The following is a 498,850-nucleotide window of genomic DNA, read 5'->3' as shown; positions in this document are numbered from 1 at the left end:
AAACTTATGAATGAAACTTTAAACTTTGGGTCAGAGGCAGAATGACAAAAAGCCACAAGCTGGGACAAACTGTCCTCTGGGCGCAGAAGAAGAGACTGCCTCTGGTCACTTGGTCATTGACGTCACTCTCACATTGGGCTCCCACTGTGAGCACATAAAGACAACTCCTGCTAGGGGCACTTTCTAGATCCACCGCCGTAAATCCCTTGGGAAATGCCCTCTTAGAGGTCTATGGACTTTGGAACCCTTCTTGTCTTTGAACACTGGCTCTACTACTGTCTTACTGGGTGACCTTAGGGAAGTTACTTTATCTGAGTCTCAGTTTCCTCCTCTATGAAATGGGGGTCAGAATATTACCCATGTCCGGGGCTTTCCTGAGAATCAAATGTGTGTCGAGCATTGTCTCACTGCCAGATATGTGGTCAGCATTATGTAAACATTAGCAAATTAATTACTGTTATTACTTCTTCCCTTGGAATGTGGGAGTGGTAATAGCTGTTCTCTCAGATTTATGGCAAGGATCTAAGTAGATAACAGACAGAGTGAGCTCCTATTACCTGGCACATAATAGGAGCTCAGTAAATGTGGTACCTTCTCTTCCTAATCCCATCCCACCCCTGAGTTCTCCAACCCCCACCCCCCCACTTCTCCCTTCTTCCCTCCCAAGGCTGCCCTACAGCCTCCGCTCCGTGATCTTTTTCAGGGAAGGTTTGCAGGAAAACACTTAAGGGAGACACATGTCTCAGGTTATGCAACTCTGTGCTTACATTTTTTGGAAACTCCACGTGGGAGGCTAGCGTTTGGCTGCCTGTCCTCTGCATTGGTGACCATCCTGGGCTCTGGCCAGTGAGTCACTCTCTTAGAAGGAAAACCAGAGAGAGTTCATTCATTGCCTGCTTGTTTTTTCCTCTGGACTGAGAACCCTTTGTTACCTCCACTGTTTTAAGGGCTGCGTGTGCCTCTGTTTCTGGGGAAGGATATTTGCTGAGCACCTACTGTGTGCCAGACACATATTATCACATTGAATCTTTTCTTTTTTTTTTTTTGGCCACGCTGCGCAGCCCGACCAGGGGTGGAACCCACGCCCCCTGCATTGGGAGCCCGCGTCTTAAACACTGGACCGCCAGGGAAGTCCCCATTTAATCTTTATTTAATTTCCAAAACGAGCCTGTGAATTGTAGGTACAACGAATGGTGCTACTTAACAGATGAAGAACCTCGGCTGAGGAAAAGGACAGTTTACCCAAGACCACACTGGTAGAGCTTGAACTCCAACCCAGGTCAGCCTGACTCCACACATACCTCTTCCCAGCGCACAATAGAAAGTGCACTGGACTTTACAGTTTACATAGAGCTTTCAACTACATGATCTTATCATCCCAACAGCTCTGGGGAGGTGGGTATATACATTTTCCCCATTTTACAGATGAAGAAACTGAGGCTCAGAGAAAGAAGTGACTCAGCTCAGTATACAGCTGAGGTGTGGTTGGTCTTGTCGGTTGGAATGATCAGGGTTAAGAAGCCTCTGGAGCTTTAATCTTTCCACTCCAGCCTCCCACTTCCTTACACCAGAGGGGGTCGAGGAACTGGTTTTCTGTGTTCTGTGCTCAGTGGTCAGTGGTTTCTACAAATCACCTCTCTGTGGAGGATGGACGATGCCAAGCATTCCAGTGGGTGGCTGGGCCTCCGAGCAGAGGGTGTTTCTCTTGAATCAAGAACTCTTTTCCAGGGATTGGTTACCCAGGCCAAAGACACCCTGGAGATAAGTGAGATTTTCTGAAACAGTTACCCCAGCCCCTCAGGTTTTCTGACCCCACCGTGTACTGTACTCTGCCCCTCCCTAGAAATTACTCCTTACTCTGACGTTGAAGGATTCAGGGCTTTATTTTAAGAAGAAAAGATGTTTTCTTCACTTTCCTTTTCGTCTTCATTCACTCAGTCAGTCATTCAATCATTCATTTGATAAGTATTCATTCAGCATTTACTATGTGCCAAGAACCGGTCTGAGTATACAGATAGAGATGAATAAAATGGGGACCTCCCTGGCGGTCCAGCAGTTAGGACTCTGCCATTTCACTGCTGAGGGCGTGTGTTCAATCCCTGGTTGGGGAACTAAGATCTCGCAAGCCGTGCGGCGCAGCCAAAAAAGAATAAAGAGAAAAATCTCTGCCCTCGTAGAATTTATTTTCTCATGGAGGAGAGAGACAATAAACAAGTCAACCAACAATGTAAAATTGAACATCAAGCAGAGAGAAGCACTATGAGTAAAAATGAGGGTCAGGGGACAGAGGCAGTAGAGGATGGAGGGTGAGAGCTGTCACTTCAGAAATGGCAGTCAGCAAAGCCTTCCCGGAAGAGGTGGCATTGAAGCAGAGATCTGACTGAAGCAAAGGATGAAGCCAACTGGATATCTGGGGAGAATATTCCAGATAGAGGGAACTCAAGGGCAAAGCCCTCAGGCAGGAATGAGATTGGCATATTCACGGGAGAGCAAGGAGGCCAGTGTGGCAGGATCTGAGTGAACAGAGGGAGGAACGGAGGTTACCCCATCACCCTTGACCAAGAATGGACAGCTTACAGTTTATTTTCAACTTACAACACCCCTGGGAGGTGAGTGGGGTAGCTGGGTGGGCGTAGGTGGGAGGGATGGGAAGAGGGGGCAGATTCACTCGTTCACAAATATTTATTTATTTATTATTTTTTTAATAACAAAAAAATTGGGGGGTGGGCTGTGCCACACAGCTTGCGGGAACTTAGTTTGCTGACCGGGGATCAAACCCAGGCCCCCTGCAGTAGAAGCGTGGAGTCCTAACCACTGGACTGCCAGGGAAGTCCCCGCAAATATTTATTGAGTGCTTACTAGGTAGCAAGCGCTGTGTTAGCCTATAGGTATCCAAAACAGACATAGCTCCTCCCTTCAGGGATCTTCTGATCTAGCGGGGGAGATACACAATAAAGCAGGAAAATCAAGAAATAATTGAATAAAGATAAATCGCAGTAGATGTGATAAAAGAAGCCATGTAAAAGAATTTGGGCAGGAACATAATTTGGCCTCAGGGGTAGGTCTGTTTGAGGAAGTAGTATGAAAGGAGTAGCCCTGAAAGATGAGTGGAGTTAGCCAGGACAAGGATGTGTCAGCGCATTTATACTAGTCCCTATGTCATCACACAATGATTCTCGTTTATTAAAGGAGAAAACAGACTTGAGACATGGGATGTCAGTCGCCCATGTGATAAATCAAATGGCCAAGCCAGGCTTCCACCGAGGTTCTTTACCTCCCTGCCCTGTTACCTTCTGTTGCACCAATAGCTTTTGCTGTTTGCGAAGAGCAGATTCTGATGGCTGTGGCATCTAGAAAATAATTGTGCTATCTCTTCCTTGACTAGATGTGGCTAGAGGCAGGGGAAAAAGACCTCATGGAAACAAGGAAGATGGGAGAAAATTGTACGTTGAGCTGAATGATTGGTGAAGGGAGGTGATGGGCTGAGGATGGAAGTGCCCTGCTCTGTGCGCTGCACTCCAGCCCTTGGTGCTGCCGGGTGTGAATCACATGGCACTAAGCCAACCACATCTAAGTGCTCAGAGGATGCTCTCTATCAGGGACTCAGAAGCAATAGGGTGTTGTGGAAAGAGCCCAGGGCTAGAAACCAAGGGATCTGGGTTTAGATGAAAGCTTCGTAACCTGGGAAACTCACTTCATCTCTCCGAGCTTTCGTTTTTAAATGGTTATAGTAACACCAGCCCTGGCTACCCTCTAGGACTGTTTGGGGTGTATAGATGCAATAACCTAGATGAAATCTCTTTGTAGAACTACATAGTACTCTGTGAATGGTTGGAATTACTAATATCTATGCCTTTCTCTAACTGTCAGAGTAGGGGACTGCAGGGGAAGCAGTATGCAGGAGGTTCTCAGGGACCAATCTCTCAACCTCTTTTCTAGCATCTTCCTCTCTGCTCCCTTGGGGACAGTATACTTCAAAGATGGTTTTGAGGGGAGAACAGGAATGAGAGCTGTGAACTCAGTGGGACAACACAGTGAGACAGAATCAATGAAACCTGATTTCAGTGCTGTATTAGTCAGCTGTTGCTGCATAACAAACAACCCCCAAATCTCAGGGGCAATCAGCATGTATTTCTCAATGGTGGGTTTCTAGGTCAGCCAGAGCAGCTTTGTTACAGCTTTGCTGTCATTTCTCCTCTCTGAGCCTGTTTTCTCATCTGTAAAATAGAAGTAATACTACTTTACAGGGTCAGAATGAGGATGATGTTCAACCTTCCCTTTTAACTAAACAAACCCTCTGTTCAGGATATGTTAGAAGCTAGATGACGTTCACCCTCTAGACCCACTAGTAATCCAAGAAGTGGTCTGACCTGAAAGCTCTCACTCTAGGAGACAATGAAGGCTACTGGCCAAGCCAATCAGACTGGCTGTCCCCCAAATTCAGACTAGAATAGAGAGCCAGTAAGTCAGTAAAAGAGACAGAGGCACACATCCAGGAAGAGGAGATACCCTCAAATAAAGATCAGGCAGGCTTCAAGAGCTGAAGATAAGTCTGCCAGCCCCTGGAATCACCTCAGCTATTGATATCTTCCTTTCAGTTTCAGTCTTTGGCCCCCCTATATTCCTCTAATAACCCCCAAGCCCTTTTTTCTTAAAGAGTCCTGAGTGAGACATTGCTCCCTGCACTTGGAAGCATTGCACTAACACGGAGAAGATGCATATAAAGTTGCCAGCCCTGAGCTTGGCATATAGTATGTTCTTGGCCCCTGGTAGCTACTGTTCACTAATCAAGGAGCTGCTTAAGAGCAGGGATGGGGTCTCATCCACCATGGTTTTTCAAAAGGCCTCTCACATAGAAGATGTTCATCAAATGTTTATTACAGGACTTCTCTGGTGGCGCAGTGGTTAAGAATCTGCCTGCCAATGCAGGGGACAGGGGTTCGAGCTCTGGTCCGGGAAGATCCCACACGCCACGGAGCAGCTAAGCCTGCGTGCCACAACTACTGAAGCCCATGCCCCTAGAGCCTGTGCTCCACAACAAGAGAAGCCACCTCAATGAGAAGGCCACGCACCACAGCGAAGAATAGCCCCCGCTCGCCACAACTAGAGAACGCCTGCGCGCAGCAATGAAGACCCAACGCAGCCAAAAAAAGAAAAGAAAAGAAAAAAAAGTTTATTACATAAATGACCAAATGAGTGAATTTCTATGTCTGAGCCCCTATGGAAAAACATTCAAATGGCATTTATCCATTTATCCACAGAGCAAAGAGCAAAGAGTCACCGAATATCCACTTGTGTCAGATCTTGGACAAGGTGCCAGGAATCTCTCCGTGGACAAGACAATACCCCTGCTCTCGTGAAGCTTATGTCTGAAGTTGAAGTGGATGATAAACAAGAAAAAGGATCAATATATGATGTCAGGTAAGAGAAGTGTTATGACAAAAAAAGTAAAGCAAAGCAAGGAAAAAGAGTGACTGAAAGAGGGGAGGGCTGTTTGGAGAATTCTTTAACATACCTTGTGGGTGCTGACTCACTGTGTGGGCCTTGGTTTGCCTGTCTCAATGGGAGTGCTGTTGGATTGAATGGGCTGGGAGAATCCTTCTGAGCCCAGTGTTCCCAGTTTCTGTGGCTATGCAAGGCAGCGGCTGGACATTCCACAGCCTCTGGAAACCCCAGGTTGTCATTATCTGGAGCTGAAGAGAGATTTGCATGGAGCAAAGAAGACCAGAGAGGGCTGGTGCCATTCTGGGAGAGAGAAGGCCCCAGGACTCACTCTCTCAGATGTTCTGAAAATAGTGACATGATTCCCTGTTTTTTACTGTGTATGGAGACCTGTTGCGGAGGGAGCTTCCCAACTCGAGACTGTCACAGGTAGACCTCTGTTATCATAACAACGGGTAACATCTATGTGCAAGGTATGTGCTAAGAACCATACTCTCAACACTCATGATATGGGAACTATGACAACTCCCAAGTTACAAATGAGGAAACTGTGACACAGAGAGGTAAAGTATCCTGCCCCAGGTCACACAGCCATGATTACAGCCCAGATCTTTCTGACCCTGAAGACTGGCATCTTAATTTCTAACTCTAACACGAGTGAGAAAGGGATGTATGCCAAAGGAGAGGGACAAATGAAATACAAGTTATCTCAGGGGAAGGAGAGATGAGAGGTAGAAGGAAAGAATGAGGGATTTTCAAAGGCTTCCTGGAGGAGGAGGCCTTGGAGGTGGGTCATTAAGCACAGGATTGGTTGTAGCTTCTTGAGCTTGGTGTCTCAGTCTGGTGCAGGGAATTGAGGACTTCAGTTCAGTTCTACAAACCTTGGACTACTGCATTTTGTTTTGTGAGAGCCAAGAAAAAACCGATTAGAACTTTTTAAAGGGGCCCAGGGTCCGGTCAAATTGTTTTTAACTCTTCCGGGGTCAGGACTTTGTGGCTCTGAAGAGAGACTCAAATTTTATGCCCCAGAAAACTTTACATAGAGACACATACCCAACAGAAGTAGGGACCATCCACATACTTTTATCCCCAATCCAAGGAGCACAGTTTAAAATCCCACAAATTCACAAATGACTACGTTCAAACATGTTGGATGCCTTCAGAGAGATTCTCAGAACTTGGACAAGCAGAGATTAATTTCTTTCTTTCGTTTTTTTTTTTTTTTTGATGGTTAGCTGAGATTAATTTCTTAATTTCAGGTTAGGATAGATTTATAGAAGAGCTTTCACTAACTGTCTCAACTTTTCTGCTAGTTACTCGCTAATGATTATTGAAAAACTATGTAGAATGGGCATCATCAGAAAATCTACAAACAACAAATGCTGGAAAGGATGTGGAGAAAAGGGAACCCTCTTGCACTGTTGGTGGGAATGTAAATTGATACAGCCACTATGGAGAATAATATGGAGGTTCCTTAAAAAACTAAAAACAGAATTACCATATGACCCAGCAATCCCACTACTGGGCATACTACCCTGAGAAAACCATAATTCAAAAAGACACAGGCACCACAATGTTCATTGCAGCACTATTTACAATAGCCAGGTCATGGAAGCAACCTAAATGCCCATTGACAGACGAATGGATAAAGAAGATGTGGTACATATATACAATGGAATATTACTCAGCCATAAAAAGGAACGAAATTGGGTCATTTGTAGAGACATGGATGGATCTAGAGACTGTCATACAGAGTGAAGTAAGTCAGAAAGAGAAAAACAAATATTGTATATTAATGCATATATGTGGAACCTAGAAAAATGGTACAGATGAACCAGTGTGCAGGGCAGAAATTGAGACACAGATGTAGGGAACAAACGTATGGACACCAAGGGGGAAAAGTGGCGGGGGAGGGGGGTGGTGGTGGTGGTGTGATGAATTGGGAGATTGGGATTGACATGTATACACTAATATGTATAAAATGGATAACTAATAAGAACCTGCTGTATAAAAAATAAAATACAATTCAAAAAAAGGTTTTACAAAAATTTTAACTGTTTATAGAGATATAATTGACATAAAATAAATGACATGTATTTAAAGCATACCGTTTGACATCTGTATACACTTGGGAAACCTGTTTTACAAACTTAGATAATTATTAAGCAGAAAAAGTGAGGTTCCCCGCTCCATGAGTCACATATCCCTGAATGAATATTGCTTGTGCTAGAATGAGATAGGTTTTTAGCAATAATTTTATGCCCATTTTTCTTTTTTTCTTGCGGTCAAACAGTGGTGTGCCAAAGCCAGCTTGTACTGGTTCAATTTGGGGAAATTTTGTGGGTAGTTGTAACACATGATGATTACAAAAAATTAAATTATATAAACTTACAGTTAAATGAACTGTATTTAAAACAAAGGAAATAAGTACTCAAAACTCATCACTTACTAATTATTTCCCTACATTTTACTGTTATCTATGCTCTTGATATTATCTGCAACTATTGTGTCTGTGCGTGCGGTAGAAATACTGCTCATCTCTAACCAACTCTGTGTTCAGTGACATCACATTGGTAGCTTGAAATCAGCCCTGGGGGAGTATTTACACCACAGAAATTGGCCAATGGTACAAATTAGCACTACCCGCCTCTCCCAACCTTTTGTTACACATTTACCAGCACAGGGCTGGTAAGTGCTGAGAAACCTTCTTCAGTTAATGAAGTTGATGGGAACAAAAGGAGTGTTGTTACAGTGATGTGATGACAGATAACTGAAATTGCACAGTGACCTATCATCAAAAATTATTTTTAATGATCTATCTACTGACAACTGGATTAGACCTTACTTCCATTCTGTGGAAATCAAGGATTGCAAAAACCATCTGACTTGCAAAAGGATTTCTTATTCTGACCTGAAATTCATTTATTTTCTCAGTTTATTTCCAAATCCTAAGGAAGAGTATTGAGAAGAGCTGAAATTGATTGCTCACCTTTAAACCTGTAGGGAAAAACATGATCAGGGTTGGAAGCTTGCTTTACTGTCAAGGCTCTCTGCCTCAAAAGAGTTTCATCCTTTGGGGCTTCCCTGGTGGCGCAGTGGTTGAGAGTCTGCCTGCCGATGCAGGGAACACGGGTTCATGACCCGGTCCAGGAAGATCCCACATGCCGCGGAGCGGCTGGGCCTGCGCGTCCGGAGCCTGTGCTCCGCAACGGGAGAGGCCACAGCAGTGAGAGCCCCGCGTACTGCAAAAAAAAAAAAAAGATTTTCATCCTTTGATAATAATTAAGGTATGGAAGAGGGAAAGTTACTCCCAAGTCTCCACTTCGTGTATGAATTCATAATGTGCCAACAGAGGCCAAATACCCCAGTTCTGAAGCCATGCTTCAGCCTTAGAAAGATATATATATGTATTATACGTACACATATCTTTATGGTATATATACAGGTGTGTGTGTGTATATATATACATATACATATATATATACAATCAATCAGTGCCCAAGTCTAGGCACTTCGGGCACTGATTGATTGTCATAGAATACTACCCCCCCCAATCATTCCAACAGTACTTGTACTTGGGGCCTCAGAGAACTTTACCAAACCCCTTCCCCCCCCACACACACCCACACACACAAATACACACTGTAAGGAGGATATTCAGGGGATAAGGAGAACATGAAACTATCTTTTACAAAGGGTGGGAGCAGATCTCAGAATTAAGATAAACTTGTCCACCGGTTCTCAAAGAGATCAAACTTTTTTTTTTGCGGTACGCGGGCCTCTCACTGTTGTGGCTTCTCCCGTTGCGGAGCACAGGCTCCGGACACGCAGGCTCAGCGGCCATGGCTCACGGGCCCAGCCGCTCCGCGGCATGTGGGATCTTCCCGGACCGGGGCATGAACCCGTGTCCCCTGCATCGGTAGGCGGACTCTCAACCACTGCGCCACCAGGGAAGCCCGAGATCAAACTTTTTAAGAAGTTCAAAATCTGGAAAACAAATCCCTTAAAACAGAGGTCAGCCACCCTAAGACTAAAAAGTCTGCCCTGCGGCTTGTTTGTGTTCAGCCCACTAAGAATAGTTTTACATCTTTAAATGGTTGGGGGAAAAAAAAATCAAAAGAAGTATGCTATCTCGTGACACGTGAAAATTATATGAAATTCAAATTTCAGAGTCCATAATAGTGTTTTATCAGGACACAGCCACTGTCCTTCTTTTAAGTATTAACATTTAAGGCTGCCTTTGAGCTGCTGTGCTAGAGTTTGAGTAATTGTGACAGAGACCATCTGGCTCGCAAAGCCTAAAATATTTAGCTCTTTACAGAAAATGATGGCTGACCCCTGCCTTAAAACAACCCGCATTCACTGCCCATTTGGAAAGTCTTCTGTCCCTCAGAGGGCAGCGTACCCGGTTGGAAGGGCTAATCTAAATTCACGACCCTGGACAAGTCCTTCCTTTCCGTGGGCCTCAGTTTCCCCAGTTGCCCATCTGTAAAAGGGGGTTAGGCACAGTGATCTCCCGTCACCTGCCTAGCAGGGAATCGGGGATCCGGGTTGCTGGAGGTCAGGGATTCGGGTGGACTGAGCGGCCCGGTCCACGGGGCGGGTCCCTCGGGTTTCCAGCTGGGCGGGCAGGCATAGCGCCCCGGAGGCCCAGCTTTCGCTGGGGAATTCCTGGCGGGTGCGGGCGACGGGGGCGGGCCGGGGCGGGGCCGGGGCGGACCGATCACCGCCTATAAGAGGGCACGCGCGCCAGCCCTGGCCACCAGCCTTCGCGCTCTCTCCGGACAGTGGTACGATGGCCCCCGCCCGCCTGCTCGCGCTGCTGTGGCTCCTCGTGGGCGCCCTTGCCGTCGCCGCCGAGTCGGTGGGTACTGGGAGATCCCCGGGGGGGCGGACTGGTGCCTCCTTTGTTCCTGGGATCCTGCGATGCGGGGGCAATGGGGAGGGGGATGCGCCGCCCCCAGTTAGACGCAGAGGCCAGAGACACTTTGTTGGAAACTTGGCTCCAGGGTCCCAGGGAGGCTCCGGGGAGAGGGGGGGTGGGGGGCTCCCTCGCGCGCCGTGCGCCCCCAGCCTGTTGCGCTTCCCGTCTCCCTCTGGCCTCAGACCCGCCGCGGGCTCAAGGCTCGGACGTGACTAAGCTGGTGTCACCTCGTTTCCCCTCACCCTCTCGCCCCTTCCCTGGTGATCCTGGGGCAGGCTCGGAACCCTGACGCCCCTTCTCGCCCTCTAGAATCCGAGATGGCCTGGGAGTGAAGAGGGCTGCCTGTACTAGGAATGGGGAGGGGTTTAGGGTTCTGCAGGGCCTTGTTTCACACACCGGGGCAAGGAGTGAGCCCTGACCTCCGTTCTGGCCGCAGCCCTGCCACTGGCCTGTGGCTCCGGGCAAAGCCCTGCCCCTTCTGAGTCTCGATTTTCCCATCGGCCCAAAGCGTATGGGGGACTGGGACAGGAGGTGACCAGTGCTTCTTTAGGGTCCCTACAAAGTTGGGACGCTGATTTTTCAAGGGCGGACTGGAGGGGACGGTTTAGGCTCACCACTTGGCCAGGAGTCAAGTCTCTGCTCTCCGCCAGAAGAGCGTTTAGCGCTGGGGAAACCTAAAGTTCCCACTTTGGGGTGGGGTGAAGGGGGGCTGGGGGAAGAGAAGGTCTCAGTGAGCGCCGAGGAGCGTCCTTCTCAGCGCTTACTGGTCCCTGCTGTAGTTTACAAAGCCTGGGGCCCACCAGAAGCTCCGTTCGTCCCAGCAGCCAGCTGGGAAGGAGTGAGCCAATCACATCTGGGAAGTTGGGGTGCAGGAATTGCTGAGAGGCAATCTGACCCCCGCCCCCCAAAAAAGCCTGGGCTTTGTGCTTCCTTGGTGCCCTTAAACCTCGGTTTTGGGGAGAGCAAGTCCAGTGGCGTTTAATCATTAATGTTAATTCTTTATGGGCTCCTATTCCTCTGGGATTACTTAGGGGTGCTCGTTTCTGCCTGGCAGGCTTCATCTGAGGTATGGGTGAGACCCTGAGCTATACCCACCCCTGACCCCAGCCCCCCTTCCACCCCGTCCCCACGTACAACTGCAGCCCTGAGTGATGACAGCAAACATTTAGTGCTTATGGTACTGTCCTAATAGCTTTCTAATGGCTGTTGTAGTGGCTCTATCAGCTAGTTTAACTCAGCCCTTCTGTTTACTGTTTTAAACTGGTCCTGAGGCTACACAGGTCAACTAACCTGCCCAAGGTCACACAGCTGATAAGAGGCTGAGTCAGATGCAAATGAAGCAGACAGGCTTCCAGGTCCCTTTTTTTCTCTTTTGCACGTATCTTGACGTGTAGTCTGATGCTACTCTGAGTGGCTGCTGTTATGTCTCATCCCTGGGTCACTCTTTAGAATCCATAAAAGATTTGGGGTGGGCCGGCCACAAGGAATTCTGGGGTAGAAGGAAACCGAGGGCCAGAGTGAGGTGATGACTTCCCCAAACTAAGAAGGGCAACCTCGCCAAAAGGTGAGTGGCTGAGTTAGGACTCGAACCCAAGCCTGCTGCTCCCCGTGCAGTGCTCTAAACTAGGCCGCTGAAGGATGTGTTGGCGTCACAGCTGTGGAGGCATCCGAAGGAATGGCATGGCATGTCGCATCGGCCTGGGTGGTGTGGGGAAAAGGGGAAAGACCCTGGTGGTTGAGAGGTAACATGCCGGTCTCGGTTCAGGGGCTGCCAAGCCTGCAGGTGCTTGGGGGGTCGGGGGAGGAGCAGGCAGCTGTGCCTGGGGGCAGTCAGGAGGATGTGGTTTGGGGGAGGGTATGTGGTGACCCATCAGCTGGAGAAGTGAGCCCTAGACAGCTGCTTCCTGAGAGAGATGTCCGTCTCTCTCATCCTGACCTCAGCGCTCCCTTCCTGGCTAATGTTACGAGATCTTCCACCTTGAACTGGGTCCCAGGGCTTCCCCCCTTTCCCCCGCACCCTGCTCCCAGCACTTTTCTTCCTCCCAAGGTTGTGGCTGGAAAAATCAGACCTAGTCACAGTTGGATTAGACCACAGAGATGATCCGGTCGACACTCTTCTTTTTGCAGGCGGAGAAAATTGAGGCCCAGAGAGAACGGTTTTGGTAATAACAGTTGTTGTTTATGGAGTGCTTTCCATATACCAGGTCTGGTGTATTTTATTCTCATAAAAACCCTAGCATGTGGGGATTATATTATGCCCATTTTACAGGTGAGGTGAAATGGTACCATCTTGGGGTAGCAGAGAGCTCACAGGCCATCAGAATCTCTTGTCCTGTAGTCCCCCTCCAATAATGCTATTGGGGCCACTGCCCAAAGTTTAGGTTTAAGCCAAAGGCCTGTCCTCCCCATGGGTAGTGCCCTCCTTTCCGCCCCCTCAGTGCCACAGGTTTTGGGAAGGGAACACAGGCTGAGCCAGACCCTTCTCTGTTAGGTGGGGCTTGCCGTCCTAAACCAGTTCTTCCTGTCCAGCTGGAAGCATTCCCCTGATCTGCCTTCCTGCCACTCCCTCCCTGGCCAATTAAAGGCAGGCTTGTTTTGGGAGCTGGACCCCCGCCCTGTGGTGTTGCTGCCCAGGGGCACAGACGTGGCACCAGGCCCAGTCAGTCCTGGGGAAGTGTCCCCCACGCACCCCGTGTACTTTAGCTGAGAGATGTTTCTGGTCTTCCTGAGAATTCTCTCCTTGGAAGTAGCGGTGGGGACGGAAGCCCAGGGGATCTAGGACCCTTGAGTGGCCAGAGAGAGTTCTTTGGAATTCTTAGAAGCCCAGAGAGCTACCAAAGGAAAATATTTGGGCCATGCTTTGGAGGGCTGTGTGAGATTGGGTCCCTTTCTCTCTCTGGGTTGACATCCCCCATCTGTAAAATGGAGTTTGAACTGAATAGAGAGCCCCTTCCAGCTCGGGTATTCTATTAATAATTAAGTAGCTACTCTTTGAAAGGGTTGTGGAAACCATAAAGACATCTAAGGCATTCCCTCCCTTGAAGAAACTTATGGCTCATGAGGGTATTAACATACCCCATCAAATTCTGAGCCCTTCCTCCTCCTCCCCTCTTCCAGCCCCCGACACACCCAGGCCAGGAACTCTGCTCTATTCACTTTCAGTGAAATACCTGGCCCATAGTTAGTACTCAGGAAATGTGTGTATGAATGAACAAATAAATGTATGCATGTAACTTCATTCTAAAAGGTGCACTGAGGTTATTTCTTACTGACATGATTGCCTCCCAGTGATACTGTGAGGTGGGTATTATTATCTCCATTTTTACAGGAAAGTGATGCTCAGAGGAACGTAGGGGCTTGCCAAGGTCAGGACCAGGTCTGTCAGGTAACACAAGGTGTCTGATTTGCAGGTCCTCGGAGAACATTCCAGATGAGGAAATTGGCTGGGTTTGATAGTAGATGCCTTGGGTCCTCCTTCTGAATCGCTGGGTGACCTTGAGCAAACATGCCCTCTCGGTCTCAGTGTCCCCCACTCTGGAATGAGGTTGTTGGACCAAAGCCCTCTAAAGGGTCCTTTCTGGCGGGGGGAGAGGAGCTTTCTTGGCATCCTTGGTTAAGAGTCTACGCAAGAAGCAATGGTGGGGAGGCGGGTGGTGGAGACATTCAGCTCCTTCCATCCCCAGCTCCTGGAAACAGGGCTTTTCCAAGTACTTGGAGCGCTGAGCTGGCCTGAATGAGGGGGTGGGAAGCCTGGCCTGGCTCCCCCGCCCCAGGTCCCTCTTGGGAGGAATTGGCTCCTAGCTGTCCTCGGCCTCCTGGACTGGTGGGTGTGATTTCCAAGTGACGACTTAAAATTGGGGGAAGGGGCTGGACAGGGCTCTGTGAGTCACTGGAGGAGAGTGGTAGCTGGCCTGCCTGAGTCACCCATTTCCTTTCAGCCTCTTCGCTAATAGGATGGCCCTGCAGTGGGCATGTTGGCATGAGCTCCAGAGTTTCACCTTGTCCTTTGGGGGCCTATTAGGGATAGTCAACTAGTGTCCAGGGCCTTGAAGGGACATACAGGAAATACTAGTACTAGGCCCCAGACCTTCACAGCGCCTTGCCTGTGTGTGGCCTCTGACGGAATAGAGTTGACCTCTGCAACTGAATTGTGGTTGCCAAGGGGGAAAGGGGGTGGGGAAGGGATGGAGCGGGAGTTTGGGGTTAGCAGATGCAAACTATTACACATAGAATGGATAAACAACAAGGTCCAACTCTATAGCACAGGGAACTATAGTCAATATGCTCTGATAAACCATAATGGAAAAGAGTATAAAAAAGATTGTATATATACGTATAACTGAATCACTTTGCTGTACAGCAGAAATTAACACAACATTGTAAATCAACTGTACTTCAATTAAAAACAAAAAAAGATTACGTAGAGCAAAAGAGAAGAAAATAAGTGACCCCTGGCAGGTAGTGCTCCCCGCCCCCCCCCCCCCCCACCGCCTCCCTTAAAGCAAAACTGAAGCTACCATTGGTCTGAGTTTACAGAGCAAAGCTGGTACAGTCCAGATTGATCCCAGGATTCTGATTTTTCTGACGCTCTCTCTTGCTTCTTGGGATTGGAACATTGATTTGGATTTAGGCAGACCTGACTCCAGAGATGTGAAACCCCCCCTCTTACCAGCCCCATGGCTTGGGACAGGCCACTGGGCCGCTCCAAGCCTCTGCTTTCTGGTCTATAAGAAGATGGGGTTTGTGGGGAGGCTTGTAGGAGATGACAAGGCCGCAAGTGGAGCTCTTAGGAGCCCGCCTGGTAGGCAGGAGGCCTCAGTGAAAGTTCCCAGCTTTGCCCAGGCTGCCTTGTTGCCAGATGGTCCTTTCCTTTAGAGGATCCCACCCTCAGGGGCCCCAGGAGAGCTCTCTCCCCTCCCCCCAACAGCTGCAAGGTGGGAAGGGAGGAGTCTAGGGTGGGGCTGACAGAGCCCAAATCTCCTATTTGTTTGTCTTAGAAGTTTGTTAATTATCGGATGGGTTGATATTTAAACAAGAACCAGTTCCCGGCAGCCCTACCCCTCCTGCGGGGATCGGTAGGAATCCCCCCGCTGAGCAATTTTTCAGCCTGGAGAGAGACGGGGCAGGGGGACCGGACAGCCAGGACACTGCCCGGGCCGCAGGGGTTGGCCTCCCATGCTGGAGGAGCCTTGTGCAGTAGGGGGAGGGCCGGTGTTTCCAGTCCAGAGGCCGAGGGAATTGCAAAAAAAAAAAAACGCCCTGGGCTCTGGGGGAGGGAGTGTGATGGTGGACAGAAAAGGTGCAGTGTTCTGGAATGCCAGTTTTCAGATGTTTTCATCGTGTGATGCCTAGGGAGAGAGAAGGCTTGTGTCAACAGCTGGGGCCTGATTTAACCCTAAGAGTTCAAGCAACCTGACTTGGGCGGGTTTGTTATTAACTCACTGGTGATCTTTGGGCGTGGTCCCCTCTGGCCCTGTCCCCGGGAGGCTGGGAGACTGGAAAATGGGTACGTTTCACGTCAGAAAAACCTGAGTTCCCGTCTCAGCCCTACTGCTCAGCCAGGGACACGCAGTTAGTTAATAAGTCATTTGGCTGGTGTGAGCCCCAGCGTCCTCTATAAAACACCTGTGTCACTCCGGGTCGTCATCAGTGTTTGGCAAACTTGTGAAGCTCTGGTTTAAGTTTAGTTTATTATTAGTGGCTAGACAAGGGTTCTTGACCTGGCCAGAGGTTGGCGTGGGGAGGCAGTTGTCTGTGTGCGCGCTGAGAAATGTAAACCAGTAGTTATGGTTCTTGGGGTTCAGAACTTTTTATCCCTCTCACAGGGCTCCAGGAGTCCCCAAAAAGATCACTCTGTGATCCTAACAGTTCTTAACAGCTTCAGCCTTCTGTGGTCCCCCCTACCCACCCCTGTGACTCCCTACCTCCCACCCCAGCCCCAGGCCCTCCTACTCAGCCCCCTCCCTCCTGCTTTACTCTGCATCCCCCCTCCCCCTCCTTCAGGCTTGGAGCTCGGCTGCCCCAGTTTTCTCTGGCACAGTAGCAGAGGCTGCTAGTCAGGTGACACCTGGGGTAATGGAAAGGGGAGGCAGGGAGAGGCTGGTATGTGTGGAAACAGTGACTTGGTGGGGCCCGCCGGTCGTGGCCAGGCCTGCGGGGGACTGGCTGTACTGTTCAACCTCGGGGCATGGGGGCAGTGGTGACCAACGGCTGGGACACTCCTTGCCCTGGGGAAGCCCAGCCAAAAGACGTCTGCGGGACAGACTGACCCGATCTGGAGCTGTGGCTTCCCCGGGCGGCGGGGGAGGCTGGGAAGGGGCAGGAAGCCAGCACCCAGGGCTGATCTAATCGGCCGAGACAAGGCTATATCGACTCTGCCCTAGAGAACACGGGAGGCTTGTTTATACCCTGCCCTCGGATCCAGCAGGGACCTCGGATCCGCTGCCTAGATTACCAGCCCAGCTTCAATGCACCTCTGTCTCTGCGGCCCTGAGGGAACCAGCCCCCTCCCGGCTGTCTCCACCGGTAATCGGTAATCGGAGCAGTCCCCAGCTTGGTTACCAGGCCTCCAGACAGAGGAAGGCTTGTCTCTTTGAGAATCGCCTTTCATAGGTGGGGAAACCGAGGCCCAGAGAGAGAATCTCCCACGATTATCCGGGGTGTTAGTGACAAGGATGCCGCATCAGCTTCGGCCAGGGGGATGTCCAGAAGCTCCCCCCACCCTTCCCCTTCCAGTCTCTATTACTAGCTGGCACCCCTGGGTCCTGGAGCTGCCCTGGATGGGCAGGGGGGATTGGTGAAAAGCTGCTGGCAATGCCAGGCCTGGCTTCTCTCCTGAGCGATTGTGTTCCTAGTAACCCGACCTTGGAGTGGGCAGGGCCGACATTCGAACCCCCATCCCCAGACCTGGCTTAACCCTTCCCATACCAGCACACCAGGTCCTGGATTTGTGTGTGGTTTCTTCTGGCCTTCTAGATATTTTTTTCATCCTCAAGGCAGGTCAGGAAATACTCTGGGGATACAGGTCCCCAAGTAGAGTTTCAAGTGTCTCTCTGGTCACTGCCGTTTGCTCTTTTTGGAAAAACGCAGTTGGTCTCTCCTCTGCCTCTATCTGCTTAGGACAGGTGCTCCAAGCTGTGTGACCTTGCGCAGATCTCTGCCCATCTCTGGGCCTTTCTCTCTTCTATCAGGGGGCCTGACTGGTTGTTAAAGAGTCTCTGGTCTCGGAAGCAAAATAAATAACAAGCTATAGGGTATGTCCCTGCGCAGTTTGCAAAGCACATCCCCACCCACCAACCACTTTTCTAGCAATGCAACTGCTTCTACAACTTTTCCCAGGTCTCTCTGACCCTTTGAGCACTAATCCCCTTAGCCAGAAGGAAGGCAGATGGGGATTAATAATAGCTGCTACTCACTGAGCACCTGCTGTGTACCAGGCCACGTGCTGGGTCCCTTGCACACCCCAATGCGTTTCACTTAATCCTCATCCTTCAGCAAGGTGCTACTAGCCCTGGTTACAAAAAGAGGAAACTGAGGCTTTAAGATGTGAAATAAATGCCCAGGCTTGTATAGTTAGGGAGTGATAGGACTGTGGTTTGCTGGTGGAACTGCCTTCACAGGTCACCACTCTGGTGGTGGATCCTTCCATTTCTGCCAACATGTAGAGTCCTGATTGTGGCACCCAGCTTTTGCTCATTCTAGGGGATATCTGACCCTTCAGAAGGAGGATGGGGGAGGACCATGCCTGGATCAGTGGCCCCTTCTGGGGATCTCCTGCCAGGACCACCGTGCTGGGCTCAGCAGTTAGGGCCCAGGGTACTCGGCATCCCAGCTTCCCCCCAAATTTGGCTTGCCCAATTGACCTTCTGGTCTCACCCCCGAAAGAAGGGTCGAGTGTGTCCCTGACCCCTGGGGGTGGCTTCCTCCCCTGGGGAAGGGCCAGGTGGGGGAAGGCTCGCCTCTCTTTTCCTCCCACCCGTTCTCTGACCCTGAACTTCTCCCCGGTGTCCCAGCCAAGTTTCTGTTCTTTTGTTTAAGCAATATCACTTTTACCTTTGTTTACTCCCTGACCAGGGGAAGGGGTGCCCTGGAGCCCTGGCCTGGAATTTGTACGCTCTGGGCTGTGGCACTGGGGTGGAGAGGTAAATTGTGGGTGGCAGTGAGAAGTCTGGCTGTGGCTAAGACATGGTCTTGAGAAAGATCTAGGTTTGAATCCCACCTCTGTCGCTTTCTAGCTCTGTGACTTTACATGAATGACTCAACTGAAGCTCTCTTTCCGGCAACATGGGTAGAGCACCTTACAAGGCTGTTGTGTCAATAAAAACAGCTCATACGGAGAAAATACGCTCATACGTGGGTACTGGCCCCATGATTTTCCTGGGTGACTGAAGCTGTAGGACTTTGCAGTAGGGTTGCTGACGTTTCCTAGCTTCATGCCAATCGCCTAAGGATTGGATGTGGGTTATATCTGGAGTGACAGCTGCTGCCCGTGGATTTGCTGAGCCCTTTAGGGGCAGCCCAGACCCTAGAAGTGGGAAAGGAAGACAAGTCCAACCCAGGAGCCCAGAGACCTAGGTTCTTTTCTTTTTTTTAATTTTTAAATTTTTATTTATTTTTTTATACAGCAGGTTCTTATTAGTTATCCATTTTATACATATTAGTGTATACATGTCAATCCCAATCTCCCAATTCATCCCAACACCACCACCCCCCGCCACTTTCCCCCCTTGGTGTCCATACGTTTGTTCTCTCCATCTGTGTCTCTATTTCTGTCCTAGGTTCTTTTTTTTTTTTTTTTTTTTTAGGGACCTAAGTTCTAAGTCCAGTTCTGCTTGGGTGACCTTGGCAAAGGCCCTTATCTTTTAATCTGGGTAATAAAGTGAGATGGTTGGGCCTCAGACACCTTCTGTAGGTAGGCATTAGTCTTCACAGCACAAAATAGCGCCTACCCCTCTTCTTTGCTATGGAGGCTCTGGGGAAGCATCCAGCATCTCTAAACCTCCAGGCAGCAGCCCCAGGTGCCCACCAGGGTCTGCTGATTCTGCTGCTGATTTCTGTTGTGTGTCTATGAGTAGGACAAAGATACAGAGAGACCTGAGGGCCCAGACCTGCGTGCACACACGTGTGACCACACGCTCCCCGGGCAGGGATGGGGTGAGCCAGGTGCAGGGTGGAGTCCCTCTCTGGTCAGGGCTCGGCCTGGCTGCTGGGGGGCCTGGTTCTTCAAAGCCACCTCAGACTGAATGGGCCTTGTCTGAAAAGAGGGTGGGGGAAGGGAGGGCTCTTGGCATCCCCCCATCCACACACAGACACAAAAGGGATACTTGCCCACAATCCCAGGGAGCCTGGTTGCGTCTTACTGGTCTAGTCTTAGGGATTCTGCCCACTTGGGAATTTCCCTCTTGTTAGGGGTCTTGGGCAGAGAAGGGGCCACTTCTGTAGTTGGAGAGGATTTAATTTCCTGTGTCCTCCATCAGTACACCTCACAGAGCTCCTCCTAAGCCCTTTGACTTGCTGGAAGAGGCACCTGGGCTCATCTAAGGCAGCCTTCAGGGATCCCTGCCCATTTATTTATCTGTTTGTTTGTTTGTTTGTGGCGCACCACACGCCATGCAGGTTCCTTTAGGGATCCCTGTCCGCTTGCTTATTTATTTATTTATTTGTGGCACACCACATGGCATGCAGGTTCTTACTTCCCCAACCAGGGATCGAACCCGTACCCCCTACAGTGGAAGCTCAGAGTCCTAACCACTGGACTGCCAGGGAATTCCCAATCCCTGTCCTTTTAGAGCTGAGATAGGTGTCTGATGGGATCTAATCCTGGCTAATTCTGGCCATTCCTGACCTTAAGAAAAGTCATTTATGCTCTCAAGGAACCTGGTATAAAAATGAAGGGTTAGGGACTTCCCTGGTGGCGCAGTGGTTGAGAGTCCACCTGCCGATGCAGGGGACGCGGGTTCGTGCCCCGGTCCGGGAAGATCCCACATGCCGCAGAGCGGCTGGGCCTGTGAGCCATGGCCGCTGAGCCTGCGCATCCGGAGCCTGTGCTCCGCAACAGGAGAGGCCGCAACAGTGAGAGGCCCGCGTACCGCAGCAAAAAAAACCCCAAAAAAACCCAACAACAACAAAAAATGAAGGGTTAGGGATGACCCGGTGACCCCCAAGATGGCTGAACTAGGAATCAATCTAGTTTTCAGCCTGGGTTTTGCTGCAGACTTGGTCTTCATTTCCTGACGTAAAACAGAGCTGTTACCAACCAGTCAGTGTGCTGATCCCGTGGGTTGTTTTGAAACACTCCTCAGCACTTTCACCCACTAAAAGAAAGGCAGGATTCATAAATAACCAGTTGTGGCTCCTGGGAATGAGAAGGTAGGGGAACGTCTCAGCCTGAAACAACACAGTGTTGGGACCCTAGCCCCCATCTTGAGGACTTTGAGCTCTGACTTGTCTCCAGGCCAGATAAGCAAGTGGCCAAAGTACCTTCTTTCCCTCCTGGGCTGGGTTTGACCTCCGCTTGACAGGACTCCCTCCTAACCGAGGTAGGTGGGCACTCTGTGTACACGTGTGTTCATGCATGTGTTTATCCGTATGTGGCTAAAGGCTCAGGTGACCCATGCCTGGGTTCCGGTCCAGTGTGGGGACTTTCTTGCCTGGGTGATCTTGGGGAAGTGACTTATTTTCTGAGCATCCACCCCCGCCCCCCGCCTCCCCCCCTCCCCCGCCTCTTAATACTTCTGCAAATAAGGGCTATGAGGTGGAGCTCATTCACGCTGCTAAGTGCTTAGTGTAGTAAGCCGCTGGGGTCCTGCTGTTTCTGATTCTGGGCCCCAGGGGAATTTGCAGCAGGAGATGGGGGTAGAGCACAGGGACCCCACCCTAGGTACAGGCAGCTTGCGCAACCACGGAGGAGCCTTCCTCCAGTGCTGCCAAACTGAAGCCACAGGCATGGGGCTGTGCGGGGGCTGGAATTCCAGCGCCGGCAACCCCACAGCTCCTGATTCCCGAGTCATGAAGTCATCCCCCACCAGGGCTTAACCCCTTCTGGCTCCCCACCCCCACGTGTATCAAGCGTTCAGCAGAGATTCTCGCCTTGGCGGTGGGGGGGGGTTGCCTGCCCACTGCCTTCCTCCCGGCCTGACCCTGCTCCCTTCCGGGAATCCAGCTGCCCTTGACAGGGTGGAAGGGGACCTGATATGATAGTCCGGTTCCGCCCACCTCTCCCCGGAAGCCTGGGCCTCTCCCACAGATGGTAACCTTGTCTTAGGAACGGATGTTCCTTCTCAGGCTCTCCCCTGTGTTACTGGCAAGTCTCTGCTGGGTGAAGGACAGCTTGGGCAGTCAGAAGCACGCCCTGGCCTCTTTCCTGAGCTATGTAGCTAACTCACTGTGTGACCTTGGGCAAGTCACTGCTGTGTCCGGGACTCATCTTGCAAATAATTCTGTGAAATGGGAGGACAGGGGCCTCCCTGGGCTCCAGCTGGTGTTCCTGGTTCTGAGGAGACCTTCCACCCCCTGCAGTTAGGGGGTTGGGGAAAAGAGAATGTCTTGGGCAGGGGTGTGTATTGAATGTATTCGAAACCCTGACGCTTCTGGGAAATAATAGGCATTTTAATATTTGAGTTCATTAGTGAAAGAATGAACTTTGCCCAGGGCTGCTGTTCTGTGGGCAGAGGAAGGCTTAACCCAGAAGCTAGGGGGAAGGGTGGTGCGCATCCCATATATTTCCCGACTCTCTTGAAGGAGCTTTGTTTTACACTCAGCTGAACTTGAGGGGATGGGAGCAGGGCAGCTGATGTTCTGTAGGACTTGGGGAAAGTTCTTCGCCTTCCTGGATCTTTCATACTTTCTTTTTGAAAGCTTCTCAGTGGGGATGGACCTAAGGTTCTGCTGGGAACAGCTAGCCCCAATAGGTGGCAGCTGAGTGACACACACGGGTCCTGGAGTGGGTGGTCCGTGAGGGCAGAGGCAGGGCTCACTTAGCACACCGCAGAATGACTGTGGGAGATGTTTGGAAGGCTGAACACACGAGTGTGCTCATGTACTCTTGAGTCCCTAGCTCCAGGCAGAGCCCTGACCCGAAGCTGTCCTGGGGTGTGGGTGGGCCAGCCCTGCCTGTCCCAGCCCCGTCCGACTCAGCTGGGAAAGTTGTCCTAGACAGGGCGTGACCAGCACCAGTGGCCCTCTCCCTGCCGTGGGTGAATCAGCTGTGATAGCATCATAGCGCCCTGGAGTGTGGATGGGGAACAGTGGCTCTGAAGGCGGGCAGCCCTATGTGGAGTCCTCACTTCTCCATCTGCTACTCCTGTCACCAAGAGAAAATGATTTAATATCTTTGATACCCAGCTTCCTCAGTTATAAAATGGAATTAAAGACTGGCCTTTAGAGTTATTAAGAACAGAGCCTGGCATATAGCAAGTGCCTCAGTACAGGGCACCTAAGGTATTTATATTCGGTTCATGACCACCTTTATATTTTTATTAGCTCAGAATGGGAACGGGATTTGTCTAAGGTCACACAGCAAGTTAGGGGCCAGGAGGGGGCCAGGACCCAGGTCTCCAGGCTCTGGCCTGATCCTCCTCCAGCACCCCAGCTCACCTTCCTGAACGCCCACTTCACTGCCTCTCCAGGGTTCAGGGGCTGCTACAGAGCACTGGGAGGCGACTGACTGATGTGTCTCCTGTTTTTACCCTAGATCCGAGAAACTGAGGTCATCGACCCCCGAGACCTCCTAGAAGGCCGACACTTTTCCGGAGACTTACCGGACGACGAGGATGTTGGGGTACCTGGGCAGGAGCCCCATGACTTTGAGCTGTCTGGCTCTGGAGATCTGGGTACGGAGGGTGTGGTGGGCAGGCCAGGGCCCAGGGCTGGAGGGAACCCATCCTCTTCCTCCTACAAGGGTGACCCCGCCTTGAAGTTGGATTTTCCTATCGTGCCCCTCCCCCTAAAAAGGGGGGAAACCAAAGTTGCCGGATCAACCCATCCCTGAAACCCTCTCTGGGCAAATGGTTTGTTGCTTTGAGTTCAATTTTAGTTCTATCTTTGCGCCAGCCCGAACCTGTCCACCTTCGGACAGGGTTGGGTGGGGTGGGCGTGGGGAGGAGGACTGTTGAGTGTTTTTCTTCCTTTGAAAAGGAAAGGGAGCAGCTCAGAAGCCTGGGGACAAGGTGACGAGAGCGGTGTGGGTGGGAACAGAGAGCAAACCCCCTGCTTCGGAGGGCGTGGGAGTAGTGAAGGGGCCCAGACCAGGGGCCGGTAACTCTCCTGGTCTGTGACTTCCTGGCTCCGGCTGCCGGGCTAGACAGAACTGCAAGAAGCATCCCTCCTATGTGTGAGGTGGTGTAATAATTTGAAGTTTGAGCTTTGGAGACATGTAGTCCCGAGTTCCAACTGCCACTCGGTGACCTCTAAGCCTTTGTTTCCTCATCTGTGAGATGGGAATAGAAATGACAGTGCATCGGTGTCTGTGTTGTGGAGTTGGGACTGAGTGAAAGCCCTTGGCATTTACCACACCCTCGGGAAATACACGAATATTGCAATTTCTAATATCTACTGTTGCAATCTAGCTTCTTCTCAAATGAATCCCCTGGAGATCTTGTTAAAATACAGATTTCGATTTAGTGGACCCTGAGATTCTGCATTTCTAACCAGCTACCGGGTGATGCTGTTGGTCCTGGGATCTATATGGAGCAAGAGTTTGGAGCTGACAAAAAAATCTGCCCAGTTACCAGCTCAACATTCCTGTGAAAGAGCCAGGGAGGCAGGTCTCAGGAGCCCCATTTTACAGATGAGATGACTGCGGCTGGGGTGGGAATGATCACCTGCTGGACACTGAACATTTGGGGGCCGATTGTGAATTCGAACTCCCACCAGCCGTGGGTCATTGACCTGGGGGTAACCGACCTCACATTCACACGGCCTTTCTGTCCTTACAGATGACTCAGAGGACAGCCCTATCTTCCCGGAAGTGATCCATCCCTTGGTAAGCAGCTACACGCTTTTGCCTCTCCTGTTCTTAGTACCTCTTGAGGGGAGCAGAATAAGTGGGAGTCTGACCTCACTCTGCAAGAAGGCTTCTATTTGTGGCCCTGGACTCTTGGGACAGGCACAACTGTGGGTCATGGGCAAGCCATCCTCTCTGCAGGGGTAATCAGTAAGTGATAAACACTTAGATGTGTTTCCAGCCTCCTTTTTAGTGTGCGTTTCTAGGTATTTCCCAACATTAATATCGAATTATACATACAGTTCTATGTACTTCGTTTTTCACTTAAAGTGATCATGAGTATTTCCACACGTAATTAAATGTTTTTCCTATTCATTTTTATGGCCTGCGTAATCAGAGTTCACCCAGTTTCCCTTATTGATGGAAAAGAGGTTTATGATTTTTTGATCCTTCAATGACAACACTGCAGCAAGCATCTTTTACACAAATCTCTGATTAGCCCCTTAGGACAGAGTCCCAGAGATAAAATTGCTGCCTTAATGGAGAAGCTATTTCTGCAGTTTTGCCAAACCACCCTCCAGAATAGAATAGTAATATTCTATTACTCTAGAATATTCTAGAACACCTGCTTCCCTGTGCCCTTGGTCACATTATTCATTCCCCTTTTGGGACAGATTTACTAGAAAAGTTGACAGCATAATTGTTGAGAGGTTGTTGCTGATTTCTGCTCTAGGACCACGTGGTTTGGCCAGCGAGATGCAGAACCAGATTCCTCACCTGGCTGAATGTCCCTGTCCCCTGCCCTGGGTCCCTCCCCCAACCATGCTGAGTGTTGGTCTCTTTTCCTTCCCTCTATCCAGGTGCCTCTAGATAACCACATACCTGAGAAGACAGGGCTTGGGAGCCGGGTCCCCACCGAACCCAAGGAACTGGAGGAGAATGAGGTCATCCCCAAGAGGATGTCACCCTTTGGTGGGGACGAGGATGTGTCCAGCAAGGTGTCCATGTCCAGCACAGCCCAGGGCAGCAACATCTTTGAGAGGACAGAGGTTCTGGCAGGTAAGGTCCCACGCTTCCCACAAGATACCCCGAAGGGGGAGAGGGCTTCAGGTGGGGGCAGAATAGAGCTGCAGGCAAGGATGCCTCTAGCCCGTTAGGCAACTTGGTACCCCTTCCTTACAACCCCTGGGTGCCCTGGGGCCTTGAAGGATGACACTTCCCCAAAGACTCTGTGCTCAGCCTGTTGCACAGAGAGGAAGAATTACATACCAAGGGCTAAAATAATAAATGTTGAGTCATTCACTTGCCATAAGTCCTTCTCTTATTTACAAAGCACTTTCCCAGCCTGAGTTTAGCACCTGGGGAGTCAATTATTAAAAGTTTAACCTACCTTGAAAACGTCCGCTGAAAGCCCAGAGGCTCCTTTGGGTTGGGCTGTCTTCCCCTCCCCCTCCTGTCACTTGGCAGCCTTGTGACCTAGGCTGAGAAGCTTTCCAGCCTCAGTGGATGAAATGACCCTCAGTTTCCGTGTCTGCAAATGGGTACAGTGCTATCCCCTTGGGTTTCATGACTTCATGAAAAGTAGAATCTAAAATAACTTGGCAAACTGTAAAGGGCCGTTCTGGTTTGTCAGTATAGTTCACAATAGTAGACGGTACAGTACAGTACACTAGTAGTAGGTGGCACCCAGGGAGACTTCATGGGCCAGGTTAAGAAACAGAGGCCTAGAGAGAGTACGTGTTTGGCAAGAGCTGTAGCACTCTTGACTGTAATGTGCTGTGTGGCGAAAGCTCTGTCCCGGGGAGAGGCTGCAGGAGTGGCTCTGTGTAGCCTGGCTGTGGGATCTTCAGCTGGGGTGGTATTTGGCTTCTTCTCTTCTTCTCTGGCAGCTGTGGGGGTCCCCAAAGCTGGGTGGGGGGCTTTGTCAGAGGGAACTCCCTTTCTGGCCAGATTCTGCAGGCCGAGGGCCAGCCTGGATGAACCAGCCTGGTGAAGGGGCACCCTGGGCCCGGGCTGAGTTTTTCCTGTCTTCTGGCAAGCAGCTGGGCCGGCAGCTCCGAGTAGGCTGGAGGTACAGGGAAAGAGCCCTGTACGCTGCCTGCAACCAGGACAGATGAAGGATCTTGCCTGCATCTTGCCAGGGTATAACCCCTGGGGACATTGGGCCCAGCTCAGCGCTGACCCTGGCCCATGGGTCCCAGAGTCAATGTTCTTTGAACTTTATGTGTGATGTGGGTGGGGTGAGGGATGCTGTCGAAACTAGAGGGGCCCTTAGAGACCTTTTAATCTTTGTAAGTTTCAAACTACTTGGTGGAAGTTCAGAGGTAAAGCCTGCCCCGTCTTTCTTCACCCACAGAGTTTCACTTTTATCTGGTGGATGTGGGATAAGGTTTTGGCTTTTACCAACTAAGCGTTCTACTGCTTTTAAAGAAAAACGTAAAAACCACTGATCTAGTCCAAACAACTGTTTCTTATACATAGAGAGACTCAGACCCAGAGAAAGCAAACCGCTTACTTTGGGTCATTTAGCAAGAGAGAACCGGGTCATCTCAATACTTCCAATGGAGAATTACACAAGTGTGAGATCTTCAGTTGAAAAGTTATATTGTTGAGCTAGCTGAGGCGGGACCCTCCATTCCAGTAGTTTTTAAAAAGCACCTGGGACTTTATCCAGTGCTTGTCATGTGCCATGTGATTAATGCACCTGCCTCATTGAGTCCCCATAACAACCACATCCGCCGGGTATGGTTATCTATACTCTCACAGATAAGGAAACTGAAGCTCGGAGAAGCCTAGTCACTTGTCCAAAGGCACAAGACCAGACAGTGGTAGACCTGGCATTGGAACCTAGGACCACAGGCACTTCTGAGACTGTCCTTGACCTTGTGGGGAATCCCAGCACAGACCAAGGGTCTAACAGGAGTCATCAGAGGGAAAGGCGATAGAAACGGGAAGGGGGTTGATACCTGATAGTCCACGTCCTTTTTCTGGTATTTCCTGGGGGTACTTTATTGCTGCTTTTTCGTCATTTTAGTCAAGAAAGAGCCTGATTTGATTCTCTGCCACTCTGTCCCCATTCTGTGCATGGATTTGGAGTGTGTGCAGGGGCAGAAAATTAATCTTCTTAGGTTAAGACTGAATTAGGGGACTCAATCTGCTACAGAAAGGATTCTGGGAGATATCCCTGCCCGCTCAACAAACAGGAGTGAGCCCTCCGGGCAGCCTGGTGTCATACAGAAAACATAACGTTCACCTGAAAAGCCCACACCTGCCTGACACTAACCAGGTGCCCTCGGCCAGTGCTCCTCTCTGAGCCAAACTGTGTCATATATTAAGCACCTACTGTTGTGCCAGAATGATTCAGGGTGCTAGGGACACAGATATAAACCACGAAGGTTCATCATTAATGAGTACTGAGCATATGCTATGTTGTTCTGAGCTCTCTAAGTGGATTAATTTATTTCATCCTGGGGACAAACCTATGAGAAAGGCACTATTGTGTCCATTTTGCAATGAGAGAGATGAAGGAATTTTATTATTTAGATCCCGCAGCCAGTTAAGTGGCAGAGATAGGAATGGAACGTAGGCCTTAAGCACTGAGTTCGTATGTAGGGACATAAACCACATGTACAATTTTTTTTTTGGCCACACCGTGCGGCATGTGGGATCTTAGTTCCCCGACCAGGGATCAAACCCATGCCCCCTGCAGTGGAAGCATGGAGTCTTAACCCCTGGACCACCAGGGAAGTCCCAAACCACATATATAGTTATCTATAACGTAGGAGTGTGGACACATTTGCATGTGGTAACTGTGTTTGGTAGCATATACCTGCGTGTGTATAGAAGGTATATACCAGTCTATAGACATGTAGGTCTGCACAGGGATGCATGCACACGGGGTCAGCTAGAGAGCTCGCTGTGCTAAGGACCATGGGGTAAGTAGGTTTAAGGGGGATTTCCACAGCCTGCAGTTTCTCTTCTTCCTGGCTCAGGGCTGAGCTGGGAGTTGGCCTGGTGTTGAGAAAGAGCCTGGCTTTGGACTCAAGCAGATGTGGGTTGGAATGGTGCCTTTGTCACTCTGGTTCTATGGTTTTTTTCGGTGACTTACAGTGACCCCCTTCTCATTAATGAGGTTGTGAGAATCAAATTCAGTAAGGCATCAGCAGAGCACACCCAGGGGAGTGATGGCGAGGACGTCTAGTGGTAGGAGAACCGACCAGGCGGAAGTGGCCAGTGTACCCCGAGGTCGCGACGGGCAGCCAGCTCTCACCTCACCGCTCCCCTCTCTCCTCTCCAGCTCTGATTGTGGGCGGTGGCGTGGGCATCCTCTTTGCCATTTTCCTGGTCCTGCTGCTGGTGTACCGCATGAAGAAGAAGGACGAGGGCAGCTACGACCTGGGCAAGAAACCTATCTACAAAAAAGCCCCCACCAACGAGTTCTATGCCTGAAGCTTCCTCCTGAGCACCTGCTTGGACTTCACGGGGAAGGGCCGCTGAAGGATTTTGAAGGATGGACATTAGGGGAGGGGGAGGGCAACCCAGTCCTGATCTATCAGCATCTCCAGCTCCGATTAGGGTTTCAGTGTCAGAAGAGACATCATCTTCTACTGTTCCTGCCTGCCTCTTCTTGATTCTCTGGGCCTCCATTGTCCCAGCAGAAAAACAGGGTTAAACTTGGCCTTTCTCAAGTCCAAGTCTGGGATTGGATCGTTTCTTCATCTTCCGGTTTAGAATCGAGGCCCAGCTGAGAGCCTGTACTGAACAGGCCTCATCCAGAGCCTTTCTAAGCTATTGCGTGAATCCTGCTGGAGGGGGGCCCCCACCCCCGGCCTTCTTCCCTCCCTCCCTTCCTTCCACAGCCTGGCCCCTCTGCCAGGAGCTGGGAGAAGGAACCAGAACCATCTATCTGCACCTGGAGATGTGTCCCTCAAAGGGCACCTGCAACCACACTATGAGAGTCTGTGGTACACCTTGGGCCATTCTAGCCTCTTCCAAGTGACTTTTGGAAATCAACATTTTTTATTTGGGGAGGGTGGGGAGAAGAGCTGAAAGTTCATTGTGAAATGGACTTGTAGAATATTCATAAATCTATTTTTAGTGGGATTTTTTTTTAATGGTTCATTCCTTTGTACAGAGCGTCTCTACCTGGGCAAGAATACACAGAAGCCGAGGCATTCTCCTCCCTCTTGCACCTTTCCACAGTACTTGCTAAGTTTGTATTTAATGTTTTTTGTTTTTGTTACTCGAAAGAGAGAGCAGAGTTGGAGATATAATTTTTATTAATTTTTTTTTACTATTTATAGCTTCAGACAGGGCCTCTCCTTCCCTCTTGCCTCTTTTTCTTTAAATCCCCTCCCCGTGTTTTTTTGTCTTTTTAATTCTTCATACTTCCCTGCTTATGACCTTGGCCCTTTCTAAAGCTGCTTCCTCTAAGAAGCTTTTGCTGAAATATAGTTTTCTAGCAGATCCCAAAACATAACCTAGGGGATGGGATATTTGTGTCTCTTTTTCATGTAATATATTATTATTCTTCCTTGGTTCTAGCAAAATAGATAAATATATTTTTTCAGGAAATAGTGTGCTATGATATTCCCACGTAAAGCTGGGTGGTTGAGCGAGTGAGTTTTCGTGTGGCTGAGTGGATTTTTGCCTTTTTCTCTGGTCCTGTTCTTTGGTGCCTCCTCCTGATTGGGCTGGAAACCTTCTCTCCAGCTTTTGCTTTGAGCCTAGCTGGGGTTCCTTCATTTGCTGTCTCCTGATTTAAGAGAAAATTGGAGAGCAGTGCTATCCAATATGGCAGCCACTAGCCACATTGAGATCAATTAAAACTACACGAAGTCAAACGTTCGTTCCTCAGTCATAGTAACCACATTTCAAGCGCTCAGCAGCCACACGTGGCTGGTGGCTGGTGTACCAAACATGTAGGCAGAGCCCACTGGCGACTTTGGACAGCACAGCTCGAGAACTAAGCTGGTTTAACAAGTCACAGCCCCAGTTTTGCTGAGATGACCTTTGTCTCCCTAGACAAAGGGGGATGGGGGAGGGCTGATCAGGCCCTGGCCCTGTTATCTGTGACCCTTCCTCTCCAGAGAGGAGAGGCCTGGAGAGGCCTAGTGGCTTAGCCAGGGCAGGCGACACCTCCTGACCCCATTGGCTGGGGTTGGGGGGGGAATTACCCTTGCTTCCCTCACCTTTCATCACCATAACCCCAGGGTCCCAGCTGGCTGGGTCCTCTTCCTCCCCTGGTGTCCTTTTCCTCTGGCCATGTTGGGAGTGAGCACCTCACACTGTCGTCTGTTACTGATTTTTTGATAAAAAGATAATAAAACCTGGTACTTTCTAGATCGCCTGCCTCTATCATTTTTTTTTTTTTTTTTTTTTTTTTTGCGGTATGCGGGCCTCTCACTGCTGTGGCCTCTCCCACTGCAGAGCACAGGCTCCAGACGCGCAGGCTCAGCAGCTATGGCTCACAGGCCCAGCCGCTCCGCGGCATGTGGGATCTTCCCGGACCGGGGCACGAACCCGTGTCCCCTGCATCAGCAGGCGGATTCCCAACCACTGCGCCACCAGGGAAGCCCTGCCTCTATCATTTTTAAGTTCATCAGACGTCATCCTTTCCCTTGATCTCAGTGGAGCCTGAGGTAATTGCCACCAGACACCAGAGGCAGAGATGTAAGACGCCAGGAAAGAGCCCGGACAGGAGGGAGGAAAGTCAGAACATGCACACTGGCCGGTGGGCCATGTCTTGCCTACCTCGGACTTTTGTTTAAGCGGCACCGTGTTTCAAAAACAAACGCAGAAATCCTTGAATTAGTTGCCGACTATGAAAGTGAGGATGTTTCCCATAAAAATCCAGACTGATTCCCTACTTCTCCCTGGGGGAAAAAAATCAAGATTTGGCAACTCTCAGGCTGCATGGCAACCGCTGGGAGTTGCTGATGGGCGGGTACCTGTTTTAGATGCAGGCTCTCTGCTTTGCCACAGTCTGTCCACCTGCTTGGCCTCTGGGCATCGAAGCTGGTAGGCTCTGGTCAGATACCATTGATGCCTCTCGATCCTCATAACAACCTTCTGAGGTGGGTAAGATCCTTTTTTTTATTTTTAAATTTAATTTAATTTATCTATTTATTTATTTTGGCTGTGCTGGGTCTTCGTTGTGGCATGTGAGATCTTCGCTGCGGCATGCAGACTTCTTAGCTGTGGCATGCAGACTCTTAGTTGCGGCATACGTGCAGGATCCCCGACCAGGGATGGAACCCGGGCCCCCTGCATTGAGAGTGCAGAGTCTTACCCACTGGACCACCAGGGAAGTCCCAGTTCCTCCCATCTGTTCGATCTGCATTATCCAATCCAGTGGCCACTAGTTACATGTGAGTGTTTAAATTAAAATTAATTAAAATTCAAAAAATTAAAATTCAGTTCCTTAGTGGCACTAGTCACATTTCAAGTACTCAATAGTCACACGTGGCTGGTGCCCACTCTGTTGGATAGAGCAGATATAGAACATTATCGACTGCGGTAGGGCTAGGTTGGATGGTGTGAGATTAGCTCAGGATCCCGGGATTTGGATTTCACCTTCATTAGCTGTTACTTTGGGCTCCAATGGGCTCCAGGGAGGTGGGTCAGAACTTGGTCCATAGGAAGTGTTCCCTAAGTGGCACCTTATCCTCATCATAAACACATCTTTTGGGTGAGGTATTAGTTCCAGAAAGCCCTGTATCTTCTATTGCCGTGTAAAATTACCCCCAAACTTAGGGATTTATCACAATGTAAATATCTCACATAGTTTCCACGGGTCAGGAGTTAGCTAGGTGGTTCTGGAGTCTCATGGGATTGTAGTGAAAATGTTGGCCAGAGCTGCAGTCATCTGAAAGCTTGACTGGGCTGGAGGATCCACTCCCAAGATGGTGCACGTACATGGCAAGCGGTGCTGGCTGTCGGCAGGAGTCCTCAGTTCCTTGCCATGTGGACCCCCATAGGGCTGATTTGAGTGTCCTCATGACACAGCAGCTGGCTCTTCCCAAAGAGTGATCTAAGAGAGACAGGTGGAAGCTATAACACCTTTTATGGCCGAACCTCAGAAGTCGCACACTGTCGTTTCTACTAAATCCCATTGATCAAAGGGGTCAACCCTATTCATTGTGAGAGGGGACTACAGAAGGCAGGAGGCAGGACTCGTCAGAAGCCATCTTAAAGGCTGGTTCTTACAGCACCCCAGCTGGTCAACTCTGGACAGGGGTTAATTTATGTGGAATGCTAACTCTGAGTGGAGCTTGGTATCATATTATTTCTGAGAATTGGGTAGGGGATGCAGAGTGGTTTTGGAAAATACTGGGCCAGTTTTGTTCATGATCCTGCCAATCTTCTGAAGCACCAGAAGCACTGACCCCTGTATGGGGCAGTTCCTTCCTGGGGCAGAGAGAGGCCTATAGGCCAAATGGATTCCCCCTTGCCAATAATTTGCTATGTGGTTTTGGGGAATGGGATGGTCAGAGTTCCAAGGTGACCCCCAAGATTTCTGCCCCCTGGAGTACATAACCTGTCTATTCCCTCCCCTTGAGTACGGGCAAGACCTCTAAATATGATGGATGTCACCCCCATGGTAAGGGCACATTGGGTAGCACCCGTGAAAGGATTTTGCAGATGTCATTAGGGTCCTGAATTAGTTGGTTTTTGAGTTAGTAAAAAGGGAGATTATCCTGGGTGGGCCAGGCTTAATCAGTTGAAAATATGGATAAGAGGGTCTGGGACCTTCCTGATGAGAGTGAGGCTCTCCTGTTGGCCCTGAAGAAGCAAGCTGCCATTGAGTTCTGCAGCTACAAGGACATGGACTTTGCCAACAACCATGTGAGCTTGGAAGGGGGCCCTGTGCCTCAGAGAGACGGCAGCCCTGGCTGACACCTTGATGACAGCCTTGGGAGCCCCTCATCAGAAGACCCAGCCAAGCTGTGTGTGGACTCCTGACCCATGGAAACTGTGGGACAGTAAGCCATGTTGTTTCAACCTGCTATGTTTGTGCTAATTAGTTATGTAACATGGAACACGAATACAGGAAGGTCACTTGCCTCCTCTGGACCATCAGATTCCTCATCTGTCGGAGGAAAATTGCAGTGTTTGGATCGTCTCTAAAAGGGCCTCTGGAGTAACAATGGCAGCAACTGGCGCATATAAAGTGGTTAACTCTGGGCCACTGTTGACCGTACTTTCCATGTATTATCTTATTCTTCATGACATCTTATGAAACCAATCCTATTTTCCCCATTTACAGAAGAGGAAGCTGAGGCACAGAGAGGTTAAGTGCCTTGAACTAGACAAACTCACCCATCTAGTACATACAGCTTGGCTGTCGTCTGAAATGTCACTGTTAGCTCTGCATTCCTTCATTTTAAGGTGACTTCTCTGAAAATACATATGAGTCATTAGTGTGAGAAGGGAATGTATATATGTACATATAGTGTACATATATACTTTCTCGACTTACAATGGGGCTATGTCCCGATAAACCCATCGTAAATTGAAAATATTTTAAGTTGAAAATATCATAAGTTGAAAATGCATTTAATCCACCTAACCTACCAAACATCCTAGCTTAGCTTAGCCCAACTTAAATGTACTCAGAACACTTCTATTAGCCTACAGTTGGGTAAAATCATCTAACACAAAGTTTATTTTATAATAAAGTGTTGAATCTCTCATGTAATTTATTGATACTGTACTGAAAGTGAGAAACAGAATGGTTGTCAGTGTATCAGCCGTTCACCCTCACGAACACGTGGCTGACTGGGAACTGAGGTTCATTGCCGCTGCCCAGCATCAGGAGAGAAAACCTGACTGCATCTCGCCAGCCTGGAAAAAGATCCAAATTCAAAGTACAGTTTCTACTGAACACGTATTGCTTTTGCACCATCGCAGAGTGAAAAGATCGTAACTTGAACCATGGTAAGTTGGGGACCATCTGTATATGTATATACCAGGACACAACCAGCCAAGCCCAGGATACTCCCACGCTGGATGAGGGGCTCTTGGTGTACTTCCGGACCCCAGCCAGGGTCGGGAGGAGGATACTTAGAACCAGATGGCGGCTTGGGGATGAGCTTGGCAGAGTGAGGCCCACTTCAATGCCCTATAACCAGAGTGAGTCCATAGAGAACTTGGTCACGAGGATCTGCCTTACCCCCTGCCCCCATCCCTGAACTTTACCTGCCCCTCCCCGTCCCCCCAGGAGGCGAACAGCCAGCCGTAACAGGTGTTTACCACTTAACCACAGAAATCATTATCGTAGCACCGCTGCCCGGCCTGCCTTTTGTCCCTTGGAGTCTGGAACAGAGCCAGGTCTGCCTGGGGGGGCCTTTTTGGGTGAATATGGTCAGGGCTGACGTTGCAAAACTTAGTATATATCATCTTACTGGTTTCGTTCCCCTTAAAGCTAATTCCTCTCTCCCTTGCCATCTTCACGGTCTGTGCCCACAGCTGTCAGCATCCTCAGGGAGGAGGGGTATGAGAATTTTACCCACACTGGTTATATAATGACTTTCTACTTGAGGAAACAACTGAAAAGAAACGGAACAGAGAGAGAAACCCAAAGGTCAATGCTTAAACCGGAAGATTAGCTTATTCCCAGTGGGGTCTCAGGCAGCATGAGAGCTGGTAAATTGGGAGATTTTGGAACGGAGATTTTGACCTTATTCGTAGTGAGAGTACACTATGTGCCCTACCTCATCCCCCCACCCCCCGCCCCTTGTAAAACACACATTCTACCTACACGTAGCAGGGAATTAAGAGTATTAAGTAGAAAACGAAAAGAATCTCAAGAGCCCCAGACTTAGCATTAAAAATATAGGATTCAAATCAGGTGCTGCCATCAACCTGCTCTCAGGTTCATGGACTTTCTCTCTCAGAGCCTCAGTTTCCCCATGTGTAAAATGAGGAGGAAATATGGACCACAGTAATGACTCTCAACCCTGTGGAGTTCTAATCCTGAGAGCATGGAAGAGTTAAGATTATCTTTAAGGACCCCAACAGTTCTTCCAGCTATAAATGAAAACTCAATTCTTGGGCTTCCCTGGTGGCGCAGTGGTTGAGAGTCTGCCTGCCGATGCAGAGGATGCCGGTTCGTGCCCCGGTCTGGGAAGATCCCACATGCCGCGGACAGGCTGGTCCTGTGAGCCATGGCCGCTGAGCCTGCGCTCCGCAACGGGAGAGGCCACAACAGTGAGAGGCCCGCGTACCGCAAAAAAACAAAACAAAACAAAACAAACTCAATTCTTGAGAGGAGAACAGTGCCATCTGCTGGTTTCACTTTGCACTTGGAAAATCCAAATACCTGCCAATGCAATGCCATGCAATTTGGTATTTATTAAGCGCCGACTCTGTTCAAGGCGTTGTAATGCACCTCTTAGACACACCTGAATGAGCTCCTTTCTATATGAAGGTCACAGTCTAGAGGGGACAATTGACGCATATATAAAGCTCTTTGATCCAAGGTGGGCAGTACATGGTCCCAGTGGGATTCTATGGGAAAAAGAGTGGAAAGCCTGGGGCTAGGGCCAGCTTCGTGGGCTTGTGACCTTGAAAGTCACACAAGGCTCCGTGCTTAGCAGGGCCCTGCCTTGATTTCAGGCTCTGCTATCGCTGTCTTGAAATTCTTAATAAGTTTTGAACAAGGGGCCATATATTTTCATTTTGCCCTGGGTCCTACAAGTTATGTAGCCAGTCTTGCCTTGTGGAAATCTTGAAGAAGTTACTCTGTGAGCTGAGTTTGGAGAACAGGGCAGCAGTGGAGTAGAGGAAGAAACCTATTCTACCAAAGGGAAGGAGAGAGAGAGGGGCGTTTGATGTTAGATGGATTCAGGCTCGCAGCAGGGAAGACGTCCAAGGACAGTCCAGCAGCTGGAACTCAGAAGACGGGCCAGGGTTGGAGCTCTGAGGCCACAGACTTTCAGGTGGGTGCGTAGGTGGAACCAAGGGTCCTGGGGTGCCCTGAGGGGAGTGCAAAAAAAGACAGAGCTGCATGGCTGGGCCTGGCCTTTCAGGTCAACCTAGGTCCTTGGCTTCTAGGACTCCTGCCTTGTGGAGTGGTAGAGGAAGTTCTTGAGGGCAGGGCTGGAAAGGCCCTTGAGCCCTAACTCCCCATGTGATGTGCTACGAAACTCCTCTTAGCCTCTTTACAAGTGGCTTCCTGCTTCAACATCTTCCCGGAGCAGTGAGCTCAGACTCTCCTCGGGCAGGCACTCATGTCGAGGACATTTCCTATCAATTTGCTCTCTGCGTTCCTCAGCCAGGATCCACTCTCGGGGCCATGCCAGGCTTTGAACAAGCTTCTCTTTTCCCATCATTATGGGTTTCAGCTTGCTGATGGCAGAGGACAGAACTTAGCCAAGACTTTGGGGAGCCTAAGAGCAAAGCCCATTTCGCCCCCTTGGGAAATGTCAGCTGCTTCTTTTTCACGGGGGTTTCCATGTTCTAGGGGAAGAGTGTCACAGGAAATGAACTTAGAGTTCAAAGGAAGACCCAGAGGGGTGAGAGCTCTCAACCCACATTTCAGACCAGTTCTCCCCATTCGGCACCCCCAGGGGCTGGTACAAGTAGCTAGCACCTCTGAGATCTGCCTCATTGTTCCAAAAGCCCGACCCAGGACCCTCCCTGTAGAGCGTGGACTTGGCAGAGGGTGGGAAGGCTGGGCAGGGATGAATTTTGATTTGGTCCCTGGGCTCCAAGCAAAGAAGCTACTTTCTTGGCTGGCTTATCGCCCAGTTGATCCCAGGAGTTCTGCCTGGAGTTGTCTTCGGAAAGTTTTGTTTTGTGTCCTGTGGTTGCCCCTGGGCCTGGGGTGCCACTCTGCTTGAGGTGGAGGGATAGTTAGTAGGGTAACTTATCCCCAGAGGCAACAGGTGGTCCCCAGGGCAGGGACAGGGACTCAGGGATGCTGGCTGCTTCTGAACCCCCATTCCTCCTCCAGAAAGGGTCACAAATGTAAGCTATCTTCTCCATCTCACGTGTGGTCCTTTCCTCGGTGTGTACGGGGGGCGAAGTACACTGAGGCACCTCCCTCTGTGTGGAGGTGGGTCATACAGATCAGACTCTGCCTTGGATAGGACAGCAGAGCAATCTCTGACCCTCAGGACTGCATTTTACTGGGCCTGTGAGAGAAATGCCTGGGTAGACAGTTTAGATGGCAAGACCTGACCACCACACCAGGGACCTAACCAGCCACCAAAGTTGTGGACCAGAGACCAAACAGCCCGCATGGGTACTGTGCCTGGCTCCAGCCATAGGAAGAATAAGGAGGGTTAGGGCTTTGTATTGCAGGCTGAAACCCAGTACTCCAGGGCGGGGGCCCCATGCTCCAGAAGGGACTCAGTGCTCTGAGTGGGATCCAGTGTTCCACGTAAGACCTGGTACATCAGGGCAAGCAGGCCACGCCTCAGGAGTCCATTGCCCCTTGCCCGGATGTGTGAAACTATGGATTTCCTCTTCTAGGGGAAACACAGCTACCGGGAGGGGAAATGCTCTAGGCTTGGAATTTCACGCACTTTTCAGAGTGTGTGGAACTGTATGCAAGACACATAGAGAGATGGAGAAAGACAAAGATGGAGGGATAGGGATGCACAAATAAGAGAGATTTACAAAGTTACTGAGGGACGGAGAGTGTGTGATTGATTTAGAGAGTGAACCAGAAACAAAGACAGGGAAAGCCACACTCCTGACTGGACACAAAGGGAGCGTCACTCAGGTCGTGTCTTCCTAGCTGGAAAAGGATGAGTGAGTGACCCGTGTTAGACCCACAGGGACGGGTTTCTAGGGCGAGAGGCTTCTGCTGCTCGGGCTGCAGCCTTCAATTCCGCAGCACAGGGGCAGAGGGCAGGGCCCAGGACCCAGGAAACCGGCCGGGGATCAGGCCCCGCGTCCAGCCCGCGCCTGCTACGTCTGGATGAAGAGGTGGAAGTTGGTGCGTGTAAACTCGTGGTGGATGCTCTCCAGGAGCGCATCGGCGTCGGCGGCGGGCGCAGAGGCACCCGGAGGCCCGGACCGCACGCTGTACTCCGGGGTGTAGGTGAAGGAGAAGGCGCTGGGGTAGAAGAGGCCGTCGGCACGCACGAGGCTCACGGGCACTGTGATGGGTGTGCGCAGCCAGCGCCAGTCGCTGCCGAAGGCGGCTATGTCTGGTACCACGCACACGAGGGACCGCGGGCTCCTGGGGGCGGGGCATCGAGGTCAGGGCTGCAGTGAGAGTGATGACATGCATCCCCCCACCCCTAACCTGCTTCGTTCCCTGGGACCCATGGGAGTCCCCCCTCCTCATACCTGTACATGGTTTCGGCCTCCACTTCCCCGAACCAAACCTTGAGCCCCGCGTGGAGGTTTTCACCGTGGAGCTCCAGTGTTGCCACATCGCCCCCGCCACTCAGCTGGGGGAGGGTGAGACCAGGGGGTGTGGGAGAAGCGGTGGCCGAGAGCCCGCAGCCCTCCCTCACCTGCACTCCCACCCTCCAGCGCGGTCGGTATCCACGCCCGCCAGCGTCCCCCAGCGCGCGATTCACCTCCAGGGTGCTGATGAGGGGCACCGGAGTGACAGGCTCCCGGGTACACGCCAGGCTGGTGCTGAAGGAGAATTCCACTGACTCGGTGCCGATGATGGTCCAGCAAGAGCTGTCATTGAGCACCGCCTTGTTCGCCTCCTTGGGGCAGGGGGAGGCCTGGGGGGAGATCCGAGGGGATGGGGCAGAAGCCGCGGATGGTGGCTGTCAGCGCGTCCATCCAGCGCAGTGCAGAGGCTTCCGCGTTCCTAGCGTTCTGGTCCTCGGCTCTGCGGTTTACCTGCCCTGTGAGCTTGGACAAAACCCTTAAGTTCTCTCTTTAGAGTTAAATCAGCTCGCTGGACTAGCTGGTTTCTAAAGGTGTATTTTCTTAGAATTCTAGAATTCCATGTTTTTAAACATTGTGCAATTCTGTGCCCTAACATTCCAAAATTTAAAAATTCTTTGGGAGGGATTATTGCTGAATAATAATGTTATTTTCTACATGTTATGGTTTTCTCTCTTATGATAATATAATAGTTTATTTATATTTATAGTAATATATTATTACTATGATAATAATAGTAATTTTCCACAATTCTGTCTTAACATTCTACGATTCTAATCGTCTTTGCTCAATAATACTCAATACTATTACTTATTATTATTTTAATTTACATTCTACAATTTTATATCACAACATTCTATGACTTTAATATCCTTTGGGAAGGAGTATTGCTCAACACCATTATCACTATTTTGTCTACATTCTCTGATTCTGTCCCGATAGTCTACGATTCTAACGTTCCACGGGAGGCAGTATTGCTCAGTAAGTAGCAGCCATGATGCTGATGGTGACCTTACGTTCTACGTTCTCAGCATCCTGACTTTCTGGGACGCCTTGGTGCTGATATTCTCTGCTTCTCACCTGAAACTGCACCACCTTCTCTGTGGCGAGACATAAGTAGGTGCCACCTCCTCCTGGAGGACCACCTGGGAACTGGAATGCACACTTGTGCAGCTGGGAGATGGGCTCATCCACGTCGAGGAGTGCACACTGTTTAGCTACTTTGCGGATGATCTACAGCAAAAGGGTGGGAGGAAGCGTGGCAGCAAGTTGCCTGGGTGCCCACAGGCTTCCCTTCTCTCTTTCTTCGGTAGCCAGGCAGGACACTGGCATATTCCCCCCCACGCCAGCGCTCGACCTCCACCCAGCCCCACAAAGCACTGAGTATCCCAAGTGAGGATAGGTGTCATCATGCTTTGGGCTCTCACTCTCCAGCGCTGCACTTGTGGGTCACACCCTCTGTGTGGATCTGGGGGGACCCCTCCAGCTGTGCCCTTCCTTCCCATACCATTGGAGGTAGTGTGATGCCCGTGACCGTGCAGATCAGCTGCACCAGGGAGCCGTAGTGGACATAGCCCTCTCGAGGCGGGAAGTCTCCCTGGGAACAGTGTTCATCAGCTGGGAGTAAAAAGAAGGAGGGAAGGAAGGAGGGTTTCAGGGGTTCCAAGCTTCTGCCCCAAATCCCACCCTTCTTGCCTCTAGCTCCACCTCACATTGCACATGGGTCTTATGGGCAAGGTTGGCACACAGGAAGGCAGCTAAGGCTGAAGATTCTCAGCCTGGAGATGTCATTTGTGGCCATCCTTGCGAATGTCTGCCCCCTGGGGTGGGGGCTGAGTTGAGGGAAGGGGCTGGACACTGGAGTCTGAATAGCTTGGATCAGTCACCAACTCATTGGGACCTTTGGCAAGTCTTTTTGTGTTTCTGAGCCTCTGTTCCATGGGGCAAATTTTACTTTCCTTGAGGAGTTGTGAAGATTTAAAAAGGGAATGCATGTGAAGTGCCCAGCCCCAGGCCTGCTGGTGGGATTACCCAGGTGGAGAGTGAAGGCAGCCCACTGGCGCGCACTGGCCACGAAGTCCCCATTCTCCACAGAGAGGTAGCGCGTGGAGACCGTCTGGGAGCGCAGGCGGTTGAAGAGGGAGACCTTTGAGCCCGAGGATATGCACACTGTGAGGGGAGGTGGAATCAGTGCCCCTGCCTGGCTTGGTCCCTTGGACTTGCCAGGTAAGTTCCCATCCTCTGTCCCCTGAGCCAGTCTGGCTCAAATTCCCAGACACACTGGGCATTCATATGTCACCGCTATTTATCTAGCACCTGCTGTAGTCCTGCTTCTGTACCTTTGTCTGGTTCTTTTTGCTGCCTGGGCATCCTTCAGTTCAATAAACAGAATTTTATCAAGTAGTTACTAAGTGCCTACTTGGTGGCTGGCACTGTGCTGGGTACTGGGTGCCAAAGGGTGAATTAGACCCAGTTTTGCTCTAGAGGAGTTCACAGTCTCAGAGGGGAGACAGGGAATAAATATAAAATTTCCATATGATATAGTGAGGGCTGGCTGGGTTAAGGAGGGCTACCTGGAGGAGGTTATACTCTCAGCTGGGAAGCATGAAGTAGGTAGGAGTTGCTCAGGGGGCTGCGTAAGCAAAGGCTGCGTGGTGTGAAACAGCAGTACATTTCTAGGGCTTGACATTGATCTCTTCCAGCCTTTTAACACGGGCTCAGAGCAGCCACTTTGTTTTCTAATTGGATTTTGACCACCTGGGGAGAAAGCACTGGGTCATCGCCCTCTCTCCCCTCACAGCGCTAGGCATACTGTTGGTGCGCAATGTATACTTAACCCAAGTTCCTATCCATTGCATAATGATGATAGCTGATGCTTATTTTGTTTCAGGTACTGTTTTAAATGCTTAAAATGTGTTAGCTCTTTTGCTTCTCTTAACAACCCTCGGAGGTAGATAATATTATCTCTACTCAAGAGAACAACTCCCTCTAGATCACACAGCTAGCCAGTGGCAGAGCCAGGATCGAAACCCAGGCCGCCTGGCCCCAGAATCTGCACTCGAAACCATCACACTACACCACTTTACCCCTGCCTGGCCCTTTCCTGACACCAAGGGCCAGCCAGAGCACTGCCTGGATCTGAGACATTCTTCAAGGTTTTTAACAGACAGTAAGGTGTAGGGGTGGGAGCTGGGCTTCACAGTCACATTGACTCAAGTTCAAACCCTGGGTGGGCCATTTTCTAGCTGGGAAAACTTAGGCAAGTCACCTGAAGGTGACAGGCCCAAATATTTCTTTTCCTCCTTCCTTCCTTCCTCCCTCCCTCCCTCTCTCTCTCTCTCTTTCTTTCTTTCTTCCTTTCTTTTCTGGCCACGCTGCATGGCATGTGGGATCTTAGTTCCCTGACCAGGGATTGTACCCGCGTGCCCTGCAGTGGAAGCGCTGAGTTTTAACCACTGGACCGTCAGGGAAGTCCTAGGCCCAGATATTTCTTAAATGAATGCATGAACGTTCCAAACCTCATTTTCCTCATCGATGACTCACCTTACAAGGATGAGCATCAAACAGGGTGATGTATGTATATACCTGCCAAGAAAGTCCCCCGTCCCCTACTTCTCCCTTCCATCTTCCAGCGAGGGTAGCAGTGATGTTGTCATTGTCATTCAGGCTTTGTTTCCTCGTATTTTCAAAGCCATCATCCCTGGGATTTGTCACTTGGCATCCAGGGCAGTACTTATCTCAAACTCTCTCTTTGATCAGCTGTGTGTGTCTCTCTCCTCTGCTAGGCTGTCCGTTCCTCCAGAACAGATACTTGCATATACATCAGGCACTGGATAAATATTTTTAACTGAATTTCCCCTGCCCTTTCATCATCACTTTTTTTTTTTTTTTTTTTTTTTTGCAGTACGCGGGCCTCTCACTGTTGCGGCCTCTCCCCTTGCGGAGCACAGCGGCCATGGCTCACGGGCCCAGCCGCTCCGCGGCATGTGGGATCTTCCCGGACCGGGGCACGAACCCGCGTCCCCTGCATCGGCAGGCGGACTCTCAACCACTGCGCCACCAGGGAAGCCCTCATTATCACTTTTAATCTGTCTTTGGCTCAGCACCTGCCGACCATTTTGGGGACCCCCCAACCTCAAGTCGGCCTCTGTCCCCTTCCCTCTGCTCTTGCCTCTCCAACTTTTCCCATTCCCCGACCTAAGCCACACACCTACTTACCCAGACCCCGCCCCCTTCCGACTCAAACTCCACCTCTCCCACTCTGACCCCAACCCTACAATCCAGGCATCTCCCCCTCCCCCCTCCCAAACCTAGCAGCTTCCAGACCAGGGGCACCTCCCCGCCCCGCCCAGCGGCCAGGCTCCACCCCGCTCACGATCGGTGTTTTTCAGCGACTGCTTCTTCTGCGAGGGCTTGGAGATGACCTTGATGAGGCGGCTGTGGAAAGTGCCCAGCTCCCTCCCCCCTCGGAGCACTAGCCGCAGCACCAGCCGGAAGTGCTTCCTCTTGTCTGCGTCCGAGATATACAGGGTCTTGGCGCAACCGAATTCCTACAGGGTTGGCGGAGATGGGTCGTCTCACCCCAGCCCTCAGTCCCTGGATGAACTGACTTTCCCCAGTTATCTGACGTCCGCCCCGTCGGACGTGACATGAAGCTGCACGTCCAAGCTCTTGGGCGCACCCTCAAGGCAGAACCCCGGTCTCTCGGCATCCTCACCTATCTTTTGGCTTCTGCAGGGGAGTAAAGGAGCCCCCCTGCACCAAAGAGAGAGGCAAGGATGGGAGCAAGAATCGAACCCCCTTCCCATGCGCTCTCACCCTGGAGTCCGGCTGCTCTTCGAAATTCAACTTCTGCGTCTCGGCAGCGCTGCCGGACGCGCCGTCCAGTCCCATGTAACCGCAGACGATGGGCCCGGTCTCCCCTGCCTGGTGGGCTGGAAAGGGACGCGAGCGGGCTCTGGAGGGACTCAAGTGTCAGGCAAGCTTAGTTCTCGCCGCCAGAGGGCGCGTTGAGACTGCGACTGAGAACCGCCCCGCTCCCGAGCCCTACTGAGGGTCCCCTTACAGAGGGTGGCGCCCGGCATCCCTGGAGTCCGCCCTCACCTTGGCCCTGCACTGGCTTCACCCTCCATCCGGGACCTGCGAGGTAGACACAGGGCGGGGGGCAGAAGAACCTGCGGAGACATGTAAGCGCTGGACTCGTGTATCCATCTCCCCTTGACTGTCCTGTAGGCGTCTCAAAGGTAGCAAAGACCAGACAGAATCCTTGATTCCCCCCACACACACATCTTTCTCACCGCTCTCCCCAGGCTTCTCCATGACTGTGAACCCCATGAACACCCGAATCTTTCTTTCTTTCACATTCCTCATTCAATCCATCCGTAAGTCCTATCCACTCCCTTTAAAACATATCCAGAATCCACTGACTTCTCACCACCTCCACCTTAGTCCCTACTGCCATAGCTTTTTGCCTGGACCTCTGCATCAGCCTTCCAACTGGCCTCTCTGCTTCCACTCCTACCCGCTTCAACCTGTTTTTCACACAGCAGCCAGAATGTGTTTTTAAAAAAATTTTTTTAGACTATGTTACTCATCTTCTTAAAATCCTCCAGCCGTTTAAATTCAAAGTCCTCACATGATTTGGCCGCTGCTTGCCTCTCCAACTTTACTTCCTGCAATGCCCACCTCTTTCTCTAATCCCAGCCACTCTGACTTCTTTTGTCCTGGAACAGGCCAAGCTAGTACTGTGTCAAGGTCTTTGTGTTTTCTGTTCCTTCTAATTGGAACACGCTTCCCTGTGATCTTCTCATGTCTGGCTCCATTTTCACATTCAAGTCTTAGTTCAGATGTCACCTCCTTAAAGGGTCTTTCTACCACCTTGACCTTGCTAGCTAAAGTACATCCCCGCTCCTCAGTTTCTATCACCTTTCCTGGTTCTATTTCCCTTCTAGCTCTCACCACAATCTGGAAGCCTCTTGTTTACTGATTTGTGAGGAGTTTATTGTCTGTCTCTCCCACACGACAGTGAAGATGCCAGGAGTGCAGGGACCATAGCTGTCTTGTTCAACTGTATGCCTGGTGCCCAGCAGTGCCAGAGAGCCTGACACATGATAAGCACTCAGTAGGTAGTTGTGGAATGAAAGAATGAATGAATGGGTGAATGAGGGAGTGAATGGGGACTAGAGATTCACAGGGAGGTTCTGCTATAAACCGAAGTCAGGGCTGATGGTGGCTGAAGGAAAAGGCCCCTGATTGGCCAATAGCTGAGCCCTGAGTCCTCTCCAGGTTCTAAAAGACACTAAAAAGGGAGGGGCACACAGGGCAGAAGGTCGGGTCGCAGGGACCTTGGAGGGCCACTGAGGGACCTACCGCTTCTCATTTCCATATGATTTCTGGGCCACCTTGGCGTGCAGGATCCGCACCGTCTGCTCGCACTGTTGCTGTAGGCACTGGCGCACACCTTCCCTCAGGACCGCGGCGGGCTCTGGGGATGACCTGGGAGTGGGGACAGACCGGCCGCCCACAGCAGGGAGCGTCAAGGGGCGAGGTGGCATAGCGCGCCGAAGGGGGCAGGTGGAATGCAATGAATGGGAGGAAGGGACTGTTCTAGGTCTGCCCCCTCGGGGTCAAAGAGAAGAAGCCTTAGGCAAGGGAGGGGACTTGGGTGCAAGCTGTGGGCTAAATATTTGGGTTGCGTGGTGCTCACTGAGGTCTGCCTGGAGCCCACCCGGGACCACCCAGGCGCCATTCTGCAAGTCTGGCTCCACTCCCATTGCAGCCTGGAGCACTGGGGAGAGGCCCCAGAGCCACAGAGGCCCCGCTTGTGCCGGTCTTGTGATGGAGGCAGAGTTTGTGAGGGCGCCTGGCTTCCCTGCACCCTGGGGGGACCCACCCTGGTGCAGTCTTGATGGGGGGGGGAGCTTTTGCTGGACCCCTGGACCAGAGTGCTCTCTCGCGTACCTGCAGATGCCTGGGAAAATGGATGGGCCCCCAAACTCTGTGCCCAGGATCCTGGGGGAATATTTTCGTCTTTTCCAGGTTAAAGCAACACTCTCAGCCCCCTTTCTCCCAAGAGAAGGTGCGTGTTGCTGTCTTAGCTTTCCTTCTCCTGATTACAGGGCCTCCATCGGCCCTGTGGAGTGGGCCAGTTAGAGCCTAGGGGCCTGGTGGCGTCTTCGCCTGGGAGTTTTGATGGGTGAGGGTGATGGGCCCAAGACCTAAGTAATTGCAGAGACCGTGGAAAGGCGTCGGTGATGGCGGAATTTGAGGGACTACCAGGTGGGGCCTGGGAAGAGCAATGAACCCTGAGGCTACCCTCTTCGCAGGATCAGAGTGCGGGACCTCTCCCCACCCCTGGAGGGGACGGCGGGGGATAAGAGCCGGGCCGCGCCCTCGGAAGCGGAGCCAAGCAGCCGGCGGCCGAGCCAGGCCCCGCTCCGCCCCTTGGGGCTCTCCCCGGGGAAGGGCCTCGGAGGCTTCCAACGCATTCCAGCTGCGGAGAGCGTAGCCGCCCAGCCTCCAACCGTAGCCCGATTCCGGCCCCGCAGCTGGCGTCTGCGGCTCCAGGGGTGGCGGGAGCAGGGGGCGCCGCGCTGGCCCCGCCCCAGCCCTTGGAGGAAGGGGAGTCGCTCCCTACCAGTGGGAGGGGTCGCGGCCCGCGTTCCCCCTCCCCACCCGCCAGCCCCCGGGTTAAATGCGGCCGCCGCCTCCGCTCGCTCCAGCTGCCTGGCCGTCCGCACCTCGGGCACGCTTCCTGCGCCGTTACCTGGTCCAACTGTCCGGGAGGCTCCGCCCGTCGGCTCCGCTCTGCGGCCGCGCCTCCGAGCTGTCCGGCAGGCTTAGGTGAGTCAGAGGGCCTGGGTGCGCTGAGGGGTCTGCGGGGAGCAGGCATCCAGCCAGACCAGGCGACCATATTTAAGCGCGGCTGCACCGCCTACGATGCCCCCGTCCGACCTGCTGTGCCCTTCCCCACCTATGTAGGGTCCTTTCCAAATTGAGGCCCCACCAGCACGGCCGCCAAAATGGAGAGGGGGGGACTTTTTCCCTGACCTCCTCCCTCCAGGAACCTCCCCCCCCGGCTCCCCCCCCCCCCCCCCGCCGCTCCCCGGAACGTCCTCAAAGTGTTTATTCTTCAGCCAACCCTTGAGGAATTATTCGCAGACCTCTCCTCCCTCAAGAGTCCACTTTCCCCACCCTAAGGGCATTTCTTCTTAAAGCTATGATTAACCGCCTCAGAGGCGCTCTGGGTTCTAGTGTCAGCTTTGTCACCTTGCCACGTTGCTGTGTGACCCGGGCAAGACATTACCCTCTCTGGTCCTGCTTTCTTCCTCTGTAGAATGAGGGGTTGGAAAGGTGATGAACTTTGAGGCAAGGACTATTTCGACTTTCTAGGATTGGGTGGAGGTGGGGCGCCAGGCGAGATGTTGGCTCAGGCCAAGAGCAAGATAAGGGGAAACTTAATCAAGGTTTGGGGGCTCAGAGGCTTCTGCAGGTAGGAACGGATGGGAGGCAGCGAAGGCCCCTGTGCCTTTACCCTCATACTCCGCAAGGGTGCTCGCCTGCCTTGACTGTGGCCCAAGCTGGAGAAGGCATTCCACACCCTCCCACCTCCAGCTGGCACATCTGGCTTAGTCACCCTCCCACGATGGGTCCTGCCAGAGGGATTTTTGTTCCTCTACCAGGCCTGAAAGGCGAAGACGGTGAGGATCCAGGACGGGAAGGGCGCCTGTCGCTCCCTCCAGGCACCCGACCTTGCTCAGAATAGGACCATTCACGGAATTGGGGAGGGGGCGGGGCTGCGGTTGGATTAGGGTCAGCTGGCCCCCTCTGCCAAGAAACAGAAACAGAAAAATGGCTAACACAGCTTCAGCAGGGGGTGCGGGGGTGGGGGTGGGGTAGGGACCCAGGGAGCGAATGGAAGGAAAAGAGGTGACGCCTAGGGGCCAGGTTGCCAGACAGCTCAGAAGGGAGAAGGGAAGCCAGGAGTCCTAGGTTCCTTTGCAGCTCGGCGGGCCACCTTCTTGGGCCTCACTTTTCCCATCTGTATAATGGGAGTCCTTCATGACTCTCAAGGGGCGTCGCCAAGGGCCGCGGGAGAGTGAGCGCTCACCTGCCCCCACAGGGTCCATGGCTGCGCTCCGAGGCCCGGGCCGGCTCGCGTCCGGGGCGCGTCCAATGCCACTGTCCCCGGAACCCTGCGCACTTCTGCTCTTTGGCCCTAACGCCGGCTATATTCTGCCCGGGCCTTATCTCCAAGGCCCTGGGGCTCCCAGCCCCCTATTTGCTTTGGGCAGGGGCACCTGCTGGGCAGATGTGGGCTTCCCACGGCCACCTAGCCAACACAGCCAGACGCGCGAAGGCGCCCCCTGGCGGCCTCTCCTGAGAGCTGGCGGGAAGGGGCGGCGCCAAGTCGCGACTTCATCTGCGTGGAGGGTTTAGACCAACGCGATGCAGGCCTGCAATGGGGCGGTGCCTGTTTGGCTGTGGGGTGGGTTGGGGGGGGTGGGCGGGAGGACAGTCACACAGAGGCGCCTTGTATGCAGAGAGGAGGGGGTGCGGTGGGGAATCGTTTCCCTCTGCAAAGGTTCACGCGGGCTGGTTCTCGGAACCCCGCAGGCGTAGGATTGTATCCTGGTGCAGCCACTTTCTTGCCGCGCGACTTCGGGTACTAGCGCTGAAGTTTTCTGAGCCTGTTTCCTCATCTGTGCGATGGGAACAACAACAGCCTTAGACCCATAGAATTGTCGAGAGGGCTCAATGAATGCCACGATGCATGAAAAACGTTTAACATCGTGGCTGGCATTAAGGAAAGGCTTTTCCTTTTTATTTTATTTTATTTTTAATATTTATATATTTAGCTGTACCGGGTCTTAGTTGTGGCATTCAGGATCTAGTTCCCTGACAAGGGATCAGACCCAGGCCCCCTGAATTGGGAGCGCGGAGTCTTACCCACTGGACCACCAGGGAAGTCCAAGGCTTTTCCTTTTTAAATTCTGTATCTTTTTTTTTTTTTTTTTTTTTTTGTATGTGTTGGGTCTTCATTTCTGCGCGAGGGCTTTCTCCAGTTGTGGCGAGCGGGGGCCACTCTTCATTTCTATGTATTTACTATTCTGCAGTTCTGCAAAGCAGAATTCCTTGTGTTTCCAGCAATCTCACCGTGATGAAATTTTTTTATTACGAAAAATTTCAACATACACAAAACTAGAGAGATTAGTAAAATAAACCCATGACCCTCCTCCCCCTCAAAATGCCCATCACCTAGAATAAGAACTCTGCAAATTCTACTGCTTTGCTATTTTCCTTCCTCCCTTCAGGCTCTGATACCCCTGTTCTCTGTTCCCCGAGGGCGATGAGGGGGCGTCTATGCTCGCAGCTGCCCATGTTCCTGCTCCTTCTCCAGCCCTGGGAAACCCAGCTCCAGTTCGCAGGTGAGCCAGAACCCAGCCCTCAGAAGCAGGGGGAGGGGAGCAAAAGCAGGTTCTCCATCTGCAGCCAACTGCCTGCTGGGGAGAGCAAAACAAGAGCTTTGGAACCATAGCGCTTGGGTTCGAGTTCACAGCTTCAACTCTCTGGGCCTCAGCTTTCCCATCTGCAGGATGTGGCTTGGAGGTACCCAAGGTGGGCTCATGCAGAACTGTCCAGTTGGTGTTTAATTTTTTTAAGTTAATTGGAAAAAATCAGGAGATTTCACATAAAAACCCTAATTTTGGGCTTCTCTTGAAAAGACCCAAGATCTGCCAACATGGGGTTGGCAGATCTCACGGCTGCAAGGCAACATTTGTCTGGAGCTGCCCACTTTATGAGCTATAGAGGCTCTCTGGGTCCTCCGTCCTAACCCATCACATTCACTCATTTATTTATATTTATTTATATTGCCTGCCTAACTCCTGTAGGCATTTGAGTTTGCGACGTCCCCCGCCCTCCTTGCAAGTGGATAACACCTCCTCAGTATAGCCCTCAGAGCTGTAGGATAGAGATTTGGTGCAGTCTCCCAGTCCAGGCCCTCCTCAAATGCTGCGTGAGTGGATGGAGCTAACCTGCATTTGCTAGGTTAAGACTGTGCTGGGCGCTGTTACACCGTGAGAGCACCATTCCGCCCTGGGTTTCTGTGGGGTTCTCCCGGGACGTGAGGCTTGGCTAACCTAGGAAAGTCCTCCCCGATCTCCTCGCAGGTCCCAGGTGCCGTACTGGGCCCCTGGATTTGGTGTTCGTGATTGACAGCTCGCGCAGTGTGCGCCCCTTCGAGTTCCAGACGATGCGGCAGTTCCTGGTGAGCCTCCTCCGCAGCTTGGACGTGGGGCCCAACGCCACGCGCGTCGGCGTGATCCAGTATTCGAGTCAAGTGCAGAGCGTCTTCCCGCTCGGAACCTTCTCACGCCGCGAGGATATGGAGCGCGCCATCCGCACTCTAGTGCCACTGGCGCAGGGCACCATGACCGGGCTGGCAATCCAGTACGCCATGAACGTGGCCTTCAGTGTGGCCGAGGGCGCGCGCCCGCCGGAGGCGCGCGTGCCGCGCGTCGCTGTAATCGTGACCGACGGGCGGCCCCAGGATCGTGTGGCCGAAGTGGCGGCGCAGGCGCGCGCCCGCGGCATCGAGATCTACGCCGTGGGGGTTCAGCGCGCTGACGTGGCCTCCCTGCGCGCCATGGCGTCCCCCCCGCTGGACGAGCACGTCTTCCTCGTCGAGTCCTTCGACCGTATCCAGGAATTTGGCCTTCAGTTCCAGCGCCGGCTGTGTCGTGAGTGAGGGGAGCGCTGGAGCGAGACTCGAACTCTCCAACCGCTCGGATTCTCATTCCCACCACAGTGAATCCTATCCCCCTCCCGGCTGGCCCCGCCCACGCCATCTTTAGCCCCTCCCAACAGGCCGTGGAGTTGCCCTGGCTTACCGCGGGTTGTGTGGAATTCCAGCTCTGCCCATTTTTGCTCAAGGCTTCGCCCACAAGGAGCAACGTTTAGCGTGCCCGCGTACCTTGATGAGCTGTTGTGGTTTACCACAGGCTTAATGTCTAACTCCAAAACCGCCTCTCTACACAAGAAGCACCACCCCTCAAGGCTGAGAGCCATCGCCCACTCCGGGCGTCAAGCCCCGCCCACTTGGGGATGACCCCTCCCCCTCTCGTTTTAGCCCCTCCCACAATGCTGCAAGATCTGTTCTCGTCACACCTTGAGTTATGCCGCTTACCTTGATTTAGCATCTCTCTTCTTCCTCTACTTTACACCGTATAGTCTTCCCTTATCCCACTGACAGCTCTGGCCCCGTGCTCCTGTCTTCCGAGCCTATTCACAGGGGCCACTGAGGACCTATACTTTCCCTAAGACCTCCCACCTGTATTGGCCCCTCTCAACCAAGTCATATTCCATCTAAAGACATCCTTGAGCATGGGGTCTGCTCTGACCTCATTCAGCTCTCTCTTGTTGGAGGGTTCTCCCCATCTGTCCCCTGCTGATTCTACTCTTGTATGTCCTCAGGAAAGGACCTGTGTGCTGAGGGGGGACACGGCTGCCAGCACCAATGTGTCAGCTCCCCCGGCACGTTCCACTGTGCCTGCAACCCCGGCTACCGGCTAGCAGCAGATGACAAGAGCTGTTTGGGTGAGAGCTACCCCCACCCTCCAGTCTCACTGCTCCTGAGCCTTCTGTGGCTCCCCATTGGCCTAGCATCAGTACAATGAGTCTGGAAGGGCCTTTGGAGGTCAAAGTCCAGCTCCCTCACTTTACAAGTCTAGGAAAGGGAAGGTGTCGCTTGGGGTCATGTAAATCCTTGGTGGGACCAGGGCTAGAAATCTTGACCTCACAGAGGTCATACAGTTAATACAGTTAAGTGTATTTTCTATAGCCTTGTCTCCCCCCTCTTTCAGGCTCATCTCCTACCTGGCTTCAAAACAGCTCCCAAACTTGTGTAATTTCACAGGCATATCCTTACTGTTTCTGTTACTTGACAGAATTGGGGTCTCCATACATCTCCTACATTCCCCACCCCCATATACGCTGCTCATTCCTGCTTCTGCATCTCAGTTCTTTCCGGGCTGCTCACCTGGGCTGCTCTTGCCACTCCTCTTTGCAGCTGCAGATCTCTCAAGGCCTGGTTCTTCATGTTTGCTTTCTGAAAAGCTATGACACACAATGCCTTGCTTATACAGTTAGGATTTTTCCCCCTGTGTATGTATGTCCAATCCTTTGATCATAACGGCAGCTGTCATTTACTGTATGCCAGGTTAGCATCAGACATTAAGCTAGGAGTGTTAGTTACATGCATCATCTCTCAAGCTCACCACATTCTGGAAAAAGAGGTCCTGTGTTTCCAATAACCCAGATGTCAGCTGGGGTCTTCTTGTTTCTGGGGCTTAGAAAAGGCTGGCGTGAAGCCCCATTTGATGACCTGTGAACATTCAAAACCCTTCCCAAGATCTCCGGGAATTCCCCAAGTGCTTACATTCTGTGGTCACCTCCAGCTCTGAGCTTCTGCTGAATTCAATTTATGGGTCCTCGCGCAGTTTCTCAGTCCACACATGCTGTTCTCGTCCTGTGGATGTAACTCAGCCTCTTCCTTGGTTGACACACTTGTGCACACAAGGGCGTGTATATGTTAAGTCGCGCATACGTCTATTTTACTAAAGATGGGGAGTGGACAGAGGTGTGACTTACATCTAAGTGAAGTCAAACATACACACAGAAAAAGAAACACCCATTATTTATAATTGAATATTAGGCACCCTTGATCCCGAAAGTCCTCAGTCACCCCTCTATAGGGGATTTTCCATTGGCAAACTCAACCCACAGTAAATCATCTCCACACCATCTCTCTTGTCCTTTTTTTCCTCTCTCCACTCCCCATCTCTTTTCTAGGAACCCCACATTCTCACACTTTTATGCAGGGCATCTCATCTCTCTCCAGCCCCTATTCCCCAGCTCAGCTCTAGGCCATATTTGCACATCGAAACCATGAAGATACTCAGCGCGGCAATAGTTCACCCTCCTCAGAAGGCAGTTGTAAATAACAACTGTTCTCTTCCATTATATCCCCATTTTGCAGATGGGGAAATAGAGGCTCAGACGGGTAAAGTGGCAGAGCCTCACTAACTCTGGTCCTCCTCTGTGAGTTAGTGAACATTTTGAGGGCAGGGGTCCTGTCTTCTACAACTGTGGATTCCCATTCTTATGCCTGGCTCAGTCATGGGCCCACTGGGATACATCTGGAGCTTGAATTGGGAGGGCCGCTTGGCTCAGTAGGAAGGGGGCCTTTGCTTGGAGGAATTACAGAAGCCTGGGTACCACGCCAGACTTATTAAGTCAGGATTTTGGGTGGTTGGGGTCCAGGCATAGGTATTTTTAAAAAGCTCCCCAGGTGGTTGTGCTGTAAGGGCTGACAAGGGCAGCCCCAGGGCATAGCCTGACCTCACCTCTTCCTCAGCCCTCGACCTGTGCACTGAAGGGACCCATGGCTGTGAGCATCACTGCGTCAGCTCCCCGGGCTTCTATTTCTGTCGCTGCCGAGCTGGCTTTGTACTCCAGCAGGACCAGAGGAGCTGCAGGGGTGAGCGAACCCCCCCGATTAGCACCTGGACCAAGGTCTCTGATGGCTCCAGGCAGAAGTGACATCTTGCTGTCTCTTCCTTCCCACCAGCCATTGACCACTGCAGCTTTGGGAACCACAGCTGCCAGCATGAGTGTGTTAGCACCTTTGGTGGGCCACGGTGCCGCTGCAGAGGGGGCTACAACTTGCTGCCCGACGGCAGGAGCTGTCAGGGTGAGGAGGGGTCTCCTGCATTTGTGCAGAGCGACGAGGGATCTTAGCTGGTGGAGTCCACCCTGACTCGTTCTGTCTTGTCTCTCCTTTAAGCCCAGGACCTTTGCAACGGCGTAGACCATGGATGCGAGTTCCAGTGCGTGAGTGAGGGCTTCTCCTACCGCTGCCTGTGCCCTGAGCGGTGGCAGCTCCAGGCAGATGGCAAGAGCTGCAGCCGTGAGTTATGGGTGGGAAGGGGTTCTGTCTGCCTCTGACCCACTGCCCACGTTCTGATTATCCTTGACTCTGTCCTGTCCTTGCTGTGGCCCAAGAATGTGGTATGAGTGTGTGTGTGTGTGTGCGCTGGTGGTGGTGGAGTTGGAGGGTGTGCCATGCCCTGCCTCCATGTCTTTCCCCTCAATCTTCTACCCTGCTGCCAAGGTTAACTTCAAAAATACATATTTGATCACATTTCTCACCTGCTCGAAAGCCTTCTGTGGCTCACCAGTGCTTACAAAATAAAGATCAAATGCCTTACCCCTGAGTTTTTCAAATGGCGGGTGTAACCACAGTGGATACACAAATGCTGGGTGTAACCACAGTGGATAACAAAATCAAATTAGTGGGTTAAAAACTAGAAATTTTTTTAAAAAGAGAGAGAGAAAATAGAGTTTACTGCATGGATGTAGAAAGAGTAAGTATTGTTTCACGAAACTTAGTTTTAATTATATGTGAGTATAAGTGCATCATGATGTATTGTTACATTATTATTATTAATTATTATTTTTTTTTACTGTGGGTTGTGGTCAAATTTTTGAAACCACCGCCTTAGGTCATTATAATCTAGCTTGAGCCAACCCCATCAGCCTGTCTCCTGACAAACTTGAACATTTGAGCCATACTGGCCTGCCCATTCCCAAACGTGTCCAGGGCTCCCAGCTTCCATGCCTCCACACACATTGCCCCCAACATCTAGAATGTCCCTTCATGCCTTGGAGAACTCCTACTCATCCCTGAAGATCAAATCACATGTCACCACCTCCATGCAGCCTTCCTCACTAGCTCCAGGAAGAATGAATTACCCCTACCTTGCTCCCTGCAAGCCCCTCTATTCAAGCACTTTCCTTGATGGTAGCAAATGGCATGCCTCACTGCTCTGCTCTATCCTGATATCCTATGGGTCAGGATTATGTTTCATTTATTGGCGAACCTCCTTCAGGGCCTAGCAAGGTCCCTGTCTCAGAACAGGGGAGGCAATCTTGTAGAGTGATTAAGAGCTTGGGTTTTGGGGTCAGACAGACCTGGCTTCAAATCCTGGCTCAGCCACTACTAGTGGTGGAATCCAGAGCAAATAAATGACTTTATCCTTCAGAATCTCAGATTCTTAGAAAATGGGGATAATACCCAAGGTTATTGGGAGAATTGAGAAAAAATATATAAAGCACCTAGCCCAGTGCCTGGTACATGGTAAGCTGTCAAATAGTAATGTTTTTGTTTTTATTTATTATTGTTAGTAGTGGTAAAGTTTAGAATTCTGTCTGATACATAGTAGATGATCAATAAATGGTAGCTATTGTGATGATGATGATTAAAAAGATGCTTTTAGCAGGCTTGTGGTAAGCGCTTAATAAATGGCAAAGATTATAATGATGCCACCGATGATAATAATAATTATTATTAGTTAGCACAGTGCCTGGCATAGGAAGGACTTCACACATAGTATCTGTTATATAATAAATGTTTGCGAGTGAATGAATGAGCAGGTGGCTGCTGCCAGCCAAGGATCTGATCCCTTAATCCCAGCTCTTCTGCTCGGGTGGGCGTAGGGTGCCAGGAAGGCCACGTGGACCTGGTTCTGCTCGTCGATGGCTCCAAGAGCGTGCGTCCGCAGAACTTCGAGCTGGTGAAGCGCTTCGTGAACCAGATCGTGGACTTCCTGGACGTGTCCCCGGAAGGCACGCGCGTGGGGCTGGTGCAGTTCTCCAGCCGCGTGCGCACCGAGTTCCCACTGGGCCGCTACGGCACGGCGGCCGAGGTGAAGCAGGCGGTCCTGGCTGTGGAGTATATGGAGCGCGGCACCATGACCGGGCTTGCGCTGCGCCACATGGTGGAGCACAGCTTTTCAGAGGCGCAGGGCGCGCGGCCCCGGGCGCTCAACGTGCCCCGCGTGGGCCTGGTCTTCACCGACGGCCGCTCCCAGGATGACGTCTCAGTGTGGGCGGCGCGCGCCAAGGAGGAAGGTGGGCTTGGCGCGGGCCGCGCTGGCCTGAGGTTGGGTTGGATGCGGGGAGGCGGCTTTCCCGAGACCTAGGGTGCCCCCTTGAGTCCCTCGACGCTGCAGGCATCGTCATGTACGCCGTGGGCGTAGGCAAGGCGGTGGAGGAGGAGCTGCGAGAGATCGCCTCGGAGCCAGCGGAGCTGCACGTGTCCTACTCCCCCGACTTCAGCACCATGACGCACCTGCTGGAGAACCTCAAAGGCAGCATCTGCCCGGGTGAGCACATCGGTCTCGGGACCCCTCCCCTTCTCTCACTGCCTACCCTCCGAGATCTCCCGGTCCTATTCGTTCCCGCCCCCTTCGTTGAGTGACAGACAGGGGATGGGCTCGCTGGACAGAGCCTCTTTACTCAAAGTGTAGTCCGTGGACCGGCAGCAGGGCTGTCACCTAGTGGTTTGTTAAAACTACAGCATTTCCAGCGCTCTCTAGACCTACCGAATACAGTTTTGCACTTTGACGAGACCCTCAGGGGATTAGCATTACGTTAAAGTGTAAGAAGCACTGGACTAAACTACCTGTTCCCCAAATTAGTGGGCGTTCAGAATAATTTGGGGGGAATTTTTTCAAAGGCACGTCCAACTCAGCATTGGTGAGGGGAGCCACATCATAAGCCCTTTACCTTGTTGGGATTCAACTTTACAGACCTGGCAAAGCGGCAGGACTGGGTGTGTTTCAGGTACACAAAGATGTGTATTAAGTATATATATTTAATATATATTTATTTCCTTGATTTCCCCATCTGCAAAGTTAGGAGCCTTTCTGGACCTGTTATCAATACCATTGATAAACATGACTTACAGACTAAGATATAACTTTTAAATCATAACAGCAACTCTGTATTGAAGGCCAAGTGCCAGGCATTGTACTGTAATATTAAAAATGGCACACGTTTACAGAATTCAGTGAATCTAAGATACCATCCCTTGTAAGATTCATTATTTTCTATACTGCTAAGAAAAAAAGGATGCCAAATTTAATTGTAAGGCAACCAATTGGATTTCAGAGATGTTGAAATGTATGAGGAAATAGACTTGGATCAGTGGGTCTTTTAAAAAAATATTTATTTATTTTATTTTTTATTTTTGGCTGCGTGGGGCTCATGGGATCTTATGTTGCAGCGCACAGGCTCTGTAGTTGTGGCACACGGGCTTATTCCCCCCCTGCCCTGCGACATGTGGGATCTTAGTTCCCCCACCAGGGATCTAACCCCATGTCCCCTGCATTGGAAGGGGGATTCTTAACCACTGGACCACCAGGGAAGTCCCCTGGATCAGTGGTTCTTAAACATTAGTGTGCCTCAGACTCACCTGGAAGGTTTGTTAAAACACAGATTGTTGGCTCCAACCCCAGAGTTTCTGACTCAGTAGGTCTGGGGTGGAATCTGATCATTTGCATTGCTAATAACTTCCTAGGCGTTGCTGATGCTGCCGGTTCAGGGACCACACTTGGAGAACCATTGGCCTAGTTGAAATACCCTATAAAGTGTTTCCTTGCATCAGGAAATGCTCTAGATCTGCACGCTCCAATAAGGTAGCCACTAGCTACATACACCCATTTAAATTAAATTACATTAAATTAAATAATTTAGTTCCTCAGGTGCACTAGCCACATTTCAAGTTGAATAACCACCTGTGTCTTGTGGCTACCGCACTGGACAAGGCAGATACAGACCATTTCCTTCACTACATAAAGTTTCATTTGGACAGTGCTGCTGTGGACTCTTGCTACTCAAAGTGTGGTCCACAGACCAGCAGCAGCATCACTTGGGAGTTTATTAGAAATGCAGTGTCTCAGCCCCTTCCCTGTTAAGAACAAGAATCTATATTTTAACAAGATCTGGTGATTCCAATGAGCATCAAGGTTTGAGAAACCTTCTAAGATGTGTACACACACGAAAATCACTGAATCCTGAGCACCGCCGGACGAAAAGGTGTTCTCATTGTATCCATTTTTACAGGTAAGGAAACTAAGGCTTAGAAAGGTTGAGGGGGTTTTCCAATATCTCACAGCTACCTAGCTGGTACTCATCCCAGGTCTGTCCAAATCCCAAACCCGAACACTCAGCCGTAGGCCGGGTGGAGGGATATCGGAGAGCCTCAGCCAGGGCTGGTTGGTCCTCCTCCAGCTTCTCACTCCCCCACTCTCTGTGCCCGGCTGCCAGAGGAGGGCATCAGCGCGGGGACAGAGCTTCGGAGCCCCTGCGAGTGCGAAAGTCTTGTGGAGTTCCAGGGCCGCACGCTGGGGGCGCTCGAGAGTCTGTCGCAGAATCATATCCTTTGGGTCCAGGGGCGCGGACTGGAGGGGAGAAGGGACCCCCGCGAGCCCCGGTGGCTTCCTTAACCGCTCACTGGCCCAGCTGACGGCGCGCCTGGAGGATGTGGAGAACCAACTGGCCACCCAGAAGTGAGGGCCGCGGGTGGCCCGGACCCGGGCAAGGGGGGCGGCCCCGCGGACTGGGCCCCCTCGTGCGCCTTCCGGGCGCTGGGGCCGGGCAGAAGCTGGGTCCCCCAGGCTTGGGCTGTCGGGGGGGAGGCGCTGGCGGGCTTCCAGCGCTGCGCTCGAGCTGGCCTCGCCTGGACCAGAAGCCGGACTGCGGGGGATCGTGGGAGGGGATGTGGGGGACGCGTGCTGCGCTCAGTTCTTTGTAGGATTTCTTTTTTTGTTTTCTTTTTCTTACCAAAAAAAAAAAAAAGAAGAACAAAAAAATCTGGTTTCCACGGGGTCGGTGTGCGTGTCTTGCTGTGCCGCCAGGCGGAGGGGAGGCCAGACGGAGCGCGCTCCGGCGGCGCCCGGGCGGCGTCTCCTCGGAGAAAGGCGCATTGTGCGGGGGTCGGGCCGGGGGGCAGGGGACCGGGAGCTGCTTCCCCCCGCTTGTTTATTCAGCTGAGAACAGATGGCTCCTTATGCAGGCTGCAGGAAGGGAGGGGGCTCCACGGGTACCCTGGGGGTCTGGGCAAGTCTGCGCCCCTCCATCCCCCAGCGGATCGGACACCTCGCTCTCTGGCCGTGCCTATCTCCTGGTGTCCCCGAGTCTGGCTCAAAAACTGTTCGAACTGGGCGGGGCGGGGGCGGGGGTGTTGGCGCGAAGCGGGAGGCGGTAATCGAATCCCCTAAAGGGACGGGAGCGGGGGAGGATAGGTGAGTTTCGCCTGGATTTTATCTCCCTGCACTAGATAGGAAAAGGAGGGGGTGTCAGCCAGGACCTCTGGCCCAGAGTAGCCTTCCCAGCCTGTGTTTTACCTCCAAAAAAACAAAATAAAAACGAATCCTCTTTAGGTAAAGAGCACAAACTGGTACAATTTCCCAAGTGCAAAGATGAAAATACTTCCAGTCCTAGAGTGATTATGGGCAAATTACTCTGGGTTTGTTTCCTTATGTGTAAAATGGGGATTGAAATCGTTATGCCCAAGGGTGATGGTGAGAATGGAGGAAATTATTCTAAGGCATCTGACCTTGTGCCTGGTACTACGTATTAGGCTCTCAGATGGCAGCTTTTAATTTTTAATAGCTAACATGTTTAGTCTTGGGCATTATTCAAAGTGATTTGCAGGTATTTTCATTTTATCCTCACAGCCTTGTGAGGTAGGAATTATTGCCTTTATCATTCCCTTTTACAGACAAGGAAACTGAGTCAAAGAGAGGTTAAGTTTCCCAGAGTCACATGACAAGTAAGAAGATGAACCAGGGCTTCCCTGGTAGCGCAATGGTTAGGAATCCGCCTGCCAATGCAGGGGACACGGGTTCGAGCCCTGATCTGGGAAAATCCCACGTGCCACGGAGCAACTAAGCCCGTGCGCCACAACTAGTGAGCCTGTGCTCTAGAGCCATGAGCCACAACTGATGAGCCCGTGTGCCACAACTACTGAAGCCCGTGCACCTAGAGCCTGTGCTCCGCAACAAGACAAGCCGCTGCAACGAGAAGCCCGTGCACCACAATGAAGAGTAGCCCCCGCTCGCCGCTCGCGCAGCAACAAAGACCCAACGCAGCCATAAATAAACAAATAAATAAAACAAATAAAAATGATTTAAAAAAAAGAAGCTGAACCCGTGTGTTTTCATTTCCTGTGGCTGCTGTAACATCACCACAAATTTAGTGGCTTAAAAAACACACAAATAGTTTTTGAGGTTAGCAGTCTAAAAGGGGCTGGCAAGGCTGCATTCCTTCTGGAAACAATTGTTTCCTTGCCCTTTCCAGCTTCTAGAGACTACCAAATTCCTCTCATCACCTCAACCTCTGCTTTGGGCATCATACCGCCTTCTCTGACTCTGACCTTCCTATCTCTGTTGCATAAGAACCCTTGTGATTATACTGGGCTGACCCAGATAGTCCATGATAATCTCTCCATCTCAAGCTCTTCATCACGTCTGCAAACGCTCTTTGCCATGTAAGGTAACATATTCACAGATTCCAGAGATTAAGTTGTGGACATCTTTGGGTGTGTGCGTGCGTGTGCATTATTCTGTCTACCACACAGGGCTTGAAGCCAGGAGGACAGAGCTCAGAGCAGGCACTTCCAAGCACGCACATGCCTGGCCCCTCACTGGCCATGGCGAGGAGGGAGAAAGATGATTGAGAAAAGCCCCCGAGTTGGGGGAGCCCAGGGCTGGAGGGGGTAAAGTCCACCTGACTATAACAGAAAGAGGACCCTTCAGGTGAAGGGATGGAGCAAAGGGCGGGTAAGGAGGGAGAAATCACAGAGGAGGGGACTTCCAGCCAAACCTTAACCTACAGGATGACAGGATGATTGAGGTCTCACCTGGACCTGAGGGTCAGATGAGCAAAAGTGCCCGTCCAACCCCTTTGTTTTGCGGCCGGGAAACCAGGCCTAGAGGGCAGAGTTGTCTGCCCAAGATCACAGTGAGAGAACCGGGGGTCTGACTGTAACAGGGACTTCAGCGATGGGGTGGCACTGAGGCAACGGTGAGGCCTCCTCCCTGGAGCTGGCCAGGACTGTCTTCCGTGGGGTTTCTTTTCTCACCTGCTCTTCTCCTGTAATCTCTACAGTAGCCACTGGATGGCGCTTGGAGCTCTGATTTGGAGTTGGGTCCCAGAGCCCTTACAGGCCTTGGGGGCTGGCACTTGTGCTGAGCCAGGCCTGCCCTTCTCCGAAAGACCCTCCTCCCCCTTCACACCCCTCCCCCGACTCTGGCGGACCCTACCACCCCAGCCTAGAAGCTGCTTCATTTCCTAGGCAGTGACCACACACTCCTGGATTGGAAGACCAGCCCTGCTATTTACTAACTGTGTGTAGGTATTGACAAGGGCTGGTTCCCTTGTCCATTTCCTGATTCTCTTTTGGGGAGGCTGCAGGAGGCAGAACTCCTTTATCCACTCTTTGGAAGCTAGAATGTGGGCATGAGGGCACAGCGCAGCTGTTAAGGGCACAGACATGGGAGCCAGACTGCCTATCCGAATCCCAGCTCTGCCATGAGCTGTGTGACCTTAGGCAAGTTTCTGAATTTCTCTGTGCTTCTGTCAAAGGAGACCCAGTTTTCTCATCTGTATAATGGAGAGGATAGTATTCCCTATGCCACTGGGTTTTTGTGAGGATTGAATGAGATAATCCATTTTATATTCTTAGAACTCCGCTTGGTACATCGTATGTACAAAATGCACCGCTGGGGTTTAATAAACTCTATGCTTTCTCCTTGGACTATGAGTCTTGAGGGAACAAGGCCAAGGTTCAGGGACAGTTGGGAAGTCATTCAAGGCAGTGCAGTGATAGTACAGTAAGTCCCCTACGTATAAACCTTCAAGTTGTGAACTTTCAAAGATGCAAACGTGTGTTCGCATGTCCAATCACGTAAGTTAGTTCATGTGTCTGGCGTACATTGTCCATGCATGCATCCCGTACAAGTGGTTGTGCTTTTGTGAACTTTATTGTACAGTACTGTGCAGTAGCCCAGGATGTCTGGAAGCAAGCGTAAAGGCAGCAGTGTTGTAGCTGGTACTGCTAAGGAGTGCCAAGTGATAATGATGGAAACAAAAGTGAAAATAATTGAGAGAGTGGAGCCACAAGAGGAAGAAGAAGTAACTGAAGAACCCCAGAGGTTCACAACACAGGAAGCGGCAAGGGAATTTTCTTTATTTGAGGAGGCACTGTTAGTTTTTTGTTGGTTTTTTTGTTTGTTTGTTTGTTTTATAAATTTACTTGTTTATTTTTGGCTGCGTTGGGTCTTTGTTGCTGTGCACGGGCTTTCTCCAGTTGTGGCGAGCAAGGGCTACTCTTCACGGTGGTACGCGGGCTTCTCATTGTGGTGGCTTCTCTTGTTGCAGAGCACGGGCTGTAGACACACGGGCTTCAGTAGTTGTGGCACATGGGCTCAGTAGCTGTGGCTTGTGGGCTCTACAGCACAGGCTCAGCAGTTGTGGCGCACGGGCTTAGTTGCTCTGCGGCATGTGGGGTCTTCCTGGACCAGGGCTTGAACCCCTGCCCCTGCATTGGGGACAGGCGGATTCTTAACCACTGAGCCACCAGGGAAGCCCGGCACTGTTAGTTTTTGAGTCACAGGACCCGAACGTAGAATGGTACACGAAGGTTACAGCAGCCATTCAGAATGCGATCCAGTGCTACCGTGTCATCTATGAAGAGAAAAAACGAGCTACCACCCAGACATCACTGGATCACTTTTTCAAGGGGGGAGATAGAATTGAATCCAGCAAGGAAGCAGAACCTAAGCCATCAACGTCAGGCGTGAGTGAAATGGCAGCTTGCCCTCCGTCTCCTGTTGCTGACGATCCTTCGGCTCTACCATCTCCCACCTCCTCTCCCTCCTCCAGTCAGTAACTTTTCTTGCCTGTTCACCCGATGCCAGCCCCTGTATGCCAGCTGTTGTACTGTACTACTGTACTTTTCAAGGTACTGTACTGTAAGGTTAAAAATGTTTTCTTTATTTCTGTGTTTGTTTTTTATGTATTATTTGTGTGAAAAGTATTATAAACCTATTACAGTACAGTACTATACAACCGATCATGTTAATTGGGTACCTAGGCTAACTTTGTTGGACTTATGAAAAAATTGGACTTAGGAACGCACTCTCAGAATGGAACTTGTTCGTATGTATGGACTTACTGTATTGAGAGTCCGTTGATGGAGCCCTAACCAGATGATTCTTGCTGGTGACCTTGGCCGATTTTCTTGGTTTCTTTTATTTCCACAAACTACCTGATATCCTGGCAAGGCTTCCAAGTTGCACAGTTTCGAAAGTCTTGGTGGGAGAGAGGCACATACTCAGAACACAGTGTGAATGGTGCCCCCTAGCGTTGTGAAATGGTCCTCTCGTTAGCCTTCCAATAGAGCCCTTTCTGCTTAGCGAGCCAGGCTTGGTGTGTCTGTTGCTTGCACCCAAGACCTCTGGCCATGCCCTGCTGCATTCTTTGTAAGGGCTGCATAGTATTCCATTCTATGTAGGTGTCATATTTCATTTCAGCACCCCTTATTGGAGAATTCTGAGTAATTTACAGCTCTTTGACATTCCACAGACAGACACAGTGACATGCTTCTTAGAATCTATTTTCCAGCCCTTGTAACCTCATCTCTGACTCTTCCTACCCCCACAGGCTCACAGTTGGGTGGGAAGTGACCTCATCCACAGGCTCACATGGTGGCTGTGATCCTCTGCCTGTTTGATCAAGGCAGGATTGGCCAAACGTTTAGAATAGCAGGGAGCTCAGTGGGCCAGGAAGGGAGTGACAGATGATTCTGGGAAGGCAGGTGTGTTTGGGCAGCCAGCCTGGGCCCCTCATGCCCAGACCCCTCCCCTCCCCCTGTTGGGCTTCATCATCTCAGTTCAGCATGGGAGGAAACATCTGCACAGCCTCTGATGCCTTGAGGGACCAGTGACTTCTGTGTCCCCCTCCCAGGGGCATCTGCACTTTAAAAGAAGCCTGGAAGGAAGGGAGTAAGGCTCACCCACAGGGCACACTCTTCACGGTGGGATTTCAGGCAGTCAGGGTCACATACCTGAACAGAGACCATCCTATGTTCCAGGGATGGTGATGGGCTCTTTATCCTATACGATCCCATGTCATTCTTATGGCAACATTGTGAGGCTGGTATCACCAGTTCCATTTCACTGAAAAGGCAACTGAGGCCAGAGAGGGGAAGAGATGTTCCCAAAGCCATTCTGGGAGCACATCTATGTCCAGGGCTCTTTCCACTTTATCAGTAATGGGGAGAATGTTTGGAGTGAAATTGGGAGGCTTTCCCCTGACTTAGTACCAGCAGCCGAAAGGCAGAGGTCTGGGAGAAGAGAGGAGACTGGGGGAAAGGGCTGGGGTGAGTGCTCTCAATTCAGCTGCTTTCCAGAAGCTTGCGAGTCCATGGCATCGATTGGAAGCCAACAGGCCAGAAGCTGACTAAGTTACAGGTTGTACTGGCAGGGCAAGTCCGACGTTGGCCAACAGTTGGGTTTCCCATGCCTTGAAAGTATTCCTCAGGCTCTACTGCACCTATGGGAGTAGCTGGGTAGAAGCATAGTGATGGAGATAACCTGTGGCTTTGTGCTCCCCTGTTGTGATGCAAGCCTAGATGTATCCAGAGTCCAGTATGTGATCCTCAAACCCCCACACAATTGCAAGAGTGTATTTCCCGTGTATCCCCATCGTGAAAGATCAAAGGAGGCTGACCTCACACAAAACCCATTTGTGAGCACAAGCCTCTGTTGCCCTGGACCATGGATAAGAGATCACCTGCCCGTTCCCCCTTAGGGAGAGCATCTACCTGACATTTCTAACTTCAACACCTTCTTCCATCACTTTAACAATTTTGTACGAGGGAGCTGTGATGCAAGACTTCAAATTAGGATTCAATATGACGCGTTGCCTTGACATATGGTAAGATAGGAGGAGACCTGGAATGTCCTAACCTCAGGGTCCCCTATCCACTCTGCTCCCACTGATAAGATCATCTAGCTAAACAACCCCCTTATCAAGGACCAGGCGCGGTTCCTGCTTACCTCTGAGTAACGCCTTTCAGTTCCCTGCTAGCTCGTGGAATTATTTCAACAAGCCAATCACATCCTCATATGGGAACCAGGGAACATCCTGCCCTCTTGACACTACTAACCCTGCCTCCCACGACCCTTGGTTGCTCACTCTGTCCCCAAGTGCAACCTCACGTGGTCCTGTGTGGTGTGTGGTGTTCTCCCTCGAGCTGAGAACCGATAAACTGCTGTTGATCTCATCCAGTCAGTGCTGGGGATCATGTGTTTGGCTGTCCTCATACCCTAGGGTAGGAGTCACTCCCTCACCAATGGGGTCTCCCTGAGAAGTGCTTTTACCCCGGTTACTTTTGATCAGGGTCCTGGAAGTGAGGGTTGCTTGAGAATGGAGAGCAGGAGGCCACATCCTAAAGAGACTTGGGTTTGAACTTCAGCTCTGCCATCGACTGGCTGATTGACTACAGGCAAGCCCTGTATCTCTCTCATCCTTGATATTGGTTAAGCGTCAGTTGCAAAACCAGGAGTGACTCTAGCTAGCGTAAGCAGAAAGCTATTTATTATCATGAGTTTGTATCCTATAAAATCGCTTGAAGGGCTGGAGGAGGAGGCTGTAAATTGAGGTTCTGGGATAAACTCCCCCCCACCCCCCAACACATCCCGAGTCATGTTGCCTTGGCCACAGTTCAGGAATGCTGCTCTGCCACGGTCTGTGCCCTGCGTTTGGCTTCCTTCCAGACTAAGTTCTGGTTGGACACTTTAGAGAATGAACCTGATTGGTGAAACTCAAATCACATCCAGAACCACAGCTCTGGGAGTGGGGCGGAGTGTTGGTCTCAGAATTGTAGCTTTTAATTTTCCAGCCTCTGGTCTATATAGAGATACAGCAAAAAGGTTGAAACGGATGTTAGTAAGTCAATCCATAGATTCTGCTACAGCCTCTGCTCTCCATCTCTGAAATGGTTTGCTGGGATCCTCCCTGTTTGCTGGGATCTCTGGGTGGGTTGGAAATGGATGAGGGGTTGCTGCCTAGAGTCAAGCCCAAACTTGTACCATAGTCAGAGGCTCTCTGGAGATTATCTATATAAGTGATTTTCAACCCTATAGACCCTGATGCCTTTTTTATTTTAGTCATATCCCCTTTACTAATCTGAAATGAAATTAATATCTAATATAACTTTGCTATACATGCAATATCAAAAACAGGTTAATATGGTGTCCTAACTGTAATTATAGGAATGAAATAAAAGCAAAGGAAAAGTTGTAGTAAAGTGATATGTACCCCAATATTTAAACGTTCCATCAGGGCTACTGTAATGATGTAATCAAGCTATTCATAGGGAATATACACTGAAGTCCTCATGTATAAATGAGTGTGATGTACACAACTTGCTCTCAATGGTCAGAATAAACCATTATCTTTCACACACACGTGGAAGAAAGAGAATGATAAACATGGCAAGATATTAACATTTAGTGTATCTGGGTGAAAGGAATATGATGATAATTCTTTGTACTATTCTTCCAATTTTTTCTATACGCTTGACATTATTTCAAAGTGACAAGTATAATAACATGTTAGGATGTTGAATTTCTCAGTGTGCTAAAAAACCTTGTAAATAGATAGGGTACATCCCAGGAGTTTAAGGGTAGTTCAAGAACCAGAAATTATCAATGTGATTAAGTAAATTAAAAGTTTAAAGAAAAGAATTCAAATGAATCTTTAAATTGATTCATAAAAGCCATTCCATATTGTTCTATGTTCATTCATGATAAAAATACACACTATACTAGGAACAAAAGAGAATATTCTTCACCTGATGAAGGGTATTTACAAATACCTACAGCAAGTTTTTTTTTATTTTATTTATTTATGGCTGTGTTGGGTCTTCGTTTCTGTGCGAGGGCTTTCTCTAGTTGTGGCAAGTGGGGACCACTCTTCATCGCGGTGCGTGGGCCTCTCACTATCGCGGCCTTTCTTGTTGCGGAGCACAGGCTCCAGACGCGCAGGCTCAGTAGTTGTGGCTCACGGGCCTAGTTGCTCCGCAGCATGTGGGATCTTCCCAGACCAGGGCTCGAACCCGTGTCCCCTGCATTGGCAGGCAGATTCTCAACCACTGCGCCACCAGGGAAGCCCCTACAGCAAGTATTATACTCAGTGGTGAAACTCTAGAAGCAGCATCCTTAAAGTCAGTACAAGGCCAGACTGCCCTCTATCACCACTCTGATTCAATATCAAATTAGTGATCGTAGGCCAGTGCAATAAAACTGGACATAAAAATAAAGAGGAATAGGGGTGGGAAAAGAAGAGATAGAATGGTTAATGCGTACAGATAATATGAATGTCTTCAGATGAAATTCAAGAGAGTCATGGGTAAACTATTAAAATTCATGAGAAAATATATTGAGTTTGCAATTACAAAAGTCAGTATACAGGGCTTTCCTGGTGGTGCAGTGGTTAAGAATTCACCTGCCAATGCAGGGGACACAGCTACAATCCCTGGTCCGGGAAGATCCCACATCCCATGGAGCAACTAAGCCCATGCACCACAACTACTGTGCCTGCGCTCTAGAGTCGGGAGCCACACTACTGAGCCCATGTGCCACAACTACTGAAGCCCATGTGCCACAACTACTGAAGCCCATGCACCTAGAGCCCGTGCTCTGCAACAAGAGAGGCCACCGCAATGAGAAGCCCGCTCACCACAACGAAGAGAAGCCCCTTCTCGCCGCAGCTAGAGAAAGCCCGCGCCCAGCAACAAAGATTCAAAGCAGGCAAATATAAAATAAATAAATTTATTTTAAAAAGTCAATATACAAAAAACCAGTTGCATGCTTACACACCAAAAACTATCAAATAAATTAAAGAGAGAAAAAGCTCCTATTCACAATAGTCATGAATTTTATTACTACCTAAAAATAAACCAAGAAAACGTTTGCAAGAATTACACGAAAAAATTAAAATTTATTATATGACTTGAAGAGGACTTGAATAGAGTAATGCTTATTTTTTTATTTGTGAAGACTTAATATGGTAAATATTTTGGTTCCACTCAGTAATTTATAGCTTTGATGTAATTGTAATAAAAATCTCAACAGATTTTTTTGAGGACCTTGAGAAATTTATCCTAAAATTTATGTAGTAGAGGAAAAGTGCAAGAATAGACAAAACAATTCTGAATAAGTAAAACAGAAAAGACTTGTGCTGCAAAGCAACAAGGTATGTAAAACGGAGATGTTAATGAAAAGAGTACCAAGGAAGACTGGTTTGAGAATAAATAAATTGAGTAATAATCGAACACAGAAACACATCCATCTATATACAAAAACTTGGTACAAAATAGATGTGGTTTTATAAATTAATAAGGGATCATGATACGGGGGAACAACTGGCATTCCATAATAGGAAAAAATGGAAACAAGATCCCTAATTCAAACCATTCACAATAAATAAATTCCAGATGGATTCATGACTTGAATGTGGAAGACAAAACTTGTGAAAATATTTAAACAAAATGGAAAGGATTGTGTAAGGATGGTTTGACGTAAAAAGTACAATCCAGGGCTTCCCTGGTGGCGCAGTGGTTGAGAGTCCGCCTGCCGATGCAGGGGACACGGGTTCGTGCCCCGGTCCGGGAAGATCCTACATGCCGCGGAGCGGCTGGGCCCGTGAGCCGTGGCCGGTGAGCCTGCGCGTCCGGAGCCTGGGCTCCGCAACGAGAGGCCCCAACAGTGAGAGGCCCGCATACCACAAAAAAAAAAAGTACAACCCATAGAGGGACAGATGGGTAAAACTGACTCCATCAAAATAAAAATACATATCCTTTTTTTTTTTTTTTTTGGCCATGCCACACAGCTTTCGGGATCTCAGTTCCCCCATCAAGGATTGAACCTAGGCCACGGCAGTGAATGTGTCGAGTCCTAACCACTGGACCACCAGAGATTTCCCTATCCTTTTTAAAAGATGACACCAAACACAAAGTTTATGCTAACTGATGTTTCTCTCTGGAGCTCATTTATCATCTGCACATCTGGCACATGAATTGCACAAACTATAGATGTGAACCTCACAGGGGTTCTCTCCTCTGACCCCAGCTTTGGACTCACGGTACCTCTTGGCTGCTTTCCATGTCTAGGCAAGAAGCATCAGTTCTTAGACCGTCCCTGACCAACCTCACCCAAAGTATTTCCTCTTCCTCTCACCTTGTATGGCAGACCAAACTGGATGACTCATATTACCTACTTAATATATTGTCATGAGGTTTAAGGGTGCTAAATCACGCAAAGTATTCAGCACTGTGCCTGAAACGCGACAACTTCTCAGTAATTATTAGCTATAATTATGTAAAGGAACATTCATTAAGTGGGAGAGTCAGGATTTGAAACCTGGTCAGTGTAATTCCAAAGTCTGTGATCTTTTAATGACATGTTTTCTCCCTCAAAGAAATCATAGTCTTGTGTGGAAACAAATCAACAGGCAAAGAAGTAGGTAAGGCGAGGCCCAGAGAAGAGCATCTGACATAAAGGATGTCGGAGACCCCCTCCTCTCCCTTCCCCCAACACCAGTGGATGGCAAGGCAGATGGTATTTGTGAGTGAAAGAGAGAGAGCCAACCAGAGGCATGACTGAGTCTTACAGCCAAGAACCAGAGATGAGGTATGGTAGCCTTCCTTACGAAGGAACAGCCGCCAGTCTTTCTCCTGGTCTCTCTTCCTACCCTCGATCCTAAGAGGCCATCTTGTGAGCACAGCCCAGACGGGCCTTGAGAATAGGAGAGCCTCTACCAGCAGTGCCCTCAGTCAGCAGTGTGGGGCTGTTGAGTCATGGCAATACCGGTTCTAGACAAGAACTTCACCTCGTAGTTTAACCCTCGCATTGTACAGATGGGGAGATGGAGGTTCAGAGAGCTGCAGTGTTCTGACCAAGGTCACACAGCGAGTCAGTGACAGAGGCTCTAGAGTACAGAAGTAGATTCCACAGACAGTCAGTTGGACTAAGGATCTTTTGAGATATAATAAATAATCCGAGTTAGCAGAAGACTTGATAACTTTCTGTGAGCTCCGAGGTACGTGTGTGTGCGTACGTGCGTGCGCACATGCATGTGTGTGTATCAGAGAGAGACTATTTTGTAATAATAGTAATAATTATAATGGCTACCATTTTTAAGTGTCTACTATATCCCAGGCCTTGGGCCAGAGGCGCATTTACTCCCCATGACAATTATAAGAAGAAAAAGTATAATGGTGCTACTTTACAGAAACTGACACTAGAAGGTCTTCTGACTTGTCCAAGGCAACGGATAGTAAGTTGTGGTACCAAGGTTTGAATCCAGATTAGGTTAACACTAACATTCATACATTTGCCTACTACACTGTGTCGTATCTATGTGTCCCATTAACTTTTGTATCCCCAGGGCCTGGCATAGTGCCCCCAGGAGTGGGAGAACTAGGGGTGCATTGCCCAACGTCTCAGCTCAGAATCCAGGTCTAAATAGCATTTTTGCATTTGACCTTTTACCCTCCATCTCCACTAACAAGGCTAAGGAGCCTGGGGCCCCTACAATGCTCAGGGCTCAGATGGACACCTGAAATGGTTTCCTTATCAGCCTGGCGACATCTCCCAGGCCAGCCTCTCCTATTTCTTCTCTGGCCTTTACTCTGTTGGCCTAGCAGTCTTGCTCGGGACAGGAATGACCGGTATCAAGCTTCCCGGTCTCTGGCCAAACTTCCTGCTTATGCCATTGAAGCTGGGAGGGGCCGAGGAAATGCTCGTGAGGCCACGCCCACTAGGGAAGGTATAAATGGGGGCGGCTGGGCCAGCAGAGCCACCCCTGCTCTCACCATGACGTTCAGTGGTCTCTTCCCCTTCGTGCTTCTTGCCCTGGGAACCCTGGCACCTTGGGCTGTGGAAGGTGCTGGAAATGGTGAGTTGGAGTCACCCTGGTATGATCCTGGCTGCAGGGTCAGAGACGGGGGCTCGTAGTGGTGTGGGGATGGCCCCTTCTCTAGACTGTAATCTCTCAGCTTAGTTTCAGGAGACGTCCCTGGGGGTGTGTTCATGTCCATCTGGGCTCCAAGGTCTCTGTGCAAGCTTCTGAGCATCTGGAAATTCTTCTTTTCCTCAGCTATCTGTCAGCCCAGGTCTCACTGCCTTTCTATTCTTATTCCTCTCTCTCTCTTTCTCTCTGCCTCATTTCCCGGTCAGTGGCTCTCCAATCATCAGTCTGACTCTTGCTCGTTCTTCCCGTTAATCTCTGTTTTCCTGTCTTTGGCTCTAGCTCTTCACCTGCTCTGTCGGTTCTATTTATCTCTGTTTATTTCCCTCCATCTCCGTCATGCTCAGCCTGCCTCTCTGCCTGTGTGGAGCCTTGCTTCTCCCTGGGGAAAGAAACCTTGGCTGGGAAGCCTATGCCTTCCTCCTGACCACGTGTGTGATTTCATCAAGCCTGTCACTCTTCATGGAGATCAGACAGGGACTTCACTTTGGACTTTGTGGATGGTCCCCTGAGTGAAGGTCACTCCTGGAAAGCGGTGCTTTGTCCAGGAGCCGTGATGGTTACTCAACACCCAGCCTCCTCCAAAACTCTTGAACTTCTCTTCCAAAGCTTTGAAAGCTGGAGACTGCCCTCCTAGAAAACCTGCCCAGTGCCTTAAATATGAGAAACCCAAGTGCAGCATTGACCGTCCGTGTCCAGAGAAGAAGAAATGTTGCCCTGATGCTTGCGGAATGACATGCCTGGATCCTGTCAACATCTTGAACCCAGGTGAGGAGGTGAGAGAGCCACCAGCCATGCAGCACTGGACAACTGGCCGCCTGCATTGACTGGGGGCCCAATGTCAGAAGAGAGCCAGAGCCTACCTTGAGGGGGTATCCCGGCCTCAGGAGGGATGTTGTGGTCATGGGGATGGGAGGCTCAGGCTGGGGCAGGGCCTGGGGCAGGGGCTGGGGTCCAGAAGCAGGGGGCTAGTATGGAAGGTACAAGGTTTCTAACCCATGTCTCTACTCTCATCAGTTGAGGAGAAGCCTGGGAAGTGTCCAGTGTTCCCCTACCAATGTGCGATGGTTAACCCCCCCAATCGATGTGAGACAGACAGCCAGTGCGTGGGTGAATTAAAGTGCTGCGAGGGCCCTTGTGGGAAAGAGTGCCTGCTCCCTGTGAAAGGTAAGGAGGGGCTGGGGCAGGGGCTGGGGTCCAGAAGCAGGGGGCTAGTATGGAAGGTACAAGGTTTCTAACCCATGTCTCTACTCTCATCAGTTGAGGAGAAGCCTGGGATGTGTCCAGTGTCCCTCACCCGATGTATGATGCTTAACCCCCCCAATCGATGTGAGACAGACAGCCAGTGCAGGGGTGAATTAAAGTGCTGCGAGAGCTTTTGTGGGAAAGAGTGCCTGCTCCCTGTGAAAGGTAAGGAGGGGCTGGGGCAGGCTGACCTCCTTCCCTCCAGCTCTCTCAGTCTCAACCCTCTGGAGTTCCAGGCATATAAACAGGGGGACTCCTGATCTGGACCCCAAGGAAAGCCTCTGCCTGACTCCCTTGTCTTCCGAGAGCCCTGTTCCCCAGGCCTCAGGGCAAGGATTTCCATAGGATGACTCATGGCTCTGATTATATCCCAGCCCTTCTGAATAAGGGCCCCAGGGCAAGTGACTCTGAGTCTCAGTTTCCTTATCTGTAAAATGGACATAATGAACTTGAAAGTGCATTGTCAAAAGCACTGTGCACTAAGTATGTATTATTAAGGTTATTTCCAAGATGTTGTCTAGGGTCAAAGGCCAAAAGATCAGTGGATTTTGAGGATAATCTTGCTCAATGCTCCAACCTTAGAGTTTTCTAGTAAAATAGAGACTTGAAATCAGCCTCCCGATACCAAGACTCACACAACTATATCAGCACCTTGCTATTTTCTCTATCTCAAGGGAATTCTTGGGGAGAGAATGTGGAGATGACTTGGCTGGTTCCTGTATTGAAGTCCTGATCTCATTTTCTCTCACAGCCTGATTCCTGCCACTTGGAAGTGGCTCTGGATTCCTACTCTGCGTGGTCTGGGAATTCCCTTCTACTCCCACGCTTGGATCACTGGGGCACTCCGTGGTGAAGCCTTGGTCTTATCACCAATATCTTCTTTGCAGAAAGACTTGGCACCCAGTAGGCTGCCAGCAAATGCCTGTTGATTGGTCAATATATAAATGAGCATATTTCTCTCTGTACATCCTGCTTCTGTGGTTCATTGGGGAATACCAGTTTGGTGGGAGATGATGAGGGAATGTCTGAATAAGAGGCCTCCCTCTTACAGATATGGAGTGGAAGGAAGAGGCTTAGGGGCTGGACAGACCAGAATTTACATCATGAGTCTGAAAAGCCTTGGCTCTGTGGTTTGGGACAAATGACTTTATCTCCTACATCTTAATCTCTTGCCCTGCAAAGTGATGATAAAAATCAACTTGTCACAGTGTTTGGTGTTTGGAGCATTGGGGTATCCAATGCAAAATGAAGAGCAATGTTACAGGGCCATAGCAGGTTCTCAGAAAATGGTGGATACTTTCCTTCTGTGGTGATCATGAGCCTCTTTCATTTCTCTTCTCTCCCAAGACACTATTGCTTCTATCTTAAAATAAGTGTTGAGCAGAACAACGTGTACCCGATTACCAGTCCCAAGGGAGGACTCCAAACACATATGTCTGTCCATTGTATGCTGGTATCAGAGTCTCCAAGGAAAGCACAGCATGGATGAAACAATGCTTCACTTACACAAGATGCTTCTATAGCGGGCTTCGATTTCCCATGGCTAGGGAGTCTCTCCTGGCACCTGATACCGGGCAATTTACATGTAGGCACTCCTCTCATGACATGGTAGAAGGACCCCATCCCTTCCCCACTGAGGGCAGATACAGCAGTGGGGTTAACCAGATGCCAGAGGGCACACACACAAAACAAAGGAGCATGCGTTGAGCTTAAAACAGGGAAAGATATTTCCACTCATGACAATAAGCCTGGCACAGGTTGTATGGGCTCCTTATGTCTTGGTAAGTAAGTATTCCAGGTCCAAGGCCCATTCTTTTGTAGTGGGGGATGCATGCATGAGACTGCCTTTGCCAACACTAGGAGTATTGTCATGGTAGGTCATTTTGATGACATGTTCTTGGCCAGAACCACAGGACAGTGATATGGTTCTTGACTCAGTGGCGTGGAAAGAGTAAAAAGAACCGGAATTCCGAGAGCTAGAGCCAAGTGGGGAACTTTGCTCTATGGATTCTAAAGGAAACAGAGAACTTAATTAGGTTAACGATTAAAAAAAAGACAAAATAGGGCTTCCCTGGTGGCGCAGTGGTTGAGGGTCCGCCTACCGATGCAGGGGACGCGGGTTCGTGTCCCGGTCCGGGAGGATCCCACACGCCACGGAGCGGCTGGGCCCGTGAGCCATGGCCGCTGAGCCTGCGCGTCCAGAGCCTGTGTTCCGCAACGGGAGAGGCCACAACAGTGAGAGGCCAGAGTACCGCAAAAAAATAAATAAATAAAAAATAAAAAGGAGTATTTGCAATTTAAAAAAAAAAAAAGTACAGGAATGGAGGCTAGCCAGACCACATATCAAAATATTATTAATTATATTATTTTTACATTATAATAATAAATGTAGTATGATGTTGGTATAGGAATAAACAAATAGTCTAATGGAATAGAATAGAACATCTAAAAGGAAATCTGTGTATTTGTGGAAATTTGTTATATAAAAAGGAGGAATTTTTACAACTGGGTAGGGCAAAGCTCAAACTAGTAATGAAAACAATTGTTTTATTTTTTAAAGTTCACACTGACAACTTTTATTGAGGTTAATTTTTAACATAGAGTATTAGGGTTCTACCCTAAGAGAAACAGAACTGGTAGGACCAGTAAGATATATATATATATATATCACAAATGTATTCATAGCAATGTATATATGTGTGTATTTACTTATTTATGTTTATCATGAGGAATTAGCTCACACAGTTATGGAGGCTGAGAAATCCCATAATCTGCCGTATGTAAACTGAAGACCCAAGAAAGTCAGTGGTATAATGTAGTTCAAGTCCGAAGACCTAAGAACCTAAGAGCTGGGACTTCCCTGGTGGTCCAGTGGTACAGACTCCGCACTTCCACTGCAGGGGGCACGGGTTTGATCCCTGGTTGGGGAACTAAGATCCTACATGCCTCATGGCACAGCCAGTTTAAAAAAACCCGTTAGAGCTGATGGTGTGAATTTTAGTCCAAGGGCAGGAGATAATGAGGTGAGATGTCCCAGCTCATGCAGAGAGGCAGGAGAAGAGGTGCAAATTCCTCCTCCCTTCACCTTTTGTTCTACTGGGCCCTCAACAGATTGGATGAGCCCACCACACTGGGGAGAGAAATTCACTTTACTGAGTCCACAGATTCAAATGCTAATCTCATCTGGACACATCCTCACAGGCAACCTAGAAATAATGTTTAACTCGAGCATTTCATGGCCAGTCAAGTTGACACATAAAATAAATGATTACAAGTCAACTCGGCACCTATATGAATCTTTTTAAACCATACTTAATCTTCAAGTAAAGACAATGACAGGGTCATAATTCTGCCAGACAGCGTACAATTATCCTGTATACAAACCAAAACACATTCATTCCTTCCCCAGAAGAGGAAGTAAAGCTCTAGAGTGATGTTTACTCTCCTCCTTCATATCCAGTAACAAATTCTATGACATAAAATTAACGATACATAAATACTATGATATAAGGTCAATACATCTTATGTTACATGATAAGGTAATAAGAGAGGAAAGAAAATAAACACGCATACACATGTATTTATAGCAAAATAAGGAGGAAATGTCATGACTATTACAGTCCTCATTTCTGTAACTGGTCACATGGCTGTAGTTGGTATTTATAACTACCTTTTTCCACTGCCCATTCTATATTCCTTTGTCTTCAGCAAGCACTTCAGCTGGTCATCGTTCTTTACCTGATGGGGTGACCCAAACTTTCATTCCTGAAGGGTCTGGGCCATTAGTGGCCTTGCCTGGATTGGGTCATTGTTTTCTGATGACTTAATTGCAGAGTATGATAATATTACCAGGTCCCTAAGGGATCTCCTGTATTCCAGACATACTCTTCCTTACCTCCAGTGTGGAGTAGGAGTCCAATTTCCCCTTGGTAGTCATGATCAATCATCCCAGCCAACACTGTAACTCTCTTCTTTGACTGTTGATTCAGAGGCATGAGGTACCCAAAGTGGTAGGATGGTAGTTTAACTTCCAGTTCAATGGAATCATCGTTGTGTCTCCTGGTGGAAACATTTCTCCCTCCAGAACTAACCCCTCTAGGCCAACAGTGCACAAAGTCAAGGGGACAAGTAGGCAAAAATTTGCTCATGGCTCCCTGGGGATAATAGTGGGTAGTACCCCTCCTGTCTCTACCTCTTGATTTCGGAACCCGTGAATCCTGGTTATGGGAGAAACAGCATCATATATTGGACACTGACTGAAAGCATAGACGGCCTTCTGAAAAACCTTGTCCCAGCCCTGCAAAGTATTGTCAAACAGCTGGCACTCTACCTGAGTCTTCGAAAGGCCATTCCACTGTTCTATAAAGCCAGCTGCTTCAGGATGGTGAGGAACCGGGTAAGACCAGTGAATTCCATGAGCATGGGCCCATTGCCACACTTCTTTTGCTGCGAAGTGAGTTCCTTGATCAGAGCAGTGTTGTAAGGAATACCATGACAGGTGGATAAGGTATCCTATAAGTACATGTTCGGTAGTTTTGGCAGAAACATTGTATACAGGGAAGGCAAATTCATATCCAGAGTGTCTATTCCCCTTCCATGATGGAAGTGGTCCAATGTAATCAACCTGCCACCAGGTAGCTGGCTGATCACCCCAGGGAACGGCTCTATATTGAGCATGAATGTTGGTCTCTGATGCTGATAGATCAGGCACTCAGCAGTAAACAGTGAATTATACTTCTACATCCCAGAAAGAAACAATTAAAGATGAAATTTTTATAGTAGTATAAAAAAATCAAATAGCTATAAATAAAATTAAGAAAAGATGCGCAGAATCTTTATGTAGTAAATGGTAAAACTTTTTGAGAGAAATTAAAGAATATCTAAATAGAAAGAGATATAGCATATTCATAGATTGCAAACCCTAATATTGTAAAGATGTATTTTCTCCCTAGATTTATTTATAGATTCATTGCCACCCTGGATGAAAATCCCAATAGGTTGTTGTTGCTTTGTTTATTTGCATGTGTATGTATCTTGCAGAAGCTATTTAAAAATTTATTTGGAAAAAAAATTTATTTGGAAAAGCAAAGGGACAAGAATAGCAAGGACATAAATGAAGAAGAATATAAGAATAAGACAGAAAGGGGCTTCCCTGGTGGTGCAGTGGTTAAGAATATGCTGCCAATGTAGGGGACACGGGTTCGAGCCCTGGTCTGGGAAGATCCCACATGCCGCGGAGCAACTAAGCCCGTGCACCACAACTACTGAGCCTGCGCACCACAACTACTGAAGCCCGTGCGCTTAGAGCCCGTGCTCCGCAACAAGAGAAGCCACCGCAATGAGAAGCCCGCGCACCGCAAGGAAGAGCAGCCCCCGCTCGCCGCAACTAGAGAAAGCCCGCGTGCAGCAACGAAGACCCAAAGCAGCCAAAAATAAATAAATTTTGAAAAAACATCAAAAAAATGATAAGGCAGAAAAACTTATGCTACAAATTATTAAGATTTATTATAAAGTTAGAGTAAATAAAATATTGCGATATTGGCCAAGGATAGATTCATAGACCTTTAGTGTATAAGCATTGAATGAGAAGACAGAAAGAACTCAGTAATGTGAACAGGGCAGGTTTAATATGAAAATGATTAGTGGTTACAAGGGATTAACTAAAAAGGAAAGAAAGAAAACCCTAGGGCTGAGGGAGAGTAGTCGGGGAAAGAACAAAATGCAGGAGAGTGAATCCTCTCCAAGGTTAGGATTTAGACTCATTGGAGAGGATGTGGTGGCAGCCCACTGGTTGGCAGAGAAGTTGGCTGGGTCGTCCCAAGCCAGAGCTGGTCCACAGTCCGAGGGGTGCTGGAGGAAAGCTCTGGGAAGCTGCCTGCTATCATCATCTCACACTGGTCAGAATGACCATCATCAAAAAATCTACAAACAATAAATGCCAGAGAGGGTGTGGAGAAAAGGGAACCGTCTTGAACTGTTGGTGGGAATGTAAATTGGTACAGCCACTGTGGAGAACAGTACGGAAGTTCCTTAAAACTAAAAATAGAACTACCATACGACCCAGCAATCCCACTACTGGGCATATACCCTGAGAAAACCATAATTCAAAAAGAGTCATGTACCAAAATGTCCATTGCAGCTCTATTTACAATAGCCAGGACATGGAAGCCATCTAAGTGTCCATCGACAGATGAATGGATAAAGAAGATGTGGCACATATATACAATGGAATATTACTCAGCCATAAAAAGGAACGAAACTGAGTTATTTGTAGTGAGGTGGATGGACCTAGAGACTGTCATACAGAGTGAAGTAAGTCAGAAAGAGAAAAACAAATACCGTATGCTAACACATATATATGGAATCTTAAAAAAAAATGAAAAGAAATGGTCAGAAGAACCTAGGGGCAAGACAGGAATAAAGATGCAGACCTACTAGAGAATGGACTTGAGGACACAGGGAGGGGGAAGGGTAAGCTGGGACAAAGCGAGAGAGAGGCATGGACATATATACACTACCAAACGTAGAACAGATAGCTAGTGGGAAGCAGTCGCATAGCACAGGGAGATCAGCTCGGTGCTTTGTGACCACCTAGAGGGGTGGGATAGGGAGGGAGACGCAAGAGGGAAGAGATGTGGGGATATATGTATATGTATAACTGATTCAGTTTGTTATAAAGCAGAAACTAACACACCATTGTAAAGCGATTATACTCCAATACAGTTGTTAAAAAAAAAACCCCGATGCAGCCAAAATAAATTAAATAAATAAATGAATTTATTTTTTAAAAAAGTACATGCACATACGTGTTCTTGTCGGCACTATTTCTAGTAGCCAGCGCAAATGGCCATTGGTGGGTGAATAGACAAAATGTTGTGTATCCCTATGACGGAAGTTCAGCCATAAAAAGGACTAAAATACTGATACATGCTCTGACATGGATAAAGAAGCCGGACACAAAAGGTCATGTATGGTATGTCTGCATTTATATGAAAAATCCAGAGATGGAACACAGACTGGAGGTAGCCAGGGGCTGGGGGCGGGGGAATTACTGCTTAATGGTAAGGGGGTTTCCTTTGGGGTGATGGAAATGTTTGCGAACTAGATAGAGGCGGCAGTTACATAGCACTGTGAATGTAGTAAATGATACTGAATTGTTCACTTTAAATGATTGGCTGAAAAAAATAAACAAATAAGGCTCTTTCTTGTCACTACCCCCCCCCCCCCCAAATTAAAATTCTGTTTAACAAAAGATACTGTTAGGAAAAGGAAAAGGAAAAGGTGAACCACAAGTTCACCGGATACTCCCTGCTTTTCTGACCCTGGGGAAGCTGGGGCAGAGGAAGGAGATTGCTGCTACCAAAGGGGAAGTGAAGGCTTCCAGGTACCAGAGAGGTCTAGATCGGACAGTTTAGGAGGACTCCAAGCCCCCATTTCATGGGAGCAGCACTTACTTCAGGGACAGAATGTCCAGACTGTCCTGTCCTGTCCTTTTCTGTCCCACCCCACTCTAGCACTGCCCTAGCACTCCCAGAGCCTAACTTTTCTTAGGTTCTGGACAGATGCCAACAGATCAAATTTTTCCCATGAAATGTGGGTCCATGCCCTTGGAGATCTGACTCCTATTACCTAGAGTATTTCTGAGAAATTGCAAAGTCATGTGCATATGTGGGTTTTCACTTATGCCTGCATATGTGTTTCTATGTGCCTGTTGTGTCTTTGTGGCACACCTGCTTGCTACTCAAGGCGTGGTCCACAGACCAGCAGCGTTGGCGTACCAGAGAGCTGGAGAAGTACAGCATCTCTGGCCCATCTAAGACGTTCTGAATCAGAATATGCATTTTATGATTCTCATTCACAGTCAAGTTTGACAGATCTGGCATACCTGTTTGTAGCTGCCCAGGAGAGCTTATACTTTATTTAGGAGAGAGCGTCAGTACTCATAGGCTGGGTGCATTGGATTGCAGATCTGTATGTTTACAAGCACACCTATGCGTGTCTTTACATGTGGGATGAGGGGAGTATTTCCTGAGGGCTGACTATATTCCAGGCACCCTGTAAATTCTTAACACAATCATTTGTGTCCTCTGTCTCATTTGATTTTGTTGAAGGCCTTGGGAGAAGCAGAGAGTAGGGATGATTTGTGTTGAAAGCCTTAAAAATATCCAAATGCTTTGATTATACATTCCACCTCTAGGCATCTGATCCAACAGAGAAATCTGAATTAAAGAAAAAATGATTCATGCACAAGGATTTACATATCCACATAATCTATAAAAGAAATCAAGAACTGGAAATGACTGGTTTGTCCAGTGGAGTTACAGAAATGATGACAAAGCCTTGAAGTGGATAACAATGTAGTCATTAGCTGAGTTCAGCTAAACAATTGTTTCCTGAGTGGCCTTTCCCAGGCAAGCGCATGGTGTACCTGAGGTTGCTAGAGCTGACGCCCCTGCTCTCATGAAGGTCAAGATGTTGATGCAGTTTGTACGACATCGGGAAATTGTGTTATAACATAAACCAGAGAAGAGGATATGAAATTACATATACAGTGTAATCACAGTCAAGGAAAAAACGCACTTGAATCAGAAAGAACAAGCCATACCTTCCCTCTAGACAAAGCGTGGGGAGGAGGCAAGAGGCCCGCCTGAGACCTCGGGCGAGCCTGGACACGTGGTCCTGTGAAAGCCTTGGTTTGTCTTCTGTATAAAGTGCTTCTTATTCCCCATCGATTGCAAGAGCCACAGTTCAAAAGGAGCAAAAGGGCTGCTTCGTGAAATAACGCCAATACTTGGCTGGGAGGATGGCTTTGCAAATTACGGGCAGTTTCGGAAAATGTTTCTCTTTGTGTAGATTTAGACTGTACGCGATCTGAGAATTGTTTATCCTTCAGTCTGTCTCTCATCTCATCCACCCAATATTCACCTGACCTGCGGACAAATAAAGAAAATTATCTGCAGTTCACAGCAGGTGCACTAACCATGTTGTGTCAATGCCCACTCTGGATTACTTTGGGAAACATGGAATGCCAAAGACCTCACCAGATCATCTTGCTGTATTCTTCCCTTACCTCCAGCAAGGGTTATTCTAGACTAAGGACCCCAGGCTCAGGAAAATACAGTCCAGCCCATGTATCACCTTGCAGCAGGGGGAGGAGGCCAAGCCCTGAGAGGAGATAAACTCGTAGGTTACACACATGCTGAAGAAGCGGTGATAGGGTTCTTTTTTTCTACTTCTCCAATTTTTTGACAATGATCGCTTTTTAAAAATGAAACTCTTATCAATGAGTTTAATAATATTTAAGGAGTCCAGAAATTCCTTGTTTCTCCAATTCTTTTTTTAAGGACTTAACGTTTTTAGACCAGTTTCAGGTTCACAGCAAAATTAACAAGGTAGAGAGATTTCCCATACACCCCCTGCCACCACACATGCATAGTCTCCCCTATTACCAACATCCCTCGCCAGAGTGGTGCACCTGTTACAGTCAATGAACCTACACTGACACATCATAATCACCCAAAGTCCATCATTTACAGTAGGGTTCCCTCCTGGTGTTGTACATTCTATGGGTTTGCACAAATGTATAATGACATATAGCCATCATTATAATATCATACAGAGTATTCACTGCCCTAAAAATCCTCTGTGCTCTGCCCATTCATCTCCCCCTTCCCAATCTCTGGCAACCACTGATCTTTTTACTGTCTCCATAGTTTTGCCTTTTCCAGAATGTCGTACAGCTGGAATCACACAGCATTTAGCCTTTTCAGATTGGCTTCTTTCACTTAGTAATTCATAGGTGTTTAAGTCCTCCATGTCTTTCCATGGCTTGATAGCTGATTTCTTTTTAGAGCCAAATAATACTCCATTGTCTGGATGCACCACAATTTATTTATCCATTCGCCAACTAAAGAACATTTTGGTTGCGTGCAAGTTTTGGCAATTATGAATAAAGCTGTTATACACATCTGTGTGCAGTTTTTTGTGTAGACATATGTTTCCTACTCCTTTGGGTAAATGCCAAGGAGCATGATTGCTGGATTGTGTGGTAAGTGTAAGTTTAGTTTTGTAAGAAACTACCAAATTGGCTTCCAAAGTGGCTGTACCATTTTGCATTCCCACCAGTGATGTATGGGAGTTCCTGTTGCTCCACAACCTCGTCAGCATTTGCTGTTGTCAGTGTTCCAGATTTTGGTCATTCTAATAGGTGTGTAGTGGTATCTCACTGTTTTTCCTGTTTGCATTTCCCTGATGACGTGCGAGGTGGAGCATCTTTTTATATGCTTATTTGCCATCTGTCTTCTTTGGTGAGATGTCTATTAAGGTCTTTGGCACATTTTTATTTTTTAATTTTATTTTTTTTAAATTTAAATTTATGTATTTATTTTTGGCTGCTTTGGGTCTTTGTTGCTGCGTGCGGGCTTTCTCTAGTTACGGCGAGCAGGGGCTACTCTTCCTTGAGGTACACAGGCTTCTCATTGTGGTGGCTTCTCTTGTTGTGGAGCACAGGCTCTAGGCGTGCGGGCTTCAGTAGTTGTGGTGCATGGGCTCAGTAGTCGTGGCTCACAGGCTCTAGAGCACAAGCTCAGTAGTTGTGGTGCGAGGGCTTAGTTGCCCTGAGGCATGTGAGATCGTCCCAGACCAGGGCTCGAACCCATGTCCCCTGCGCTGGCAGGCGAATTCTTAACCACTGCGCCACCAGGGAAGTCCGGCACATTTTTAAAGTGAGTTGCTTGTTTATTTTCTTATTGTTGAGTTTTAAGAGTCCTTTGTTTATTTTGGATAACAGTCCTTTATCATGTGTGTTTTTTTGCAAACATTTGTCCCCAGTCTGTGGCTTGTCTTCTCATTCTCTTAACATTGTCTTTAGCAGAGCAGTTTTTCATATTAATATTGTTTTTTGGCAATGATTACCTTGTATAATCTTCCTTAGGTCACATTTCCTGGGAAACGGTCTTAGGGGCAGATGTTTATGTGTAGGAGGTTTTCTGGGGAGTATTCTGAGAAGCAACACCTGTGAGAAGTAAGAGAAACACAGCTGGGGAGAAAAAGAAGTGGACTTGTGATTCATTGCAACAAAGGCTCAGCCAATCCCCTGGGGAGCTCTGGAGCTGGGAGGGTCCTTCAGAGGTGCCCCTAATCAAACTATGGAGCTGAGCCTTTGTACCCCAACATCAGCCAGTCTGTGGATACAGGTTGCCCCTGGGAATGGGTGTAACCTTGGTTGAAACAGCTCACTATGGCCCAGGGAAATTCCCAGGGAGGGACTCAGCTCTCAGCGTCAGCAGCCAGCAACACCCCAGCACCTAATGGCTCGGCGGCCTTCATCCTAAAGGGATCTGACGGCCGACGACAGTATCCACTACGTAATCTGAAAACAATTAACTCGAAATAAAGAAAAAGAATATGGGGCTTGGAGATAAAGATATTGAGATCTACCAGCGACTTACTCTATGATCTTGGGCACATCTTCTCTTTGGGCCTAAGTTTTCCCATCTGTACACTGAGATGGTGTTATTAGACTCATTGGGACCCTCATAAGTCACAATCACCAGGTAAGGAGGTGCCCTGGAAGCTGACCACAACAGCTGGAGAAGATGAGGCTGAAAGATAAAGAGGGGAACCTGTAGACACAGGGAGTTCATCCAACTCAAGAACGTGGCCCATACCACTGGGGCTTTCCCTCAAAGGTGCTTCTATGAATCATTAATTCGTAAAACAGCAGAGCAAAGTGGAATCTTACAGTTCAACTGGATCATCCCTTTATTATACAAAGGAGTCAAGGAACATGGCCAATGTCACAGAATGAGTCAGCAGCAAAATTGGGAATCAACCTCTGTTCCTGAAACCTGATCAAGTGGTTTCTCAACACCCACGTTGCCTGTTCTTTGAGAGACTGAGTCAAGGCTTGTTTTGGTTGGAAGTAAGAGATACCCCCTCAAGCTAACTTCCCTAAAAGAAGAGCTATTTGAAGAGTCAGGATGAAAGAAAATCCCCCCATCCCCCAATCTTCTTAAAAAGGGAGAAATCAAGTGACTAGGAAGAAGTGATTTGAGCACAGAACCCCGTCAGTCAGTGAAGGATGGGTTCAAAACTTACCAAGAGGATTGGAAGGGCAGAGGCTCTTTTTTTTTTTTTTTTTTTTTTGCGGTACGCGGGCCTCTCACTGTTGTGGCTTCTCCCGTTGCGGAGCACAGGCTCCGGCCGCTCTGCGGCATGTGGGATCTTCCCGGAGCGCGGCACGAACCCGTGTCCCCTGCATCGGCAGGCGGACTCTCAACCACTGCGCCACCAGGGAAGCCCGGGCAAATGCTCTTTTAAAACAGTAAGGCAGAATTAATGGGCCACATGCAATAAGATGGGACTCCTCCATATAGACCTTGGGAGGGTCTCAGAGCAAAATTAACTTTGTCGTCCAAATATTTGATTTTAGATAAGCTAGTTGACAGTAGGTTCTAGCCGGAGTGGAAGACTGCTGGGAGACCTTACTATTCACAAGAGCTTTTCGATCCTTCTCATTCTCTGCACCATGTCTCAGTTCCTTCCCCGTGCCAGGGATGGCTGAACCCAGGGTTCCTCCCTTTCAATTTCTACAGAGACCAAAGCCTCTAACTTCTTTAGGAGTTGCCCAAGGTATGGGCATAGACCTGGGAGTCTAATTGTTCTTTGTACAGATATTAAAACAGCACACCTCCCTTGAAACAATCTCCCTCTCTTTCCCACTCTTAATTTCAGAGCCTTTTAAACATTCTGCAGGGCTTCCCATAAATATCTCCTGCTGCAAACCATTAGCTTTCACCTTTCTGCAATTTAAGAATTTGATTTCCAGTTCTATATTGTAGCCAGTGGGTACAAATGATTTCTAGTTTCACCCAAGATGGTTTTTGAGTTTTTGTTTTTTGCTCTCCACGTTGTTGGGTGTGGCTTTTGGAAGAAAAAGAAAGAGAGAAAGTTTTTTTTTGTTTGTTTGTTTTGGGTTTTTTGAGAAAGACATGTTTTATCCTAGAAGTACCTAGAGTGGGGACATTATATATTCATTTTGTTTTCAAGTATTAAATCCTTTTTTTATGAATTAATTTTTTATTAGAGAATTGTTGATTTACAATGTTGTGTTAGTTTCTGCTGTACAGCAAAGTCAGTTATATCAATACATACACATATATCCACTCTTTATTTTAGATTCTATTCCCATATAGGTCTTTACAGAGTATTGAATAGAGTTCCCTGTGCTATACAGTAGGTTCTTATTAGTTATCTATTTTATATACAGTAGTGTGTATATGTCAGTCCCAACCTCCCAACTTATCCCTCCCCCGCCCTTTCCCCCTTGGTAACCGTAAGTTGTTTCCTACATCTGTGACTCAATTTCTGTTTTGTAAATAAGTTTGTTTGTACCCTTTTCTTAGATTCCACATATAAGCGATATCATATGATATTTGTCTTTGTCTGACTTACTTCACTCAGTATGACAATCTCCAGGTCCATCCATGTTGCTGCAAATGGCATTATTTTGTTCAAGTATTAAATCTTGAAGATAAATCATCACTTTCCATATTCAGCACTACCAGTCCCATTTTTACTTCCTCTTCTAGGTAGGAGGGCATCGTCCTGCATTTGGTGTGTATTCTTTGGTATATACCCATAACCAGCTTGGTATTTTATGTGTAATTTTAAAACATATATGAATACTTCATACGACACATTTATATCACCAGTCTGATTTTCCCAATAAGTTTTCTGTGATATTTCTCCATGTTGATTCATATAAATTTATTTTTATTTTTCTATAGCATAGCAAGCGTATCGAAGTATGAAAATTTAACCATTTCACAAATGAGAGCCATCTTGACTGGTCTCGATCTCTGACTCTTTGGAACAATCTTATACTAAACATCCTAATACATGTGTTAGGTTCCCATTGGCAGGTATTTTGTCTCTCCTATGTCTCTGGAAAGATAATTGCTAAATGATATCTTATGTGAATTTTCAGTTTTATTAGGCATAACCAAATCACTCTTCTAAGTGGTTGTACCCATTTACACTTCCATCAGCAAACTATTAAGAGCCTCTGAGTGTTTATATTGTAGACTTTTAATTCTTGCCATTCTGACCGATGAAAAATGGTGTTCGGTTGTTTTAACTGGCTTTTTCCTTGTAACTAGTGAGGATGAAGCTCTTTATATGTCTATATACCATCTGTTACAATAATAGTCTCTTATTTGATCGTCCATTCTATTCATAGTTCATTTATCCTAAGAGGTAGGTTGTTTTCTTACTTATTTGCAAAAATTCTTCACATAGTTTTCATTCTGTTTATTTGTCTGTGATAATCATTCCAAATATTTACCTCTAAGCTATCATTTATCTTTCAACTCTTGTGTTTGTCAGTTTTGATACTGATGTCATCAAATTCAACCATTTTCTTAACTCCTTGTGCCTTGCTTACCCTGAGGTAAGTCTAGCATTTATTGAACCCCTAGTATGTGACAATCACTGAGCTATTCCTTTCACATGTTATCACCTCTAATCCTCATAACTTTATGAAATTGGCATTGTTGTTACCGTTTCCATGTTATAGATGACAAAACTAAGGCTCAGTGGAACAAAGTCATTGCCCAAAATTACATAGCCAGTAATCTATGGATGCAGGATTTAAACCCATATCTGCTTAGATCCAAAACACTTTCTTTTTTCTACTTTATAGGTTTTGGGAGAAATCCCACACATGCAGATATTTTATTCTTCATCTCACACCTCATATCCTAGACCAGACACAATGAGTCAAGGAAGACAGAAACGCAGAGAAAACCTGGTACATTTATTTATTTACTAATCAGCAGACATCTCCTGTCGCGTGCCAAGCTTCACGTTGGATGCTGGGGATACATAGATAAAACAGGCCAAATCTTGGCCCCCAAGGAGGTATTGGTCACAGAACCACATCTTCACCAAGGTGCTCTCATTTTTTCCAAGCTTGGCGGAAAAAGGTAATCCCCAAATCACACAGACCAGGAAGTGCTAATTGTATGCAAATGGCGCTGGCACATTTAACTCTGTGGAAAGAAAATAAAGCGGATCCTCAGCACAGGAACAATTTAAGCGACCCTTATATCCTTCCTACCAAGAGGGTCCTTCTGCCACCAGGCCCTAAGTCCTTTGGGATACGTAAAGAGAGAGAATGGTGCTGGAATTGTCGAAACAGTGCCAGTCTTTGATCTAGGAATCAAGAAAAGAATCCAGGCTTTTCACTGGCTCTCTGCTGCAGTCTCCCCTCTGGTAAAATCAGGGCATTGGGCCAGATCTACATCTATGCATCTTATTAGACTTCCCTTTGGTTCCAGATAACCCAGCCAATCGAAGCCATAACCATAGCAACACTCTCTCAATGCACACAGCACTTTAAGTCTTAAAAAGCACTTTTACATTTAGTATCTCAGTAGATATAATTGTGTCCATTTTACAGATGGGGAAACTGAGGCTAAGAAAGATACAGTCAGTTGCTCATAGGCACACAGTCAGTCAGAGGCAGAGATGATATTAAAAGATAGAACCTTTGCCCCTTGTAACATGCTCCTTCCTCCTGGCTTATTCCAAGAAGCCTTCCTTCCCAAGACCCAGCATTACCTGTCACAGGTGCCCCCTGGCACTTCTTGTCTAAGGAACTCTAAGGGGTGAAGGGTGTTGAAGGGCAGAGGATCTGCTTGGGGGAGGGGGCAGTATTGGGAGACCTCAAACATCCTCCTTCACATGCAAGGGCACCAGGAGGTTGAGACCATATTAGGATACAGGGGGGTGTGGCTCTTGCCAGTCTTCTCCTTATCTTTAACCGGCTGTACACATGAATTCCCACACACCCCCCTGCAACACTGGAGACCCTTCGGGCAGTGGCTGTCATTCAGGCAGTTGTTTATGAGGGTTGGGTCTCTTACACTGGCCAGTAACCACTGGACACTTCCCAGGAGTGAACTTAACTGGTAAAAACAAAGTCACAACTCAGAGGCTTCACCCCTTAGCACATCACCCAAACTCCCAACCCCATCTCCACCCTGTGCATGGAAATCAGTTCTTCCCCAACCTCAGGACCAAAACTGAGGCCGGTGTATGTCCTAAAGGAGACTCCTTCCCACCAAGGGGACCCTAACCAGTGTTGTATGTGTCTGACAGACAGACTGATTCATTAACTGATTGGCCAGCTGGCTGACTGGCTCACGAATTGACCCACTGCCTACCTGAGCATACAGAGCTGGGGGTGGAGGATCCCTGGCTCTATCCCAGCCTCCATCCCAGTTCAGAGGAGCACTCTCTACTTCCTCAGGATGCGTGTCCTCAAGCTCAAATCTCCGTGGTCCCCATTTCCAAGACTCTACTTTCTCACCTGAGTCTTCCGCGAATACAGGATCCATGCATTCGCGGCCACAACCGTTGGAGCAGCATTTTTGCCTTCGTGGACACTGCCAGTCATTCCAGCATTCAGAGGGTTCATGGCCAATGCACTTCCTAGGGCGTAGGAAGGGGCAGGCTCCAGGTTTACATCTTTCTGAAAGGTAAGAACAAAGGAGGAAGAAGAAGCTGATGCTGGGTCATGACCACAATCCTGGAGAAGGAATCAGCTTCCCAGGAGAGGAGAGAAAACCTAACCCAGGTGGCTGACCCCAAAGGAATAAAGGGAACTGTTAGGATTCTAGTTTCAAGGCAGGTGTGGGGCAGTGCCTAGCTCAGCCAACCACTCAGCCAGGAGGGAGTCAATGGCACAAGAAAGAAGGTATAGATGGTGGTGTGTTACTAGATGTTTTAAGAGGGAGACTTTGTAGAGTTTGCCAATTTGCGTGGTGTAAATATTCCCATCATGGCTAATTTCAAGCTACCAATGTGACATCAACTAGCTCGCAAAAGTCTTGAAGATTTTACAATCAGCCATTGCAAGTCAGTATAGGCCAGGTCCAGTAAGTGCTAACTAGAGCTCATGGTCAGGTATCCCTTGCCCGGGTTTGCCTGGGAGGAAGGCAGCACAGGACAGTGATTCCAGGAGAGGCCACTCATCAGAGATTAAATAAAAGAGAACAGATCTACTGGCAAGGAGATAGAGAAAGAGAGAATGACTGTTAAAATAAGAAACATTAAGAGAAAAAGAGACCAATTTGGAAAATTAAAAAAGATAGTGACCAAAATCATGTGACAGAGAAAAAGAGAGATAAAAAAAAACAAACAAAACAGTAAAGAAGGAGCTATAGAGAAAGAAAAATAAGAAATACAGGGGCTGGGGTAAACAGGTCCATCTGGTGAAAGGTAAATTTCTGGATGTGCAGGAACTCCCTAAGTTGAAGTCCTCAGAGAGATGCTTGAAATTAGGGGCCATAGGCCCGACCATTGGAATGGTGACTTCAAGGTCAGCCCCCAGGCTACAAGGAAGAGGCTATTCCCACTCTGAGCTATCACTGACTCAGGCACCTGCGTATGGCCTGAGAGAGTCCAACTCACCTTGGAAACCACCTTCCACAACCCAGGGCGTCAGGAATCCAAAGGCAAATATCACCAGGAAGACGGTAAGGCTGCTAGGCTTCATCCTGAGGGCAGGTGGAGCTGTGGTAGCCAGTGCTGGCTTCACCCTTTATACCCGCTCCTACGAGTGTGGTCCTGCCAGAACTGCCCTGAGCCCTCCCAGCTGCTATTTCATAAGCCCAACATTCAGGTGAGGACAGGGACCACGTCATCCCGAGTGTTGCTGGCTGTTTCTGCCCTTAGGCAAGAGTGTGAGGCCTAGGAAGGGAAATGTAGGACTTGGAGGGGGAGGTGTCACCAGGCTGGTCAGGAAGCCATTCAGGAACAAGCTAGAGGACCACCCACCTTTAGGGTGGAATAGGGGAGGGGACAAAGAGGGCAGAACAGGGCATTACAAAGGAGCTTCTTAGGGGCTTCCCTGGTGGCACAGTGGTTAAGAATCTGCCTGCCAATGCAGGGAACATGGGTTCGAGCCCTGGGCTGGGAAGATCCCACATGCTGCGGAGCAACTAAGCCCTTGCACCACACGCCTAGAGCCCATGCTCTGCAACAAGAGAAGCCACCACAATGAGAAGCCCAAGCACTGCAATGAAGAGTAGCCCCCCACAACTAGAGAAAGCCCACGCAGCAACGAAGACCCAACGCAGCCAAAAATAAGGTAAATAAATAAAAAAAAAAAAAAAAAGGAGCTTCTTAGAAACCTGAAGCAATCAGCTAGCTGGGATGTCTCTAAGTGCCCTGACTTTCCCACACTCTGGGACTCTTGGGCGTTGCCACATTTGTTGCAATGAAGACCTAACGCAGCCAAAAATTAATAAATTAATTTAAAAAAAAAAAAGGAGCTTCTTAGAAGCCTGAAGCAATCGGCTAGCTGGGACGTCTCTAAGTGCCCTGACTTTCCCACACTCTGGGACTCTTGGGCGTTGCCACATTTGTTGCCAGATTACCCAGCGTCACTCTCTTCCCTGAATGGCAGGTGACATTTTCTCTTGCTTTCTCCTGACTTGTTTCGATGTAATACCTGCAGTGCCAGCCACACAGAGAGTCCTTGCTGAATGACAGGTGAAGAGGAGACAGCAAGCAAAAACTCTTTGGACCTCAGCCTTCCCAGCTGTGAAGTAGGAATAATAGTAACTGACTAGATCACAGAGGGGGACTTGAGTTGAAAAGGGTGGAAGGACATTGAAGGGTGAACACACTACCCCTTAGCACTGTGGTTGGAAGTGAAATTAATGTGAAGCCAATCACATTTAAGCCACATTTCCTGAGATAAACCAACAGGGCTCTTCTCAGCAGTCAGCTGAATAGCAAGTTAAAAAAGGAGTGTTAGGGCTTCATTGGTGGTGCAGTGGTTGAGAGTTCGCCTGCCGATGCAGGGGACGAGGGTTCGTGCCCCTGTCCAGAAGATCCCACGTGCCGCGGAGCGGCTGGGTCCATGAGCCATGGCCGCTGAGCCTGCGCGTCCGGAGCCTGTGCTCCGCAACGGGAGAGGCCGCAGCAGTGAGAGGCCCGCGTACCGCAAAAAAAAAAAAGGAGTTTAGTTAACATGCTCAAAAAATTCTCCCACACCCTAGAATTACCCCCACTGCTTTTTCATGATTATAGTGGACATTTATTGGACATTGGCTACATGGCGAGAAATTCATATGGGACAATTCTGAACAGCAAAAGAAAGCCTATTAAGATGAAACCAAGGAAAAAATGCATGAAATACAGAAAATAGAACGTAGGAGCAGAAAAGAAGAGCGCCCCCATGATGATGGTGACAGAAAATAACAGCATGACAGTTGAGTGCCAGAAATACAGACAGAACAAACTAGAGGTTACCAGTGGACAGAAGGGAGGGGGGAGGGGCAATATAGGGGGAGGGGACTAAGAGGTACAAACTATTATGCATAAAATAAGCTACAAGGATATACTGTACAACCTGGGGAATAGAGCCAATATTTTACAATAACTGTAAATGAAGTATAAACCTTAAAAATTGTGAACCACTATATTATACACCTGTAAATTATATAATATTGTACATCAACGCTACTTCAACAACAAAAAATTTTTTTAAAGAAATTTAAGGAGAAAAAATAAAAGCATTACAAATTTGCTATTTAAAAAAGGAAAAAAAGGGACTTTCCTGGTGGTGCAGTTGTTGAGAGTCCGCCTGCCAATGCAGGGGACACGGGTTCGAGCCCTGGTCCGGGAGGATCCCACATGCTGTGGAGTGGCTGGGCCCGTGTGCCACAATTGCTGAAGCCCGTGTGCCATAGCTACTGGGGCCTGCGAGCCTGGAGCCCATGCTCCGCAGCGGGAGGGGCCCGCGTGCTGCGGTGAGGGTTGGCCCCTGCTTGCTGCAACTGGAGGGGGCCCGCGCACAGCAACGAAGACCCAGTGCAGCCAAAAATAAATAAATAAATAAGAAAAACAATACAGAGCTACCAGCCCAGATTGGAGGGAGTCAGAGGGCTCCAGGAAATTCATCTTCTGGAAGGTGAAATTAATAGAACATCTATGAGTATGATATAAATACACACACATATGAATACATGGAGAGGCGATTTGGGGGATTTGTGGTTGAATAGGCAATACATATATAGAAAACCAAGCAAACGCAAAACCAGACAATTTTTTCACATCAGAGAAAATTAAAAAGCTGTGCCAGAAGGGAAAAGTGGTTTGGTTTACTACATAGTTCAACTGTAACAAGTGTTTACATAGTCATAATACTGTAAACAGTAGTGCTGATGAAATCACAATTATCATATAACATTGATGGGAGGGAGGGGAGTGGAAGTGCTGGAGGTGTAGGGAGCAAAGAGGTGGACAAAAATCTCGTTTTCAGTCCTGGGAAGTCAATGGATTATATCTAAAACTGAAAAGTCGAGATGTAACATTATTATTACAATAATGAATGTTACTTAGAGACAGGGATACAAGTGTCAAGATGATAAACTAAAAGCGGTCCCCTCTAGGGGGAGGGTGGTGGTAAGCGACCTCTATGCTTCACAACATGCTTTGTAAACTATGTGGCTCTTTAGTCTATTTGCACGTATAACTTTGACAAAAGTGAAAAGTATTTAAAAAGAGAGCCTGTTATCTCACATAGCTCCCCATGAAGATGTTCAATCACCCAGGCAAAGCACTAAGCATTATTCTGCTCACAATAGGGTTCTTTTATATGAAAGACTCTGAATTGGGAGCCCTTGGTGGCCTGTCTTTTCATTTACTTAACAGTGTTTTCTCAAAGAGCAGAAGTTTTTAATTTTGATGACAGCCCACTCAATATTTTCTTCATCATGCTTTTGGTGTTATATCTGAGAAATTATTGCATAATCCAAGGTCGCAAAGATTTTCTCCTTATGTTTTCTTCTGCAGGTTTTTGGACTTCCCAGGCTCCAGAACAGTGAGAGATAAGTTTCTGTTGTTAAATCAAGCCAGTTTATGTTATTTTTTTTTATAGCAGTCTGAGTGGATTAAGACATGTAGCTTTACAGTAAGTCTCTTTTGTTTTTTTTCTAAGCATTTTTTAGCAATAAAGTATTTTTTAATTAAGGTCTTGATTTCAGCCAAAATTTTTGGCTATTTTTGATGATTAGATCTTATAGCTATTAACCCTTCTGTGCCCTGTCCATAGTCCCAGGGCACTCTCCACTCCAGTACATGCCAGTGGCATCTGCTATAATCCTGCGATACTCTGTCTGAGGGGTTTCAGGGAGCAGCCATCAGCAAATGACAGATTGGAGTTGGAGGATAAATACCTCCTCTTTCTCATCCAGGGTGGGAAATTCTAAGGCAAGTTCTATAAAATCTTCCAGAGTTTTCCAACAGGATGAGCCCCAGTTGCCCACAGCAGTAAACTTCTCAGCACTGCACACTTTTTGGCTTCCGTCCATTCCCCATCTCACAAACCCATTCTCTGAAAAATGCTTCTGGATCACTTCCCAAGTAAATTATTTGTCCTCAAATTATTGCCTCAGGGTCTGCTTCCAGGAGAACTCAACCAAAGATAAATCCCAGCATCTAGCTCAGTAACAGGCCTGTGTAGACTGCAATTGTCGTCAGAAGGATGACGATTGCTATACAGTTTGGGAACCTGACATATGATATGTGTGTTGAATGAATGAAACAATAAATGATTCATTGAGTGAACCCATGAAGGAAGCGCTATTAGCCACGCTCCAATCCCTCCCTCCCAGTTCATGCTAGTCCTTGGGGACAGTCATCTGTGTCCAAATTTTTACAGTGTTCCTTTCACACATTTGGAAAAGGTTCTCTGAAATATTCCAACAATCTCTAAGGGGAATGGAGGACCACTTCGCCATGAGGCTGGCTACTTGAGATAGTGGTCTCACGCCAACAAGTTGGTGGTGGGCAGCAGGGCTGAAACCTGCCAAATTGGGCCAAAAGATAGAGACTGGGAAACATGGTGAAAACAAGGGAGGATAACATCAACCACACCCTTTCTCTACCCGTCATCTACTGGATGACAACTGTGGCCGTCAGATCTCCTCCCATCAGAAATGAGCTTCACAGGTGAATTTCTTCCTGCAGGGTTTTCTTCCTCTCCAGCTCTTCCCAGATGGATCTTTTGAAATTTACGTAAGGTTGAAATGTCCTCGCAAACATCCCCATAATTCTGTTGAGTCTGTGGATATAAACTTGTACAATGTTATGCCATTGAGACTTCACAATTGTTTGTTAATGCAGCACGAAGTACATGATTATGTGTGCGCTTGGATATGTATTTGGTCTCATATAATCATGTATGCAAACTGAAATAAGATATCCATTTTCAGATATCAGATTGGCCAGAGTTTTACAGTCTGACAATGTATTATTAAGCTGTGGGGAAACAGAGACATATATTGCTGGCAGAAGGGAAAATCGGTTCATCCACTTGGCAGAATTGCTTGTTTTTTTCTACAAGAACAACCTAGCCTTGCCAAAAGGAAAAACCTAAAAGCAATTTGAATTTTAAGTATTGTCAGGGAGGAAGAAAGTTTTCTCCACCCTTTCTAGGTTTTTCCGGCTAGTCTATGAATTAAATTGACATGAGGCAGATTAACAGGTGAAAATCAAACAAAAGCTTAATAACACGTACACATGGGAGAGACCCAGGAAAACTGAGTAACTCGCCAGAATGACTGAAGCCCTCACCTTAAATACCATGGTCAGCTAAAGACAAAGGAGGAAGGATGTTGGGGACAGCAGTTTGGAATTTCAAAGAGGAGGAAAGCAATTCATATGGAGATGGAGAAGCAAATGTTTGGTAAACAAATGTTTGCTGGGCCGTACAGAAATAATGGACACATAGAGGAATTTAAAAAAATACAAACAGACCTTGCTAGGTTCCTTCCTGTCTACACACTTAGTTCATACTACAGTTTTCTCCAGTGATATCTCCCTTCCTGGAACAGGTCCTCTATCTACATTTCTTTTATTTATTTTTAAAATTTTATTTATTTACTTATTTAAGTATAGTTGATTTACAATGTTGTGTCAGTTTTGAGTGTGCATCAAAGTAATGATTTAGTTATGCATGTATCTATGTCTACTCTTTTTCAGATTCTTTTCCCTTATAGGCTATTACAAAATATTGAGTATAGTTCCCTGTGCTATACAGTAGGTCCTTGTTGGTTACCTATTTTATATATAGTAGTGTGCAATTGTTAATTCCAAACTCCTAATTTATCCCTCCCCCTCTTTTCCCTTTGGTAACCGTAAGTGTTTTCTATGTCTGTGGATCTATTTCTGTTTTGTATATATGTTCATTTGTATCATTTTTTTTAAAGATATGGTGTATATATATATATATATATATATATATATATATATATATAAAATGGAATACTACTCAGCTATAAAAAAGAATGAAATAACGCCATTTGCAGCAACATGGATGGACCTAGAGATTATCATACTAAGTGAAGTAAGTCAGACAAAGACAAATATGATATGATATTGCTTATATGTGAAATCTAAAAAAAAATGTTATCTACATGTCTTTTAGGCAATTAGAGGGAAGGTCAAAGGTTCTTCCTGAGTCTTTTGGGCCTTAAAAATAATCAGCCTAAATTAATCTTCATGCCAAAGAGGCACGATTTGGGGTGGCAAATTTTGCTTGCCGACAGTATGCATAGCTTAGGGGAAGAGCATGCCCACTGGTACTAGGATTCACGCTATAGGAGAGAGGCTCTATGTTAACACCCACTCCCAGCTACCAGGGCAGACTCTATGAATCACAGATGCTGGGTATGTAGAGAGAACCATGTGCTTTTTATTCATTCTCTGATCAAAACACATTTTCTGTGCTCAGCTCTTTTTTGGGTGTCAGGGCTACACAAAAGACCAGACACAGAGGAAGTATTCATGGTAGAACCGAGGCTTCAGTTTGGAATGCCCGGTATTACACGTTTCGTAGGAACGGACTCCCTGGATCACTCATACCAGGAATCCTCAGCTTCACCACATGGGCAATAATCCGTCTGCAGAAAGAACATTCGATGACAGCTTCCACTGTGGGACAGCCACCTTACCTCCAGATCCTCCACCTTAAGGGGGACCTCTGGCCGTCAAGTTCCAAGACCACTTGGGGCAGGAAAGAAGAGGCACAAGGTGGCAAAATGAAAGGATCCCTGGTCTTGGGGTCAATCCTAGCTATTCACTGACTCAGGATTCTCATCAGGAAAGTCAGGACACTGGCTGGAGGAGTCTTGAGGGGCCCCCAACTCTGGTGGTGCTGCTGGGCTTTAATCACCCAGAACCCAGAGGAGGAAATCAGTGCCCACAGCGCTTTATGGATGACAAAGCCCTGGGTAGGACGTCATACGGATGAATGTGGTCATGTCCATTTTGCAGAGGGAAAAACTGAGGTTCAAAGAGATACAGTCATCCTCCATAATCATACTGTAAACAAGAAGCAGTTTTTATTCCACTTCAAGGTTCCTGTGCCCTGGACCACAGCTGCCTGCTTCTTTTCCAGTCTAAGATGACCTTCCTTCCAGGGCCTTCAGAGGGGAGAAAGCACCGTGCCAGGTAACCCTGTGGGAAACCTTGCCTGGGGCAACGGTGGTGTTAATTGCAGGTAGGCCTTGCAAAGGCTCTGCCAGAAATAACTAGGCAGGCGCCCACTCGCCATAGGTCTGGGGTACCGGGATACTGAGGCCAACTGGATCGAAGGACTTTGATCTGAGCTTGGACTTCCTCCTTGCCCTCTATGGGGTAAATACATTGCTTGCCTACACAGGACGTTGCAACATTTAGAAACACTTCTGCACTGGCTGTTGTTGACATTCATCTCGGCAGGAGGACCTTCTGCAGTTGCTTGGCTCCACAAGACACCTTCCAACCTTCTCCTTAACTGATAGAGCAGGGCTGCAGGTTGTAGTCTGAAAGCTACCTCCTGACCCATCAAAGCTGCTCTCTCTTCCAGGGCTCATGCCAAAAATGTCTGAGATGGGAGCACTGCCCCAGGTGACTGGCTGCGTTGAACACTGTTGCTGCCATGCCCAGGTTCCTTCAATACCTTTGATTGTCTCCATATGGCTATGACCCAGATTAGTGTTTTGCTGCTAAGGACTCACTCTGAGACTTTGCCCAGAGGAAGAACCAAAAATGCCTGGGACTTTATGTGATCTCGCCTCAGCTCCTAGGCAATGTCTGACCAGTATGGGAGTTTGTAAAAAATGTAAAAAATCCCTGTTTTTAATGCTTCAAAGATCCCTGTGGGATCAGGCTGAGGCTGGGACTTCCTCTGAAATCATGCCATTGCTTTGCTTCTTCCCCTCAACCCCTTACGAGTTTCTCCTGGGTGCTCTCGAGCCCTTGGCTTAAGTTTGCTCCTAAGAGAACACAGCTGAGATGTTGACTCTGGGGGGGCTCTTGCTGAAGGACTGGGAGTGGGGATGATACTGAAGGACAGGGAAGCCTAGCAGAGGGAAAAGGGCAGAGAGCCCCTTCCTGTGGGTCTGGACCAAGTGGAAGATGGATTGGGGACGTTGAAATAAGCCTGGATCTCCTCTTTAGCTTTCACGAGGGAACACACATGTGCCCACACCTGCCCTTGTGGCCCTCGAGGTTATTACCCCGGCACTAACTGTCCTTCTTACATTGGTGAAGCGGATAGAGTCTCCTGCCCTTGCCAGACACTCCTGGGCATTTCCCAGGCTCCGCCTCAACTGGACAAGGCAGAGGTGCAGGTTACAGGAGGTCCTGATCTCCTCATGCTGCAAAACCCCAGCCCTGGGTCTGTGCTTTAGCAAAGAATTCAACCCTTTCCACATCTCAGACCACAAACGGAGGTCCACACACCTCCTGGAAGAGCAACCGATTCCTTTAGGGTCCCCGCAAGCAGTGCTGGTGGCTGGTGGCATGTGGCACTGACGGACAGATTGTCTAAATGACTGACTGGGTCACCAACTGACTAACTCCCAACTGAAGTGGACACCTAGATCCAGCGGGAACTACTTTTTCTGGGCAGGACCTTCTCTTTGGAATATGAGATGTCTATAGAATTCCCAAGTGATGCAACAGAGGCCAGGGCGGTGTCTCTTCTCCCTGGGCACTGCCTGGTGAAGCTGAGGATTACTGGTATGAGTGATCCAGGGAGTCCATTGTCACATCTCCTAATTTTTCTTCAGTTGTCAAATCTCTCTCTGCCCCCCTTTTACAAGGATACTTGTGATGACGTTTAGGTTCATTCAGATTATACAGGATAATCTTCCCATATCAATAATCAATACCCTTAATTTGACCACATCTGCAAAGCTCCTTTTGCCGTATAAGGGAGCATTCACAGCTTCCATGGATTAGGATGTGAGCCTCTGTGGGAGCCATTATTCGGCCCATTAGTCATTTCCATTTTGTTTTCTATGAGATGCCTCTCCAGGAGTGTTCCATTGTTTTGCTCCAGTTTTGGGCTTTTCTTTGCCATGATCTTGGCAATTATCATCTTGGCTCCTTTCCTATATTATTCCTGGATTTCATCTCTCTCTCTCTCTCTCTCTCTCTCTCTCTCTCTTTGTTGTTACATCCTGCATTTTATTGGAGCACATTCTCCAGTAGATTCCTGAGGAATGGTACCTAGGAAGAAAATATTTTGAGACATTGCACTTTGGGAAACATCTGTATTTTACCTTCACACTTGGTTGATATTTTGGCTTAGAATAAGATTATAAATAATTTCACTCAAAAATTTGAGAATATTGCTTTTGTTCTGACTTCTGGAGTGTTCCTACTGAGAAGTCAAATGCCATCCTGATTCCCCATCCTTTGAATGCGATGTGACTCTCTTTCTCACCCATCTCATAGCTTATAGAATCTTCTCTTTATCCTTGATGTACTGTTTCACAATGATTAGCCTTAATGTAGGTGGTTTTTGTTTTGTTTTGTTTTGTTTTATGTTTGTGAACTGGGTACTCACTAAGCATTTCAATTCTGGGATGTTTTATAATTTCTTTTTTTTAAAAATAATTTCTTTAATAATTTTACCACCACCATTTTTGTGATTCCTTTTCAGAAAGTTTCATTAGCCAGATTTGATCTTAGTGATTGATTCTCTAAATTTCTTATTTTTCCATCTTACTTCCATCTCTCTAACTTGTAATTCTAGTCTCTGAATGGTTTCCTCATATTTATTTTCCCCCACTCTTTTTAGAATTTTTAACCTCATCTGTCATTATTCTCATTCTTTGATTGTCCTTTTAAAAACTATCATTCATGTTGCAGCAGTATCTCTTCTCCTCTGTTCCTTGCACAACCTCTGGTTCCTCTGGTCCTTTTTTTTTGCGGTACGCGGGCCTCTCACTGTTGTGGCCTCTCTCGTTGCAGAGCACAGGCTCCGGATGTGCAGGATCAGTGGCCATGGCTCACGGGCCCAGCCACTCCGTGGCATGTGGGATCTTCCCGGACCGGGGCACGAACCCGTGTCCCCTGCATCGGCAGGTGGACTCTCAACCACTGCGCCAACAGGGAAGCCCCATTTATTATTTTTAAAAACCATATGTGCATTTGATAAACTAAAAAATGCGCTAACACCTTCTCAATAGAGAATCTCAAAGGCTTTTCCATTAAGATTAAGGAGAAGGTGAGGATGTCCACTAACTTCACTACTATTTCATATTGTATTGGAAGAAATAGCCAATGTATTGCACAGGATTTTAAAAATTAGAAATAAAATTATCATTGTAGATAACATGATCGTGTATCTATAAAAGCCAAGAGATTCCATGTTAAGTCTAATGTGTATAAATGATAAAATCATTTAATAATATTTTATATTAACATCAAAAATCACTGATGTTCTTACACATAAACAAGAAGTTAGAAGATTTAATGTAAGAGAACGTCCCATTTACAATACAACAAAACACTTAAACACTAGAAATAAATGCCATGGGAAAATATCAAAATTTTAAAATATTTCTCAAAGACTCAAAAGTATACTTAAATGGGAAGACATCCCTTGTTGTTGGATGGAGTGATTACAGCATAATAAAAATGTCAAATTTCTTCGTTAATATAATGTCAATAAAGTACCAATAATTTTTGAGGAGTTGATTCTAAACTTCATATAAAAGTAGGAAACCCCTAAAAAAGAAAATCATCAAAAAGACTAGCCGTACCATATGTTAGAAGACACTATAATGCCCCTATAGTTAAAGCACTGTGGTATTGGTATATGAACAGAAAATTACACATTGAAACTATCCTGTTTCCTGCCTGCCAGACTAGCAAAAATTCAAGAGCTTGACAACAAACTCCATCAACAAGGCTATGAAGAAATAATCTTTCTCAGACATAGCTGGTAGGAATCCAAAATACTGCAGTTCCTGGGGATGGGAACTGAGCAAATGTTTAACAAAACTACATGTTTTTATCCTTTCAACAGTCTAACTTCTAGGAATTTACCCTGAAGACATATGTCAACCATCACGCTAACATAATTTGTAACGTCATTCATAATGGCAAAGGATTGCTTATCTGTGCAGGACAAGGAAATGGGATGAGTAAACTGTGATATAACCACACAATAGAATATTGGGGCACTATAGAATAGGAAGTTCTCTAAGAGCTGAGATGGAGTAATTGTCAGTTATATTGTTTAGTGACAGCGATGTATAAAGTAAGATATCCTTCATGTAAGAAACAAATCCAAATAAGAATATATATATATATATATATATATATATATATAATGAAAATATAAGAAAGATAAACCAGAAAGGAATAAAATTGTTATCTACAAGGGTTGGGTGGAAGTGGAGTGAAGGATAGGGATGGGAAAAGACTTCTATGACTGTATCTTCTTATGTAATTTTGATTTTCCCTCCAGCTTTATTGAGGTATAATTGACATAAAACATTGTGTAAGTTTAAGGTGTACAATGGGATAATTTGATACCCTTATATACTGTAAAATGCTTGCCACAATAAGGTTAGTTAGCACGTTCTTTATCTCACATAATTACCATTTTATTGTAATTTTACCATTTTATTACAGTGAGAACGTTAAAGCTCTACTTTCATAGCAACTTTCAAGTGTACAATAGTTTTGTTAACTGTAATCACCATGCTGTACATCGATCCCTGAAAATTACTCATCTTTTGGGGGTAACTTATTCATCTTTTGACGGGAAGTTTGTACTCTTTGACCATCGCCCACTTCCCCTACCACTCAGCCTCTGGCACCCACCATTCTAAGCTCTGTTTCTGTGAGTTCGATGTTTTTAGATCCCACGTTTAAGTGAGATATTTGTCTTTCTTTGTCTGACTTATTTTACTTAGCATAACGCCCTCTAGGTCCATCCATGTTGTTACACATGGCAAAATTTCCTTCTTTCTTTTTTTTGGCTGGACAATATTCCATCATGTATGTGTACCACTTCTTCATCCATTCATCTGTCAGTGAATATTTAGGTTGTTTTCGTGTCTTGGCTACTGTGAATGTTGCTGCAATGAGCATGGGAGTACAGATATGTTTTCTAGATAGTGATTTTATCTCCTTTGGATATATACCCAGAAGTGAGATTGCTGGATCATATGGTAGTTCTGTTTTTAATTTTTTGAAGAACCTCCGTATTGTTTTTCATAGTGACTGCACCAATTTACATTGCTGCCAACAGTGCATGAGGGTTCCCTTTTCTCAACAATACTTGTTATTTCTTGTCTTTTTATGGTGGCCATTGTAACAGATGTGAGGCAATATCTCATTGTGGCTTTGGTTTGCATTTCCATGATGATTAGTGATGTTGGGTTCCTTTCCATGTACTTGCCATTTGTATATCTTCTTTGGAAAAAAGACTATTCAAGTCTTCTGTCCATTTTTTAATTGGATGGTTTGGTTTTATTTTTGCTATTGATTATATGAATTCTTTATAGATTTTGGATATTAGCTCCCGTATCAGATATACGATGTGAAAATATTTTCTTTCATCCCGTAAGTTACCTTTTCATTTTGTCGATTGTCGATTTTGCTGTGCAGCTTTTTAGTTTGATGTAGTCCCACTTATTGATTTTTGCTTTGGTTGCTCTGATTTCGGTGTTGTATCCAAAAAATCATTGCCAAGACTGATGTCAAGGAGCGTTTTCTCTATGTTTTTTCCGAGTAGCTTAATGATTTCAGGTCTTAAGTGTAAGCCCTAACTCCATTTCAAACTAATTTCTGTGAGTGGTGTAGATAGCGGTTCAATTTCTTTCTTTTGCGTGTGGATATCCAGTTTTCCCAGCGCCATTTATTGAAAAGACCATCCTCTCCCCACTGAGCATTCTTGGCTCCCCTATCAAACATTAATGGATCATATATGTGAGGGTCCATTTCTCGGCTTTCATCCAACTGTGTCAGAGAGGTACGGTCACCCTCCCGAGGCAATATGTCAGTCAGAGGCAAAGCTGACATTCAGACCGAGGTCTCATGAGCCCTGAGCCAGGGCTGCTTCTCTAAGCTTCTCCAGGCCCTCTCCCTCCTGGAGCCTAGGTGAGAGGTCAGGCATAGAAGCACTGGCAGTGTGGTCCTCTGAGGTTTTGTACCCAGAAGACAGCGGGAGATGGTGTTGAAGGGCAGAGGTTCTGCTGAGGCAGCCCCCCTGCCACAGAGGGCAGAGCTCCAGGGAACTTAGGCCACATTGAGGGAGAGTGATGGCAGGTGGGTCTGAGATCTGAGCCTGGCCGTCTTCTTACTTCCTTAGGGACAATACACCACTTCCTATACTTGCCCTTGTAGCACTGCGGGCTGTGGCAACGCCGAGCATCATTTTTGCGAGTTTGGAGGGTTGGGCATCTTCCAAGTGCCTTTCACCACTGAACACTTCCCAGGCTTCACCTCACCTTCAGAGAGCAGGTCCAGAGCTTGAGACCCTCCTGCTGTCCAGAACCAGAGCCTGCACAGCCTTACCCTGCTCCACGGAAGCCAGCCGCCCCCAGCCCCCAAACTGAGGCCTAAGCATCTCATGAAGGCAGGCCCCATTCCTTTAATCCAGTGCGCCCCCTGCTGGACTGACTGGTGGCTCATCTCCAGTCTGGCTGACGGTTGGTTCCACTATCTGATCAAGCGACCAATAAGATTTACAAAGTTGGCAGTGGCAAAGACCCGGCTAGCCCTTGTCCCCAGCCAGACCGAGAGGGAGTCCCCAGCAGCATCCCAAGACCCTCTAGAGGCCCTGCATCTCAGTCTCTGCGCCTTCCTTGCAGATAAAACCCTCTCACAGGTTTAGAACATCTGTAGGATTCCTGCCCTTCATGCAGCCTGCGAGGGCGGCATTTCTTCTCCGAACACTGCGGGTCCTCCTGGCACAGCGGGGGCTGACAGACTTTGGCCCCAGTAGGGTGTTATGGTGGGTGCAGGGCAGGTTTCAGCTTTCTCTTCCTCAAGAGAAACAACACAGACAAGGAAGGAGGTGGATTTGACAAGGGCCCAAGACACCATCTTCCCAGGAGGATGAAAGGAGTCCCCAGAAACCAAAGGAAGGCTGTAGGGGAGCAGTCATGACCATGAGGTGGGCAAGGGGTGGGTGCTAAGGACAGCCTGACAAGGGGCCATGAGACATCACTGGCTCATGAGGGGATGTGCGGCGTCCCCATTCAGGTGTTCCTGGCCCAGAGAAAGATACAGACACACGGAACAAAGTATGACAGAAAGAGGAGAAAATAAAACATACACATAACAACATTTGACAAACATCGAGAGAGAGAGAAGGACAGGCAGACAGAGAAAGAGAGAGAGACAGCAAGATAGTAATGAACCAGAAATGAAAAGAAAGGCAGACTGGGCTTCCCTGGTGGCGCAGTGGTTGAGAGTCCTCCTGCGGACGCAGGGGACACGGGTTCGTTCCGCGGTCTGGGAAGATCCCTCATGCCGTGGAGCAGCTGAGCCCGTGAGCCATGGCCGCTGAGCCTGCGCGTCCGGAGCCTGTGCTCCGCAACGGGAGAGGCCACAACAGTGAGAGGCCCGTGTAACGCAAAAAAAAAAAAAAAAAAAAAAAAAAAGAAAGGCAGACAGATACAGAGGGTAAATGAGATGAAGAGCAAGAGAACAAAGGAGATGTGGAGAATGAGAGGGAGACGAAGTATAAGAGAGAGACAAGGAGGTGGAGAGACACACACACACAAAGAATGTCGCAGACAGAGCTGTGTAGCCAAAGGGTCATTTCAGGTGGTCCAGACACACTCCCAGATGAAGTCCTCACAGAGAACTTGGTCCCTATTTGTCAGGGTCTTCTCTCCTGGGATGCCCAATGGAAGGACTGGATTGAGCCCCACCCGTGGAAAGAAAGAGGAGCTCACCCCCAAGCTAGCCAGACGCCCCTCCTTCTCTGCCCTTTCCGAGATACATGGGACTCCTGGTAGGTGACTTCAGTTCCAGCACTCTCTTTCAGCCAGGCCAACACTTTCTTAATATTGCACTATATTCTGAGACTCTCCCTCCTAAACCCTCCGTCCTTCCCTCCTCCGTCACTAGGAGTCAGCCCTGCATCTGGTCTGATGGCCATCCTCATCTCCTTGTCACCCATTTACCTCTCACAGGCCTTTTCCCCATACACTCTTGGTGATCTAATCATATTCTGACATCTGCCTTCCAGAGGACCCAAGCTCACCCACTCACCTATTTGTTTTGGTTTGAATTGTTCAGGCAATGAAGGGAAAGGAAGCAGAGAGGCAGAAGAAGATTAGGAAAAGAAAGAACATGTTTTTGTTTTTGTTTTTACAGATATTACTATCAAATGAAGAGGGTAATTGGAGTCCATTAGAAACCATTAAAAAGAGTGAGGTCCCCATTTAATTAATTTATTTATCTTTCCCATTCTATTTAAATGACAATATTCATCATACACCAAAAATTTTATCACTTGCCTGATGAAAAATATATGTCAACTTAAAACATTCTAGGAAATCAGCAGTTCTTCAAAAATGTAAGATGCACGTGTCGAAGAAAAATACATTTTTTTGAACACCACTCTCCAAGACCTGAAATTCCTGTGTGATTCCGAATCAAGACGGAATCACATAGCAGAAAGTGAGGAAATGCATGACTAGATAACACTTCATTATTAGGTAAAGGATCTTAAGCCCCAAACTAAGTTCAAGGTTGCTAAGCAGGGCCTCAGACAGGACTTCCTTTTCCTTATTTATAATGGCCTAAATTTTAGACCCTAAAGTAGCCTAGAACTAAGGCCATATCCTGCTCCATTTCCAACCCCAAAGTCCCAAACCTAGTCCTCGATCATATACTCCCACAAGTGGAAAGGCCAACAGCAGCTGAACCAGAGACAATGGAGCAAAGAGACTTGCCCTTCAGCCTCAGGATAAGACTGTACGTCTTTCATAGCATCCAAACACAGAAACCATGACTCAAAAATGCCCTTGGAATTTAATGAACAGAGAATCTGAGGGTCAGGAGACATTAAAAACCTATCAGAGGGCTTCCCTAGTGGCGCAGTGGTTGAGAATCTGCTTGCTAATGCAGGGGACACGGGTTCGAGCCCTGGTCTGGGAAGATCCCACATGCCGCGGAGCAACTGGGCCCGTGAGCCACAACTACTGAGCCTGCGCGTCTGGAGCCTGTGCTCCACAACAGGAGAGGCCGCGATAGTGAGAGGCCCCCGCACCGCAATGAAGAGTGGCCCCCGCTTGCCACAACTAGAGAAAGCCCTCGCACAGAAACGAAGACCCAACACAGCAAAAATAAATTAATTAATTAATAAACTCCTACCCCCAACATCTTAAAAAAAAAAAAAACCTATCAGAAAAACAGAAGCGCAGGAACTGGTCAAGACTAAATGTGAAACAGTAGCCCCCCATTCTTTTTTACAAACCCTAAAGTGTCCCCCACCAAAGGCTGAAGACAGAGAAAGGGGGCGGGGGAGAGGAGACAGACTCAGGAGTCATAGATTTTCACGTAGTTTTAAATACATAACACTTTATTTCTTTGTGTCATTTTCATATGAAGAAGCATTTAACTCTTGATAAAAGGAAGTCTTGGGAATGAGGTAAGCAGGGAAGCACTGGAGCTCAGTTATCCACGTCTGAGACTGGGCTCCCCAGCACTTTCTCAAGCCTGGTGAAGGAGGGGTTTCTACCTGAGGAGAGGAGAGAGAAGCAGATACAGAAAGATGCAAACCGTGGGGGGAACACGGATTGAGTCCCAAGACCACTGTGGTCTGAATCTTGCTAGGTACTCTCCTCCCAAGGGTGCTAAGATGTGCTTCCGAGGAATCAGGGTTCAGGAATTCTAGGTGAGCCATGCTAAAGAATTATAATCTCAGAATCCCTTACCTGACCGTTTAAATGTGAAGAGGAAAGTGCTTCCTTATTACGAGCCGTTAGAAAAAACAACGGCCATGGAAAACAGTCATGATAAAAATTCACTAAAGGTTGAGCCGCTTATCTTATCCAAACTTCCTCATCAATTCACTGAATGAGGCCCATATCACGAAAAAAATTGTATTTTCTGAGGAAGGAGGTCTGCTGGGCCTCTTTCTTTACTGTCCTTGAGGCGAGGTTCAGGGCCATCTCAATTTAAAAGCTCTTATCTCAATGATTTCTAAGGGCACCGAGAGTCCTCCACTCCCTCTGGGACACCTGGTTCTTCTGGAACGTTTCAGGGGCAAAGTGAAGCGGGGTAGATGGGGCTTCTCACCTCAGTCCAAAGTCGGCCGTGGCTCCGTACACTGACGACTGCCGTTGTACGCACACCTCTTGGACCCACTGCAACCTCTATCCCGCCGGCACAGAGGTAAGAAGACGAAAGGGCAGGAAAGAAAAAAATCTGGGCAATAGCCAGGTTTCCTGATAGCTGGGGGAAAAACGCCACGGGGTGAGGTGGGAATACCAGGGCATCAGCGCCAGCTTGTCTCATGGATTCCTCCGAGGAGGAAGCGTCCCCCCTCCCCCCGCCCAACCACACCTAGGACCTCCACGCCCACCACGCACCCTTGCGGAATCCAGGCTGTGCCATGTGGAGAAAGAGCAAGAGGAAGACCACAGTGGGCGCCGGGAGGCCGCTCAGCTTCATGATGCGAGAAAAGCGTGTGGGTGAACGTGGAGGCTACTAGATCTCGGTTGATATCGACGCTGGCAGGCAACCGCCAGCAGGGGGAGCTGTAGTTCCTAGGGCCCAGGGTCAAAAGCGCCTGAATTTGACCAGGAGATATCAGCTCTCTCACCCCTGAAAAAGGCACTGTAATAACTTCTGGGGTGTAACTTCTGAAAGCCCACAAGTCCTCACTCTTCTTCAGGGAGTGGCAGGGCTGGCCTGGCCCTTACTAATTCTTGCTTTATGCAGTGGATTCGGAAGCAATGGGAGGGAATTGTCTTTGCCAGAGTATTTATCAGGTCTGACAAACTCCCCCCTTCTCACTTTGTATCGAGGACAATTTAACCCCAACCCTCCCAACAGATTTCAGAAATGCGTACATTTGAAGAGTTTACTTTGAACAAATTAACTTTTGGAGCCCACCCAGGTACAAAGACAAGGCCAGATAGTAAGCTATTAGCAAAATAATATGGAGAATATCGTGCATTGGGCACTGCGTAAGTTTAAGTGGTCTAATGAATGTTTTCTACTTTAATGCCTGCCTTTATGTCTCCATTACTTTGTATAAACTTTGTTTGTTACTAAGGTCAAAAGTCTAACTGGAGGTCATTTCGGAATGTGAACCCCAAGCCAAATAACCCTTCTAACTCTTTCTGCACTCCTGTAAAAGTGTGTGTTGTTCCCACTTGCTTGGTGGCAAAGAGAGTATCTATCTTAAGCAACGGTGAGAAACAGATCTATGGCTGCACATAGGGGAGCTGGTACCCGGGGGGAGGCAGAGAGATGCTGAGGAAAAAGATGACTCCCTAGCATAGCAACTCTGTCCGCCAACTTCTCACCTGCCTTTCTCTCTCTTTCTCGCTCTCTCTTTCTTTCCTTTTTTAAAGAAGATTTTATTAGAGATATTTGCTGCAATTTTAGGCATTTTACAATAAGAACAACAGATCTCATTCAATTGGTTTTCCACAGCACTGCACATGCCCTTTTAAAAAATTTAGAGTTGAGCTCCAAATGAAAGTTCTTTTTTTACTGAGGTAAATTGGTTATATAGCAAACTTTTGGGCATTATATAAATTATAATTTGATATTTGTATACACCACAAAGGGATCGCCAGCATAAGTCTAGTTACCATTCATCACTATACAATTGATCCCCTTCACCCATTTCACCCTCCCCGCAACCAGCTTCCCCTCTGGTAACCACTGATCTGTTCTCTCCATCTATGTGTTTGTTCTTGTTTTGTTTTTTGTTCATTTGTTTTATTATTTAGAGTGCACATATTAGTGAAATCATATGGTATTTGTCATTCTCCGTCTGATTTATTTCACTTAGCGTAATACACTCTAGTTCCATCCATGTTGTCACAAATGCAAGATTTCATTCTCCCACGTCCTTATCAAGGATTATGTCTCCCCAGGAGATATAAGCTGCCAATATATCTCAAACTCCCCCGGCCCCCAGCTCTACGTTTCAGGACCTAAATTCCAGCTGAGTGTGGCCAAGAGATAGGGGGCTCCATTCTTCCACCCCAACCCCACTTGTAGGGTTGAGGCTCTACCCCACAGACTGAAGGTCAAGAATGCTGAGGCCACAGCAGCCCTTGGAATGGCTCATTCGTCGGGTGGAGTTTTCATGCCAGGAAATGAATGTCTGTAAGACCAGAGGCTACCACCCATGCACAGAACCCTGTCTGTAAAACAGGGGTGTCACCTCCAGAGAAGTGAACCACTATCTCTATCACAGCTCCATAGACATAGCTCAGAGATTTTGCCCAGGTTAAGAGGCAGTCTTCAACAACAGAAAGCTCTAAAGCTCTCCCCAAAGGAATCCACTTTTTGGGGAACAGAGTGTGGGAAAGTTCAAGCTGGAAGGTACTCTTAAAAACAATGGAGAGGGGCTTCCCTGGTGGCGCAGTGGTTAAGAGTCCGCCTGCCAATGCAGGGAACATGGGTTTGAGCCCTGGTCCAGGAAGATCAACATGCCATGGAGCAACTAAGCCAGTGGCCACAACTACTGAGCCTGTGCTCTAGAGCCCGCGAGCCACAACTACTGAGCCCATGCGCCACAACTATTGAAGCCCACGGGCCTAGAGCCCGTGCTCCGCAACAAGAGAAGCCACCGCAATTCGAAGTTCACACACCGCAACGAAATGTAGCCCCCGCCCGTAACTAGAGAAAGCCCGCATGCAGCAACGAAGACCCAACACAGCCAAAAATAAACAAATAAAATAAATAAATTTATTAAAAAAATTTAAAAAACAGTGGAGATTTTGGTGGTAAGCAATTAGGAGGAAGCTGCCGCTCCATGAGAGCAAAAAACTCAACTACAGGCTAACTAGTTTACCTTTAAGTCAGATTTGAAGCAGTTGAGCTGTTCCCAATTAACCACGAGTTTTCTGGCTGCACTGCCCGTTCTGGGAACTTCAGCAAGCATTTCTTGATGATTTCACTAATATCATGCAGCCCCAGAAGTTCTCACCTTTCCCGTGATCCCTGTTCTTTCCTCACCATGACGTGCAGAGTGTGATGAGGCAGTAGGTGGTTTAGAGAATGTTGGAGACCTCCTGTTCCATCCAATCCCCTTTCCTTTTAACAGCTGGTTAAACTACAGGCCAGAAGCTGGGACCAGAGCACAGAACGAAGAGGAGGCTGCAGAGCAGCGGCTCCCATGCTCACAGTGGGAATGAGAATGCTTTAGACAACTTTCATGTCTTGACTTCTAAGCATACACACACCCTTCCTATAATGAGGGAGTATCGGACCAGGTCAGTCTTGGGAGTGGGGGGCTGAGGCCACATTCCCCGTGGAAGCTGGAAAGTCCAGATGCCTGTTCCCTCTTCCTTCTTTTCAGCCACCACATATGCAGGAGTGCTTGTTTTAAGAACCCAAGCACAAACGCCATCATGGATGTGAGGACTAGTGATTGTTAGAAGCAGACACAGAGAAAGGAAGAAGCGAGGATTTCTCCTGGCAGCCAATGGCTGCAGCATCTTACTTCCAGGGAGAGAAGCGCCAAGGATGTCCAAGGCTTTGGCAATGTTGACTGGACAAGATGTGACATCATTCTGACCGGAGGCAGCGGTGGGGTGCTCTAGCGTGATTCAGGAGGAAACAACTCTGGGACAAGTATTATTGAAGAATTAGTGCCTTAGTATCTGAAAACACTCAGCTGCAGACTAGGGAAGACCAAGTACCATCTAGTGTGGAAAAGCTGGGAAGATAACCTGGGATTAAAATAGGGGCAGAAAAATGATTCAGGTCCATTAAAAGTGACCTTGTGAAAGAAATTACTGCTCATAGAGAAACTGATAGAAGAGGTGTCTTGCTGTCTGGTCCGATAAGAGAAGGCACTTTCCCAGGGACATTTCCATGGTGACTAGGGAGTGTGGCCTTCTGTTTCAGAGGTGGCAACATTTGTGCTGTTCTCCTTGTAGCTGCCAATGTGAAAAGCCTCTGGAGTTTCATGGAGGGTATTTGACGTTTGTTGACTGCCCACTACATTTTGGTACCTCCCTTTTGAGTTCATATTTGACTCTTGATGGACATCCTGGCTTCCCATTGCAAAGGGTCACTTTCCTTCACTCTGATACCTCGGGCTGCGCTAAGATGCTTGGCAAATGTGATGCTCCCACCTGACACTTAGATCTCCACTGAGTGACCCAAAGCAGCGAGGACCGAGGGGCAGCCTTTCCCAGGGCAATGCAGTATTGTCATCCACAGCAGCACCCAACCAGGGGCATTGGTGGCTGCGGTGAGTGTCCAGGACCACAGCAGAGGTGTCCACATCACACAGTTGTTGAGCTGTTGTTGGCTGTGATCACGCTGCCTCGACACTCATTCTCACAATGCCCTGAGCCTGAATCCTGATAATTCCATGAGCCACGTTTTGCAGATTGCATTCTCAGGGGAGCAGGAGCTGAGACAGAGCTAGGAGCACAAGTGTCATGGCAAAGTAACACCTGTGAAAGGGAAGGAGTGGAAGCAGGACTAGGTACCAGGAACATCACTGTGCTGACCTGACCTCATCCCTGCCAGCCCATTGGGGAAGCTTTGGAGCAAGGATTTTCCATTAGAAAGGTCCTCCCTTAGGCAGAAAAGAGAGACCCTTGAACCACAGCCTTACTCTGTCCCTGGCCAGGGGTCCCCTGGGTATCGTGTGACCTCAGCCCAATTACCAGGTTGTGGCTGAGAAGCACTTGCTGTCCGTGATCAGCTAACACGCTCCTCGAAGCTGGGTGGCGAGGTGCTTCCTGAAGGGGGTCTGAGCTGCACATCTCCTTCTGCTGCAGGGATTCACATCTTCGTACGCGTTTGGGAACAGCTCTGGTGGGCTTTCTTCCTGCAGGAAACCATAGAGGATGAAGATCAATGGGGCAAACTACAGCCCCAGCCCCTGCGATTGGTGTCAGGGCTGCAACTGCTCGTCATCATCACCCCTCTTCTCGTCACCCCATTCTAGTCTCCTTGACCTCAGCTACCATCAACGCGACTCTCCGTGGCTTACCTGGTGGTGTGACCCAAACCCTCTTTCCTGAGCATCACCACACCCTTCTCAGGCCACAGTGGTGGCACTTGTCCATTCACGGTCACACAGGGAAGGTATTACCAAGATACTGTGCTTTTCCTCTGTGCCTCTTCACTGCTGTCTTCCAGTTCTGCCTGGCCTATCCTCTCTGAGATGTAGTTCAAGTTTAGAAAAATTCTGTCTGATTGGTTTGGCAGAGCAGCTACTGAAAGGGTCTGTATTCTAAATATCATGAACTTTGTTTGCAGCCCCAATTAGTAAAACTGAAACATTGTTCACCATGAGCCGTGAAAATAACAGCTCAAATTTATTTCAGGAAAGATAGAAACTCACCCAAACAGCAAGCACGTGGGTGTCGCCCAGCTGCCTCATCCCTCTCGCAGACTCCTCGTCCTCAGGACCATGGGACCAGGAGAGCAGCCAAAAGGGTGAGAAAAGAAGCCAGTCTGCAAAGTAGTCTCAGGATCATTTTTTTTCTCATACCGTGGTGCTTTCCACCATTATACTTAATTATATTTATTTCTGCTTCCTTTCATTTTATATTTTCTTCCTTTTTAAATCTAGGTTAAGTAGCTCATGGTTTCACTATTTTGTAATTTTTTTAAATAGGATTTTGATTTATTAATTAGATTTACTGTTTTCCTATTCTTGACTTTAGAAATTTTATGATTTTATCTTTATCATTATTTTTCTTTAGTTGTCCTTTGTTTTACTCTGTCCTTTTTTAGTTCTTTACATTAAATTCCAGATTTTTCAATAGTTCATTTTTATTATTCATATATATAAATGTTATATATATGAAGTCTTGCCATTTGTGACAACATGGATGAATCTTGAGGACACCATGCTAGGTGAAATAAGTCAGAGAAAGACAAATACTATATAAACTCCCACTTTTATAGCAGCATTTGTCACAATAGCCAAGGAATGGAAACAACCTGAGTGCCCATAACAGATGAATGGATAAAGAAGGTGTGGTATATGTAAATACAGGTATACAATGGCATATTATTCAGCCATGAAAAAGAAGGAAAACCTGCCATTTACAACAACATGGATAGACCCTGAACACATTATGCTAAGTGAGAAAAGTCAGACAGGGAAAGATGAGTATTGTATGATATCACTTATATATGGAATCTAAAAAAGCCAAACTCATATAAACAGAGCAAATTGGTGGTTACTAAGGTACAGGGGGGATAAGAGAGATGTTATTTAAGGGTAAAAACTTGTAAAGAGTAGTAAATAAGTCCTAAAGATCTAATGCACAGTAGAGTGAATATATACAAAAATATTGTATTATAATCATCAAACTTGCTAAGAGACTAGAACGTAATTATTCCATCCACTAAAAAAATAATTATGTAATATGATGGAGGTGCTAATTTTCACTACAATGGCAATCATATTTCAATATATGCGTAACAAATTAACATGTGGCACACCTTAAATTTACACAGTGTTATATGTCAAATATATTTCAATTTTGCTAATCAAAACTACAGTGAAGTACCACCTCACACCAGTCAGAATGGCCAAGATTAAAAATTCTACAAATAATAAATGTTGGAGAGGGTGTGGAGAAGAGGGAACCCTCTTACACTGTTGGTGGGAATGTAAATTGGTGCAGCCACCATGGAAAACAGTATGGAAGTTCCTCAAAAAACCATAAATGGAGTTGCCATATGACCCAGCAATCCCACTCCTGGCAGGTACCCAGACGAAACGATAATTCAAAGATACGTGAACCCCTATGTTCATAGCAGCACTATTTACAATAGCCAAGGCAATAGAAACAACCTAAATGTCCATTGACAGGTGAATGGATAAAAGAAGATGTGGTATATATGTGTACAATGGAATATTACTCAGCCATAAAAAAGAATGAAATTTGCAGCAACATGGATGGAGATTATCATACTAAGTGAGCTAAGTCAGAAAGAGAAAGACAAATACCATATGCTATCACTTGTATGTGGAATCTAAAATATGACACTAATTAACATATCTGTGAAACAGAAACAGACTCACAGACATAGAGAACAGACTTGTGGTTGCCAAGGGGGAGGGCAGTGGGTGTGGAATGAATTGGGAGTTTGGGATTAGCAGATGCAAACTATTATATATAGGATGGATAAACAACAAGGTCTTATTGTATAGCACAGGGAACTATATTCAATATCCTGTGATAAACCATAATGGAAAAGAATATGAAAAAGAATATATATAGCTGAGTATAACTGAGTCACTTTGTTGTATAGCAGAAATTAACACAACATTGTAAATCATCTATACTTCAATAAGTTTTATTTTTATTTATTTTATTTTTATTTTTTTGTGGTACGGGGGCCTTTCACTGTTGTGGCCCCTCCTGTTGCAGAGCACAGGCTCTAGACGCGCAGGCCCAGTGGCCATGGCTCACGGGCCCAGCTGCTCCGCGGCATGTGGAATCCTCCTGGACCAGGGCACGAACCCGTGTCCCCTGCATCGGCAGGCAGACTCTCAACCACTGCGCCACCAGGGAAGCCCTAAGTTTTTAAATAAATTAAATAAATTTAAAAGGAAGAGCTGTGACAAAGCAATTAAACTTATCAAAACAGCTAAATAAAAAAGGCAACAAGTGCATGAAAAGGCAGTTCACAGAGGGAAAAAAATAAGTGTTAACACCTGAATCAATATGAAAGATGTACCATCTCATTGATCATAAAACACCAGTTCAAAAAGCATTTTGTTTCCACTGCATTTTACTGAAACATATTTAGTTCGCTAAAAACTTTGGATAATTCTTTCCCTTCTCTGGGCTTCAGTTCTATCAACTGTAAAATGAGGGAGCTGGAGAGATTGTTGCCAAGGGCTCCATCAGTCCCTTCCACAATGAAAGAGGCTGAAAGATTCTATCAGAGCCATTTTTCTGAATATTGTGAGATAAAAGTAGAAAACACAGGGAGTTGAGACCATGGAAAAGGAAGAATAAGTGGGTGAAGACCCCATTGAGAATAACTGCCTTGACATTGAGAAGAGCTGACTTGACAGATTTGTAGAGGATCATCTTGGCCAAATTGCTTCCATATGAACCAACTTCCCCATTAACTGTACTTTTCCATCGACGTATTTCCTTGTACTGTTCCATCACTCAAGAATATCGATCTCATCTTAGGGACCACCCTTCAAGATCCAAATCGTGTGAAACCATCAACGTGACCTTATTAAGAAGTTAGCTCTGCATTTTGATTTTGGACCCGGCATGGCCGGGGGAGCACTCTGTGGGAAGCCATTCATCATCCTCTCTGGGCCTCAGGTTTTTCATGTTCAATGTAAAGAAGCGGTTCATGATAATCTCAGAGCGTACTGTCTGTTCTAACTAGATGGAAGGCTGTGTGATCAAGGAATTGCCAAGAGCTGATAACCAGTGGGTGCATGTTTTTGCCTCCGAGGACTGGCACCCCTGAGAAGGATGACACATATGTCCAGTGGGAAGAGAGTGTCGTGTCCTTGCTCCTGTTCTAGATAGGGCATAAGAAGTACTTAGAGTTCTCTGTAAACTTTGCAGTGACTGCTCAGTTGTTCTGCCCCCGGGACTGAGCATGAAACCTCAGAGATGGGCAGAGGGCTCCCAGCCTCAGGGGGGCGCTCAAGTTTGGCGGATACTGGATCCAGTGGGTGGAAGTAGGGAGCAGGAATATGAATCCTTCCACTGGCACTGAACGTTTGATGTCTGTTCTTCTCACCAAGCCACTGTGAGTAGCTCAAATGGCTTTTTGTGTGTGTGTGACCTTAATAGTGCCTGGAAGTAACAAATCAACTTTCTTACCCTCCCCCTGACTTCCTCCCCAGAGTTACTCACATGGTCAGATATGCCTGTATTAGGTTCTAGGTCGTTTGTGGAGTTTTAGTGCAAAGAGTTCGAAAACCTCCATGTGCTCTGGCCTTCTCTTTTACAGATGGTGTCAGTGAGGTTCAGAGAGTGTGTGGAACTTTTCTGAGTCTAAGTGGATCAGAACAGAGGTCTGGGTGACAACACAGTATTGCCTGCTTCTGAAATCCGGAAGGGAATCAGAGAACAGGGGGTACCTGGACAGAATGTGAGGCTGGATGTCTGAATGGGGATGAAAAGACTCTCTTCCTTGCCCAGGTACAGATTCCCAGATGAGCAGAACCTGGCCCAAATGAGGACATGGGACCAATGGATACCTGGTCCAAAGTCATGTCTCCCAAAATGGGCCCCTTATCATGCCATGAACCCCTTATTTCTTTGAATTAATAACTCCCCTTGACACTATAAATGATTAAAAATACTAGTGGGCTCCAGCTGCCAGGAGACAGCTGTTTAGGCATCAGCTGGAATCAGAGAAATTTACATTTGTAACAATTTAATCAAAATAGCCAGTTCCATGGGAAGGTAGAATGAACACTGGTCTAGGAAACAGGGAACCAGATCTTGGTGGCCCTGATTTGCTGAGTGAAATTATGAAAGGCATTTCTTCCTAAATTTCTCTCCATAAAATTGATATAAAACAATGATGAAAAATCTGAAAGTGAAATTAAGAAAACACTCCCATTTACCACTGCAACAAAAAGAGTAAAATATCTAGGAATAAACCTACCTAAGCAGACAAAAGACCTGCATGCAGAAAATTATAAGACACTGATGAAAGAAATTAAAGATGATACAAATAGATGGAGAGATATATCATGTTCTTGGATTGGAAGAATCAACATTGTGAAAATGACTCTACTACCCAGACACCTTCAAACTCTTAGAGGAAAACATAGGCATAACACTCCATGACATAAATCACAGCAAGATCCTTTTGACCCACCTCCTAGAGTAATGGAAATAAAAACAAAAATAAACAAATGGGACCTTATGAAACTTAAAAGCTTTTGCACAACAAAGGAAACCATAAACAAGACCAAAAGACATCCCTTAGAATGGGAGAAAACATTTGCAAATGAAGCAACTGACAAAGGATTAATCTCCAAAACATACAAGCAACTCATGCAGCTCAATATCAAAAAAACAAACAACCCAATCCAAAAATGGGCAGAAGACCTAAATAGACATTTCTCCAAAGAAGATATGCAGATTGTCAACAAACACATGAAAGAATGTTCAACATCATTAATCATTAGAGAAATGCAAATCAAAACTACAATGATATGTCATCTCACACCGGTCAGAATGACCATCATCAAAAAATCTACAAACAATAAATGCCGGAGAGGGTGTGGAGAAAAGGGAACCGTCTTGAACTGTTGGTGGGAATGTAAATTGATACAGCCACTATGGAGAACAGTATGGAGGTTCCTTAAAAAACTAAAAATAGAACTACCATATGACCCAGCAATCCCACTACTCGGCATATACCCTGAGAAAACCATAATTCAAAAAGAGTCATGTACCAAAATGTCCATTGCAGCTCTATTTACAATAGCCAGGACATGGAAGCCACCTAAGTGTCCATCGACAGATGAACGGATAAAAAAGATGTGGCACGTATATACAATGGAATATTACTCAGCCATAAAAAGGAACGAAACTGAGTTATTTGTAGTGAGGTGGATGGACCTAGAGACTGTCATACAGAGTGAAGTAAGTCAGAAAGAGAAAAACAAATACCATATGCTAACACATATATATGGAATCTAAAAAAAAAAAAAAAAAGAAAAATAATGGTCAGAAGAACCTAGGGGCAAGACAGGAATAAAGATGCAGACCTGCTAGAGAATGGACTTGAGGATACGGGGAGGGGGAAGGGACAAAGTGAGAGAATGGCATGGACATATATACACTACCAAACGTAAAATAGATAGCTAGTGGGAAGCAGCCGCATAGCACAGGGAGATCAGCTTGGTGCTTTGTGACCACCTAGAGGAGTGGGATAGGGAGGGTGGGAGGGAGGGAGTTGCAAGAGGGAAGAGATATGGGGACATATGTATATGTATAACTGATTCACCTTGTTATAAAGCAGAAACTAACACACCATTGTAAAGCAATTATACCCCAATAAAGATGTTAAAAAAAAGGGTTGGGGGGGGGAAAGTACATCTACCCACAGACTTTTCTTTGTCCCTAACCCCTTGCTTGGATTGTTTTGTAAATCCGGTGCCAAAATCACCAAGGGAGGGTGTGCAGGGACAAAAGTATTTTATCCTTGAAAGTTGCTATGAAAGTAGCGCTTTAATATTTTCATGATAACAACAGCAAAAACAAAATGGTAATTACATGACGTGAAGGATTTAACTATTCTTACTGTGGTAAACATTTTGCAGGGTATACATGTATCAAATCACCACATTGTACACCTCAAACATTCATGTTATATGTCAATTTTTATCTCATTAAAGGTGGGGGGAGGGGGGCTTCCCTGGTGGCGCAGTGGTTAAGAATCCGGCTGCCAATGCAGGGGACACGCGTTCAAGCCCTGGTCTAGGAAGATCCCACATGCCACGGAGCAACTAAGCCCGTGCGCCACAACTACTGAGCCTGTGCTCTAGACCCTGCGAGCCACAACTACTGAAGTCTGCACGCCACCACTACTGAGCCCACGCACAGCAACTACTGAAGCCCACACGCCTAGAGCCCATGCTCTGTAACAAGAGAAGCCACCACAATGAGAAGCCCACGCACCGCAACGAAGAGTAGCCCCCGTTCGCCACAACTACAGGAAGGCTGTGCACAGCAAGGAAGATCCAACGCAGCCCAAAATAAATAAATTTATTTTAAAATAATAATAAATAAATAAAGCTGGGGCAAAAGAGACAAAATCGAAGGGGTAAATACTGCTATCTTCACCATACAGAATCTTCACATTCGGGAGCATGTTAATTATTTATTCAAGACTTTTTTATGTGCTACATGAACACTTGTTTACATTTCTTTTTTAAAGTTCTGCCTGTCTCTCATTAAGTTTATTTGTTGAGCGGTTTAATTGTGTTGATATTATAAGTGGGAATTTTCTTCCATTCCATTTTCTGGTTATTGCTAGTTTATAATAAAAATAGGATTTATGGGAATTCCCTGGCAGTCCAGTGGTTAGGACTCAGCGCTTTCACTGCCGTGGGCTGGGGTTCAATCCCTGGTTGGGGAACTACGATCTTATAAACCACATGGTGCAGCCAAAAAAATTAAAAATAAAAATAGGATTTAGCTTAATTTTTAAATAGGATTTATCATCACATACTCACTGTGTGTCTTTGGGTGATTAAGTGAAGCTTTCATGGGCTTCAAACTCTTAACAAAATTAAAGATGTGTATACTACCCATCTGAGAGAGTTCTAATGAAAAATAAATAAGACAATACAGATAACATATTTAGTACAGGATCTGGAACAGAGAAAACACTAAAACACAGAAACTGTTCTTACCACCAATGGTGTATTACGTGTTTGTCAGGCCAGAAGTTTAGCCACTGCTCTCACCTGTGCTCCAAGATGTGCAGTCCAGTCCATCCCCTGGAGAATGAGAGGAAAACCCTGGCTTGTAGGCCCCTGGGAGGGACCAAGGGGCAGCGGGCTCTCTGTTCTCTCACCCTCAACAAAGCCTCTGCTCCCCACCTCCCCTCTAGCAGGAACCCAACACACACACAGAAAGAAGAGGTGTTTCAGGGGCCATAATGTCAGGGCTGAACTGACATTCATTATTATATTTCCAGAATGATTTCATTCAACCCCCCTCAGAATGAGTAGACAACTGAGGCTCAGAGATTTGTCTGAGGTCATCCAACAACTGGGGAGGAGGCTGGGGCTAGAACTCGGGTCTCCTGACGCCCAAGCCTGTGCTCTGCCCACTTCACCCCAAATGCTCCTCCCCCTGTGGCTTTGACCTTCCCTGAGAACTTCATTGTCCAAGGACAGTGGGGCAGGTGAGCCAACAGCAGAGCCACGAGGTCATCCAAGTTTGCCCAACATACACCCTTCTGCTGTCTTCACTCCTCGAGTCTGCTCTACCCCAACTTGTACATCTCCAGAGAACATTATTCAGCGATCACAAGAAAGGATCAGGGACTCAGTGTGTCTTGCGTCCTCGTTCACATCTTCAAATAGAAAGCTGGGAGAGGATGTCGCTTAACCCAAAGGAATTATGTGTTATTGGAGGCCCCTCAGGCATGAATAGGAGAAATGCTTCATGAGCAGGGATTTCCCAGCATGTGTTTCTATGTCTTCTTGGGAGGACATAGATCCCTGGGAAACATGAAAGGAAAAGAAGGAGGGAGCTATAGATTTAGCCACAAGGGTTGGCTAGTCACACTGACAGGGTTGATCATAGCCAGGTCAGAAGTAGGGGTCAATTGGGAAGGTTTTAGGTTTTATTTCCCCGGTCCAAGGCCAAAGGCAAAATGTCTAGGTTTCCATTTCCTGGTGAAATAGAGGCTGCAGTTCTTGGGTTGATTATTGGATTTCTACAGTGAACCCTAGGAATGGGCCTTTCGTTCCTGCCCCCGCTCTCCTTCACACAACAGTAACATCTGCCGTGGGTCCCTCTCCACTCGCCACTGGGGACTGGAAGTCCCAACTCCACACCCATCCCCCCAGAGCTTCCAGGGGCCCAGAAGTCATAGGAGCCAGAAACAAATGGAGTAGAAAGTGGTCTTTTATTGGAGAGTCCATGAGAGAGGCATCCCAGGTTTGGGCACCCGGATGAAAGGAAGAATGGGCAGTGCGGGAGAGGGTAGTGCTACAGGCACCAGGATCTGCATCCCTGGGGACTTCACCGGTGCAGCAAGAACAGACTCCACCTGGTAGGAGAAAAGAGAATCAGAGATGTGATTCAGCAGGTCAAAGACTCAGAGGCAGTGGGAGGCAGGACCAAGTCCACTTGTCATCCCTCTCAGGACGAGACCCCTCGGTCTCTCCATCACCTCCCCATGTCCTCTCCCCCACCAACCTAGGATCACTCTCCACCTCTCAGCCTTTCTGTGCCTTCACAGGTCACCTCTTCCTCCACCCAGTTCTCACCTCACCGGGGATTCTTACAGACATTCCCGCAATAGCCCACACAGCACTTCTTGAGCCCCCAGCATTGATCATCTGTCACACATTTGTGAGTGGGATGTTTGAAGGGGCACTGGAACAGAACGCTGGGGCAGGAGCCAGTCTTAGTGGACTGTCGGAATCCGACTGGATCTTCTTGACCTTCGACTGGATCTTGACCTTCGACTAGATCTTGACCTTCGACTGGATCTTCTTGACCTTCGATTGGATCTTGACTTTCGACTGGATCTTGACCTTCGACTGGATCTTGTCCTTTGATCAGAACATTGCCTTTCGTAGTGCCTTGACCTTTAGGACAACAAAGAAATATCCCCACATTTAGAACAGTGTACCTGCTTTAACTAACTTTAACTAGTCTTTCCTCCAGGTCCAGCCACTGTTCACTGCAGTGTCCCTCAAAATGTGACTTGAGATAGGGGAGCTATCTCAAGGGCTAGCTGGGGTCTGTGCTCTTGGAAGGCTGGGACCGGGGTTCCTCGGGTGTCCATTTCTTCCCCTCACCCTCCATTCTGGGTCTTAGGGTCCTCACGAGGATATGCCAGACTGAAGTGTCTTTCAGAGGTGTCACTTTGGCATCTCTGAGGAAACTTAATGGAAAGGAAAGGAGCCGTGAGACACTTACCAGGAGACCTGAGCTCCATCCTGGCTCTGGAGACTGTCTTGACAAATCCTCACCCCTCCCTAGGTCTCAATGTCCTCCTTTGGAAAATAGGGGTCTTCAAACTACATGATTTTTGAGGCCCTGTTGGTTCTTAACCTTCTCTTAGAGGACTGATGACAGGTGATTTTACGGGGCAGATAGGCAGGGGACAGACCCCACACCCAGCGACCAGATTCCTGGGACCCCTCACTTCATTGAACGTTCTGTCCAAGTATCAACACTTGAGGCCAAGGTCATGTAACAACACTCCTTCCACAAACAGCCCTGATATCTCAGTCCTGGGGTGGAAAGCATGTAGAGTCTAGTAGGCAACTTCCTACTTCTCTGGATACGCTGGAAACCTACTGTCCAGGCTGAAGAGTGGGCTCTAGCCCTGCCTGCTGCTCTGGAAGTACCCCCTGTCAGTACCCAGGCTGCCCCCAACATCCTCTCCTCAACCCAACCCAGCCCCACCCAGGCCACTTCCCTATTCACCTCTTACGACAGCTGCCTTTGCCACCAGCGTCCCAAGGACAAGAAGCACTACCACCAGGATCAAGAAGTTTCTGGACTTCATGTTGTCAGGAAGGTGAATGGCTAAGAGCTGAGGCCAAACCTAGTTTTATGCAGCTCCAGCTTGGCCGGGTGCCAAGGGTGGGTCTGTGGTTTCACAAGGGACAAGGGGTGCATTTTCTTAGTTCTACCAGGAAATATCCACTTCCATCCTGGAAAGCACCTTGGGCCCTTCCCCAAGGATTATTTACAGGGAGAAATGGCAGTTACTGTTGCATCATCTCTCATAGCCCCAATAGCTACCTCACTTTCTCACAAAGAAGCAGGGCTGGCTCCCCTTGGGCACCATTACAGCCAAATTCTTCATACTTAGAATAGAAAGAATATGGAGCCCCAAGAAGAGAAAGGAATCACCCATGGTCATTTAACAAGTCAGTGGTAGGTCTGATGTTCAGTTTTCATAGGCAAGGTGTTCCCCAGTTACTCCCTGTTCCTGCAAGACCCACCCAGACCTACCCTAACAGTTTACCCCTCCCAGCATCAAGCTGGGCTTTTCTTTCATTCTCCCCTAACCCCAAGAAAAACTCTCAAAGGCATGTTTGCCTTGGACGTCTAATGACTAATCAGTGTACTTTTCCATTTCACAGGTAGTCTCTGAAATGCCCCAAGAAAGTAACAGGGAAGGTGGAATTTGACATCTGGAATGGCATGATGCCCTTGAAATCACAGTCAGAAGAGAGAAAACACCCATAAAATAAAAGGAAGAAAATATAAATCATCTATAAGGTGGACATCTACAGTGCATACATCCAACATGGCTTCCTCCTTCTTAGAACAGCATGCTGTTTCTTCTGAAGAACTCTTGTTTCTTTGTACCATCAACTTAGGAATCTAATGGGGACTGCTGATCATGAAAGCCTGACCCCCAGTCACAGCAGGGTGCGTGTGTGTGTGTGTGTGTGTGTGTGTGTGTCTCAGGTCTACTGATGTCCTTTATTTGAATAGACACTAAGGGGAAGGGGGAAGTCCCTCCTTTTGGTAAAGGTGGTAGAGATGAGCCTGGGAACTCCAGAAGCTATGGTTCCAGTCTGGGAGTAGGTTAACTGTGCAAGAAAAAGGAAACTAATTCACTTAGAAAATCAGAGAAATGATGGTGAGAGAGGAATCGGAAGGCACAAACCAGCCCTTCATTCCCCTTTATCTTGAGAGCAGCTCTTCCCACACCCTTCCCCTAGTTCAGTTATGACCCAATAAATTGGCTTTCTGCCTAAGCTAGTCTGAGAAGGTATTTTGTCATTGCTACCATAGTTCAGAGTAATAAAAATGAATTGGGTGTTGTTGGGTGAGTTGGGTGTTGTCAGGGACAGAACCTGAATTGTGGAAATGACAGTTGAGCTCTGGGTGAGACAGCGATTGAAGCAAACTAATTATTTTATAGTAAGCCAGTTGTTTAAATCTTCACCTTTGTCTCTTTGGACTCGGACCACATGCCTACCAATGCTGAAACACTAAGGAGATATAAACAAATGTCAGAACATTAGAGTCTGCAGGCTACTTTAAAAAAAAATTTTAAAAAGCTCACTGCAAAGTAAGCTATACAAACAAAAGAATTGTGTAGAACATACCTATATTCTTTAAAGAATTAAAGCATTACAATGGAAGCCTGTACTCACGTGCCAGGTGAAAAAGGAGACTATTTACTCTACAGCCTATTACCCTATTAGCCTTTACTCCTATCCAATTTCTTCCCTCTCCATCCTCCACAGAGGCAACACTTTCTTGGATTTTCTAATTTTCTGTTAATTCAAGCATCTTGCTCATTTCTAATTGGGTGGTCTATCTTTTTCTTGTTGACCTGTAGAGAAAAGAAACCCTCACACATTACTAGTGAGAGTATATATTCATGCAACCGATTTGAAAGTAAATTTGGATCAGCTAGTAAAATTGAACATGAGCAAAATCTTTGAGATTTTTATCAATCTGATGGGTGAGAAGTGATACATTGCTGAAGTGTTTAGTTAGCATTTCTCTATCATGAATTATTTCAAGCATTTCTTCGTATTTTAAAAGCCACTTATATTTCTTTACCTGAAAACTTCATTTCTTTTGCTCATTTTCCTATATAGTCATTAACCTTTTTCTTCTTAATTTCTAAGCACTCTTTATCTATTATAGAGAAAGGTCGTTTGTCTGTGATACGGTTTATAAATAATTTTTTTTTTTTGCGATACGCGGGCCCCTCACTGTTGTGTCCTCTCCCGTTGCAGAGCACAGGCTCCGGACGCGCAGGCTCAGCGGCCATGGCTCACGGGCCCAGCAGCTCCGCGGCATGTGGCATCTTCCCAGACCGGGTCACGAACCCGTGTCTCCTGCATCGGCAGGCGAACTCTCAACCACTGCGCCACCAAGGAAGCCCTAAAAAATTTTTTTTAAACACTGAAGTCTTTTATTCTGTTTCCCTCAGATCCTAAGAGTTTCCATTTCATTTGTTACCCCATAGATGAAATCTATTAGCAAACTGCATGCATATTTACATCAGTCAAGAAGTTTGAGCAGATACTTCCAACAAAGCATGTAATATGTGAATTAGATATTTTGAATGTTGAAGGAATTAAAGAATCAGTCAGCTACTGGAGGTAATTTGTGCGGATTCTGAAGTATTTCTATACAACGTTGCTTCTAACAGAAAAGGGAAAACCCTGACTCAGGGTTTGGCTTCTTATTGTGCAGAAAGATTTGAGGACCAAGTTTCAGATATGGTGGGGTCACTCACCCTCATATCTAGTGAGTTCCATATATGAAAAGGCTTTCCTTTTGTTTTACAAGTAACTCCTTATTGTAGGCTAGCCTTTCACCATTGAGAAATTAGGGTTTCGGTCTTAATCTAAGCAACACTGAGGTTAATTGCATCACCTCCATCCACAGGGGTCTGGCACCCAGGGAAGCCAAGGGTGAGAACAGGGTGAGCCCAGGACACACATGTTAGCAGAGACAGTGCAGCATGATGAGGTGTGCCTCCAACACCCTAAGTGTGCTTTAGTTACCAGAATATTTGGCACACCCACAAATTAAGTAGCAAAACATTTTAATCCATTAATTCTAAAACTAACAGAGACATTTTATATCCGGTGCCACCTCCTCAAAAGTCTACTGCAGATTAGACAGCCAGACTGCAGGTTACAAAGCCAGACATTACAGTTGAAGATGCAGTTTGGGACAAGACCATCATGGGGAGATTTTCCTCCTCTTTGCTCATAAACATAAGCTGTCAGCTTAAAAAAAATCCTCAGACATAAGAAGAAAGCTTTCTCTCTCTGTAACCTCTTTATTTTAAACCTGTCTGTAATGTTTGAAGGCAAAACAGATAATCAGCGAACCAACCTCCCAAGCAAGTACAAGGATCTGAGCTGGACTCCTGGGACTAAAGACTGGTTTAGTTCTATTTCTACCAACACTGTGATGTGAGGTACCATGGTTCTTGTTTTCGTTACAAGAGGTGTTAGGAAAGAATGCCCGCACACAATTAATAATAGCTTATCTAGCACGTAACTCTGCAGCACAGGACCAACAACAGGAGTATTTTAAAGCAGGGTGGAGAAGAACGTAGACATTCATACAAGTTAAGGTTTCCTTTGTTTCTTCCCCTCTTTTTACAAGGAGAATTCAGCTCAGAGACAAACTCCAGAATGCCCGTACTGTCCTTTGGCCCACTAGGCCCAGAGAGCCTCAGGCTTCAGTGATGTGTCCTTCTCAGATGAGGAAATCATAGATTTCCCATGTTTTGTTCACGTCTGTCTTGATGAGTGTTCTTGCCTGTGCCAGTCTCAAGCCTCCTTGCTTGTTACATTCGTTCAGTAGAGCAGATTTGTATTCCAAATAGGCTCCTGGGAACAACCTCACCATCTGACAGAGCTCCTTTTCTTTTTCATTCAACTTCTCTGTGCCAGGGAGGCCAGTGAGGTTCAAGCGTGGTGAACTTCGTCTACCTGAATTCGAAGCCATTGGTACGGAAGGACTCAGGCCAGAATCAACGTCAGCCTGCCGGCGGAGCCACTACTGGCAGGCGCTACGGTCCTGGATGTACTGGAGAACCTCTGGGAGCATAGGGCGTTTGAGACGTTCCTCTTCTGGAGTCTTTCTGAGGTGATCCTAGGTTCTGGCACTACAAAAATTGGTAATGCCTGCTGTCCTGTATTTCTGGAGCCTCTTGATTTCCCTTCGGAGTTCGAATTCCAATGCATGGCTTTCAATGAACTTGTCATGCTCCACCGGCGCCACTATCCTTGCAAATCGCCTCATTGTTTCTGAAGGCTCTTGGACTAGCTTGGGATACCGCCGTTCCATTAACTGAAATTTTCTAAGGTTGATTGATCCATGGTCTCTTATAATTTTTTTTCTCCTTTGTCTCTCCTTTAACCTAGAATGATAGATATCTACAACAGCCATCTTCAGAGTGTGTAAAATGTCCGAGTCATCTTCAACAAAATCAATGTCTCTCAAGTCCTCTTCTGAATAATTGTCAAATCCTCATTGAAATCTGCCATGTGCCGAGAAAGCAAGGAGTCAAAGGTAGGTCGGGGAGGGTCATCTGTAGAGTGAAATGGAATGGCTGTGTCAGCAGTTTTTGCCTCCTCTGCTTGCTTCAGGTTCAGCAGGGTAGATGCAAACAGATGGTTACTGATGAAATGCTTCACTCCTCCTTGGTCTTGGTGCACATTTGATTGGCTACATCCTGTCAATTTCCAAAGCCGCAGTCCATCACAGCTTCTAAAAGGGCCATTTCTTCTTGAGCAGTCCAGCTGGGGTCAAGAACAGGAAAATCTGAGGTCATTATTTCGTAAGTGTGAATACTTTGATGTTTCTTGTACTCAAATCCTCGAGTGAAACATGCTAAAGGAACTCAAACGGTCCATTTCCCAGTTGGCAAAGACTGTTGCTTTGATCTTCCTCAATGTAGGAATCTTTCAAGGAGATTTCAGAACTGGCCAACACATACACCAAAGCTGGCCACCACCCCCCTCACCGCGTCCCCCTCCTCCACCTAAATAAAAATTTTAACTCATTCTTAGACCTGCACAAAACAGCTCAGGGTGGCACCCTTTCCTCCTCTTATCTAGATATTGCCTCCTGTTGTTTGGTTACTTCTGCTCTGGACTTCTGCATTTCTGCTTCATGATATCCTTAAACTGGTGAAATTGGTTCATTATTTTCTTTCAATTCATGTGCCAAAAAAAAAAATCTAAATGATACAAAAGGGATCATAGAAAAAAAAACTTTCTAAATTGAAACAGACACCAGAAAAAGTAGAAAATCTGAATAATATTGTAACTATCCGAGAGATGGAATCAACAGTCAACAATTATTTGACCAAAAAGAAGCATTAGGATCAGATTTCTTCATAAGAAAAGGCAATCAAGGAACAACTAATTCTAATATGATATAAATAGAAAATAAGACACAATTTCCAGCACGTTTTATGAAGTAAACATAATCTTGATACCAGAACTTAATAAGAATTTGTGTCAATTATAGCTCAATAAAGCTGTTAAAAAATAAAATTCTTGGGGCTTCCCTGGTGGCGCAGTGGTTGGGAGTCCACCTGCCGATGCAGGGGGCACGGGTTCGTGCCCTGGTCCGGGAGGATCCCGCATGCCACGGGGCGGCTGGGCCCGTGGGCCATGGCCACTGGGCCTGCGCGTCCGGAGCTTGTGCTCTGCAGCAGGGGAGGCCACAACAGTGAGAGGCCCGCATACCACAAAAAATAATAATAAAAATAAACAAATAAATAAATAAATAAAATTCTCAACAAGGATACTATGAAAAAGGAAGATTCTAAGCCAGTCTCACTCATAGAACATAGATTCATGAACACAAAAATCCTAAATAAGTCACTTACCACCTGAATGCAGTCATATGCAAAAAGGACAATTTTTTGTGACTAATTTTAATTTATCTTAGCTATCAAAGGTAGTTTAATGCTAGAAACTCAATTAATGTAATTCACCACACTAACAGATTAAAGAAAAAATATAAGCTTAGATATAGAGCAGCATGCAATAAAATTCAAGATGCAGTTGCAATATAAAAATAGCAAATTAGGAATGAAGAATAATTCTTTTAAAGTGATAAAAACTACCCCATAGCAAACATCATACACAAATGTGAAAGGTTTTAACCTCTCCTTACAAAATCAGGAACTATTCCCAATTCTGTTCAATATTATACGGGATAACCTATTCTATAGCATCAGACAAGTAGAAGAAATAAAAGGTGCAAGTAAGTATTGGAAAGAAAAAACAAAACTGTCATTATTCAAAGATGATGCAACTGTGTTCAAAAAATTCCAGACAAATCTACAGATAAATTGTCAGAATCCATGAGAGTTTATTATGACAGACACATACAAAGGAACTATACAAAAATCAATGGTACTCTATACATCAACAATACAAATCAGTAAATGAAATTTTATTGATATATATAATTATATAAAATATGAAGAGCTTATGAATAAATGTAATAAATTTTGTGCAGAACCACTACAGAGGAAATTAGAAAACTTTAGTGAGAGACATTTTTTAACATCCTCAAATCAGAAAGGTATACCATGTTCATGGATTGGAAGACTGAATATGATAAGGATGCCAATTCTCTTCAAACTGATTTTTAGTCTCAATGCTATCAAACCCCCAGAAAGGTTTTTGTAAAAGTAAACCAAAAAAAAAAAAAAAAGGCAATATAATTCTAAAATGCATACAAAAAGTGCAAAAGACAAGATAGCCAAGATACTCTTGAAGAATAATTTAATAAGACTTGATATAGGAAATATCAAGGTTTATTTTAAAGCTGTAATAATTATGATAAAGTGGTATTACAACAATGATAGATATGTAAATGAAACAGAATAGAGAGTCCAAAAACAGATGATTGCACATAATGAGAGTATGTTTTCAACTTGGCTGTAGTAAACAAATATCACTTTGGTTATATTAAGAAGGCCGCACATCATAATATTAATATACATTCCCTGAATGGTTGATAGGAGGATACAGGTTAAAAAGGTAGGATAGAAGGAAGGAGGAGGCAAATAAAAACAAACAAATAAATAAATATTGCTTTACCAAAGAACTCATCAAGTCTGATGTGATCCTATTACATTTATAAATATAAATGTCCATGAAATCTTACCAACAGAAAAAAAAAGAAGAGTAATATATGTGTTTTGATAATATTTCAGTCGAATATAGAACTCCTGACAATATTTATGTATGAAAAAGGAAAAGAGTTTGAAGGAATACACACTGCTGTGAACATTGGTTACATGATGATGACGGGAGGGGACAAGTATGAGTAGTTTTTCCTTTATATGTATTAGTTTCTAATTTTTTTGCTTGTCACAACTGTCGACGAAACTTCAGTTAACAGTCAAGTTAAGAAGAAAAGAGGGGGGCTTCCCTGGTGGCGCCGTGGTTGAGAGTCCGCTTGCCAATGCGAGGGGACACTGGTTCGTGCCCCGGTCTGGGAGGATCCCACATGCCTCGGAGCGGCTGGGCCCGTGAGCCATGGCCGCTGAGCCTGCGTGTCCGGAGCCTGTGCTCCGCAATGGAAGAGGCCACAACAGTGAGAGGCCCAAGTACTGGAAAAAAAAAAAAAAAAAAAAAAGAAGAAAAGAGGGAATTTTATTTGAGCCAAACTGAGAATTATAATCCGGAATACAGACTCTCAGGAAGCTCTGAGAAACTGTTCCACCAGGTGGAAGTTGAAGGCACAGTCATATACATTTTCGAGACAAAGAATCATACATCAAAATGACATATTGATACTTTACACAAAGTTCACCAAGGATACATATTCCGGGTAAGCACATACAAAGAGAGCAGCAAGTCCATGACCACTACAGAGTTGGGAAAGAATGCTATTCTTTTAAGAAGTTGCACTGCTAGTGTCAAAAGAAAGGGGAAAAAATTATCTTTATGGTCAAACAGACACTCTTATCTTTGAGGAGGTTTGGTTAATGTGTAATGCAGATGCACACTGCTTATCAGGGAGGGAGGGAAGAGACCCAAACGAATGCAGAGAGAGAATTTTATGTTTAATTTTTTTTTGTCCTGCCTGAAAATATGAATTTTATTTCATCACAGCAAAAGTGATCTGAACATATCAAATAAAGAAAATTAAAATTCATAAAGAATAAAGAACTTAAGCAACCATGTGAGTGGAGAAAGGCTAATTGAGAGTTGTATCTAAAGAAGTGATTATATACATGTAATCACTTTTAAAAAATATTTATTTAATTTATTTATGCATTTTGGCTGCACGGGGTCTTTGTTGCGACATGTGGGGTCTTATAGCTGCGGCTTGTGAGCTTCTTAGTTGCGGCATGTAGATTCTTAGTTGTGGCACGCATGTGGGACCTATTTCCCAGACCAGGGATCGAACCCAGGTCCCTTGCATTGGGAGCACCGAGTCTTACCCACTGGACCACCAGGGAAGTCCCTATATACATGTAATCATTAATGCAAGTGTTAAGAAGAGATGCTTAAATTATGTGTCATAATGTAAAAATATAATAATGCGTTATTCTGATGCAGTCAAAAGAAATCACTCTAGGTAGTTCAAGCAGAAAAAGAACTTCAGCTATTGTACGAGCACATTTCACTGTAAGAATCCAAATCACACGTGAAATCCTGGATGTGAAAGAGTCTGGGAAAAAATAGGCATTTGCTTTACAACCCCTGCAGGAAGGCATTCTGGGATCAGTTGAAATGCTTGTTGATGAAGACACTGCAGGTACCTGCCATACCCCTGCACCCTCCCACACTTACACTTCCAAACATCAGTAAATATTCACCTCTCAGAAGGCAAAGCACCCACCTTGCGTGGGAGTTGAAGTGAACGGGTCTGAGAACAAGAAAGGTCGGACACAAGTGCTGGGAGATAAAAAAAAAAAAAAAAAAAAAAGAAAGATAAAAAAAAATGCATCGGGGAAAAAGAATATGGAGTACTGAGAGAGGTTATTACCTTGAAATGTTGGAGTAATATCTCTTAGTGGCCATGGCTGATGGCGGAAGCCCTCCTATTTCAGATGAGTACTTAACAATCAAAGAAGTCCACACGTGTATTAAGAAAACTGTCCGTTATTGTAGCAACAGAGGAGGGAGCCCTTGAGCTAAGAAACTAAGGAAACTATTCTAACCTCCAACCCATCCCACTCCAGTAAGATATTCCTTTCAATAACTGGTCCATGAAAATCTACTGATTTTAAAATAAGAAAGAAATTTAGAAATCATAGACCATACAAAAATACTCCTTTTTAAAAAACAGAAATGAGTAGCAAAGCTTAAAAGCATTTAAAACAGGATTTTTAAAATCCCCAGTACAATGTCACCACAAAGCTGAGAAAAACTGATATTCTAAAATAAATGTTTAAAATTAGTAAAGCAAATTAAAGGTATGAGGAACCATCATAAAGCAGAAATACAGAAACTCAAAGAAGAGATAGCAAAATAGCAGGGAGATGTGAAATGGAATCTGAAAGACAGTAGAGAAATTGAAGAAAAGGACAAAAACATTTCATAAATAAGGACTAAGTAAAGTAAGGAAGAAAATGGAAAACATAAGAAAAGCAAAGAACATGAAATAAAAATGAAGAAGTAGCTTAAAAATACAGAGAGAGTCTTAAATATTAAAAAGTCAATGGCGATTCACCAGACACATAAATCAAGTCCCACAAAGAAGAAAATCAAAACAACAAAATAGAAGAATTATTTAAAACTATAATTGAGGAAAATATCTCTGAAATAATAGATTTGAGTCTACATATTAAAAGCTCACATTGTGAATGCAAGTAAAATTTGCAAATTTAGAGAAGAGCTAACACCCATCCTTCTCAAACTCTTCCAAAAAATTGCAGAGGAAGGAACATTCCCAAACTCATTCTATGAGGCCACCATCACCCTGATACCAAAACCAGACAAAGTTACTACAAAAAAAGAAAATTACAGATCAATATCACTGATGAATATAGATGCAAAAATCCTCAACAAAATACTAGCAAACAGAATCCAGCAGCACATTAAAAGGATCATACACCATGATCAAGGGGTATTTATCCCAGGGATGCAAGCATACTTCAATATATGCAAATCAATCAATGTGATACACCATATTAACAAATTGAAGAAGAAAAACCATATGATCATTTCAATAGATGCAGAAAAAGCTTTTGACAAAATTCAACACCCATTTATGATAAAAACTCTCCAGAAAGTGGGCATAGAGGGAACCTACCTCAAAATAATAAAGGCCATATATTACAAACCCACAGCAAACATCATTCTCAGTGGTGAAAAACTGAAAGCATTTCCTCTAAGATCAGGAACAAGACAAGGATGTCCACTCTTACCACTATTACTCAACATAATTTTGGAAGTCCTAGCCACAGCAATCAGAGAAGAAAAAGAAATAGAAGGAATACAAATTGAAAAAGAAGGAGTAAAACTGTCACTGTTTGTAGATGACATGATACTATACATAGAGAATCCTAAAAATGCCACCAGAAAACTACTAGAGCTAATCAATGAATTTGGTGAAGTAGCAGGATACAAAATTAATGCACAGAAATCTCTTGCATTCCTATACACTAATGATGAAAAGTCTGAAAGAGAAATTAAGGAATCACTCCCATTTACCATTGCAACAAAAAGAATGAAATACCTAGGAATAAACCTACCTAGGGAGACCAAAGACCTGTATGCAGAAAACTATAAGACACTGATGAAAGAAATTAAGATGATCCAAACAGATGGAGAGATATACCATGTTCTTGGATTGGAAGAATCAATATTGTGAAAATGACTATACTACCAAAGGCAATCTACAGATTCAATGCAATCCCTATCAAATTACCAATGGCATTTTTTATAGAACTAGAACAAAAAAATCTTAAAATTTGTATGGAGACACAAAAGACCCCGAACAGCCAAATTGTCTTGAGGGAAAAACATGGATCTGGAGGAATCAGACTCCCTGACTTCAGACTACACTACAAAGCTACAGTAATCAAGACAATATGGAACTGGCACAAAAACAGAAATATAGATCAATGGAACAGGATAGAAAGCCCAGAGATAAACCCATGCACATATGGTCACTTTATCTTTGATAAAGGAGGCAAGAATATACAGTGGAGAAAAGACAGTCTCTTCAATAAGTGGTGCTGGGAAAACTGGACAGCTACATGTAAAAGAATGAAATTAGAATACTCCCTAACACCATACACAAAAATAAACTCAAAATGGACTGAAGACCTAAATGTAACGCCAGACACCATCAAACTCTTAGAGGAAAACATAGGCAGAACACTCCATGACATAAATCACAGCAAGATCCTTTTTGACCCACCTCCTAGAGAAATGGAGATAAAAACAAAAATAAACAAATGGGACCTTATGAAACTTAAAAGCTTTTGCACAGCAAAGGAAACCATAAACAAGACCAAAAGACATCCCTCAGAATGGGAGAAAACATTTGCAAATGAAACAACTGACAAAGGATTAATCTCCAAAATATACAAGCAACTCATGCAGCTCAATATCAAAAAAACAAACAACCCAATCCAAAAATGGGCAGAAGAACTAAATAGACATTTCTCCAAAGAAGATATACAGATTGCCAACAAACACATGAAAGAATGTTTAACATCATTAATCATTAGATAAATGCAAATCAAAACTACAATGATATGTCATCTCACACCGGTCAGAATGACCATCATCAAAAAATCTACAAACAATAACTGCTGGACAGGGTGTGGAGAAAAGGGAACCATCTTGAACTGTTGGTGGGAATGTAAATTGATACAGCCACTATGGAGAATAGTATGGAGGTTCCTTAAAAAACTACAAATAGAACTACCATAAGACCCAGCAATCCCACTACTGGGCATATACCCTGAGAAAACCATAATTCAAAAAGAGTCATGTACCAAAATGTCCATTGCAGCTCTGTTTACAATAGCCAGGACATGGAAGCCACCTAAGTGTCCATCGACAGATGAATGGATAAACAAGATGTGGCACATATATACAATGGAATATTACTCAGCCATAAAAAGGAACGAAACTGAGTTATTTGTAGTGAGGTGGATGGACCTAGAGACTGTCATACAGAGTGAAGTAAGTCAGAAAGAGAAAAACAAATACCATATGCTAACACATATATATGGAATCTAAAAAAAAAAGAAAGAAAAATAATGGTCAGAAGAACCTAGGGGCAAGACAGGAATAAAGATGCAGACCTGCTAGAGAATGGACTTGAGGATACGGGGAGGGGGAAGGGTAAGCTGTGACAAAGTGAGAGAATGGCATGGACATATATACACTACCAAACGTAAAATAGATAGCTAGTGGGAAGCAGCCGCATAGCACAGGGAGATCAGCTTGGTGCTTTGTGACCACCTAGAGGAGTGGGATAGGGAGGGTGGGAGGGAGGGAGTTGCAAGAGGGAAGAGATATGGGGACATATGTGTATGTATAACTGATTCACCTTGTTATAAAGCAGAAACTAACACACCATTGTAAAGCAATTATACCCCAATAAAGATGTTAAAAAAAAGCGTGGGGGGGAAAGTACATCTACCCACAGACTTTTCTTTGTCTCTAACCCCTTGCTTGGATTGTTTTGTAAATCCGGTGCCAAAATCACCAAGGGAGGGTGTGCAGGGACAAAAGTATTTTATCCTTGAAAGTTGCTATGAAAGTAGCGCTTTAATATTTTCATGATAACAACAGCAAAAACAAAATGGTAATTACATGACGTGAAGGATTTAACTATTCTTACTGTGGTAAACATTTTGCAGGGTATACATGTATCAAATCACCACATTGTACACCTCAAACATTCATGTTATATGTCAATTTTTATCTCATTAAAGGTGGGGGGAGGGGGGCTTCCCTGGTGGCGCAGTGGTTAAGAATCCGGCTGCCAATGCAGGGGACACGCGTTCAAGCCCTGGTCTAGGAAGATCCCACATGCCACGGAGCAACTAAGCCCGTGCGCCACAACTACTGAGCCTGTGCTCTAGACCCTGCGAGCCACAACTACTGAAGTCCGCACGCCACCACTACTGAGCCCACGCACAGCAACTACTGAAGCCCACACGCCTAGAGCCCATGCTCTGTAACAAGAGAAGCCACCACAATGAGAAGCCCACGCACCGCAACGAAGAGTAGCCCCCGTTCGCCACAACTACAGGAAGGCTGTGCACAGCAAGGAAGATCCAACGCAGCCCAAAATAAATAAATTTATTTTAAAATAATAATAAATAAATAAAGCTGGGGCAAAAGAGACAAAATCGAAGGGGTAAATACTGCTATCTTCACCATACAGAATCTTCACATTCGGGAGCATGTTAATTATTTATTCAAGACTTTTTTATGTGCTACATGAACACTTGTTTACATTTCTTTTTTAAAGTTCTGCCTGTCTCTCATTAAGTTTATTTGTTGAGCGGTTTAATTGTGTTGATATTATAAGTGGGAATTTTTTTCCATTCCATTTTCTGGTTATTGCTAGTTTATAATAAAAATAGGATTTATGGGAATTCCCTGGCAGTCCAGTGGTTAGGACTCAGCGCTTTCACTGCCGTGGGCTGGGGTTCAATCCCTGGTTGGGGAACTACGATCTTATAAACCACATGGTGCAGCCAAAAAAATTAAAAATAAAAATAGGATTTAGCTTAATTTTTAAATAGGATTTATCATCACATACTCACTGTGTGTCTTTGGGTGATTAAGTGAAGCTTTCATGGGCTTCAAACTCTTAACAAAATTAAAGATGTGTATACTACCCATCTGAGAGAGTTCTAATGAAAAATAAATAAGACAATACAGATAACATATTTAGTACAGGATCTGGAACAGAGAAAACACTAAAACACAGAAACTGTTCTTACCACCAATGGTGTATTACGTGTTTGTCAGGCCAGAAGTTTAGCCACTGCTCTCACCTGTGCTCCAAGATGTGCAGTCCAGTCCATCCCCTGGAGAATGAGAGGAAAACCCTGGCTTGTAGGCCCCTGGGAGGGACCAAGGGGCAGCGGGCTCTCTGTTCTCTCACCCTCAACAAAGCCTCTGCTCCCCACCTCCCCTCTAGCAGGAACCCAACACACACACAGAAAGAAGAGGTGTTTCAGGGCCATAATGTCAGGGCTGAACTGACATTCATTATTATATTTCCAGAATGATTTCATTCAACCCCCCTCAGAATGAGTAGACAACTGAGGCTCAGAGATTTGTCTGAGGTCATCCAACAACTGGGGAGGAGGCTGGGGCTAGAACTCGGGTCTCCTGACGCCCAAGCCTGTGCTCTGCCCACTTCACCCCAAATGCTCCTCCCCCTGTGGCTTTGACCTTCCCTGAGAACTTCATTGTCCAAGGACAGTGGGGCAGGTGAGCCAACAGCAGAGCCACGAGGTCATCCAAGTTTGCCCAACATACACCCTTCTGCTGTCTTCACTCCTCGAGTCTGCTCTACCCCAACTTGTACATCTCCAGAGAACATTATTCAGCGATCACAAGAAAGGATCAGGGACTCAGTGTGTCTTGCGTCCTCGTTCACATCTTCAAATAGAAAGCTGGGAGAGGATGTCGCTTAACCCAAAGGAATTATGTGTTATTGGAGGCCCCTCAGGCATGAATAGGAGAAATGCTTCATGAGCAGGGATTTCCCAGCATGTGTTTCTATGTCTTCTTGGGAGGACATAGATCCCTGGGAAACATGAAAGGAAAAGAAGGAGGGAGCTATAGATTTAGCCACAAGGGTTGGCTAGTCACACTGACAGGGTTGATCATAGCCAGGTCAGAAGTAGGGGTCAATTGGGAAGGTTTTAGGTTTTATTTCCCCGGTCCAAGGCCAAAGGCAAAATGTCTAGGTTTCCATTTCCTGGTGAAATAGAGGCTGCAGTTCTTGGGTTGATTATTGGATTTCTACAGTGAACCCTGGGAATGGGCCTTTCGTTCCTGCCCCCGCTCTCCTTCACACAACAGTAACATCTGCCGTGGGTCCCTCTCCACTCGCCACTGGGGACTGGAAGTCCCAACTCCACACCCATCTCCCCAGAGCTTCCAGGGGCCCAGAAGTCATAGGAGCCAGAAACAAATGGAGTAGAAAGTGGTCTTTTATTGGAGAGTCCATGAGAGAGGCATCCCAGGTTTGGGCACCCGGATGAAAGGAAGAATGGGCAGTGCGGGAGAGGGTAGTGCTACAGGCACCAGGATCTGCATCCCTGGGGACTTCACCGGTGCAGCAAGAACAGACTCCACCTGGTAGGAGAAAAGAGAATCAGAGATGTGATTCAGCAGGTCAAAGACTCAGAGGCAGTGGGAGGCAGGACCAAGTCCACTTGTCATCCCTCTCAGGACGAGACCCCTCGGTCTCTCCATCACCTCCCCATGTCCTCTCCCCCACCAACCTAGGATCACTCTCCACCTCTCAGCCTTTCTGTGCCTTCACAGGCCACCTCTTCCTCCACCCAGTTCTCACCTCACTGGGGATACACACAGACATTCCCGCATTCGCCCACACAGCACTTCTTGTCCGCCGCGCAATGAGCATCTTTCATACATTCGTGAGTGGGATTGCGTATGGTGCACTGGCGAGGAACACTGGGGCAGGAGCCACGCCTAGTGAACCCTGGAAACATGGCTGGAACTGCTTGACCTTTGACTGGATCTTGACCTTTGACTAGATCTTGACCTTCGACTGGATCTTGACCTTCGACTGGATCTTGACCTTCGACTGGATCTTGTCCTTTGATCAGAACATTGCCTTTCGTAGTGCCTTGACCTTTAGGACAACAAAGAAATATCCCCACATTTAGAACAGTGTACCTGCTTTAACTATCTAGTCTTTCCTCCAGGTCCAGCCACTGTTCACTGCAGTGTCCCTCAAAATGTGACTTGAGATAGGGGAGCTATCTCAAGGGCTAGCTGGGGTCTGTGCTCTTGGAAGGCTGGGACCGGGGTTCCTCGGGTGTCCATTTCTTCCCCTCACCCTCCATTCTGGGTCTTAGGGTCCTCACGAGGATATGCCAGACTGAAGTGTCTTTCAGAGGTGTCACTTTGGCATCTCTGAGGAAACTTAATGGAAAGGAAAGGAGCCGTGAGACACTTACCAGGAGACCTGAGCTCCATCCTGGCTCTGGAGACTGTCTTGACAAATCCTCACCCCTCCCTAGGTCTCAATGTCCTCCTTTGGAAAATAGGGGTCTTCAAACTACATGATTTTTGAGGCCCTGTTGGTTCTTAACCTTCTCTTAGAGGACTGATGACAGGTGATTTTACGGGGCAGATAGGCAGGGGACAGACCCCACACCCAGCGACCAGATTCCTGGGACCCCTCACTTCATTGAACGTTCTGTCCAAGTATCAACACTTGAGGCCAAGGTCATGTAACAACACTCCTTCCACAAACAGCCCTGATATCTCAGTCCTGGGGTGGAAAGCATGTAGAGTCTAGTAGGCAACTTCCTACTTCTCTGGATACGCTGGAAACCTACTGTCCAGGCTGAAGAGTGGGCTCTAGCCCTGCCTGCTGCTCTGGAAGTACCCCCTGTCAGTACCCAGGCTGCCCCCAACATCCTCTCCTCAACCCAACCCAGCCCCACCCAGGCCACTTCCCTATTCACCTCTTACGACAGCTGCCTTTGCCACCAGCGTCCCAAGGACAAGAAGCACTACCACCAGGATCAAGAAGTTTCTGGACTTCATGTTGTCAGGAAGGTGAATGGCTAAGAGCTGAGGCCAAACCTAGTTTTATGCAGCTCCAGCTTGGCCGGGTGCCAAGGGTGGGTCTGTGGTTTCACAAGGGACAAGGGGTGCATTTTCTTAGTTCTACCAGGAAATATCCACTTCCATCCTGGAAAGCACCTTGGGCCCTTCCCCAAGGATTATTTACAGGGAGAAATGGCAGTTACTGTTGCATCATCTCTCATAGCCCCAATAGCTACCTCACTTTCTCACAAAGAAGCAGGGCTGGCTCCCCTTGGGCACCATTACAGCCAAATTCTTCATACTTAGAATAGAAAGAATATGGAGCCCCAAGAAGAGAAAGGAATCACCCATGGTCATTTAACAAGTCAGTGGTAGGTCTGATGTTCAGTTTTCATAGGCAAGGTGTTCCCCAGTTACTCCCTGTTCCTGCAAGACCCACCCAGACCTACCCTAACAGTTTACCCCTCCCAGCATCAAGCTGGGCTTTTCTTTCATTCTCCCCTAACCCCAAGAAAAACTCTCAAAGGCATGTTTGCCTTGGACGTCTAATGACTAATCAGTGTACTTTTCCATTTCACAGGTAGTCTCTGAAATGCCCCAAGAAAGTAACAGGGAAGGTGGAATTTGACATCTGGAATGGCATGATGCCCTTGAAATCACAGTCAGAAGAGAGAAAACACCCATAAAATAAAAGGAAGAAAATATAAATCATCTATAAGGTGGACATCTACAGTGCATACATCCAACATGGCTTCCTCCTTCTTAGAACAGCATGCTGTTTCTTCTGAAGAACTCTTGTTTCTTTGTACCATCAACTTAGGAATCTAATGGGGACTGCTGATCATGAAAGCCTGACCCCCAGTCACAGCAGGGTGCGTGTGTGTGTGTGTGTGTGTGTGTGTGTGTCTCAGGTCTACTGATGTCCTTTATTTGAATAGACACTAAGGGGAAGGGGGAAGTCCCTCCTTTTGGTAAAGGTGGTAGAGATGAGCCTGGGAACTCCAGAAGCTATGGTTCCAGTCTGGGAGTAGGTTAACTGTGCAAGAAAAAGGAAACTAATTCACTTAGAAAATCAGAGAAATGATGGTGAGAGAGGAATCGGAAGGCACAAACCAGCCCTTCATTCCCCTTTATCTTGAGAGCAGCTCTTCCCACACCCTTCCCCTAGTTCAGTTATGACCCAATAAATTGGCTTTCTGCCTAAGCTAGTCTGAGAAGGTATTTTGTCATTGCTACCATAGTTCAGAGTAATAAAAATGAATTGGGTGTTGTTGGGTGAGTTGGGTGTTGTCAGGGACAGAACCTGAATTGTGGAAATGACAGTTGAGCTCTGGGTGAGACAGCGATTGAAGCAAACTAATTATTTTATAGTAAGCCAGTTGTTTAAATCTTCACCTTTGTCTCTTTGGACTCGGACCACATGCCTACCAATGCTGAAACACTAAGGAGATATAAACAAATGTCAGAACATTAGAGTCTGCAGGCTACTTTAAAAAAAAATTTTAAAAAGCTCACTGCAAAGTAAGCTATACAAACAAAAGAATTGTGTAGAACATACCTATATTCTTTAAAGAATTAAAGCATTACAATGGAAGCCTGTACTCACGTGCCAGGTGAAAAAGGAGACTATTTACTCTACAGCCTATTACCCTATTAGCCTTTACTCCTATCCAATTTCTTCCCTCTCCATCCTCCACAGAGGCAACACTTTCTTGGATTTTCTAATTTTCTGTTAATTCAAGCATCTTGCTCATTTCTAATTGGGTGGTCTATCTTTTTCTTGTTGACCTGTAGAGAAAAGAAACCCTCACACATTACTAGTGAGAGTATATATTCATGCAACCGATTTGAAAGTAAATTTGGATCAGCTAGTAAAATTGAACATGAGCAAAATCTTTGAGATTTTTATCAATCTGATGGGTGAGAAGTGATACATTGCTGAAGTGTTTAGTTAGCATTTCTCTATCATGAATTATTTCAAGCATTTCTTCGTATTTTAAAAGCCACTTATATTTCTTTACCTGAAAACTTCATTTCTTTTGCTCATTTTCCTATATAGTCATTAACCTTTTTCTTCTTAATTTCTAAGCACTCTTTATCTATTATAGAGAAAGGTCGTTTGTCTGTGATACGGTTTATAAATAATTTTTTTTTTTTGCGATACGCGGGCCCCTCACTGTTGTGTCCTCTCCCGTTGCAGAGCACAGGCTCCGGACGCGCAGGCTCAGCGGCCATGGCTCACGGGCCCAGCAGCTCCGCGGCATGTGGCATCTTCCCAGACCGGGTCACGAACCCGTGTCTCCTGCATCGGCAGGCGAACTCTCAACCACTGCGCCACCAAGGAAGCCCTAAAAAATTTTTTTAAACACTGAAGTCTTTTATTCTGTTTCCCTCAGATCCTAAGAGTTTCCATTTCATTTGTTACCCCATAGATGAAATCTATTAGCAAACTGCATGCATATTTACATCAGTCAAGAAGTTTGAGCAGATACTTCCAACAAAGCATGTAATATGTGAATTAGATATTTTGAATGTTGAAGGAATTAAAGAATCAGTCAGCTACTGGAGGTAATTTGTGCGGATTCTGAAGTATTTCTATACAACGTTGCTTCTAACAGAAAAGGGAAAACCCTGACTCAGGGTTTGGCTTCTTATTGTGCAGAAAGATTTGAGGACCAAGTTTCAGATATGGTGGGGTCACTCACCCTCATATCTAGTGAGTTCCATATATGAAAAGGCTTTCCTTTTGTTTTACAAGTAACTCCTTATTGTAGGCTAGCCTTTCACCATTGAGAAATTAGGGTTTCGGTCTTAATCTAAGCAACACTGAGGTTAATTGCATCACCTCCATCCACAGGGGTCTGGCACCCAGGGAAGCCAAGGGTGAGAACAGGGTGAGCCCAGGACACACATGTTAGCAGAGACAGTGCAGCATGATGAGGTGTGCCTCCAACACCCTAAGTGTGCTTTAGTTACCAGAATATTTGGCACACCCACAAATTAAGTAGCAAAACATTTTAATCCATTAATTCTAAAACTAACAGAGACATTTTATATCCGGTGCCACCTCCTCAAAAGTCTACTGCAGATTAGACAGCCAGACTGCAGGTTACAAAGCCAGACATTACAGTTGAAGATGCAGTTTGGGACAAGACCATCATGGGGAGATTTTCCTCCTCTTTGCTCATAAACATAAGCTGTCAGCTTAAAAAAAATCCTCAGACATAAGAAGAAAGCTTTCTCTCTCTGTAACCTCTTTATTTTAAACCTGTCTGTAATGTTTGAAGGCAAAACAGATAATCAGCGAACCAACCTCCCAAGCAAGTACAAGGATCTGAGCTGGACTCCTGGGACTAAAGACTGGTTTAGTTCTATTTCTACCAACACTGTGATGTGAGGTACCATGGTTCTTGTTTTCGTTACAAGAGGTGTTAGGAAAGAATGCCCGCACACAATTAATAATAGCTTATCTAGCACGTAACTCTGCAGCACAGGACCAACAACAGGAGTATTTTAAAGCAGGGTGGAGAAGAACGTAGACATTCATACAAGTTAAGGTTTCCTTTGTTTCTTCCCCTCTTTTTACAAGGAGAATTCAGCTCAGAGACAAACTCCAGAATGCCCGTACTGTCCTTTGGCCCACTAGGCCCAGAGAGCCTCAGGCTTCAGTGATGTGTCCTTCTCAGATGAGGAAATCATAGATTTCCCATGTTTTGTTCACGTCTGTCTTGATGAGTGTTCTTGCCTGTGCCAGTCTCAAGCCTCCTTGCTTGTTACATTCGTTCAGTAGAGCAGATTTGTATTCCAAATAGGCTCCTGGGAACAACCTCACCATCTGACAGAGCTCCTTTTCTTTTTCATTCAACTTCTCTGTGCCAGGGAGGCCAGTGAGGTTCAAGCGTGGTGAACTTCGTCTACCTGAATTCGAAGCCATTGGTACGGAAGGACTCAGGCCAGAATCAACGTCAGCCTGCCGGCGGAGCCACTACTGGCAGGCGCTACGGTCCTGGATGTACTGGAGAACCTCTGGGAGCATAGGGCGTTTGAGACGTTCCTCTTCTGGAGTCTTTCTGAGGTGATCCTAGGTTCTGGCACTACAAAAATTGGTAATGCCTGCTGTCCTGTATTTCTGGAGCCTCTTGATTTCCCTTCGGAGTTCGAATTCCAATGCATGGCTTTCAATGAACTTGTCATGCTCCACCGGCGCCACTATCCTTGCAAATCGCCTCATTGTTTCTGAAGGCTCTTGGACTAGCTTGGGATACCGCCGTTCCATTAACTGAAATTTTCTAAGGTTGATTGATCCATGGTCTCTTATAATTTTTTTTCTCCTTTGTCTCTCCTTTAACCTAGAATGATAGATATCTACAACAGCCATCTTCAGAGTGTGTAAAATGTCCGAGTCATCTTCAACAAAATCAATGTCTCTCAAGTCCTCTTCTGAATAATTGTCAAATCCTCATTGAAATCTGCCATGTGCCGAGAAAGCAAGGAGTCAAAGGTAGGTCGGGGAGGGTCATCTGTAGAGTGAAATGGAATGGCTGTGTCAGCAGTTTTTGCCTCCTCTGCTTGCTTCAGGTTCAGCAGGGTAGATGCAAACAGATGGTTACTGATGAAATGCTTCACTCCTCCTTGGTCTTGGTGCACATTTGATTGGCTACATCCTGTCAATTTCCAAAGCCGCAGTCCATCACAGCTTCTAAAAGGGCCATTTCTTCTTGAGCAGTCCAGCTGGGGTCAAGAACAGGAAAATCTGAGGTCATTATTTCGTAAGTGTGAATACTTTGATGTTTCTTGTACTCAAATCCTCGAGTGAAACATGCTAAAGGAACTCAAACGGTCCATTTCCCAGTTGGCAAAGACTGTTGCTTTGATCTTCCTCAATGTAGGAATCTTTCAAGGAGATTTCAGAACTGGCCAACACATACACCAAAGCTGGCCACCACCCCCCTCACCGCGTCCCCCTCCTCCACCTAAATAAAAATTTTAACTCATTCTTAGACCTGCACAAAACAGCTCAGGGTGGCACCCTTTCCTCCTCTTATCTAGATATTGCCTCCTGTTGTTTGGTTACTTCTGCTCTGGACTTCTGCATTTCTGCTTCATGATATCCTTAAACTGGTGAAATTGGTTCATTATTTTCTTTCAATTCATGTGCCAAAAAAAAAAATCTAAATGATACAAAAGGGATCATAGAAAAAAAAACTTTCTAAATTGAAACAGACACCAGAAAAAGTAGAAAATCTGAATAATATTGTAACTATCCGAGAGATGGAATCAACAGTCAACAATTATTTGACCAAAAAGAAGCATTAGGATCAGATTTCTTCATAAGAAAAGGCAATCAAGGAACAACTAATTCTAATATGATATAAATAGAAAATAAGACACAATTTCCAGCACGTTTTATGAAGTAAACATAATCTTGATACCAGAACTTAATAAGAATTTGTGTCAATTATAGCTCAATAAAGCTGTTAAAAAATAAAATTCTTGGGGCTTCCCTGGTGGCGCAGTGGTTGGGAGTCCACCTGCCGATGCAGGGGGCACGGGTTCGTGCCCTGGTCCGGGAGGATCCCGCATGCCACGGGGCGGCTGGGCCCGTGGGCCATGGCCACTGGGCCTGCGCGTCCGGAGCTTGTGCTCTGCAGCAGGGGAGGCCACAACAGTGAGAGGCCCGCATACCACAAAAAATAATAATAAAAATAAACAAATAAATAAATAAATAAAATTCTCAACAAGGATACTATGAAAAAGGAAGATTCTAAGCCAGTCTCACTCATAGAACATAGATTCATGAACACAAAAATCCTAAATAAGTCACTTACCACCTGAATGCAGTCATATGCAAAAAGGACAATTTTTTGTGACTAATTTTAATTTATCTTAGCTATCAAAGGTAGTTTAATGCTAGAAACTCAATTAATGTAATTCACCACACTAACAGATTAAAGAAAAAATATAAGCTTAGATATAGAGCAGCATGCAATAAAATTCAAGATGCAGTTGCAATATAAAAATAGCAAATTAGGAATGAAGAATAATTCTTTTAAAGTGATAAAAACTACCCCATAGCAAACATCATACACAAATGTGAAAGGTTTTAACCTCTCCTTACAAAATCAGGAACTATTCCCAATTCTGTTCAATATTATACGGGATAACCTATTCTATAGCATCAGACAAGTAGAAGAAATAAAAGGTGCAAGTAAGTATTGGAAAGAAAAAACAAAACTGTCATTATTCAAAGATGATGCAACTGTGTTCAAAAAATTCCAGACAAATCTACAGATAAATTGTCAGAATCCATGAGAGTTTATTATGACAGACACATACAAAGGAACTATACAAAAATCAATGGTACTCTATACATCAACAATACAAATCAGTAAATGAAATTTTATTGATATATATAATTATATAAAATATGAAGAGCTTATGAATAAATGTAATAAATTTTGTGCAGAACCACTACAGAGGAAATTAGAAAACTTTAGTGAGAGACATTTTTTAACATCCTCAAATCAGAAAGGTATACCATGTTCATGGATTGGAAGACTGAATATGATAAAGATGCCAATTCTCTTCAAACTGATTTTTAGTCTCAATGCTATCAAACCCCCAGAAAGGTTTTTGTAAAAGTAAACCAAAAAAAAAAAAAAAGGCAATATAATTCTAAAATGCATACAAAAAGTGCAAAAGACAAGATAGCCAAGATACTCTTGAAGAAGAATAATTTAATAAGACTTGATATAGGAAATATCAAGGTTTATTTTAAAGCTGTAATAATTATGATAAAGTGGTATTACAACAATGATAGATATGTAAATGAAACAGAATAGAGAGTCCAAAAACAGATGATTGCACATAATGAGAGTATGTTTTCAACTTGGCTGTAGTAAACAAATATCACTTTGGTTATATTAAGAAGGCTGCACATCATAATATTAATATACATTCCCTGAATGGTTGATAGGAGGATACAGGTTAAAAAGGTAGGATAGAAGGAAGGAGGAGGCAAATAAAAACAAACAAATAAATAAATATTGCTTTACCAAAGAACTCATCAAGTCTGATGTGATCCTATTACATTTATAAATATAAATGTCCATGAAATCTTACCAACAGAAAAAAAAAGAAGAGTAATATATGTGTTTTGATAATATTTCAGTCGAATATAGAACTCCTGACAATATTTATGTATGAAAAAGGAAAAGAGTTTGAAGGAATACACACTGCTGTGAACATTGGTTACATGATGATGACGGGAGGGGACAAGTATGAGTAGTTTTTCCTTTATATGTATTAGTTTCTAATTTTTTTGCTTGTCACAACTGTCGACGAAACTTCAGTTAACAGTCAAGTTAAGAAGAAAAGAGGGGGGCTTCCCTGGTGGCGCCGTGGTTGAGAGTCCGCTTGCCAGTGCGAGGGGACACTGGTTCGTGCCCCGGTCTGGGAGGATCCCACATGCCTCGGAGCGACTGGGCCCGTGAGCCATGGCCGCTGAGCCTGCGTGTCCGGAGCCTGTGCTCCGCAATGGAAGAGGCCACAACAGTGAGAGGCCCAAGTACTGAAAAAAAAAAAAAAAGAAGAAGAAAAGAGGGAATTTTATTTGAGCCAAACTGAGAATTATAATCCGGAATACAGACTCTCAGGAAGCTCTGAGAAACTGTTCTACCAGGTGGAAGTTGAAGGCACAGTCATATACATTTTCGAGACAAAGAATCATACATCAAAATGACATACTGATACTTTACACAAAGTTCACCAACGATACATAGTCCGGGTAAGCACATACAAAGAGAGCAGCAAGTCCATGACCACTACAGAGTTGGGAAAGAATGCTATTCTTTTAAGAAGTTGCACTGCTAGTGTCAAAAGAAAGGGGAAAAATTATCTTTATGGTCAAACAGACACTCTTATCTTTGAGGAGGTTTGGTTAATGTGTAATGCAGATGCACACTGCTTATCAGGGAGGGAGGGAAGAGACCCAAACGAATGCAGAGAGAGAATTTTATGTTTAATTTTTTCTTGTCCTGCCTGAAAATATGAATTTTATTTCATCACAGCAAAAGTGATCTGAACATATCAAATAAAGAAAATTAAAATTCATAAAGAATAAAGAACTTAAGCAACCATGTGAGTGGAGAAAGGCTAATTGAGAGTTGTATCTAGAGAAGTGATTATATACATGTAATCACTTTTTAAAAATATTTATTTAATTTATTTATGTATTTTGGCTGCACGGGGTCTTTGTTGCGACATGTGGGGTCTTATAGCTGCGGGTTGTGAGCTTCTTAGTTGAGGCATGTAGATTCTTAGTTGTGGCACGCATGTGGGACCTATTTCCCAGACCAGGGATCGAACCCAGGTCCCTTGCATTGGGAGCACCGAGTCTTACCCACTGGACCACCAGGGAAGTCCCTATATACATGTAATCATTAATGCAAGTGTTAAGAAGAGATGCTTAAATTATGTGTCATAATGTAAAAATATAATAATGCGTTATTCTGATGCAGTCAAAAGAAATCACTCTAGGTAGTTCAAGCAGAAAAAGAACTTCAGCTATTGTACGAGCACATTTCACTGTAAGAATCCAAATCACACGTGAAATCCTGGATGTGAAAGAGTCTGGGAAAAGATAGGCATTTGCTTTACAACCCCTGCAGGAAGGCATTCTGGGATCAGTTGAAATGCTTGTTGATGAAGACACTGCAGGTACCTGCCATACCCCTGCACCGTCCCACACTTACACTTCCAAACATCAGCAAATATTCACCTCTCAGAAGGCAAAGCACCCACCTTGCGTGGGAGTTGAAGTGAACGGGTCTGAGAACAAGAAAGGTCGGACACAAGTGCTGGGAGATAAAAAAAAAAAAAAAAAAAAAAGAAAGATAAAAAAAATGCATCGGGGAAAAAGAATATGGAGTATTGAGAGAGGTTATTACCTTGAAATGTTGGAGTAATATCTCTTAGTGGCCATGGCTGATGGCGGAAGCCCTCCTATTTCAGATGAGTACTTAACAATCAAAGAAGTCCACACGTGTATTAAGAAAACTGTCCGTTATTGTAGCAACAGAGGAGGGAGCCCTTGAGCTAAGAAACTAAGGAAACTATTCTAACCTCCAACCCATCCCACTCCAGTAAGATATTCCCTTCAATAACTGGTCCATGAAAATCTACTGATTTTAAAATAAGAAAGAAATTTAGAAATCATAGACCATACAAAAATACTCCTTTTTAAAAAACAGAAATGAGTAGCAAAGCTTAAAAGCATTTAAAACAGGATTTTTAAAATCCCCAGTAAAATGTCACCACAAAGCTGAGAAAAACTGATATTCTAAAATAAATGTTTAAAACTAGTAAAGCAAATTAAAGGTATGAGGAACCATCATAAAGCAGAAATACAGAAACTCAAAGAAGAGATAGCAAAATAGCAGGGAGATGTGAAATGGAATCTGAAAGACAGTAGAGAAATTGAAGAAAAGGACAAAAACATTTCATAAATAAGGACTAAGTAAAGTAAGGAAGAAAATGGAAAACATAAGAAAAGCAAAGAACATGAAATAAAAATAAAGAAGTAGCTTAAAAATACAGAGAGAGTCTTAAATATTCAAAAGTCAATGGCGATTCACCAGACACATAAATCAAGTCCCACAAAGAAGAAACTCAAAACAACAAAATAGAAGAATTATTTAAAACTATAATTGAGGAAAATATCTCTGAAATAATAGATTTGAGTCTACATATTAAAAGCTCACATTGTAAATGCAAGTAAAATTTGCAAATTTAGAGAAGAGCTAACACCCATCCTTCTCAAACTCTTCCAAAAAATTGCAGAGGAAGGAACATTCCCAAACTCATTCTATGAGGCCACCATCACCCTGATACCAAAACCAGACAAAGTTACTACAAAAAAAGAAAATTACAGATCAATAGCACTGATGAATATAGATGCAAAAATCCTCAACAAAATACTAGCAAACAGAATCCAGCAGCACATTAAAAGGATCATACATCATGATCAAGGGGTATTTATCCCAGGGATGCAAGCATACTTCAATATATGCAAATCAATCAATGTGATACACCATATTAACAAATTGAAGAAGAAAAACCATATGATCATTTCAATAGATGCAGAAAAAGCTTTTGACAAAATTCAACACCCATTTATGATAAAAACTCTCCAGAAAGTGGACATAGAGGGAACCTACCTCAAAATAATAAAGGCCATATATTACAAACCCACAGCAAACATCATTCTCAGTGGTGAAAAACTGAAAGCATTTCCTCTAAGATCAGGAACAAGACAAGGATGTCCACTCTTACCACCATTACTCAACATAATTTTGGAAGTCCTAGCCACAGCAATCAGAGAAGAAAAAGAAATAAAAGGAATACAAATTGAAAAAGAAGGAGTAAAACTGTCACTGTTTGTAGATGACATGATACTATACATAGAGAATCCTAAAAATGCCACCAGAAAACTACTAGAGCTAATCAATGAATTTGGTAAAGTAGCAGGATACAAAATTAATGCACAGAAATCTCTTGCATTCCTATACACTAATGATGAAAAGTCTGAAAGAGAAATTAAGGAATCACTCCCATTTACCATTGCAACAAAAAGAATGAAATACCTAGGAATAAACCTACCTAGGGAGACAAAAGACCTGTATGCAGAAAACTATAAGACACTGATGAAAGAAATTAAAGATGATCCAAACAGATGGAGAGATATACCATGTTCTTGGATTGGAAGAATCAATATTGTGAAAATGACTATACTACCAAAAGCAATCTACAGATTCAATGCAATCCCTATCAAATTACCAATGGCATTTTTTATAGAACTAGAACAAAAAAATCTTAAAATTTGTATGGAGACACAAAAGACCCCGAACAGCCAAATCAGTCTTGAGGGAAAAACATGGATCTGGAGGAATCAGACTCCCTGACTTCAGACTACACTACAAAGCTACAGTAATCAAGACAATATGGTGCTGGCACAAAAACAGAAATATAGATCAATGGAACAGGATAGAAAGCCCAGAGATAAACCCACACACCTATGGTCAACTAATCTATGACAAAGGAGGCAAGGATATACAATGGAGAAAAGAGAGTCTCTTCAATAAGTGGTGCTGGGACAACTGGACAGCTACATGTAAAAGAATGAAATTAGAACACTCCTTAATACCATACAGAAAAATAAACTCAAATTGGATTAGAGACCTACATGTAAGACTGGACACTATAAAACTCTTAGAGGAAAACACAGGAAGAACACTCTCCGACATAAATCACAGCAAGATCTTTTTTGCTCCACCTCCTAGAGTAATGGAAATAAAAACAAAAATAAACAAATGGGGCCTAATAAAACTTAAAAGCTTTTGCAAAGCAATGGAAACTACAAACAAGACGAAAAGGGAACCCTCAGAATGGGAGAAAATATTTGCAAATGAATCAATGGACAAAGGATTAATCTCCAAAATATATAAATAGTTCATGCAGTTCAATATTAAAAAAAAAACCAACCCAATCCAAAAATGGGCAGAAGACCTAAATAGACATTTCTCCAAAGAAGACATACAGATGGCCAAGAAGCACATGAAAAGCTGCTCAACATCACTAATTATTAGAGAAAGGCAAGTCAAAACTACAGTGAGGTATCACCTCACACCAGTTAGAATGGGCATCATCAGAAAATCTACAAACAGGAAATGCTGGAGAGGGTGTGGAGAAAAGGGAACCCTCTTGCAGTGTTGGTGGGAATGTAAATTGATACAGCCACTATGGAGAACAGTATGGAGGTTCCTTAAAAAACTAAAAGTAGAATTACCATATGACCCAGCAATCCCACTACTGGGCATATACCCAGAGAAAACCATAATTCAAAAAGACACATGAAAAAAAAAAAACAAAAACAAAAACAAAAACAAACAAACAAACAAAAAAAAGACACATGCACCCCAATGTTCACTGCAGCACTATTTACAATAGCAAGGTCATGGAAGCCCATTAACAGACGAATGGATAAAGAAGATGTGGCACATATACACAATCGAATATTACTCAGCCATAAAAAGGAACAAAACTGAGTCATTTGTAGAGACGTGGATGAATCTAAAGACTGTCATACAGAGTGAAGTAAGTCAGAAAGTGAAAAACAAATATTGTATATTAATGCATATATGTGGAACCTAGAAAAATGTTACAGCTGAACCAGTGTGCAGGGCAGAAACTGAGACACAGATGTAGAGAACAAACGTATGGACACCAAGGGGGGAAAGCGACGGGGTGGGTGGTGGTGGTGGTGCTCATGGTGGGATGAATTGGGAGATTGGGATTGACATATATACACTAATATGTATAAAATGGATAACTAATAAGAACCTGCTCTAAAAAAAAATAGAATAAAATTCAAAAATTCAAAAAAAAACCTCTCAAATTTCTCTTGGTAATTAAGTAGGGATAATTCATATTATTAAATACTAGCAAAAACTAGATAAAAAATATGAGTAAAAAAAGTTACTATTGAGCATTATCAAAATACATAAAATACCTACGAATAAATGCATCTAGAAATGTACAGAAATTTTCTGAAAAAAACCTACAAAATTTTACTAAATGACATTTAAAAAGATATGAATACATTGATTTTGAAATTTTCCATAAAAAGATTCTAAAAAGATATGCTCTTCCCCAAACAGGAAGCCTCTACAAGGTCAAGATGTCCTTCTTGGCCAACATCATTTATACCTTAAATATAATCAAAATCAAAACCCAGTGGGTTTTCCAACCTCTAATAAAGTAATTGATTCAGGTGATGATTATCCATGGCTTCTAAAATCATTTGGTAAAAGCTTGACTGGGACTGGATATTTACAGGGGGGCCAAGTCTTCACCTCACAGTTTATCTTCAGTTTGTAAGTAGGAAAGCACCACTTTACAAAGAGAGTATGAGGGGATTTCACCTAAAAAGCATTCATCTATCTTCACTGCACTAACAGTCTTCCTCCTGAGATGTTGCAATACAAACACACGGCATGGCTGTGATGTGTTCTTGTCAAAATACCGAACTTGAACCTCAACAAAACTCATCTACAGGAAATACGAAGGATAGAGGAGTAAGTTGAAAGATATCACAGGGAAGTAACATGGGATACTCTAAAGAAAAATTCCTCTGTTTCGTTCAACAAATAAATAACATGAAGCAGGAAGAGGAGGATGGGAAGGAAGAGAAGTACGAGTTGAAGAAATGTTTGAGATTAAAAGAAAAGAGACATACAACCAACTCGATGTGTGTGACTTGTTTGGATTCCATTCAAACAAACAAAGTGTACCAAGTCCTTTCTGAGATGGTGAGAAAAATAGACTATTAGATGATGTTAAGGAAATACTGTTAATTGTGTTAGGTATGACAACGGTATTGTGATTACATGAGAACATGTCCTTATTTCTTTGAGATGCAAACTGAAGTATTGAAGGATAAAAATGAGAGATGCAGTGAATTTACTTTAAAATACTTCAGCCAGAAAAGGGGTGGGCTATACGAGAAGGAAGTGTTGTCAAATGTTAATTGCTGAGACTTATAAGTTCCAGAGGTGTAATGTACAGCATGATGACTTTAGCTGTCAATACTGTATTGTCCACTTGACGGTTGCTAAGACTAGAGCTTTTTTTGTTGTTCTTGCTGGAGTTTGCTCACTCTTTTCCCTCTCAGTTCTACTGAGATCACTGACACACAGCACTCTCTGTAAGTTTAAGGTGTACAGTGTAATGATTTGACTTACATATATCATGAAATGATTGCCACAATAAGTTTAGTTAACATTCATCACCCCAGATACAAAAGAAAAAAACAATGTTCTCGCCATAACAACTACCACAGAATGGTAATTGTGTGAGTTAAAGAATGTGTTCACTGTTGGTGGGAATGTAAATTGGTGCAGCCACTATGGAAAGCAGTAAGGAGGGTCCTTAAAAAACTGAAACAAGAGTTACCATATGATCCAGCAATCCCAGTCCTGGGCATATATCTGGACAAAATTCTAATTCAAAAAGATACATGCACCTCTATGTTCACAGCAGCACTATTCACAATAGCCAAGATATGGAAACAACCTAAATGTCTATTGACAGAAGAATGGATAAAGAAGATGTGAGATATATATATATATAATGGAATATTACTCAGCCATAAGAAAGAGTGAAATAATGCCGTTTGCAGCAACATAGATGGGCCTAGAGATTGTCATACTAAGTGAAGTAAGTCAGAAAGAGAAAGACAATACCATAAGCTATCACTTCTATGTGGAATATAAAATGACCCAAATGAACCTATCTACAAAACAGAAACAGACTCACAGACATAGAGAACAGACTTGTGGTTGCTGGGGGGAAAGCAGTGGAGGGATGGACTGGGAGTTTGGGATTAGCAGATGCAAAATATTATATATAGAATGGATAAACAACAAGGTCCTACTATATAGCACAGGAAACTATATTCAATATCCTGTGATAAACCATAATGGAAAAGAATATGAAAAAGAATGTAGATATATGTATAACTGAATCACTTTTCTGTACAGCAGAAACTAACACAACATTGTAAATCAACTGTTAAATCAATAAAACAAATTTTTTAAAAAAGAATGTGTTAACTAACCTTATTATGGTGATATGTAATATATATGTGTACCAAATCATCACATTGTGCACCTTAAACTTACACAATGTTATATGTCAATTAATATATCAACAAAGCTGGGAGAAATGTTGATTATTGAATCTGGCTGATACGTATACACGGCCTCAGAAAAGTATTTGCTGTTTTTTTTGTGCGTGTGTGAAAATTTTCATGATAAAATGTTTAACAAAAAACAATGAATTTAGTTTTGAAATTTAAAAAAATGATTGTTAGGTCCACATGAAAGAATGAAACACTTGTGACATAGACAATTAGATTAATGAAGATTAATGAAGGGTAATGGGCACCACCAGTCACTAAAATGTATTGTGAAGCTACAATTACCAAAGCAATGATGGCACAAGAATAAACAGTCAATGAAGAAGAACAGAAACCCCAAACACAGACCCTGTTACATATAAAACTTGAGTTTTTATAAAGTTCTGATTTCCAATCAATGACAAAAGTATGAATCATTCACTAAATGATACTAGGACAATCTACAGGTATACCTTTCTTACAGCAATCCTACATCCACATAAAAACTGCATTTTTGATGAAAGATTAAAAGGTATTTTGCAAAATGTGCAAGGTATTCATGCCTGATAGAGTAGCTGTAGTGACAGATTTACAAATTTCCTTTGCTTTTTTTTTTAACATCTTTATTAGAGTATAATTGCTTTACAATGGTGTGTTAGTTTCTGCTTTATAACAAAGTGAATCAGTTATACATATGTTCCCATATCTCTTCCTTCTTGCGTCTCCCTCCCTCCCACCCTCCCTATCCCACCCTCTCCAGGCAGTCACAAACCACCTAGCTCATCTCCCTGTGCTATGTGGCTGCTTCCCACTAGCTATCTATTTTACATTTGGTAGTGTATATATGTCCATGCCACTCTCTCACTTTGTCACAGTTCACCCTTCCCCCTCCCCATATCCTCAAGTCCATGCTTTAGTAGGTCTTTGTCTTTATTTCCGTCTTACCCCTAGGTACTTCATGACCTTTTTTTTCTTCTTCTTCTTAGATTCCATATATATGTGTTAGCATACAGTATTTGTTTTTCTCTTTCTGACTTACTTCACTCTATATGACAGACTCTAGGTCTATCCACCTCATTACAAATAGCTCAATTTCGTTTCTTTTTATGGCTGAGTAATATTCCATTGTATATATGTACCACATCTTCTTTATCCATTCATCTGTTGATGGACACTTAGGTTAGTTCCATGTCCTGGCTATTGTAAATAGAGCTGCAATGAACATTTTGGTACATGACTCTTTTTGAATTATGGTTTTCTCAGGGTATATGCCCAGTAGTGGGATTGCTGGGTCGTACGGTATTTCTATTTGTAGTTTTTTAAGGAACCTCCATACTGTTCTCCATAGTGGCTGTATCAATTTACATTTCTACCGGTTGTTTTATATTGAGGTATAATTGACATATAACATTATATTACTTTTAGGTGTACCACATAATGATTTGCTATTTGTATAGATTGTGAAATTGACCACCACGATAAAACTTAACATCTGTTGCCATACATAGTTACAAAATTTTTTCTTGTGATGAGAACTTTCAAAATCTACTGTCTTAGCAACTTTCAAATATCTAATACGGTATTATTAACTATAGTCACCATGCTGTACATTACATCCCCAGGACTTACATATTTTATAACTGGAAGTTTGTACTTGTACATTTCCACTTTGACAAATTTACCCTAAGAAAATAGAGATGCGACTCAAAATGTATGTATAGAGATTGTTTCACAGCTTTATGTATGAAAGCTAAAAAATGGAAACTTACGTGTTTCACAATAAGGAACTAATTATATATGTTTTGGCATATCAGTCTTACAAAATACCATATAACCATTAGAAATGATGATATTGGAGGACACTTCATGACACCGGAAAATGTCTACAAAATCATCTTAATCGGAAAAGCATTTCTTCAATGTACATGTAGTTTGTAATCAGGAAGAAAAATTAGCCTCATAAAATTCTCCTTCTAAATAAAGTTGCCAAGGGGATGCTAGAATTCCAAAAGTCACATCAGATCGTAGACGACAGGGCTCCTCTTTTCCTGAGAGCTTAGAAGATAGCATGAGGGATTCAAGTTAAACCCAAGAAAGAACTTCCTGAATGTGGGAGCTGTCCTGGACTGGAACATGCTCTTCCTTTCTCAGGGTCACATGAGGTACTGCCTCACTTCCAAGAACCTGGATGGGGTTCATGGAGAGGTGATGACAGATGTCCCAGCCTAGTTAGAAATTAACTTTGTGTCCTTGAGCCAGTCCCCTCCCATTGACAGCCTACAGTTTCCTTATCTTTCCAATGGGAGGGTGGGGAAGATGGTCTTGATCTCATCCGGTCCTGGTAAGTTACTAAGGTTCAGTGGGGTTTCTACTTGGGGCCCCTTAGGACCCTGAGCCCTAGTTGTCTCTCTTCCACCAAACGCAGGAACGAGATGATGCGAAATGTACGGTGGGGGCCTTGGCTGAGACGATTTTTTGCTCAGGATCCCTTAGGGCCAGAGAAGGGGTCCCAGAGGCCACCTCCAACTGCTGTGACCAGCGACCGCAGCCAAACCTAGACCCTTGCTCCATCCAGCCCCGACAGCTCCGTCAGCCCCAGGCGGAGGGCAGTTCTACCAGATGCCACTGAAGGTGACCTTACCGAAGGTGGGGAGGTCTCACTCTCCCATCCACGGGAGCCCAAGAGGGGAGGCCAGGGCTGACCTCAGTCACCGTGCCAGCCTGGGCCAGCCTTCTCCAGCAGAGAGCTCTAACCCTAACTCGAATGCTTGCTAAGCACCCAGAACTCTGCAAACCCCTCCTGGCCATTCAGAGCTGACTTTTATCCTCTGCCTAGGCCATTGCTGGGGCTTCAAAGTCTTAGAGAACCAGGAAAGGGAGCATCTGACTCAACAATCCTCGCTCTTTATATAGATGAGAAAAACTGAGGTCCGAAGAGGAACAAGGCTTCTCCAAATCACAGCCCAAGTCGGTGATACAGGCAGGACTGGATCCTAGCCCCAGGCGCCCAGGGCCTGTCCCACCCACCATCAGTTCTTGCACAAGCACCCTTGCACAGAGGCTCTTGAGCAGGGGGTGAGGCCAGGATGAGGCAGACACATGCCGCTCCATCCAGCCCCTCTCCTTCCTCCCCTGACTCAGTTGCTCTAGCCTCCCTGAGGCTGCAGATGTTAATTTAGGGGCCTCTGGGTTCCACCTCATTAGGTGTTGGCAACAGAAACATGAGGGCCCACAGCCTCCTTCTCCTGGTGGCCCTCCTGGCTTTGGAGAGCCAGGTGCCTGCTACCTTGGGCAGGAGGAAGGGAGGTGAGTATGGGTAGGCATAGAGGTGGTTTCTACCTCGTAGGGGAGAATAAGGGTTTGGGGGAAAGCAAGCAGTGCAGTGTGTGTGTGTGTGTGTGTGTGTGTGTGTGTGTGTGGAGTGTGCCTGTTTCTTAGTGCTTCCAGCAGCTTGCCTTTTGTCTGTTTAGCTTTGTGCCTGTAAGCCTGCCTGCATGGGTGGCTGTAAATGTCCTCCTGCCAGTTTCCTTGTGCTTGTCTGTGCCTGTCTACACATTTGAGTGTCAGATGGTGTTTACACACCTGTGTCTGTCTCTATGTACACGTGTATCTTTGTGCCTGCTTGTCTGCGTGGTTTGCATCTGCACATGTATCCTTAGGAACGACCGCATACATGTGTGCCTGAGCCTGTGTGCCTGTCCATGTGAGAACACGCGTCTCCCTGTGCCTCTGGGGAGGGGAGGAGATGGACCGGAGGTCCCCGCTCTCTGGTTGTCTCCATGGAGGTGTCTGGATCTGTGGGTTCGCATGGCAGGGAGACGACTCTTTCTGTCACCTTCTGTGGCCAGCTAGGCCTGGTCTGGCCCCCTGTCCATCTCGTTTCTGTCATTCTCCAGCCTTCTCTGTCCCCCAGCCCAATCTGTGTAAGGGCCTCCAGAGTTGACTAGGGGGTGTGGTTTCTGGGATCTGGGATCTGTCTGGAGGAAGCTTTACCCCTACCTGTCTTCTCCTCCGCCTCCTCCAAAAGGCTGGGTCTGACCTGTCAACAGGCGCGGGAGGCTGGGGCTGCTGGGGTAGCTACACAGGTGCCTCCCAGCTCGGGCGATGCCTCCACCTCCATCCCTTCTGGGGCTGTAACACTCTGACCTACATACAACCGGGCAGCCCTGGCCCTGCTTTGGGGGAAAGAGACAGTCGTGGGGGCAGGTTCCCTCCTCCACAGGGCCCTGGGGAGCAGTTCTCTGCATCCTCTCTGCCCCTCGAGCCTTCCTCAGAGCTGTGAGCGGCTTTGGGAAGGAGAGTGCCCAGAGGCCCCCAGGCTGACGAGGGAAGGATGCTGGCGAGTTCCAAGGCCAGGGCCGTGCTCCTGTGATTCAGGCACCATCACCACGTTCCTCTCATGGCCATGTTGTGAGGTCAGGACTATCTTTAGCCCCATTTTAGAGATAAGGAAACTGAGGCTCACCGGGAAACCACTTGCGCAAGGCCAAGGACAGGACTCTGAGTTAGTGTCACAGGTGGCATTTGGATGCAGGTCTTTGGAATCAGGCAAACTCACCCTCCCAGCTTACTCCTTGGAAAATGAGGTCGCATGACTCTCCTAAGAGTAAACAAAGTCTTGAGGAATAAGGTGCTGGCATCCAGTAAGTGCCGCCTAAGTGGGCACTTCAGGAGAGCTTCTGGGGGCACTGGGAGAGGACACCCCAAAACCCAGCCCAGCTGCACAGAGATGAGGGCTGTCGCCCACAGAACCTGAGCCCACGTCGGACCTGTGTCACGGCTCAATGGGACACGCTGGTTTCCCCCTAATTCACACGTCCCTTTCTCCCCTGATTCTCTCCCATGAGACATCGGCCCGGGACTCAGTAGGATTTCAGACAGTGGAGACAGACACAGTGTTGTCTGTGAAAGCCCAAACACCTCTGTTTAAAAGACACCTCCCCCCGCCCCCCTTACTCCCACCCCTCAAACATCTGGGCATCTCGGATGTAAAAAGCCTGCACAGTCCCTGGTAAACAGTAAGTGACTGACCAATGTTTTCAGTGGTTATGTGAATAGATCTGTGTCTGTGTTGCTCTGGGTGTGTGGTTGTGTGTAAATGACATACACATACATGTATAATGAACTGGGATGTATGACCTGGGACATATACACATAGTCAAATAAGTTATAAACACATGCCTACACACATAAGTATAAACACACATAATTATACATACACAGTCATATATGCCTAAGTGTATAGCATACGTGTTGTGAACAGAGAGACATATAAGTGTATACACATTATTTATGGGTGGGTCAGTCTCCATCACTGGACGATACATCATTGGCCTCTATTTCTTGGGGGCCTGGTCATAGTCAGGACTTAATGAGTGGGGGTGTCCATGAGGGAATGAGAGCCACCCCAAGGGACATTCCTGGACCCAGAGAGCTGGATTTCTGACTCTCCCTCTTCCCCAGGACTCACTTTGGGGTGGGAAAGGAGGCGAGCAGATTCCTCCCTGCTTTATCTGCTGGGTCTCCATTTGTGTCCTGATAGAATCTGGGGATGAAGTGGGGGATCCTGGGTCTTCTCCCCTTGTTCCTTTGACCTTGCGGTGTCATCACAGGTGAGTCACTGCTCTGGGCTTCTGTTGGCCCTGTTGGAAGATGCAAGGATTCTACTTCCTCACTGCCACATCCTTCTCACGGGATTCAAATGGCTGAACCGTTGACTCAAAAGTAGCAAATGCTAATTATATGGATACAAGGTGAGACCTGGGAGGGGAGAAGATGGAGAACAATCAGGGAGTCACTGACTGCCAAGAGCTTGGGTATTTCCCTTCCTCTTTCTGGGCCTCAGTTTGCCCATCTATAAACTCACGTGGTTAACACAGAGAATACGGTACATTGTATTCTTTGCCCATAGTCTCCCCTTCCCTCCCCAACCTGACCCTGGCTTTTGTGGAGGAAAGTACACATCCCCTGCCTAGTGATCGGGGGCTTGGCCCTGGAACTTGCTTTGGCTAATGGGACAGGGGTGCAGGTGACAGTGTGCCAGTTTCGAGGCAAGGCACCAGGCTTCTTGGGGCTTCCACCCTCTGCCATGAGAAGAACTTGCCTAGAAGCCACTGGTCTCAGATGAAAGATACCTGGTGGGGAGGGGCAGGCCTGAACTTGAGGTGTTCCAGCCAATCTTCAAACTTGCGAGAGGGAAATAAATGTTTGTGATAGGAAGTCAGTGAGATTTGGGCGTTGTTCCTTACAGATTTATCACACTAAGAGCTTGTCTAATTCAGATAATGATTATTATCCTTTAGTGAACGCCCACTGTATGCTTCACACTTTAAAAGATCATTTCATCCACCCGATAAGCCCAAGAAAGGTGGGTATCGTTATTCCCATTTGACAATGAAGGGGCGGAGCTTTGAGCTAAGACATGAAACAGCCAGAACTGAACCGTATCATGTTCCTCCTCAGATACTGATAAAATCAGCCACAGTTAAAATCACGGTGCACTTACCCTGGACCAGGTGGCATTTTCATTACTTTACCTGTATAATCTCATTAAGTCCTCACAGCTTTACTATGTAGGCTTTATCATTTTTGCCCATGCCATGTACGAGGAAACTGAGGCACAAAGAGGTTAATCTGGCCAAGGTTGTACAGCTTATAACTAGTAGAGCCGGGATTCAACCCCGAGGAGTCTGACACCAAAGCTTACAACCTTATTGACCACAATAATTACATTCTGTAATTATTGAAAAGAAGGAATTTGAAAATTCCTTCTGGCGCTAAAGACTCAGTTTCCACATCTGAAAAATGGGGATTACAAGACCCAAGACCCAAGAAGCACGAGTGACCAGCTTTAATTCTAGGTGCTCAGAGCCTGAGTCTGATGGTGTGCCACTCATTGCCCTGGGTTCCTTTCCTGAAAGGCATCAGGAGGAAGAGACTCCCACACGAGCCAGTTAGGATTTGGCTGCCAAGGGCCCCATGTCCTGAGGCTTTGAGTTCTGAGCTAGTTGCCTGGAACAGCTGCAGGCAGCAGATCACAGGTCACGGCTTCTCTGGCTACAGGTGGCAGCAACTATACAGACCGTTCTAGAGTCACCTGCTTAGCTTCCTGCCTAACTTACTACTGTTCCATAAGGTCTGTGCTTTGGTCTCTGCAGTGTCAGTTCTGTCCTCAGCTACCAAATTCCAGCCCATCCAGCTGCATCTCCACTGCTTGTCTCCACCGCCCTTCTGGAAAATCCGGTGGGAGGCTGGACACCTGTGTCCAGGAGCCTGGGCCTTCAAATTCCAATCTCGCTTTCTTCCCTCCCTCATCCGCGAAATATTTGCTGAGCACTTAGTACAGGCTCTAGGCTGTGCCTTCACAGAGCTCCCGCACTGGAGGCTGAGACAGAGCCCTAGCTACAGAGTTTATGTTATGCATCAGACTGGAGGAATCCAGGGGACCACGGGAGGCCAGGAGGGACCTAACTCAGCCTGGAGACCAGCGAAGACTTCCTGAAGGAGGGGGAGTCAAGCCAAGACATTGAGTTTTAGTAAGAATTCACCAAGTATGACACCAACAGTAATGTCCCCAGTTAGATATATTTGCCCACCCCCAGGTTACTGGGGTGCTGGTGGCATTCTATATTTGACCTGGGTGACTGCCACACAGATGCATAGATATGTAAAAAAGAATCATTCAGCTGTAACTTAAGATTTACGCACTTCACTATAAGAACATTATACTTCAATTTATTAAAGTAAATTAAAATTTTAAAAATTTGTTTCCTCCCTAGGAGGCCTCTGTTTATTCATTGGTAAAATGAGGGAATCAGACAAGAGCATCTTCCTGCTCTAACCTCTTTTATTTTAAATTTTTATTTATTTTTGGCTGTGTTGGATCTTTGTTGCTACACACGGGCTTTCTCTAGTTGCGGAGAGCAGGGGCTACTCTTCGTTGCGGTGCATGGGCTTCTCATTGCGGTGGTTTCTCTTGTTGCAGAGCACGGGCTGTAGGCATAATCTCTTATTTTCAGGGAAGAACTGAAGTGGCACAGCCCAGAGATGCACTGTCCAATATGGTAGTCACTAGCCACAAGTGGCTACTGTGCCCGTGAAATGTGATTAACCCAAACTGGGATTTACTGTAGGTGAATGTAGTAGGCAGAATTCTAAGATGATTCCCAGTGACCCTTACCCCTGTATACTCTCCTCCTCTTTGAGAGTAGGTAAAAGGGAGACTGTCCTGGATGGGCCTGGCCTAAGCAGTGGAGTCCTTTAAAAGCAGAACATCTTCTCTGGCTGCTCACACAGCACTCCGGTTTGCCTGGGAGGATTTAAACATCCATGTTGCAACTGCCTGTGGGCCCACGTGGCCAGGAACCGCAGGCAGCCTTTAGGAGCTGAGAGTATCCCCAGCAGACAGCAAGCAGGGAAAGAGGGAGGTCAGTTCTACAACCACAGGGAAACAAATTCCGCCAACAATCTGTGAGCTGGAAGAGAAGCCCAAACCCAGATGAGAACCACCACCCTGGCTGACACCTTAACTGCAACCTAGTAAGACCCTGAGTAGAGAATCTAGCCATGCCACACCCAGACTTTTGACCCCCAGAAACTATGAGATGATAAATTTTGTATTGCCTTAAGTTGCTAAGTTGGTGGTAATTTGTTACACAGCAATAAAAAACTAATACCCTGGGGCTTCCCTGGCGGCGCAGTGGTTGAGGGTCCACCTGTCAATGCAGGGGACACGGGTTCAAGCTCTGGTCCGGGAGGGTCCCACATGCCGTGGAGCGGCTGGGCCCGTGCACCGCGGCTACTGAGCCTGCGTTCTAGAGCCCATGAGCCACAACTACTGAGCCCATGTGCTGCAACTACTGAACCCTGTGCGCCTAGGGCCCGTGCTCCGCAACTGGGGGGTGCACCACAGTGAGAGGCTTGTGTACCTTAACAGAGAGTGGATCCCGCTTGCCGCAGATGGAGGGGGGCCCACGCGCGGTGGCGAGGACCCAATGCAGCCAAAAATAAATAAATAAGTAAAATAAATTTATTTAAAAAGCAAACAAACAAACGAATACCCTGGGTTTTGAAGACTTAGCACAAAAATGAAAATGTAAAATATCTCGTTAATAATTGCTTTATTGATTCCATGTTGAAATTATAATATTTTGGTTAAATAAAATACATTATTAAGACTAACTTCACCCATTTCTTTTTACTGCTTTTAAATGTTGCTATAAGAAAATTTTAAATTCTATATGTGGCTTACATTACATCTATTGGACAGTGATGGCCTAGAGGACTCAGAAGTCAACCGTATGACCTTGAGCAAGTCACCTCACCTCTCAAAGCCTTACATTTCTTATCTGTGAGATTGGAATAATATCAATAATAGCACCTACACCACAGATATATTTGCAGTTTAAGAGATGAGGTTTGTAGAATACTGGGCCCAAGGTAAGAGCTCAATAGATAAATCATTATTATTAACCATATTTGTAAAGTAGGGATCCTTTCCTGTACCCAGGTCCTAATCTTCAGGACCCTCTCCCCAACCAGGCACACAGTAGGTGCTTAATAAATGCTTGTGGTTTACACAACCTTGACAAAACTCTTTGGCACAGTTCTCTCTTACCCTCGGCACCACGAATCAGGAATCTATGGGCAGGTGATGACACTGAACTTCAGGGGCAAAATGATCTGTTTCAGGCTTGATCTGTTTCAAGATTTCCCTGCGGAAATCTTGGAAGATGTGAGTTCCAATCCCAGGTCCACAACTCCTAGCTAAGTACCCTGAGCAAATGACTGGGGCTTGTCTCTGAAATGGGTAACAGAAGACGCTGTGCATGTCGTTTGTGTCAGGAATAACTTAGATAAGTCACCTGAAGCCTGGTGCCTGGCCCATACTAAGGACTCAGTTAAGGAAGCTATTATTACTGCTGCTGCCGTTGTTGTTGTTCCTTTGTCACAGAAGCTCCGGCCAAAATCCCTCTCTAGAGGGACCCCCGCCCCTTAAATTACCCCTCATCCCCTGGCCCCTGACTTGTGGGGGGATGCCCTGGCTGGGTCCCGTCTCCAGACATCCCCCCTCTCCCCAACTGAGTCAGGAATAGAAACCCCCGCCTCCGACAGCCCGCGGCCTCCCTCCTTCCCCGGGCAGCGATCGATGCGGCCTCAGCCACCGGGACAGACGGAGGAAAACGGGGAAGGAGGAGTCAGCGGGGCCTCCGGGCAGAGACATCGGGCGCGGCCAGCAGCTCCCCAGCCTCGGCACCTTCCGGGACCACGCGGCCGGCGGACCCCCTACAGGGGCCGCGACAGGTAAGGGACCTCCCTGGGGGTGGGGGGGAGGCAAGGTACGGGGAAGGGGCGGGGGCTGCGAGAATGGGAGGCCAGGTTGCCCTGGGTCCCGGTGCCCGTGTCCCCGCTATGAGACACCCCCCCACCAACCCCGACCCAGGAGGGAGCAACGTGGGGCTGGCCGGGCTTGGGCTGTCCTGTCTGCTCATCATCACAATGGGATTCGAAAACCTCCCTGGCAGGGTTGGTGGAGGGATTAACCCCGCGAAGTGTATCTGGAGCCCAGCGAAATCACCAGCACATAGTAGGTGCTCAAAATAAATGTGTGGAGGGAGTCTTGACTCCAAAAGCCTAGTTTCCAACCTCAGCTGTGCCATGGGCTAGCGGGGTAATTTGAGCAAATCACTTAATCTTTCTTACTGATCCTCAGCTTCTAGGCAGGGAAGGTTTGTTAAGTTAATCATCCCATTTCATAGAGCAGGGAGGTGAGTTCCAGAAAAAAAGAGAAAGCGATTTGCCCACAGTCCTGCACCTAATGGTTGATGGAACGAGATTAGAAACTCCATCTTTTGACACCAAGTCCAAGCAGGAGGGGAAGGCGTGGAGCTGCCTCACGTATGTATTTATTGTGCACAAATTATGTGCCAGGGACTGTGCTGCCGATAAACAGTCTACCTCATTTAATCCTCAAAACTTCTTATGGGAAGTATGATGTTCCCCAGTTTACAGATGAGGAAACCGAAGTTCAGAGAGGGGCATGATTCTGCTCAAGGTCAACAGTTAGTAAGTGGCAGACTCAGAATCTGAGCCTACGTCTGATGAGGGAAGTGCAAGGGGTTGACATTTATTGAGCACCCATTGTGTTCCGGGGGCTTTGCACACACACTCACAATAACCCTTCACCAGAAGTGCTGCTATCCCCATTCTGGAGATAAGGGAGCTAAAACCGAGAGCTGGAGGAGACTGGCCAGAGGTCACACAGGTGACAGAGCTAAGGACGAAACCCTGACCGCCTTAAACACCAAGCCCAGGGTAAGTGAAGGGCACCCTGCCCGCTCCCTGCCAGGCACTGGGCCAGCTGCTTGATACACACTCAGTCCCCCGTCCGCCCAAGGGAAGCAGGCATTACCGAACCCACAGCACAGATGAGATTTCTGAGGCACAGGAGGTGAGTCACTAGCCCTCAATTCCAGCAGAAATTGGAGACAGTAAGCAGCGGAAGGATCTGACATTTCCTGAGCATCCACTAAGGCCGAGCACTTCCATAGCCTACCTTAATCCTCCCGCCTTCCTCGGGAGCAGGTGCTACTGTCCGCATTGTGAACTGTGCATCGTGCCAGAAATTGAGACCTAGAGAAAAGCATCTTCCTCAAGGCTCCAGGTGCATCAAGGATGGCTCTAAACCCGGGTTTGCCTGACGCCAGGAGACAAACAGCTGCATGACTTACGACACCCCTTCTGGGAGCCAGGCATTCAAGGTCATTTCATCTTTCTAACCACACTTGGAGGGGGATATGTTTAGCTCCACTTGACAGAAGCTCAGAGAGGTGACATGACTTGCTTATGGTCACACAAGAGTGCCAAACTTCAATCAGGCTGACGCTACAGATGCTTTAAATAGGCTAAGCGAATGGCTCTCAACCTTGACCAGGCATCAGAATCACCCTCCAAGCTCGTTGGAACACAGACTGCTGGACCGCATCCCCTGAGTTTCTGATTCAGCAAGTCCAGAGCAGGCTGAGAGTACGCTGCATCTGTGACAAACTCCCAGGTGACGGTGAAGCTGCTCGTCCAGGGAACACACCTTAAGAACTTCTGGTCTAGACGGATTCTCTCAACGACCCTAGATAGTAATGCTCACTATCCCGCTGTGTAGAGGAGGAAACCCAGCTTCAGAGTGCCAGCTTGCGCACGGTCCCATAGGAAGCCTCTGGAATGCGAAAATCCCAGTCTGGGCAAGGAGACGTCCTGAATGAGCGGCCAGCGGGGGTCAGGACATCCTGCCGTCCTACAGCTTTCATAGTCCTCCAAGGGACATCTCAGCATCCACTTTATGAAAATGAAGGGGTGGGGGGAGTTCTCAGTGATTTGGCCAAGGACCCCAGTGGGGGAGTGGGGAGTGAGGGATATTCAAACCCAAGCTTGACTCTTGAGTCCGGAGGGCACTTGACACTGTGTGCCTATGGCGTACCAGACGCTTCACATAGCGCCTCCAACGCCCCTGGCTGGGGATGGAGCAGGGAGGGGATTTAGACCTGGTCTTCGTGGAAGGGAGGCCGTCCGGGAACGCCCCCTTCAGCGTGCCCATCCCCTGTCCGCAGGCCAGCGCGCGGCAGCCATGGTGAGCGAGTGCCCGGGGCCCGGAGCCCGGGTGCCCTGGCGGCGAAGCGACGAGGCGCTGCGCGTGAACGTGGGCGGCGTGCGGCGGCGGCTGAGCGCCCGCGCCCTGGCGCGGTTCCCGGGCACGCGGCTGGGCCGCCTGCAGGCCGCGGCGTCGGAGGAGCAGGCGCGACGCCTGTGCGACGACTACGATGCGGCGGCGCGCGAGTTCTACTTCGATCGGCACCCGGGCTTCTTCCTGAGCCTGCTGCACTTCTACCGCACCGGCCGCCTGCACGTGCTCGACGAGCAGTGCGTCTTCGCCTTCGGCCAGGAGGCCGACTACTGGGGCCTGGGCGAGAGCGCGCTGGCCACGTGCTGCCGTGCGCGCTACCTGGAGCGGCGCGTGGCACGACCGCGCGTCTGGGACGAGGACAGCGACACGCTGAGCAGCGTGGGCCCGTGCCCCGAAGAGATCTCTGACGTGCAGCGAGAGCTAGCGCACTACCGGGCGGTGCGCTGCGGCCGCCTGCGCCGCCGCCTCTGGCTCACCATGGAGAACCCGGGCTACTCGCTGCCCAGCAAGCTCTTCAGCTGCGTCTCCATCGGCGTGGTGCTCGCCTCCATCGCCGCCATGTGCATTCACAGCCTGCCCGAGTACCAGGCCCGCGAGGCAGCGGCCGCCGTGGCCGCGGTGGCCGCGGGCCGCAGGGCGGAAGGCTTGCGCGACGACCCGGTGCTGCGGCACCTCGAGTACTTCTGCATCGCCTGGTTCAGCTTCGAGGTGTCGTCGCGCCTCCTGCTAGCGCCCAGCACGCGCAACTTCTTCTGCCACCCGCTCAACCTCATCGATATCGTGTCCGTGCTGCCCTTCTATCTCACGCTGCTGGCTGGCGTGGCACTCCAAGACCGGGGCGGAGCGGGTGGCGAGGAGCTGGGCGACCTGGGCAAGGTGGTGCAGGTGTTCCGTCTCATGCGCATCTTCCGCGTGCTCAAGTTGGCGCGCCACTCCACTGGGCTGCGCTCGCTGGGTGCAACGCTCAAGGTAGGGTTAGGGGTTTCGGGGAGGCGGGTGTAACCATGGGGCAGGTTAGCAGGGGAACTTCCAAGCCTGTGGTGTCCAGACACACGGGGCTAGGCACCGGGTGTGCATTTCACATCCAGTCCTACCTTCCCAATAGCCCTGTAAGAAGGGTCTTTCTGTTAACCTGTTTCCCAGGAGAGAAACGGAAAACCGAGGCAGAGCTTTGCTTGTCTTTCTTTCCAAAACCAAACCAAAAGACAAAAACAAACAACAATAACAAAAACAAGACAAAGGTTACTTTGGATCTATCTGTCAGACATCACAAAAATACGCCAAGCAGGATGCTCACTGGCTTCTCTGCTGAGCCTTCGTGCTGGCGTTATCAGGGAGCACAGGTACCCATAGGTCACCCTTCATAGGCTAAGTCTAGCAACAGCCCCAGAGCTAACACTTACTGACTGCTAACTCTATGCCAATTTCACATCCGTCATCGATTTCATCCTCAGGACAGCTTCCTCAGGAACATGCTATTATTTATTCCCTTCCCGTAGATGAAGAAGCTGAGGTTGGAGGGTTGCCTTTTTAAAGCCTGGTTGCAATTTGTGGAGCACCCGCCCCGTGTCAGGACCTGCACTGGGGGTGAATCACTGCCCTGGCAAGCTTACCCTCAAGGGGGTGAAATTAGCCTGGTTTTGGGAGGGAGGCAACGTGAACAGCTTGGAAGAAGGCCTGGAGAGGGAAAAGGATGATGCTGGGAGGGGGACATGGAGGGAAGGGTGTGCCCACTGAGGAGGTTGGAGAGGTGAGTGGGGCACAGGGCACTGAAGGGTCGTCAACTCTTGGCCCGCAATTTTGGTCTTTTTCCTGTGGGAATAGGGGATCCTGTGAGAGGTTTAAACAGGGTCAAGTATTTTTGTGACTCCTTTGCAGATGTGGAAACTGAGGCTCCAAGAGGTGCAGGACTTGTCAGAGGTTCCTCAGCAAATAAGTGGTGCAGCCCAGAGAAGCATCCACCTGGTCCTGACCCTAGCACCGCTTTCTCCCAAAGCTCCATGCAACCCTGTTAAGAATCCCTAAAATGTGCTGGAGGACCCCTTCCACCCGTGGCTTAGGAAAGCCGTTTGCATGCTCTCACGGCAGGACAGCCGGGATGCTGGGTGCAGGCAGGGCGACCTGGGCAGACTGCTAGGGCAGGTAGAGGGAATTCCATTAGCCAGACCCCTGAACTGAGCATTTCTCCAGGGACAGTCCACCCCAGAACTCTGCCTTGCCTCCACCATGCAGGAAGCCAGGGCCTGATGCTGCTAGCTTTTTCTGCAGGGAAGGAGAAGAGTGCTGATCAAAGCTGCAGCGTCCAGGGCACGGGTGTAAGACTTTGGATGAGAGCCTTGCTACTCAAAGCCAGGCCCCTGGCCAGCAGCAGCTTCCTAATTACCTGGGAGTTTGCAAAACCTGTGGCCCTACCCCAGACCTACTCAGTTAGTTCCCCCTACATGATTTCTCTGCACCTTATAGTTTGGGAGGCCCTGTTCCAGACTAGGGGTTCTCAGCCTCAGCACTGACATTTGGGGCCAGATAATTCTTTGTTGGGTTGCGGGTGCTGTCCTGTGCATTGTAGGGTGATTAGCTGCGTCTCTGGCCTCTACCCACTAGATGCCAGTAGCACACCTCTCCCAGCTGTGACGACCAAGAATGTCTCTAGACGTTGCCACGTGTCCCTTGGGGGACAGAACTGCCCTATTCGAGCATCAGTGCCGTAAGGCGTTGGGGGCAGAACAAGTATACACACCCACAGGCTAGTGCATCCAGTGGGTGGTCCAGGGAACTCATATATCCTCTTAGCTTCCTCGAGAGGCAGAAAATACTTTTGTACTTAACAGAAATGGGAGAGACCAGTCAAAAGGACATGAAACCAGCTCTTTACACTGTGGCATAGAAACTGCGGTTCTCTCTTGGTTCTGCAACAGTGTAAAAATCACCAGCTTTCCATCAACTGGCTGGCCCCACCAGTGGCCCCTGCATTAGAAGAAACAGCCATGGTTTAGCAGGCAGGCACTTTGGACAACAGAAATCAGGCCTGTGTTCAGTCTCAGGGCGATTTGCTGGCTACTGTAGTTGAACGACCTTAGTGTGCAGGCAGGGCACCTGGGTGTTGGCACCAGCTCCACTTTGCTCTGTGACTTTGGACCTGCCCCTTCTACTCTCTGGGTCTCAGTTTCCCCATGTGCCCAATACCGGGTCTGTAATTTCACCAACTCTGACTTCCCGCATTCTCTTCCAGCACAGCTACCGTGAGGTGGGCATCTTGCTGCTGTACCTGGCCGTGGGTGTGTCTGTGTTCTCCTGCGTGGCCTACACAGCCGAGAAGGAGGAGGATGTGGGCTTTGACACCATCCCGGCCTGCTGGTGGTGGGGCACGGTGAGCATGACCACCGTGGGCTATGGGGATGTGGTGCCGGTGACAGTGGCCGGCAAGCTGGCAGCGTCGGGCTGCATCCTCGGGGGCATCCTGGTGGTGGCGCTCCCCATCACCATCATCTTCAACAAGTTCTCCCACTTCTACCGACGCCAGAAGGCCCTGGAGGCTGCCGTGCGCAACAGTGACCACTGGGAGTTTGAGGACTTGCTGAGCAGCGTTGACGGAGTGTCGGAGGCGTCTCTGGAGACCTCCCGAGAGACCTCCCAGGAGGGAAGATCTGAAGACCTGGAGGCTCAGGCCACTAGTGGGCCTCCAAACTCTCAGGTTTATTAAAACCAGGGCTCCGCGCCCCCCTTCCCACACCCCTGCAGTGAGCTGAAACAGAGCAGAGATCCCTCCCCTGCTTAAGTTCTTCCTGGTGGCATGGCCTCTCAGTATCACTCACTCTGGCTTCAGAAATGACACCTGGAGGCCGGGTCCTTTCCTCCAAAGGCGCAGGGCAGCACAGTGTTACCCTAGATTCTGTGAGCCTGGGGAGCACCCCAGAGACCTTTCTAGACGAACCTCCAAGCCACCTACAGTGCAGGCATGAGCCAAAGAGGGAAAGTCAAAAGGACGCTAACAATTCCTGAGCGCCTTCTGTCTGTTAGCCATGTCACATTGGCCCTCTGTTGGAGGATGGGAATCGTCCCCATTTCACAGATGAGGAAACAGGCTCAGAGACGCACAATGACTTGCCCAGATGCCGCACCACTAGAAGTGGTGGAGCCAGGGTTGGAATCCCAGCTCGTGGGTCTCTGCCAAGGCAATGTTCCTTCCACTGGTCTTTCTTCTGCCCTCACAAAATTTGCATGTGGTTGTAGGGGGTTCATGGAACCCCCAGAGTTGGTTCATAGAGTTATAACCTTCTTTTAGAGCTAGGGAAAGGACCAGGCAGGGGATTCAGATGTAGGCTCCTGGACCTCAGCTGTGGTTCTTTTCCAGGAGCTTCCAACAGGAGTCAGCTTTCAAAGATGAGGTCTTAAAGGAAGGACTAGGTAGGAGGCTGCCCCCTTAGTGGATGGGCAAGACTTGTTAAACAATAGTCCTGAAGCTTCCTCCAAGGGCTGGCTTAAGATACAGAAAATCTGAAGGGGCCCTGGCCTGAGGCCTGAGGTCTAGACCAGCTATGCTAGGACCTACTCCATTTCCACAGTTCAGCCCATCTATTAGATGGTCACAATCTGTGCCCCAGAGGGAGATGAAAGCCAAATGGAGCACTGATTTAAAGCCAGCTCAGCTCTGAAGTGTTGGTGGCAAGCAGCTGCCATGCATCGACACCTGTCGCCCCTTCCCTAGATCCCCCCAGGCTGATCTTGGCAGTTCCCTTCTGCCCATGACGCAGACTTCCAGCCCTCCCTTGGGTCACCATCCGGGCAAACGCTTGAGCCTCCTGTCCCTTGTGGCCAGGTCCAGCCCTCTCATCCTTGCTGGGGCCACATGTTTTATACTCGCCTGCTGAATCCTCTCTCTATTTGCTGAGAAAGTCCTGCAGCCCTTTCCACATACTGTGGCTGGGAAAGCCATCGCTATCGTGTCATTGCCGGACTGTAGCTCTGTCCCACCACACTGAGCTCCAAGATGGAAGACACTGTCTGGTTGAACCTGGCTTTGCGTGGAGCAGGTATTTAGTAAACGTTGAATAGATCAACCAATTTGTACAGCCTACTACATGTGGAGCACTGAGGAGAAAGAGGAAATAGAGAGACCTTGTCCTTAAGAGGACAGAGACAAGACCGCAAAGGAGATCCTTTCAGTTTGCCTCTCTCCTCCTCCTTGCTCTTTGAGGATTTAAAAATGACTTCCTGGGACTTCCCTGGCAGTCCAGTAGTTAAGACTTTGCCTTGCAATGCAGGGGGTGCGGGTTTGATCGGGGAGCTAGGATCCCACATGCCTCGTGGCCAAAAAACCAAAACAGAAAACAGAAGCAACATTGTAACAAATTCAATAAAGAGTTTAAAAATGGTCCCCATCAAAAAAATCTTTAAAAAAATAAAATAAAAAAATAAAAATGACTTCCTTGTAAATTCTTTACTCAATCATTCAACAAATATCTTTGAGAAGAGGCATAAGCTGGGGCTTCACGTGTGGCCTGCAGACGTGTTTTGTTTGGCTGAACGGTATTTTTAGTGTATTTTTTAAAATTCAAATGCCTTTGGGCGAAGCGCAGGCTCTCCAGTTCCCCACAGCGTCCCCCTCCCACCCACCTCCTCATACACACAGACCCCACGGTGTGAGCCCCGCCACTTCTCAGGTTTACTTTACCCACCTGGCCTCCTATTTATCAGCTGCTTACTAGGTTTCAGAGATACAGTGGGGAACAAAATATATATTCCTATACTCATGAAGCGTCAGACTAGTGGGGGAGATGGATTTTAATTCAATAACCCCATAAGTATGTAATAGCTTTATGAAGTAAAGGGAACTATAAGCGCGTAATGGAGCAGGGACCGTTAACCGAGGTCAGAGAAGACTTTCCTGAGCGAGTGACTATCTCATCCTAGGGATAAATACCTAATTAGGCAATGAGGGTGCCTGGAAGCGTGTCAAGCAGAGGGAACAGCATGTGCAGAGGCCCTGTGGCATACACAGGGCCTGGTACATAGGAGGCCCCTACATGTGGGTGGATTCTGAGTCTCCAGATTGGAGCAGAGACTGGAGCTAAGCCAAAGGGTCGCCTATGAGTTCACCACACACACACACACCAGCCCTCCTGCACACTCACCTCCTAACTTCTAGGCCCAGCTCTGCTCGGGTCGGAGCACAGAGACCAGAAGGGCTGCATGCACCACCCTTGTGGTCTTGCTGGACATACACCAAGGAGCCAGATAGCTTCCAGACTTTGAGTCCCTAGAGCTGGTGTGAGGAAAGCTCAGGGAAAAATCATCTGACCTGCATCCATCATGAGGCTGTGTGTGGCCCTGGTAGAAAGGCAACGACGCACTCCCACTCCCGTGTATCAGTGAAAACCATTCTGCAAATAGAGAGACTGGGCCCAGGGGCCTGTTTCTGCCTGTGTGAAGCTGGCTGCCTGGCATGCTTTCTGGGTGACTGGGGATGGTGGGTGATACGTGGAGTGACTCAGAATCCACATTCTCGGGTTCCAGTCTTGGATTAGGCACGGGTTGTAAGTGATAGGAATCCAGCAGGTCACTAAGTTAATCAAAAAGGGTAATTCATTAGAATAAATAAGTGAAATGATGAACAACGGTTACAGTTAGAGTTCTTTGTTTGCAAGCAACAGAAACTGACTTCCTTAAGAAAAAAAATTAATTCATTGGAAGGTGTATCGTTTCCTGTGGCTGCTGTAACCGATTGCCACAAACGATGAAACAAACTTGAAACAAGAGAAATTTATTTCTCTCACAGTTCTGGGGGCCAGATTCCAAAATCAAAGTGTGAGCAGGGCCACATTCCCTCCAGAAGCTCCAGGGTAGAGTCCTCTCCTTGCCTCTTCTAGCTTCTGTCAGCTGCTAGCATTTCCTGGCACGTGGCTTCCTCCCTCCAGTCTCTGCCTCTGTCATCACGTTGCCTTCTCCTCTGTGTGTGTCACATCTCCCAGGGCCTCTTTCTTTCTTTCTTTTTTTTTTTGCGGTACGCGGGCCTCTCACTGTCGTGGCCTCTCCTGTTGCGGAGCACAGGCTCCGGACGCGCAGGCTCAGCGGCCATGGCTCACGGGCCCAGCCGCTCCACGGCATGTGGATCTTCCCAGACCGGGGCACGAACCTGTGTCCCCTGCATCGGCAGGCGGACTCTCAACCACTGCGCCACCAGGGAAGCCCTGGAGTAAATTTTTAAGACTAAGAGAACCCAGGCTCAGGCTAGGGAATTGTTTCTGGATAAGGATGGGCAGGACCCAGCCGATCCCCTCTGAATGCTGGGCAGTGCATGGCCTGGCTTCATCAATGACAGACAGAGATGAAGGATGCCAAGGTGATCCTATGTCCAGACTCTCACACCAGACCCTTTGTATAGGCTGGTCCCTCTGCCCAGGATGCCTCATCTCCCTCACTTCTCACTCCTTCTCCACCTGGCCGTCTCTTCCTCACTTTTAAAGTTCAGGATGTATTACCTCCTCCAGAAAAGCTTCCTTGGACATCCTAGCAGAACCGATTGTTGCTCCCTCCTGTGTCCACAGGTTGTGTACTTTCTTCTACCATAGTGTTTCCAATGTTATATGCTTGTGGGCTGAACCGACTCCCCAGGTGGCCTGCAAGAGCTGTGCCTGGTTCATCTTTAACTCCCTGACAACCAGCTCAGTGCCTGGCACACAGTAGGTGTCCAACAAAAGTTTACTTCCTACGCCACCTACCTCTACCCTGGCTTTGGATTCCAGAATAAACACACCACAGAGTCGATGTCACAAAGTTTCACAATACCACCATCCAGGCTATAGATGGAGGCTCTCATTTCTAAAAAGAGGATAGACTCTGGTCCAAATGACAGTTTATTTAAAACAAAGGTGACAAGGTGGAGGAAGGAGGAAGGAGGGAGAACAACAATTCTAACATAAAAGCACATAGGAAGCATCTCAATTTTTTTAAAAAAAGGCAGTGGAGGAAGCTATGTCTCATACATATACAAACTGCTGACCTCGATTGGTTATTTACATCCAAACTTTATAAAATAGCATTTCAAGTCGGCTCTTAAGCCAGTGTTATTAGTTTTTGTTACAAAAAGTTAAAGCTACAAACTTCACATTTTTAAGTTGTACTCTGCAACAGCATTTAAGCTTTTTTTTTTTTCCAAGTTGGTCTGAGTGCAAGCTGGTAGAAGAGATTTTCTTTTTCCAAACACAAAAAAGAACATGGATTCCAAATACAATGACTGTAATCCTGGTGAAAATACAGACATAGTGCTTAAGAAAGGATGGGGTGAGAGGATGTGGACTGGGCAGGAACAATTTTCCGGTAAAAAAGGAGCTGCAATCTTTAGAGGCAACGTGGTATGCTAGAAAGGGCACTGGAATGAGGATCAGAAGACCTGGATTTGAATTCTGGCTCTGCCGTATTCTAGCTACCTGACCTTGAGCAACAGACTCTACCTCTCTTAAGCCTCGGTTTCCTTATCTGTCAAACGAGGACAGTAATACGTGTATCACCCAGAGCCATTAAGTTTTCATAGATAAAGGGTTATTCAGATCATCTTCTTCTTCTTGAGTGAGGTATGGTACGTACTTTGTATCTTTCAAGGAATTTGTCCATTTTATTTAAGTTGTTGAATTTATTAGCATAAAGTTATTCATAAAGTTGTTATTAGCCTTTTAATATCTGTAGGATCTGTAATGATGTCACCTCTCTCATTCCTGATATTGGTAAGCACAACTGAATTTTAAATGGTATAAATAATACATCTCTGGCAGCAGGTGCTAAATAAATGTTTCCTGGATCAGAACCTACAGTCTGGAGGAGTCAAGGCTATAGTTCTTAAGTTGCTTTGGAGTATTGGGTCTGTCTGTGTGTCCGTCTATCTATTTAACCATGTATCCGTCAAGCCAAACATTCGTCCACCAATCCATCCGTCCATCCAATTGGTGGTTGGGAGAAGGGACAAGGAAAAAGAAAAATGGAAATTTGCTTCAAAATTACTGGTGAGGAAGCAATAAAGATATTCCTGGAGAATCTGAGATTTTTAAAAGACACAGTTCGGTCTGGGTCATTGTTTCCTAGGAGAGAACAAGTGAGAGGCCCAGAGTCCCCTGGAAGCTTGAGTCGCAAATGCTCAAGCAATGACTGACACTCAGGGCTCAATGGAAGCCAGCTGACCTATCCTGAATTTAGTATTCAAGGAAAAAAATGACTAGGATTTGCTTCTCTGCCTTCCTGTCACAAGAAAACAAACACACCTTGTCAGGAAATCCATCTCATCCAAACTAAACTGACTTTTGGCCAAAGGGCTCTGCCTAGCTAGACTGGAAAGCAATGTACTTTGTTGGACCAGCATTCTGGATGCACACATGCTTGAAACAAAATAAACCTCAGATAGAGATTCATCTCCCAAGAATATTTATGGGGGAAAACTGAACCTTCTTTTACTTGGCTCTAGCTTAGGAAGGGAGAATAATGGGCATTCCCCTCTTGTCTGGCCAAGTGCAAAATCCTTTAAAAAAAAGAGAGAGAAAGAGAGAGAGACTGAGGCAGGAGTGTTAATTAGCGCAGCAGATGGTGTAGGAAAATTCATGCTCCATACTTTGGGTTTTAAAACTCACTTGGCTGTCAGACTTGACTACTAATTCAGTGGTTTCCCAACCTGAGAATGCCAGCTAGAGTTTTTTAGTCTGTGCAAGAAAAGTGGTCATTTCATTTTTGCAAAGACTTGTTGGATAAACAGGGAACTATATTCAATATCCTGTGATAAACCATAATGGAAGAGAATGTGAAAAAAAATGTATATATATGTATAACTGAATCACTTTGCTGTACAGCAGAAATTAACACATCGTAAATCAACTATACTTGAATAAAATTAAAAAAAAAAAAAAAGACGACTTGTGACTTTCCTTTTCCCTGTAAATACTGGTCCCACATGGTGATGCTATGAACCCTGATTCTACCACTTACCACCTGTACCACTTTGGGAAAGAACTTTTTTCTCTCTGAACCTGCTTCTTCATCTATGAAATGGAGATAAAGCACTTAATTCACAGAGTTATTGGGAAGTTTGGAGCTGCCACAAAGAGCCTACCTACCTAGCGCAGTGCCTGGCGTATAATAAGTGGTCATGGTCGCTAGCTGCCGTTTATTATTGTAGCGGGATCCTCGAATTGTCCTCTGTTGTCTGTACCTGCCACAAGGCTGCTTAGCTGGCCAAGCCCTGCAGACCGACAACAACCTCTTGCATTTTAAAAAAATGTAATTTTTGCTGTAATTGTAAAGAACAGAATCCAGCCACAGGAGAGGAACATTCCCTGACTCTCCACTGATCCCCAGGTTTGGGTAGCAAAAGCAATAATGGAATCAAATTACAGTATCCTTAGGTGCGACCTAGTCACAGCTCCCCTATCTGAGGGGAAGAGGTACTAGAAAACAAAAAGACAGTTGTCTTTCCCAACTGTCTGCTCTTGGCTGTGTGACTAAGTGACATGTGGCCTTGAACCAAGGCTCCAGACGGATGGCTCAGTGCTGTCTGTTGCAAAGCCCTCTGATCTGCCTTAGGCCCTACATCTGCCCGCGTGATGCCTGTCTGCTGTCCGGCAGATGCTGTGGAGCTCATGGAATGGCTGAAACTGAACGATCTGGCTCCCCTTGGGAATCTCTTCACAGCTAGTCCCCTACTGAAGAGACAAAGCAAGAGCAAGTTTCCATTAGCAGGATTCCCTGAAACAATTTCACCAAAACTGACACAAGTGTCTTCCCTCCAAGAAGGGGCTGCTTGGTTCAGTGAAGCAGGAGTGAGGAGCCCCAAAGTCCAATTCCAGCTCTTACTTTAATTTGCTTTGTGATTTGGGCCATGTCACTTCTCCTCTCTAAGCCTCTGTTAGACCAGATGATGTCTATGGTCCCTTCCAGCTCTGGCATTTTACGGGTCTGGGTTGAGTCTCCTGGAGAACAAATCTTAGTCTGATATTCATTTACCCTTTCCAGACCCCGTAGCAGTAAAATGGAAAAGAAAACAGTCACATGTTGGAATGTGGGTCTCAAAAGCAATGCCCTCTACCCCTGTCTGTAAGGAACGTGGAGCAAAATGCCACGTGTGTCATCTCCACATGGATGATGAGAACTTCAAAAACCTTTTCCCTTTTGCAGACTGAACACAGCTCCACTTTGCTAGGAGTTCCTGGCAGGCCTGTCCCCTTGCTGGATCACGTCTCCTCTTAAGGCACTGGGCAGTGTCTTTGCTGTGACTCTAGGCAGTTGGGAGAGTGGAGATGGATGAAAGGCGTTGAAACTGCAAAGGCCAGTCTTGCAAGGAGCGTGCCAGGCTTCTCCCGGGACTCAGAAAGTAAACACCGGTGCTCAAGGCTTTCCCTTGGGCATCACTGATAGCTCCAGAAGCAGGATGGCCTGCACAAGGCTGAAAGCGTGGTAAAGGAACAGGCCCTAACCTAATCTGTCAGTGCAGCCCTGCAAAAGGGTGGGGTTGGCTCCAGGGGGTGGAGTGCCCCCAGCAGTCTCCTGGTGTCCTCTGCCCTCATGTCCCATAGTACCATAATCTTACAGAAAAGAGGCAACTGTTTAAAACTGTACCTATACAGAGATGCCACCACGCCATGTGGGGAATCTAGTTATAATTTATATATATATGCATATTTATATATATTTTTTAAAGTCTTCCAGAAAGAACCACTGAAAGCTACTGGGAGAAGAAAAACAAAAGACAATGGGACACTTTCCCAGCTCTCACTCAACTAGGAGTCTCTGTTTCTGGGGTTGAAAACTCTGAGTTTCAAAGCGCCCACATGAATCCTCTGAAATGATATAACTGCCCAGTTTAAATGCACACATCAGGGCGGCGCGCTGACCGGCACGGCAGCCCTGGCCACTGGCGCACGTTCCTGAGTTCACAGAGGGGCTGGAGAGATGATGGAGGCAGCTGGAGGGGCGAGCGAGCCAGAGCTCGCCGTCGGCCTGGGGCCCTGCCGGCCTGGCCTCCCTCAGAAGTTTTGCTGCCGCCGCTTCTTGGCCTCAATGGCATCCAGGATGGGCTGCCGCTTCGACTGGTACTTCTGCCGGATCTCTTCAATCTCCTGCTCCATCATGGGGTCCAGGGCCAAGAGCCTCTTCTGAAGGTCCTCTACTGTCCAACTCTTCAGCTACAAGGGAGGTAGAAAGTATAGTCATGACAAGATCCAGGTCAGTGGCTTTTTGAGACAACTTATCCCAGGAAGAGTTCTTTTTTTTTGGCCGTGCCATGCGGCTTGTGGGATCTTACTTCCCTGATCAGGGATTGAACTCGCGCCCTCAACGGTGAAAGTGCAGAGTCCTGACCGTTAGACCGCCGAGGAATTCCCCTGGGAAGAGCTCTAAGTGTTAATCTCTTTGATTTACTGTTCCTTGACCAGGAACTTAATGAATGAGACTTTCATCTCCCCTCTCTTGTAAATTAATTACATTGGATTCATTGTTAGGGCACTAAAGTAAGAGTAACTTGGTATATGCAGCATAACGATTGCCTCCTGGCTCTCGTCCTACCCGTGACGTGGGCATCTGCACGGTGGCCATGTCTCCTTCGGGACCCTACACCAGGGAGGACAGATGCTCGCGGAGCAGCAGATGCTCTCCTCCGGCCCCCGTCTCCCCACACCCCCGAGTCTCGGCACTGTCATCCTTGTCACCGCTAGCATTTACTGGGAGCACCACTCTAAGTGAGCACTTTACACGGATGATCTACCTAAGTGTCTTGGGAATACAGACACAAGCCCTCTGTGGGGGTGGTGGGACGGGGGGCGAGCTGGAGAAGCCCTGAAACTTCTGAGATGAAGTTTCCGTCCTGCAGAAAGGAAAAAGAGGCCCTGATATCTAAGTTAATACTAAAGGCAAGCACCTACACAACGCTCTCCATGCGCCAGACACCAAGTGCTTGACATACATTACACGTCAATTAATTTAATCCTCATGACAATCCTGTGATTTCAGTATATTATTATCCCTATGTCACAGAAGAACAAGCCAAGGAAGAGGGTGGCTCAGTGATTTGCCCAGTGTCTCACGGCCGAGACGTGGCAGAGTCAAGATTCAAACCCAGAGGCCCTGCTCTTAACCAGCGTTGGGGGCAGGCAGACTCACAAAAGCACGGGTTTGAGAACCAACTCAGCCTGTGTTGAAAACGTGGCTCTGCCTCTGCAGATGCTGTGAGACTCACGCCAGGGACCGACTGTTCCAGGGCTTCCTCCTCTACAGAAGTAGGGCCACAGGGCCTCATCGTGTTTATTATAAGAATCAAATAAGACCGTGGCTGTCGGGTGGTCGGCACAGTGCCTGGTGCCCTGTGTGCTTAAAGATGGCAATGAGTGTGACAACACACAATCTTGGCTACAGCCCAGGGGGGCCCATCTTCCACCTGTGTCTGCAGCTGTCGGGCAAGTGGCCTTGTGGCCATTGCCGTATGTGTGGAGTGTTCACTGCATCCGAGCGAGGCCAGGCCAGGCTGGCAGGGGCGGGAATGAATGCCGACATTCTCCACAGCAGGTGGTGAGAAATTCTGTGAGCTCACAGCCAGTGTAACAGGCACAGTGTTTCAGGAGCTCAGAAGGCTCACTCAAGTATCACAGGAGATTTATAGAATCACTGGCTCCCTCAGCCCCTTCCTGAAGCCTCACCAGGGAAAGGGTATCGAAAGGTGGGTGAAGGAGCCTCTTTCTGTCCCCCTCTTCCCTTTAGAGGGAAGCACTGCAGTGGCCTCCCTAGAAATGGCTTAGTGACCTGTCACCACAGGAATGTCCCTTGGTCCGCTTCAGGGAGGTGGTCTCAGAAGTGAGAAAAGCCTCACAGTTCAAGACGGAAGGTTCTTTGTAATGTGAGAATGGAAAGACTTGAGAGGGTGTGGAAGTGCTGGAAAGTCGGGCTGAAAATATCCATCTTGCCTTCCAGCCTGTGTGGTTTGACACCATCCTGGAGGCTGGTGTCCTTGGTGCAGGGACACCCCGGAGGGTGATGCCTGCCTCGTCTTTAGCTTTTTCGATTCCTTCTCCAAATAGAGGACACCCTAAACCTAATACTGAATGCAACTGGTGGTTAAGGACGGATCCTAACTGCACTGGCTGTGTAACCTTGGACAAATAACTTGCCCTTTTTGAGCCTCACTTTTCTCCTCTGGAAAACAGACAATCTCAGTTCCTCCACCCTTGGGGTGAAAAGAGAATTGGACGAGTTCATAATAGGTGTGGCGCTCTTAGTGTAGGACTTCATGTCGTATGTATTTGGTGGACAGTAAACATGCCATAAATGATAGCTATCCCTGTTGTTATTAATAACCGTTATTGTAGGGTTTCCCTGGTGGCGCAGTGGTTGAGAGTCCGCCTGCCGATGCAGGGGATGCGGGTTCGTGCCCCGGTCCAGGAGGATCCCACATGCCGCGGAGCGGCTGGGCCCGTGAGCCATGGCCGCTGAGCCTGCACGTCCGGAGCCTGTGCTCCGAAACGGGAGAGGCCACAACAGTGAGAGGCCCGCGTACCACAAAAAAAAAAAAAGGAGTGGAAAAGAGAACATTCTACTCTATTTTGGGTTAACAATGCCTAAGGGCTGGCACTTTCCCACAATGCCCGTTAACGTCTGTATAGTTTAACAAAATAGTTTTCATCCAACCATTCATCAAATATTCACTGAATACCTACTCTAGGCCAGGCACTATGTACTGAAGGCACATAGGATCCTTCAGTGGGAAGAGAAACGAAAAGCTCCCCAAATCGTTGCCCTTACGAAGCTTACATCTTAGTGAGGTGAGACAGACATATGACAATTAACACGGTAAATTAGTAAATGACTCTTAGATTAGAAGGTGTTACAGAAAAGAAAAGAAAGAAAATACAGTGAAGGAAGGCGAGCTGGGAGTTGGGACGGGAGGCTCGCTTCTGACCCGTCCATTTGGATAAAGACTTAACTGCAAGATGAAGAAACGGAAGTCGGTGGAACTGCACTAGCTTGCCAACTTGTCCTGCCACTTCAGGCAAGCACCACCTCCTCCCTAGGCCTCAGTTTCCCCACTTGTAAGAGAGGGCTGCCTAGATGATCTCAAAGGTCTCCTGAAACTCAGTGGTTCTCAAAGTACGATCCGTGGATCACCTGCATCAGAACCACTTGTTGAAAATACCGACTCCTGAGCCCCCAGCCAGAGCTACTGGATCAGGCCCCCTGGGAGGGGAGGCGCAGGACTTCAGGTGCTAAAGAAGCTATTCAGGCATTTCTTATAAGCCCTCAATTGGATAAGCGTGATCCTACACCTTCCTTCTCCTTTTCCTGGCAGTGAAATTCTCACAAAGTAATCGCTGCCTGTCTCTGGTCAAGGCTTCTTCTAGGTTTCCAATTTCTCTGCAGCTCTTTTGCCCTTGATTCTAATCTGGGGGCAACAACAAGCACCCTGGCTTTATCTCAGCTACCTTCAGGCTAATTTACTTGCCCTAAGGCCCTTGGGGCTTAAGTTACAACTGACCTATTAGAACACAGCCAGCCAGTCACACCATCCAGATATGGATTTTTCTGAAAACAAGCTCAGAGAATGGTTTTCTGGCGCCAAGTGTAGCGTTTCACCTTCCTGGTCCTTGGTGGCATAAATAAATTTCAAATGTATATCCTGCAGTAGAACAGCTGTGGTTCCACAGTTCGCTGCAGCCAGCATCCTGATGGAGTAAATGCTCATACCAGCCACACAGGTAGTTTGAGCGGCTTTCACTAGCTAAAGGGAATATCACCATTTGGTGTCTCATCTAAACCCTAGGACGGAAACTTCCTCTCTACACTGTGATTCCCACAATTCCATCTCTAGACCAGAGTTCTCCTCTGAACTCCAGACTCACACACCCTGATCAGATCCTACTGGCTACCTCCGTCCCTTAACACATCCAAACTAAAACTCTTGAGTCTCATCCTCCTTCATCCCCAAACCTCTTCTCCTTACCCCCTGGTCTTCCCCATCTCAGGAATGGTACCCCCATCCTCCCAGGTGCTCAAAATCATCCCCGATTTTCCCCTTTCTGTCACCACCCCGTTGACCACATACAGTCCTTCGATCTAGTCTCTGAAATACTGGTATAACTCAAATCCAACCACTTTTCTCATCTCTGCCTCCGAGCCCTCAATTCAGGCCACCATCATCTCCCAGCAACAAACAATTAAAAATACAGAAATGAGCCGCCCGTATGTTGCCTACTGCATTTAGAATAAAATCCAACAACTCACCAGGGGCTACAATGGCCCTACGTCTCCGGCCTGTCATCCCCTCCAACTTCATGACTGCTGCTGCTCAGGACCCTCTAGCTATGCTTTATTTCAGATCGTCAGACAGGCCACACTTTTCTGGCCTCAACAGCTATGCAGTTAATGATCCTCCTGCCTGGATGGCTTGTCGCCAGTTCTTCCTTATCCTTTTGGCCTTAGCTCAGATGTGAACTCCTCAGAGAACTCAAGCAAGCCCTCTCCCGCAAGCAAGCAAGCCCGTCTTATCTAGAAAGGCTGCTGGAGGAGCAGCTGGGTTTGGGGGAGAGCAGTGGCTTTGAGTCAGATGGCCCTGGTTCCACGGGTGCCCTGCCTTTGGGAGCTGGATGGCCCTGGGCAAGTCTTTAATGTGTGCCACACCTGCCTGCTTCTTCAATGGAGGACAAAAGTATTTCACCTACAAGGGAAGTTGTGAGGCTTAGAGGTGTTGGTAAAGTATAAAACAGAGCGCCTGGTGCGCAGAAAGAAAGTAGATAAATGGAAGCTGTCACCTTAAGTCCTTTCTTGGCAAATGGAGGAACTAGGTGAGTAATATAGCAGCTGCTGCTGCTGTAAGAGCTGAATGTGACGAGCTCACAGTGTGGTGCAGGACACACGCCCACTCACAGAGGCGTCTCTAGCGAACTCTGTGTGAGAAACCCCGAATCAGATGGACCTGGCTTGTTTCTTCTGGGCCAGACGACAGCAAGGTCCTCAGATTGCCGGCATTAGGACCGAGCCAGAAGGCTGATGGGAAGTGATTTCTTCTCAAATGGCCTTAGCAACCCTGAGATTCTGAATGATGGCGTGTCCATGTCAGTTGCACAAGTGGCCTAGAGAACAACTGAGAAGATCTGGCTGGTGTTTCATCACAAGCAACAAGTCACAGGAATTACACTGACAGTGAGCCCATCTTGAATCAGCAGGGTCAAGCTAAACTGAACACATCAGAACATACAGGAGAGTTTCATCCTGCCTTGGCAACGAGGCCCATGGTGGACAAACAATCCAAGGTATAGGATTTAGACCTATTTCAAAGTCCTGCTCCGCTGATGCCAGAAACTCTTACCTCAGAAGTCTACCATGAGAATGGTGTCATGATACGTACCTAAAAAAAAATTCAGGGCTTCCCTGGTGGTGCAGTGGTTGAGAGTCTGCCTGCCGGTGCAGGGGACGCGGGTTCGTGCCCCGGTCCGGGAAGATCCCACATGCCGCGGAGCGGTTGGGCCCGTGAGCCATGGCCGCTGAGCCTGCGCGTCCGGAGCCTGTGCTCCGCAACGGGAGAGGCCACAACAGTGAGAGGCCCACGTACCGCAAATAAATAAATAAATAAATAAATAAATAAAATTCAAACACGTCATCCCTTCGGGACAGGTAAGTCAGGCTGATACCCTGTCACAGGTGATGTTTTATTGCAGCCAAGAACGAACACACCTTTGGAATTTAGCAAGATGACAAGGAAGCTTGATAGAGGCGAAACTACCAGCAGGCCACCCCATTCCTTTACCACCCGCCACTAGAAGGTTAGCAAAAGCGCAACAGAGAAAACATATAAAGGTCAGGCAAAAGGCATCTAAGACATGGATTTAGTTCCACCAAAGAAACGTTCCTGGGCTTCCCTGGTGGCGCAGTGGTTGAGAGTCCGCCTGCCGATGCAGGGTACATGGGTTCGTGCCCCGGTCCGGGAAGATCCCACATGCCGCAGAGTGGCTGGGCCCGTGAGCCATGGCCGCTGAGCCTGCGCGTCCAGAGCCTGTGCTCCGCAACGGAAGAGGCCACAACAGTGAGAGGCCCGCGTACCCGCAAAAAAAAAAAAAAAAAAAAAATACGTTCCCTTTCTTGATGTGACCTTATCTTTATCTAGGGGTGGATTCAAGACTGGGGAGAGGTGACTCCAGTAAGATAAGACTCTCCAGTGATGCAGTCACCTCTTAGCAGATGAGTGAGAGGATAGCCAAGCAGAAAAGCAAGGACGCTGCACCCAAATCACAGCTGGTGTGGATTAAGTAAGCACTAGATTACTCGATTTCAAAAGATCTTGCTCCTTAAATAAGCCTTGTGAGAATTTTAATGAGAGATTTCCTCTGATTCAAATTGTGGTCATGCCAAATCATGTTTCCATCAGTCCCTTATAAACTCTTCCTCATGCTTCTCCAATAAGGAAGAAAAGTGGCAAAACTGTTATCAGTGAATTATTACTTCAATCCTATTCTGAGCTTATGATAACTTCAAATCAATACATGGAACGGTTACCAGAATTCCAGTCAAAGCAAACATGACTGCACGTGTATAAAATATTTATCAAGATGACTGGAATGAAATGTAGACTTTAAGCATAGGTAAAACAAAGACATCTGGCTTCAAGCAGGCACAGTGATATAATGACAAGAGCTCCAACAGGGGTCAGAAGATTGGCCTCAGACAACCTGAAGACTGCATCCAGAGAGCCCCCTACCCAGAGGGTTCAGTATGAATCGTGTGTGTATGTGTGTGTGTGTCTGTGTGCGTATGAAAGATGTAATTTGATAAATGGTATAAACAAAAAGACAAAAAGCAAAAGGGTTTTTTTCTTTAAATAATGGGGTTTTACTATAATATGAAGAATAGGGAATTCCTTGGCGGTCCAATGGTTAGGACTCTGAGCTTTCACTACCGAGGGTGTGGATTCAATCCCTGGTTGGGGAGCTAAGATCCCACAAGTGGTGCAGCAAAAGAGAGCGAGAGGGAAAGAGAGAGAGAAGGAGAGAGATAGAGAAAGAGAGAGAGAGAAAGAGAGAAGGAGGGAAGGAGAGAAAAGAAAGAAAGAAAGGAAGGATGGGAGGGAGGGAGGGAGGGAGAACGGAAGGAAGGAAGGGAGGGAGGGAGGAAGGGAGGAAGGAAGGAAGGAAGGGAGGAAGAAGGAAAGGAAGGGGACTCCCCTGGTGGCGCAGTGGTTAAGAATCCGCCTGCCAATGCAGGGGACACGGGTTCGAACCCTGATCTGGGAAGATCCCACATGCCTCGGAGCAACTAGGTCCATGCGCCACAGCTACTGAGCCTGTGCTCTAGAGCCCGTGAGCCACAACTACTGAGCTCACGCGCCACAACTGCTGAAGCCCACGTACCTACAGTCCATGCTCTGCAACAAGAGAAGCCACCGCCATGAGAAGCCCGTGCACCACAACGAAGAGTAGACCCCGCTCACTGCAACTAGAGAAAGCCCGCGCGCAGCAACGAAGACCCAACGCAGCCATAAATAAATAAATAAATAAATAAATAAAACAAAGCAAACTCTATGGAGATAAAACATAATAAAAAAAAGAAGGGAAGGAAGGAAGGGGGAAAGAAAGAATAGTACTTGCATTCTCTTGGTTATTTGTGATTTACTGAAAGTCATCCTTGAACTTCTGTGACAAAATGAATTTTTGAAGAAGTACTTTCACATGCTTAGAATTTACTCCAACTCTGTTCTGGCGTGAACTTTTACAACTTACTCTGAAAATCACAAGGCACCTGCTTTTTGTTGTTGTTTCAGTTTGGTTTTGTCTGTGAGTTTTATAATAGCCGTTGGCCAAAGATAGTCAAGTTTTGACGAAACCCAGATTTTTCACTGCAATCATGATTCTGGCTTTCCACAGCAAGAACCCAAAAAGAAATTTCATACCCCAAATATAAAAGAATAATGGACCTCAAGAGGCATTGCACTGCTAATATTTAACATTACATCTTTAGCGAGTACTGGCTCTGTCAGACACCTGTGCTTGGCCTGAACTGGGCAGGAGTAGGGATGATTGAGGCGTGTGGGCCAAGTAAGGGTGTGTATGGGACAGAAAGGGTATGGCAGGGTCCTTTCACACTAGAGGTAGATAAGTCATGAAACCAAGCTACAGTATGAGGCATTACTAAGTGCCCAATGACTGCTAATTAGAGCTACTCTGAACTGAGTGCTATGTGCGAGATAGGCATTGTGCTCAGCACTTTACATGCATCATCTCATGTAATCCTCAGAAGAGTCCACGAAATAAGTAGTGGTACCCATTTTACAGAGATGGAAACTGAGACTTAGAGAGATACAGGAATTGTTCCCCTGACCCCAGAGCCAGCAAATGTAAGTGGCTGGGTTAGGATATGAGCTCTTGCATGTCTGAGTGCAAAGCCAAGCCAACTCTGTGTCAAGGCAACATGTACTACAGTTGAGAGAAGGAAGTATCTCTGTGGTCAGAGTCTCTGAGAGAAAGAGCTTGCCTTTTTATATATTTATAGTGCAAAGAAGGGGTACTCACTCTAATTCAGGGAAAGTCTGAATTGTAGAATTTTCAAAAATGAAATGCAAATCTTGTTATTTTAAGTAACTATCACATATGAGGTACAGGGAGCTAATAAAATTAGGTTAAGTAAATGAAAGGATTTACAAGTTCACTTATCAATATCACTAATAGCTACTCAAAATTCCTTTGGGTTTTTTCCATGGTTTTCCAATGTCATTTTTCCATTGGGTTTCCAATTCCATGGTTTTTCATGCCTCCATGCTTCTGCAGAACAGAATCCTCCCTGTCTTCGGATTAGGAGATGCCCATTCGACCCTGCAGCCCCGCTCAAGCTCCCACTCCTCTCTCTCCCCAGCTCCCTTTTCCTTTTACTAAAGTGGGAGCTATTTAAGAGTAGGAACTACCTTTAATATATTTTCAGAGAGTCAGGACAGCAGAAAACAGTTCTCAATGAATATTTAATAAAGAAATAGATCCTTCAATCTTGAAGCCTTTGCTTGAAAATGATACTGACTTTTTATTGGCTTCCCTCAATGACTAGTAAGACACCGGGCTTTTCGGAAGCTTTGAAAATATGTAATCAATAAATAAGCATAATATAAGTGTGTTAAATAAGGTTATGTCAGTTATTCCAAACTGACTCATGCGTGCCAAAGTCAAATGAACGGCTCGACCAGTGTAATGACTGCAATAAAGTTACAAGGGAGAAGGGACAGGAAAATCCACGCTGGTCTTGACTGCTGCTGATTGCTCTGTAAGAAAAATTCTATTTTAAGAGTAGCTCTAAATTGGTTTATAGATCTCACACTTAAGGAAGCCAAACTATGAGAGGAAAATTTTCAGGAAGTTAGCAAACACATAGCCTCCTAGAATAATTAAACGTCCTAAAAGAACTGTCAATGTCTAAAGGAGGCAAAGTAGAGGAATAGAGCTGAATATGATGCTCCCGATATGTGAAAGCACTAAAGGGAGACATCAACAGTATCATCGTTCTTGCGGGATATTAATCTTTCAGAGGATATGAAAACCTAAAACACCAACTGCACCAAGCTGCAGTTTTAATGTAGTTGAATAATTCGGGAAAAGGGCTAGCTAATCACACAAGAATCCCTATAAGTTGTGCCTTTGCACACTTTCTTGGGCTGGAAATTTCCAAGGTAACAAAAAGTCCAGGCTATTTTCTCCCTTATCTTACCAAATAAGAAGAAGCCCAAAGAATCCCAAGCAAAATCGGAAGGCTGAAATACAAATTAATCTCACTTTATTTAATAAAGGTAGTATTAAAAGGTATCTTCAAACATAAATAGGATCCAGTCTAAATACACTAAAAGAACAAAACGTTTACAGAAAACTAGTCAAGAAGGAAAGTACAAACTCTCTGAGTAATGAACAGCACTCGATTTCTGGAAAGCATATAAAACCTCTATAAGCCTTACTGCTGGGCACTCCCATGTAATGAAGGCTCAGAGATTTACAACCTAAGTACCCCAAGAGAAGTATTCTCACAATAGCCTTTGAGAAAAAAAAAAAAATCTGCAGCAAAAGCAGGTAAGTTCTATCTGCAAGGCATGTCAGCATCTTTCTGCAATGGCCATCAAGTTTTGGGACCTAAATTCCTTACAGTGTCAAAAAGAAAAAATTAGGTCTAGATAGAGGGGTGTGTCAGACTTACTCTGCCCAAACCACAAAACTGCTAAATATGGATTTTTACCATTTTCCTTTTCTTTTTCTGATTTAAGACTTCTGTATAAAGTCATCTTTTTTAAAGAAACTTAGAAAAATAAAAGCATTAATATGTATGTGTCCTAGATACTTTGAGATAGTTCTTTATTCTTTTCAACCAATGTTTAATCAGTATGAATAATCAAATGTGATTTAATTTATGCCATGGTAATACTTTTCAAATGTGTATCAATTCACAAACCAGAAAACATTCTTTGTAAAGACCATGTGTCCTAGTTTTTTGGCTCAGGAACAATGATCACCACATTCCTAGCAGTAGTAAGCTCATCCGAGCTCAGAGTTAAAAACACTGAGCTTCTCTGGTATGAAACTGTTCTTTACAATTTGTATCCTATATGTTTTCTATAGTGAGCAAGCATCATGAAGAAAGAAACTGTCTTCGACCTGGGGTCTGGCATAAAATTTGGAAACTATAATGACAGGGAGAGGGGAGAATGGTGATAATAAGACGATGTATACGGTAATATACCATGGGAAGGTATATTTCATGATTAAGATGATGTTTATATCTGTCTATAAACATAGTCTTTATAAGTTCTAATTTTCTTAAAACCTTTCCCCTTGTGAAATGTCTGACTGTTCATAGCACAAGTATATCTGACTCTTAATAGCACAAGTATATAGTTAGTACTGCTTTTGACTTGATAGTATTTCTTTTAAAAAGAACAGGGAGAGTGTATCAGTTACCAATTTATTACCTCTCAGCTCTGAGTGCACCCTTCTCTGTGTAATGCTCTGTGATAAACATGCATGTTGAGTGCTTCTCCTTTGAAGTGTACGTGATGTTTTTCTCAGGACAGGCTGGGGGGACAGTGCAGGGAGGAGGCAGCTCCCCTGAGCGTCCAGCACTGGGGCCAGCAGTGTGGATGTGAGGACAGTTGGTGGCGTGTGGCCCAGCCACGGCCCAGAACCTGGTTCCTGTGTGACTTTGCAGCCTCAGCCTGGTAATAACGTTTCAGCAGTCCTGTCGACGTGGACACCAGAGCTCCCACGAGGTTTGCAGGCTCTGAAGGTCTCCTGGCCCCACCGGTACCCAGACCCTCCATGCACGTCCATGGAACTGGCCCCTCCTTGCCTGCTCCTTGCCTGCACTCCAGAGGGCCATGGATGCCCATGGTCTGCCCAGAGCCTTTGGGCCAGCTCAGGTCTGGCCAAACCAGCAAACTCCTCTGCTAGGCCACGGGCTGAACCCCACCTCCTCTATTGAAGTCTGAACCCCTGGTAGTTTATCCTTCCTTGGGGACACTCCGTCAGCCCTAGGGAACCATAGAGAGTTTCCCTATACCTTACAGCTCCTCTTGTATCATAGGTAATAACTCCTTGTATTTTTTTTTTAATTTTTATTGGAGGATAGTTGATTTACAATGTTGTGTTAGTTTCAGGTGTACAGCCAAGTGACTCAGTTATATGTATACATATATCCACTCTTTTTTAGGCCATTATAGAGTACTGAGTAGAGTTCCTTGTGCTATACAGTAGGTCCTTATTAGTTATCTGTTTTACATATAGTAGTGTGTATGTGTCAATCCCAATCTCCCAGTTTATCCCTCCCCCCCACTTTCCCCCGGTAACCATGTGTGTTTTCTGTATCTGTGACTCTGTTCTATTTCTGTCTTTTTTTAGATTAATAACTCCTTGTAGTAAACCTCCCCCGTTTAACCTACATTGTGGTTTGTATCTCCTGACTGGACCCAGACTGCTACAGGGAGACAGGGTGCCGGTGAGGACACACACGAGCACGTGCTTGCCCACTAATGGAAAAACGTCCAAAATGCCAAACCCCGAAGAAAAATTTCAATTTGAAAAATGCCCAGGCAATTTCAAATGCAGAATAGTCGAGAATGTTTATTTACAGCCCAAGTGTAGGATTAAAATACTCTTATTTCCTCCCACTGAAACCTGTACTAATGGTGACTAGATAAACAAATTGTGGTTTAGCCAAACAATCGAAACTACTCAGCAGTCAAAGGAACAACTCCAGGTACATGCGACAACACCGATGAACCGCAAGACAGCACACTAACTGAAAGAACCCTCCACAGAAGAGTATGCCCTGAACGACTGACTCCATGCACAGACATCGTAGAAAAGAAAAAACTAGCAGAACAAAAAACAGCATGAGGGAACTCTTGGGGGTGATGGAAATGTTCTATATCCTCATTATGGTTGTGTTTACACAACTGTACACATCCGTCACAACTCAGCAAACTGTACACTAATTTAATAAGCCAATTTTACGGTATATAAATTTAACCTCAATAAACTTGACTTTATAAAGCAAAAACTACATATAAAAAATTGTGGAAGGTAGTTCAAGTAATACTTAAAGGGAATTTTAGAGCCTTACATGCATAGATTAGAAAAGAGAGACGATTTAAAATTATTAAGCTTAATTATCCAATTAGAGAAGGAAAAAACCCAGAATAAACCCAAAGAAAGTAGATAAAGGTAATATACATTTATGAATTCAAAAGCTAATGCTCAAGGGCAAGGATCAATAAAACCAAAAGCTGAATCTTTCAAATGACTAAACAAAACAAAACAAAAAAGCCCAGAAAACTTCTGATAAATTTGATAAAGAAAAAAAAAACAAGAAACAAACACTAGGAATGAAACCAAGCTGGAACTACATATTCTACAAATTTTAAAATCCAAAACTTGATGCCAAAAAATTTAAAAACTTATATGCAATCAAGATTTCTAGGGGGGGAAAAGCCCTAGATTTACGTGGAAGAAAACCAAAAAGACGATGGACTAAGAAATCTGGACCACAAGGATAAAGGAAAAAATGTATACTTAACTAATAGAGACACAGAGGATGAAGCAATCTTTGAACACAGAGATAACCATGATATTCCTGAGCAAAGTTGCTTCCCCATAAGCAGGAAAAAGAAAAGTTAACTCAATTTCCAGTTCTCCCAACAAGGCAGACTACTGATACAACTCCTGAAGCTTCCTCCTGTAGAAGAAGGGAAATCTCTGGGGGCCAGAACCATTGTTATAATACTAATCCCACCTTCTTATAATACTAACAATGCTATTCCTGGTAAATCAAGAAAGCATACAGAAAGGTAGGACAGAAGGATAAGCAGAAGCCCCCCCTGGGGTTGCCTTGGTGAGAGGGTAGGATTTAAGGAACTTGTTGTATAATGATTATAGTTACAATTACGATAATATAAGCCAGCATTTTAAAAACATGTATTGGGCTTCCTTGGTGGCTCAGTGGTTGAGAGTCCGCCTGCTGATGCAGGGGACACAGGTTTGTGCCCCGGTCCAGGAAGATCCCACATGCCGCGGAGCAGCTGGGCCCGTGAGCCATGGCCACTGAGCCTGCGCGTCCGGAGCCTGTGCTCCACAACGGGAGAGGCCACAGCAGTGAGAGGCCCGCGAACCGCAAAAAAAACCAACCCAACATTTATTACTCACTATTAGCAGGTCACTACATCGAGTACTTTTTGTGTATTATCTCATTTGCTCTTCATTAACTCTTACAGCTCTAATTGTTAACCTGATTCTTTAGATGGAGAATTTGAGGTCTGCAGGATAATGTACTCTGTCTCCGTCTGTGAAATGGAAAAGCTAGATAATCCCAACTAACCTTCTGGAAAGTTTCTGTGAGGAATAATCAAAATAAACATGAGGGTAGAAGATCCCTAAGGACAAATTTTGGCTGAAATCAGAAAACAAAGTATCTTCAGGCAGACCTTTGAAAGCAGCGGTATGTACTATTTCCCAGCTGTGGAATCCCCCCTTCTCAGAGATGACCAGAAGTGGTCAAGAAAACGCTGGACGATGTCTCTTGTTGGAGACGCAGCAGGACTAGAACACACACCCTTTAAGGCCCCTGTCCATTCTGAAAGCCCAGCACTCTGACTGACACAATGCCACGAGAGCTTATTGAGAGAGGCGATGGCTTCTAGGAATTCAAGACATAGGCCATTTGTTACCTGTGCTTTCAGTGAAGCCAGGTGGAAGTGACCTCGGGACAGCCCTTCCTAGGACCTGAGCTGTCAAGATACTGCTTGCAGGTCTTAGGATCCGTTTCTGCTCATCTGTTCTTTTTTTTTTTAATGTTTATTTATTTATTTGGCTGCACCGGGTCTTAGTTGTGGCACACGGGCTCTCTAGTCGCGGCATGTGGGATCTAGTTCCCTGACCAGGGATCAAACCCAGGCCCCCTGCATTGGGAGTGTGGAGTCTTAACCACTGGACCACCAAGGAAGTCCCTCTGCTCTTCTGTTCTAAGCCATCCAGATCTAAATTATTTCTTACTCCTATTCACACTGCTGCTACCCAAATTCACAAAACCCATGGTATGGACTCTGTTCTCTGGCTCACCATGTGGTTGAGCTAAAAACCATCCTACACTGTAAAAACAGAGAGTAACCGGCCATGAAGAATGTACTTGAAAGAAGGAGCCAAGCAGCCACAGATCAGGTTGCCTCAGAACCAAACAAAGGCAATGAAAACCAGTGTCAAGCTCACACAGGCTGATATCGCTCTAAACAACCCTCTGGGGTCACGCGCTGCGGCACTAAAGCCTTGTTCTTGGTGTCATTTCAATAACTGAGTTAAAATCCAAGCCTCCCTTGGCTGCTCGATTCCCCAGCAGAACAAGGCTGCTGTGGCTCGGGACAAAGACGACATTCATCTGCCATGTGGTTTCTCAGAAAGCATATCTAAACAGCAGGTTGCCCTGGCAATTCTGGATACATATTTCTTTTTCTGACTGATATTCTTGGCTGGTTTTCTGACAGTAAAAGTACAAGATCTCATTATATTCCCAAGTACAAATTAATTCAGCCTCAAAGCCCGGCTTTACAGGAAAAATAAGAAATCTGAAACAAAAACAGTATACCTTGTCAGGAACAATTTAGGACAGTCTTCTCACCAGGAACCACTCGGCGTGGTTACCCTAGTAAAGACCATTAATGTGCAACTGGTGTTTATCCTGGCTGGCTCCTGGGTACTCACAAGGCACTGCAGCATCGGAGACCAGAGTACTAATCATGGTCTCCATTCACCTTTCTTCCAGCACAGGATTATGAAAAGAAACTCATCAAAGAAAGGTTAACAAGTAAACAAGCATGGAGTTAGTCCAGGATGGAAAGATGGTGGCCAGAGACAGAGAGAGTAGCATCTGAGGTTTAAAATCCTGGCTTCATTCACACACTCCACAGATGAAATACCAACAACAAAGCAAACACATTTGGTACTGTATATATGTCCCAGCTAGCTAGTGGGAAGCAGCCACATAGCACATAGGAGATCAGCTTGGTGCTTTGTGTCCACCTAGAGGGGTGGGATAGCGGGTGTGGGAGGGAGACGCAAGAGGCAGGAGATATGGGGATATATGTATAGCTGATTCAATTTGTTATAAAGCAGAAACTAACACACCATTGTAAAGCAATTATACTCCAATAAGGATGTTAAAAAAATTTTAAAATTAAAAATAAATAAAATTATACATAAAAAGAGTAAAAAAAAATAAAGTTAATGAAAAAACAAAACAAAAAAAGCAAACACAAAGCCTCAACTCCTAAACCTCTCACTGACAAGAAGAGAAAGCCTGGCTTAGTAAGTGTGAATGATCTCAGAGCAACCTCGCTCCAACCAAAAAAGCTCCCAATACCAAACACCAAATAAAAGGAGAATGAGGAAGTCAATCAAAATAACATGATGTGGGGCTTCCCTGGTGGCACAGTGGTTAAGAATCTGCCTGCCAATGCAGGGGACACAGGTTCCAGCCCTGGTCCAGGAAGATCCCACATGCTGCAGAGCAACTAAGCCCACGCGCCACAACTACTGAGCCTGTGCTCTAGAGCCTGCGAGCCACAACTACTGAGCCCACATGCCACAACTACTGAAGCCCATGTGCCTAGAGCCCTTGCTCCGCAACAAGAGAAGCCACAGCAGTTGAGAAGCCCGCGCACCGCAACGAAGAGTAGCCCCTGCTCACCACAACTAGAGAAAGCCCGCACGCAGCAACAAAAACCCAATGCAGCAAAAAAAATAATAATAACATGATGTGATGGACTATTACGTAACCATCAGAATGATAATTTTATAGGTGTTTCTAATGATATGAGAAAATGTCTGATATGTTAAGTGAAAAAAAAAATCAAGATGCCATATTATATATACAGAATGATCTCAGCTGTGTACAATTTAAGTATGAGAAATATGGAAACAAATACTTTAAAATGTGAACTGTGATTATTGCTGGGGGTGGAGGAACAGTAGAAGAAATTTTCTTCTCTAAGACTGGTGGTTTTAACCCAGACCTACACTGTCTTTCGACCACAGCAGCAGAATCTGCCTTTTTGCCTGCAAGGTGAACCTAAAAACAAGCATCGATGATAAAATCTTTAAAAGACACTATCATAATTTAGGAGACTATGACTACAAAGGAGGAACCTGCCAAGACACTAAGATACTCAAGTAAGTTTCAAACTACAAGAACTAAAAGCATTTCTAATTAAAGCTATAAAGAGAACCGATGTGAAAGAGTGAATCATCATTGCAGGTGAAAATATACCATCACAACAAATTCAACCCACAGCTAAATTCTACAATACAAGAGAAAGCTGGGAATCACTGTCAAAGAAAGACCTCAGATACCTATTCATCAAACTTCCAAGAAAAAAATAAAAGCATTTTAAAGTTATAATTACTAGGACTTAGAGAGGGTCTGAATTTGCCCCCCAGATATAAAGTCCCCGGCAACAAGGATCACTGACCATTGGAGGCTATCGAAAGAAACTTAGGAGAAAAAGAAAAAGCACTGTACTTGATGCCAAATTATATAACCTGCAACCAGCCTAAGAGGACCCCTGACTCCTTTTTCAGTCCAGCACTGAAGGCCTTTTGGTCAGAAATAATCATTTTTGCTTGGCAAAAAAAGCATCAAGGCATAGAAAAGCTTTGGATCAAATTCTGTAGAATCAGCCTATTTGAGATGCTTTAAAGTTAATGCCAAAACCAATCTGGTGTTCTGTTCACAGCTCCTTTCCAGAGGTTGTAAAAGCAGAAAAATATTTAAACTCAAAGTTTGAAGTGGAAACTTGCTACCTGTAAAAACAAGCCACTTTTAAATATTAGAAGCCTTCGAGATTTGGTGATTCCAAATTCACCAGGTATATTAAAAATCATTGGTTGGAGGTAAAATTGGCTAACTGTTTAGAAAAAGATGAAGCTGGATTGCAACCTTACTCTTTACACCAAGACACATTCCAGAGAGGATAAATAATGAAAATGAAAAAAAAAGAAACATTCTAAAAGAAAGTAAGGGTTAATATTTTTATAATGTTGGGATCTGAAAAACTTCTAAACATGGCATTAAGTTCCAGAAACCATAGAGGAAAAGCTGCTAAATCAAAACACATAAAACTAAAACTACCTGGACAGTTAGACACGTTATATAAAGTTTTTAAAAACTGGGAAAATATCTTTAAAGGTTCATAATCTCACTTGATATATGAAGAACTCTTTGAAATCAATAGGAAAATAAGAATTCCAAGGATAATTAGATAAATAACACAAACTGACAATTCAGACACCAAAACGACAGGGGGATTTGACCATCGGTATCACAGTCTTAAATTTGACCCAAAGTTTGACCCAAGTGTTCTTGCAGGGATTAACTCTAAGGACATATGTATTGTGCAAAGGTGGTTCATTAAAACAATGTTTAATATTTTTTTTTTTGTTTTTTTTTTTTGTGGGTTTTTTTTTTTTGCGGTATGCGGGCCTCTCACTGTTGTGGCCTCTCCCGTTGAGGAGCACAGGCTCTGGACGCGCAGGCTCAGTGGCCATGACTCACGGGCCCAGCCGTTCTGCGGCATGTGGGATCTTCCCGGATCGGGGCACGAACCCGCGTCCCCTGCATCGGCAGGCGGACTCTCAACCACTGCGCCACCAGGGAAGCCCAACAATGTTTAATATTAAAAAGCCGGAAGCCACCTAAAGGTCCACGATTTGGGGATTGCTTAAATCAGAGGTCATAAACGCAGCTGTTTTTAGGGGCCGGCACAGGCAAGGTAAATGAGCTCAATGGGCCAGTTTTGATACAGGGAAACAGGAAGTGGTGCAGTCCGTGGTGAACTGGAGAGCTCAGACCCTTTTCGGTAATTCAAATTGTAAAAATTATGTGTGCCACAGCCAAACTGGCTCTCCTTTCCCCAGTCCCCATGGCCCCTCAGGGTTAGATGTGTAATCCACGGCCACGGGGTACATCCTACAGCCTGGTCTCTCCCCTCACTGTGAATGTGGGATGCTCACCTACCCGTCACACTGGAGGAGCTACAGAAGAGTTCATTGATGCAGCATCACTGGCTCCCAGGATAAGACAGAACCTTAAAGGTCATCTAGTCTACACGTTTCCTTGAGGCTACGGTCATTCTGCCTCGTTGAACAGGCCCAGGAACAGAAGGTAGCCAGGAGAAGGGGAAGGCACGGATGGGTGGAAGGCCAGTAGTCAGGGAATAAGGCTTATCCCGTGGGATTTTCATTTTCCACAAGAAAAAAACTGAGATGGGAGGAGAGGTCGTGCGAATGAAAGAAGGCAAACTCCTCCAAATCACATACCTTCTATATAACTGTACGTAAAACTGATCAAATTCCGGGAACTCAAGCGCGATTTCTGAAAATTCTCGCATAAAGTGCTGAGCTCACAGTACCACTGTTAAGCATTCCTTCAGCAATAAACTTCTGGGCAGCTGTTGCCCTCATTAACCAATCTGGCCAGAGAAGGGTTGCCACAGATAATGTGACAGATGATATATGGTATTTTATCACAAGGTCTTAATTCATCCCAGGAACTGGTTTAAATCCATCCTAGAATGGTTGTAGTTTATAATTACAGTCTCAGCAGCATGTCAAAAGTAGAAAATGTCCATCTGAATCTGGAATGGAACATTTCTTCCCAGTGAAAACAACTTTATGCTTGGTCCTGCCATATCTGGGAATATTAACACTTGGGAGAAGACAACCAATTCCTCGATTTACTTCATTTTAGACACTGCTCCCCCAAGATTTTTTAAACTCTCAGATACACCAAATGGAGAACAGATTTGTCGTTGCCACGTGTTAGGAAATGGGGTGGGAGGGTGTACCTATAAAAGCCAACAGGAGGAATCCTTGTGGTGATGGAACTGTTCTTTCACTCTTGACGGATGAATGTCAATATCCTGGTTGTGAAACTATGCTATGATTTTGCAAGATGTTACCAATGGGGCAACTGGGTATAGAGTACACAGGATCTCTCTGTATTATTTCTTACAACTACATGTGAATCTATAGTTATCTCAAAATAAAAAGTCTAGTTTTAAAAAAAGGAATATAGATAAGATTTTTAAAAGGGATACATCCATATTTGCCTGCTGATGCAGGGGACACGGGTTCGTGCCCCGGTCTGGGAGGATCCCACATGCCGCAGAGCGGCTGGGCCCATGAGCCATGGCCACTGAGCCTGCGCGTCCGGAGCCTGTGCTCCGCAACGGGAGAGGCCACAATGGTGAGAGGCCCGCGTACCGCAAAAAAAAAAAAAAAAGTAGATACGAGTTTGCTCTTCTTCCAGCAGCTGGCCACCCTTTAATCCGATGTGTGCAATGCAAATTCAGCTATACAGGCAGGAGCACTCGACAGGTGATGGCTCCCAGATAATGGCTCTCTATTGGTCTGTCTTGCGTCTTTCTCATCTCATTTTCTCTTTCTCTCTCTCTCTTTCACACACACACACACACACACACACACACACACACACACACACACACACACACACGAGCTATTTTATACCAACAAGCACACCCATCCGGATCAAAACTGTTTTGAAAAAGAACGCCGATGTGAGGACTTTCCAGGTCCTACAGCTCCCAGGTAGGCACAGAAGGGGAGAAATCTCACCAGAGAAAACACACAACGTCTGTAGGAATCAGTAAGTTTGATATTTAAACCCCATGAACAAGAAAGCCTCAACAGAATTAAGCTCATTTCAGGTGTTAAATAAATACTTTGAAGCAAACACCACTTAACTAGGAGGGGGGAGCCACAGCAGCAGGGCCCTCGACAGAGCTGTGAAATGAGCTTTGGGCTTGCTTCCTGCCTCTCTTGTCTGGGGCGACCTACCTCGTCATTTTTAACTCTTTTGCCCTGGTAGTTCATCTCTCCCACCTGTCTTACACACGAATACAAAATTTACCAAATGCCTACTATGGGTCAGGCACTCTGTTAAACACTTTAAAAGCCTTTTCTAATTTAATCTTCTCAATAAGTCCGAGGTAAGTATGATTAGTATCTTCATTCTAGGTTAAGGGACTGGCCTAGAGTTAAAGATCCCCTCAACAGTGAAGCCAGGACTGAATCCAGGTGTGTCTGGCTCTCGGTCAGCATGTTATCCTGCCTCCTGTGCTCATTTTGGTCTCCAGGGTGTCCAGAGCACCTCCCCACATTGTAAAAGGACAGAGGAAAAAAAAAAATTCCATATACTGAGCATCTTTTATGTGCTTTACACAGGCTATCTCTTTCCAGCTCAAATAAACCCTCTGACAGGTATGCATTGTTTCCATTTTAAAGATTAGTGAACAAAGGCTGAGAGAACTTGAGGGCTCTTGAAGACTTTTTCATCTCACTTTTACTTAGTAGATGAAAAAACGAGAGCCCCAGAAAGATTAGGTGGCTTGCGTAAGGACACAAAGCTAGTTACTATCAGAACCGAGATCTGATTACCAGCCCACTGCTCTCTTTAATGATATCCAAGCTCTCGCTCTGAAAGGAACCAACATATTAATTGTAGAGCAGGAATGCCAGGCACTTTGCTAGATGCTTTGCATTCTTCATCCAACGCTGATCTAGGGGATTCCCCACACTGCTGTTCCAATCAATGTTTTCTACTAACACGTACTACAGAAGGGGAACAAAACTTAAATTTCACATCTAACAATTTTGCAAGGTGATTAACATGCTCCTATACACACGGATGAATGGATATCACAGGAAGAAAATGTGAAGAGATTTGGAAAGGTTGTCAGAGAAGGCACAACGGGTTCGAACAACGTAATCAGATGACACATTCTGAGTACCTGTGTACCACGGCGATTTGCCAAGTGCTGGGCCCCTCAGGGAAAGACAATTCAGCCCCTGAATCAGATGATCACTCACCATCAGCACGTGTGTGACACTTCTCACCACAGAAGCATGTTATTCTGAGAAAAACTATGGTCTTGACCATCAGAAAACTTAAATCGAAAGCCTAGCTTCGTCACCCATGAATCACGTGCCGTGGGGGGATGGGCGGGCGGGTACCCGTAAGTCAGAGTCTCTGAGCCTCTCTGTCAACGAGTGGGAGCTTCTGCGCCAGGATGCTGTGAGAAGCAAACGGGACAAGACTTCTGCAGGAACCCAACACACGGTTAGCACCCAGTAACTGCTATTTTCATCAGTTCTTCTCAAATTCTACAACTTGAAAAGAGCAAGTGTCCCTGCCAGTAAAATTTAAAATAAGACAAATGGTGAAATGGGGAGGTATTAGTCAGAGGGTACCAAGTTCAGGGATACAAGATGAATAAGTCTTAGAGATCTACCATGCTGCACGGTGCTTACAGCAAACAATCGTGTATTGTATATACGTAAAAATTTGCCAGTAGGGTCGCTCTTATGTTAATAAAGAGTTCTTATCACACACACACAAATAATAATAATAAAATAAATACAGAAGGTGGGAGGGAAAAGAAGACAAGATAACGAGCAAGCAATATGAAGATTACTGGAGTGGGAGGTACAAACTATCTGGGTGTAAGACAGGCTACAAGGATGTATTGTAAAACACAGGGAATACAGCCAATATTTTAATAACTGTAAATGAAGTAGAACCTTTAAAAATTGTATAAATTTTTAAAAAAAAATTAATAAAAAAGATTACTAAAAATATTCAATGTCTACCACTAAGGTAAGAAGAGTAAATTTACAGAAAAACTAATATTGAATAGATAACAGGGTATGAGGGGGGAAAATTTCGGGAATAAGTGCCTGAAAGAGACCGATAGGCACTTTGTGACAGAGATATCACCAGAGGGCATATCAAGTGTTTGCTGTAGCCATTAAGACTCCTCTACAATTGATACCTTTGTTTTCACAGAGGTTATAGTTGGTCAAAACTCAAAGTGTTCTTAAAATAATAATGCCTTTTTATAGTGAGCATGACTTTTCCTGAACAACATCACAACTACTGTAAAACCCACGGTTACAAAGTAAATAATAAAGAACATCAAAAGAAGGTAAAAATTACATTGTTCCGACAAGGGGAATTACTTATGTAAATAATTGATGAAATGCAAAGCCTGTCAATCTACATTGTGTTCTGAATAAGCATGAAAAAATCATTCCGGTCAATAATAAGTACTCTCTTACTATTACAAAATTCCCACTGAGACTCGATAAACCTGAAACCATTCTTCCTGGTCACTAGAACCCCCATCACGTATTTTCTGAAAGAAGATTCTTTCACCTGCTTTGTAAAGTTAAATAAGTATCTAGTATGTCACTGGAGCGCACAGTTTGTTTTGTTTTTCCTGTGAGAAAATACCCAAGAGTTAACAGAGACAGGAAGCAACCTGGGGATTTGGGTTCTAGACTTGATTCTGGCATTAAAGTAGGAAAGTTGCCTTTTTATGTCTGGATTTCAGATCCTCAAACTATAAATGGGATAAGACCCTCCTCTTGCCCCTCTCACAGGTACACTGTACGAATCACCAAGTTAAAGAGGAAAATACGAATGCACCTTTAACTCTATTAAATGCTGTATTAACCTAATATGATGGCATTACTGTCATCAGCAAACAGACGCATTCCAGGAGTCTGGGCTTAACGGGCTTAACGGCTCCTTTGGCTTTGTCTCTGGATTATCGGTTCTTGTTCAAAGATCTAATTCTTTTTTTCACAAAGGTAAAATAAAAAGTAAAATAATAATAAAATAAGCAACAATACTAATACACAATGAACCAAAAGCAAACATAAACAGCTTTACAATCCTCAGCTAATAGAATTCTATCATCGTTCTAAAAATAAACTTGGTTCAAATAACCCCAACTGACGTTTCATTTGATCCTTCCTCTAACCATGGAGGAAAAGCAGGACAGTCGGAATTATGCTTGATTTTTACATACCGCAAACCTGAAACACAAACCTGAAAGAGAAAAGTCACTCATCCCAGCTCCCAGCTAAAGCCAGGGCCGTTCAACCCTCTTCTGACATAATCTGATGTTCATTCTACTAGTCTAAGTTACAAGGTACACCTATTTTCAAGCAACGTCCAACTCTCAGGTTGATGAAGGAATGTTATCATTAATTTTACACAGCTGGCAACCTCTCTGTATCACAAGGAAATCATTCTACCCAGGAAGCTGGGCACACAAGAAGTGAGAGGGTGGCATCTATTGGTGAAAAGTGTGTGCTGCAGTGGAAGTAGTCAGTGTGATTTGAAAAATATCAGTAATGTTAATAGTTTATGAAATGGGGGGTGGGTACAAAGGAAAGCCATATGGAACAGAGAAGTAAGGGAAAGCAAGAAAGCACTGAGATCAGCCCGGTGCTGTGTGACCACCTAGAGGGGTGGGATAGGGAGGGTAGGAGGGAGATGCAAGAGGGAGGGGATATGGGGATATATGTATACGTATAGCTGATTCACTTTGTTATACAGCAGAAACTAACACAACACTGTAAAGCAATTATATTCCAACAAAGATGTAAAATAAATAAATAAATAAAATAATAAAAAAAAGAAAGCATTGAGAAGTTCTAAAAATGATACCCATGACCACTTTGGGTAATCAATTTCCAGCTGTAATAGTTCTGATTCCTCTCTTTTAGAGCAGTTTTAAATCAGCCTCTTTGGGAGCAAGTTTTCTTTGGGAATGTACCTCTGGTTTTATAATGAAAGTCAACGGCAAATCAGTGGGGAAAGGGGTTTAGGTTACTGAAATTTACTTCATCGACGGTGCTTCAGGAAAGGAAGGGAGAAGGGAGGGGAAGTTAACGTTTATGAAATGCCTATTATGTTGAAGGCACTTTATAGGCATTACCACACTTAATTCTCACTCACACACAAAATCTATCCTATAGGTAGCAGTATTTTCTCCATTTTACAGTGAGGAAACTGAGGCACAGGGAGAAGAAACTGGCCCTAAAGTACTCAATAAATGGTAAAGTCAGGATGAGAAACCTAACAGTCTGACTGTAGTGATCTAAACTACCCAGGCATACACACCACCTCAACCAAAACAGTAGTCACTTAGTACACACAGGCATAATATATTTCCTTAGAAATAGACCCGACTACAACCTTATAAGACCCTCTAAATAAATGTGAAATCTCATATTTTCCTTTACAAAAACTAGGACGTAGAGAACAATCAATACACCCAATGAGTTATGCCTTTACAATACAGTAAATTACCATCAATCAGCCTTCTCCTCACTGAATCATCTTCTCAATACCTCTTCTTCCTTACACTGGCAGCTCAAAATCTCAGTAACATCAGCATCGAACTCCAATAGTGAGATGAAGAAAGAAAAAGAGACACGCGTTCCATTCAGAATTATTGGTGCTTGGAGTGAACATGGCATCAAAGACAAAAGATGCTCAATTCTGCTGTATTTCGCTTGAGTGATGAAGCATCGGGATTTTTAAGTAAATATGGTGACATTTGGGGAGGGAAATGATGTAAGTACTATATCTCGAGGAATGAAAAGAGTCCTACATCATCATTTTTCTTTCAGAGGTACTAGGCTACAAAAGCAAATACTACTTTCAAAACTCTAATAGAGATCCTGCCTTTGGATGGGGGTGAGAAAACTGGCATAAACCTTTTCCCTATCTTCTCAACATTTCATGTCCCAGGAATATAGATTACTGACCTGCCGAGAGTCCGTGTGAGAAAAAAAAAGGGAGGGGAAGCGAAGAAGAAAGACTGAAGAAAGAATCTGACAGCTCAAAGGAAGAAGAGTGAAAAAAGATAGGTCTAGGTAAATGAGACCACAATTCAATGTCATGGCTGTGGATTCGGCAGTAAGAAAAATAATTTACACTCACCTCAACTGAAAATGGAAAGCTCTGCTTTCTAGATTAATAACTAATTTACATTTCAAAATGTTTGGAAGCTTCTGATTGATGATGAGTAAATAATACTAAACGTAGAGTTGTTTTTCTTTTTCTTTTCTGACTTCAAATTTAGCAAAATTAAAGTAACTGACCCAAATCTGGCTTCAGTTGTAATGAGATTCAAACTTAAGAAATTTCAGGTTCTGATTACAGCAATTAGGAATCCCAGGCCTCCAGGGATTCTTTTGGTTCTTAATACCAACCTGGCAACATTTGGATACCTGGAGCATCTAACAATGTTTGCGGGGATATGATTACGCACACTCCTGTGACACAGGGTTTATGACTCAAGCAGAGCCTAGTTAGTTTATATAACCAGCACCAGATTGTAGCAGAGGGATACCACTGAATCAATCTACTCATTGCTAGTGAAACAAAAGACAACATAACTACAAAAAAGAAAAAAAAAAAGCTACAGAGACTTAAAGTATGTAACTCGCTTCTCAAAACTGAAAGGCTACAGCTACGTTAAAAAACAAAGGTAGCAATTATAAAAAGTTTCAATCTCTGTTTATGAATAGGTTTATGAAGTGATCAACCTGAAAACCACTACAAACAACCCGCTTGTCTATCAACAGAGGACTGGCTGAATAAACTACTGTACATCTTCACAACAGAATACTAAGCATCAGGGAAAAAAGTAATGAATATCCCTATATACTTCTGTGGAGTGATTCCTAGGACATACAGTTAAGTGAAAACAGAAAGGCAGATTAAAGTGTGTACAGCACACTTCTTACCTATGAATGGGAGTACAAACATACATGTATTTGTATACAGTTGGCCCTCCACGGATCATCCACAGTTGGCTGAATCCACAGATGCAGAACTCACAGGCATAGAGGGCCAACTATGGGACTTCAGCATCCTCCGATTTTGCCATGTGTTGCAGCTCCTGGAACCAATGCCCCACGGATGCTGAGGGATGACTGTATACATATAACCAAAATGAAACAACAAAAAAGGAGGAAACAAAGTAGAGGGAATAGGGACAGAAGCCAAATCTGAATAACTTTGTTTTGTAGTTTGCCTTTGGAACGAATTAGTTTGTATAATTATAAAGAGAAACAATAAAAAGCAATATCTAAAATCAGAAAGCAAATGAGAAAATAGCATGAGATGACTGGGGAAAACTGAACATCGACAAGGTATTTTATGGGATTAAAGAATTATTATTCTTAATTTTTAAAGGTATGATGATGGTATTGTGGTTATGTTTTTGTAAAGGGATCTTTACTCTTTTATAGGTATGTATGGAAATATTTAAAATGAAATATGCCTGGGATTTGCTTCAGAATAACCATGTGGTAGGAGTGGTGAACAGCGGCAGAGGAGGATTAGATAAAATAAAAATAGCCACGAGTTGATGATTGTTATAGCCGAGTGATGGGAATTCATTACATTCTATCTTACTAATGGAGGCTGGGATATTTAAGGATGTGCGTTTTTAAAACTCATCTTGAAATAAATGGACAATAAAAGACAGACGTTTGGGGAGTGTTTCTTTTGTTTCTACAAAACGGCAGATAAAGTTTCAAGTTGTAGATACCTGGGTTCCCTGAAAGCATAAGATGCACCCTTAAGAGTAGTAATGTAAACATGAGTAAATAAAACGTTTCTGCCACCATATCAATCGTGAGTTTAAATTATAAATAAGGTAGCAATAATTCTCATCTCCCACCAAATGTCTACTTTCTAAAGTGTACAGCCAAAAGTAAAAAGTGTCATCTAATAAGAAATGAGTACTTGATTATGCCCTGACAATTCAGTAAAGCTTCATAATAAAAACCCAAATAAATCCTTTTTTTTTTTTGCGGTACGCGGGCCTCTCACTGCTGTGGCCTCTCCCGTTGCGGAGCACAGGCTCCGGACGCGCAGGCTCAGCGGCCATGGCTCACGGGCCCAGACGCTCCGCTGCATGTGGGATCTTCCTGGACGGGGGCACGAACCCATGTCCCATGCAACGGCAGGCGGACTCTCAACCACCGCGCCACCAGGGAAGCCCCCAAATAAATCTTGTTTGGAGCCCTGATCTAGGAAAGAATGGTTACGATAAAGTCTCATAAAATCATAGGCTTTTTCCCTCCAGGGAAAAACTCAGTGCTAAAGTTTATCCTTCCCTACCACAAAAAGCCATCTGAATGGCTTGTAACTATCCACGCAACCCAAACAATCAATCTTGTTCAGGTTCTGTTACTTTTATCAAATTAATTTTGAGTTAACAGTTTGGTGGTTTTATATCCTGATGGACCCATTATCACACAACTTCAGGGGGATGTTAGCTTAGCTCTTTGTGCTGCATTAGGATTCTATTTTTAATTTCTCTGATACATCAAGGAAAAATCTAAAAGTGTACTAAATATTTCCCCCCCCAAAATAAGGGCGCTAATTTACTTCACCTGAAGGGCTCACCATCGCCCCCTCCCCCCTTCCTTGCACACCCACACCCCTAGATTCCAAACACCATTGCTTAGGACTTCCTGGCCATTCCACACCCCTTAATGCCTCCACACACACACTTCCCTCTCTCTGTCTCTGTGCTTACAATGTCCTTTCCCGCCTTCTCTAGCTCGAGAATTCCTATTCATCTTTCAAAACACACTTCAAGGGCTTCCCTGGTGGTGCAGTGGTTGAGAACACGGGTTTGAGCCCTGGTCCAGGAAGATCCCACATGCTGCGGAGCAACTAAGCCCATGCGCCACAACTACTGAACCTGCGCTCTAGAGCCCGTGAGCCACAACTACTGTAGCCTGCACGCCTAAAGCCCATGCTCCACGACAAAAGAAGCCACCGCAACGAGAAGCCCCTGCACTTTAACCAAGAGTAGCCCCCACGCAGCAACGAAGACCCAACGCAGCCAAAAATTAATTAATTAAATTTTAAAAAACAAAAAACGAACAAAAAAACCCAAAATACACTTCAAATGAGACTTCTTGATGCCTCCCCTGGGGTTCTTTGTACTGAAGTTCTTGCTCTCTCTTCTGGGCTCCTACTACACGTTTTTATATGTACTTTATGGACAGAATTTACCAGAATATCTAGAGAGAGGCCATAAAGTATAGGTGGTTAAGAGTCTAGGCTCTAGAGCCAAATCCCTGCTGTGCCATTTGCTATCTGTATAACTTTATTCAAGTACTTACTCCCTTTAAGACTCAGTGTTCTCATCCATAAAATGGCAATAATAGTGCCTACCTCCTGGGATGGTTATAAGGACTGAGCTAATATACTTAAAGAATCTTACACCAATGCCTGGCACAAAGTAAGTTCTCAATAAATGTAAGCTATTATTAGCACAAGGTATCAAAATTATTTGATTGTCTTTTCTGCTACGCTATGTACTTTCTCAGGGTAGTGACTAAATATGTTGAATTAATCCAGAGACTGCCTCTGAGTTTAACTGAAAAGTATGTACTAACAATAAGCTAGGCAATTGCAAGGTGTTAGGAATACAGAGATGAGTAAAAATCCCAGCCGTCAAGGATCTTACAGTCTTGGCTGTTCACACAAAGAGGACTTCAGTGTCCAGAGGTTGAATTAGTAAGTGGGGGCCAGCTATTACCAACTCTTTTTAAAGAATAAGTCATAAGAAATCTGGAGACAACTTTATTTGAATAAATAGGGAACTTGCTCCAAAACCTAATATACCAAGAGCTGATAATCAGCAATCCTTGCAAAGTTAGTAAGATTGAAAAGTACTGTCGTTCATCTAGGTCTGCAGAAGCTCTGGCTAATTCCATTTAGACTAAAACCAGGGAAATCTAAGCATTGATAGAATTAAAAAAAACATATCTCACTCTATTTTTTTTTAATTTAAGCGAGTAATATGTTAATATTGTAATATATTCCCACTTTAAAAAGTTAAAACTGAAGTTCTTCTCCTCAAAGGCAGTGACTCTTATCAAGTAGTTTTATATCCTATCTTTTTTATCTATACAGTTGCATATGTACGTAACAGAAATATGTAGCATGGTTTGCAGTTTTTTAAAAATTTACACAAATGGTATCACACAGCTTGCATTATTCTGCATTTTATCATTATTATATAATAAATTCCTATAATATACACAGGTATATTTCTCAGCTCTATCCTCTTACCATTGATCTGTGTTTTCTTCTGGCAATATCGCAATGCTTTTGTTATTGTGGTGTTGTACACATAAATCCAACCTCATTGTCTTCTTTTTCAAAAGTATCTTGGATATTTTTATGCAATTACACTTCCATATAGGAACTAACTATGGTATAATGTTTAAACATCTGGTTATCTAGGTTCTCAAATATAATGATATAAAATTTTAAACAATAATATTCTCTTCCCATTCTTACATTGTTCTATCTCTAGTAACATTCTCTCCCCTTTCCTCTACTATAGTTTAGGGTATCTTCTTCCTTTTTAATTTGATCAATTCTGCCAAATGTCGGTTCCTTTCAAAGAAGCAACTTTTGGTTTTACTGACCCAAATTTTGTTTGTTTTCTATTTCATTAAATTCTGCTTTTACCTTTATTTTTCTCTTATTTACAATCTTTCTTGTATTCTAAAAAGAAAATACAATTAAGGCTATGAATCTTCCTATGAATACCGTTTTTGCTTCATCCCACAGGTTTAAATGACAGTGATCTGGATTTTGTGCGGTTCTTATAATTCATTTCTCAACATTTTATAATTTCTGTTTTGATTTTATCTTTAAAACAAGAATTATTCAGAAATATACTTTTACATTTCCAAGTGTAATAAAGTGGCTTTGGCTACTTTATTCTTGTTAATTTCCAATTTTATTTATTATAGTTGGTGAATGTGGCCTGGATGACTTCTGTACTGAGATTTTTTTCAAGCACTTTAAAACGTAGTCAAATTTTGTGACTATTCCATATATGTTTTAAAATTTTCACGAATATTTGAAAAGTGTTCCTATTTTCTGTTTTATCAACCGTGTTCATTGTGTTAGTTTTGGTTTTTTATCTAACAGAAGTATCAAATTTTGAGAGAAGAATATGTAAGCCATCAACTATGACTGCAGTTTTCTCGTTGCTCCTTGTATTTCTATTGGTTTGGGATAAATATATATGCTTTGGGATAAATATATATAGGTTCATGACTTTTGTCCTCTGGATCAAGCACACCTTTTAGCAACTTAAAATATGCCCCTTTCCCAGGTAATGTTCCTTTGTCTTGGATTCTATCTTATCTGATATTAATATTGTTTCACCGACTTTCTTTTAGGAATATTTGCCTACCGTATCTTTTTCCATTCCTCTGTTTTAAACTTTTTGGTGATATTTTCTTTTAGCTATATCTCTTATAAACAGTATTTTGCTGAATTTTGACTGTTATTTTTATCCAGAGTTATTTTATCCAGACTATTATTTTATCCAGAGTCTCCACATTCACGAGTGCAGTGATTTTAATGCACTCGTGTGTATTGGGATTACTGATGTGCTTATGATGGACTGCTACCCTGTGTGTCATTCTGCTCCTTACATACACTCACCGTGTCCTGCTTCAGACTTTGTACTTCTTCCCTCCCCCTTCCCATGCCTGGCTTCCCCTCTTTATTCAGGTCTTGCTGAATATCATTGTTCATCACTCTCTTACTGTGCTTTTTTTTTTTAAATAGCCACTATTACCTGAACTGGTATATTACCTGACTTAAGGTCTGTTTCCCTCACCACAGTCAACTCCAGGAGAGCCTGGGTCTTGTCTGTCTTGTTCACCCTCTTGGTACTAAGCCTTCTTAGACGAAAATATTACAGTGTGTTTTTGGAAGATCTATGAGCCAAAGTGGGTTTAAGCTGACAGCTTTTCGTGGCTTTACGATGGCAAAATGGGAGGGTTTGAATTCTCATAAAAGCAACATTCATTTCCAAAAATGCATCTGTTTATAGACTATGAAATACTAATTGGAGAGAATATTGCATTTGCAAGCACTTTTTATTTACACTTTAATATGCCTCAAAAATTAAAGGAAATCTTTGTTGCTTTTTCAATTTGGCAAATAAGGCAATTCAATTTTAGAAATGCAACAAGAATTCAGTTTCAGATGAAAATATGAAGTTTTTTGTCAGTATCAAGTTCTGCCACTGTTGATGATTTAGTTACTTCCCATTTGCCATTTTGGGCAAAAAGTTTCATTTCAAAATAGCAATTGCCTTCACAGGAAGAAAGAGAATATCTTCTTTATAACTAAATACTGCCCGCTGGGAAATCAGAAAGTCTGTAAGAGATGGCTGGGGGAACAGGACGGCTAGTCTGACACACATCCTTCTTCAAGCTTAGTGAGGTTACTCAGAACACTTTGTTCACTCAACAAACTGGTTCCTTCTATGCCAGATGTCACTTTCAAATGTACATTTTCCTGATTTTCGGTACTGCTTTGGTACCTCCAATAAGAGTACAGGAGACTCAAAAGGGGAGTAAAAAGGAAATTTTAAAGTCATGCAATGTTAATAAAATACGAATACATGTGATTTTAGAATTTCTATAGTACCTAACAGGAAAGAAAGAAGAAATTTATGTGAATTTAGCAGGTTAGGATCATGCATAAGGTAGGTTAAAACACAGATTACTGGGCACTGTCTCCAGAGATTCTGATTTAGTGTGTCTCGGGTGTGGCCTGAGAAACCATTTCCAACAGGTTTCCAGGTGATGCTGACACTGCTGGCCTGGGAATCACACTTTGGGAAACACTCTTTGAGACTATTATTTTAAATGCTTGATTTGGGATGAAGGTGATACAGCAAGAATATCAAGGCATTAAAAATAGTTTTCATCTGCTCTTTGGAACTTTTTGGTGTAGTAGCTCATATATACTCCACCTCAACTGTCTTTCATTGTTTATCTTGAAATTCTCTTAAAAGAGAATTTTAAAATAAATTCTCCTGAAATTTTCAAGGTAAAATTAGAATAAAATTTTATATGTCAGGATGGGTTGGCTCAGACACACTGTGGACATATACAAATCCAAATGATTTAGAGCACAAGTCCCCAGATCAAATGTCCTAAAAATGCCAGACAGGTTAGATACTTAATACAAGTGAGTGAAGTCGATCAGATCTTGAGGAGAACTAGAGAGGTCAGACCCGAAGAGGCAGCTGCTACTCAGCTCCGGACAGCCATCAACCAAAAATGCAGGTCTTTTACGGTCAGCTCTTCCAAGCTTTCAAAAGAAGCTGGAGTTCCGACATTTCATGTAGAAGCTCTCAATTTTTAAACATAGGCAACTAATTTAAAACTTTTAAATACTGTGGAGGACACACAAAAACGGTGTGTGGGCTGGATGATGCCAGTTTATAACCTCTGATAAGTCTCAGGACCTTTCTCCTGCACCAGCCAGGAATAATACAGGTTGGGCAATGTGCTAACCTAGTCACTGTGCTCATGGGCCCACTCCCTCCAACAGTTATCTCCTTCCCAGATAAAAAGCTCTCTCTCTAAAGACCTACTAAAGCCCCTTTGCATAAGTAGCCTGCCTATCAAAATAAGTTCTCTGGCAATGATCTTAGTATGGGAAGGCTGTGGCAGAGAGAAGTGAATTCTTCAAACACTGGAACTGCTGATCCCAAATTAATGATTAGCTTAAAGTGACTGGAATCTCAGGATCATTAACTAGACCTGGGAATACAGATTTGAGGATTCTTAAGCATTCTGTCACAATGGTGATGTGATTTGGTACCCAGAAGTTGTTTCATCTTTACCTAAAGACTCACTAAACTGAGAAAATCAGTCCTTACAAAGATGTCCACGACAACTCCAGAGGCAACATGGAATCGCAAACATGAAGATTCAAATCTCTGAGTCTACTCTGATTAACAGTGTCGGCCTGGAACACTGTGTTAAGAAGGATTCTGAAGGTGGATCCTGACTCAGTGGAAAATATGAATGCCAAAGACCTAGAAGAGAGGAATGGCAGCAGACGTGCCCCATATTTGGCCTCTTCTATATAGTAGGTAACAACACTACACCTGTGTTCACAAAATCTAGTCTTCCTGTAGTACATTAATATAGCAACCAATACAATGTTTTCAAAACATAAGTAGGATCAAGTCACATCTTGCCAGTAGCTTTCCATTTCACTCAGACTAAAAGCTAAAGTCCTTATTATTACACAAAAGCCCTAACGTTGTCTGACTCCCCATTACATCTCTGATCTCATTTCCTGCTACAACACATCCCCTTGATGCCATTCCAAACATACTATTCACTTCACTGTTCTGCAAACACACTAAGCAAGTTCCTGCCTCAGGACCTTTACATTTGCTACTCCAGCTGCCTGGAAAGCTCTTTCTCTGGGTAGTCACGAAGTTCACTCTCTCATCTTCTTACCAATGAGAACTTCCTTAACTCATTATTTTAAATTGCTACAAATTTACACACACACACACACTCCCTCCCTCTCCCTCTCCTTCCCTTCCCCACCAATCTCCTTTTCCTGCTTCAAACTTGCTACAACACTTACCACTATCTGACACGCTAAACATTTTACTTCCTTATTTTCCTTCTTCTAAAATGAAACCTCCAAGAGGGATAAGTTTTTGACTGTTCTGTTCACCACTATATCCCTAGAAGAGTGTCAAGCACATACTGCACTCAAAGAGCTAATAAATAAATGAGTGAACAAACAGATGATAAAACGAATGAACCTGGGTCCTAACATGGGTTCAGGGACCAATCGGTTAAATAACCTCAGGTGAATTATTCTGGTCCTCAAAAGGACCAGTTTAGTTGTATAAACTATGACATTCCTGTTACTCAACAAAAGCAGAAACTATGTTATGGAAGAATGACATCATTTCCTCTAGACCGGTCAGTAGGATAGGAGAAAGCCAGGACTAGAGAGCCTCCCCAAATCCAAATCTATGTGCAAACTAAGTTCTTATAAACAACAGAATTATGACAGAATTTAAGAGTGTAAAAATTAAATACTCCTAAAGAGAAAATCCTTTTCTAGAAAAGGAATGCAGACTCCTTAGCTTTTTTTTTTTGCACATTTTTTTTTTTTACTGCCTCTACACATTAAATCTCTGTGAACATTAACAAGTGTCCGTGGTTGAGGGAGAAATGTTCCACAGCAGAAAGAGGAAATACACACCCTGTTTTTCCTATGAAACTTTGGAATTATGTAATATCCAGCCTCGGACAAAATCCAGAATAATCCTCTCAGAGAGACTGAAATTAGGATAATGGTTAGCCAAACAACAAAGACACTACAAAATAGCGCTAACTGCCCTCCAGTCTAATTCTTAAATATAAGATCACAATCCCAGATAAACTAGTAAAGACAGTGCATCTTCACTGGATGACTAAATATTTCTTTTACCATTAACAAATTCAAACTCAATAAAAGGAAAAATGGCAAGTGAATAAGTAATTACTAAACCAAAAAAGATGCCACTAATTAATTGGGGGCCCTCGGAACAGCTCAAATGTCAGTCAAAATGTTGTCTCAGACTCCTGAGGCTCTTAGCCCAGGAGCTGCCGCCAGGCGCGTTTAGAGGAGCTGTGAGCTGCACAATAAAATGCTCAAGCACTTTGCACTTTCAGTGAAATGACAGAATTGGATGTGTGATATTTCAAACAACTTTCCCCCGCAGACATGACCATCTGCTTCCAAGTCTACTTACGAACTCATAGTCTCCATCCTGTGGAACTTTCCAATCTGAAGAGTTCTTCAGTGGGCCAGGGACACTCTTGCCAAAGCTGTTGATTTGATTTTCCTTTTCTTTTTGTTCAAAGTATTCAAGGAAAGATGGTCTTGCAGGCTGCATGGTCTCATCCCTTCCTGAAAACCAAGAAAAACAAAAGATGAAATACAGTATCTCAGATTTCAGATAAGTTTAGTAAATGGATCTGTCTCCAGATGGGCTAAGGTCATGGAATCAGTGGCTTTTTGTTAGATAAAGAGTCCTTCAAGATTCTAGTGAAAACTATAGGAAAAAGCACAAATGCTCACTCAAAATACTTTTCATAGAATTTCAGAGGATTATAGCCCCCCCCAGGGTCCCTTTTTCTAAATGGGAAGACTTAGTGATGCAATAACTCTACATCAGCTACAAGTAATACTTTTTGGATCCCCTATAGCAAAGAGTTCCTATAACATTTAGACCGAAAACTGAGAAGCAAGCCAAAATATTTATTAATCATTTACATATATAATATGCTCTACAGGAATTAGAGTCAGGAAGGGGGGATGATATCATAGTGATTGATTTCCCTTGGCAAAATCATAATCTAATTTGAATAATGAGAAAAATAGGCATGAAAAAGAAAATCTAAGTAAATCACAACCCACTCCATGAAATATTATATAACTTTTTTTTTTTTTTTTTTTTTGGCGGTGTGCGGGCCTTTCACTGTTGTGGCCTCTCCCGTTGCGGAGCACAGGCTCCAGAGGCGCAGGCTCAGCGGCCATGGCTCACGGGCCCAGACGCTCTGCGGCATGTGGGATCTTCCCGGACCGGGGCACGAACCTGCATCCCCTGCATCGGCAGGCGGACTCTCAACCACTGCGCCACCAGGGAAGCCCTATATAACTTTTAAATATGATAAAGGAGAAAAAAATAAGATATTATATATACAGTACAATCTCAACTCTGTAAAACCATACACATAAGAGAAAAAAAAAAGACTAGAAAAAAATATACCAAAATGTTAACAGGATTTGTCTCTGATAGTAGGATTATAGGTGATTTTATTTAATTCTTTTAAATATTTTTTAAAAGAAGACAGTATAGGATAAATATTAAATAGATAGAACTGATTGTAAGAGTTACATGTGCCCAGGAGATGAAGAAATCTTGCAAGATGGGTGGTCAGGGAAGACTGGTAGAAGGGCTTAGGTTAGCAGTCACATAGCAGGGTAGCTATATAGCAGAGCAGAATCAGTAGTTATGTAACAGCAGTTACCATATGAGAGCAGAATACAGCAGTTACTAGTTAGAACTAGTAACAATCACCGAAAGAATAACTTTACCTGGCATGACTTAAAAACCTAGTTAGCTGAATGCACCTACTTCACGGCAGTCTTATACTGGGAAGTACAGAAGTTTTTTTTTCAGTACTTTGCATGAACATGTGGATTTATACTGCCTTTTCCCCCAGGAACCAGAAAAAAGGACCAAAAGGTTCAGAGCCTTAAGAAGTGAATGGGTAATAGTCCAGGAGATAAAGAACAGCAAGTATTTCCTCTCCAAGAACCCTTGTTCCAGGCAGTCTTATCTCTTGACATCTGCCTAGTCCCAGTTTCGAGCCAGCGCCCTGACTGCCTCTCAGATATTTGTCATCTTACTCACCATCACCACTGCCAAGTTCAACAGCAGCCAATCTCAGATTTGCCCACTTCCAGATGCTGCCAATAGCTTACTTCACTGTTGCCCCCTCATTTATTAGGGATCAAACACAATATGTGCTAGGACCAGTCAACAATTATGTGCTGAATGTCTGTTTTGTTTTGTCTGTTCTAGGTACGATGTTAAGTGCTTTTCACGCTTATTTTGTTTACTTTTTAAATTAAATTTAAGGTATTATTTCATAATACAGTTCTGAAGGAAATGCAACAAAACTTGTAAAAATGGGGGTGTTTTGAATTTCCTGACAAGTTCGGATGGAAAGTCCTTTTGATGAGTGCCTTCCTCTGGGACCACCAGAGGAGAAGGCTGGCTTGGAGACAACTCTGTAGCAAACCTACCCATAATCCTACACATCAGAAGGGGCGTTTAGAGGGCCTCCTGAGCCGAGCAGCTGTGACAGTGCTATAGATGGCTGAAATACGCAGTATGCAGTGTACTTTTATACAAAATATTCTGCGACTTCCCTGGCAGTCCAGTGGTTAAGACTTCACGCTCCCAATGCAGGGGGTGTGGATTCGATCCCTGGTTGGGGAACTAAGATGCCACACGGTGCAGCCATAAAACAAATCCGGACCAGATACTAGGTTCAGACCAGCTGAAGAGAATAGAAAGTCTAGAAACAAAGCAGAAAGCCCAAATGGATATCCAAACAACTGGATAGCTGTTTGAAAAAAGATTAAATTGTATCCACACCTCATACCTTCAACCAGGAAAACTCCAAATGGATAAGAGCTCTAACTGTAAAAATGGAAACCATAAGTACTAGAAGAAAACATGTGTGAATGCAATGTGTTTAAAACCTGAATGAGGAAAAAGGCTTTTTAACATACCATGACAAAAACCCAGATGCAATTAAAAAAACAAAAAGGATGTTTTCTTTGTGTGAAGGAAATATCACAGATTTTTAAAAATTAATAAGCACAAATAGGGACTTCCCTGGTGGTCCAGTGGTTAAGAATCCACCTTCCAATGCAGGGGACATGGGTTCGAACCGTGGTCGGGGAACTAAGATCCCACATGCCGCAGGGCAACTAAGCCTGTGTGCCACAATTAGAGAGAAGCCCACGCACCACAAGGAAGAGCCCGCACCCCGCAACGGAAGATCATGCATGCCTCAGCGAAGATCCCATCTGCTGCAACTAAGATCTGACGCATGGCCAAAAATAAAATAAATTAAAAAATAAAAATTAAGCACACATTCACTATAAGCCAAGATGAAAGACAAATGACGAACTCGAATATTGGCAACAAGTAACCATAAAGGTTTTAAAAAAATTTTCTTTAAAAAATAAATTTTAGAGTTCTTTATATCTTAGGAAGATAAGCTCCCAAATATATAAAGAATTCCAAAAATTAAGGAAAAGAAGACCCAAAAAAAGGTAGAAACATGGGCTAAAGATAGTATACACACAAAGATACCCAATTAGTCCTTAAACATGAAAAAAACGTGTAGGTTCACTCATGAGAGAAATTCAAATCAAAATTACTTGGAGATGCGATTTCTTACATTTCAATTTGGCAAAAGTCAAAAGCTTGATAACACCCCATCTGCTGGTAAGGACGTGGCAACACAGGCACTCTCATACGTTGCTGAATTTGGATGCAAAGTAGTACAAGCCCTATGAAGGGGATCTGGCAATATTTAATTATCAAAATATGAAACTGAAGAAGGTACAAAAAATGCTGGTGTGTTGAATTTAAACCGAGGTATCAACATGAACTCATGATTTATTAAAAAAATTTTTGCTGAGCTTTTTTTATTAAAAGGTCTTGAAGCGATGGCTACCCCATTAGCAATGAGCACTCAGATTTTGGTTTCCAAATACCATTCCCCACCACAAGGAGCTAAGCCTTCTTAAGAGAAATAGCTGATTCCAGGTCTAGGGCAGGAAAAGTACAAAGCGAGCCTGGAATATCTTTTTGTGCCAAAAAAAACAAGTACTCACAAACTGACACGGACATATCAATAGGACACAGAAGCCACCTTGAGAGGCTCCCACCGGTAAATTCTGGGACACTGAGCATCAAAAACAAAACAAAACAAAACAAAACAAAAAACACTGAATAAAAAGAGTCCATGAGCTCAGAGTAATAATCTAAAAGTGAAGGGGGTTAGGAGAGAAGGGAAAAGCTCTTCTTTAGAAAAATCACCACCTGACAACTGTATTGTGGTAATAAAAGAGGGTACAGTTGACTCTGTATCTGCAGGTTCCGCATCTGTGGATTCAACCAACCAGGACTCGAAAATATTAAAAGAAAAAAAAAAATCCAGAAAGTTCCAAAAAGCAAAACTAGAATTTGCTCCAAGCCAGCAACTATTTACATGTCAGTTATATTATATTTACAACTATTTACATAACGTTTACATTGTATTAGGTATTATAAGTAATCTAGAGATGATTTAAAGTATACAGGAAGATATGGGAAGGTTATATGCAAATACTATGCTGCTTCATATAAGGGACTTGAGCATCTGCAAGCATCTGTGGATTCTGGTACCCGTGGTGGGTCCTGGAAACAATCCCCCACCTATACCAAGGAAGCACTTTATCCTCTTTCTTAGGAAATACACACAAAACAGAATATCTCCTTTTTTTGAAGATACACACAATATTTGAGGGTAAGTTGTATATATCATGCATCAATCTCTCCTCATTACTTCTGCCATTTCATGTCTGTTTACACAGCCTTCTCTATAAATGCACAAAGAAATGACTGAAATGTGTTCATCAATAAAAATGGTAACTTCTGGAGAGAAATAACAGATAATTTAAAATAGGTTCTTTTGTGGAACTGTTACAAAAACCATAAAGACATAATTTAAAAAAAAACATCATATCCAACAATAAAAATTGTATAATTGGTACAATATACTTCTATGATGCCTCAGTAATTCCCTTCAGTTGCAATACAGGTGGATTTTAGAAATTCAAGTCTTTAAACTGGAGATGAAACACTAACAATAACATCTCTATGGTCTAAATCTAAACTATGTCATAAAGATCAAAGAAACATCTCTTAAGCTAGAGTAGAATTGTTTGTCTAATTTCTATCACTGTTTAGATGAGAAAATGAGAACATTTGCTTTCTACATATTTGAATTCCTCTATATTTGATAACAATAGCCCTTTGCAACTCACTTAAAGATCTCTAATATTTTTGGAGTTAAAATACCTAATATTCTTTGTCCCTCTCAACAACTAAGGGTCACAAATAAGAAACTCTATCTAAAATGCCTTTCGTTTCACCTTTTGATATCAGTATCAGGGACCTGATTATATCTAATATTTATTAGAAATCAATGTTGCAAAACTATGGTGAATTTTGTAATAAGAGAAGTTTTTAATCTAATCACACATTCAGGTATAACCCAGGAGTAAAATGGACACGCATATAAGAAACTTAATTATAGTGAAATGATTAGTTAAACGGTTGCGTGCACAGGATTTCAGAACAGCTAAAACTGATTTTGGAGGCAGCACAATACACTACAAAAATCCCTAACCTGGGGTTCAACGATCTAGATTCTGGTCCTGACTATATGATCTTGATTAAACCATAGGTTCCAATCTACAAAAGAAGCCATGAACCATATTATTTCTAGTGTCCCACTGCAGCTGTGAAAGTTCCATGATACTATCACTTGACAGTGGCTTATGACAACATATTTCTGCCTAGGTACTGATAAACATTCAAAAGGAATTCTTACTCCGGAGGGATGATGACACTTGATCGTCTCTAATCTAAAATATGCCACAAATTAGATGTGCGTGGACATAAACCAAAGACCAGACCTACTCAACAAATATTTGTGACAAGACTGTCTCTGATTCTTTGAGTTTCTTTTTGTTGTTGTTAGTGGTGTTTGGGGGGCTTTTTAAAAATAGATGGAAGAGGTGACTAAATTCTCCTTGGCCCAAAACTGTAATAAAAATATCATCAATAGATATAGGTTATTAAAATGTTTTATATAACTAAAGCTGAAGAAATGAATGAATCAACTGAGAGGGGAAGACACCTCAACTGGCAAGAAACAACATGCATTCAAAAACAGGTGTATTTTTGATCCCTGTATTTAGTGATTCCAGAAGTTAACTGTTTACACCACAATGATTCCTTATATGGGAGGGCGCTTCACCACTGTACTTAGTTTATTGGAGGAAATAGCACTTCTATTGTGACCTACATTTTCTTAATAACACTGTAATTAATTAGAGCACCTGTTCACAGTTTGACTTTATAGACTGATAATAATTTTCAGTAAACAGATCTGCATTACTATCACAATTAGTATCTACAATAGCATATTTGCAAAAACGGCCTCTATAATTCCAAGTAGCCTTGGTATCCTTGCCCTTTACTAGTGCCCTCCCACAGTGACTCTAGGCCTGGCCGTGTGACTTGCTATGGCCACTGCAATAGCAAATTTATTGCAAGCAGGGACTTGAAAAGTGCTTGCACATCCTATTACCATGTAAATAAACCTAGTGGGCATGCTAGATGGCAGAATACTATGTGGAGAGAGACTTTGACCAGGTGGTCTTAGCTGAAGCCTTCAGGAGTCAGCCAGCTCCAGCTGACCACTAGTTTTTTTTTTTTTTAATTTACTTATTTATTTTTGGCTGTTTTGGGTCTTCGTTGCTGTGCATAGGCTTCTCATTGCAGTGGCTTCTCTTGTTGCAGAGCATGGGCTCTAGGCACGCAGGCTTCAGCAGTTGTGGCATGCAGGCTCAGTAGCTGTGGCTCACGGGCTCTAGAGCGCAGGCTCAGCAGCTGTGGCGCACAGGTTTAGTTGCTCCACTTCCTGGAGCAGGGCTCGAACCCGTGTCCCCTGCATTGGCAGGCGGATTCCTAACCACTGCACCACCAAGGAAGTCCCTGACCACTAGGTTTTGAGGTGGTTTGCTACACAGAAAAAACTAACTGATACAGTATCTGAGATCTGTCTCAATCTCTCTCCATCACACCCACACACACCAACCTATATCTACAAAAAGAGTTCCAGTCTTTAGGAACTCAGGTTTCAAATTCAACTAACATTGATTGAATACTTTCTAAGTTTCAGGTTTTCCACCAGATGCTTCCACAGGATGTTGCCATCCACACTTCATGAACACCATGTAAATAAAGTAGGAGGGAGGAGGATCTGTGCTTGTTGGCACCTACCAAGTGCTACAACAATGTTTCATTTCATTTCATCCTCCCATCTTTTGAGGTATGTACTATTATTTCCACTTTCTAGATGAGAAATTTGCTTACGGTTATACAAGGATAGGATCTGAACCCTGATCATCAGGCTTTAAGGCTGGTGAGCTGCCTTTCATACTGCAAATTGTCTAAAATCAAAATGAGAATTCTTGACATATCCAAACTGCCGTTAGGTTGAGCATAGAAAGACTAGGGGAATGAAATTTTCCCAGTAACCTTATCCCTGGACTCTTCTTTCGGCACTCCTGAGCGAGACCATCAAGCGGTGCTGAAAAGTGTGAGAGAATCATTCCCAGCTGACTAAAGGCAATGCTGTCCCCAGGGCTTCTGCTGGCTGGTGGGCTTTCTGTTTCAATGTGAGCCAGGGTATTTTTTTTCAGACATATCCCAGGAAATGAAGACGTTCCACTGAATGATAATACCAGAAACCTGAAGCCGTTGGGAGAATGAACTCAGCAGAAAAGTCGAACTTTGAAAACACCATGTCTTGCTCTGATTCTTTTATCTGATGCAGGGAATGCATGAATTCCTGTACTATGACTGGCCCGTTCTTCTTTGTAAGCAGCACTGGCAAGCTAAATGGACAATCTGTCAAAGTCCACAAAGGGGCAAATTCATAAGCAACTGTATCTTATATTTATTTTTCTTTGAAGAATGCTATGTGGGACTTCCCTGGTGGTCCAGTGGTTAAGAATCCGGCTCCCAATGCAGGGGACATGGGTTCAATCCCTGGTCGGGGAACTAAGATCCCACATGCCGTGGGGCAACTAAGCCCACACGCAACAATTGCTGAGCCCGTGCACTCTAGAGCCCGTATGCCACAACTAGAGAGCCCGCATGCCACAACTACTGAGCCCACATGCCACAACTAGAGAGAAGCCCATGCACCGCAAACGAAGATCCCGTGTGCCGCGACTAAGACCTGGCGCAGCCAAATAAATAATTGTTTTTAAAGTTCTAAAACTAGATTGTAAACAAATCGGGTATATCCTTACAATGGAATATTATTCAGCCATAAAAAGAAATGAAGTACTGATATATGCTGTAACACTGATAAACCTTGAAAACATTAAACTAAGTGAAAGAAGCCAAATACAAAGACCACATTTTATATGATTCCATTTATATAAAATATTCAGAATAGGCAAATCCTTAGAGACAGAAAGCATGTTAATGGCTGCCTGGGGATGGAGGAAAGGGTAATGAGAAGTGACTGCTAACAGGATTGTGGTTTATTTGGGGGATGATGAAAATGTCTGGAATTTGACAGTGGTTATGATTGCACAACCCTGCTAATGTATTTTTAAAAACCACAGAACTGTACCTTAGAATGGTGAATTTTATATGTGAATTATATCTCAATTAAAAATAATAAATTAAAAAAATTAGACTGTGGTGATGGTTGCATAACTCTATAAATATACTAAAAAACACTGAATTGTATGCTTTAAACGAGTGAATTATATTTCAATAATTCTTTTTTAAAAAACAGAAAGATCCCTTTTCTCTACTGTTTACTTTTATTTCTGGATTCACATGAACTATAACACAATGCCAAGGTAGTCATAATTGGCCAGGAGCTTGACCAAAGACTGAGGTCCATCTTTTCCTTTGGAATGACCAACCACTAGACATTAAACTTTATGCCCTTCCATTTTAAATGTTCATTTTCAAGACTGTCACCAAGTAAACCACAATGGTCAACCTACTCTTTCCTTAATTTCTACAATAACTCTTTTCTACCTGTTCAAAGTAGAGAACTCGGAAAAGCCTACATTTTCTTCTCTGTTTCAAGCATGAATACTTGCAAGAAAACAACTCAAATAATCCCTCACATGTTTTCTTCTGGCTTGGAATAATATGCCTTATCATAAGGTTGTTTGTTTTGTTTTTTAATCTAACATTTATTATGTGTGTGGTTTTTGGTTTTGGTTTTGTGACTGGGCATCTAAGTGCTTTACATGTATTAATTCATTTAATTACACAAGTTACTATCCAAGTTTCTGTATGTGGCCATAAATATTCCTTTGAATGTTCTTTGAAACCACTAAGAATTGCCAGAACCATGAGTTATAAGGTTCCCCAGAGTCTAACTTTTGAATAACTCTTCCAGGAACCAGTTTTGGTAACTCTGCCTCTGTGTAAACTGACTTGACTTCTGGGCAATGAAGCTCTGGATCTTTAAGTCTAGTGTGCTACCATATGTCTATTCGAAGGGATCTAAATCCAGATTTCAAGGGGTTACTAACTAGAGCCATAGAGGCAGCACACCTAAAAAGATACATACAAAAGGTTTACCGGTGAGAACGATCCATACCTTGGTCATTGCAACGATTTCCTAATTGGCCTCACCGTTTCCAGTCTTTTCAAACTCCATATCATCCAACTGACTGTCCTAAAAAACCACTTTGTTACATCACTTTTCTGATCAAAATGTCTTTCTATTACCCTATTACCAACAAAGTCAAGTTCAAACTTCTTACTTTGGCATTCAAGGTCCTCCAGTATCTGGTCAACACCCACTTCAGCCAAACTGAATGTTCAACATATATCCCCTCCTTTCTGACTCTGTACCTGCCTGGAATATCGTCCCCAGCTTTTCTGTATATCTAAGTTCTCACAAATCCTTCACCATTTTTCTGAACCACTTACCCAGCATTTGTCTTATTATTATATTACCACCTTTATATGTAGAGGTCCTAGCTCCTCAACTAAGTTATGTCAACATCAAATACCACTATCTGAGGCACCCGGAGTAATGTTCCAGGCACGTAAGGAATTAGAAAGAACGGTAATAGTACAGTAGGCACTCCATACATATTAGATAATGACAAATGTCATCTTCCCCTTTTAATCTACAAATCCCTGGTCAGCAGTAAACATGTCATTTGGTTTTTGTACACTACACAGTAACGACACATAGTGACTACCTAATAAATACTTTTTGGTGGGTATTAAATATTTATTTTTAACAAATACTCGTTCCAAGCTGATATTTTTTTTTAGAGCATAAACACTTAAGAGAATCATCTACTTTTTCTTTGGGACTCATTTAAATTCATCAAAATGTATCTCCATTTTCTTGCTGAGCAAGAGTAAGCAGGTCAGAACAGCTGAGAGCACCAGAAAAATATATTCCCCTAACTGATCAAAACCGATTTATCTGCTTCTTAGGTATAAGAGCCAAAGTATATCTTTTGGACTTTTTCCTTTATTCTTCATCACTACCACGCTACTGCTCTCTTTTGGAAAATAGATTTCCCCCATGGCTATTCTTGGCTCTCCTTTTACCAATTTAACTCTAATGGAGCAGCACCTTATCTTCCTCAAAAGACAGGCCTTGAGCCTTTCAGCCATGTCACACTGAGATCTGGTACTTTCATATCCTAACATGTGGTCTGGCAGGTGGTTTGAATGAATTTTCAGGCACCACATGTCTGTGCTTTTTGGCTTATCCCAAAAGAATCAAGAATGTTAACGGTTTCCAAAGATAAAAGTGAGCCCAGCATCTGGACATAATTAGAAAAACTGCACAAACAATTAGGATTTAGCCTCCACTCTGGCAGGATGACCTTGAATTATCTGTGTAACTGTGAGAAAAGTCTGAGGACCAAGATCTCTGCTCTTCTGCTGTAAATCCCACCCTAGAGGGAGATTCTGATAAATGCACAGTGAACCCCACTGATTATCTTTCAGGGATGGAAAAAAAAATCCAGTCAGTAATAAATTTCACAGTTTTAAGATAATAGTTTGAAACTTCACAAAGGAAGGCTCACATAGATTCAAAGTCTAGCCTTCTTTATAATCTACCATCTTACATTCTGAGCTACTGCTTAACAGATTCTCAAAACGTGTTATCCTGTTACCAAGGAATGTGAATCAATCTCTCTCTCTCTCCTCAGCACATTTTAAAAATATTACTGAAACTGACAAGTGACCTTCCTTTAGATCAACCATCTTCACGCCAGTGCTTAGACACAGAAGTGGAACTTACAAAACACCAGTTAATACCAAGGGTACAAACTAAAAAAAAGTAAAAAACATGACCAGCAAGAGAAAAGGAGTTAGGATGTAGAAATGTAGCTCAGGTTGAAGGAATTTTTAGGTCCAATGAAAAAAAACCACTGTCATACACTAAAAGACCCATTATTTACTATATACTTACTATACTACTTACCATTTTTAAGCATTTCTATGCTAAGCGTTTTCCATGTCTATCTCCTATCATCTTAACAACCTGACAAAATAGGAACTTTTATGCTTCACTTTTTCAGGGTAGGAAACTGAGGCTCAAAAAAGGAAATAGCTGGGGTTTCCCTGGTGGCGCAGTGGTTGAGAGTCCGCCTGCCGATGCGGGGGACACGGGTTCGTGCCCCGGTCCGGGAGGATCCCACATGCCGCGGAGCGGCTGGGCCCGTGAGCCATGGCCGCTGAGCCTGCGCGTCTGGAGCCTGTGCTCCGCAACGGGAGAGGCCACAACAGTGAGAGGCCCGCGTACCGCAAAAAAAGGAAATAGCTTGTCAAAGCTGACAAAGTTTATAAAATTCTGAGCCAAGTTTCAAATCAAAGACTCTGATTCCAAAAATTAATGTTCTTTCCATTACTCCTTTTTCTTTCTCCTACCCTTATTGAGAGATATGTTTCTAACCAAACTACGTTTTAAGTTTTAGCTTTGGTACGTATAAGCACACTAATGCTATCTGAAATTCTCGTATGATGCTGACGGTGAGTGGCAAAGATACATGGACACTTAATATTCTCTGATGATAGTTTTAAACATCCTGAGGGGATCTGAAATCAGACAGTAAGGTTATTATAGTAAAAGAAGCATTAAAATACCTGTAGTACTTTATGTCCTAGTAACTGTCCTTGCAAATGTTATAATCTGAGTTAGAGAGAATGAGATAGAGAACACACAAGGGAGTCACTGTTATAACAATCCCCTTCAAAAAACTGCAGGTGGAAAGAAGATAGGCTGTGAGTCAAGAATTTCCATCTTACACAGCTCTGAAATTAGCATCTGACCGATGGTGTTGAAATAAAATCATTTTAACAAGATCCTGGACTTTGGTTTTAACATGAGGAAACTCACATGAGGTTTGGTTTTAACATGAGGAACAATAGGTGCCTTCGTGAGACCTAGGACTTTCTGGGAAACTATAAATACATAACGTTTTTAACACATAATACTATCACAGCAGTTTACCCAAAACATGGTTCTGAGTTGCTCTAACTTAATTATGCCACGATGCTTTAAGATTCTATTTCAAAGAGATTCATTAGAATACAATTAGAAATTTAAGTTTGAAATAGAAATCATCCACTCACTCCCTTTAGTTCACTGAATCTAATTTAAAAGGCTTGAGTCAGTGGAAACAATCTTTCAATTCAGTGGTCCAAGTTCTGCATCCCCGGTGGCCTAATAAGCCATGAGATAAGGAGGGGGAACCGGCTGCCATGTATCTCTTGGGAAGGCAGTGAGGACAAGAAAACCATATCATAGCCAATGAGTCTTGGAAGGGAGACCTGTTGCCTGTCAAATCTTTAGTAGATGAGGTACATATTTTAAGTGGCCATCCTTTGACTTGTCATTTCCTCATTTGGGGCAAAAGCATTTAACTGCTAAACTACAAACTTATGCAATTCGGGATCAGTTGCTCCAGGATTTTTTTGTTATCTCTGCCTCTGAAAAAAGAAGTTTTTTTGTTGTTTTCAAAGACACTTGATATTTAAAGTATTATTAAAGTATAATAATGTAGTTTATTTGACAACCTATTTTTAATATGTTTTGAAGGCTTGGATTCTTTCTCTACTTATAGAAGTTCTCACTTTTGCTGCTAAATATCTTATTTGATAATGATCAACTAAAACAGGAGAAATTCTCTTCCTTTCAAAAAAAAATGTTCGCTTGATAATGAAATGGTGAAGTAATTTTTCTGCATATTAAGACACACCAACAAAAACCCCACATATAATTTAATATAAAATACACAGATGGCAATATGAACAAAATTTCATTCTTTTCATAGCACTACTAATGATATTCAGTGTCCGACATACTACTTTGAATGACATTATTAATAATTAATATCACTGAATCACTTTGCTGTATACTTGAAACACATTATAAAATACCTATACCTCAATTTTAAAAATGGACACAATATAATTTTTTCAATAAAAGGATTACTAATTAAAAAAATTAACATTTTCCTAAACCTGTGTGATATGCTTGGTTTTCTAAAGCACAAATTTCTGTCAATATTAATGACATGTAATAGCTGAATCAGTAAAAACGAACAACCTCAAGATACTCTTTTATTAGGCAACTCTTAAGTAAAACTCTTTCAAATTTATGAACTATCCCAAGTTAGCCTCTTGAGGTTTATTTCTAAAAACTGAAAATCATGAATTAAAAATCATGTAATGTTTTATGCTGACATATCAGATATACAAAACCTTCCAATGTTACAAAGACTATCCAGATAACCTTCACCCAGATTCCTCAAATGTTAACATTTTATCACATTTGCATTATCACACTTCAGTCCATCTACCTAGCTATAAAACCTTGTCTATTATCACAGCTATGAGTCTTGATAATCCAAACACCAACATCACAAAAGCCTTAGGTTTGAAGATCCTAGAAACAGGTGTCAAAAGACAAGAAAGGCAGGCTTTTCACAATATTTAACAAGAAGCCCTCCACCACAGTAGCAATGAGGACTAGAAGTCAAAGGTTTGTCATCTAGGGTGACTTTAGACAAGACGCTGAACTTTTAACTTGAACTTCCTCATTCTGTATGGCAGGAAGCTCATAACTAGTGGACCCATATCTCAGGGAAGGTGTGAAAGTCAAATATAAAAGGAACAATTCCCAGGAAGAGTTAACAATTCTAAATCTATATGCATCAGACAATGCAACCTCAAAATACAAAAGTCCTCCCCCCAAATATGTCTCAGAATTAACAAAAATTGACAAATCACAACCACAGAGTAACAATTTTAACATATCTCCCTCAGAAACCAAAAGATCAAGTATCAAAAATTAGTGGGGAATAGCTATATTTGAAGACAATTAACAAGCTAAATCTACTGTATATATATAGATTCCTACAAACAATTAGAAAACACACATTCTAAGGCACACAAACAACACTTAAAAATTACTGACATATTAGGCCACAAATGTCGCAAGAAAATATCAAAAAACTGGTATCGGGGACTTCCCTGGAGGCCCAGTGGTTAAGACTTCACCTTCCAATGCAGGGGGTGTGGGTTTGATCCCTGGTTGGGGAGCTAAGATCCCACATGTCTAGCAGCCAAAAAACCAAAACATAAAACAGAAGCAATATTGTAACAAATTCAATAAAGACTTTTAAAATGGTCCACATCAAAAAATCTTAAAAAAAAAAAACTGGTATCACACAGACTGTGTTCTTTAGCCACAATTCTCTGAAATTGAAAATTAAAAATAAGCAGTTAAAAAAATTCATACAATTTGGTTTTTAAAAAGCACTTCTGAATAATTCATGGGTTAAAAAAGAAATATGTAATAAGCACAAAGCATCACAAGCTGGGAAAAAGTATTTACAACGTGCCACATATGAAACTTATGGGATGCAGTGAAAACTGAACTTAGAGAAAAAATTACGTTACCTGAATACATTAGTAAGCAAGAAAATTAAACAGCTAAGTGTTCAACTCAAAAATCAAAGAGTAAAATTTAACAACAATTTTGATTAGAAAAGACATCTCTTAAACTAGAAATAGACCTGATAATGGGTACCTACACCAAACCTACTACAAAATCAAACTTGATGGTAAATTATTAGAAGAATTTTCTTTAAGATAAGGAATAAGACAAGAATGCCCATTACCACCTCTATTATTGCAGGTCTTAGTAAGATAGAAAAATATATAAGTATAAAGATCAAAAGGAAAAACTAATTCACAGACTGTCTTCATAAAAAAAAAAAAACTCCAGAAAACCTATTAGAACAAAAAAAATCCATAAAAATTAATTTAACAAAAGGTCTAAAACATCTTTATAGATATAATTATAAAGTTATCTACGAAAAGAAGATATAAGCCAAACAGATGGAAAGATAAACCATGTTCATGAACAGAAAGAATTAACATCATAAAGATGGCAATTCTGCCTAATTAATCTGTGTATTCAGTCAAAATCCCAGTGGTATTTTACAAAATTTGATACACCGATGCTAAGATTTATAAATTTATTTATTTTATTTATTTTTGGCTGCGTTGGGTCTTCATTGCTGCACGCAGGCTTTCCCTAGTTTCAGCGAGTGGGGGTTACTCTTGGTTGTGGTGAGCTGGCTTCTCATTGCAGTGGCTTCTCTTGTTGTGGAGCATGGGCTCTAGGCATGCGGGCTTCAGTGTTGTGTTGTGGCACACGGGCTCAGTAGTTGTGGCTCGCGGGCTTAGTTGCTCCGCGGCATGTGGGACCTTCCCAGACCAGGGCTCGAACCCGTGTCCCCTGCATTGGCAGGCAGATTCTTAACCACTGAGCCACCAGGGAAGCCCCCAATGCTAAAATTTACATGGAAGAATAATGATATAAATTTCAAGAGTAATCTGTATTGAAAGAAAAATAAAAAGGGGAAGGGGAATTTATTTTGATAGATGGTCAAGGAAGGCCTGAGAAGGTAACAGGACCAAAGATCTGAATGGAGGGAGAAAGTGAGTCTTTCAGATGGAAGAAATAAAATAAGATGACTACAGTTCATACTGTAAACTAAAAAACAAATCCTGATATATTAAATAAAGTCCTAAATGTGAACAGTAAAACTTTATAACCTTTAGAAAAAAAAATTGGAGACTGTTTCTAAGACATTTGGGTAGGAAAGAATTTCTTTTTTTAATTGAAATATTGTCAACATACAATATTATGTTAGCTTCAGGTGTATTACATAATGATTTGACATTTGCATACATTATGAAATGATCACCACAATAAGTCTAGTAAACATCTATCACCATATAAAGTTATTACGATATTATTAAGAATTTTTTGGTTACCAAAGGGAAAAGGTAGGGAGCAGGGATAAATTAGGAGTTTGGGATTAACATATACACACTACTATATATAAAATAATCAACAAGGACCTACTGTATAGCACAGGGAACTCTACTCAATATTCTGTAATAATCTATATGGGAAAAGAATCTGAAAAAGAAGAGATATATTTATATGTATAACTGAATCACTTTGCTGTACACCTGAAACTAACACAACATTGTAAGTCAACTATACTCCAATATAAAACAAAAATTTTTTAAATATATTATTAAGAATTCTTAAAGAAGGCACAAAAAAAATACAGTATAAGAAAATTCAGACCAATGTGATTTCATGAAAACAAAAGTTGCTTTCTAAGAAAATATCCTGAAAAATTAAAAGCACAAGTCACAAGCTGGGAGAAAATATTTACAATGCACATAACTAATAAAAAAATTAGTATCCAACATATAAAGAACCACTGCAAACCAATAACAAAAAAAGAAAGAAAAAGAAAAGAAAAAGGGCAAAGGCTACTCGCAAAGTAAGCATCAGACTTGTATAGTCAACATGGAAATAAATTAAACGAAAACTAAAGAGGCTACACAAGAAAAGCTATAAACTGTCATCGTTAATGTTTATTTTGATACATAAAATAACTTTTCCCAGGCTTCCCTGGTGGCGCAGTGGTTGAGAGTCCACCTGCCGATGCAGGGGACACGGGTTCGTGCCCCGGTCCGGGAAGATCCCACATGCCGCAGAGCGGCTGGGCCCGTGAGCCATGGCTGCTGAGCCTGCGCGACCAGAGCCTGTGCTCCGCAACGGGAGAGGCCGCAACAGTGAGAGGCCTGCGTACCGCAAAAAAACAAAAACAACAACAACAAAATAATAACTTTTCCCAAGTCAGTTCTGCACAAGAATTTTAAGTTTTATTTTTTTTAATGTATTCAATTACTTTGTTACGGCCATTTTAGCTGATGACAGGTTCGAAACTATATGCGTGGTACCACGCTGCAGAAAGAAAACATCAGTTCTGGTTAAGGTCTACTGAGAAATGTGGGAAGAGAAAGGAAAAGTTTAAACTATTTTGATACGTTCTAACTGACTTCAGTCTTATCTGAACTTTGCCAAGTATGAGGTATCCAATCTCCTACCTAAAATAAAGACATTGCTCTAGTGCTGCTGTGGTTACTTAAAATAGATGTTAAAATATAAATAAATAACAGTCTTGATCTAGAATGAAGCCTTCCATAGAAAGGGGATTTGTGGACACAAGTGGGAACACCATTTAAACTCATAACCTATGACAGAGCTCCCTCTGCCGGCCCAGAGAAAGTACAAGGACCCTGACACTGACACAGAACCTCTCAAGTCACCTCAGGAATGTGCCCTTCAAATAGTGAGGGCAAAGTTCTTCTATGGTCCTAATGCAAAAAAACCCAGTGACACAGACAAACAGGAGAAGCCTTCCAAAATCCCCAAACTGATAGCTTATCCAGGCACGGGTTTTCAAAGTAGTGTGGACAATGGTTTACCTCTATGGTTCTGACAGGTATTCTTGGGGTCTCTCATAAAGCAATCAAATCACACCCCACTCTAACCCTCCCTCCAACCGCAATCTGATTCTTTATGGTAGATTCAGATACACACAACCAAAACATACTCCCTCAGATGTAACAAAATCATCAGAAGCAGGTTCCCTTTGAAAACCTTGTGCCCTTTGTGTCTGGAAATCCTGGGCAGACACAGAGCGAGGCTAGCTACTCAAACAACCAGCAAGGGACACTGCAAGCTGAGACTTGCCATCAGATGCCCTTGTAACATGAGCCTTGGTCCTGTCCCTTAACAACTTAATAAAGGGGCTCTGCTGAGGAGCAGGATAATATAATGGTTAAGAGCATGAGCTTTGAAATCAAACGTATTTGGCTTCAGGTCTTGGCTCTTCTGTTACTCACTATGTAATCATGAGCAAGTTACTTAGTCTCTTTGCAATTCAGTTTCTGCTTCTGTAAAAGGCCAGGGGCGGGCTATGAAAACACCACACATCACGGTTGTAATGATTAAAATATATGAAATGCTTATAAAGGATTAAGCACTGTACCTGGTAGATATTAAGTGCCTAATCATTAATGATTATTATTAACAGTTATAATGTCTATCTTCTTGGGTATAATAAATAATTTATATATAAAAAACAATTGTTTGACATGTACACACTGCTATATTTAAAATGGATAACCAACAAGGACCTACTGTATAGCACAGGGAACTCCACTCAATATTATGTAACAACCTAAATGGGAAGAGAATTCGAAAAAGAATAGATATATATATACGTTAAAAAAAAAGAAAAAAAAACAACTGTTTCTTAAAAAGAAAAAAAAGGTATCTTTAGAATCCCCTCAAAAGCCAGCACCAGTCTTACCATGAATTTTCATGGGTTTTATATTATGGATCTAATGCCCATTAACATAAGGGTAGGCTTCCAGAACAAATCAGAAGTTCAGTAGAATGAAAAGACCATAGACTTCGGAGTTCTTCGAATTCCCAGCTCCCGCGTTTACTAGCCATGTGACCATAGCAAATGTTAGCCACCGGAAAAATCGCAATGTCTGGGTCAAACAGCTGATTAGACATGGCTCAAAAAGGAATTATAGAATTAGAAGATGAATCCAGGGCTAACACCCAGAAAATGGCACAGAGAGATTTTAAAAAATGGAAAATATAATGGAGAAATGGCTGTAAAGGGAAGAAACTAAGGATACTGATAGCTGCTACTAATCCTTGTGGAAGGTAAACTGGTACAAACCTTCTGGAGGACAATATAGCAATACCTGCACGTTAAATTGTTCAAACACTTCTGGAAATTTTTCCTAGGAAACATTAAAAGGAAGGCAAAATTTGTATGTAGGATGTTCCCTGCAGAGTTATTTGTACTAGTGAAAAACTGGAAACAACCAAAATGCCCAGCAATGGGTAAATGATCAAAAAACACTGTTAAGTGTGATAAATATAAAAAGGACTATGCAACAACATGAAAAATGTATATGCTTATTCAGGAGAAATTAATCAGAAATGAGAATATCTAAGCAAATTATTACCATATAGGAACTATACAGGCATATGGTCAAGAAAAGGAGTTCTTTGCTGGAGTGAGAGGACTTAGGGGTGAACTACTTTCTTTTGTAACAGTGCATTAATACTGTTGTAATACTGTTGGTATAAATAATTTTTAATACAGTAAATGAGAACAGAGGCATTTGAAATATCTAACTTTTCTAAGGTACTAGGTGAAACTCTATTCATTTTCACAAATTTTAACCTGTAGAAACTTCAGTTCTATATTAGTCATGAGTTATATCATTTTTATAAACAATTAGAGCTACAAGGGACAAGGAAAATAGAGAAGATTAATAACTCTTTATTTTTATTGATTAAGGCACTGAGGCCCATATAAGGAAAGAGAATTGTCCAATGTAACACAGATAGTTATTATCTAAGCCAAGCTTGGTCAGATAGTCTCCTTTAAATGTTTAGAAATCGATATGAAGAAGTGGTCTAATGTCTGAGATCTGCTTTAAATTAATTCAGTTTGTTATTCTCTTTGGTGGAGAGCTGAAATATGATGGGCAGTGAGTTATTTTTGAAACTGGTTACATGTCAATAGGGGTCATGATATTATTCTGTGTAACTGTATATATTTTCATTTTCCATAATGAAAAGCTTCAATAGCTCCTAAAATAATGAGTAAAGATCTCAGAATTAAGTGGCGAATCTATCTAACTTGTGACTCAAAACTGAATTACAAGACCTGAAACAGATTGTGAACTAAGTTTACTTAACGTCACTTAGCTGTGACTGTTGAGGTTTTTAAATGGGTTTTTCCCTCATGACTATAATAAAAGATTCATGTTTCTCATTAGACATGCTAAAACTATCCAAGCTCAGAAACTGAACAAACAACCCACTGAATTAATGAGCACTTAAAATACGAAAATTACATTTGGAACAAAATTAATTCTTTAAATTTAAAAAGGTGGATTTCCCATAACACGTACATGCACAACACATGTTAATGGGTCAGTCTAGTTATGTTACACAGGGATTATAATCATCTGCATAATTAAAGCCCTTAAAATAAGCAGAAGATACAGCATTCCGAGTCAACAAAAAGAAGTCAGCAGCTCACTGCTGCAAAACAAACCTTCCTAACAAATCACACGGGCTAGCTACTTAAAAGAGCAAAAGAAAAAATAAATTTAGTACGTATCATTCACTCGATAATTTACGTAACACCAAATCTTGAGTCCAGGGACTGAAACATACTGTAAGAACACATTTTCGATAAGGATTTAAAGAGACACTAACAGGCAGTGACAATGTTTTAATAAACTCTTTGTAAATATCCATTTTTAAGGCCATAAAAAACAGTGCAAGGAGGAAGAAGGGAGAAAAAAAGGATTCTTAAGGCAATGCAGAATTCAAAGTCCTAATTTACAGAATACACTATGATATCGGCAGTATTTCTGGTGGGATTTTTTTCTCTGATAATAACTCTAGAAAATAATTTGGAAAATAAATAAAATTTAAAATACCTATAATCCCATTATCTACTTTTAATATTTGGTTTATTTTCCTCTGGCCTTTTGATTGGTTTTTTCAGTCTTTTTTCTATGTACATATTAACATGTTAATGTATCTTTTTACTTTTGTAAAGCTAGAATATAATTTCTCTGTATCTTCAATTATTTTCTTGGGCCAAATTCCTAGAAGTGGAATTTACTGAGTGAAAGGCTTGAATTTTTTAAACTCTTGATATGCACTACCTTCTGGAAAAGTTAGATCTATTTACACATCCATCAGCAGTATTACTACTCTTTCACCATTTGTATAATTCTGACCTGAAGCCAAACACAGATGATGAGCCTTGGCCCCAAAATAGAAAAAAGAAAACAAGAAAACCTTTTCCCTTCAAAAACAAAGGGTTGGTTATAAATACACAGACCTGGAAGGTGAAAATTCAAGAGGGCTGCCTGAGATCTAAAGCCCTGGAACCGTGTGTTCTAGCCGCAATAAACCAGCTGCAGTTGCCCTGAACTCATTGCCACTTGGACTTTGTGGACACGGCTCCCTCTGCTGGAACATCTCCACCCACCCTACTCACTGCCAACCTTCCTGCCTTTTTCCTCCAGAAATTTGTCAGTAATCCCCAGCCTAAATTAAATACTCTTCCACTCTGCTTCGCCAACACCCTCAGATTACCTCTGTTTTAAAGCCCATTTCATATGCTGAAGTGTAATTAAATGGTCTGTCCCACAGACTAGACAGTGACTTCCTTCAGGGCAAGGACTGTTTCTTCATTCCCTGCTGTATCCTCAGCCTCTAGCAAAGTACCTGGGATACTGAAGAGAAATTTATTGACTGAATTAATCAGTCACAAAGCAGTTGGTCTAAGGCAGTGGTTAGAGAACTTTTTCTGTCTGTAAAGGATCAGACAGTAAACTTTTCAGGCTTTGGGGGCCACATGGTCTCAGTCACGACTGCTCAGCTCTGCCTTTGTAGTGCAAAAGCAGTCACAGACAATAGCAAATGAATGGACATGGCTGTGTTCCAATAAAACTTTATTGCTAAAACCAGGTGTCAGGCCAGATTTGGCCTGTGGACCATAGTTTGCCAATCAGTCCCTGGTTTCGAGGAAGAAACTCTAAATTTTAAAAAAAAGGAAGGAAAATGTTACTTATATGTGGAATCTAAAAAAGTGGTACAAATGAACTTATTTACCAAACAGAAATAGTCACAGATATAGAAAACAAACTTTTGGTTACCAAGGGGGAAAGGAGAGGGGAGGGATAAATTGGGAGATTGGGATTGACATATACATACTACAATATGTAAAATAGATAACTAATAAGGATCTACTGTATAGCCCAGGGAACTCTTCTCAATACTCTGTAATGACCTATACAGGAAAAGAATCTAAAAAAGCGTGGTTATAAGTATATGTATAACTGATTCACAGCAGAAATTAACACAACATTGTAAATCAACTATATGCCAATAAAAATTAATTTAAAATAAAGTAAAAGAAAAAAGGAAAGAAAAAAAAAGATGATGAGAAGATCATAGAGACTTAATGCTTTAAACCTACGCAAAGCTCAGGCTAAATTGTACGTTTAGAACTCAATTATTATTACCACTTTGTACTCCCAAATTCCTTTTCTCCATGGCTTGGTCTGTAATGCACAGAGTAAAGGGAAAGGAAGCAACTGAAGGGAGAGGAAAGGATGGCCCTCTTCAACGGGAACTGAGCACAGGTGTTAGGCCTCAGTCATAGGCCAAGTAAAAATGATCAGCAGCATAAGAAAAGCAGCAGAGATGGGCTTACACTAGAAGGGACTGGATAGGACTCTTCAATTTGTACATTCATCCTTAACAGACTAACTGAGAATTGGTAAGCCTGGTTTAGACACACAGAGTACCGTGAAAACAGACTGAAGATAATATGTATGATAAATAGCTCAGAATTTCACTACACTTTGAATTATGCATTAAAACAACGTATGTGCTACGTAGAAGTAAAATGTATAATAATGAAAGCACAAAGGAGAGGAGGGAGAAGCAAAAGAAGATATGCAAATGACCAAGAAATACATGAAAATATGCTCAAAAGCATTAGTCATTAGGAAAATGTAAGTTAAAACCACTATGAAATACCACTACACACCTACTAGGTCGTCCACATTTACAAAGCCTGCCCGTACCAAGTGCTGGCCCAGATGTAGAACCATTGGAACCATCATACATTGATCTGGGCAATATAAATTAAACAGTCATGTAATCACCTAAATCAGTAACAATCAGTATAAATTAAACAAAAATAAAATAAACAATCACTTTGGAAAAAAGAAACAAAAAACAAATGTATGTGCTCACCTCCACAGATCAAGGAAAAGAAGGAAAAAGTGACAACATTCAACGAGAGAATGGCCGTTCAGGTTTGAAAGTCAATCCCTTCTTGTTGTTTATGCTTTCCTGCCTCTGATTCCACATGCCAGCTTCCTCCCTCCCCGAACCCTCCACTGCTGCCCCAACCCTCCAACACTCTTACTCCTTTGACTGTGACAACAGACGGGAGCTTCAAGACTGAGTCCATATGGACCATGAGAATCTGCTCTCTCTGGAAATGTGTGTGGTCTGCCTGCGAAGTTAGTCTGTTTAATCAGAGCCTTACTTTTCATAGTGCCTTCCTCTTCCTCCTCCTCTGAGTTGATCACCATGGTGCCCAGCTGAGATGGCAACGTGTCATCATGTTCGATCATAGTATTGGCCCCGTCACTCATGGTGCTGGCTACTCGGACGGTGCCCATCTCGTCCCCCGCTGCTCGGACCATCGTGCCAGAATCCATTTCATCCTCCTCCTGGAAAAGGACGAAATCTCAAATGAGGGCGAATTTGATCAAAAGATTGAGTTTTCTATATGCATAGCTGATTCACTTTGTTGTGGAGTGGAAGCTGACACACCGTTTGAAGCAATCATACTCCAATAAAAAAAAAAAAAGATTGAGTTTTCTGAATTACTCTTACTATCTTGGTGCAAATATTTCTGGATTTGATGCTTACCTGGGTTCTAAACCCAACTCTCTAGAACCGAGAGCACTCTTTTTTAATTGAACTATAATTGATGTACAATATTATATATGTTACAGGTGTAAAAGACATTGGGTCACGATTTTTAAAGGTTATACCCCATTGACAGTGCTCTTATTCAACCAAAGAAGATCACACATATGTAAAGTCTACATATTTAGTATGGATCCTAGACTCCCCAAAAGGGCCTGGGAAAATCCAGTCTCAGACCTGAGCATTCTCTTTCCCGAATAAAAAGTTAAACTGAAGAAAAGATAAGGAGGCAAGAGAATAAAATGTGGAAGTGTCTGAGGAAGCACTGGGAGACGAACAGACACAGACCCAGCAAGCCTCTAGCAAGCCCTGGTCCCAGGCAGGACACGGTCAGCAAGAAGAGCCTCCAGTTCCAGGTGGAACCCACATCTCCAACTCATCTTACCTGGCTGGCAATCATGAAATAACAAGCACTGACACCCGAGGCCCACCACAACGCCTGCCACTGCCACTCACTGAGTTTTCTTCATCGTCCTGGTCCACCTCCCGCTGCTGGGCTTCCTGGCGTTTCAGCTTCACGTCCATGGCTTCGTTAATTAAATCCCGCAGTATGGACACTCCTTTGGCACTCTTGACAAATGGGTGCTTAGCAAGAAAGTTGAAGACGGTTTATATGGTACCAGTGCCAAAACACTGCCTGGCACACAGTAGGCACTTGACAATCTTTGTTGAATCAATCAGTGAATCTAATCTTTCTCTTTATGCTTTGGACTACAGCTAACTCACACTTCCTTTATAACGGTGAGCAGGTGCATGCAGGCTTGGCCCACCTTTTCTGGCTTGGCTGGAATGTTTCCTCCATTTCTCTCTACCAACTCTGGAGATTCTCAACAGGCTGGCATTGCCCCCTAGAGGAAGTTCTGTAAACGTCTTGGGAGCTTGTTGCTACAATGTTTGGAGAACACAAACTACGTGGGACATAGGAAAGGGGGCAGAGACACAAGTAATCCCGTAACATGTGGAACAGTCTTATACAACAACGAACCACAGCAAATTCTCCATATCTTTAAAATGTCTCAGAGTACATATACACTTTGATAAATAATGCCTACGAACTTCTTTAAGAGAGAAGCGAAAAGTCTAGTAATTTGGGAGGTGATTCTGGAGAGGGGGCTTAAGCGGAATAAAGACATTGTTCAGAAATCACTGAATAGTTTACTCCTCCTGCTTGTTCTTTCTATTCAATGTCCTATAGCATTTCCAACTAGTGCCGAAGTGTAGTTACTACAGAAATACTAAAACTGGTCACTAATATGTAACAGATGTAGGCCCCAATATTATTCAATCTGCAAAGATACTTGAAACACAGGGATATTGCTGACTTTCCTTCATAGAAATAGTTTAAAGTTTTTAATGTTAATACCATCTTATATTTTTGTTGTCTGCCTTTGTAACACAGTAAGAAATCTATACTGTGAAAGTTACATGTGGAAATTCTTTCTTTTTGCGGGGGGGAGCATTGCCTATTGTTTTCCAAACTTATTCTGACATTGCCCTCAGTGTTTATCTGTAATCCATTCTCTGTTCCCCAGCACCCACCAGAGGATATGGGCTCCAAGGTCTTTGCAAGGACCCTAGAAGCAGACAGTATACCTCAACGTGTGGTACGATCGAAATACAGAAGATATCTTGTCCATAAAACTGCATCAGTACCCCATCCAGGCAGGAAAAGAATTTGCCACTGCTCTTGGAAATAAGACCCAGCTTATTTGCAAGAATATCGTATTTCCTTGTTCTCTCCACTGGGCAAGTCTATAAGATCATTTCCCTCCTCTTATATATAAATGAGTCTGCCCTGTTATTACTTAACATTAGATTTCTGTTAGTGTCCATACACTCATTTTCCTGTGTTTCTTGAATGGAATGGTTTCTGTTCTTCTTACTGCTCTTAAATCTAAACTCATTCATGATGCTAGATACAGTTGTCTCATTACTTCATTATGTCTATAACTTGAAAAGCTGGAGCATTTCTATATTGACATTTGTATTATTATAAATTATTATTCTCATATTTCTCCATCATAGCACCAACATTACCCTGATTCTTTTTAAACTTTGGGCATAAACAGACTTTAGCATCCATCAGTTTCATTCCAAAAGGATTATAAATGTTATATAAATGTTAAAAAAAATATGCATTGGTTATAAAAAGGGGGCATTGGATCTGACATGACTGAAAACCATTGGCCTAGCTCAGTAATAATAGCAGGTATTTGTCAAATCCATTATATACTATCTTTAATATGTGTAAAGCATTGTTCAAAGTCATACACATTATATCACTTAATCCTCAGAACCAACTATGGGGCAGGTACTTGATCTCCACTGTATAGATAAGAAAACTAAAGTAACAGAGAGGTTATGTTGCTTGCCCAAGGTCATAGAGCTGGCAAACAGGGAGCTATGATTCAAACCCCAGGACAGGCTCCAGAATCCAAGCTCCTAACTATTAAGCACACTGCCTGCCAAACCCCACCCATCCTTCAAGGCCCAAGCACACAGGTTACCTCCTCCAGGAAAGCCGTCCTTGTATCTTTAGTCCAAAGTGGCCTCTTTCTACCCTGAGCTACAACAGCACCTACCATTGATCCCAGTTCTCTGTCAGAACTGGGTATCTTTAATGGAACTCCTGCTTTGGGATCAAAAAGACTTAGGTTCTAATCCTGGCTTCGCTGTTTACCAGCTAAGTGGCTCTAAATGAGTTAACTCTCTAAATCTTCATTTTCTCACCTATAAAAGTAAATTAATACCCCTCTCTCACAGGGTGTATGTGATGATTAAATGGCACAACATGCAAAGTATCTAGCACACAGTAGGTGCTCAATAAATGTCAGTTCCTGTTCTCTAATCCCATAGAGCCCTGTATTTTCTTATTATCTTGTTCAATGATTTAACTTTATCCTCTATGTCTTTTCTAAGCAGTTACATTCAAAGGGAATATTTTATACCTCTTTACCATCTCCATGTAGGTGGGTTAACAGCATCTTTTGGTCAGCCTGTGAATGAAACAGGAAGAGGCAGCACCCCAGGGTGATTCATACCTGTAGGAGTTGAGTGGCCGTGGCTCTCTGCTCAGGGCTCTTTATGAGACACTGCTTCACAAAATCCATGAAGCTATCTGACCACAATTCTGGCTTTCGGAATGTGGGAGGTGGGTTGGTAGGAATCATGAAGATTGCCTAGTTTAAAAAAAAAAAAAATTGGCAAAATAAAAGTGATGCTCCAATAAAAATATGACTGGAAATACATTTGGAGTTTGATAAAATATTTTTCTCTTCTCCACTAAAGCACATCCAAATTACAACAAAAATCCAGGTATCTCAAAGTAGATCACTATAACAAATATAATAATAGTGAAAATGTTTGAAATATTGTGAGAATTACCAAAATGTGACACAGAGACACAAAGTGAGCAAATGCTGTTGGAAAAATGGCGCTGATAGGGACTTCCCTGGTGGTCCGGTGGTTAAGGATCCGCCTTCCAATGCAGGGGACGTGGATTCGGTCCCTCGTCAGGGAATTAAGATCCCACATGCTGTGGGGCAACTAAGCCCACACGCCGCAACTACTGAGCCCGCATGCTCTAGGGCTGCGTGTCACAACTAGAGAGAAGCCCGCACGCTGCAACAAAGGGCTCACATGCCGCAACTAAGACCCAACTCAGCCAAACAAATTAATTAATTTTTAAAAACAGTCTTTAAAAAAAAAGAAAAAGAAAAATGGCACTGATAGACTTTCTTAAAACAGGGTTGCCACAAACCTTCAATTTGTCAAAAACTCAATACAGTGAAGCACAATTAAATGAGGTATGTCTGTATTATTTATTGAGTTTCCAATAAAAGAGGTACAGTTTTTTAAAAACATAAAACTCTTGGGGCTTCCCTGGCGGCGCAGTGGTTGAGAGTTTGCCTGCCAATGCAGGGGACACGGGTTCGAGCCCTGGTCTGGGAGGATCCCACATACCACAGAGCAACTAAGCCCATGCGCCACAACTACTGAGCCTGCGCTCTAGGGGCCTGTGCTCCGCAACAAGAGAGGCCACGATAGTGAGAGGCCCGCACACCGCGATGAAGAGTGGCTCCCGCTCGCCGCAATTAGAGAAAGCCCTCGCACAGAAACGAAGACCCAACACAGCCAAAAATAAATAAATTAATTAATTAAAAACAAACAAAAACCCATAAAACTCTTTGCAATAATCAGCTTAAATTATATTCTTTAAATCTAAAAATATAACGAGTAAATCTTCCCACCCTTCTCCACTTCTGCCCCCCCAAAAAGACAGGAGCTTATCTTTGGGCACATGAATACTTTTTTAAAAACTGGGGGCTTCCCTGGTAGCGCCGTGGTTAAGAATCCACCTGCCAATGCAGGGGACACGGGTTCGAGCCCTGGTCCAGGAAGAGCCCACATGCCATGGAGCAACTAAGCCCACGTGCCACAACTACTGAGCCTGTGCTCTACAGCCCGCGAGCCACAACTAATGAGCACACGTGCCACAACTACTGAAGCCCACGTGCCTAGAGCCTGTGCTCCACAACAAGAGAAGCCACTGCAATGAGAAGCCCGCGCACCGCAACAAAGAGTAGCCCCCACTCGCTGCAACTAGAGAAAGCCCGTGCGCAGCAACAAAGACCCAACGCAGCCAAAAATAAATAAATAAATAAAATAAATTTTAATAAATAAATAACTGTTAAGTCTATTAATAGAAGGACTATTTAATCAGAAGAGAGGAGGGGCTGAGTTGGACGGTATGGAGAAAACTACGGAGCCGCTGAAGAAGGTAGGGTCAAAGTATTGTAACAGTGCTATCATGAGGGGTTCTAGGGGTGGGGAAAGCCTGGAAACTGCTTAGCGTAGTTACACTGAAGGAGTTTCAGTGGAGACTGAACCTACGGGCCCTTCATACTCTACAAGTGGATGGAAGTTGGAGAGTACAGAGCCTCCAGAACTTACACATGTAAATACCTATAAGGGCCAGGCAGGAAAAAGACAACAAATGAATCAGACTGGGTGTCAGGGACATAAGTTTAAAAAAATAGTCCACTTTCCTCTTAATACTACTATAAAAAACATTAGAGAAAACACTGCAGTAAGTGATACTTGGCGAATAGGGAATCGTGGAGACTGATAAAGTGGAAAGACCATGCCCCGTATAAAGGAGAGGACTGCTGCTCAGCTCCAGTTAGTGTTGTTATGTTAAACTGTGAGCACCTGAACTATTAAAAACATATACACTGCACAAGTCAACCACGCATTTCCTGGCCCACGTCCTACCAGAGGGCTACTAATACACAACCTCTAGAATGGAGAGGGGTGGATTACACTTGACTTCATTAGTGACTACAACTAGTGGAATTGTATCATCACCTGGAGTCTAGACTGACACTTATCAATTATTTACAATTAATTCATTTATTGTTTGGTACCCAACCAAGTAAGTCATTTAACTAAGTTTCTAATGATCACCGGTAACTAACCACCCCACTGGTTTTCTGTCCATTTCCTTACCCTCATAGGATGGATATCGGCATATGGGGGCTTTCCTTCAGCCATTTCTATGGCTGTTATTCCCAACGACCAGATGTCTGCCACACAGTTGTACCCAATTTCCTGAATCACTTCTGGAGCCATCCAAAATGGTGTTCCTATCACTGTATTTCGCTTGGCCATGGTATCCTAAAATAGAAAGGAGAGAGATCAACACTAAGCAATAAAACTGTTGAGAAAAAGAGTCCCTTCCAGCAATAAGAAATGTCTTAGACTTGAAATACATACACAAACCATACTCAAGCATGACTGATCAAGTCACAAAAGAAATTCGAATGACATAAAAACATAAAAGATTCTCAATCAATTATTAAAACACAAAAAATAATCAATCGAGCTTCCCTGGTGGTGCAGTGGTTGAGAATCTGCCTGCTAATGCAGGGGACACGGGTTTGAGCCCTGGTCTGGGAAGATCCCACATACCGTGGAGCAACTAGGCCCGTGAGCCACAACTACTGAGCCTGTGCTCCGCAGCAAGAGAGGTCGCGATAGTGAGAGGCCCGCACACCGTGATGAAGAGTGGCCCCCACTTGCCACAACTAGAGAAAGCCCTTGCACAGAAACGAAGACCCAACACAGCCAAAGATAAATTAATTAATTAATTAATTTAAAAAATAATAATCAATTAATGAAACACTAAAATGAGATTGATTACTATTAACTATTGCTGATAATAGCATAGATTAAAATACAGGCACTAAAATACAATGTTATAGGAGCATAAACTGATACAATGTTTTAGTATGCAACTTGGCAATATTTATTAACTTTATATGTCCATATCCTTTGATTCAAATCTATTTCTAGAAATGTATCCTATATGTAAGTACCCCAAGATATATGCACAAGTACTGTAGAAATATTTGTAATAGAAGGGGGAGAAAAAAGAAAAGGAAACAACACAACTTACTTCCAACTAAAGGAAGTAAGTTAAATATAATACATAACCATACAATGGAAAAAAAGGACCTAGATACACTTTTCTGACATGGAAAAAATGTACAAGACACATTGTGAAGCAAAAAACTTATGTTCAAAATTATATATAATACAGCCTTGTCTTTGTAAAAGAAAAACAATGATCAAAACAACAATAAAACAACAACCAATAATAATAAACATTGCTGTTATATGGATAGAAAAAAAAATCTCCAAGTAATATACACCAAACTATTAACAAGAGTCATATCTAGGAGACAGAATTACAAAAGACTTTTACTTTCCATCCCGTATACTTTTGTAACACTCAGCTGGATTATGTGAGTGTATATTACATGTGCAATCAGGAAATTTTAAAAAGAGAAAATTTAAAAAAGAGAAAATATGTGTGTACATATAGTACAAATATGATTTTCTTTTTTATAATATATATATATTTTATATAATATTATACTGTATATATATATAGTCTTACTTTGGGGCTTAAATAATATATGAATATAGTACACATGGGCAAATAACTACTTGAATACTTTCCCAGAATAGCATGGCCCTAATGAAAGAGAACCTTTCTAGAATTCCTGTGTTTTAGGAAGAGAAGGATTTTAAACAGAACTAAATAGACAACAGGACTTCCCATCATCATCACCCATGTTCCTTCTAAAATGTCTATCACTTAAGTTAGGTCATGCCAGTCAGGAGCAAACAACAGGTAATATTTTTAAATTGATCTCACTTTGTCAGTCCTATGTAAAAATTTAACAGAGGAACTAACTTACTGCTTAAGTCATTTCCTTTGCTCTGAAACTTCAAATTTGCACCATTCAAGTGGTGACAGTCAATGTTGTTGTCAAGGTTTATTTCCAGTTAGAAATGGATATCTGGATAACTAAACGTTTTTTGAACATTAAGAGTAATAAGTAGACACTAACCTAACTAGATCTGTATTACAAAGTTATATTAGTATAGCAGCATAGCAATGGAAAATATTAAGTCCAGAAACAGATTATGGTATAGAAACACACACACACCCCTATATGTATATAAATGTATAATTTGAAGATATGATTAAAACGTCATTTTTAAATCAGCAAGCAAAGGATAGATTATGGGGGGAAAAAAGCACTGGGCAACTGTCTATTCATTTGTAAGATTCTACACTTAAATTCCTACCTTATGCTTTCACCAAAGTAAGTTCAAATAGGATGAAAATTTAAATACAAAGAACAAAATCCAAAAAGTACTAAAGGAAAGTATAGATGAATAGCTATACAATGTTGAAGCAGAAAAGGACTTTTAAAGCATAACATCATGAAGATGGCAATATTTTCCAAATTGATTTACGATTCAACACAACCTCAACACAATTCAATTCAATCCCAACCAAAATCTCAATGACGTCCCACTGTTTGTGCTTTTACTCTCATATCCAAAAAATCACTGCCAAGACCAATGCCGAGGAGCATTTTCCCTATGCTTTCTTCTAGGAGTTTTTGGGTTTCAGGCCTCATATTTAGGGTTTTTAATCCATTCTGAGTTAATTTTTGTGAGTGGTGTAAGAAAGGGGTCCAGTTTCATTCTTTTGCATATGAATATCTAGTTTTCCCAAGATCATTTATTGGAGAGACCGTCTTTTCCCACTGAGCATTCTTGGCTCCGTTGTCAAATATTAGTTGACCGTATAAACATGAGTTTATTTCTGGGCTCTCGATTCTCTTTCATTGGTCTATGTGTCTATTTTTATTCCAATACCATACTGTTTTGATTACTTTAGCTTTGTAATAGAATTTGCAATCAAAAAGTGTGAAACCTCCAGCTTTGTTCTCCTTTCTCAGGACTGCTTTGGCTATTTGGGGCCTTTTGTGGTTCCATATGAATTTTAAATTGTTATTTTCTATTTCTGTGGAAAAAGTCTCAGTTACTAAATGCAATTGATATTTTAAATTGTAGTATCTTTTACACAGCACCAGGAGATTTTTTTTTCAATTTGGTTTCCTTATTAAGATTGTAATTTAGATAATACTGTTTAGTACTGTTTACTTATGTACTAACAACAAAATCTTTGGAAGGGCCCACAAATCACAGTATAGAATAAGTTCCTGAGTTTTTTTTAAATATCAAAGCAATTTTTGTGCTGTTGCAATACCTATGAAAGTCCCTAACATGTTCCAGGCAGATTTAAAATTTTTAAATATAAAACCTGTATATAGTACCAGCTATAAACAAATAAACTATATATGTATATATTTTTCTACTACCCAAGAAAAATGACAGATAACATTGTTGCAAATTTTAGTATATATCTGTCCAGAACTCCTTCTATTTTTCTACACATATTTTACATATATTATCTGATTTTACAAAATCAGATAATTTTAGACTTCCTGTTTTAAAGCAAGGTTTATCTCATTGCCATGCACTACTGAGGTAGGAGGAAAATCAAGAGTCTGTATTTTGGAAGCAAATGAGGAGAGTGTTTTCAGTAAAGCCAACTGCTACCTGGAGGCTGAATGAGATGACATTCTGTCTTATTCAAGGAAAGCCATTTAGATTTAATTCTTCTTCCTTTTATAAATATGATGATGTAGCCCAGTAGAATTTAAACTTCTACTCCATTATTTCCTGTTTTTGTTTTTATCTTTATCAAAGCTAAACAAAGTTAAACTACGGACCTGAATCCAGGAAAGGATCTAAAATAACCTACCAGCTCTTTTGTAACCTATTGGTACATTTTAAAATTTTTTACAATTCAATTACATCAAATATTATATTTTTAAATAAATAAATAAAAGGAACTGCTTCTCAAGAAAAACCTGGAAGTTACCTACACAAGTAACATTTTTACTTACTGTAAGCTGACCTGCTACCCCAAAATCTGCAAGTTTGGCATGACCTTCTGTATTTAGCAAAATATTTCCTGCCTTGATATCTCGGTGTATTTTTCTCATAAAATGAAGGTATTCCAGTCCCTTAAGTGTTGACTGTAATATTGTAGCTATTTCATCTTCTGTTAACTGAAAAAAGAATGAGAAGTTAAAATGCTATTAGTTTACATCAGCACATTTGAAAAAGGAAAAAAATAAATAAGACCCAAACTCCTTTCCTAGAATATACAATCTTATTCAACGTGTGAACAGCATTTGATAGCTTATAATACCATCGCTATGCTGAATATACAATCTTATTCAACGTGTGAACAGCATTTGACAGCTTATAATACCATCGCTATGCTGACCACTCCCAAAGTTTTATTTCCAGCCCAGATCTCTCCCCAAATATCAGATTCATATATTTGCCCACACTACACCTCCAAATGAATACCTAACAAGCATCATAAGCATAACATGTCAAAATCAAATTCTTTATTTTTACCACCACCCTATCCCTTTCTTTACCACCCACTCACCTACTCTACTCTTCCCATGGTCATCTCTCTCTCAGTAAAAGGCAATTTCATTCTTCCAGTTGCTCTGGCCAAAAACCTTGAGGTCATCCTTGGCTCTTCTCTGTCTTCAAAATATATGCAACTATATCCTCTGTAATCACCCAGATCCAAGCCACCATAATGCCCTGCCAGAACTATTCTAATAATCTCCTAACTGGTCTCGTTGCTTCTGCCCTTGACCCTTTACATTGTATTTTCCACACAGCAGCCATGATGAACCGTTTAAAATATAAGCCATATCTGCTCAAAATCGTCCAGTGCCTTTCTAAGTCACTCAGAATTCAAGCCAGTCCTCACCAAGGTCTTACCTTATCTGGCTCCCAGCTACCTTCATCTTCTATCACCTTCTACCTTGCTCATCCTGTTTCAGCCACATAGGCTACCCTGCTATTCCTTGAACACTCTAAACACACTACCACTTCTGGGCCTTTTTATCTGTTCTCTCTGCCTGCAGTGCCCTTCAACTAGATTTCTGGGTGAGTTGGTCCCTTACTTCACTGTCTCTGCCCAAATGTCACCTCATCAGAAAATCAGAGAGGCCTTTGCTAGCTCCGTCCATTCCTAGACCGTTCTCTATCCCCTTATCCTACTTATTGGTCATTGCAGCATTATCACCACCTGACATACTATACATTATCTGTATACCTATTTATGTGACATCTTCCCCATTAGAAACATAGGCTCCATTTTAAAATGTCTTTGATTTGCTTACTATTGAATCCCTAGCACCAAGAAAGCCACCTAGCACACCGTAGGTCCTGAAAAAATATTTGCTGAATGATGATGAGTAAACGTAAGCAAGAATGCGGGAGACTAACAGAATATCTGATCGGTGCAGTGCTGACTTTGTGCTGATCCAACCCCAGTCCTAAACAAACTCAATCAACTGACTCTCAATCAGTCCCCTTCTGACGAACAACTCATATTTAGAAGGGAATATGCTGTGGTGCAAAAAGTATGCAATTTGGGATTAGAAAGACCTAGTTTTTACTCTTGGCTCTACTTTCTAGTTGTGTGATTTCAGCAAGTTATCTAATGTCTCTTAGTCTCAGTTGCTCCACCTATAAAATAGGCGAATCACCTTTCTTCAAGATCGCCATGAAAATCAAATGATATAGTAAGGCATGTAAGAAACCATGTTGTTTAATAACTATTACAGAATCAATCAGACAATCACCAAATATTTAATAAGCATCTATTATGAGCCAGGCATTATGCTAATAATATTAAAAATAACTAAAAAATATTAAGCATTTCATCTATGCTACGCACTACTTTTATAATCTCACTTAATCCTTATAAAAATCGAATGAGGGGCTTCCCCAGTGGTGCAGTGGTTGAGAATCCGCCTGCCAATGCAGGGGACACGGGTTCGATCCCTGGTCCGGGAAGATCCCACATGCCGCGGAGCAACTAAGCTCATGTGCCACAACTACTGAGCCTGTGCTCTACAGCCCATGAGCCACAACTACTGAGCCCGTGGGCCGCAACTACTGAATCCCGTGCGCCTAGAGTCCATGCTCCACAATGAGAGAAGCCACTGCAATGAGAAGCCTGTGCACCGCAACGAAGAGTAGCCCCCGCTCGCCGCAACTAGAGAAAGCCCACGTGCAGCAACAAAGACCCAACACAGCCAAAAATAAATAAATAAATACAAATTTAAAAAAAAAAATCGAATGAGGTAGGTACTATTATTATCATCACCGTTTCACAGATAAGGAGGGTGAAGCACAGACAAGTAATTTGTGCCAAAGGTCACAGAGCTAATAAATGACAGAGGTTTCATTAAAATCCAAGCAAACACTATTGGCACAGTGGCAAGCAAGAGTTTGGGGTACCTTCTGTGGCCAAAGAACAAAGTTCATGACTTACTAACTCTTTATTCTAACCAACTGAGTTAATCAGTTAAGGTAGCACTGCCCAACAGAAATATAACGTGAGTCGTATACTAAGGCATATATGTGGAACCTAGAAAAATGGTACAGATAAACCAGTCTGCAGGGCAGAAATAGATACTCAGATGTAGAGAACAAACGTATGGACACCAAGGGGGGAAAGTGGTGGTGGTGTGATGAATGGGGAGATTGGGATTGACATGTACACACTAATATGTATAAAATAGATAACTAATAAGAACCTGCTATATAAAAAATAAATTAAATTAAATTAAAAAAACAAAAACACCCAACCTAACTTTTTGGCCAACCCAGTAGGACCTTGTTGTTTATAGAAGTTATCTTTTATATCAGATGGCTCACTCACTTGCTTAGAACCCAGCAACTGTTTCCTATTGTACATGGAAAAAAAATCAAACTCATTATCACCGCCAATAATACCCAACATAATCTAGCCCTGCCCCCCTGCCTCACCTCACCTCCCACAGCTTCCCGCTTACCTATTCCTCTCTAGTCATGTAGTGGCCTTCTCTCCAGCACTCAAACGTGCCAAATTCATTCTACCTAGAATGTTCTTTTAGAATTCATGGCTGCTTCTTGTCATTCACGTTTTACTTCAAATGTCGCCTCCCCGAGTGACAATTAAACGTTTCTCAACCATCTCCTCGCAAGTAGCCCACCAAGCACCCACTATCACTTTATTGTCACTCCCTGTCTTCACAGCAGTTCTCTCTATCTGGTATTTATTCTCTGGTTACCACTAATTTGCTTTTTGTTGCCTTACTAGAAAATGCACTACCACGAGAGCACGGTCCTTGTCTTATTTACTACTGGATCCCGAAGGCCTAGACCAGTGTTCTAGAAATACTTACTGAACGAATAAACAAAGAGTTTAAGCAACTGAACCCAAACTAGAACCCATGGCTCCTAGCTTTTCTCTCAGCAATCACAGTAACAGCAAATCATCTTTCACAGAGAGTTTTCTCTGATTAGGAAGCTAATCTGTGAACACGCTGGGTAGAAGGAGAAAACCCAACCAAATTTAAACACTCAGAACTCATTGCTTAACCAAGATTTGATTGTCATTTTTGTCCCCAGTTAGAAATAAGCAAAGCACTTCACTGGACTGGGTTGGTTGGTATCAAAATTGCCACATTTAAGCGACATCAAAAAGCAGAGGCGGGGGCTTCCCTGGTGGCGCAGTGGTTGAGTCCGCCTGCCGATGTAGGGGACACGGGTTTGTGCCCCGGTCCGGGAAGATCCCACATGCCGCGGAGCGGCTGGGCCCGTGAGCCATGGCCGCTGAGCCTGCGCTCCGCAACGGGAGAGGCCACAACAGTGAGAGGCCCGCGTACCGCAAAAAAAAAACAAAAACAAAAACAAACAAAAAAAAAAGCAGAGGGGGAAAGAACCATGGAAAGGGGGAAATACCTACTATTCCAGAAGGTGAACTTACCGTTTTATTTCGTAATCGAATGATATCAGACACAGAACCAGCCCCACAGTACTCCATCACAATCCACAAGTCTGTGTTCTTAAAGTAACTGCCATAGTATTTGACTACGTGAGGGCTAGAGAGAGACAATGAGTTAGTGGAGCAGCCTTCAAACATCACTATGAATTCATGATGTTAAATACATGAAAATTAATTTCTCAGCTCAAGAGGTCAATTATTCATATTTAAGGTTAAAACACGCACCCTCTTGATGAGAATGTAAAACAGTACAGATTTCTGGAGGGCAATAATAGTGCAAAAATTGTGTGGGTCTCAACCCAGCAGTTGTAAGTCTGCAATTCATCCTAAGAAAATTACAGATGTTCAAAAAGAAATAGGTAACATCACAGTACTGTCTATAAAAGTGAAAATTCAGATACCATCTAAATGTCTGACATTAGGGAGTTTCTCCAAGAAATAATGATATATCCGTTTAATGCAACAACCATGAATCCATGGAAAACGTTATAGAAGAATACTTGATAATACGAGACGACACTCTGTTTACCAAAAAACAAACAAACAAAAACGCAGGTTACATAATAGCAAGCACGGTGAAACTCCAAAAAGAGATATGGAAGGATATGTATACCAAGTAGTATTTAACAACAATTCTCTCTCCAAAGAGAAAAGCGGTTTCCTTTCTTTTTTTATTTGCATTTTTCCAAGAAGTCACATATACTTTGTAACAAGGAAAAAAATAAAATCATACTACAATCTATTGTAAAGGAAAAATATTCAGAATCAGACTTGAAAGTTTGGGTCTTGAAGACAGATTTCAGAAAAATGTCAAAATCCCTTTAAAATGAAATAATCTGTCCTCTGAAGCTACCAGCTTTAGCTAGATCATTATCAGGGCTAAATAATATTGCATAACATAGTAACGGAAGATGCTAAAACCAACTCAGCTGCATTAACTCTCAAAATTTCAAACGCCCCTTCATCCTTGGGAAACATGCCAATGACAAGGACAGCAGGGAAAAAAATATACACATACACAAAATGAATATTAATGAAGAAATGGATGAATAAACCTCTTAAGATACAGATCACTACACCTGCTCTCCCTTCCCTGAATTTCTATAGTAGTTAATGCCTCTACAAGGCAATTACTGTCAGGTACACTGCTGGAGTATGTCCTATACAATCTTGTATTGTCGACTAGATTCTCCTGTTCATCTATAAGCCTGTCCTGTCCAATTAAAGTCTATAAACTCTAAGAGGGTCAGCACTCTGCCCTGTATCTCTTTGTATTTCTTAGCACAGAGTAGGCTCTTTGAAATCCCTCATCTTTAATTAGACACATTTGCACACCCTGTTTGGAACACAGCTCTTACACAATCTATCAAAAGTGGCAAAGTTCCAATTTGCCCACTGGAAAGAGCTCCTGTAATATATCTTATGCAAGAGGCAAAGAAAAACTGCTACCTTACTCTGGTCCCTCCAATCAAGAAATAGGAGGGTTTTAGCCAGTACAAAGTAACCACAAAAGTATAAAGAAAAAAAGAAAGGGAGGGAGGGAGAAGAGAAGTGATTGCATTCACAAGTCTACAAGACTTAAGGGCTCCTGGGCAAAATGCCTAGCAGGTAGCCCCACCTGCCTTAAGGTACAAGCTTTACAAACAGGAGGTACTGAGTTGATCTGCGGACCAAAAGAGCTTCAGAAAGATGAAGGCAGCCTCGAGCTGCAAGACTTTCTCATTCTCCTTTCAACTCCCTAGAGCTGCCACTGCCCTTCAGTTTGTGTTTCTCGCCAATCGAAACTGAGGAAGCCTGCTCCACCACAGTGACCTCCCATGTTGTCATGGAGCTTCAGGGCAAACCACGTGCTTTTCTGCGGTCACCTGCTGGCCCAACTTCCTGCTTGCAGCATTTGACAAATCTTAGTTCCTCAAAAATAAAATACTTAACTACTCTCAGCTGGAACCATTTCTTAAAATTGTGAAGGAAGGAACAGAACAGTAATACATAAATAAGTATTCTCTTTTTATAGGTCCATTTGCTATTCTAAGGTTTCTGGAGCGAAAACCATTTGAATTCTCTCTTCTTAGCTGTCTCTGTAGAAATGTTTTCTCAATAGGAAGTAAGAGAGATCATTATCAAAAAAAAAAAAGGCTAGCCACCACCACCTTCTGCCTCTTTGCCTCTTCTTCCTAGTTTTGAAAAGGGCTAAACTGAAACAAAACAAAACAATGCAAAAACAGAAACTCTGAAAGTTTAGCTGCTGAAACACAGAAACTTTTTCATCATTTTTTTTTCTGAAAAGAACATTCGTAGTGATTCCACTAAACTCTTCCGTTTGCAAAATATCTAAGTAAATGCAATTCTAGGCGTCAAACTCTAAATATAATCACAGTATATTCGAAACCATGTTATCTCCAAAATAACACCAGATGCCTTTACCTGTCACATTGCTGCATTATAGAGATTTCTTTGATTATCTCCTGCAGGTCTGACTCCACAGGAACTTGCTTAATAGCAACAATCTGACCTGTCTCTTTATGAATAGCTTTGTACACGCTGCCATAGGACCTATAATTGGGGGAAGGAGAACATTTACAAAGTCAAAGCAAGCCAAGAGATAAAAAGTGGTAAAACACAAGCAACTCCCCATTCTGATTTATATCCCTACATGCCCAAGACATATATACTTAGCTACACCTGCAAAATTGAGACAGCTAAAGTACTTCAGGGAAAAACTGTCCTTAAGAGAACTTACCACAAAATGGCATCTTAGAAACTTCACATTTAAATTTTACTGAATGTATTAGTAGGAAATAACAGTGATAGAGTAGCTACCATGTCTGATGTCTGCTAGAAATTGCATCATCTGAGGTTCATCCTTACAAAAAACGGGGTCATGAAGGGGTCATCATCCCTATTTTACAGGCAAATGTGAAAAGGCTCAGAGAGGTTACGTGACTTGCCCAAGGTCACATAAGTGATAAATAGGTGGTCATTCCAGGATATGAATCCAGGTCTGTCAGAATACAAAGCCTAGATTCTTTCCACATCTGTACTGGGGTACAAAAATGGGGGTCTTGGTTTTCTTGCGCTCATTCTAGTACCATGAGGTCTTTTAGTCCTTTCTCCTCCTATTTGCAATAATACTTAAAACATTAAGGAAACTAAAAATGTAAGCCTCTTAAATGCTAGTATCAGGTGAACAGAGCACATACAAATTCTTTTTGCCTTTTGCTCTATCTTCCCTTACGAGTTTATTATCAAGATAAATAAAAGGTTATGTAGCTATTCAATTTGGGGGCTAAAAGAACAGTAGATTTAGAATCTAAAGACCCAGGATTGGAGTCCTACCGCCACTAGATATCAGCTCTCATTTACAGACATATTATTAACCTTGTGCCTCAATTTTCTCATCTATAAAATGACAATACTACTACGAGACAATTGTGATGGTTAAATGAGATATCATCTTGCATAGATTACATTTTCACTGCAATTCTGGATGGCTGTCAGGGAAATAATGAGTAAATTGTCTTTCATATTTCCCAAACACACCTGTTTCTTCATACTGTCTTCGTGAAAAAAAAGATCATAACAGTGCCACCTAATACATCAAAGTAGCTGAGTGCTCTAGCTAACAAAATGACGTTCAAGGATTGTTTCAATGTGAAAGTCACAGAAAACTTTTTTAAAAAATCTATGTAGAGCACACACAAAAAATTTCCATTCCATCAGAATCCCTTATATTGGCAAAGCTAGTATAATGATACTTAAGTGTTACCTAAAACATTTTTTTTTGCCAGGGAAAGGCAACTGCTGACCATGTGTGGAAGATCCAACCACTGACCCTTCTTCCTTGATACGATAACGCCCTGACTTGTGAGGGTGGCAAATGCTTGGTCCCTGGGGCTAAAGCATGGTGGTACAAGCCAGTTGCAGGATTTCTATCCCCTTTGGCCAGTGACTGAACTAGTAGTAAGCATATGACCTAGTTCCAGCCAATGAAATTTAAGGGGAATTCTTCTGAAGGGTCTCTAGGAAAAACTTTCCTCCCTGGTAAGAGAGAAGCAAACAAGGTGGCCCATTTTCACCTGCCACTTCCTTTCCTGCTTTGGTTACTGTCATGTGAGGCATGATGCTTGAAACTAACATGGCCATCTTGAGACTATGAGAATTACACAAATGCTAAACCATTATCAAGCCAGTTAGCCATTCTGGAATCTTTCACCCCGATTTTTTGCTACTTAGTTATTAAATGCTCTTATTGGTTAGCCACTGTTAGTTGGGTATTCTGTAACTTCATCCAAAGTTATTCTTGATACCCTAGGTCCCATACATGTGAAAAGGTCTTTATTTCACCCTCATTCTGGAACGAGTTTTTCTGGATATAGAATTCTTTGACAATAGCTTTCCCTCAGCTCGTTTACTGTAGTTTTTCATCTTCTATTGCTGTAAAGAAGTCAGTTGTCATCAGGTTATCATTTTTCATGGGTAATCTCTCTTTCTGTAGCTTTTCAGATTTCTCTTTATCCTTAACATTCTGTAATTTTACTATAACTAGAAGTTGATTTATTTGGCACTCCATAAGCTTCTTCAATCTGAAGGCTTTATTCAAGTCTGGAAAATTCTTAGTATTATCTCTTTATTTCCTCTCTATTACTTCTAATCTCCTTCTAGAGCTCCTATTGGACCTATATTGGACCTCCTCAATCCATGCTGTCTTCCTAGTTTCCAACACTATATTTTTGTCCTGCATTTGGTGATCAGTCTCACTTCTAGCTTTCAATTCACAAATTCTCTCTTCAGCTTGTCTAGTTGACTGTTTATCCAATTTATTGGGCTCTAGAACTTCAATTATTGTAGTTTTCATTGTCAAGATTCCCAACTTTTTCTTTTTCATGGGGTTGTTCATGTTAATAATTTCGTGTTCTCCTTTTAAGGATGTTATTCCCTCCTTTTACCTTTTTGAAAATCGTAAACAAACGTTAAATCCTGTTTCAGATGGCTCCATTATTTCTATTTCCTCGGGTGGGAGTTCTCCCACTTGTTAGGTCTGTTGATTATCTCACGGCACTGGATTTCCTTGTATGGGTTTCCTTTTATTTTGAATGATTCTTCTCTACACAGTGCTCACTGTCATGAGTGTTTCATGATGTCAGGATGGTTTCATGGTTCCCCTAGCTCAGTCATCTAGGCTGTACAATTTAAACCAGGTCTTGCACTAGGATTTAGGGGTTTTGCCCCTCAAGACACCATACCTGAATACAGTCCAGGCCCAGTTCCTATAGTCAGGCCAGTCCCTCTGCTTTTCCCCCAGGCCACAGGCAAATGATACCACAACTCCATACAGGAAGCCCATCCACAATCTCCCGACAAGGACAAGGCATGCTTTACTCTCCTCTTACGATGACAGCTATCTTTTCTACCCCTGGTCTATAGCTGGCTATGTATCCTTATATTAAAAAAATTTTTTTCATTTATTATTCTTATATATTTGAAATGGAGAGGTTCCTACGTGCACTTACTCAGCAGTCTTGACCAGAACACCCTCCACGCCTCACTATGCTATCTGGACAGCCAAGAAAACTCCAAGAGCTCATAGGTACGATTAAGAGTCATGATTCCACAGATCACACTTACAGTACAGAGGATTTAGAAGGCTTTAGCAGTCATGCTTCCTTATAGGCAAGTCCCTTAAGACCTAATTCCCTACAACAAAAACTACAGTGATTCAATGAATTTTAACTGGCAGAGAACAAAGATGGTGGGGATGGAAGTGCTTCCCACAAGTTATGCAAGGCAAAGGTCAATGCAGAAACATAGAAATTATACAGTATTTGAGGCCAAATTAACCAGGCATAAGTCTTAATACCACTCACTAGCTATGAAACCATGGGCAAGATGTTTTTGTTATTATCCTAGGATTAAAAACTTAAATGAGTCAATGTGTAAAACTTTAAGTATAAGAGGAAAAAAAAAGGCACTAGGCTCTAATTCAAAACACTTTCCAAGTGCTGTCCATCCATCCTGGTCTGGAGCTTTGGCTCTGCTCTGCCACAGATCCACATGATTTCCTCAAAATGCAGAATAGCTGCAGCCTTGGGAATCCGATACAATCTTTTAGCCAGAGCTCATTTCACAAGGCCCATGTCAGTGAGAGTTCACAATCCATTCACTTTCCAGAACTACTTAGGGATGGCATGGCCATTTGTGTTTAGGAAGGAAGCACAGTTTGGGTTTTCCTTTGGGATTTTGCTCACTAAATGAAGCTGGTTCAGGCTCATTCAGTCGGGATGACAGAAATCCAAGCACTTGTGGTATCATTTAAAAAGACAATATGAGGATAACATGGGAAGATCTGAAGTTTTAATTGTTTTCTCTCTGGTGATGTCTTTACAGGGAAATTTCCAAGGTCCTTAATGAAGACATCCATAGATCTAAAACATAATTTAAAATAATCATAATTAGCTTAGTTTCTCCTTATTTTACATTCCTGATCACTCTCTGTCTACAGTATTCTTTTGACATTCCTCAAAACCAAACAACCCAAACAGAGCTCCCTTCAAAAACACCTAAACATACTTTAAGACTTAACTTTGATTTGTCATGATAAGGTCTGAAAAAATGCTTCAATTGATATATTTAAAAATAAAATAATAATAGTTGCCATTTAACGAGGTCTTATTAGGTGACAAGCACTGTACTAAGTACTTTAGTCCCATCTCATGAAACACTCAACATAACCCTATGAGGGAGATGCAAATATCCCCACTTTATAGTTGAGGTTTGCAAAGCTTCAAAATATTCAGCAATTTGCTCGAGCTCACTTGTTTATTATGACTAATAAACAGTAGAGCAAGTTTTAACCCAGATATGTCTGACTTCAGAGTCTATGTTCTTACAACTGTAATATACCTTCATTAAAAATGAAAGAAACAAGTTAGTTACATACATAGTCAACTATGCCTACCACTCTTGATCTTATTCTAAGTATAACCTGTGAGCATGGTTAGATTAAGGGCCTTTGACTCACTGCCTTGAGGAAATACCAAGGATATCAAGTTAGAGCTGAAAATGGCAAGCAAGAGACATAGAAGGACTGGGTTTTTTCCCCCCCGCATACCTTTAACAATGCCAAGTCAACTTGTGGTTTCAGATTCATCGTGTACTTGTCTTTTAGCAGCTCAGGTGGTGTCATCTTTTACTTCCCTTCTCTGCTTGACTTCTTGCTTGATTCCAAAGAGTATTTTTCCAACTTACAAAAAGATGATGACTAATGTTTTTCACAAGGAGGTAATCCATGGAAACCTTTTCCATGTAATCCAGGATTGGGTTTAACATTGCATATCTATATTAGGCATAAATAACACTAAACTCCAAAATAATCTAATGACGTAAAAAAGCTGATTTTAAAGAACAGACATTAATTTGACATTTTTATAAGTTAACATTTCAGGTCTTCTCTTGAACCAGAAGTACTCCCAAGAGATTTTACAAAATTACACAAACACACACCCACATGTTTATTTGCTTATATATGCATAAACTACCTCTGAAGAACACACAAAAAACTGCTATACTGGTTGCTTCTGGGTGGCTGAGAGAGAGAGACAGGAGGCAAATTTTTTTCATTTTAACACTTTTACACTTTTAAAATTCTGGATCATGTGACTTGATTACCTATTCAAAAATGAACAACAAAAACTTAAGAAAGGGTGTCTCTAATATTTTAATGTCTTGGTCCTTAAGATAAAGAAATAAACATATGAAGATTAAAAGTATCAATATATGTAAAAGTATAAAAACTTATGATATAACGTTTATTGTATCAGGAAAGCCAATGATGGCCACTATCTACTACCAAATATCATTTCACCAGTATTTTATAAACTCATTCACAATCTGTGTTTCAAGAAGTCCTCTGGTTCCCAATCTGTAATTCTGGATCTCTTAGGAAAGATGTAAAGGTAGTGACAGTCCTTGACTTATTTACTGTATTTCCCAACGCTACATTAACTATTGATAAAATGCTGAATTCCTTTTTTTTTTCGCTGCTCTGTGTGGCATGCAGGATCTTAGTTCCCTGACCAGGGGTGGAACTCGTGCCCCCTTCAGTGGAAGTGTGGAGCCTTAACCACTGGACCGCCAGGGAAGTCCCTCCAGTGTTTTTTTCATGAAACAAGTTATTGCATATCTCTCAGAAGCTATGAACAGAAAATTAAAATATGTCTGATTAATAAAAAAAATTTAAATGAAGTAAAAACTAATTAGTGTTATCTGTTAAACAGATAAAATCATGCAAACCACAGATTTTACAAGAGAGAAAACAATAGATGTCCATGGTGTTGAAAAGATCAGGAATCACTAAATCTGTCTATAGAACTAATTGGGGGAAGAGGGAAAGGGCATTTCAAGTATTAAATTTACCTCCTACACTACCCAGAGCAGTGGTGATATGCAACATTCCCCTTTCTTTTCCTTAGTTTTCCAAATTATTGCCACGAGAAAGGTTCACATCCTTCTGGTGTTGGGGCAGGAAAAAGACTGGGACCTACTTAGTCCACCTACATTTTCTGTGTACTCACCCTTCTCCAAGTTTCTCTAAGACATCAAACACTTCTTCTGGTTGTTTAGTTAAACTATCTTCATCTAACTTTTTCAGCTGCCTGTGGACGAAGAATTTAAACATAAAATACATTTTACTTGCTAGCAACTAGAATACAAAATGCATTATTTATTTTACAATTAGCATCTTAGGGATTTCTTTACACAGTCTTCACTGGTAAATGACCATAAAGGCAAGCTAAGAGAACTTTAAGGGAAGCTGAAGGGCTGGTCTATGGACATGTTACACATGTCCTTGGTCACCCTGATCAGCAGAATCAGGACCAGAGGGTGAAGAGCTACCAAGAGGCTGACTTCAGTTCCACAGGAGCAAGAATTTTCTAACAATAAAAGTTGTTACGAAATGGTTTAGACTGCCTTAAGAAGTCCCTAGATTCCCATCACTGGAGCATCTAAACAGAAAATGAGTCCTCGTGTGGCTGAAATGTTATAGAGTGGATTTAAGCATTAGCTATAACCTTCAGAATCCATTTAAATCTTGAGATTCCATGAATTAAGATGGCATAACTCTCTGTTCAGAAAAGATGTTTAATGCAAGCTTAGCTATGAACTGAAACATGGTCTTAGACTAGAGGCCAAGGAAGACATAGAAGAGTCTTGCCCTCCATTAGCAAGACTTTGGTACTTCTGTCGAAATATGTGGATTCTGTAGGTATCACAGAAACAGAAAGTGGAGAGTATACACTCAGACGTGACCAAAAGTAAAAACTAACCAGGCAGCTGGGAGTTTCAAATAGTCTCACCAAGACTCTCTGATGGGCAGTTGTATACCTGACTATTTCCCGAAATCAGATAGGTGCTGCTCACAACTTCCAGATAATTGGGATTTTTCTGACTATGACAAACATGGGAGGTTATAAATTAAGAGTAGGGTTTTTTAAAAAAAAACTCTGAGACCTCTGAAAATTATTAACAGGCTTAAAGGAGGAGTTTGCTAATGACTATTTGCGTGTGTGGGTTCTACACAATGGTTTCCTGAAACTACAAAGGACAACAAAGAAAGGAGAGCTCAGGAAATGGTGAAATATGGAAGTAGTCCACTGAAAATTTCTTTGAAAAGAAAAATGTTTAAACTAGCTGGACAATACCAATTTTTACAAGAAAAGACTTGAACAAAAAAAAATACACATACACATAAATGTGTACCTTCCTAGATAAAGTGGCAAAACCACGAAAGAAGCCAAAAAAGAGACAAAAGAAAAAAAAAAACCCACACACCTCAACACATCAAGTGTATCCACCAATAAACGCTGATCTCAAAAAGACAATCTTAACAGGATTTTATAAATGTCAAAGACTAGAGAAATGGAGAACTGCTCCAAGTCAGTAACTTCCATAACTTGAAAATTAACAAACACGACCACACCGACCTTTGAAAATCAAAAGGTTCTAAGAATTAAATTCCAATGACATCACAAAAACTCCCAGTTTCAAAACAAGAAGGACTGAAGCGAAATTCCTCTTCAATGTCAGAAGTGAAATTTCTATGAACTCAGAAATTAGAATGAACATCCCATAACCCGGGGGAGGGGGGGTGAAGCATTGAATTTATAACTGTTTAAACAATGGACAATACCTCATTTCTCAAGTATAATTACAGTTTTATAAACAGTTCATATAAAGGAAGATCAAATGTGTTCCTCTGAAGTGGTGACTTCGTGGTTTACAAAAAGCAAAACTCACTATTTCAACTATTACAGAGAACACAGCATAACAAAGGAAACGGCCACTGCCATGAGAGACAGCTGCAGGCCTCTGATAATACTGTGACAGACAAACTTTATATGAGTGCTAGATACTTCTTTAAAACAATCTAAGTGGGGTTTTTGTTTGGTTTTGGTCTGGTCTTAAGGGATCTTTTTATCTCTGGTGCCTGAATCCAGAGGTGGTCAATAAGAACATTTGTTAAATGGATTAATGAATGCAATGATGAGAATCATAAACCTTTCTCAGCAATCCTTGTGAGGTTTCAAAACTAAAAGAATATCACCCTGAAAAAGTATTACTGTGTTATCGACAAATAAGATCTCTATGGAAAATCTTTTGATAAGGGACTCAATGCTATTTTTTACATGAGTCTTCATGGAAGAAGCACTATAACCAAACAGCCCAACTCTGATGATTCAGCCCTCTCAGCTGTACTTCCCCAGGTCCTAGGTAGTTTCACTGCTTGCTCATAACTTAACAGGCCTGGCCAACACAGCCTCCATGGATCCAACACAGGGGGATGCTCCGCTCCTAAGTCAGGTGGCCACGTGGACGGCCAGCATCCCAGAAATGTACTTACACATTCCACCACACTATTTGTATCTAATGGCAACTCACTTCTTAAAATCATAAACTCCTACATAAACCGTCAACTTTAATCTATCATCATTCACTTAGTCACACACAAATGTCAAACTCAAGGACACAAAGAACACTTCCTGCATTGGGATTGCTTTCCCTTGTTGGAAACACATGCCATCTGAATCTCTGAAAAGACACCTGTATCTTCCAAACACAATAAGGGTGTTTATGAAGTAGTTACTCACCGGTTTGGCTAATTCCCAAATTTCTTTCTCCCACCTTAGAACTCTTGTCAGGTCCATTTTGTTTATATATACCTATTCCTCTTTCCACACAGAAGTTGTTGTGGGTTACAACTCATATATAAGATAAATGGATGAAATTTTTTAATGAAAATAAAATTGATGTGTTTCCCTCTCCCAACCCCCTCAAATTCATGTTAAAGTCCTAACCCCCAGTACCTCAGAATGTGACTGTATTTAGAGACAGGGCCTTTAAAGAGGTAATTAAGGTAAAAATGAGGTCAATGGGTGGGCCCTAATCCAACATGACTGGTGTCCTCATAAGATAAGGACACAGACAGTCACAGAGGGAAGACCATGTGAAGAGAGGCCTCAACAGAAAACAACCCTGCTGATGGCTTGATCTCAGACTTCTAGCCTCCAGAACTGTGAGGAAATAAATTTCTGTTAAGTTGCCCAGTCTGTGAAACTGACACAGCAGGCCTAACAAACTGATACAAATGATAATAAAGTTAACTGGCTGCAAGTCTCGGCAGTTCACCAGCTATGGTGAGCAGGAAAGCACCAGTCATTTAAGTATTCAGCCCTCCTGGACAATTTTTTTTGAAATACTGACCAGCAAGAGTTTACTAATACTCCACTTATTTAATCTCAGTGATCTCGAAGATGGTTGAGAATCACACTGTAAGGTTAGAAAAGCTTGGAGCAACCTTATAGGTGTTACAGAGTACCTGCCCTCTTCATGAGAGGAGTTGTACTCCTGTACGTTGATCAAAAATTATACATAATTTGAAAACAAAACAAAAAAAAGAATTCAGCCCTGCAATGCTTTTCTCTTGCACATTCAATAAAATTTTTAAAATCCAAAAGGCCCAGGAAATGAGTGTGTCAAAACCAAAAAGGTTTACTCTTTTGCCCAAGATTATACAGCACAAGGCAAAAGCAGAAACAAAACGCAGGTTCCTAATTCTCTTTTCAATTAAACCAGGGCCTCAGGGAGAGAACGAACACGTTTCAGAAGGATTTATAACCAGTGTCCATTTATAATTGGATCTATGGTGCTATAGCATATATCTGCTAACATACACAAGGTCCTGTGAAACAGGGATACTTCCAGAAAGGCATCAGACTGAGGCAGCCAAGAGCATGGACTCTGGACCAGACTGCTTGGATTAAAATCCCAGCTCTGGGGCTTCCCTGGTGGCGCAGTGGTTGAGACTCCGCCTGCCGGTGCAGGGGACACGGGTTCGTGCCCCTGTCCGGGAAGATCCCACATGCCACAGAGCGGCTGGGCCTGTGAGCCATGGCCGCTGAGCCTGCGTGTCCGGAGCCTGTGCTCTGCAATGGGAGAGGCCACAACAGTGAGAGGCCCGCATACCACAAAAAAAAAAAAAAAAAAAAAAAAAAAAAAAAAAACCCAGCTCTGGGGCTTCCCTGGTGGTGCAGTGGTTAAGACTCAACCTGCCAATGCAGGGGACACGGGTTCGAGCCCTGGTCCAGGAAGATCCCACATGCCGCGGAGCAACTAAGCCCGTGCGCCACAACTACTGAGCCTGCGCTCTAGAGCCTGCGTGCCACAACTACTGAAGCCCGCGTGCCACAACTACTGAAGCCCGCGCGCCTAGAGCCCATGCTCCACAACAAGAGAAGCTACCGCAACGAGAAGCCCACGCACCGCAACAAAGAGTAGCCCCCGCTCGCCGCAACTAGAGAAAGCCAGTGCGCAGCAACAAAGACCCAACTCAGCCAAAAATTAATTAATTAATTAATTTTAAAAGAAATCTCAGCTCTGTCACTTAGTAACTGTGGGACTTTTGGCTGATCACTAACCTCTCTGGGCCTCAGTTTCCTCACCTGTAAAATAGAGATACAGGTGATGGGATTGATGTGAGGGTCAAATGAGTCAACGATAAGTTGAACCATATGAAACTTCTATTTTTATAGATCAAAAATGGTCAAATATCAGCAAATTCATATGGTTCAACAAGAGACATGGAAAGCACTGAGAATAGTGTCTGGCGCCCAGTAAGTGCTAGATGAGTGCAATGATGATTTTATTTCAGACTCAGCGCACTACAGTAGGGTGAGCTGAGTCCATCCCAACCAGCTATTTGCCTTCTGCAAGTGTTTGTGCCCTTCAAACAAAGCCAAGGGCGCAGCCCAGGCTGTCGATCCCTTCCCTTCACCTCTCCACTGCCCCGAATTCCCACACACTGAACACTTCCTACTTTAGAGTTCATTCTGCTGCAGGAAGTCAGGGGTCTCTGTGAAACTGAAGCGAACTGCACTGGCACCTCAGTCTCTACTCTCGATTTTTCTCCAGATGTGGCAGAGTGAGAGAAGACCCTGGTGTCCACAGAGCAAATCACTGATACAACTGCAACCAACTCAGGGGATTAGACTTTTCAGGATCAGCCACCCCCCAGATCTTGACTTAAAACAATTTCCAGGGAGCAAGAGGATTTGGAGCTGATATAAAACAATACAGACCTGAAAAGGGCACAGTCTGGCCACGTCCAGTGACCCAGACCTAGAGCAAAGAAGTCAACATACAGGACTGTGTCTCAACTCTTCTGGGCCTCAATTTGCCCGTCCAGAAAATGGTCTCTTATTTCCCTCTCTACCTCCCAGTGCTGGATATGAGGAAAATTTGGAGGACCCTGCATATCAGGGATGAAAGGCGCCATCATCTAGAGTGGGGACCAAAACCATCTTCTTACATGCTCTCCTCCACGAAGCCTCCCTTGCCAGACCGTCCACCTGCCTTGGCACATCTTCAGCCTCAGGCGCAAAGCTTTTCCCCTCAGCAGATCCTCTCCACTGCACCCCTCGGGTGGGACTCCCTCCCTTAGAAAGTCTGCCCAGCTCTCCTCTCTGCTAGTTCCCGACCCATCCCTTAGCCAGACCCCTCGTAGGTTCTCATCTGGCTTCAGCATGCTCCCTACCTCAGTGAGTCCCTTCTAGGACAGTACTCACCCAGTGGCCCCCGCCCTCAGCAGGTGCTCTCCTTAACTTGTCCCCACGTTCCTCAGCAGCTGCTCCCCCCACCTGTCCCCCACTTCCGCCAGTATGTTACCCCAGCAAGCGATCTCTCTAACCAGCCCCACATTTATCCCCCTCGGCCGGACCCCCACCAGCCAGAGGTCCCTGATTCAGCAGGTGCCCCATCAGCCGGATCACCCCGCAGGTCCGTCCCCTCCGGGGTCTCGCACGCCAGTGTCTCCCCTCTGCCAGTTCCCGCCTTTCCCTCTCCCCCCACCCCCTTCCTCTTGGCCAGCAGCCCCTCACCGGCGCGGCGGGTTCCTGAGCTGCACCGTCTCCATGGCGCTGCCGGCAGCCGCCCAGACCCGCTCACAGATCCATCCTCCCCCGGGACCTCCTGGATCCCGCCCCGCAGACCCTCCCACACTTCCGCTTTCCGCCCCTACCGGAAGCGGCGCGCGGGGCGGGAGCGGGGCGGGGCCACGAGGTCCGGGCCTGGACCACGTGGTGTGGACCCGAGTCACGTGGAGCGCCGAGGCGCGGACCCGGAACTGCGGAGCACTGGAGCCTCCTCCCGGGGGAGGCCTCCTCAATCAAGCTCGGGACGGCGTCCTTGTCTCTTGCGACATTGTTCGCCCAAGACACTCGGTCTCGAAACCAAGAACCCATCTGTGCCTCGGGCCCGGCCGCTCATTTCTCAGACGGAGATACTGAGGCTTCTTGCGAAGCACCGCCTTGATAAGAACTGTGGATTCTCCCAAATTCTACGCGGGAGGTATTTGTGGTTTCCTACCGTTCCTTTCTGGTTGAATTCTTGTTCCAGGTGGAGGCTGGAACGTGCATGACCTCTCATTGGATGTCACATAGCATCAGCTTGCAAATTGCCGCATCCTTTTAAGAGCCTTACCTTTCAGTCAGTTTGAGGACATAAAAATAGCTAATGTTTATTAAGCTCTTACCATGTACTTGCTTTCATATATTATCTCATTTAATCCTTATATCAAGCCTGTAACGTTATCTCCAATCTTATCTATTAATTATTTGACACTGCTTATCACGTTTGCGGTACTCCACTACTATTAACTCATTTAATATTCTTAAACACTGTAAGTTAGGTAATATTATTCTCGTAAGGCCAGAGAGGTGAAGCTCCCATAGCTAAAAGTATAGGTTTGGGGATTTAAATCCAGATGGATCTGATTCCAGAGCCTGCACCACCAAACTGGACAACCACTTGGACCCTCTGGTTGGGCATGAGAGACAGAGCTTCCTCTCCACTCAGAGATCCAGTTACAGCTGTGGAAGTTCATAAATCCTCAGTTGCCACCACCATCAGCAAGTGTTTAAGAAAGTGGAAGATTCCACCTAATTTACTCACAGAGAAAGTTACCCAGAGCAGCCTCTCACTGGTTTTAATTGTCCTACTTTTCTCAAAGATATGCCATCTACAAAACCTAACACCTGATCAACCACCTTTCAGGGTCACCCAGGTATGGGACCCCATATGTTAAAAGCGGAGTAATGGAGCCTTTCTCCTGACAGGAGGAAAACATTTACTGAGAATCTACTATGTGCCAGGCACAATTCTAAGCTACCACTTAAGCCTCAAAAAACCCTATGAAGTAAGAATTATACCCATAATTCCTCTGCTCCATTGTGTCAGTCAGCGGCAGTCAGAATTTGGATGAATCCCTGCCCAAAATGGCTCACTCACATGGCTGACAAATTGGTGTTAGTGTTGGCTGGAAGCCCACTTGGTGATCAGGGATGGGGGGTCCAACTCCATTTTTCTTGAGCCTCCTCACAGAATAAAGGCTGGCTTCTAAAGTATATTTCTGGAAAGAGCCAGGAGGAAGCTGTAATGCCTTTCAATGGCATAGCTTTGGAAGGTACATAATGTCATTTCCCCTGTTGAAGGGGCCCCCAAAGACCCACCCAGTTTCAAGGAGAGTGGACATATGATTCCATCTCTTGATAGGGGAGTGGCAAGGTTTTGGAGGAGCATGGAGAACTGGAAATACTGTTTCAGCCATTTAGGGAAAATACAACTTGCCTCAGGTGTACTTGTCTGGTATACCACTTAGAATATATTCAGCCTCAAGCAACTGAAAAAGAACAATCTAAATGGTGGTTTAAGGCACAGTGGCATTTGTTGGGCTGCACCCCACAGGCCTACAAGGCCTGTGCTTGCCCAGCTTCAAGACCGAAGAAAGAACCTGGAATCAGCAACAGAGACATCAATAGTTTGATGGATGGGGGAGCTTACATGCCTGAAGCAAGGTCCTGGAGTGACACCCCACCCGTGTGCAGTTCACGGCAGGCAGGACATAGTGGCAGTCTTTGCTGGGGGGGGGGGGGGAATTACCAGTTATAGGGGAATTGATGTCAGGTGGGCTCATTAGTTACTGGGGAAACCAGCAGAGGGGCATGCCCCTCACCACCCCTTTGATAAGCCATGATTAGCTGGGGCCTAGGACAAGTACGGAGGAAGGTCAGTCATGTGAGTAGGGTATAGGTGCAGCAGGCCCTGGTCCGCCAGGGGATGTACAGAGAGCAAGAGAACAGCCATCTTGAGTGGCCTGACGTTACAGCATATCTTGTTTATAACTAAGAAGTCCAGAAGTCAGCAGTTGTAGGGTTGATTCAGGGGCACAAGCACATCGATTTCATCTTTCCTCTCTGGCCTGATTCAGCATGTTGGCTTTTCATACTTGGGCTTATTGACTCACAATTGCAAAATGGCTGCCACACCTCCAGGTACCATGTCCTTAACCCAACAGAAAAAGAGCAAAAAAGGCTGTTTTGACGTCCTGTGTCTCTATATTATCAGGGAAGGAAAAATTTCCCATAAGCACCCAGCACACATCCTCCTATCTCCTCGGCTAGATCAGGGTCACATGCTCACCCCTTGCCCAATCACTGGCAAAAGAATGAGATTATTGTGATTGGTTTACAGAAACCTTGATCCATTTTCTGGGCCAGGAGAATCTCAGGCAAAATTCAGACTGCAAGGGGATTTGGATGCAACAGCCACCCTACCCTCAGAATGTTTAAGGTCTGGTTGGGTTATGAGTTTACACAAATGATTACAGTTGACCCTTGAATAACATGGGTTTGAGCTGCATGGGTCCATGCGGATTTTTTAAAAATATATATGTACCACAGGGCTTCCCTGGTGGCGCAGTGGTTAAGAATCCACCTCCCAAAGCAGGGGACATGGGTTCGAGCCCTGGTCTGGGAAGATCCCAAATGCCACAGAGCAACTAAGCCCATACACCACAACTACTGAGCCTGTGCTCTAGAGCCCGCGAGCCACAACTACTGAAGCCTGTGAGCCACGACTACTGAAGCCCACACGCCTAGAGCCCATGCTCCACAACAGGAGAAGCCACCACAATGAGAAGCCCACGCACCACAACGAAGAGTAGCCCCCACTCGCCACAACTAGAGAAAGCCTGCGTGCAGCAATGGAGACCCAATGCAGCCAAATATTATATATATATATATATATATATATACATACTCCAGTATTACACAACACAAGGTTGGTTGAATCCAAGGCTGCAGAACCTTGGACAAGGAGGGCCAAGTGAAGTTACACACGGATTTTCAATTGTGCAGGAGTTGGTTGTCCCTAACTCCTTCCTTGTTCAAGGGTCAATTGTATAACTAAATACCTGATGGCAGAGACCAGGTTTTTGTCAACAAACCTTTATAAGCGCATGTTGGGTGCCAGATCCTATTAGGTCTGGGGAGAGAAAAATAAAGAAGACCTACTTCCTGCCTTTAAAGACCTCACAGTCTGAGAAAAACTGTAAACTGATGTGAAATAAAATTCATATTTTATGGCAAGACAAAAATTTGAACATAAAAATTCTTCTCTGCCCTTTGGCCTCCTCTCTCCCCCCTACTGAGCATTGTGTATCTGCATTATGCATCAACCAAACCTCCCCATCAGCAGAAATACCTGCTCAACCATAAACAGCAACATTCTCCTAGCATAAAGACAACTTCTTAAAAGATAACATTCCTTCTTGATCTTGTAGGGGGTCACAATGACACTTGCCCTCTGTCTCAAAAAACTTATATAACTGTGCCTTGACTTCTAATGGGGGGACAGTTCTCAGAGCTGAGGTGCTGTTCCCAGGTTACAATGCTCAAACTTGGCTCAAATAAAATTTTCCACTTCTTTCACAGATTGACTATTCATTAATTTTCATCGACACTGACAATTCCAGAATCAGAGCTGAATTAGGAATAAAATCCGGGAGCAATACGAGCAGAGGAGGGAGATTATGGAGGAGACGATGTCTGAGTTAATTAGTGGTTGAGTCAGGATTACGGAAGAGAAAAAAGTGTTTGGAAAAGAATTCCAGGAAGAGGAGAGCATAAGCAAAGGTTAAGAAGCAAAAGAAACAGCTTAATATGCACAGGTAGCAACAAGCAGCTTAAAAAAAATTGGAGCTGTAAGTAGGGCATAGAGTGAAGTCAAATGAGTCTGAAGATAAGCTAGTTTCCCTCAGCGAAAGATTTACATCAATCTATCATTGCATTCATTTATAAAATCAGTATCTATAGATAACTAGGTGCCAGTTTCCAGCCTAAGTGCCTTTGCACTTGCTAACCCTTTGTCTGAAACAGCATTTCCTAAATAGTCTCAGGTCTCGGCTCAATTATTAGTCTCTCGGAGACGCCTTCCCCACCCCTCTTACTTAAAAAGTCTCCACGTGGTCACCTTCTATGGTATTACTGTTTTGCTTTCCTTATAGCACTAAACACATTATGAGATTATCGCCTTCATTTGCTCATGAGGTAACTACAAGTCAGGCCCCCCTAGAATGTAAACACCAGGCAAGTAGGGACCTGTTCACGGTTTCATCCTTAGGGTTCTAGCAAGCCAAAACGTCCAGCGCATCTCCGGGTACCCCAATGCAGCTCCGCGCTAGGTCAGAACTGAGCATGCGCAGAGGGAGGGGCACTAGGAGCCTCGGGTTCGCGCAGGCCCCGCCCGTGCCCCGCTCCGTCCCGCCCTCTCCCCGCCAGGGTAGCCGTTGCACCCAAATAGTCGCAGCCGGTGCTTCCGCCCAGACGCGGTTGGGCGCGCCTCGGCGCCGGGAACCGGGGGCACCCCCCAGTTTACCGGTCCGGCGCCAGGATGGCCCCCAAACTTCCAGACTCTGTGGAGGAGCTCCGCGCCGCCGGCAACCTGAGCTTCCGCAATGGCCAGTTCGCCGAGGCCGCCACACTCTACAGCCGCGCGCTACGGATGCTGCAGGCGCAAGGTGCGACCCCGGACCCCCATTTCGCCGCCAGGCTTCCTTCTCCCTCTTGTCTCCCCCGGCCCCAGCTACCCAGACGTCGCTCTGGCCCTGTCGGCCTAGGGCTTCCTTACCCCGAGGCCGACTGGCCAACCAGGCCCTCCCACCACCCGCCCATTCCTCCCCCTTCCCCCAGCTTGGGCATCCTACGAGAAACTTCCTTAGCCTTTCTTTCCACTTTTATTATTATTATTATTGTAACATGGTTTTATTACTGGTTCTTTGTGTCTGTGTGTGTGTGGATTTTTTTAAAATTTATTTATTTAGTTTTGGCTGTGTTGCCGCGTGCCGGCTTTTCTCTAGTTGCAGCGAGAGGGGGCTACTCTTGGTTGTGGTGCCCGGGCTTCTCATTGCGGTGGCTTCTGTTGTCGCGGAGCGCGGGCTTCAATAGTTGTGGCTTGCAGGCTCAGTAGTTGTGGCACACAAGCTTAGTAGCTCTGCGGCATGTGGGATCTTCCCGGCCCAGGACTCGAACCCGTGTTCCCTGCATTGGCAGGCGGATTCTTAACCACTGCCCCACCAGGGAAGACCTCCTGGTTCTTTTTTACTTAATGACATAACAGGAACATATTTCCATATTAATAGATGTTTTAACATTTTTTACAGTGGTTAAAAAAACATTAAATTTACTATCTTAACCATTTGTAAGTGTAGAGTTCAGTAGAGTTAAGTATATTCACGTCGTTGTGCAACAAATCTCTGGAACTTTTTCCTCTTGCAACACTGAAACTCTGTACCCACTAAACACTAATTCCCCCTCTCCCCCCAGCCCTTGGTATCCACCTTTCTGCTTTCCATGTCAATGATTTTGACTACTTTAGGTACTTCAAACGAGTGGAATAATACAGTATTTGTCTTTTGTGACTGAATAATCTCTATGACATTATAATCTATGTTGTAGCATGTGACAGGCTTTCGTTCTTTTTTAAGGCTGCATAATATTCCATTGTGCGGATATACCACATTGTCTTTATCCATTCATCTGTTAATGGACGTTTGAATTGCTTCCACCTCTTGGCTATGATGAACATGAATGGGCAGATATCTCCGAGGCCCTGCTTTGAATTCTTTTGCATACATACCCAGAAGTGGGATTGCTGGATCAGATAGTAATTGTATTTTTAATCTGAGGGGGCAGGGAACCTCCATACTGTTTTCCATAATAGCTGTACCATTTTACATTCCCACCAGCAGGGCACAATGATTCCAAGTTCTCAGCATCCTTACCAACACATTTTACTTTCTGTTCTTTCGATAGTGGCCATCCTGGTAGGTGTGTGAGCTGCCTGCTTTTTAATTGTCCTATTGGACCCCATTCTGATATTTAGGCCTCATTCTGATCCCTGAGGCAACTCTCATTCTCCTCAACGGGTCAGTCTTTACTTAAATTAACATTTGTTCAGCACCTGCATGTAATGAGTGTATAATAAGATGGAGAAGGTCCTTCCTCTCAAGGGTCATACATCCTTGTTGGTGAGGGAGCCACAGGTGTGATCTTAAGCTAGTAAATAGCAAACAACAACTGTGCAATAATGATCAGGGCTATTGAAGAAGACAGATGTGATGCTGTGATAGGTTTGACTGGGGAGCTCCTTTATGAAGAATGGGAGGTCAAAGACAACTTCTTTGCAGAAGTGACATTTGGGGTGATATCTGAATGGTGAGAAGAAGCCAACTGCACAAAGTCTTGGGTGCCGAGCATTCCAGGTTGAAGGAACCGTAATTTCAAAGGCCCCAGACAGAATCAGCGGGTGTGTTCCAGGAGCCAAAGCACAGGGAGCCAGTGGGGGAAGTAGTAAGACTTGGTCAGTTACAGAGAAAGAACCTTATTATGTAGGCATTTTACATAGCAGTTCATGGTAAGGAGTTTGGGTTTTATTCTCTGATGGGAAGCTACTGGAGAATTTTCAACAGAGGAGTAACCTTTTGTTACCAGTTCTCCCAGCCTCCGGCTCATTTCAGCCAACAACAGCCTTTTGCCCAAAGCCTCTCCAGAATGTCTTATCCCAGAGCCTCATTGGAACCCCTTTCAGCCCCTCGTTGGTACCTCTTTCCCTTTGCCTTCCTCCTCTTTCTCATTTCCTTGGCTAGCATTTGTTGAGTACCTGCTAGACATTATAGACAATACCCCCTTTTTTTTTTTTTTTTTTTTTGCGGTACGCGGGCCTCTCACCGTTGTGGCCTCTCCCGTTGCGGACCACAGGCTCCGGACGCGCAGGCTCAGCGGCCATGGCTCATGGGCCCAGGCGCTCCGCAGCACGTGGGATCCTCCCGGACCGGGGCACGAACCCACATCCCCTGCATCGGCAGGCGGACTCTCAACCACTGCGCCACCAGGGAAGCCCGACATTACCCCTTTTTATCTTCATACTAAGTTATGGGTAAGACGCTTTATAGATGAGGGATCCAGAAGAGTTAAATTGCCTCTTCTGTGCTGACACAGTGAAGACATGTCAGAGGCAGAATTTGAATGTGGGTCTCTCCGATTCCCAAGTCCAAGTTTTTAATCATTTTGCTAGACTTTTTTCCAAATCCTCTCTAAGTTTCAGTCTTTTTTGTTTGAATTTTTGCAGTTTCAAGCCACTCTTTTGCTCCACTGCCCTGTCTTTTTTTCTAGAACACTTCTCTGTAGGCCCAGCTCTTCATCTCAACTTAATAAAGTTGTTGAGGAATGTGAGGTATTGATATTTCTGCCTTCTTCTTTCATCCTACCCCAGCTGGCCTGGAAAAACTTGTCTTTTTGTATGGATTTATTCTGGGCCCCAAGAAGAGGTGGCCTGATGTCTGGATTCAGCAGGGGACCAGAATTTGGTTCTGATCCTGCTACTGATTTTCTAGGTAATTTATGGGCAAGTCCCTTGATTTCTCTGATCAGTTTCCCTGATCTTGAAAGGAGAGCAGGGAGCAACCTAATACAACAAACCCTTCCAGCAAGTCTGTGAAATGATACCTTCATCCGATAGGTGAGCACATGTGATCAGGGGGATTGAATGACTTGTGCAGGATCGCAGGCTGGATTGTAGGTTCTGATGCCCTTTCCACCACACCACTGCTGTTTTCTGAGCAACCGTGCTCTGGTAACTTGAGATGGATTGCAAGTTTTGAATACTTGTGCTTGCTTCTTAAGGGCAAGGATGTATTTTACTTATCTCTGTACTTTGCTATCTCACTCGGGGCCTGGCAAAAATAAGAGAAAAAAGAAGATAATTTTATTATATTTGGTATTGAATGAAAGAGATCATGCATCAGTATGGTAACATGATACTTAGTGAAAAAGGCAAGCTGCAGGAGAGGCAATATGATGCCACTTAGGAAGAGCTTTAAAAGGACAGGGACTTCCCTGGTGGTCCAGTGGTTATGCCACTTAGGGAAAGCTTTAAAAGGAAGTGGACTTCGCTGGCGGTCCAGTGGTTAAGACTCTGTGCTTCCACTGCACTGGGTGAGGGTTTGAGCCCTGGTCGGGGAACTAAGATCCCATATGCCGTGCGGCATGGCCAAAAAAAAAAAAAAGAAAGAAAGTGATATTGTGTCTTGCCTGTGAATACCTATGTAATAAAGATAGACATACATGAGAATGTGACATACCAAGTTCAGGATTATGCCAACCTCTGGGGGACTGGGAAGCGGGCAAAGGGAAAAGGGTGGGGATGAGCGGAGCTTTAGTCATATCAAAAACAAAAAGGTGGAAACAAATAGATTGTATGCTGAGTTTAGTGATGAATATCAACTATCTTTTATACTGGTTTCCATATGTTTCACAATTTTCAAAGGAGAGCTTGTTTTCTGTTGTTCTGGGTATATGCCTGGGATCGGAATCACTGGGTCAACACTTGACAGTTTCCACTTTTTGTTTTCATTATGGCTCATGCTAGTGGGTATGAAGTGGTTGAAAAATTATTTTTAGAAATGAAAATCCTTGTGGCCACAGTAAAGGACTTGAGCTTTCTGAGATTCCTAAGGATAAGGACTGCCTTTAGGGAAAGGCAGTAATGATTTCTTCCCCACGGCATAGCTTGAGCCCTTCTGCTGATTAAGTTCTCTGTAGTCCTGCCAGACCCAGAGGACTTCGCAAAGTCCTCTCTGAGAAGGTAGAATTAGTTTTTTGTGTCCCCATAACACTTGTTCGATCCATTTATCATAGCATTTATGACATTTTCGTCTCTTTCTTCTTTATTGGATTTACACGCTTCTTGTACTAAAATTAACACACACACACACACGCCAGGTAGTTACAACGTGGGTTTACACACACACACACACACACCAGGTAGTTACAACGTGGGTTTACACACACACACACCCCCCAGGTAGTTACAACATGGATTCACACACACACACACACACACACACACACACACACACACACACACACACACACACACACACACACACACACACACACACCCAGGTAGTTACAGCATGGATTTCTTTGAGCTATTTCATTTTGATCTTTGGCCTGGTACCGCGTTCAGTGCTGAGCTGAGTGAATGAGCAGATGCTTGATGCCCTTTGAATGGCAGGAAGCTGGGTGTTCTCACTCCCTTGCCAGACTTGCCAGCCCATCAGACCACCAAGCCTGATGGGGTTACAGTCATCTCTGCTGCCCTTTACTAAACCCCAGAGAGCTCAGGGTGTGGATGCACTCCGGATATCCTGAGGCATCCATTTCCCAGCCTGTTAATAGTGCACTTTCTGCTTCCACTTGGGCAGGTTCTTCAGACCCAGAAAAAGAAAGTGTTCTCTACTCCAACCGAGCAGCATGCCACTTGAAGGACGGGAACTGCATAGACTGCATCAAGGACTGCACTTCGTGAGCGGGCAGGGCTGACTTTGGGGTGCTGGGGGCTCGGGAGGAGAGGCTGGGCTTCTCTGGTCCCACCAAGTTACCTCTGCGACAGATATTAGGAACTGTCACTAAGTGTCAGCAGGTCACTGAGAATAGGAAGCTGTCTTTGGTCCTTGTGGCCCCTGACTTGTGTCTTTGGAGCCTCAGCTCTGCTGCTGAAAGGAGTAGGGTGGGCAGTTAGAGGTAGGCCTTTAAGGCTTTGTGAGATCTGGGACCTGGGAATGAGGTGGAGTTGCAGACTAGTGACTGGCTTGCTCAGGTTTTTTTCTGGGGTGGATGTGGGTGAGAGAGGGAGGGAGGGAGAGAAAGAAAGAGGGATGGAGCTTAATAGATAGCCTCGAAAGAAGTAAGCAATGACCAGGTGTAGAGGACGTTAAACAGTTTTTCATACTTTCTTCTTCAAGCCAATCTGAGATTGCCTTCATGGTCATCGCTAAACTAGCACACGTACCTTAATGTGTTCTCAGATCTGACGTCCTGTGACATTGCCTTAGATTCATGCCCTGGTGATGGGTGGGAGAGGAGGAGAAGGGTGAGCATGCTCGTGGAGCCTGTGCTCAGTTGGTTTTACCAGGCCCTGTGCTAGGTTTCCTTCGTGGAGCGCTCATAAGCACTCTGTGGGGTAAGTCAGCCATCCTTCCCAGGCTAGAACTGGGTTGTGGAGGATTGAGGCTGTAGAGTGATTTGCCTGGGGCCACGTGGTTAGTGGCAGAGGTGGAATTCAGACACTGCTCCATCTGACTCCAAAGCCTGTTTGTTATTCCCACTTGGCCACGCTCTACAGAAACATAGAAGCATGAAAGCTACAAGACACTTATTCTTGATTTCGGGGGATCGCAGCTATGAAAATCGATGCACACGCGCACACGTTTCACAACAGTAGTGGTTCTCTGCCCTCTTTCCCTACTCCACTTCAGTCTAAGTTGAAAAGTCCCTCTTCTAAGACTTCACCGTCTAGCATTGTCTTGTCAGAAATGACCTCCCGTGTACTGAGTGCTGCAGATGCCCTATCTGGCAGGAACTGCGGCGGGGAGCCCTGGTGACTCAGCAGCCCGATGACATTTCTGCCTCCTGTCCCAGAGCGCTGGCCCTGGTTCCCTTTGGCATGAAGCCCCTGCTGCGGCGAGCGTCAGCCTACGAGGCCCTGGAGAAGTACACCCTGGCCTACATGGACTACCTGACCGTGCTGCAGATTGATGACCGTGTGACGTCAGCCTTGGAAGGCAGCAGCAGGTGAGCCTGGGCCACTGTGGTCAGTCTCTCTGAGATGTCCTGTCCTCCCTGATTAGCTTGGAACCATTGCTTTGGTCGTCTTCTGGGAGGATCCCTTTGGGCTAGCCTTAGAAACTCCTAATGAGCATGTGCAGAAAGTGTGGAAGGACAGTCTGCTGTTGTATTTTAGCAGGTTTTTAAGGGGTCAGAATTACTGAGTTGTGGGGGTCTTGGGGTTTTTTGTGTGTTTTTTTTTGCCTAGATGCTCAAATGCGTTCACACAGTCGTACTTAATTGAGCTCTGTTTCAGCCGGGTTCAGTGGGGAATACCAATATAAAAAAGAGGTAGACCCCACTTGCTCCAAAGAGCTAACTAGAGTGGGGAAAGTAAGACACAGAACAAGCAGCTGTCACCCCAGGCTGTAGGGCTGTTGTTTGTGGATATGGTTCAGTATATTGTACTGTGACCCCTTCACAAGGCCCGTCAGGTGAAATGTCTTTCTGGTTTTCTGAGCAGATGCCCTCATTTGGGTAACTGGTCATGTTTCCCCTCTTTGCATGGTCTGTTAGAAAGCCAGACACCACACTAACAGAAACCCTGAACAGGACTCCATGGTATCTGTTTAGTGCGTCCTTTCTGGCTTGACTTGTTTTCTCTCTGCTTCCTTTTAGTCTCTGTCATTCAACAAAATCTGCCACTTATGTACCAGACTTTGCGCTAGGGCCTGGGCCGATGACTGAGACATACCTCTTCCTGCCCTAGTAGAGCTCCTGGTCTCCAGGAGGACGGCAGTCAGTCATAGGCAAACCTGCAGTGTGATAAGTGCTGTGGTAGAAGGCACCTAACAGCCAGGGGGAGTCCAGAGAGGGCTTTCCAGAGAAGGTGAGCTGAGACAGAGAGATGAGTAGTGCTCTGGGCCAGGGGCCAGCAAGGAGCACGGGCCGCGTGTGCGAGGTGGGTGAGTAGGAGGCCTTAGAGGGATTGCGAGAAGTCCACTGCTCATGGTGCTGCACGCGAGCGGCTCGGTTCAGGAAGGATGGTGAGGCCAGATCACACAGGGCCTTGTGTCCAGGGGCTTGGATTTAACCCAGACAGTGAGGCATCGTGAAAGGGTCTTTAGCAGGGGGGCAGCATGAGCAGATTTGAGAGAAAAGCTGAGTGGCTGCCCGCTGTGTCGACCATGAAGGAGAACAGAATAGGAATGGGGCGGGCAGTAATCCAGGAGAGATGGTGGATAGAGAACAGTGGGATCAATTCAGGGGACACTCAGGTGGTATTTCAACAAGTGTTGGCGGTTGGAGGGTGGGGGGAAGGGAAGAAGAGAGGAGGCGTCCAGGTGGTTGACACCCTGAGTTGGAGGTGACGGTGGGGCGGAGACCAGAGAAGCAAGAAGCCGGCTGGGCATTTACATGCATTCAGAGCAAAGGGGGAAAACTACGGGCCGAACATAGAGATCTGAAGGTCATCAGCATAGGGGCGGCTTGAGGTTGTGGGGAAAAAACAGAGCACCACAGCAAGTGTGTGGGGGGAAGAGGATGGAGTTTGAGGAATCCAGCATTTGAGGGACGTACAGAGGAACAGCAGCGGAAGCGGGAGGAGGACACTGGAGCATTTAGCATCACGGAGGCAGGAGCGTTTCAGGGGGATGAAGACGTCATTCAGATCAGGCGTTTCGATGAGCTTACGTAGACTCGGGGTTTAGGAATGAAGTCACTGGTGATTCTGATGGAAGCAGTTCAATGGGATCCGAAGCCAAATGGCAGTGGGCCTAAGGAGCCTGGCTGGGAAGGGGCAGAGCAGTGTAGCTGCCGTGTCAGGGGTCCGTCCAGGAGGAGGGAGCTAGCTGCTGAGCGTTGGGGTCGGTAGAGAGAAAGAATGCAGGTGTGGGAGAGGGCGGTGCCGGCCGAGTGCGGCCCAAGAGAGGCAGGGAAAGATGGCTCCCGAGCCGAGGTGGAGGGATTGGCCCTGTCGGCTCTTCTGTTTTGATGGGAGAGAAATAGGAATTGTTGTGTGGCCGTGCAGGTAGGTTTGTGTTTAGGGTGTGAGGAAGTCCAAGGTGGAGGGTTAGGGAGAACGGTGGAGGAGGGTAGAGTTTTGAAGCAGCTGGGCCGATCAGAACAACAGCTTTGGGGGCTTAGAGCCCCTGAGTATTTAGTGATACCAGTCTGTGAGCTCTTCATTCTAGTAACACAGGAACACTGTTGTAGGAGCAGAAGTTACAGTCAGCTTCATGTACTCACTCAGCACCTACTTAATGGACCCTCGTGGGTGCCAGGTAATGTGCCAGGTGCTGGACTTCAGTTAACAAAACCAGCATGGCCCCTGAGCCTAGAAGGTGGGGGTGGGGAATGGGAAGTGGAGGAGATTCTTCTGGGGGGAGGGGAGAGCACATGCAAAGGCTTGAGCGTGAGGATCGAGAGGCAGTGTGGCACACGATAAAAACGGAGGGGTGGGAGGGCACCAGGCCTCAGGCCCTGCCAGCCTAGTGAAATGGGAACCACTGAAAGATTTTAAAATTTGAATGACGTAAGATTTGCATTTTTAAAAAAATCTCTGAGCGTTAATCAAATGTCAGGTTTTTGCATGGCCTTGTAATAGATTCATTAAGAAAATATAAAACATGTGGTTCTTGGGGCATGCATGGTCCCTTGGGGGTCAGGTTTAATTACCTTAGCAAGCACCAGATCATCCCTTTGAAGTTAACATAGTGTGACAAGCGAGGGCCAGGCAGGGAGGGGGTGTCGGGGTGGCAGACCTGAGAAGACGTATATGGTGGCAGGCTCCTGTTCCTTTCCTGCTGCGAGTCAGAAGGGTACAAAGACATGGTTCAAACCAGGGGCAGATGATAACTGGCTCTCGTATACCTCCTTTGGGCTTACGAGAGGAGGAATATCTTCCTGACCCAGCTGGAAACCTCTCTGTGATCCTGCCTGCCTTTCCAGAATGACCAGAGCTCTTATGGACTCCTTTGGGCCCGAGTGGCGCCAGAAGCTGCCCTCTATCCCCTTGGTGCCTGTTTCCGCTCAGAAGAGGTGGGAGTGTTTGCCTTCGGGAGACTGCAAAGAGACAGCTAAAAGCAAATCCAAAGAAACCACAGCTACGAAGAGCAGAGGTAAGCTGTGACTTCCTGCCCGGAGAGAGTCCAGTCTCCCCAGAGCCACTTGCTTTAGAGTAATCCTGTAAAAATTGGCCTCGTGTAAGATGAGTTCTTTTAAAAATCCTATAAACAAAGTAAAAAACAAAACAAAAAGGCCTTAACCTCCTAGAGATTGTCTCCTCAGCTCTACGGTGGGCGATGAGAAAGCCTACCCCACAGGTGTAGGGATTAGGTGATGTGAGGCTCGTTGAGCTCCCAGCCTGGCGCACAGGTATCCGGTGTTCGTTCCCTTCTCATTCCTCCGGCAGCATTTGGATGTATCATGTAGGATGTTTTTGGTTGAAAGAACAGAAAAACTTCATGTGGTAAAAAGAATAAAGAGAATTTATTGGCCCATATAACTGAAAGGCCTGGAGTTCAGGTTCAGGCATGGCTTGCTCCAGCAGCTCACTACATCATCAGACTCTGGCTCCATTTCTCTGCACTTCTGTCTGCGCTCTTCTCTAATGTGTATCGTCTTTGTCTGCAGGCAGTTTTCCCTCCAAAGTAGTACAACAGCTGTAGCAGTTCACTGACTCGCATCCATGTGCCATGCCTCATGACCCAGAGGGAGAGAAAGAGTTCTTTTTCTGATAGCTACCTAAGAGAGGGTTTCTTTCCCCCAAATCCCTAGCTCCTCTTTTCTTAATTCATTTTGGCCTTATGTGGTCACAGGCCATTCCCTACACTAGTCACTGTGACCAGGGCTTGAGATTTTGTGATGAGCTCAGCTCTATGCCATCTGCTCCACCTCCATAGCTAGAGGAACACACACACTGTATGAGTCCCTGGAGGAGGATGAGTAAGAGACGGGAGATCAAAGCCAGGTAGCCCCAAACAGGAGACTGTCCACCTCAGCTCTATAAAAACAAGAGGCCCTTCTTCAGGCAGGGGCAACTGGAAACTCTTTAAATGCTCCAGGGGAGTCCTCCCAGCCCAGCAAGTGAGGTACTGAGGATGGGAGGTGAGGTATTGAGGAGGCGGGGCTGGAGCCTTGCATCGGGTGTACAGGAGGGCAGGAGTCGTTCCCCTTCCCAGGAGGAAACCTATCTGGCCGTGGGGAGAATTCCCTCCCTAGAACGAGAACGTGGGGCGCTAATGAACTCGACGCCTTCAGTGCACCTACCATTTACTTCATTCTTTTGTTGGAGTCACGGCCAGGTGTGTCCCAGGCCCTGTGCTGAGCAGTGTGGCCCAGAGAGGCCCTCGGGAAGCTCTCGGCCCAGTGAGAGACTGAGACGCATAAACAGAGCAATTTAAAATACAGGAGGAAGGCCAAAACATTAATGCGTCGAAAGAGTCCCGAGAAGGAGACCACTGTAAAGACCCAGGTTTCAGGAAGGTGTGAGTATTGGGCAGGGAGTAGGAGGCATGAGTACTAGGAGGGAAGCCTAAGGAGCTTCTTCTGAGGTTAGAGTGACTTAGATAAACAAAGCGTACAGTAGGTAATAAAAATGTAGTGGTAGTTACTTTAAGAGGTAGTTGAGGTTGAACTCTAACCAGGTGCTTATTAATATCTGTGGCATGAATAGACCAATGAGCTTAAATGAATCCAGGCCCATGATACGTCATCACCCACGTGTCCGTCATTTTAAAGAATGCTCACCTCCCTATTAACTCATTTCGTTTGGTCCTGATAATGACAGAGTGACTCAGGCAGGGAAGGGATCACTCTCCTGACTGCACAGATCGGGAAACCAAGGCCCAGGGAGGTGAAGTAATACGTGGCATTATGGAAGGAACAGGGTTGGGCTTGGAGTCCAGAGTTCTCTGGGCTCTGCCCCTTGGAGCTCCTCAGCCTTTCCTGTGACACCATGGTATGGAGAATTAAGGAACAGATCCCTATTGCTTAGTGTCTGATGTAGCACAGAGTAAACTTTCTCTCCACGGGCTGCCCCCGGAGGCCACATCAGAGATGCTCAGTAGAGGGACCACCGCCCAGCCTTGCCTGCTGCTTCTGTGTCTACACCCCTTCTCTCTGCAGCCTCAGCAGTACGGGTTGGCCTGCACTGTTGTCTAAGCTGTGGAGCCATCCCTCCTTTTCCTCCTCTATAAAAATGCTGGGTTGGCCTCTGGGGGTAACCTTTAAATGTAAGACTAATCTCCCCAAGTCTAAAAATGCAATAATCCCTCTCCCCTCCCCCAAACAAGTTAACTTTTTAAAATCAGGAGGTATCTTACAATCAGTGTCAAAAGAAACTTTCCTGCCACCACTTCCCCTACCCCAGCCCTCTGAATTGTTATCAAATACACAGCATCTTGAATTGAAGGAGCCATCGAGCCTCTCAGGGCACGGGAGAGAGGAAAGAGAATTGCCAGTGGGACTCTGGCTGGGCTTTCCAGCTGACTTGGACCCCACCACGTGTTGTTGGTGAGATAGGTTCCTATCTGCTCACTCAAGTCCCAAGCCGGGGCTGAAAGCTTTATGTGTGTAAAGGGCTTCACACGAGATGCATTAAAACGAACATACACTTAAGAGCTACGCGACGGCAGTCCCACTCCTAGAGAATCGAACACACGTTCACGTAAAAGCTTGTTCACAAATGTTCACAGCATCATTATTCATAGCAGCCCAAAAGTGGAAACAACCCAAATGTCCCTCAGATGATGAATGGGTAAACAGAATGTGGTATATCCATACAGTGCAACATCACTTGGCCATAAAAAGGAAGGAAATTCTGATACATGGTGCAACACAGATGAACCTTGAACACACTATGCGAAGTGAAGGAAGTCACAGAAGAGCACATATCGTATGATTCCGTTTAGATGAAATGTCCACAGTAGCAAATCCTAAAAGACGGAAAGTAGATTGGTGGTTACCGAGGACGGGGGCAGGGGAATGGGAGGGGCTGCTAATGGGTATGGGGTTTCTTTTGGAGGTGATGAAAACGTTCTGGAATTAGGTAGTGGTCATGGTTGCATAACTTTGGGAATACACTAAAATCAGTGATTTGTACACTTTAAATGGTGAATTTTATGGTAGATAAATTGTATCTCAATAAATTTTAAAAAATAATAAAATACAGGAGGAAGAACAGGTGCTTTAGAGTCTCTAATGTTTGAGGAATTCAAATTGGGAACTGCCATCAGTGTGCTTGGGAGAGCTGGGGAAAGGCTCCTGGTGGTGACAGGTTGAGCTGGGCCTGAAAGGGTGAGCTCTTCAGGCACGAAGGGAAGGGGGTTTTTGGCAGAGGCAGTGGAAGGAGTGAGAGAATGAAGTGGTGGGGCATCGCTGGTGGCTAGCGGGGACAAGCGTGGGGCAGCGTGGGGTGCGTTGCAGAGCCGAGGTGAAGCTGAGGGTGTGTGCGCATTGCAACCCACTGGCTCTGCTTCTAGAGAAACTCCTGCACGTGTGCACAAGGAGACATGTACAAGGACGTTCAGAGCAGAAATTCGGTAAGAGGGACTTCCCTGGTGGCGCAGTGGTTAAGGATCCTCCTGCCAATGCAGGGGAAACGGGTTCGAGCCCTGGTCCGGGAAGATCCCACATGCCGCGGAGCAACTAAGCCCGTGCCTCACAACTACTGAGCTCGCGTTCCACAGCTACTGAAGCCTGCGTGCCTGGAGCCTGTGCTCCGCAACAAGAGAAGCCACCGCAACGAGAAGCCCGCGCACTGCAACGAAGAGTAGCCCCCGCTCGCCGCAACTAGAGAAAGCCCACGCAGCAACGAAGACCCAACACAGCCAAAAATAAATAAATATATTTTTTTTAATTAAAAAAATTTGGTAAGAGCGAAAAGCAAAATAACCCAAGTCTCCATAAACAGTAGAACGGATAAATCAGTTGCATTGCAGCAGTGGGAATGAATGAAGGAGTTACAGGTGTGTGCATCCACACAGATGCATCTCAGGAATATAATTTTGAGGGGAAAAAGAATACATAGAATTAGGTATTCCTTTATGTGAAGTTCTAAAACAACGTAAACAATAAACAATTTATAGATACGATTGTATATATAGTTAAACTAACCAAGAAAACGGGGGGGGGGGGTTGGTGTGCACAGAATTGGGGACGATGGTTTCCTCCTGGGGTGGATTGATTGTGGGAGAGGCTCACAGGATTTCAAAGGTCTTAGTAAATGTTCTGTTTCTTAAGATGAGGGATGAGTTCAAGGGTATTAGTTTTATTCCTAAAACCTTACCCTTGTCATAAGTATTGAGTATTTTATAAAGATAGTTTTTAAAAATTGAAAAAGCAGGTTATATGGGAGCTGGGGCTGGAATAATTAACTGGGGCGGTGCAGTGGGGGGCCCCAAGGCCAGGTGGAGCAGCTGGCATTTCATCTTGTTCTCTCTTTTTCTCCCTTTCTCCCTCTCCCCACCCCGCCACCCCGAAGGCTGGGGCACAGCTGCAGGTGTCGAGTTGGGGAGAACACAGGCTCAGACCAAAACAACTGAGGAGTAGCAGATAACCTCTGCCCTTTTCTGGAAGCGCAGGATCTTCACCCGTTTTTACCAGATGCTTGTTTATTTAAATACTTTCTCACTTATTCTCCTACTTTAAGTTTATAGGGTGCTCTGCACTTTCTCCTGTTTTCTCACATTTCATCCTAACAGTAGCCCTGTGTGGAGTAGATATTGCCCCCAACGTATTGGCGAGCAAATTGAGGTCCAGAAGCATTAGGTAGGTCACACAGGACTTCCAGCTACTGAGTGGCAGTGCTGAGGCCAGAACCTGGGTTACTTTTTATTGTGTATTTATCATTGTGTGTGTAAAAGTATGTTTATATCAGGAATCCCAATCTCTTCCAAAGGAAAAACTGTTTAATATCCCAGAAGCCATTGATCGGGGGTCTCATTACTCAGGCAGGATGCTTTACACAGTGCAGGAACGCTCTGGGGAGAGAGCGTTGTAGGCGGCTTAGAAGAGACGCTGCCCAAGAGATCTCCTGGAGCTCAGCTGGGCACCTGCTCCATGGTTTTTTCCTCTTCTGAATTTGTATCTAGTGCCTTCTGCTGGGGATGTGGAGAGAGCCAGAGTTCTGAAGGAGGAAGGCAATGAGCTTGTAAAGAAGGGGAACCATAAGCAAGCGATTGAGAAGTACAATGAGAGCCTCTGGTTTAGTAACTTGGAATCCGCCACGTACAGCAACAGGTACCTTCCACACGGCTGGCCTGGGAAGATTTCAGGACACTGAACATTCTCCCGTAGTCTTCTCTTAGACTGTGATGGGCTCTGCATCCCAGCATTTAGTCAGTACAGGCATACCTCGGAGATATCGCAGGGTCAGTTCCAGACCACCACAGTAAAGCAAATATCGCAATAACTCGAGTCACACGAGTTTTGGGGTTTGCCTGTGCATCTAAAAGTTACGTTTACATTATACTGTAGTCCGTTAAATGTGCAACAGCATTATGTCTAAAAAACAACGTACGTACCTTAATTTAACAATACTTTATTGCTAAAAATTGCCAGTCATCATGCGAGCAAGTCGTAGTAGTAACATCAAAGATCACTGATCACAGATCACTGTAACGAGTATAATCATAATGAAAAAGTTTGAAATATTGTGAGAATTATCAACATGAGTGAACAAATGCTGCTGGAAAAATGGTGCCAGTAGACTTGCTCGATGCAGGGTTGCCACAAATCTTCAGTTTTGATATCTGCAAAATATCTGTGAAGCACAGTAAAACGAGGTATGCCTGTGTGTTACAGCTCAAAACGTGCATTCACACTCTGGTCACGGTGGGATAGGCATTGCCAGTGGCACTCACTCTCTTAAAGGGCAGAAACTGAGGGGTGCCCATGGGGAGCCTGGGCTTTGTTCACCCCCCCACCCCCCAAATTTTCATTAACCAGAAAAACATAGGATGTGAGTAAAAGCTATGGGCTTGCTATGCAAACACACCCCCAACACAAGTATCAAAGCCTCTGCACCTTCCCCGACTCTCACCCCGTGGGCTTCTCCAAGACCCTCTGGTTAGAAGTTTCGGCACTGTCTGTCTGCGAGGACCAGGGCAGAACCCAGGGTATGGATTAACTGTTGCCTGGCCTGAGCAAGAGAGAAGGGTCCAGTCTAGCCTGAGGGGTTGGACTTGCGGCGCTATAGAAGGGCCTGCGCCCTGAGCTGCTGCCAGTGGTCGGTGATTCTTTCCACCAACAGTGAGAGCCTGGGAGCCAGGGTACTGTCTCTTTATTGTGTAGGAGTCCCTGCTCAGCAGTAGCCCTCAAAGGTATTGGTAGTAGATGCTCATCTTGTTTTAATGTTGAGAAAACCAAGGCTCAGAGCAGGAAGGGCTTTTCCTCAGCTCACCCAGCCGGTAAATGGCGGAGACAGAATTGGAACCTGGCTCCAGTGAGATCTGTTAGTTTTACTGTCAGAAGCTTGAAACATTCAGCAAGGGACCAGATCTGATCCAAACATTTGTTATAAGTCGTTAATAAATCTTGTGAGTCTGTTTCTCCTTCCCATCATTACTCTTTATTTCAGAAATCTTGGGTCTCCTATAGGCTCACCGTTCCTTACCCAAAACTCTTGGGATAAAATGTGTTTCCGATTTTAGGAAGGTATCATAGTGCATATGCTGAGTCCCATAACACTCCAGCAGGGTCTGGGCGTCTCGCGGAAGTTCATCGTTAAGTGTTTCTGCAGTGAAACATACGGAAATTCCAGGATCACATGGAATGGTGTAAAGAAAGCCTAAGCAGCCTCATGTAAGTTCAGGTCAGGTTTTGCTGCCAAATGAGTTGAAAAGGGAACTTTTAGTTTTAAAGCATGGATTTTGGCATTTTGGATCTGTGGTTTTACTGGCCAATTGGACCCAGGTGCCTCAGTCAGCCAGGCTAACTCGGGAAAAAGGGCTGCAGCCCCTTTGTTCATGTTTGTGCGGCAGCATCTTTTTTTTTTTTTTTTAATTTATTTATTTTTGGCTGTGTTGGGTCTTTGTTGCTGCGCGCGGGCTTTCTCTAGTTTCGGCGAGCGGGAGCTACTCTTCGTTGCGGTGCGCAGGCTTCTCATTGCGGTGGCTTCTCTTGTTGCAGAGCATGGGCTCTAGGCACACGGGCTTCAGTAGTTGTGGCACGTGGGCTCAGTAGTTGTGGCGCGCGGGCTTAGTTGCTCCGCGGCATGTGGGATCTTCCTGAACCAGGGCTCGAACCTGTGTCCCCTGCATTGACAGGCAGATTCTTAACCACTGCACCACCAGGGAAGTCCAGCATCATCTTCTAACTCCTCTTTCTGTGGGCTCTCTGGCCTTGCTTATTACCTCATGTTGCTGGAGACCTCTATTAACCCATTTTCCTGGATTTTTACCACATTCAGGACAGTGTTTTATTTAAATACTGATTTTATTTAAATACTGATTTTCATGCAAATATGTCTGTGCCACACTGTTAATTACTATTGCTTTGCAATATATCTTGTAGGGCTGGTCTTTTCCTTAATCTTCTTAATCAGAGTATCCCTGGCTATTTTCCCAGCTTTGATCTTCTAGCTAAACCTTAGGTTCACTGTGATAAATTCCAAACCGTATCTTGTTGGGCTTTTGGTTGTAATTACATTGTAATTACATTGATTGTGTAAATTTAATTTAGAAGACTGAATGTAATTACATTGATGGTATAAATTTAATTTAGAAGACTGAAAACTTTATACAGATCAATTTCCTATCCATTGTGGCGGAATATACCACATCCTGGATGCCATTTTAATGCCTCACTTCGTACATATGCATCTGTATGGATCAGTGCATCATCTTAGGCTCCGGTTCTATCTGTACAGTTGATACCTGAGTGGACATCACTGTCAGGTACTTGGCACCTACAATTTGCCAGGCCCTGAATGGACCTCCGAAGAGTCTCATTTAGTACTCACAGCGGTCCTTCAGGTTAGTCCTTCAGGTTAGGTCATGGTCCCAGATCATTTAATTTTAGAATTAAATGATCATAAAGTTAAACAACTAATACATGGTGGAGCTGCGATTTAAGTCAGGTGTTTATACTCCAAAGCCTGAGTTCCTTTTCACTCACTTGTCTTGTCTCCTTCATAATGAAAACCCTTCTGATTGGATACAAAATCATTCTGTTTACCAAAAGCCAAGGGTGTTTATTTTATAGGCCAAAGTTATGCGTTTTTCACATCTTGAATATAATCTTTGGAGTGCATATGTAATCATTTTCATTGCAACATTTGTATTAGGAAGTCACCAAATAGTACCTAATGCTTATACTGTGGTTCCTCTGCTTCCCAGAAATTTGGCTAATTCTTTAAATTACCAGAGTCCATTGAGAGAACACTTTAGTTTCCTTAGAATTCTTCTGTGTTCAAATTTAGATCAGGGACTACTATTCTAAAACTTAGTGGCTGACAACAGCTGTTTTATTTTGCTCATGATTCGTGAGCCAGGAATTCGGAAAGGGCAGTTCTTACTCCGGGTCTGTCATTCAGGGTCAACAAGATGGTAGCTGGGACTGGAGTCATCTAAACACTTCTCCTGCATATCTGGCACCAGGGCTGGGATGACTGAAATGGCTGGGGAATGGAACTGATAGAGCAAGCTGGAGCCTTTTTTCTCCTCTCCTGGCAGCCTTGTCGCATATGCTGGCTTGAGTGTCCTCACAGCATGGTGGCCTCAGGGTAGTTGGCTTCTCGCAGAGCAGCTAAAGGCTCCAAGAGCAGGTGTTCCCAGAGAACAGGCTGACGCTACAGACCTCTGTAGCCGGCCACGGGGACTCACACGTTCCTCTGTACTCTGTTGGTCAGAACCGTCACAGAACCTGCCTACATTCAAGAGGAAAGAACATAGGACCTCTTCAATGGGAAGAATGCCACAGAATTTGTGCCTGCTTTTAAATTGTTACAAGGAGAAGCTTTTTCTAAGTTGATTTATAAGTTCCATGCAATCTCAGTGAAAATATTAGAATTTTTTTACATTCTTGGTAATAATTCCATAATTTGTCAGGAAAAGAATAACAGCATAAGAGAATTTAGATATGATAAAGTGTGGGAAAAAAAGAGGAATTATCCAATAAATCGTGTTGGGTTGGCTGGAGAGAGTTCAAAAGGAACCCGAATCCCTACCCTCACTCCTTATTTTAAAATAAATTCTAAGTGGATCACAGTTTCAAATGTAAAAAGTAAAACCATTAAGTTCTAGAACAGTGTGTGGGTTAACTGTCTTGCAGTGGGGAAGGTATTTGGTGGTGGTGGAGGGGGACCCACAGAAGTCATTAAAGAAGTTGGATAAATTTTATTTCATAAGATTTAAAAATCTTATATAAAGACACTCAGCTTTACCTATATTTAAAGCAACTACATTAAAACAGATGCTATTTTCTTTCATATTGGCAGAAGTTAAAGGTTGAGACCCAGGGTTGGTACAGTTGCAGGAAAATAGTCTCTGTTAGTAACTGTTCTTAAGTACACTTGACCCTTGAACAAGGCGGCTGTTGGGGGCACTGACCCTCCTTGCAGTCAAAAAATCTCAGCATACTTCACAGTCGTCCTCTCGTATCTGCGGTTCTGCTGCATCCATGGAGTCCACCAAATGCAGATGGTGTAATACTGTAGAATTTGTTACTGAAAAAAATCTGCATATAAGTGGACCTGCGCGGTTCAAACCCGTGTTCCTCAAGGGTCAGCTGGTTTTTGGAGAGCATTTTGGTAATAATCAAAAATGTAAATGTATGTACCTTTTGATGCAGCAGTCCCTCCTCATAGGCGTCTAAGATTTATGCGCAAGGATGTTTATGGTAGCATCGTTTATTTATAAACTGGAAACAGTGAAAAATGTCTACTGATAAGGAATTAATAAAATAAATTATGGTACATACAAGTGAATACTACGTATCCATTAAAAAGTGAGGTGGAATGGATATCTGTTTTGTTTTTAGTGATTATCTTTGGGGGAAAGGACTAAAATTGAATGAGAGAGATACAAATATATACTTTCCCCCTGCCCAGTTGATGCAGAATGTGAAAATTTTCAAAATGTAAGTTGAATGAATTATGTATTGAACACCCATATACTTCCCAATTAAATTCATAAACATTGTTATAAAATCAAGTACGCTTCAGTTAAAAAGAATATTGTTATATTTGCTTTGTCACTATAGCCATCTATTGATCCACTTTATCATCTTTGATGCGTAAGTTGTAGACATCTTTACATTTCGCCCCTAACATGTCAGCATGCCTGCTATTTACTTAGAGCCTGTGTATTTGTTTTTTTTCTTGACGTAGATAATTTTTTATCAAGGGGAGCGTTTCGGGAAGCCTTTTATAGCTTGAAAGAGTACAGTGTGGGAGTGTAAGGCGGAGAGAACAATAGCACCGAACAGGGTCAGGATCTCGGGTCATTCGAGCCCGGGTTGAGTCCCAGGTCTGCCCCTCTGTAGTGGTGGAAGCTTGGCGCGTCCCTTCAACCCTCTGAGCCGCGTCACCTCTGCAGAAGGGGGCTGGGTGGCTGTGAGGACTGAGGGAGGTAGGAAGCACCCAGCACGGTGCGTTCGGGGAGCCGCAGGGCGCTCCTCAGACCGCTGCGTGGCCCGCTCTTTCCCCTCAGGGCGCTCTGCCATCTGGTGCTGAAGCAGTACAAGGAGGCCGTGAAGGACTGCACGGAAGCCCTCAGGCTGGACGGAAAGAACGTGAAGGCGTTTTACAGACGGGCTCAAGCCTACAAGGCACTCAAGGTAAAGAGGTTCTGGCCGGAGGCACCAACAGGGCTCCAGCCAGTTGTGCCTGTGCTGGCACCTCCAGAGCACGGCTAAGGTGAGGCGTACCTGCCACGTGCCTTCTGGTCCAGGGGCCCGGGTGCTCCAGGCAGGCCTCCAGCCTGGGGTGCAGAAACCCTCTGCGGGCTCAGCAGCGGTCCCCACCCCCGCCTGGTCTCCCTGGGCCAGGGCTCCATCCCCACACCCTCTCTCTCCTCTCAGGACTATAAAGCCAGCTTTGCGGACATCAACAACCTCCTGCAGATTGAGCCCAGGAACGGTCCCGCACAGAAGCTGCGGCAGGAGGTTAACCGGAGCTTAAACTGAAAACCCAGAGGGGCAGCAGGACACCTCTGCCTGACCACCTTCCTCCGTGCCTGCTCCCGGGACCCGGCATGCCCCAGAGCAAGCTCCGAAGCGCCCTCCTCTGCCCCTTGGAGATGTGATGGCCTCCCACCCCTCCAGAGGACTTGCCTGTTCACATTAAGCTCAGTGTAGTCAAAAACAAGACGTTTTGTTGGAAAGGTCTCTCCCTGTTCCGAACTCCCTGTGCTGCAGACAGCGAGCGGGTCACACAGACAGGTCCTCATAGGCAAAGCCCTCGGCTCTGTCTCTGCCCAGCACGCTCCAGAGCGAGTTGCCCTTCCAGCGTCACCAGGCACCCTCGCCGTGGTCCACCTGAGCAACCTGGGCTGGGGCGTGGGGGGCACCGGGAAGCCCTGACCCGCCTACACCCAAAGCAGCCTGTTGAGCTGGTCTCCAGCGCTGCTGTCCCTGCCCGGTCCTTGGCACAGCGCTCTGTGTTCTAAGCCCCAGTGCCTTTTGGCCGAGCCCTCCTTTGGTGGGGATGCAGGACCTGGCCCTTGGCCGGCTTTGTCTGTGGCTCTGTGCTGCCGTCCCCTGCGTGGAGGCGCCTGAGCTGTTTCAAGAGCCAGAAGGTGTGGCTGCCACTTCGGAAGGCGAGACAGGGAGAAAGGCCTCCTGGAAGTCAGTGTCCTTCCGTCCCGGGCAGGGACCCCTCGAGGCTTCTTAGTTCCTTGTAATATGCTGACGTTAATCTGAACTGAACTGACTGATTCTGTTGAACCCTGTGTTGAAGCTACTGCATTAATGTTTTCTACATAAACGTCTGTTGTACTTTCATTTATGCTTTTTCAGTTTCGGTTCATTTTGGAACTTTGCAATAATTTTAAAAAAAGACTGCTTATGGAGCACTCATCCATTCTTTGATCAGATTTACTGGAATGTCTGCATGGGCCAGGCCCTACGTATAGTGCTGGGGAGACAGCGGTGAGTAAATAGACACGGTCCCTGCTCTCGGAGGGCTGACTGTCCCATGGGACGCAGTAAGTTACTCACACAAGAGTGAAACCGCGGCAACACCTTCCTCAACTAGGGAGGTTTGACCCCGTGGAGGAAAAGGGGTCCCTGAGGAAGTCAAGTTTGAATTAAGTTCTAATGTGGGGATCACAGCAGGTGAAGAGGGGAGGGAAGACCAATCCAAGCACACGGAACAGCACTGGGGAAGGCCTCTGCTGGGAGGACCGGGCCAGGGAGCGCCCTTCAGCCTCACAAGTGTGGTATGGGTGAGGCTGGGCCGCCTCCCCTGCCTGCCCGGACTGCGTCTTAGCTTAAATTGTTTTCATCTTAACGGAGAAGTTTGACTCCAGAAAGCCAGGCAGACAGGGTTCGTATTGTCCCTTTGCTCCCCCATCCCATTCGGCTCTGGGCAACATTCAGCTGTTAGCACGCTGCTTCCGCCCCCTCCAAGGGCCGAGTCTCTGAGCAACCAGACCTCCAGGCTGAAGCAGATTTTAGAGTCACGGAAACTCCAGGGGCCCGGCCTGAGGACCATTTCAAAGCGAGCAGCTGCACCCCCTTTTCTTGCTGCCTCGCAAGCAGGCATGACGCTCACCCGATTTTAGGCAGGTTTAGAGATGCCATCTAGTCACAACAGACTGACTTTCTCTTCTTGAGGCCCGCAAGGCAAGCAGCTTGATTTCCTCATGAAAACACAGGAGGCAGGTAGGCCAGCATAACCTGGAAATCACAACCTGGGAAGGTAACCGAAAGCCTTTCTACAAGAGTGGAGTTGTGACACAACGCCTTAGTCAGCCGGCCCAGAGCGAAGAAGCGGTCACTGCTTCCAGAGGACCCTGCCCTGCAGGCTGCTCGGGCCAGGCACCCAGAACCCCCGTGCACACGTGGGCACCAGCAGCTTCAGTGCTGTGTGACGACCGCTTAGCCCCCCGCCGCACGGTTGGTGGGTGGCGGCTGCTCCTCTGGGGCCCTTACAGGTCGTCCTGCTCAGCTCCTGGCAGCTCTGCTCTGTCTGGTGCACGGTTTACACGCCCTCTGTGTGCATTAGCGCAGCGCGCCTTTGGGTTTCTGTTCCTGTTTCTTACAGCCAAAGCCCAAGCCCAGTCAAGGCTACCCTTTGCTCTGCCCACCGCCCTCTGACACAAGAAGGCCTCCTGGGAGACAAGACGGAGTTTGCAGCACTTTTAATGCACAAAGCAACAGGTAAGAGGCTGGCTGGGTGACCAGCCTTCATTCCACAAAAAGCTCAAGTGCAGATACAGCCCAGTTGGGAAGTTACGGTTCACAGGGCCTTAGAGCCAAGAGCAGGAAACGCGGTTCTCTTGTCAGCCAAGGGAGTAAGGAGTCCATTTTCTGGGGATGAAAAAAATAAATGTTTCTAAAGCATGGCAGATACCCAGTCTTCAAGCAAGGACACAGACGAGCCCAAGCCAGGCGTTCCGGCAGGTTGCGTGGGGCCAGGCGGTGCCCGGGGGAAGGCCAGCCTATTCTGAGCGAGGCCGCCGGGGCGGGCGGCCGGCCGGCCCACTCGGCACTGGAGTCCACGCCAATTCCCATCACGCAGTCTGTCCTCCTTGCCTTTGATCGTCACAGCTTCCCCTGAACCCCTTGGTGCCTCCGAGATAAGCCAGCGACACCACAGCGTTCTCTGGGAGTCTGTGACTGTCCCTTCCCAGCTCTGTACAGCTTCTGGGCTCAGCTGCTTCGGCACCCTTCCCCTGACCACCACCCACCTGGTCCCGGCGCACGTGCACTCAGGTCTGCTCCGTGGCCTGGTGGTCCTGCAACACCGCCAGAGCCTCTTCGACCTGTGGGACACACGGGGGAGGGGTTGGTGCAGCTGCCCCAGCAGGGTCCTGGGAGAGCCCTGCCTCCCCGCCTTGGCCCACCGGACGCGAGAAGGCCCGCGCCCAGCCCCGCCGCCCCCTCTGACTGTGCTCGCTGGCTCCCATGGCAGAAACCCACGGCCACCTTCTACACTGCCAGACGGCTGGGGGAACCCTAACCCTTGGGCTGGGTCAGAACACAGCGCCCTGTCGCACAGTCTTGCCTGGGGAGCTGCAGGGAGGCCGCAGGGGCTGAAGTAGCCGGCCCTTCACTAAGGCCCTCTGCCACCTCCACATTCTGCAGGTGTTAGCTGATTTCAGCAAGAAGATACACTTCACCTGTCTAAGCAGCAGCCTACCAGCTCGCCTAGGAGAGGCCTTGATCCATAACCCTCCTCTGCCCCCAGGCCTCCCCGCTCCTCGCAGGCTCCAGCCCACCTTGGCGCTGAGGGACTCTGGGGACTCCAGCAGGAGCAGCAGCTCCGAGTTGTCGATCTCCAGCAGCATGCCCGTGATCTTGCCAGCCAGCTGGGTGTGGACATTGTAGATGAGGGGGTAGAGACGCTCACCTGTACGGAAGAGCCTCTGAGGCTTATGCACACACCTGGCGGACGGCCCGGGCATCCCAGGGAGGGGGTCGTATTGTGGAACGCAGCAGAGGGAGCATCCGGGTTTTTGTCCCAGAACTGCTCCCTCCAGGTGTGTCACTGAACACTCTCGGGGGCCTCTTCCCCAAGTGAGCATAGCCAACCCCGCCTTGGAGGCTAGTGTGAAGAATCAAATTTGACGGTACATGTAAAGTACACTGCATAGGCTCTGACACAAGGTTGGTTGCTGTTTTAAAGACTACTCTTGGGGCTTCCCTGGTGGCGCAGTGGTTGAGAGTCCGCCTGCCGATGCAGGGGACGTGGGTTCGTGCCCCGGTCCGGGAAGATCCCACATGGCGTGGAGCGGCTGGGCCCGTGAGCCATGGCCCCTGGGCCTGCACTTTCGGAGCCTGTGCTCCACAATGGGAGAGGCCACAACAGTGAGAGGCCCAAGTACCGCAAAAAAAAAAAAAAAAAAAAAAAGACTACTCTTGTTCATTTGGCAAGAAATCACTTGAAGGATCACATTGAAATTCTAGACGGGATGCGATAATGCTGAACTTGACTTCTTGGAGGGACGGGAGCCAAGCACACAAGATAAACTTACCTTCCACCACTGGGCACTTCGAGTGACGGGGCCTAGTGTTGGTGGTCAGCCCATCTGGGCAACGTGTGGAGGGTGCAGCCGGGGCTGGAGGTGCTGGGTGCCTCCAGTGGTGGGGGAGGGCTTCTCCCACAAGGGGAGTGAAGATGTTTCCAGGGCACTGCTTACAGAGCCTTCTACCGCCATGAAGCCCATTTAGAATTTTTCTCTGGGGGTGGGTAGTAAAGTGGCAAAACCCCAAGCGAGCCGAGCAAACAATGGCGTGGTGGCATTGGGGGCCTTCCGAGAAGAGTCTGGAGGTCTAGGTGAAGGAAAGAGCCTGGGACCCACAGCAAGCTCGCTCACTCATTCAGCAGGTAGCGGCCTCCTTAAGCAGGGCCCGCCACAGAGGCCGGGGTGGAGATGGACTGCACGGGAGATCAGGGGCCAGGGGGAACAATGTCTGTTTCCCAGGACACGTTTATGTTCTCCCTCCCTGCCGTGGGCACTGGGAGACCGGTGAAACTCGGTGACAGCCTCTTCCCATCACGAGACGTGTGAGGTACCACAGCACCCACCTTAGAGGCCATTTCCTGGCAGAAACCCAAGACCCTACCCTTCTGCTCCCCCTCCTGGCCCCTCATCTCCCCACGTCTGGGGTCTCTCCCAGCCTGAGTCGAAGCCACACAACAGCAGAGCTGGAAGAGATCTCGGGACCATCTGGTCTGACCAGGGTCTTAAGACAAGATGAACAGGGTCCTGGGAAGTAAAGGCCCTTTGGGCAAGTCCCCCCGGCAGGTGGGTCAGCATGAGGCTGGGGACCTCGTCCCCACGTCTGACCTCCACTCAAGGCACTTCCCACCAGGTAAGCCGGCTGGTGGCGCCCCCTTCCTGCTCCAGGGTCGAGGAACCAGCCACTCACCGATCATCTGCTTCTGCTCATGCAGCGGCGCTGCGGCCAGCATGGACGCAGTCAGGGGCTCCTGTCCGGGGACACGCACAGCAGGCTCCTGGACCTGCACATGGTGCCGGGGACACATCCCTTAACCACATGGATGGGCAAGGCCTCAAAACACTTACCCTTGTTGGGTGAGCACAGGCCTCCAGGAAGGCTCTAGAAGAGGGGGAGCAGGGGGCAAGCTATGGACAATCGGGCGGGACAGAATCCCTAACAAGGGCACGGTGGACTAGACGACAAAGTGACGTCCTAGTGCAGACGTGTTCCGTGGTGCTAGGAACCCTATGCGTGTTGTCAAGTGAAAGCCACACGTTACTGGCCACCTGGTGCTAAAGAAAGCACTTTCTACTCAGGTAGCTTTATGGCCGCATCCCCAGCGTGATTTCTGACCCTTTCGCATCTTGGTAACTTTAAAACCATTTTGCTCTCTAAAGCCTCCTCTTGTTCATTTTGCAAGAAATAGTTTGAAGTATACCCACAGAAATTCTAGACAGGATCTGAAAATGCTGACTCGGAGAGTTTTTTAGGGGGCAGGGAGATAAATACACAGCTCTTAATTACAGAAGATATTTTCAGTTCTATTCTGCAGAGTGATCACATCCTCGCTGCTTACTAAGTAAATACTAAGGAAACCCAAGTTAATTTTGGTAATAACCCAGGCGAAGCAAATTGTGATGAACAAACAAAATGTGATCCTGATCTTTTTTCCCCTCTGTTAGTGGGTGGTGGGTGGGGATATCTCTTCTGATGGTACATGTTCATAAAGGAAACTTTACAAGCCAAGGATAGAAAGAAAACCAAGGCCCAGACAGGGCCAGCACCTTAGACAGGGTTCTGAGCCAAGCACCCCCAGAGCCCAAACTCAGTGGGCAGCTGGGCCAGCCTTACCCGGTGGGTGTTGTGTGTTGCCAAGGAACACCTGTGTGTCAGGAGAGGCCCCCTTGGTGAAGAGCATCCTGCCATGCCGGGTCCTGTGGTCTGGGTACCGATGTTGGCTGTAAGCGATAAGCAGGGATGGTAAGGCCGACAGCAACCCAAAGGCATGACACCTCAAAAGCAGCACTCACGTAGAATCCCCAGCACCGAGTAAAGGGTCAGCACACAGGCGTGCAAACACCTGCCAAATGAAGGAACGGATGCTTGCCTTAGAGCCCAAACCTGCTCCCCTGTTCACAGCTGCCGCAGTACTTAGGTTCAGATCTGGTGCTGCGCCCCTGCACGTACGATCACTTTCACCCACATAACACGACTGGAATACTGCTTTCACCTGGATTTATTTTTTGGCCATGCTGCGCGGCATGTGGGATCTTAGTTCCTCGACCAGGGATCGAACTCACGCCCCTTGCAGTGGAAGCTCAGAGTCTTAACCACTGGACCGCCAGGGAAGTCCCTCACCCAGATTTTAGACAAGAGGATACCAGGTACAGTAGGTAGCATGACCACAGAGTGAGTCAGCCCCGGAACTGGGTCGGTAGGACCCTGACCCTGGAGCCCACTGCACGGCCTCAGATGCCGGCACTGCCCTCCAAGGGGGCCAGCGGCAGGGTCACCGTGGAAGCCGGTTCTGACTCCCTGCCAGCAGCAGGCCCCTACCCACCACCGCACCCGCCCTCTGTTCCATTCCTCCCAGCCCTGCCCACACTCACCCACTCCCTGGGCGTGGGGCACCAGGCGTGGCACGTGGGTGGAGATCTGCCTGGCACTGCCGATGGGGAACGAGGGGCGCCGAGACACGGCTGCTGGCTGGACAACCGAGGCCGCAGGCGGGTAGGCGGCTTGCGGCATAGAGAATATGGAGAAAGTTTAGGTGGAGGGGGACAATCAGGCGGGCACGCTGCACCCTGACAGTTCTGGGGTGAGGAAGGGGATGGGAAGGGGAACCAGAACATTCTGCAGCAGATAAGAGGAGTGAATTCACTGGCAGACCCAGAACTCCAGGGGAGGGCGTTGGAAATCTGCAATTACAAAGCCAACTTCTGTCTACCCAGGACCCCAAGAAGCACAGGTACCAGGACCACACAGCTTGGTCCCCCAGGGCAGCTTCAGGTCAGGGTGAACGTCACTCTTAGAGGAGGACCATTCATCAACAGTAGTGCCAAAGGAGTATTAGTTTCTCAGCTTTGCAGGAATTTTCACCGTCACACATCAGGAGAGCCTTTGGAGCTCACTGAAGGTACACAGCTGCGTGTGTGTCTTACGGGCTCGGCCCTGTCCTTGGTGATTTACACACATCTCACTCAGGCCCACGTTCACAAAAGGAAACCGAGGCTCAGAGAGGTGATGTGACCCACCCAAATTAACACCCTGGGAAGTGGCAGAGCCAGGCTTGACCCCCAAGCTCGTGTCCTTAACCCACCGTGTTACGCGCTGCCCCACGGGACCCATGTGGAGGGCAGGGGCTGGGTCACTCACACGAGGGTCTGGGTAGCTGGGCCGTCCACCTGGAGGCAGGCTGGACAGGTGGGCCAGAGCCATAGTATGGGGCCTGGGCTGGAGGCTGTGTGGGACAGAAAGACCTAGAGTGAGGGGGGCTGGCAGCAGGGGAGGTGAGAAACTGCATTCCCTCAGGGACACCACTATGGGAATTCCACTGTCCCCTACAGGGGACTGGTCGTTATAGACCCACAAAGCTGGGGTTAAGTCTCCTGCTTCCCACGTCAGGAGGTCCATTAGCCCTGACCCCTTCAGGGCAAGATCGCAGGCTCAATCCTTGCCCCTGATGATCAGTACTGCTAGCCCAGTGACCTGGATAAAAGGGCGACAATCCCACTGTTACTTGTGCCAGCCTGAGGAACTGCTAAGGGGGAGGAATGTTCCCATCTTCGGAGCCATTCATCTTTCTACAGACATCTTTCTACTCCCTCCAGGTCACACAAGCTCCTTCCCCAAAGCAGGCCCCTTAGAACATTAGCATACAGGAGAGATGTTAGCAGGCGTCCCACAAAAATGATCATCTAAGCTGGGGGAATGCTACGTACTCTGCCAGTTTGGGAAAGTCATGGTGCCTACTGGCATATCAGGATAGAAGAAGGTACATAGTAAAGAAATCCAGGCTTCTTTGGCTTAATGCAATATTTCCCCAATGTATTTGACTGCAGAGAATCTTTCAGCATAACATTCACGATTCTCTCCCGGATCGGGAAGCACTGCTTGACAGGGACAAAATTACCCCTGTTAGAGATGGGGTGACAACGGCCGCCTGCCGAGTGAGTTTCCAGCTGAAGCATGTTGGGAATCTCTGTCTGCCTGTGAAGCTCTGATCTTCCTGCCCCACCTGGCTGTCAGGGAAGGGATGCGGACAAGAGGTCACCTGGGGCGTAGCGGGCAGGAAGTAGCTGGCAGGCTGCTGGAAGGAGCCCAGGAGGGGGCTGCCCAGGGCCCGCATGGTGGAGAGGCGCTGCATGTACTGGTTGGTCAGGATGGCCTTCCGCTCCTCCTTGCGCTGGGCCAGTGCCACGTACAGTGGCTTGGTCCCCACGATGCGCCCGTTCATCTCTGTCACGGCCTTCGTCGCCTCTTCTGGAGAGGAAAAACACACAAAGCCAAACCCTTTGCTGTGGCCACCCTCTGTCATCACCTAAAAGCAAGACAAGACAAGGGCTGCTGGGGGTGGAGAAGGAAGACTCCGGGGGCCACGCTCCCCACCCCCTGGGGGGCCCAGCCCAGTACTGAGGGTACCCAGGAGAAACTGCGATTAAGGGGGGGTCCTCTCTCACCCACACATTTACTGAGGCCCACAGTATGCCAGATGCCATCATCGGATGAATGGATAAAGAAGATGTGACACGCCTTCTTACTCGACAGGTGCAGCCACCTGAGCACGGAGGCATGGCCACTCCCACTTTACAGGTGATGGAAGTGAGGCTCAGAGTGACTTGTCCAAGACCGGTCCACTTGCTAATGAGGGCTGCTCATCGTTTACTAGACCATTCCCCAGAATTAGGGAGAACAGCTGCATTTCAGAGTTAATTTTGATCTCTAAATTTTCCTTCTGAAAAGATTTTCCTAAGCGGTGATGGAAAGCCGGCTTAAATCGTTACTGTATCTGCCTTCGCCTGTGCGGCTAAAAGGAAGTGGGATGGTAGTTTGGGACAGGTTAATATCTAGGGGCAGGGTTCTTCGGCCAGGCTACAATCTTAAACCTTTCTGTAGGGGTCACTATAATGAAAAATCTGCATTTCAACTACTCCTCGGGTTTTATTAAACCATCCATACAGTTCTTTAGTTCATTTGTGAATTATGGACAAAGTAAGAAGCTCTTAAGAGTTATATTTCCTAGAGACTCCATGAAAGAGATTTGTATGGAATAGGAAAATAATTTGAATTTGTATTTTTGGTGCTTTATTGTGTTAATTTTCTTTGCGATAGAAACAAAATTCCTTACTATTATGGAGAAGAAAAAAAAAAGTGACTCACCTAGGCAGTGGGTCATACATTAGCCACAACTCAAACCTAATGTATGGTGCTGGTAGACCTCCACTGCCTCGGCAAGGCACAGAGCCACGTTCTTTAGGAGTCTGGGGAAGAGGTTCTTAGCCTTTTTTAAAAAAAATTTTTTATTAAAATAACCTTTCTATTGTGGAATGACTTTAGAGTTATAGAAAAGTTGCAAAAATAATACAGAGTTGCTGTATATCTTTCACCTAGCTTGACAAATGTACCATGTTAACAGTGGGACAGAACTACAATATCGACTGATTGGTACAATACTATTATTATTATCTACAATGCTATTAACTGAACTGCAGATTTCATTTGGATTTCACTGGACTTTCTAACATTTTTCTCTTCAAGGATCCCATCCATATCGCATATACGATTCTTGATCTTTTTTTAGGGTTGAGACACTGGCCTGACTCCATGAGGACTTGAGCTGAGAACATTTTAAACCTGCTCTATTAGAGCCCATGCTCTAACATCAATGATTTTCAGCTGCACTTTGCTACTCATACAGGGGCCTCGACCTGAGCGTTCACAGATCCCCTCAGGGAGGTCAATGGATAGAATTCTGGGGGTCTGTGAACTCAGATGGGGGGAAAATGGCATCTTTATTTTTACATTAGCATTTCCTTCTATTTTGAATATAGGCAAAGAAAAAATACAGTAGCATTAGCTGTGCTTGTGACTTTGTCAAGAAGAATATTTTCATATCACATTAATTATTGCTGATCTCAAAATCTTTTAGGCTCATTACTACTTCACTAGATCTTATAGTTTTTTTTTTTTTTTTTACCTTTTTCAGCCATACCACGTGGCTTGTGGGATCCTACTTCCCTGACCAGTAATTGAACCCAGGCCCTCGGCAGTGAGAGCACGGAGTCCTAACCACTGGACTGCCAGGGAATTCCCCTAGATCTTATAGTTTGCTGCCTTAATAAAGCAGAACATATTTTAACAAATATATTTCAATCCAATTGTTTTTTGTAATCTTATGAGTTTTCTTTTATGCATTTAAACATATCCTCCATAGGATAAGGGGTCCATAGGCTTTATGAGACAGCCAAATTTTCTTGGCACAAAAATACTGTCTTAGCAAATTAATAACAACTTCTGTTAGGTAGTTTTAAAGAAGATAAAATTAGTACAACTAATACTTATGCAAGGACTTCCCTGGTGGTCCAGTGGTAAAGAATCCACCTTACAATGCAGGGGACACAGGTTCAAGCCCTATCAGGGAACTAAGATGCCACATGCCTCAGAGCAACTAAGCCCACATGCCACAACTACTGAGCCCACGCACCTCAACTAGAGAGCCCGCGCCTCAACAAGAGAGCCCGTGTGCCACAACCTACAGAGTCCACGCACCCTGGAGCCCACACACCACAACTAGAGAGAGAAAAGGCCGCATGCCGCAACTAGAAAGAAGCCTGCATGCCTCAGTGAAGATCTCCCGTGCCGCAACTAAGACCCAATGCAGCCTAAATAAATAGAAAATAAATAAAATAATAAAAAATACTCATGCAGAGCTTACTATGAACTTAATCTCTACAAAGTGCTTATAACACTATGATCTCATTTTCAATCACTATTTTATAAAATAGAAAATATATTAAATTTTATAAGTACATATAAACTTATGTAAAATTCCCATTTTATAACAAGATGGTCCACCCCACTGCACGTCAACTCTTAAGCAATCCAGATTTTGTACAATTCCCTTCATTCAAGGGGTCCTCAAGGAGGTCAGTGAATCTCCTGAAATTATATGCAAGGTATGTGAACAACTAGATCATTATTTCACTACTTATCGTGGGCAGGTGCTCCACTTGCAGGCCTTTTAGTTCTCAGGACACCTCTAGAAGTAGATCATGTTGCTCCCATTTTACAGATGGGTAAAAAGGGTCCAAATGGCAATGTCACTTCCTTCAGGCTCTACAGGTAGTTAATGGTAGGACTGGGATTTAGACCTACTCCTGATTAACTTTAAAATCCCAGCTTCCAACCATAATACTACACCAAGTATGCATTTGCCAGGAAAGAGGGCCCAGAGCTTTTTATAAATCAGATTTATCAATTTACTGATTGATAAATTTAATCAGATCTCCTGATGCTTAATTCACATGTCCCACAGCTCTCTGTCACTTTTTTGGGGAAAACGTCCTTAACTCAAAAATTATTAGAACCTCCTCCCCAAATACCAGGCTCCCTGAAGGACATTTTAAATTGAATTCAACAGGCAAAAGAACTTCTAGACCACATCCTAAGAGCCCAACCATCACACCACACGTGCAGGTCCTCAGCCCCGTCACCCACACTGACCTCTTTGGAAAGTCCTTCATTCCCACCCGCAGCTCCCTACCTCCTCACAGTCAAGTCAAACGCTGCTGCCACTGCCACTTCTTATAGGAAGCCCTCCTTCCTGTTCTGCTGAGCTCCCGCAGCTCTGCCTCCTCCACTTACCCCAACCCCACCCCACCCTACAGTAGATTTGAGTTAGTGATGCATCCGACTTCCCCACTAGACTATAAGTTACTCAAGGGCAAGGACTACGTCTGACTTATTCCTGTGTGCTTCCCACAGGGCCTGGCAAAACAGCAGGTGCTCAAGTATGGAACGAACGAACACTAGGTCTTCTTAAAATTACGTGGGGAGCTTTTAAAATTAAGATGCCCAGAGCTCTACATTCAGTTTCTCTGACTCGGGTGTCTATTTAAGAGCTCTCCACGGTATTTTAATGAGAAGCCAGGGTTCAGAACCATCCGGGGAGCCCACCGCCCACCCTCATCTTATAGGTGAGGCTCGGAAGACATCTGCTCAAGGTCACAGAGCCAACACCACATCTCTGGTGCTAGGAGGGCACACGGTAGCTGTTCAATACGTGGGGAAGAATGAGTGAAGAATGATGCAGCCCAAGCCTCTCATTTTCCAAATGGGGAAACTGAGGCCCGGAAAGGGGTTATGTCGCCAGCCAAGGCCAGACAACAGAAGTCAATGGAAATTCTGAGACACAAATTTCTGTACTCTGGCATACAGTAGGCACTCAATAAATGCTTGTTGAATGAACCTCGGTTACAGCGAGCCCCAGCAAGTCCAGCTGTGTGACTGGGACTGTATTTCTACCCTCTTCCCCTCCAGCCCAGACAAGGCTGCAGATGGACGACAAACTCCAGTGGGGTCAGACCCAGCTCCCAAACTCCAGAAGGAGCAGCGCAGCACCAAATCCCTGGAAGTCCCGGGGCGGGGATGGGGGTGTGCGTGGGCAGTGAGGATGGGAGGGGAAGGCTACCGATCCCCTGTGGGTGCCCCCGGCCCTCACCTTGGCACTGGTGATCACTCCATAGGGAGAGAACTCTTTCCTCAGTTTCTCATCATCGATGGAGTCATCCAAGTTCTTCACATACAGGTTCACGCCCTAGAAGGAAAGGATACCTGCTAGATGTGCCCCTTCCCCTCCAAGCCCCAGAATGACTTGGGGTGGGGGGGAGGGGCTTACATGGGCCAAGGGGGCACTGGAAGCCCCGCCCACCAAGCCTCCAGTTCTCAGTCTCATGCAGCACCCCTGCACCTCACCCATCACTCAGCGAGTCCATCACCTGGAAGGTGCAGCCCCTCGCCACTCCCCGCATCTCTAAAGCCAAGTTCCCAGAAGCGGGATTGCTGGAGGAGGGAGTCGCGTTCAGGGTTGCCCACACACAGACACTTTCACATCGAAGCAGCTGCCCCACAGGAAGCCTGTCCCTCACCTGGTAACGGGTCAGCCGGTCCTGCTTCATCTGCTCGAACCTGCGTTTCAGCTCATTCTGCCGCTCCACCCGCTTCTGGGCCCGGCCTACGTAGAGCAGCCGTCCACTCACCTCCCTCCCGTTCATGTCCGTCACAGCCTGTGCAGAGAAGAGGCAGCCAGAGGGCTTGGTAACCACCCCCATGAGGCCTTGGCCTTAGCCCTGTCCTCCAGTCCCATCTTCTGGGCCCAGACAGGGCCACCTGCAAGCCAGGCTGGCCTTGTTAGCTGAGAATAATTAGTACCAGAATCCAGGCCATTTAAAGTGAATCCATTTTTTAAAAACATGGGACAGAATTTCAGAGTAAACTATAGAATTTTTAAAAATTGATTTGGGCTCTACTTGAAAAAGTGAAATTGAAATTTGCAAAGTTTCCCATGATTTAACATTTAGGTTCTAACTGTAACTACACACTGACGATGAGAACAAAGCAACAAGCATAATTCTTTCCAAAGGGCGTGATGGCGTAATCAAGATCCTTCATGTTGGGTTTCACAGCACAGAGAACCGTTTTTTGCTATGAGGACTTTAGAAACATTTGCTTCTTAACCCTTGATTTTTCTTTTCTTCAGTTAACTGGCCTAAGCCTGCCACACCCCAAACCGTCAGTGGCTTTGATTGCATGAATTCCTACATCTTCTGCAAGACATGCAATGTCTTAATCCATAAGGACCTACTGTATAGCACATAGAACTTGACTCAACACACTGTAATCACCGGAAAAGAATGTATAAGACTGGTAAGAATCAAAAAGAATATGTAGATATAGATGTCTCTGTGTAAGTGAATCAAGTTGCTATACACCAGCAAGAAACATAACACTGTAAATCAGCTATACTCCACTATAAAAATAAAGATAAATTATAAAAGAAAAAAGGGAGGGAGAGAGAAATTTTTACTAAATTTGTTCAGGGGTGGTGACCCAACCTGGTGTCACATAAAAAAAAAAAAAAACAGACATGCAATGTCTCTCTGCAATCCACTAATAATGAACTGAATCGGCATTGACTTATCTGCAAAAATGAGACCCACGTGAGTACTGACTCAAAGGTTTGGATTAGACATTGGTGTTAGGGAGGAGAAATATTTGAAAGGGAACTGACTTTTTAAGTGGTCAGTTCATGAGTAAATATTTTCACATAATGACTTGCTTCCCTACCTAGACATGCAAACATATGTAAATATATGTAAAAACACTCTGGGGGCCCAAGAACTGCCTGATCCGTAGCAGTCTTAAAGGTCATTGGCAGGGAACTTCCCTGGTGGTCCAGTGGTAAAGAATCCCCCCTACAATGCAGGGAACGTGGGCTAGATCCCTGGTCAGGGAATTAAGACACCACATGCCCGTGGGGCAACTAAGCCCGTGCGCCACAACTACTGAGCCTGCACGCCTCAACTAGAGCCCGCGTGCCACAAACTACAGAGCCCACACACTCTAGACCCCGTGCACCACAACAAAGGGCCTACGTGCTGCAACGAAAGATCCCGCATGCCTCAACGAAGATCCTGTGTGCCACAACTAAGACCCGACACAGCATAAAATAAATAAATAAATAAAAAATAAATCGTAAAAAAAAATGCAAAAAACAGGTCATTACCAAAGTCTCCAAGACCTTGGAGTCTACGGTTTCCCCTGCCAGCTTCACTGCTCTACTCCAACTTGTCATTTTATAGTTGGGGCAACCAAAGTCTACAGAGAGGGTGGGACATGTCCAAGGAGACACAAGAAGTTACCTTTCAAAGGTGTCCTTTACTTAAGAACAAAACTTCAGGGCCAGAAAGAGTTGGTTCTAATCCCAGTGCTCTCTCCTCCTAGCTACAACTTGGCGGAACCTGATAACCACAGTAGAGCCCACACTGGTGGGAGGAGACAGGACAGTGTCTGCAAAATCAGGTAGCACCTTGCCTGTGGTAAGTGCTCAGTGAGAAGTGGCTGCTATCGAGGTGGCCCCAGGATCCAGGTCTCCATCCAGAATCCACTATGAGCTGAGCTCTCCCATGACCAGTGATCTTAATGGGGCAGGAGCTACGGAAAGAGCTTCATGGTGGGAGGCAAGATCGGACATTATCCCTGCTTTGTTACTCACGCGGTGACCTTGTACCATTCCCTTGCTCAGTAGATATGTATCTGGTACCTACCAGCAGTGAAATGCTAGAGATTTAATGGTGACATGAGACCCAGCCCCTGCCCTCAGTTCTATCCGTGGAGATCTGAGCTAATGATGGAGACAGACAGGAGGGGCACCTTGTCAGAAGCACTGAGGACAGGAAGAGGTGGCTTCCTGAAGGAGGGAAAAGTATAAGCTGAGACCCATCAATTATCTACAGCTACGCTGTCCAACATGGCAACCACTTGTTGCACGCAGCTACTGCTGAATACTTGAAAAATGGCTAGTCTGAACTGACATGGACTAGAGTTACCAGATTTCAAAGACGTAGTACAAAAAAGGGACTGTAAAAATCTCAATTTTTATCAATGTAAATATTACATCACAATCAATTATATCAACATTATATCACATTGAAGTGATGATTTGAATAAGTTAAATAAAATATATTATTAAAGTTGCAGAGTTTTTTTAACCCTTTTTAATGTGGCTACTGCACAATTTTGAACGGCACATGTGGCTCATGTTACATTTCTATTGGACAGCATTGGTCTAAAGAGTAGCGGAGGGGAAGTGTTTTGAGAAAACAATATGTTCAAAGTCTTGGAAGCAAGAAATAACACGGCACTTCCCCTCCCTGGCCTCAATCCCACGATCAATTCAACAAGAGGGTAATGGCTGTCTCAAAGGCCCCTAGTAGCTCCCAGGCTGCAAGATTCTATGAAAAGCCAGCCAGCCTCAGGCTATGGAAGCAACCGGAGGAGGCTGAAGGCCTCTGCCTTCACCCCAGGCAGGAAGGGCCCTGGCTTGTGTGGACCCATGCTGGGGAGGGACTATTTCCTCCACAGGCAGCTGGAGCCCTCTGCTCCTGATCTCCCTTCTTCCTAGTCCTGGCTCCGCACCTCCTCCAAGAAACAGGGCCATAGGGAGGTTCCTACCTTCTGGGCTTCCTCATGCGTCTCAAAGTTGACAAAGCCAAAGCCGCGGGAGTGGCCGCCGTCATCCCTCATCACCTTGACACTCAGTATCTTCCCTAGGAAGGGCAACCTGTCTCAAAGGGGAGTCGGGCAAGCCCTGAGATGTCCCCTCCCTTCTCCCAAGTCTTCAGGAAGCCCCAGGGGGCACCCAAGCTGGGAGTAGAAGAGAAGTGATCCCCAACTCCCTTGGGGAACACGCCCACCAAACTGGGAGAAGAGGTCCTGCAGGCACTGCTCATCCACGTCCACGTGGAGGTTCTTCACGTAGATATTGGTGAACTCCATGGCCCGAGCTCCCAGCTCTGCATCCCGCTCCCGTCGGGGCTTGAAGTGGCCAACGAAGCTGTGGACACGCCAACAGGGTAGGCAGCTGCCTATGGCTGCCGTCAGCCACCCCCACCCCTGCCCCGGCCCACCCAGTAAGCCTGGGTCACTTGAGTCAATTGCCACTGGCCTCCAGGATCTCTGTACCCCTCATCAAGGGACTGGGCAGGGCAATGCTCCTTAGATGGCATACATCCAAGGACTGACCACTTCCAACATCCAAGCTTCTATGTTCCAGTGTAAGGTTAAGATGACTTCATTCTTGGGGCAAATGCACAGGATCTCCTACTGCAGATGAGGCAGCTGAGTGCTCAGGAGATAAGAGCACAAATCTGGGAGTCACACAGACAAGGGCTTGAATCCTCGCTCTGCAGTTACCAAGCTGTGTGACCCTGGGCAAGTTACTTAACCTCTCTGAGCCTCAGTGTTCATTCCTGTAAAACTGGGGATCAAACTCACATCACAGGGATTTGCTTATTCATTTAACATATACTGGGTGCAGTGGCTGTGAGAGAACCAGATGTGGTTTATGCCAGTATTGCTGGGGTGGGGGAGGGGGGCACTGAAATCATTTAAATACATTATGAATTTTAAAAATTGTAATTTCCAAGTCCACATAAACACATCTAGGAAATCATCCTAGATTAAGAAAAACAAAGCAAGCATAAGAAAATTTGATGGTACCTATAAAACAGCGGTCCCCAACTTTTTTGGCACCAGGGACCGGTTTTGTGGAAGACAATTTTTCCACGGACAGGGGTGGGGATGATTTGGGCGGTAATGCGAGCAATGGGGGGATGGTTCAGGCGGTAATGCTATCGATGGGGAGCGGCAGATGAAGCTTCCCTCACTCACCCACCACTCACCTCCTGCTGTGCAGCCTGGTTCCTAACAGGCCGCAGACCACTACCGGTCTGCGGCCCGGGGGTTGGGGACCCCTGATATAAGACATTTAGCACAAACGAGTGATAGCTGACACCAAAAATTGAAGGAAACTGAGTGACAAAGGAAAACAGGCAAACTGAAAGCTGACAAAGATAGAAACACACTTCTAGAGAACTGGGAAAAGCCCGTCAAAGTTCTGGTTCACTGACAGGAGGCTACCCTGAGAAACTCTGGACAAAATGACTCTGGGTGCATCTCCCACCCCAAAGCTTCCTCCACTACTCAGTCTCGGGCATGGGGCTGGGCCATCTGACGGGCAGAACCAGAACTGGGGGAGGCAACAGCCAGAGCAGATTCTCTCCAGCATCTGCACCTCAACTTTCCCATCTGTGAAGTGGGGATGATGCCAAACTTAAAGGCATGAAAATGGCAGGCTAAGCATATGCCAACCTTCCTTCCTGTCCCCAGATCTCAGGAAACAAAAGGTTTAATAAAATTCACAGCCATGCTGAGAAGGTTGGAAAACAGACAAAAATCACTCTGTCCACTGATGATGTGGCCATTAGCTGTTCCTGCTAGAATTTCTAAAGCATCGCCCCACTTGCTACTCAGAGCTCCTCTAACGCATACCAGCAGCCCCATGTTGTACTTGAGGAAAGGGAGTCCCTGGGAGATGGAGCAACACGTCCGAGGCCATACTGCCAGGAAGAATACCAGCAGCTGCTCAGTGCCAGGCGCCCATTAGACGGTGGCAGTCCTATGGGTCCTAAGTTGGTGGTACCATGATTCTGCTCCTTTAGCCCTGGTGCCACCCATATCCCACCACTCACACTTTGCGGTCATTCAGCAGCATCCCGTTCATGGTGCTGATGGCGTTCTGTGCAGCCTCGTGGGTCTCAAAATGCACAAAGCCAAAGCCTCGGGAGCCATGATCATCACACACCACCTGGGCCACAGGGAAACAGGACATGAAGAGCATCCAACAGAGAACAAGAATGGCAACGGCAATAACGACTAATATCTGAGTGCTTGCTCTGTGCCTGCGAAGACAATCCTATCTCGCACAACAGCCCTATTTTAGAGATGGGAAACGAAAGCTCAAAGGGGTCAATCTACTTGCTTAAGATCACACAGTAAGGAGGGATAGAGTCCTCAGACTGAACGCAGATCTCATCTATACCACAGACCAGCTTTTAACGATCTTCCTAAAGCAATGGATAAAAGGATTAGATTCCAGCCACCTTCCCCCCTTTCTGCATCTTTGTTTCTAACTGCAAGTTAGAAACAACCCGAGATCCATCCAGAGGAGACTGGTTCAGTAAATTACAGTATATTCATCTTGGTCTGCTGTATGTGCATAGCTGAAGAGAATGTGGTAGATTTCACGGCTGGCAGGGTTACCTGTGAGGTATACTGTTAAGTGGGGGGAAAAAATCAAGCCCATTTGGGTTAAAGTGGGCATCTATGCTTTTGAGAAACCGTTTGGCATTTTTTGGTAACATTCAATTGTGTTTCCGCTAACACAAGAAATACATATTTAGGGGAAACTTTTGGAAAGTGAGAGCGAGAGAGACAAAGAAATAGAGAGAGATTGAGAAAGTGAGGAAGAGGGGAAAGAAAGAAGGAAGGAAAGCAGGAAGAGAGAAAGTGTGGGATGGTTATTATTATTTTTCATTTATATACCATTTTTAAAAGGTTACTTTCCATTTACAGTGATTACAAAATATTGGCTCGATTCCCTGTGTTGTACAATACATCCTGGAGCCTATCTTTTTTTTTTTTTTTTTTTGCGGTACGCAGGTTTCTCACTGTTGTGGCCTCTCCCGCTGCAGAGCACAGGCTCCAGACGCACAGGCTCAGCGGCCACGGCTCCCGGGCCTAGCCACTCCATGGCATGTGGGATCTTCCCGGACCGGGGCACGAACCCGTGTCCCCTGCATCGGCAGGCGGACTCTCAACCACTGCGCCACCAGAGAAGCCCTGGAGCCTATCTTAAACCCAATAGTTTGTACCTCCCACTCCCCGTCCCCTATATTGCCCCTCGTCCCCCTCCCCACTGGTAACCACTAGTTTGTTCTCTGTATCTGTCCTCTGTATTCGTGAGTCTGCTTCTTTTTTTATTATATTCACTCGTCTGCTGTAATTTTTAGATTCCACATGTAAGTGATATCATATAGTGTTTGTCTTTCTCTGTCTGACTTATTTCACTTAGCATAATGCCCTCCAAGTCCATCCACATTGCTGCAAATGGCAAAATTTCATTCTTTTTATGGCTGAGTAGTATTCCACTGTATATATAAACCACATTGTCTTCATCTATTCACCCATTGATGGACACTTAGGTTGCTTCCATATCTTGGCAGGGAAATTTTTAAAACAGACACACACAAAACGGTTAATAATTATTTCCGGGAACTAGAGTTGAAAGCGACGAAAGCTTTTTTACTTTATTCCTTTCCAGGTTGTTTAAACTTTACCAATTAATCTATTATTTCAACAGCAAACTTGTTTCGAATTTTGAAAAGACCCACAAACATACTACCCCCATTCTGTAGGGCTCCCGACTCAAGTTAGGACAGACCTCGCGAATGGGAAAGATCTTCAGTTCACAGAGTTCCTGTCCCTCTGGCTGAACTTGCACTAAGACCCCTAATGACCATCTCATGGGGTCCACGGCTCCACTCATCCCTGCAGCCACCGCCCCGGCTCAACTAAGTGACATTTTCTGCCTCGACCACCACCCCAGCCTCCCAACCCAGCTTCTGGGCCGACCGCTGGGACGCTTTTTCCCAAATGTAACTGTGATCATGTGCCTCTGGGAAATAATCTCCAGTAGCTCCTACAATCCACAGAACTATACCAACGTGGCATTTGAGGCTCTCCAGTTGGCCCTTCACGAGTCCTGCTTCCAAGTCCACACCCAACACGCACCCCTCCAGCCCCAAGCAGGGTCCCTCAGCTTTCAACTCAAGCCCAGGCCTGTCATTCAGATTTAATCACATTGACTGGGTTCCACTCTGTGCCAAGCACCTGCTAAGGGCATCACATACTGTTATATTTGTCATCAGAACCCTTCCAGGCAGTTCTTAACCTCTGAGCCCCAGCTGCCCGACTGGGGAAAATGGGAATAAATGACTTGTCCGAGGTCGGCCAGCCAGCAGAAGTAACTATTTGATTCCTGTAGATGACTAATGAGATGCTCGCTACTCTTTCGAGGGCTATCTATATTGTGAAGATTATGTGAGTTAACATACATTCACAGCCACCCTAAGAGGAAGGTTCTACCACTGCCCCCTTATAGAGAGGAAGCTGAGGCATGGAGAGGTTAAACAACCAGCCCAAGGCCACACTGCCAGGAAGTGGAAGAGGCAGGATTTGAACCCAGGACACTTGGCCCCAAAGTCCAAGGTCTGGCTGACTATGTCATGCTGACTCTCTGCTCGGTAGGCTGGGCTGACCTCTGAACTTGAGTGGCGTGACCCCAAGCCTAGTGGAGTTCCACAGTGCCTCAGAAACCTTTCCTCAGCCCCAGGGCACTCTCCTTTCTGGGTCTTTGACTCCCCGGATCCCCATGCATTCCCCTCAGAGCCCAATGTCCAGCTGTTCCTAAAAGTCTCACCATCTCCAACCAGCCTGAGAGCACTTGGTAGCATGCAAGGAATAGTTCCAACACAGAGGGAGGCATCACTCCCAACCTCTCCCCCTACCCCTGCCATCTCCCCAGAAGGGTGGACACGCCAGAGGCTATAGGGTAACCGACCAGCCATCCTCATAAAACCTAAAAGCAAACACCAGGGGAACGGACCACACTGAACGCCTTGTACCTAACCAGGCCCATAACAGGGCTTCATTAGGCCTGCAAAGACTTGCCCGAGTCTCACAGAACTTTCTGTCCAATCCTCAGTGGCCCAGAGGAAGCCTCAAGGCCTGGATAATGGGAACAGACATACTCTTCCCTGTTAAGTTAGCTTCAGCTAAGCCAGCAAACCCATCGGTTCAGATCCTGCCTTGGCCACTGACCTCCCACCCCTATAATATATAACTGTGAACAAGTAACCCCAACTCTGAGCCTCTCCGCCCTCCAGGGTGACTCCGGGATCCTCCTGTTTGCATCTTAAGAGGCCATTTTGGGAAATTCTGTGAGGTTGTGTATGCAGAAAATCTAGCACCTAGAAAGTTCTGGATAAATCTGCTGTTATCACTGTAAGAACCTAGCACACAGTTAAGACTCTCTCTCTTTTCCATTGATCCTCAGAGACAGGAAACAGCCCTTTCTGTCTATCATGGCATGCCCTTCGCAGCTGCTGCACCTCCTCCAGTCTGTTTGCCCCTCTGAGTCACAGGGATATCCCCTCACTCACAGGGAGGTGGTGAGGCCTCACTTGAGAACTGCAGGACTGTGCCTGGCACATAGTAGGAGTCAAGGAAGAGTTCTAACACAGAGGATGCCATCACTCCCCATGCCCCCTGCTGCCTCCCCAGAAGGCTGGACATGCCAAAGGCTGCAGGGTAACTGACCAGCCACCCTTATAAAATCTAGCGGGCAAAACACCCAGGGTTAAGCCCTGTCAGGACAGACGGATCTGCTGCATGGCCCCTGACCCTCAACTACAAAGTCAGAGAAATGATCACAGCCCTTCCCAAATGATGATACAGCCATTAGCTCAACAAATATTTATTGAGCACCTACTATGTTTTCACATCTCAGGTACTTGGATACAGTGGTGAATAAGAACAAGATCCCTACTCCTAGGAAACTTCCATTCTATTATAAGAGAAATGTTACAGACAAGGTCTGGTCCATTGCCATCATGGCCTTCCTGTATCTACTTGCTTTGTCCTATAATTTCTACTGCCCTCTCATTCTGAATTCGGGCTGTTCTCATGACTTACTTTGGTCAGTAGAACGCAACAAAATGACAGTGCGCTAGTTCTGAACCTAGGTCTCAAGAGGCCAGGCAAGCTTCCACTCTGTCTCCTGGGACCCTGCTACTGCCATGAGAACAGCCTGGGCTAGCCTGCTGGAGGATGAAAGCCCACAGGGAGGAAAGCCGAGACGGTCCAGCTGACAACCACCCACTCCCTAGAAGCAGAGCCATCCAGCTGTCAGTGGGCAAACAAAGGAACCCAGCCAAGAGCAGAAGAACTGCTCGGCTGAACTCAGCCCCAACCGCCAATGGCTGAATTACGCGCGGAATAAATCACAGTTGTTGACAGCCACGAAGTTAGGAGGTGGTTACACAGCAAGAGCCAGCTGATACGTAGGTGACCGCTACAGCTGAGAACAACTACCATTCAGGTGCTTGCTGAACCTGGCTCTTCACCGATGAGGTGCTGCTTGGTATCCCTCTACCACCACACAGGTGTCTAACACAGACCCCCCCCAAGAGGCACACCCACCTTGCAAGAGAGGATGTTCCCAAAGGTGGAGAAGGTGTCGTACAAGGCCTTGTTGTCAATGGAGTCTTCCAGGTTCTTGATGAAGATGTTGCCGACACCCGACTTGCGAAGTCCTGGGTCTCGTTGGGACCACATGATGCGGATGGGCTGGCCTTTGATCACCTCAAAGTTCATTGTGTCCAGTGCCCGCTCCGCTGGACAAGAGGAGAGAAAGGAGCTAGTGAAGGGGATTTTCTTTCCCTGAGCCCCAAGGAGCGTAGTTGGGAACTGAGCCAAAAAAGAAAAAAGAAAAGAGCCACTGTCTGGGTCTCACTTGGGATAAGAGCTTGAAGCCTCAGGAGGGATAAACAGAAAGAATTCATGTGTGTGGTGCTCCTCCCACCTTCCAGGTAGGATCTCCTTCAACTCTTCACCATAATGACGTGAGCAGGAATTCCTATCCCCATTTTACAGAAGGGCAAACTGAGGCTCAGAAAGGGGAAAGATCAGGAGGGTCCCTATGACAAGGGTGGCAGCAGTTTGAGGAAACTGAAGCTCAGAGGTGCTGAGCAGCAGAGTTGAGATTTGATCCCAAGGAAGTATGGCTTTCGGGGCAGTGAACATCACCTCTCTGAGCCCACTTCTACACCTGTAAAGAGGGGATGATGACAATATTACCCACCTTTCTACATCTAACGAAGGGAGAGAATACCACCTGCCTCCAGGTTGTCAGACAGACTGAAAATTAAATAAGGTGTGCAAGGCGCCTTGTACTTTGTGCCTGGCACAAAATAGGTGTCTGGTAAACAGTAGTATGTCTAAAAACAACAGCCTATGCCCAGCCTTCTGTCAGGTGGTATGCTGTCCCCTGCTTCAGGGACACCTCTGGTTTCAGAGGGTTTGGAGGGGAACTGTGGAATACTCAGTGGGCAAGTTTCAAGAAGTCTGGGTTTTCCACCTAGTCCTGCCATAAACATCCAGGAGTAAAATCCTTCTGCTGTCTGGAGCTCAGTTTCTCCATCTATGAAGTCTGGCAAAAAGGTCAGGTTGCACAGGGCTTGGAGGAAGATGGCAAGAGGCAGTGGGTGGGTAAAGCAGAGCTGAGGGGAATCCAGCTCTACCACCTGCTGGGAAACCAGCAGAACCATCACAGCAAACTCCCAGATCAGGGAACCTCCCCATCCTCCCAGGAGACTCAGAGTAAAGGCACCCGCTTTTGGACTTGGCTGGGGCAGGTTTTTTTGGTTATACTTCTGGAGTCTTACACCTGAACGCTATAGTTATTATGATTTTTCTTGGGTTAGCACTTACCGAGGGCTTACAATGTACCACGTGATACAGGTGCTACTTCATAGAAAAAGCCCTCCATTCCTTCCATGCTACTGGGTAATAAGGCTTAGCCCCACTTTACAGATGAAGAGATGCCAAGCCTGAAATCTTGCTCAAGCTCGCACCCTAGTGGCAGAGCTCCAACAAAACCCTGCGCTCTAATCTCTCTCCTCTCCACTCAACACCTAGCTGACAAGCTCTGATCTAAACCTATCAGCTCCGAGAAACGGGTCGTGGAGCCTGGAGCGCAGGCAGCTTTTCTCGGTTCCCGAAGGTGGAGGCGCCTGGTGCAGACCTCGGGTCCGGCTGCCGGGAAAGGCCACAGCCCGAGGCTGAGCTCTCCCGGCTGCCCCGCTCATCACCCGTGTCTTCTCGGGCATCTTCCTCACCGGGTGCTTTCAATTGCTCATCCTCCCAATCACTCTACAAAGCAGGTACCTCCCCCCTTTTGCAGACAGGCAACTGAAGCTCAGAATGATTCATTTGCTCAAAACCGCACAGCTGCCGGCTTTCTAATCCCAGGTCTGGCTGACCCCAAAGCCCTTGGCTGTTTTCACTGTCTTAACAGCTCTTCCGGAAAACGGAGCACCAGTAAAACACAGTAGGAGCACACTAACTGCTAGTTCCTGTCCCCGGGGCCTTTCGGAGCCCCTTCCAAGGCCTTGTATCTCTGGACCTCAGTTTCCCTGGCTGCAAAATGGAAGATTTTGCAGGATTAGCCAGAGATGAAAGCGCGCGCGGGTGGCTGGGATGCTGTCTGCCTGTCTGCCTGTCTGTAGGTGGGTCGGTCCGCCCCCCTCCCCCAGGGGCTCACCGTCGGCCGGCTGCTGGAAGTTGATGTAGGCGTAGCCCAGCGAGCGGCGGGTGGCCACGTCGCGGCACACACGGATGGACAGGATGGGGCCAGCGGGCGAGAACTTCTCGTAGAGCATGGCCTCAGTCACGTCGGGGTGCAGGTCGCCCGCGTAGAGCGAGGCGAGCGGGTAACCCGGGCCGCTGGAGTTCATGGTGGGCGCGCGGCCCCGCGCTCGGCGCCCACGTGCGCTCACCCCGGCAGCGGGGGCGCGCGGGGCGGCCGGGTTCTTCCCACCCCCTTCTGCCTCTGGCCTTTACCTCCCCCGCCGCCCCGCGCGCCAATCGCGGGCGCGCTCGGACCCCGCCCCGCACCTGGGACCCCTCAGCCTTCTGGAAGCCCCAGGTGGGGGGCATCTCTGCCCCCGCGATGGGAGGCGGGGAGAGCCCTCACCTGGCCCAGGGTAGGGCTGCGGGTACGTGGGGGGAGCTCCGAGCCGGCGCCAGCGGCGCAGAGAGGGCGGGGATACCACGGTAGGAGACCTGGGTTCTAATCCCCATTAGTCATTGTTCTCCTGCGCCCGTTTCCCTTCTCCGTGGAGTTAGGATTCCCTTTACACAAGGATTAAAGGCGAGCGTGGGCTCTCTGCACGTTTCACACGCAAACGGGAAAATTGCGAGCAGGATGCCGTTTCAAAACTTGCGTACCTACCCCCCTGAGAGGAGGCTTTCTCTCAAGACAGTCCGGATCTAGTCCCAGCCTTCTCGAACCGGCTTGGTGGTTTGGGGCCGAAGGCTCCGTGTGAGAATTGTAGACCACAAAGGCCTTTCTTGACCCTGGTTCTTCTACTGCCAAGACCTTTTCGTGGAACGTATCCTGAGCACCTTTCTCAACGAATCCACTCCACCTGCGCTCCACCACGAAGGCTCACCGAGTTCTTTGGGGCCCAGCCTCTATGGAAACAGTAGGGGCCTAACAGAACAAGGTCACGGCAGTGGCCCCAAACCAAGCACCAACACCCCTCCCTCAATCTTAGTTTGCAGCCCCAATCTGTGGTATAGGGTCATTTTTGAAAGAAGCTGGTCCAGTCCACTGTGGACGGATACTTCACTGGGCCCCTCCTAGTTCCTGCTTCAATAGAACAGGTGGTAGCTTCCCACTGACCGCTGGTTGGGCACGACAGGTGGAACAGCCTGGGAGCCAGGAGCAGAAGTGGGTCTGGCTGCCCCACCTATACTAGCAAGAAAGTTAACAACCAATTCTAATCTGGGGCTTAAATACATCCCTGTCATGACCCCCTCCCCGATCCTTGTGGGAATGTGGACATTTTTATTTGTTTTTTTTTTTGTTTTTTTTCTTTGGCTGCACCCTGTGGCTTGCAGGATCTTAGTTCCCTGACCAGGGATCGAACCTGGGCCCTGTGAGTGAAAGCGCCAAGTCCTAACCACTGGAGCACCAGGGAATTCCCAATGTGGATGTTTTTAGATGGGGGCAAATCCCATGAGGAATCTCGGTGCCACGGGCTATCTTAGACAGTGTTAGGACAGGTGAGAGACTCGTATAACCTTGGAGATGACCAGGACTTACGCTACCATCTCTCACTGGCTTGGGCACATCTCAGAGTTTTTTAAAAAAGAGGAAGTGGTGGTGGTGCTGTGTGAGTGGGATGCTAAGTTAACAGTCCATATCAAGTCTTAGAAGCCACAGAGAGGACCTAACACCTGGATGGTTTGTGGTGGAAGGTGGACAGGCTCTGTGTTAATTCATGGCAATTTCTTCCCAGGCCCTCGACTTCTGGTTCTAAAGGATGAAATGAAGCTGCTCCCTCCTTTTAAGGAGCAGAGCCCTAAGTAAGTGTGATCCGAACAGTTAGCTAGTTCTGGTGGTGATACAGGCGGCGCCACACATCAATGCACAGGCCAACTAACTGATAAAATTTTTTATTTCACTTTTGAGTTTTTACACTTTTCCTGATTATTCCGTGTAAGGTGGAAACTAGAACTGTTTAAAAGACATACACAAATCGAGTACATCAATAACCGGGGTTTTTTCTTTTTTGCTATACTATTTTCACAACCACAGGTGTGCTTGCTAGGCAATATAACCATCACAGAAGCAAACGTGAGGCAGAATACTGGTGAGGAAAAACAAAGCAAGAGAGAGCTACCAGATATACAGACAGGCTCGTTCCACATTCACTACTGCGTTTTCAAGCGCCAAGTATTAACTGCACATTTTTGTTCAGCTAGAAAGGAGAGGGATTTTTTTTTCTTTTTTTTCCTTTTGGTTTGTTTGAAATCAGTGCATGAATGTTTCTCATTTCAGCAGATGGACAAACAGATGGACACTACGGCTATGGGGAATGTTCAGGGGAGGGGGGGGATACTGTGAGACTGGTAGGCCTGGCTATTCCCAACTCTCCCCATCGCAATGTTCATGCAACTTCCCTGCATTACAGGGTCTTGTTGAAACGTGTCTGTGAACTTGACAGGATGGGTACACTTGGGAGAGCTGGTGACAGGTGCTAACAAGCATCATCAGGGCTGGCTGCAATGTAAGGAGAAACCATGGATAGTTAAAAATACTTTTTTGAGTCAGATCTTGGTGTGACTGAAGAGCAACCACCGTTCTGAGAACTGGAAGAAGACAGAGCTGAGATGCGGGAAGCTCTTTTCAACTCTCTGAAGCAAGGCTGGCTCACCGAAGTGCTCATCAACATCCCTCACCCCCTCCAGGTCCCCTGTCCCTGCTCATCTAGTACTAAACAGTGAGCAAAAGGCAAAGAGAAAGAGAATGCACAAAGAAAACAATGTAAGGAAGCTGAAGGACAGAAATTGAGAGAGAGAAGAGAAAACCAAAGTCAATAGTCAAAAAGGACAGTGGGAAAGAATGTTTAGATTTCAAAATTTTAAAGCCCCGAGCCAGGAAGAACCTAAAGACTGACTACTACTCCTCAAGTGAAAGGCAATCTCTGCAGAACATTATTCTTAAAGATGTTACCCAGGAAACAGATAAGGCCATTCATAAGATACACGGCTTTTTTTTTTTCCTTCTTGAGCTCGTGGTTACAGGGAAAACAGATTCCACTATGGAAGCACAAGTTGCCAATCAGTAACATGCTGCTGTAGGAAAGGGGCTGGAATCACGTGTGGCCTGTGAGCACTGGACCTCTGCATGGTGTCCTAAGCCAGGTATCTGCCACCAAGAATGTTAATTTCTGGCTTCGACTGTCCTCAGAGGAAGACACTGTGGCCATCCGCAGTCATGAACCTTTGAGTGGCAACAGCCCCAACGGGTCAAGTGTCTACAAGCCCTGAACAGAACAGGCAGAATCACTGTGAATTACCATGAAACTCGAATGCCAAACTAGAGGTGTCTCACTCCAAGTCCCAGTGTCACAATATAATCTCTATAACTTTCTGTACAACTTTACAATGGAACTGTGTTTCACTGACTGTTTTGAATTGAATTAAACTTTCCAAAAAGTTACACATAATTCAGGTCTATTTTGTTTTCTACCAGTAAGAGTTCTGCTAAATTACAAAACCCCATAATCACAGTGTTCAGTTTTTTTAAAAATTAAACACACAGTAATCCTGTCAATGTTCATCAAAATCAAAACTTCAGAATGCCGTGGCATTTATGTGACCAATCTGAGTTTTAGATACAAATACCAGCTGCTTATCCCATGGACCATTTTTGCTAGGCTGAGGCTGTGAAAAACTGAAAGTCGACGTACGATTCTTTTTTTTTTTTTTTATCGCACAAAGGGATATACGTGGAGGGTACAGAGTGACACTGAAGAGATCACAAAGCACAACAGACATTAGTTCTCTCCCTCCCCAGCATCTCCTTCATCTCCCTGGTTTTCCGACGTCCACAGCTGCAAAAGAAAAACAGAGCTATAAACAAAGTAGGGCTACTAAAAGCTTCCTCAGGGAGGTGGCCCAGTGTGTATCATCTCATCTCATTCAACTGTTTAAAATTCTTCCTATATTACTGCAGACAGTGATGGCAAAGGTCAAAACTTCAGTAGGCACTTATAACCAATTAAAAAACTTAACTACACTTACAGGGTACAAATCCCCTCTTGAGTCTTAGGCAAGAGTGAATTACGAGGTAGAGGAATGGGAATAAGCTATAAGCCCTCCAGAAGCACTCATGGAATCAGCAGTACTTACAGTGAGATTGTCCCTAAGCAACTGCATGATCAGGGTGCTGTCTTTGTAAGACTCTTCATTCAGTGTGTCCAATTCAGCAATCGCTTCATCAAATGCCTAAAACAAAGAGCCTTCAGCAAAGAAGTCACAGGTTCCTTGGAACTAGTTTAGCCCAATGTTTTTCTGCTAACAAGTGACTATCATTTCTCTTTCTGTACAGTACTTTGGGGGAACCTAGGTCATTGTTACCTTGTTTGCTAGTTATGTCAGCAAACACATGATGCTGGTTTACCAAGCGTCCACCAAAAATGACAAAAATTCCTAGATATGACCTTTACCTATTAAGTCAACAGGTATTACTGTTAACCCAGCACACTCATTCTAAGCAAACTCACATGATTTTGCAATTACCAAAGACGTTTCTAGTAATCCGCCCTTTTTCTTTAAGCTGAAACTCAATAGGTCTGGATACAAGGGATAAATGGAGAACAGAAGTTCACACCACTAAATCTGATTCAATTAAGCAATGGAACTTTGAGCATTCATTTCACACATTTTTACCAACTAAAAAATTTTAAAAGAGTGTGCATATTGAAAGACTACAAAAATATGTAGAAAAGGCAGCTGGGTTACCAAAAGAAGACAGGAGGTAATTCAGTTAACAAAGAAAACAAGATATGATTTCCTTCCTTTACAAGCCATAACCTCCAATCTTGGTACAAGGATGACAATGTACAATGCAGTGGAGGCCTACAGTCCAAAGCGTGACAAAAACAACAAATTACCTTCTCCCTGGATTGTCCACAACCACCCCCAGCCCCAAAAGAGTAATCAAACAACACAAACAAAAATCAGCAGAAGGCACTGAAAAGTCAAGCAGCAATAGGTGTGTATTTATTCCATAAAAGATATATACTCCACCCCCAGAAAAATCTTCACAAAAGTCCAAGAAAATGAGTTATGTTCAGGTAATTAAAAAAAGGTACCAAAAAGCACAAGCAGTTTTACTATGATCAGAAACCACAGAGGGCACAACAATGTAAAACAACTATACCCCAATAAAAAATAAATAAATTTAAATTAAAAAAAAAATTCTGCCAAAAAAAAAAAAAGAGAAACCACAGAGGGTCTTTCTCACCGTTTTTGCCAGGCTGCAAGCCTTTTCAGGAGAGTTTAGAATCTCATAGTAAAAGACGGAGAAGTTAAGCGCCAGGCCCAGTCGAATTGGGTGTGTAGGCTGCATTTCTTTCTTACTAATTTCAAATGCTTCCTGGTAAGCCTGCTGGGAGTTTGACACAGTGGCTATAAGAAAGATAAAAAATATGAAATGTTGGGTCTTTCACAGATTGCATCATATGCTGGATCCACTATGAAATTATTTTACCAAACTGGGCTGGAGCACATGCGCTATCAAACGAGGGTCAGTGTCTCTACCATTCGATTAACAATCCTTTGTTAAATGTGTACTCTAATCCAAGTACCATATTAAATGCTTTGAGGAAAAACAAAGACCATGATGACAAAGTCTACAAAAGCAGTTAGGAAATACAGAAATAACCCTGAACAAGATAGAACATGGAAAACAATGAGCTCTGATGGAAAAATCATGGACTTCAGAGTCAGACTCAAAGCTGGAATCCCCAACTCTTATTCATTAAGTGTGTGGTCTGGACTAAGTGAAAACCTCTGTGAGCCTTGGTTTCCTTATCAGAAAAAAAGGACAGACTCCCACCTACACTCCTAGCGTTGTGTGAGGGATAAATGAGACACACAGGAGGCACTTAATAAGGCATAGTTATAATTGTCACCATTACACTAATGCATGTATATGACAAGAGAAATGCATCTCTATTTACTATGATGGTTTCGTTCTACCAAACATTTTGAAGTTTCATCTCTAAAAGAGAGCTACCAAATAATCCTTAAAATAAAGACCTCTTTAAATGCACTACTGCACCACACTTTTAATGCCCCCCATACGTGCCCCTTAGATACATTTGTCAACTCCCATGACCCTGTTTAACACTGGTCAGCACAATGCTGTGGTCCTTTAAATTCTGACTACAAACAAAGCAAAAACTTCAAATTATTATGAAGACTGGCTCCATTATTGGTCAAATTTCTTAAAAAAAAAAAAAAGTTACTTACTTTGTTTATTGTCTCCAGATGCCACCTCAGAAAGATATCTAAAATAATCGCCTTTCATTTTCAAGTAGAACACCTTACTTTCTGGTTGTGTAGCATTGGGAATAAGGTATTTGTCCAACAGCTCCTAAAAAGTGATTCACATTCTGTTAAGAATCTGGAAATATTACTTACAAGATGTTAAAACTATGTTTGAGATTCAAGATACACACTACCACTTCTAAATAAATTTTTTGGAAGATTGAAAAAAATCATAATTTTCATCCAAAGGGTTTAAATAGTTTTTAGCCCAGGTCATAACAGATGCCAGTATTTGTCTATTAAAAATCACTTTGACCGTCCATAAGGGGTTGATTAAAGTATAGCCACACAATGGAATGCTACACAGGCATTTGGAAAGGTTCTCCAAAAGAAGTCGGGGGTGGGGGGTCGGGGAGGAAGCAGATAATAAAAACCATGTGACTCCTATTTTAATATTAAAATAGGTATGTGTACATGCACGGAAATACCTAAGGGAAAAGTCTGGAAGAATATTTATCAAGATGTTAATAATGGTTCTCTAGGTGGTAGAATTAGAAGTGATTTTTTATTTTCTTATTTATACTCTTCTGCCCTGTGCTTTTTTTTAAAAAAACATGAACTTGTATTAATTCTGTAATTAGAGAAATAAAAAAACTTTCCATTTTGGGAGAAAAAAACGTGATAATAGGGCAAACCTGCCAAGAACTAAGTTTCGAATTGATCGGACCTGGGTAGAAATCCCTCCTCTGCTGCTTACTATCTGTATGACCCTGGACAAATGACCTAATCGCCCTGAGCCTCAGTTTCTTCAGCTACACACAGGGAAGCATTAGCCACCTCCCAGCGTACTTATGAGGATAAATGAGCCAGTGTTCACAAAGTGCTTAACACGCTGCCTGGCACGCAGTAAGCACTCCAAAAGTAGCTAATACTATTATTAATAATAAATTCCTTTAAACATTTATGCTTACAACAAAAGCAGTTCTGAAGGAGTCCAAGCTTCGTATACAGAGCAATATTTTCGAAGAGTTGTTTTAGAATGTGGCATCCTGAAAAACTGGTTAAGAGGCAGTAAGTACCATGCTTTTCTTCACATTCTTTCAGATGCTCATAAAAGCTGGTCTACAGTTCAGGAATTAGGGAACTTTCTTGCCTTTGGAATGCATGCCATACTTCATCTGAATACCAGATGTACCTAACATTCAGGAATTAGTGCACCGTTAACAAACCCCCAAATTACCAACAGGCAACAAATTTAGCCATGACACTCTTACACCACGACTCTAACAAAAAGAGCAGCTCAATGCAAAAGCTTAGTTGTAAGGGGATTTAATCAATCAAAGTGAGAAGATGCAGGGGGCAGTAGTCGTTTTAATATTCCTTGCAGACAGACAGGGTGTAACTCCTTATGGGTTAGGGATGAGTACTGCCTGGAGGCTGACAAGCTTTGTACTGGTTTTCAAAAGAAAGGTGTCAAGGGCAGTAACTCGGAGAGGCAGCCAGCAGGGGAGGAGGTAGATCCACAAGTGTGAATTCCTTTTCCCTTCAAAGCAGCCCTCACTGTTCATTTTTACCTGATTTCACCTGGAAGAAAAAGAAAGTTCCCAGTGGGCTCAGGATGTGAGGGAAAGACAATATGATCATGATTTGCTCTAGGATATGCACCCCTCCCATCCAACCCCAGATTGTGGCTCAAGGGAAAGCAGTTAGGAATCAGTCGTCTGACTAAGGCTTATATAAAACACCAGAGAGGAGAAACCCCAAACCACTTCTGATCTGCCTTCGGAATGCAGGCCCGAACTGATGGACACGGCTACCTTTCAGACAAAAACTGGACTCCACGCTGTGCAGGGACTGGGGAGGGGCTAAAAGGCAGGTCGGCTTTCTGCTCCTCTCTCCCCTACTGGAGATGGCACTGCCATCAGACTAATACAGAGAATGGCCTCTCTGTGGCTGCATCTATCAAAAATCCTGCCTCTCTGGCCTCAACTTCTAAAGAAAAGATGGAGGGATGCTGACCAAATGTACCTGTTTTTCAGAGGTCTTTGGAAGGGAGAGGAAAATACTCCATAAGAGACGAGCAACCTCTGATCAGGTAAGAGGTAAGAAAAAAATCACATCGTATGCTTAAAACTTAGCTGCAAATGGTTTGCAGCTTCCCAGTGTATTCAGACACCTTTCTCTCATGAGCTGTTTGAGAGTTCGCATTCGTACATGAAATGAATACTATTAGAAATCGTTGTTTAGAACAGGAACACCGGCCTCTTACCAGAACATCGTTGCAGATGTCCTGCAGCTCTGCCTCGATCTTCTCACGATACTCTTTGCCCATCTGCTGCTTCTTCTCATTCCTCTCTGTTTTCTGTTCGATGCTGGAGATGACACGCCAGGAAGAACGACGGGCACCGACCACATTCTTGTAGGCAACAGACAGCAGGTTTCTCTCCTCGTTGGAGAGCTCGTGCCCCTGCTCTGTGACTGCCTTCATGGCCGCAGCCATGTCATCGTAGCGCTCCGCCTGCTCGGCGAGTTTGGCTTTCTGTACCAGCTCACTTTTATCCATGGTCATTCCCTAGAACAAGAGCAAGAGAAAGAGAGAGAAAACGAATGTCAGGCTTCGGGGTCCAGGAAATGCACGCATGAATCTTCTTCCAACCCATCTGGAAGGAAACATACCTAAATGGGAAGCATCTACTTCCAAATGCCCTCAGTAATATCGAGCATGAACGCCTGCAGGGTTAGGTACTTTGCTATCGTCTTTTTTACTATTTTGATCAATTTTCCCAACAGTCCTACAGGGCAGATATGTTCACAACAATCCTGCCCCCTCCTATGAGGTGAAGACATGGAGGTTCAGAGGAGGCAAGTGGTGTGCCCAGGGCTAGGAGGTGGTAGAGAGCCAGAACTCAAACTCAAGTCTGTCTCTCGAGTTGTTTTCTTCCACTTTCCTAATCTGCCTCCTCAAAGCACAGAGACAGCTTAATTCTTTAGAATCTTATGTTGAATATATGTCCTTTTCTTCTTTCAAGAATTATCTGGTTTTGCTGTTTTTCCCCATAGTATGTGGAAAAACACCTGAAGTGGGACGACTGTTTCAATCAATGTTAAAGCAAAAGGTATGACTTTCAGTGTTATATTTGGCAGTGCCCATGAAGCAGCAGGTACCTAAAAAACAGGAGCCATTTTTATCACATCTTCTGCAGCGCACTAAATTTGTTACAAGGACACACTGTCCACGAGAGCATAGACTTGAGGCAGGCAGATTTGGCTCTACCCAGCACCAGCTCTGCTACTTACAAGTGGCATGACCTTGGTCAAATCACTCTGCCTCCGAGAGCTTCCGTTTCCTAACTGGAGAATAAGAATATTCCCAACTCTCCAAGGGCCACTGTGAGGCGCAAATGACCTCATCTATGTGAAGGCACTGTGAAAAGTCTAGACGTTATATACAAATATCAAGCACTAACTCTGTACGTGGTACAGGTTGCAGAAGATATGGGTGTATTCACCAAGATGCACAGCAACAGAAATGCAAACCATAATTGAGTTTGCACAAGTTTTCCTGAAATAGACAAAAGTCTTAGTGATTGCACTTTATCATTTTATCAAACCCTCTATACACCAATCAGTGAATACCTCTTAAATAACTCACCTCATCTTAGTCAATTCCCCACTATAATAATCACCATAATAGAGTGCAATAATTTTTGGATAACACGTAGCTAAAAAATTATTTATTAACCAATAAGAGTTAGTTTTATGTACTGTTGGTTTGAATTTCAATTGTACATCCACCTGTGCCACAGTGTAAAAGTACACTAATATCTTAAGGTGTAAAAAGATAAAATACTACTTTAAAGAGTGGTAAGAATATCAATATTTTTAAAACAAATTCTCTTATCACTTTATACATTGTATCACAATTTAAGACTGTGGGGAAAAAAAAAAAAAGACTGTGGCTTTGCCTCAAGTCATTTCTGTATTTTCAAGGGAGAAATTCTACAGACAGGACCCTACCACAAAAAAAAGTTTAAAAAAAAGAAAAGTTTTATTAGATGGAGGACGATTTTAAGATACACCCTAAATCTAGACAATTCAGAAAGAGTTGGTTCTCTAGTTCAGAACTGCGAGTTTTCTTCCCACAACTTATTATCTAAATCATATTCAGAGCTGTGTCCTATGTAAGGCTCGCTGATTCTAACCTTACACTCTGAAGCAGATCTCACCTTGATCCGTCTGACTTCACCCACATCACCAGAAGGAGACTACAACAGAGATAATAATCCATCCACTCTCCTACATTTCCCAGCAACCCTTCTGCACTTCGGAGGGGTCATACAGCTAGTTCTGTCCAATGAAACATAAGCATAAATGACGCTACTTCCAGGTGTTGAAACTGCAAAAAACCACGTGAGGCCCTCTTCTCTCACAGCAGCCATGCGATCTAGATGGTGCTGTCACAAAACAGCAGTTTCTGTAGCCTGAGTCCGTGAGTGACCATGCAGTACAGAGACCCCTGCAGGCCCGCACTGGACGTGCAACGTGAAGCCACTGAGATGTGGGGGCTGCTAGTTACCACACACAACACAACCTGGTCCTACTCTAATACAAAGTCCATCGCAAATACACTATTCATCCTCTTAAAATTATATACTTCCTCCATTCGTCTAACTTTCTCAATCGTAACATCTTTCTGATCAGGATACTATCTCCATCTTTAAACAACCCTACTTTATGATCCCTAAAAGTGAGAGGCAGAGGGAAGCCAACTTTCAACGAACTTCAGAAGTTTTCCAGTTTGCAGACTAATTCAGAGTTAGAAGTCACCTAGTGGCCCACTCCAAAGTACAGAAACAGCACCTGTGCAACTCTACCCAGGAAAGATTCCAATTAATAAAAGTCCTGGTCAAAGCCAATTCAACGCTAAGCTATCCCTGCAGTATTACAAAAGAGTAATAGAGAAATGCAATTAGCACTGCCTAAGGGATGCCATGAAACTCTTTGGCTCTACCAGGCCCCTCAACTAAGGTCCCCTCAACCCCTCGACTTCTCTTCCCAAACATTAAAAGTTAAATCATCTCTCTCCCAAGAATCCTGACGACTCCTTGGGAACTCCCAAATGTACACGCCCTATTTCTCAAAATAAAATGTGGCCTTTCTCGTTTGGGGCCAACTATTTCGGGCTTCTTTGGGATCACTGCAAAAGCTCTTGGAGACTGAGAACCGTGATGATATGGTAAAACTGAACGCATGCCTTAAAGAATGCAGTCATCTATTTAGAAAACTTTACACACACACACACCCCCAACGACTCCCAACAAACAGAATCCATAGCTAAATGTCCTGATGCCTACTGCTTACATAACTTTTGACTTATATAACATGGATTTTGAAGCAGCTAGACCAATTTCAACAGGAAATGGGTTACACAACACGCAGCGTTTGGAGGAAGGCAGCAGACAAGGGAGAAATGAAATTGTTCCTATTTCTACATCCCTAATAAACCTCCCATCCATCATCTTTCCCTAGTCCCACTGCTTTCAGCCTCTCGTTACCTTTAACCTTCACATCTGCTCTCAGACCCATTTTAAAGTTCTGATCAAGTCACGTCCTGCTCAAAATCCTTTACAGTCCCTACTACTGACAGGAGAGTCAGATTTCCTCCCCCGTCAGTGAAGGTTTTCCAAGCTATCTCCCCAGGCTTCTCTCAAAATGGTTTTCTTACACGTGCTTCTCCGTCTCTGTGTCTGTGCTCACCAAGCCATCCCTCTGCCTGGAATGTCCTTTCCCGTTTATTCTGCATATAAAATTCTTCAGAGCACGGCTCAGATAGCATCCCCTCTATGAAACCTTTCTTAGGCCGCTTAACCTAAGCTGTCTAATCAGACAGCCACCGGCCACATGTTAAAACAGAAACGTCTCGGATATACGGAGTTAATTTTTTTGTCGGGGGGGGGGCCCACACTGCGCAGCTTGCGGGATTCTAGCTCTCCAACCAGGGATCAAACCTGGGCCATGCGGTGAAAGCGCCGCATCCCAACGACTGGACCGCCAGGAAAATCCCTGGAGTTAAATTTTTTTAATTACGAAAATTGATTTCATCCTTTCCCCCCATTTTTAAAATGCAGTTACCAGATAATTTTAAATTACGTGGGACTCACATCCTGTGTCTATTGGACAGCACTGCTCTGAGCTGAAAATATTCTCACAGAGCACTGCATCTATACTTCTCTTAATGTCTCAGCACTTTTCTTCAGCACTACAATTATCTGTCTGTATCGCATACGCCCCTTCCCACACCATCAACTCCTTTAGGGCACACCCTCCGCAGCACCTCGCACAGAACTGGCATGAACAAATTCTCGCTGAATGAGCGAGCAGATCCTAAAGCTACAAATTTGGTAGAGTTCTGTCTCTTCTCAAATAATTCAAAGCACCTATTCTTCACAAGCACATTACGTCCTTATTACATCCGTACCTCACTCCATGTATCTCTGCATCTGATTTCAAAATTACCCTTAGTCATACCCAGACTCTTACTCAGCAACTTCGGATGACTCTCTTTTGGCTACTCCACCCAATCTAAACTCTTACCTGGCTTGCCAAGTCCTTCATAATTCGGCTCCTCTGTATGTATTAGGCTTTCGCATCCACTGTTCTCCAACATGTACCTTTCTTGCAGGCTGGACATCACTGAATACCCTTAATCATCATGCTTAAACCTGTCTGAAATTACTTCAGTAGTTCCCTTCATCTAGAAAGCCCCCCGTTTACTCCCTGCCTATGTAAACTCTATCCATCCGTCTAGGGCTAGAAAGCCTTCCTTGAATATCCCAGCCCCCACTGATCTACCCTGCCCACGAATCCAAACACACTCGTAGCCTCTTACACAGTCCAGGCTTCTCTAGGCCTCTGTTCTATATGTTCTATGGTCCAAGTAATGAGTGGTATACCACTTACAAACAGTGTTACATGTTATGTCCCCAAAGGAAAGCTTCACATTCATTTCTCATCTAATGCCTAAAACTTTGCCAAGTATAAAACTAATACTCAAGTAAGTATCTGTGAATTTTTTCAGCAGGTCATTACTGGGAGGCTACCTGTATGTGGTGTGGCAAGAGGCCTGTGTGTAAGCGCAGAGGCTGCCACTACACAGCCGTGTGAGCTCGGTCGATCTCAGTCTTCCAACCTCTGAAGTGGAGGCAACAGCAGCTACCTCAGGAGAGGTGCTCTGAAGATGAGGTGCAGGGAATCAAAGGATGATAAATGTGGAAATCTTTTTTAAAAAGTGCATAGTGCACAACAAATTGGAAGTACTGTTATTCCTCTCATAGTACCTACACATCACTGTTTTAGCCCATAAATGTGAGCTTGGAATTAAGAAAAAAAGAAGACAACCCATGAGAAGGAAAAACAAGTCTAATCTTGTACAGGAAGCGAATATGTTACGATGTAATATTCCTGATAAGACTCCACCCCTCAACGTCCTAAAGAATGGACACACTTGTTAACTGTAACACTTTCTTTTATAAATTTATTTATTTATTTTTGGCTGCACTGGGTCTTCCTTGCTGCGCGGGCTTTCTCTAGTTGCAGCGAGCGGGGGCTACTCTTCATTGCGGTGCGCGGGCTTCTCATTGCAGTGGCTTCTCGTTACGGAGCACGGGCTCTAGGCGCGCGGGCTTCAGCAGTTGTGGCTCGCAGGCTCTAGGCACGCAGGCTCAGAAGTTGTGTCGCACAGGCTTAGCTGCTCCGCGGCATGTGGGATCTTCTCGGACCAGGGCTCGAACCTGTGTCCCCTACATTGGCAGGCTGATTCTTAACCATGGCGCCACCAGGGAAGTCCCAACTGTAACACTTTCATTCATTAGTTCCTGATTTCATTAAGAGGTGCCAAGTAGTGATGGTTTATAATCAGGGCCTACTTTTCTCCTGAGACTTTTGAACTGAGGACCCACCAAGAAAAACACTGGCAAGAGGGCCTTCATTTGCTCCTAAAAAGCCTTAAAAGGCTACAGTCTCCTCATCAGGCTTGGCACTAACGGTACAGAGTCAAAATACCAGAGGGGACAAATGTATGAGAGGCCACAAGAGGTCTAACCCTGCGGTAGACCAAGAGATTTCCCAGATCAGGAAGATGCTGACATGCTCTCAAGCACGGGCGTCTATCTCTCAGTCACTGCAGGCAGCACTTCAGAGGACTGGGGAGCATTTGCTGATTAAACCGGCAACTGCTTAGTGGAGAATGGGAAACCGTCTAAATATCCAACAGCGGAGTGGCTGAAAAGACACAGCTGGCACAAGATTACATGGCCGTCAAAAGAAGGGATTTAATGTCTTAGAAAGATCTGTTACAGAGGTATGGAGTGGCGGGAGCTGCACAACAGCCTTCCATTTTTGTAAAATATCCCCTAAAGAATGTTATGAGGAATAATTCTAAAGCTGCCCATGAAATAACAGGATTTACCTCAAGTAAATGAAACCCTAAGTCAGACAGTGAATGCTGAAACAAAAGTATATATGAACCAACCTAGCCCCTCTATCTCAACCCTTTGCTTGAGGGATATTTTTCTAGCCCAGGACAGAATCCTGAGAGGTCATTTCCCAGTGGCCAGAAGGAGATATCCAAGGATAAGAAGGGACAAAAATTAAAATAAAAATGACTATCCACTGCTAATCCATATTTAAAAAAGCACTGCAAAGGACCTTAGGAAATGTGGCCTTGAGAAGTATTAACTTTCTGCTATGTTTTGTTTTCAAGGAAAAGAACATGCTCAATTCTAAAATACTGAGCTTTAATTGAGTTTAATAATTTGCTAGAAATTTAAAACGAGGATTCCATTATCAGGTGTCAGGATTACTGAAGCTCCGACATGAAACCCATATGACTGGGACCTGTTTTTAGGAAAGCCCTACATACAACAAATCTGGGCTTCTAAAGAGAAATTAGGTAATTTTTAAAATAATGTCTCCAAATCTCAGTTTCCTCAAATGTTAAAAGGAAACATTAATAGCTATCAAATAAGATGATATACATAAAATGCCTAGACAGTACTGGTCAAAGTAAAGGCTTAATAAATAGGCATATATTCTCACTCTTAAGCTACATCACAAAAATACAATGTATATAATTTAATGTGTGTTGAAATAACTGCAAATGAAAAAACTACCAGTATTTCCAAGAACTCTCGTTTGGAGTTCAGAATAGCACGGTCCTCCCCTCAGAGAGCTGAAACTCTCAGGGTAGGAACATGAGAAGGGAGGGCAGACATACTTAAAGATTATAAAGCTTCCCCTTGAAGAAGCAACCAGGTAGAATTCAAAGGAGGAGGTTTAGTTTCAAAGGGGCTAGGTCCTGACTGGTTTTATGGGTTGGAGGGGTTCTGTGTAGGACAGAAAATGGGGGCTCCAGGAAGGGACAGGAAATACAGATGTATGAATAAAGTGCATGTATTTTTTTTAGATGAAAAAGAAATCACAGGCCAAAGTAGATGAGGAACTGAGAAGAGTTAAGAATCTGGAGAGAGGAAACTGACAGGAGCACCTTAAAAATCTAGGCTAAGGGTGGGAGGGAGGGAGACACAAGAGGGAAGAGATATGGGAACATATGTATATGTATAACTGATTCACTGTGTTATAAAGCAGGAACTAACACACCATTGTAAAGCAATTGTACTCCAATAAAGATATTAAAAATAGAAAAATCTAGGCTAAAAAGTTCCACGGGGTAAGGAACTGACAGTAAATCCTGAAGAGCATTCACGGACAGACCGCCCCAGACACAGCACCGTCAAGTCAAAGTTACAGTCCTGGAGTTACTCTGCTGAAGGAAAAGCAGATGCCAAACTACTGTGGGAGGGACTGAGAGAGTCAGTGGGGCCAGGTGTCTAGTGGGTGTTACCACGAAAAAATGAAGTACTCCTGGCTCTCAAAGAATTTTAATACTCAGTGAAAAACACCGCTCTAAAAACGGGTCTGTGTGCCATTCTACACACAAAATTCAGAGTCCTTTAATAAATTTAATTCTATTCACATGCTTGCAGGCTCTTTGTTAGAAAATGAAACACAGCATGTCTAAAATACAAAGGCAATAGCTCTGATATCCTGCCAACACTGAATTGTGGAGGGAAACATCACTTCTGCTTCAAAATCCCTTCCTTCTTTCATATCAATTGTTGAATATCATTGTTAATTATGTCCAATTAGCCAGAATTAAACCTGAAACAATGGAGGTGTGAAGTGATATGCCCAAGCTCATACAATGTGAATCAATAGCAGACATGACAATAAATTGACCTCTTGGCTTGAAGTGATCAATGGAACAGAATAAAAAATTAAAATATGCTAATTCTGATTCATAAGGATAATCCAATTGGTCAACCTTGTGAATAAGTTCAAAGGCTTTGGGCCCACCAACATAATGGAACCCAGTCCAATTTACCAGTACTACACACCAACTCCATAGATTACCTGATCTCTTGCGCATCTCAGTTTTCTCATGCATTAAAATAGGCAAATCTACCTAAGAGGGTTCTTGTAAGGAGTAAAATAGATCACGATGCAAAACATTTAGCACAGTCTCTGCACACTTTAAGCACTAAAATGGCAGCTACAGTACATTCCACACAGAAGTCTGCAAACGGTCAGCAAGTGAAGGGACACTTACTACACACCTCATTTCTTTTCAATCCAGATGGCTTTCCCTGAGACTTTTAAAAGGAAGGCACATGTTAACTTACATATGCCTATTTCTAAAGTAGCACTGATAAGAATTTAGTGTAAATGTCTTTGTTGGCTCCCACATTGGATTGTGAGCTTAAGGTAGGAACCCAAACTTCTATCTTTGGGCACCCAACATGTAGCACAATGCCTGCCACACTGAATGTGAAACTACCTGATCAACTGATGCAGTTTTTTAAAGTGAACAAGGCTGCTATTTCCTATGTGGACAGAGGTAAGCAGACCACTTCTGACCTATAAAATACAGACTATATTTAAACTGTCTTAGACTACTCTTTGAAAAAAGCCATCTCAGCTCCAGTCAGGAGACAACACTATGCTCTCTGACCAATCGTTTCTCAGGTACCCATTGTTATATCTCTAGGTTCAAACTGAGTTTCAAAAAGCCCTTGAACTCCTCTATTTAAAAGTCCAACCAATTAGTTATACGAAAAGCCACACCAGCTTATTGGTTTAGTAAATAACAACAAAATACCCATCATTTACGGTCTGCCTAAATGTGCAAAAAGTTAGGGGTTTATATCAACTCCTTTAATCATAAGTATCCTAAGGGGCAGGTGTCATTGTCCCAATAACCTGTTACACATGTATATTTGGTACACGCTCTTTCCTCTGTGCAGCACCGCCTCCTAAAGATCAATATGATTCTTAATGATTACTTAAGGAAAAGAGAGAATGAACACTTTTTTGAAGACCCATACAAAGTTATTACAGTCAGGTTTGAGAATTAGACTTAATCTATCTAGCTTTAAAAATCAAAATAAAATTAGTTTATAACAGCATATGTCAAAAACTCATCAGACTGTCAAACAAGCTTTAAGGTGAGCTTTGTGGGCAAACAATAACAATGGCCGGGGCTCATATCAACTTTATTGTCTCCTCCAATCTCTGCTCTGGTCAAGGCCATTCAGAAATAACTTTTATTGTTGGGTCTCTTAGGGAAAACAATGAAATAAACTAACCAGTACAGGAAAAAACTTACACAATAGAGGGCTGGCCAGATTATTTTAAAGTCACCTTACTAACCTACAGTCTGCTGGAAATGCCTTGATCTGAAGGCCATCAATCAATTTCATCTCATTGTAAGTATCAGAAACATATAATTATGCTTATGTTAGAAGATCTTTTAGCAGAGAAAGCGGAAAGATGATTGGCTTTTAGCATACACATGACAAAACAGAAAGTACTTTCATCCATTTTTCCTCCCTAAATTAAGTAGTCCCTTTAGAAAAATCCCCTCAGAATCCAGCTCTGTTAGTTTCTCCATAATGACACAGAGAAGACTAGGATCTATTCATGTAGAGACCAAGATGGTTTTAAAGCTTAAAAATTGCTATTATACAACTAATTTCTTGCCTCCTAGCTAGTGTGAATTGCGGTCACCTGTCCTTAGAAAAATGTAGGAACCTAGGAACTTAAATTCCCTTTACAAGTAAATTTTAGTTCATTCTCTATGGTACCCTCATTTAAGGAAAACTGCTTAGTTTAATGCCACTGAAATAGTGGATAGCATAATAGGACATTTTAATTTAGAATTCTTTCTCTACTTACGTAGATATAGATACTTGGTCCTGACCAAATTCTACTAGAACCTAGGATTGGATAAATCAGTGTGCCACAAAGTAGCTGATGAATCTTCTCCCTAGTATGAAGCAAATACTAGAAAAACTGGGTTTTTCACAAGCTTGCTTCCTAATGCACACCAGCAGTATCCTCCCTGTATGCCAGAATAAATATACTACCGCCCCCCCAGAAACTACACTATATCTATTTCCAAAAATAGCTAAAATTCCTGTCCAAACACATTTACTTGAATAAGATACAGGTAAAGAAAAATTAACTACTAGATGGTATTCACATGAAGAATATACATGTGTTGTTCTACCACAAGTAGAAATCTATCATTAGAGCCAGACTGCCTGGGTTTGATTCCTGGCTCCAGCACTTACCCAGTGCTGGGTGTGTGTATGCCCCCAGGAAAATTATTTAACTTCTCTGTGCCTCAGTTTCCTCAACTGTAAAATGGGGCTAGCAGTACTTACCTATCATTGGCTGTTATGAAGGCTCAGTTAATATGTGTAAAGTGCTTAGAACAAAGCTTGGCACATACAAATGGTAGCTGTTATTATTACAGCTTGATGCTACCTCATCAGTTGATGAATAAATCATATGGAAGGACTTTGTATGTGCCTATGCTCTATAGCATATATGCATATGTCTTATGTATATATATATGTATATTCAGGAACGTAGTCAAGCAACATTTATTAAACATCTGGTATATCTCACACCCTTATTTTAATTATTGAGTTTGTCACAATAATACATCAAAGACTATTACCATTTGCACTGATCAGATGAGAAAATGGGCTCAGAAAGACTGAAGATGCTCTACACAAAACTGTTCCAGAAAAATGTATCATTTTTTGAAAGCAACATGTATACAAAGTAGAATGCAACCAAGGGGGAAAAAAGCCCTTAACAGTGAACTCTGTGATGAAAACACAAAACCGAAAGCTTATATTTAACAATTTAGTCTGTAAAAAGGTCTCTTGACAACTCTGGAGACAGAGAAACCAGGAACCAGAGATTAAGCAGCACACTGAAGACCACATTACTATAAAATGCTGCAGGCAAGAGCGGAATCAAACTTATCTGACTCCAAGTCCAGTGCACTTTCTGCTTCTATATCCATAGCCAAATGGGTAAAATGCACTTTTTGCAGTGGCCCAAACCTCTGGAGACTCTGCCTCCAGAACTAGCATTAGGGGAATGTGCTCAGCCTGGTTTTGTGGAGGCTGCTTCCCTGATCCACAGAGCTCCGGTTCTAAAATGGCTCCAACGTAACACAAGCACGGCATGATGGGAAATGTACAGAAGATTATAGGGTAGGAGCTGTACTCCAGGGGCTGATAGGCCGTAAATATTTGCTACTGATGAAAGAGGAGATTCAACCTGGAAACCAGGTGTGTGGTCTAGGTCAGATCATCTCATTTCTCATAAGAACTTCATCTGTAACATGGGTGAATGGTTTCTCATCTCATTGAAAGGAGAGGCTTGGGAAATAATTCAGCAGTTGCTACTGGTTTATAAGCATTCCACTGTGAAGATCACCTGTAAAATTCTAACTTGAGTCCAATAAAAGTGACAGGTTTTACCCTCACCATGTGTGCTAAGGACACAGATCCTAGAAAAACGAGGGTTCCGGCAACTGATATATTCCTAAATAAGAAATGGGGTGCCCTAGAAGCAGTCAAGAAGGAAATGACTGAGCATCATTAACACATAAATTTCTAACATGAAAAGGCAAAGAGCTGAGTACCCATGTGTCTAGTTCTATAAACTGCGTATGTGTGTGGTTTCATACGAACAATTGAGACAGAGTGAGAAATGCAGAAAATTTTTCATATTCTCCCAAGTGCTTCATCTTTCTGTTTTGGCTCCTGTGGCCGCCAGATTTTATATGTTCATAACAACATCTTGCCAGATTCTGTCTCTCACACAGGGCAAGCAAAATCAGAACCTGATGCTGTGTAGCCTTACCAAAGGGAAAAGCAGTGACGACAAGGACAAGAGACAGGAATTTTTACAGAAAGGCTGGTGAACTGTCTTACCAATACTGCCACCTTTGAAAACCCCATTACACGTGAGTTCTCCATTTGCAGTAGACAAAGATGTACTCATCTTGTGCAGAAAAGGGACCTAATCACTCCCACCCCTTCACCACCACCAGGGAGGCCACCAGGAAAATTTCAGTCCTAAAAACGTGCTAACACACAGTATGGGGGAATTTGCGGCGAGGACACAAAAGACTCTGGCATTAAATGACGGTAAATACCGTGGGAAAATATTCCGATTCTCAGCTTCCGACATTTTTTTTCCTGGGGATCGCGCCTGACTCAATAATCAGTTCCAACAAATGCATTTTCTTGATTCAAACCTCAACCCTGTGCCTCCCAGGGAATCTCGGGTCCTGCCAGGCTCCCAAACCAGCGAACGATGATGAAATGGCTTTACTGCAAAGTGGGAGGGGGTTTTCCCTCTGCTCTCTCCCAAGGTTAAACCCCTTACCCATCCAGAGGGAGTCCAGCAGGGGCACTGGGGATCGAGAGCTCGCCCGCATTTGGTTACATTTTCATTTGTGGAAACCGGAAAGCGAGGAGCAGGGGTGACAGGGCTGAAAGGGTCGGTTCTGGCCGCTCAAGGCGCAGGGAGGGGTCGCGCGGGGATCGAAGCTGGGTAGTGAGGGAGGGTCGGCTCGATGTCCCTTCCAGCCCGGTACGGTGCCGCACCCCGCCCGCCGGGCGGGGACGCAGGCGGCGAGGGCGGCCCGGGCCTCTCCCAGAACGAAGGGCCCGGCCCCGGAAACAGGGAGGGGCCGCGGCGAGGCCGATCCCGCGTCGCAAGCGGCCGCACGGGGCCGAGGAGGCCGCGCGCCGCCGCCCCGAGGGCCCACCCGCGGGGTCAACCTCGTCGCCACCGCCGCCGGTGGTGGGGGAGCTTTGGGCTCGGGCCCCCGGGGGCCCCAGGCGGACACCGCGCCGCACTCACCGTGGGAGGACTGCAGGGGAGCAAAGACGCTTGCGAGCGGAGCGAAGGAGCGGTGACCGCTTCCTTCCCAAGCCCACTCCTCCGGCGGCGGCTGCAGTGGCGGCGGCGGCAGCAGCTACCCCGGCTCCGGAATCGGCGGCGGCGGCGGTGGTGGCGGCGGCGGCTCCACTTCCGCTCCGGTCACCACTTCCGCTCTGGCCCGAGCCCCGCCCCTGCACCGCCTCCTCATTGGGCCAGCGGCGCACGGGGTTGCCCCGGCCGCCCTAGAGGGGCGCCGACCGAGGGAGGAGGAAGGAGAGCTGAGAGCTGGGATGCTGCGGCCGGGGGAGGGCGGGGGTCAGGGCCGGGAGCAAGGAGGAGGCGGGCGTAGGGGGACGGAAATGGGGGCGGGGAGCGGAAAGAGAAGGTGGAAGGAGTGGAGGCGGAGCTGAGGGGGAATCTAGAAAGGGGACGTGTGGGAACGAGGGAGACTGGGCGAGGTTTGGGGTTCGGCGGGCCTGAGCCTTAGGCTTGGAACTCGCCTGGGTCATGCTCAGAGTCTCCGAGGTCATCGGTTCCCACCCCACCCAAAAAGTAATCTTCACGAGGTCGGAGGTTGAAGTCAGTCCCCTTTTGCTGTGTACTTGGGGAATACTGGATTTAGGGAAGGACAGACCTTGCTCATCCCTAAATTTAAGCTTAGCCCTCCCTTCAGTCCTTCAAGGTACTGATCATTTCCTCCTTTTGTGGACTGAGGAGGCCAGGAATCGGACCGGCGAAGGCCTTTTCTTGGAAGCCTGTGTGTGTGATCTCTTAATTGAATACCCCTCCCCAGGATCTTAGAGGAAAGCTTAAGGAAAGGAACCAGGTCTCCACGGGCCCCCCCCACTCCTGTGACTGCTCTTCCCAAGGCAGTTTTTCAAAATGCCTCACCTCTACTCCTTCCCTTTCATTCATTCTTTTCAGCAGATATTTATTAAGCAGGCTTTATGTTTTTTTTTGTTTTTTTTTTTGGCGGTACGCGGGCCTCTCACTGTTGCGGCCTCTCCCGTTGCGGAGCACAGGATCCAGACGCGCAGGCTCAGCGGCCATGGCTCACTGGCCCAGCCGCTCCGCGGCATGTGGGATCTTCCCAGACTGGGGCACGAACCCGTGTCCCCCACATCAGCAGGTGGACTCTCAACCACTGCGCCACCAGGGAAGCCCAAGCTTTATGTTTAGTCCTGGAGACACGAGACAGACAGGGCCCTGCTGTCTTGGAGTTTACAGCCTGGTAGGAGATAAAACAAAGTAAATGGCCTTTGTCAATTCTCCTTTACCTTTACTTAGCTTATTGATGACTTCTAACATATCACCCCAGCCTCAGTCCTGCTCCCATCAACTGCCAAAGTGATCTTTGAAAAACCCCATTCTGATTGTGTCCTTTTGCTTAAATCCTTTGGTGATTACTCAGACCTAGAAGACAATTGATAAGCTCCTTGAGTGCGACAATCAAGGTTCTCCAGAAGCTGCCCTTATCCTTCAACTTCTCCCTGCTAGTTATTCCCCAACACAAACCCCCAGTTCAACTGGATGATTCCTTATCCTCCCAGTATGCCAGCTTTCAGTCTTTCTAAATCTTTTGTGTTAGTTGCCAACATTTTTTAAAGACTCAGAGATTTCTTTGTGAACAGAAATTTGCGGTCTGTGCCTTGTCTGGCAACACTGTGTCCACATTTCTGTGTGGCAATTGGTTGAAACCAAGGAACGGCTGCCCACTCTAGATCAGGTCTGGACTTGTCAAAGTGCCAGGGTCCCCTCCCCACGCCCCCCCCAGGCTGCTTTCTTCATTTACATTGTCTATCATATAGGCATCTGTGCCAGTGACCCCTTATTACACCACCTTTTTTTTTTTTAACATCTTTATTTGGGTATAATTGCTTTACAATGGTGTGTTAGTTTCTGCTTTATAACAAAGTGAATCAGTTATACATATGTTCCCATATCTCTTCCCTCCTTCCCACCCTCCCTATACACCACCTTTTAACCTGAGCAAAATTGAAACAGGATGTTGGGTAATGTAAACAGCATGGATTTGACATCAAAACCATAGGATTTGGACCCAAGTGCAAAAACTTCCCCGTGGGAATCCATCTTTGGCAAACCAAAGATCCATAATCCAGAGACTGCTCAGGTCGAAGTAAACCTTAATGTAACATGACCTTAGGCCCCCATCTAATAAATACCCTAGGGGGTCGGAGAGCTCATGGTAATTACACCACAAATGACAACAGTGCATGGAGGGAACAGAATTGCTCTTTGCCAGGCATCCCTGGGTGCCTGCTAACGTTGCACGGATTAGCTGCTTTCGCCACCTCGGCATTCTAGGCCAGGAGTCGGCAAACCACAGCTATTAAGTAACAGAGACACAAAGAGATGTTAAAATACAATGTGGCCTATGCAGCCATAGGAATATATATGGCCAGGGTATTATGGGAGTCGGAGGCAAGGGCACCTAACCCATCTTGAGAGTATGGTGGGAGAGCAGGAAAGACTCCCTTGAAGAGGTGATACTGGAGCCTTAGATTCCATAATGAATTTTTTTTAATTAATAGGCTTTATTTTTTTTAGAGCGGTTTTAGGTTTACAGAAAAATCAACCAGATAGTACAGAGAGTTCCCATATACCCAATTTCTCCCCACCCACAATGTCCCCTATTATTAACATCTTACATCAGTTTGGTACATTAGTTACAATTGATGAACCAATATTGATACATTTTAAACTAAAGTCCACAGTTTACATTAGGATTCATTATTATTGTACAGGTCTAAGGATTTCAACAAATGGATATTAGGTACCTACCATGACAGTATCATACAGAACAGTTTCACTGTCCTAAAAATCCCCTGTGCTTCATCTATTCAACTCTCACCCTCTCCTCTCACCTCAACCCTTGGCAATCACTTCTTTAGTTTTGCTTTTTCCAGATGTCATACAGTTGGAATCATACAGTATGTAGCCTCCACCGACTGGATTCTTTCACTAAATACTATGATATAAGTTTCCTCTATGTCTTTTTATGGCTTGATAGCTCATTTCTCTTTATCACTGAATAATATTCCATGGTATGAATGTACCACCATTTGCCCATTCACCTACTGTTATGGATTGGCTCAAGTCCTCCAAAAAGATATGCTGAAGTCCTAATCTCTGGTACCTGTGAATGTAACCTTATTTGGGAAAAAAGTCTTTGCAGATGTAATCCGGTTATGATGAGGTCGTTAGGGTGGGCCCTAATCCAATATAATTGATGTCCTTATAAATAGAGGAAGTGGCCATATGAACACACACAGCGGGGAATACCATTTGATGACAGAGGCAGGGTTTGGAGTGATGTAGCTATAAGCCAAGGAATGTTAAGGATCCGTAACCACCACCAGAAACTAGCAATAAGCAAGAAAGGATTCTACCCGAAATCTCAGAGGCAGCATGGCCCTGCTGATACCTTGATTTCGGACTTGTAGCCTCCAGAACTGTGAGAGAATAAATTTGGTCGTTTAAGCCCTCAGTTTGTAGTACTTTGCTACAGCAGCCCGTGAAACTGATACACTTCCTGAGAGACATCTCGACTCAGCTTTTGACAGTTATGAATAAGGCTGCTGTCCACATCTGTGTGCAGGTTTTTGTGTGGACACAAGTTGTCAACTCATTTGGATAAACACCTGGGAGCATGACTTCTAGATCATGTGTTAAGATTATGTTTAGCTTTGTGAGAAATTGCCAAGCTGTTTTCCAAAGTGGCTGCACCATTTTGCATTTCCACCAGCAGTGAAAGAGTTCCTGCTGCTGCATACTCATGCCAGCATCGGGTGTTGTCAAGTTTGGATTTTATTTTGTTTGTTTTTGATTTCATCGGTTCTTACATAAATGTGTAACGTAAGATCCTGGTTTGTCTCCCCCAATGTTTCTTTTTGTTCCTAATATTCTGAAATTTTTGTTCCTAATATTCTGATTAATGGCCTTGAGTCACCCAGTGGGTTTCCTTCCTTCCTTTCTTCCTTTTTGCCTCCTTACCTCCATCCCTCCCTTCCTTTCCCTTTCCTTCTTTTTCTTCCTCCCTCCCTCTTTTTTTTTTTTTTTTTTTTTTGCGGTATGCGGACCTTTCACTCTTGTGGCCTCTCCCGTTGCGGAGCATAGGCTCCGGACGTGCAGGCTCAGTGGCCATGGCTCAGGGGCCCAGCCGCTCCGCCGCATGTGGGATCTTCCCGGACCGGGGCACGAACCCTTGTCCCCTGCATTGGCAGGCGGACTCTCAACCACTGCGCCACCAGGGAAGCCCTGAAATATTTTTGTGAATTATTTCTTCAAGGATTTCCTTCCTTCATCTCCCTGTTTTCTATGTTTTCACTTTCTGGAACTCCAATTATTTGGATATCTGAGCTCCTGGAATGATTTTCTAATTTTATTTTTTTTCTCCCTCTCTCTTACTTTTTTACCTTTTTGTGTTTGGGTCTACTTTCTGAATAGTATCCTTCAACCTGTATTTGGTTAGAGTTCTGTGCAGGAGACAGGATCAGAAACCACTCTAGGTATTTTAAGCAGAAAAGGATTTATTATAGGGAATTAGGTGCCTGCAGACTCGTTGGAAGAGCTGGGGTTGCTGAAATCAGGGGGACTTTTGTTTCAAAGTCACCATAGCTGTGGTTGAGAGGTCACATTTGCTACTCTTGCTGCTGCCACCGTAACTTCCTGACCGCATGAAGCTGGGGACTGGGCACTGGATCAGGGAGTCTGGCCACTGACATTTGGCTCAAAGGTAGAGTTTAAAGACAGCAAGGTTGTTGTGTGGCTTGAATAAGAAGTTCAAATTATGGGGTAGTCTATGACATGTCAACTTACATGAGGACTTTGATATTCATCCAACTGATATTCATCCAACCAATTTTGGCCTTTCATTTTAATGAAACAGAAGCTGAACTCCCGACGGAGTGAGTTCTATAGGTGTAATCAGAAACACAGCTCCAATAGCTTCACTAACTTTGCCAGACAAGAGTAGGCTGTGTCAAGGAGGCCAGAGTTCTCCAAACTCACTGGGTTGAATTTTGGTCACATAATCACCTTGGCTCTCACATAAATGAAGCCACTGGAAAGGTAGGCATCATTAATGAAAACAAATATAAATCTGTCTTTCAGTTTCATGGTAGCTGGATCAGAAATAAGTTTCACAGTGGTCTAGGTTTTGCAAGTTTCTACCTGTTGAGGAAGTGGCAAGGTATCGTCACACTCCAGTATTTCCTCTAGCCTTGGAAGGTTCACAGAACTATCCTCCTCCAGTCTCTTTCTTCAGAGTTCCAGCTGGGCAAAAAGAACCATTAATTTTTTGGGTGTTTGTATTTTAAGAATGATATTTTGTAGCATTTAATTTTAAGTAAGCAAACACCTGCTGTATTCATTTTAAATAATATATTTTTATTACCTGGTGATGCATGAATATATTTCACTGTAAGACAACTAAAATATTAAAGATAAAAACTAAAGTCTCCTGTGATCGCCACCCTCAATACCAGTTCTCCTCCCCAGAAAGTAACCAAGCATCAATTATATAGCAGCATGCATTAGTCAAGGGAGGTTAGGTTTTGCTGCAATAACAAACATCTTCAAAATCTCAGTGCCTTACAACAACAAAGGTTTATTTATTGATCCTTACATGTTTGTCATGGGTTGGCTTCAGCTGTATCTCTGGACACAGGTTGAAAAAGCAGGTAGGTTATGCTAATCTTAAGGCAGAGAGAAAAGAAACAACGGTGGAACCTCTTAAATCTTCCACTTGGAAGTCTCATGTCTCTTTCACCCACATTTCCTTGGTCAAAGCAAATTATATAGCCAAACCTACTTCAGTGAGGGTGTATAATCCTTCCATAGAGAGGGACAGTGAAAAATTTCCTGTAGTTTTATAGAGTACATAAAACTATAGAAATAGGTATCATTTTAATATAAGTCATTGCAATACTGAACTTTACTTTCTTCATGAAAAATATGTCTTAGAAGTCTTTCCATGTTATACAGATAGACCCATCTCCTTTTTATTTATTTGTTTGTTTATTTTTGACTGCGTTGGGTCTTTGTTGCTATGCGCGGGCTTTCTCTAGTTGCAGCAAGCAGGGGCTACTCTTCGTTGTGGTGCGCAGGCTTCTCACTGTGGTGGCTTCTCTTGTTGCAGAGCACGGGTTCTAGGCGCGCGGGCTTCAGTAGTTGTGGCACATGGGTTCAGTAGTCGTGGCACATGGGCTCAGTAGTTGTGGCTGGCGGGCTCTAGAGTGCAAGCTCAGTAGTTGTGGCACACGGGCTTAGCTGCTCTGCGGCATGTAGGATCTTCCCGGACCAGGGCTCGTACCCGTGTCCCCTGCTTTGGCAGGTGGATTCTTAACCACTGGGCCACCAGGGAAGTCCCTCCATCTCCTTTTTAAACAGCTGCATTCATATGCCGTAATATGGATATACTATGGTTTATTTAGCTATTTCCCTATTTGAAAACATTTAAGTTGTTTCTAATTTGTTATTACTGCAGACAAAATTGTAGCAATATCCCAGTACTTGCCCCTTGTACATATGTGCAAGCGTTTCTCTGGGGTGGGTACAGAGAAGTGGAATTGCTCATGAATAGCTCATGAATAGTTCCAAAGGAACTGCCGGTTTTCTCTCTGTATCCTAATACGGCATACTCATTAGGAGAATTTCAAAGGTTTAATAAAAGGACTACTGACAAAGAATAGAGTAGTATCCCAAGACTGATAGCAGTGAGGCTAGGCCTGAACGAGCAAGAGGAGGGAGCAGTTAGCAGAGACATGTGGAAAGAGATGGGTGAAGCCAGCAATATGGCCCTATAGTGAAGGAGTCAAGGGAATAAATGCCTCAAATCAGTTTTCCCTCTGGTCTCCTACTGGGCTGACCTCAAGCAGGTGACAGACAGCCAAGGAGTCTATTTATCTAGCCCGTCCTGGCCTGCCTCCTGGAACACAGAGGAGGTGGAAGGAATAGAAAGCCAACCTGGAGGAGCAAATAGAAGATATCTATCCCGTTCTCTTACCCACAGAACAGGAAATGACTTAATTGTTTGCCGATATGATAAGCAAACAAAAAAAATGCTACTTAAAAGTGCACTTTTAATTTGCGTTGCCCTAATTGTTAGTGAGGACTTTTGCTGATAATGCAGGAACCCAGACTGTCTTTCCCAGCACAGCTTAGGTTTAAATAACCTAACCCTAACTGATACAGCATCCTACTATTGACAGTTCATAGTCCTTACATTTAATTAGAAGGAAAGAGATCTTATTGTTACTGTTTGTAGAAACAATGGGGTTGATTTGGTGGTTTGTGCCATTAAGTCTTCTGGAACTTAGGCTCCTTTAGTCTTGTTGCTTCATCCTACATTAATTGCTCATTTGGACCAAGCTCACCTCATGGGTCCAAAATGTCTGCTCCAACTCCTGCCATTATATCTGCATCCAAACCAGAAGGAAAAAAGAAGAGACCAGGAGGGAAAAGGTGGAGGTGTGGGGTGCAACCCAGTGGTCTCTTAATGAAGGTTCTAGAATCTGCTATGTGATTACCTGATTTACACCTTGTTGGACAGAACTCAGTTACATAGCCATACTTGGCTATAAGGAAGGTTGGGAAGATTTTAATTTTATTTGGGGAGCTAAGTGCCTAGGCACAAGGGAGAAGATCTATAAATACTATTTTTAAAAGTCCAGGAATTGGACAGACACCCTTCTCTGGCAGGTGAGTTGGTCCTGTTTTCTAGGAGGAGTGTACCTGTACTTTGACCTCCATGACCCCTGGCTCTTCCCTTGGGGACACTCTTCCTTGTCCAGTATCCTCATGGCCAAATTTAATAGATACTAGTGTCACCTTTTTGGGGACTCCACAAATATTATATCCCTGTTTCCTGATAGTTTGGGGTCCCTGGAGTTTCTCATTTCTTTGTAGAAGAAATAAATGTGAAGATGTTTATTAGGGGACATTTAGTGGTCTCTGCCACAGGTGCTCAGAATAATGTCTGGCCCATTTTTTCCATGTTTAAGCTCAGGAGTCATATCCTATATGACTATATCCTATATCCTATATGGAGACTAAGGTCAGTTTTTAAAGAAAAATCATACACAGTCAAAATTATCATTGATACATCCATCTGTGTTATCCTCCACAACTTTGTAAATGTGTATCAGTTAGCTAAGGCTGCCTAACAAGCCACCTCAAAACTCGGTGATATACCCATTCATCTGTCGATGGACATTCAGGTTTCTTCCATGTCCTGCCCATTGTAAATAGTGCTGCAAGAAGATGTGGTGTATATATATATAATGGAATATTACTCAGCCATAAAAAAGAATGAAATTGGGTCATTTGTAGAGATGTTGATGGACCTAGAGTCTGCCGTACAGAGTGAAGTAAGTCAGAAAGAGAAAAACAAATATCGTATGTTAACGCATATATGTGGAATCTAGAAAAATAGTACTGATGAACCTATTTGCAGGGCAGGAATAGAGACACAGACGTAGAGAATGGACGTGTGGATACAGTGGGGGAAGGGGAGGGTGGGATGAAAGGGGAGACTAGGTTTGACATAAATACACTACCGTGTGTAAAATAGGTAGCTAGTGGGAACCTGCTGTAGAGCACAGGGAGCTCAGCTCGGTGCTCTGTGATGACCTAGATGGGTGGGATGGGCTCAGGGAGCGGGGAGGGAGGTCCAAGAGGGAGAGGATATATGTATACATATAACTGATTCACTTCATCGTACAGCAGAAACTAACACAACATTGTAAAGCAATTATACTCCAGTAAAAAAATACACAGTGATATAAAACAACAGTCATTTACTTTCATGTAAAGTAAGTCTGCAGTCTGGCTGATCTAGCAGCCAGGGCATGTTCTCCTACATAACAGAAGCACTAGAGGGCAAGGCCAACCACGCAAGCACATTTCAAGCCTCTGCTTGTGTCAATGACTGCTGACATCCCATTGGGAAAAGGAAGTCACATGGCCAAGCCTAAGGTCAGTGGGTGGGGAAGTATATACGTACACAACCAAGGCCAGCATCCCCCAACATCAAATTCCACTCCTCCTATGGAGGTGGTGTGGGAGAGGGAGCGGAATGTTTTTAAATAATTTAATTTGCCATAAAATGATTTTTAAATCAATTGCTCTAACGTATTTGTCAACTTGTGGCCCTCGATTCTTCCATTTCTTATTTGAGGAGGTCAAGGAAGCCATCACCAACCACTTGCCCAGTTAGTTGAACATTGCATTTTACTTCTTTGTTAACAGCTTGACACCCATAAAATAATCTATATATTATTTCTGTATGAATTGGTCAAATTACATCCATTATTGCAATTGGATGGCAGATATGGCCTGGGTCACAGGTTCACTGAGTGGATGGTGGGCAGAACCATTTTCACTCTTTAAATCCCCCCTCCCACTACCCATGACATTGACCTTGGCTACCTGTCAGCTGTTCCCCCTATTTGAGCAGCAGTGCAGATGGGACAAGTACATGGGCTCTGTAGTGGATACTGTGGCATGCTGCCCAGACCCCCCCACTCCAGGACTGAGGCACTTATATTCCCCCAGCTGCTGCTAGCATAGACTGCTGACAGCTCTCAATCAAGTCCCTCTTGAGGATTTGCCCTTGGTTGAAGAAAGCAACCTAGTCCAAGTTCTACATCCAATGACTGGATGAAGTGGGAGTCCCAAAGTCCTGCCTCCATGCCATCCTAGCTCCATCCTTATCCCTTGGCATCAGCTAAGGCCTCTGCTGAGGCAACAGGCTCTGAATATGATCCTGAAAGCACTCTGTAATAATCTTCCTGCATGCATACCTCCACGGAGTTTTATTCCTGGGGAACCTAACCCACAACAGGCTCTGAAGTCAGACGGAACTGGGTTTTGAGTTTTATCCCAAATACCCACGAGCTATGTGGCCTTAGACATTGTACGTTCACTATAAGCCTCAATAAGCCTCAGATTTTTAATCTCTAAAGATGAAATAATGATAGTATATGCCTCTTATGGTTACAATGAGGATGAAGAGAAATAATGCTGTAAATCATACGATATCTGGCACGTGTTAGATTTTGCTGAAATGTGTTCCATTTTTGCTCAGCCCCGTTGCCTGCATTTCCAGAAGCCAGTGTCTTCATGCCTCACTGAAAGAGAAATGGTCCTGTTGTGCTAACTTCTTTCCAGCAGGTGGCGCCAGTGGATAAATCCTATCCAGCTCAGTTAACAACTCTCACTATTCAGATTACATACCAGTTTCACATGCATCATCTCATTTGATTCTCCTTCAACAATCATTTACCAAGTGATGATTATTCCATCATTTATTCTTTCATCCCTTCCTCAACGCATGCTTGCTGAGACCTTACTCCAGCCAAAGTGCAGCTTTAAATCCCTTCTAAAACATCATGGTGACTAAGACACAAACAAAAAAGGAAAGTAAAAGAAAAGAAGAAAAGAAAATTCCAAGCCCCAGCTAGAAAGCTGGATTTTGAGAGATAAAAAGACAAGTTTTAGCCACTGATTTCGTTCTGGTCCTGACTTGGTGCCAACGTGCCTGATGGAGGCTGCTTTAATAAAACAATAAAGCGGAAGAAGCTTGATTTGAGTGAAACTGAGTCAGGAAGGAAATGATTCTTCTGCAGGAGCTGCTGAGGTGCCTCCCCAGAGACCATCCGCAGTCCTTCCCAAGGGCTATTGATCTGAAGGCACAGCAGTTGGTTCTTGGACTGGTTAAAATTGCCGAGTAGGAGAAAAAAAGAAAAAAAATCCATAAAGGAGGTGTTGAGGGCTTGCGGGGAGGAGGAGTTAGCTGGCCTGGATTCAGGAGCTCCCGATAGAAACGACTTTGTAGTTCTTTCTGCTTTGCAGCCGGCCAGCGAGCATTCCTGGAAGCCATGAGACCAGGTCGGCTGAGATCCTGGTGGGACAAAGTGTGCCCACCCTCAGCCTACTCTCACTCACTCCAGAGCCGTGGGGGAATAAACTCACCTGAAGATCACCCCAGCAGTGCAATTCAGGGGTGCCAAGAAGGGCTCCCTCCATGGGTGAAATCCCTCTGTCTCTCAACAACCAGTCTCTGGACCCCAGATGCCACCATTAGTGATTCATTGTCCCTTAAAATGAAAACTGCAGGAATTAAGAGCTGAACTTCTATATAGGTAGGGGTGTGTGTGTGTGTGTGTGTGTGTGTGTGTGTGTGTGTGTGTATGTGTGTGAGAGAGAGAGAGAGAGAGAGACAGAGACAGAGACAGAGACAGAGACAGAGACAGAGAGAGAGATTATACTGACTTGGAGAAAAGTCTGTAAATGTTCACATCAGTTGTTGACATGGGTTACCTTGAGCCAGAAGGTGTGGAGTAAGTTAGAAAGATTAATGGAGGATGGGAAAAGAGAAGGAGAATAGGTAAGAAAAAAAATCACATTAAAAAAGGATGTCGGAAATTCCCTGGCGGTCCACTGGTTAGACTCAGCACTTTCACTGCTGAGGGCACAGGTTCGATCCCTGGTCAGGGAACTAAGATCCTGCAAGCTGTGGGGCATGGCCAAAACTAAATTTAAAAATAAATTAATTTTAAAAAAAGGATATCCATGATTTAAAGTATTATTATTTTACATCACAATCAATATGACTTTACTCCAGGAATATAAAATGGGTTTAACATTACAAAATGAACTCATACAATTTACCACTTTAACAGAACAAGGAGAACAACCATCTCAGTAGATGCAAAGAAAGCATTTGATAATATTCAACATAAGTTTATGATTTAAAAAAAAACTTAAGAAATTAGGAGTAGAAGGAAACTTCCTTCATATGGTAAAGATTTTCTACAAATAACATATACCATATTTAATGGGAAAATACTGAAAGCATTTCCATTGAGATCAAGAAAGAAACAGATTCCCAGTATGTCTATTTCTGTTTATTATTGTGTTTGAGATCCTAGCCAGTGCAAAAATAAAAGATTTGAAAGGAAGAAATTACACACATGAGGAAAAAAAAAAACCCCAAATCTACCAATAAGCTATTAGAATTAAAAGTAAATTTAGCAGGGCTTGCCTGGTGGCACAGTGGTTAAGAATCCACTTGCCAGTGCAGGGGACATGGGTTTGATCCCTGGTCCAGGGAGATCCCACATGCTGCAGAGCAACTAAGCCCGTGCACCACAACTACTGAAGCCCGTGCACCACAACTACTGAGCCTACACTCTAGAGCCCACGAGCCACAACTACTGAGCCTGCCCGTGCCACAACTACTGAAGCCTGAGCCCTTAAAGCCCATGCTCCACAACAAGAGAAGCCACTGCAGTGAGAAGCCCCTGCACCGCGATGAAGAGTAACCCCCACTCACTGCAACTAGAGAAAACCGGCGCACAGCAACGAAGATCCAATGCAGCCAAAAATAAATAAATTTATATAAAAAAGAAAGATCCATGGACTAAATACTCAGCCATTAAGAAGTATGAAATTTTAAAAAAGGTAAATTTAGCAATCACCATATACAAAGTCAGTATACAAAAGTCAATTGAATTTTTATTTACCATAAAAATTTAACACAAAACTTTGTTTAATAACATCAAAAAGAAAAAAGTACCATTTACTTGTATCACAAAACCCAAATAGCTAGGAATAAATTTAAAGAAATATGTGCAAGACCTGTAAATTGAAAAACTTAAAACATCACTGGGAGAAATGAAAGTTCTAAATAAATAGATATTTCTTGTTCATGGGTCAGAAAACTCAATATTGTAAAGATGTCAATTCCCTCCAAATGGGTCTATAGATTCAGTGCAATTTTTTTCTTTGAAAAAGTAAGGAATATTTATTATTTGATTTCTGTAAAAGATTTCTTCTGTTGCCTGTGAGTGTAAAGACATGCCTGAAAGATGCCCACTAAAATATTAACAGTAGCTATATAGCGTGATAAGATTTCAGGGGATTTTACTTTCTTCCTTATAATTTTATATATTTAAAAATTTTATAGAGTGTGTTTAAATTTAAAAAACAAAACAAAACAAACTATTGCAAGCCAAACGGGAAAAGCAATGACAAAAACTGAGACTTAGTATCAGACAGGATTCAAATTCCAACTCCTCCATTCCCTAGCTGTGTGACTCAGAGAAAATTGCTTAACTTCTCTGTGCCTCAGTTTCCTCCTCTTTAAAAGCAGGGGCTGAGTGGACAGCTCTTGTTTTTGCCTGCCCAGCACCTTTCCCCTTGATCTCCCTTTGGGAATCATCCCACCTAATTCCTACCACAATCCATTCGATTTGTGCAAGAGTGGCGAGCTCAGGTACCCACGGGATTTGGTTTGGTGATGTAAATGAGGGAAGTGGGCCAGGTGTGAGGAAGGAACATGGGTAAAAGAAATATTTTACTTTCTTCTTTAATCCACTGTAAAAAACAAACAAACAAACAAACAAAACCAGTATTGCAAGATTTATGACAAACGGCTCTGATATGAGGCTTCAATGCTGAGACAACAGGACATGGTGGGGACTGTGGAGAAATGGAGAAACCATGCTCTATCCAAAGGGGACCCCCATCACAACGGTGAAGAAGTGCACCCATGTTGCTGGATTTCCAATTTGTCAAGAGAAGCCAGAAATCTGGATTTTAATGTGAAATCTCTCAATGTTTAATTTTTGGCAATGAATGCAAAAAAATTAAAAAATGTGATGTTGGCCCAAACGGTGCAGGCCATGATTCTGTCTGAGTGCCAGATCTGAGCCTGAGGGTCCATTGTATGATCTCCGGCCCAGTGGGAGAGACAGATGGGTGGATAGGTAGTTTTGACACAGCTTGATAAGTGTAATGATGGAAACACATGCTGTAATGGGGCAGAGAAGAGGAGTGGGGGTGGGGAGGCGGTCTTTGAGGAGGAGCTGGCACCCCATCTGAGTCCTACATGAAGGCTCAGCAGGCCAAGAGACTGGGGTTGGGCAGTCCAGGCAGAGGTAACAGTCCAGGGGAGTTCCATGCTAGAGAACCTAGCAGACTGGCAAAGCTCAGGTGTCAGATGGGGGTGGGGAGCAGGGGGAGAGAAGGCTGGGGAGGTGGGCGGGGCCCAATGGAGAGTGACCTTGACCATATCATGTGTCTGTTCAACCATTTCTTAATTTTCCCACGTTGTAATTTCTGCTGTTCTTGATGGAAAACCAGAGGTTGTTTCCATGCCCCCAAACCAACCATTTCCTCTGATAAAAAGAAGCCCTTTCAGCTGTCAAAGTTGGCAAAACTCCTCTTTCTTCCCCCCCAACCCTCCCCAACCCCCCCACCCCGCTCTGGCTCACCCTCACGTGCGTTTCACTCTCATCCCTGGAGTATCCAAGAAAATAAATACTTTTGACCTTTATCAGAACACCTTGGACTGGCCAGTATAAAAAGAAACAACTTGTACAGGAGGAAATGTTTCAATTCCTCCCAAATGGCTCTCTTTTCTCTAATGTCCACAGCCAAATGCAGTTATGATTCTGAGGCCACAGGGGTGGTGTGCAGGGCCCTGGGCTGCAGGTCATGAGTCCATTCTCATCCTGGTCCCACAGCCTGACTCCTCCAATAAGACCAGGCCACACATGCCCAACTGGAGCATAAGCAGGTATGTATTCGTTCTATGTGTCAACTTGACTAGGCTAAGGGATGCCCAGATAGCTGGCAAAACATGATTTCTGGGTGTGTCTGTGAGGGTGTCTCTGGAAAAGATTAGCATTCGAATCCATGGACTGAGTAAAGATGGTCGTCCCCTGCGTGGATGAGCATCCTCCAATCCATTGAGAGCTCAGTTAGAATAAAAAGGGGGAGGAAGAGTGAATCTGCTCTCTCTCCGGAGCTGGGACCTCCATCTTCTTCTGCCCTTGGACATTGGAACTCCGGGTTCTCAGATCTCTAGACTCAGACCAGATCTTAGATGTATACACATCTGTATCTATATCCCTATCTATCAATACACATGTATCTCCTGCTGGTTCTCTTTCTCTGCACAGCCTGAATACATTCATATACATGATAACATATTAAACAGCACGGGAAAGTTTACCATGAAAAGCAAACTCTCACCCCCAACTCCCTTGAGGCGACCTCTTTTAATCATTTTAATTTTCTGGTGATTACCTCCCTAATTATAAACAATAGCTAGATAATATTTACTGTCTGTAAAGTGTGCTTATAATCCCTGCTTTCTCCACCTGCTTGATATTTATATACTTATTTTTCGTTCTCATTTCTCTTCATAAATTCAATAAGCATAACCTCTATCTTATTTTATCCCATAGACCATATCTTTTGACACTACACTTTCTAAGATGAAGGTATGAGCAGCGTTTCTTTTCTCTCGCTGTTTCTATTTTCCACTTTTGTTTTTAAAGCGTCATTTTATTTACTGTGGTAGACACTTCCAGAGTTCCCCTCTACTGGGGTCTCTCCTTCCAGACACATGGAGGATTATGTTTCCCCACCCCTTTGAGTTGGTGTTACCATGTGACTAATTCTGGCCAATGGGTTGGGGGAGGAAGTGACCTTTGCTACTTCTAGGCTTGGAGCATTTAATGGCTGGTGTGAGCTCCTTCCTCCCCCAACCCCCAGATGCAGATACCATGTTCTCCCACCTGCTGCCACACCTGGCAACATTCCATATGGAAGACCCTCTGTCAGCAACCCCGAACCCCGGCAATGTATAATCAACATGTAATATGAGGGAGACATAAATCTTTGTTGTTCTAAGCCTCTGAGTGTTTGGGGGTTATTTGTCACTGCAGCTTAAACATGCACTTCCTAACTGATGTAGTTAACATATTCTGTCCTGCAACTATTACAATCAAGAACTTTAATGTTTTGTCCATCCTTTAAATGAACAGATTACAAAAAAGATAAACTATTTCTGTCCTGGCAAGTCTGAAAATGTCCTTATTTGCTCTCACACTTGATTATGTTTGCCTGGGAATAGAATTCTAGGTGAAAAATCTCTTTTAGAATTTTCAAGATACTGCACTATTGGCATCTGGCTTTTGAATTCTGGTGAGAAATCTGATACTGGTCTGAGTCTTTTTCCTTCTCAGATGATTTTTTTTTTTTTTTTTTTTTTTTTTTTTTTGGCTGTGCTGCGTAGCTTGCAGGATCTCAGTTCCCCTACCAGGAATTGAAACCGGGCCATGACAGTGAAAGCACTGAATCCTAACCACTAGACCACCAGGGAACTCCCTAGATGAATATTTTTTTAATCCAGGGAAAACTTAGAATGTTTAAACTGTATTGCATCTGACACAGTTTAGTTTTTTTCTCTCTCTTGGTCTTTTCCATCTCTGTCTTTTTGTTCTATGTTGGGAGAACTTTCTTCAACTTTAAATTTCAGCCATCTATTAGAGTTTACATTTTAGCAATAGTGTATGTTTGAGAAATTTTAACAATATTCATATCAGTATAACAAACAGAAAAAAATCATGAATCGTAAGTGTACAAATGGATGAATTATCACAAAGTGAACACTCGCAGATAAGGACACCCTAGTCAAGAAGTCGATTATTACCAACAAGTCGTTGTCCCCTTGTGCTCCTTCCCAATCACTACCCACCCCTTCTCTCCAAAGGCTACCCATTCTACTGTTCTAACCCTGTCGATTAGTTCCTCCTGTTTTTTGAAACAAATAAGTGGAATCATACAAGTCACTTATGATCTTGAAGCTCCAGCTTCCTCAGCTGTAAATTGGGAGTAAAAATATAACTAAAAGAACATGGCAGATTATAGGTGCTTAGGACATGTTTGTTTGTTTAATCTGTGTAGCTCATTGTACCTTAAATCACTTGCACAAGTGGTGGATTTCCAGCATAAAAAGAGGTTATATCACCAATGAACCAGAAAACCTATAGTCCTAGGATCTGATATGGGCAGAGTAGGAGGTGAAAAGCCACTAAGTAGGAAAGGAACATTTTCTTTTGACATGAATGAGAATTCCTCTTGATCCACATCCTTACCTGCATTTGGTATTGTCTGTGTTTTGGAGTTTGGCTGTTCTAAGAGGTGTGTAGTTTTAATTTGCATTTCCCTGATGACATGTGATGTGGAACGTATTTTCCTATGCATGTTTGCCATCGATTTGTCTTCTTTGGTGAGGTGTCTGTTAAGATCTTTGACTCACTTTTTTTAAAGGCTTTAAAAAAATTATTTATTTAATTTATTTTTGGCTGCGTTGGGTCTTTGTTGCTGCGTGCGGGCTTTCTCTAGTTGCGTTGAGCGGGGGCTACTCTTCGTTGCGGTGTGCGAGCTTCTCATTGCGGTGGCTTCTCTTGGTGCGGAGCACAGGCTCTAGGCGCGCGGGTTTCAGTAGTTGTGGCGCACGGGCTCAGTAGTTGTGGCACACGGGCTTAGTTGCTCCGCGGCATGTGGCATCTTCCCAGACCCGTGCTCGAACCTATGTCCCCTGCATTGGCAGGTGGATTCTTAACCACTGTGCTACCAGGGAAGCCCATTGACTCACTTTTTAATTGGATTGTTTGTGTTCTTATTGATGAGTTTTTGTATAGTTTGGATAACAGTCCTTTATCAGATGTGTCGTTTGCCAATATTTTCTCCCAGTCTGTAACTTTTCTTCTCATTATCCTCACATTGTCTTTTGCAGAGTAGAAGTTTTTAATTTTAATGAAGTCCAGTTTATTGATTATTTCTTTGAGGATCGTGACTTTGGTGTTGTATCTAAAAGTTATTAGCACACCCAAGGTTTGCTCCTATTATCTTGTAAGACAGTGGTCCCCAACCTTTTTGGCACCAGGGACCGGTTTTGTGGAAGACAATTTTTCCACAGATGGTGGAGGGGAGGATGGTTCAGGCGGTAATGAGAGCCAGCGATGGGGAGCGGCAGATGAAGCTTTGCTCCTTCGCAGCCACTCACCTCCTGCTCTGCTACCCGGTTCCTAACAGGCCGTGGACCGGTTGGGGATCTCTGTTGTAGGAGTTTGGTGCATGTGTGGTTTTAATCTAACCTGTGGCTTTTGCCCCCATCCAGCTGGTTTCCAATAATGCCCTTGGCTAACTGTCTTTTTATTTTTTTCATATTTATTTATCTGGCTGCACTGGGTCTTGGTTGCAGCATGAGGAATCTTTTAGTTGCAGCATGAGGAATCTTTTAGTTGCAGCATGTGGGATCTAGTTCCCTGAGCAGGGACCGAACCCGGGCCCCCTGCATCGGGAGCTTGGAGTCCTAGCCACTGGACCACCAGGGAAGTCTCTCATTGTCTTCTTACAGTCACGGCAATGTTAACATTCTATAACCTTCTCTTCTTTATCTTGCTAAGGAGGCAGTTTCAGCCCAGCTTTTAAAATCTCCAGGTACTTGTGCTCTCCAGATTACTTCCCTTTGCTTTACAAGTCTTCTTATCAGATTCAATTGAGACTTACACTTCCATAACCAAGATTTGTTTGATTCTGCACAGGCTTAGGAGCTGATGTCTTCTCTCAGAGGTGGAATTACATTTACCAAGCTCATGGGACTGATGTGGAAAATGGGAATGTCAATGTATTCGCTGATAACAAGAAATAGGATTAAGCATACTGCAATTTTCTCATCAGCCTAACCAGCACATTCTTTCCTGAAGGCAGATCTAGGTGAAAAGTAAAATTACATAAAATAAAGGAAAAGAAGATGGCTTGGTGAGCATTTGACAGTTCAGCCCTATTGACTGAGAGCCTGTTACATGTCAAGCATCGTGCTGGACACAAGGCTGGACCCCAGGCGGAGAACAGCCAATAAGAGAGATGGGGCTCTGTGTTCACAGATCCTAGGCTACACAAAGAAGTTAATGAAACGTCTAGGTTAAAAAAAAAAAAGGAAAAAAAAAAACCCCCAAACTGTGCAACGTAGCCTCTGCTTCCTCTCTGAAACTACTTAAATAACAGTACAGGGATTTTTCTTTATAAAATACAATGCCCTGGGTGGCGAGGGGTGGGGAGGGATGAATTGGGAGCTTGGGATTGACGTATACACACTACTATATATAAAATAGATAACTAATAAGAACCTACTGTATAGCACAGGAAACTCTACTCAATACTCTGTAATGACTTATATGGGAAAAGAATCTAAAAAAGAGTGGATATATGTACATGTATAACTGATTCATTATGCCGTAGACCAGAAACAAACACAATGTTGTAAATCAACTACACTCCAATAAAAACTAATTAAAATTTTAAAAAATACAGCGCCCTAAGACAAAGGTCAGCAAGCTATGGTCCATGAACCAAATCTAGCCTGTTCCCTGTTTATGTACAGCCTATAAGGGAAGAATAGTTTTGCATTCTCGAATGGTTGGGAAAAAATAAAAAGCAGAATAATATTTTACGACACATGAAAACATTAGGAAATTCAGATTCCAGTGTTCATAAATAAAGTTTTGTTGGAACTTAACCATGTGTTCCAATGCATGTTCCACGTATTGTTAATGGCTTCTTTCATGCTACATTGACATAGTTGAGTAGTTGCAATGGAGACCATATGGTGTGCAAAGCCAAAAACACTTACTATCCGACCCTTTACAGAAAAGATTTGCCATCCCTTGCTCTAGAGCAGCTCTATTCCACAGAACTTTCTGCAGTGACAAGGAATGTCATGTACTGTCCAATATAGTTGCCAGCCACTAGCTCCATGTGGCTATTGAGTTCTTGAAATGTGGTTAGTGCGATTAAGGAATTGAAAGTTTGTTTTATTTTATTTTAATTAATTTAGATTTAAATAGCTGCAGGAGACCAGAGTCTGCTGTGTTGTATAGTGCAGCTGTAGAGAGTAACAGAAGCAGATCTGGATTAGGAAACACCAGGCAAAGTGGATGATGGGGCATCATCCTGAAAGCGGAGGGATGAAGTGAAAGTTTGCATATGGAAGACTGAGATGCTCTGCCCAACCTCCTTCCCTCAGGCTTCTTTCACAACCTAGATTCCACATTGCTGGCATGGAGGAATGTACTCTCCTAAAGAGATGCTATAAGAGTCTTCTCTGGAGAATTTGACCAGCTCAGGAGGAAAACCCTAAGGATGCTGACAATGGGAGCTCCCTAATGGACAGTCACACCATAGTTAATAATTAGTCCTCCTCACGTGCATCCCGTGCCCAATCAGTTTCAGTCTAGGTCCCACCCTTCAATGTGAGCAGACAGCCAAGGATCATCACACGTTGGAGGAAAGATGCAATGAACAAAGAGATCAAATGGACAGACTTAAGCAAAGACCTATGGGAGAACATAATTTGTTAAATTTGGAGATCCATGAAGTTGGACGAGAAAAATGGTCTTTATCTTTAAGTTCAACTTAAATTCAGCATTTCCTTCACTTACGAACATAAGCAACAAACCAGAGTAGCATTAGCAGTTCCCGTGGCTTCACCAATAGAAAATATGTATTTTCCTATCACAATGGTCTTACCGAAGGCAACTCAAAATATCATTTCTGCTTATCATGACTTTGAAATTATGCTAGTTATTAGACATACCACTAAATCTTCTAATATAGAAGCACATATGTTACTATATGACAGATTTGTTTTTAAAATATTTTGATAACTGCATTTTGATATAAATGATTCCCTCTGTAATCTTCTGTATGGAAGTTTATTCATTGAAAAATATTAGGCTGAGAAGAGGTCCATGGGCCTCACCAGGCTGCAAAGGGGTCTGTGGCACAAGAAGGGTTAAGAATCCCTCTGTTGGGCTTCCCTGGTGGCGCAGTGGTTGAGAATCTGCCTGCCGATGCAGGGGACACGGGTTCGAGCCCTGGTCTGGGAAGATACCACATGCCGCGGAGCAACTAAGCCCGTGAGCCACAGCTACTGAGCCTGCGCGTCTGGAGCCTGTGATCCGCAACGGGAGAGGCCACAGCGGTGAGAGGCCCGCGTACCACAAAAAAAAAAAAAACTGGGAGACATCGATAAGGGGGCAGTACAAGAAAAAATTTGGTCCATGAAGAAAACATAATAATTCAGTTAATAAAAAAGTTATGTTCAGGGACACTGTGTAGGAGTGCTGAGTCCCCTTCTCATGGTTCCAGCCCCAGGGACAGAGGTTGTCCAGTGTCACTGTGGGGAGAACCTTTCAAGGGAGGAGTGGGATAAGGACATAAGGGGAAGACGGGGAGAAAGTTCTGCTGTCCCCAGTGTGGAACAGGCAGGGATACGGGGCTGGAGGATGTGCTCACAGAAGCCTGAGGAGGGGGTCGGGAGGCAGGGGCTTTGTCAGTTCTGTGGGTTTAGAGCCCATGCTGAACGGGATTCCCGCTGTGCCCAGCTGTCTCCCACTCTGCTGTGTTGAGTCTGCGAGCCTGGGCTATGCTAACTCAGGGGTGATACAACCTGGAAGAAGAATTTGAGGCTGTCTTGGAAAGATGCAAAACCATGTCAGTTGCAAGGGGCCCAGATCACAAGGTCCTGCTGCTACCTGAGGGGTCTGAAGCTTTGAGGGCAGGGGCTGGGGAGTCACAGTCCTGTGAGGCAGGGAGAGAGAAGAGTCACAAACCCAACTCAGAGCTGTTCTCCAGCCCTATAGGTGCTTTCACTCCTCAGTGCCCTGGAAGTCACCAGCGGGTGTCAACTGGGAAGACAGGGACAGGAAGACAGGGATGGCCCCGGGGCTCTTACCTGTTTGATTTTAGGCCTGTTTCTCCGTGAAAGGATGGGGGCGGCAGGGCGGAATGAATGGATGAGTCACACCTCCAAGCAACAGCAGGAAGGAACAGCCTCTGCCGGCAATGACAGTGCCCTAGGTGAGGGCCCTTGGGGCTCTGACAGGGAAAGGCAAGATTCCCCCACTCAAATACCCTGGGTTAGGACAGGTAGGAGGGAATCCTAAAATGCAGCTACAGGGAGTGTGGTGAGAGGGAGCAATACTAAAAGAACAAACTCCAATACTGATGCGGACCCCCTACGAGGGAGTAAGAGAAGCACTGAGACAGCAGCCCAGTCCAGAGGGCTGCGGACTGACCTGGGGCTCAGTGGAGCCCCAGAACCAGGATTCCTTTGGTGCTAGAGGGCAGCAAGTGAAGGGCGAGTATGCTCCAAACCTGTGGAGGGAAGGAAGGAAACTGGATTCTGTTATCAGGAAAGCTGAGATCAACTAGCTTATAGAGGGCCCCCAGGCTTAAGTCTTGGAGAAGGGGCTAAAACTCCCAACTCCTGGGTCTCTGAAGGGCAGGATCAGTGTAGCTGATCCCTTGAAGACCACTTGGCCTTAGGCCCAATCCATTCAATGCACTGATTACCACTACGGGTTCTCGCTCTAATCCTATCTAGAGGTCCTCTGCAGACCAGGGGAGGGTACAGGCACATGGGAACTTTGTGGGGCAAAGGGAAGCTGCGGGTAGGAAGGGATGGAGTGGGAGAGAGGGTAACAGGTATCACGTGAGACCCTCTTCATTCTGGTGTTGTCCTAGAGCCAACAGCACCCCCTGGAAGGCCCCAAGCAAGACCAGGGAAGGTGCCATGAGGCAGGCAGCACAGGGCCCCAATAAAGAAATCGGTGCAGCTAAATCAGGGCTGGGGGAGAAGCCCTATGTATTTCGGATTCTCAGGGCTTGCTCTAATTCTTGTCATCTCTGCTGCACCTTGGAGTAGAAGTATTGGCACATGGCCTCCTGTGCCCAAGGCTGGAAGTAGAGCTCAGCTCAGCGCTCTTCCTCTGGGTTACCCACCACATCAGTCATGGTCTTGAGGTCCCAGCACTGGGACTGAGGCCAGTCATTGATGAAACCCTGAGGGTCTCTGGCAAAGCTCAGCATGAACTCTCGCTGGGTCTTCAGCTGATTGATAGTTTCTATTGTCTCATGGATCTTGCTGTCTAGAGTAGCAATCTCCTGCTGGCTGGCAGTAGACAACAGAAAAGAATTCATCTGGGTCTTCAAGGTATCATCTGCTTCCACATCAATGTCATAACAAGCTGTCTTTTCCTGATCATTCGGGTCAACACTAATGATATGATTAACGATGATGGGCTCTGGTGGCATAAGCAAGGCATGGAGCCGTTGCGGGATCTCTGAAAAACTTCATACGTTGAGACTCAAAGATCTGCTGGAGGTACTTGTCACAGATGACAAACTCCCGCTCAGGTGGGTCCTGGAGCTTACACGTCTTAATATATCGCCACAGTGCTTAAATGGTCACTGGACGGGTCTGGGTGTGGGTGCCCAGCGGCCGAGCCAGAGGAGGGTCCAATTTAAACTGAGGAGGCTGGTAACCCAGCATCAGCAGGACAGTACACCGTACATTCACATCTTCTGGCCTCTTCACTTCAAAGCCATCTGTCTCCTGGGTAGTGGCGGTCCTGTACCATTCTACCAGATGGTTGTCTGGCCCGTACAGGTCCTTGTCCAGTTCGAGCACCAAGGACTTAAAAAAAGAAGAGAACTTCCTCTTTTGTTTGGTGACATCATATTTGGACAAGGCTGACTTGATGGGATGTTTCAAGGCCTCCTGGATATCTAGCCATTTCCTCATGATAGTCTGGTCCAGTTTCCTTTCAAAAGCCAAGACACCCGTATAGGCCTGGGATTCTGGTACCAGTTCACGAATACTTTGAGGTAGAATTTTGTCAGCCATCTTCTTTTTCTTTGCACTGTGGTTCCGATTCTGGACCGCCTTCTGTTGGACCTGCTGGATCTGCTGAGGAACAGGTCTCCTGCGGGACTGGTCCATCCCTGACTGGGCCAGGCCAGGTCGGACTGAAAGGCTCCCCTCAGAGCCAGGGGGTCCCATGGAAGGTCCCTGAGGTGTCGTTCGCCTGCCTGGTAGCATACCTGGTCTCGGATAGGCCGCTCCGGGCATCGGGGAGCGGTACAGCCCTTGACCCGGTGCCGGGCCCATTCGTACCGGTGGCCCCGGAGTCCCACCTGGGCCCAGGGCAGCCTCCGCGCCCACCCCTCCTGAGTCCTGAGGCTCCAGCGCTGCCGCTCGGAGCCACAGGCTGGAAACCTGCCCCGGCCTCCATCTTTCCCGGAGCCAGAACCCAAAAGTTCAGTTTTCTATTGTACAAATTGTACGAGCAGGGGGACTTCCCTGGCGGTCCAGTGGTTAAGACTCTGCGCTTCCAATGTAGGGGGTGTGGGATTGATCCCTGGTCGGGGAACTAAGATCCCACATGCTGAGTGGTGAGGCCAAAAAAACCCATAGTACATGCACATCATAAACAAGTTAGAGAAGTACAAAGAGGACAGCAAAAATCACCTCCAACCTCACTACCTGTTCGGTGAACATTGTTTTAGACAGCACTTCATGCAGATATACATAAATATACATACACACCCATACAAACTTACATAAAGATAAATATATGTATTGGTATAAAGATATATACATAGTTTTAAACAAAAACAGGATCAAACTACACACTTACTATTTTATTTTTATTCTTTTACTAAGTAATACATTGCATTTATCTTCCATAGCAATAAGAATTGAGGCAGGTAATTGTCTTCACCATACCAGGAAGCTGAGACTTGTCCATGATCACACCTGTTGAGAGAGGAAGAAATCTCTTGGTCATCCCAGAACTACTTATTCTTCAAGGACCTCATGTCTGTGAGGGGGTAAACCCTGGAGTTCAGCTGAACTGGGAAGCTTTCACCCTCTCAGCTGCATTTACTTAAAAGCTTGTAACTTATGTAACTGGAAATCTTAGAGATTTCAGGGGATGCTAGCTCCGGTGCAGGTCCCATATGCTGAGTCCCAACAGAGATCTATTGCTGAAAAACTTCAACTCAACTGTCACACTTTGGAGGCAGGAATCTGGCGCATCCTGGGCCCCTTTCTTTATCTTGGTTCTGATTCTTCTGTGAAACAAACGGGAGCAAGGAGCCAGTTGTCTCCGTAACCCTCAGTGCAGCAACTCACCACTAGGTGTCTCCATGGCACCATGTGCTGTAGTCCGTGGATAGAGAGCCACGCCCACAAAGGTTGATCTCTTCATCCTGTCTGGCTTCCAGGAACGGGAGGAAAATGAGAGAGGGTAGACTTCCTGAGCTTGGTCCCAGGGTTTATTTAATCTTAGGTTTATTTAATCTTCAGGATCCCAAAGCTCAGAATGGCTGCATCAGAGTCACCTAAGGAGCTGGCTGAAAGCAGGGATGCCAAGGTTTTGCTCCCGGAGTAGTGGATATCAACCTTGCCTACCCATTAGAATCACCAGGGAAGCTTTTTTTTTTTTAACATCTTTATTGGAGTATAATTGCTTTACAAAGGTGACCAGGGAAGCTTTTAAAAAACAAAATGTTGGAGCGTGTTAGGGACTGAATGTTTATGTCCTCCCCAAATTCATATGTTGAAACCTTACTCCTCTCTCCCAACATGTGATGGTATTAAGAAGTGAGATTTGGGGAGGTAATTAGGATTAGATGCAATCATGAGGGTGGAGCTCTCATCAGTGGGATTAGTGCCCTTATGAGCCATGAGAGAGCTTGCTTCCTCTTTCTGCTTTCTGCCATGTGAGGATACAACTGAGAAGCCGAGAAGTCGGCAGTCTGCAACCCAGAAGAGGACTCTCACCAGAACCCGACCACACTGGCACCCTGATCTTGGACTTCCAAGAACTGTGAGCAATAAATTTCTGTTGTTTATAAGCCGCCTAGTGTATAGTATTTCTGTTATTAGCGCCCCAAACTGCTGCTGAGACAAGGGGCTCCAAGCTCCCCCATAGAAACACTGAGAAAACAAGCAGATACTGTCAGAATCAACTTTGTAAGAACTTTGGAAAACCATCAAGGTTTACAGCAACCAACTGAACGCTGAATAAAAAAAAAAAAAGGCAACTTAAGAATGGCTCAGGGGACTTCTCTGGTGGTTCAGTGGTTAAGAACCCGCCTACCAATGCAGGGAACATGGGTTTGAGCCCTGGTCCAGGAAGATCCCACATGCCGCAGAGCAACTAAGCCCGTGCGCCACAACTGCTGAGCCCACGTGCCACAACTGTTGAGCCTGCGTGCCTAGAGCCCGTGCACCGCAGAAAGAGAAGCCACCGCAATGAGAAGCCCACGCACCACTACGAAGAGTAGCTCCGATGCAGCAATGAAAACCCAACACAGCCAAAAATAAATAAATTAATTAATTAAAAACAAAACAAAACAAAAAAAGATGGCTCAGTGCAAGCAGGGAGTATGGGCTAAAGCAGACCTGCAAACAGCCTCCACAACACAGAGCCCATCTGCAAAGCCTGAGAGGTATGTTTTGTTTTAAGTTCCAGGTGTGCCAAGAAATCTCTGTCAAGGTACTAGTTGAACATGAGCTGAAGGAACAGATTTCAGCGACTATATACGACGTGAGATACAGCCTATGTAAAATAGTTTGGGAAAAATCACTAAGCAAATGGATGACTGCAGCCTTCATCAATCTAGATCAGCAACCCCTGGGGAAGGGGGAGAATCTGATTTTCAGTTACCATATTACAATATTCAAATGCCCAATCTCAGAAAAAAACAATCACAAAGCATCCAAAGAAACAGGAAAGTATGGTCCAGTCAAAGAAACAAAATTAATTGACAGAAACTATCCCTGAGAATGCCCTGACGTTGAACAGATGAGTCAAAGACTTGAAACCAACTGCCTTAAAAATGCTCAAAGGACTGAAGGAAACCATGGACAAAGAACTAACAGAACTCAGAAAAACAATGTATGAACAAAATGTGAATATCAATATTCTATCAAAAGAGACATGGAGAATTCCCTTGCCGTCCAGCTGTTAAGACTCCATGCTTTCACTGCTGTGGGCTGGGGTTCGATCCCTGGCTGGGGAACTAAGATCCCACAAGCTGCGTGGTGTGGCCAAAAAAGAGAGAGAGAGAGATGTGATAAAAAAGGAACTAAATAACTGTGCTCCGCAACGGGAGAGGCCACAGCAGTGAGAGGCCCGCGTACCGCAAAAAAAAAAAAAAAAAAAAAAGTTATATGTGTGTCAAGCAATAAGAGGATTAAAGTGAGACAAGAGGATAGCGGGGGATGAGAGCAGCTATTTTGGATGGAGTGGTCATAGTGACATTTGAGAAGTGGCCTGGAAGAAATGAGGGAGTGAGCTTGGTGCTAGAGAATGTCTGGAGAAGTGCTGTCAGTTGAACAGAAATCTATGAAATCTTGGTTTAAGGATAATAGTCACAGCCTCCCATCAGCCAGTTTCTTTCTTTTGTTTTGGGTGCGTCTCTTAGCTGAGTCTTACTTACCTCTGCTTTCCACCAGCCATGTGGATTTCAGGCAAGCCACATCATCCCTAAGAGTCATAGTGTCTTCATCTGTAAAATACACATCATAACCATAATCATACCCACCTCACTGTAGGGTTGCCGAGATAGGGAAGCACAGTGCAGTGCTTAACAGCATGGCCACTGCAGCCAAACAACCTGCGTTTGGAGTCTGCCTATATAACCAGACTATGTATAGCTATATAACCATGGGCAAATTACTTAGCCTCTCTGGGCTTTTGGTTTGTGTGGTGGGCACATTGACTCCCCCCAACATATCCACATCCTAATCCCAAATGTGTGAATATGCCAAGTTATATGGCAAAAGGGAATTAGGTTGAAGATGGAATTCAGGTTGCTAATCAGCTGGCTTTCAGATAGTGAGAATAATCTGTGTTTTCCAGGTGAGCCCAGTTTAATCACAAGGGCCCTTAAAATTGGAAGAAGGAGGCAGAAGAGAAGGTGCAGAGGGATGTGACCACAGAAGAACTGTCAGAATGATGTGATGTGAGAAGGACTTGGCTCATCGATGCTGGCTTTGTAGCTGAAGGAGGCCACAAGCCAAGGAATGCGGGGGGTCCCTAAAACCTGGAAAAATCAAGGAAATGGGTTTCCCCCTGGACTGAGAGAGAGGAATGCAGCCCTGCTGATACCTTGATTTTTAGTAAGGTCTGTGTAGGACTTCTAACCTTCAGAACTGTAAGATAATACATTTGTATTGCTTAAGCCCCTAAGTTTGTGGTAATTTGATATAGCAGCAATAGGAAACTAATACACCTTGTCATCTGGAAATCAACAAAATAATAGTATCTGCCTCATAGGTTTGTTGGGAGAGTTACGTGAATTCACAGCAGTGCCAGGAATATCACAAATTCTTGTGGTAGGTGGAATAATGAATGGCCCACTGAGGATGTCTGCATTCTAATCCCCAGAACCTGTGAATGTTACCTTCCCCCCGACCCTGCACGGAAAGCGGGATCTTAGTTCTCCGACCAGGCATTAAACCAGTTCCCCTGCAGGAGAAGCACCGAGCCCTAGCCACTGGACCTCCAGGGAAGTCCCTGTGAATGTTACCTTACGTGGCAAAAGGGACTTTGCACATGTGAGTAAATTAAGGATCTTGAGATGGGGAGATTAGTCTGGATTTTCCAGGTGGGCTCAATGTAAGCACAAGGGGCTTGCAAGTGAAAGAGGGAGGGAAGAGGCTTAGAGTCTGAAAAGGAGATGTGACAATGAAAGCAGAGGGCAGAGAGACAGAGAGATTTGAAGATGCTGTGCTGCTGGGTTTGAAGATGGAGGAAGGGGCTCGGATCCCAGGAATGTGGGCAGCCTTTAGAAGTTGGGAAAGGTAAGGAAAGGGATTCTCCCCTGAATTCTCCAAAATGAGCATATTTTAGGACTTCTAACCTCCAGGACACTAAGAGAATACCTTTGTGTTTCAAGTGTTAAGTTTGTGTTAATTTGTTACAACAGTGATAGGAAACTGACACAGTTCTCAATAAATGTTAGCTCTTTCCATGAGGTATGGCCTTTGGTATTCTGTCAGACATGTGGTTAGTGTGCTCAACAAATCCCAACCACCTCCTTGCTTTTGCTTTCATTTCTGCCAGGAATGTAGGTGAGATTTCTGGAAGGAAAGCAGCCATCTTGTGACTATGAGGGTGAGAGCCACCTGCTAAGGATAACAGAGCAGGAAGATAGAAGAAACTTCAGTCCTTAATGGTTTCTTTGAGCCTCTGTACCAGCCTGGACTGCCTACCTCTAGCCTTCTTGTTACATGAGAAAAAGAAAGCTTTATGTGGGCAGATTCCTGTTACATGCAAATCCATGCAATCCTAACTGACAAGTTCTCCAAGAAAAGTGTCTCCTCTGCCTTGCAATCCTTACATGTGGCCTTAATAAGCATCTGTGGTGGCCCAAAAATAAACCTGGGTGGGGAGGAGGGATTGGCCATGGGTGTGATTCTGAACTTGCTGAGTCATCACCTGTTCCAGCCATGCTCTGGAGGAGAGTGCTATTAATTATACTCTCCCCGGCCAGCCGGGCACAGGAGGCTGCGTCTGTGTGTTCTCAGGGAAGCTCAAATATAGCTCAGGCTCCTCCACTGCTTTTGCTGAGTGTGCAGCATCTTCACGTCTAGCAGCCCCAGTGAAGAATGGGGAAGCTTCTCCTGGGAGGTTAGGGTCTGAAAAGGCACTAAAACCAGGGATGTCGGCAAGGCCTGGCTCAAGGAAACAAGATCTCTATTCCTACTGCCTCCTGCAAGGTGGGTACCATACTGCCACCTGCTAACTTCCTAGTTAGCAGGTGACAAAACTCGCTTGAGGTCCAGAGGGTGGAGTGACCATATGTTACATTATTTGGTTGCATGCAACCAACTGGACTCTATAACTGGGGAAAAAAATAATTTGGGGCCTTCCCTGGTGGCACAGTGGTTAAGAATCCGCCTGCCAATGCAGGGGACACGGGTTCGAGCCCTGGTCCGGGAAGATCCCACATGCTGCGGAGCAACTAAGCCCGTGTGCCACAACTACTGTGCCTGCACTCTAGAGCCCATGAGCCACAACTACTGAAGCCCACGCGCCTAGAGCCCGTGCTCCACAACAAGAAAAACCACCGCAATGAGAAGCCCGTGCACCGCAACGAAGAGTAGCCCCCGCTCGCTGCAACTAGAGAAAGCCCGCGTGCAGCAACAAAGACCCAATGCAGCCAAAAATAAATAAATAATTTAAAATAATAATAGTAATTTGGGGGACGAATATAATATGGCTCACAGAATTGCATAAGAGGATAAAAAACCAACTTGGACACAAAGGCAGACAGAATTCCAGGGGGTCTGGGTGGCAGAAGCAAGCACTGGGTGACAGCTTGGGTCATGAGTCTATTCCACGGTTAAAGGAGGGCTGGACACCTTGGCTGACAGTCTTTCTAAATGGTATTGGGAAGAGTGATTTTTTAAAAGATTTGTTGAAGTACAGTTGATTTACAATGCTGTGTTAATTTCTGCTGTACAGCAAAGTGATTCAGTTATACATATATCTACATTCTTTTTCATATTCTTTTCCATTATGGTTTATCACAGGATATTGAATATAGTTTCCTGTGCTCTACAGTAGGACCTTGTTGTTTACCCATTCTATATATAATAGTTTGCATCCGCTAATCCAAAACTCCCAATCCATCCCTCTCCCCTTCCCCGCCCCCTTGGCAACCACAAGTCTGTTCTCTATGTCTGTGAGTCTGTTTCTGTTTCATAGATAAGTTCATTTGTGTCATATTTTAGATTCCACATATAAGTGATATCATATGGTATTTGTCTTTCTTTGACTTGCTTCACTTAGTATGATAATCTCTAGGTCCACCTATGTTGCTGCAAGTGGCATTATCTCATTCTTTTTTATGGCTGAGTAATATTCCATTGTATATATGTAGGGAAGAGTGGTTTTCCTGAAGCATCCTGAGGGTTCAAGTACCAGAAGATTGGCAAGAGGAAGTTGGGTGGTACAAACAAACAAACAAACAAAAATGTCCCCTGCAAGTAGTATAGAATCGGTCAAGGGCATGGGTTTGGGGAGCTAGCTGACCTTAGTTAAAATCTTAGCTCTGCCCTTTACTATCTGCCTTTGGTCAAGTCAATTAACCTCTTTAAGCATCAATTTCCTCACCTGTGCGTGATGGGAGTGAGACATGTTTAAACCCAATAGGATATAAGCTCTTGAGGGTAGAGATTTTTGTCTTTTGCCCCCGCTCTTATATCCCCAGCGCCCAGACTAGAGCGTGGCTTGTAGTTGATGTTCAATGCATGTTTGTTGAATGAGTGAATGAAATTTACATTTGTCCCAGAATACCTCTTAGGTAGTGAACTATTTTGTTGGAAATCTAATTTGATAGAGGGACTCGGAGTGGAAAGTGAGCAGCCCCTGCTGCCTCATTGCCTCACTCCGGGGAGGGAGAAAGAGAGGGAGGGAGGAGATCGAGGCAGACACTGATGGAGTAAGGAGACGTCCACTCTGTAGACTCTTCCTGACAGGCTCCCCACCAGCCTGGTGACCTGTGTGCTCCCATCAGTCACCTGCCCTCATCCTCACAAGCAAGGCTCTTCAGCTGAAAACAACAACCCCATGTTGAGGGTAGGAGGGATCCGGTCCAGCTATCTCCAGGGCTCCAGCACAATGTTGGCATATTCAACTCGGCTCACAGGTCTGACAGGTTAAGACGTCTGAAAGTCACCACCCGCTACATTTCACAGTGAACTGTGGCAAACAGAATAAATAACAGCCCTGTGGAATGTGTGGCTTATTTCAAAAAGCACACACTGCAGGACTTCCCTGGTGACCTGACGTCGACTCTCAGTCATGTTTTTCATCCATAGCTTGACAAGGTGAAATTCTAAGCTGTTTGGTTCCCCAGGGCCATGGCAGAAATACAAAGCATAAACAAAAGAGGCAAACCTTGAAGAAATCAAGATTTGGGTCTCTTTGATCCCTCTAATAACCAGGACCTTTGCCATATTGTTCACCACCCTCAGAAGCATCACCATCGCCAAGCCCCCAATTACCACCACCACTACCCTTTTCCACCACTGTTACTCCACCGTTATTACCACCACCATTTACCATTTAGCCTAGCCCACCTTCAACGTGTTCAGAACACTTACATTAACCTACAGCTGGGTAAAATTATCTAACACAAAAACTATTTTATAGGAAAGTGTTGAATATCTCATGTGATTTATTGAACACTGAACTGAAAGAGAACAGAATGGTTGTCTGGGTACAAAATGGTTGTAAGTGTATTGTTTTTTTACCCCCACGATCTCATGGCTGACTGGAGCTGAGGCTCACTGCCACTGCCCAACATATCACTAGCCTGGGAAAAGATCAAAATTCAAAGTACAGTTTCTACCGAATGAATGTCACTTTCACACCACCATCAAGTTGAAAAATCGTAAGTCCAACCATTGTAAGTCAGAACTGACAATATTCGTGCTCCAAAGCTCTCTGTGGGATCAGGCTGAGGCTAGACTTCAAATGAGTCCACATTTTTGGCCTAGCTTGGCCCTGTCCTATTCTGCTTCCTTCATTTACTAACAGGGTTCACCTGAGAAGTCCCTTGATCAATCACTTGTACAAGAATCCCATTTCAGACTTTGATAAACCCCACGTAATATACACTACTACCACTTTGGTGACTGTTCTAGTGGACACATTTTGGATTGCTTTCCCTGCCCATACCCCTCCTGGAGGGAAATCCACCTGCACGGACAGGGCTGTGCTGGAGCTGGCCAGCTCTAGCTCATGAGGGCCAATCGCCCACATTCTTCCCAACTCTGTGTTCAGGGAAATCACACTGGTAGCTTGAAATCAGCCATGGTGGCAGTACTTACACCATGGAAATTGGCAGAAACATTTTGCTGTTATTGTTTGTTTGCTTTGGAGTGCTGGTTGTTAAATATTTACCAGCATACCACTCGGCACAGGTTGGCCATACAATTGCAAACCCTGGTTGGAATTCCAACCCTAAGTTGTAACTTAAGGGGCTGAGATAGACTCCTACCCCTGGGGAGACTTACCCATAAGCTGCCAGTGACGTACGAATTACGTGGCCTGGTGAGAAAAAATGGCTTAGGCCAGCAGATGTCTAATGGAATTGGGAAATCAATAAACTGTGGCAATTAGAGTTGAATAAAGATAATCATCATAGCTACTATTTATTGCAGGCTAAGCTAAAGTTGTGATGCACTAAGCACATTGCCTGTGTTATTCTTTTTTTTTTTTTTTTTTAGCTATGCCACGCGGGATCTTTGTTCCCCAACTAGGGGTTGAACCTGGGTCCTCGGCAGTGAAAGCGCAGAGTCCTAACCACTGGTCCGCCAGGGAATTCCCTGTAATTCTTATAACACCCCTTACAGGAATATTATCATCCCCTTTTATCAGATTGCACAAGTTCAAGGAGGTAAAGTCCTTGCCCAATACCCCATAGCTTGGTGGAGGAACTGGAATTCAATCCCCTGTCTTTCTGCCTTCAGAGCCTGTATTCATAACCACTCATGAAGCAGAGCTGGGGTCTCAGACAGGCAAAAAGCACAGACACGGTGATGTTATGAGGGAGTAGAAACTAGAGGAAGTAGAATGTACTCATCAGGATACTTGGCTTCAAGTTGCAGGAACCAATCTTGAACTAGATTCAGTGAAAGAGTTCTTCATTGGTTCAAATCGGAGGCCGAGGTACAGCTGAGGCTGGTCTTAGCACTGACTCAGAGAAGAGTCTGGAATCCAAAATCAACCATTTTCCTTTCCCCACCTCTCTCTTTTTCTCTTGCGGTACGCTGGCCTCTCACTGTTGTGGCCTCTCCCGTCGCGGAGCACAGGCTCCGGACGCGCAGGCTCAGTGGCCATGGCTCACGGGCCCAGCCACTCCGCGGCATGTGGGATCTTCCTGGACCGGGGCACGAACCCATGTCCCCTGCATCGGCAGGCGGACTCTCAACCACTGCGCCACCAGGGAAGCCCCCCACCCCACCTCTCTTTTTCCCTCTCCCTTTTCTCCATCTCTTTGTTTCTCTCTGCCCCTAGGAGGGGCTGAGAGAAGGCTATCCCAGCCACCCCGGGCCCTCAGCCCCATCTGATTGCAGACAAGAGTTGTTCAAGGCACCCAGAGGGTAGTGGGATCCTGATCCCAGGGATTCACGCCCAGGCGATTCTCTGATCAATGAAGAGACAGAGAGACCCTGAAGAGTCTGAACAATCTTATGGATTGGGAACGGTTGCCAAAGTTCATCGTCTTTCCCACGATTGAAACTCTTTCACCCACAGTTCTTCCTGGGCAGCAGGTGCTGTGGGGTGGAAGGGACATAGCGTAGGTTTGATGTCACAGAGTCCTAGATTCAGACAGTGGCTTTCCCATGCACACCCAGGGCACTGCCTGAGCGATATGTGATGGTTAACTGGCTTTGGGCAAGTCACTTCCCTTCTCTGAGTCTCAATTTCCCCATCCATAAAATGGAGAGGACCGTGGTACTTAACTAGAAGACTTGTGAAGATTCAGCGAATGAGGTGAAGCACCAGGAACACAGATGGTGCTCAGTCAACGTTCATTTCCATACCCACTGTCTTTTCCAGTGGAATCAGCTCTCCTCTGTTCTGCCACTTCCAACTGGGCTAGTGGGGTGGCCTCCATCCTTACCCAGGGCTGTAGGGTAAAGGGAAATATATTATATTAAAAATATCTGGATGAGGCCCTAATTCTTTGCTAGCAGTTACATAAATCCCAAAGTCATCTCCATCTTTCTCTGCCCTGGCTAGCCTCCAGAGCAATTAAACATTGATGCTGTAGCTATACTTGTCTCCTCTTCCCTCTTCCAGCCTTGGACATCAATTCTCTTGATCAAATAAAAAATATAACCCTCACATTTGTGGAGGTCTTCGGTTTATGAGCACTTGCAGATTCACTGTTTTCACATACTTATTATAGGAACTAAAGCAATATGGAAAAGTACAAATAAGAAAGTTTAAAGAAGTAAGGTGATCAATTTCAACATTGCCAATGGTGAGTCATGTCGCAGTCGTGTGCCACTGATAAGATGTAATGAGAAGGACATGTCACTTCTGTGGTCTTCTTCCCCAAAACCTATAACCCCAGTCGAATCATGAGAAAACATCAGACAAGCTAAAATTGAGGGATAGTCTACCAAGTATCTGACCACTACTCTCTAAAAGTGTCAAGGCTGTGAAAGACAAGGAAAGATGGAGAAACTGTCATAGGCCAGTGGAGACAAGGAGACATGACATCTAAATGCAAAATGGTATCCTGGTTTGGAAACTGGGACAGAAAAAGGACATCAGTGGAAAAATCTGAATGAAGTCTTTAGTGTAGCTAATAGTGTCATACCAATTACCAAGTTAACTTCTTAATTTTGATAAATGTACCATGCTTATGTAAGATGTTAACATTAAAGGAAGCTGGGTGAAGAGCAAATGGGAAAATACTTTCTGTACTATCTTTGCAACTCTGCCATAAATCTACAATCATTTCAAAACTAAAAGTTAAAAAAAAACCCAAACAAGCCTGAAATTTGCATAATTCAAATGAGATGAATATCATGCCAAACATTTTTCAATGCATGTATACAGACAGATCATCAGAAATAATTGTATAAAAATTGTTTCACATTATAATACTCTTCTTAAATTTTGAAATATATTTTATTTATTTTACTTGGGTTTAACAGTATTTTAAAGATGAAAGAATTTCTGAACTTTAGATAGCTGTTTTTCTACACCAAAAGAGATATTAGCTCCCCAAATGACCCTCTGGAAAACATCAAGAGGTTGCAGCCATCATCATTTTTAACCATATATTTCAATTATAGATGGTGACTACCTGCAGTGAAACATTGGCACTGTTACACTTTTCCCCAAACGTCCTGTTTTGTATTAGTTATGTTATTATTTTTACATTGTTGGGTGAATCAGTTAAAGATTGCTTTTAGTAATGAAACCTGAGCAGAAAACCTGCTGAGCAGACAGCAGCTTAAATAAACAAATAGTGAAGAGCTAGGCAGTTGCTGTTACTGATTCAGTGCCTCAGGGATGTCAGGACTGGGTTCTCTGCAATTCTCCAAGGATTTTCCTCACGATTGCAAAACAGCTGCTGCAGCTCCAGCCATCATGTTTTTGTTCCACTAAGGAAGGAGAAAAGACTCTATCAAGAAAGGAAGGCTTTCTACAATTTCCCAGTCTATACCTCATTGGACATCACTGTGTTAAATGCCACCTCTAGCTTCAACAGAGGCTAGGAAATGTTGGATTTGTTTTTGTTTTTTTTTTTTTTTGGATTTGTTTTACTAGGAACATTTGATGGCCCTAATAAAATCGATGTTTCTTAGGAAGGAAGAAAGGAAGAACTGCTATTTCTCAGTTATTTTTTCTTATTTTATATTTAAGCATATTTAATATTTATAATATTAAATATTATAATATGATATACCAAAGCTTCTTTATACTTAAATTCATTATTTTGATTCACCTCTTGGTTGGCAGGATTTCATTGTCAGTGGTGATCTCAGGAAGTGCCCACCCTAATTTCTCTACGGCCCTGGAATCAAGACGCTAAATGGAAAGAAAGAGTTAAATGGCCCAAACCTGGCTCCCTTATTCAGGCAGAAGCTGTCCCTTTAAAACAGGCAGCAGAGGTGTCTCACTGATGCCAGAAAGACTTGACTGACAGCCAGTGTGCTCCCTGGAGGCCTGATGTCATCGCCAGTGAGCAGCAAGGCACCCAACTGGCAGCGGAATGAGGAGCTATTGCTGTGACTGGAATGGGAGTGAGAGTGCAGTACCCACCTAGCAAGATTTTAAAGTTGGAGGGATTTGTCTCAAGGGCATTGCTTTTAGTCCATCCCAGCTCTTCAGGGCCTGTCGCTCAGCTTCACTTTTCAAATAGGGCTGGGCACTGGGCTTCTCTCCTCCCTTCTCTCTGTCCTTGGAACCATGGCATCCTGCCTGCAAGACCAGACTTTAGGAGGGTGCCCAGGACTGGAGACCCTTGAGAAGCTCTGTCCACCCCCAGAGTCCCAGGTCTGGACCACAGATGGTTCTCATGTGCATGTCCGTCTCCCCTACTCCCCTCCAATAATAAACTGGGCATTTTTTTTTCTGATTGTAAACGTAATACAGTCTTATTATTAAAAAAAAGAAAGGAAAGAATAATATAAAGAATAAAATGAGGGAATACCCTGGTGGTCCAGTGGGTAGGACTCCGTGCTTTCACTGCTGGGGCCTGGGTTCAATCTCTGGTCGGGGAACTAAGATCCTGCGAGCCGAGCGGCATGGCCAAGAAAAAAAAAAAGAATAAAATGAAAATTATACTTAGCAACAATCACTGCTAACATTTTTCTGTTCTTTTCCTCCAGGATTTTTTCTATGCATTTATGAGTTTTTTTTTCTTTTTTAGTGAGATATAAAGTTTAGTGACATGTAAACTTTCATAAAGCACACATTTTAACTATACAACTGGGTACACCAAGTTGACCACAACCCAGATCAAGATCTAGAATATTTCCAGAGCCCCAGCATGCTTCCCAACCAATGACCACCCCCACCCCAAATCTTGATCACCATAGGCTTGTCTTTCCTATTTTTGAATTTCATAAAAATGGCATATATGCATCTTAAAAATGAAAATGTGACATCCTTTTTTTTTCATTTAGTATATACTATGACTCTTTCCCCATATCCTTATTTTTTCACAACTTATTTTTAATGGCTATGTATTTTATCATATGAGTCTACATGATTTATTTAAGTATCCTTCAATTCTTACACAATGAAATGATTTCTGAATTTTTGCTATTTTAAGGAGTACCATGCAGAGCATCATTTTTTTTTTTTTTTTTTTGTGGTACGCGGGCCTCTCACTGCTGTGGCCTCTCCCGTTGCGGAGCACAGGCTCTGGACGCGCAGGCTCAGAGGCCATGGCCCACGGGCCCAGCCGCTCCGCAGCATGTGGGATCTTCCCGGACCAGAGCACAAACCCGTGTCCCCTGCATCGGCAGGCGGACTCTCTACCACTGCGCCACCAGGGAAGCCTGCAGAGCATCATTTTTATACACGCTTTTCCAGAGGGTGGTATAGAGAGGTGGCTCAGTGCATGGCTTTTGGAGTTAGAAATCAGGGTTCGAGCCCCCAGCCTGTCACTTACCAGTTGCTTGAACTTGTGCAACTTACTACAGCTCTTTGAGCCTCAGTTTCCCCACCTGAAAATGGACACAATAGTACTCATCGTATGTTGCTGCAAAGACTAAATGAGTAAAGTGTCAAGTTCTTAGCATATTGTTTGGCACAGAGTGAACAACCAGTAAATGCTAAGCTGCTATTATTCATCTTTGTGTTCATTTCTAATTACTTCCGTAGGAAAACTTCCTAGAAATAGAAGTGATGGATCAAAAAGAGTGCTGTCTGTAGGGTTTTTAATACAGTCTGCCAAATTGCCCTCCAGATAAGCTGGGCCAATTCACAGAGCTACCAGCTGTGTGTGAGAGTGCCCTTTCCCTACTCTCTCAACAGTGAGTATCATCATTAAAAAAAAAAAGAGAGTAAGAAAGAACAAAAAGCAAGAAGAAGGAAAAAGAAAACAGAAACCTTGCCAATCAGATGGGGGGGAAATCCCTTATTGTTTTGCTTTCTAGTGAAGTTGAACATTTTCTTTTTTTATATTAGCCATTTGTTTTTCTTCATTTGGAAATCTGCCTGGTCGGGTGTTTTGCCATTTTTTTCTCTCTGGGAATATGCTGGTGTTTCAACAGCAGGGCCACTATTCAATTCAAGAGGTCTCTGTTCCATCCTGCACGGGCTGCAGTCCCTGTAAGAGGGCTTTGGCCTTGGTCCCTGTTCCTAAGTTTCCATCTGGGTGGTCTACCTAATCTCCTGGTTCTTCTCTGCTTAGGCTTCTGTTTCGTGCTTGCTAGGATCCCAGGATATCTGACTATTCTTTTTCCCCACCCCTTGCCAGCCTGCAATGTGTAGGTGCCCAGAGCAACTAATAATTCAGTGTCTGTTTTTTCCTTTAAAATGTTTGCTCAATGTTTGTTTAGAAGAGAGGCTGGGTGATGCATGAAGGAAGAGCTGAGAAGGAAGACTCCTTGTGGCAACAAGCAAGTCCGCTCTGTCCCGGAACTTGCACATCTGCTTAATGAAACTGGCTCCCTGCAGTTAAGCAGACCCATCTTCCTTAGAAGGCAGTTTAATAGTCCAAAGCATCTCCTCTCTCTCCCAACACCCAAGTCGTTTTTGCAAGTATCACCTTCAAATAGGTATAGTGATACCCCCGAGAGGAATTCAGGTCATTATCATTCTCTCTGTCTCATTTCACATCTAGAGTTGTTTTAGAGCCCCAAGGATGCTCGGCACCTTCTGTAGATTGATACTCTTGGCAACTTCCCATTTCACTAGTGCGTTACTGGTTTTGCTTGGTTCTCGCAGGGCCCTGGGTTTCTGAGATCTTTCACCTTGCCAATGAGGTGATCCAGGAAACACAGTCATAAGGGGAAGTATATAGAAAAACTTGGCTGTCCTGAAAGAAGATACCATTCCCATCTATTAAACTGGAGACATTTTTTTAGAAAAAGAAAAAAGAGAAAAAAAGAAAATGAATTATCTAGAAATTAACTGGGCCAAGCATGCCAGAGAGAATGTACTAAAGGAGATTTTTACCTCCTGGATAAATGGAGAAATATACTATGTTCGTGGAAGGAAAGGCATAGCATTGTAATGGTGTCAATTTATGTAATTCTCACTAATATTTGGGGGAGAGGAATTGGATAAGCCAATTCGAAAATTTGCGTGGAAGAATAAGTTTCCACAAGTAGCTAAGACAAGTCATCTCAAAAATAAAAGCAAAGGTGGGAAACTTACTCTACCAGACATTAAAACATAAAGTTTAATTTTTCAAAGTGTGCTATTAATGCTAGACCGATGGAACAGAAGAAAAGAATCCAGAAACAGACTCATGTATATGGATATTTGGTATGTGATAGAGGTGCAGGGGACATGGGTTCAATCCCTGGTCTGGGAAGATCCCACATGCTCCAGGGCAACTAAGCCTGTGTGCCACAACTACTGAGCCCACATGCTGCAACTACTGAAGCCTGTGCACCTAGAGCCCGTGCTCTGCAACAAGAGTAGCCCCCGCTCGCCCCAACTAGAGAAAGCCTGCTCACAGCAACGAAGACCCAACGCAGCCAAAAAAAAAAAAAAAATCTAGCAACCCAAGAAAAAAATAGGCAAACTCACTTTCTGAGGAAGTTACGTAGTAAATAAACATATGAAGAGAAACTCAATTTATTAGTAACCAGAGGAAGAAAAATTAAAACAACAATGACACACTGCTTTACATTCATCAGACTGGCCCCTCCCGCCCCCAAAATAGATAATTTCAAGTGTTGAGTAGGATGTAGAGAATAAAGAACCTAATGCCTTGTAAGTTAGCACAGCCATTCTGAAGAGTAATTTCAAAGTATGTAGTGGAACCAAATCCATTTTAATCTATTATTTTTCAAATTGTGAGTCATGGCCCATTAATATGTTAAATAATCTGTTTAGTAGGTTGTGATCAACATTAAAAAAGGAAAGTTGACTTAAATAGAATAAAACACATCAGAATGCTTTTGTCATGATATGGATAAGTATTATTTCATGAAATTTTTGTTTTACTTGTATGTGTGTGTGGGGAACCTTACCAGATTATGATATAAAATGTATTTCTTATCATGGCTCACAGTCAAGTAAATTTGAAAGACACTGCCAGCCCTACCATCCAGCAATCCCTCCTCTGCTTAGGCACTCTAGCAAAAACAAAGAGATAGCATAAAGATATCCACCACAGCATTGCTTATAATAGCAAAGTGAAGGCAGCCACATCAGTCTGAAAATGTATTTATAAAAAATGAAGACAGGGGCTTCCCTGGTGGCGTAGTGGTTGAGAGTCCGCCTGCCAATGCAGGGGACACGGGTTCGTGCCCCGGTCCGGGAAGATCCCACATGCCGCGGAGCGGCTGGGCCCGTGAGCCATGGCCGCTGAGCCTGCGCGTCCGGAGCCTGTGCTCCGCAACGGGAGAGGCCACAGCGGGGAGAGACCCACGTACCGCAAAAAGAAAAAAAAAAAAAAAAGAAGAAGACAAAAATTAAACAGTAGTTACATAACATAGAGTTAACAGTAATCTCAAAACCAGTATTGGTTGAACAAAAAGGGACAATAGAATAAAATACATAACACAATAGAATTTACATGAGGTTTTAAAAATGCCCTCCCAAAGCAATATCATATATTGTTTGTGGATACACATACATGTAAATAAATGTTTTGAGGATGGATTGTCTAAGTTTATACATGTGACACATCCGAGTGAGTGGGTGTCTGGTGGGAGCTGTGAGATCATGGCATTGTGATGGCAAACAACAAAAAAAATCACATGAGCTAGTTTTAGAGAATGGGGAATAGTGTATCGGCTCCTGGAGAGAGTAAAGAGTGTTCCAAAATTGTTAGGGGAGATTTGTCAATAGTTATTAAAGGCCTTGGAAACATGCATCCTTTTGACCCAGTGGTTTCACTTCTAGTGAACCCATTACGGGTGTGTCAGCAATTTAACTGGGAGAGTATTTCTTTCTTTCTTTCTTTCTTTCTTTGGCCACACTGCGCAGCTTGTGGGATCGAACCCAAACCCGGGTCCCTGGCAGTGAGGGCATAGAATCCTAACTACTGGACCATCAGGGAACTCCTGGGAGAGTATTTCTTTAAATATTAACATGAGCGTAAAAAACAGTAAGGATGAGTTAAATAATATGGAATGTTATTCAATAATTTAAAATAGTGACATAGAGGTATTTATTGCTGTGGGAAAATGTTTATGATAGAAAGCTAAGTGGGAAAAAAACAAAACACAGGCCATGAAACTACTTAGGGTGTGAGAACTTTGAAATGCACTTACATGGAAAAAAAAAAAACGCAAGAAAACAGGTCAGGTTTAAAAATGGCAATCTCTGGGTGGTTTGATTAAGAGGATTTTCCATTTTTCCTTTGTGCTTAGTTTTTCCCTAAATTTCCTAAAATGTGCAAAAATTATTTCATAAGAAAATTTACTTATGTTGATTTGAAAAGTGAGCAGGCTATCCAGATGATTTGTTAAATGGAAGGAACTAGTCCGAGAAGAGAACCAGGCACAAAACTCTCAGGATGGGACACCCGGAGATGGGCAAGAAGGTCAGAAGCAGGGAGGGTGAGAAGAAAGGCCTAGAGACCAGAGGGCCTTGCGGTGGTGACTTATCCAGACTCTGCAGTTTGGGGGTTTGGCTGGAAGGGAGGTGTTCAAGATGCAGGGTCTTGTCCCCAACTCGAGCCCAGCAGCTGGAACACTACCTCCTGCAGGCTCCAGACTCCCAGTGGCTGGACCCCAACAACTCCAGGCCTTGATTTCTCATCACTCTCCTGTTTGCCAGGCTGGAAGCAATGATCCCCCAAGTGTGGATAATGAACTCTGTCCACCAAGTGGACCCTGAGCCACTGTCAGCCTCAGCTGGGTGAAGACAGAGGGAAGTAGGGCAGGGTTCCTTGAGGGTCAGATGCCATAGCCTCAGGTCTACAGGGTGCATACGTGAGCCAAGAAAATGGTCAGCACTGGGATGGAAAGAATGTCTTAGTATGTACAGTAGTTCCCCCTTATCCGTGGGGAATACATTCCAAGACCCCCAATGGATGCCTAAAATTGCTCAAGTACCAAACCCTGTATATAATTTTTCCTATACGACATACATATGATAAAGTTTCATTTATAAATTAGGCACAGTAAGAGATTAACAACAATAACTAATCATAAAGTCGAACAGTTAAAACAGTAATAAAAGTTATGTGAATGTGGTCTCTCTCTCTCTCAAAATATTGTACAAATTTCACGTCTTTTCCATCATCATGAAGCACTTATCATGCACTGTGGCCACAAACTGCAGTTTGCAATGTGACAGCAAAACTAGCACACATGTCTTCCCTGTGGCATGTGGGATCTTAGTTCCCCGACCAGGGATCGAACCTGTTCCCCCGGCAGTGGAAGTATGGAGTCTTAGCCACTGGACCGCCAGGGAAGTCCCTAGCATACATTTCTTTTTCCTTCTTCACAATTTCATGGATAGAAGATTCATTCTTACTGTAGATCTTAGCAACTTCAGTATGTTTTTTTCCTTTCCTTATAAAGTCAAGACCTTCACCTTTCCATTAAAGGAAGCACCTATGGCATCTCTTTGGTATATCTGAATTGCCAGCATCACTACTCTTGTGCTTTGGGGCCATTATTAAGTAAAATAAGGGTCGCTTGCACACAAGTACTACAACACTGTGACAGTCAATCTGATAACCAGGACAGGTGGCATAAACTGGACAAAGGGATGATTCATGTCCAGAGTGGGACAGCGTGAGATTTCATCACACTGCTCAGAATGGCATGCAATTAAAAACGTATGAATAGTTTATTTCTGGAATTTTCCTTTTAATATTGTTGGAGCTACAGTTGACTACAGGTAACTGAAGTTGCAGATAAGGGAGGAACTTCTGTATTGTTAAGTATCAAATTACCACAAACAGTCTTGAAAATGTGCATGCATACATTTCTTGTCTCACAGTTTCTGTGGGTCAGGAGTCAGGACAGGGCTCACTGCATCCTCTGCTTCATTACGAGGCTGCAATCAAGGTGTCAGCCAGGGCCGGGGTCTCATCTGAAGGCTCGAAAGGGGAAGAATCTGCCTGGTTAGAAGCAAGTCACAGGTTGCACCCTCTCTCAAGGGTATTCGTGGGTGCCCTGTGTCTGGGTACGAATCCAGGAGGCAATGGTCATCTTAGAGTCAGCCCACTACAAAGGACAACCTAGAGAAACCAAGCCTAAGCAAGATGGTCTGAGGCTAAAGAGTGGGATGGGGACCCCCAGTGGTAGGATGACCAGTCATCCTGGTTTATCCAGAACTGTCCCAATTATGAAAGTACATCCTGGGAAACCCCTTAGTCCTAGGGAAACCAGAAGTGTTGGTCACCCTACCTAGAGGAACAGATGATTTTCGATCATCTCCATTTCACTGAGAAAGTCTTCATTCAGTGCTACTGTGTCTTATCACTTCTCTAGAGTGTCAGTCAGTCTTTTATCAGAGAGACTGCTGACTTCAGATCAAGCCTTCTGCAAGCCGCAGTATCTCCCTATAATTTAATATTGTTTCAGTTTTGTCCTATTTATTTACTCGGTCACCTTCTATTTATGGTAAGTGATACTGGTTCTTCATCTATAGTAGTAGCATAAAATTTTCATCTCAGATAAATGTATCTAAACAAGAAGTCAATTTAAGGAATAGTAACAAAATAGTAATATTTGTGGCTTATGACTACTGCACAACTCAAGAAGGCCTATACCATCTTCCCACTCCTCTCCATTATTGCCTTTCTGATTGCATGTTGTACCACCTTCCCCCTTCATTCATCTACACCAGCCACACTGGCCTCCTTTCCTTTTTCCCAACACACCAGGCATACTCCCACCTCAGGGCCTTTGCACTTGCTGTTTCCTCTGCCTCTAACACTCTCTGGTTATCTGCATGAGTTACCCCTTCAGATCTTTGCTCAAATGTCACCTTCTCCTGAAGCTTCCCTGGCCATCCTGCATAACGTTATAAATCCTTCTCCAGACACTCTCAATTCTCCTTCTCTACTTTATATACATTTTTTTTCAACATCACTTCCGACCATCTAAACACTATACACAGTTTTTTACTTATTGCTCTTCTTCATTTTCTGTTTCTCTCCACCAGAATATCATCTTCATGAGGACAGAAATTTTTTGTCTGTTTGGGCATTATTTTCTGCTCTTCCTGGGACCTAGAGCAGTGCCTGACTGAAAGGAAGTGTGCAGTAAATATTTACTATCCAAGGGCTCTGTGATGTGTGAGTGAGTCATCCCCGTTCAGAGGTACAGGGCTGGGGATATGGCTACCATTACCTTCCTCGTCCCCCACATGTTTCTCCCATGGTCCAGGAGAAACCTGCATCCACTTTCCTCCGTCCTTCCTGCACCTTTCTTCCCTGAATCAGAAACAAAGACACCTGCCATTAAAATCCACATTTAGAGGTGTCCTGGAGAAGCTCTGGCTGAGTCTGGGGTTACTTGGTTTCAAGAAATAAGACAAGGAGTGGGTTTTATTGAAGGGATGCCGGGCAATGTCAAAGACTCATTGGCACGAGATATAGTCAGGTGAGTGCATCCGCTGGGATGCTTTTTGGTGACTGGAAACAAAATCAGAAAGCTCAAAGCAGTATGTATTAAACAGTAATGAAATGTACATGCTAACAATTACACTAAGCCACCTAAGTAGGGCAGCTCCAAGGTTGGTTAATTCAGTGGCTCAATGACATCATTAAGGATCTGGGTTCTTTCTTTTACCTGCTCTGCCATCCAATTTTTCAGGTTTGTCCTAATTTAGCTTCCCTCCTGGTTGCAATAACTATATGCCCAGCAATGGAAAAGGCAGTGTTTCTCTCTAATGTGTTTATTTTTTAACTGTGAGGGAAGCTTTCCAAGGAGCTGCTTGTCCCCAAAGTTTCACTCACATCACGCTGGTCGGAATCGAGTCATATGCATAAACTAAACACTGGCAGGAGGAATGGCTGTGTAGTGGAGGGTGAATTACCCAGATAAAAACAGAGGAAGGGGCAGGAAGATGGACTTGGGTAGGCAACCCAACATGTATGTTTCAGACAATCTCATGAAGAAATGAAATTGAGAACTGAAAAAATCAAGGCACCAAGTTTGTCCTTTCCCTATTTCCACAGCTTGATTTTTTCTGTTCATCTCTACAGAGCTTTTTTTCACCCTCTTGCTTCTCTGGGAAATCTGGCTTTCCTCGCCCCACATGGCCCATGGCCCCGACAAGGCTCCTTTGGCCCCAACTTAATTTCTCCTCGCAACTCAAGTACAAGACTCAGTAGTGAATATATTAGGCAGGATAGACTAATGGCTGCAACAAAGAAGTCTAAAATCTCAGTGACTTCAGACAATAAAGTTTTATTTCTTGCTGATCTTGCAGTCTAATTTGCATGTGGTGTGTGCGGGCTCTGCTCTCTGTAGTCATTTAGTCACCCAGTTAACTTCTGTTGGCTCTGCTGTCCTCTAAGTTTTGGAGCACTCTCCATTCAGCTGGGAGATGGGGAAAGCTCCAGGGTTTTATGGGACAGGCTTGTAAGTGACATCTATCACTTCTATATTCCATTATTCAGATCTGTCACGTGGGCTCCTTCTAATTACAAAGGAGGCTGGGAAGCACAGTCTAGCAGTGCCTATAAGAAAAAGTTACAGAAATCGTATGGACTCTATGAACTCTGAGAAGACTTTGCCTCAGTTAGTTACTCTGTTTTATCAAGATGGTAACCTGAGCTAACAGGCGGGAAAACGTAGTCTTGGGAAGGTCAGCGTCTGGGGGATGAGATACTTTTTAATTCTGCCGTGAAATCTTTTTTTTTTTAATTGAAGTATAGTTGATTTACAGCGTTGTTTCTCATGTACAGCAAAGTGATTCAGATAGGTAAATAGATAGATTCTTTTTCATATTCTTTTCCATCATGGTTTATTACAGGATATCGAATATAGTTCCCTGTGCTATACAGTAGGACCTTGTAGTTTATCTATTTTATATATAGTAATTTATACCTGCTAATTCCAAACTCCTAATTTATCCCTCCCCCACCCCTTCCCCTTTGGTAACCATAAATTTGTTTTCTATGTCTATGAGTCTGGTTCTACTTTGTAAATAAGTTCATTTGTATCATATTTTAGATTCCACGTATAAGTGATATCATATGATAGTTGTCTTTCTATTTCTGATTTACTTCACTTATTATGATAGTCTTTAGGTCCATCCATGTTACTGCAACTTCTACCATTAAATCTTTTTTAAAAAAATATTTATTTATTTGGCTGTGCAGGGTCTTAGTTGCGGCACACAGGATCTTCATTGTGGCGTGTGGGATCTTTTAGTTGCAGCATGAGAAGAGTTAGTTGCAGCATGTGGGATCTAGTTTCCTGACCAGGGATTGAATCCAGACCCCCTGCACTGGGGGAGAGTCTTAGCCACTGGACCACCGGGGAAGTCCCTGTCATGATATCTTACACACTAGTGGAGGATACAACATTTCAGATGGGCAGTTTTAGTTAGTGTCAATATGTAACACGCACATACTCCTTGAATTTACTTTGCCACTTCTAGAAATAGATTCTAAGGAATTAATAGGCCAACAGCGCAATGAGATATATGTGGGGATGCACTTCACAGAATTGTTTATAATATTCTAAGTTAGATACAGCCTAATTGTCAATAACAAAGGAATGATTAAATTATAGGGACATAGAGACATCCCCATGATGGAACACTATACATATTTGTTGATACTAAAATATATCCATGTAATAATGAATAATTTATAAGAGGTGACAAAACCTGATCTTGTTTATGTAAAAGCGAATGAAATTTTCTGCATGATGAGAGGTCTGGGAAGAAGTTCATCAAAATGTTTGTCATTTATATCCAAAACACGCACCCATATAATCCGTGATTGATGACAAAGGGGCCACAGTGGGGAAAGATGGTATTTTCAATAAATGGTATTAGATCAGTTGGATCTTCATGTGGAAAAAAAAATAAACCTTGACTCTTTACCTTGCATTATACATTAAAACAATTTAAAATGCATCATAGATGTAAATATTAAAACTCACTACAAAGCCACAAGAATAAGTAAAATTTAAAAAGATGAATAATACAAAGTGTTGGTAAGGATATAGAGCAACTGGAACTCATCTATTGCTGATAAGAGTGTAAATTGGTATAACTACTTTGGAAACGGTTTAGAAGTACCCATTAAAAATAAACACATGAGGGCTTCCCTGGGCGCAGTGGTTGAGAGTCCGCCTGCCGATGCAGGGGACACGGGTTCGTGGCCTGGTCCGGGAAGACCCCACATGCCGCAGAGCGGCTGGGCCCGTGAGCCATGGCCGCTGAGCCTGCGCGTCCGGAGCCTGTGCTCCGCAATGGGAGAGGCCACAACAGTGAGAGGCCCGCGTACTGCAAAATAAATAAATAAAATAAACACATGACCACACTATATCTCAGTAATTTGACTTGTAGGTATATATCCAAGAGAGATGAGTGCATATATTATTCATCAAAAAATGTTCATCATAGTAGTTCATATATTTGTTCATTTATAATACAGTCATTTCTTGGTATTCAAGGGGGATTGGTTCCTGGACCCCTGTGGATACCAAAATCCATGGATGCTCAAGTCTCTTATTTGAACGATGTAGTACAGTCATTCCTCCATATCCGCGGGTTCCACACAATGTAGAAATCTGCTGTATCTAACTGAGAATATTATAAACAACTCCGTGAAGAACAGCCACAAACGATGCAGAAACTGTGGAAACAGAGGGCCGCCTGTAGTCATAAACTGGAATCAACCCAAATATCCATCAATTAGTAGAGTAAACAAATAAATTGTGGTGTAGTCATATAATGGAGTACTATATAGCAATAAAAGAGAAGGAATTAGAATTATGTGCAACAATATGGATGAATCTCACATCCACGATGATGAGAAAAATGAATTAGAAAGAAAATTAAATAATGTATGATTCCATTAACACGAATGTCCAAGAACATGGAAAATGTTGCAAACAGAGGAGGAGAGAACACTTTCCAACTCATGCTATGGAGCCCATGTTACTCTGATCCCAAGTGAATGGACTCTCACTCCTGCTATGACTCATGTACTTTTTTTTTTTTTTAATAAAGTGTTTTTTTAATTTATTTTTTGACTGTGTTGGGTCTTCTTTGCTGTGCATGGGCTTTCTCTAGTTGCCGCGAGCAGGGCTACTCTTTGTTGTAGTGCGCGGGCTTCTCATTGCGGTGGCTTCTCTTGCTGCAGAGCACGGGCTCTAGGCGCACAGGCTTCAGTAGTTGTGGCGCGTGAGCTCAGTAGTTGTGGTACACGGGCTTAGTTGCTCTGTGGCATGTGGGATCTTCCCGGACCAGGGATCGAACCTGTGTCCCCTGCACTGGCAGGCAGATTCTTAACCACTGTGCCACCAGAGAATTCCCCCTTATGTACTTATTTATTCAGTAATAACTGCTACAAGGATGAAGTAACATCATGGATGGGAAAGCAGTTTGGAAACTGCCCCTTTTTTGAAGATGGGGAAGTAGAGGACCAAGAGGACATGAATGCCATGGTTAAGGAAGGACACATGGCACAACAGTGGGAGAGAGGCCACTCTCCTGGTATCAGGATAGGATGGGTATGGGACGATGGAGGAATATCCAGCTACTTCTCAGTAGGGACCATTGGACATGGAGGTGAAATCAGAGCTGACCCACGTAGCATAATTTGTTTGGCACCAAAAGTTTTCTTTATGCCCACTTTCCCTTAATCTTAAGAGCTTGTTATAGCATCTTGAGGGAAGAGATCACTCTTGGAAAATATATTGCAAATGAAGCTCAGATGAATTCCAAGAGGCCCCATCCCCAAATCTTTTCTGTCCACCTGCTTTTGCTGACCATCTTGGATGCTCAGCCTTTGTTAGTTAATAATAATACTCATGGGCGATTTGGACAGGGGCCACGCATTAACCCGTGATATCACATGAATTCAGCAGCAAGTGCTAGGTTTTATGCTGACTGAGTCCTTTCTGGCTCAGGAGAGCTTTTGGGTGCAGAGTGGGAGGCAAGGTGGGAAAGGCCCTCAACTGGGGCTACTTCTGAGAGGGACAGGTCTAAGTGAGACTGGTGAAGAAGAAGGAGAAGAAGGGGAAGAAGGAGAAGAAAATGGATGGTGGCTAATATTTTTTTATTAAAGTGAAGTGGATTTACAATGTTGGGTTAATTTCTGCTGTACAGCAAAGTGATTCAGTTATACATATACATACATTCTTTTTCATATTCTTTTCCATTATGGTTTATCACAGGATATTGAATATAGTTCCCTGTGCTATACAGTAGGACTTTGTTGTTTAACCATTCTATATATAATAGTTTGCATCTGCTAATCCCAAACTCCCAGTCCATCCCTCCTGCATCCCTCCTCCCCCTTGGCAACCACAAGTCTGTTCTTCATGTCTCTGTGTGAGTCTGTTTCTGTTTCGTAGATAAGTTCATTTGTCTCATATTTTAGATTCCACATATAAGTGATATCATATGGTATTTGTCTTTCTTCTTCTGACTTACTTCACTTAGTATGATAATCTCTAGGTCCATCCATGTTGCTGCAAATGTCATTATCTCATTCTTTTTTATGGCTGAGTAATATTCCATCATATATATGTACCACTACCACATCTTTTTTAGATGATGGCTAATATTTATTGAGCTACTACTATTTGCCAACTATCCTATGAGGTATATTATTAGTTTTCCTGATTTACAAATGAGCAAACTAAAGCTCATAGAGGTGAAACAACTTGCTCAATATTACACAGCTAGTGACTTTCAGAGGCTAGTTACTTCCAGAGCTCATTTTCGAACTCCTGACTATCCAACCCGAGGGAGTTACTCACAGAAGTGGAAAGAACATCCAAACCAGCTTGGACTCAAAAAGATGTCAGAGCAGGGAGGGCATTTAGTGGTCATCCTGTGCCACTCCCCTTTTGACACTTGAGGCCCAGAGAGAGAGACTGGCTTCCCCAGGGTCACACCAGGAACTTTTGAAAGAGCAAATCTTAACCTTGCTCTAGGCTGCTAGATCCCAGCTGTTTCCTCCTTTTGATCTGGGTGCTATCAAAGGAGAGCTTCAGATGTCAAGGTTGCCTGGTGGGAGAAGGGGTACAGTAGGAAAAGGTTCTGGGTCCTGGAAAGAAGAGTCCACTGTTTACACCCAGACAGGGCCTCCCTTGGCTTGGGAGAGCAGATGATGGCTTGTGAAATGGCAGGTGGTTGTTCTGGGAAGCTTAGGCTACTTCCTCACTCCCAGGAGACTGGATATTGACACATGCTCCCACTTAATCCCTGTTGCTGGACTCAGAGTTAACAGGGAGTTAGCGTGTAGCCCTGGCCCAAGTAACACACTGACAATTCAACTATTTACGAATTGTTGATACTTACACCTTATTAGGTGAAAAATGTATTAAAATTTTTTTGTTCAGAAAAATACATGCTCATGGTAAAAGAAAACCTACACCATAGAGAAGGGCGTAAAGCAAAATATACTGACTCCCACCTGAAAGTTTTCTTATTTCCCAGAGGAAACCATAGTTAATAGCTTCTTGTATATTGCTCCTGAACTTTGCATGTCTATTCAAAGATATTTAAATATGAATATATATGTATATGCATATATACACATATGTATATAAACACATACACACAGATGGGATCATATTATATATACTATTCAGATTTTGCTTTTTTATTTAATTGTATATCTAGGGTATCAGTGCATATGGAGACCTACATTGTTCTTTAAAATGACTGTAGAATTCCCTGTATGGATGTACCATAATTTATTTAATGGGCCTATAGCTTGTTTCCAGTCTCTTGCTGTTATAACAATGCTGCAACAAACATTCTTGTACATATTATACATGTGCATATATGCAGGTAAATCTGTAGAATAAATTCATAGAAGTGGAATTGCTGCGTAAAATGGTGAATTTCTAAATTAAATGATTTGTAGATGTGAATATTTGATAGATACCAACAAATTAATCTCCAAAGAGTTTCCATCAATTAATATATACTCCCACTGACAGTGTGTGTCTGTGTCTACTTCCCTGCTCCCACTTCCATACAGTTTATTATCAAGCAATTTCTTCTTTGTTAGACTGATAGGTCAAAAATGATGGTTCACTTTTATTTTAATCGACATTCCCTTAATTGTGAGAGATACTGAATAACATTTTGCTATTTATGTCATTTACAGATTATATTTATATGTCTGTGAACAGTCTGTTCAAGTCCTTTCTCCACTTCCTATTGGAGCAATGGCCTTTCCATATTGTTTTGTAAGAGCTCTTTATATATTGAAGAAATTCATCTTTTTTTTTTAGCCTTTAAAAAACTTACTGTAGTTTTATAATGTTTTATTATCTGATAGAGCTTATTGTCTCTCATTATTCTTCCCTACTCTCCCCAACTCCACATTTCCTGACAATTTTTACATGTTTGTTTTTCCTTACGAACTGTAAAAATCAGCTTGTCTAGTTCCAAAAGTTCTTTTCCATTTTTTTCTCCATTATTTCTAAAACTCTTTTACAGGATTATCTCATTTAGCCTTGAAGCCACTGAATGAGGTTTGTGGGCTCATTTTCCAAATGAGAAAACTGAGACCAAAATTGTGTCTTAGCCTTGCCTAAGGTCACACAGGAGGTTTCTTATGGCAAGAATCTGCCCCTACCTCAAGAACCCTGCCTCCTCCTCCACTCCCACCCCCCACCCCCACCCCCACCCCCCGCTTTGTGTGTGTGTGTGTGTGTGTGTGTGTGTGTGTGTGTGTGTGTTGGTTGGTTGAGGATGACTCAGGAAGTATAGCAGCCCTTGAAACAGAGGCGGCCCAAACCAGGTGTGCAATAAAGCCTAACTTAATTCCTTCTGTCTTCCTATCTCTAACGATCTCTCTCCCTCTCTTTTGTTCTCTGCCTCTTGTGTCTCTCTGTTATTTTGTCCCTCTTTTCTAGTCTCTGACTCTTTCTACCCTTTGTTTCCTTCTTTCTCTGTCTCTTGTCCAAAGGGGTGGTTTATTGGGGCAGAAATCACCTCCCTTAACCAGTTCCTTTATTGCTTTTTCTTTTTCTTTTAAGCATAAGTTCCCTCACCGAATAGTAAGTGAAGATGCTCTTGGTGGACAAGAGGAAGGTATGTTCCTGCCCCACTTCGCTCCCTGTTCCCTCACATGCTTGTTTCCTGCCGTGAGAGCACATCAGGTTCTTCCCCAGAGGGAAAACAGAGGCTGGTAGTGATAGGAACGAAGTGACAGGAAGCAGTGGATTGAGCCCTGCAGTGACAGTGGGTCCTGGCTTTGTGTCAGCTCTGCCTGACCCTCGAGATGACCCAGGACTGGGCCCTGCCATTCTGAGGCTTTAGGGGATCCCCTGGCATGCTCCATAACTGTGCATAGCTCTTTGCAGTTTTTAAAGGGCAGGTACACTCAGAATCTCCATAAGGGAGGTGGGGCAAGGGTGCTCTATCCATTCTATGGGTCCAGAGCAGGCATAGGCTATATCCAAGTTACACAAGAAAGTGGTGGCAGAGGCACTTAATGGCCTCTGCTGTACTAGGACCCTCCCACCCAGCTTCTAGCTGAGCCCTGACCCTTAGTAAAGTGCTGATGAGAATTTGCTGAAATATACTGTCTGCCACAATGATGATGATAATAGTTAATATAGAAAGCACTTACTATGCACTATGCAATGTGCTAAGTGTTTTATATGCAGTATCTCACTTAACTCCCCCACTTCCCCACTCCCAGCCCCATCAGGTATCATCCACATTTTATAGATGAGAGAACAGAGACACAGAGAAATTAAGTAATTTGTCTAAGAGAGATAACTATATAGCTAGTAATGGTTAGTACAATTGAGATGAATGGGTGGGTGGGTGGATAGTTGGATGGATGGATGGATGAATGGTTGAATGGATGGATGGATGGTTGAATGGATGGATGGAAGCATAAAGTAATGGTTAGGATGGTTAGGTAGTAGGCTAGGGGACTTGGAGTTACTAAAAGATCTTTATATGTCTATCCCCATCAGCTCAGTCATGTATTAGCTACTTAAAGGCAAAGATTAACCCAAGAAAATATGAGTCCCCTCTCAAGCTGTCAGTCTACATAGAGAAGTCCACACACAGCAGCTTTCACACACAGTCATGGATAAATTCACACTGACCAGGATGTAGGGAGCCAGATACACACACACGTGGACAAGAACAGAAATCTGACATTGATACCTAAATATAACCAACACAGCCCAGTTACATACACACACATGTAGACACTGATACACTAAGAGGTAAGGCAGACACTGAGAAGGACACACTTTTAATAGGAGACACCAGCACATACCCACTCAAGCAGATACAGACCCACACAAAGATTGGGACACATGGCTCATGCACACAGAGGATGGATAAGTGCTCTCTTGTGTCTCTGTCTCCGTCTTTCTCTGTCTCTCTGTCTCTGTCTCTGTCTCTCTCTCTCTCACACACACGCACACACACACCAGTGCATACAAAGACCAGGAGGCATGTTGTATTTAAAGCCAGTCTGGATTCACTTAACACAAGGATATGCATCTTGCAAGGACATGTTTAGAGAAAAGGTCATTCACAGACAAGGACACAGATATGCAGAAGTGCCCATCTATTCAGAGACATACACACAGAGATGTTTTACACACACACACACACACACACACACACACCCCTACCCCAACAGGCAGAACACGAACAGGATCAGTCTTTTTCTCGCTGACAAAGCAGCAACCAGGGCCCTCTTGGGTTTAGCTACATTCCAGCACCTTTTACTTCTAGAAAGGTACTCACCCGGGTCTTGCTACGCATGCAAAGTTTTGGGGCCACTTCCCTCCGTGCTTCATCTTAGAGGAGAGATGCTGGAGAGGAGGAGTTCCATCCATATGTGCTGTTTTCTCTTGATGCGGCAAACCTTGGCAGTGCCTCTGTTCCCCTTTCCTTCCCCATCCCCACCCATCCAGCCTGTCTCTTAATCCTGCCTAAGTTATCTTAGGAACTTTCTCAGGCTCAGCCCTTCCTGCCCTCTCCTCAGCCTTGGCCCTTGTTGCCTTCCCCTCAAGGCCCACAGCCTTCCATCTGGCCTTGCTTCCCCTCCTCCTCCACTTCACCTTCCCACGGGACATTCTTTCTCAGCCTCCCCTGCCATTCACATTTTAAAAACAATCAGTGTCTTTTTGGTTCAGATCCGGATTTATCTGAAGAGAAGGAGGGAAGCAACCCTCTAAATCACTCCAATCCATTCCTCGCAGAGCAGCGCCAGAGATGATTTAAAAATGCAAATGTGAGGGCAGTGACTTTATTTCATTTGCTGGTATATGTATATCCCCAGGGCCAAGAACAGTGCCAGGCACACAGCAGGTGCCATTTTCAGCTAAAATGTCACCTCTCCAAAGAAGTCTTCCTAGATTCCCTCGGTTTGGGTAAGATACACACACACACACACACACACACACACACACACACACACACACACACTTGTAGGTGCACACACATGAACACACATGCATTATAAAGTATGTATACATATATATCTTGCAAATGATATATATATGATATATACATAATATGTCATATAGGTATCATATATATCTCTTATAAGTGTCAAGCTATATATATATATATATATGTATGTATGCATATTTTCATGTAGACTTAATCTAATCACATGAGCACTTGAAAAGCAGAGAGTTTTCTCAGTCCAGTAAGCAGAAGGGAAGTTAGAGGGATTCTAAGGATGAGAAGTGTCTGACATCCTAATATATGACCTCGAAGATGGAGGAGGCCATGTGCAAGGACCAGAGAGCCGCTTCTAGGAACTGAGAGTGACTTCCGGCCAATGGCCAGAAAGGAAATAGAGGCCTCCATCCTACAGCCACAAGGAACTGAATACTGCCAACAACCTGAGTGAGCTTGGAATCTGGCCGATATCTCTTGAGGCCCCAAGCAAAGAACCCAGTTGAGCCTGTTCAGACTTCTGACCTAGAGAATGGTAAACTAATAATTTTTTTTTAAGCCTCTTTGTTACACGACAACTGAAAGCTAACACACGTGTTATCTTAATCCTCACAACCACCCAAAAGGGAGGGTTTGCATCCCCCTTGTACAGATGAGGAAACTGGCAGGTGAGGCAAAGGACTTTGCCTTAGACCACATGCAAGGATAGCGCCACAGTCTGGATCAAAACTCTGTGCTCTTGCCATCTCAGCAGGCTGCTTCAGGAAGCAGATGTGGAAGCAGCTGGGAGAAATTAGACATCTGGGCCTGACTAGGTGGGGACTGAGGTCTTGGGTCAAGGCCAGGGAATGGAGTGCAGGTTTCCGATTGTGATTGTGTTCACCTACAGGGCTCTGCATGTCTGAGCCTGTGTGTGTGTGTGTGTGTGTGTGTGTGTGTGTGTGTGTGTGTCCCTGGGGGTTTATATGTGGGAGTGTCTGGGTGAATGTGTGAGTCTGGTGGAGTGTATCTGCGTCCATGTATGAGTCTGAGGGTGTCTGTGCATCAGAATGTATCCATCACCAGGAATGACTAAGCTGTGGGGCTGTGTCTGAGTGTGAACCTGTGTGTGCCCACTGAGGTGTGTCTGAGTGTCTCTCTTTGAGGGTCTGGGTCTGAGGGTGGCTGTGTGTGAGTCTGACAGGATTTGTCACGGTATTTCTGGGTGTATGTGAATGGGTGCTGAGGGGGTGGTCAACGTTAGGAGGGCCACTGGTGTCTCTGTGTGCAGGTCTGAGAGTGTATCACTGAGTATGAGTGTCTGTGTGTGAATTCTGTGAGGAGTGTGGGTTCATGGGGGTGTGTGTGCCCACCTGAACTTCTCTGTGGGTTCGTGTGGGATCAGAGGGTCTCCCTGTGTGGTTAAGGGTGTCCCTGTTTGTCGCTCTGAGTGTGTCTGCAGGTCTCTGGTTGTGAGTCTGTGTGTGTCCGTGGATGTACCTACCTGTGTGGGTCTCGGAGGTCTGGAGTCTAAGGGGGTCTGTGGATTGGTTACCCCAAGGGTCTCTATGAGTGAGTGAGTCTGGGTGAATCTCTCTGGGTGTGTAAGAGTCTGAGGGTGTCCGTGGTGTACATTGCAGAGTGAATGCACTCTTGTGGGTGCCTGTTTGTGCTCCTCTGCGGGTTCATGTGTGAATCTGAGGATCTCCAGTGCCGGTCACTGTACCTGTGTCGCTTTCCAGCGCGTCTGCGTCCCGGGGGGAGGCCGCTCTCAGTCGGGGACTGGTCGCCTGGATTCGGGGCGAGTATGAGGGCTGAGTGTGGGGGACGGGAAAACTTGGGGGGCGCGGCCCCTGGACTGGGAGCGCAGCAGCCCTGCGCGCTCCTCCCTTGGGGCGCGCACACCTGGCGGCCTGGGCGGCGAGCAGGGGCCCCGCCCGCGCCCTCCGACTCCCACGCCCCGCGCGCGGCGCCCCCTCCCTCGGGCGGTGCCGATTGGCTGCGGCGGCGGCAAGAGCCCGCCCCTCGCGTCCGGCGATGGGCGCCGCGGGCCAGAGCGAGCTGCGCCGCCACAGCTGCCGCTGCCGCCGCCGCCGCAGCCGCCGCCGCCGCCGCCGCCGCTACCGCCACAGCCACCGCCACCGCCACCACCGTTACCGCCGCCGCCGGGAGCACAGCGCGCCTCGGGTCCGCGGGCCTCCAGCTCCCGGCCCGCTCTCCGGCCCAGCCGCGCCCGCCAGCCCCGCCGCGGAGCCCCGGCCCGGCCTCGGGCCGCCGCCACCACGCCGCGCGCCGTACTCCGCGTCAAGAATGGGGCGGCCAAGCTGCCCAAGCCGGCCGCCGCCGCCGCCGCGGCCGAGGCGCCCGGCGCCGGTGCGGGCATGGAGCGCTCGCAGAGCCGCCTCAGCCTGTCCGCTTCCTTCGAGGCGCTCGCCATCTACTTCCCGTGCATGAACTCCTTCGACGACGAGGACGCGGGTAAGCGCGTGGCCCGCCCCCGATCCCCGGCGGGCGTCCCGGGAGCCAGATCCCGAGGCCCCCTCCCCGACCCAGTGCTCCCTAAGAGGTGGCCACTCTTTCCTCCCCACCCCCAATCCCAAGCACGCTCGGAGATGCGCCCCCAGGGTCTTCTTTCCCACCCACAGGACCTCAGATCTCTAGGATGTGGGGTCTCCTCGCCTCCCGCCGCCCCCCAGGGACCCCTAGATCATCTGCATTCACCCCTTTTCCGCAAGTGGGCCCTTTGGGTCGCCTGGACTTAGCTCTCCCTACTCACCTGCGCCTACTGAATGCTCCCGGTCTTGTCCCTGGATCCGACCCGCCACCCTCCCCGGGCCTCTTGTATGTGCCCACTCCTCAAACCCCGGGGCTTTGGCCGCCTCACCCCCGGGGCTCCGACGCGCCCCCCGCCATTGGAGGTGGCGCGCAACCTTACCGCTCCATCTTTGTCTTGGCTGCATTCATTGACTCCCTGCACAAGACCCCCGCCCTGCGCCCAAGGCCTTGAGCGCCCCTGTTTGTCTCTCCTCCTCTTCCCCCAGTCCTTTAAGGACTGGGGCGGACCGCGAGGGGACCGGTCGGGTGACGGCCTTTCCTCTCGGTTCTTCCCGGCGGTTCCCCGAGGGAGGCGTAGGGCGGCACCGACTCTACACCTGCGCGCCCTCCGGAGTGTGCCCCTGACCCCGGGTGCTCTTGTGCCTGGAGTAGCCCTTCTAGGTGGGCTGAACCGGGCCACCATACAGCGGCTCGAACCTCAGGATCCCAGGCCTGCGCGCAACCCCAGCCAGAGCCCAAGGGGCGGGGAAATGTAGGGAAAACAGCTCTTGGGGGCCCTGGGACCAGGCAGAGGAAACAGAAGGGCTTCAGATCTGGTTCTGCGGTGAGGAAGCGAAGCCACCAACAGGTGGGGTACCTAGAGGGCTTGGGTGAGAGTTCCCCAAAGAGTGCCAGATTGGGAGTTGGAATGAGGTTCCAGTCTTGCTTCTCTCCGTATTAGCCATGACCTTGAGCAAGTCATGCCACCCCTAGCCTCCACATCCCGATCTGTAAAATGGGATGACAGTACCTCAGACATAAAGGTAAAGTTAAAAGTGTTTTGTAAGGTGAAAATCTGAGAGTATTTTAATTCGATGAGGGTATGAAAGGGAGAGGGGTGTGTGTGGTGGGGAGTAGTAAAATGGTTTCATGGACGCTTTTGAGAACTTGATGAAAATATGGACAAGTTCTCCAAAAAATACACATAGGCACCATCCAAAAATTTTTGTCCACAGTTTTAGGGAGTTCATGGGCCCTGCTTAAGGCTCTCTGCCTGCAGGGACCCTTATCTGGTCATCCCGTTATCTGATAAGCCTTGGATGGAACGGTGGGTGATGGGTGCTCATGTCTTTCTGCTGGTGCAGGAGGCAGGTGGGGAGAAAGGGAGAAGGTTCACCAGAAGAAAGTGTTGGCTGAGTGAATGAATGGGGCAATGTGAGGCTGACCCCTGACAGACCTGTCTTGCTGTTGACCTGGAGATGGGGGTGGAGTAAAGATGGTTACTGCAGAGCCATTTTACAGAATCTACATTTTACAGAAAAAATAACTGAGGCTCAGAGGCTTAACTTCCCCCGTGATGCAGCTGAGGGCGGTTGTATTATTATTCTGGACAAGGCAAAGTGAGGAGAGAGGTGGAGGGGCTCTCCTAACCCGGTGGCCTCCTCTGGAGCAAAATCCGGGAGAGGAAGTCCCGGCTAGCATGGGGGCTTGGGGAGGGAGCCCCACCTGCCTCGGTGAGCTGGCTCCCCCACGCCTCACTTGACGTTCAAGGACGCTCCTGAAATCCCAACAGGCCACTTGGGTCTCAAGAGGCAAGGTGCATGAGTGGTGGGGACAGGTGGGTTTTTCTTCAAAGTCATGCTCCGTGTCATGGTTCAGATGCCTTGGTTATTATTGTTGGTGGCTGGTGACTTGCTCTGGTCTCACGTGAGTCAGAGTAGATAACTTCATGGAATATTAGAGATTTTTAAAGGTCCCTATTTTTTTTCCCCAGCGGGTTTCTTCAAATTCTTAAGTTTTTCACTTGGAGCACCTAGAAATCATCTTGTCCGACCCTTTTTTGCCCCCAAATTGGTGTGTGTGTGTATTTGTGTGAATGTATGCATGTGTGTGAGATTGAAGCCCCAGTGTGTGTGTGTGTGTGTGTGTGTGTAACACAAGGTCACCCAGTGAGGCAGGCACACAGCCAAGACAAAAATCAGGTTTCTGGTTCTCTTTCCAGTAAGACACTAGCCCTCTCTCTGAAAGAGGATTTTTTAAAAAGTCAAATCTCACTGTGTAGAAAATGGTTCCCAGGTGAAGAGGTCCCAGGGAGCGGCTGGCAGCCAGGAGTTGGGTTTGGGCATCTCATGCTCACTGTCTGCTCATCTTAAGGGATGCTTCGAGTTTGGGAGGGGGAGGGAGAAAGTGAAGTTTCCTTTCAGGAAGGCTAATGAGTGTCTGGTGAAAATAGGAAGTAGGGAACGTTGTCTTGGTGCTTAATTTCTCTTGTTCTTCTCAAAGTCATTCATTTTCTCCTAAAAAAATAAAACCCCTTGGATTTATTCTTTCAGAACGGCACCACCCTGAACTAATTTCGAAAAGCAGTTTGAATATCTCTCAGATACTGTACAGAGACTGCTCCAGTTGCAGGGCTGTCAGAATTGGCTTTGCTTTACCTTTCTCTTCTTTGCTCCGTCCCCTCACCAGTTTCCTGCCCCTCTGTCCCCGATGACTCAGAAGTGTCCCTGATGGGCCTCTGGCTCATCTGGGTGCCTCCCCTTTGTTGCTGCTTCTGACTCCTGTCCAATGCACCTTTTTCATCAACCGTATTGACTCAGAGCCATCTTCAGGGCTTACATGCCACCCTTCAGCTGGTTTCCTGAGAAACTGTATGAGGAGGAGACTTTCATTAGCCTTAACTGGGCCAGAGCACTTTCCTGCCTCCGGCTTAGGAGCCTTGGACATTTTGTCAGCAAAGGAAGCTGCCCCTTCCACCCCTTTCTAGCCACCCTGTGGTTCAGGATGCTGGTCATTGCAGATTCCTAGAATTCCTCCCAAGGAGCATCTTCCATCGTGCACTCCAAACCCATTACTTACACTGCGTTTGCCCCTTTTCACAAAGATGCTGAGGCTTTAGAGAGGCATGCTCTTGGGAGGCATTTTTTGTGTCTGTGTCTTCATGGCTCAGCCTTGCTGGTACTGGTTTTATAATTGAGGAGGGGTGGGGCAGGGAGGAGTTAGACACGTGACCTCTGCTTTTTCACATCTATATTGTTGGTTGCTGGTGACTTGGAGGAAGAAAATAATAGCATGGACCACAGAGGGTCAACATTTTTTAAATGATTACCTTTCTCTAAGTATCCTCCTAGGCACTTTCAATATTGTTTTCTTTCCTCACAGCAATTCTATAAAATTAACATTTAACAGTCCCCATTTTCAGATGAGAAAACTGAGGCACAGAGAGAATATTCTTCAAGGTCACTGAGCCGGGAAATGAGGGTGGTAGGACTTGAACTTGAGCAGTCTGACTCAGGCATCTGTGCTGTTGATTATTATGCTGTTTTGTGCTACGAAAAGGGCTTAGTACAGTACCTGGCACTAGATAGGCTCTCAATACCTGTTAGCTCTTATCTTTCTTATTACCAAGTAAGACTTATTTCTGAGCATGACTGTAAAAAAGAATCTGTGGGTTTGAGGAGGGGGGTAGCCTGGTTCTCAAAATGTTAGCTTTTATAATTTTAATAAGCTAATTTTATTGCACTGTTATAGCTATTAAGGCAGAGTTGGGCCCTTCTTCTTGGAGGGGGTTTAAAGATGGGATTTGGGGGACTTGCATGTGGAACAAGAGGGTGGGGAGCACTAGCTCCCCATTTCCCTGTTCTCTTTAACAGTTAATTTTCATTACATCTACAGTCCCAGCCCTGCCACTCTGCCTTGGGGCACAGCTGGGGAGCAAGAGTGTCTTCAGTATCCAGCAAATGCCAAAGGGCATTGCTATATCAGGGTCTGGAATTGAGGCTGGTGTCCCTGAGTCTGACCAAGTGGTTTTGGCATCCAGTTCTCCCCCACCCGCCCGGGAGAGGGGCGGAGAAGCTGGAGCAGCCAGCTCCGATTTGCCCATAGGATGCTTCTATCCAGCGCAAGGAGGAAGTTGCCATGGCAACACAGGCCGGCTACCGGTCCCTCTCCTAGCAGTTCGGGCCACATTTCTGGGCTGGAAAGCCCTTCGTGGTACTGCCTTCTTCCGCTCAGACCAAATCTGGTGGGTGGGGTGGCGTGGTGGATGGGTCCCACAAACTAGTGCCAAAGCCCACTCCCCTTGTTTTTGGACGGAGGGGAAATGGAGGGGGCTGTCTGAGTGACTTCTCCTGGCTCGTGGGGTGGAGATACTCCGGTCTTGCCAGACAGATCTCAGCAGGGGTAATGAGAGCTCCAAATCCCGCCGCACCCCAGGCACCTGGAATGACCCCGCTGGAATCCCCCCTCCCTTCCCCAGTTTACTCCTTTTGGCAAGGTTTTCTTTCCCAGACCAAGTGCTAACTTTTGTCCTTGAAATTTGACCTGAACTTTTTCTGGGAAACAAAATGTCCTGCTGTCCCATCCCTTCCCCCTGAGATGGTGGGAACAGAGTACTTCAGCCCTAAAGGGGGGCTGGGGCTGGGTGGATAAGGGAGAGTGGTGAGGGGGGAGGCCTTAAAGTACCCTTCAGGATTAGGGCCACTTGAGGGCATGAGGTGGAGGCTTTGAAGCCTCCATTCCCACCCCCGTCCCTAGGGCAGGCCACTTCCTGTCCCCCCTCTGCCCCTTTCCCTAATTTACCACCAAGCACTGTAATCTCCTTTATGGGCTGGGAATTGGGCAGAACTCTTCTAGTTTTAGATAACTGAGGCATAGTAAAGAATCGAACCAGTTGTTCCCGTCGTTCAAGTTGTGGGTGTGTGAGAGTGTGGACCCAAACTACTTTATCGTAAATTACTCTGAAAGAAGTATTTCAGAAAAATTGGGTGATGGGGAGTCATCCCTTCCCCCATTACACAGATCACTGGCCTGTGGATCTGCTCTGATGCAGTTCGAGCTCTCCTAAAATTCTCTCTTTCTCTGGCACCCTCTCTTCCTTGTCCCCAAGCTGCCAGACTGATGGCTTCAGCTTCCTTGGCTTTTGCAGCTGCCAGAGGCCCACCTGGTTCTGTTTGCTGGGAAGGGGAAAGGAGGGGCCCATTCCCCTTGTCTCCCTTTGAGAACTAGGCTCTGCCTTCCTCCCCACCCACCTCCATCCCAGAGGCCGAGCCTGTTCTAACTAACTGAAGGCGGAGTGAGGGCAGGGCGGAGGTGTGGAGGAGAGCAGACCGCAAGCCAGCTGACCCTCTCTCCCATCTCAGGGCCTTACTTTTCCTCTGCCTCTTCTGACATCTCTTCATTGTGGCCTTAACCATCGCTTCAGCATTTCTTTTAAGAATTGTTGGAAAGGCACCAGTTTTGGAGGACATGCTCAGAAGGGTGCAGACATCTCCCCCACTGTAATCTGTGTACCGCCCTCCCCCCCACCCCATGATGTTTTCCAGTCAAGCCCACTGTCTTACTGTCAGAGCTCCAGTTCCAAACCCCACACCCAGTCCCTTGGAGTGACCGACTGGAATTCTCTCCTTCTCCCACCCAGTTTACTCCATGGGGCTCGGATTTGACTCCACTTTGGTGCTAGGACCTCAGGCAAGTCCTGGGCCTCAGTTTCCCCATCTTGAAAAAGGGGTTAATTATCCTTGTCTGAGCATCTCTTGGGGTTGTAAAAATAAAATGATCAAGAGGCTTGCCTGGCTGTGCTCAGTGCTTTCCATGATCTTACTGAATCATATAGCAGCCAAAAGGGATATCAGCTGTTGCCGATGTACCCATTTTGCAGATGAGGAAAAGCCAGGCAGCTTGGTGTAGTTTAGTGACTTTTTTGGGTTTCATGGTGGTGATTCAAACCCAGGCGTGTTTGACTCCAGAGACCACCCTCTGCCTCTTGGCCTGAAATGGGCAGTGTAAGCCCCAGGGGCTGTGCTTGGGCTGTCAAAACAGCCACTGACAAAGGCCAGGGTGTGAGGGCCTGTTCGCATCCAGATGCATCCCTCCAGGGTCTGCCATCCCACTGCATTGCACCCCAGCCCACTGGAGTGCCTTCCTGGCCATCACTTCCTGGATGATCCCCATCAGAGGGCTGCCTGGCCTCCTTGAAGAATCCAGTTGTCTGCCCTGGCCCTGGGGGCTGAGCCATCACCTGCCTCTCCAGACCGATGTAGGCCAATGCTGGATTATATTTAACGCTGTGCTATTTCCACTTGACAGCTCCAGAGAGCCATCCCCCCTCCCCTTTTCTCCTTCCTCCCCCCTCCCCTTCTGATTCACTCGGAAACTGACAAGGCTGATGTCAGCGCCTTATTCTTAGCCCCCGTAATTGTAACTGCATTTAGCAGTGCGCACTTCATTAACAGTTTCTGCGAGGGGGCAGTGAGATGACTGCGTGGCTGGGCAGGGACACGGGTGGGGGTGGGGAGGGGGCAGCTGCTGCAGGGACCCTGGCCAGCTGCCTCTTCTGAATGGACCAGCTGGGCAGGTTCCAGGCCTGGCTTTCCAAGACTAGCAGTCTTGGAAGGCCCCTGGGAGAGCATCTAGTCCACTCTCCTCATTAGGCAGAGAGGGAAACTGAGGCTCAGTGAGGCAAAGCAGCTTGCCAAGGTCACGTGTTAAGGATCCAGGGCTCTGGCCTTTGAGTCTAGGTTTTCTTCTTTGGTATTATTCATTCAGCTAATATTTAATTAGCTGCTCAGTGCCAAACAGCATTCTAGGTGCTGGGGCTGTATCGGGGGAACAAGGCAGACACAGTTTCTGCACTCACGGAGTTATGTTCTGAGGTGCAGGAGACAGACAATAAGCAGGAAAGCAATTAAACAAATAATTTCAGATTGTGTTAAATGAAATGAAAATAAGACAGGTTGATGGGATGGGAGATAACATTAAGTAAGATAGTCAGGAAAGGCTCACTGAGGAGGTGACATTTGAATTGTGACCTGAATGACAGAGCCAGTAATGGGAATATGAGGGGATGGAGGGATCTAGGCAGAGGCAACAGCTGGTGCAAAGGCCCTGAGGTCAGCGTGGAGTTTGGGTGTTTAGGGAAGAGAAAGCAGACCAGCGTGGTTAGACTGCATGAGGGGAAACGAGGTCAGAGAAGTAAGCTGGGGGCAGATCACTCAACCTGGTAGACAATGATAAGGAGTATCAGGTGGGGAAACTGAAGTTCAGATTGGGAATGGAAAAGACCCCCAGCTGGGTAAAGAGAGAGAGGCCGAGAACTCCCGAATCCCTGTCTTTTTAGTCCCTTAGACACAGGTGGCTGTGCCTTTAAGTGCATCACGTGGCTTCCTTTCACATTGTAGCTGGTAGTGTGGAGTCTGGGAAGGGCTTTTTCTGCCCTCCCTGCCTGCCCCTCTCTCCTCCTCGACTCTTACCCCACCCAGCTGTATAGCTTCTCAGGATGACGTAGCTGTGAAACTCTGGGGAGCTTTCATGGGGGACAGAAAGAACATGGCTTTGGAATCCAACACACCTGAATTTTTATCCTGCCTCTGCTGCTTCTAAATTGTGTGACCTTGGGCAAGTGGCTTCAACTCTCTGGGGCTCAATTTCCTCATCTGTAAAAGGGGGGCATAATAATAGCAAGTTCTTCAAAGGGTTATTGTGAGTAATACGTTGATATAATGCACAAAACACACCTACCCCAGAGCCGGGTATGTGGAACTAAGATTTCCTCAGTTAAAAGGACTAATGAGATCACGGGTTTAATGCTGGGCACGTACTAAGTTAGAAGTTACTGCTGCAGTTGTGGTTGTTACTGTTGGTTTTAACGGGTCAGAATCATCGAGGGGGCTTGTTAAAACATAAATTGCTGGGCCTCACCCCAGAGTTTCTCATTCAGTCTGGGGCGGGGCCTGAAAATCTCATTTCTTTTTTTTCCCCAAATATTTATTTATTTATTTGGTTGCACCAAGTCTTAGTTGTGGCTCACTGGCTCCTTAGTTGCAAGCACATGGCCTCCTTAGTTGTGGCATGCGAACTCTTAGTTGCAGCATGTGTGTGGGATCTAGTTCCCTGACCAGGGATTGAACCCGGGCCCCCTGCGTTGGGAGCACGGAGTCCTATCCACTGCGCCACCAAGGAAATCCCCTGAAAAATCTCATTTCTAACAAGTTCCCAGGTGATGCTGATACTGGTCCAGGGAGCCTGCTTTGAGAATCACTGGGTTAGAGAAAAAGCTGGAGAGAAATGAAGGGTTCTTCTCAACTTGGGATGTCTCCTGGCTACCTGTGTCTTAGATGCTGGGGACATTGAGTACCAAATTCAGGACCCGGGTTTAGTCTTCAGGCACTCATGTTTCCATCACATGGTCTCGGATCAAATGAGCCTCAGCTGCTACCCTGCTTTGCACTGGGTTTAATGTGAAGGACCCCATCAATCCTTTTGCAAGTCATCTGTATAAATGATAAATGAGTCGACATGAATAACACATCAGACCATAATATCCTTTTGTGGAATATTGAGGGGCTCAGGTCTAGCACCTTTTACCGAAGGGAACAGGACGCGGTCCCTTTCCTGCATTGGGGAAAGGCAGGGCTATGTGTTAAAACCAGGAGGTTCATTTGAGGACAGGTCTCTGCTGGGAAGAAGTAAATCAAAAGGACCATCAATGTTAAGGGGCAAAATGCTGGGAAATGCTACCAAGAGACTTTACTGAGTCAGTTTATTTAGATGTTTCTAAGAAAGGGGTCGCTGGTAATTTTCTAGGGAAGGTGGAGATTTTGCTTAGATTGGAGGCGTGGGGGATAAACCGTACGATGTGATAAGATTCCCATCCAGTCCCTTAAAACTCAGAGTCTGAAGATACAGGCATTTACAAATACATTCCCGGTGGGACTTGTCCTCAACTGAGGGGAGACACTTCTCCAAGAGGATTGGCTCAGGATAGCAAAAGAGCACAGACTTTGGAGGGTCCCAAACCTGGGTTGAATCTCTGCCACCTACTAGCTGTGTCTCTTGATTATGATACGTAACTATTCTGGGCCTCAGCCTTGTGCTTTGTAAAATGGAGTGAATAACTCTACCCTGTGAGAATTAGAGATAATGCATGTGTGAGGCATAGAAGGCATTCAGGACATGGCAGCGCTGCCTCTCCTGCTATTGTAGACTTCCTGGATGCAGGAAGTGTGGGATGGTGGGAGCGCATTGCCTGCGTTTGGGACTCCTGGCTCGGGTCTGGACAGCTGGTGCTTACTCTGTGCCCAGTGAGGCCTGAGAGGCTGCGTTAGGAGTCAGGAGAAGAGGTCTCCGTTCAGCCGCCAAATCTCAGCATCTCCTGTGGCTGCTTCCCTTTGTCTTTTGGGCCTCAGGATCCCCATTTACACAGTGAGGTGTCTAGTGGGCTTGGTTTAGATACAACCAGAGTCTCCCAGAAAACAGGGGACACTTGTCCAGGCCCCCATCTCCTCCTTTGGATTTCTCCCCTGCTCCTCTGCCTCTATGGTCGTTTTCATCCCCAGAGCATCCCCTCCTGCCAGAGTTTCTAGCTGATCCTTGGCTGATTGGTCATTCAATACTTTTTAAAAGAATAAGTATTATTTGGATTAAGTAATATATGCAGTTGGTACAACATTTTAGAAGCACAAAAAATATCCAGTTAAAAGGGCCCCAGGCACCTCCGTCTTCTGGGTCTCCTGTCCCCTCCCTAGGACAAACACTGTTTCTAGCTCTCACAACCCTTTATGCTGCTGTTACTGACAGTAACATGTTATGTGGTGAAAAGCCAAACAGCACAAAGGACACCCAAGAAAACATCAGTCTCCCTCACACCTCAGCCACCTAGTCCCACTCCCACAAACCACCAGTATGGTCTTTTAGGCTACCAGTTTTTTCTTTATTTTCCAGTTAGTAAATTCTTATTAAGCACTTATAGTGGTGCCCAGTCCTGTGAGGATTCAAGAGTAGTCAGATTATACCAGGCAGTATAGCACAGTGGTGGTTATGATACACACTCCACAGCTAGATGGCCTGGGTTTGAATCCTGGCTTTGCCACTCATTGGCTGTGTGACCTTGAGCAAGTGACTTGACTTCTCTGAGCCTCAGTCTCCTCAACTGCGAAATGGGCCCATAATAACCCCTCCCTGCCTTGAAGGTGTCAGGAGGATTAAATGAGTAGGTATTTGTGACATGCTTTGTAGAGAGCCGGAATACAGTAGAAGTGTGTTAAGAGTATTAGCTGTTACTGTCTCAGAGCCCTCAAGCCAGAAGTCTCTCTGAAGTTCTCTAGCATCTTTAGCGGAGGCCCAGAGAGGGATCTCATGGTTTGTTCAAAGCCTCACAGCAGGTCTCTGGTAAAACCAGGAGTAGAACTGATGTTTCTGGACTCCCAGTCAGGGCCTCTTCCTTTCCCAGGTGACCCAAGTGGCTACTTTGCACCCTATTGGCGCCTGAGGCTTCAAGTCCATACCCTGCATTTCCGGTACTTGGTGTCCCTGAGAAATGCCGCTTGGAGTCGCCTTGGGAGTGGGTGGGAGGATATGTCACTAATTGGGGCCTGTAATGGAAATTAATTAGTTCCTCAGCAAATGTCGAGAAACATCTCTCATCTGCCTGGGCCCAACACCAACACTGGACCAGGTGCCTTGGGGGCCCACCCAGACCCAGGCCAACCCACCCCCGAACCATCTGGCCCCTGGAAGCTGCAGCCACTTCTCTCTAGCTTCTGTTGGGTATGCTGGGTCCTGGGAGAGGGACCCCCAAACTGGGATGCCTGGCCCTGATGGGAATTGGGTGGGTGCTAAGAGGGAGGGAGAAATTAACATGTGTAGTATTCTTAGACTCCTCCCAGCGGTCTTCAACTTGAAAAGAATATAGAAGATGGGAGAATTCTCTCCTGTTCCCACTGTCTTAGTTTGAGACGTGGATTCTTGTGCAGGTGATATGCTATGCAGTGCTGTCAGGTGAGACCGGGATGCAGGATGGGCAGGAAAGGAAGCAGCTAACGATGGGCACTCAGCCACAGGCTAGCCTCAGCCTGACCCATGGGAAGCTCTAGAGGGCGGATGGCGTCACAGAGTTGACTGGCCTTCTGGACTCGCGTATGAGTCAGTCATGGGCTGTGGACAGTCCCCCCGGGGCGGCGGGGGAGTGGAGACATAACTTTTGGGGCAAGGCAGCTCCCATCAGCTAAGAGCAGCTCTCCAAAGGAGGGGCAGCTGTGAGCTGGAATTGCAGAAACTCACAGCAGCTGTGAGATGGGTGTCCTGCTTGGTAAAGGGGCTCTGGCTGGGCTGGGTCCACCACCAGCTGTCTGGGAACTTCTGACGACCGAGTGAGGAGAGCAGGTGTGGCCAGCTCTGTGCTGGGTAGTGCCCACCCCTATTACAGGTCACCCTCTCCATGGTCCCACAAGGTGTGCGTGGTCATTACGTTAGGTTGGGCTGGAGGAATCGAGTGTCCAGATGGACTCCTGGCTTGGCCAAGGTCAAGTTGGTGAAAGGTAGGACAGGGCTGCAAACCCGGGCCTGCCTCCAACACTTGTGGTCTTTCCAGCATTCTGTGCTGCATTTAATTCTTTTCATGAATATATGTGTGTATTTTGTGCTTCCTGGTGGGTTTCTTTCCAGGTACCTCTTTTTTTTTTTTAATTTATTTTTGGCTGCATTGGGTCTTCGTTGCTGCACGTGGGCTTTCTCTAGTTGCGGCGAGCAGGGGCTACTCTTCGTTGCGGGGGGCTACTTCTCGTTGCGGTGGCTTCTCGTTGTGGAGCACGGGCTCTAGAGCGCAGGCTCAGTAGTTGTGGTGCACAGGCTTAGTTGTTCCACGGCATGTGGGATCTTCCCGGACCAGGGCTCGAACCTGTGTCGCCTGCATTGGCAGGTGGATTCTTAACCACTGCACCACCAGGGAAATCCCCTAGGTACCTTTGGAAGGTATCTATCTTGGTTTTCTGTTTTGTACCTTGCAAACATAAAGACCTTTGGGCCTGACAGGTGTTTGCCTATTTGAGATCACCTGATCCTCATGGAAAATCGGCTTTGTTTCCAGAGAGGTGGGCAGGGGACCTGACTGACAGACTCCTTGAGGTGAAAAGTTAAGGGGTAGCTGCTTTGTCATGGAATGAGCCCTGAATTTGTCGTAAGAAAACCTGGATTTGAGACCCCATTTCTGCCCATTTGTCAGCTGAGTGACCCTGGGCAGGTCTCTTCGAGCCTTGCTTTCTTCTTTAGGTGAACAAGTCCACAGCTATAAGCCTCGGGTAGCCTGGCAGGTGTGCTAATGATACTGCATATAGCAAGGACCTGGCAAGGCTTTGACTGGGTTGGGGTGGGGAGTCCAAAACCAGACCTGAGGGACTTTCCTGGCGGTCCAGTGGTCAGCACTCCATGCTTCCACTGCCGGGGGCCCGGGTTCCATACCTGGTCAGGGAACTAAGATCCTGCAAGCCGCGTGGCATGGCAAACAACAACAACAACAACAACAAAAGAAAAAAAACCCCAGAGCTGACCTCTGTAGCGTGTGCGCGGGAACCGTGTCAGATCAGGGCCCATCTGTGAAATGGGCACAGTGACGCTTGTCTTCCTGTCCTAGCTTGGGCTTCCCACGAAACAAGGATTTGAGTACAAGTATTAGGTTGAACCACAGGAAACTGCCAGTTTTAGGAGTCAAAGCAGTCAGATAGCAGTTGTACGTGGTTCACATGGTTCCCGAAGGTGATGGATGAAACTCCAGGAGGGGAATGAGAAAGTCACTTGGGGAAACAGCGTGTTATCAGCCAAGTTACCCCGGACCGAGGGCAACCGCGTTGAGGCTTCCTGGGGGCTCTGGGAAACTGTAGAACAGGGCTTGGCAAACTTCTGTAGAGGGCCAGACCCTGGATGTTTTAGTCTTTACGGGTCATAAGGTCACTTTCCCAACTGCTGGGTTACACAGTTGGAGGGCAGCCACCGACAATATATAAATGGATGGGTGGTGCTGTGTTCTAACAAAACTTTATTTACAAAAATAGGCAGTGAGCTGGATTTAGCCCATGGGCCCTAGTTTGCAGACCCCCGGAGGAGCACATGTACCTCCGTTATCCCACCCAGGAGTGAGGGAGCTGGGGTGCTTATACACCAACTCCCATCAGTCACTGGTTGAAGGCCAAGTGTGGGGATGGGGATGGAGTGGGGGCAGGGAGTTGTCTGTTGCCCTTGGCCAAGAGAAACAGGCGCTGTCCGCAGGAGGTCAGGCCAGCGGTCACTGAAATGCTAAAGGGATGTGGGACAGGGGATGGCTCCTGCCAGTTCAGAGGCCTGACTGTGTGTGGAGAGTGTACCTGAGAGAAAGTGACAGGATGAACAGGAAAATGAGTTTGGGGTAGGGCCAGATGATCTAACTTCGCATTTCTAGCCTTTTCAGCCAGTTGTTACTTCCAGGCAAAACCTGGGTCCTCCATTCTTGGCAGGCTTGTTCGAATTTTCTGCTTCCCGTCCCTCTGCTTGGGCAATTTCGTCTTCTGGGATGCCCCCACCTTCCCGCTCAGGGCTCCGATGCCACTTCCTCCAGGAAGCACACCTCTCTTCTCTCGGGCGGAGTTGATTGTTCCTCCTGGGCATTCACATGGCACTCTGAGCTTCTCTTCTCTCTCTCCAGCAGTTGCAAAGTCTGGCTGACATCACTTTTCACTGCCACACTGAGAGCCCCTCCAGGTCAGGGACTGTGTGATTCTCTGCTGCATCCCACCCAGGGGAACCCTGATTTGGGAAAGGCGGAGCTGAACCCCAAACCTTCCCAGACTCTCTCCCTCCCCCTTCTCCCCTCCCTCTCTCTCTTTCTTCTCCAGTAGGTGCTGATGACCTGAGACAAGCCCAGTCTTTGCCTTCATGGAGTTTACAGTCTGGTGGGAGGAGGTTAGACATAAGACAACCCAAAGGAACAACTAATAATTTGATCATTACTGTGCTTAGTGCCACACAAGTCAAGTGCAGGGTGCCGGGGGAGGCTGGAGCTGGAAGAACTGAGCTGGGGGAGAGGAGGGGAGGAGACAGCGAAGCTGAGACTTAAGGGATGAGTGGAGTTGGCCAAATGAAGGCGGGGGAGTGGCGGAGTGAGACAGGATGCCATGACTCTGAGAGCACGGACTTGGGGTCAATTATGGGAGTTGGGGGTGCAAGTCTTGGATTCTCTCAGTCTTTGTGGCTGTCTCCCCCTCCCCTCATCTGTCTCTCTTCTTCCTGTCTCTCTCTCTCTCATTCTTTCTCTCGCACACACACACATCCACGCATGCACACGGATGGAAATATTGACCATAATTACTTCTACGGGGCAGAATTATGGGTAGTTTTTGTTTTCTAGTTTGCACTTCTTTGGTATTTTCCAAATTTTCTACAATGGACAAATCACGGCAAAAATTGAAGTCTTCAGCATCCGGAGACCACACTCCCACTGGTAGCTGTGTGACCTTGACCACGTTGTTTAATCACTCCTGCTTCTGTCTCTCTCTGTAAGATGAGGACAGGGGTGGTCAACACACGGTACCCATCACATCCTGACACTTCACCTCCCTTAACTCACCAGAGCTTCACAACTACTCCGTGGGGCAGGTGCTGTCACTATCCCTGTTTTATAGATGGGGAAACAGGCATGGAGAGGTTAAGTACATTGCTCAAGATCACACAGTAAGAGACAGAAGTAGGATTGAAACCCAGATGTCTGACTCCAGAGTCTGAGCTTACCCACTTGGCTCTACTGCCTGCCTCCCAGGGTCAGGATGATAATCAATAAGAAGACACCTGCCAAGCCCTTAGCACGGTGCCTGGCATAGAGTTAGTGCTCTGTAGATATTAATTCTTGTTATTATTAGCAGCTGTGCAAAGGCCCTGGGGTAGGAAAGGCACATGGTGTTTTGAAGGCACATGTGGTTAGTGAAGCAGCAGGACTGGGTCATACTAGGTCTTTAAAGTCAAGAATCTTGGATCTGAGCTTAAGAACAGTTGAGTTGAACCCTGTTGGGTTTTTAGCACGGAGGTAACAGGCTCAGATCTGGGGTTTACAAAGACCTCTCTGGTTGTGGATGAGAAGAATGGGGCCAGGAGGCCCAGGGATGGCTCCTTTTGTTACAGTGACTCTTCCCAAATGGGTCGGACCATCCCAGCATTGACTCCTCAGACCCTGGCAGTGACGGTGTTTTGCTGTCTAGGCTGGCTGTGTGGGCTAGAGCACAAGACACGGAAGTCAGGAGTGTGTCACCAGGCAGGTCTGGTGGTGAGGCGAGGCTGGGAAGTGCCAGTCTGAAGGCAGGAGCAAATTACTCTCCTGGAGATGAGGCCGGGCCAGTTCCTGTCGTGTTACATTATTAAATTTGTAATCTTCCTTCTAATACTTCCAGCAGTGAATAAGAACCAAATTTAAAATGGTGACTTTACATTTCTGGAATGAAGCTTTTGTCAGGAACTCTTGAAACCCATAATTTCTCTCCAGAGGTGAATGTCTACATCCTTTAAAAAAAAATTAAAATAATAAAACCACTCTTTAGTTAAAGGTTGGGTCTGGAGGTTTGTCTGCAGCCCAACCGTGGCAAGAATTGAGAGTGGGGTGTGTATGTCTCCAGCCCCAGAAAAGGCTCAAAGTAGGGCTGGGCCTGCAGATGCCCTGCGCCTCCCAAGATATTTAAACCCCTAAATCTGGGCCTTGCTAGGGAAGAATGGTGGGAGAAGCCGCATGCCCACCTCACCCGCAAGTCTGTTGGTTTGCAGGTTTTTTTTTTTTATCGTTTTTGGCCGCGCCAGACAGCAGGAGGGATTTTAGTTCCCCGAACAGGGATCAAACCTGTGCCCCCTGCAGTGGAAGCGCAGAGTCTTAACCACTGGACTGCCAGGGAAGTCCAGAATCTGTTGATTTGTGAAAGGGTTTGGTAAAAAATTAGACCGCAGTCTTTAGGAGAATTGCCCTGTGTCAGGCTGTGATGAATTTTCTCATGACCTATTTGGGGGCAGTAGACCTGGCTGCTGGTGGAACCATGGGCTGTGTCATTCCTGCCTTTACACTTAGCAAGAAGGGCCCTGATCTGGGGTCACCAGCACTACTGGGCTGATCTCCAGCCCTCCTCACTGGGTGAGGAATCTATGGGGCAATGGGGACATGCCCACCGGGACCCCCCTTTCTAGGCCATGTTCCGGGTACGTGGGACCCTAGAATTCCCTGTCCAAATGGCCCTGAGTCAGCATCTGGGGTCTGTCCAGACCCCTTCCCTAGGCCCCTCCTCCATCACGGGTGTCCTGATACATGGCTGCAAAGTAGCTGTTTGTGGAGGTGAGAACAGAACACACATGTACAGAATGGGCCCCTGGGTATGCGGGGGTGGGGAGGAAGGGAAGGGATGGGCTACAGCAGAGGGCCTGTATTCAGCTCCTCTCTCCATATTCAGCCATGGAACTCAGAGGATTCTAAATTTGAACCTGTCCTGGCCTTCAAGGTCATTATGAAGGCATATTTGTCAGAATGGAAGGATAGAGCATGTTTTATGTAAGAGCCTGATTTATATCTTTTAAACATTTAGAATGAGCATGACGGCCTCCATTGTACTTTTGCCCTGGGCCCTCTACTGTTGGGTGGGGCCTTTGCATCATCCTTTGAACTGAGAGTGAGAGCCGCGCAGGGATGGCTCTTCCCCTCGTGATCCCACATGTGGGCTCTGGTGCACACACATGGCTCGTATGGCATGTTTGTGCCAGCCTCACCCCCACCCCAGGTGATTGAATTTAAATGGTACCTCCTGTAAAAGGATGAATTAGAAAAAGGCCCGTGGGGTGTACCGCCTGGCCAGTGAAAACAGGCTGTGTGTCCACTCAGCTCAGTCGGGCACCTTTGTGCAGGTAGCAACCTGTCCGATAGTTCACAGGGTCCCATGGACCTGAACCAGAGAGGGGCCCTGAGCAAGACCGCCAGGGAAAGTGCTGACACTCTGGTGTCCCAAGATAATCATTAAAGTCATTTTACATTTTCAGTAATCATCCTTATCATGACAGCAAATGTTTATTTTGTGTTTCTCACATGCTGAGTACTCTGAACTCTGGATTATCCTATCAAAACATCAGAATACGAAGGGGGTACAACTGTCATGCCCATTGCACACGTTAGGAAACTGAGGCTCAGAGAAGAGACGCTCGTCTTTGGCTCAGGGTCATTCAACAGCAAGGTCAAATGCAGGTCTGCCTGAGCCCATGAATCTATGGGCCTAACCACTGCTCTGCACTGCCCTTTCTCATTTTAAAGTGTTATTTATGCAGTCAGCGTATTTACTGACCCCCTACTCCAATGTGCTGGATGCTGAGGTAGGTGCGGAGTAAGACGGGGGCCTCCCGCAGCCAAGGAGGAGAGACAAGCAGAGCAGATAACTGGGTGACCCCATTGAGCCGGGGGTGCTGAGGACAGCCTTGAAGGGTGAGAAGCTGTTTACGAGGCTGGAGTGGAAGGGGGGAGGGAGGTGCTTCAGACCCCTGGGGGTTCTGTGTGGTCAAGGAAGAGTGTCCTGAGGTTTATTGATGCCTGTGAGTAGGTGCATTAAGAGATGGGTGGGGGTCTACAAAACAGAAATAAGAGTTAGAGACGTAGAAAACAAATTTATGGTTACCAGGGGGTAAGGGGGGGGAGGATAAATTGGAAGATTGGGATTGACCTATACATACTACTACATATAAAATAGATAACTAATAAGGACCTACTGTGTAGCATGGGGAACTCTACTCAATACTCTGTAGTAATGGTCTGTATGGGAAAAGAATCTAAAAAAGAATGCATATATGTGTATGTATAACTGATTCACTTTGCTGTAAACCTGAAACTAACACAACACTGTAAATCAACTATCCTCCAATAAAAATTTAAAAAAAAAAACAGATGGGTGTGGGGAGGAGGAGGGGTCAGGAAAGGGGGGTGGCAGGTTGGGAAAGGCTCTGGAGCTGTGTCCAGGACCTGGCCCTTCTTGAAGACCAGAGCTGTGTCATCCTCTTCAGGCATCTGCTGAGACGAGTGGTACTTACCAGTCTACCCACCAGCACCATCCTTTTCAGAGTCAGAAAGGCGAGACTGCAAGGGGAGTGAAGGGTCCTTTGGTGCATTTCTGGCCGGGTTGGGTTTGGAACCCAGGCCTCTGAGCCCTCCCAGGCTGTAGTCTAGTCCCTTCACGAGCCGGGAGAGTGGGAGAGTCAGAGAGTCACTCCTTTTCATTTTAGTTTCTTAAAACAATCTTGTGCTTTCACAAGTTTCAAACGCTTGTAGAGTTATTCTGGCTTTGCATTTTCTGAGCATACGCCGCGTTCCTGGTGCTGCGCTCAGATTTCATGTGTGTTACCTTGGATAGCCCTCAGAGGGAACCTGAGGGGGGGTCCTGTTGTTGCTGTTCCCATTGTACAGATGAAGAAATGAAGGACCTCTCCCAGGGTCGCCCACACAGCAAATGGCAGAGCCAGTTTCCTTGAGCCTAACCTTCTCAGGCTATGCTCTGTGTACCCAAACTTTGGGAAAATGCAGAGAAAGCACACGGAAAGAAAATTAAAATGACTCCAATTCTATATAATCCAAGAGCAGAATGTTTAACCATTGGGGCTGTTTCTCTCCAGTTGTGTGTGTGTGTGTCTGTGTGTGTGTACAATGCATGTGTGCAGGAATGCGTGTTTAAACCAAGGCAGGGTCACGCTGTGATACTGTTTTGTAAACCAAAGCCACTATTTAAGAATCACCTTAAAAGGACCTTCATGGCCTGGTCTCTACAGGGACACTGATTTCTAGGATCAGGTCTAGAACTGCATCAGACTTGCCAAGGCAGGACCAGGGACAGCACCAGGCAGCTCACTCAAATAGCCACGGTTCATTTTTGCCCCCTGCTTTCCGCTCCTGTTCTTGTAAAAAAAAATAATAAAATAAATTTAAAAACTGACAGACCTACCCAGGATTTTATTCCATGCCTGGCCCGGCATTTAAATGCAAGAAGCAGAAGGCTTGCGAACTATAAATAGACCCGGCTGCTTCTGAACAGTGGCAGGGAGAATTTGTAGGTCCTGTTTCCTCCGAACCTGGTGACCTGGATTACCTCCTTCCTGCAGCGGTTGCTTTCCTCTCTGTCTCCTCTGCCCATCCTTTGTGGAGCAGAGCAAGTCCCTCTCTGCAAATGCTTGGTGACTGTCTACACTGGGCCTAGGTCCTGAGCGAGCCACCACCAGCCCCATCACAGCCTGGGGTAGCAGGGGTGGACATGGGCACACATGTCCACAAGTGAAAATCTCGTCATTGGAGAAGCCCAAAGAGGGGTCCCTAGTTCTGGGAGTCAGGAGGGGCTTCCTGGAGGAGGGGATGCTGAAGCTGGAAAAGGGAAAGAGGACACAGGGAACCCGGGGAAGGGGTGGCCTGGGAGAAGGAGTCTGTGGGGCCGTGGGTGTAATGCTTGGCACAGAGCAAGTTTTTGTGGTTAGTAAGCGATCACACGCTTCTTGAGGGCGCATCCTGGGTTCCTTTGGTGGCTCCCATGGCTTCTAGGATCCAGCAGTGCTGAGGACAGAGGCTACTCAGCATTTCAGTAGCCCAGTGATTCTTCACCTGCTCTGCCCATGCTCTTGCATCTGCAGCCAGGATCCTGAGCGACTCAACTGAAAACCTCAGCTGGAACCTGGAAATCTACTTCTTCACTAGCTCCCCAGTTGATTCTGATGTTCTACCTCATTTGGGATTCGTGGTGCGGACCCAGGCTCCCATCTGGGGACCATGCCTCAGACCCCCAGTCCAGTGGGGGTCCACCCTCGGGTGACAGTGAAGGGAGCTCACACCCTCTCAGGGCAGTTCCTTCCATTGACAGAGAGCTCGACTGCAGAAAGGCCTTCTCCCCTTGTGCCGAGTCACCATCACCATTAATCCTAACACAGCAATGATATGGAAAATCTAATGTGTACAGTCCTTTGTTGTCTACAGAGTACTTATATGATTCGAGAGGCGATAGATTTTAAATTCAGCCAGACCTGGATTTAAACCCTGCCCGCCCCCCCTTTTTTGGTCCTACCCTGTTGGCTGTGTCCTTAAACAAATGACTTCCCCGTGTCTCAGTGCTTATGTCTTAAATGGAAATAATAATAGTACTTACCTCTCAAGTCACTGGGAGAATTGAGTAACGTGCATGCTCAGTACAGTAGTAAAGCACTTACTCCATAATAGTTTATTATTATCATGATTACTGCTACTACTGTTACGTAAAATATTTACATGGTAAATTCAACATCCAAGAGGTTTTTATCGAGCGCTGAATGTGTACCCTACTATAGGTGGTGAGCTGCATCGTCAAAAAGTTCTCACTAAATGACAGTCATCATTGTCAGTATTATTAGGATGATTTGAGCCTTCCAGAGTTGGAGTAGGTGGTAAGATCACCCACCTTTTACGGGTAGGAAGATGAAGCTCAGAGGGTTAAGGGGTTTCGAAAACCTCCTCAGCTGATAAGAGATGGGATGGGAATTTAATCCATGTCTTCCGTCTAATCCTCTTCTTTTCTCCCACCTTCAGTAGGCTTTTGGAACAGTCAGTTGTGAAGGAAGGAAGGAAGGGAAGGAGGGAGACCATTATATTACAGGGTTATATAAGGGCTCCAGCCTTAGCCCCCGTGGTTTTCTCCACGGCAGGCAGGTCCGCAAGGTCCTTTCTCTTCTCTCCCTCCACAGTGTTCCACCAGGGAGATCCAGCTTTGTTGTGTTTGAGCATCTTGCAGGCATAAAATAGTCCTCGGGGAGCACTGTGTGGCCAGGCAGCTCGGCACGCTTACCCCAGGCTGGTTTTGCAGCCGGAGTGCGGTTTAGGTCTTCTCATCTGCTCTGGCAGCTGCGGGTGCCTTTGACACCTTGTCCACTGTCTGCAGCCCCCACTCCACCCTGAGTCACTGCCCGGTACCCACACCAACAGATTTGTTGGGTCCAGGGCTTGCCCTGGCTGGCTGCAGAATGCCCCCTGCTTTCAGTCTCCTTCCTGCCCCAGGAAAGTGAGCAGGTGCTTCAGCCACTGAGTTCTCTCTCCCAGGGAACTGGCCGTTCAGCTGGATCTCTCTCCACTGGATAGAAGGCCCCGTCCCCGTTAGAGAAACTGCAGACTTCAACAAGGCAATGGGAATTGTAGCTAGCAGAGGGTCCCTGTAACCAGACATATGGGCGGGTTCCTTGCCGGCAAGGTGGGTCCCAAGCCAATGGCTCTCGTGTCTTTTATTCTGTACAAGATGTCGACTGAAGCTTCCCTCTCACAAGCCTTTCTGAGCTTGCTCTCTCCCTTGCACAACTTCAGCTGCCCTATTTCCGTCTCCCTTTCCATTCACTTCAGTAATCAGGCAAATCTAATTTCTAATAGCCTCTGACGGTAGGAAAACGCTAGGTTGAGGGTCAAGAGACCAAATTCAAGAGCAGTGCTGTCCGATAGCAATTTCTGCGATGGAATGTTCTGTTTCTGCGCTGTCCAAAATGGCAGGCACTAGCCACATGTGGCTGTTCAGCACATTAACTGTGGTTAGTGCAGCAGTGGAACCAAATTCTTAAAAATTGTAATTAATTTAAGTGGTCACATGTGGCTCGTGGCTACTATATTGGGCAATACAGCTCTAGACCCTGCTCTAAATATATTGAGCTCTGAGACCTTGAGCACGTTTCTTGCCCTCTCTGGGAAGATGAGGGGTGCCATTTGGGAATTCAGAAGGAGGCTGTCTGGAATAGAGACTGAGGTCAGGGGTCAGCTACAACTGGAGTAGGTTCCAGTTCTGCCAGATACCAACATGTGATCTTGGGCAAGTCACTTAACCTCTCTGTGCTTCAGCGTCCCCATTTGTAAATGGGGCATAGTAACAATCACCTCACAGTGTTAAATGAAATACCATGAATCTCTTAAGTGCCTCACTCCCAGTAGGCTCTTGACAAATTGTAGAAGTAGGAACACATGCTCTCTCCTGCCTCTTTGGACAACTCTGACAATTCTTGCTTTAGCTACAAATGTATATAACGTGCTTCCTTTTGGGACCAGAAGTCATCACCTTGACCTCTTGAAATTATGTACAAGTTGTGTCATTGTGCATCTATGTTTTTTTTTTTTCTGGAGAAAACCAGAATTTTTTAAAAAGAGAGATAAACAGCTTTCAGAAGATTCATAAAAGGGTCCAAAAGGTTTAAAAACTCAGGGAAGGAAGGAAACTGGTACTCACTCACTCGCAGGGCCTGGGCAACAGGGCTGGTAAGGTCAGAAGACATCAGACTCTGGCCCCAGACTGCCAAGCATTCCGGTTCGAGCCCTGCCACCTCCAAGATGCACAAACCTTGTTGAACTTCAGCTTCCCCATCTGTAAAATGGGGGTAATATAGGAGCTATTTCATGGGTTGTTGTGGGGATCAGATAAATGAGTCCATGTTAATTGTGGGGCGCAGCACCCAGCCGGTGCCTGGTGCACGCTAGCTGCTTCAGCAGCAGCAGCGTCGTCATCACCATCATTTCCATCCACTGTGTGCCAGGCTTGATGCAAAGTGTGTTTGTCTCCCCAGGTCTGTGCTTTCTTACCTGCCGCGTCATCTCAGACCGCCCCTTTCTCATTCTGCTCCAGCGGCTCTGGCCTCCTTGTTTGTCAGACATAACAGACGTAAATCCACTTGGGGTCTGTATGTTTGTGTCCTCTGTGCTGGGAGCACTTTCCCCCCAGATATCCAGGTGGCTCATTTCTTTACCTCCTTCACGTAGCATGGTGACACCTCCCTGACCTCTGTCTAAAACCAAAACACCCACCCCTGCACCCATCACCTTCTAACACCCGCTGTGTGTTCACGTATTTGTGCACTTTGGTGTTTGCCTGCCTCCCCTGGATCGGAGCTTCAGGGGGACAGATGGTTTCCCTTATTTTTGTTCCCTGCTTTCGCTCCAGTGCCTAGAGCAGTACTTGACATATAGAAGGTGCTCAGAAAAATGCTTGGCGAATGAGTGAATGAGCGAATGAATCTCATTCTGCCTGAGATAGGCTCCTGTGGGATCCTCAAACCCCAGGCGATGTCTCCTGTGTAATATGTCCAATCAATAAGTATTCCCTGTGTGAACCCTCCTCCGTGCCAGCTTAATCTCTGTGTCAGGGATAGAAGGATGAAGAACACTCCAGGTCTTGAAGAAGAACTCATAGGCCTGGGGGTGGGGGTGGGGTGACCACAGCCATGTCCTCTTCCAAGTGCTTACTGCAGTTGTAACTACCAAATTGTCTTGCCATCCTGTGTGTGGCCTGTCTTCCACCCTAGACTGGAAAGGCTCAGTGGACAAGGACCCCCATCTGCCTTGCTCAGTGCCGTGTCCTTAGCACTAGTACAAGGCCCGGCACGTGTATGTGGACTGGATGCATGACTGAACAGGATATAGGGTGTGGTGGGATAGGAACGGGCAGAGGGTCTGTGGTTGTACCAAGGAAGGGCGGAGCTGTGGAAGGATTCACATGGGAGGTGAGGAACTTTCCCCGGTCCCTTGGCAGTTTGCCTTGACCTTCACTTGGCCAACGATGGAGCATCTTGGGGGGATGGGAGGGTGGTGGCTTCCCCTCCCTCAGGAGGCTGGGTGGCCTGCCGCAGCCCTTCTATATTTCAGCTTCTGCCTGCGCCTCTGTCCTTGGAGTTAAAAATAACCAAAGATGAGAGTGCAAGGACACACTGTCCTTCTTTGCTGTGTAGCAGGGATTCTGCTACCTCGTCTCAAAGGGGGCTGCAGGGTGGCAGGTTTGAGAAGCCAGCAGCTTAAAGAATTATCCCTTCCTGCTCCCTTGAGGACAAGCACAGATCTCACTTTCCCCAATCTGGGATGACTCTAAATGAGTTATGGAATGTCACAGCTAGAAGGGCTCTCCAGCCTCCAGGTAGGCTGGTTACCTGGCAGGAAGCCCATAGCCCTCCAGGCCTGGGACCTTGGCAGACATTACCAATCAATTAAGCCCCCCCCACCCTTTCCTGGGACCATGGCAGGCATCACCAGTCAATCACAGCACCCTTTTCTGCCAAATCCAGACATAGTCTAAGAATTCTTAACACGGGATATTTTAGGCAACAGCTACCAGAGTTGGCATAAAAAGAGAAAACCTGTTTATCATCGTAATCTAGTCCAGTCCCCTCATGGTGGGGAAATGGAAGCTCAGAGAGGTGCACTGCAGGTCCATAGTGGAGCTAGGACCAGACCCAGGAGTCCTAACTCTGCTGGGACTTTTTTCCCGCTGTCCCCTACTGCATCCTCTTTTCCATGAGAACTAAGGTTTGTCCAAAGGAAGGGTTTTTTAACCCATGGACTGCAAGCCTCAAATTTTTATACAACGTACTGTGTGTATGTGCTGACAGGTACTTTTCTAAGGAAAGTGAGAACAGCTTCCATCATCTTCCCAAGAGTATCCTTGCACAACCAAGAAAGGCAAAGAAATCAGAAAAGAGGGTGAGTGGAGTGGGTTAGCGTCTTGCTACTCAGAGTGTGGGCTGCAGACCAGCAGCATCAACCTCACCTAGGAGTTGTTAGAAATACAGACTCTCAGGCCCCACCCAGACCTACTGAATCAGAATCTGCATTTTAACCAGATCCCCAGGTGATTCATTTGCATATTAAAGTTTGAGGAGCACAGGGCTGGAATTGGGAAGCGTAGCGTTTGGTTTTCTGCAAATGTATGGAGTACTTGCTGAGTGCCAGACACCCTTGCCAGTCTACAAGAGGACCATGGTCCTTGCTGTCATTTGAGGGAGCAGAAAGAAACCTAGGCTTCTTAGCCAAGATGGGGCCCAGCTGCTCTGCAGCTCAGCTAAGGCCAGATCAAAGGAGGGATTTGTTTAAACTGTTCGAAGGTAAAGGATGGAACTTCCATCCAGCGAATATGAGACCCCAGCGTGCTTTAAGCGAGTGTATGGGGAACTTCTCGCCTGGAAAGCGTTAGGTGGGTGCTGGGCTAGCTGGTCTCCTGTGCAGTGGTGCTGAGAGGGACTGGTTTTTGAGCAGTCATGGGATTTGGATGAGTTGAGTGGCAACTGAGAAGGTATGCTGCTTGAGGCCGGCTTCACCAGCAGCCTCTGGTGCCGAGAGCCACTCATCTAAGGTAGGCTTGCTCTCATGAGGAATGGTCCCAGGTGGTTCCAGCTGGTACCAATCAGTGGGTCTCAGGTGATCCTGGCTAGTTCTTCTGGGTCTGATAGGCTCTGAAGGAAGCTGACCACCTGTCGACCGGGGAAGGTGGTATTGCCGGAGCGGGGGTGGGGGGGTGGGGCGGTGTAGGGGGCGTGCCCCGGGGCACAGAGGAAAGTTTGCCCTGGTGGGACTGTCATTAAGGAATTCGACCCCTGTGCTCCGTGTAACCACCGCATATTTCATCCATGTGCCATTGTGGGGATCCGAGCGCATGTGGGTGCTTTGAAGATAGCACACCTGGGATCCAAACCGCCGAGCCCAGGCCTCGTCTGGCCCTCGCAACAGGCTTTGTGCGCTGGCCCCTTGCTCAGCTGGAGCCCTTTGGGGCCCCTGGCAGAGGCCAGTGCTGACCTGAAAAGCCTACTCACCCGACACTACTGGGTCCTTGATTCTGTGAGGGTCAGTGTAGAATAAGGGTTAACAGCAGGGCCTGGGAAATGATACACACACACACGCGCACACACACACACACACACAGACACACGCACACGCGCGCGCGCACACGCAGACCTTTACTGAGATAATTCACACACCATACAATTCACCTATTTAAAGTGTACAGTTCAGCGGGTTTTACTATATTCTCAGAGTTATGCAGTCATCACCACAATCAATTGTAGAACATTCCTCCCTCCAGACCCGCCAAAAGAAACCTGTACCCATTAGTCGTCACACTCCAGTCCCCTCTCACCCCAGCCCCTAGCAACTACTACTCTGTTTTTTTCTACCTCTGTGGATTTGCCTCTTCTGGGTATTTCATATAAATAGTCACGTAGATAGAATATGCGGTATTTCATGACTGGTTTCTTTCATTTTGCTTATTTTCAAGGTTCATCTCTGTTGAAGTGTTTATCAGTAGTTCATCCTTTTTTATGGCTGAATAATATTCCAGTAGATGGATATACTACTACATTTTGCTTATGGAGTCATCAGTTGATGGACATTTGGGTTGTTTCCAGTTTTTGACTGTTATGAATAATGCTGCTGTGGACATATGTGTTCACCTCTTTGTGTGGATAGGATGGGTTTGTTTTGCATTGTCTCTCCACCACTCACTTGCTGTGGGACCTTGGGCAAACTGCTTCAGTTCTCAGAGGCTCAGTTTTCTGAGAATTTCTGGGAGTTAGGGATGCTGCTGTCTATCTCAGAGTATTATTGATAATAGTGGCTATAATTTACTGAGTGCCTTTATCTTTTTAAAAATTTTTTTTCTTTTTTTGGCCATGCCACATGGCTTGCGGGATCATAGTTCCCCGACCAGGGATCAAACCTGGGCTCCTGGCAGTGAGAGTGCCAAGTCCTAACCACTGGACCGCCTTTATCATGTTAAGATAAAAGCACCCTGAGTGCCTTTATCTTATCATGACAGTCACTGTCCATATGCTGTGTTCTTGAGTTCAGCCCCACAAGGGTCATGAGAAGATTTATTTCACATTAATGTGGACTTGTGCTATAATAGGCTGACATGCTGCCTTGATCCAGCAAATCATTTTGGTAGCTTGATGAATTCTCTCCCCAATGCGTGTGCCTAGGGAGAGAACTTCCTTACCTCCCCTACACCTTTGGCCTTTTTACATTATTAGGGGCATTTTTTTTTTTTTTTTTTTTGTGGTACGCGGGCCTCTCACTGCTGTGGCCTCTCCCGTTGTGGAGCACAGGCTCTGGACGCACAGGCTCAGCGGCCATGGCTCACGGGCCCAGCCGCTCCGCGGCATGTGGGATCTTCCCGGACCGGGCATGCACCCGTGTCCCCTGCATCAGCAGGCGGACTCTCAACCACTGTCCCACCGGGGAAGCCCAGGGGAATATTTTTATTTTTACTTTTGTATATTAAAAAAAATTTTTTTTTTTGAAATATACATAGAGAAAAGTGCAGTAATTAGAAGAGCTATCTCATGGTTCCGTCATTTCTATTTTCTCTCTGCCATGAGACTAGCACGTCCTAGATAAGGCTTGCTCCTCATCCTGGATTCCAGAAGAATCCATGGAGTAGAGCTATAGCTAACTCACAAGGGACATTTAATATGAGCAAGAACTAAACCATGGTTCTATAAGCCACTGAGATTTGAGGGTCACTTGTTAGTGCAGCACAACCTAGCGAGAGCTAACCAATACATTTAATCCTTATAACAAAGTAAGGTGGGTTTTATTACTATTTCTGTTTTTTGAGGGAACCGAGCCTCAGAGAAGTTCAGTAACTTTCTTTAGTTTGCTCAGATAATCTCAGAGGGCTGCTTCTAGTCCCAAACCCAGTTATTCAGACTCCAGAGCCTGTGCTCTTAAGAAGATGGAAGTACATGGGCTGTTTGGTGAATGATGAGTAATCCAGTGTGGATGGAACACCTGGTATGTGCATGATGTCAGACTTGTAGTGTAGATTTGGGGCAGATCCTGGAAGCCTTGAAAGCTATGTGGATTATGAAGCTTCCTGGTGCCAGATGGGACCACAGACTGTACCTTTTGCTCACAGCCCAACTTCTCCCAGCGCTTGCTCAGCTTGTCCCAAGAGCTGGTGGGAATGGCTTCCTGGGGAAACTGGTGGGAATTGTAAATTGTCTTCCTTCCAGTGATTGCTGAGATGCCCCCTTCTCCAGAAAGTCTTACCACTCTGGAGTCTTCCCATGCTCTCGGTAGACCGGGAGCTGGAATAGAGTGAATGACGTTCCCCTGGCCATCCCTGCTAAGCGTAGGACCTCCCCCTGCCCCAAGTGCATTTACTCTGCATTCAGAACTCTTTGTCCTCAGTTTATATTTTGGTTCCACATTTTTGCCCTCTCTCTACATGTTTTCCATTTGTCAGTATAGCCTTTGGTTGTGGTCACCCAAAATGTAGCACTTCCATCTACAATAAAATCTTACGATTTTATTTGTAGTCAAGTATAACTCAGCATTGAAATAATTCTCCCTACAACCCAGACCCTGCCTCTACTTCCAGTGCTGTATTAATTACCTTCTCTTCGGCTCTCATAATATTGTGTATATCTTTGCCCTTGAACTATACTATCTTGTAATTATGACACCTTGTGTTAATATTGTCCCTTTACTTGGCTGACTCCTGGTAGATTGGGAGTTTCAGCCAGGTCTGGGTTTAATTCATCTGTGTTAGGAGTCTCCAGCACAGGCCCTGGCTCTGAACAGGCACTTAGTAAGAGTTTTTTGAATAAATGATAATTATTTATCTGTTTCATCTCCTCTCCCCATCTATTAACTGTAAGTTCCTTAAGGACAAGGACTGTGTCTTATTAGAATCTGCAAGATCAAGAAAAGCATGGTATAGGAAATGAGCTCAATAAATATATTCTTCACTGAATAAGTGAGAATAACATTTCCTTCCGGAACAGAACCCTTTAGAGTCGCAAAGCACATTTATATACCTTACCCAGCTGATCCTCTCAAATCTTCAAATTCTCCCTGTCTAGTGTTCTCAAACCCCTATCATGTGCTCTTTGCCTCCCTTGCGCCTACCTGTTTCATCTGGGCGTCTTCATGATTTCTCCCTCTTCCCCCTTCAGATCCTCTTGGATAAAGGTCCTCGGGACCCTGCCCCCCGCCACCTCAGTGAAAAGCGGCCTAAAGGGCAAAAATTACTCTCTGGTCTGCACTGAACCAAGATCATGCTTCCATTTAAGGCTTTACCATCTTGGGCAGGTTCACTAACCTCCATGAGTCAGCTTTCTCTTCTGAAAATGGAGACACTCGTGGTTGTGAGGCTTGGATGAAATAATGTCTGCTGAGCACCTATCATAGGTTCTGGCTGAGCCCAGTAAGTGGGAGTTCCTGTTTTTACATGGAAGGGTGGAATTTGAGACATCAGCAAGCCCATGGGAAAGAACTGTGGTCTTAAAACAAACAGGGGATAGGGTTGCTTTGTTCTGAGATCTCTGCTCCCTGTGAGGTGCTACCTCTGTTTCAGCACCACGGACAGCTCCTGCTGCATCTGGATGTCCAGCTAATTGCAAGTCGCAACGTTATTTTATATGCCACCAAGAGAGAGAAAAACATGTCAGGATTTAACTATGACATGCTAATCAGCTGTCATTCACATCTTGATTTCAGAGATGTTGAAAAGTGTGTCTTAGAATCCATGAAATAATGACAATTTTGTGAGAGATGGTATCAGTGAGCTGTTGACCTCTGACCCTTGAAGAGGTTAATTATAATCGCCAGCACTTTCTGAATGCCTACTATGCTCCAGGCCTTTTTCACTCCTCTCTCTGCTGTCCTGGGTACTGTCTGCCCTCTATACATTGACTTAACAAATACTACATTTGGGGAATATAAATGTAAGCCAAATAGACAGTTAATCAACAGTTTTCTCAGTCCTGAGCCTCATTGTTTCAGAGTATTGCTTCCTGCCGAAGGATAATCTAAGTCTTACTTTCCAGTCCACATCTTGCTTAACCCATTTATAGAGCATGTCAAATGCATGTCCTGTGGCCCAGTAATTTCATTCCTAGGTGTGTGGCCAGAAGAGATGTACACAGGTGGTCACCAAAAGACGTGCACAAGATTGTATCTGGCAGAGCTGTGTGTAATGTCTCCAAACTGGAAACTACCCAAATGCTCATCAACAGTAGAAAGAATAAAAATAATGTTGATATATTCACACAATGTAAGACAATAAAGCCACAAGAATGAATGAACTGCAATGAAACAATCAACATGGGTGAATCTCACAAACATAATGTTGAGTGAAAGAAGTCAGACACTAAAGAGTAAATGCTAGGTGATTCTATGTATATAGAAGTACGAATTAGACAAAACCAATCTGGGCTGTTAGAAGCCAGGATAATGCTACTCTTGGAGGGGAAGTAACTGCTACTCATGAGGGGCTGACTTCTGGGGACGTTGGTAACGCTCCGTTTCTTGATCTGGGCGCCGGTTCTGTAAATGAGTGCAGTTTGTAATATTCATCAAGCTATATACTTAAGAGTTGTATACTATGTAATTGTACACTTTGTATATTATGCTTCAACAAACAGTTGTTTTTAAAAGCATCTTTCTCCAGAGAAGAGGATGCTGAGAATTTCCTATGCAGGATGATCGGTAAGACATTTGGAGTAGCCAGTCACATGGAATATTTGGAATTACCTGAATTATTCAGTGTGAACGGAATGTAGAGCACATTGGGGATAGGGGAAAAAAAACAAGACTGGAAATGTAACTGGGGACCAGGTCAGAAAGGCAGAGTGTGTTAAGGCCATTGGAATTTATTCTGCGAGTAATGGGGTACCACAGTGGAGGTTTTATGCAGGCCACAGAGTGGAGAACTGATAGAAGAGGATACCAGTTAGAGTAGAGACTGACCACCTGACCGAGTACTTGAGTTACCAGGGGATTTTCTAAAACTACAGATTCATGAGCCCTGCCCTAGACCTGCTGAACCAGACTCCCCAGGAGAGAAGACCAAGGAATCTGTATTTTAACTAAGTTCCCAGCATATTCCTAACTGTCACACTCGCACTGGCCTCTGAGCAGGTGCTTGGGAGCCTCTGAGTTAATTGACTCTTACAGTCATCCAGGCAAGAGTATGTGGGGATGTGAGCTGTGAACTTGGTGTTGCAGAGCAGGCTCAAATTTGTGTCCCCAGAGGAGGCATGGAGACAGTTTACTTAATTAACAAACATTTATATGTCATGTACTAAATAGTGCTTACTATGTGCCAGGCCCTCTTCTAAGTACTTTTTAAAAAAGTATTAACTAATTTAATCCTCACAGACATCCTATGAGGCACATAAATTACATTCTCCATTTTTTTGAAGAAGAAGAGGAAAGTGAGACACAGAGAGGTTAAGTAACTTGCCCAAGACAGCACTACTAATAACGTGACTGGGGCCAGCTTTACAGCCCAGGCCATCAGACTCCATCATCCATGCTTGTAACCACTAGGCCTTGCTGCTTCCTGCATATGCTTCAGAAATCGTCGTGAGTGGCTCTTTACTGTGAAATGGAGCTGAGAGGTTGGCAGTGAGGAGACCTGAATCCTAATGCCAACATGGTCATTACCTCATGTCCCTCTTGGGTCTCAGTTGCCATTCTATACAAGGAGGGCCTTGGTTTAGATGACCCCTGAGTTCCCTCCAAAAGGAATTTTCTCTGATTTTAAGGGAAAGCAGATATCGACAGCTCTGGAGGAAAGAGGGGGAAGGTAAAGGGTTCTCACTCAGGGTTTGTGCTTCCTTGGCCTGTCCTTGGAGATACAGCCAAAGGCAGCATCAGGGCTATGGAGGCCTGAGTGCCTGCATGTCAACTCAGCCCTTGGTTTTCAGATGAGTTTTAAGACCTGGGCAGGGGAGACATGTGGCGCTTGAAGTCATTGGGAATAGCTAGGCCAGGAAGAGGCTGACCATGGAGGAAGAAGAGGCAGTAGCCTCCAGGGTATTTATCTTGGAGGGACAAGAAGGGCAGTGGCCGTGGGAAGGGAAAGCAGTGAGCCCCAGGGGATCACCCTGGTTTGAAGTAGCCCACTGACCCAGAGCTCTTGTGTCTGAAGGGCTTCACAGGCTGTGAGATGGACCTGGAGGGGGCCGCTCACAGAAACGAGATTATACTCCGGCCAGTGACGTGGTTAGGGATTTTAGAGCCTGGGGACCTGCAGCAAGTCATATAACCTCTCTCAGCTTTGGGCTCCTCATCTAGAAAACAAAGCTGCAAAGACCCATTTTGGATGAAATGTCGAAGTGGAGAGTGGTAGTGTTCTTTCCCTCCTCTCCCTTCCACCACCACATTACTGAGATCTCTAGTGGTTAAGAGTGTAAGATCTGTTTTTGCAAAGGTCTGGATTTAAAACCTAGCACTCTCTTGTCTGGTGTAACCTTGGGCAAGCTGCTGAACTGCGTTGAGTCTGGTTCCTTTTAGTAAAATTAGGGTAATGATACTTGACTCTCAGAGTTATGGCTAAATTTTATATAAACATACATAAAACATGTAAACAAATATACATTTATAAAGTTATAATTTACATGTAATTTATATTAATTTAATACATCATGTATATGAAATACTATATATAAAATATTATATATATATGATAGTGTCTGGTAAAGGGTAAGTGCTAAAAGTAATGTCATTAATAATTTATTAGCATTTTATTCCTGTTCCTTTATGAATACTTGCTTTTGGGAGAAGGTACATTAAACACATTCGTATTCAGTTATGGACAACTGAATGAGACTTACTTGTTTTCTTCACTGGAGAATTCGCACTTTTCTTGAAGACACATCCTAAAAATAAAAGCAATTCAATTAAACACTGTTAGTGGGATGGGCAATGCTGGGTGCTGTCCGTGGTGCGGGAGGGAAATGACGGCTGAATGAGCTTACACAGTAGACAGGGAAATCAGTAGGTTGATCAAGGACTGTGTTTCAAGGTGCAGTGGAATAGATACCCTAATGAAGGTGAAGATAAAGTGCCCCTGGGACTCAAGGAGTCTGATCAGAGAAGGGTTTGTGGAAGAGATGGCGTTTATATTCTGTGACAGAGTGCAGTGAGTTTAGTTTAGTGGTTCATTAAAAACATGGTTATTGGAGTCAGAAAGACATAGGCCTGAATTCTAGTTCTGCCATTAGTAGTTTTGTGTGTCCTTGGGAAAGTTACTTAAACCTTCTTTATCCTCATTTTCTTACCTTATAAAATGGGGTAGTAACTGTCTCACAACTTATCGTGAGAATTAAAATGAGAAGATGCCTATGTAAAACACTTGGCATAGCATCTGGCACAGTGGTAATATTATTAATAATAGCCGCCTTATTGAGCGCTTACTGTGTGCCACAGCCCACCTAGGATGTCCTGAGGATTAAATGTCATTATATTATTCCATTACCTTATTATATTTAATCCTCATAACAGCCCTAAGAGTTTGGCGAGTTTCTGATAAACTGTTATTTAAAACTTAACTCTGGAGTATGCTCAGAATTTTGATAGGGAAGGTTAGGAAGGCAGGAAAGTAAAGGAGAGAAAATGGGGATGAGGCAGTCACTGAGGATGTACATGGAGCAAAGAGGTGCCTGGCTGGGCTGGAGTGCGGAGACTGAGAGGGGAATCAGGAGCGGATGGGGAGGGAATCAGATAATGGAGAGTCGTGAATGCCTGAGCGTGAAGCGGGTAGCTCATTGGATGGGCAGTGGAGAGCTATTCTAAGGTTTTAAATAGGATCATGGCATGAAGTCATGATTTATTTATAAATTTATATTTTACCTTCATTTACGTTCTAGAATTAATACATTTAGCTATAAAATATTCAGAAGACACAGCAGCCTACAAAAGAGAAATAAAATCTCCCCAATGGGCTGATTGGAGTGTAAATTGGTACAACTACTCTGGAAAATCATTTGGTAGCATCTGCTAAAGCTGAACAGATGCCTGCCCTATGACCCAGCCGTTAGGTATATTTCCGCCCTTAGGTATACCTCCGAGAGACACAGGCACAAATGTTCACCAAAGGCCACACACTAAAGCAGCATTATTCCTAATAGCCCCAACCCGGAAAAAAATGAAATGCCGGTCAACAGTACAGTGGGTAAGTAGATTGTGGAACAGCGTATTCCTACAGTGGAATACTTCATAGCAGTGATAATAGGCAGTCTGCAACTACACACAGCAATATGGACGCATCTCATACAGTAAACATGACACTGAGCAGAAGAAGCCAGCACCCCGCCACCGCCAAAGGCCACGCTCTGTATATAAAGTTTAAAAACAGGCAAAATATTTGATGTTTGAGATCAGGATAGTGGCTACCCTTGTGGAGCAAGATAGAGCCTGGAAGACTGGGCACGAGTGGGCTTTGGGGACCCTGGTAATGCCGTTTCTTCATCTGGCTGCTGGTTACATGGGTGTGTTTACCTTGCGAAAATCCGTCAAGCTGTACACTAAAGGTTGTGCACATTTCTGTATATATCTTATACTTAAAGTTACAGAAATAATCTTCCACACACACCCTCTAGCAATCTTTCCCCCTACAGTTATTCCCCATTAATGGTTTGGGTAATATCCTCCCAGATTTTTCTATGTCTATGCATGAAGAGAAAGAGAAAGCTACGTTATCTATAGCTTTACAAAAATGGTCTTGTGCTTTACATGGTGTCCTGCAACATGCTTTCTTAACTTCACAGTATGTTGAAGCCATCTTTTATATCACTGTAGTTGTAGGTCTAGATGATTCGTTTCAACACTTGCACAGTATCTTATTCTGGGGATGTGTCACTTAGTAAGCCCATCTCCTGTTGACAGACAGTTAATGTCAGCATTTCATTGGTGTAAATGGTGCTGTGGGGAACCTCTCCGTGCATAGCTTGGTGTGCTTTTCTGACTATTTGTGAATTTATAAATTACTAGGAAGGGAATATCTTGGTCTGAAGTGGTATTTTAAGATAGTTAATCTGTTAATGACTTGCTGAGTGGGTGGGTTGGAAGCAGGGAGACCAGTTAGGAGGCTATTAAAATAGTTTAGACTTGGGGTAGTTGGCTGTGAAAATGGACAGAAAGGGAGAGAGATAAGAGATGTTAAGGGCAAAGACTTTATACGACCTGGCATCTAATGAGAAAGGGGGAAAGGTCAGAGAGGTCCTCGGGGGTTCTGAGTCTGTGGCTGGGAAAAGTGGGAACGTAAGTCAAGAGGATTTGACTGGGGAAAGTGGGACGGGTTTAGTTGTGGCCAGCTCCTCATCCAGGTAGCAACGTCCAGAGTGCAGTAGGAAGTATTGGGTCTTGACAGAGTTAAGGGCTATAGATTGAGGTATAGGATTCCTTTGCTTAGGGTGGTCCTCATGTTGTGGGAGGGGAATGAAATCAGCGATGGGAAGGCTCTAGAGAGGAAGAACCGAAGGACTGGAGAGCGAGGGCTCCATGTGTAGGGATGGCGGCTGTGGTCAGTAGATGGGAGGGGATCTACTAGAATTCACTATCACAGAGGCCAAGGGAGGGATCTGAAGTGACTGTCATTCAAAGGACGAAGTAGTCAGTAGCCTACATTAGTGTCCCTCCCACTGGGCCGCCAGTGGGTGCTGTCATCACATCTTTTACTTACTCCTCAAAGCCCTTAACACCCTTGTGATTAATCAGTGTGATCATCTGTTTAATGTCTGCCTCCGCCTCTGAACTGTGAGCTCCATGGAGGCAGGGATCACCCCACTCTTCCTCCCTCTGCTGTACTCTCCGTCAGGTGTGTGCTTGGCACACACAGGTGTTGGTATCCCAAGTTGTTGCTGTGTTTTGGTGGGACTCCAGTTGTCCACACACCTTTTGCCTGATGCCTACCCACCCCCTGCCACACACACACACACACACACACTCTCTCTCTCTCTCTCTCTCTCTCTCTCTCTCTCTCTCTCTCTGTCAGCACAGGTTGAGAGGAGGGACTTAGAACCCACAGGGTACAGCAAGTGGGAGTGGGTAGCCAAAAGTAGGTCATCCACACTCCATTTACTTGTACATCACAGTGCCAGCCTTGAGGGCAGTCTCACAATTGGTACCCAAAGTTTACAGGACTCAAACTCCAGGCCTCTCCAATGGAGCCTTAGGATAACCACGGACAAAGGAGCCTCTTGCTTGATCCTTAATTATCCCTTCAGAAAGGGGCCCCTTCCATGCCTGCACGGTGTGCAGCTGATCTTTTTATCACCACACTTCCTGGAGGGAGTGGTATTTTCACCGTGATGCTGGAACCCACCTGTGCAGCTTTTTTTGAACCTTGACTTCCTTAGGATGCCAGCTAAGCCAGGTGTCTTAGGTCAAGTTTCCCCAAAAGGGCCCAGAGATGAGATTCGTGTGCAGGTGACGTACAAAGGAAGTGCTTCCCAAGGAGGCTGGGCACCCAGGAAACAAGCAGGGATGTGCTGTTGGGCAGATCCCACAGAGGGCGGCTTCAGCCCCTCCTGCAGGCTTCCTCGTGAGCCTGGGTTATGCCCCAGAGTTGTTCTGACCTGAGGCAAAGGACCCAAGGGTTCATTCTCTTGTTCCATTTAGGCTTTGATTAAGGGGCTTGGGGGCCACAAATTCCCAGGCACTTCTGCCTCTGCCTGTGTGGGGACAAAGTGGGCTCAGTAGCCCAAAGGAAGATCTAAAAACAGACCCCAAAAAAGTTGGCTTGTTGTGGCTTTCAGAAGCCAGTGTGGTGGGACCTCATGAAAGTGGGAAGAAGGGAGATGTGTGGGGGTGTGGGCGGAGCATCAACCTTGTCCAGTGCAGTGGGTCCCACCAGGACCTATTTCTGGGCTCCTATGGACCGGAAGCAGGGTCTCCCATCCATGTGTGTATTGTCAGTGGAGACCAGCACTTGGGAGTGTGTTTAACATCTTCAGGAGGGCTCCCCACCAGACATGAAGGCACTCAGTAAATGCTTGTTGCGTAAGCAGAAGGGCCATGCTCTGGGGTTGGAAGCTGAGATAAGGCCCTTGTGCATGGTCACGAGCCACTATTGGAGACTGGTGTAGTCAGTCCTGCGGTCGGGCATATGGTGGCCAGAGGCTGTTCTCTGAAGGAGTGTGTTTATTGAAGGGAGTGGGGAAGGAAGTGAAGCCTTGCGCAGGCTTGCAGGAGGGGTGGAAGGAGCCAGAAGATGGAGAGGTGGTAGACTCAAGGCCCAGAGAGGACAAATGGTGGGAGGGGGTCCCAGTGACGGTGGGAGAAGGTGGGATGGGGAGGACAGAGGGCAGATCAGGCTGGGCCAGGTCAAGGATCGCCCCTTCCTCTCAGAGAGGGAGGGAGGGTCAAGGGGCAGGTGGAAAGGTCTCAGGATGGTGAAAGTTGGAAGCAAGAAAGAGTAAGTCCAAGAGACATCTTTTCAGCCAAGTGGGAGAAAGGTCACTAGTTAGGATGGATGGGATTATGAGATGGGGAGTGGGAAAGCATTGGGACAGTCACTCTGGGGACATCACTGAGTCAGCAAGAGATGACAAAGTGAAGAATTGGACCATGACCGAGTCAGCAAGAGATGACAAAAGGAAGGGTTGGATGGACAAGGTTAGGTGGTGGCACTGTGTGGTATGGTTGGGTACAACAGTGGTCTCCAGATTGGGGACTCCCGAGGTGGGGAAGGTGGCATGTCACAGTGCCACCTGACTTGCCCGAGGTCCCACAGCTACGGCTGCAGAGCTGGGACTCTGCCTGGGCCACCTGATTGCAAAGCCAGGCTTACCTGCGTGCTGAGCTAGGGCTGTTCTGAGGCCCACGGCGGGTGCTGGATGTGAAATGCTTTGGGGCTGTCGAGTGCTACACAGACGTGAACCATACTTCTCCAAACCTCCCCCCGCCCAGGCCCCTTAGGGACTGAGTTGTTTGTCATGCTTTGGTCCGCCCTCTTCCTGGAGAAATGTGTCAGACCTTGCTGAGTGAGGATGAGCCAGTGTGGGGCTCCAGAACAGGGCTCAGTGGGGAAGTGAAGACCCCAGGCCAGGTATCTGCAGCCTGCCTGCGGGGTAACCGGGTTGTGGGTCTGTGTCCCCACTGTAAGGAGGGGGTTGTCCTTGGAGGTGACTGTGCTTGTGTGTGTGTGTGTGTGTGTGTGTGTGTGTGTGTGTGTGTGTGTGTTGGAGGGATGTCTCTGTGCCTGTGAGTCTGTGTTTCTGAGTGAGCATGTGTGTGTCTCTGAGTCTTTCTGTGCCTCTGACCCTGCTATACACAGAGAAACAGAAATGTTGGGAGGGGGACTTCAGATACAAAGTAGGGTAAGAACGAAGTGTGGAATGACGAGAAACAGACACAGGGACACACGCATTCCCCCACGTGTTCAGAAATAACCCAGGGTGACACACACATATACACACACATACACGCGCGCCGTGTCGGTTTCTCTGTGTGCGTTCTTGAGTGGGTTGGTGTACACTTCTTACGGCCACGTGTCTGCATGTGGCTGGCACATGCCCAGACACACATGCCCATTTAGCCTCAGAAGCACAGAATGACAGCTGTGTGGAGACCCATGGCAACACACAAATATAGACACTTAGACATACATTAACATACTGTGTCTTCACATTTTCCTGTGTGTGTGTGTGATTTTCTGAGTATGTGGACATCTGTGTCTGAATTACGCAGATATATGTAGGAGAGAAACATGTGGGCACACACTCTGAGAAGCACACACAGAGCACCTGTACCTCTGCAGGTGTGTGCACGTGTCTGTCTGTCTGTCTGTCGGCAAGTCAGGGAGGAAGGGGACACCGTCGTTGAGTTGGGAGGAGGGAAGCCAGGAGAAGACCAGTAGGAGGCGTCCTGGCCTCGCCCTGTTTCCTGGCACACAGGCCCCGCCCCCCATCTTCTTGCTGAGTAGGATCGCGGGGTTTGGGTGGCACTGCTGTCCCCTGATGGGTCAGTCAGTGAGCTCTGCTGAAGGCCCTGGGGTCTGTCAGCTCATCCCAGACTCTGTGGGGAGATGGGGAAGGTCCCACTAAGGATCTGCCTCCACCTCTAGCAAACCCACAGCCCCTCCAGGGCAGTGGGAGACGGAGAGCTTGCCGTGATCTCAAGGATGTGGAGCACAGAGCCAAGAGGCCACCCCAGGGTCAAAGGGTGCCCGGCGTCCCCAGCCCCGCCTTCCGGCTCTATGCGCAGGCCAGTCCCTTACCCTCGTGCCTTAATCCCACGTGCTCGGTGTGAAAGCTGGGAGAGCAGGAGCCGCGGCTTCCTGGGCGGCTGAGGATTAAGACCAGTCTCAGGGCAGACACCCATTCATCCAGCAGTTAGTAATTAAGCACCTACAATGGCTGGACTGTGTTCTCAGCCCTGGGGCTTCAACACGCCACACAGTGAAATGCATTGTCCTCACGGAGTTTACCTTCTGCGTGGAGGAAGCTAGTCAATAGACCAGTAGTGCAGAACGTGTCAGGGGTGGTAAGTGTCAGGAAGAAAGCCAAAGCAGGGCGCTGGGTGGAGAAGGGCCTGGGGTGGGAGGGGCCAGGAGATGATCAAGGAGAGCTTGGATAAGATAACGTCTGATCACAGAGTTGAAGTGGAAGCGAAGGTGTGAGCTGCTGACGGGAGAGGGAATAGAAGGGCAGAGGGCCGGGAGAGGGAATAGAAGGGCAGAGGGCCATCCTCATAATAACCCTGCTTTCCCATTTTACAGTCGAGGAAGTGGAGGCACAGGGAGACTAGTAATTTGCCCAAGGTCTCACAGCCAGTAGAAAGAGATCCGGGATTTAAACCTGGGCAGGGTGCCAGTGGTCTAAATTGGTGGTCCTCAATCAGGGGTGATTTTTGCCCCCCCTCCCATCCAGAGGATATTTGGCAGTGTCTGGAGACTTTTTTTTTTTTTTTAATTTCAATACGCGGGCCTCTCACTGTTGTGGCCTCTCCCGTGTGGAGCACAGGCTCCGGACGCACAGGCTCAGCGGCCATGGCTCACGGGCCCAGCCGCTCCGCGGCATGTGGGATCTTCCCGGACCGGGGCACAAACCCGTGTACCCTGCATTGGCAGGTGGACTCTCAACCACTGCGCCACCAGCGAAGCCCTGGAGACATTTTTGACTGCCATGACTGAACTGGAGGGAGGGTGCTACTAGCATCTAGTGGGTAGAGGCCAGGGATACTGTTGGACCTGCTACAGTGCACAGGACAGTGCCTGACAGCTAAGCAGTAATGCGTCCACATGGCCAGTTGTGCTGAGGTGGAGAAACCCTGGTCTAAATCCATGAAAAGCACTTGACAGAGACTATGCCACATAGTAGGTGCTCGGTAACTAGTAGCTGAAGAGGAGGAGGGAGATGATCTGGAGAAGGTTGCAGGGGAGAAGTGAATTCAAGAAACAGTGCATGTTGGACGGACCTAGAGAATGTTATACTTAAGTCAGACAGAAAGACAAATACTATATGATATCACTTATACGTGGAATCTAGAAATAATACAAATGAATCTACATACAAAACAGAAACAGATTCACAGACATAGACTTATGGTTACCAAATTGGAGAGGGAGGGAGGGAGGGACAAATTAGGAGGATAGGATTAATAGATAGATACAAGCTACAGTACATAAAATAGATAAGCAACAAAGATTTACTGTAGAGCACAGGGAATTATATTCAGTGTCTTGTAACAATCTATAGTGGAATATAATCTGAAAAAAAAATAACTGAATCACTTTGCTGTACACCTGAAACTAACCCAGTATTTTAAATCAATTATACTTCAATTAAAAAAAAAAGTACATGTAAATGAATCTGCCAGCTAAGAGAACTCATGGGATTTCTGTTTGTTGGGTGGGTGTAAAGGGCAGGGAGGGTGGGTGCAGGTGAGGCCGGTGGTGGGAGGAGGTTGAGGGACGGGGGATGGGGATGGTAGAGGCCGAAGCTGGGCCGCCACCAGCCTTTGAAACACTAACCAGAGGACTGGTCTCTCTGTCCCCTGCCACCCCATGTCTCTCCCCCCATCTCTCTTGGCCACTCTGCCCAGAAGGGGACAGCCGGAGGTTGAAGGGGGCCATCCAGAGGAGCACGGAGACGGGCCTGGCGGTGGAGATGCCCAGCAGGACGCTGCGCCAGGCCAGCCACGAGTCCATCGAGGACAGCATGAACAGCTACGGCTCTGAGGGCAAGTGAGTGTGGGGCCCGCAGTTGTCTTGGGCGTGGGGTGGGGCGGGAGGGACAGAGCAGCACCCTCCAGGATCCCTGGGTCAGCCTCAGGCTGGGAGGGGTGCTGACTCAGGGCTCCTGGGTCATCCTCATCCTCAGAAGGAGGTGGTGAAGCAAGGTTGCTCTGAGGGAGTGCGATGGAGCATGGACTCTGGTACCCAACTGTCTAGATCTCAGTCCTGGCTCCACCGCTTACTGGCTGTGTGATCCTGGGCAGGTCACCTCTCTGTGCCTCAGTTTCCTCGTCTGTAAAACGGGGACAGTACTACCAGCCTCATAGGGGGTGTTATGAGGATTAGATAGGTTAATATTTATAAAGCACACGGCACAGTGGCTGGCAAAGCAGTGTCAGTAAATGAAGAAGGGGGTTGGAAGGGGTCTTGTTAGGATCGTTGTTATTTCTTCTTTACTCTCTTAGTTCCTGAAATCCCAATTGGTTTTTAAAAATGTGTACTACTGCTTGATGAGGAGTTTCACACACATCAAGTCATAAAACATTAGGTCCAACTGGCTCCTTGCCTGTGTTTCTCTCCCCCAGCTGTACATCAGAATCGCTGGGAACTTGCTACAAATACAGATCTCAGGGCCCCAAGTCCAAGCTGCTGAATCACACTCCTTGACAGTGGAGCCTGGGAATTCCATTTTTAAAAGGCTCCCTGGGAGAAGACCAGTCTAGACTGGGGTTCTCATTGTTGGAGCAATCATGGACCCCTCTGAGAATTTTGGGAAAGCTTTGAGCCTGCTTTCCCCTGATAAATATACACATACGCACCCGAACACAAACACACACTCATTTTTTTTTTTAATTTTTAAAATTTCATTTACTTATTTTTTTGGCTGCATCAGGTCTTAGTTGTGGCACGCGGATCTTCGTTGCGGCGTGCGGGGCCTTTTGCTGCTGCACGTGAACTCTGTAGTTTGCGGCACGTGGGCTCTCTAGTTGAGGTGCTCGGGCTCAGTAGTTGTGGTGCGCGGGTTTAGTTCCCCTGAGGCATGTGGGATCTTAGTTCCCTGACCAGTGATCAAACCTGCATCTCCCGCATAGGAAGGCGGATTCTCAACCACTGGGCCACCAGGGAAGCGCCCACAGACACGCATTCTCACACGCACAGTCGTACAGACACACTTGGTGTAACTGTAGTGGGTTCCTACATTCTCCTAAACCCCATCCCTGGCAAGGAAACTTTGATCCAAAGTGACTTCTTAATTGTACAGATGACCAGGGCACTCAGAGAGGTTGTGGGGCTTGGCCTGGATCACACAGCAGGTTAATAGGTCTGGAACCCAGGAGTCCCGACTCTCAGCCGGGGCTTGTACCACAGCACCCCATCGCTTCATTGTCTCAGCCATCCTTGGCCAAGGAGGACAGGGGTATCACCATCCTTGTCAAGCACAAGAGGAGACTGGGGCTTGGAAAAGTTAAGTGCCCTGCTGCCCAGTATGATAGGCCCTGGACGAATGTGGCTGTTTAAATGTAAATGAATTAAGATTAAATATTCTTTTCCTCTGTTGCATTCGCCATATTTCAAGTGCTCAGTAGCAGTATGTGTCCAGCACCAACTGTATCGGACTGTGCAGACGTCGGCCATTTCCATCATCATAGGAAGTTCCATTGGACAGTCCTGGCTGAGTGGCTTGTCCAAGGCCAGACACCCAGCCAGGCCGCTGGGAGGTGGGACTGGGGCTCAGCTGCCACCTTCTGCTCCCGTCTTGCTTCTGGCCCTGCCTCACAGCTAGGGGCTCTGCCGCCTGAAAGCCTTCTCCCCCTCAGCCCCTCCTAAACGGGGCGTCTCCGGTCTCTGAATGGCCTTGCCTTGGCAGATTCTGCTGGTCCACCCACCTCCTAGGGAGACTTTCCAGAGGGCGAGAAGAGAAGGAGGACAGGCGGGAGGGAGAGGGAGAGAAGGAGGACGAAGAAGAAGGGAACAAATGTTTTCTTTAACCTAAGAAACTTGGCAAGGCAGCAAAACTTGGAGGAGGATATTCTAGGAATCTGGGTAGCAGTAGGTCCCTGCTGAGTTTCAGGGGGTCAGGAGATCTGGGTACTAGTCCTGGCTTGGCCACTGACCCCCTGAATGGCCTTGGGCATGTCTGTAGTCCTCTAAGCTTTAGGGAGGCGGATAAACATCTCGTCTGTTGGCCTCGCAGACAGGTCAGAAGACCAGGTCACGGGGGCGGCAACATGGTGCAATGAACAACAGCAGGGGGTCAAACCCATATTCCCATTTTACAGAAGAGGAGCTGAAGGCTCGGAGAGACCACATGACCTGTCTGAGGGGAGCAGCATAGGAGGGTGTCGTGGAGAAGAAATGAGATGATGCCTGCATGTGACAGGTGCTTGGGAGGTGCCTCCTGTTGTCATTTGCTGTCATGTGATTTAAGGGACCAGAGAGTACGCTATGTTACAGATGTGTTCAAAGCCAGGACTCTGGAGTCGGACAACCCTGGTTTTAGCCTCATTTCTGCTTCTTAAGAGCTGTGTAGCTTTACGGAAGTTACTTTACCTCTCTGGTCCCAGTTTCTTCATCTATAGAAAGGGGTCCATAATAGTACAGACCACTAATAGAGTTGTTGTGAGGATTCAATGAGTTAATATATGTAAAACACTTAGAACAGTGGCTGGCACATAGCAAGCATTATTATTATTAGCTGTTGTTATTGTTGTTTGTTGACTCAGCCACTGTAAGTTGAGTATTTTGCTCCTTGTGGCCAGTTGCATCCTAGTAGATAGAGTGAGCCACCCCCATTATAATTGTGTCTAGAATGTGCTTAGCACAGGATAAGCACGGGATAAATTTTGGCTGTGATGATTATGGTTATTAAAAGGTTTGCGGTGGGTGTCTTGAGACAGTTGAGGAAGGATCAGGTGGTTTGGAGGGTGATTTGTCCAGGAGACGGGAGAGTCTTGCCCTCGCAAGAGGGGCTGAGTCTTGGTGGAGCCCAACCAGGTGCTACCCGCTTCCTCCAACACCTGGGTGAGGAAAGGAAGTTGAAGGGACAGGTGGGAACATTGAGCTGTGGTCAGCCTCCTCTTTGTTCTGGAGGTATTTTGGGCACTGGCAGGACCCAGATGCCAGGCTCTGAAACAGGAGGGGGTGTGACTATCCTCCCCCTGGGCTCCTGCCAGCCCAGCTGAGGCTTATAGGGAGCCGGCATGTTTGAGGAGCCCCTGCCAGCCTGCAGCCCCTGGTGCTGCCGGGTGTGTTTATTCCTGCAAGTGGGCACAGGGGTTTTCATTTAGCACCTACAGTGGATTTTCATTTAGTACCTACAGTGTGCCAGACAATTGGGCCGGGCATCTCAGAGACCCTGCCTTCCACTGACCACGCAACTAGCAGTGTGGTGAGAGATGCAAAGGGCAGGCACAGAGAACTTTGGAAATGCTGCATGCAGCCAGGTCTCAGGGCTGGGGAACGAGGGCTCCCTACAAGGGTTGGGCCATTCTGCCATTGACAGTGCTTGGGCTCCAGGCTACACGATACCAGTTACAGTGGCTTTAGCCCTTGCTATTCAAAGTGTGGTCCACGGCCCAGCAGCATCCCCCGGAAGCTTGTTAGAAATGCAGCATCTCTTGGGACTTCCCTGACAGTCCAGTGGTTAAGAATCCACCCTTCCACTGCAGGGGGCACAGGTTCGATCCCTGGTCAGGGAGCTAAGATCCTGCATGCCACGTGGCATGGCCAATAAAAAGAATAAAAAGAAATGCATCATCTCAGGTTTCTTTTTTTTTTCTTTTGCTATTTAGCAAGGTAGTATTTTTATTTATTTATTTTTAAACAAGTTTCAAAAGATTTTTTTTTTAATTGGGATATAGTTGTTTTACAGTGTTGTGTTAGTTTCTACTGTACAGCGAAGCGGAGTTCCCTGTGCTGTACAGCAGGTTCTTACTAGTTATCTATTTTATACACATTAGTATATATATATATATATATATATATATATATATATATATATATATCTCAATCCCAATCTCCCAATTCATCCCCCGCCCCACTTTCCCCTCTTGGTGTCCATATGTTTGTTCCCTACATCTGTGTCTCTATTTCTACCTTGAAAACAGGTTCATCTGTACTATTTTTCTAGATTCCTCATATATGCCTTAATATACGATATTTATTTTTCTCTTTCTGACTTACTTCACTCCTTATGACAGTCTCTAGGTCCATCCATGTCACTACAAATGACCCAATTTTGTTCCTTTTTATGGCTGAGTAATATTGCATTGTATACATGTACCACATCTTCTTTATCCAGTTGTCTTTCAATGGGCATTTAGGTTGCTTCCATGACCTTGCTATTGTAAATAGTGCTGCAGTGAACATGGGGGTGCATGTGTCTTTTTGAATTATGGTTTTCTCAGGGTATATGCCCAGTAGTGGGATGGCTGGGTGGTATGGTAGTTCTATTTTTAGTTTTTTAAGGAACCTCCATACTGTTCTCCATAGTGGCTATATCAATTTACATTCCCACCAACAGTGCAAGAGGGTTCCCTTTTCTCCACACCCTCTCCAGCATTTATGGTTTGTAGATTTTCTGATGATGCCCATGCTAACCGGTGTGATGTGATACCTCATTGAAGTTTTGATTTGCATTTCTCTAATAATTAGTGATGTTGAGCATCTTTTCATGTGCCTCTTGGCCATCTGTGTTTCTTTTTTTGAGAAATGTCTATTTAGGTCTTCCACCCATTTTTTGATTGGGTTGTTTGTTTTTTTGATGTTGAGCTGCATGAGCTGTTTATATATTTTGGAGATTAATCCTTTGTCCATTGATTCGTTTGCAAATGTTTTCTCCCATTCTGAGGGTTGTCTTTTTGTCTTGTTTATGGTTTCCTTTGCCGTGCAAAAGCTTTTAAGTTTCATTAGGTCCCATTTGTTTATTTTTGTTTTTATTTCCATTACTCTAGGAGGTGGGTCATAAAAGATCTTGCTGTGATTTATGTCGAAGAGTGTTTTTCCTATGTTTTCCTCTAAGAGTTTTATAGTGTCCAGTCTTACATTTAGGTCTCTAATCCATTTTGAGTTTATTTTTGTGTATGGTGTTAGGGAGTGTTCTAATTTCATTCTTTTACATGTAGCTGTCCAGTTTCCCACCATCACTTATTGAAGAGACTGTCTTTTCTCCATTGTATATCCATGCCTCCTTTGTCCTAGATTAGTTGACCACAGGTGCGTGGGTTTACCTCTGGGCTTTCTATCCTGTTCCATTGATCTATATTTCTGTTTTTGTGCCAGTACCATGTAGCCTTGATTATTGTAGCTTTGTAGTATAGTCTGAGGTCAGGGAGCCTGATTCCTCCAACTCTGTTTTCTTTTTTTCCAAGATTGCTTTGGCTTCATCTCAGGCTTCTAACAAGATCCCCAGGTGGTTTGTGGGTTAAGGTTGAGAAGCTCTGGCTTAATGGTAGTAATGTTCTAGAGCTAACACTATACAGAGCACTTGCTACGTGTGGGCACTGCGCTAAGCGTTTTACACGTATTGACTCATTTAATTCTCCCCATAACCTGATAACCCTGGAACTGTTAATATCCTCATGTTACAGACGAGGAAATGAAAGCCAAAAGAGGTTAATTAATTTGCCCAAGGTCACACAGCCAGTAAGTGACTTCAATTTTGGGGATTCAAATCTAGCATTTGAAGTCTGCCCTTACCCATTCTACTTGACTCTTTCCCTCCTTTAATGGCTGCATCTGTCAAGATTTCTGGAGGTGGATGCTTCCAGGATGGTTTGGTGGCTCAACGAGCCTGTCTTTCCCCTCCGCAGGCCTCAGCATGGTGGACCGATCCTGGTTTATCCCCTGGCACTGGGGAAGGGTTTTCTCTTCCAGTGCCCCTTTCTGCCTGATTGAAAATTTGGTTCTGTATGTTAAGGATGGAAGGGAACAGTTATGGATTGGGCAACCATCCAAGCTCCCACTCCCACCCCCGCCCCAAGCAGGCCCGTCTCCCCTAGATAAAGGGCAAGGATTCAAGCCCCCTGAGAACGGACCATGAGAACAGTACCTCCCCAGACCCCTCATCAATCCTGAGATACTCCCTGGTGACCATCTGTTTCAGTTTGGGTTCCCCAGAACCAGACCCAAGACATGGATTTGAGTGCAAGCAGTTTACTTGGAAGGTGATTCTGGAAAACCATGGTGGGGGGGCCCATGAGAGAGAGAGGGCAGGGGAGGCATCCAGCAACATGTGTGTTGAGAAGCCAGCTGCCACTGTGGGCATCCGGAGCTAAATCCTGATGGGGACTCTAGGAGTCAGTGTGGAACAGGTGCCTGAGTCATTTCCTGGGAGGCCAGGGAGCTGGAGTATTTATACTCCCACTCTCATCGGTTACTGGTTGATGGATGTTCACGTTTAACTCTCCTGCCCTTCCTGTGGCAGTGAGGGCTCTGGAGACCAGAGAAATTTCTTGGGGGCCAGAGAAACATAGCCAGAGGAATGAGGGTGCCAACAGTTAGAAGTCACTGAGCACTGACATGGTGAGGGTCAGGGCACGTGGGGGACAGCAGCAGCGTCTGCTGTGCTTTCTGAGTGCACAGCGCCACCATCTCCCAGCTGCCCGAACCAGACGACTCTCGCAGACACCTCCTGCTCTTTCGCGCTCCGTATCCAGTCCATGATTGGGCTCTACTATTTCACTCCTAATCGTCTTTGACTCCATCCACTCCCCTCCCCTCCCCCAGCCAGGAGGCCACTCATCACTCTTGCCTGGATACCTGCAAGTCTCCTTTTTGGTCTAAACTGCACAGTCTGTCACTCAGCACTTACTTCCTCTGGATTCTGCCAGCTTCCCCCAGTCCGCAACTGTGTGCCCCCTGCTCCACCACTGAACCTCTACACTTCCCTCCGTCTCACCTCCAGATCTCTGCATACATTGCTCCCTCTACCTGGCACTCCCTTTCCTACCCCTGCTCCCTCTTTGCCCTCTGACTCATTCTTCCTCCAGATCTCAGCTAAGAACATAAGCTATATCTCGTGTGCCAACTTCAGCTAATCGATAGTGGCTCCCTGGAGCGCTGTGTTGAGGAGGATTCTGAAGTGCGGTCCGGGCTTGGCAGGAGTGTTGAGGTTGATTGGCAATGTCTGTCCTGGGAGTGGGCAGGGGAAGTGGAACGGCACAGGTCTGCCGTTCCTCTGGCTGCATCGGCAGCTTCCACAGCCTATTCTTCCCCCACCATAGCACCCAGCAGTCTGTCTTACTTCTCACGTGTGTGTCTTGTCTGTCCTACTAGACACTGAGTGTGGTGCCTGCTCAGCACAGGGCCTGGCCCACAGGAGATGCCCCACAAATTTGGATGAGTAATAGGTGGAGACTACGTACAGAAGTACATACACACACTTGCCTCTCCTTCCCGCCCCTCCCCAGCCTCCTTCATCACAGACCCAGGGTCTCAGCATCCTCCCCATAAACCCGAAGCCATCCAGGCTGGCTGCTGGCGCCCCTCCTCCTCCTTCCCTCTGCCCCTTGTCATCCTGTGGTGTCTGGGTCATCAGCATCCTGCTCCCCGGGTGTCTGGGTCACGGTGCCCACAGCTCTGGAGAGCAGAGTGTGAGCCGATGGCAGGGCCACTGCACCCAGCCTCAGGGTGGCTTCCTGTCAAGGCTGTTTCAGTCATCACCGAAGGCCCAGGAGGATGGGTGGGTGGTCAGAACCCCCTTTCCTTTTCCCACCTCGGCTACTTAGCAGTCATCGTGCCTGAAGGACAGGCAGGACAGGTGTGGGCGTGGGCTAGGAGATGGGGGTTTGGTTGCTTCTGTTTTATAAGCACCAGGATTTGTTGAGCACTTGACTGCACCAAAGCCTGTTCTAAGGCGTTCATCTCATTTAATACTTACAGCAGCACCAAGGGTGGCCTACCACTGTTCATTCCTACTTCCCCGAAAAGGAAACCCAGGTTCTGAGTGGTGAAGAACGTGTCTGTACAACCAGTGAGTGGGGGGAATCAGGATTCAAATCCAGGCCTGCATGACCCCAAAGCGTGGACTGCAGATCCCTGTGCTCTGCCCTGGGCAAGGCTAAGGTCCCCTCGGGACACAGAGACAGTGTAGCAGAGAGATAGAGTAGATGAACCCAGGAACCAGACTCCCAGGTTCAAATCCCAGGTCTGCCACTTAGCAGCAACATGATCTTGGTCGGGTTACTTAACTTTTCTGTGCCTTGGTTTCCCCTTCTGGAAAGTGGGTATTAATAATAAGTACCTAGCTTGCACAGCATTGTTAAATGAGGTTTAAATGAGTTAATACGGATAACTTAGTACTATCAGTGCTTGGCTCATGGCAAGCTTTTGATCAATAAAAAATAAATCAAATCCCTGGCTTCACGCCTAGGAGCTACGCTCTCGTGGCCGGGGTGGGGGGAGGGGTAGGTTTGGGAATGTCTCGAATACTTGAGAAGCTGGAGTCAGGACTGTGTGATGCTGTGTCTCCTGGCATACAGTCAGTGCTGCTGCAGTGCTTGTTTTGCAAACGCACATTTGTTCCAACACGATTGAAGTATTCTGGAATAATTTGAGCACAATATAAACTTCGCCTTTGCTCAGGTGTGATTTCATCCACGAGAAACACGAGGTGAACTCGGGAAACTGCACCCATGTAGGAATGCACAAAACATACTCCTCGCTTCCTCCTGACCCCCCTCCTCCCACACCTGGTGTTACAGCTTCCCACCCGTCCGTTTCAGACAGCCCTCCGTCACCACATTGCAGCAACTCACACTGCAGACCTGCTGACACTCATTTCCAAAAGCAAGCATCAGGCTGTCTTCACGGTAAAGCACCATATTTATTGTAGTATCTGTGCGTTTCTTAACCATTTTACACGTATAAGACTGTGCTACCGTTTTTATTATATCCCTGTCCTTTTTTTTTTTTTTGATACACTTTTTGGGTGTTGTGCCCCTAACCGTGTTTTCCCCATAAGCTCTGTGTTTGACTGCAGGACTTTTCACTGCACTGTGGTTTTAGGAATGTATGTTTTGCGTTACAGCAGAACCGACTGTATTGCAGGCTCAGCGAGGCTGTGGGAGGGTGGATGGATGGACGATGGACATGTAGGGGCAGGTGGTGAATGGATGGACAGAGAGCCCGTGAACCTTTCAGAACCACATAACCCATACTCACCACGAGGGCTGGGCCGCCTTTTAATTTCTGATGAGTTGAGACAGGCGATCCATCTGGAAAAGAGTAGAAGTCAAAACCCCCGAATAACCCAATTATTTCTTTAACCATTGAGAACACGGGAAAACCAGAGGCCAAACTGAGCTCAAAGGTTAATAATAAAAGACAAATGGGTTTCAGCGCCACAAACAAAACTAACAGGATTTGAAAGGCAGGAAATCTCATTTCACCAGTAACACAAAATAAAAGGCCAGCAGAACAGAGGTTTTAATCCTGTTTCAGGTCTCTGCCTCCGCCTGGTGGCATGTGTCCCTTGGAAGAATCAGCTGCTGTAGCCACCCTGCTCCCCCTCCCACCCCGCCGCAGATGACCTGGCCTCTTTGTCTCAGGCATCCAGGTGCTGCACTTCCTAATAGGTCAGGAATTGGAAGTGCTCTGAAAGCACCACAGAGGGCTTCCCTGGTGGCACACTGGTTGAGAGTCCGCCTGCCGATGCAGGGGACAGAGGTTCGTGCCCCGGTCCGGGGGGATCCCACATGCCACAGAGCGGCTGGGCCCGTGAGCCATGGCCGCTGAGCCTGCACGTCCAGAGCCTGTGCTCCGCAACGGGAGGTGCCGCAGCAGTGATAGGCCCGCGTACCGCAAAAAAAAAAAAAAAGAAAGAAAACACCACAGAGAGGGAGAAGAGGCTCTCCCAGGCCAGGCAGCAGGGACCCGCTAGCCACGGCATCTCAGTCCTTTACTCATTCAGCAGATGCTGTGTGCTAGGCCCTTTGCTAAGCACCTTGCCTGCGTCATCCTGTTGACTCTCCCCAACAGCTCAGCCAGGTGACTATAATTTATTTCCATTTTATACATGCAGCTCAGAGAGATTACCAAACTTACCTCAGGTTGCACAGCCCTGGAACCCAAGGTCTGTATTATGCCGAGTTCAGTCTCAACCAGTATATTTTCCCAGTTTGGGGACAGCCCAAGGGTCTGGCAGTAAAAATCTATTGAGTTCCTACTGAATAAGGCATGGTCTAAGTAGCAGCAAGTTTGTGGCATTTACTAATTCAGCACACTCTTTCCTACCCCTTTGGGAATGGATCCTATAAGCAGAGATTTTCAAAACATTTAAAACTGGTACAGCACAGGCACCCAGCAGTGGGAGGGCTGCACTTCTGTCTCTAGGGTAGGTGTGGGCTCGTTTGCAGGTAAGAAGATTCAAGTGCAGAGCCACCAGCCGCTGGCCAGAGGTCACACAGCAGGCACTTGACCAGCAAGGAGTAGGATCAGCTCTGACTTTGTATCCTCTGCCTTCCGTCCTCCAGGGGAGTCCCCGAGGTGGAGCGGGATCTCTGATGCAGTTGGTCCCCTGGCCATCAGGGACCTACCTCCATTTTATTCTTCCTCCTCCAGCCCCATGGAGGATGGGGCAACCCGTTCAGGGTTTCTGGGGAGTCAGCCTGGTTCCTTGGCAGCCAGCGAGGCACCCTGGGATGGGAAATCAGGCCGCCACCCAGATATAAACAATCACCGCTGGGCACCAGGCCTACCAGTTCCCTATTGTCTGCTCAGAATCCCACCAGGAACTGAGGGGCAGACAGTGACGATGTTGGAGGAAACTTTCGGTTTCAGGCTGCAGAAGGCCTTGCTCTGCCTTGGGGGGCTGGGCCCCTTCAGTGCCTTAGATCCCACGAGGTACCGCTATTTCTCGAGCTTTTAGAGCCCAGACCCTCCTAAGAGAATGGATTCCAGACCCTCAGGAGGCTGGGGTGGAAAAGAAACGGGTGTGGAGGAAAGGCCAGGTCACCAGCTGTGAGCGGGTCTAGGTCTTAGCTTTCGTGCTGTTAATTCAGGTTCTTTGGGTTTGCAAGCAGAGCGGGTATCCATTTCTGTCCCCAGGTAATTAAGTTATTTTTCCCATGCTTTCTCTATAACACCGTTGCATGATTGTAGAGATAATAGGTTCGGAAGCTTGGCTGCCTGGGTTGCAATACTACTCTGCCATTTCTTAGTTTGGCCCTCTCAAAGGTGCAGTGGGAACATGTGCTCCTCTCCAGGGCATGGAGGGACACACAGAGCCTCAGAGATGCTCCAGAGTCATTTGACAAGACACTAGACAACATTTCTGCAAAGCGTCACGCCCTTTTCTCAGCTCCACCCAATAAGAAGCATGGGCACGAGTCCCCTCTGCTTTCAGAGTCCCCAAACCTCTGTGGAGTTTCCCATCATCCCTGAGCACTGCCAGCCCAGCCTGGGGACCCAGACCTTCCTCAGTTCTCTTCCCTCCCTGCCTGACTCCCTCTGCTCTCCCTGGCTGGGGATTTGGGGTTGGTTTGTTTACTCACGGGCAAGACGGCCGGGTTTTGCACCTCTCCTTCCAAGACTGCTGCTTCTTAGATTTGAAACTCAAAAGCTAAGAATCTGACTGTCTCGTTCTCTGCATCCTACAGGGTCATCCCTTCTCTGAGGCAGTAGACCTAGGATACCGTGGCTCCTGCCTGAATGGGGAAAGGGTGGCAGCAGGTAGTAGGAAATCATGAAAATGAAAAAGTACTCAGGCTAAAATCTCAAATTATTATCCTTCCATTGACTCTGCCAATAACTTAAATCAAAACAGAATTTGTTGGAATGATTGTGGGACATCTCACGTGCTTGAGGAAAGAACTGGGTGGACAGGACTGGGTGGCTAGTAGTTGGGGCTCTTTTCAAGGACAGGCCATTCACACGGCTCAGTTCTCATGACTGTTGGTCTCCAGGCTTCTCTTTTATTTCCCAGAGAGAGTCTTTGCTTGACTGAGCTTGGGTCAGCTGTCTGACCCTGTGTCCATCAGCTCTGGCCAGGGGACAGGGTCACTGCATTCATTAGTCAAACCAGTTGCTGTAACAAGCCTCTTCAATCAATGACTTATGGCTTAATGACAATGACTTAATACAGACATTTGTATTTTGCTCATGCAGACTTCAGTGCAGGTGTTTCTGGTCATTGCTCCCAGCCAGCTCCTTTATTCTCGTCTTTTTTTTTTTTTTTTAAATCCAATACGTGTTTATAATTCCTCTACTGTCAGATATTTAGACTGTTTCCATTTTTACTATTATAAGTCATCCGTGGCTAAATACAGTCCTTTTCTCCTCAATGTCCAAAAGCTTAAAACAGTTGATTTCCCTCTTTTCTTCTTGGATCTCTGTCCTTTCCTGTCTTCTGTGACATTGTATACACCTGCAACATAGACCTTCTCCAAGGTCCTGAACTAGACTCTCTTGCCCCTGCCTTGTCTCAGTCACCCTCCTGGGTGAGAGACAAGTACTTACTCTCTCCTGCTCTTCACTAGGCTCCTTTACTCTTGTGGTTTCACCATCCTGAGGACCTCAGGACCCTGTGCTGGTGACTCTGGTCAGGATAGAGGGAAGATAGTATGTGAGAGGTGGCCTTCCTTCCTCTCCCCTTGTTGCTGGACCCCGTGTATCCTTTGGCCCCCAGTTCAAATTCTCCTCTCCTGGTCCATTCTGGGCCACTGCAGCCAGCAGTGCTTCCTCTCTTCTGATGACCCCTGTGCTCCCACAACCCGAGGTGGGCGGGTAGAGGACCGGTTGTGCCTCATAAGAAGACAGTAGTCTTTTTTAGTTGTTTCTTTGGGGGGCAATATGTTTGTTTGCTCAGCAGAATGGTAAGTTGTTTGTGCACGGAGTCTTCTCTTGTTTCTTCCCCCAGCTTGCTTGGAATTTTATACATAAAGGCCAAATAGTCTTGGGTGACATGAGTTGGGCAGTGGCCTCATATGGTAGCAGGCACTGCCATCGTATAGCCCTCGGACAGGTGTCTTTCTCACTCCTGGCCTCAGTCTTCCAATCTATGAAATAGGGAGTCTGCTGACTTGGAGGACAGCTTCCTGTAACTGTTTGCAGAGCCAGCAGGTATATCCTTTGCCAACTGTGAGGTTCTGTGAATTAGCAAGGAGGTGTAAAGGCAGGCAGCTGTGGTTCAGGCACCAACGAGCATGTCTAGGGTGTGAAGAGCTGGGTACAGGCAGAGGAGACCATGAGTGAATTGTTCTCTCTGAAGAACTGGGGCAAAGGTAGACTAGCAGAGTGGTTTGGAAGCAGAAGGGGGCACCCTCGGAGTGGAACCAGAGACCCCAGAGGCCGAGAGCTCAGCAGGTTCCCTGAGAAGGGAGCTGGGGGCAGGGTGGCAGCTGCTCTCAGGCTGGGGAACAAAGTGTACAGTGCCCTTGAGGCCCAAGGCAGGCTCCTCTTCCTGTTCAAAAAGCCCCTGGCTGCTGCTGTGAAACCCAGCTCACGGTACGTGCTTATTAAAAGTTAGCTGTTACTCTTGGAACATGCCCAGGTGGAAAGTCACCTGCGGTTGGCCTTAGAAGTGTTGTATCCAAGTGTTGAGTCTGCCCTGTGAGTTCTGGCTTTAGGTTGGCCTGAACCTGCTTCCTCATCTGAATAATGCTGATAAAATAAAAACAAAACAAAACAAAACCATCCTCCTTTGTTTGTGGCAAGGTTCCTATGAGAATGCTTTGCTCCTAGAGGTAATAGGGGCACATCAGGCATGGTACTTAGTGCCTGATCTCATTACATACAACAGACCTAGGAGATGGGAAAGAAAAAACTAAAATTGGTTTCAGCAAAATAATATAATAATAATTGTTGTTGTTGACTTACGTAACAACAACAACAACAACAAAATATCTCTTGCTTCAGGCAGAGTTTGATCCAGGAGGTCACGCAGTGCCACCTGTGTGATGTCTTCCTTCATGGGCTCCAGACGGCAGCAGGAGAGCTGCCAGAGGCTCCAGTTTTCCGTCTTGGGCTCAAATCTGATGGGAAGAGAGAGCTTCTCACTTCCTACAGTTCGAAGAAATCTTCCTGGGCAGATTCTTGGGAGCTGCATTGGGCCACACGCCCAACCCTGAGCCAGTCACTGGCTAAGGAAGGAACGGCTTGATTGGCTAGGCTGAGCCTACGCCAGCCTCTGGAACCAGGTCTGCTCTGCTCCATGCGAATCAATGCCTTGGGGGAAGGGGCTCCCCAAAGGAGATTTGAGGTCTTTTTCCCAAAGGAAGGCGAGGGGACATTGGGCAGCTCTGTGGCAAGAGCAAGTGCGAACCTTGGAGGCTGAGCCACTGGCGCCGTGCATCTCAAACTGTCCAGTGCAAACGAGTCTTCTGGGGCTTGTGTTAAAAGCCAGTCGCTGATTCAGCCGCAGGGAGTGGAGTGGGCCTCAATTCCCTTTCTAATTAGCTCCCGGGTGACGCTGCTGGTGTCTGGACCACACCTTGAGTATCGCAGCTCTCACCCATAGAGCCAGGCATTGACAGACATCATCTCCCGTGAGTCCTACAGCCACCCCGAGAGGCGGGTGTCACCATACCCATTTCATGGAGGGGGAACCTGAGGCTCGGCGAGGAGAGGTAGGACAGGGAAAGGTACAGGACACGGAAGCTAAGCCCTGGAATTTTGGAGTCAGAGCTGAGATTTCAGGGCTATTAAAGTAGAAAGGAGGCAGAGATAGGACAGCGGTCTGCCTGAGGCTGGGTGATGGATGTGGACAGAATCACTGTGGAATGAGGGCCATTCTGGAGCTGACTGCCTGAGTCATCAGAGTCCTCAGTCGGCCCCTGGGAACGTCTGCTTTTGTCTCATTCTTTCTTCTTGCAGCCTTAACTATGGGGGAGTTTGCCTGGCATCGGACGCCCAGTTCAGTGACTTCCTGGGCAGCATGGGGCCAGCACAGTTTGTGGGCCGCCAGACCCTGGCCACCACGCCGATGGGTGAGTGTCCCAAGACCTGTTCCAAATGTTGGGGGGGGTCCCCACCAGAAGCCCCGTGTCCCTCCCTCCTTCCCCTCTGCCTTGCCTCCATCTAATGAGCACCCAGCCTGGAGCCCAGTTCACACCTGCCAGGCGCTCCGCAGAGCCCGGGCGCTTGGTGTGGGAGTTGTTCTGGTCTTGTTTGGGGCTGGGAGCAGGGGGAAGGGATCTCATCCCTCAGCGGAGAGGAGGAGCTGAGTCCTTGATGGAGCTCCCAAGCCACTTCCCAGTCTCAGCTCTTGGGGCCTGTTGCAGGGGATGTGGAGATCGGCTTGCAGGAGCGGAACGGTCAGCTTGAAGTGGACATCATCCAGGCTCGGGGACTGACGGCCAAGCCCGGCTCCAAGACACTGCCAGGTGTGGAGGCTGCCCTCCCGTCTGCAGGGTGGGGGGTGGAGGCCGGGGGGATGTCCTGAAGGCTGTCTGGGTCTAGAAGAGAGAAAACTGGGTCCAGCTCTGAGGGATCCCTCAGTCCCAAAGCGAGTGACTCTTGTGTAACTGGAGATTTAGGATTTTTTCTGGAGACCCAATTGGAATTGTCCATTGACCTTGTCAGCCTCCCCGACTGGACTGAGCTCCTGGGGGCCAGGGACTGTCTTTCCTGTTTATGGTTCTACCCTAGCGCCTGGTAGGGCTCATGGAATACCGTGGGTGCTCAGCAAACATCTGCGTGAATGGGTCAACCATGAATATATAAGCCCGGGAAGGGTGGGCAAGCCAGGGACTGAGAGAGGGAAAGGGTGAGCAAAGGAAAGGGGAGGCAGGTAGGACCACCCGAGGGGGCCGAGTAGGCCCCAGCTAACCCTGGCTGCACCCCACCACCTACCCCCACCTGCCCCTGTTGCCTCTTCTGCAGACCCCCTGGGGGGACTCTGATCCCCAGCAGCGGGTCCCTCTGCTGCGCCCTTCACCCACCATGTGGGGTTCAGGCTAGAACTCATCCTGCTGGCCTCTGTCCCCAGCGGCCTACATCAAAGCCTACCTGCTAGAGAACGGCGTCTGCATTGCCAAGAAGAAGACCAAAGTCGCTCGCAAGTCACTGGACCCGCTGTATAACCAGGTGCTGCTGTTTCCAGAGAGTCCCCAGGGCAAAGTCTTGCAGGTGAGGGGCTCGGGGGTGGGTCGGGGTGCAGTATCAGAGGGAGAAGGAGGCCCTTCTTGGGGGTGGGGGGCTCCCTGCAGGGCTTCATCTGGAGGAAGTAGAGCACTGTGGCTAATCTGAGCGCCGCAACTTGGTGTGCGACTTTGAACAAGTTCCTTTCTGAACCTCAGCTTCTTCATCTGTAAAATGCGGATACTAACAGTACCCACTGATAATGTTACTGTGAGAGTGGAATGTGTGCTTTGTGCAAGAAGAGTATTTGCAAGTTTGGCTCTACAAGTGGCTGCCATTAACATCATCATCATCATCACCATCACCACCACCACCACCACCACCAACCTCTGGAGGCCAGGGGCTTGGCATGGAGCACAGTGGCAATAGACTGAGAGCCTTTGGAGGATCCAGAGAGGTCTTCGGCTCCGTGGCTTTTAGGAGAATCTGGGAGCTAGAAAAAGCTGCCCATCACGGGGCCGGCAAGGCCCGGGTTGGATGCCTGCAGGAGCCATACGCCTGCTCTCTCAGGGCCGCTGTTTGGACGCCTCTAGCTTATACCTCAATTTCTTGCTCCTAACCTGGGCAGGCAGAGCAAACAAGGGTAGGGCCAAGGTGTTACAAGTCTCCAAGACAGTGGGACTTTTGCCAAACTGGGAAGCCCAGGTCCTGTCTAGGACCTAGTCTTTCAACCTGTGGGTTGAGACCCATCAGTGAGTTGTGAAATCAATTTAGTGGGTCTCAACAAGTACTTTTTTTTAACGGAATGGAATAGGAAATAGGAAAGAAATAGGAAATAGGACTAGGAAAGGTAAGTCTTAGTAAGATAAGTCTTATTTGGTGGAGCCCTTGCTTCAATTATGAATCCCATGTGTTTACTGGGTGATGATATAAATGTCTGTCTTGCTGTATATACTGGTCAAAAAAGTTTGGAAAAACCCTTCTGGTCTAAAGACATTCAGAGACAATTTGAAACAATCAGAAGACCATCTGGGGCCCACATCTGGTCCACTGGACAAAGGTTTGTGCATTTTGGCCTGAGCATCTTGGGAGAAGCTCCAGAGCACATCCCTATCTGGGATGCGGAGGGAGTGGGGAAACAGAAATCTGACATGGGGTCCTTGCTACTGAGCCTTCTGACTAATGTCAGAGCAGGACAGGCCCACTGCAATTGAGGAATGCCAGTTGTATTAGTCTCCTAAGGCTGCCATAACAAAGTACCATAGACTGGGGGGCTTAAGCAACAGAAATGTATTTCTTACAGCTCTGGAGGCCAGAAGTCCAAGGTCAAGGTGTCACAGGTTATGTTTCCTGAGGCCTCCTTGGGCTGCAGACGGCCACCTTCTTGCTGTGTGCTCACATGGTCTTTTTTCTACATGCGGACATTCCTGGTGTCTAGCTGTGTGTCCTAATCTCCTGTTCTTATAACAACACCAGTTAAAACCACAACCACCCTAACGGCCTCATTTTAATGTAATCACCTTCTTAAAGGACCAGTCTCCAAATACAGTCACATTATGGGGTTAGGGCTTCAACATGAATTTGAGCGAACACAGTTCAGCCCATAACACCAGTGGAAACAGACCCATCCACACACCAGACATGAGCTTCTGATCAGCTGCCTAAGGGGTGTTGAAGACTTAGTTGAGTGACCTCGGACAAATGATTCAACCTCCCTGAGCCCCAGTTTAAACAGCTGTGAAATCGGAATCCTTTTTTGTAGGGTTGTTGGGACGGTTGACTCTAAGGCTGGTTTAGCCTTAGAACGGTTCCTGACATGCGGTAACCAATAGCAGTGGCCCATGTCGTTTGCATATTACCCTGCATGCTTGAAGAACGTCTTACAGCTTACAGCGAGCTTTCACATCCATTATCTCCTGTGATCCTCGCTTGCCAGGTGAGCTGAGTGCGGGTGATTCCATTTACAAACAAGAACTCTGAGACTCTGTGAGGTTAAACAAACGACTTTGCCCCAAACCACCCAGCCAGCACTGGGATTAGAACCTGCGCGTGTCTGACCCTAAGCATGTGCATTAAGACAACAGGCTCTATGCGTGATAAGCCAGCCCACCTTTGGAGAGGGGCAGAGTTAGAACCTGAGGTGCCGGAGAGCAAATGAGGGTCCTGTAGCCACAGACCATCCACCTGGCCACTCTAAGAGAGGAGGTTGACCAAGAAATGAGGAAGGCGCTGCAGAAAGAGTCTGTTGGAAAAAAGGAAGGAGGCTACCATGTACACTATACACGTAGCAGCCACTTTTTTTAAAATTGAAGTAGAGTTGACTTACAATATTGTGTCAATTTCAAGTGTATAGCAAAGTGATTCAGTTATTTTTTTCAGATTATATTCTACTATAGGTTATTATATGATATTGAGTATTCTTGTTGCTTATCTATTTTATATATAGTAGTTTGTATCTGTTAATCCCATACTCCTAATTTATCCCTCCCTCCCTCCCTCCCTCTCCCCTTTGGTAACCATAAATTTGTTTTCTATGTCTGTGAGTCTATTTCTGTTTTGTAGATAAGTTCATTTGTGTCATATTTTAGATTCCCCATATAAGTGATATCATACAGTATTTGTCTTTGATTCACTTCACTAAGTATAATATTCTCTAGGTCCATCCATGTTGCTGCAAATGGCAATATTTCGTTCTTTTTTATGGCTGAGTAACATTCCATTGTGTGTGTGTGTGTGTGTGTGTGTGTGTGCGCACCACATCTTCTTAAGCCAGTTGTCTGTTGATGGGCACTTGGGTTGTTTCCACGTCTTGACCATCGTAAATAAAGCTTCTATGAACATTGGGGGGTGCATGTGTCTTTTCAAATTAGAGTTTTCATCTTTTCTGGATATATACACCCAAGAGTGGGACTGGTAGATCATATGGTAGCTCTATTTTTAGTTTTTTAAGGAACCTCCGTACTGTTCTCCATAGTGGCTGCAACAATTTCCATTCCCACCAACAGTGTAGAAGGGTTCCCTTTTCTCCACACCCTCTCCAGCATTTATTATTATTATTATTTTATATATATATAATTTATTTTATTTATTTTTGGCTGCATTGGGTCTTCGTTGCTGCACGCGGGCTTCTCTCTGGTTGCGGCGAGTGGAGGCTGCTCTTCGTTGCGGTGCACGGGCTCCTCATTGCGGTGGCTTCTCTTGTTGCAGAGCACGGGCTCTAGGCGCGCGGGCTTCAGTAGTTGTGGCTCACAGGCTCTAGAGCACAGGCTCAGTAGTTGTGGTGCACGGGCTTAGTTGCTCCGTGGCATGTGGGATCTTCCCGGACCAGGGCTCGAACCTGTGTCCCCTGCATTGGCAGGCGGATTCCTAACCATTGTGCCACCAGGGAAGCCCGCATTTATTATTTGTAGACTTTTTGATGATAGCCATTCTGACCAGTGTAAGGTAATAGCTCTGACCAGTGTAGGTAACTGTAGTTTTGAATTTTTCTAATAATTAGGGATGAGCATCTTTTCATGTGCCTATTGGCCATCTGTATGTCTTCTTTAGAAAAAAAATAGTGTATTTGGGTCTTCTGCCCATTTTTTGATTGGGTTGTTTTTTTCAATATTGAGTTGTATGAGCTGTTTATGTATTTTGGATATTAACTCCTTGTCGGTCATGTCATTTGCAAGTATTTTCTAGATTTCTGTAGATTGCCTTTTTGTTTTTTTGATGGTTTCCTTTGCTGTACAAAAGCTTTTAAGTTTGATTAGGTCCCATTTGTTTATTTTTGCTTTTATTTCTCTTGCCTTGAGAGACTGATCTAAGAAAATATCGCTACGATTTATGTCAGAGAATGTTTTACCTAAGTGCTTTTCTAGGGGTTTTGTGGTGTCATGTCTTACACTTAGGTCTTTAAACCATTTTGAGTTTATTTTTGTTTGTGGTGTGAGAGAGTGTTCTAATTTCATTGATTTACATGCAGCAGTCCCACTAGCCACTTTTTAAAACTTTGTTTCTGAGGATCTGGAAGCAGAGGGCCTTTTGGGGGGTGGGGTGGCAGGTAGGACACTCATAATGTAGGGTCAGCCCTCAAGGCTCGGGCTCAGAGATGGGGCGGGTGGAGGATGGAAAGAAATGGCAAGACCAGAGGCCGGACGCCAGTCATCCAGGGACCAATAATGGTGGCACTGGAGCCAGGAGAATATGGTGGGACTTGAGCCATTTTAGGCGGTAGAATTCCCTGGACTCAGAGACGAATGGGGCGTGGGGTGACCCCAGGTTCTGGGCCCGTGAGTAGCACTGACAGGATTTGAACCACTGTGTCTCTTGCCCCGCAGGTGATCGTGTGGGGGAACTACGGGCGGATGGAGCGGAAGCAGTTCATGGGTGTGGCCCGCGTACTGCTGGAGGAGCTGGACTTGACCACCCTGGCCGTGGGCTGGTACAAGCTCTTCCCCACCTCCTCCATGGTGGACCCAGCTACGGGCCCCCTGCTCCGGCAGGCATCCCAGCTGTCCCTTGAGAGCACCGTGGGGCCCTGCGGCGAGCGATCTTAGTGCCAGGGAGGGGGAGGGGCTCCCCAAGATGGTCTGGAGACCGCCCAGCCCCGACCTGGGACCCCAGGCCCAGGGGCACATTGAACAGAGGAGGATGGGGTTCTCCCCCCACAGCGGGGAAGCAGAACGGGGAGACCTGCCCCCTCAGGGCCCCTCCTCACCCCTTCTTTTCCTCCTATCCCCTGAGACCTTCCCTCTCCCGATGGGATTGGCTGCACTTTTGACTTGGCTGGTTCTTGACCTGGTGGATGTGGCTGCAATCCGGAGAAAGGAAAGACCGAGGTGGCAGAGCAAACCATCCTCCTGCCCCAGACACTGTCCGACCGCTCCCCCTTTTTGCCTCCTTGGAAGCTCGCTGCCCGGAGCCAAGTCCAGAACCCAGCGGCCATCTCCATGGTGCCAATTACCAGCAAGTGTCTTTCCTGCGGCACCGGGTTCAGGCAGCTACTCCTGCCCCAGAGCCTATGGGGCAGCTTTGCAAGGATCCGGAGCCAGCTCCGGGGGGCCCCAAGCCCCTGACTTGAAGAGGAGCTCAGGCCTCCCTCCACCTGCCCGTGGAAGGAGCTTTGCCGCAGCCTGTTCGAGTCTATCTGTCTGTCCCCTGCCTGCCCCTCTTATGGTGGCTCTAGGACTTGGGGTCCTTCAGGGACCAGAGGATAGGAGGGGTGCCCTGGGCCTGGCACAGACCCCCAGGGTACCTGCCTCTGTGGGATTGCAACAACCTAGTTTGCAAACTGTTAGTGGACTGGACAGAACTCTTGTCGCCTGTGTTTTAGCAGAGGAGCTGTGGGACCCCGATTTTTGAGAACCCCAGCTCCAGAGAGCTCACCGTCTCTGAATTTTGGGGATGTGGGATTGGAGAGGGAGTCTGAGGAAAGCTGGGCTTGGGACTGGTGGTGCCCAGGCGAGGGTTTCCCAAGTAGGAGAATCCCTCCTTGCTGGATGAGGTCAAAGGTTATCTTGTCTGGCCCTCTGCCTCCAGGCTAAGGGTCTGGGGAGGCAACAGAGCTCCCCAATTTTAGTCTTTTTAAACAAACCATCCTGTACTAAGGGCAGAACCCACTGCCCCGGCCTCAGTGACCTTGGCTCAAGGAGAGAAAGAGAGTGAGGAGAGGCATGAGTGTGAGAATTGGGAGGTTCCTTCTCGAGCAGGCCTGGGGCCCTCCCCGGGGCTTCACAAGCCCTTTTGCATGCTGGGGAGGACGCAGGCTGGCCCCCCTCTCTAGAAGCACATTTCTGCCACCTTCGCCCAGCCGCCCACTCCCCATACCCCCCTCATTACCCAGTCCTGCTGTGTAGGGCATAGTCCTGGTTAGCCGGGTAGGGTTAGCGTGCCAGGCCCTGTGCCTGCTCTTAGCTCACTCACATAGAGTCCTTACAGAGTCCCCAGACGGGGCGAGAGGAGATGGAGTGCATTCCAGGAGACGGCCTTTCCCTCCTCGATGGCCTGGCCTGGGCCTCGATCTGGAGCCTGGTTCACACGGGAGGCCGCCCCCCAGCCCCCGCTGCCCCCCTTCCCCCTCCCCTCCCCTCCCCTCCCCTCCCCTCCCCCTCCCCTCCCCCTCCCCTCCCCTCCCCCCTCCCCTCCCCCTCCCCTCCCCCTTCTCCCCCTCCCCTCCCCCTTCTCCCCCTCCCCTCCCCCTTCTCCCCCCTCCCCTCCCCTTCCCTCCCCTCCCCTCCCCTCCCCTCCCCTCCCCTCCCCCTCCCCTCCCCTCCCCTCCCCTCCCCTCCCCTCCCCTCCCCCTCCCCTCCCCTCCCCTCCCCTCCCCTCCCCTCCCCCTCCCCTCCCCTCCCCCTTCTCCCCCTCCCCTCCCCCTTCTCCCCCCCTCCCCTCCCCCTCCCCTCCCCCCCTTCTCCCCCTCCCCTCCCCCTTCTCCCCCCCTCCCCCTTCTCCCCCTCCCCTCTCCCTTCTCCCCCTCCTTCCTCCCCCTCCCCATGTAGGGTTGTAGCCAGAGCTGCCCATGATACTCAGACGTTCTGATTTATTACCCTTGGTACTGATTTTATTTAGGAAGCACTCCTGAGGCTGTGAGCCTTGGCAGAGGGGGCCTGGGCTCCATCAGAGGAGGTCGTTTCCCACTGGGGTTGCCCGGCTCTGTTGAGACCCACCTTCCTCCCAGTCCCCCTCTAGGCTGTTGACCAGGTGATTCCTTCCACCTGGAGCCCCCCCTCCCCTCAGCCTGTTTGAGCCCTGGGCACCCTTTAAAATTCTGGAGGAGGTATAGCGCCCCCATGCTCTGGGAAGGGGAGATGGAGGTCCCCTTTGATCCAGGAGGCCTTCAGACCTTCCTGGGATTGTGGTGGCTGGAATCCCAAGGCTGGGGCAGGAGGCAGCCGGCTCTGGAGGCCCAGAATCAGCGCCTCCCCCGTGTGTTTTTTTTAAACCAGTGTGATTTTTCTGCCGTTCGTTTATTACTCACCATTCGTAATATTTTGAGCCAGGAGAGCGCCTTCTCTCTCCAGCTGTCACTGCTCTGGTAGTTCAGGGGTAGCTTTTCAAAGACGGGGCGGAGCCTGGCTGTTTCAACCAGAGGGGAGGGGGTGTGGTCTGTGCGCCCCAGCGTGATCCTGCCCTCGGGTGTCTGCACAGCCTTTATAAAGAGAGAGAGCGTGCTCCAAAGCAATAACATCCAGAGGGTGGTCACCGAGGGCCCCCCTCAATGACTTTCTTGTTTGTTCTGTGAATTCTCAGCTCACCTCCTGGAGGGGTGGGCTGGGGTGAGGGCTGGAGCCCTCTTTCTTTGTATCATCGTTGTGAGCACATGGCCACCTTCCAAGGGGCCCCGACCATTTGGCGCGGGAACCACCGTCTGTCCTCACCAGGGGATGGGGGTTTGGGGAGGGGTGACTATTCTCATCATTAGCTTTGGGGAACCTTCAAGCCTGCTCCTGTCTGATCCTTTGCCAGCTCAAACTCCCCCATTTGGAGAAGAGCAGAGAGGGTGGAGTTGGGGGGATTAGGAGTCGGGGGGCTGGGGTCTCCAGGGGACAATTCTTTTTTCAATCCTTGGGCCAAAGGTCACATGCAGGGGTATGGTGGGAAGGAGTCATCTCCACTTTCCTTCTCCAGAATCTGCCTGTCGCACTAAAGCGAAAGGGGCTTTGGGACCATTGGTGAAATCATTTCCATTTTACAAAGAGATCCCAGGCCTCTGGGGTCACCCGTGAGTTTATGACACCCCCAGCCGGGGCCTCCTCTTCCCACCAGAGGCTGAGCTGGAGCCACCATTTCCCACAATATTTCCTCCGCTCTCTCTGTGTCCTTCTCCCAGGGGCCTTGGAGAGATGGGCAGGGCCAACTGTAGCCCATCTGAGAGGGGAGGAAACTGAGGCTCAGAATCAGTAAGTGACTTGCCCAAGATGAGACCCCTCAGCAAGTGAGCCAAAACCAGGGCTCTACTGTCCCTCCTTTGTGGGACAGAAGACCGTCGCTCCAGGGCACATCTGCCATGATAAATATTTGACCTTGAAGCCCTGGGCCACCCAGCCCTGCTTGGTTCCATCTTGATGGGCCAATAACTTTTCTGGCCCCGGGTTTGGAGGAAAGGGTTGCCATAGAGACCTCGCTCTCCTGGGGTTCTGGCCTGACTAACTGAGGCTGTGCAGGATTTGGTCCAGGCCTTGATGTCTAAGTGGGGACTCCCGCCAAGGGGCCACAACCCCTCCGAGACCAACCTGAGGGAGGCAAGACACTGGTTCCTCCCTGGGGCTGTGCGGGAGTGAGCTGGCTGTGGTACACCTCATCTTAGGGAAATCCTCACCAGACCTTCAGATATAATAACAGCTGATCTTCCTGTAGTGCTTTTCAAACTTTTTTTGTTTTCAAAGTGCTTTTACCTTGCGTGTAACCTCACAAGAGCCCCTGGGCAGTCGGTGGGCACCTGTGTTATCAGCCCCATTTTACAGACGAGGAAGCTGAGGCCCTGGGAGGGGGAGGCACCTGCTAAGGTCCCACTGTGAGCTGGTGGCTGAGCCTGGATGAGAACTCAGTTCTCCAACAGTTCAGAGCTCTTTCTTCAACGTGGGGTGAAGCAGAGTTGAGGTCATGCACTTTACAAGCTGATCCGCCATCCGGCTCCTTATATCAGGAGCTCACGGGCACAGCTCAGTGTTCAGAGGCACCTCTGAGCCCCGCTGCCCTTGGAGCACGGCTGTTGCGTCAGGCAAGGCCACCTGCATTTATTTATTGAGCAGCAGCCCTGTGCCAGGCCCAGGGGACTGGGGTGCCCCACCTCCATCCCCCGTTGCCCTGTAATGACTCCTGTGGGCTCGGGGAGGCTCTGTCTGCATAGCAGCATCTCTTGAGTGGACTGGAAACCTTCATGTCCATGAGCTCATCTGACTCACAAACCCTGACAGGGAGGCACTGACTGTGCCCGTTTGACGCATAGCTTCTGTGAGGGCAAAGTGGAGACTTGAACACGGGGCCTCAGGCATCACCTCTGGAGCCCTTTCACTCTACCACTGCCTCCTGAGGGGTGGCAGGAAAGCAGGACCCCTGGTCCTCAGGCCCACTCTCCACTCACTCACCTTTCCCCCCTTCCCTCTTTGGCAGCAGGAGCCCCTCAGGCTTTTGGGGAGGGAGGGTTTCCTGGGCCCCTGGGTTGGAGCGGGTCACGTTGCATTGTGTTCATGACCATGTAGCTCATGTTGAAAATTAAAGTTTTTGGCTTTTCTAACGTGGCTTGCTCTGCTGTGTGTCGACGCCCTTCTCTCTGGGACACTAAAGGCCCTTAGTTTTAAGGATCTGAGTGCTCCGGGATGTCAGCTTTGTTAACGTCTCCTTATGGGGCTGGGGCCTGGCCCAGGAACCCTCCCAGAGATGCATAGGAGGGAACAGGGTACTGGGTGAACCCAGTCATTTTAGAGATGTGGAAACTGAGGCCCAGGGAGGGGATGAGACTCCCCGAGGTCACACTGTGGGTGATTGGCAGTACCCAGGTCTCACAGTTCCCAGAAGAGGCTGTGGTCCAGGTGTCCCCGTGACACGGGTGTCAGCAAGGCCCCCCCTTATCCCAAAGTGGGGCTGGCCAAGGACAAAGAGCATCAGATTTGGGGGTGGGGCCAATTCCACTCTGCGCGCCGAGTAAGAGAATGGGTAATCATTTAAATAGTGCAGAGATTTGCCCACTGGTGCACGCTGGACCGTAAATGTTGCCCTTCAGTCCGTCCGATCCCTGTGCTTCTCGTAGTGGGAGCAGCTGGCCTCACTGGTAGGATTCCAGTGTTGGAAGTCATGCATTTCCCCACAACACGGAAAGCCCACCTCTGCACACAACGGAAAAATGGGCACCTGCTTCCGTTCCGCAGGGCCAGCTAGGGACATGGGCCTGTGGCGAGCCTCTCCTCAGTGGCGGGTGTGGCCACGCCTTCTAAAACAATTTGGATCACAAGTGGTTTGCACCTACAGGGCGAGTTTAGAGTCATGCTTGTGCTTATGATGCGACTTTAATACATTTTTGGAGAGGAGGGAGGGGCTTGCCACAGAAGGAAATGAGAAACTACTCGTGGCAGAGGACGGCATTGAGGCTACGGCCCCTCACCCCTCTCCGAGGTCTGGGGAGGGTCTACTGACAGGTGAATCCAGACCCTCCGGCTCTAGGATCGACCCCCAGCCAGGATAGGGCTGTCAGATGGACTTACGCCGGGCCAGGGGCCTGCCTGCCTTGCAGCCGCCGCCGCCGCCGCCTCCAGCCCCAGGGCTCGCGGGGGGCGAGAAGCCCAGATTGTCGCGGGCCCGCAACTCCAGCTGGTGGATGCGGTAGGAGATGGAGGTGGAGCCGGCGGGGTGGGCGGGGCGGCGGAGCAGGGCGGGGCCTCGGCTCTCGGGCGCCCCCCGGCGGAGCGGGCGGGCAGCACGCTCGGGCGCGTCCGCGCTGGCCGCCAGGAAGCGCAGGACCACCAGGTTGAGGAAAGCGCCGATGACCGTGAGCCCCAGGAGGATGTAGGGGAAGCTGAAGACCACGTAGGGCGGCTTCCTCTGCAGCGCCTCGTCGTTCTGCAGCGCGACGAAGTCGCCAAAGCCGATGGTGGTGAGGGTGATGAAGCAGTAGTAGTAGGCGTGGAAGAAGGTCCAGCCCTCGAAATGCGCGAAGGCGGCGGCCCCGAGGGCCAGGGTGGCCGCGCACACCAGCAGCCCGGCCACCACCATATTCTCGGTGGACACGTGCGGCCGCCGCAGGCCCAGGCAGCGCTTGGCCGCCAGCAGGAGGCGCCGCATCAGCGCGTTCAGCCGCTCACCCAGGCTCTGGAAGGTGACCAGCGTCAGGGGGATGCCCAGGAGCGCATAGAACATGCAGAAGACCTTGCCCGAGTCCGTGCCCGGCGCGGCGTGACCGTACCCTGAAGGTAGAGAGGAGGGGAGGGTTGATGAGGGTCCAGCTCCATCTCACACTCTCGCCCGCTGCCGGGTCTCTCTCCCCATCCCCCATAGCCGGCAGAGCATCTTGAAATGCTAGTTCGAACTAGGTCGTTCCCCGGCTTTAAAACCTTGCATGGTTACTCATAAGCGACCCAAATTGTAAACAATCCAAACGTCCCTCAGCTGGGGAATGCATAAACAACTGTGGTACATCCATACAGTGGAATTCTTTTCAGCAATACGAAGGAATGAACTACTGTTTCCTCAGCAACAAAGGATGGGTTTCAAATGTATTCTGCTGAATCAAAGGAGCCAAGCTCAGAAGGCTACCTATTGCATGGTTCCATTTAAATGACATTCTGGAAACATTGTGGTAAAACTATAGGGACAGAGAACAGATCTGTGGTTGCCAGTCCTCAGAGTTGGAGGTGGGGTTAACTAACTAAAAAAGGGCATGACAGGGGACTTCCCTGGCGGTCCAGTGGTTAACACTCTGCCCTTCCAATGCAGGCAGCGCAAGTTTGATCCCTGGTCAGGGAACTAAGATCCACATGCTGTGCAGACAAAAAAAAAAAAAAAAAGGCATGACAGAATTTTGGGGAATGATGGAAATGTTCTATGTCTTAATCGTGGCTGCAGTTACAAGACAGGTTTTCATTTGGCAAAATCCGCAGAAGTGTACGCTGAAAAATAGTGAATTTTAATGTCTGTAAGTTGTGCCTTGAAAGAAAAAAAAGCAAAATCTTTTGTGTCTCCCCAGTCCCCACAGGGTAAAGTCCCAGTTCTCAGGTGATGTCCAAGCTCCTTCATGATCAGAACCCCCCTCACCTCTCCAGCCTAGCCCCATTTTGTTTCCCCAACCAGTATGTCCTTTTCTTATGGGTCCCCTCCCCACCACGATCTTCTCCCCCTGTCCCAGTCCACGTTTCCCCTCCCAGATCCTGCTCCAAGCCAGCTCTCACAAAACACCTCTTCAGTCGGGTGGAGCTCCTCATTGAGTCCCCTCAGCCGTTGTAGGGGACGTAAACATGAGTGGGCTTCCCTGAGTCTTGGCACACCGTGCTATCACCATGGAAATAGTGGATATGTGTGTCTTCCAGGATTGAGAAGCGAAAGCTTTCATGGTATTTTCAAAGGGTCCCATAACCCAGGAAAAGTCAGGTGGCCCTTCCCCAACAGAATATGCCTCCTGTAGCAAATTAACTCCATCTGCCGAAATGTAAATACACCTCTGGCCTGTGCAGTTCCACACTGAGGAAGGTAGTCCTCCAAAATACATGCACGTGCAAAGTGATGTATGCATGTGAGTTGTCGTTGCAGCACTGTTGGTCATAGTGAAAACTGAGAAACAGCCTAAGTGTCCCATCAAAAGCAGCCTGGTTAGATAAGCCACAGCGCCATTCAGACGATGGCTGTGGTTCCCACGGGGGGCAATTTTGCCCCCCGAGGGCACAACTGGCAATGTCTGGAGACATTTTTGGTTGTCACAGCTGGGAGGTGGTGGCTGTGTGCTACCGGCATCTAGTGGGTACAGGCCAGGGTCCCGCTTAGCATCCTTTGGTGCACAGGACAGTCCCCACAACAAGAATAGCCAGCCCAAAATGTCGCCGGTGCTGAGGCTGGGGGGCCCTGCTAGTCCGCCACGGAAAAGAGGACACAATTCTTCAGGGACTGATGTAAAAACATCACCAAAATATATGAAGTGAGAAAAGCAAGAGGCAAAACCGCATGTATAATATAATATAACATGTTTGTGTGTGTGTCAAAGGAATATATGGAGAAGATATTAGGAAGGATCCTCAAAAAACTGATAACTGCATTTGATCCAGGGAAGGGATCCAAGGGTTGAGGGACAGGGAGAGAGGGAGACTTCCTTTTCATCCTATACCTTTTGTACCCTGTGTGCATATATAACATTGGAAATATCAACCATATATATATGTGTGTGTGTATATATATATATATATATATATATATATATATATATATATATATTTAAAGATCTATGGCTCCACTGCCATGTTTTTACTTTATGGCCCTATCAGTCTGCCTCTATCTATTTGGCGGCGGGGTGGGGTGGGGGGGACTCTGCTGCCACTAGACAACCGTGAGGTCCGTGAGGCGAGAGACCATGCTGGTCATTTCTCTGTGTCCCTGGTCACCAGTGAATGCCCTGCACAGAGCCTGACACAGACTAAGGGCTCAATGAAAGTTTAATCATCAATGATAGGGACTTCCCTGGTGGTGCAATGGTTAAGAATCTGCCTGCCAATGCAGGAGACACGAGTTCGAGCCCTGGTCCGGGAAGATCCCACATGGCGCAGAGCAACTAAGCCCGTGCGCCACAACTACTGAGCCTGAGCTCTAGAGCCCGCGAGCCACAACTACTGAGCCTGCACGCCACAACTACTGAAGCCCACGCACTCTGGGGCCCGCATGCCGCAACAACAGAGCCTGCGTGCGGCAACTACTGAAGCCCACGCGCCTAGAGCCCGTGCTCTGCAACAAGAGAAGCCACTGCAATGAGAAGCCCACTCACCGCAACAAAGAGTAGCCCCCGCTCGCCGCAACTAGAGAAAGCCCGCACGCAGCAACGAAGACCCAATGCAAACAAAAATGAATAAAATTATGTAAAAAAAGAAATGAAAGAAATAATCAATGATAATAATAATAGTCAGACCAGATTGAAGGAGGTGCTAAGTGTGAGACAGAGGAGCCCCTTTAGGAATAAGAGGCTGGACGGTACTGTTTCGAGCTGTTTGGGGGTATGTCAGGTTTTGACAGAAAGAAAAATGAATAATGGTAGTAACTAAACATGCTAGGTACTCTACATGGATTATTTTATTTAATTGTCCAGTGACTGTATGAGATGATGTTATCCCCATTTTACAGATAAGGAAACTAGGCTCAGAAGGAGGAAGCTGCCCAAAGGTCACAGGGCTGAGCTATTAACCACTATCCTCCATAGCTTCTCGGTGCCTCTCTTCTGTCCTTACAGAGCTCAGCTCCTAGATTCTGGCGCCTGGCTCTCTCTGCAAGGCTGGCTTATGCAACCTGGACCACACAGCCAGTGCTGGCGCCCCCAGGTGGCCAAAAGAGGCAAAACTGCTGTTTTCACAGTCCCTTCCCCCCACCCTCCCAGATGCAGGTCAGAGGGGAGCAGTCAGAAGAAGAGGCCATATCCAGCTGGGAGGACTCCAAAAAATGTGGGGGAAGGCAGAGGAGGTGGATAGGGTCCCACACCACTGGGCACAGTAACAGGGAGGGTCTTAGGCTAGGCCAAGATAGGCAAGCAGGGGTGCCCACTTTGACAGGAGGGGTCAAAAGGGCTGAACGGGAGCTGGGCCCACAGTTGGCAAATAATGAATTGTTATTATTGCTGATTAATAGTCGCTATCTAGCCTCAGGCCTGTGCTATGCATTTTACACACTTGATCTCACTTAAACCTGGTAATCACTCAGTGAGGTAGCAACAATTGCACTTTGTAGTTGAGGAAACCAGGGCTCAGAAAGGTACAATCAATTGTCAGAGAAGGCAGGAGGCAACAGAGATGAGAACAGAACTCTGGTCGATGTAATTGCAGAACTCAGGCTTCTAACTCCACTGCTAAACCCACAAACTCACATTGGCCTGCAAGAGCATTATGGAGGGACTTTCTCCACGGCACTGCAGGGTGGTGGTCTAAGCCCAAAGGGACACCTGGACATCCATAGCTGGGGCCTGGGGAGCGGCTGGCACCCAGCGTGGAGCCCTGCAGAACCTGCTGCTCTCCTTTTCTGCTTCCCCAGGCTTAGGCTCAGCAGGTACCAGCCAGACAGTAGCCATGGCAACGGCTGGCGGTCCAGATACTGCAGAGAAAGTGCTCTGGATCCCCGAGGGTGAGGTCCAAAGCTGGTGGTAATCAGTCATTCCTTCAACAAATATTTATTGAGTGTCTACTACCGGCTAGGCACTGGCCATACTGCAGGGACTAAGACAGAGTAGATGCCCATTCTCTTTTGTGTCATAATACAAAAAGCAATCTTTTTTTTAGTGCTTTCTATGTGTCAGGTCCTGTGCTAAAACTTTCTGCATATATTATCTCCTTAATGATAACTGTCTCACTACAGCCTTGAGATAGGGCCTATTAGCACCCCTATTTTATAGAGGAGAAAACTGAGGCTCAGAGAGGTTAAGCAAGTGGTCTGAGGTCACACAGCCAGCGTGATGCAGCCAGGCAAGGAAGCAACTCCAGCCATTTGGGCTTCCGGCCCCATTCCATCCGTCTGCCAGCCCCTGGGGCGTTTTCTGACACTCCTGCGGGCCAAGCCTCTTGGCAAACGGAACCTACTGGCTCCTCCCAGCCTTGCCTGCGTGGAACGACAGACAGCCCATTCGACAGAGGGAGGCGAGTGAGGCTCGGCGAGCTGAAATGACTGGTCCAAAGTCACCCAGCTGGACAGGGGCAGAAGTGGGATTCAAACCCAGGGACGCCGCGGGCAGCTGGGGATGGAGAGAGCGCTGAGGGGAGGCGCCGGGGCCGCTCACCGATGGTGGTGATGACGGTGATGGCGAAGTAGAAGGAGCCGGCGAACTTCCACTGGCGGCCGGCGCGGTGCGGCTCGGCTTGCCGCGCCAGGCGCTCCAGCTCGCGGTAATCCTCGGTCGAGAAGCCGTACTTCCTCCGCAACTCGCTCCGCTTCTGGGCCAGCAGCCGCTTGCGGCCGCTCTCCGCCTCGGACTCGAGCGCGTCGAAGACGGCGGCGCCCACCAGCAGGTAGGACAGGATGCACAGGATGAGCGCGGCGGTGCGCACACTCTGCTTCCTCATCGCTGAGCCCTGGGCCCCGCTCGCCGGCCCGGCACCCTGCCCGCCGCCGCCCCGTCCATGCGCCCCGACGGCCGGTCCGCGCCCCACGCGGCAGGAGCCAGGGCTGCTTGCGGCTGGGGTGCGGTACCCAGGGGCGGGGCCTCGGCGGGGCGGGGCGAGGAGGGCCGAGAGGGCTCCTGCAGCTGCCCCTTCCCTGCCGCCTCCCGCACACCTGCCTTTGTTTACCCGGTGGGGCCCCGGGGCTAAGGTGTCTGCAGATAGCGACAGTGGGAGCAAAGCGCCCAAAGCCCAGGTCTGCAGGAGCCCTGTCTCCACCACTATCTCGTCCTGTAACCTTGGGCAAGTCATTCATTTCTCCGTTTGGTCAGTCATCCAACAAATATTTACTGAAGCACCTACTGGTGCAAACAAGATTCCTGGTGTAAATAGACCTGATATCCTAGGATGGAGGGTTGGCTAAAAAGCAAACACACAAAGAGATAATTTAAGAAAAGTGTGAGAAAGAAGGAAAACTTCTTTTCTTGCGGGGGTGGGGGGGATCGCCAGCTAAGGTTGAGGGGAGAAAGCCTCCCTGGGGACGGACTGGGGCGGAAGCGTCCAGGCAGCAAGTGCGGGTCCTTTAAGCAGAGAAGCCAGTGTGCCTGGAGCCACAATAATCGGGGTGCTGGGGGAGTAAGGGTGGGAGTGGGGATTGGAAGGAAGACAGAGAGTCCACTTCACACAGGGTTTTACAGGCCCTCCCGAAGGTTTATTCTTCAGTACCATGGAAAACCCTAGAGGGACTTCCCTGGAGGTCCAGTGGTTAAGACTCCGCGCTTCCACTGCCAGGGAACTAAGATCCCGCGTGCCACGGGGCACAGCGGAGAAAAAAAAGAAAAAGAAAACCCTAGAAAGGTTGTAAGCAGGAAAACAAACACCAACAATCTGATTGACATTTAGAAACAAAAGCATTCTGGCTGTCATGTGGGAAAGGGATGGTGGCCCAGAGTGAAGGTCAGTTAGGAGACTTTTTTTTTTTTTTTTTGGCCACGCTGCCAGGCATACGGGACCTCAGTTCCTGAACCAGAGATCTGAACCAGGGCCCCCTGCAGTGGAAGCGCAGAGTCTTAACTGCTGGACCGCCCGGGAAGTCCCCAGTTTGGAGCCTCTTGTCGTCCAAATGCGTGCTTAGGGTGGCCTGGAATCAGGGGCATTGCCCTGGAGATGGAGACAGGCGGGTGGATCTGAGATGCTGGGGCCGGGGGTGGAGCCGGGCACACACGGCCACCACATTTCCCAGCCTCCCTCGCGCTTAGGGGTGTCCATGTGACAATGGAATGAGGGCAGAAGTGACCTGTGCCACCTCCAGGCCTGGCCCATAAAGCCCTCCCACACGCCATGCCCCCACCTGTCTTCCCCAACTGCAGACTGAATGCGGACACCTAGTCTTCAGGAGAGGACAGAGCCACGGGGTGGGAGGAGCTGGGGTGCAATGACACATTGCAAAGGGTCTCCCAAAGGAACACCTAATTTGAACTTCTGTGGCATTAAGCCCCTGACGTCTGGGGTCCATCTGTTACCACAGCTAGCGTTACCCAGATGTGCACAGCAACAGGACTTGCTGAGGGGTTGGGTGTGGAGGGCGAAGGGGAGGACGACTCAAGGATGATCCCGGGGTCCTTGGCCTGAACAGCTGGGCACTCGGGGCACCTTCTATTGACCTCACTCCCTGAGGAATCTACCCCTGCCCCCCCCCAGCACCAAGGTGACACTCAATTCAGAGTCCTGGGTGAGCCTTCATGGAGAGTCTGGGCAGAGCACAGGCAGCATCTCCTGCAGCTCTCTGGGACACCCACCTTCCCAGGTCTCTGCTGCAGCCTTGACATGCATCACTTGTCCCCCTGTGACCATTCCAGCCCCTCTTCCTGCAGCCCCTTTGCATTTTTCTGCTCCAGCTCCATTAAACTTGCAGCTCCTTGTGCAAACTCTTGCTTTGCTTGGAACAGTCCTCTCCCCGGCCCATTCAACAGCCAACATTTATTGAATGCCTGCTAGAGGCTAGGCATTGGTTGAAGCACTTTACATGTATTCATGCATTTAATCCTCACAACCTCCTTATGTGATAGGGGCTGCTGGCTAACGCCCTATTCATCCTTCACCTCTCCCTTAGTTGGACATCTTTCCTGACTCCTAAGGTGTTCCTCCTCTGTGCTCCTCGAAGACTTCCCGTGCTCCTGCCATCTCTCATCCCTCCCACTGCTTTGTAATTCTCGTGTTCCACATATGTGTCCCCCTGAGGACAGGGACCCCGTCTTGGTCCCCAGCCTGTCCCCAGCAACCGGACCTAGCACAGAGCACACATCCAGTGATCGTTTGTGGATGAACAAGCAGCAGTATCAGCATGTAGAGCGTGGACTCTGCACCTCCACTGCCTGGGAGTGTATCCTACTTTCACTTATCAGTCGTGTGAACTTGGGATGCCTCAGTTTCCCCAGTTTAAAATGGGGTTAGGAAAGTTCCTATCTCATAAGGTGCGGTGGTCAGCAGAATAATGGCCTCCCTGAAGATGCCCACATCCTATCCCTGAGACCTATGACTATGTTAGGTTATGTGGCAAAGGGGAATTAAGGTTGCAGATGGAATTAAGTTTGCTAATCGACTGACCTTGAGACGGGAGATTATCCAGATGATCTGGGTGGGCCCAATGCGATCCCAAGCATTCTTATAACTGGAAGAGGGAAGCGGAAGAGGGGGAACCAGAGAGATGCAAGGTGAGAAGGACTTGGCCTGACGTTGCTGCTGGCTTTGAAGATGGAGAAAGGGAGCCACATGCCAAGGACCACAGGTGACTTCTAGAATCTGGAAAAGGCAAGGAAACAAATTCCTGCCTAGAGCCTCCAGAAAGGAACGCAGTTCTCCCAATGCCTTGATTTTAGCCCAGCGTGACCCGTGTAGACCTCCATCCCACAGACCTGGAAGGTAATACGTTTGTGTTGTTCAAGCCGCTAGGTTTGTGGTAACTTGTTATAGCAGCAACAGGGCACGACTACAGTGGTTGTGAGGATTAAATAAGCGGGTAAATGTGCGGCCCGAGAGCATCGTCTGGCCCCGACGACTCATCTAGAAGTGTCAGCCAGTTTTGCAACTATCACAACAGAGCAAAGGCCCAGGTCCACAGGGATGTTAGACTCAGTTCCTGCCCTGACTCAGTTCTCAGGCAGAATTGGGACCCTGTGCCTGTTAAGGGGAGCCTTGCACCCCTTCTTCCCCTGAGAAGCTAGAGGGGGGCAGCTCAGCAGCTCAGAAGCAAGTGTCTGGTGCTACCGCCTCAGCTTTATTTTTAGCAATGGTGTCAGCAAGTTTGCTTTTCTGATTCCTGCTCAGACTTCAGAGGAACAGAAACCTGGCCTACAGTCTCAGAGTGGGCCCGGGTGGGGCACCAAGGATCTATAGCCCGAGAAGGGCCTGAGCAGAGCTTATGGGGCCAGTAGGGGTGGAGGGCACTTGCTCTCAGGGGAAGGGCTGGGTCCACCCCGGGGACAGTTAATGAGTCCTGGTCCTGAGCACAGCTGGGTCAGTGAGGCCTGGGTTTAAATTCCAGCTCATCCACTGTCTACCTGGGTATCTGTGGATAGAAGCCTTCTGCTTCTCTGCACCTTAGTTTTCCCATGTGAGAAATGGGGGTGATGGTCAGGCCCACCTCCTGCATTATAAAAGACACCATATGTCACTTTCCAGGTGCCCAGGAGCCACTTTTCCTCCCTTTTTACAACTGACTGCCTGCTGATGTCAGGAATTCTTTTTCCAGAAGCAGGGCCAAGAGACTGTGGAGCGCTGTCCGCACTAGGAACATTCACAGACATTGCTAAGGGAGCCTCACTCCCCAGTGCAGGAAGCCGGGCTGCAGAGGAGAAGAGACCCCGCTTGCCAAGTCCTCACAGCCAGGCAGCGGCTGAGTCAGAACTTGAACTCAGGGCCGTCTGGCCCTCCAGGGTCATGATCCTTCGCATACACGGTGCCGCCTCATCAGACAAGATGCTGGGGGCTTTATCACCCTCCAGTGGCCTCTCAGATCTCACTTTCCTAATCTCTAAGGTGGGTTTGAGGAGCGCTGGCTTCCCGCCCCCACTGTTGTGAGCATCTCATGAGACGAAGCTGAGAGGTGCTTTGTCAGATGGGTCCGCTGGCGGGGGAGTATTACTGGGGCCACGAGGAGCTGTCTGGCCCTGCCAGGCAGGTGACTCTGCCCTGTGCTTGGCATTTTCGGTTCCGCAGCTCTATTTTAAGCCAGAGGAGGTTAGAGTTTGTTATGTGTGTTTCTCAGCTTGGAGAACCGTCAGCTGAGCAGTCACCAAAAACAGCAACACCCCAAGGCACTCCCTGAAGCTCTCCCTCCCTCCGCCTCTCCCTCCCTTCTTTTTCCTTTGGGAACCTGAGGGGACCTAGTGATTTTCCTCTGTCCCTTCATGCCAGAGTCGCACCGGGACCCATCAATGAGGCTTGGATCTTCTTCTTCCAGAGCTGCAAGTTTGCCAGCCTTGAGGACAACGAGATAGGTGACTCCAGGCCCTAACTGGGTCCTCTACACCTTTCAAAGCGCTTCACGTCCCTGAGAAGGTCAAGGTCCTTCTGAAAGCTGTAGGAGCCAGCAGGCCTTGTCATTCCCACATCAGGGAGAGAAACAGACTCAGACAGAGAATAAAGGCTGCCATCTAAGGTGCCACATAGTAGGTAGGACAGTGGTTAGGAAAGAACGTGAGTTTCTGAGGGAGCCAGACCTCAGTTCTACCTTGGGCAAGTGGCTTCACCTTTCTGAGCCTCAGTTTCCTCATCTGTGACATGGGGGCAAAAGTATCTGCCTACCAGTGTTCCTGTGAGGATTAAATGAAAGCATGAAGGGGCACTCAGCACAGATTAGGTGCCTAGCAAATGTTAGTGCCCCCTCCACCCAATTAATGTCTTCTTTTCCTTTTCTACACAGCTTATTCCCCAGACCTACTGAGATCTTAAGGGATTGATTTTTATAGTTAGAATATAGTTCAGTAATTTTCCAGAAGGTCAGAAGCCCTGGGCATGTTCCCTGATAAGATCTCTCATCTCTCTTCTAAAAGAATGGATTATTTTGACCTCAGGGGATGATAGGTACCAGCTCCTTCGAGATGGCCCCTGTGGCTTTTCTGTAACTTGAGCAACATTTAGGGATCTGGGTGGCAAGAAATTAAAAGCTGCCTTTTGCTAATTTAAAGAACATTATAGGTAGGATTTGGCAGGGGTGGGGGGGCTCTTCCAGAATCTTCCAGGCACTGGAAGACAAGCTACATGGCTTGGGGGACCCAGAGAGATGGAACCTATTGCCTGGGAAACAGCATAGCCACACCCATGTGTGGGCACCATGGTTCCCAGGCTTGTGAAGATATTACTTGGGGAGGGTAGGGGGGGCGACAAATGACAGCTGTCTGAGCATGACCCTGTCTCTGGCTGTTGGGACCCTCCAGGGCTGCTCTGAGGATTCCTAACACGTGTTTGTGGCCATTTGGTTGGAGCCATTGGGAGTTTGTTCTTCACCTTCCTAAGGATGGATATCTTTAAGTTACTGAAGATACTAAAGCCTTTATTCTGGTTAATAATTTTAAAAACTGATAGAAGTATGGGGGGGGTTATTAAACCATTCTCTCTACTTTGATTTACAATTGAGAATTTCCTCACTGAAAGGCTTTTTTGAAAGAGCCTTTTCTCTCTCTCCATCCCCACCCCCACATTTTCCCTGCTGTTCCTTTGGTCTGAGGATTGGATTGGATTAGAAGGACATTTACTGAGCAGTTACTAGACCCAAGCAGGGAGCTAGGCACTTAGCAGGCATCACTTCATGCAGTCCCCACAACAGCAAACACTTTTATGTCGCTGCGCCTTGCAGCATGCGGGATCTTAGTTCCCTGACCAGGGATCGAACCCATGCCCCCTGCAGTGGAAGCTCAGGGTCCTAACCACTGGACCGCCAGGGAATTCCCAACAGCAGGCACTTTTAATCCCACCTTCCAGAGGACGAAGCCAGGGTGCAAAGGGGTGCGGTGTTTTGCCTCGAGTCACGCTGTTAAGTAGGGAGGGGAGCCGTCCCATCCTGCTCTCAAGCTCTTGCACCTAAAGGCGATGCTTCCCCCACCCTGAGGAGCTGCAAGGGCTTCGGGCACAAGATGGCAGCTGCTGCCACGTGGCCATTCCAGCTCAGCCGTTGCCCCCTCTCCTCCTGCCAATGCCCATCCCTCTCGTTCTCCAGTCAACATAAAGAATTGGAATGAAGAGACATCTGAATCACAGGGGCCAGTGCTTGCATTTCAGAAGACACATCATTGGCTGGAAAGAGTCAAGGCAATGAAATTAAAATGCCTGAGATGCTAAGAAAGGCACATGTTAAAGTAAGGACAGCACAGAACTGTGCTGTCGCATAGGGTGGCCACTGGCCGTGGGTGGCCATTTATACTTAAGATTGAATTTAATTAAAACTTCAGTTCTTCAGTTGCACTAGACACATTTCAAGTGTCCATTAAACACATACTACATTGGACAGAGCAGATACAGAACAGCTCCATCACCACAGCAAGTTGCATTGGACGTTGCTGGTACAGAGAGTGAGACTGTAGACTTTCAACTGGACTGGCTGGTTTTGAATCCTGCCTTCACCACCTACCTACTGGTATCCTGGGCCTCAGTTTCATCACCTATAAAATGGGGTTAATAATCCCGTAGAATTATTATTACATATCCAGCTCAGTTGGGACCAGTGGTTAGTCAACTAATCAAAGAAGCAGGGAATTATTATTATTATTATTTATTTTTTTTTTTTTTGCGGTACGCAGGCCTCTCACTGTTGTGGCCTGTCCTGTTGCCGAGCACAGGCTCCGGATGCGCAGGCTCAGCGGCCATGGCTCGCGGGCCCAGCCGCTCCGCGGCATGTGGGATCTTCCCCGACCAGGGCACGAACCCGTGTCCCCTGCATCGGCAGGCGGACTCTCAACCACTGCGCCACCAGGGAAGCCCGCAGGGAATTATTTTAAATGATACACACCTTGAACATCTGCCACTCTGTTTTTTGAACGTGGGGCTGTTCATTGGCTTTTTGTGCTGTCCTCCTTACGTGAACTACACCAGAATCTACCTTCTGCTTTCTAGTTTTGGTTTATTTCAAGTGAGGCAAGGATCTGAAGACACTTGTGTAGCAACTTGAGTGCAGAATCCCTCTAGATTCTCATGGTGATTTTTTCCAGATCTTTTGTAGTTGTTTCTTCCACACCTCATTTGGCAGCCTGTTTTAGCAACTCATTTTTATTGTTTTCCTAAAAACAAATCTCTTCCTTTTTGCACTCACATTTCATCAGCTTATGGAATATCTAATTAAATGACACCATGACAATAACAAATGTGCTGGCTCAAACTGGCTTGAGAACAAACCCAACAGATTTTTGGCAAACACCTCATTTGTCTTAGCTTGGGCTTCTCTAACAGAAGACCGTGGACTGGGGGTCTTAAACAGCAAACATTTATTTCTCACAGTTCTGGAGGCTGGAAGCCTGAGATCAGGGTGCCATTATGGTTGGATTCTTGGCGAAAGCCTTTTTCCTGGTTTACAGACTGCCATCTTTTCACGGTATTCTCACATGGTGGAGAGAAGGAGCAAGCTCTCCTATCTCTTCCTGTGAGGGCACTATCCCATCCATGAGGACTCTACCCTCGTGACCTAGTTACCTCCCCAAAGCTCCGCCTCCTAACACCATCACATTGGGGGTTAGGATTTCAACGTATACATTTTGGGGGAGACACAAGCTTTCAGCCCATAACAGCATTCTACTGGAGAGAGCAGAAGGGAGCAAGGGCGCCAGAGAGTGACCTCCTGTGAGCGTTCATTATGCCTGGGGCAGGAGTGTTGCACTCAGGTGGAACGGAGAGCACTGGTTAGCCTGGTGAACTGATTAAACAGACATTATTAAGGAGAGTTTCTTTGCCTCACTAACTCTGTCAGACTGTAGGGTGGAGTTGGCTCTGGAAGACACTTGCCCAGCCAGAGACTACATTTCCCAGCCTCCTTTGCTTCCAAGTATGACCATGGGGCTAGACCCCACCAATGGAGTGTGAGTGGGGGGTGATGTCACTTCCAGGTGGGCGTCTTTAGGAAGCAGGTGAGCTTCTCCTTTCCTGCCTGCAATTTAGAGGTAGAAGGCCCGGAGGCCCAGGAGCTGGTGGAGCTGTAACATGTAAGTCACCCGGCTCATCACGTGAAGGAAAGCTGCCCTCCAACCAGGAACACCTGCCTTGGAATATTATGTGAGTAAGAAATAAACCTCTCTTGTGTTAAGCCACTGAATTTTGGGGTTTGCTTGTTATAGCAGCTACAAGTGAACCCTGATTAATAAGCTTACCTTATAGGGCAGTTGTGAAAATTAAATTAGATGATATGCATGTAACAGACTCTTAAATGGGACTTTCCTATTGTCTTGTATTTCCAGTTAACAGTTAAGCCTCAGTTAAGCCTCAACACAGGGCCGCAAGGTGCTGAATACCCCCATATTTCAGAAAGCCATGAGACACACACCAGCAGGACTGTTTTAGGGGCGTCATACCGGCTTTTCTCCCACTCCATCCCCACCCCCCTCAGCCTCCGCGAGCAGAAGACTAGAATTTGAGAATAATTTTCTAGAATAGGGAGAAATGATATACCTTTTCTGCTCTCCTGGGAGAAGAAAGGATCCCACACCCACCCCCATCCTGAGACGTCCCACTTGTAGAGATTTTGGGTTCCTGCCAGAAGTGGTGAGTGGTAGCTGGTTTCCCGACCATTTGTGAGGCAGGCTTGCAGATCTGCCCTCAGTGTGTGTTTGAGCAGAGAAAAAGTGATTAGAGAGAGCTGGCAGGAAGGGGGGCATCCTGTACACCCATCACTTAGCTGAACAAGAATGGGTGAGCTTCCCGTGAGCTGAATGGGTGCCGGGCCATCTGACCTGGGCCCTGCCCCAAAGGGATGATCCTTGTGCTTCCCAGGAAAGAGGACCCTGGCAGAAAGAGGCTGTGAAGTGCACTTCTGGGGACAGGGTCTAAGAGAGGTCAAGGGGTCCAGATATCCCCCAGCAGTCAGGAGACCACTACAGGGACCCCTGAATAAGCTAGTCATGTGGTCCAGGAACACTAGCCTTTAAACACTTTCCACACAAAAGGAATCCACCTCCCTGAGGGGACTCAAAGCAACACCAGCTACATTTTTTCCCCCCTTTCCTCCACTGCTCCTTCCAGGCCTCATAAACAGGAGAAGCTAGAACTCAAATGGGGAGGATGGAAAAGGTTTTTAGAGGGACCCTCACACTCTCTCAGTGCTGCAGAGGAATGTAATGCAGAGACTAAGGGCAAGTGTCCAGAGCCAGACAGCCTGGATTTGAATTCTGTGTCTCTAACATACTAGCTGTGTGACCTTGGGCAAGTTACCTCATCTCTCTGGGCCTTAGTATCTGTAAGATGCCATTAATAATAGTACGTACCTCATATCCTCATAGCACTGTAAGGTGCCCGTAGTTAGACTATTTAATAGTTTATTAAATTAAATAACAATGCATTATTGAGGTGAAGGGTCAAGCTTGATTTAGAGGAGGTGTTAAATAGTATATAATTAGATGTTCAATCCATACTGAAAGGCATGGGGCAATGAGAGATTTGACTGGATGTGTTCAAAGGCAATGGGTGAAGAAAAACTAGATCCATTTATGTGTGTCCCTCACCAAATTCAGATTATTCAATAAGCCAGTTACACGTGTGACGTATTTAGATCAGTTTGGGACACATTGAAACCCTCAATACATGTTAACTATTATTATTCAAACTTGTGCCAGGTCAGAAATCGAATCCCTTCTAAGTTTTATTAGTTTTGAGGGATAATAAGAATGACTATTTTTGTGGTGGCATAAAGCAGTGATTCTCATACTTTTTGGTCTTCATAAAACCATCCAACTGCGTAAAATATTTGTGAATCCAAATCACATTGCCAACTCCATTTGCAAAGTAGAAACAATGGGGAAAAATGAGCAAGTACTATATTTATAATCCTCCTCATTTTATAAAAGAATGAATTTCACAACCCCTCAAATGAGGAAGGTCGTAAGTTCGGAGTAAAAGACAGTCTTACAGGTGGAATCCATTTCGCTTGATGAGATTTCACTGTGTTGTCCTTATTTTTAGTACCAGTTCACTGGCTGGAGTTTGAAGACCTCAGATATAAATTCCCATAGAGTTTGCGAGCCTCCAGAGCCGTTATCCCCTTTAATTCTCACGACTCCCCTGTAAGACTGGGACCATGGCCTACTTTTTCTTTTGAGTATGGAGGTTCAGAGGGGTTAGATGCCTCGTTCAGGGTCACCCAGCTGGAATAAGAAATCAAGCCTGGCTTCAGAATCTCGATATTCCTGGTAAAATACGGTGTTTTCCTCTGGTTTGAATACATGTTGGAGGGGCCTTTCCTGTATGTGGTCATCCAAGCATGAAGTTCCTTTTCTTTTGGGACTCTGTCCTGTCCTAAAGCAGAGATTCTTTTCCCGGAGACAATACCCAAGGATCTGGGGATGAAATTCAGGGATTCCTGAACTTGAAAGGGAAAATAATTGCATCTTTCCACTGACCTTTAGCTAACATCTAGCACTTCAGTTATGAATGGAGAAAACAAAGTAGTAGTAGCAGTACCTATTTGTCACCAAAAGAAATCACAGGTATTTTCATATCACAAAGTAATTATTGTGGATATCTTGAAATGCTGTTTATACTCTCGCCACATTGAAATTATGATAATTGAATCTCGTTGTTTAATATATTCCTAAAAAAGCACATGTAACAATCTCACATACATTTTTTATTTTGGTTACCGTATTTCAATAATTTGTGTCCTTTGTAATCCCATGTATTTGATTTTATGTGTTTAATATGACTTGTCTGAGGAGATCATAGACTTTACCAGTTGCCCAAGGAGTCCTAGGTTCGTAAAGAAAGGTGAAGAACAATGTTCTAGAACCTTGAAGTCCTCCATTGTGTCCTCTGCATGTGATCAGCAGACGAGGGCAGAGAACGAGTGTGGAGGATGGTGAGGGGGGTTTATGGTCTGGGTCTGGAGTCAAGCCCATGGCCAGACCTCGGTCACTGTGGCTGGGAGATGTGGTCTCTCTCTGGGTGCCCAGGAGGGGAACAACCAGCCAGCTGCTGCTCCGTTATCATGCGTTTGCAATGGCTCAGACTCAAGGAGGCGCTGGGATCCCTTGTCTCGGCGATTTCTAGGGAGATGGTGGGGTGGCAAGTGCTGGGCACCAGGCACCATCTTGCTTATCTCATCCGCAGGTGCAACAAGTCTACTGTTGCATGGAGGTGGCACTGGGGGCAGCTAAAGCTTCTCCTCTCAGATCTTACTTCTGCTCCAACGTGCTGTCTGCTTTGTGCCCCAAGAACCCACAGTCTACAGGGGGCTGATGAAATTAGGACAAAATGTACATTTTTGCAAATATAACTGTGGCTTTTGCGTGTGCAGAGCGCTAGAGTTTGCTAAGCACTTTTGTAAGCTGGGCTTATCTCATCCTCACTGCCGCCCTCCAGCAAGGCAGGGCAAAGATGATCATTTCCACTGTGCAGAGTCAGAAACAGCTCACAGGGGAGAATTAGATGCTCAAGGTCACAGACTAGAGGCACAATCAGGGCTAGAACCCAGGCCTCAGTCACCATTCAGCAGACGCGTATTAAATACCTACCATGTACCAGGTCCTGTGCTGGGTTTCAGGGACACAGGGATGAATCAGAAATCTACCTGGCTTCTAGGGAACAAAGCCCAACAGAACGGCCAAGAATAGACAGGTAATTACACTACCGTATACAATTATATTTGTCAAGACTCTTAGTTCAAGTAACAGGAACCCAATTCAAACTAGTTTCAGTAATAAAGGGAGTTTATTGGTTCACATAACTGAAAAGTTTAGGGAAGGATAGCTTCAGGCGCAGCTGGATCTAGCAGCTTGAACCTAGTTGCCTGCCATCTGTTTCTCTTAATTTCTTGGTTCTGTGTGACTAAAGTTTTCAGCACTTCTCATGGTGGCAAATACAACCTCCAGCAATTGAAGACTTACCTTCTAATAGTTTGCCCACTTGGGTCAAAAGATGGTACCTCTTTCCCAGTTGTTCCAGAAACAGTGTTGGGGTTTTGCATGGAATGGCTGAGCCTCTTGCCTCATGTCATCCTGGATGCGGATGAGGTGGGGGTGAGGTGAAGGCATAAGAGCGAAGGAGCCTGAGTCCCTTAATCATTTGGGGACTACCAAATGCACCTACCAGAAGCACCTGTTAGGAATGTTACATAACCGAGAAACAGACTTTGTGCTTTAGACAGTGAGCAGTGGTGTGCTGGGGGGTGCTGGTGGCAAGAGTGGTCTGCCCCCAGAGGCAGGTGAAAAAGGGGTACACTGTGTTTAAAAACTTTTGAAACAATAATAAATGGGCTAAATGCAATCTGCTTTTTATTATCACCACGGGCCAGCAATTCTAAACATCGTCTGCATTAAAATATTCCTTCCCCAGAACACCACTCCCACCATCAACCCTGACCCTTTGGTATGCCACTGGATTTGGGGCCTACTGACTGCTGGAATCTGGTTTGCCAAGACATACATAAGGGTTTATTTATTTATTTTATTTTTGGCTGCCTTGAGTCTTCGTTGCTGCGCGCGGGCTTTCTCTAGTTGCGGCGAGCGGAGGCTACTCTTCGTTGCAGTGCGTGGGCGTCTCGTTGTGGTGACTTCTCTTGTTACAGAGCACGGGCTCTAGGCGCATGGGCTCCAGGCATGTGGGCTTCAGTAGTTGTGGCACGTGGGCTTCAGTAGTTGTGGCTCGCGGGCTCTAGAGCGCAGGCTCAGTAGTTGTGGTGCACGGGCTTAGTTGCTCTGCAGCATGTGAAATCTTCCCAGACCAGGGATCAAACCCGTGTCCCCTGCACTGGCAGGCAGATTCTTAACCACTGCGCCATCAGGGAAGTCCCCCATGAGGGTTTAAATAGCAATCTGATGGACACCCTTATGTACGTACACCACAGTGGTTAAGGAAACATTACAAATATGGCGGTTGCCACAAAATTTGGAAATAAGTTTAGATTTCGTTTGGAGATTAAATTCAGACACCTGAGAAACCTGGCTGAGTTGGTGAAAGGACCCAGGGGGACTTCACTTTGTACGGGGGCCACATCGGGACCCTGGACTGTCCGTCTGTCGTAAGCGGTGAGGCAGTGTGGATGCTACCAGGTTCTAAAACCTTGGGCTTTAAGGGGGTGAGAGTGGGCACAGAGAAGGAATCGAGAGAGGAAGGGAGGGGAATGGGACATGAGTGGGATGGCTCATAGATGAAGAGATGCAGGAGGGTCATTGGGACACGGAGGTCCAGCCCTTGAGGTGAGAAGGGGAGTAAAGTCAAAGTCAACCCCCGTGTTGACCGCCTGCTGGCTTCAGGGCTGGGAGGAAGCTACAGAAGAAGCCCGTGTTAAGTACTGCCCATCCGACAGGAGCAGATGAAGAGACTCAGCCCAGAGATGAGATTGGAAACACTTCCACGAAAGCCAGTGGTGAAGGGCCAGGGGGCAGCAAATGGAACATGGATAGGAACCAGACCAGTGTGGTGGGGCCACTTACAAGTAGGCTTGTTGACTAACCTTGCGATGTCCAAAAGGCCTAGGCTCCTGCCCTGGGGCTCGCCCTAGTGTTGTAATTAATTGCAGTGGAAGAGGAAAAAGATGAAGTTCTTGAGAATTGGCTAAACCATGACCCTGTTGCTAAGAATGTGCGTCAGACCCTAGACCACATTTTAGCCCTGGAGAGGCAGGTGGACTTTTTGATAGCACATGAAATGTGGTGGCCATACGAGGCTTCCCTTTCCCAGGCACCCCCTCCCCCGTGAGGCTGCTCGAGTTGCCCCTTGAAGAGGGTGCCCCACCTTTTGTTACTGCAGTAGCCAGGATGGCCATGGGCTGGTGGGCTGCATCCTTTGCAGCGCTGGACAAAGGACCAACGTGTATGTATATTGATGGGGATAATCTGGAAGAGAGGGAGAAATGGAAGATGTGGGGATAACATGGGGACAGTGGCAGGAGTCAGCACCTGGGCAGGTGAGAGGGGGTGGGAGCCAGGGCCCAGGGAAGGGTTGGCCTCGGTTAGACGTAGAGACTGCAACTCATGAAGAATAATCAGGGGCATCTGTGAAGGGGAAAGGAGTGGCCCAGGCAGAGGGGACAGCTTGGGGAGAGGCCTGGGCCAGAGTGGGGAGCCCCATCCATCCCGTGTAGCTGGAGCGCGGAAGAGGCTGGAAGACATAGCAGCATGGCGTGGACCCCACCCGCAGGGCACCTCTGAGCCCAGGAGGGCTTTAAGCAGAGTGACATAACCGTAACTGTGCTCAAGAAAGATCCATGTGGCTGTATCGTGTGGTCGATCTGTCCAGAGCTGAACTGTGGGCAGAGGGACCGGGGGACAGACACAGGTGTCCTGGCTCAGGGACCAGCAGGGGCTCTTACGGGCATCTGTCTAAATGTTTTAAGAAAGCTGCCGCATTCGACTCAAATAGGAAAGAATCCTAGGCCAGCTCTATCCCTGCCTCACCCTGAGGCCTTGAAACAGGAAGGGAATGGGTCCCAGGCTCCCAGGCTCCTCCCTGCTGGTGGTCATTCACCAAAATGCCACAAGGGGGCAGCAGCACATCACCGTTTTCTTCGTATTCTCATATGAAGTCACGCTATTAAACTTACACAGATTTTAATGAAGTGGAGGGCTTGTTAAAACACAGATTTCCCGACCCCACTTCCAGAGTTTTTGTGGGTTTGGGATGGGACACAAGATATTTGCAATTCTAACCAGTTCCCAGGCGATGATGTTGCTTCCAGTCTGGGGACCCCACTTTGAGAACTACCAAGGTTGAGGATTGGGAGGGAGGGTCGGGGTGAGCTCTGAGCCACGCAGACACGGACACTGGGAAATCACTGTGAACTGGGCAGCCACTCCCATTTGTCAACTACATATTGACTTTTCTAAGCCCCATTAAATTCCCCCTCCCCGTATTTTTGTTTGTTTGTGTTTTTTTTTTGGCCACAGCGTGGCAGATCTTAGTTCCCCGACCAGGGGTCAAATCAGTGCGCCCTGCAGTGGGAGGGAAAAGTCTTAACCACTTTGCCACCAGGGAAGCCCCCTGAATCGCTTTTTAAAGGCAAGACAGGGACTTCCCTGGCGGTCCAGGGGTTAAGACTCCGCGCTCCCAATGCAGGGGGCCTGGACTCGGTCCCTAGTCAGGGAACTAGGTGCTGCGAGCCACAAAAGATCCCCCAGTCAGCAACGAAGATCCCGCAACTGAGACCCGGTGCAGCTGAATGGATACGTAAACATTTTTTAATGAAAAGCAAGGTTCTTTCACTCATTCAATAATGATTGGGCTTGGTCCATCCTGGGCACTGTTCTAGGTCCTGGGAATCCATCAGTGAACAAAGCAGGGAAATTAATTCCCACCGCACGTGGAGTTTGGCAACAAATAGTAAATGTTATAAGTAAGTAAGTTACGTTAAAAGGTGCTAAGTCCATCAAGGGTATTGGAAGAGCTCGGGTGGCTTCTCAGTGAAATGGTGACTTGTGAGTCAGACTTGAAAGAGATCAAGGGGATTTGCCACGTGGGGGAAGATGATGTCAGGCAGAGGGAAGAGCCCGTGCAAAGGTCCTGAGGTGGGAGCAAGTCTGGTGTGTTTGAGGAACAGCAAGGGGGCCAGTGAGGTCAGAGCAGGGAGAGGGTAATTGAGGACAAGGGCAGAGAGGTGACAGGGGCAAGAGCGGGGGGCTTGTAGGTCACGCAAAGGCCTTTAGCTTTCCAAGGAGTGAAAAGGAGCGGCGTGGTCCAATGTGGTTTTTAACAGAATCCCTCTGGCACTCCCTGTGATGAGCAGGAGAAAGTTCCCACAGGTATCCGGGCAGAGATGACGGTGGCCCCAGCCAGGGGGGCGAAGTGGAGCTGGGGATGGTGGTAAGGGGTTATACACAAACACACACGTGCGTGCTATTTCCATAACTAAACCAACTGGGTCAATGTGATTATCCACTCCTCTCCTCTGTCCAGGTGACCCACATTCTCGGCCTGAACCCTTTTCTCTATGTCCAGACCTGTGCCGTCTATGATCTCCAACTGCCTCTAGCCACACTGCCCTGGATCACTACCGTCTCCTTGAACTCAGAATGTCTAGGACACGCCCCTCCTATCTGCCACCAATGGGGGCTCACCTCTGCTCTTCCTGGTTGCTGGTGATGTCCCCCCCACCCTCCCCATCCCCCAGCAGAAAGCCCCGGGATGTGTTTGGCCTCTTTTTTCCCCTGCCGATCATATTCATCCTTCCAAGGAGATCTCACAGGCGTGGTCAGGCCCTGCTGACTCTCCTATCTGCTGCTTTTGTTTTTAATATTTAATTAAATAATTTATTTATTTGGTTGTGCCAGGTCTTAGCTGTGGCAGGCGGGCTCCTTAGTTGTGGCTCACTGGCTTCTTAGTTGTGGCATGTGAACTCTTAGTTGTGGCGTGCCTGTGGGATCTAATTCCCTGACCAGGGATGAACCCAGGCCCCCTGCATTGGGAGCACAGAGTCTTACCCACTGCACCACCAGGGAAATCCCATCCCATCTGCTTCTGTTCCTTCTTTTCTATTCCCGTGGGCCTTACCTCTGAACATGGCAGTGACTGCATTCGGTATAGCCTGGTGGCCAAGAGCAGGGGCCCTGGAGCGGGACCCTCTGGGTTTGAATCCTGGTTTTGCCAGCTTTGAACTGTGTACACTTGAGCTGTTTCCTTAATTTCTCTGTACATCAGTTTCTCCATCTGTGAAATGGGCATAATTATACTTACTTCAAGGGGTTATTGTGAGGGTCAAGTGAGTCGTTACATAGAAGATGCTTGGAACAGAGCCTAGTATATTGTTAACACTCAATGAATGTTAGCTCTCATTTTTATTAGTTTTGCAATAAGTCTTTATTGAGCACCTATTATGTGTAGAAACCTCCATCATACTCAGAGATAATCTGACCCAAGAGAAAGAGCACAGGCCTTGACTCAGCAATCCCACTCCTAGATACATATCCAACAGAAATGTTTACCAATGTCTAGCAGAAGACATACACTAGAATATTCACCATGCCTTATTCATAATAGCCTCAAACTGGAAACTACCCAAATGCCCACTGAATGTAGAATAGGTGAATAAAATGTGCTCTATTTACACAATGGAATATTATACAGTGACAAGAAAGAATACATTATTGTTACTTGAATATCATGGATGCAACTAACAAATATAACGGGGCATGGCTGGGCTGGGTCCCTCTGGCTCGGGCTTCAGTGGGGGTAGCCTGAGTTTCACCTGGTGACCTTTGTCCCCAACACCATCCCCTCTTCACAAACAAGAAGATTCCCAGCCTTTGCCTTCACATTAGTCTCTGACTTGCAAAGAATTATCAAGACAGGATGATGATGATAGCTTATTTTCAAGTGAACATAGAGGACTCACTCACCTAACATTCACAATACCCCTACGTGGTGGGTACTCACTCAACACAATGACCCTACAGGGTGGACATTACTATTTATGCCCATTTTACAGATGAAAAAGCTAAAGCACTAGGAGGTCAAGTCAAGGTAATGATAGCTAAAATGTTTATTTAAACCACATAATACTTTGAACAGCCCTCTGTGTTGAGTACTTCCATTATCCGCATTTTAGGAAAAGGAAACCGAGGCACAAAGAAGTTAAGTACCCTGCCTGAGATCTCAGCAGGAAACCAGCCAGGACCGGGCAGGCTGGCTGGGGCCATTCTTCATGGCTCTGCTCACAGCTTCTCAGGAGTGAGGTCATGGGCCTTACAGCAAACCTGGCCCAGAGCCCAGCAGCACAACCCTAGGACAACTCATTAATCACTCTGAGTCTCAGTTTACCCACCTCTAAAATGGGAATATCCGCGGCACTTTGTTTTAGGGATGTCTCAAGGGCAACGTGTGATTATGTGGGTAGAGCTCTTTGCAGAGAGAGCCCCCCACGTAGGAATAGTTCAGTGCAAGTTCATTGTTCTCATCCTGGCTCTCAGGATGTTTTCAGAATTGTTCTGGGCAGCGTGTTCAGAGTTTACACTTGCAGAACCAAACCCACCAAATCTCAGCCTGCGAGAGACCACAGACCCAGCCTGGAGAGTCAGCTAAACCTGGCTTGGACTAAAATCCCACCCCAACTGCAAACCAGCTTTTGGACAGATCACATTTCCAGATCTAGGCTTCCTCATCTGTGAACTAGAGTTAGTTCTATTTTGTGAAGATTAAATGGCTCCAGTGCTGCCTGTGATTCTCAAATTGGGGTACCCGGAGGAGGTGGTACCTGACCGAAGTACTGGAGGCCACCGTACTGAAGAGCAGGTCATTTACCACCTGTGTGCTGGGAATCGCCCTTCCTGGCTCTGTTTTGTACCTTAGAGCACTGCATTCCTGGCCTCCCAGGTCTTCCCAGTAGGTTTGACCGATGGGAGGCACTTCTGGGAACTGGGGGGTGGGAGAGAGCAGAAGCCAGGATCTGTCTCCCCATCTCCATCTGCCTTTTGTCAGGCACACGGCTGCATCTCCGTGGTGGCCCCTGCTCCCAGCAGACAGCCCTGCTGTGATTCCATCTTTCATCTTCTGGTCCCAGCTTCTGGGCTCTGCCCTCCCTCTGCCTCTCCACGCCGAGAGCTGGTACTGAGGGAAAGAAGTCATTCAGTAAAGAATACTTACTGTATGACTCTATTTACATGAAGTTCAAGAATAAGCTACATCACCTTTGAGGGCGGAGAGGATGATCCAGCCCGAGAAAACTTCCTTTGATGATGGAAATGTTTTACACCTTGACTGAGGTGTTGGTGTGTGCATTTGTAAAGACTTATGAAACCATTAAGACCTGTGCCCTGATGGCGCAGTGGTTAAGAATCTGCCTGCCAATGCAGGGGACATGGCTTCGATTCCTGGTCCTGGAAGATTCCACTTGCTGCGGAGCAACTAAGCCCATGTGCCACAACTACGAGCCTGCACTCTAGAGCCCGTGAGCCACAACTACTGAGCCCGCCTGCCACAACTACTGAAGACTGCACGCCTAGAGCCCTTGCTCCGCAACAAGAGAAGCCACCGCAATGAGAAGCTCGCGCACCGTGACAAAGAGTAGCCCCCGCTCGCCGCAACTAGAGAAAGCCAGCACACAGCAACGAAGACCCAACACGGCCAAAGATAAAAATAAAAGACCTGTGCATTTAACTGGGTGTGCCTCATCCCTCAATCAAATTAGTTTAAATAAGAAGAAATCCTGGAAAATACCAAGAGTGTTTTCTAATTTCCTGGTTGGATCCTGATGAAAACACAGTTTTTATTTTTAAACAAACACAGGTAGACCACCAAAGAGGATATAAAATTTATATGCAGGGATTTTTTTGTCTTTAAACAATAAAACATGAGACGTCAAACGGAACTTCACATGGGTTGGTTTATTTCAGGCCGTGTTCCCCAGTCTCTGGAAGGTACTCTTCATCATCCCCTGCTTCTCTCTAGTCAAAAATGTTTCCAAGCACCGACCCGTATGAAATGTCTGGCTTGGCCTGGTGCATTGCAGAGTCTCAAAAACGGTTAATTCTTACTAATACAAGTTGGGTTTAAGGGGTCAAGTTAAGGCCTGTTTTCTGACTTTCTTCAAGACAGAGTGATTTCACCTTGTGATTTTTACAAAGAATTCAGCCCCTGAATTCTGCCCATGGTGGGGGGGGAGGGCTTTCTCAGACAGCACAGGCTTGACACATAGGCACATATTCAGGGATATTCTTACATCGCTCCAGGAAGGGAAGCAGGAGATTCAGAACATCTGTGCCCTCTTTAGCATACCCCCAGAAAAATAGCCCATCCAGCCCAGCACCTGCCTCAGTCTAATGATTAAGGGAGAGATGGTGGCCCCATCTCTGGAAAGCTAGCCCGTGCGCATCATTGTAAAGGCTGTGAATGGACCAGAAGAAACCTGGCCATTCTCCCAGGCTGTGAGTTAGAGAAAGGGGGACTAGGGCATGCGTCCCGCTGCATCTCAGGGTCCAGGTGGACCAGCTGGCTTGGGAACACTCTCGTCCTCCGGGGCCCGGATGGTGAACCCAAGCTGGACTGTTGCCTGCAGCCCAGGTTGCTTGCTTGGCAGGCGGGTGACACCGAGTGTCCATCCTCAGTCTGGCTCTAAAACGCACTGTTCCGTGGGCTGCGGCCCCTGGTGGGTGGACAGGGCCCGAGTAGGCAGAGGCGGCGCTGGGTCTCCAGGCGGCAGAAGCGATTCTGGTTGGACACCCGGGTGGCCACGCCCAGCCCACAGGTGGTTGAGCAGGGGCCCCAGGCCGTGCTCCATTCTGGGCAGGAGACGGCAGGGGCTGGGGGAGCGACAAGACCAGAAAACTGGGGTCCTGGGGGAGAGAAAGAGGGGTCAGCACGGCAAGGTTAGGCAAACAAATCTACCCACTGGCTTGCGATGCAATCTTGGTCACGTTGCTTAACCTCCCTGGACCTCAGTTTCTTCCTATGTAAATTTCCTAATAGTTGATGGGTAGGATTGGATGAAATAGTGGAGGTGAAGTGCTTAACACAGGGCCTGGTATTTGTAAGCACTTCATAAATATTGCTTATTAGGCAACTATGATGGCATTGGCCATGATGCCTCCCAGTAAATGGTGAGTTTCTCACTGCTGTATCCTCCACAAGTTCTGTGATAAGTAGCGTCTTACAGGAAGGAGGTTGGGGCCCGTGTGTGTGGTGGTACCATGACCTGGAGGTAAGGATGCCGGTGACGGTGAGGCCGTGTCTGGATCAAGGTGGTGGGCTCCCATGGTCTAGCTTTTCCTCCTCCTCCAGTCTTATTCTGTGCTGTTAATATTTTAGTATCCTTCCTGCTGGTCCTTTATAACCAGTGGCTCTTAAATGGGGACAGTTTTGCCCCCTGGAAGATATTTGGTAACCTTTGGAGACATTTTTGTCACAAGTAAGGGTGGGGACTCCTGGAATCCAGCAGAGATGCTGCTACACATCCTACACCGCACGGGACATCCCCTCACAACAAAAAATTCCCTGTTATATACACGTGTGCAGTATCGTACGACGTATATGTGTTCGTATAGCTATAGACGCACACACATGCATACACGCAGCGGAGATCAAATTGCGTATACGGTGTCATATCTTGCTTTTTATACATCAGGCTAACTCCCTGGCATTCTCCTATGTATTTAAACACATGTATCATATTCCATTGTAGGGATAATAACAGCACACACGGAGTGCTGTGTGCCAGGCACGTCATAACTGCTTAGCTTGTATTTACTCATCTAGGCCTCACAACAGCTCTATGAGGTGGGTGCTCTCATTCTCACTTTACCATTGGAGGAACTGAGACACGGAGAAGTTAAGCAACTTCTCACTCAGCTAGGAAGTAGCGGAACTGGGCTTAGAACACAGGCAGACTCCATGCGTCCCCCACCACGCTCTAGCGCCTCTCGTGTGGCGTCATCTTTATGGAACCAATGCCCTCCTTTCGGTTGCCTTCAAAAATTACATTCATATAATAATAATAATTTTTTAAAAACCCAGTAACATAGCAATAACGTAATCCTATAACTGAAGAGTTTATAGCATGAGGTCACTGTCTTTCCTGCCTACCCCTAGGCCCACATCCCAGAGGCAACCACCTTGCTTCGCTCGGTTTTGAGTTCCTCTTTTGATAAACCCCAATAATAATGTAGTAGTAATATTATATAATATTTAAATTGTATTATATAAATGTTATTAATATGTATCAATATATTATGAGTATAATAATATATATTATAATAATATAGGTCTATGTTATACCTCTGCTATGAAATGTGAGGATTTGTTTCAAGTGTTCTAACCCTCCTTTCCCCTCCCCCCTCTGCCACCAATTTTTATTTTTAATTGTGTATGATTTAAACTTATATATTTGCACCACCGCCTCCTGTTTTGCCAGTTTTAAAGAGGTCTTGTGACCCTCCACTCCACTTTGCTACAAGTCCCCGTAGCCACTGTCCCCTCCCAGATTTTGTCAGTATAACCTTGGCTTTGATGTGTCCAGGTGTCCTGGCACCTAAGAGGCCCCGCCCATTCCCCCCGCCAGCCCTCCCCACCCTTCCCCACACACACACACCTCCAGGCGGCCCTGGACCAGTCCTGTACTCACCATGGGCTGGGAGGGGCTGGACCCCCAGCCCCCTTCCCTGGTCGCACACCCACTCAGGGCAGCATTTTCCTGGGACCTCCACCTTCTTGGGGTAGGGACAGTCCCAGCTGGGCAGCCGCACGTCCTCGCTGCACAGGGGCACACAGGTGAAGCCGCCGTCCTCACAGCGGCAGCGGATCCTGCAGTGGGGCTGGAAGGTCTCCCCATCCCGGTAGAGGCGGCCGTTCACCTCACAGCTGCCCTCATCTTCTCCCCCTGCAGAGGAGAAACCGGATCTCCATCGGTGACCTCCCAACTTTTCCCTGGGAGGGCTGCACTGGCCACATCCTCCACAGGGTCCTCTCTGCAGAGCTGGTCTGGATCCCACTGGGGATGCAGTGCCCTTACAGAATCTGAGCGCCGCAGGGGGCTCCAGCCCTGAGATATGCACCCCCGCCCCATTGCCATACTGCCCTGTCGCCCGCAGGAAGACAGCATGCTGCATCCTGGAACAGGCTTTGTGGGAAGACTGGCCTGGTTTCAGCTCTTTTATTAGCTATGGACCTTGCCCAAGTGATGTTACTTCTTTTAGTTTCCTCATCTGCAAAATGGGTTATAATGGTACTTATTTCACAGGGTGTGGTATAGACTAAATGAAATGATATTTGGAATGAATACAACATGAAGGAGACCTTCAATAGATCCTCGCTGCTCTGTTGCTATTATTAGAATAATTATTATATATTAATAATAATCTGTTTTTTAAATATATAAAATATTACCACTATTATATACACACTGAGATTTCATGCCACAAACTTTCCTTGCCCATCTGCTGTATGATAGTCATCACTGTCAGGTCAGGGCTCAACTTGCTGGCTGTGTGACTTTGCGTAAGTGACTTAACTTCTCTGAGTCGCCTTAATAGCAATGATAACGGTAATTCGTACTTTCAGTGAGATGAGATAAAGTGTACACGGCATCTAGCACACGGCTAGGCATAGAGTAGCTATTTAAGAAACACTCTTTGGATGAAGCCCTCAAATATGTGTATTGTGGCCTCTTCCTCCATTGGACATGAACCCCTTAAGGGCTGGGGCCAAGAGGGTTCGTTCTGGCATCACAGAACCGCAGGAAATGCCCTTCGAATGAATGCCTGGCACAAGACTCAGCACTTGAGAGACGATGATAAAATAGTTCTGACTCCTTATCGTTTGAGAGATATATATCGTGCCCCTCCTGTGTGCCAACCACTGTGTTCCTGGACAGGACTAAGACCCAGTCCTTACTAAGAGGGATTCAAGGGCCAGTGTGGGGGACAGGTGTGAATGTCGCCGTCTCCAAGACAGAATAAAGTAAGAGCCCTGGAGAGGTGTATGTGAGCTGCTCAGGAAGTGCAGAGAAAGGGACAATTCGGAGGGTTTCCTGGAGATGTGGGTGGCACTGCACCTGGGTATGGGGGAAAGGACTCATGGGAAGCTGGTTTTCCCAGGTCTTCTGAGAAAAACCTCGAATAGATCCATACACATGCAGGAATTTTGGAACCACACAGACCTGGGTTCAAATCCCAGTTCCCTGCTTGCTAGCTGTGGGACCTGGGACAAGTTACTTCACCTCTTTGAGCCTCAGTACCCTGCTCACAAAGCCACTGGAGGATCAAATGAGCTAGTGCACTTAAAGCATTTTGCCCCAAGCCTGGGACCTAGTAGATGCTCACTAAATGGGAATAGGTGATGCTATTCCTCTGGGCAGGACAGGGCCAGTGTCACCCCCATCTCCTTGCTCCTTCCAGGCCACAGCCCTTTGGTTCCAAATCCCTGACCTTTTGGCCTGGACCATGTGGCCACTGGTTTCCAAGAAACCAGAGGGGTAGCTGCACCTTAATCCATAACCCCCAGCCTGGGTCTCCCAGCCAGACTCCTGGGGCTGCAGCCCTGGGGCCTCCTGGTCGCTGGGATGACCTGGTAAACAGAGGGATTATTTAGGAAAGTCAGCTGGAGGGAGCGATAATTTTAGTAAGATTTCCTGGCACCTCTCCTGGGTCCTTCAGCTCAGAGCTAATTGGGAGGTAGGTAATGATCCCCAGGCAGCCACTCTCCACCCCGGGATCTGTGTGAATCCATGTGCGTGGTCCCCGACACCATCAGGCACCTTCAAATGTACTGGATTTGAGATCCCCCCACCCATACACACATACTGCTGCCAAAACCCTACTTCTCCTTCTGGGCCCTCTCCAACGGCCCCCTTGTCCAGAAACTTCCCCCAAATAACTTCAGGGCACAACCTTGTCATCTGGTAATTTCTGCATCCTTCTTTCCCTCTGAGAGTCCCTTGCAGGAGAAGGAACAACAGGGTCTTTTTGTTTTTTGTTTGTTTGTTTTACCTGCAGCCACTTGCACACTGTGTGACCTTAGGCAGGTGACTTAACCTCTCTGAGCCCCAGTTCCCTCATCTGCAAAATAGGGATAATAATAGGACCTCCCTCATTATTAAGGTTAAAATGAAATCATGTGTATAAAGGATGTGTTCACAGTACGTGCTCCATAAACAGTGCCTGTTACTGCTAGCCCCACCAGAACTGTTGTTATTATTCATACATTCAACAGTTATTTATTGAGTGCCTACTACGTGCCACACATTGTTCTAGGTATCTTGTGATACAGCAGTGACTGAGACCAGCCCAAATCCTGCCCTCCCTGGAGCTTTCGCTCCAGTGGAAATAAACACAAGAAGCAAGGTGGTGTTTGTGATGTCAGATGGTGATTAGTGCTAGAAAAATAAAGGAGGGCAGGGTTGTAGTTTTTAAATGTGCTGATCAGGAAAGGCCTCACTGAAAAGGCAATATTTGGGTAAAGATGTGAAGGAGGTGAGGGAACTCGCCATGCAGATATCTGGGGGGAAAAGTGCTGGTAGCAGGAAAAGCCAGTGCAAAGGCCCTGAGGTGGGAGCGTGCCTCACCTCAGTATTTAAAGAGCAGCGGGGAGGCCGTTGTGGCTGGAGCAGAGAGCAGGAGGGAGAGAGGGAGTTAGACGTGGTCGTAGAGAAAACAGGAGCAGGATCCTGCAGGGTCTTGTCGCCCACTGAGGGGGCTTTGGCTCTTACTCTGAGAAGATGAGAAGCTATTGGAGGCTTTTACGCAGAGAAGGGAAGTGATCTGTGACCTGATTTATGTATTTAAAGGAGCCCTCCGGCTGCTGTGTTGAGAACAGACTAGGGGCCAAGGACAGAAGCAGGGAGACAGTTACGGGGCTTCTGCAAGATCCAGATGAGTGATGAGGGGGCTCAGACCCGGTGGTAGCAGTTGAGGGACTGAGAAATGTTGCATTCTTGAAACATTGTAAAGAATTTGCTGGTGGGTGGTGAGTGGGATGTGAAAAAAAAGAGAGAAGTCAAGAATGACTCCTAAGTTTGAGGCCGAGCCATGGGAGTGATGGAGACGCACTTGGCTGAGCTGCGGAAGATGCACGTTTAATGCCAGGGAGATCGGGAGCTCGTGCTGGACACACACGCAGCTCGGAGCTGGTCCTCAGTGAAGAGCTGTCCAACTAGTTTGTGAGAGGAGAGATCTGGGGAAGCATGTTCCCTCCAGAGCCAAGACCTAGACTCAGCCTCTGTGAGGTCTTAGCTGGCTCTGGCTCCTCCGTGGCTTCACTAGCTCCCAGCCTCCAAATTTGGTTCCAGTCGTTAAACATTCATGAGTACCACTGTGTCGCCTGACCAGGGCTGGAAGTGGCAGGAAGGAGCAAGGACCAGGTAAATTCTTGGCCTCCAGGTATTTGAAATTTGAATCAAGGTGGAATACAAAAAGCTCCTTAATAAAGTTAGTGACAGTAACAGCCACTATGTACTAAGCATATACTGAGCGTCAGGCGGTAGAGTGATAGAAACGAAGATTGTGGAGCCAGCTCCCTGAATTCAAATCCCAGCTCAGTCACTTCTGAGATGTGTGACCTTGGGCAAGTTACTTAGCCTCTCTGTGCCTCTTTTTTTCCATTTACAGAATGGGGATGACATTAGGACCTACCTCATATGGTTGTTGAGAGATTAAATGAGGTCATATTTGTGAAACTCTTGGTGCCTGGCACATGGTAAATGCTAGGCAGGTGCTCAATAAATAAATTCTGCCAAGTGCTTTCCATGTGTCACGGCTTAGCTGGATAACAGCCTTGTAAGCTAAGTGTTACTTGTCTGATTTTTTCTTTAGATACATTTTTATTAGCAATCATCTGTAAGTTTATAAAACACATCGCCCCTTTCTCATTAGTATACACCCCTTATCAAAAAAAGTATTTTACAGGGATTTACTGTTGATAACTTTATGTCTATAATTTTTGTTTTTTAACAAGGCTTTTCCTGTAGATAGACTTATTGTCAATGATTCATGGGCTTTTCTTCCTCTCTTTCTCTATCTCTCATTCTTTTTTCTTTTTTAAGTGTTACAGCCATGTAGATGAGAGTGGTAAATTGCTCTACAAGTCTTATTATTTAAAAAGAAAAAAAGGGAACAGAACAGTCCTCACCTCCTTATAGTTCTCTAAAGCAGTGGTTCTCGACTGGGGATGACTTTGCTCCCTGGCGTCTCGTGGGCAGAGACCAGGGATGCTGCTAAAAGTCCTGCACAGAAGAGCAGCCCCACACAGAGAATTATCCAGTCCTAGAGCAAAGTTGAGAACCCCTGATTTAAATCCCCAGAAGGCGCAAGGCCTAGGGTAGTAGAAGATGTAACATGCCCAAGGTCGCCAGCAAATAGCAAACTCGGGATTCAGACTGTCCAAGGGCTCCCAATCCCACAAGAGGACAGAACGGAATGTTGCTTTAGAGCCTGCTTGACTCAATTGCCAGCTGTGTAACATTAAGCATGTCCATTAGTATCGCTGAGCCTCAGTTTCCTCATCTATAAAATGGGTCTGAAAGTACTTACCTCATAGGATTATTGTGAGGATTATGTGATTTAGGAGGTAAATGCTTAGCACAGTGCCTGACACAGGTTATGCCCTAAATAGGGAGTTGCCCTTTCATTTTTCCCAAGAGTGTTGTGAGGGTCCTGGGAAGGGATGATGACTTCTGGTTTGAGAAATCTGGGAGGGCTGCTCAGGGGAGGAGGTGTTTGAGCTTGGCTTTGAAAGTCGGCTATGATCCGGACAGACAGGAAGAAGGAGGGTAGGTTGTTTGGGTGGTGGCCATGATCTGAGCAAAGACAAAAGAAAAGAAGAGGGGAGTGAGCTTAGGGAATCCTGTGTCACCAGGTTTGGCTGGGTGAGAGAAGGGCTTCTCTTGGACTCAGGACCTCAAGGCCTTGACTTCCCCCCGAAACACCCCCTCCATCAGTCCCGCAAACCTGCTTACAGAGGCACACGGACCCCCGGCCGCCAGGGCCCGCCCCGAGCTGGCAGACCAGCCCCTGGCTGGGGTCGCAGACGTGGAGATGGTCGCAGGGCTCCCCCAGCCGCCGTGCACATACCCGGCAGCAGTTGCAACCGTCCAACACCAGGGGCACCCCCTGTGGGCATCGGGGTGGGGGCCAGGGACAGGTACACGGTGTTGGGCACAGCTGGGCACACACCTGCAGAGACAGAGACCTCACTCAGCCATGGTCGTTCAAGGTGGATAGTGAGCCCCTCACAACTGACTCCTTCTCTGCCAGTGTAGGGTTCACACCTTGGCCCTGGAGTCACATAGACCTGGCCTTGGACCCCGGCAGCCCCACGGCACTCCCTAAGAGACAGCACGGCACTGTGGTCATGAGCAAGGGCTCTGGACTAGAGTTCCGGAACTAACTCTGCCCCTTATTAGCTGAGCAATCTTGGGGAAGTTACTTATGCTCTCTGAGCTTCAATTTCCTCATCTGTGAAAAGGGGGCAATAATGTTTAACTCGGAGGATTGTTTTGAGGAGTACATGAAATGATGCATGTTAAACCTTTAGCGCATGGCCTGGCGTGCGGTAGACACTCCGTGCATCTGGCTATAATGATCTTTCTTGTGAATTACGATAAAGGGCTTAGGGTCTGCCTTCTAGGAGCTTACAGGAGGGTAAAAGCAACAAAAGGAAGGATTAAAATGACAGGGTGCTGTTCACTTTTTAGCAGGTGGACAGTGGGTATTTATCTTGAGGGCTGAATAAATCAAACAGTATCATGGGTGTTTTTTGATCTTTGGAACAATCTAGAATATGTTTCTGGATGAGCATCCAGTCATCCAGGAAACCTGGTAAAATACCGACCCCGAGGCCTCCTCTGGGACTTACCAAATCAGAACTTCCAGAGGCTGAGCCCTCAGATCTGTTCCTAACAGGGGCTTCTGATGCCCAGCTAGGTTACTGGCACCTCTGCTCCAGTCTAAATCCCTCCCCCTGCCATGTATAGATGGGGGAACTGAGCTCCAGATAGAGGAAGGGACAAAGTCCTAGTGGGTCAGCTGCAGGGCTGGGAGCCTGCTTCCTCACTGGGGATCCAGGAACCCAGATTTGGGATAGACATTTCCTGTCATAGGGAAAAGCCTTAGGAACCCACCCCCAGGGGCAGGCTCAAGGTATCAGTCCAGGTGTCCTGACTGCCCCTCCTCACTCAGCACAGTGAAACAACCAAACCAGAAACCAGATGCCCTGGGCTCCCCATATGTCCATTGGAAGGTAGGGACCAAGGACCATGCGTAATTCAAGATGTTACCAGTGGCCCCATCTGTGGATCCTTGGAGAACTGGAGGGTTTTATGCAGAAGATGGAAGACTTGCAGTTTAGGAAGATGAAATGAATGACCTCCTATGTCCTGTGTGGCCCCAAAGCAGGCAATGACCCCTTTGCCCTAATCCTCACCTTTCCCACCCCTAGGACTCCCTATCCTGCAAACCTCTGCAGTTCCCAGGCTGGCCACTAGGGGCTGCCCCAAATTGGCAGACCAGCCTCCGGTGGGGGTCGCAGACCAGGGGGCACTCACAGGGCCCCCATCTAAGATGGCACTGGTAATAGTAGTTGCAAGTGTACAGCTCTGTGCCTGGAACCTCACGAAGAGCGAGTTTCCACTCCCACAGGCATTTCAAGCAGGAGACCAAGTGATAACCAGATTCTAGAGAAGATGGTCTAGCCTCACCCCTCAGAGTGTGGTCCGGACCAGCAGCAGCTCCATCACCTGGAAGCTTGTTAGAAATGCAGCATCTAGGGCCCTTCTTTATGAATCTAAATCTGCACCTTAATAAATTCAGAGATGATTCACGTGCAATTGAGCTGAGAAAAAATCGGCTGGACTTTGGGCATCCCTTCCAAACCGGAGGTTGAGCTCTCTTGGTTGGTGGGAAGTGGGGGGCCTTTGACCAGAACTGACTCTTGGGTCCCTCCCTCCTGAAAGCGGGGATGCCAGGAGATAAGCCTTCTGCTTTCACCTGGGGTCTCACTTTGGGCTCTCTCTACGGGGAGAGCTTGACAGGGGCCGGATCTGCAGGTCCTGACGTGCCCAGGAGGGGCCACTGATAACCCCGATGATTATGGCTCACATTCACCATGGGCACACCGAGTGCCGAGCATTTAATGTGCTAATTTAACCCTCCAGTGTGAGGTACCAGCATTATGCCCATTTTAATTCTTTTTTTTTTTTTTTTGGCTGCACTGTGAGGCATGCAGCATCTTAGTCCCCCGACCACGGATCGAACCTGGGCCCTCTGCAGTGGAAGCATGGCGTCCTGACCACTGGACTGCCAGGGAAGTTAAGCATTATGCCCATTTTAAAGACGAGGAAACTGAAGCTTAAAGCAGTGTAGTGGTATCACCAGTAAGCGGTAGAGCCAGGATCAGAATCCAGGTTCATGTGAATCCAAGGCCCAGTCTCTTAATTGCCACACCTACCTCTTGTCCCCTAGTGGCTCTGATGCCACTTAGCCTCTGCCTCGATTTACCCATCTGTTCAAGAGAGATATCAGGGAGGGTGTTTCAGCATAGCCAAGAAGAGATAGGTCCTCTCTGGTATCCTTCTATCTCCGTGCCCTTTCTAACCACCCCATCCCGACGTTCAAGTTGCCCCATCACACACTTGGTTTCCCCAGACCCTTGCTGTGGTCCCCAGGAGGCAAGAGCCCTGGACAGGGAATCATCTGGGCAAGAGGTGAACTCCAAGTTCTACCACTGACTTGCTGTGTGACCTTGGACACTTCACTGAACTGTTCCGTGGGGAGGGAGCTGTTTCCTCCTCAGTAAAATGGGGTGGAGACCACCTGTCCTGGAGTCGTGACAAGGATTTAATGAGGTCACCGCCAGCTCTAGGTCAACGTGACTTGGCTTGTTTCCAGGTCTCTACCGCCTGCCCCTGTCCGCAGGCCTGAGCCCTGCCTGCAAGGCTTGGAATTCTCTCTCTGCAGATTGTTGCGGCTTTCATGTGTGTGATGACTAAGTTCCTGTGTTCTGTGTGGGATGCTGCCTGGCTCCCTGGAGCCTGGGAAGAATGGAAGGCTGGGGGAGGTGAACGGTGAGTCTAGGACAGCTTCATTTTGGTCTTTCCTTTAATCCTAAGCCCAGAACCCCAAGTCCCCTGCTCCGGCTACCCACGCTACCCTCCCTGGAATCACGTCCTGCACACCCCCTTTGGAAGAGCAAACAGCAGGATTAGGATGCCAGTAGGGTTCTCAGCCTTCCCCCAACCACTGCTTGGACCCAGGATAGAGAAAAGTTCCTGCCTGTGATCCTCCAAGGAGCACGAAAATACAGTGAGGTCGTGGCTTGTGGGGGGCCGATACCCATGACGCCAGGAGCCTGACATTTGCTAAGGTGATGGCAGGCTCAGCAACCGTGGCCTTGGTCCAGGTTGGGGGTGGAGAGACACAGACTGCAGTCCCCCCTGCCTCACAGCCAGGCCTATCCTGGGTTCTACCTCCTCTATTGCTCTGATGCTGTGTGGTTTTGAGCAAGTTGCCTACCCTCTCGGAGACTCGCTTGACTGAAAACAGGGGATAATAATTCCTTATGGGGTTAGTGGTCATGGTAGGCAAGGTGGATGTTCCACAAGCCCTTTGAAAATATGCAGGAGAGAAGGTCATTATTCCATGGAGCTGTCTCCCTATCCCCCTCCAGCTAGGGTCAGCAGGCCACTCACTGCCTGAGGGCCCAGCAGCATTAATGCCCCTGTGGTGTGAACATTCCAATCAGCTATGCACCAGCATCCATTCAAATCCTGGCTCACAGGCAAAGCAGGCCACGTCTTGAGTCTCCCCATTATAATGAGGAGACCCACTTCTGTCTGTAGAGGAGCTATGGGGATTGGTAATCATCATAAAAGTCCTCTCTTAAACATTTGCCATGTTCCGGGTCCTGTGCTAAGCACTGTAGATGAACTATGATAAACGATCTTCACAGAGGCCCCATGAACATTATACCCATTCAACTGAGGAAGCAGCTGAGGCTCAGAGAGGGAAAGAGATTTGCCTGGGGTCACACAGCAGAGCTGGCCAGGGGCAGCTGTCTGGGCATCAGGGAGGGAAGCTGAGCTGAGCCCCACACAGGAGGCCTGCAGGAATTCTCCCAGGGGGTCCCTGGCTGTGATTTAACACCTTCCCCACCACACCAAGGAAGCCAGCAGTACATTTTGGGGCCTGGGGCCCCCTTACCTTGGAGAAGAGGCAGAGGAGGGAGAAGGCCAGGAGGTGGGTCTGTGGTGTGCCTCTCATGTCACTGTGTCCCCACGGAGCCAGTTGTGAGTCTGGGAGGCAGGACCTGTAAGTCTTTATGTTCCAGCAGCTGTGAGGTCACTCCCAGGCATGCACACACACACACACACGCACACACACATGCTGGCCTTTGTAGCCCTTGTTTCTCTCCCATTCTCATCTTCCCACTGATGAGCCCATTTACCTGAAGGTGAGACTGTGGAGGCCACCTGGGGGGTGCTTGCCAGTGTGTGTGTGTGTGTGTGTGTGTGTGTGTGTGTGTGTGTGTGTGAAAGCCAGAGCCAGTGCCAGTGCCAAGAGCCTGTGACAGGCTGGCAGGGGCCTCTCTAGCTCCTCCCAGCCCAAGAGGGGCCTCTCTAGCTGCAACCCAGCCCCAGCCTCCCTGCCTGACCCCAGGGACGGGGGGCTGTTGATCCAGGAAGTGCTCAGCAGACACCCCCTTTGCAAAGCTGACCCGAGTCCTTCTAAGCCTCGTGGCCTGGACTCCGGGCGGCCTTGGCGGGCCTGCGGTTTCTGGCAGGAAGATTGGCAGCCATCCAGAGGCGGGTGTGACCCAGAGCAAAACTTCCCTGGGAGGCCTGTTTGCTTTTGGCGACAAGGGGCCTCCCCATGGCCTGCTTGTTGGGCTCTGGAAGGTGGCCCGTGGTGGATGAGCCCGTGCAGGCTGGACCTAGTGTGTGCCCGTTCCTGCTGGGCCCTGCTAGGTGATCTGGAAGAACCAGATCCATTTTGCTGAATTCAACCAGCTCTGAGGCCCCCACTGTTGCGTCTCCAGCCCCTGCAGAGGGGGCAAACCCAGAGGGGGAAGGGACAGTGGGAGAGCAGGTGGACTTTCTGGGAATATCGAGGAGGGGTCCTGTTCAGACCGAGGGTAAGGGCCAGATCTCTGGAGGAGGAACCAAGGCGAAAAGGTGTTAGAGAGGGCAGAACATTCCAGACAGAGGGAACAGCATGTACAGATGCCTAGAGGTGGGGGAGAGCATGAGAGCAGTGCCTGTTCTGGGAGACAAAGATGCCTGGTGTGTCTGGAGCTGACAGTGAGGTGGGGCGCGGTGCTACACACGGGGAAGTAAGACACATGATATTCACACCACCAGCATTT

At 46.2% G+C, this 498,850-nt stretch overlaps 13 protein-coding genes, 2 long non-coding RNA genes and 3 pseudogenes across 37 annotated transcripts; 6 read left to right on the top strand and 12 right to left on the bottom strand.

Annotated features, from left to right (window-relative positions):
• The first annotated feature begins 10,178 nt into the window (after window positions 1-10,178).
• SDC4 (syndecan 4) lies at window positions 10,179-30,650 on the top strand. The gene is made up of 5 exons (XM_019943989.3): window positions 10,179-10,306; window positions 23,058-23,196; window positions 24,301-24,347; window positions 25,169-25,367; window positions 28,606-30,650. The coding sequence occupies exons 1-5, from the start codon at window positions 10,238-10,240 to the stop codon at window positions 28,755-28,757; spliced, it is 606 nt and encodes a 201-aa protein (XP_019799548.1). The 5' UTR covers window positions 10,179-10,237; the 3' UTR covers window positions 28,758-30,650.
• A 4,935-nt stretch (window positions 30,651-35,585) lies between these two features.
• On the bottom strand, window positions 35,586-47,800 carry RBPJL (recombination signal binding protein for immunoglobulin kappa J region like). Its single transcript, XM_033841008.2, has 12 exons — window positions 47,782-47,800; window positions 46,438-46,585; window positions 45,042-45,167; window positions 43,776-43,846; window positions 43,491-43,606; window positions 43,048-43,222; window positions 40,704-40,841; window positions 40,180-40,289; window positions 39,753-39,905; window positions 38,849-39,004; window positions 38,613-38,716; window positions 35,586-38,502 (listed from the first exon to the last, which is right to left on the bottom strand). Exons 1-12 carry the CDS (start codon window positions 47,798-47,800, stop codon window positions 38,229-38,231), a joined length of 1,590 nt encoding a protein of 529 aa, XP_033696899.1. The 3' UTR covers window positions 35,586-38,228.
• Window positions 47,801-48,823: 1,023 nt separating this feature from the next.
• On the bottom strand, window positions 48,824-50,759 carry LOC109551338 (uncharacterized). The gene is made up of 2 exons (XR_002178100.3): window positions 50,564-50,759; window positions 48,824-50,406 (listed from the first exon to the last, which is right to left on the bottom strand). It is a non-coding gene; the product is annotated as an uncharacterized lncRNA (long non-coding RNA).
• On the top strand, window positions 48,993-61,848 carry MATN4 (matrilin 4). Of its 8 annotated transcripts, none has more exons than XR_012326365.1 (10): window positions 48,993-49,099; window positions 49,844-50,413; window positions 51,147-51,269; window positions 53,089-53,211; window positions 53,302-53,424; window positions 53,518-53,640; window positions 55,230-55,643; window positions 55,745-55,897; window positions 57,516-57,622; window positions 58,038-61,848. XR_012326365.1 is itself a non-coding variant. In XM_004322040.2 (10 exons), the coding sequence occupies exons 1-10, from the start codon at window positions 49,021-49,023 to the stop codon at window positions 58,086-58,088; spliced, it is 1,875 nt and encodes a 624-aa protein (XP_004322088.1). In that variant the 5' UTR covers window positions 48,993-49,020; the 3' UTR covers window positions 58,089-61,848. The 8 variants fall into 8 exon arrangements, 4 of the variants coding, with proteins under 4 accessions (XP_004322088.1, XP_073649135.1, XP_073649137.1 ...); XR_012326364.1 differs by lacking the exon at window positions 58,038-61,848 and adding an exon at window positions 57,843-57,951 and having other exon boundaries at window positions 57,516-57,638; XR_012326363.1 differs by lacking the exon at window positions 58,038-61,848 and adding an exon at window positions 57,843-57,951 and having other exon boundaries at window positions 56,251-57,638.
• Window positions 61,849-70,390: 8,542 nt separating this feature from the next.
• On the top strand, window positions 70,391-72,826 carry SLPI (secretory leukocyte peptidase inhibitor). 3 transcript variants are annotated; one of them, XM_033839745.2, is made up of 5 exons: window positions 70,392-70,544; window positions 71,226-71,384; window positions 71,634-71,783; window positions 71,877-72,026; window positions 72,536-72,826. In XM_033839745.2, exons 1-5 carry the CDS (start codon window positions 70,463-70,465, stop codon window positions 72,592-72,594), a joined length of 600 nt encoding a protein of 199 aa, XP_033695636.1. In that variant the 5' UTR covers window positions 70,392-70,462; the 3' UTR covers window positions 72,595-72,826. The 3 variants fall into 3 exon arrangements, with proteins under 3 accessions (XP_073649134.1, XP_033695636.1, XP_033695637.1); XM_033839746.2 differs by having other exon boundaries at window positions 70,393-70,544; window positions 72,613-72,826; XM_073793033.1 differs by lacking the exon at window positions 71,634-71,783 and having other exon boundaries at window positions 70,391-70,544.
• Window positions 72,827-86,660: 13,834 nt separating this feature from the next.
• Window positions 86,661-89,498, bottom strand: LOC101327741 (uncharacterized). Its single transcript, XR_012326361.1, has 3 exons — window positions 89,340-89,498; window positions 88,237-88,398; window positions 86,661-86,914 (listed from the first exon to the last, which is right to left on the bottom strand). It is a non-coding gene; the product is annotated as an uncharacterized lncRNA (long non-coding RNA).
• Window positions 89,499-119,985: 30,487 nt separating this feature from the next.
• Window positions 119,986-121,670, bottom strand: PI3 (peptidase inhibitor 3). Its single transcript, XM_004310335.4, has 3 exons — window positions 121,538-121,670; window positions 120,367-120,690; window positions 119,986-120,146 (listed from the first exon to the last, which is right to left on the bottom strand). Exons 1-2 carry the CDS (start codon window positions 121,617-121,619, stop codon window positions 120,368-120,370), a joined length of 405 nt encoding a protein of 134 aa, XP_004310383.3. The 5' UTR covers window positions 121,620-121,670; the 3' UTR covers window positions 119,986-120,146; window position 120,367.
• Window positions 121,671-124,672: 3,002 nt separating this feature from the next.
• LOC117308329 (transcriptional adapter 2-alpha pseudogene) lies at window positions 124,673-126,503 on the bottom strand (annotated as a pseudogene).
• Window positions 126,504-136,717: 10,214 nt separating this feature from the next.
• STK4 (serine/threonine kinase 4) lies at window positions 136,718-264,269 on the bottom strand. Of its 9 annotated transcripts, none has more exons than XR_004522303.2 (12): window positions 264,122-264,269; window positions 258,263-258,343; window positions 252,117-252,245; window positions 249,675-249,789; window positions 245,728-245,892; window positions 241,901-242,068; window positions 239,434-239,571; window positions 236,849-236,977; window positions 235,944-236,130; window positions 212,755-212,912; window positions 137,276-137,401; window positions 136,718-136,878 (listed from the first exon to the last, which is right to left on the bottom strand). XR_004522303.2 is itself a non-coding variant. In XM_019943908.3 (12 exons), the coding sequence occupies exons 4-12, from the start codon at window positions 252,131-252,133 to the stop codon at window positions 177,737-177,739; spliced, it is 1,236 nt and encodes a 411-aa protein (XP_019799467.1). In that variant the 5' UTR covers window positions 252,134-252,245; window positions 255,938-256,114; window positions 256,801-256,932; window positions 258,263-258,343; the 3' UTR covers window positions 173,578-177,736. The 9 variants fall into 9 exon arrangements, 8 of the variants coding, with proteins under 8 accessions (XP_033697127.1, XP_019799467.1, XP_019799464.1 ...); XM_019943908.3 differs by lacking the exons at window positions 136,718-136,878; window positions 137,276-137,401; window positions 264,122-264,269 and adding exons at window positions 173,578-177,895; window positions 255,938-256,114; window positions 256,801-256,932; XM_033841236.2 differs by lacking the exon at window positions 136,718-136,878 and having other exon boundaries at window positions 137,235-137,401.
• Window positions 141,377-143,206, bottom strand: LOC101320678 (transcriptional adapter 2-alpha pseudogene; annotated as a pseudogene).
• On the top strand, window positions 165,666-171,144 carry KCNS1 (potassium voltage-gated channel modifier subfamily S member 1). Its single transcript, XM_033841239.2, has 2 exons — window positions 165,666-166,706; window positions 168,967-171,144. Exons 1-2 carry the CDS (start codon window positions 165,681-165,683, stop codon window positions 169,435-169,437), a joined length of 1,497 nt encoding a protein of 498 aa, XP_033697130.1. The 5' UTR covers window positions 165,666-165,680; the 3' UTR covers window positions 169,438-171,144.
• Window positions 264,270-268,759: 4,490 nt separating the features above from the next.
• Window positions 268,760-290,128, top strand: TOMM34 (translocase of outer mitochondrial membrane 34). 2 transcript variants are annotated; one of them, XM_019943817.3, is made up of 7 exons: window positions 268,841-269,097; window positions 273,844-273,943; window positions 275,060-275,212; window positions 278,135-278,304; window positions 283,279-283,426; window positions 288,838-288,964; window positions 289,208-290,128. In XM_019943817.3, the coding sequence occupies exons 1-7, from the start codon at window positions 268,971-268,973 to the stop codon at window positions 289,310-289,312; spliced, it is 930 nt and encodes a 309-aa protein (XP_019799376.1). In that variant the 5' UTR covers window positions 268,841-268,970; the 3' UTR covers window positions 289,313-290,128. The 2 variants fall into 2 exon arrangements, 1 of the variants encoding a protein (XP_019799376.1); XR_012326360.1 differs by lacking the exons at window positions 273,844-273,943; window positions 289,208-290,128 and adding an exon at window positions 284,839-284,989 and having other exon boundaries at window positions 268,760-269,097; window positions 288,838-288,963.
• A 133-nt stretch (window positions 290,129-290,261) lies between these two features.
• Window positions 290,262-316,076, bottom strand: PABPC1L (poly(A) binding protein cytoplasmic 1 like). 2 transcript variants are annotated; one of them, XM_073793027.1, is made up of 16 exons: window positions 314,988-316,076; window positions 314,298-314,887; window positions 312,176-312,369; window positions 307,606-307,721; window positions 305,770-305,909; window positions 305,528-305,622; window positions 302,443-302,580; window positions 302,016-302,111; window positions 297,429-297,836; window positions 296,672-296,756; window positions 295,906-296,034; window positions 295,148-295,254; window positions 294,224-294,317; window positions 292,570-292,700; window positions 292,039-292,113; window positions 290,262-291,658 (listed from the first exon to the last, which is right to left on the bottom strand). In XM_073793027.1, exons 2-15 carry the CDS (start codon window positions 314,488-314,490, stop codon window positions 292,060-292,062), a joined length of 1,980 nt encoding a protein of 659 aa, XP_073649128.1. In that variant the 5' UTR covers window positions 314,491-314,887; window positions 314,988-316,076; the 3' UTR covers window positions 290,262-291,658; window positions 292,039-292,059. The 2 variants fall into 2 exon arrangements, with proteins under 2 accessions (XP_073649128.1, XP_073649130.1); XM_073793029.1 differs by lacking the exons at window positions 290,262-291,658; window positions 292,039-292,113; window positions 292,570-292,700; ... (2 more) ...; window positions 295,906-296,034; window positions 296,672-296,756 and having other exon boundaries at window positions 297,610-297,778; window positions 314,298-316,076.
• A 124-nt stretch (window positions 316,077-316,200) lies between these two features.
• Window positions 316,201-336,071, bottom strand: YWHAB (tyrosine 3-monooxygenase/tryptophan 5-monooxygenase activation protein beta). Of its 2 annotated transcripts, none has more exons than XM_019943818.3 (6): window positions 335,894-336,071; window positions 322,872-323,174; window positions 320,585-320,708; window positions 319,575-319,738; window positions 318,458-318,553; window positions 316,201-318,159 (listed from the first exon to the last, which is right to left on the bottom strand). In XM_019943818.3, the coding sequence occupies exons 2-6, from the start codon at window positions 323,169-323,171 to the stop codon at window positions 318,103-318,105; spliced, it is 741 nt and encodes a 246-aa protein (XP_019799377.1). In that variant the 5' UTR covers window positions 323,172-323,174; window positions 335,894-336,071; the 3' UTR covers window positions 316,201-318,102. The 2 variants fall into 2 exon arrangements, with proteins under 2 accessions (XP_019799377.1, XP_019799378.1); XM_019943819.3 differs by lacking the exon at window positions 335,894-336,071 and adding an exon at window positions 335,414-335,560.
• Window positions 336,072-358,441: 22,370 nt separating this feature from the next.
• LOC101316863 (SWI/SNF-related matrix-associated actin-dependent regulator of chromatin subfamily D member 1 pseudogene) lies at window positions 358,442-359,874 on the bottom strand (annotated as a pseudogene).
• Window positions 359,875-392,974: 33,100 nt separating this feature from the next.
• On the top strand, window positions 392,975-456,156 carry RIMS4 (regulating synaptic membrane exocytosis 4). Its single transcript, XM_073793026.1, has 6 exons — window positions 392,975-393,333; window positions 433,991-434,129; window positions 448,932-449,044; window positions 449,339-449,440; window positions 450,046-450,185; window positions 454,460-456,156. Exons 1-6 carry the CDS (start codon window positions 393,237-393,239, stop codon window positions 454,676-454,678), a joined length of 810 nt encoding a protein of 269 aa, XP_073649127.1. The 5' UTR covers window positions 392,975-393,236; the 3' UTR covers window positions 454,679-456,156.
• Window positions 456,157-460,307: 4,151 nt separating this feature from the next.
• KCNK15 (potassium two pore domain channel subfamily K member 15) lies at window positions 460,308-465,892 on the bottom strand. The gene is made up of 2 exons (XM_019943744.3): window positions 465,568-465,892; window positions 460,308-461,020 (listed from the first exon to the last, which is right to left on the bottom strand). Exons 1-2 carry the CDS (start codon window positions 465,848-465,850, stop codon window positions 460,308-460,310), a joined length of 996 nt encoding a protein of 331 aa, XP_019799303.2. The 5' UTR covers window positions 465,851-465,892.
• A 20,082-nt stretch (window positions 465,893-485,974) lies between these two features.
• On the bottom strand, window positions 485,975-498,194 carry CCN5 (cellular communication network factor 5). Of its 3 annotated transcripts, none has more exons than XM_033840795.2 (5): window positions 497,933-498,194; window positions 497,689-497,802; window positions 493,449-493,665; window positions 488,124-488,378; window positions 485,975-486,339 (listed from the first exon to the last, which is right to left on the bottom strand). In XM_033840795.2, exons 2-5 carry the CDS (start codon window positions 497,746-497,748, stop codon window positions 486,119-486,121), a joined length of 753 nt encoding a protein of 250 aa, XP_033696686.1. In that variant the 5' UTR covers window positions 497,749-497,802; window positions 497,933-498,194; the 3' UTR covers window positions 485,975-486,118. The 3 variants fall into 3 exon arrangements, with proteins under 3 accessions (XP_033696686.1, XP_073649125.1, XP_033696687.1); XM_073793024.1 differs by having other exon boundaries at window positions 497,689-497,794; XM_033840796.2 differs by having other exon boundaries at window positions 497,689-497,780.
• Between the last annotated feature and the right edge of the window lie 656 nt (window positions 498,195-498,850).

The sequence above is a fragment of the Tursiops truncatus genome, chromosome 15 (assembly GCF_011762595.2).
Source record: "Tursiops truncatus isolate mTurTru1 chromosome 15, mTurTru1.mat.Y, whole genome shotgun sequence".
Classification (NCBI taxonomy): domain Eukaryota; kingdom Metazoa; phylum Chordata; class Mammalia; order Artiodactyla; family Delphinidae; genus Tursiops; species Tursiops truncatus.
The sequence above is the reverse complement of the archived record's forward strand: the minus strand, read 5'-3'. Positions and strand labels throughout refer to the sequence as shown.

What these genes read in the sequence shown, in the direction of transcription:
- CCN5 (XM_033840795.2), bottom strand. Translation starts at nt 497,748, where the DNA reads ATGAGAGGCACACCACAGACCCACCTCCTGGCCTTCTCCCTCCTCTGC. An exon ending in TCCTCTGCCTCTTCTCCAAG is followed by an intron (nt 493,666 to 497,688) that starts GTAAGGGGGCCC and finishes CTGTCTCTGCAG; the next exon opens with GTGTGTGCCCAGCTGTGCCC. An exon ending in CCGGGGGTCCGTGTGCCTCT is followed by an intron (nt 488,379 to 493,448) that starts GTAAGCAGGTTT and finishes TCTCCTCTGCAG; the next exon opens with GGGGAGAAGATGAGGGCAGC.
- STK4 (XM_019943905.3), bottom strand. Translation starts at nt 264,156, where the DNA reads ATGGAGACGGTGCAGCTCAGGAACCCGCCGCGCCG. An exon ending in CTCAGGAACCCGCCGCGCCG is followed by an intron (nt 258,344 to 264,121) that starts GTGAGGGGCTGC and finishes CTTCGTCCACAG; the next exon opens with GCAGCTGAAAAAGTTAGATG. An exon ending in ATAATGCAGCAATGTGACAG is followed by an intron (nt 249,790 to 252,116) that starts GTAAAGGCATCT and finishes GTCTCTCTCTAG; the next exon opens with CCCTCACGTAGTCAAATACT.
- MATN4 (XM_073793034.1), top strand. Translation starts at nt 49,021, where the DNA reads ATGAGGGGGCGTCTATGCTCGCAGCTGCCCATGTTCCTGCTCCTTCTC. An exon ending in GGACCAGAGGAGCTGCAGGG is followed by an intron (nt 53,212 to 53,301) that starts GTGAGCGAACCC and finishes CCTTCCCACCAG; the next exon opens with CCATTGACCACTGCAGCTTT. An exon ending in GGCGCGCGCCAAGGAGGAAG is followed by an intron (nt 55,644 to 55,744) that starts GTGGGCTTGGCG and finishes TCGACGCTGCAG; the next exon opens with GCATCGTCATGTACGCCGTG.
- KCNS1 (XM_033841239.2), top strand. Translation starts at nt 165,681, where the DNA reads ATGGTGAGCGAGTGCCCGGGGCCCGGAGCCCGGGTGCCCTGGCGGCGA. An exon ending in CGCTGGGTGCAACGCTCAAG is followed by an intron (nt 166,707 to 168,966) that starts GTAGGGTTAGGG and finishes ATTCTCTTCCAG; the next exon opens with CACAGCTACCGTGAGGTGGG.
- SDC4 (XM_019943989.3), top strand. Translation starts at nt 10,238, where the DNA reads ATGGCCCCCGCCCGCCTGCTCGCGCTGCTGTGGCTCCTCGTGGGCGCC. An exon ending in TTGCCGTCGCCGCCGAGTCG is followed by an intron (nt 10,307 to 23,057) that starts GTGGGTACTGGG and finishes TTTTTACCCTAG; the next exon opens with ATCCGAGAAACTGAGGTCAT. An exon ending in GAGGACAGAGGTTCTGGCAG is followed by an intron (nt 25,368 to 28,605) that starts GTAAGGTCCCAC and finishes TCTCCTCTCCAG; the next exon opens with CTCTGATTGTGGGCGGTGGC.
- YWHAB (XM_019943818.3), bottom strand. Translation starts at nt 323,171, where the DNA reads ATGACCATGGATAAAAGTGAGCTGGTACAGAAAGCCAAACTCGCCGAG. An exon ending in ACATCTGCAACGATGTTCTG is followed by an intron (nt 320,709 to 322,871) that starts GTAAGAGGCCGG and finishes ATCACTTTTTAG; the next exon opens with GAGCTGTTGGACAAATACCT. An exon ending in TGCTTAGGGACAATCTCACT is followed by an intron (nt 318,160 to 318,457) that starts GTAAGTACTGCT and finishes TTTCTTTTGCAG; the next exon opens with CTGTGGACGTCGGAAAACCA.
- PI3 (XM_004310335.4), bottom strand. Translation starts at nt 121,619, where the DNA reads ATGAAGTCCAGAAACTTCTTGATCCTGGTGGTAGTGCTTCTTGTCCTT. An exon ending in AAAGGCAGCTGTCGTAAGAG is followed by an intron (nt 120,691 to 121,537) that starts GTGAATAGGGAA and finishes GTTGTCCTAAAG; the next exon opens with GTCAAGGCACTACGAAAGGC.
- KCNK15 (XM_019943744.3), bottom strand. Translation starts at nt 465,850, where the DNA reads ATGAGGAAGCAGAGTGTGCGCACCGCCGCGCTCATCCTGTGCATCCTG. An exon ending in CACCGTCATCACCACCATCG is followed by an intron (nt 461,021 to 465,567) that starts GTGAGCGGCCCC and finishes CTCTACCTTCAG; the next exon opens with GGTACGGTCACGCCGCGCCG.
- SLPI (XM_033839745.2), top strand. Translation starts at nt 70,463, where the DNA reads ATGACGTTCAGTGGTCTCTTCCCCTTCGTGCTTCTTGCCCTGGGAACC. An exon ending in TGTCAACATCTTGAACCCAG is followed by an intron (nt 71,385 to 71,633) that starts GTGAGGAGGTGA and finishes TACTCTCATCAG; the next exon opens with TTGAGGAGAAGCCTGGGAAG. An exon ending in GTGCCTGCTCCCTGTGAAAG is followed by an intron (nt 71,784 to 71,876) that starts GTAAGGAGGGGC and finishes TACTCTCATCAG; the next exon opens with TTGAGGAGAAGCCTGGGATG.
- RBPJL (XM_033841008.2), bottom strand. An exon ending in TCATATGGAAATGAGAAGCG is followed by an intron (nt 43,847 to 45,041) that starts GTAGGTCCCTCA and finishes ATGTCTCCGCAG; the next exon opens with GTTCTTCTGCCCCCCGCCCT. An exon ending in GAGGCCGAAACCATGTACAG is followed by an intron (nt 38,503 to 38,612) that starts GTATGAGGAGGG and finishes CCCCGCCCCCAG; the next exon opens with GAGCCCGCGGTCCCTCGTGT.
- RIMS4 (XM_073793026.1), top strand. Translation starts at nt 393,237, where the DNA reads ATGGAGCGCTCGCAGAGCCGCCTCAGCCTGTCCGCTTCCTTCGAGGCG. An exon ending in CGGCTCCAAGACACTGCCAG is followed by an intron (nt 449,441 to 450,045) that starts GTGTGGAGGCTG and finishes CTCTGTCCCCAG; the next exon opens with CGGCCTACATCAAAGCCTAC. An exon ending in CCCAGGGCAAAGTCTTGCAG is followed by an intron (nt 450,186 to 454,459) that starts GTGAGGGGCTCG and finishes CTTGCCCCGCAG; the next exon opens with GTGATCGTGTGGGGGAACTA.
- TOMM34 (XM_019943817.3), top strand. Translation starts at nt 268,971, where the DNA reads ATGGCCCCCAAACTTCCAGACTCTGTGGAGGAGCTCCGCGCCGCCGGC. An exon ending in ACGGATGCTGCAGGCGCAAG is followed by an intron (nt 269,098 to 273,843) that starts GTGCGACCCCGG and finishes CCACTTGGGCAG; the next exon opens with GTTCTTCAGACCCAGAAAAA. An exon ending in CACAGCTACGAAGAGCAGAG is followed by an intron (nt 278,305 to 283,278) that starts GTAAGCTGTGAC and finishes ATTTGTATCTAG; the next exon opens with TGCCTTCTGCTGGGGATGTG.
- PABPC1L (XM_073793027.1), bottom strand. Translation starts at nt 314,490, where the DNA reads ATGAACTCCAGCGGCCCGGGTTACCCGCTCGCCTCGCTCTACGCGGGC. An exon ending in GGACCTCTTCTCCCAGTTTG is followed by an intron (nt 305,623 to 305,769) that starts GTGGGCGTGTTC and finishes TGCCCTTCCTAG; the next exon opens with GGAAGATACTGAGTGTCAAG. An exon ending in ACCGGCTGACCCGTTACCAG is followed by an intron (nt 302,112 to 302,442) that starts GTGAGGGACAGG and finishes CTTTCCTTCTAG; the next exon opens with GGCGTGAACCTGTATGTGAA.